Below are 576,716 nucleotides of genomic sequence, written 5' to 3'. Positions count from 1 at the left end.
TCAGTATCCTGCGGCATTAAGGATACGCTTGTTAATTATCTGTGGTTAATATGATAATTTAGGAAAAACAACTCCTATTAAGAGTTCTTCATTAGGCAAAAGGCTTCTCATTTTTGAACAAACAAAACCTCCAAAATTCATGATCTTCACCTCTGATCTGTCACTGGGCAGGGATGGCAAAGAGTTCCTTTTCTTTTGAACGTTTCCACAGTGCCCTGGGTAAAAAGGGGCTCCCTTTTGGAAACTCCTACTAGGCCTTGCCCCTGTCATTATGTTTGCCTCTTTTCAGAGCCACCAAATTAACCATTGTGGGACCAGTTAGTTTTTCCAGGTGTCTGAGGAAACTTTTGCTCCGTCAGCTGAATTGAGAAACTTTTACCTGTTAATTTCTGGGACTTCACTGAAACCAATAGTCAGTGTTCTTATTTTGTAGATGAGAAAAACTGAGGTCTCAGGCTCAATGGCTTGCCTGGGGTCCCAGAGCGAGGCAGGGGATGGGCAGGGAGACCCAGATCTCCTGCCTCCCCACCTAAGCTCCGTTCCAGCCTCCACCCTTTCCCGGCAATATGTTCTCGCTCAGGAGAATCACTCTGACCAGGACCAAGAGCTATAAGGAGATTCTTATTCATCAGGAAGCTTCAAGCTCGTTCCAGTCCCGGAGAGGGAGAGAGTGGGCGGAGAAAAAGGGCAGCACATAATGTGACGCAAGAGACAGTATCTGGAAGACCTGAGGAGAAATAACCCGTCGGCACATAACCTCATCCTTAAACTTCAATAAGTATTGAATGTAACTCATGGGCTGTATTCAATCACTGCTCCCCGGCGCCACCCAGTCACCCTCCAGCGCCCAGTCTTCATATTTCATTTTGGCCTGGACAGTGCAAACTCCATGCAAGCCATCAAGAATAATTTTTGTATATGGGGCCTCTCCTGAGCCAGCACCTCGTGGCACAGAATCCCAATTATCCTGTTGGGTGCTGGGGGGAGGCAGGAGTCCGGGGTAGGTGGGGAGGAGGCTTTCCTGAGCTGGAGGCCCCTTTGGGAGTCAGCAGCGTCCAGCACAGCGGCTCCCTGGCTCTGTCCTGTAGGGCAACAGCAGTCCCTGCTTTAGGGAAACACCAAGACGTCCTCCATTGTGTCTTTTTGGAAGAATTAAGAGGAGGGAAGGGATGTAATGCTTACCACTGTGTGTAGGGTTTTCGCTGTCACATTTACCCTTCGGAATAAACCTGAGAGGTCTATGTTATAATCCGCATTGAGCTGATGGAGAAAGGGAGGCTGGAAGAGGTTAAATCCATGGTCAAGTTCACGCAGGGATTAAGCTGCAGCGAGATGTAGATGCTCCTTTCATATGCAACTCTTCCCTTCCCCCCACACCCCTTGGTGACTCTGACACTAACTTGGGTCCTCTAGAGGGGAGCGGGCAGGGTGGCATGGTGTCAAGGCAGCAGCTACAGGGCAGGGGCAACTTAGCGTGCCTGGAGGGACAGCACCTCATGCCCAAGGGGTGTCAGGGATGAGGCTGGTTGTGGCCTCTGAGAACAAACGGGATACTGTCTTTCATAACTTTGCCTCCATCTGTGTCTGAGTGCCCACTTGGCCATCATGGGGGGCCCTAGTGAAGTCAGAAGAGAGATGGGTTGGTCTTGGTTTCGAATCCCGCTGCCATTTAGCTAAATATGTGGCCCCAGGCAACCACTTAACTTCTTTCAGAGCCTCAGTTTCCTCTTTGAAGGACCAAGATGATTAGCATCCATTTGGGCGAAATCCCTGGGAAGATCAAGTCAGATCAGTTGCAAAGTAGCTTGGAAACGGAAGCATCATTATTATTAAAATGAAATAATGCAGGCGCTGAGAGAAATGATTACATTTTATCTCACAGCTTCCTCTTTCTTTCCAACAAGTTTGCCTTCGAGATTCCCTTAAATAATACTTCTGCCAGGATTCTTCAAAGTGAGGGACCAGCCTCATCAGAGATGATGGGGCGGGGGTTTGCTGGACCTAGACCTCCCCATCCAGAATTGGCTGGGGGCAGGGGTGAGCCCAGGCATCTGCCTCGTTAGCTTGCTCCTGGGGATTCTCATACTTGTGCGTTTGCTGTTATTTCCACTCACTCACAGAGCCCCGCTTCTCTTCTCTGGGACTCGGGGAAGAAGGGCTGAAGGGAGCGTGTGGGTGTTTGTGTTCCTTTGTCTGCTTTCTGCGGGAGGCCAGGCCTGGCTCCCCATCCGCGGAGGTAATGATCCCCTGACCTCCTCCTTCTCCTTCAGTTTGGCAAATCAGAAGCCTGTCAGCCCCCCGGCTCTCCCCTTTTAGAGGTTTGCTAAGCCTCTTGCTGGGGGCTGGCGTGCTGACTTGGAGAGCACTGACAGGGCCCAGTGCATCCTCAGGCTTGCTGTGTGCCGTCGCCGCGTCCCCGGAGCTCTCTGTGTCTCTGAGCCTCAGCCCCGCAGTCAGAAGAGAGACGTGATCCATCGAGCGAGGCCCAGCTGGTTTTGTCTGTCAGGCTTCCTGGGCTGTAATGCTAGTTTCATCAAGTCTGTACCTTTCTTCTAACGGCGAAGCTGTGTGTGGCTGTGTGGCTTGAGGGGGCCCTTCATGGGTCAGAAGTCCCCCGTCCGGGATGCAGGGCTGAGTGAGATTTTCACTTTCGGAAAAGTGTCTGCCCCAAAGTAGACACCTCGACTCCCAGTGCGGTGTATCCTGCTTCCTCGGAGTAAAATTCAGCATAAAGGAGGGTCTGTTCTCAGGCCCAGGGAGTGCAGGGAGGGGGAGGGGTGAGGAGGGAGGTTTGCATTACTGAAGAATCACCAGGACCTCACTCCAAGGCATTGGATCCTCAGGCCAGGGTGATGTGTCCACACCTCTGTGTGGGATCAGTACACAGTTGGGGGGACTTCCCCAGTGGTCCAGTGGTAAAGAATCTGCCTTCCAATGCAGGGGACGCGGGTTTGATCCCTGGTCAGGGAACTAAGATCCCGCATGCCGCAGGGCAACTAAGCCTGAGAGCCACAACTACTGAGCCCGGGCATCTCAACTAGAGAGCCTGAGTGCCACAAACTACAAAGCCCACGTACTCTGGAGCCCGCACGCCACAACTAGAGAGAGAAAACCCGCACACCACAACTAGAGAGAGGCCCACACGCCACAGTGAAGATCCCGCGTGCTGCAACTAAGACCCAACGCAGCCAAAAATAATAAATAAATAAATAAAATTTTAAAAATGGTTAAAAATGTGACTTTAAAAAAAAAAAACACAGTTGGGGAGGAGGTGGCTTTTCCCCTTGTTTCTTGATCTGGCATCAAACCCAGGACTCAGGGAGGCAAGAACTATGTCAGAGGAAGGAAACAGGGTGTGGCTGAAAGAGGCTCAGCAGAGAATGAAGAGGGGCAGACACTGTCCCATCCTGGCTGGTGGAGAAGAGACTCTGGCTCGTGCACTTAGCTGAGTTTCACCCCTTAGTCCCCAGGAGCCCCACTCCTTCCAGAAAGCCCTCATCCCCTGCAGACCCTCTGCCGGGTGCTGGCCACACACAGGACACCATCCCCATGCCACCCAACTCACCGCCAGCCTTACCTCCCCTCCACCTGCAAGTGACAGGCATGTTTCAAGGCTGCCCGGCAGTGTACAGCCCAAGGAGGGTTGATTTCATACTTCACTTATTTCATCTTCCTCCGTGGTTCTGTGCCCCATTCGTCTTTCATTCAGAATTCTCTCTTCACCCTTGACTGATCTGGCCCTCTCCTAATTCTAAAATCTGTTTTTTCCTCTCCCCACCTGCAACCTGCCACTGAATTGCATCAACATCACTGTCTGTTTCTATATTTCTTTTGTAATTCAGCCTTTTCTTCCCGTTGTATCCTTTCAGACACCGCGCTGGGCCTGTGAATGGGGGTGATTGCCCATGCCGGGCCCTCTCCCTCAGACACACCAGGACGAAGGTCCATCTCTAAAAGATGTGTGACCCACCCAGCCACTTTACTTCAGAGGTCCTGGTCTCATCGTCTGTAAAATTAGATAATCTGATCATGTCTAAGCCCCCCTGTAGCTTTAATATTAGTCAATTCTATGGTTTGGGGGACTGAGCTGATGTCACATGTTCACTCTATTTTTTTCTTCTGTTTACATATTTATATTTAGACACAGCTTCCAAAAAATTTGTGAGATACTGAGCAGCTAAAACATGAAGACACACTAGATGCTCAATACATATCAGTTAAGTAAATTGTAAAATTTTTAGAGGAAAAATTACATTGGTTTTATTTTATCGTAACTTGTTTCCAGAGCCGGCAGAATTTCTTTAAAATGACTCTATTATAAGTCACAAGATTAGCGAACATTTTATAGCTTGCTTTCAAAATCTTTGGGGGCTTCCACTTCTGGGAAGATGGATGTTCACTCTATTTTAATTCATGGGAAAATAATCAACTCAGAACCATGTACCTAGAAAGTCTTCGTATCTAATTTCATACCTCACAGTGACTCCCCCAGGTATCTAACCACCACCAGGTCAATGTGGGCTTCGAGGATGTAAATTATTGGCCTGAAAACCTAAGAGAAGTCCAAGACAGCAATGACCAAAGACCCAGATGCTAAGTGTTTATTGATTCTTTTGTTTATGACCCAAGTGTGTGCTCCTTGCTCCCTTTAGGGCTCCCTTGAATCTTAGAAGTAGAGCAGCATGTCCAGGCTCACTCAGCTTGTTCGTTAGAGCAGGGGCTGGAACTCAGGCCTCAGGCAGGTCAGATTGAATGCTGGTGAGGCAAAGCTTGGCCCTGTGGTGCTGGCAGAATGGACCCATTCTGGGGCTCTTGCTGGCCAATTGGATGTTTTTGAGCAGATTAGAAAAGGCGTCCCCTCTGAATGGATACAGCCCCTTCCATTGTTCATGACAAATCTACATGATGGCCCTCCCCAGGAGGTCTGCCCAAACCAAGGACCATCCGCCATTCTGTCACTGCTGAGACAGCTGAGTCTTCTTACTTCCCAGAGGTCCAGTAGACCTGGGCTTGCCCTTACCCAGGGGACCGCCAGATGGCTTTATGTATCATGTCCAGCCTCCCTGCCATGAGGACTTGCGGTTTATGCCTGCCTTGGCCTTTGCCCTTTTCCGGATCACAGGCTTTTATATCCCTTTTTGGAAATTGGTGGGCTATTGAAAAAAATACTCTTACAAAACATACTCTTAACTGTACAAGCACTCACATCTGGAGCCTGTACCCAGCTGTTATGCTAGTTTCCACATGACTTAGACTTCCTAAGCCTGTTTCTTCCTTGAATCTTGACTCTCCTATTGGTTAAGGGCCTTGAAAGACAGGATTTTCCACTTGAAAAGCCAGATTCTCAAAACGGTGAGTACAGAGTTGAATTCCTGAATGTGCTTAAATGCATTTGGGTTTAGTTGAATACAAGGTGATCATCCTCAGAGGAAAGGAGGAAGGGTGGCCTCGACGTGGCCCTGACTAACCCACCCGGGGCCCCACCGTTGCCGGGAGAAGCAGGTGTCTTCCTTCTTACCATCACCCCTGTTTTCTCCCCATCTTCCTCCCGTCTTGGCTCCAACAGTTGTTCTGAGTATCTTCTGGGGAAACAGTCCTAGGTCTCACTGTCAGTGAAAGTGGAGAATGTGCTGAAAATGGACCCCTCAGATACCTGGCTGACTGCTTTCAGTGTTGAGGACATTTTCCTGATGGAAAAGAAGGAGGTGAACAACTGAGAAGTTTCCTCCTGAAAGGAGCTCTGGCAGCGTTTGGAAGTCACTGGAACTTTCCTTCTTTGTCCTTTATCTTCCTGTGAAGTGCCTTTGGTGGGGAGAATGGGATGAGAGGATGGGCTCCAGAGCTGGTGGAGAAAGGTGGGCCGGTGGGGCTGTCTCTGTGTGAGTTACGACCACACCCTTCCTCTCACCTCTGCTCTGGGGACCTGGAGCTCCCTGGCTCTGTAAACGCCTTGCCTCCGTGGGGCCGCTGTAGTGGATCCACTTTAGAGACAATGGTGTGCTGAGCCAGCTGTCACGCTACTGGTTGCTTGATGTAGGCTGTGCTGAGAGCATTTACACCATGGAAATTGGAAAACGCTACAAATCAGAACTTTTTTCTCCCGAGAGCTGGTTTACCAGCAGGCCACTGCCTAGAGAAAGGAAAGTAATCGCAAGTCCAGACCGCACATCCAGACCAATGAGACTAGAATCTTTGTGTTTGGAGCCGAGGCTCGAAGCTTTTTCAAGCTTCCCAGGCTGCTTCCAACATGCAGCCAAAGTTAGAACCACTATCCCCATCCAACGCTCCCGTTTTACACAGGATGAATTGAGATTAAAGAGGTAAAGTGACTTTCCTAATTCTAACAGCTCCCAGGGGGTTGGTAGCAATTCCTGGACTTTAGAAAAAGCACCGCTTCCTCTGGAATGAAAAAGGACCTCCAGATGGTAGAGACTCACTTCTGTGCCATTTTTGTCCTTTTTTTTGGGCTGTCCTCTCTTCTCCCATATTTCCCTGTTTCTGCCCCTTCCTGCCAGGGACTGAGCTGTGCTCCCTAGTAGCTGACACCTAAGATGTGCTTGTCCCCAAGTTATGTGTCTCTGGGGAGACAAGAAGACGGTAGGGGCAGTGTGTCCCCACGTGAGACATGCAGAGTCCCTGTATGAGCAGAGGGGCCCAGGACTGAGCAGGACTGTCACTAGAGAAGGAATCGATCTTCCCTGCAAAGGACCCAAATGTCATTTCCAGTCTGCGAAGTCTGAAAAACCACTGGCCTGGGGTTCCTCAGAGTTAGGCCTGGGGCGTGCCCTTGAAAACTTCCTGGTCCCTCTGTCCCAGGGCAGCCCCCTTACCTCTGGGACAGAGGGTGGCTGGAGAAGGCAGTGGGGGGGGGGCCCTCCTCCCAAGAGGGAATGAGTAATAAAAATAGTTTACAGAGTGCTTTCAGTTGCATGATCTCATTTGGGTTGATGACCCTAGACCCATGAATGGAGAGGCAAGTGAGAGACTTGGGAATTCAAATTGCAGCTTCATTGTCTTGGGAAACCCTTTCCGGCAAATAGGAGTTGGCAAATAGGAGTCAACAATTCCCCACCTTGCCATCCCTCTTCTTAGGCCAGGAGCATTTAGAACTAATTGAATCACTGGATTAGCTAATGGAGCCTCCATTAGGACGGCAAGATCCCAGAGGAGAGGCCACTGAAGAGAGCAGAAAGCTCCACACCCACCCCGAGCATCTTCCCAGCCCCCGGCACCACCGCCTTGGTTCTTGCAGTCTGAGGAGGGTCCTCGTGGACCCCGTGGCTGACCCCTTTACACTGCCTGTGTCTCTAGGATTGAGGACAGGACTGATTCATGCCCTCCACTCTGCCAGGTCTTTATCCTAAGGAACAAAAAGTATATAATAGAGGTTGCGTTATTTACCTCTGGACTTTCTTTTAGGGTCAGATCTTCCAATTTGAGGGAAATGGAATCACAAAGTAAATAGCAACCTCCCAAAGGTCATGAGGTGGGTTGCTGGAAGGGCAGGGACAAAAACTCAGGTCTTGTGACTAATTTTCTTTCCATCCAACCCAAAAGTCTCTTCTGGGGTGAGGTGGGATGGTAGTTGGACTTCCTCAGTCATTCAGTCCATTTTGGGGGTGTCTACCAGTCCCTGTGCTAACAGCTGGTGGGGGGAGGGTGCTAGGTGAGGCCATCATGGTCCCTGAACTCATGGAGCTTACAGCGTGATGGGGGGCACAGGGGCGCTCAGTCCAAACTTGTGGAGTGAATGAGCAAAGGGGAGCTGGCTGACTTGGGACAAATGCTGCTTTTCTCAGTATTCCAAGGTGAATGGCAATCCCCCCAAAATGGGATGGTGATGGATGTTGTCTAATGTGTTTACTGTTGTGTGTGAAGGCTAAGATCTTGCCCATTCCCTCCAGAGCCCTTCATCAGTGGTATCTTATTCAAATCCTTTCTATCCTCAAATCATCATGTTGCACAACTGGTGGACACTGCCCCTGCTACAGACAGTAAGTGGGGTCCCTATCACTTCTTCAAGCCCCCTTCCCCACCCCAGGGCGTCTCTGTGCCCCAGGGAAGGCACTTCGTCTGACTTTTAAATCCTCCCTTCCTCCACTTTTACCTTCTGTGTTTTCTCTGTCCTTGTCCCTCTGCACTGTGTGGGTTTCTGGGAAGTGACGAAACTTGTTGCTAGAAATGGAGTTTACCATGCCTCCTGGGGCCCTGCTATCAGTCAGTGTTTCAAGTTAACGGTAAATTCCTTCAAAGAGGTTTGATCTTTAAAAAAAAAAAAAAAAAAATGCCTTTGCCTCTTTGCACAATATTTCATTGTGGAAAAAATTAGAAAAGACAGAAAAGCACACACAAAATAGAAATGTCATCTGCCACTATCCAGGAATAACTACTGATTTTGGTGAATTTCTTTCCAACCTTTTGACTGTGTGTATATATATTATAGATATATATACACACACACACACACATACATATATACATATGTGTATACACCTATGTTTGTTAATATATTTATACACACATATATTTACATATGTATTTATATCCATGCATATATATACACATATATAGATATACACAAAAGCAAAACAAAAATGAGGTCAAACATTGAGAGGTTTTCTTTCCAAAGAGAACAGTTCAAGGATAAACAGAGAGAACCATTGCCCATGGGGTGTTCTCTGTGTCCAAGGTGCCTCTTTTTGGACCAGTTGACATTCCAGCTTGCAGGCATGGTTCTGGCCTGACCGTCTCAGTGAATGTGAGCTGTATCCCCAAAAACAACCATCCTTATGGGCAGTCTGGATAGGTAGACAATCACTCTTGAACTTGCCTAGCCCAAGTCAGGCAGACACAACCTCAGTTTCCTCATCTGCAAAATGGGGGTGTAAGTGGTACCCACCTCAGAGGGTTTGTGTTTCTCTTTGCAAAAAAACAGTGCTTAGGATAGGAGTTGGATGCAAGTGGTTTCTTTGGAAGGTGATCCCCAGAAGCAGTAGGCAGCAGAGAGAAGGGAGGCCCTGGTGTTCTGTGCTGCTGGGGCCCCCTGAGCAGCTTCTTACAGACTCCGGAGTCGTGTACCTGAGGACTGGGACGCTGGGGTGTTTTCCCCAGAGCCTGTCCCATTGGTTGAGAGTTATCCCGGGGACATAAACTCCCCTGGGCTTCAGGCTACTGCCGCTTCTGATCAAGGCCCTGGGGGCAGAAAGAGGCCAGCTGGACCGTGGTCCTGAGGTAGGACAGGTCAGTGTGGGGTGAGTCTGAGCTCACCCTGAACTCTACACTGCTGCGGGAGCTGAAATCCAAGGCAGGCCAAGCATGTGACGTGGGGCCTGGGCTGCTGTGGCATCCCTCTAAAGCCGGCTGTGGCCTCGGGGCGCAACGCCTAGCACCCATCAGAGGAGAGAAGAGCCTGGCTCTGAGACGCACGCACAACACCTCAGGAGGAAGATTTCAAGGCAGTGATTTTCTGAGGTCTCAAACTAGGCGGAGAGAGAAAAGAGCCAGGTGGAAGGGAAAAGAGAAATCCTTCCCAGGCATTCAGCGTCCTGAACGAGAATCAGACTGCGCTGGGAGGACTCTCTGCCGTCCTCCCCTGCACCTGGCCCTGCCCTGGGAGAAGGCGCTTGAAACGTGGCCTGTGGGCCATGGGCGGGGAAGAGGCTAGGTCTGCCCGTCTGTCAAGTTCCTGAATCTGGCCCGTGCTGGACTCTCGGACTTTCCAGCGTGACTTTCCACATGAGGGAGGCGTTACATCCTTGACATTCCATGGCCCGATGAGGGGGGCAAGGTGGTAGTTTCAGAACTAACGGGCCTCAGTGTGTTCAGTTGTAAAACGGGCACAAATTCAGAATAACGTCACGACTCACTAGCACTGGTGTGGCTGAGCCCATCCACACCCCCAGAGTCCATGGCGGACACCCCTTCCCACGTCTGCATTTGCTGACGTCTTGAAATTGGCATGGTGCGAGTATTGACACCAGGTGGAAGGGCAGATGGTGTGAACCAGGGCTTTTTTCTTTGGAGAGCCAGAGGTTAAGCATGTACCAGCACACTACTGCGCTCTAGGAACTTATCCATTCTGCAAGGAACCGGCAGCACCTGACCTCCCATTCACCCTCGGGTGGCCCCTAAGGAAGGAAGTGGGGAAAGGGCTCCCCTTTGAGTCAAGGGCAGAGAGGTGAGACTCAGTGAGTCACTGGGGGGACCAAGGAATGGAGTCAAGGAAGCTGCTGCCCACTCTTGCATTTTTGCAATAATTTCCACTGTATCTTGAACCCTGCCCTCTCTTGGCCACCAGCACCTCCGTTCCCATCTCAGGCATCTGCTCCTGAGCCTTGGTTTTGTGTCTGCAGGACAGGAATAATAGCATCCTCAGGAGTCAGCCTGAGAGTTCGTTGGGGGTGCAACATAAAAACGCGATGACGGGGCTTCCCTGGTGGCGCAGTGGTTGAGAATCTGCCTGCCAGTGCAGGGGACACGGGTTCGAGCCCTGGTCTGGGAAGATCCCACATGCCGCGGAGCAACTAGGCCCGTGAGCCACAACTACTGAGCCTGCGCATCTGGAGCCTGTGCTCCGTAACAAGAGAGGCCGCGATAGTGAGAGGCCCGCGCACCGCAATGAAGAGTGGCCCCCGCTTGCCACAACTAGAGAAAGCCCTCGCACAGAAACGAGGACCCAACACAGCCAAAAATAAATAAATAATAAAAATAAGTAAATTAAAAAAAAAAAAAACGCGATGACGTAGGAAAGCATTCTGTGAATGGTGACGTGCCGTCATGAGTGCAGGGTGTTGAGCATTGTGACGGATTTTGAGGGCAGCGCTGTGCCCATCAGAAGGAGGCACTGCGGTGAAATCTCACCCAGTGGAGGCCCTCAGACACCCTGGTGGTTTTGTCTGTTCTCTCTTCACTTTAAATGCATGATTCCCAAACACTTAGCTACCTTTTACAGACACCGGCTGAAATGCCCCCTTGGTCTTTTGCTCCTTCCCCGCTGCCTCCAGCCCCACCCGCCAGGAGCCTGCCTGCCACCAAATTGCCATGCCAGCAATTTTCTCAGCCACTTAAAAGGCCATCAAGACAGCATCAAACTGCCTCTACATGCTAAACCCAAATGCTTATGGAGCAGAGCCCAGAGTGGATGCTAAATTGGATTCTATCAAATCAACATCAGCTGTGTGCAAGCCGCTGCTAATGAAAGGCTCCTAATGACGGCGTTCATCGCAGTACGGAGATGACTAAGAGCTGAGGATGGATGGCTGCTGGCTCTGGCTGGGCTGGGAAGGAAGCAGTGGGGAGAGGCCGTGGTGGTGGGACTGTCCCTGGGTGGATGCTGGAAGGAGGGAGGAAGGAGGAGGCCAAGAAGGAAGGCTCTCCATTCCTAGAATAAGGATGGATGTATTCATAGACATTCATAGTCCCCTTTCGAGTTTACACACAAAAACCCAGAAACACATTGAGATCATGAAGGTAGGTCCAGCCCAGATGTGGATATAAATTCTAAATTCTGATCTGGAAACTACTTTCCCATCACTCCCTGCCCCCCACACCTTCCTGAATTCTTCAAGATTGGATAGTGATGACTTAAAGAAAGGAGGAAGGATAGAAGAGGCAGGCTAAGGGTTTGTCTGGGACTCTCATTTCTATCCACTCCTCCACCTTTACTCCAGGTCACATGAGCTGCTTCTTCCATCTTTCTCTTGGCATGTGTACTAGTTTCCTATTGCTGCTGTAACAAATTACTGCACACTTAGGGGCTTAAAACTATACACATTTATTGTCTTACGGTTTTAAGCCACACGTCTGACGTGGGTCTCCCCAGACTAAGTTCAGGGTGTGGGCAGGGCTGCATTCCTTTCTGGAGGCTCTAGGTGGGGGAAATCTACTTCCCTGCTTTCTCCAGCTTCTAGAGGCACCCCCATTGCTTTACTCTTGGCCCCCTTCCTCCATCTTCAAAGCTGATGTCATTGCATCTCTCTGACCCTTATTATATGGTCACATCTCCGTACGACCACAGCCAGGGAAGGTTCTCCACTTTTAAGGGCTTGGATGGTTAGACTGGGTCCACCTGGGTGATCTAGGTTACAATCCCCATCCCAAGGGCCTTAACCTGAATTACATCTGTAAAGTCCCTTTTGCCATGTGAGGTGACATATTCTCCAGTTCTGGTAGCATGTGGACATCTTTGGGAGGAGGACATCCTTTTGCCCACCACAGTATGCATACATTGAAGCCTTGCTCTTCAGATTCCTTTCATTTGGCTGAAATGCCTGGTGACCAGGATGGAACCAGATGCAATCTGCATTCACAGCCTTGGGTGCCATGGCCACGGGCAGACAACACTGTGGAAAGCGTATCTGTGAGCATCACTGCCAAGGTCTGTACCAGCTGGGATGGAGGGAGAGGCCTGTTGGATGGGAGTTATCTTGAGCTGTTTCCTCAAACTAGTAAGCCAGTGATAATGCTGTACATTTGTACAGTGCTTTATGGGTTTCAAAGCATTTTCAAAGACGTTGAAACTGGGTAGTGTGTAGCTGGTTGGACTAGTAGAAATTAGACCCATATTACAGAGGGAAAAACTGGGGCTCAAGATGAGTCAGTGATTTCCCCTGTGTCATGACCAGGATCCAAGACTTTTCATGTGTGGTCCAGGGCTCATTTCAGCTGGAGGGACCATCCAGAGATGGTGACAATGGCTTAGCTTGGATAAGAGCTCAGTAGGGAGCAGGGAGCAGGGAACAGCATAAGCCTCAAACTCTCGTCATAGTTCTCTGCTTTCTGGGCTTCTGGCCCTCTGCCCCAAGATGGGGGTTCGGTTGCTGCCTTGCAGAGAAGGTTGGTGTACCCCCAGTCACACTGTGCTGCTGGGTCCTCATCCTACAGTCACCCACATGCGTTTGTGGGCCACTGGCCAGCTGAGCGTCTGTGGGCTTGTGTTGTGACGGGCCTGGGAACTGAACCTGGAGCCTCAGGCTCACCTGTACCATCCTCCAACCAGCTGACTCTTGACCAGTGCTCGAAGGACAGCCTTCTCTCATGGCAGAGTGGACATTGTGAGCAGGTCCAGCCTCACCGCTAGGAACCTTCCGGGTCAGAATGCACTGACGTAGACTTACACTAGTGAACTGGAGGTACATGTGTTCACGGGAAAGCACTTCGTTACTCCGGGCATCTCCTCCAGCGAGGAACCAGCTCTGTCTCTGCTATCACATCTGCACTGTCTTGTCCCAGGTGCACTTATATTTTAGTCTGCATGTATTCATGAGCCAGCCCTCACAGCATGCTCACGTGTTGGGCGCCCTGCCTGCGTGCGTCCTGCCCTCCAACTGTCTTGCTCCCCAGACTTACCCTCTGTCCTCACCCCTGTCCAGAGGCTGCAGCTGCTCATGACTAACTAATCCCAAGGGGCTGTGGGGAGGAATGAAGGGGAAATTGGCTCTGGAGTCTGGCAGCGGTGGTCTTCGGCAAGTTACTTTACTTGTACGAGCCCTGATTTCCTCATCTGTACAATAGGGCAATAATAATTGCAAGTGTTTACTGAGTGTTTATTATTACATATCAGGAACTGGCCTAACTGAAGTTATATGTAGTTTACAGTCCTAGCTTATTTAATTCTCCCAATAACATTGTAATGGTTCATTTTATGTGTCAACTTGGCTAGGCTGTGGTGCTTAGTTGTTTGGTCAGACACCAGTCTAGATGTTGCTGTGAAGGTATTTTTTAGATAAGATGAACATTTAAATCAGTAGACTTTGCATAAAGCAGATTACCCTCCATAATATGGGTGGGCCTCATCCAGTCGGTTAAGAGAAAAGACTGAGATCCCTGAAGAGGAAGAGACTGTGCCGCCAGACTGCCCTCAGACTCAAGTCTGCAACATCAACTCCGACCAGAATTTCCAGCTTGCCAGCCAGCCCTGCAGAATAAGACTTGCCTATAATCACATGAGCAATTCCTTAAAGTACCTGTCTGTCTGTCTGTCTGTCTGTCTGTCTGTCTATCTGTCTATCTATCTATCTATCTATCATCTACATCTCTGTCTCTATCTATAAATAACCATCTATATCATCTCCTATTGGTTCTGTTTCTCAAGAACCCTGTCTACTACAGGGAATATTATAATGTCAATGACACAGATGAGTAAGGGGGACAGACCATTTTCCACCTGTAACATGCTCCTTGATATTTCCCAGCCTCCTGTGTGTTGAGATTGGTCACGTGACTGGAGTGTGGGCAGAGTGACATATGTCAGAACTGTACCTGCTTTGGAGTTCCCCACCCTCTCTTTGTGCTTTCGTTGGCTGAATGGAGAGGACCCAGTGGAGGCCTCTGAGGAGGAGCCCCTAGATGCCAGGAGCCTGGGTCCCCACACTGTCCCATGGAAGGCCAGGGTCCCCACACTGTCCCATGGAAGGCCAGGATCCCCACACTGTCCCATGGAAGGCCAGGGTCCCCACACTATCCCATGGAAGGCCAGGATCCCCACACTGTCCCATGGAAGGCCAGGATCCCCACACTATCCCATGGAAGGCCACCTATAGGATTGCACTGCAATGTGAGCAAGAAATAAACCTCTGGGTCTTCCCTGATGGTCCAGTGGGTAAGACTCCACGCTCCCAATGTAGGGGGCCCGGGTTCGACCCCTGGTCGGGGAACTAGATCCCACATGCATGCCGCAACTAAGACCTGGCGCAGCCAAAATAAATAAATAAATAAATATTTTTTTAAAAAGAAATAAACCTTTATGGTGTTAAGCCATTGAGATTTTGGAGTAATTCATTGTAGCAGATGACCCACCCTGCCTAATCCACTGTCTGAGATTGCCTGGCGAGCAGGTGCAGAGTCAGGACTCAAACCCAGACAGCCCGGCTTGCTTAGCCACTACCCTGCCCTGCACGGCACTGCCTTGTGGCATTGCTGTGAGGGTTAAATGAGATAGCTTGCAGTAGACCTGGCACTAGGTAGCCCCCCACCATGACAGTTACTAATATACCAAGGGTTTTATTAGGGCCAGGGATTTGACAGTGCCTCTTGTAGTGTCATTGTGAACAAAATAGAGTAATGTGGGCTGAATGGCGGCTTCCTCACTGGTTGAACGGTTGTTTCCAAGACGTGCTGATTGATGAACCCGTGTCAACTGGGAAGTCCCCAGGGCTGGGTCATGGGAGGCTTGTCCATTTCCCTAAAGAACCATACAATGTGTCTGTCTTCTTTGACATTTTATCCTTAGATACATGAAGACATAAGAGACATGATTAACAGATTGATAGATGGAGAAAGCTAGATGGGAGAGCTAATATGTTGGATGACAGAGAAGATTAAAAAAGAGTGTGGGCAGGCCAGAACAATGGACTGAATCTAACAAGATAAAAAGTAGGAGGGATAAATCAAAGTCCTTCCTTTAGTTCAAAAATGAACTAAAGGAGGGCAGGATGAGGGAGGCTCAGTGTAATAGCAGCTTATGTGTGAACGTCCTGCGGTTCTCATTGTCTGTTAGCCTGATGTGAGTCAAGAGAATGACACAGATTCTTTTGAAATGCAGAACACCTTAGGTTGCATTGATAGAAGATTTATGCCCAGACTTCAGTCATTAACTCAGCAAGTATACATTGAGTGCTTACTGTGTGCTGGACATTGTGCTGGGTGCTGGGGAGAGAGCAATGAACAAGACAGACAAACCCTGCCCTCATGCAGCTGACATTTAGGGATGTAATTATCCTGAGCTCTGTTCTAATTGGCTCTGACACCCTCTTCCTTCACCTTCTATAGGCAACCAAATGGTAAAGGCTTTAGAAACCATGTGATACGGGGAATGGTCCAAGGAACGAGGAATGATGGGATTTAAGAAAGCTTAAAAAATGTGAAGGGTCATCCCCTCGAATGAATGCTACATATTTCAGAGGGAGAGGGAGGACCAATGGCTAAGAAAAGACGTTTTGATGCTTGTGGAGCTCTGGGTGAGGCACTGTACACTCACTCTTTCATTTAATCCTCCCAACAGCTCTATACGGTAAACAGTATTTCACCATTTCACAGATGAGGAAACAAAAGCTTGGAGAGGTTACTGTAACTTGGATGTGCTCCTAATGCTGGCAAGTGGCTAAGATAGGATATGAATCTCATCTGTCTGAATTCAAAGCCCAGTGTTCTTTCCCATTCACCACCATGATGCAGATTGAACCTTAATTTAAGGAAGAAGTTTCCACCAACTTCAGCTGTACATAAGTGGACCACAGTGTACTTCCCTCACTGGGAGTGTTTTAGCAGAAGCTGGATGACAGTCTCCTGGGATGCCCCACAAGGGGCTTCTCCATGGGTGCCTTTGAGGTGGGCAGGGCAGGGGAAGGGAGGTTGGGTAGCACAGCTTCTGTACCTTCGTCTCTGGCCTCATCTGCTACATTCTAGCCTCACTGGGTCCTGGCAGTTCCTCAGACAGGCCGTCTTCTTTCCCAGTCTGGGGCCTTTTCACACATCAACCCCATCACCCACTTTCCATAGCTAACTTTTGCCCATCTTCCTGATTTTAACCCAAACCTCAGTTTCTGCAGGAAGCTGTCTCTGGTGCTTGACACTGGATTAGGTGCTCCTGCTAGAGCATCTCCTGGCCCCCTACCCTCTCCATGGGAGCACTGAGCACCTCCTTGGTAAACTGGAGGCTCCCTGAGGACAGGGGCTGGGACGGGGACAGGGTCTGTCCTGTATTCTGTTCTATCCTCACTGCCTAGCACACAGTAGGTACTCCGTAATAGTATTTATGACATCTTCTGAGATCTGGTGGTTATTTTGGAGCCATGGCAACAGCCAGCATCCATTGGGTTTTCCATCTTGCTTCTGTCTTCTCAGCACTAGGCAGGCCTCGCGCTGGGTTGGGTGGGTTCCGGGTGTGTTGTGCCGTGGGAACGGGGCAGCAGAGAGCAGCGGCGGCCACTGGCTCCAGCCTGGCAGTCTGTTCCCTGGTGCTAGAATCCAGGCGAGGTGGTGGCCGTGGAGCCGGGCCTGGCAGGGGATGGGTAGTGAGCTACCCCACTGACCTCAGCGATTCTCCGGGCCTCTCTGTAGATTCTGGGCTGTCCGGCACACTTCCTCTGCCTTGCAGTGTGCCCTGAGCCCCGACCTCTCTGGACGTGGGAGCTGCACCTCATATTACTCTGTTCGTCTGTGTGATCCTGGCTTGACTTCCTGACTTCCTGACTTCCTGACTGGCAGCAGGGAGAGAAGGGGGTTAACCGTGAGCCTGGTCCACGGGGGGGAATGCAGGATGATGTCAGCCAGGGTGCCCAGCAGAGACAAAAGCCTCTAATTGCTCGTTTCCTTCTTGTCAGAAGGCTGACTCCATAGTTACTGTAATAAAGGCCTATGGATGGGGAGGAGGCCAACTAATGAGGGAGCCAGTGTTCAGTGGTAAGAAGTGAGAGATGAGATACAGCCCGGCGGGGTGGGCCAGGAGATGCAGTCCCCTGAGGGAAGATGGAGAAAGGCCATTGGATCACGTGACCTGGGCTGGTGGGGCATGGTCAGCCGGACTCATGGTCAAGTTGCATCTGAAATGCCTTCACTGTGGGAGCAGCTGGTCCCCTCTGTGCGGTGACAAACTTCCTGATCCTCTCTGGGCGAAGGCTCTGTGGGGAAGAAACCGAGCCTTGATGCTTGTGTGATTTCGTTAACAAGCAGAGGTGACTGCCTTCAAGGGGCAGGTTTGAGAAGCCGTTCTGTTTGCAGGGGATGGCCCAGGATACTGGGTCACTCTGTCTTCTCTTATAAACATGTGAGTGATTTCACTTGAGCAATTCTCCTTCTAGAACCTTCCTTAGAATCAGAGACCCCCAAGAGCAGGAGGGAGGTCTCTTTCCTCCGTCCACACGTAGTTGGGTCTTGCTTTTTGGCGTAATCCAAAGGAACGGGTATCCTTGTCAGGCTGTAGTCCCTGAGGCCAAGGGACTCCACTACCTCCAGGTGCCAGCGGGTCCAGGCTCTTGTGGACACCATCGCATGCCTGTGCACAAGCTCCCTGCGTCTGCTCGCCCCGCGTGGAACCCGCACCGAGCCATCCAGCTTCCCTACCCCCAACGGTTCCTCTCCACATCTGGACTGTCCCCCTCTCTTCTTGGCCCTTGTAAACCTCACCTCCGGCCTCCGCAAGGAGGCCTCCTGTCTCCTCTCTTCTCTGAGCGCCTGCAGAGCTTGCCCTGGACGCCCGGCGTTGGCACCTACTGCTTGAACCACGCCCGGACATGGAAGCTGCTGATTTGGGTTTGGAGCCCGATCTGCTCCCCTAGACTGTGGTCCGTCAGAGGCTCTGCTCTTGTACTTGTCGTGTGTCCACCCAGTGCTGAGAACTTAGTCTCCAGGAGGCACTTGCTGCCCTGAATTAAACTGAATTCTGATCTGAACCCTCACCAGAAATCCAGACTTTTCACTTTGAGTCGTCAGAGTGGCGTATGATTTGACAAAACAGGTTGAAACAATGTAACTCCTTATTAAACGCCCTGGAGCCCCAGTGCTCAGAGCCAGCGCAGAAAAGGCAGATGCCGTGTCATTTCAGGAAGGAGGCCACTGAGGACGGGGGAGGGGGGAGTGCCAGGGCTGCGTCAGGTCTGTGGGGAAGGGGCTCCGTGGTCAGGTGGCTTCGAGACACTGTATGAGCCAACTTAAACAGGTCTGTCTACAGCGGGGCTTCTCAGATCCTAAAGTACAAGTGTGCACGTGGATCTCCAAGAGGCCCTTGTGGTACGTGCTGCTTCCCACACTGATGTCACGTGCCGTCACCTTCGGGAGAATCCTCTCCCGGGAGCTGGGTTTATGGCTTGCTCGTGGGGAACCCCCATGTGCGTGGGGCTCCACTGAGAGGATGGAAGGGTCCACGGCCTCACGTTGAGTCCCGGCCCCGGAGGATGACGGTCCGTCCACCTGCCTTGCCAGGTGCCCTCTGGCGGTCCTGTGGCGCACACCGCGGGGAGCTGTGGGCTCTGCCTCTCCCAGGTCAGCCTCGTCTTCCTGGCACCCAGCCCCAGCCCTTCCCACCTGAAACCTCTTTATCTGGTCTTCTGTGCTCCCCCTGTTCCCTTTCTCCCCCTACCCTGGCCGGAGCGCTCTGATGGAACATTCCCGGTTCTCCATACCCCACCCCCCCGCCGCTGCTCCCAGCCAGCCATTCCATCTATATTCAGTCTTGCATTATTTAAATCTAGAAAATGTTCTGGGTTTGTAATGAAGAGTCTCATTAATATGGGCCTTCTGTATTTATTTCTAACTCACTGGAACTTTAGAGAGCTTGGCAACCCTGATCCCGATGGCTCTTTCTTCAGTTAGCAGAGCAGTGGCCACAGGAGGCCCAGGGGGCTGAGGTGGGTGGCTTGGCTGTGGCGTTACCGCCGAGCAGGGCTCCGCCATGGTTTCAGAGGGTGCCGGTGAAGGTTGGGTGATCTGCATGCTGAGCATAGCTTTGCTGCTCACCACCTGTGTTCTTCCAGTGGATCCCTTCGTCTCCCTGGCCCTGGTGTCCTCATCTGTGAAATGAGGGCAGTAGACCGCGTGGCCTCTGAGGTCCCTTCAAGCGCACACACGCTACAATGTGCCGCCCTGCCCCTTGACGGCACCAAAGGGGAAAAGAGTTAGAGGCCAGCAAATCACACTTGTCGACTTGTATATATTTCAGACACATTTTAAAAGTCACAAAGAGCAGACTTATCACAAGATGGTTTTGTCATTTGAAATCATTTTGTAGCCATAGGAAACATTAGAATGTCCAATGCAGAGACTGTTTAAATCCTTTATATTTATATAGCAGCTTTATTTCCAAAGTGCCTGAATTACATGTTCCTATTTGGTTTTCCCAATCTATTTCCAGAAGGTGTGTTGCAGAAAGTGAGTATTCCGGTTTACATATAGGGAAACTGAGGCACAAAGAGGTTAAATGCCTTCCCCTAAGTGACCAAGCAACATGGTGATGGAGAACTGGGACCTAGTGTTTCCTGGACACTTCTCCACGAGGACACCCCCCCAAGCCCTTGGACTTCACGGAGCCAAATGGAACCCATGTTCTTTCCCAGGTCTTTTCTTCCTCCTGGTCATCCCCACCTAGTCTCACCCAGGACAGAAATCTGGTAGCCATCCTTGTTTTTGTGACTGTCATGACCTGCATCCAATCAAGCACCAGCTTACTCTCCTGAGGATTTCCCCAATCCTTCCCCTTCTCTCTACCCTAGAGTCAACTCCTTGGGGTCAGATCTCCATCACATCTCATCCGGACGGGAATTTTGCCATAGCTTTGTAACTGGTCTCTTTGCCTCTGGTCTTTCTCCCTCAAATCCATTCTCCAAAAATTTAAAACTGGCTACATCCCACCTCTTACTGCCTCCCCCCTCCCCCCGGTTTGAAATGCTTGAGTGGTACTCATTATTTATTGGATAAAGTCTGTGTTTTCTAGCATGGTATCTGGGAACTGTTGACTTCATCTTTCAAATGTGTCTGCCCTGTACCTTATACCTTAATAATCCTGGGCCAACAGTTATTCTCCAGATGAGCCACAGAATTTTCCACCTCCATGCTTTTGCTTGTGTTGTTTTCTCTGCCCAGAACAATCAATGCAGCCGTGTTCTTTTCTGGGCTAATTCCTGGACCTTGTCTTTCAAGACTTAACTCCCATGACACAATTCAGCCCCTGCTTGTCCTGCAGCTGAATTAGGTGCCCCTCTTCTTTGCCCGTGTAACACCCCATACCTTCCTCGGACATGCTGTCTACATGCCGTCTCTATTATAAGACTTGAAGTTCTTGAGATCAGGAACCACATCGTACGCATTTGCATAGCGTCAGCGCCCCTACTACAAAGCAGTGAAAAGTGTGTGCTTGGTCTGGGTTTTAGAGGAAACACATCAAACTCCAGAGACGCCCTTAGTGTCACTGTCTCCTTCCCAGCTATGGTGGCAGAGGAAGGGGAACAGAGGGTAAATGCCATTTCAGGGAAGTGTGTGTGTGAGTGTGTGTGTGTGTGTGACACACTTGTTTTCCCTGCTGCTTAAGGAGAGTGAATCAGTGTTAGAACAGAGTCCAACAGCAGACAAGGTCTCCCAGGAGTAGCAATCAGCTTTCCCTCCCATCCCTGTGTATCCATGGGCCTAACAAAGCAATCACTGCCTCTCACTGTTTTAGTCTTTTACTCAATCATTTAATTATTTCTCAGGTCTGGGTGGCATGGCCACCGCCCTGGTTTTAACCCAGAGTATAATTACCTGTCCTATTCCTCCCCACCTCACCTCCGTTTAGAGCTCTTAACTGGACCAGATTTCACCTGACTTCTTGCTGTGGGCATAAAAAGGACCATGGGCCTCTAATCACTGCCTGGGGCCTCAGAGCAGCTGGCCATAAAGTGCAATATCTGCTCGTTTATTCGTGTTCATTCAGTTGACTCCAAATTGCTCTGAAGGAATTCTTGGGCTCAGAAGAAGCTGTGCGGGCTTATTTTCATTAGCGTGGACCCCGAGCAGGGAGAGGGGGAGAGAAAAGAGGAAAAGAGAAGACTTTGTTGCCAGGGTTTTCTTTGTTTCTCGCCCCCTTCTGTGCTCCCCAGCTTCTCTGCACGCAATCCCCCTCCCCGCCAGTGCGGGAAACAGGCCACTCCAGGTGCCCGAATCTTCCACTGAGGCCCTGGATCTTATTGGCATAGACCACTCAGCCCTGTTAAATTTATGACTTAATGAGTCCGTCATGGGAAGGAACGCTAAACCTGTGCTTCCCTCCGGTAAAGTCGCGCTCAAAAGAGGAGATGCTCTATGTGACCGTCGTTTTATCTCTTCAGGGAGGAGCTGGAGGAGCTTGGTCAGGGGACACGTGGTCCCAGGGTGGACGTCTGAGCAGGACTGTAGAGTCAGCTGCATGATGACCCGCAAACATTCATCAGTTTCCCCTCCTTACCATCAGCACTGTCGTCATAGGACTAGCTCATCTTGGCGCCCTTGGGCTGCAAGAAAGCCTTTGAGGTCAAGGCAACTGATTTCCCTGCCCTGTGTCCTTCCTTGACTTCCTGCCATACTGCTTTTACAGTCTGGAAGTTCTCAGGGATGTCTGATCTGAATCTTCCTTATATAAGAGAAGCCTATTTCCTTTTGGTTCATCTTCCCCTGGCCATCTCTGTCTATAACTCTTCATAATCTTGAGGTCAGTTAGGAAGGTCTTACTTCACCTCCCTTGACTTCTGTTCTCCAGACCAAGTCATCCCAATCCAAGAGTCATAGAATCATGAAACTTAAGAGCCAGAAGTCTTTCCTTTACTCAGCTCTCCTCAGCTTGACTTTAGTGCCCTTAATGCATATGAATGACTTCCTTGAGATCCTGTCCAGTTTCTCGGCAAGACTTTAAAAATATGGGTGGTGAGCTTCTATTTCTAATGACCCATCAGTTCTGGGCGCTGAGCTGAATACTTTAAAGAGGGCTTTTTATTCTCTCAGGCTTTCCTTCTAGAATCGTAGGATGGGCAAATATTCACCATACTTCACTTTTTTCTTAAGGACAGGGTGGAGGGGATGGCTTTGGTGGAAGTATGGGTTTTCAGAAGCCAGTGCCCCCATTTTCGCGTCATGAAGGAGGGCTTCGCAGAGGAGGTGGGGTGTGGTGGAAAGAATACTGTTTGTGTCCAGCATGCTTGGTTCTAGGTCTGATTCTCTCCAGTCTAGCTGGGTAACCACGAACAAGTCACTTTACCTCTCTGGGTCTCAGTGTCTCTGTCTATAATGTGAGGAAATCAGAGCAAACAAATCCTGAAATGCTCTCTAGTTCTGGCTTTTGTGAGTGAAGAGCCTCGTAGAGGAAGGCTCAGAGAGCAGGGCGTGGACCGGGTGATGAATGATGTGGGGTAGAGGACACTGGTGATCCAGGACAGTGCTGCTGAAGGAATGTGGACAGATGGGCCTCCAGTGAGACAACTGAGACACAGTGATGATGGGGAAAGCTAAGAGAGGTGCCGTCGATTTGAGAGGCTGGTGTGTGATGTGCGTGCGGGGTGGTCAGGCCCACGTGTGCTGGGTTAGTGTAAATCTCCTCTTTGTTCTTCTAGAAGGTGCAGTCCACTTCCACAGTGCTGTTCACAGCGCTGACCTCCAAAAGGTGACTCTCCTATGCCAGCAGCCCACGTTTGAAGGAGGTTGCTCAAGGCTGTCCAGATGATCTGGATACCCCTGTGTTTTGCAGGGTTCTTCTCCCATCTGGTCAGCCAGCAGGAGAAGAAACCTAAGGGCTGTGCTCCTCTTGCTGATGGATAGTAAAACCTTGTCAGCTCTAAGCCAGCCTTTTCTAACAGAAGGATCCCCAAACCAGTATTTCCCACTGCTTTTTTGCTCCTAATGGCATAGAAATGGTGCATTAGATGCAGGAGCTGGAGTGATTTGAAGAAGGATCAACACCGTGTTTTCTGTGTCTGTAAAAACATTTTCCCCTAGTCTTCTTTGACATGGTTGGACGCTTTCATGTCTTGGACCCTGGTGAGAAGAGTGGCCACTGCAGTGGGCTCATCTTTCTGCCTCTCTTGGGATCAGCCCACTGCCTCCAACTAACAGAGGAAGGCACCTTTCTTCTAGTGATGGAGGCTGGAGCGGGCTCAGAGCCCTGCAGCTTACCAGATAGTGCCGGGCGGTGCTGCAAATCTGAAACCTACCCCACGGGCAAAGGCAGGGGAGAGACCAGGTTGACTCATGGCTAGTTCCCAGAGCTGTAGATTTCCTCACAGCTGAGCCAGATCTGCCTGGTAAGTCAGGAGCAAGGGCTGGCCAAAGGGCTGAGATGGCATTCCTGTTGCCTGCTCTAAATAGAATGCTCTGGGCACTGGGACTCCGGACTCTTAGGGAAAGCTTCTCTGTCTCTGTCCTCAGTCGTACTTGCCTTCCCTCTCCTTTTCTCTTGGAACCTCTTGCTGCCTGCCAGCTCCTCACCTCACGGTTGATAATACCAGCTCCAACTTCCTTATCGCTCTGCGTACATGATGGCTTTCTTCATGGTATCTCTATGAGATGGTCGTTGTTATTATCCCACCTTACAGAAGAGGATGCTGAAGACCAGGAAACTTGTCATTTGTCCCAGTTCTCACAGAGAGCATATAGCAGAGCTAGGACTGAAACTCTATTTGGTCTGACTCCAAAGCCCATGTCTTTGCCTCCACAGTGTAGCAAAGGTGGGAACCTACATTGCAAGAGACCAAGGCCCACTATCCCCCTGAAGATCCGTGGTATCCAGACTTGGGGCTCTCACTGATGCACATGTTCAGCTTCTCTAAGATGACTTTCCCTTTGAAGATGAGTTCCCATCTATCCTGGCAAGGCCAAGTGGTCACTGGGAAAGACCGGGACCACAGATTCTGGAGACCTTGTATCTAATTCCGGTTCCACTGCAACTCCCATGATGTGTGACCTTGGACAAGTCACTTGATTCTTGTCTTTCTGTAAAATGGGAAGAACATCTCACCCCTGGCTGCTGCCTGCATCCCCTCCTCGCATGACAGAGCAGAAAAGATCATGGACCAAGAGTCAGGCAGCTGGGCTCCAGTTTCAGCTCTGCCCCAGAACCACCTTGTGACCTCAAGCAACACTTTCAACCTCTATAACCTTCAATTTCTTCATCTGTAAGATGGGTTTAATAATATTTGCCATGACAGTAGGGTTTCGTTTGAATCACATGAGATAACAGTGCTTTGAAAGAGAAGAAGTCTCAAAGAAAAGTAAAGTAGTGCTAATGGTGTGGACATGGGTAGGAAATTTCACATGAAATGTTTGAGTTCTTCATCAGAAAGGATGTGTATAAGGCTGTGGTCATTGGAAGCTCTGTGTTTAGCAAGGAGGTGAGCATGTTAGACCTTCTGTGGTGCTCAGGGCTCCGTGCTCTCATTATCATCCTTTTCATTATCCAGCAGCATCTGGGAAACAATGAATCATCAGGACTGCCCAATCCCTTATCTAATTATTCTTCAAGCCATCCCCATGGAGGACATTTTGGGGAGGACAGAAGTGAGGAAAATAGAGTAAAGTGAAGACTATAAGAGCCATCCAAGCTTCTGGTTCCTGGAGGTCACCTCTCTACCCTGGCAATCTTCTGAGTTCACCAGCAGCCTCCCCAGCCTGCCCCAGGGAGGATGCACTTGTTTGAGAACTGGGTCCTGAAAACTGGGTCATGGGTCCTAACTGAGTAATGGGAATCATGGGGACTTTGTGCTAGGGTTGACCAACTCTGAGCTGATTCACTGGAGAAAGCTTCACATGTTGTGGATATTTCATATGGAAAAGGAACCAGGCTGAGAGTCTATGCATGGACAGAGTTGCTTTTTAAGCCATTACTAGCATTACGAAGGCCATGCTGGTGCCTGCCTGTGCCTTGGCATTCACGTGTGTCTTGGCCTGACGTATATCACATGGATAGATATCTAGACTAGTCTTCAAAATCTTCTGGGAGAGGACAGTCCAAAATTGCCCTAAGCAAGCCATATAAGTATTATCAAATTTAACAGTGTAAAAGCCTGGATCCGTATTCTCTTTCCTTCAACTTAAGAGAATGTTCTTTGGTTCTCAGGAAGGGAAAAATAAAGTTTGTTGACCTCTCTTTGAAGACACACCATTCGTTTTATTGAAACTTGTTCTCAAGTATATTAATGTCAAATATTGTGGAGGGGCTGAGATTTTACTCTACTGGCAACATAATAAGTTAGCCTGTTTTTGTTTCAAGTTGACAGAAGACATGAGATTCCTGGATCAGAGATGAAAGACTTTATTACTCACAGTAAAGGCAGTAGCCACATTGTTAGCATATTTTTGTTGGCTCCCTGAACCCTGATTCCCACAGGGTGGGAATGAAGATGGTCAGATGACACTGGTACACACAGGGAGTTCCACTGTAGGAGAGGAACCCTGAGCCTAGGGAACCCAAATCTTTTATAATAGGCAGTAAACATGCCGGCCCTTTGTTCTGGACTGAGACCCTATATCTTCCAGGTCTGTTTGCTATGCAAACATTCTTGAAAAGGTGCTCTGGGACAAAGAACAGTCTGTACACTGCTTGCAAGACATGCAAAATTGTGGGAGCCCCATGGAGAATTGTTTCCCAATGTTTATCAGTATTACTACATTTAGGTGAGCAAATTCCAGTTTCTTTAAACTTTTGGCCTGGGTTCTGTCTCCCAATCTCTTCAGCTGTTAGGCAGTTATCCCCTTTGGGGGTCTGGGTCTCTTTGAGTTCTGTGTTTTCCCACCTTCCAGGGCAGACACAGCTGATACTCTTCTGTAGGGGACTTCCTAGGGACTTCCACGAAAGAAGTTTGCTTCCTCGTTTGGGGGGCTCCAAGGAAACTGCACCTGGAAGACATATTGCCGTCATCTCTTCGGTTCTTGAGAGATGAAGACAAATTGCAGGCAATTTAGAGACAAGTAACTTAGGTGATTAGGGGTGATGTCGGGGGAAAGATGAAAAGAACTGCACATGCAAGCGTCTGCTCAGATTGTGTTGCAGAAATTGGAGGAAGGGGATGTGGGGAAATTTCCCGTGTCTGCGTGAGTAAGGCCATGAGCGTCTTTCTGGATACAGACCTCTGATCCTGTTCCTCCCTAGCTTGACCTCCCTATGTGTCAGTTTCCTCTTTTATAAAACTGGAATGAAAATGGTATGTTGTTGGGGATTAAAGGACATAATACATATTAATAGAAGGAGCTCAAGCAACATATGCTATTTTAATAACACAGAAAATGGAGCTAGAAAGAATCTCAGAGAGCCTTATATTGAACACCTCAGTCTACAGAGGAGGAAACTGAAGTTCAGAGGGAGAGGTGAACCTAGTTATAGGAAGAGTAGGACTAACTAGAAACCAGGTCTCCCCACATCCAACTTGGTGCTAGGCAGAGATCAACTTCTTTTCTGTTGTTTAGCTTCTCAAAGGAAGCTATAAGTTTTTAGACCAACATTAATCCAAAATATTTAAGACATAAGAATATGTTATGATTGTCTGTTACCCTAACATGTTTTAATTGTTAATGTCCACACCGAGAAGTAGTTACAAGTCCATTAGGTTTCAAGTTCTCCTTCTGAGTTCCTTAAAAGAGGGTAAGTGCATTTATGACCACTTTCCTGAGATGAAACATCAAGTTCTTCTTTCAGAGGCCTCCTGCTAAGTTCATCGTCTTCCTTACTTTGGATGTTGACACCAATGGCTTTTCTTCTAGGGGCAAGGCAGGGGCAGCCATAAGTTCTCTATTTTCCAAAGTTCTCTTGTAAGTATCTATAGATGTGGATGAGAAAATTTATTCCAACTTCCCACAAATAAATTGTTTCTCCTTATAGCATAGATTAAGGGTGCCGATGCTTTTCACTCACAAGACATTTTCTCAGTCAGGCTTTACATTGATTAAAGGATGATCATTTCCCTGTCTCATGTTAATCAAAATTAACTGCCAGTCAGAGCTTCTGATCTGTATATGGCTATGGCTATCCCACTTGTTGAAATAATTCTAGGTTATAAATTGAAACATGATTTTTTAGGGGGCCTGGGCAGACTTATCTCCAACAAACAATTTCTGTTACATTTTTGGAAATATTGAAAATAGTCTAAAGCTTCCCATTACTGTTTTCTAGAAGCACTAGGAACCACCACCGTTAACTACAGGATAAAGAAGCAGAAGGGATCTTAGGAGTAATAGAGTCCAACTTCTGAATTTACAGAAGGAATGGAGGCCCAGGAATTGGTCACTTGCCCAAAGACTCTGGCAGAGGCCTCTGGGAATGACTCCTAGCTCTACTGATGTCCCTCTTTTTCTGGGAATGGCTGTAGTATAGGGGGAGGCCTGCAGGGCCACATCTGGCTTGCTATCCTTATTCTGGTGGGTCCCCCCTGGGTTAGGCCTCAGAAACAGCTACCTCTCAATCCTGGTCTAAAGCTGGGCTTATCAGTCTCTTTCTTCAAAGTCAGATATTTGAAACTGAGCCTGAGGGGTTCTTGAGATTAAGTCCATGAAGGGCAGCACAATTGGAAGGAATCCCACACTCTCCTGATGCTGTGTGCCTGGGGCCGCTCTTGGGCCTTTTCTTCATGTGTCGTCTTGTTTAATTCTTCCTTCAGTTTCATGAAATACCCCAATGTCCTTCCAATGAATTCTTTCTAAAAAATATAAAGATCATTTATATTTGATTTCTGTGCTGGCAACTGACAGAACTTTGACTAAAAGAGACACAGGATTAGTAAATAGCAATGTTGGCATTGAACTTTGGTCTCGGGACTTGATTCTAATGCTCCTTCTTGTACAACGTGCTACAACTCAAAAAATAATCTATAAATCCTTGGTGTAACTCATGCTTTTGAGTAATATGATAATTATTAGATAATAGAAATTCTAGGAAAAATAGCAACTTTTTGGGGGGAATTCTTACTGAAAGCTCTTTTTCAAATTGTGAGTTAGAGAAAACAAAAAATCACACATATATCTGAATACTCTATTACGTTAAAGTAGAATAATGGATTCAGTTTACTTTAAACTGAGATATTATTATAATGCAATCTCTAGGGCAGATTTACCAAAGCATTAATATAGAAAATAGAAACACATTCTCTGAATTTTGAAATATCTTTCACTGGCGTGTTTAATAATACCACTTCGTTTTCTATGCGTTTCTAGAGGGATGCAAATCATTGTACTATAGACAAATGAAGGTGCTTCTCTTCAAGGTTGTGAAGAGAAAAAAAGGATTTTCTATTTTACTACTGTTCCTGTTGTATCAATAGAGAAACCAGGGCATGGAGCTCATTTAATTGCTCGAGATCCACTGAGGGGAGGGAGAGCCAGGGTCAGGGGAAGCAGTAGATTGAAAACTCGTGTGTTTGCTGCGCTCAGAATGTGGGCTTACATAAAAAGGAATGAAATAATGCCATTTGCAGCAACATGGATGGACTTAGAGATTATCATACTAAGTGAAGTAAATCAGATATCATATATCACTTATGTGTGGAATCTAAAAAAATGATAGAAATGAACTTATTTACAAAACAGAAACAGACTCTCGGACATAGAAAACAATCTTATGGTTACCAAAGGGGAAGGGGGGGAGGGATAAATTAGGAGTTAGGGATTTGCAGATACAAACTACTATATATAAAATAGATACACAACAAGGACCTACTGTATAGCACAGGGAACTATATTCAATACCTCGTAATAACCTATAATGGGACAGAATATTTATTTATATGTAAATAAAACAGAATCACTTTGCTGTATACCTAAAACTAACACAATATTGTAAATCAGCTATACTTCAGTTAAAAAAAAGTGTGGGCTTAGCTTTTGAAGTGTAGTTTGAGAGGAGAAAGGTGGGAGGGATGCTCTGTGTTATTAGTTTGCGTGTTATTTATCTTTATTGTCCCAGTGCCTAGCATATAAACAGGTGCCTAATAAATACAGAAGGAGAGAAGAATGGAGGGAGGGATGCTGGAGAGGAAGAAGGAAGGGAGGGAGGGAGGGAGGGAGGGAGGAAGTCAAGATGCTGCATGGAGGCTATGAAAGGAGCATGATTTGAAAATGGTCCAATGAAGTCCTTGGGACACATGCCCAGGTGAATGGATGAGGCAGACAAGTTGGGAAACCTGTAGCCACCATGACTGAAGTAGAGACTAATCCATGGAAAATGGAAAAGATGCAGAGCAGGAGAGGTGAGGAGGGAAAAAAAGAAATCAAAACAAAGCAAAGAGGAAGAGGAAGCGGTTGAGGTTGATCCTGGGGAGAAAGAGGCTGGTGCGTGTTGGGTTCTTGGCCGCCTTCCTCACTGCTGGACCTTTTTCTTCCATTGTGCTTTTCGGCCCTTCTCCTTGCCCAGGGTGCCCACTGTTCTCCTGTTCTAGATCAAAAACAGCCTCCCGGAAGTGGAGACACTTTCGTAGCTGAGTAAAACGCTGACCTCTCTTAAGGTGTCACCAAGACCCTTGTGACTTAACAGATTTAAACCTTGCCTGCAGGACCAACTGTGTAGTGATGGGATTAAGACCATCAGCCAGAGGATTGGTGCCCTGAACTGAATCTCACAGAACGACTCTCACTGGGCTCTTCCTGCTTCTTCCCCAGACATCTGTCCTTTCCCTACTCTTGACTCAACCCTCCTCCATACACCTGGGCATGACTTGTCCATCTGTTCAGTTTCCTCCCCGCTACCACCTGGTTGGTGAGCCAGGCGTTACGGGGTCTAGTCCCAAGCGCACACACACAGAAGGGATGTTTGCTCCATTCAGGAGCCGGTATGTACTGTTCATGCAGAATGTGAGGGCTTCCTCCTCTGGACCCCGACTGGGCTTGCTCCTGGAATAAGTGGATTGTGCTTTGGACCCAATGTGGCCTGTCCTTCCTCCTTGAGATATAATGAGTGCTCTTCAGTGTCACAGACAGACACAGGGCACAATAGGAAATTTTAGGAAAGAAGGGTTAAGAAGGGCAGCATGGGGATGGATTGAAGTGGATGGGAATAAGAAGAAAGAGAGGAGAGGTAACAGGATGAGGAGAGATCCCCCTGGCTACAGTGGTCAGATGTCCACCAGAGGCAGACTCACCTAGAGGGTCCCCGTTTTCGTGATCTGAGAGCAGGTGATTAGGATCCAATGGGAATAATTTGAATTCCACAGAAGGCAATGATGACTGACTGGAGAGCTTTAAGGGCAAGCAGTGTAGTTTAAGGGTATGAATAAACTCTGTGTGTGTGTGTGTGTGTGTGTGTGTGTGTGTTTTCCAAATTGTTGGGAGAGCCTGCTATATCAAGAAACGGTGACATTTTTATAAATCCAGGTCGGCTCTGTTCCAACCATGCCGAGCACTCCTCTATGATTCTGAAATCAGACCCTTTAAGGGCTTGTTGTACCAATACCTTCCTCACTTGGTGCCTCAGTTTCCCTCCCAAATGAATATTCAATTTTTTATTTCAATTTTGCTTTGGCCATACTAAGCATATAGCACAAACAATTCAAATTCACACCTTAATAAAATTGCAAGTCACATTGGATGATGGACACTCTGGGTCAAAATAGTGAAGGTTAAATGTGTAAATGCCAAGGTTGTGTCTACAGTATGGAAGTAGGCTTCCCTGTGGAGTGCTTTGGTGGGGTTCCCACTAGACTCAGGTCCATTTAAAGCTCTGAACTGCTCTGTCTTGAGATGAAGGGAAGGAGATTCTTCACTAAGATGGGCATCTATCTGAGAATTCTCCTTTCTTAAGGCTCTGGGGTGCCCTGTGGAGGCTGGTAAGCCAGCCGCTATGGTTTCCTGTGCTCCTGGGACAGGTCAGTGCAGCTGCAACTGAGCTTTGGTTGGCTCTAAGAGGGATGCTGGCTTTGGGATCTTAGCGGGGGGGACGCAGCAGACGGGGAGCCCAGCACAGGATACGTGTGAGCCAAGCAGAAGAGGCAGCAGCATCTGCCACGCTGATAAAGAGGGCTGCCGCCAATCTTGAGATCCCTGAAAGTACCGAAGGAGGGGGTGGAGAGGAGAGGGAACCCAGTGTCCCAATAGGGAAGCTGCAGCACTTCCTTTCTTGTGTGATTCCCGTTAAGCATGGCAGACAGAATCATTCAGAGAAAGAGTGGGGGAGGGGAGAAGAAAATCAGTTGTTTTTCATATTTATTGATCGCCTTCAATGAACCTCTGTGATCATGGGGTGGGAGGGGGACGGCGGAGAAAGGGTCGGCCTCTGAGGGTGAGTGAGTGGCCATCTTCTGTGGCATGGGAGTGCCATGAGGCCACTGAGGTCGCTGGGCTGGAGCCTACCCCCTGTGTCCCACAGGGGACATGGGAGAGGATCACTCAAGTCTAGCCAGGATTGGAAGGAAGGGCCCGATGATGCTTGTTTCAGTGTTCGGGGCTGGAATCTCATCTAGATGATTTAGAGTTTTTCCCCCTATTTTAGAAAATAATACACATATAATTGCAGAAAAGATGGCCACAGAGAAGAGTAATATAATATAAAAGTGCAGATTTTCACCAGAGTGCTGTAACCATTCCAATCTGGTCTGTACACCTGGTTTATATAGTGTAAGTAGAACTACATGTCTTATATGATATCCTGCTTTTCTTTCGCTTATCTATAAAGTGCATTTTCCACATTATTAAAAACTCTTTAGAGCTGCTTTGAAAAAGAGTCTTTTTGGTATTAAATAATAAATTAACAAACAAATAAATAATAAAATAAATAAAATTTGGAAAAATACAAGTATAAAAAAGGAAGTAAAAATACTCATAATTTCACCACCCAGAAAATGACTCCTCTTGATATTTTAGTATATTTCATTCTCAGCTTTTTTCTATGCATATATATAGACACACACACACACATATAATGTATTTTCCTCCATAAAATTTCAGTCATGAAGTGTGTATACTTTTTTATGTTCTGCTTTTTTCACTTACATTATGAAAATTATCTTAAATCATGATTTTTAATGTTTGTATAATATTCCATTCTATCTGTCCATCAGTCTTTATTCAGTTGATCTGCTATTATTTCCAATGTGTTGGTATTAGAAACAACACAATGATGGCTTTCTTTTTATCTGTCTTTAACCTCCTGTCTCTTGGTACCTAGAAAAGGAGATTGGTTTTTTGGAGGTGGATCTGGGTTTTTCCCTTAGCATCAGGGAGAAACTCCCATTATCATAGCCTGCTGAAGCTCTGCTCGTACAGAGTCCCTGAACTTGGCTCAGAACTTGCTGGAAGCCCCCAGTGGTGCTGGTCTCCCGCCAAGACACCTCATCTTTTTAAATTAAAAAAAAAATTTTTTTTTAGCTTAGTTAAGTTTTTAGAGCCTTGTTGTCTAATGCATTGACACATAGCCACTAACTAGATGTGGCTCTTCAACTTTAAATTAATTAAAATCAAATAAAATTAGAAACTTAGTTTCTTGGTCACAGCAGCTACATTTCAAGTGCTCAAGAGACACAAGGGGCTCATGGCTACCATATTGGACGGTAAAGATACAGAACATTTCCATGGTCACAGAAAGGCCTCTAGGACAGCACTAGAGGAAAGATCACCCCAGGCCCTTCACGCCTGGCTTCCTTGTCGTGGGGTCTCCCTGAGTTTGCCACCCCTTTCGAGCCCCTCTCCTCAGAGCATTGATCCTCTCCCACCCTCTTCTTGGGCACTCCCATACTTCAGCCTTCTCTTAGTCTGATTAATAACTCATCTTTTCAGGCAAAGGTGGAGCTTAGAGCAGGTTCTTTTTCCCTCTAGGTGAGTGGGAATTTATCCAGAGACCAGAATGATAAACACACAAGTAAGCTTTTCTAGTGCTACTCCTGGAAATCTTGAGACTCAGGAAGAAAATGGAGACCCCTGGTTGAAGAGGAAGTAAGGGTCCTTAGAGAGTTGGCTGGACCCTTTCTCCGCAGCACAGAGGAGGGACTGTCCTGTCAGTGCATCCGGGGCATGTGTGACAGCAGAGCTCGGGGTGGAGCGAAGTCCTCAGCCATCCCTCCCCTTCCTGTAGGACTAGCTCTACGTCATCGGACTCCGGCAGTGAGTGGCAGGCAAGCAGGGACTGAGAGACCCAGTGCATCAAGGGAGACCCGGTGTTTAGGGGTGAGCTGCCTAAACACACCAGGTAGTTGAGAGGAATAGGGCTGGGCACACAAGACACACACCAACGCTTGTGAAAAACACAGCTCCAAGCCATTTACATTCACATTTCAGCAGTAGCACCAGCATCCGGATTCCAAGCAAATGACATCAGGCAGCTGTATAGAAAGGCCTACAGGCTTTAATTACTTTGGAGGACAGCCTGGTAGCCAAAGAAAGTCTTATTACAAACTGTCTGGGAGGCAGATTCTAGAGCCCAGAAGAGATTGTGTTAAAGGCCAGTTTCAAGACTGGCCCTCCTCCCTGTCCACTGCCTCTTCTCAGAAGACATTAGCTCAGCGAGGAAGAAAATGAGACATCTCACCTCTGCAGGCCTCTGAGCAGCTGCGAGAATTTTAGCTCCAGAAGAACAAGAGCACGGACCACGCTTGTCTTGCCCAGTGGTGAGTCTCCAGCGCAGACACGGTGGAGGCTCCCTAATATCTGTTCAATGAACGAGCAACAGTGGTTTTACCACCCAAATCCGTGTGACCTTAATCAGTCTCAGTCTGCTCCCAAAGGACAAATAAATGTATTTTACAGGAGATTATGAGATTTGGGACCACAGACGGCTTTTCCTAGCCTTCTTTCTTAATATTTTAATTTTTTATTATATAATATTTAATATATACAAAAGTATGTGTCGTGTCTATGTAATAAAGCAATAAATAAAGCATGGCAATGAAACATACACTGGTGAAGCCACCGCCAAAGTTAAGAACCAATGTTTTACCAATACCATGGATGCATTCCCCCCCCAAGAGTGCATGGCCTCTGCTGTCCCACAAAGATAACCACTATTTTCTTTTCCTTTTTTTTTAATACTTATTTATTTGGCTGTGCCGAGTCTTAGTTGTGGCATGCGGGATCTTTAGTTGCGGCGTGTAGGATCTTTAGTTGTGGCACGTGGGATCTTTAGTTGCGGCATGCGGGCTGTTAGCTGTGGCATGCGGACTCTTAGTTGCGGCATGCGTGATCTAGTTCCCTGACCAGGAATTGAACCTGGGCCCCCTGCATTGGGAGCACGGAGTCTTAACCACTGGACCACCAGGGAAGTCCCACATAACAACTATTTTCAATTTTATGTTTCCATTCCCTGGATTTTTTAAAATATAGTTTTACCTCCTCATCTTCGTGACTTATTAAACAATATGTTTCATTCTGTTTGCTTTTGAGTTTAAAAATATATTGATTATAGTCCTCTATGACTTGCCTTTTATTCAACATGTTTCTAAGATTATCCTCATGGCTATGAGTAGACGTATGGCCTTCATTTTTCACTGCTACTTAATATCCCATTTGTGTGAATATACCGGAATTTATGTATTCACTTTCTTGCTAATGGACATTTGGGTTGTTTCAGGCTTTTGATTATAATATTATGGTTGCAAACACCTTGTACACATGCAAGAATTTCTCTAGGGTGTATACCTGGAGGAGAATCACTCGCTGATGGTGGGTACAGTTTTAACTTTCAAGATGTTTCCATATTGTTTCCCAAAATGATTGCATTAGTGTTTACTTCCCACAACAGATTTCCCATTGCTCCACACCCTCACCACCACCTGTCATCCTCAGGTTTCTTAATTCTTGCCGATCTGGTGAGTGTTGTACGGCTTCTCATTGTGCTCCTCATTTACATTCTCCTGATCATTAATGACGTTGATTGTTTTGTCATATGTGTTTTGTTTTTTCATATTTCCCCTTTAGAGACATTCCTATTCATGTCCTTTGTTCTGTCTCTTTTGGGTTATTGTCTTTTTCTAAATAAACTTGTAAGACTTATTTCTGTGTTTGGGATACTAATCCTTGGCTGATTAAATATCTTTCAAATGTGTTCTCCCAGTTAGTACTTACTTATTTAATGATATCTTTTGATAACTCAAAATTTTTTTTATTTTTGAACAGAAGGTCTTGATTTTATTTTATTTTATTTACTTATTTTTTAAAATTTATTTATTTTTGGCTGCGCACGGGCTTTCTCTAGTTGCGGCGAGCGGGGGCTACTCTTCGTTGCGTTGCGCAGGCTTCTCGTTGCAGTGGCTTCTCTTGTTGCAGAGCACAGGCTCTAGGCACACGGGCTTCAGTAGTTGTGGCACACAGGCTCAGTAGTTGTGGCTCGCGGGCTCTAGAGGGCAGGCTGTGGCGCACGGGCTTAGTTGCTCCATGGCATGTGCGATCTTCCCGGACCAGGGCTCGAACCCGTGTCCCCTAGATTGGCAGGCAGATTCTTAACCACTGTGCCATCAGGGAAGCCCGGTCTTGATTTTAGAGTTGCCAACATTTATCAATCTTTTATTCTTGTTTCTCAAGAAATCCTTCTTATCTTGAGCTTATAAAAATACTCACCTATATTATCTTCTAAATGTTTTAATGTTTGTCTTTCATATTTAAGTCTTTGCTCCACTTGGGACTGCTTTTTATTTTGGATTCAGTAGGAATTCGTATCTTTCCCTCCTCCTCTCCTTCCTTACCTTGGATCGTCGCTTGACTTAACAACATTTATTGTACATTCATCCTTTTTCCAGTGACCTGAAATGCCACTTCTGTATCAAGGATATGGGTCGGCATAATACATCTTGAAATCTGGTAAGGCAAGTCCCTCTACTTTATTCTTCTTCTTAAGGAGTGTCTTTCTCTCATTCTTACTGATCTGAGCAAAGATGGCGGTGCCAGTGCCCGTGCCCTAGGTCATAAATACCAGGGACTTGGAACTCAACAATTTGTGTGTGAAGCCTGCTTATGAGGGCTGCACTGAGTAGACTAAGCCAAAAACATCTGTCTGTGATGCTGAGGTTCCCTATTCAAGGTAGGAAATTCTGAATCTCTTTTAGCCTTGGGCTGTCCTTTCAATATCCTTCTAAGTCCGAAATTCCTAAGACAGAAGAACAATCTGACGTGAATGTTAGAGTTTACCCAAGGACAAGAAAAATATCAGCGTTTGGCTTGTAAACCAGGCGCAGTGGATGTGAAAGTCCCAGGCGGGAAGCTGCGTGGTCTCAGGATGGGTTGTAGACTGTGGTTTGTGCTATCACGCATTAGCGGGAGAAAATGGAGCAGAAACACCCTGCCTGAGATACACTCAGCAAAGCATTTTTTAAATCAAAGCCTCTGCTTCTTGACAAACGGACTCTAAGATGCATCTAGGGAACATCTCTGATGTGGAAAAATCCAAGGGCAGAGACATGTCAGGTGAGGGAAGAATCCATTCACTCATCCATACAGTAACTATTTATTGGGCACCTACTGTATTCCAGGCACTGTGCTAGGCACTGGAGATACAGCCCTGAACAGGACACATAAGGGGCTGACATTCTAAGACGGGGAGGCAGATAATACAAATAAATAAACGTGATAATCTTAGACATGGATAACGTTCATCTAGAAATGAAAACTGCACGGTACTGAGAGAAGGCTTCTCTGTGGAAGTATGAATGGCAGGAAGGAGCAACCGTGGGAAGATCTGGGGGAGGGGGGCTCATGCTCTAGTCACGGACCAGCTAGTGAACAGCCTGGAGGTGCTGTTTGGGGACTTGAAGAAGACCTGTGAGGCTGGAGGATGAATAGAGGGAGGAAGCAGTATAAAAATGAGGTGAAGAAGATAGGGAACAGTCAGATCCTTTGGGGACATGCAGGCCAGGGGCAGGAGCTTGGGTTTTATTTTAATTGAAGGGGAAACCACCAGAAGGTTTATAGGGAAGTGATAACGTTCTGGCTTAGAATTGGAAAGTGATGACCTCCTTCAAAAGGTGAGGATACAGGTATGTGGGGACTGTGAAAGCCTGAACCGAGAGTACTCGGCTAAAAAGCAGCAGAGGCCGCAGAACGGGGCCCCCCAGGCCCAGCAGTCTTTCAGCACCCACATGCTGCCTCCAGCACCATTCCCTGGCTGGTGGTCTGGCTCTCTGTTTGACTGGATGCTCATAGCAGGAAGCTCTGAGGTTTGCTGAGTCGTCTGCCAGGAGAGGCTTGGGGCTGTAGGAACAGAACCACTAAAGCTTAGATGGATATGGATTTTGAATGCCTGTGTGTATTATATCATACTTAGCTCTTACAGAGGGTTTGTTTGGATCAATTGGAATATTTATCTAGGAATTGTTCAATTTTTCTTATAGAATTTGGAGTGTGGTTCCCCTCTGTCTGTCTGTCCCTGAACGTCCTCTTACAATGTCAGGGCCATCCTCCCACGGCCTCTGATGCTCCCGGAAAATCCAGCCTCCATGTTTTCCCCTTTCCCTGCGGACATAATATCATAGCTGATAACTCAGTCCTTCAACAAGGGCTCGTCAGTGGGGCAGCTGGGCTCAGCTGTCAGCACCTCTGGTCCCTTGCCCCGGGGAGGGCTGGAGTTGTCTTCCGCACTCTCACAGGTGGGCTGTCATTCACCAGGGGCATCACAACCTGTCCCCCACCATCTGATACCTTCCTGCTGACTATGGTGACCTCCTTAGGAAACTGTCTGCCTAACACTCCCTCTTCAGAGCTGCCCACTGTATCCTTCCAGACTCATGGTCCAGGCTGTCCGTGGACTCAGGGCTCCAGCACTGGGCCTGCCCTTGAGCTGTCCGTGGTACAGAGAGCCCAGGACGGGAAGCCAGGAGACCTGGGTTCCCATTCCAGCTTGTTGGGTGACCTTGGTTAAGCCTGTCAGGACACACACCTGTAAAATCAAACAATCGCCCCAGTGATTCTCAGACTGTTCTGTGGGAACCCAGGTCTCTCTCTGCAGAAGCAGTTTGAATTTTATTCAAAAACTATTTTTATAGCTGTAACAGAAAAACACAACTCCAATGGGTATATGCCAAATAGCAACATATTAAAAACCAACATGTTAATTTGTTTTGCTAGGCTAACTCATATTGCACAGACATTAGCATAGAGCTTTTTCTGCCATCAGTGTGTGTGTGTGTGTGTGTGTGTGTGTATGTATATGCATATGTATGTGTATGTATATATACACACACACTTTTTTTTAACATGTCATTGGTTTGGAAGGTTGTAACTCTGCACTGATTTATTTAAAATTCAGGCCTTGGCATGTGTGCCCCAATAAATAGTACCAGCAAGTATATCACTGAAGCACATACCCTCCATCCCTCCATGAGCAGTTACCCACCAGGCGAGGCTCAGACACATGGGCTCTAGGCATGCTCTTGTCACATGTCACCATCAGTTGTACGAGCCTGAGTGAACATACAACACGCTGCTTTGTGGTAACGTAGGCAGGGCCTGCCATTTATTTAACAAACATTTTATTTTGGAATACTTTTAGATTTACAGAAAACTTCCCATAATACTACAGAGAATTCCCATATACCCTTCACCCAGCTTCCCCTAACGTTATCCTCTTACATACGCATAGTACCCTTGTCAGAACGGGGAAATGAGCATTGGTACAGGGCTGTGAGCTGAATTACAAACTCAATTCAGATTTCACCAGTTCTTCCCCTGCTGTCCTTTCCTGTTCCAGGAGCCAAGCAAGGATCCCACATGGCGCTGGGTTGTCCTGTCTCTTTAGGCTGCTCGGCTCTGTGATACTTTTTCAGTCCTTCCTTGTTTTTCATGACCATGACACTTTAGAAGAGTACTGGTCACATAGTTTGTAGAATCTCCCTGAGTTTGGGTCTGTCTGATGCTTGCTCATGATTAGACTGAGGTTATGGGATTGGGGGAAGCAGACCGCCTGGGCCGACTACTTTAATGCACCGGGGTCTTGCCCACGAGTAGCCAGATTAGTATTTCCTCCTCTTGAGCAGGATTGAGGAGCAGTGAACCACAGAGGCCCAAAACTTGCTTCTGCTTTTATTCCACCCAGAAGATAGGCAAAGGACTGTGTGGAGGAGGCTCCTCATCAAGAATCACTGGGAGCATTGAGCAGCGTTGCTGTCAAGAGAGTGAAGACAGAGGGAAGCCTGAGAAGCAGCTCTTAGTAAAGTCCCGGAGACCTTGGCCAAGGCCCCATGAGAAACAGCTAGGTTCTATATTTTTTGTCACTGAAAAGTTGGGGGGAGTTGGATAAGGAGAAGGATCTTTGAGTCCCTCATCTCAATAATTAGGAATTAATACTGTTGGAAATGGAAAGTCTGATCAGAAGGACAGTCATGGTGTGTGTGTAATAGTGTGTGAGAGTGTGTGAAGTGTGAGAGAGTGTGAGTATATATGTGAATGTGTATGATGTGTGTCAGTGTAAATGTGTGAGTGTGTGTGTGTGTGTGTCTGTGTGGGTGTGTGTGTGATTGTGGAACTGGAAATGGGTTGGAAATAAGGACTGAGATTTGGTCCTCGGTCTTGCCCGGATCCTAGTCTTAGTTTCATTTTATGTAATAACTCTACGTCTCAACTTCTTCTACCCATAAGATGAGGATGAGAACACCTGCCCCTACCAACTCCACGGAGTTACTGTGAAGAAGAAATACACATAAACATGCTTGGGGAAAATGTAAAGTGACATGCACATGAAGGATGATATTATCATCAAGGAAGGTGAAAGGAGGAGGAGCCGGCAGTTATTGGTCAGAGAAGTGAGGAAGAGAGAACAGGGACCGAGAGAGAATGAGGGTCTAGAAACACAAGCTTGATTAAAAACTCAAGTCTAAATTTTGTACTTGAGCCAGTGCCTTGAATTCCAAAGTCAGAAGTGTTCTGTGTGGATCTGACTTGCTGTCTGTCTTCCTAATTGCTGGCCTGATTTCCATGTCTAACAGTGGCACTTGCTGCCGAGGTACAGTATATTATAGACTTATTAAGACTGTTAATGATAATGGCAATCCAGTAAGTAATCTACGATATCCTGATCTATCTCTGTCACCCACCTCTCATCAGGCCATTAAGGTGACAAGCTTCATAGAACACAGTAATCTCCCCTCTGTCAGCCCCTTGCAGCTTTTCTCCCTGGAAGAACTATGGACTCTCTAGGGCTAAGTCACGTGAAGATATCACTAAGGAGCTCCTCTCCATCCAGAGCCTGTTCTACTCATGAGACCTGAGCACGTGGGGATTCTCTTTTTTATGCTCTGCCCCCCTCGCCCAGTATTCCTGCAGAGGCTGGGAATGTGAAATAAGAGCAAAGGAAGCAATGTTTCATCAGTAAGGGACTGGTTAAATAAATGATGGTCCACGCAAACAAGAATTTCTAGAGAGTTACAAGAAAAGAAGGTGGAACTCTTTATTTATGGATGTGCAGTCATCTTCAAGCTATGTGAGTGCTAGATACAAGGCAGTGAGTATAATGTGGTACCTGGTCATGGTGTGGACCCTTATGGACATCCTTATGGGCCACATTCAGCTCTGCCAGCTAAGCCACCCATAACTGAGAGGGCATTTCGGTCCTCCATGGTCCACAGGCATTGGGCGAGGTCCTGATTCAACAGGGAGCATCTGGTGGTTTCCCCACATCCTCAGGCTCTCGGCTGCTACAACCCCCTCTCCTTCCTTGTGCCCTGGGTGGGCACGCAGAGTTGGCAGCTGGTTTGGGAAGTGTGAGAGAAGGAAGGAAGTAGGCTTTGGGATTTTCACCAGAAGGAGGGACTCAGAACAAACCCTCCGCATTGTTCAAAGGCTGAAACTGGGAACCAGTAGAAGGAAAGTCTTTTCTTCAAAGGCCCAGGTATACAGCACTTTCTTTCGCTCTCAGACATTGATTCATCATCCTTAATTTTGGACGGGGACATGCATACCATATATTCTTTCAAACCACAAATCAGCTGCCGTCTTTCTCTTCATCGTCTTCCTCTTTAAATCTCCCAGGAAGGAATTATAGTGGCTGGGGACCATCTATTTCCCTGGCACCAAGGCCGAAAGGGGGCCAAGATAACAAATGTCCCCATTAGAGCAAAGTAATGTTCTCTGCTGAATTGAGACGTGCCTTTCCCATCACCTGGCTCCTTTGATGGTCAAGAAGCAGGGAGCTGTGGACCCAGCTGCTGCCTGGGTGGCCTGAGCGGGGAAGCTGAGGAGAAGTTGCTGGTCAGGAGCCCTCTGAGGGCGGCCAAGTCCGTGGTCTGCTGGTGGGCCAGGAGGCTTGACAAGATGAAGGGACTATTTTTTGGTGGCGATAGTAATATTCTTGAATGATAGTAATTTCTGAATGTTGACCACTGCACTAAGCACCTTACAGCAATCCCATGATGCATTGCCACTCTCCACGTTTTACCCACGAGAGACGGTGGGGTGAGCATGCAGGGGACTGGAACGTGTAGAGGTCGGGTTGAACCACTCTTTGCTTGACTCCACGGTCCTTGTCCTCACTTACTTCTCTAGACTGCTGGTTTTCAAACACTTTGGGCTGCAACCCACAGTAAGAAATGCATTCCACCTCATGACCCACTGTGCATATACATATTTGGAATTAAACATTTGCACAATGCAATACTTACCCTTACTAGTGTGTGATACATTCTGAGTTTTTAAAAACTCTGTTCTTTTTTTTTTTTTTTATGGCTAGTTGGACCCACTAAATTGATTTCACAACTCACTGATGGATTGTGAATCCTCAGTTTGTAGATGCCTTCTCTGGGCGCCTGTGACAGTGATTTTAACCACAAAGAGCACTTCTACTAAAGGCATGTTTCTCAGACCCTGAGAGCAGTCTGGCATAACTAGGAGAAGAGCAGTTCCTCAGCTTGTTTATGCCGCATTTGTGTTGGGGAGACTCCAGAGGCCATTATGAGGGGAGGGAGGTGAACCAGCAGATCTGGTGGCTAGAATTAAGAGCCGCTTTGGTGTGTCCAGCACGGGGTTAGGCTCTGTGGAGATTCGGAACCTGCATGTCCAGGTTCCTGGAAGTCTGTAGTCTTCCTCAAGGAGCATCCCCATGTGAAATGACTGAAGAAGAATACCAGACAGAATCCTGAAGGACTCTGAAGGAACACGAAGGACCGCCACCATTATTTGTCCTCACCCAAGCCTTTCCAGAAACAGAGCCGCAGACCCACGTGAGCTGCCCTTACACTTAAAACATCTGACTTCTCCTTTATCATCTTCCCTCTCCTCCTCCCTTTTTTTTTTTTTTTTTTTTTTTTGGCAGTGGCCGCGCAGCTTGCGGGACCTTAGTTCCCCGACCAGGGATCGAACCTGGGGCCCCGGCAGTGAGAATGTGGAGTCCTAACCACTGGACCGCCAGGGAATTCCCTCCTCCTCCTTCCTAATAGACACTACATTTGTAAGATTCAAGACTTCAAAGAGTCCAAAGGGCAGGCCGTTATAATTCTCCATTCCATCCCTGTCCTCAGCCACCTAATGCCCTATCTGTAGGCAAACAACTTTTCTAGTTTCTTGTGTGTCCTCCCAGAAATAGTCTCGTACCTATAAGCAAGTGTAAATTAATTTTTCTTTTTTAAAAACACAATTTATATTATATTCTACTCACTGTCTTGCATCTAGCACTCAGTATATCTTAGAGATCACTGCATATCAATCGATAAAGAGTTCCGTCTACTTTTTTTGCAACTGTCTAGAAATTCTTGTTTGGGTGGACCATCAATTATTTAACCAGTCCCTAATTGATGAAACATGGAGATTGTTTCTAACCTTTTGCCATGACGAATACGGAGGCAATGAATGACCTCCTTCCACTTGGTTATGTGTCTAGACATGGTCTAACAACATGGGACCCACAGGACCTCTACCTACATCTCCACCCTTGCGTCCTGCCACTCCCTGCCTTGCTTGCTCTCTCAGCTGCAAGTCTATCAGCCACCCTCTCGATTGTTCTCTCCAACCTCTAGGTCTCTGCATGCTGCTCTGCTTGGAATATGTACTCCCTTCTCCCCTGCCAACATGCAATTCACCTCTTGGGTCAGTTTGAGAAATACTTTCTCAGGGCAGCTCTGCTCATCCTCAAAACACTGTGTAATCAATCACTTGATACTGCACAGAATGGCCCTAAAGTCCTTACACAGGTTGGAATTTTAATAAATTCACTTCTATATGTGATATAAACAATCCTCAAGATAAAGCAGAGAGGGAATGTAATCATCATTTACTACATTAATTACAGAAACGTTGGCTTTCGGCATATCTAATGTCATTTTAGATACGTTTGGATATAACCATTCCTTATAGTGGAGGGTTTATTACCTGGAAAATTAGAGAAAGAAATGAGAACAAATGAATCATTAAAATGTTCATGGAAATCTTGAGTAAATTCCTTCTCTGTTGCATTTTGTAAATTGTTTACATATTATATACAAGTGAATTTGTTAAAAACTCAAGCTGCACAAGAGCTTTATGGATATCCTAATTAAATTTGTTTTACCGTACTTCATCTCACATATACGTGCTTTTGTCCACATTTAACATTTCTGAAATTGGAATATGTCTTACGGTTAATACTGTCTTGCAGTGTTGTGGACCGGGCAGGTGTTGGTGCTGTTATCATTGTCTGAGCGAGCACAGACTTGGTCATGGTTGTTCATACTGCCCTCACTTCAGTTGAGTTAGATGCATTATTGATACTATACGTCTTGGCTTAAATTTATATTTAAAATATCTTCGAAAAGATCACACTCTGATTTGGGACTGAAGCAAACAGTTTATGCAGAGAGACAAGGAAACAGAACAGCAAGTTGTCAATTTTATATTAGCAAGGCAAGTTTTTATCATTGGAAAGATAATATTAATTTAATATATTCTTGCAGTGTAACAACTAAATGCTTTACAAGACTGTAATGGGCCGAATTGATTCCCTCCAAAATTCATATGTCGAAGCCCTCCAATGTGACTGTATTTGGAAATAGGGCCTTTAAAGAGATAACTAAGGTTAAATGAGGTCATAAGGGTAGGGCCCTAATCCAATATGAATGGCAACCTCATGAGAAGAGGAGGATATACCACGGACACACGTGCACAGAGAAATGGCCATGTGAAGACACAGGAGGAAGATGGTCATCGGCAAGCCAAGGAGAGAGAGAGACCTCAGGAGAAATCAACCCTGCTAGAAGCTTGACCTTGGACTTCCAGCCTCCAGAACTGTGAGAAAACAAATTTCTATTGTTTAAGTCACCCAGTCTGTGGTATTTTGTTATGGCAGCCCTAGCAAACTAATACAAGGACCTAAGTAAGAAAGACTCTCACAAGTAGATGAAGCTATGTTACATTTTGTTACTGACATTAGTGTGGAAATATTGTCTATCACAGGGCAAGCACGAAAACATCCAACATCCATTTTGCATAATGGGTGTCAATGATTTGAAAGAGCCCTGCAGACAATAGTGGAGCATACTTTTTAAGAAATGCTGTCTCATCCATCATCCATCCATGGGGCTATTTTCAACTCTGAGTTGAAAAGTGATTCAGAAGAGTTGGACTCTGAATAAGAAGTTTTAGGAACACTGTAACAGCTTATCTTGATTATATTTCCCTTTTTGTCTGCATAAGAGCAACAACAAAAAAAATCTATCTGAATGGTTCTAAAAGTCTTCCAATAAGTCTAAATGTTCCAAGTGATACTGAAGGGTTATATTTAATTGGCAGTGTTTGTTTTTTTTTTTCCTAGTGGTACATAAAATATTGGAGTGTCACAAAGTCAGTGGCATCCTGGATTTGAGGAAATATGGTATATTAGTTTGCTCGGGCTGCCATAACAAAATGCCACAGACTGGGTGGCTTAAACAACAAGAGATTTATTTTTTCACAGTTCTGGAGGCTAGAAGTCTATGATCAAGGTGCCAGGAAATTTAGTTTCTGGTCCTTCTTACTGTGTCTTCACGTGGCCTTTCCTCTGTTCCCGAGCAGGGAGGAAAAACTCTCTCTTCCTCTTCTTACAAAGTTGCAGATTAGGGTCCCACCCTTATGACTTCATTTAACCATACTTACCTCTTCCAAGGCCCTATCTCCAAACACTTGGGGTTAAGAATTCAACATATGAATTTTGGGGAACACAATTCAGTCCATAACACATGGTGATATGTATTTATTTAGTGCAAGTCTCTCCTGCCAATCAAAAGATCTTCTTTGCTTGTTAGTTCCACGGTGACATTCAGATAGATTTTTTTCTTTGGTCACCATTGTATGCCCAGCATCTGGCACATAGTCTGACACTCAGTAAATGCCCCGTGAATGTTTGTGGGCTCACTGAAAACTTTCTGTGATCCTCTCTAAGAACTGGGCATGTTTCTGCTTTGGGAAAGAAGACCAGAGGTCTCCCATACACGCTCCAGACACTGGTGTCAAGACCAGCTCCTGTGGGTCGTCATTACTAATCGCGAATGACAGTGAGCATTAGAACGTCAGAGCTTGGCAATCCTTAGAAATCGAGCCAAATCCTCTCAAATCACAGATGAGGAAACTGAGCAAAATCCTTACCCAAAGCTAGTTAGAGGATGGGCAGGGTGGGAGCTCAGGACTCCTTTGCAACGCCCTTTCCACCTCCTGACTCTGGTCATCAGCCTGGAAATTCACAAATGTCCCCTGAAACTGGGTCCCTTGGCCCTAAGACTGTTGCAGTTGGATGTGTGGGAGCCAGGGAATTTGTCATTGGAAAATTGCATGCAGTTCTTTCATTTTTTTTTTTTTAGCTGAAGATGAAAACTTTAATATTATATTTGGGAAGATTAGTCTTTGGTTCCGCAAGACCCCATGAGTGGCCCCTTTGGTTATGTGGAACAGCACCCACCCATGCTGGGGAAGCTGGGCAGGGGGTGGGGGGGTTGGAGGCAGTGGTGACTTAATGCAGATGTAAAGCCTGAAAAGATGAATGTTCTTTTTTTTTTTTTTTTTAAAGATTTTTTGTTTTGATGTGGATCGTTTTTTAAAGCCTTTATTGAATTTGTTACAATAGTGCTTCTGTTTTATGTTTTTGGTTTTTTGGCCCCGAGGTATGTGGGATCTTAGCTCCCCGACCAGGGATCGAACCCACACCCCCTGCATTGGAAGGCGGAGTCTTAACCACTGGACCTCCAGGGAGGTCCCAATAAATGTTCATTTTTAGGAACATTCTGCTGTTGGTGATGGGGGTGTAGGATTCGAGGGGCAGCAGCTGCTGAGAGGGGAGGCTGAAGGGCAACATTTTATTTTACTTTACCTGAGTTCTTGTGTTTTCTTATACAAGTAAATGGTGTTAGAGTCTGTGTAGTCACGATGGTGAGGATGTAGGGGAGTTGAGGGTTGTTTTCAGGAAAACGGAACAGAGAGGAGAAGCCTCAGGGGCATGAGGTTTGAGCTTCACCTCGAGTTGGAAATGGAAACTGAGGCACAGGCTACCCTTCTATAGAAAATGGACACAACGGGCCTCAGGAGCAGAAGACCGGTCACCGCCGGTTCAGAAGGGGGAGCCTGCTCTGGGTGCCCAGGATTGGAGGTGGGGTCTCAGCATAGAGGCGCTATTCTGGTTTTACCGACCTCGGGGTAACGTCCGGCGTCCCCAGGACAGGGCCACGTGCTGCCCTCAGTTCTGATCTCACCATCCCTGGAGGTGAACTTTGATGCGGACCGGGATGCAGCAAGGTTGCTGCCGGGGAGGCCGACCCCATGGAACACGCGGGAGGGGTTCTCAGCAGAGCCTGGAAGGGCAGGACGCAGAGATGCGATTCCTGAGGACCTTAGGACGCCTTGGCAACTTGGGAAAGATGAGATGACCTGCTTGTTAAGCAGGCGGGGCTCAAACTGCCATCTGTGCACTGAAAGTCAGTGAGCATTTGTCCGCCTGGGCTGAGACATTCCAGTTACAGACGCCGGAGCTTCGCTTGCTCCCTCTTAGCTCAAAATGCTTCCCTCACATCATTCTTCTTTTGTATGATTTTTACCCAGCTTGTTTTAGTTAATCTCCAACTGTCCCAGGCCTAGACTTGCTATGATGAGTGTGATCTGCTTGTGACACCACGGGGCAGGCAGGAAGGGGGCCAGGGCTGTGCCTGGCATGAGAGCTCCCCCCGATCGAGGGCCAGAGATGGGGGAACCAAGATGCAGTCTCTACCAAGTTTGGGCCCCGTCACTCAGGCAGCCCTGCCATGGATGACAGCGGAGCCCAGCTGGCCATGGGGGCTCCGGGCAGACTCCAGGACCCAAGGAGGCCAGGGGAACCCCTGCTTCGTATCCAGTTTGGGATTGAGGAGTAGGGACCAACGTAGAAACCATAGTGAAAGAAACAAGACAGAGGCACTGTAAGCTTCCAGGGATTGGCTTGGGATCTGGGTGTGGGGTAGTGGGGGAGCCCCTGTACTCAGCCTACAGGAGAGGGGAAGACAGAGGCAGGGGAAGTGAGGGAAGGCCTGGCACTCATGGGTTTGGGGAGTCCTTTTCTATTTCTGTGTATTTGCTTGCTTAGGTATTTGCGGCCAGAGTAACCACAACATAGCAGGGATAGGGAAACTGAGGTACAGGCCAGGCCAGTGCTAATTCTGCCAAGGGTTTCTCACAGACTCGGAAGATAAGCCTGGCCTCTGTTTGTCGGCTTTCCAGAATCTTCTTAGGCAGAAGCAGGAGTGGAGGGTGAGAGGCAGCTGAAAGCAAGTCTGGGGGCATCTCTGCTAATTTTCTCCTCCCAGTTAAAGGGCACTTCCAGTGTCTCAGAACTCTGTGTGGCCTTCCCCTTGTGCACGGTGTGGAAAATTGCATTCTTGTGTGCTCAGACGGCCGAGGAGGAGCATGGGTTGTGTGAGGCCCTGTTCACGTCTCTTTGTCAATTCCTCCGTGACAGCTGCAGCCTCAGAGCCCACACTTCAATTATGTACTCAGCAGGTGAGGGGTGCTTGGACAGGGGCCATCACGTTGAGATCAAGGAGGTAATTCATCCTTTTTACACACCTGCGGGCTGAGGGAGGATTGTGCATACAGAGTGTGGCCTTGGCCTGAGAGCAGGGGAGAAAAGAGGGAGGGAGAGAGACGGAGAAAGAGGAGAGAGAGAGAGGAGAGAGGAGAGAAAGAACAGGGGAACTAAGAGCCAGGGGAATGATCAAAAGGCTCTTAGGGCAGGGGCTTGTCGAACCATCTATCTCTGTATTCTCTCTTACTCATCCCCGTCATTCTGGGCATTTCCACAAAGGACTGTTTGTGCATCAGACAATACCAAGAAGGCTTGGGGCGATTGCTTCCTGGGAGGGTGGAAGTCCACGTTGGGGCTGCTGAATGGAGCGGAATGCTTCCCACCTCACCACCAGCTCCATCCTTTGGGTTCAGCTGGCTATGGTTTTTGTAACCTTCTTCAAATACCAGAGGTGAGGGCTGGCTTGGGTGCCCCCGAGGTAGACCTGAATGATTCGACGTCCAAGGCCAGTTGCATTTTAGGAAGAGACTGAGTCACAAGATGCGACTAGGCTGAGAAGTCTGCTCTCTGCTCAGAGAAGGCCACCTCACTGGGGTGCAGTGGGGGATGGACGTGGTGGCAGCCGTGGAGAGCCTGACCCTTCCAGGCTTGAAGTAGTCCAGGAGGGCAGCAGGCAGAGCAGGATTTGGCAGGTGAGCTGCTGCCCCCTGCGCCGCGATAGCCTTGCGTTGCAGCCCAGGTGCACCAGGGCGCTCGGACATTTGCGCAGCGACCGTGGCATGGAAGCAAGGGTCTGGGGCCACTGGCTGCAAAGTTCTGTGGTGTGATTGTTCAGTAGGGTCACTAAAGCTCACAGGTTCCTGGAAAAGTCATTCCCCAGAGGCTCCGCGTCTACAACACCAGACTCTAGGGGGACCTCTCCCAACCCATGGAGCCAGGAGTCCAGGCTGCCAGCACCTCAGCTCCCCTCCCTGACTTCAAGTGGCCCCTTCTCTCCTCTGCCCCAGCCCTGTTTCTCCTGGTCCCCCAGTTCCCAGGCCCCTGCCCTCACAGAAGGCTCTCGGCTTACAGCTCCAGGGGAGCCTTTCAGAAGAGCTCCCCGGCTTTCCAGCTCTGAAGCCCAGTTTGTTTGGAGTTCTTGTGCAAAGCTGAGCCAACCTGGGCCTTAGATCTAAGGCTCTGAGCTAGAGGGGTTTGCCACCCTCATTTCCCATCCTTATCGCAGAGATGGTGGCCGCTCCTCCTCCCCACACCCCCCGACCTTTGCTCATCAGAGCTCTGCACCCTGAGTTCTGGTGAAAAAGCTGCTCCAAACAGAACCTTGGAGCCCCCTTCTCCCTCCCCCAGCCTCCTGGCAGAGTTGCATTTCATCCTCGCGGCCTGCAGATAAGTACATGCCGTTCTTCTCTTTAAAAGTTGCCAGAAACAGGCATTCAACGACTCTTCATTTACCTATTTCAAGTTCAGTAACCTGGCACTCAGAAAATTCTTGTGCTGTCAGATGTAAGTGCTACGGGTGTTAAGAGGCTACGGGTGCTGTTGCTGTGGTTTGGTGTTGCGGCTTCCTGAGCTGCTGGAGGATTTGGGGCCATCCTGGGGCGAGGTGCAGCTCACGGCGGGTCAGAAAGAGCCAGTCCCGAGGAACTGTCTAGGCATCCCTTCTTCCTCGGTCCTCCATGCATGCTTTCTTAGCAATGTCAACACATGTTGTTTTCTTCTCTTTCCAGTTGCTGGGAACACACTGCACCATGTGTTCTAGCTCTTGGTTGTCTCGAATCCAGCACTCTATCTTGTCTTATGATGCTTCATGCCTGGGGTGGGGCATCTCTCCAGCTAATTTACCAGCTCCTGGCACAGGGACCATCTGGTTCTGTGTACACAAATATATGGTTCAAAAAGCCTATTTTAACTTCCTGTTCTGCACCATGCACTGTGTTGGCATCAAGGGTGCAAAGGTAGGTATGATATGACCTCCATCCCCAAAGGGCAAACGTGATTTCTGAGAAGCAGAGTGACCCCCGTGATGGAGCCATGCACACACATCCACGGGGCCCAGCCTAGGCACGAGGTGGTGGCCAGGGAGGATCCCAGAGTGGTCCCTTGAGAAGCTGAGACATCAGTGAGGTCTTAAAGGGTGAAAAGGAATTTGGGGGCAGTCCAGCTAGGCAATCCAGCTAGAACATCCTGAACAGAGGCCCGACTGACTTGTCTGGCAATCTAGAGGGAAGTCTGTATGCCTGAAGTACTGAGTATGAGTTAGGAAGTGGCATAGGATGGCATGGATGAGTTTGCGTGTCTGTGTGAGTGTGTCTGTGTGTTGGGGCCCTGTTGCTGTGTGTGTGTGTCTCTGTGTTGGGACAGTGTTGCTATGTGTGTGTGTCTGTGTGTTGGGGCACTGTTGCTCTGTGGGTATGGAATTGCTGTGTGTGCCATTCTTGGAAGCTCTGACTTGATTCTGTTGGTGGCGAATGAGAAGATATTGAAGGGAGGGATGAAGACAGGTAACGCTGTGGTCAGTTTTGCATTTCGGAAAGCCTGGTCTGGAGGAAGACGGGTGGGGATACTGGGAAAGGCTGTTGCCATGGGTGAACAAAGAGATGATGAGCTTGAGCCAGGGAAACCTCTGGGAAAATGTGAAAAATACTTACCGGGTGAAATCATCAGGACCAGAACCTCGCCTTTAATGACTTGGTTACCGAATGAATACTTGTTGATGGCAGTCTCGAACCAAGGAGGGAATAATACACACAGGATGAGAACATCAAGGCCCGCTGTTTCTCAACCACCTTGAGCGAATCGTGTTTGTCCTCCTCTGTCTGGGACGATTAGCCGCCCCTGCAGTCCACTCAGAACACTGGCTGCCTTGATTTGGTTCCTCTCTCTCCATCTCCTCGCCCACCTCCCCAACACACTGGCTTCTCTTGGCCCAAGGGCATTTGGGCTTGAAGGGCGTGTCGAAAGTCTGGTTAGGATGGAGGGAGCCTTGAACTGGACCACGGACAGGCTTTCCTTCCTGTAATGTTCCCAGGCTTGAAGCTGAGGGTCTGTGTTCCCCCTCAAGGCCCCAACCAAGTGGGCCTGGACACTCGGCTCAGGGTCCTGAGGCAGTGGAGTTCCGGTGAGCTGATCCCGGGCTCCAAGTGCTGTAGAAGGGTCACTGCGGTCCCTGGTAGTTTCCCCTGGTCTTCCGCAAAAATGGAGACAGCAAGGGTGATGTAGCATTTTTTATAAGTCTAATTTTATTTGGTTTAGATTTTTGCTTTTATCCTGTGATTATGTTCTTCCCATTTTATGGTGTTAATGATTCATTTAAAAATGAAATGATAGTGATCATAGGATTTATTTTTAATGTGCTTATTTGGCAAAATATGAAGTTGGCAATCTTGTGTTGGTCTACCCTCCCCCAAATTATTTTGAAATTTTCTTGGCGCGTGAAAAGCCAGAGTCTGGGAGCTGAGGAGATAGATGCTACGTCGCTACTTTAGGAGCTAGTATGGTGGGTAAGAGCCTGATGGGGCTTGGGATACTCCGTCCCCAATTCGGCATCTTGGCACAGTGAACATTTCAAGCTGCAGGAATTTGAGAAACAACAGGTGCAGGAAGGACTTTATGACCTCCCCTGAAGCAGGTCGTAGACCCTCGTGTAAGAGGTGCCCTCCCTCTATCTGGAGGACAAGGAGCGGCCTTATCTCCAGAGACAGAGGGATGCCAAGACGAATCCGAATGAACAGTCCTTGCTAAGTTTCCCCCAGTTTCCTACTCTCAGCTCGTACCCTTTCTCCTATCACATCTTCCCATGACTTTCTTCTCTTCATCAAACCTAGCATGAAAACACTGAGGCTTAACCACTTCTTTGGGTCTTTATTTCCTTATGAAGTTTCCCATGTCATGTAACATTTATATTAAATAAATTTATGTGCTTTTCTCTTGTTCATCTGTCTTGTTACAGAGACCCAGTTATGATCCTGAGATGGGTAGAGGAGAGAGGGAGATTTTTTTCTCCCCTACACACCTGACTCTGGAACCAGACAGTCTAGGCTCACACAAGGCTCCTACATTTACTAGCTATGTGACCTCTGGGCTTTAAGTTCCTGATCTGTGAAATGGGAGTCATATAGTACCTACCTTATCAAGTCGTACGGATTAAATGAATTCATATGTTCTCTGTTATTATTACTTCTACAGATTTCCATTAAAGATATGATTTCCTTGTCCACCAAGAACTTTAATTCCAGAAATTCTACCCAGGAGACTTGGAATGTTTTTCCCCAGCTGATTAATCCAATCTCTCTCATACTCCTTTGCCATTTAGGGCTTTGATGAAAGGAAGGGGTGAAAAGAAAAAGAGATGGAAAGGAGAAAAAGGCGAGAGGGTGAACTGGAGCTATTTGCATGGGCTTAAAGTTATGGGGCCAACAGAAAAACCTCTTTGAAAGACAGTTTGGTGGTATCAATCAAAACCATTTTCTTCCCATTTCACCCAGCAATTCACATCTTGGAAATTATCCTATAGATAAACTTACACATATGCTTAAAGATATACGAACAAGTACACTTATTGAATCATTTTTTTTACAGTAGCAAAATACTGGAAACAAATGTCCATCAAAAGTTCTCATTAAAATATTGTACATCGATGTGGTATGAAATCATGCAACTTAACAATAATGAGGCATATCTGTGTGGTGATATGGAACAGTCTCCAAGGTAATTAAGTTAAAAAAGAAAAGGAAAGGAAACAGAGGATAAGAAGAGGATGATTTGTGTGCTAACATTTCCTTTTGTCTTTTATGGGAAAATATATACATATATTCTTGTCCATGCAAAAACTATCTCTGGAAGGATTCCCAAGAAACTGGTATTACTCACTGCCTCTGGCGAAAAAGAAGGAATTTGGGAGAACCAAACACAGGAATCTTACTTTCCATTGTTTTTATTTTTCATTTTATTTGATTTTTTACCATGTGCATATATGACACTTAAAATAATACCAAAACACTATTAAAAATAAAATAAAAAAATAAAGTTATGGGACTAAAATAAAAGACTCCGAAAGAAGAACCAAAAGGAGAGGAAATAGCTGCTTTCTCTTCCTAGAAGCTGTTTAACACCCTTTTTTTTTTGGTACCCCCAGACCTGGCTCTTGGCTGTATTGCAGAGTTGAAAACGTCTCTATTAACTCCAGCATGAATTCTTCCCCCTCAGTGACCTCTAATGTCTCTTGTTGCTCCTAGAAAATAGGTAGCTGCTTGTACATCTAGTCATTCTAGGATGTTACAGACCCCCTGTGGCACCCCTCCCAGGGCCCTTTGCGTGGTGAGAGGACAGTGACGCAGGGGAAGAATTTCTGACTTCACAGGGGATTGCTTAAGTGAGGGGACTATCCCTGCCGTGCTTAAAAGTTGAAGGGTCTGTCCATGCCCCTCAGTGGAAGACCAGCCCTGCTTCCCAGAATATAGCTTCTGGCATTGGCTCGGCCATGTAGCATAGATTTAATCTTGCCAGGAGCTATGAGGAGGGGTGAGTGAGGAGCAGCTGAGAGCATGGGACAGGGAGAGGTTCGGTGGAGTTATATGTCAGAGTAAAGATACCTCATTGACACGGCTCATCCAGGACACAGCTACCCTGAGATCTCAGGGCGCAATATCAGATATAAGAATATTTGGAAGAGCTCCCAGCCTGGGGTACCACCCAGAGCATACTCACTAGACTGTGTTCATTCCTCCCTCTAGAATTTTGCTGAGCTAAATGGTCTTCTTCATATGCCATATGCCCTTCTCCCCATCCAAATGATACTCTTCCTTCAAGATCATTCAGTTCAGTTCATTCATCAAACACTTGTCAAGTATATTCTAAGAGCCAGATACTGTGCTACTGTGCTGGGTGCTGGGGACACAGTCAGAATAAGGGCTGGCCCTCTGAAATTGAGGTCTGTGTCTCATGGATACACAAAGCCATGAGGTAAATGTGATGTCTTCCCAAAGCATCAGTTTTACTTGAAGATTGGGGAAAGTAAAGTAAAGCCATTTAAATGCCAATACTTCAAAAAAATATTCTTATATTAAAACAAACAGGTCTATTATGGAACAGGGGCAAATTTTGCATATATTTAAAAAATAAAATGAGATTTCAAAGTAATTGCATGTAAGTGATTGACTTCTTTGGACTACATCCCAGAAACTTGGGAGTTCACATGTTAATTCTCTTCTGCCACTATGAGTGCATTGACTGAAAAGTTTCAAATTCCTTACTGCATGTCATGGAGAGAAATTGAAGGGTTTTAGGGAACAGTCATAATAAAGATTGCAGTTTATTTTGTTTTATTTTTTATTGAAGTATAGTTGATTTACAATGTTGTGTTAGTTTCTGGTGTACAGCAAAGTGATTCAGTTTTATATATATATATGTATATATATATATATATATATATATATGTATATATATATATATATACACACACACATATATATATACATATATATATATAAAATATATATTTATAATATACATATACTCTTTTTCATATTCTTTTGCATTATGGTCTATTACAGGATACTGAATATAGTTCCCTGTGCTATACAGTAGGACCTTGTTGTTTATCTATTTTATATATAGTAGTTTGCATCTGCTAATCCCAAACTCCTAATTTGGGGTTAGGAGTAACCATAAATTTGTATTCTATGTCTGTGAGTCTGTTTCTGCTTTGTAAATAAGTTCATTTGTGTCATATTTTAGATTCCAAATATAAGTGATATCATATTGTATTTGTCTTTCTCTTCCTGACTTACTTCACTTAGTATGATAATCTCTAGGTCCATCCATGTTGATGCAAATGGCAGTATTTTATTCCTTTTTATGACTGAGTAGTATTCCATGGTATATATATACCACATCTTCTTTATCTATTCATTTGTCGATGGACATTTAGGTTACTTCTACATCTTGACTATTGTAGATAGTGCTGCAATGAACATTGCAGTGCATGTATCTTTTTGAATTAGACTTTTCTCTGGCTGTATGCCCAGGAGTGGGATTGCTGGATCATATGGCAAATGTTGCAGTTTAGAAATGTCACTTTCAAGGAATGAGAGGTATACTTACGGGTCAGACACTTGCATTTATTTCTACTCCCTCCCTCACAGAGTTCACATTCTCCCCACCCTCCCTGCATTCCCATCCCTGGCTTCCTCAGGCACCCGGAAGAAAGGCCATGTTAGGAGACACAATGAGAAGGCAGCCATGTGCAAGCCAGGAAGTGAGGTTTCACCAAGAACCATGATCTGGGCCTTCCAGCCTTCAGAACTGTCGGAAAATATATTTCCATTGTTTACACCACCCAGTCTGTGGTATTTTGTTATGGCAACCTGAGCTGACTAAGACACACTGAGGCACATCATGAATTTTCAAAATACCATAGAAAAACAGCCTAAAAGCTGAGAGAGACAGGGAGTAAGAGGAGAGGGAGGGAGAGAGGAGAGAATATAAAAGAGCAGGAGTCAACATGGTGGGGTCTTCTTATCGACCATATAAGAAGTTAGAAGACCGTGGGGCCGTGACTTCAGAGTTCTGAGGGAAATTGTTTTCGAAACAAGAATTCTATACCTAGCCAAACTACCTCTAGTATGAGGACATGTGATGGTTAATTTTATGTGTTAACTTGACTGAGTTAAGGGTGCCTAGATAGTTGGTAAAGCATTGCTTCTGGGTGTGTATGTGAGCGTGTTTCCAGAAGAGATTAGGATTTGAATCCGTAAACTGAGTAAAGAAGATCGCCCTCACCAGTGCAGGTGGGCATCATCCCATCCATTGGGCAAGGTAAAGGAAGGGTGAATTTGCTCTCTTTCTTGAGCTGGAACATCCATCTATTCCTGCCCTCAGACACCAGCATTTCTGGTTCTTGGGCTTTCAGGTTTGGACTGGAATTACACCACCAGCTTCCCTGGGCCCCCAGCTTGCAGATAGCAGATCATGGGATTTCTCAGCCTCCATAATCATGTAAGTCAATCTTCCATTTTATATATATATAATATGTATATGTATGTATATATATATATCCTATTGGTTCTGTTTCTCTGGAGAACCCTGACTAATATAAGATAGAATAAATTTTTAGAAATGCAAGTCTTAGAAAATTATCTCATGTGTACCCTTTATCAGGAAGCTGTTAGAAAATGTATTCCATAAAGATGAGGGATAATTGAGCAGGATTAGAGAGTTTCAGTCCATATTAGAAAAAGAGGAGGAAGAATTTCAAGAGGGAAATCTCCTAGAAGAAAAATATTAAATGGATTGATTATCAGATATCTTTAAACATATCCAGAAGAGATATTCTGGTAAAGAGTTTGGAGAGAAATTAGTGAGGGGTACATAAAAAACTAAGCAAACAGAAGACATGGCAATTATTTATTTGAGGAAAAACAAAAAACCTGTACAGGAAAGGAAATGTAATCATAGTATACTACATGGATCAGTTGTGAATAATATTATAGTGTAAAAACAACAAAAGCAATGAAAATTGTGATATGACAATCTTGGGAGAGTGAAGACAGGAAAAGTGTGTGTGTGAAGTGTGTGTGTGTGTGTGTATGCGCATGCACGCATGCATAAAAGACCTAAACCCTCATCTTCCATGGTACGAAGTCAGTAAATATCTAAAAGTCAAAATTATCAACAAATAGAAGCATAATCAGGTTATTTAGAATATAAAAGTAGGGACTTCCCTGGTGGCACAGTGGTTAAGAATCCACCTGCCAATGAAGGGGACACGGGTTAGAGCTCTGGTCCAGGAAGATCCCACATGCCACGGAGCAACTAAGCCCGTGCACCACAGCTACTGAGCCTGCACTGTAGAGCCTGCGAGCCACAATTACTGAGCCCGCGTGCCACAACTACTGAAGCCCGTGTGCCTAGAGCCCATGCTCCGCAACAAGAGAAGCCACCGCAATGAGAAGCCCACACGCCGCAGCAAAGAGTAGCACCCGCTCGCCACATCTAGAGAAAGCCCGCGCCCAGCAATGAAGACCCAATGCAGCCAAAAATAAATAAATAAATAAATAAATTTTTAAAAAAGGTAAATGCCAGAAGGTGATGGTTCTGGGTGGGGAAAGGGAATATCATTCTTCATTATAAGCCTGAGTAACATTTGATTTTGTAAACTTTGTAGTGCTTTGATAAAATTAAAGTTAAATTTAAAAAGGCAGAAATGTCACTTCTCTAGGAGGTGGGTCAAAAAGGAACTTGCTGTGATTTATGTCATAGAGTGTCCTGCCTATGTTTTCCCCTAAGAGTTTTATAGTGTCTGGCCTTACATTTAGGTCTTTAATCCATTTTGAGTTTATTTTTGTGTATGGTGTTAGGGAGTGTTCTAATTTCATTCTCTTCCATGTAGCTGTCCAGTTTTCCCAGCACCACTTATTGAAGAGGCTGTCTTTTCTCCATTGTATATTCTTGCCTTCTTTATCAAAAATAAGGTGACCATATGTGCGTGGGTTTACCTCTGGGCTTTCTATCCTGTTCCATTGATCTAAATTTCTGTTTTTGTGCCAGTACCATACTGTCTTGATTACTGTAGCTTTGTAGTATAGTCTGAAGTCAGGGAGCCTGATTCCTCCAGCTCCGTTTTTCTTTCTCAAGATTGCTTTGGCTCTTTGGGGTCTTTTTTGTTTCCATACAAATTGTGAAATTTTTTGTTCTAGTTCTGTGAAAAATGCCATTCTAAGAAACAGAAATAAAAACAAAAATAAACCAAAAAATGGGACCTAATGAAACTTAAAAGCTTTTGCACAGCAAAGGAAACCATAAACAAGATGAAAAGACAACCCTCAGAATGGGAGAAAATATTTCCAATGAAGCAACTGACAAAGGATTAATCTCCAAAATTTACAAGCAGCTCATGCAGCTCAATATCAAAAAAACAAACAACCCAGTCCAAAAATGGGTAGAAGACCTAAATAGACATTTCTCCAAAGAAGATATACAGATTGCCAACAAACACGTGAAAGAATGCTCAACATCACTAATCATTAGAGAAATGCAAATCAGAACTACAATGAGGTATTGCCTCACACCAGTCAGAATGGCCATCATCAAAAAATCTACAAACAATAAATGCTGGAAAGGGTGTGGAGAAAAGGGAACCCTCTTGCACTGTTGGTGGGAATGTAAACTGATACAGCCACTATGGAAAACAGTATGGAGGTTCCTTAAAAAACTAAAAATAGAACTACCATACGACCCAGCAATCCCACTACTGGGCATATACCCTGAGAAAACCATAATTGAAAAAGAGTCATGTACCACAATGTTCCTTGCAGCACTATTTATAATAGCCAGGACATGGAAGCAACCTAAGTGCCCATCGACAGATGAATGGATAAAGAAGATGTGGCACATATATACAACGGAATATTACTCAGCCATAAAAAGAAACGAAATTGAGTTATTTGTAGTGAGGTGGATGGACCTAGAGTCTGTCATACAGAGTGAAGTAAGTCAGAAAGTGAAAAACAAATACCGTATGCTAACACATCTAAAAAACAAAAAATGGTTCTGAAGAACCTAGGGGCAGGACAGGAATAAAGACACAGACGTAGAGAATGGACTTGAGGACACGGGGAGGGGGAAGGGTAAGCTGGGATGAAGTGAGAGAGTGGCATGGACTTATATATACTACCAAATGTAAAATAGCTAGCTAGTGGGAAGCAGCCACATAGCACAGGGAGATCAGCTCGGTGCTTTGTGACCACCTAGAGGGGTGGAATAGGGAGGGTGGGAGGGAGACACAAGAAGGAGGAGATATGGGGATATATGTATATGTATAGCTGATTTAATTTGTTATACAGCAGAAACTAACACACCATTGTGAAGCAATTATACTCCAATAAAGATGTTAAAAGTGAAGAAATATCACTTTTGTAGATATTTGGAGATGAGATTGGTGAAGGATTAAGTGGAAGCAGAGAAGGTAGTCAGGAGCCACTGCAATTATCTGAGCATCACGGGTTGGGTTCCCACATGCAGGGAGTTTATTGAGGAGGACCCTTGGGATCAGCACCTGTGGAAGGGAGGGGGCAGAAGTGGGAATGGGCAGAGGAAAATGTCCTTCTGCGACGCAGGCCCAACAACAGCCTCAGCTGACCATGTGGGGAGCTCTGGAGCTAGAATAGCTCTTCAGAGTTGTCCTGGGTTGGGCTCTGATAGGTGAGCCTTGGATAAGACAGCTCTCTGCATCTGAAGCACCTCCTGTGGGCTGGGCATCACCAGCATTTCCCAGAGCTGGGGCCGCAGGACCTTCACAGAAGGAGAATCTGGACTGTGCATGACCATGTTCACTACTTATGTTGCTACTGAAGATAAGCAATGATGAAGGCTCAGCTAGGTTGTGGCAGTGGGAATATGGAGGAGGGAACAGATTTCAGAGGTAATTAGGAGACAAAACCTACATGACATGCTGATAGATTGGCTATGGTGAGTGAAATGAAGGAGAAGTGAATTAGGACCATCTGGTATACCACCAAGTTTCTTGCTGGGTGGATTGTGATGGTGACTGGATTCACACAGAGAGGGCCTCTTATGTAAGAGAAAAGATGATAAATTCAGTTTGGGATAAGCTGATTAGGAGGCCTGTGGGGGAGAAGGCCTCCTTGAAGCTTCTACATCAGCTCACCCAGATCTCTTAATTACAGATGACTTTTATTTTCTGACCTCCACAATCAAACCCTGAATTATATTTCCTACTAGAAGGTCAACCCCATGAAAGCAGGTATTTTTGTCTATATCCCAGTACCTAGAGCAGACCCTGGTATTGAGTATGCAACGCATATAGATATTTGCTGTTGATCCAGTGTACTGTTCCTATGATTGTCTCTTTGTGTCTGGCCATCTCAATGAGAGTTCTTTTGGTGCCTAATGTCACAAATTATTTAACTGCTATACACCCCACAGCACCCAGCGTAGTGCTGGGCCCCAAGAACACACATGCCAAATGCAACTGATTGATGAGTGGCCAGGGGGTCTCAGGTCTCTGTTTAGGACTCCACACACCCCACTCTGCCTCCCAACCTGTTCCCACCTTTTGTGATGTTCTCTCTGGTGCTTGGATGTAACAGATGTTCTGCAGGATCCATGTGAATGTCGTGAAAAGATGGTGTCCAGAGGGGGGAAAATCCATTTAAAATATTGTAGACTTAGCCAGTTTTGTTGGAGATGAGCTCAGATTGTGTACATTAGCAGGACAGGGAGGCGGTTTTTTTAGGGCCACAAAAATTGGAAAGGTAGAGTTGGACCCCCTGATCACCATAACTCTGTTTCTTCAAGCTTTAGCCTTGTGCTGGGATGGCGGGAAGGCAGAAGGGGGTCTTTTATTATGTGGTCGTATAACCCTCGACCCAGGGAAGCTTGGTTAAGCACCCTCCACTTCTCCCAGGCGTCAATCATTGGTCTGTACCCCATCAGGGATGTTTAAGTTCTTGCAAGTTGCCTAGCCCTCACTTTTGAGATGGAAAAAGTCAATAGAGAAGGAACCTGAAGAACAAAAGAAGGAAGGATCTTAAAGGCCAAAAACACTGCTTAATGGTCAGGCCTCAGTTTTCTGCAGGTGAAAAAGCATTCATAGCATTGGCCATTCATGGGAAGGAGTTATTTTACCTGTTTCATCCAAGGAGCATAAATTGAGTGACCTAGAAGTAGAAGAAAGTCCCCTGGCTTGGGCTGTTTGTGCCTCTCCTACTCGGACCCCTCTGTATGCATGCTTACTGCTCATGCTTGCTCGTGGAGTGACTTAGAGGTAGGTGAACTTCTCAGGGTTTACGGTGAGGGTGATTCTAAGAGTAGTGGACAGGCTGTGGAGAGCTTCAATAGAGTAGCCCTCAACGATTTGCTGGTGGGGACTGGTGTTTAATCCTTACGTCACTAAACACCAGATCAGCAACCTGTGAGTTATCTGGCCCAAGTTCATGACTTATACCAGGACATAGGAATTGTAGCTTCCAGTCTCATGCTTCCTTTACCAAGATTGACTAACTCTCAGATGCGACTTCCCATGTGAAGTAGGGCTTGGAGTTTGAATTGGTTTCCAGGTCATGAAGCCAAATCTGTATCCCATGTTCTTCATGCCCCTGGAGAGCCCTGGTATGAACATTTAGGACGACTGTTTGGTGTGGGGTCTGTGATCTGTGATCTGTGCTCGTGAGGCAAGAATTGCCTTTCTCAGTGTAAAGAGAGAGAAGCTGCCGCCATGTGAGCTAATCAGCAGGCTTTGCTTATGGTCAGGGACTGGAATCTTTACATGCTTTGCATATGGCTGTGGTCGTAATGACTACTCCACCAGCATCACCACCAATGGTTACTGCCATTATGGTGGGAGCATCTAAGAATCTCAGCAGTGAGGTAGTAGAAAGAGCATTGGCACTTGGAGCCTGAAGATGTGGGTCTAATCCTGCAACTGCCCTTGACTAGCTGTGTGACCTTGAGCATGTCACCTGACTTCTCTGAAATTCAGTTTTTATTGAAAGAATGAGAATCAGTCTTGATTACATCACAGTGGGTTCTGAGGATTGGATGAGACAGTATAAGGGAAAGTGCTTTGTACACTGTAAATTGCTATGTGGCCAATACGCTTTAATTGTTGCTGATTGCAGCGCAAAGACGGAGCTTCCTTATTCTCTCATTCTCTGGATATTAACACATTCTCTGCTATGTGTCTGATGCTAAGCCAGGTACTGGGAAGACAACAGGCAAAAAGCTACGTAGTCTCCAACCTCATGTCCTTATGGCCCAAAGTTAGGATTCCCACATCCAGAAATGCTGGTCTCCCGCCTTTGGACGTGCTGCTGCACACCCTGGGATGTGCTTCCTACGAGACCTTTGGATGCGTGGGCCACGTGGAAGGGCCTTCAGAGAGGAGCTTTTCAAAGTGTGCTCTGGGAGCCCAAGGGTCCCAGGGAGAAGTCACATGGGGGAGGGGCAGAGCAAGCAGGAGGGACCCCGAGCCTTCCTCCCTGCCTTCAGCCAGGTGTGTTCCTCTTTTCCTGCCTTATTTCATTGTTTGGAGACTGCTCCTTTGGTGGAAGAAGCTGGGCAGCCTGGCTCCTTGATCTCTTCTAACTTTTACATCTGACTCATGGGTGAGCCTCTTTCCAAGTCTCTTTCTTCTCTTCCCAGTGGGTAGCAGAGGCAGAGACGGCTGGTTGCCATTACTGGGATGGAACCAGGATATGATGACTTTAATCTGAATACTTATATAGAATGGGAAAGGGGCTGGGTGGGTGATAAGTCACCTGGAGGGGTGGGGTGGCTTCCTTTCATAGCCACAGGACAGCAGCCTGCACAAATAGCTTGGACAGCCACCCAGCGGGGACTGCCGTGCTTCACGAGAACTGCTGGGTCTGACTCTACCTAAGGCAATTTCTCTTCTCCACAGACAGGCGTCCTCAGCAGGTAACCTGGTAATCGTGTGGTGGCTTCACCCCTGGCGCCTAGCTCATGGGCAGCGTTCTAACAGCAAATGGCATTGTGAGTCGTCTTTGACCTTGGACGAAACAATTCTGCAGTGTCTAGGCTCTCTGCGGTGATTGACCCTGAGAGCTGACAGGACATTTTAAGGGAGCAGAGCCCCCCAGGCCAAGTGCTGACCAACAGCCAGAGTTTCCCCAGTAAGTGGTCCTTCTCAGGCTACAGTGGGAACCAGAAAATGGATGACATCCTTTTGCTAGCCAAACTGTGCAATATTCCAGAGAGTTTTGGAGTTTTTTGTTTGTTTGGTGTTTGTTTGTTTTTGCCTTCAAATAGCTCCTAATTATTTAGAGATTTTCCAAGATGGAATATTCTGCCCTGGGAAATTGCTCCAAATGCCTAGGGAACTGTTCCCTGATTTTTAGCACCCACGATTGCTTTAATGAGTTAGTTCTCACTACAGTGTATTAGCATACTAATGGCTGCTGTGATAAACCCCCAAATGCTCAAACATGCTAGAAATGTGTTTCTTGTTCACACTAAATCCAAAACAGGCTTGCATTGGTAGTTGCCTCTTTTCCAAGCAGTTATTCAAGGACCCAGACATCTTTCCTCCTGTGGTTCTGCCATCGTCAACATGAGACTGCTAGGCTCACCAGGCTTATTTGCATCCAGCCAGTGGAGGGGAAGAGAACCTGGAAGATAGTGGATGGAAAGTTTTTATAGGCCAGTCTGGGAAGTGGTACATATCCTTCCACTTATGTTTTCATGGCTAAAACCCAGTAATAAGGCTCTACGTAACTGCAAAGCAGTCTGGGAAATGTAGTCTGTGTGCCCAGACAGAGAGATTTGGTGGACAGCTAGCAGTTTCTGCCACTGCCATCTGCTGAGGTCATGTCTCTCCTTACTGGGGAGGCAAGAAATAAAGCAGAGCGAGGAAAACCTGTCTTAAATAGCAGCAACGTGGTTGACCTTCCACCTTCAAAACACTATAGGGCAAAATAAAACAGCAGTAGGAAATGATTTTCACGCGTCTTGTCAGCAGTCATTTTAAAGTTTGGTGATGGCAGGGTTGTACAGAAGCTGGTTCTCTCATACGATACTTGTGGGAGAGTAAATTGGTGCAACCACTTTGGAGAGTTATTTGTCAGTGTTTGTGAATATTTAAGTGTTCATACCCTTTGGCCCAGCAATTCGATTTCTCACTGTCTTCTTTAGAGTAGGACTCTCATAAGTGTACAGTGAAGCATAAATAAGATGCTGATTGCCAACGATGTACATAAACCAAAAGATTAAAACCATGGCAGTATCCAGCGGTAGGGGACTAGGTGAGTAAGCTATGGTCTATTTGTGTTATGGAATGCCATGAATGGTTAAAAATATAAGGTAGATTTATATGGACAGACATGGAAAGGGCTTTAAGACGTATTCCAAAAGAAAAAAGTAAGTCACAGAGCACAAGTAACAAATTGTACCATTTATAGAAATAAAGGCAAGAAAAAACTATCAATGTCTCTAGGTACATATACATTTATATGTAAAAGTATAGAAAAAGATCTGGAAGGATACAAACCAGGGAAAAGTTGTTGCCTTGCAGGAGAGGATTGGGTTTGAGGTGGTAATCAAGGGGATTTTGGTTTTTATTGGTGGGATTTTAAGCACTGTAAAGCATCATTCACGTACTACTTGTATAATTAACAATAAATTAATAAGAATAAGGAAATGAATACATAAACTAAGAAAACACATTTAAAAATCTAAGTATATTGGACTTCGCAAATATAAATAACAATGTCATTTATTATATTTTTCATTGTTATTGTAATGTTTTAAGATCCTGAACAAAGAAACAAAAACTAAACAAAAGAACAAGAATCCTCTCACGAATCCTACTCAGAAGCAGACCACTTATCCAGGGTCACTTCCAAAATCACAGGAGTTCTTGGGATTAGGACCTCGTGCATACTGAGTGTGTCATTCAGTTTTTCAGGACCAGCAGGAGTGGCGGTGGCCCTGGAGCCTTGGACACATTTACCAACAAAAATGAGCTTATCAAGAAAACCTGGTGACAAGGAGCAGTGCAGTTATCCAACAGTTGTCAAATTAGCTCCAGTTGGAGTGAGAGGTTCCGTGGTTAAGATGAAAGAGCTGGTCACACATATTTGTTTCATTTCTAGAAGATGTCAGATACTGCCCTAGGAACTGAAACAGAACAAAAATCAGACAGTCATTGACACTTCCCCTGTGGAGTTTATGGTCTAGAGATATCCTCCTAAATTACAGAAAACATTAAGGCATAGAATTTTCTCCATGTTCAGTTTTGCTCCCATAAACTTTCCCTTTGATTTTTGATATTGCTAATATAACCAGCAAGCACAGACAATTGCAATAAGGATGAACCAGTAGCAAATGAGTATTAATGGGGAAATTCAGAAACAGTTTTTTAATGTTTAATTTGACAACTAATCTTTTTGGACATGTATACCTGGATGTGATATTATATTTCATACACATGCTATACATCACATTGTCTCTTACTAAAATTGTTGATTTGTAAAATAGAATTAAAAATATAAGTATCTTATGGGGCTATACAGAGAGCATCATAATTTCTAGGCTTGGTACTACCTGAAAATGTTTGAAGACCACTGATATACGCTTGGATCTTTTGTAGAGTTGTTTATTTTTCCTAAGGATCCAAAGCAGGCAGAAATCACTGTGAAGGAGGCTTTCTGGGATTTACACTTCCCTGACATTTTCCTGTTGTTCTGAGTCATTTCCTTCTGAGCCACAGCTTTTCTAGTCACCAGGCAGTGTCTGGGTTATAGAAACACAGTCTAACAAATTTTAAAATGTTCCAAATAGATTCTGTCCTGTCCTTGCATTTCTTAATGCCATGATGCCCGCAGTGATACTCCTTAAATCTACTTTTCTTTCCTGGCCACTTTGCTCATGCAAGACAGTTACTCAAAAACTGTCCTCCCAACCTCAGCCTTCTGCTGCTTTTCTTTCTCCTCCATTCCTCACAACGGTGCATCACAAAAGCTCAAAGCACTGGTCTTGCCAGAGTGAGCCTGGCCTAGAGGAGAGGAAGCAGAGACCAGGAGGCAGGCAGAGGTAGGCAGATCTAGAAAGGCAGTAGGGAGGGAACGGTAGAGAACAGTCATAGCTTAATAATTACTGTCCTATCAGATGATCATCTGTTTATTTACTTAGTCAATATCTATTTAGCACTAAGTGCCAGGATGGGGGGATATAAGGGTAAACCGGAGGAATGCAGCCTCTGCTTTCATGAAGCTTTGCCTAGTGGGACACAGAGAAGAGTAACTGGGCATTTGCAGCACACTGGGATGAGTGCTGTGGCCAGCAGTGCAGGGTGGTATGGGAGCTCAGGGGCTAGGGCAGAGGTGGGAGGAGAAGCTTCCTAAGAAGGCCGCATCGCACAGCAAGAAGCCAGAGGCTGCTAGTTGTCCAGTAATGCTCATTTTCCTCCTCTTCCTTTCATAAAAGCACGTCCGAAAGCATGCTATTTAGCTGGTCGATGCCTGCCCAGCTAGAGACTATCTTTCCCAGGGTTCCTTGCAGCTCAGTTCAGCCATGTGACTAAATTTGGGTCATGAGATCTGAGCAGCAGTGATGTGTGCAACTTCTGGTTTATGCCCCTAAGATGAAGGGTGTGGCTTCCTCCTCGTATTCCTGTTGTCTGAAAAGTGGTGGTAACTGGAACAGCCATCTTAGACCATGAGATGGAAGCTCAATGGTGAAGGCGGTGGAAGAGAAAAGTAAAATGAGCCGGAAACAATGTTGGGTGGCAGAGGTGCCCTACCAGCCCAAGACCTGTAGACTATTATGTGGGAAAGAATTAAAAAATTATATCTGGTGTATGTTACTGTTATTTAGTCTCTGTTAGGACAGCTGGACCAATATACTAAGCCATATATCAGGTTTAAAAGTTTAAAAGGTTTAAAGGTTTAAAAGGTTTAAAAGAGTTCCAAATTCCTAATCTCCTCTTCTTAACCACTTGGGATCCCATGGTGTAATTCAAGAGCAGTCCTTGCATCAGCCGATCTGGGAGACATTTGGGAAATGGGCTGTTTAGGTCCAATGGAGAGGTAGCTTCAGTGATATAAGTACTTTTCCAATTTAATTCCCCAGAAATTTTCTTAAAGACAAAGATCCACTGCCTTAGGAGCTGAAAGAGTAACTTAAAGGAAGATTTATGTATTTGGCCCCAAACGGAACTCCTTTTATTAGGAAGACACAGGACATGCAGAAACCAAGAACACAGAGTCATTTTCACTGCCTGGCTTGGAGATCTTCAGGCCAGAGTTCAGGGAGGGATTTTGGATTAGAGGGGAGACTGCCCCTCAATTCCTGGGCAAGTCTGCCCAGTTGGCACCTTGTTGGTCTCCAGGTTTGCTTGTCACACTCCGGGCCATTTCTTATTGACCCCTTCTTAGTCCAGTTCCCTATTCTTCCTTCCTCCACGGCCCTATGTCTGGCTGTCACTACCAAGGAGAACCCTCTCAGCAATGCAAGTTGGGAGACACCAGCCCTTAGAGACAAACTCAGGACCATGATGGCATCTGGTTCTTTACAGAGAGTATCAGTCAAGATAAGTTAGGTTGTGCTGCAGTAACAAACAAACTCCCAGACCTCAAATCCAACATGGCTCAGCAGTGTCTGTAATTTAACCAGTCGAGGGTTCCTGGATGACCCTCCATGACACCACATTTCAGCATGAGGCTTCAGGCTTTTTTGGGGCAAGAGCAGGGAGGACATGGAGAATCATAGTTCCTGATGCTCCCAAGCAGAAGTGAGACATTTATTGGATACACAAGTCACGTGGCCGCTCCTGCCTTCAAGGGCTGGGGTGGGGGGTGCCATCCTCCTGTGTGTGTGTGAGGGGGAACTGGAAACACTGGTGAGCAGCAGCAATGCCCACCACAGACATCACACTATGAGAAGGCTGGTGGGAGAACAGGGAGTCTGCGAAGTGGGCGTGCACCCTAGGAGGTGCGCAAGATGATTCACTGGGTGAAGGAAGAACATAGTGGAACTTCCAGTTATATTTATCCTTTATCCTCTCCTTTTTAAATGTCTATTTTTTGAGTATGTCTGTTATACCTATTATAATGAGTATGTCTATTTATAAGGTGCATGATGTATATGTAGTGGTACATGATTATAATTTATAAGTAAATAGCTATGCATACACTGGGGGTGGATGCTCAAAAATGTTTTATGGATGGGGCAAGCAATCAAAACTATTTGGCCACTACTGGACTAGAAAATAGGACCCAAAGGCCCTTAGGCTGTGAGTGCCAAAGGCTCTTTGAAAATGGGGCCTGGAACCCTTAACCCCAAAGTGACTCAGTTTCCTTGGCTGTGACAGTTCAACTATGATGATTTTTTCAGAAGCTTCTAGGATTGATACCCAAAAGGTCCTTAAAGAACAGAGGCTGAGACAGGGTAGAATTAGATTGAATACCTTTTCACCTCTCTTGCCTGTAGCCAGCAAATGCAAAAACAGCTTCAGTGCTTTGTAGAAGGACTGCAAAGAGGCAAAGTGCATTCATGACGAGCGGGGTGCACAGTGCATGGGGTGGGCGCGCTGGGTGTGTGGTGGTGATTGGGGTCAGGTAGAGAGTGCTGCCTACGTCGGGAGAGCCAGGGGAAAAAATTACAGGGGACTCCACACATTAGCTGTCATTGCTTTCCCTGGAGAGGCTGAAAATCTTTGAAAGGCTCACTCAAAGGGGAAAGTGTTACTGGATAAGTCTGGCTGATGGAGAGAGAGAGAGAGAGAGAGAGAGAGAAAGAGAGAAAATAAATGCATGTATGAGTGTGCGTCTGTATGTGTGTGCATGTGGGTGTACGTGTGTGCATGTGTGTTCTGTGTGTGTGTGTGTGTGTGTGTGTTTGCTCACTCGTGCGTGTTTATATGTCTGTAAGTTTTTCTTCCTCTGGTTAAAATAGGGTACCCCAGCTCTGGGACATGAAAAGAAGGAAGAAAGACCACGGTGGGCGAGATTGGCACAGGGGATAAGGGGCAGGTGCCAGTGGGAGAGGAGTGGAGAGAAAGCGTCAGAAGACAGATCTGAAAGTAAACAGCAGAAATGACTCTCTGTTATAGCCAAAGCTGGCAGCAGACCAGGAGATGAAAGCCTGTAATCCGGACGCCTTAGGAGACTGTTGAGATCAGGGTAACCCTGGCAGCCGGCCGGTGGGCAGGAGCAGCCCCAGCCCCTGTGTCTCACACTCAGCCGGGGGCACAGGCTGTCCGATGTCTCCACACGCCCAGCAGGGGCAGAGAGGCTGAGAACTCGGTGTCTGTGCATAATGCTCATCACTTCCCCTTGGATAACTGCTTCCCCTCCCATCCCCCTCCCACCTGTGGGAAGGGCACCAGCAACTTTCCAGTCATCCAAGGTCAAACCCTCAGCCATCTCCCCAACACCCACTTCTCATTCAATCAGTTGTCGATCCTGGCAATTTCACCTCCCACGTGGATCCCCTTCACTTCCTCCCTGTGCCTTCTCCCCAGGTCAGGAGGGAAAAAAAAAAAACCATTACATGTTATAAAACCCTGTACTAATAGTATTTCTCAGGACGTCTAAAGCTTTAGTTGCATGAAACAGAAACCAGCATTCTACAGGAGAAGAAAGGGAGAGGAAGAGAGAGATTTTAGTTTGGGAGTAAGGGACACGCTGAGGGCAGGATTTCAGGGGAGTCTCAGAGGAGTCTGGAAGCTAGAACCTGAAAGCCGGTGGGACCCAGGCGGCCTTCTCATAGCCACTTGACTCCGTCTCTCTCTGCACATCTGCTTCTCTCTTCTTTCTCTGCAGCTTGCTTTTCTCTGTTGCTCAGCTCGTGGTGGGAGGTACCTGCCCGCATCGCCCCAGTGTTTACATCTCCTCCGTTCAAGAGACCTGAATAAACTAACTAGTCTCAGATTCCCTTGGAAATTTCTTATTAGCCAAGTCGGGCCGGTTGCCTCTGTCCCATAAGTGCGGCCAGGCAGACAGGTCATTATGTACAGTCGTGACTGCATACCTGTACAGTCACAGGCCCATACCTGTGACCTCCAGCCTCGCCGTGGTGCTGGCCCTGTGGGTCTCGCATTTATAACCTCTGCCTTTGACCATGTTCCCGCAGTCTTCTCCACCTCCCACTTTCAGGCTTATCTTGGTAACTCACGTTATGAAAACCCTAGTATTAAATATGCCCGGTTGAGCTTCACACTCTGTCTGCCACATCCTGTTATCTTCCCTGGGTGTGTCTGCCCAAGCCCGCCCCACCTGAGTGCACTAGACCTGTCCGATACTGTGGCCTCTGGCTACCCATCACTACTGAGCACTTGAAATGCGGCCAGTCCACATTGAGATGTGCAGTAAATGTCAAAGACACACTTGGTTTTTAATGCTTAGGAAAAAAGGATGTGAAATATCTCAATAATCGTTCATATTGATCATATGTCAGAACGGTAATATTTTGGATATACTGAGTTAGATAAAACATAATATTAAAATTAATTTCACCTGTTTCTTTTCACTTTTTAAATGTGGTTACTAGGAAATTTAATATTACCTATGTGACTCACATGTCATTTCTGCTGGACAGCACTGGGCTAAACCACAGTCTCGGGAAAGGCCTGGGCTTTCTCACTCGCTGCCTTTATTCAAGCTGTTTCTCCCTCCAGGAAGGTTTTTCCATCTTCCACTACCCAACTCGTACCCATCCTTCAAAACCTTCCTCCAGTGCTGCCCTGTGAAGCTCCATGTCTACAGATACTTCTATCTGTAGCTATTTACCTTCAGAACTGTTGAACTTCTTTTTTCTTTTAGTTTTACTTTTTTGTATTTTAAAATACACTTTTGGCACACTTTACCTTCATTATAATCATTAGTATGTGTGCCTTATCTCCTATATTCTGTTGCAGGTCCTTGTGGCCATGCTTCATTTATTTGTCTATTCCAGGTATACACACTCAACACATGCCTATAACTGACTGGAAATACCAAGTCTGTGAAAGAAAATCACTCTTGCTACAGATTGGTTATTGTGAGCTCAGGTGAGGCTTTTGTACTGGTCCGTGTTCCACTTCTCCCCATCACTCCCTCCCCCACTCCCCAAGGCACCTCCGTTACCATCTTCATTCAGTCACTCATTTATTCATCACATATTTAATGGCACTTTACTGCGCCAGGTGCTGGTAAACACAGGTGAATAAAGAGACACGGTCCCTGCCCTAATGGAAGTTCCAGTCTAATGGGAGAGTGAGAAAAGTGAACAAGAATGCACTTAAGAACTGTGATATGGAGGATTCAGAAGAGGAACCAGGCAGTGGGGAGGGCAGGTTGACTTTGATTTGTGGTCAGTTTAAGGCAGTGACGTTTAAGCAGAGGAGTCAGCCGTGCACAGAGCAGCAGGATGGGGCGGAGCCCAGGCAGAGGGAATCTGGTGGGGGCAGACTCAGGGTCAGAGGAGAAGAGCTGCCTGAGGCCAAGGGACATTCCCTCCACAGTTCCAAGCTCTGGACGGCGAGAGGAATCTCTGGTAGGTCGGTTTCCTCTCTGTGTTCTGAGTTTACTCTTTGGAACATTGTGAGCATCATAGGGCGCACTTGACTCTTAAAACCTCTCAAGATGCTTTTCAACAAAGCATAAAGGTTAATTCCATTTCTTCTCATAGTGTTACCCCTAGGTGGACAGGGTTCAAATTCATACTCTTTCTGTATGGAAATCGTGCCTATCATCTCATTTTAATGCCCCTCCCTTTTTTTTTTTAAGCTTGAAACAACATAATCTTTAATCTTGTCAGGTGCATTGAATGATGCACATATTCCTTATTTCTCTCTTTGTTGAAGACAGAGTTTAATGCCCTTTTGATATACTTCGGTGGTTCTCACCCAGGGGTGAGTTTGTCCCCCTGGGGACATCTAGTGATGTTTTGGAGACATTTTTGGTGATCATGACTGCTGAGGGTGGCGGTGGTGCTATTGGCATCTAGTGAGTAGAGGACAGGGATTTTGCCAACATCTTATAATACACAGGACGCCTCCCATAACAAAGAGTTTCTGGCTCCAAATGTCAAGAATGCTGAGATTGAGATAGTCTAATGTAAATACAGTCAAGATAGACATATTCTTTTGAGAGAGGGACAGCTGAGTCTGTGGCCGAGGCTGCCAGTTGCCACCTCATATTCAGTGTTCCCTCTGTCCTTAGCAGAAGAAGCCCATTTTTTCCAAGATCACAATGCACTCAGCTAAAGGGCACTATTTCCCAGTGTCCCATGAAGTTAGGTGTAGCCATGTGACTTAAGTCCTGACCACTGAGATGTCAGCAGAAATGTCACATCCTTTGGGAAGATTGCTAAAATGGAGGTGACGTGGCTTGCGGTGGTGTCATGGGGACATGCTGTACCTTCTTTCTGGTGCATAGAACATAGTATGATTGCAGAAGTTCAAACAGCCATTTGGAATACCAATGACCTTGAGTCTGGAAGCCAGGAAGTGGCCTCGAGGTGACTTTGAAGATGGCAGAGCACAAAGACGGAAGGAGCCTTGGTCTTCGTTGGCTTCATGGAGCCCTGGACTTCTCCCTCCCTCCAAACACATTTTACATGCACCGATGGACCTGCGTTGCAAATCTCTTATTCGGGGTTGCCTGTAATATATGGCTGAAGCTGCTACTTGTAGCTGAGAGACGGTCACCGAGGGGAACGTACGTCCATGGCACTTTCTACTCCGTCTCGGGGACTCCTTTCTTACTTCTCTTTTGGCACCGGTCTCCTTGCATGCTAAACTGTCAGCCAGTCTCAGGTGCAATTTCACAATTTTTCAAGCTCTAGGCCAGTCTCTACAGATGGAGAGCTTTGCGTGTAGCCCATCCTCCAGGGTGGCGCCCTGGGTTGTTTAAGGAATTCCCCACATTTGGGTGTATGTTATCATGTGGGCTCAGTACCGTAGCCCTCCTTGTCCTCTGATCCCTCGCATGAGATGCTCAGAAGTTGTGAGTGAGCAGGTACTGAGGGATGGGCATGGGGCCGGCCCTACATTGTCACTTTTGAAGTCTGCAGTTCTGTGCCGAAGCTTGGATTTGGAAGTGCTGAGACATGCTTGGCAAAGGCTGGAGTTTTGATGTGGAGTGGAGAAATAGATGTTACTTTGAGGGGGAGAAAAACACCTTTCATTTCTTTAGGGAAACATGATAAGTAATGCAACTTTGTGGTTTCTCACTTGTGATCTTCTGGAGAGCAGATGTTCCTTGAGAAAGGGCTGGTCCAGAGGCGACGTATTTAAGTTCGCAAACACCACACATTGAGATGCTAGACACTTCAGTGTTGCTAAAGAAAACCACCAAATTAAACAGCCAACTTTCCCTCTTCGTTTTGTCAAAGAGACTTTTTAAAGTGAACTTGGCTGCTGGCGGTGGGACTGGCTCATTTGGCAGTCTCCGGGATGGGGGGTGAGGTGACCGCGTGATTGGGGTTGGGGAGAGGAGCAACCGGAGGAGGTGAGGGTCAGGGAGGGGCCTGGACGCCCAGAGATGCCTCCTGCCCTCGCGGGGCAGGCAGGGAGCCGCTCCCATGGGCCATGCACACCCTTGCTCGCCCGCCTCCCAAGTGGCAAACCTCTGCTCTTCTAAGAGGTGGTATCATCACACTGAAGGGGAAAACCACCCCTTTGCCATGTGGGTGGTCATCTCCCAAAAGATCCAAAAGGGAGGGAGAAACTGGCAGGAGGAGACAGCCTTAGGTAAATGCATGGAAAGTATTGCTTCGGAGGAGAATGAATGACGCCGGGGTTTAAACGGTGTGCTTTGGGCTGGGTAGATTGCTTCCCTTAGCTTGTGACCCTCATCATTTCTGCCCACTTTAGTTTTTAAAACATGGTGGGGGCTGGATGCTGGGAGAGGTTGTTGCAGAGAGCAGGGAAGTGGAGCCTCAAGCAGCTGGATCTGTGCTAGCCGTGGTATGAATACGATGAAACGCAGCCTTTTATTTTTAGCGGGGGCGGCGAGGCAGGGAGAATCTTTGATGCGGGGTCTGAAGAGCTGCTTCTGGAGGATGAGAATGAGAAGGTGGGGACGGTCCCTCCAAACACCCACCCGAAGCACCAGAAGTAGCAGCAGCAGGGGCAGCCCTGCCACACAAACAGCAAAGCACTTCTTCCTCTTCTTGGGGGCTCCAGAGGCCCGTGCCCTGTAGGAGAAACTGAGGCCCAGAGAGTTGCCGTGGCTGGTCTCCAAGTGCCCAGCAATTCCCTGGGAGGAGCAGGGCCAGCCCGGGTCCCCTGGCATCTAATCTAAGGGTTTTGTCTGTGTGATTGCTTCGGCTTCATAATATCACTTTCTTCTCTGGTACTTGGATGTGTTCCATAAATGCTCTGCTATGTGAAGCTCTTTCTTAAAATAGGAAAAGGATAAGCTCATCTGAAGGGATGGAAGGACCTTGTGAAGAGAACTGGGCATAATTACAAGTCACCCTGGTTTCACTAGTTCAAGCAGGCAGATGGTGGATAGAACCGAAGCCAGACAATTTGCACTTACCAAATTAGCACCCGTCTGTTAGTCTGCAGAAATGGGGAAAAAAATGGGCATCTCTCTTTTCACCATATAAGGTAAATAAAAACCAGTGCTCACAGAGTGTTGGCGCTACAGGACGCAGAGGCAGTGTTACCCAAGCTGCCCCTCTATCAGCCACGAGTTCCTCACTTCCACTGTGAGTGGGAGGCAGCCCAGAGTGATGGAAAGAACTCAGACTGTGGAGTCAGACAGCCATGGGTTCAAATCCCAGCTCTGGTACTTACCGTAGCTAGTGTGGCCTTGGGCAGCTTAACCCCAGAGAGGCTGTTTGCTCACCTATAAAATAGGAATAATACCTATTAATTCAATTAAGTAAATAAAAGTAAAATGAGCAGTGCAGAGTAGGCCTTCTATAGTCATAGTCCGTTATTGATGGCCGCAAACCACACTCCGACCCCAGCTAGTCTTCGCCTATATATGACAATGGACACAAGGCTAGTGGCCGAGGGGACCAAGAAGTGTGTCTGGAGCAGAGTAGATTCCCTCTCACTCCAAGACACACCCACAAACCACATGCCCTGACCTGGCACCGGGGAGAATGGCCCTGCCCTCAAGAAATTCAGAGTCTAGGAGGGAAGAGAAGTATTCAAACAAATAATGATGATAGAACTTTAAAAATGCTATAATCTAAGTGGGATGAATCCTACTTGGCATGAGGAGGAAGGTGTCAGGAGAGGACATTCATGTGGACACGGCGCTAGACCATTGGAGGGCTGGGGCTTTCGTCAGGTAACCAAGGGGGCAGAAGGGACAACATGTGAGCAAGGCTTTGGGCTGTGGCTGTGCCTGGCTCTCCTGGGGAGCAGTGAGCCCTGCAGGGTGATGAGTGTCAGGCCACCCCAGGGTGTTGGATGTGAGCTGCTGAGTGAGACCCCATCCCACCCTGAACATGGGCCTGAGATAAGGCGGGGGGGTCTTTAGTCAGTGGAGTAAGTGACACCTTCAGGTTTGCCTTTGGGAAGATCAGTTTGCCTGGGCTGGGGAGGGTGGACCATGAGAGCAAGAGTGGAGGCAGGGAGGCTAGTTTGGGGATTATTGCAAGACCCTGGAGGGCCGGAGCCAAGGCAGCGGCAGAGAGACTGTGAGAAGAGAGACTGGCGGCCTTAGTGATGAGTTGGACGTGGGGGATGAGTGATGGGAGGCTGAGAATGATTACCTATTATTTTCTTGGGTAATTGGAACTTGGGGCCAACTTTCTCTATGACACTTAATTTATAATGCTTGCATTTTTTTTCTCCTTTGCCCTTCGACTGGGTGTTCCTTGAGTGCAGACATTGTCCTATTCATTCCAACTGTACCCCTCATGCTAATACGGAATAGAAGCCCAATGCTGATGAATGAATGAATGGATGAATGAATGAATGAACTCTTCATTCTGCCTTGTACTGCACACCTCTGTGGGGGAGAGCATGTGCCAAACTGGCTTATTACAGCTCCCACCCTGGGGTCTCACAGATGCCTGTCACACCCCGTGGGATGATGATGGGGATGATGGTGATGACGCCATTTTGCTCACCTTCCCCTTTGCAGACATAATGCTTCCGAGCTTCCCTGGGAAACGCGGGAGGCCTAATTAATTAACGTGAGCAAAGTGTCCTGATTGGAACATCGTGGCTGGAAGAAACCACAGGCTCAGGGGACATTTCCATTATGAGTGATCACTGCTCTCTTAGCTTGCAAGTGGCCCCGTTAAGGCTCTTCTATCAAAGGAAGATAAAACTCCAGTCGCCTTAGCCTGGTTATTACACTTCGGAACTATCCACCTCTCCATCTATAAAATTTTCCCTTGACTCCTCATCTGCTCAATATAGATTTGCAGCTGCTACTTTGCTGCGCTCTGTGCTGCTGCTGGCTGGGTAGGGGAGCTCCCAGGTGACGCAGGAAGAGATCAAGGCTTGGTGGAGGAGGGAAAGGCGGAGAGAGGCTGCTTCACCCTAGACAACTGGAACCACCTGAGCAATATCCCCAGCATTTTAAGCTGTGATACATCTTATAAGCTCGGAGGGCACGTCTCCTGTGGGCACGCGCAGGTCAACCTCTGCGAACTGGAATGCTTGGAGCACAGCTTTTCTGGTTAACTGAGGATTATAAAAAACCCTGTTTAGGTTAGCCTTCTTAAACTCTTTTTCAGAGCCTTCGGTCCATTTTCCTTCCTTAAGCTGTTTGAGCACGGCACGCTGTTTACTCTTGATTTCGTGATTCAGAACACATTCAGGGTCAGTATTCAGAATCCCTGTGCTGAAATGCCAATTTTTATTACACGTAACCACAGGTGTGGAAGGCTCAGGGACTGGGTGAATCTCATTCCGGGACGCATTCTGGATTTTACTTGGCTAACTTCCAGACATCAGTTTGTTTCTTACGATTGGCTTCTTCTGGAAGTTGAAGACAGATAATTCTAAATGTATGAGGGTTCCAGTTGCTTTCTGGTTAATGAAAGTTTTACCACGTGTCAGACTCCCTACTTTTTTTCTCAGGCTAAAAGTGAGATGTGTCCCTGCCAAGTCAGGAGAATTTAGTATAAACTGTGTCCGGCCCTATTGTTAGCTCCCTATGTGAGTTTGGATATATAGTGAGTTCTGCTATAATGCTTGTTTTGGAAATGCAAATTTGTTCCAACGCAATTGATGTCTTAGGGAACAATTTGAGCTAACACAAATTTCACATTTACCCGTGTGCCATTTAGCCTGCGAGAAATACTAGGTGAATCCAGAAAACTGCACACAGCTGAACTGGACAGCATAGGAATGTATGGAATGCACACACATGCCCCGAACATCTACTGGCCACCTCAGTTCACTGCATCTTCGCATCTTAGAAGCCACGCCATCCACATCTGTTGTTAAAACTCTCTGTTGACTTCATGTTATAATAACTCACAAGCTGTAAGCTTTCCGGTGCCCATTTCCATAAGCAAACATCAGAATTTTTTCAGGGTAAAGTATCATAATTATTGTAGTATTTGTAGATTTCTTAACCATTTTACACTTGTCAAACTGTGCTACCATTTTTATTAGATTCCTCTTCTTTTTTTTTTTAATGTGTCATTGATGAAGTGTTTGAGTGTTCGGCCTCTAACCTTATTTTTTCCATAAGCCCTGTGGTTTTTATCGAGCAATTTTACACATTGTGGTGATTTCGCATATGTTACATTATAGCAAACCCAGCTGTAACTGGGGGGCTCTGAGCTTCACTCTAACCAGCTGGGAAAGGAAGATAGTGTTCATCTTGGAGAGAAGGGACCTTATTAGATATGTGAGTAACATTTGATCTCCTTACCACAGGCCACTTCCTTTGCTCACCAAAGATACATAGCTTATAAAGAATGTTTCTAAAAGGCTGAGGATATCTTCCAGTTTACAGAAATGGAAAACTGAGCAAAACTGAAACATAGATCTATAAGGTGGTATCACTTCAACTTTACTTTCATGGTATCCAAAATATAGAACACATGTCCTCCCAGTTATAGAGTTACACATGAAATTACTTTGTGAAATGAAAGAAGCGTTCAGGGACATGCAAGGAGCAGAACTGGCACATGCTGAGGCTTTCCTATGGAAGAGACGCACTATGTACATCACCTCGTTTAATCTTCACACCACCCTGTTTCCATATTGAACCCCTGCCACGTTTTGGGTGCTAATCCGGCCATGGGGTTGTATCGGCGGACAGAACACATTGCTGCCCTCCAGGGGTTGAACTTCTAGTGGAGAGCCATAGACAGTAAACCAACAAGCCAACATACCCTTGGCCGTGGGGTGGTGAGTGCTTTGGAGGAAGAGTGCGAGGAGAAGTATTCGGGGCAGGGGGAACAGAAGGGACATCTGAGGTGGCAGAGCAGCACTGCCATCTTCATCCTACAGGTGAAGAAACTGAGCTAATAGAGAAAGAATGGCCAAGTGGCTCCGAGCCTTCAATAGGACAGTGGGGAGTTGAGAGGAGGGGAGGGGAGGATGGAATGTATTCCTGGTCTACAGGTAGAGGTAGAAAGTCCAGAGAGGACTGGGCTGGGTCTAATTTTACTCCAAAGTCTATTTTCTTTCTCTGCCTTGGAGCAGTTTCCACTGTTTAAGCTTGATCTTCCTGAAACATGGCTTCCTACTGTTACCCAAGTCTTTTTCAAGGACCTGGGAGGTTTCTCTGATGATGCCTGTGTCAGTTTCCTAGGACTGTGTCTGGGAAAAACTCAGTGCGTTTTTCTTGACTCTCACCGTTCCCTTCTGACACCAGATGTGTGGGTTTTCCACACATCAAGCAATTCTCTGACACCAGCTGGGTGTCCCACAATTCAATTCAGGTCTGACACTGTCTACCCGGAGTTAACATCAGATCCTGCAAGTTAAGGGCTCAGTCCCACAAGTGACCCCACTTCAGGTGCCAATCGCAAGTCCCAGCTGTCACTTAAATCGGGGTTCCTATGACCCCCCTCCCGGGCTTCAGTAATTTGCTAGAATGGCTCACAGGGCTCAGGGGAACACACCTACCAGTTTATTATAAAGGACAAAATAAAAGATACAGATGAGCAGCTGCGTGGAGGGATCCACAGGGTGAGGTACGGGGAAGGGGCGCGAAGCTTCCATACACTCCTTGGGTGTGCCATCCTCCCAGCGCCTCTGCGAGCTCAGCAATCTGAAAGCTCTCTAAACCCCATCCCACTGGGATTTTTATGGAGGCTTCATCATGTAGGCAGGATGGATTGTTCACTCAATCTCCAGCCCCTCTCCCCTTCCTGAGGGATGGGGAGTCAGGCTGAAAGTTCTAAGCTTCTAATCATGACTTGGTCTTTCCGGTGACCCAGCCCCACATCCTGATGCTACCCAGGAGCCCACCAAGAGTCGCTTCATTAGAACAAAAGACACTCTTATCACCTAGGAAATTCCAACGGATTTAGGAGCTCTGTGTCAGGAAGTGGGGTTAAAGACCAAACGTTAGAACAAAAGATGCTCCTAGTGTTCCTGTAACTTAGGAAATTACAAGGGTTTTAGGAGCTCTGTGCCAGGAACCAGGGCTAGAGAGCAACATATATGTTTCTATTATTTCATAGGCTGACATAACAAAGCTTCAAAAATTAGGTGGCTTTAAACTACAGAAATTTATTGTCTCACAGTTCTAGAGGCTAGAAGTCAGAAATCAAGGTGTCAGCAGGGCCATGTGGCCCCCGAAGGCTTTAGAGGAGGGTCCTTCCTGTGTCTTCCTACTGTCTGCTGGTGGCCAGCAATCCCTGGTGTCCCTTGGCTTGCAGCTGCGCCATTCCAGTCCCTGCCTCCGTCTTCACGTGGCATTCTTCCCGTGTGTCTCTCTGCGTTCCAGTTTCCCTCCTCTTATAAGGACACCAGTCATATTGGATTAGGGCCGACCCTAGTCAAGTATGACCTCATCTTAACTTGAGTATATCTGAAAAGATCCTATTTCCAAATAAGGTCAAACATTCACAAGTATTGGGAGTTAGGACTTGAAGATATCTTTCTGGGGGGCTACAATTCAACTTATTAACAATGACCAAACCAAATCCTAACTCTCTGCCTGGTTTCCTGTGTCACCAGAATTGACCCAGATCTACCAACGTCACCTGCCTACTTCCTAAGAAGCCCACCATACACAGTCACACCTCTGGGCCTTTGACCTTTCCACCATCTATCATGTCCCCTACCCATTCTCCAGGGTCAAAGTGTAGTGCCTTATCCCCAGATCCTCTTTGATGATTCTATCACCGTATCAGCCCACACTGAATTCCTTCTCTGAATTCTTGCAGCCATCACTCAAACATAACATTATCTGTGTAGTACATTAAAAAAAAAAAAAAAAAAATCAAAGCCTAGCTTGAAAGTTCTAGTCTAGTGCGGTTAAGAGGTAAAGTGCACAGACCTTGGGGACACAGTGCAGATTTGAATTTAGCTCTGCCACTTCCTAACTGTGTGACCTGGAATAAATTACTCCCCCTCTCTGTGCCTCAACTTCTTTGTCATCAAAATGTGGATAATAACAGTGCCAATCCCATGGATTGTTGTGGGAATTAAATGAGATGATTCCCGTGGAGTGCTCAGTGTGAGGACCTCACATTAGCTCTTTTTATTGTGAGCATGGGGAAGCTTGCCTTTGAAAAGTGCCTCTTTCTCGGTGGGTGCCGAGGCTGGGCTGCTGTCAGCAAAGGAAGGGCCATCAAAGGCTGGGACAGGAGGGAAGTACGGGACCACACGGGCTGGGCCCCGGGAAGTCGCCATGGCCGGGCAGGGTGCAGGTGGGAGTGGGCAGAGTCTGATGTGAACAAGGTCATGCTCAGGGGACAGGGATGAGAATGTGGCCATCTGCACGTGGACATAGAGGTAGGTTGTGGTCCCTGCCCTTGTATGGAGAAACAGCTTAGCAAATGAACAGATTATTGAATAATGATAAGTGTGGGTCAAAGTTGTTATAGAAAGAGATATAAATAGGGTGGGGCTCCCAGTAAGTAATTATTTCAAGGCAGAGAGTGGGAGCATGGGGGAGAATCTGTGGCATCATTTGGCCAATTCTGTCATTTTCCATAAGTTGGTATTTACTGCTTATTGGATAACAACTGTTTACCAGATTGTTAAGACTCTATTGCATGTAACAAAAACCAGCCAAGCTAACTTAATGAGAAAAGAACTTTATCATGAGGATGCAGAGGTGTGTGTTTCATGGAGCCCAAGGGCAGAGACGAGCTAGATGCTGGGACTGGAGCGTTACCTGCATTTCGTCTTTTTTCTTCACTCTGTGTATGTGTCCATCGTCTCTCTTTCCTTTTGAAGACGAGCTTCTCTGGCTGTTCCAGGCTGCCTGGCGGAGCACCACCTCCCTGTCAGCTCCTGAGCTCATGGGTGTTTGTAGTCCTCTGTGTATCTCAGTACCTATCCAATGCCAAATTTTGGGGGGAGGGACTCGTACTGACCTGCCTTGGGTTAGGGGCCCACCCTGGACCACAGAGTGGTAGTGGAGTGAGGTATCCTAACACCCGTCCCTGGGACTGTGCAGGCTGGAGACACACGGGGATTTCTCCAAAGAGGGCGGTGCACAGTGACGGACACAGCTGCGCAAGTAACCCACACGGAGCCTAATGCAACCAGATAGTCTCCTATGCACTTTATATGTGTTACCTTTTAAATCCTCATCACAACCTTGCAAACTATGCATTAACGTTCCCAACATACTGGTGTAGAAACTGAGGCTCGGAGTGATCATGTAATTTGCTCAAAGTCATCAATAATATGTAATGGATGCAGGGTTTTAATTTAGATCTGTGTGAAACTAAGGCTCAAAAGTAAGTGATCTGCCCAAGGCCAGAATTAATTGGTAGCCAAAGATGAACTCAGTGGTGTCATATAGTCTAAAAAATACAAAACCCAACCCAAGGGAAACGTACAGACACCAGCCTCGCAGCTGGGAGTCTAGTGAACTTGATGCCAGTTGGCTACCCCATCTCCCAAGTCCTAATGTGGGCTCTGCCCTCCTACATGCTGTAGGAGCTGGGCCCTGGGGCATGGGGGCCTCTCCTAGAGCAGAGGCTATGCTTTCAGCAGGAACTTCTCGACCCAAGATGTTTACCTACAAGGTTGAATCCTGGCTCGAAGGTGGTCACGGAGCTGGCGTGTATTGGGGCTGGGCTCCCTAACTTCTTCCTGCAGCCAAAGCTGGTACCAGAATCCTCTTAGGGGAGGTCAGTGAAGCTTCTTCTCAGAGACCAGACACAATCACTGACTGGATTATCTGCAACTCAAGGCCGCAGAGCAGCTGGGCAGAAGTGATTTACAGAGGAATAATTCCCGACGAGGGATTCTGGTGACCTTATAAACCAAGAGACTGAAACTGCTTGGCTTTTCTCTTCCCAGGGTGGAATTAATTCCACCTAACTCACTGCAGTCCACTTGAATTTTGTTTTTTCAAGAAAGAGAATACAGATCCCAGTGGTCTGTGCTGTTTCTTTGAGACATTTAAAGTACCAATTGCATTAGTGTGGGAGCTACTTGAAAGAAGAGTGAAACCAGCAAACTGGCTATGAGAAGAATAAAAACATGGCATAAAAAGAAAGGAAAAAAATAATATTTTTATTTCAAGGCTAACAGCTCTTTTCTGGGTACCTGTGGGATTTTTTTTTCTGGTTGTGACTGCTTGACTCTAAGTGGTTGATGGGCATATGTATCAGGAATTTGGGGTTACGGTAAAGGGAGAGATTCTCTTTCTTTCTCCATGTTTCTTTTGGTTCGTAGAATTGTACCAACACTCCCTGATAGTATCAGGAAGAAGCTTCTGTCTGCCTCTCACCAGCTCCTCCAAGGGTGGAGGGAGATTCCACTGACAGGTGAGATGGTGAGAGTCTGACATTTTTTGTCCACGTGTCCCCATGGGGCAAGATCTGCGTCAGAGACTGATTCCCATGTCTCTGGTCTCTCTTGGGCTCTCTTTCCTGGCTAAGACAGAGACAGGCCATTGTCTTTCATGGTAACCATCCTGGTGCTGGGTACATGTCTCCTGTGCCTATTCTGCCTCCTCAACGCCCCCTCCCCCCTGCCGAGCGTGCACGCCAAGGTTGGGGCTTGGGAAGAAAGAGTAGGAAACTTGTCTTCGTCTTGGGTCTAAACCGTGTCCTCTACTTTTGCCAGTAAAAAAACCCCCAATATTTTTGTTCCTATTTAACTCCTGTTTCACTCTATATCTCAGCTATTATGAAGGCAGAGGAGAGAGGGTTATGATCAAGTGGTCACCTCCTCAAAGGACAATAGTCCACTCACAGTCAGTGCCCTAACTACGAACCATATTAGTGACCCAGATAGTAAGTACTTTTTTCATAAGGAGTGCTAAATTGTGTCTAGAACAATCAGCTAGGGAAGGGTCGGCTTCCTGGAAAATGTCTGGGGTAAAGAGCAAGGAGGTTGGAGTTAGATGAACCTGGATTTGAGTCCTGGTTCCTCCACTTATTAGCAGTTGAATTTGGGAAAGCTATTTTAAGTCTCTGACTCTAATATTCTGTAACTTTGTTCCATAACTTTATTAGGGGGGCATCATAAAACCCATTTTGAAGTGTCATGGTGATGATTAACAGTAATAGCCTAGAAGCTGTTATTGAGAGCTTATTATGTGATAGGCACAGTTCTAAATGCCTTGATGATATCAACCTTATGAGGTGAGAACTACTTTACCTCCCTTTTACCTGAATCCCAGAGAAGTTAGTCACTCACGCAAGATCACATAGCTACTAATTATGCTTAACCATTGCGCTATATTGCCTTTCACCTGAACAAAAGATTCAGCGAGAGATGTATGTGAAAGTACCTGCTACAGTGCCTGGCACATAGAAAGCACTCTTAGTAAATAATATGTCTTCTTTTCCTCTTTGCTGGTGAGATGTCTGGGTCAGAGGCTGCTCTCCATCCAGCTCACTTTTAAGAGCACGAAGCCATCCTAAGTCCTTTGAACTTCCCTCTTCCCTATCAATCCCCAGGGGCAGAGTTCAGCTAAGACTTTGGATTCTTTGCCCTACATACCCAGGCCGTGGTGTCCAGGAGCTATAACCCCTTCTCTGAACCTAGAACTGTCTGTTTCTTTTCTGTAGAATTCTGGTATTGATCCAGGGCTGATGTTGATGGTGGCCATTGATAATGATGCCACTTAAGAGAGAACCCTCCAAGAATCCCCTCGTCACCGCAAGGAGACCATATAGACATAAAGAAGTTGGCAGTGAGACAGAGGCGACATGGCCATTTGATTTTATAGATTACAGAGCATGTAGGTGTCACCCATGAAGCTTGCTCTGGAGTGTGCAAAGCCCGGCTGAGTGTGCACCCCAAACCACAACTCATGGAGAAACACACAGAGCAGCATTCTGAGAGTCAAGGTCATTAGCCATGTAGAGGGGACAGGGCTTTCATATTTTGATTTAGTTGTGTTTAACCTTCCTGAAGGGGACTGGGAACCTGATTACCTAGTAAGCCAGGGGGTCAAGCCTGAGAAAAATCATACCAGAGTCTGAGAAATGGAGGTTTAACTGGAGTTTACCCAGGTAATCACTAGGGCTGCAAATTATTGGGAGTTCATGTGAGAAACCCTAGATTCTTCTGTGATTAGAACCTTTGGAACCAGCCCTCTTCTAATTGATTTAGTTTAGAAGAGTACATTTCACCAGTAAATTGAGATCTGAGTAAGAATGAGAGGTGAGTCTAATTCTCAGCTCCCTCATTGCTTTTCCCAAAGGTGAGAAATAGGGATTTTATCATCACCTTCTTTCTTAGGTCTTCGTGGCGTGAGGAGAGATGTGCTTTAGAAAAGGACTGACATGTACCCACTGAATCAGTTACTAATCTAATTCTATTCTAATTAGTTAATAATGTTCAGCTACATGTGACAGAACTCCCCCTCACCCCTCCCCCAAGAAAAGGCCCCAAACAGCATCTTAAACGAGATAGGAGTTCTCTCTCTTGTAAAGAAGTCCAAAAGCATTCACCTGGGGCTGCCACAGAAGCTTCCTGGTATGAGGAGCCCAGACACTTTATCTTGTTCCTCTGTCTTGCGGGCTTCTGTTCCCAAGGTCACCTCCTGATCCATTATAGCTCCTTGAACGGCAACCATTGTATCCATGTTCCAGAAAGCACGGGGAAAGAGAAAGACACATCTCCCTTGAAGTACACTTTCTCAAGTTGTACCCGCCATTTTCACTTATATCCCATCGGCCAGAACGTAATCACTTGGTCTTTATTCCAGATGGTTCTGTGCTTAGCTAAAATTAGGGGTTCTATCACTAAAGAAGAAGAAGAGAATAGAGGATCACTAAAGTCACTAATGGTTGTCTTTTCTTTTTTTAAATTAGAAAACTCAATTAGATAACCTCCAGAGGTTCCTTTAGGAAGGAGTATATTTCTTTATATTAACAATTCCCTCAGTAAATATTCTCTCAATACTTACTGAGACCTCCCATGTGCTAGGTGATGTAGTAGGTGTTTTGAGGACTATGAAGATGGATAAGACATACTATCTGATCTCAAGGTATTTACAGTTCATTCATTTATTCAGTAAACATTTGATAAAAAGCTTCTGTGTACTAAGTATGTGCTCATCTCTGGAGATATAAAGCAAAAAAGAAGTAAGACGCTAACCCAAAGAAACAAGAATAAATGAAATAATAAATATAAAAGAAGAAGTTAGAAATTGAGAACAAAAAAAAAATAGAAAAGATTAACAAAATCAAAAGCCGATTCTCTGACATCATTAGTTCAATAGTTAGACCTCTGAAAAGACTGATCAAGACAAAAGAGAGAAAATACAAATAAATAAAATATGGAATGAAAAGACAAATAACTACAGACAAAGCAGAGATTAGAATAATAAGCAAATTATGAATAGATGTAATAATGTAATGGATACATTTTTAGGAACTATAAATGCCAAAATTGGTACAAGAAAAAAATTAAGAGAACCTACTTAGAACATAAGTATTAAAAAAATTGGAATGATAGCCAAAGACCTCTTATCCCCTCAACATCCAGGCTCAGATAGTTTTAAAGTTTCATCCCATCAAACTTACAAAGAACAGTGAATTCCTACCACACATGTGAATATATATATGTATATTATTCTAGAAAACAACATGAAGCCTATGACATTATTTATGTAAATAAAAATTCCACGTACATAAAAAATATACAAATTTTATAAGAATGCATAAAAACAAAAGAACTTCATTAACTTCATTAGAATGGTAGTCAATGATCAAGGTAACAACATTGGGAAAGGGGAATTAAGGGAATAAATAATTACAAGAATGAATGAATGAATGAATGGAGAGAGGCCATACAGGAATGAATGTGTCATGAACTAGGAGTATGGTTGATTCAATTCTCTGACCTAAGATCTAGTAGAATAGAAAAGAAAGAAGATGATCAAATTATGGTCTTGAGGGCTTACAGTTGAGTAGAAGGAGATAGACATATTTCATTTGAAAAGTGGAATAAAGTGATTAAGATATTTTGGAACAATTCTGCTCATGGTAGAGTGGGGATACAAATCATGGTGCTGTAACTTCTACCTGGTTGGGAGCTGGGGAGATGAGATTGTAGCAGCTCAATGGCACACCAGAGGAAGAGACAGGCATGGCATAAATAATGTAATTCAAAGAATAATGGAGGAAAAATTAAAAGTGAATGTTAAAAATAAATCCAATGGGAATGCAAAGGCAAGGGGTGATAATCCTGTATAAGGAATAGAAGAAGGTGTCTTGATACCTGAGCTGAGCCCACAGAACTGTGCAAATGACTCAGACAATCCGCCAGTCTAGGGTTGCATCTAGGTTCAGAAGTGGATTCTTACGTTGGCTCCAGACTCTCCATGGAGCCCAGATTAAAACTCTGCACAATCATATACCACACATAATTAGTGTGACCTGAGAACCTATCAAACAATTAGTAATAAAACATCAACTATGACTCTGCTTCCTCAACTATGAGGTAAATCCCTTTAAACCAGGTCCCAGTGCTTTTTTTTTTTTTTTCCTTTGGCATTTAGATTCTGCCTCTAAATTTGCAGATGCAATAGGATGATTTATCATGGAAAATTATTGCATGATCATCAAAAAGTAATGAAAGTTGTCACAGCCTCTCTACTTAATGGTATTTCTCACTGACCTCCTTCCCCCTACCCTGAAAATGAGCTCTAGGGGTCTAGCATGGAGCCAGCCTGGGGATCTGATGCTGTTTAATTCATGCAGGCAGTCAACCATGAGCACGTTTTTTTTTAGAAGTAAAGACAACTTCTGTAACTTTTTAATTAAAGCTTAAAAGCCCTTAATTAAAGAGACGTAAATCACTGAGAAACCTTTAAATCTTTGTAATCTTTTGTGGCACTGCTTGTATGTTTCCAGCTGTGTGCACTCGGACCTCAGAGGCAATAGGGTACAGAGAGGGAGAGCACTGCCGTGCAGTGGTCCTGGAGCAGTGGCTTGGCAGGACTGAGCATTCAGTGGCAGTGCCGTGGTGGAGATGCTGGTGTGCAGCCTGCACTTGGTGGAGAGAGAGATCAGGGGACTGTAGGACAGGAGCATCCAGCCTTGTTTCTATCTTAGCCTAAATTCACAGTCAGAGTTTTTGGTAGGTCAAGATGGCGGCCGCCTCTAGGGGACAGAGGGACAAGTCACACAACACCAGGAGGAAACAGACTGTGTGAGGACGGAAAACATTTCATTTTTGAGCCCAGGATCCTCAAAAAGTCAGTGTCATGAAAGAAAGGAATTAGAGGACTATGCTGAATTAAAGGAGGCTCAAAAGACACAACAAGCAAATGCAACGTGTGAACTTTGATTGGATCCTGATTAGAAACCAACAAAACTGTGAAAGACATTCCTTAGGGTGATGGAAAAAATTGAATATAGACTTGATATTTGATAATATTATGGAATTATTATTAATTTTATTATGTGTGATAATGGTATGGCAGTTAAGTAAGATAATGTTTTATTCCCAAGAGAGATACGCTGAAGTATCTAGAAGTGACATTTCACGATGCCTACAAATGTGCCTGAAGGATAATGACCGTTGGGCAGAGAGTGGAGGGTATCTGTGTGTTCATTTCAGTAATTTTTATACTGTTTATGTATGTATGAAACAATTTTGTAACAAAACTTGGAGGAAGAAAGAATGGCCGCCTCTGTTTCTTTGTCTCGTGGGGACCTCCCTCTGCGTGGGAGTCACAGGTCTACTGATGCAGGAGCAGAATCAGGTTGGGCGAGTGGAGCTGGACAAGTCTTCCTCTCTGCTGTGACGTGGAGTCTGGATGTTGTGAATGCACCCCTTTTTTCCGGGTTTTAAAATACCATAGACTTCGGGAAGGAGATAGCTCTTTGGATCTTCAACTGTGGCACTTAACGGTTTGTCTACCTGGATCTGAGGATTCAAACCCAAGTGGCACAGTGGCTCCCATTTGCATGGAGGTTTCAGTCTAGTCTGGGAGACAGATAGTCGGTCAGTCCCCACAGCATCATGATGTCACGTAGAGCCTTCTGACATGTGTGCGATCAGGTCTGGCATGGTGCCTGGTACCCCCAAATATTTGTGACATCATGATCTTTCTTTCTCTGTTTATAGATAGAAACAAGGACATCATATACATCTCAAAGGGGTATATATTGTTCTATGAGGCATTGGACATGGCCTCTGGATACTGGGGATCGATGTAGGGAGATGAGGGAGTGGTAGGTCACAGAACCTTCCGACTGGCTGGATCAGGGTCTAGAATGGGACGGAGTCTCCAGGATCCAAGCCCAGCAAAGATGTATGTGTCTGAGTGGATATGTCACTGGACTAGACCAAGAAATCTGCAAACTGGATGAAGTAGCCTCATTTTCCTAGGGCTCAGTGGCTGATAAAGCAGGGTGGATGTGTGTGGTATGGAGACTGGCATGGGGCCAATTAAGGGACTAGCTTATCCACACAGCTAGAGAAAAAAAATGCCCCTGGAACATCCTTTCCAAAAATTTGAACACTGCTTTGTCCAAACTTAAAAGGGCTTTAATTTAGAGAGCGCCGGAGGGGGTTTGGAGATCACCTGGCCTCTTGGTTTTCAAAGGATTCTGCCAAGAACTCCTAGGACTCTGAGGAAGTTCAAACTCAAGTCAAGACTCAGTTTGAAAGTCACAAACCAAATCCAACCCACTCCCCTTACAGAAGCTGAGTGCATTAGCTTCCTAGGGCTACTGTAGCAAAGTACCACAAACTGTGTGGCTTAACAGAGATTTATTGTCTCACAGTTCTGGAGGCTAGAAGTCTGAGATCAAGGTGTCGGCAGGGCCAGGCTCCCTCTGAAGGCACTAGAGAAAGATCTATTCCAGGCTTCTCTCTTAGCTTCTAGTAGTTCCTTGGCTTGTGGCGACATAACTCCAGTTATGGAGAGCATGGCATTTTCCCCACGTGTCTGTGTCCAAATTTCCCCTTTGTATAAATTATTATGCATTAGGGGCCCACTCTACTCTAGTGTGATCTCATTTTAGTGAATTACACCTGCAATGACTGTTATTTTCAATTAAGATCAATTCTGAGGTACGGGTGGTTAGGATTTTAACTTATGTATTTTGGCAGGGGCATAATTCAACCCGTAATAGTGAGCTAGAGGGAAATGGACTTGCCTCAGCTCAAACAGATCTGCCTTAGCACCCAAGCCTAGGTCTGGGACTCCTAATTCATTGTTAAGAGCTCTTTTCATTACTGCAAGCTGTCCCCTACTTGACGTCAGACTAAACAAGGATTCCCAAGCATGTTTTTCTCAGCCCTAGTAAAGGAGTCATTTGCCAGTTTGGAGGTGCCCATCATTCCACCTCTTTTTATTAGCACCTGATCTCCCTCTCGGAGAGTCTCCTGTTGTGTGGCACTTCCTTGGAAGATAGTACGTGTATCCCATTCTCTGATTTGAAAGGGCAGACCCTCCTTCTATCTCCAGGTAGCCAGATGGACACATGCCTTAGACTCAGCCCATCAGACCCATTCTCCTGGGCCTTGTCCCCTGAGTAAGTGATGCCATGATGCAGAGGCCACAGCAACACTCAGACTAGCCTGTTCCTGTAGGCTGGCCTCGCTGGGCCTCCTCCTGGTCATCCTCCAGACCCCCCTGGCATCCCACTCTTATGAGTCCCTGATATTCTTCCTGTAAGCCCCTTGTTTGTGTAAGAGAAGCAGAATCCACTTCTGTTACTTACAAAAATAAGCTCTGAATGATACACCAGGGTGTCACGGGTTCCCTAGAGAGGCGTCGCTAAATTCATTTTAATTCTAGAATGAATCAGGACACATCATGAGACCCCAAAGATGACAGATTGCCATTATATGGAATTATTTTTTTTTTGGACCCAGGTCCGAGCTGGGACCTCAGACCCATGCTCTGTGAGCGTCACTAATGCCACCCGAGGGGGGCAGGAGTGAGCTGGAAGGAGGCGACCACCAGCCGCTGCCACTTGCTAATCTATATTCATAACAGCCCCCGTTGCATGTCAGTTGTGCAGTAAACAGCTTCACCAGGCAGATCACAGGGCCCAACAATTTTATCTTATTTCAAATTGAGCCTAAACAAAACAGATAAGTGCTATATCATCTCCAGGAATTAATCCACATACAGTTTATCTTCTGAGAGGTTTGCCGCGGTGTCATTTGCGTCACTGTAAACACATGTTGGGTGGGTGGCTCTTACTAATTTAATTTGCTTCCAAATGTGTGTGTATGTGGGACCTCCCCCGAACCAAATAATTTGGAATAATAGCATAAAGGGAGTGAGGTAATATATGTGGCAAGCCAAGGTCTTGGGTTTTTGTGTTTTGTTTTGTTTTCGTTTTTGTTTTTTTAACTCTGAAGGAAAAAAGGGGACATGGAGGGGGTTTATTTTTGATTAAACGCCTTGGCCTTGCTTTGGTATTTATCTTGCCGGGGCAGCCCCTGATCCAGTCACGATGTGTAATTCCATTAGCATTATCTCTCAATTCATTGAGAGGGCCTTCAGCCTGGACAGCGGCAGCATAAAGTACTACAGTGTTCAGGAGGCTCATTTCTTATTTCTTCAGCAAGTTTATTCCTTTATCGGCAGCTCGTTTAAAGGGAGCTAAAGGGGAGCCGGTCAGATCGTTAAGTGAGGGTTTAGCGTGGGTTTTTAAAGGCAAACCCAAAAGCTTTGAGGGGAAGAAAAGGTTAAATTAAATAAACAAACAATGCCTGCACAGCCAGCAGAACTGATGGCCACAGATAATATTTAAGGACCTCCTATTTATAAAGGAGGCTTTATCTTTGTACTTTTAATGAGAAAAGTGATTTCAATCGGGTGTCACGACTCCTGGGTGTATTCCAGCTGAACCACTAAGTGACCTTGTGACTTTATTTCTCTACCCATGCCCACCGCAGAGGTGACGTTCAGGGCAAGAAAGAGATGTTCTTCCTAAAGTGCCCGGAGTCCCTGCAAAGAAAGATGAGGGTGGATGGAAAGGAGATACGGGCGTTTCTCATTCGTCCATGCTAATGGGAGGCAGGGTTCACAGGGAGAGAGGAATTGCACAGAATATTCCCAAACCCCATTTGAGTTTTAACTCTCCCCTCCCACTGGGGCCTTTTCCTTTTCCTTCTCGTGCCGGCAGGTCTCATCCCCTGGCTGGCTTGGCTTCCCCTCCTCCTTGCCTTTGTTCACCCCTTCACAGAAGTGCCCACCTGGCCAAAGAGAAGATGCCAGGGGTTGGGGAAGCTACATGATAATGGCTCCTGGGAGCCGCTTGCGTGGTGCGCGGCTTGTAATCCTGTTTTCTGGGAGAGGGATTTGAGGTGGCAAAAGAATACATGATGTGCAGCATTTTGAGAGTGGAGTTGGGAGGGACTGTCACAGATACCTGCTCGTGCCAGTAGAAATCGCAATCCCACTACATCTGAAAGGCAGCTCGGCCACCAGCCTTTTCTGAAGGCTCGATACATGCCCAGTCCTGTGCTAAGTACCTTATATGCATTGTGTTCTTTAAAAAGGTGTTTCCAAACTGTTTATTTTAAAACCCTGGAGGCTTATCAGTAAATTTTTTGAGCGGTCCCAACATATGTACATTTATTGTAATGTAGTATGTATATTATATGCATATATTATGATATATTATATACTGTTATATAATATATAACAGTATATATTGATATTTTTAAAGGCTGAGAAAAATAAATCGAAATAGAAATTACTTTAATACTTTCTGCCTGCATTCCCCATAGAGTCTTGGGAATACGCTAAGTACTTAACAACCCACTCTGACAATTTCTGCTCCTCACAGCCTACCTGACAGGTAGGTGGTGTTGTCACTTCCATTTTATAGATGAAGGAACTCTGGCTGAGATTGTTTTGGTAATTTTCCCAGAGGGGGGATTGTAACCCATGTCTTCTGATTCCAGATCTGGGGGTCTTTCCATTACTCTGTACTCCCTCCTTCTCCCCTCTTACCCTGACGAGGGACCCCAGTGAGTGGCCCTGCGTTCCTATGACCCACTATTCCCTCCTTCGTCTGTTCCAAGGCTCTCCACGTTGATCAAATCTGCTGGGGATGACTCTTGGGATCTCGATTAGTTCAAATCAGTGTTAGTAATCCTGTTCTTTGCCAGACACTCATTTTCACAACCTCCCTTGCAGCTTGGAGTGGCTGTGTGACCCAGTTCTTGCCAGTCAGTTATATGGAAGCATTCTGAAATACTCTACTTGCTGTTAGAAGGGAGAGCAACTCCAGAAGAGCTTTCTGGCACTGCTTCTTTGCGTTTCTTTGGGGCTTAAGTTAAGTCTAAGAGCAAAAATCCGACTTACCAAGGATGAGACACAGACAAAATAGAAAGAGGCTGGATCCTTGATAACCTCAGGGAGTCCCTGCACTAGACCAGGAGCCACCTAACTCCAGGCTGCTCATGTGAGATATTAACTGTCTTTTAAGCAGCTGGATGTGTATGCTGTTACTTGTAGACCAAAGCCTTCCTAATGGACACAGTCTCCATTTCTCTGTTTCTAATCAACATTCTTCTATCCTCATGTCATCATTTTGTCAGTTTCCTTCTTCTCTTTGGTCTACGAATTCCATTTTATGGAGCCAGGCTTGGTCCGTATGGCATAAGATGTCATACGACCCAACGACCTTTTTAGAGCTATGCATTTTTTCCTAGCTCTTTTCTACTTTATTTTTCCCAATTGGATTATTATGTTTGTTTGTGTGTTTCTAAGGGCTTGCTCCATTTCTTTCCCTTGCAAAGTTCTGCCCACACTGACTCTTTCGTGGTTCCCAAAGCTTGCCTTCTTTGGAAGTGAGGAGTATTCTTCCTCTACATTCCACCTCGGGGCCCCTGTACTGACTCCTTCCTCTCCCCACGTCTTCCCCTGGCTGGCTCCTTCTTGCCTTTCAAGCCTCAGCTCGGAGGTTACCACCTCAGAGAAACCTTTCCTCACCTCACAACACCATATTCTCATATTATTCATAGAACAAACCACTACCTGAAATTATCCTGTTCATTCATTTAACTGGTTCATTCTTGCCTTCATCCACAGTGCACACTGCACAAGATCAGGGACCTACTGTCCTGGGCTCCATCTTATCTCCAGCACTAGAACTTGGCACATAGGAGGAACTAAGAATATATTCATATAAGAAATGAATCAAAGAAAGAATGTATAGGGAGCTCCTTTTTATCTGTTAAATTGGGTGCTGTCTGATTCATAGATCACTGAATAAAGCCAATAAGATCTTCAACATTAAAAAAAACAAAACAAAACAATGAATGGATATGAACTACCTGCCCATGTGAGTCCTTGGTTTTATTCTGGGGGAATTGTTCAGTATTTATGAAACAGGGATATTAAAAGGTAAAGTGATCAGCACATCTATGCAAGTGCTAGGTAAATATTGTACCATCATCAAATGTCTATAATTTAAAATTCTGACATTGAAGAACATATATATATTTTTCTTTCACCTACATCCTTTGCAACCCGGTCTTGCTCGCTGATCCTTATTATTCATTCCTATCCTCCCCCTGCCCACGCCTCAAATGCAGCTTCTTACTCCAATTCCTTCTGATTAGAAGAACGTATATTAATGTTGTTATTATTTCTCATTGAGATGAGCCTTATTTTAAAAATATTGTAACAGCAGAGGCACTGTTAATAACAAAATGAATAGTTATAATTTGAATATGGTGTTATGATCAGAATCAATAAGAATTGCTTTCTGAATTGACACTCTCTTCCTTATTCCCCTATTACTTGGCGAATACTTCTATCTTAGCATCGATAACATATTGCTGCACTTGTTTGTTATGCTGTCCCCCACTCACCTGAAAACCCCTAAGGTAGGGACTATGCCTGAAACAGCTTTGATCCATAGCACAGTGACATATGGCAGGCACTTCATAAATGTTTATTGAATGGATGATCCGAAACATGATATGAGTTGCAGAGTATCCCCTTGGCCTATTTCACTCTACAGTCACAATGAAATTTTACAGAACCTTTATAGTCTCATGAAAACCTGTGATATCTGGCTTTGGTCTTTGGACGAAATCTTTATCATTGTCACCATCATTATCACTCACTCTTTCTTTCTTTCTTAAGATGTATTCTCTCTTACTGTAGCTTTATGCCTGAATAAGCATGATGAATCAGGAAGGGAGATTATGACCAGGCCCGAAAGGTGCTGATGAAATCGCTGGAGCAGAAGCGATAGGATGCTTTAGTTTTATTTACAGAAGAAAACGATGAGGTGTCAATAATCCTGTTACTATGGGAGGAAGCATAATTAGGAATGACAAAGGGACAGACTGAAGGTTTGGAACTCCTGCAGAAGAAGCCCACAACACTCCTTTGCAGAGAGGTGCTTTCGACAGTGGAATAATTTCCCCCTGGGGGTCAGGGGCGGTGATGAGAATGCCATTGTTCGGATCATTTAAGACAAACTAGAGGATGAAGAAGCAGTCATTATAGGCTGCTGAACGTCCACAGTGTAGTTAGATGTAGGGCAAAAACCTGTCCAGCCCTCAGGTTACCGTCCCTGCGACGAGATGACACAAGCTGACCCTGAGCCCATTACCTGTGACTTCTCTGAGACACTGGGATCCCTGGCCTGGTTGTCAGGCCCTTGGTAGCCATAGAAAGCTTCTGAGGTTAAAGGGGTAGGAATAGAAGAATGATAAGTATCCCCCACTGGAGTAGGAAGAAACTAGGGTAAAGGGGGAGAAAAGCAATCTGGGCACCCAAAAAGAAAGACTGGGGACTTGGGGAGGAAGGAATGGAGTGGGGGGTAGTTTGAAAGCCAAAGGAAAAAAAATAAAAACTCAGAACTCTGGATTTTATGAGTATTCAATGAGTGAATGATGGAAAATGGTTCTACACAGGCCTGTACCGGGCAAAGGATGGTATACCTGGTGAATGAGGTGTACAGCTGCAGAGCAAGGAAGAGGCAGGGTTTAACTTAGCTGTGTGTCTACTCATTCCCTTCATCTCACTCTCTGACCTGACTTCATCCTTGATTCCTCTCCTTGGTGATGGTTGGGGCCAGATTTGGTTATCTTCCCTAAATATTACTCTGAAATCATTCCAGTTTACTTCAGTAAACATTTACTGAGTCAAAGCAAAGCCGGTGGCACTGTGGAGGATACAACAAAAAACACAAAAACAACTAAAACCTCAGACCCTTAGAGACATCAGAGGTTATTTCATCCCAACTCCCGTCTTCACCTAAGCATCCTCTCCTTCCTGTCTGAACACATCAAGTGATGGAGAACTCACTACCACCCAAGAAAATCTATTCTGTCTTTAGAGAGCTCTATTAGAAAGGCATTCCTTATATTGGGCCAAAATATCTCTACATAAGATAAATTCTATTCCTACTATTCTGATCCTACTTCAATATCTTGAAGTTATAGAGCTAATTCAGCAACCCTTCCCAAATATTTCAAGCTGTCATGTTCCCTTGATTCTTACTTTCTTGAAGCTGGACATCACCAGCGTCTTTGATTGTTCCAAATATAATAGGATTTTAAGTCCCTTTTGGGCTTGACCACTCTTAAAGCGTGGGGCCTGGAGCAGTAATCCAGGTGTGGTCTGTCTCAAAGCAGAGCAGGACTATCACCGCCCCCTTTGGGACTCCATTCTCTAATAATATAGCTTGTGATTCCATTGACTTTGGCAGCCTCTCACTGTTGAGTCACATAGAGAGCTTATTGTCAACTTTAGCTTATACTTAAAAAAAATGTGGTCACATCTCCCTGATCCTGTATTTGCAAAGTTGTTTCCTATACCCACATATAGGACCTCGGTCGTATCTATATTACATTTCATTTTGTTAAAAATTTCCCCATAATTTCAGCATGCAAAATTATCTTTGAATTCAGAAAGTCTATTTTATGTTGAGGGGCTCTGATCATGCACTTGTAGCCTGAATAAAACAGGGTCTTCTTGATTCTGCCTTAAGATCCCTCCCAACTTGATGATATATCCAAAAGAAATGCAAAATCAACCTTTTCAAAGCATTGACAAATTGCAAAGTTTTCTACTGACAGTCTCTTGAGGAGGCATCAAAAGAAGGAATTACATCATGTACTCTGAAAGACTTCCTAAAAACTGCTCTTTTTGTGACCGATGCTCACGTCCCTCCAGGGTCCCCATGCTCACAGCCTTCCTCCCACCTTCTTCCCACCCATCCTCATGCCCCCTTCCCTCCCAGGGTGCTGCTCTATTCTTTCCCCCTGGCCAGATCCTTTTTCTTTGTGGAGAGCTCCATATATTTTCAAATGTAGGTCAGTTCAGCTTCTCTCACTTTTTCATTCCTCAGCATGGTGCCCCCAGGTCAACATCAAAATGCCTTATTAACACCAAAAATGCCCAGTATTAAGCAAAGGTTTCTTTCTCCTTAGCCAGGGGGAGGATTGTAAATACTTATATTTATTGTTTTTTCATTGCAGTCATAGGCAAATTTGATGACTGTGTCTCCTCCATCTTTATCCAAGTTATTAGCACATTTGTAGAACAGGATTAGTTTGAGAACAGAGCTCTGATACAGATCCCAAGAAAACCTTCCTCCACGCTGTCTTGATGCATTGAGGACCATCTTTGGGGTCTCAGCATTCAATCAGTTAATCCTTCCAGCCCACATAACCCCATGCTCTACAAGGGTCTTATTAAAGAGTCCTTGATGCAATTCAGATATTCTCTCTTATAACTTCCTTGATGTGAAAGCCTCACCACTTTGTTGAATTAGAAAACAAGACCAACCTGGTAGGGTTTGTTCTTGGCAATGCCAGGCCTATTCTTAGTGCTCACCATATCATTTTCTAAATAATCACGTCTGCCCTTTACTGAGCCAGTGGTCAATATCTGGGCCCAGCTCATTTGTTTGTAGTTTTCAGAACTTATCAATACATTATTTTCACCTTTTCCAAACTAGAATGAGGTTTGCCTGTCTCTAGTCCTTTACCTGTCCCTACACAGTTCCTGATGAGATTAACAACTCAATATGGAGCTTTTACCTGTTAATATCTAAACGCTTCCTGGCACCATCATATGTTTAGCCTGTACCATTTCTGGGTATTAGTGTCCATGAGTATATTGACCATGGTGGAGAAGAAAACTGCCTTTGACTTGATCTAAAGTTACTTGCTTTAGCATGGAAAGGATGTTCTGGATCATTCCTGGAATCTCCTTCTAATCAGTTAGTGCCAAACAGAAGTCCTCAGGCCAAGTAGAACACTGGCTGGTCTTTAGGAAATGAGAGATGAGAACTTCTCTGGGATGTTTACCCCATCGTGCTGGGCAGACAGGCTGCTCTGTACCTTCATGGCAGCCCAGAGAAGAGGAGCAAGATGGGGCAGATAGCTGGAAAGTAGAACAAAAGCAAGCTTGAATATGATACAGATGGGGTGGAGGAGTGGTTGGCTGGATTCGAGAAGAGAGAGTGGTGTGATGAAGATGCTTTTAGCAGCAGTATTTTTTTGTTCCTTTTAAACTAGCTTTTTAGAAAAATGGAGAATGTAATACTTGCACAGGGTAAAATGTCAAAAAGAACAAAAGATATACAATGAAACAATAAAACATATGTCACCCTGGCTCCCACTCTGAGGTTTCTGCTGGTGTTTTTTGTATCCTTCCAAAATGTTCTATGTATATATAAAACTATATAGATATGTATGCACTATTCTCTATATTCAAAAATATGCAAACATATATACAAATACCTTTCTGCATTATTTTTTCAGAGCATCGATTACATAGATTTACTTCATTTGTTTAAGATCTATACTGTGTTCTATTGCATGGGTGTACCGTAATTTTAATAGCAGTGCTTTGAGGGAATGAAGATAGAATTGTTGCCAAACCCAAGGTAGTAACCTTAAGTTTGAAGTGGAGAGAGTAACTGACGGGTGCACAGGTTTACATTTCAGATTCCTATGTAACATGAGATGTGTCACTTCAACATCCCTTGCCTCAGTTTGCCTAGCAGGGAAAGGACATCACTTTCCTTCTTGATTCTAGTGTCAAAAAATATGAGACAAGGCTCCTTAGACACAGGACTTGGGAAAACAACTACTAGAAAGGGTATGTATTAACATTTTCTCATTATCTAGGGGTGGGGCATGGGCGGAAGGGAACCCTCTCTCTGCCCACAGCGACACTAAATTGCGCTGATGTGGGTGCTGCCTTTGCTGGGCACCCATGAACAGTCATCTGAGCAGATCAGCAGGCCTGGTCTGCACTCACCTGCTTTATCTTGGCCCATCGCTAGCCCTGCCCAGTGCCGTGCTGGGAAAGGTTTAAGAACTGGCTCTCCACAAAGATAAGAGCCCTGGTTTGCAGTGTATGCTGATCCCCCTGGAGTAAATATTTCCACCATGGCTGGTTTCCAGCTATCAGCATAGCGTCACTGAATGCAGGGTTGGGGACAGATGCACACAGTGGGGTCTTCCTGGCTCTTTTTTTTTTTAATCTTATTTATTTATTTATTTATGTATTTATTTATTTATTTATTTATTTATTTATTTATTTATTTATTGCTGAGTTGGGTCTTCGTTGCTGTACGCCGGCTTTCTCTAGTTGTGGCGAGCGGGGGCTACTCTTCGTTGTGGTGCGCGGGCTTCTCATTGTGATGGCTTCCCTTGTTGCGGAGCACGGGCTCTAGGCGCGCGGGCTTCAGTAGCTGTGGCACACGGGCTCAGCAGTTGTGGCTCACGGGCTCTAGAGCACAGGCTCAGTAGTTGTGGCGCACAGGCTTGGTTGCTCCGCGGCATGTGGGATCTTCCCGGACCAGGGCTCGAACCCGTGTCCCCTGCATTGGCAGGCGGATTCTCAACCACTGCGCCACCAGGGAAGCCCGTCTCCCTGGCTTTTAACTATCAAGCACCACTGTGGCCTTGGGGCTGTGACCACAGGGAGTCCACAGGGGACACCCAGCGTTTGCAAAGCCTGCAGACAGGAGTGCTTTGGGAGGAAGCCCTTTCAAACCTGAGGAAGGAGAATGGGGGGAGATGTTAAGGAGGAGAGAGGTCACCTTGGGTCTATGCACGGTCCCCAGAAACTCCCAGAGGCGTGGTCTGCGGCTCCTTTTGCTCCGACTCAGTACAGGCACCTCTTTCCCTTCTTACTCTTCCTCGTGGCTTCTTTCCTCCCTCACTTTCCTCCTACCCGTTGTGGGCACCTTGGCCCCCCTGATGACCCTTAGGCACTGCTTGGGTCTCCAGAAGCTGCTGAGGGCCGAGGAGATTCCTCGAAGCTGGTGCCAGGGGGATGGAAGGTAGTCCTCACAGGACACTGTGCGGCGGGGAAGCAGCGGCCTCCTGTTTCCGGTCTCTTCTTGCCGTGCCTTCTCTTGAGTCCTTGGACCTCCCCCCTGCCCTGCAGTGCGGGGAGGGCCAGGATCAGGAGGAGGGAACTTTATCAGCAACACAGGGATGGAGTCCACTCAATCTGGCCTCCAGCGGGCTTCCCGTGAGGGCAGGTGCCAGGCAGCTCATTAAAATGAACGAGCTCCAGCCCTGCTCTGAGCCTCCGTGCGGGGTGTTTCTGAGGCTGACACGCCGGAACTGACCACATCCGCTTCAGGTGAGCACGACTGCACGTTCTGTGTGTTGTGCCTTCCAGCCCCCTGGCTGGGTTTCTCATTTTCACTTCACACGTTGAGATAGGCTAAGGGGCTCTGTAGGGAGTTCCTGGCAGGGCACATCCTGGTGCCCATTCCTGCCCAGTATAGTCAGTATCATGCATCCAGCATGCCCCCCCTCTGTCCTTCTTATTCTAAAGCCAAGTGGGCTCAAAGAATAAGAGTTAGAGGCTAATGAGGCCAAGGTCAGGGGAACGATTCCCTCTGTAAGTCACTATATTTTTAGTTATCTATGGCTGTGTAACAGATCACCTCCAGCAACATCTTGTCTCTGCTCCACAATGTCTGGGACCTCAGTTAAAACACCCAAAGCTGGAATCATCTGAAGATTTGACTGGGCCTAGAGGACCCACTTCCAAGGCGGCTCCCCCATGGGATGCCAAGTTGTGCCAGCTCTTGGTGAGAAACCTCACTTCCTCTCCTCAAGGCTGCTTGACGGTCCTCACCACATGGCCGAATACCCCAGAGCGAGTGATCTAAGAGACCAAGCTGGAAGCTGCCACGTCTTGGATGACCTAGCCTTGGAAGTCACCCACTGTCTCTTCCTGGTCAGCTGAGTCAGCTCTGACTCTGTGGGAGGGGACTGCAGGACGGCACGAACACCAGTTGGCGAGGATCACTAGGTTTATTTTGGATGCTGGTTATCACAGTCTCTTAGAAGATTATACTCAGACAACCTGGCAATCATCTTGGAAATGTGTGTTACCAGATAAGGTATTTAACCCATTAGCACAAATCCATCCTCAGTACAAGGAAAGCAAGTGAGGCCTTTGTGCTCTTTGTACCCCAGTCACAGAGGCCAGGTGACTAGCTTAAGCTACTTGGCAGGTGAGCTGGGCAGAGGCAAGATGGAGCCTTCATGTGGAAGCCATGAATGGCATCTGGTTCTTGGAGTTCAGGCGTGCTATAGGACCTCATGCCTCCTGGGACTGAACCCCCAAAACGGGTCACACGGAAGTGTTTACATTTTCTTGTTGTAGCAAGATACGGAGTTGGCCAGAGCTGGGACTCTGCTGTTTCTGGCCAATTGAGTGAGGTCACATGCCTACCCCACCCCTTGCATCCTCCCACTTCTGATTCCTGCAGTTGAAAGGACAAGTTTGCTCATTAGGTGGAAGAGAAGGAAGAATTCTGGAGAGAGGTGGTAGGTGAAGGCGTCTGGGGAGGAAGGGGATTAACACTTAGACCCAGGGAGGTGTGGGAGCTGCTTCGGGGCCCAGATGCCCAAGATCCACACGGTGTGTGAGTGGGGGAAGGGAGCGAGCATCCCCCCGACCTTGGCACCAGACCCCTGGTGTGGCCTGGGAAGCCACAGCAGAGCAGCAGGGCTGGCCTTGCCCAGCGGTATAGGTGGGCAGAGGTGATGGCAGAGATGTCCTTCCATCACGTGGCTTGTGGCAGTGGACTTCCATGACGAGGCCTGTGAAGAATAACATGATCAGACTTGTTCCTCAGCACAGCCACCCTTGGGGGTCTGTGACACGTGGGAGGAGACAGGGAGGGGGCTATCAGTGGAGGCCAAGTCTGCATGAGCAGGAGAAGGCTGGGAGATGAGATTCAGATGCGACCATCACTGTGTCCTCGCTAGCACCCACAAGCTGGAGAAGCCTGGGACGGTGTGGGTCTACTAACAATACCCAGCCACCAAGGTCAAGTACAATCAGGAAGTGGGGTGGCATAGGGACGCTCCTCCCCCCACCCTCCTCCAAGGGCGGTCGTTTCTCCGTCCTGTTTTACTATTTTATGGCCTAGAGTCTTGGAAATAGAATGCTTGGGTTAGAGGCTGACTTAACCCCTTAGGAAATAGGAAAGAAGAAGTTTGTTTCAATAGACTGAGAATCTTGAGAGCAGCTGCGTATACCACGAAATGGCAGCTTTCAGAAGGCTGCAGCTTGCAGCCTGCTGGAGTGTGTGGTGGACATCTGGTGACACACCTGGAAATCAGGGGTCACTGGGGAGTTGGGCCCTTCTCTCTGTCTGGAACCCTGGCCTCCTGTTTCCAGTGCAGGGTCACCGAGGAAGGCTCTTTCCTCCCAGTCTCTGCTGAGTTGGGATAATGTTGATATTTCCACTCTCCTGCAGGTGGCGCCACAATTTAGGTTTTTAAGCCGCGGACTGCCTGCCCTTTTTCATCCAGCACCCGGTGCGCCGTCTGAAACCCAGCCATGGGGCCAGCTACTTGGGCGGGGGGGGGGGGGGGGGGGGGGGGCGGGGGGGGGCGGGGTGGGAATTCTCTATAGTACCACCAGGCTCTGGTGATTTATTTAATGAGCAAATCTGGCTTTGTATCAACTTAAATAGAAGTTCTGTTCCTAGACTAATAAAACAGTGGTGGCTAAGTGAAGGAAAACTTAAGGATTTCTTCTCCCCTCTCCTATTAAATCTGGCCTATTATTCAGCCTGAAAGATGAGCCAATACTCTACTCCTCAAACCCCTCAATAAACTACCACCGAACTGCCACAAAAATAGCCTCCTTAGAACACAGGACTTTATGAAGCAATGTGCCATTTAGCTTCTCCCTCTTGTGGCCGTAAGCCAGCCAATGACCTACTCAGCGTCCCCAGGGGGAGAGTGGGTGACTTACAGACCCACCGTCAGCAGGAGAAAAGCTCGTGTCTCTCTTTGCCGCTCCACAGCCGGTGGGATTGGGGGACGTGTGGGAGCTAGGAGGGTTTGCACCTACTGCGGAAACCTGCTTTCAACCGGTATGGAGGCTGCCTTTCCTAGTGTGTCTGACCACCGAGAATGGTCAACATGACAGAGGACCTTCCAGCCCTCACCGTGTGGTGCTATTTAAAAAAGACGTGGTCTTTGAAAAGCGATGCTGAGCCCTTACGTGTGTATCGCACTTAACTTAGAGTTTCCAAGTGCATGAATAGATAGCGTCTCCCTTGAATGTCACTATCTCCAAGGGGTAAATGGGGCAGGTGAGAGGACAGAGTGTCACTGAGAAAGTCTGATCTACCCCCAAGTTATGGAGTTGGCGGATGTCAGAGCCAGCTCTAGGACCCAGGTCTTCTAACTTCCGGTCTAGAGCACTACTCATCCCAACCCATCTCACTCTCCAGCCTTGAGAGAGCAAATCCAAGGGGCCATCATAATTAAAAAAAAAAAAAAAAAAAAAAAATCAGGTCCCACACTGTTGCTAATTTGACTGTTCGTGTTCTTCCTTACGGAGACATTATAACTGCCCCATTCAGCACACCTTTCACTCGGTTGTTAAGTGGAAGGGGAAGGAAGGAAGAGACCGTTGGCCACTCAGCCCCACTGACAACAGGAGAATCGGCTGGCGCCCCTCACCTGCCCACTGTCGGGCCAGCTCCTTGCCTCACTTCCTCTCTGTCATTTGGCTGTGTTATTGCTCTTCAGGCACCACATGGCATTCATTTCTCTGAATGAAAATAAATGACGCCACACACTAGGCAGGAGATAAAGAATAATAAATACATTTTATTTGCTACCGCTAAAAAAAAAAAAAGATCTTTGACTTCCCATCCATCCATCAGAAAATGGACCTGTGTCTTACCAGCAATAGTCACACACACACATACACACACACACACACACACACACACACACACACAAGCTACAAGTGAAAAAATCAAGTTGTATTAAAAATACATGCTAGATGGCTGAGAATGGAAGCAGAGCTGTTTTTCTCACTCCCTCTCCCCCTCTTCCGGCATTTTTATGGCATGCCCTGAAAGCTGAGTGGCAAACAGACATGTGAAAGGATCCCCCCTCCCTCCCGCTTTTATGGAACTGTATTCCATAAGTAACCCGTTAGGGTTTTTCATGGGGCTGTCTGCGCTGTCACCTCTGGGAAAGGCCTGTGATGGTCCCGTGCAGCAATTTTAGAGAAGACACCTCAAAGTGGGACCACGACCAGGGTGAGGACAGCCTGACAAGGAGCCTGAGTGTGAGTGCCTCCTGGGCGCCTGGCTTGTCTCTCCCTAATCTCAGTCCTGCCTGGAGAAACATCTGGCCCTGGGCTTCCTCAACTCCGGATGGAGGTCCAAGAAGCAGCATCATCGAGTTATTTCGTTATGTTTCTCTGGACTTCTGAAACGAACCTGATATCGCGTGCTTTATCTAGAGTCTGGCATCCGGGGTTTCTGAGAAGAGAGGAGCCGGATCAATGTATTAACGCAAGCTAATAAGATAACTCCTTGCTGCTTTCTGGGCCCTGCGATACTCAGCAGAGGACCAGAGGCTCTCAAGGCTCCACTCTGTCTCCTGGAATACCCTTCCGCCAAACGACCCAACGTCTGGTTTCATCCTCCGTCTGGCTTGGCTTTCTCCTTCTCATCCAGGCAGCCACCTCTCCAAAGCAAAGCTTCAGCAAGGCCCGTCTAGGTGGGCCCGGCCTGAGCCGAGTGTGCTGTCCACCTTGGGGCTTGTAGACCCCGTCAGCACACAGCTGGTTTCAGTCTCCCTGGTTTACAACTCTGATCTCTGAAAATAGAAGCCCTACAGGAAGGCGTAGAAATGTATGCTGTTGTCAGTCATTTCCACCTAATAGGAAGATTCCCTGAAGGTGTCTTGATGGGAGGACAGGAATGGACCGGAAATTGCTGGCTGTGGGGAAAAAGGAAAGTGGGCAGCCATGAGGGAGGAAGCCAGAAACCATGGGCTCCTTTCGAGGGTCATCCTGGGTGGTTGCCCATGGTGCCATTCTGGGGGGCTCTGGTGTTGTGGGGATGAGTGAGGAATCCGTGGAAGTCTGGGGCTAAATAAGTGTGGGAATCCCTTCAGTTTCTCTTGGAGGACGGGGCTCAATGCTGCCTAGGATCTAGGCAGAGGTTTCAGAGGTAATGCTGCTCACTTTCCATCCTCAGGTGTCTGCTCCCTGCCAGACGGCTGTCTGAACCAGAGCAACATGCCGATCTCTCTCTTTGGACTTAGAAACTGCCCGGATGTTGGCCTTGTCTGTTTTCGCTCTGGTCTAGGATCTAGGGTTTTCGAGAAGAGAGGAGCCAGGTCGGCCTCTTAATAGAAACAGGACTAGACGAGGCAGGTTACCCAGCGAGCTCTAGGGCCCTCGGCCACCCATGCTATCTCACCCAGCCTCCCCGTCCTCAGGTCCCGTGTGGGGTTCTGGGGCGGGGTTCTGATTCGGCACGGGTGCCTGTGTCGGTGTCGGCTCTGAGCACCTGGGGGTCCCTCCGACCGTCGGCGCCCACATCCGGACCTTCCGAGGCGGCTGTGTGCCTCATCCCCCGTGCGCGCCCGGCGCCCGTGCCACCAAGTACGCGCACCTCTGCCCCACACAGCCGCCGGCAGGGTCGCCCGGTGCGGGCCGAGGGGACCAGGCGGGTGTCCGCAAACGTGGGAGCGGGGAGCGCGGGCTAGGCGGGCGGCGGCGGGCGCGGGGTGCGGGGAGGCGCCCCCTGCCCCCTGCCCCCTCTGCCGGCAGCCCTCGGGCGGTCTAGCTGTCAGCCGAGCTCCAAGCCAGCCAGCACGAGCCAGGGAGGGAGCGCGGCGGCGGGTGGCGGGTGGCGGGCGGCGGGGAGGGGCGGGGGCGAGGCGAGGCGAGGGAGGGAGGGAGGCTGGGAAGCGGGGAGGGCGGGAGGGAGGAGAGGAGGACCCAGAGAGCGCCAGGCAGCTGGAGTTTTTGCAGCGCTTGGCCGGGCTTCAATGCACAGCAGCAGCGAGCCGCGGCGGCAGCAGGCAGCCCGGGAGCTCCGGCGGCGGCCGAGCCAGCGGCGGCCCCGCTCCCTGCCCCCTGCAAACTTTGCGAGCAGCCCGCCCGGGGGGCCGGGGGACGCGCCCGGGAGGCCCGGCTCGGCCCGCGGCCGCGCTCTCCGCTGCCGCAGCGCCGGCGGCCGCCGCCGCCCCGCGCCTCCCCGGGGAGCAGCCGGCGGCTCCAGCGGCCCCCCAGCTCCGGCCCCTCGGCCCGGCCCGGCCCGTCCCCGGGTGGAGGCGGGGGCCGCCGCGGCGCGGCCGGCCGCGTGTGGCCGGGGGGCGGCCGCCGCTGCCCAGGGAGGCGCGCCGAGGCGCCAACAGCGCTCCCCGGCGGGTCCCCCGCGCACTCGCCTCGCCCGGGCAGCGGCCCGACCGGGCGAGCATGGGCGGCGCGGAGTGACGCCGCCGTGCCCGCTTGGCATCAAGGACATTCAGCCCGCGGGGGTGGGGACGAAGGGGGCGGCCCCGCGTCGCCACCGCAGCCCCCGAGAGCCGCCGCTGCTGCTCGGGCTCCAGGGCTGGGGGGTGGGGAAAGGGGTGCTTGGAAGCGAGCCGCATTTCCCGACCTTTTTGTTGGACATTCTGCACACCTTGGACGCCGCCAGAGGAGCTGTCAAGCCCCGTAGGCTCTGATTTCGCCCTCCGTCTCCCTGGCCTTCCCCCCGGGTTCCCCGTGCCTCGGTGGAGTATTCGCGTTCGTTGGTTCGGGGCTGGGGCTGGAGGAGGCAGCCACACGCGCGCACACGCACACGTTCAGAGGAGGGCGAGAGGCAGCGGCACCGGCACCATCTGCAGTGTCAATGCGGCGCTCCCGCTGAAGCAGGCAAAGCGGCGCTTGCAGGTAAGGAGCCGGCCGGGCGGCCGGGCGGCCGGGCGAGGGCAGCGCGGGCGGAGATGCCGGCTCGGTCCGGAGTCCTCGGCTGCCCCGGAGCCAGCCCCTTGCACGCAAGCACACACACACACGCGCGCACACACATATACACACGGGCACACACCATGCACACGCACCTGCCCACGTCCCATCTGGGCACCCACGTAGGTGCCGCGCGGCCGGAGCAGGTATTTCCCATGTTCTTTCTCCTCTGACGCTCCCGGACTCAGACTTCTCTAACCAGGACTTTCGGGGTGGGATTCTGTGTATTACTGCCTCTCCCTCTCACCTGGCTAGGTTGAGGGAGCGATTTTTTTCAGTTCCCAGCCGCTGGCATCCCTGGCTGGTTTAAAAAACAGGAGAAGTAATGGTCTTGGGAGACCCGCCCAATGTAATCTCTGCTCCGTGGCCTTTGCGCACCGTGGGATTTTAACGCGAGACAGACCGACAGATACTCAGACAGATCTTTGGAGAGCGTGGTGGCCCAGCGCGCGGGGAGGGGGCCACAGAGGCGGATGGGGCTGCAGTTCTGTAGGGCGGTGCATATGGAACAGACACTGCGTTTCCCCAGTAAGAGGCAGCACAAACGCCTTTCTGAAGCGAGGCACTGCTTTCCCGGCAGTGCGCCTGGATTTCAGGCAGGAAGGGGCTTAAGCATGGCTTTGGGTGTGTTGCTTGTCTAGGGAGAATGTGTGGGGTCAGATCCTCCATAAAACGTCTAACCTACTCAGGTCTCCAGTCTGTGGACAGCAGCAATCTTACACGCACTTGGGTGTCCCTAGCCTCTCTGCACTGTGCAGGGAAGCGTGGGGCTGCTTCCTCTGTGCCCGCGCGTAACACCTGCCACATGCCTTTCCGAGCTGTGTGTCTGAGAAATAGAACTGGAAGGGGGATGGAGGAGGGTGCAGTGCAGGAAGGGAGGAGGGTCCCCCCTCTCATGACCACCTCAGCAGTGTCCACCCTACAAGAAGGCCAGGCATTCTTGGGTCAGGCAGCATCTCCCAGAGCCAGGCTGCTCCTGCCGTGCAGAATCACTCTCCAGAAGCCTGTGGTTCAAGGTTCTATTTCCCTAACGCTCCTCCTTTCTTTTTCTCCCTGGCTGGAGTTTCACAGGCTGCTCATTTTCAAACTTTTTCTGGAGGAGGTGAAAGGGGATTGGGTTCCAAAAGGGCTTTTTCATAGTTCCCACTTTGGGGGGGGGGGTGGTCAAAGGCCAATTCATTCAGGGCTCAATTGTAGGGAGAAGAATGTGAGACCCAGATACAACATTATTTTGGAGTTGAATATAGATATAAGCCAGGTTCTGCGTTTCTATAGCTGTCCCTTTTGGCGTAGCTTGTTGGGCAACTTGGCAAGAAATGGAATCAGCTTGTGCTCTCTATACAAGATCATGTGTTCAGAGTGTCCTACAAACCCACCAGTGGGAAAAATATGTTGGGAGTTTTCCAGAACATGAGGAGAAAGGAGGCAACATTCTTTTGAACAAGTGGGCCTCAGTGCTGGGCACAGGACTTGGTTAATTCTGTAAATCCTGAAGATGGGTGCTGAACTAAAGGGCCCTCTTCGTACCCCCATCTCTGCTATTTCCAAACTTTTTTCAGCTCCTGAAAAGGTCTTCGGCTAGGCCGGGGTGGAGAGACCCAGACGTCCCCGGGAGGGAGATTGTGTTCCCGCTGTGCGCTGTGTGAGCTGCCCTTTGATTGATTGAAAAAGGGTAGATGGAATAAAGCAAAGCTCTCACAATGGGGAGAACCCAGTCAGGGGAACAGACCTTATTTTCTTTTTAAGAATGGTGGTTGTGTGTACACATACCCAGATATACACACGCCTTCTCAAAGAGCCTTGCTGTATGTGGTCAGCTCGTTCAACCACATGTGACAACAGGACCCATCTCTCTCCTTCGGGCTGTGGAAGAACTGGGACACTTCGCACGCATGCCCTTTGGGTGAGTGGGACAAGGGGGGTCCCCGTACGCGTGGAGCAGCACAGGGTTTTTTACAGAAATAGGGAACTTCAGCGACAGTGGGTGGCTCCCAGGTAAACATTTCCTCTTGGGACCTTGAAGGGGCGAAAAGGTGCGGTCCAGAGCTGCCTGAAATGGCTGTGTGTCTTGCTTGTAGACCTCTGCCCCTTTCTCTGCTTCCTTCCCTACCTTCTTTCGTTTCTCGGATATTTGCAGGCTCAGGATCCATCACATTCATGCTAAGCCAGCAGTCATTATGCCGGTGATAAGCTAAACATTTTTTAACGTGGGTCAAAAAATCCCCACACTTTCCGAACTTAGTGTTAGGTACCAGTTTGGTTTCTAGGACAAAGCAGGCATTAATTAACATCTATGTAAAGCTGGCTGTACATCTCATTTTTTCCGGGCTCTCTTGCCCAGCCCCGGAGCATGTCACGTTGCCACTCTCCCTCTCCGCCACTCCTCTGTGACCTTCCTGTTAAGTTCTCTGGGGTCTTCCTCACTGCTCGGAAGGGAATCAAACTGGGAAAATCCCCAACCGCGAAAGCTGCTTTTCAGCAGACCCTCACTGCTGCCGGGCTGTGCTCCAGGCGCCTCTGCTGTGAGCGCGCGGCCTGGGTTGCCCACGAGCCGTTCTTTTTGCCCTATTTGGTACTCCCGTGCTCTCCTCTGTCCTCCCAGCACTTCATTCTGGATGCCCACCGACGCTCTGCAAACGTTTCCGGAGGAATCTGAGGCCGCCAACTTGTTTCCTTTTTGCTTCTCTGCACCTCTCCCTCGCCCGCTGCCGCCGCAGCCGCTTCTCCCTGCAGACAGGGAAATCTGCAGGGCAGAGTCTGCCTACACCTGGCCTCCGATCCTTTTAATCACAATGAGGGCTGCTGGGAATTAAGTGGGGGCTTTCCAGGGAGGCAGCAGTCCTGAAGTGGAGAGAGAGCCAAGGGGGTGGGGAAATCACCCTCTCTTAACTCCTAGTTATCACCAAGCTTTGATGCAAAGAAATCGCTGCCAATCTCTCTCCTCCTAGCCAGCTAGGGGGCATTTTTTTCAGTCGTTTCTCCCCATCCTCACCCGGAGAAACCACTACGCAGACAGTGCCACCTCGGAGACCTGTTGGGGGTGGCTTCAGCAGTGGGCTGTGACAGGGCGGTAGCCCTACAGAAAACCGACCCGCGACCTAGGCTGTGGTGAGTCTGTGCAGCAGACGTGCCCGTCCTTCTAGGCTCTCTTCTCCCCTTCTTATTCGTGTCCAGCGCTGCCCGACGTGGAACCGGCTCGGACCCTCCGGCAGTTGAGCAGGGCTCATTTCTCTCCCTTGACATCCCCTCCTTCCCACCTCTCTTTCCTCCCATCCCCCCCACCCCCTTGCTAATCCACCTCGTGGCTTTGTGCATACATCCACCAGCCCATTCGCCCTCAAATTTGTGGCACTCCAAGAAATCAATATAACATGAATTTAACGACAGCTGGATGATTAAGTGTTATTTATATTTAAGAGCGGCATTTTAAAAAGATGGCGCACTAATAAATCAAACGACTGTTGGGGAGATGCACGTGATTAGGGTAATTGCCCGATAGGTTCTGTTGAGCAAGGCTGGGTCCACGTGGAGCCCTGCGGACACCAGGTACCTCTTCAGTAGCTGTGAGTCCCACTGCTGCCTGCCGCGCACCGCCACCTGATCCCCTGCCTTGGTCCGGACTTGAGCCCCTCTTCCTTCTTCCCTCCTTACTGTCCAGACTGTAGCCTTTTAGTTGTGGCAGGAACGTGGAGTCAGCAGGGAGACGGAAGGGGGCTCTGCTGCTGAGTGGTAAGAGATGGATCTTGAAAGCGGAGACAGGCAGGGGGTCCTAATTCCCAGAGCAGAGGCCTTGTTCCAGAGGGAGGGGGCTGCTTCCCTGCTTGGTATGAGGCAGCTTGGAAGAAAAGAATCCCGAGTCCCAGTCCCGGGGTGAGTCTGCGTGAGCCCCAGGATTCCTGTGCTTATGATCCTGATCCTGTGGCATCCGCCTCCCCAGGGAAGAGGTTGTGAGGACGTTGGTATTCGTCCTTGTGAAAATAACAGAGTGGAAAATAATAATAATTAATGATGACGACGCTGGCTAGTATTTATTGAGCACTTACTTGGGGGAGGCATCATTTAAGGGTTTGCACGGGTTGGCCCGTGTCTTCCTTGTAACAGCCCAGAGAGGCACTCACTGTTACCATTTCCTCGTGAGGAAACTGAGATGGGGGGAGGGAGGGTAGGTGAGGACATTGTCCAAGATCACACAGCTGGCAGCGGGTGGAGCCAGGTCTCAGCCCTAGGCAGACTGACCTCCCTCCTTGTTACTATGCTGTTTGCATCCTTAGCAAACCCTGGGGAGGTTTGTGGGAGAGTGTGCTGGGGTGAAGTTTAGAAGATCTGGTTTCTCCCTTGGACCGCCTCTGTGACCCCAGGCAAATCTATTCATTTTTTTGAACCTCGACTTCCCCCTTCATCAAATGGGGCTGAGCCTTATCCTTGACTGTCGTTGGTTGTGAAATTGCGAGGATCATTCTGGCACAGTGCTCAGTTTCTGAGGGTGACTCTTGCCTCATTTGGCAGCTCCTATTTCATCCTGGGAAAAAACGAAGGAGGAGTGAATGAGTGCAGTCCCCATCTCTGCTTTTCATTCTGTGAGGCTCTGAGTCTTGTGCTGGTTAGGAGTCTAGTTCTCCCAGTGGCTACTTCAAATTTGCTGGCATTGTAGAAACGGCACTCTCTCACTTAATCCTTCAAATCACCCTGTAAGGTGGGGATCGTTTATTCTCATGTTGATGGTCTGGGAACTAAGATGGAATGAGTGCCCCAGGCTGCTACGCGGTAGATAGTCTCTTCGTTCTTGGGGAAAGATGCTCATAGTAGGTGCTCAATACTTGCTCGCTCATTCATTGATTAGCCCTAGGGTTCCAGATTTTGGAAGGCAGAGGCAGGGAAGGAATCTTTGTCTGTGGATGTCATGCTGTGCTGGGTGTCTGGACCGTATGGTGTTGGAGCAGAGATTCACTGGAAATCGGTGGAAACGGGCTGTGGGTGAGGAAGGTCTTTGTGCAGACTTAGTGTACGCGTAGCGCTTAGTTAGGAATGACATCCCGATTCTGAGAGGTGTGGGCAGTGAGGCCCTGCTGGAGCCCATGCACCTAGGTGGGTGCTGTCCCACCTGGAAGTCGGGCCTACTAAGCTGCCTGACGTGGCCTCTCTGGCCTGAACACGTCAGGGAGCATCCGCAGGTGATTCTGCTGCAGTTAGTTTGGTTTTTCCCTGTGAAAGACAAACTTCTATTCTGCACGTTATTTATTTGGCTTCTCCTCTACGCTGAAGGGAATGAAGCGTCTGCCAAACTTGAGGTGGCTGAAAGGGTGCACTTGGATTTCATCACCACCCCGCCGGGCAGCAGCAGGAATGGCTGCCACCGTTGGCCTGCTCAGACTCATGCCAACATGTGTGTGCGAGACCTCAGGCATCCTCTCTTTGCCAGCTAAGCTTGGCTACACCCCGCCCTCTCCACGGCGTGTTCTCCATGAACCAGGATTCGCAACAGCAAATTGGATTTTGGAACGTTTTGTCAATCCAACACAAAACAGGTCACTAGCTAAGAGGATATCGTCTCTGCAGTCTATGTGCTGAACTCAGACTAGCCGAATCAATTCCCAAGGTCTTCCAGAGACAAGGATTTTCATTAGGAATCGTGAGGAGAGGAGCTGTGGAGGAAGAGGTCAGTGGACCCACAGGAAAGGAAAACCAGAGCTGGTCAAAGGCTTTCCTGGTCTTCACTCAAGATCGGGTTCCCACTTCACATCCTCCTTGAACTTGTCTGCTACGAGCCCAACTCATGGATTTCCTTCTGGGTAGAGTGGGGTCGGGAACCAGGGGGTGAACAGACCGTTCTTTGGCTTTGGCCCAGAGGTCAAGAGGAGGGACAGAAAGCCGAGTAGAGCTGGACGATCGCTTCTCCTCTCGTGGAGGGAATAGACAATGAGAGGAGGGCCTGGCAGGGCGGTAGCCCCCGGGATGTGTGATTGAACCAGCCTGCGTGGAACGTCAGCTGACTCTGCAGAGAAGGTTAGCGTGGATTTTCTTCCTCTCCATCTCAATCCTGCTGCCCGGAGGTGATACCTAAAGTAGAGCAGAATTTCACAGAGCATATTCTGTGAATAGGTGGTACACATACACAGTTTTCACGGTCAAAGGAGTTTGAGAAATCCTGAGCGTAAACCAGAGAGAAAGAGGTTCTTTGTTGCAGGACTTCTCAGAGCCTTTAAGCACTCGAATGTGGATTGGTAAAACCACAAGAAATAGATACACTGTGTAGTGGCCCTGGGAATCCCCCAAGAAACGCTGGGCTAAAACAAGCACTTTGATTTGCCTCCTCCCGACGGTGAATGAAGGGGTGGAGTCTATAATAAGAGTTTCAGTTGAATTTTCACACTAAGTACTAGGTTCTGGTGATTATATAGATACTAGGGTTTCAAGCAGAATTTTGCCAGGTGGGTAGACAGTTCAACTCCAGATTCAGTGTTTGCCCCTTGTCCTTCCAAGGTAGCCGAGAGGTTCTCAGACAGGAATGAGATCCAGGAGGTGTATATTTTCTCAGGTTCCTGCATGATGCTGGTATGTCCCCCTGGTTAAGCAGCACTGGTGTTGTGGGAAAAGCTAGCTTTTGGAGACAGATGTAGACGATTCCAGCTCTGTCACTTACCAGCAAAGGGGTCTTGGGAAAAAAAATCACCTTATGTTTCAGTATTACCATTTATAAAATGAGGGGATTGGTCAAGATCGGTGATTAAAAAAATATTTATGCAGTGGAATTCTCTATTCAAATTCAATTTTATGTGGAATTCTAATGCACAGAACAGAGGCAAGATGGACTGTTCTGGTGAAAGTGATGGAGGAGCCCAGGGCCTGACACCCTTGCCTGTCCCCTCACCCCCAGTCTTGGCCTGGGTTCCCTAGAAAGCAGAGCCCAAGGCAAAAGCTGATGTGGTAACACTTTGTTGAGGGGTGGAATCCCAGGGCAGCAAGACTGAAGGAAGGAGGGAGGAGAGGGAGGGAAGGAATGCACAAAGAATGACATATTACCAAGCTAGCCACCGCTTCCCGAGGAAACACAGCTGGTGGCTTGGGTGCTCAGGACGTACCGGGAGAAGCCTGATGGGAACACGGTCTCAGAAAAGTCTGGAGGACAGGTACGGCCAACATCCATCCTCCTGCTGGGTCCTTCCTGCTGCAGCTCCCTGGGCACCCTTTACCCCGCGAGGCAGAAACTCCCCCGCCCCTTGGGGTCGTGATGCCAGGTCAAACTAGAGCCTATGGGGTCAGGCCTGGGAGCTGGGGCTTCCGTGGCTCCCCGCGAGTGGGCCTGAAGGTGTTGCACCTGCAGGACCCTGACCTTGGCCCCTGAAGGAAGAAAGGGAGCAGGAACTTTCGGAGCAGAGGAATGAATGGGGTGAGACGTCCCTGGGGCCGCTCCAGCTGGGAGCAGGGCAGGGGGTTGAAGCCCAGAATTGGGGGTGGGGTGGGATGTTTGGTGGGGTTGAGCGATCTGGGCAGGTACATAAATTGAGGGTCTGTGATAATGGGTTCCATATAAGGAAGATATGGTTCTTCAGAACAGAGTCAGCGAACCACAGCAGGCTGCGCCAGTAAGGCATCATTCAGCCCCCAGCATTCATGACTCTGGCCAAAATAGCCAACTACACTATGGCTTACCCAATTTAAACCCCAGAGGAACCACATGAAGAATGCGTTCCATCCAGGTTTCCTATCTTGTAGGGCTCATTGACCAAAGGCATGCCTTCCACGTGGTGGTATGTGAATATCTCAGACACTTCTGTTTGTGATGGCAGAGGGGCACAGCTGCTGGGAAGCTGGGGACAGATGCAAATGACCTTTGCCCCCTTCCAGTTTTAAAAAATATTGTAAGCGTTGAAATACAAAGCAACAGGAGACATTTCTGCATAAAATATTTCCCATAGGTCATTGCCTGGAGTCAGCCCCCCTCCTTTTTTTTTTTTTTTTTTTTTTTTTTAACAACTCTTGTACTTTGAAGCTCCTCTAGGGTCAGGTGGGGCAAAGGACCGATGGTCCTGCTCTGCTTGTGACCCCTTTCCCTGCTCTCTTTGCCATTAGATACTGACCCCTGTCTTCTTCCCCTAAATGCACTTGCCCTTAACTGATGATTGTTGCGAACAACTCACTGACTTTGAGACATGTCTGCGTTAGCAGGGCTGCCTAAGGTTTCCGGCTCCCAGAGGGTCAGGGACCAGCCCTTGCTTGAAGCAGTCTCTTGTGTAATCAGGAACTTAATTCATACTTTTTAATGGTGCTAAAGAAGCTGCCGCTGGCCATAGCGATGATGCCAATAGCATTGAAATTACTTCTTTCTTTATGTCTTTAGATGACAGGGACCGTTTCTTCCTTCTCTTGTATCCTTGGTACCCAGCGTAGGGCCTGTCTTACTGGAAGCAATCAGTAAATATTTGCCGAGTAAAAAGGATGAATGAGTGGAGGAGAAGGAGAAGAGATGAACAGTCTATAAAGGAGAGAACTAGGAAAGAGTGATCCGGCTGCTCTGGTGGGTGCCAGCTCTCTGGCGGGGCTGGCGTGGAACCACATCAAGGCTGTGGCTCTTTCAGAGGATTAAGATGAACCAAGACAAGCGCAGGCTGAACCCATCAGTCACCCTAGAGTGTTCTGGGTGATGGTGGTTTGGGGGCAGGTAGGGGCCGTGGTCTCTTCGTACTGATGCACACGGAAATGAATTCTTGCTCTTCATGTAAAACCCACTATGGGTTTAGATGCCGATAGATTGGGAGGGATGACCCAACTGCATTTCCCAGAGCATCCCAAAGACGAGCCCCCCACCCCCCATAGAAAAGGCATTTGTGGCTAAGTAAGTCTTGCAAACACTTTATGCTGTGTCCTCCGTTGGAGATTCAGGATGCACATTAAAGGCAAAGAAGTTTGGCTACAGAGAATCCTGGTTAATTATATTTAGCAAACCATTTTTTTTCAGTGGAGGGATCCCTTTGCGTGGGTATATTTAAACCTGTTGACATTTCTTGGAACAAGTGTTCCCCAGAAAGCATTTTAGGAGATGCTGGCCTTCATCTGGAAGCTTTCAGGTTTGAATGTAGTTTGGAGGAGAAAAAAACAGGAGAACAAATGTACTGTGCTCTTAAAATAGGGACTCGTGAGGTGCAGCTTCCAGAGGAGCTCAGCTTCCTCTTGTCCTTGTCATTTGCTTTTGGGAATCTCAGAAATGGCTGTGAATTGCCATGAGATGTTGGCGACCCTGGTGCCTTCAGATGTGTATTTTCTAAAGGGACCATTTTAAGGAGTGTGATTACAGTTCTGACAGGTTTGTGGAAACGTTTCCAACAAGTATAGCACTTTTCGGTTGCATGTAATAGATCAAGATGGATGTTTGCAAGATACGTGAGTAATGACATTCACCTTCTCAATATATTTTTTTCAGCTACACTTATTGAATAAGAGACTTAAATGTAACTGGCAAAGATAAGTGTTCTGAGTTAACCAAAAAGGCGTGAGTTATTAAGATACAGCTCCCCAAATTTTGGATGGTTTAAACAAATTTTCTCTCAGGGAAGAAACTTTGCTACCCTAGAGAGGTCAAACGTTTCTAATTAGACTGTAAATTCATGGTTTCTACCATTGGGTAGTGATCCAGAGAGCAAAGCTAGGCATTTCCCATGGGAAGCATTTCACTGCCCAGTATTTGTCTTACCTAGGTAATGATGTATGTGGGCGTGTGTGTGTGTGTGTGTGTGTGTGTGTGTGTGTGTTTTGTGTGTGTGAGCTGGGGTGGGGTATCACCCTCATAGTACTTGGATTTGGATCACCTGGGGACCCACGTGCCCAATTATAGAGCCTCACCATGCTTTGCCCAAGGCCTGTGTTCCTTTTCCAAAGTGAATAACAGTTGCTAACACACACTTACTAACAAAATTCCCCTGACGCCCATTCATAAAGCATAGCGCTGGTGATTCTAGCAGCATTAAACTGTTTGGCGACTGAGTTTAGAATTATAGGAATCGGAGACATGAATTAGCAGTAAATCAAGTCCCAGCTGAGTTTGAACCCAACTGCAGTGAGTTTTAAATTAAAAATATGTTGCCGTGATGAAGCAGTTGTAAGTCAAGCGCTGGAGCTCTGTCACTCTTGACTCTGGAGGAGTGTAGCAGTCACCCTTTGAAAGGAAGACCCTGACAACAGCTTGTATTGGTTCCCAGGCATGCTGGGAAATTGCCACTTCATTTCTTCTTCATAAACTGTTGGCTTTCATTTAAAAAAAAAAAAAAGAATCCTATTTGCAGGGACACAGCAGAACTCTGGGAACAGGGCAGGTGGGAGAGGGCTCAGGCCCAGGGGGCACCATTCAGAGCCTTCTCTTTGGTCCTTCTCAGGAGGAGTCATGCGGAAGGGGAATCTGGGTCTGCGGGTGCCGTGTTGTTTGTTTTCCTTCTCGGACCATATTGGATTCTTCTTTCTGGGGGATCTGTACAGAAAAACAACAAAGAGAACACTTCAAGGAGGCTGCAGCACTGTCATGTTGCAGTGACAATTGCGGTGTAATAGGAAATCATTTATGTAAGTTACGGTGCCCTCTGAGAGGAGCTTGTCAGAAATGTGGCTACAGCTTCTTGAGGCTTATTTTTTTCTCTCCTGCAAAATAATCCTGAGGTTTTCATTTTCGGAGCAATTGAAGAAGTATTATGTGCTGGCCAGGGAATCGGGAGACCCAGCTTCTAATCCTAGGTTTGCTGAATCTCTTTCAGCCAAGTTTCTTCTCTGGGCTAGGCCTCAATTTCTCTTTCTTTCAAGTCAGAATAAGCCCTTGCTGTTCCTGACCTGAAGCTCAGGAGGTGAGGATGAACGTAGCTATGCATATTAAAGGACCAAGTGAGCGTCAGAAGGAAGGTTCTATTTACACGCACGGTTAGAGAAAATCAAGTAAGAGAGAATAATGTTTCAGCTTAGGCCTCTCACCATTGCACCTTTACCAGCTCCTGTGTGTTTGCTGATCTGGTGAAGAGCTGTAAGAGATAAAAGCGGCTTGCAGAGGGTCAGAAGGGAGAACACACATGGGGTAGCAGGACACCGTTGGAGGAAATGGTTAGTGCGGGAGTCCAGAGGCCGGGGCAGGAGGGGGAGTCCCGATCCTGGCAGTAGTAGGTTAATGGGGGACTGCGGAGAAAGGAAAAAGGTCTTGATTTCCTTCCGTATCTACCATTCACTTTGCTCCATACGTATATATTTACATGTTTTAGTTAGGTAGATGTGAGCTAAGGAATATTTAACCAATGAATTGATCGATCCATCAATTAGTCAATAGTTATTGAGTGCCTACTATGTGCTAGGCACCATGCAAGAGTTTGGCTGTACAGGGATGAAAGACCCAGTTCCTGCCATTAGAGAGCCCACAGCTTGGTGTAGCCACAGCGCACACGTTTATAGATAATTAAACACAGGGTGGTAAGACGTGGGCTCTGTGCAATCAGAGGGCCTCCTGAGAAGGTGTAAGAAGGGGCGCCCGTCCAGATGTGAAAGGCAGGATGTGGCGAAGTTCTTCTGGAGGAGGAGGGGCCGTCAATCGGAGGTTTGAAGGGTGTTTTGAAGGGTGAGCGGGACTGGCCTTGTGAACACATGGGGAAGAGGTGCCCGGGGGAGGCAGCAGCATAGACAAGGCATGGAGAGGTGAGCGCCCACAGCAGAGGTGGGAAGTGGGACCAGATGCAAACACCCCTGGAGGCTGGGCCAGGACCAGGACCAGGAGAAGCGTCCAGATAAGGGTTTCATTCGGTAGGCAGTGGCGAGGCCTGGGGATTTCCAAATGAGGAATCAACGAGACCAGCTTTGCATTGTGGAGGAAGACTCAGAAGTGAGGCTATTATGGTAATCGAGGGCTGCCCAAAGTGGTAGCAAAGGAGAGAAAGGGACAGATTTGACAGGTCCCTGGGTGTTAGAGCGGACAGATGGTGGATATGGTGGGGAAGGTGGTAGGAGGGAGGGGCGGGGGACTTGGGGACGTCTTGCAGGTGTCCAGCTTGGGCAGCTGGTGGAAGGCGACACCCTTCACTGAGCTATAGATTTCTAGACTGAGCCTTGGTTGAGACGCGGGGGATGTGGTCTTTCTGGACGTGGTGAATTGAGGTGCACGTGGGATGATTTGCGGGTGGGGGTGAGGCCAGCGGATGTGGGTGCTTGCGTGTCGGCAGCAGCATCTCTGTGCTTTTACTCTGCTGTTTACTTCTGTTCCCATTGGTAGACAGAGGAGCTCATTTTGGGATCTGGCAGAAGCTTGGTAAAGAAGCAAGAAAACCCACGTATAGATTTTACATTTTTTCAAGTGGTTCATGTTTTGAATTAAACATACTATCTTGAGCATTTTGCTTGCGATTATTCTGAAAATATCCAGGCATTCACCTTGCCTTAGGAGATTTCTCTTATTTTCCAATGGAAAAAGCATGGTCTCGGAAGGTTGAGTCATTCACAGACGATTACAGAATAAGATCGGAATAAAGGCAGAATTAGAATTCAGCAGAGGAGAATGACCAGGTCTTCGTTCTGGGCATTAGCTTGTTCCCTTTCTTGGTGTGTTCACCCCGTTTTCAATGTGGACACACTCAAAACAGTGTGGTTTGGTGAAACGAGCTCCACCCTGAGCTGAGAGATGGGGATGAAAATTTTGATCTCGCCCTTTCGAAATATAACATCTTGTTTGTCTAATTTTATGTCCTGGAGTAGGGGCCAGTCTGTACAATCCAGGCCTGCGGGTAGGATCTGGCCACTTGTGAGGTTTTGCTTGGTCCAGAGAGCCTTCAAGAAAAATTTGTATGATTCCCACGATGGGACATGATGGGACTTCAGGTGGGACGGTCTGTCTCCGGGGGGCCGCAGGTGGCATTCGCTGTAGTCACACTTTGCTTCACACATTTATGGTGAAAGTATTTGAATTAAAATACGAGCAGCCTAGTACCTGGCAGCTACTCAAGCAGGGTTCCTTCCCCCCTCTTTGCGATATGTGGGGAAAAGATGAGTTACCGTCTCAGTGTGCAGTGCTTTGCATTCTGCAGGGACGCTTTGTCATGTAGTGGTCCCCGTTAAGCCCAGGAGATGTAGAAGTGGCTGGTGGCAAAACTTTTAGGCTCTTGTGCTTATACTGTGGGAACTTTAGAAAATAGGCCATTTGTCTTGAGCAGAGTTTGGAGAAAAAAATATCTTAACTCCTTCAAGTCCACCCAGACCCTTTCAACCCCCAGCCCCGCTCTGCTGCTGTGGAAGGTCACCAGGCTAACGTGGGGCTGGGGGTCTGCCGACGGGTCGAGGTATCCAGCTGGCATGGACGCAGCTCACACCGGCCCTCTCGAATGAGGGATTCTGGTAGTTCAGCCCCAAAGGGTATCTTCAGCTGCAAAATTGCAGTTCAATTTCAAGGGGAACAATGGGGCTACTCTCTTCTCTGGGTTGCTCCTGGGTGTCTCAGAGCAGCTAATCAAAATGGCTTGTACTGTGGTCTCTCTTGTGGAGAGGGAACAGTGGGCAGGGTAGGTATTTTTGAGCTCTAACCTTCTCAGAGCTGCACAGAGATGACAGGTTTCTGTTCTTCCCGCGCCACGCCTCTGTACCCAGCCCTTGTATGTGTTATCAGCTGCACTCAGTACATAATATATTTATGTAGCTGCGCTGCTGCTCTCAGGGAGCTCAGCAGTTTTCCCCACTTTATCTGGTGGCAACTTGTTTCCCTAGTAGAGGGCAGAGGAGGGCAGGGCCCGGGGTCCTAAGAAGGGAAGTAATTTAACCACAGTGATGTGTGGTTAGGACCAAAATAGACTAGTTGACATCGCCCGGGGCTGTGCTGGTGGCATCTTCTACGCCTGACTCTGCATGCTGGGAGATGGGGTCGGGGGGTGGGGGGAGATTGCTGAGCCCATTCCTCTCCAAGGCTGCCTCTGAGTCTGGGATAGACGCAGGGAATCCCCACTGCTCCTGCTTTTCTACCTCGCTGCCCGCTAAGTGTCACTGTAGAGACTTCCCACTGACCTGTGCTTATCAGATGTCAAAGTGGCTTCTGGTTCTGTGGTCGGATGAGAAGATCCAAGAAAGGTGCATGTACTCGAGCTGCCGACTGCGTGTGCAGTGTCGAATTGGACAGAGGGTCTGGGCTGTGGCTGGGCCCTGGGCTGGGTGCTGGGGGCAGTGGGGGAGAGCAAGCTTTGCTAAACCCAGGCCTGATTTCACAAGGAGGTCGCTGCTGTGCATTCTAACCTCCTCATTCCTTCTCTTAGGACTCGATACTAGCAAGACCCAATGCTTCGCGGCAAATACTTCAAAACAAATGAATTAAGTATTTTTTAAAACCTGTAATTATACGTGTGGCTGCCCTTATTAGGCGAAATGGTATATTCTTGGCATCTAGGATTGGGGATGCAATAGAAGTTCTCTTGCTTTAATTTGAAGATGCCCATGTTTGGAGTGTTCCAGAGAGCTCGAGTGTAAAGCTTGAGGAATATCACGTGGCCAGAGAGAGAAAAGTAACTCCTAAAAATATCGAGCAACATTTCCCCAGCACATATTGTTTTGAAAGAATGGCATTTATATTTGCAAATTTTAAAAAATCTTTAGGCCTGGAAGAGTTTTTCCCAGCTAACAAATTTTGCACGTAGCCTTGTCCGCGTTCCAGACATGAGCCAGTCCCAGGAACTTTTGTGTCAAGATAGCAGTCGTATAGCTAGAAACTCTCTGCAGATTCAAGCTGCCAAGAATTTATTTGTAATATACGATTTACTGACTTGTATTTTTTAGCATTTTCCTCTCATATTTCCCCTTAATTGCAAGCTTCTTGAAAGCAGGCAACTGTCTTATACCTATTTGCAGTTCTGTTTGCCTCCAATAATAGGGTGGCTTAGTTTTTTTCTTGATTTCCTGAGCTTAGAAAGAGGAGTGCTAGAGTGGTCGGACGGTAGAGGGCATCACACATAATGAAACAACTGCGAGTCCACAGGAAGTGGGAAGTAGCTTCAGAGGAAAGTCAGCATGCATTGGTGGCTGTGTGCTGGTGTGTAATCTTCTATTTAATCGTCATTGCTCAGTGATTGTGAATAAAGCATCTGCTGAGTTGGAGTCTTGATCACAGACTCACTGTATTGCCTGGGAGGACATAGGAACTGCTGTTACTTCCTTTCTGAAATGAAGAGCCGATTAAACTTGGCTGCCTTCCTGTGGTCTTAGGCCAGAAGGTTCTGAGGTTTCACAAAAGTGAAAAAAGAAAAAGGATGACATCAAAGTGAAATTCAAGGAAATAAAGAGATTTCTATTCAGGGGGACGAATGATTGCCCTTTGCTAGTTAATTGCCTGCTTTTATGTTCCCCCTTTCCCCCTATTCCTTCCATCTTGTGTGAAGAAGATCTTAAATTCCAGGCTCTTATCAACTCTCCTTCCACTCTTTTCTCCGAGCCACACATCTAGGCTGTGCTGGCAAGTTGGGCATCTTTGCGGGGGATGCAAGCAACCCCGTTTTGGTGGCACACAATGGGTTCTTTCTCTTCTAATGACCTTGCCACATGGATTGGGAGCTCATTGCTGCCATGCGTGGTTAGGTCTGACTCCACGTCTGACTTTGGGACTGATGTGTGGAGAAGGTGGGAGTCTGGGAGGCGGGGGCGCCAGATCCCAGTGTCAGGACGCCCCTGTGGCAGGGTTGTTTGCCAAAGGCTCCCTTACAATCTAGGGGCAGCTCCATCCCACTGCTGGTCCATAACCAGTGGATCTGTATACGCCTCCCACACTCGTATTTTATGTTAACTTCTGCCATCTGGTACTTTATCCAGGCATATTTTTTTAAAACCTAAATTTTGAACTTACGGTAATCACATTCCGTTTCATTTTGGAGTCCAGTTTGGGCCCTGTTCCAGCCTGATAAGATAGTTTTGAATTGTGTGTCATTATCACCAATAGGGACCACATGACTTCTCCCATAGTATCTCATTTGACCTTCACAAGTCCTAGAGTTTGTCATCTGCAAATCTGATAAGTGTCTTCATTCAAATTACTGATAAAAATGTGAAACTGCAGAGCACCAAGGACAGAACCCTTTGGCATGGCGTTCCCTGGAGAGCTTCCCTTGTAGGTTTGACAAATAACCATTGATTAAGCTTCTTTGGGCCCAAGAAACAATGGAGCCACGAGGACCCAGCAAAGACTTTGGAAGCAGACAGACCTGGCGTTGCAACCCGGCTTACGCCAACTTGGCCATTCCCAATGAACAGATTATTTCGGGGTTCAGTTTCCATTGATTACAAATAGATGAGAGCCACCTGTTCTTGAAGCTCAGTGAAGACCCTGTCTTCCTTCCCAGCTAGTACGCCAGGGATGGCGAGTTCCTTCAACCCTGCTGGTGGATGCATGGAGCGTGCAGCTGGCAGAGCACCCAAGCCAGCCCTCTCTAGCTCCAGGCTGCAGTACAAATATTATCATTTTCTGTGTGTGTCAGGAAGTGAGAAAGTTTGGGAAGCACTGACTTAGTGATGGTCTTGGTCAGTTTAGGCTGCTATAACACCATACCATAGACAGGGTGGCTGAAGCAGCAGACATTTCTCACAGTTCTGGAGAGTGGAAGTCCAAGATTAGGGTGCCAGTATGGTTCAGTTCTTGGTGAAGATTTTCTTTCTGGTGTACAGATGACTGTCTTCTCCTTGTATGAGAGAAAGAGAGAGAGAGAGAGGTGGTGGTGGTGGGGGGGGGAATTGTTCTCTTCTAATCCTATTCAGGAGGGCTCCACGCTCATGACCTAATTACCTTGTAAAGGCCCCACCTCCTAATACCATCACATTGGGGATTAGGATTTCAACATATGAGTTTTGGGCGGACACAAACATTTAGTCCCTAACATGACTCTGAGAGGTTTATTTAAAGGAAGGTTTACTTGAGGCAGATGCAACAATATTTTGGTTATAGGTTTCAGCTTACCTGCTAGTAGGATCAGAGGACAGAATCTTTTGAAAGATGAAACATAATGGGAGCCCTAAGCCAAGACGCAAATGCTCTGGGCTTGCCAGATTCTTGTACCACAGGGCGGAGGTGCCCGGACAGTATTTCTATCCAATCGTCTATCTTTGACACTGCTTAATTTCCCACTGAAAAATTGTTTCTAACATCTCTTACGCTTTTTAACAAACCCAATGGTGCTGATCAAGATAGTGTAGTTGAAAGACTCAAGGTAGACTCTGATGTGAGTCTTTCAAAAGCCAACTCAGGAACCCTGGAGAGTGTGTGCAGTTTTAATGTCAGTACTTCAGATGTTGACTAACCATCCTTGGGTGTAGATTAAAACTAACTTACATACATTATACCACACTGTTTACTGTTTTATTTAAAGTAAGTTACAGACGTCATCAAACCCTGGCTCCTTGGCTACGTGACATTGGGCATGTTGCCTGTCCTTTCTGATGTTCAGGTTTCTTATCATTAAAAAGGTAAAATAATACATGACAGGATTACTGGGACAATCAATCAAGTGGCATAATACACACTGCTCGGCACATATTAAATGCTCACAATGTTGCTGAAAATTATTGCCTCCTCTTCAGATACCTAAAACTTGTTAGTTATGCTTCTTGCTACTCTGCTGGGTTAAAGCACTTCAATTTTCTTGGTTTATAAATAGTCACATCTGTTTCTAACACTGGGCTTCAGTGTGCCTACCGCCTTGAGGTTCTGCATGCACATGGGAAGAGCAGAAGGGCAAGTGGCTGGTTCCATGGATTCTGGCTCTCCTTCTAAGTATGGCCTCTTAAAAAAAGATTTGAAAGCATATGTAGGGATTCCTTCATTTTTGGAAGATCCAGCATTTGCCTGGAGTTTAAATTTAACACCCGTGTTTATATATTCAATCTGTGCTCAGTTCAGCCATCCCTTTTGCCAATGCACACCTGTAAACATACACTGTTTTTATGTATGTTTCACCTTCAGTGGTATCTTAGATAATGTGTTTTTCTTGCCAGGGGGTGGCAATGGTTGATGTTTTTTCAGGTTTACCACCCAGACCCCTAGATTTGGTTTAAGGGAGAGCAAGTAGGAGATTCTTGGCTTTAACTCAAGGCAGTGACTAACCATTAATGAGTAATTATTGCCTGGAGCCTACCTGATAATTACGTCAAGCACTGCAGGATGGGGCATCTGCTAATGTCTGCCTGCTACAAAGTCATAAAGCTGACATGGTCCATTGGAGACCAGAGAGGTGGGTCCAGTGTACATGGCATTGAATACCTGGATATATTCACCTGCATCCAATGGGAGATACTTACGGAAACAGCCCATCTCAGACGTCTTCAGGTCCAGGCCCTGATTTCCTGGTAAGATAGCCTTAAACTAGACAGTAAGGGCCTCTGGGATTTTCCTGCATGGTTTTCACTGCGTGTGTCCAGTGATCCAGTCAGATTCCATTGCCCTGAGACACCCTGGTTGCCAGAGCACACCCAATTCCTCCCGGCCCCTCAGCTCTGAAAGCAGTAAAGTCTCTGCATGTTGACGAACTGTTAAGCTTGGAACGTTACATTATTCCCGGCAACACTCTAGCTGAGGGAGGAAGGAACCACTGGTTGACTGTGGAGAAAGGTGATTAGCCACTGTGGAGAGGGAACAAACGCTTGGGGAGTCTGGGAACTTTCAGTGTGTTGGTGGATTTTAAAGATGTGGGGCCTCTGTGAACAGAGGCCAGCTCTGAATGAGACAGTCCTTCTACTGCAAACACACCACGGAAAGTCCTGTCACTTCTTCTGGGTCCCTGAAGGAAAGGAGGCACTCACTGGCACAGTGTCACCCCAGGAACCTTGTCACAGCCATCCTCCACTCTTTAGCCTGTCAGTAGTGACCACGGGCCCCAGATTTACTAGAAACAGACTTCACTTCAGATATTCTATGGCATTGCCAGAGCATGTGTCCTGGTATTTTTGGTTTGAAAATAGTCAGTATGTAGATATAGATACAGATACAGATAGAGATATAGATATGGGATATGGATATATCTGTATGTACACACACAGAACACACACACACATATACATATGTCTATTTGTCTATCTCCCTGTATCTCCAAAGGGTATCCTTGGCCGAAACTGGGAAGTAATTGCATTTTTCCCTAAGAACTCCAATCAGAGTGAAGCTACTTCCTTTCTGCCTCTCCTTTTCTTTCTTTAGACAGGGCCTCTGGGGCTCTGGTGTATGCATGACTCAGGGGTGAGTGAGAGCTGCCATTTTGCCCATGTCCCATTGGCCAAACTTTGTTGCACCTCCTTGCTCAGGAAAGACTTGCCTTTTTCTTCCCCCAAGATGCCTTCTGCCCACCAAGCTGGGGCTGACCAGAGAGGATGCTTTCCCTCATTCTCACCAAGTAGCCTTATAGACCAGTGGGACCCTGCTGTTTGAACCCTCTCCACTCCCCTCTTCTGCCTAGCCCTGAGTCCCCTTGGCCACAGGGAAAGGGAGGTGATGGAGGAGCCACAGTAAGGAGTGGATTGCTGGAAGAGAGAATGTAGTGCTTGACCCAAAGAAACAAAGTTCCAGTGGTGGCATTTCAGGCATTTCAGTGGAGGGGGTAACATGCTGATTGGCACAGGGGAACCTTTCTAGAACCTCTCATACCAGACAGAGAGGCCCCTGACCACCAGCTGTAGGTGTCTGTGTTTGAGATCAGGCCTGGGGACAGTTGTCTCTGGCCCCTCCTTCTGCATTTTCATGGCCCTGTTGGGAAGCGCTGCCCCTGAGCTGACGGCTGTCACCCTGTGGCTTTTCTGATGGGTCTGGGGAGGAGATCCTTCCAGCAGTGTTATGAGCCTCCTGGGACGAAACACCATGAGTAGTCACGTGGAAAATAGCTCAAGAGCGGCTGAGAGCTGCCTCCCCCCATGTCCCCGCACTTCCTTTTATCTGTCTCCTCACTGTCACTCCAGGAAATGCTGACCTCAGGGTGAGCGGGTCACAGGCCACACCTGGGGCTGGCAGAAACAGACCTCAGGACGTAGACTCTGCTTCTAGATCATCCGGTGTGGATGTAGGTGCTAGAGATAGGTGTTCAGAGCCGCAGGATTTCTGCCTGTGTGGTAGCTCAGAGAGACTGGCTTCTTCAGGAACCAGAATTAGGAGGCTCCTCATCTTCACGGCATGGGGGGCCCTGTGGCACCCTGGAATCCTGGGCCACGCACTCCATCCAGGGCTAACAAGCCAACCCCCGACTCCTGGAGGGGCTTGTCGTGGGCCATGCCAGACCCAAGGCAAGATTTCTTCTTTGTGAGTCTCTTTCATCTGAACACAATTTCCACTTCACCTAGTATCACTTAGTCGGTGTTGGGGAAGGGGCTTCAGGCGCTGAAATGATTTTGTACAGAAGGGTGTAACTCCTGATATTAATCTCCAGGGAAATGAAAACCTGGGTTTCTTTATTTCAGAGTTTGGGGGCGCAAAGACGTGTGTCTCCAGATGGAGGGAATGCAACTAGGGTATCGGTGCTAACCTGAGCTCCAACAAGGTGGGGTGGGGTTTGTAGGTAATGAGATCACCACGTCAGCTGGAAACCTCATACCTGCGAAAGAATTTCCTCTTCTCACCTTCCTGAGCCTTCCTGCTATGAGGTGTGCTACAGGAAATTGAGGGCTGACGAAGAGGTAGGGTCTGCCCCATTCCACCCCCAAGGCTGTCTCCAGCCCTCCAGACCCTTGGCCTCCCAGTGCCCCATCTCCAGGGGCAGAGGTACTTCTAGCTACTCTTTATGGACCAGGAATTTGGAAGGGGAGCAAGGCTAACAGAAAGCCTCAAACAGATAACTCCCATCAGGGCTTCTTTTTTAGAGCAAGTGTTTGCTGAGACAAATTCAACCCTCCTAGTTTGTTATTTTTCAGTATTTTAAATAAGGGTCTAAGAGTCAGATCTCCAGCACTGAGGTTCTGGGTAACTTTGCCAGCTGTGATCTGGACATGATCTCTGAATGGCTTTTCCAGCTCCAATTAACGTCCACCCTGCTAGTCCCATTAACTCTCACCAGGAGCTTTCTTGTCAAAGCGGGGAGGCGGGCAAGCACTTAGCTTTACACACACCGGCCACTTGGGTTGCATCTCAGTTGCATGTGGGACATTGACTTTACACGTTCCCCTCCTCAGCAAACCTGCTAATAAGATTCCTTTCCCTCCCTCTCCCTCCCTCCAAACCCCTTCAACCTGGCCCGACTCCTGGTCAGACCTTGATTACATGTCTCATTGATTCCATTCAGCTATTTATTAATACACTAATTAGTATGTTCATTTAAGGGAGAGTGACACCGCTTTTTAAAAATAAATGTACAGAGGTGCAGGTTAATGGAAATTTCTGTTTATTTAACATTGATGTCTGGTGTGAAGAGGATTCGTTTTGGATGTTAAAAGGACACAAAGGTTTTTCCGGGGCTTAAATCACTTTCGCTGACAGTCTTTGAAAGGTGACACCTAGAATCATATCTCACTTTCCTTAGGTGATCACAGGCTCTCTCCACTACTTGGGTAGGGAAACTCGAGGGTGGCCGTGAGGGTGCGGGGCTGGCTGTACACAGTCTTTCACAGGAGGCTCTGACTGTGTATGAGGATGGCTGGCACATCCTCATGCACGATGGTGAGTCACACCCACTGCTCTGCCTGTAGGGCTGTCAGGAATTTTGTAATTCAAGGTGATGAATGGATGGACATTGCTTTTCTATTGTAGGCTTGTTCTGTTTGTTCTTGAGTTGCTCGTGAATGGTATATTAGTCAGGGTCGGTGATTTCTATAACAAACAACCCCAAAGATCAATGGGTTTACACATGGCAGTCCAATATTGGTTTGTATGTGGGGGCGGGGGGAGATTTTGCTCTGTGTAGTCATTCAGAGACCCAGGTTCCTTCCATCTTGTGGCTCCACCATCCCTAGGGCTTCTCAGTTCCCCCTGGCACTTCTGCTGAGGAGAGGAGGAAAGAGGAAGTCACCGAGCTGGTACGGGAACCCGGAGGCAGCCGGGCTACGGTCTTCAAGCCCAGCAGTACTGGGACTGGCACTGAGAGCGTCTCTCTATGTACAGGAGCCAAGCAGACCAGCCCAGAAACAAAGCAGGGCTAAGAGAGCCTCAGGACACTGCCCATCCAAGAGAGAGCGTGTGCAATGTGACGCACTTTAGATCAAGATGGACTTTTCTTAAGAAATCTTTTCTAAACTTGGTGGATGACAAAAAGGAGCTGTAAATTGAAAAAAGAAAAAAAGCAAGCTGAAGAGAAGTTCATGAGATTCCCAAAGGGAGCTGACCTGTGTTTCAGAAGCCTCTGGGGAGACATTTTTCCCTTTGGTTGGCAGGTGCTGGGCTCCTTGCACTGAGGCTAAATGGTGTCTTTATGTTACAGAGAGGAAAGCAGAGTGATGCATATGGGATGCTGGGAGCTGCTGGGAAACCTCGTTATTATGGGATGGATTGGTTTGGAAAGAGAGGAATTTTGAGAAGATTCAGCATTATTCATTTCTCATGGCCCTGATGTTAAGGACTGAGGCTTGGCCAAGGGCACCATTTTTATGGCATGGGGGCCCTCCCTTCTGCTTTTCTCCAGTGACCTCGTCCCTCTACTTTTCCGCATAGCCCATGGCAGCTCAGTATATAGTTCTGGCGTCCTCTGTCTCACTCCCAGGTCATACATGCCATGTACACCCTGGCTGCCTCTGGTAGCCTCCCTTAGTAAGAGGGCATACCTACTGGACCACTGTCAAGGGTTAAGGCCACTTAGGAAGGTGGCATTAATTGTGCTGGGAGTCAACTGGACTTCCATGAAGAAGGCTACAAAAATGCACACCGTGATCTGGCAACATCTAATAAAACAAAATCAATTCCTGCTTCTGAGAATATACCTCTTGGAAATAACAGTACTAATGTGTAAAGATGTATGTACAAGGATGTTTATAATGGCATCCATCTTTGTGCCAAAAAGGGCTAAAGAGAATGCCCATTGATAGGAGAATGGCTGAATAAATTATGGTACCTCCACACCATGGAATACAGCCATCCCAAAATTAAATCGCAGCTAAACCAGGTGACTCGGAGGGTTTCCAAGGGATGGAGAAAAGCATGTGTAATATAGCTCCGAGACTGTGTTTGATTCTATGAGTGTGGAGAAACTCATGGAAGAATACTTGGATTTCAGCGTTCTCCTGGAGAAGGGAGGTGGGAGAAGTGGCAGACAGGGGAAGGGGGAAGCCAAAATAAAATAGGAGTTTTGACTTCTTTCTTGCTCTAGGATGTGGGTAGCTATGGAAGGGGTTGGACAGGGAAGAAGCCTAATTCAATTTTTTTTAGAAAGGTCCGTCTTAGGGGTGTGGCGGGTGGCCTGGAGGCAGATGAATCTGGAATCGGGGAGTCAGTTAGGGGCTATTCCTGCCTTCTGGGGAAGAGGTGATGAGGGCACTGGGCTGAGAGTCAGTGGGAGGGCCGGGGGGGGAGGGGCCAGAAGTGGGTCAGAGGTTAGTGAGCAGGCCTTGATGGTCATTGGATGAGGCACCTGAGGGGCTTGGAGGACCACCTGGGTGGCACTCCTCCATCAAAGGCAGGAGAAGGAGTAGGTTTAGAAGAAATGAAGGGGCTGGCTCTTGATGAGCTGAGTTTGAGGTGCCTGTGACACGCTGAATGGAGACGTACAGGGTGTGGTGTGCAGGTGACCTGGAGGCCAGCGGGGAAGAGGACTGAGGTCCAGATGAGAGATGGGATGAGGGGCTGGGGGCAGAGCTGTGGTCCTTGCCGCCCAGCGGGAGTGTGTGAATTTGAGCCTTGGGCCAAGGTGGATTGCTGGGGTCCCATCTCCTTCCTCCTCCCAGTGAGTCTCAGACAGAAACATTGGGGGCAGGAGGAAGTAATTGTGTCCAGCAGAACTCGGTGCCTTTCGATACAAAATAAAGTCATATTCTGGATAAAACCCAAATTAGGATGTTTTTGAAACTAGTCAGCTGCACTCAGATCTCCTTTAAGTGTCCACTAGTTGCGTCCTGCAGCTCAAGAAATGCCCGCTGACTTCTCATTGCTGTGCGCCCCGTGAATCCAGGCCTGGACGAGGCCTGTCCCCCAGCCCCTCCCAGGAAGAGAGATGAGGCCGTAACTCTGAGTGAAACCTTTCTCATGGGTCAAGGTTAATGATGGGAACAGGAAAGTAACACAGAGAGGAACTTACACTGTTTCTCAGTGGAAGGGTGGACCCCTTACTTACGAGGTGCCTCAGGCCTCATTTCTGGGCAGCCTGACACCCACCCACCCCCCGCCCCCGCTGCCAAAAGAAGGGCAGGGTCTCCTTATGCTGTGGGGTCGGGTACTCGGAGCACCAATGGAAGACCCACATTCCAGCCCTCATTTTCTTTCTAGGGAATGTGCACACCCTTCAGGGGACACCCCCTTGGGTACAGGGGTGGGGTATGGCCTAAAAGCACCAACAGGGCCACAAGAGAAGAGCAAGGTTGTCCAGCATTGGTCTGGTTCCCAGAGTCTGGGTCAGTGCTTCAAGCTGCACCTGGATCCAGACTCAGCCGTCTACCTGTTCTGTCTTCCCTTGTTCCTCCTTTCTCCACCTAACGCTCAAGCTGTAACTCACATGCCTCGCCACGAAAATGAGCCGAGCATTCAAAAACCATTTTAGGAAAACAATCCCAGCCCCCATGCTGCTCAACAAACAAACAAACAGAAAACCAGGGTATATTAGAGATGTAGCAGGGACTTAACCCAAATTGCAGTTTACGTGCCTGCTCAGGACACCTTCCTGCAGTTAACGTCCTTTACCATTTTCCAGAACGCCGAAGGGGGTATTATTGGTTCAGGCAAATTCCTCCCAGAATCAAGGAAATCGGCCCCCAGGGGCATTTTAGTGTCCATTCACTTTTAAGGTTTTTTAAGAGTCTGTGGTTCCAGGTTTCCAAATCTTAGGAGAGACCAAATGTACCAAAGTCACTGGGGCTGGGACCCAGGCATCCCATGTTTTAAAGTTCCCCAGGTGATTCTCACGTGCATACACGTTTAGAGCCATTTCCAGTGGCTGAACTGAGTTCTGCTCTGCTTGAGACAGAGGGAGTAAGTAGTTACTAAATAGTTTGTGAAAGGGAAGATTAGGTTTTCTGAAATTCCACTTTTCCTGGGTGTGGTAGTGATGAGCTTACATTTTACTCATGCAAATTAGGGAGAAACAGATGGGTAGTTTTGCGCCTCATATCTAGCTTTGAACAAAGCTAGGTTGGGTATTTATTGGAAAGCACTGTAGAATTCTTGGTCTTGGTGTTTGGCGAGAACACGCCCAACACCGAGTCAGAATAGGCGTTTCTGGGATGGGTGGTGGGAACAGAACCCGGGCTGCCCAGTGTCCGTTCACCTTCAGGCTCGCCCACTGTTGGCAATGTTGTCTATTTCCAGCCTGTCCCCCCTCTTCTGGACTCTCCCCGTTAAGCAAAACCCCCAAAGGTATACAAAATGATGGGACATTACAAAAACCAATAAATAAGAACCTCCCGTGCCCTTGAAATGACCCTAGGCTCGTCAGCTTATCAAAAAATCCTTTCTCAGTCATCTTGAAGTTAGAATTACACTCTACCCTGAGTTAATTTCGCATTAGGCTTTAATTTGATGAAAGACGAGGGCCAGGCGAGCCTAGAACTCCACTTTCTACTCTGACAACGAAGTGCTGTTCAACGCCCGGGGCTCTCCAAACCCCTCACAAACCCCACCGGATTTGGGACGTGGCATTCCTAGAAACTCTTTTGAGCCTTTCCAAAGCGAGGCTTTGTCTGTCTTCACGCTCTTCCCATCCACGATTCTGGAGCGAAGCCACCAATTCAAAGGGCTCTGTTTGGCTGGGTGTTTTCTTCGGTTTCATGTTTTGTTCGACAGCATTAGATGTGTTCACGCTCAGACTCCCTGGGGCCCCTGTGTGCGTCAGTGACGGCTTTCTGTCCTCATTTGGTCGTGGCAATCTTGGGATCTGTACTTGTGGCTACAGAGAGAGGCGCTCTCCAGTTTCTTGTCATCTCCAGGGCTAATTTGCAAGCCACTGCATAGGCTGAGATACAGAGCAGCCCAAAGAATAGAAATCCAGACGACCAACAGACTCTCTTGTTATCTTCACCTCAGATTTGATGCTCCTGGTGGGTGTTTGTAGGGTCCTGATGGCTTTTACCCCTTCCCTGTCTTCTCTGTGGTTCAGGAATGCCTGTCCTTTGGCTCTTCTGCAGGGTAGAATCCCCTGCAGGATCCCCGAAAGAGCTCATCCAGCAATCCCAGGAGGAGCCCTATATATAGCTCCCAGCCTCTCCTCTTGACCTCTGCCACCTGCTGCGCCTGCAACCGTGACGGCCTGCCTTCAGGAGGGCCCTGACAAAGGGACTGAAGGAACTGTATTGGCGTGGAGGGGATGTTTGTTAAGTGACGTTCAAAGATCTAGGAACAAGCAGAGATGTAGACGTGGGAAGGATGAAGGGAGGAACATGTTGCAGGCTTAAAGGTAAAGGCTCTGGGGTCAGATGTAGGTACAATTCAGTCTTCCCACTTCCTAGCTTGGGCAAGTTACTTAAACCTCTCTGAGGCCACCTCTTCATCTATAAAATGGGGTCATGATCATTTCCTTACAGGGTTAAGTGACATGATGCACGTAAAGTGCTCAGCACCAATGCCTGGCCCAGAGCAAGCATTGTCAAAGAATGTGGCCTCGTATGCCTTCCTTTTGGAAAGGATTTTCAGCTTGAAATGATCTCTGTGAACTGGAATCAGGGAAAATATCACCGTGGAGTTAGCCTGCTATAATTCAGTTTATTCTTTCAAGAGAGGAAGTATTTGAAAAATAAATGTATTTTTCAGGCCCCTTGTAAGGAGTTGGCATAGGTGGGGAATCCCTTTCCTTGAATAGTAGAACCGGATGGACTGGTTTGGTAGTTGACCTGCATATTTTCATTTTGTGAATCTCATGGGTTGACCCCTTGGTTCCCAAGCCCTGCTTATCCTAGCATTCACCGAAGGAGTTCTGAAAGATTATAGATTCCCTGGCCTAATCCCAGGCTGATTGAATCAGAGCGTCCAAGCATGCTGGGAGTGGGGGTTGAGGATGGAGAACCTTCTGGAAAGGGTTTCGAGGAGGACCTGATGGTCAGTCAGTTCAGGAGGCCCAAGGCGAGATCACTGCCCCTGGAGTGCAGGGCACTGGAGGGGGGTGTGCTGTAGCCATTCCCTCCGACGGGGTTCCCTCTCCCCTCTGCTCTCCAGTGTCTCCTTAGGAAGCTCGGCACTCAGGGGGTTATCAGTGTCTGCCTGCTTCTGTTCCTGAATCTAGGTGAGTGTCTGGCCCTGAATCAACAGTTGCCCTTTTGGGCGACAGTGATACTATATTCTGGAGATAAGCTTACAAATGGCTTCCACTGGCGTTGGGCTTTCATTTGGGCATTTGAATCTGACCTATGTGTTGGATTCCTTTCTCTTTCTGTTCCTACACCCAGCAGCATTGCGTGGTGAACCCGCTCAGGCTGACAGAGGGGGATGAAAGATTAAGACCACCTCAAGCAAATCCATGTCAGCGTGATGTCCTGTTTCCTCTTCCCTCCCTCTCTCTTGTCTTCAGACCTCCTTGTAAGGACCCTCCCCAGCTGTGGCCCCGGGGAGGTGTGAGGGGAAGAGGAAGAAAAGCACGAGATTGGGTGTGGGTGTGGGTGCCCCACCTTGACCCTTCCTCGCCTCCTCTTCCTTGTTCTGCTCAGGCCCTGGTGCCCAGGTCTCCCGCTAAAGCCAGAGCGATTGCTCTCTGCTGATCCTCCCAGGAAGACGCTTCTGGAGGGTTTCACTGGTGCCTCTCAGAGCCGCTGCAGGGAGGATGAACTTGAGGAAATACACTGCGTTATTTTGCTCCTATTACCTTTCCTGCTTCTCAAGCATGGGTTTTAGGTGTTGTGAGGGACCGTATTTCAGAATCATGTCAGTTTTATTCCTCTTATAGGGCCTGGGAACTCAAGGGAGGGATCTAGGAGCCTGAAATCTGTGAATTTCCAAGGATCCGATGGCGTCTGGCAGAACAGTAAGGACCTCAACGAGGCAGTGAGTGCTCCGAGCCAGGAGGTGGGCCTCCTGTGCTGGGAGCTGTGAAGCTGCCCTGGGCCTGACGGTGGGAAGGTGAGACTGCATCCCCTTGAAGGGTCTTGGAAACGGGGATCTTCTTCCTCCTCCCTGGAAGGGGCCAGAGGACTGCACTCTAGCGGACTAGGAGGCCCCCAGCTCCCTCTGCATCTGAGGGTCGATTAAGATAGGAAGCGGAGGGTCTTTCTAGGCATGGCTGAGAAACGTCCTAAAGTTTAGTGATTCTCAAATTGGTTCTAGACCAGTGGTTCTCAACCGTGACAGTTAACCGGAAACCCGTGAGCCAAAAGCACATTTGTGTTTCATTTAGGTGCATGGAATATTTTGCTGTGGCCAACATTTAAAGATCGAGAGATTTCACGTAAAATATAGTTTTTACGCGTCTGTAGAAATACAGGCATATCTGAGAACACGGAGCCTCTCTTCCCACATGGCAACCATGGGAGGTAGCTAGAGGCTGCTTCCTAGAGGACACACTGTCCAGCTTGCAAAGCTGCAAGCTCTCTGCTCAGCTCACTATATTCTTTGTGTTATTTGCCTTACTTTCCTGGGGCTCAGGGTTGTTGCTTGAGTTTGGGAGCCCTGCCCATGCCATAAGAACCACCTAAAGATCTATTATGTACATTTCTGGTTCCCTGCACCCTCAGAGGTTCTGAGTCCATGGGTGTGATTCTGCTGCAGGAAACTACACTTTGAGAAATATTGGCCTAGAGTTCAAGGCACAATTTCCCGTGAGGCTGAGTGGTGACCACAGAGAAATGCAGGCAAATCCCACCAAGAAGGGTGGAATCTCCCCATCTATTCAAAGTTGGAAGCAGATGCAAAGGCATTTCATTCCTTTTTCTCCCCTGGATCCCAGGGGTCTTGGGTGGGGACGGGGCATCTGTCACACAGCTGAGTTCTGTTTTTGCACCTGTAGGTGTGGGCTTGAGACGGCTGCCTTCTTTGTGGCTCTGCTTAGTAAACAAAACTTGCCTCACTGAGGCTTCTAGGAGAAACAGAACAGCCGCTCGCTCCCCACTAACTGTTCAGAATGGAAGCCCAGCTTCCCAGACAGCTGGAGAGTGATTTCTGAAGAGTCTGAGAGGTGAATCCGGAATGTAGTCCAGCTTGGACCGGAAGCAAGCAATGGAGGGTTGAACAACACATAGAGGTTCACTGCTTCCTTCATTGGCCAGGAACTTCCAGAGGAAATCCTAAACTCTGTCTGGGGTAGACGGATGAAAATAGAGAGAATTCAGACTTCTTCAGGGCTCAGAGATGGGAGGAGCTGAGAGAATAAACCATACAGTGGGCTCTCTAATGCTTACCCCCTCCTGGATGCTATAATTTTTTTGTGGTCCTGGAAGCATCCATTTCCACATATCTGCCTTCAAACCTTTTCTTTGCAGTGCCGCCATTGCTTTTTATTCCAAAGATCAGCTTTGGGAGTAGGTAAGGTACTAGTCCTAAAGTTGTAGCTAGAGGACAGGCACCCCGGTCCTTGGGTGGTGGCCAGAACATCACAGAGGGAAACTGGACATAGTTCTGGCTCAGCCAGGTGAACCCTTCTGGAGGGCCTTGTCTACTGGGGACAGTTGTTAAAGCCACCGTTGGACTAGCTAGTGATGACTGGGGTTATTAGAGATGATTTGGCCACTCAACACTATTCAGTTTCCAGGGTTGGTGGGTTACTGGTGGCCCCCTTCCCATGTCCCCCACCTTAGCTCTGAGTAGGCAAAGTTATTCCATCAGTTTGCGGGAATATACCCAGCCACCTCCTGCTGGGTCCTTACCCACAAGTGCCGATAGCTTTGTGGTGGATGGTGTCAGCCGCTCAGCCAGCATTTCCCCACCGAAGCCACACTCTTGACTTTTCTTAGCCTCGTCTATCCTGTTACACTTCTTAACACCTTCATCCCAACTTAATCTTATCCTCACCTTCTTTCCTTTCCTGCAAAAAACACAGGAAAGTCATGTAACCCTCCCTTCCTCAGGAGTCTGGAAATCCAACTGCTATTTTGCTTTCTAATGGAATGAGACCTTTGAGAGGCAAAAAGAACACATTTGCAGGGGGAGGGAGACCCTCCTTGGGACTATGTAACGCAAGAGTTAGAAAAACATTGTGTCAATCCATTGCCTTGCTCTCAGTTGGCAAAATATTCAAGAATTATTTGAAGAGAGGTGATGCCTGGCTTGCTTTCCTCATCCCAGCAATCTCAGTTCAACAATTCTGGTATTTACTGAGTGCCTCCTTATAAGCCAGGTATGGTGCCAGGGGCTGGGGTTCAGTGGCGAATCAGCAGATACGGCCCCAACCCCAGGGAGCTTATGATCCACCCCTGGGGCATCTTTGCTCAGGCCTCACCCTGCCTCAATCGGTTTTCCAACACTCTAGCACACCTACATTCTGACTTTCACTGGGTTAAGTAAAAGCTGCCCACAGGAGCCGAAGATGTGATTGCAGGAGGTAGGGTCCTTTTGGGAGAATTAGTGGGAGTTTTTTGAGCCCAGAGGATATTGGGAGAGAGATTAGCACGCTCTTAAATCCCAGGCCTGAAGAGGGAAAGGAATCCTGGGCCAGGACAGGAAGAGGAAAGTACATTTGCTTTCTGCAGCTCTCATTGATTTGGTGCAGACAATTAATAAAAAAGGCAGGAGCAGACAGGTTACGTATGCGTGGTGAGCTTTGCCTGATGTGGCTGTCCCGCTCTCCTCCATCTGTAGCACAGGTTCGGCTTAGATGGATGCCAAGCTCGGTCATTTATTTATGAAATTATATAGCCCTTCCTGAAGTAACATTTTATTTTTATTTTACCATCTCCCAGATCCCCACAGTGGAAGCAGAAGTTATTTCCTCACAGATGGCTACCTTTTTGACACTCATTCATATAAATGGAAGGGAAGACGAGGAAAAGTATCTGTAGTACGTGGCAGACATGTAGGCCAAGAAAGACATGATGATAGTTTAAAGGTTTACATTTCCATCGGATTCAGTCTCTTCCAGGGAACCTGGGAAGTTAACCCTCGTGGGCACTTTTTATCACTCAGTGGAACCAATGATGACAGTCCTAGGAGTCTCTGAGGACCACCTGTCACATAGTGATAGGTCTGCACCTCTCGCCCTCTGCACACTTAAATCCATTTCTGTGCTGTTTATTTACTATGGAACTTCCTGGCTTGTGTTCCGATGTCCCTGTTGACAAAGGGCCCTGAGAGCTTTCTCCTTGCCCCTAACAAGAATTGTGCTGTCACCTAACATCACTTAGAGAATCTCTGAAATCACAAAATGGGGTGACCTCCCTCTCGCCACGAGTTTGTCCCCCCTGCCTGATCACGTGCTGCCCTGAGTGGGTGTATTCCAGTGGCAGGTTCTGTATTCTCGCCTGAAGTTCTCTCTCCTCTGGGAGTTTTCTGGGTTGGAGGGTGGCCACCATCACTAACTTCAAACATCTTTCTTGGAGCTGTCTCAGGACTACAGGGAGGATGGGAGAGTTGTGGCTTAGATCCCCTATTCTCTATTCCTCTATATTTGTTTTCTTTTAAAATTTTTATTGGAGTGGAGTTGATTTACAATGGTGTGTTAGTTTCAGGTGTATAGCAAAGTGAATCAGTTATACATATACATATATCCACTCTTTTTTTTTTTTTTTTTTTTTTTTAAGATTCTTTTCCCATATAGGCCATCACAGAGTATGGGGTCGAGTTCCCTGTGCTATACAGCAGGTTCTTATTAGTTACCTATTTTATATCTAGTAGTGTGTATATTGTCAATCTCAGTCTCCCAATTTATCCCTCCCTCCCCTTATCCTCTGGTAACCATAAGTTTGTTTTCTATATCCATGACTCTGTTTTCTGTTTTGTAAATAAGTTCATTTGTACCTTTTTTTTTTTTTAAGATTCCACATATAAGTGATATCATATGATATTTGTATTTCTGTGTCTGACTTACTTCACTCAGTATAACAGTCTCTAGGTCCAGCCATGTTGCTGCGAATGGCATTATTTTGTTCTTTTTTATGGCCGAGTAATACTCCATTGTATATATGTACCACATCTTCTTTATCCATTCCTCTGTTGATGGACAATTAGGTTGCTTCCATGTCCTGGCTATTGTAAATAGTGCTGCAATGAACATTGGGGTGCATGTATCTTTTCGAATTATGCTTTCCTCTGGGTATATGCCCAGGAGTAGGATTGCTGGATCATATGGTAGTTCTATTCTTAGTTTTTTTAAGGAACCTCCGTACTGTTCTCCATAGTGGCTGTACCAATTTAACTATTCCTCCATATTTGAGTTCTTAAAGTTTTTTTTTTTTAATTAATTTATTTATTTATTTATTTATTTTTGGCTGTGTTGGGTCTTTGTTTCTGTGAGGGCTTTCTCTAGTTGCGGCAAGCGGGAGCCACTCTTCATTGCGGTGCATGGGCCTCTCACTATCGTGGCCTCTCTTGTTGCGGAGCACAGGCTCCAGACGCGCAGGCTCAGTAGTTGTGGCTCACGGGCCTAGTTGCTCCGCGGCATGTGGGATCTTCCCAGACCAGGGCTCAAACCCGTGTCCCCTGCATTGGCAGACAGATTCTCAACCACTGTGCCACCAGGGAAGCCCCATATTTGAGTCCTTGTGTCCGAAACCCCAGTGGCATCTTTGGCTCTTCCTTCTCCTTTAACCCCAGTCTCAGTTAATGACTAGTCATATTCTATTTTCCTCCTAATTTCTTTCATCTGATGTGTTCTCCATATTCTAATTCCTATCTGTGGCGTCTGGTCAGTGTGCCCCACTCACACGGGCTTTCCACCCGCCCTGTCTTCCAAGTCTCACCACCTCAACCCTGTGCAGATATGTTTACCTCTTCTCTACGAGTTTGGTAAAGCCTGTTCACTTTCTTTCCCGATTTTGGTCTCATTCCCTCCGATCTGTTTGGCACTTAAGTGCCCAATCCATCTTCTTCAAGTATAGCTTTCAGGTTACCCGCTCCTTTGCTCAAGAATCTTCAGTGGCTCCTTATTATTGAGTATTTTTCCTCTTAAACCTAGCACTCAAGGTTATCCATGTTTTGGAACCAGCCTATGATTTGGCTGTATCTTTTACTTCCACCCCAACATAAATCCAATGTTATAGCCAAATCACGTACTATTTATGGGACCTTTGCTACTAGTAATGGCGGACTAGGTAATGCACACTGACCCACCTACTGAGGAAGATTCAGAAAGTAGGAAAGGTATTTTCAAAAGTATCCTTGAAGACATACAAAAGCTAACACAGTGATGAATTTTACAGGGTCAAATTTTAGAAGAAGATGGAAATCAGGAGGTAAGTTACCAGCAGGGGTAATACTTTTTGCTGGTTTCTAGAGAGGCAGCTGAGGGTCTAAAAATTTTATTTCATAGCCTCATGGGATTAGGGGGCAAAAGCTGGAGTTCAAGGCCTATCAAGATGGGAGTATTTGGGGTTGAGACTATAAGGAAACCAGCCCTTGCAAGTTCTGAAGTCCAGCTTTGAACCACTTGAGTAGCTGAGAAGAATCTCAGTTCCTGAAATGGGATTAATGTTATACTGTATTGCAAGATAGTCACCTGGCAAAGCATTAGAATACTGTCTCAAGGAAGATAACATTATCCTAGTTATCAAATTATTCCTGCAAACAAATCTTTGAATACAATGGTCAGCATACAATCAAAGATAAGCTAGCACACAAGGAAATGTGTAAACGTGAACAAGAGCCAGCAGAAACAATAGACTTGCAGGTTTTCTGGATACTGCAGGTATCAGGCGCTAGCTTTAAAATAACCTTGCTTACTATTTTCAGGTAGAAATAAGACAAGATTAAAAAACCTGGCAGCAAGCTAGAAACTATAAAGCATATATAGTAGATTTGAAACAAGAACCAAAAAGATATTCCAGAGCTGCAAAGTACAGCAACTGAAATTAAGAACTCAACGGATGGGTCTTAAAAGAATTTAGACACAGCTGAAGAGATAATTTATGAAGCAGGGGACAGGGAAAAAGAAACTATCCAAAATGAAAGATTAAAAAGTACAGAAAAGGGGGTAAGAGACATAGTGGATACAATGAGAAGGTCTTACCTATTTAATTGGATTTCTACAAAGAAAGAGATAGAATGGGAAAACACGGATTCAAGGAGACCTACAAACTCCATTCAGGATGAATAAAAAGAAATCTACATACAGACATGTCATAACATATATGCAAAGTATTGAAGACACATTGTTTTATTTATGATTTCCCAAGCAAGCCCCCAACTTTCTTGTACCTGTACCTTTGTATATACTGTTCCCTACTCCTTCATCTTTGTCTGTCCACATGTTACCTATTATTTATCAAGCTTTTTCTGATAATCCTCCTTTTCTTACCACCCAACAGATTAAAACTATAAAAAATTATTTAATGTCAGCAATGTCAATTCTACTTCCTTGACGGCTGCTGTCATTATGGCACTGTTCCAGGCGCTGTTCTTGGTGCCCATCATACACGAGCTCAGTTAATCCTCCTAAACTCACCAGGGGTTTCTACACAAGAAAAAACTGAGGCCACCCAGCCCTCCTCTGAACCGATAGCAGTTTACCTATACCGTTTTTCCTTGAACTACTGTAATTTCTATGCAAAGCCCATCTCATCTAGGGGAGGATCCTCATCTTCTTTTTGTGTCTCCCACCGTGCCTGGCACCTAGCTTTGCACGTGCATAGCAAGTGCCCACTTACTTGTTGAATGAGTCTTGCATTTGGCTTGTCCCAGAAATGCCTTAAGTGCCTGTAGGTTTGTTAGAAGTCTGAGCAGATGCACCAGTGGAAGCTGTGAGCCCGTCCCCACACCTTATCATCTCTGCCTGCCTCAGCGGCTGCCGTTCACATCTTAAATTGAAAGCAGCGACCGATGCTCTATTTAAAGTGTCCTCAAAAATGGTACTCAAGTGTGTAACACAGCTATTTCACTGACGTGGGCAAGGTATTTATGGAGAGGTTGTTTTTCCTTTGTATAGGAGGGTTTGCAACCAGAAGCCATTATAGGATGGGATACCTATGTGGATGTCAAAAGGAAAATAATGAAAAAAAAGCCCCCAGACTCCTCTACTTGTTACCTCCATCTCTATCAAGACATCATCTCCCTGGTTATTTTCTACGTCAAGTCATGTCTCTTCCATCAGCATCCAAAGATCACCAAATGTGACCCGGGGCCACTAAAGTTGAAGCAGGAATTGTCCAGAGCAGAAAGAATAATTGCGGTGTTTGCTCTTAGCATTCCGGCTCTGGTTCTCTCTGGATTTGTTCGCCACCTGGCTTGACAGCTTAATGGTTTGCGGGAGAAGAAACGTTTTAGTACAATCAGTCTCTACCCCTTGGGGGGAGGGGTAGCTGGTGAAAGCACTGGGTGAAGTCTCTCAAGGAAGGGAGCGGCGTAGGGGAGAAGAGGTGTTAAGTTAGGGGCAGCGGCCCACTTCATGAGAGTCACACACTGTTCCTGCTTCAGGCAAACCAGTGATTTGTGTGCACTGCTGCTGCTACCCTTTCCCTCCCCCGCCCTCTGTCTGAGCACCTGTTCACTGGGCATCCTTTAAAAGAAACCTTTATTGATTCTACCGATTAAATCCACTGCTTGCATTTTTGACAGCCAGGATTTTTTACTGACATTCTACTCCCTTTCTCTCCTCCTTCTCCCGTTCTTAGCGGCAAATAATAAATAGCACAAAAGTTTTTAAGACAAGTCCCCACCATACCTTCTAGTCTCTGGACTCAACATCTGTTTCCGGTACGAGCTTCTGGAGAATCTTCAGTACCGCAGCGCTGGACAGTGTCTGCCTGGGTCCTGGAGGTGGAGGCTCATGTAGGTTCGGTGGGAGGCTTTGATCGTTGCGCGTCAAAGTGAGAACAGAATGTCAGAGAATAAAACCGAGCTCTCACCGCACCCGATGTGGGAGTCCTGGGGGCTCCAGCAGGAATCGCGTCCCCTGCACCTTCCAGCCCTTCGCTGCAATTACTGTGATTTCATTGCTGGGTTCTGCAGGCAGCCTCTGACACCGCGTCCTGCTCTGTGTAGCTGCGAACCCCTGGGGCAGCCGATGTTTCTTGATGGAGGTGCCGACGGGCCTTTGGTCAGGACAGTTCTTCGTTATGCAGGACCGTCTTGCAAAATGCAGGGCGAGCGTCCCTGTCCCTCTGGGTGCTAAAAGCCAGGAGCACTCAGTCAAGCAAAAAAGCCTCTGTACATTTCTGGATGCCCATGGGGAGGGGGTGCCGCTCCAGACTGAGAACTTCTGCAAGTCTGAGAGGAAGAAGGGCGTAGTTCCTACCATAGCTGCCCTTGACACCTGTGCCTCTTCCCGGGGAGACGGGCTCTTAAGATATCTTTGACGGCTGAGTGACCTTGAACAAATCACTTCAAAAACTCTCTGAGACCTCAGGGTCTAGTGATCGTAGTAGAACCCACCTCTTAGATTTGGGAGGAAGGTCAATATTAATGAGCGTTTAAGAGTGCAGGCGATTTGCTAAGTATGTTACGTACAGGGTCCCATCTAATCTTTGTAACCAAGCACCCAATGAAGTGGTACCGTTAGTATTCCCATTTTACAGATGATGAAACTGTCTTTAGTCCCACCTTAGAGATGCAGAGACTCAAGATCATGCAGCTAGTTGGACTATACGTTCGGTCAGTGGTTCTGAAACCTCGGCGTGCTTCAGAATCTCCTGGAGGGCTTGTGAAAATCCCAGATGGTGGGGACCTGCCACCAGAGTTTCTGATCCAGTAGGTCTGGGATGGGCCTGAGGAAGTGCTGGCGCTACTGCTCTGGGGACCACATGCTGAGAACCACTGACTTCAGTCTTCCAGTTTATAACTCCCAATAATTTGCAGTGTATTGTAAGCTCTGAGAAGGCGGGTGGAGAGTATGTCCCCTGCCCCCATGTACACACAGAACACACATCCACACGTCAAGGGATTTTGTATGTTCCATGCAGCCTTGGAAAGGCTCAGTCCCTTAGGGCAGGAGACAGAGTCTCACTTGGGTTGTGTCTTCACTGTCAACCTACTGAGGCGCCACGTGTCCCTGAGCCCTGGATGGAGAGGCAGGGTCCTAAGAAGGCCGTAATGAGGTCCTCGAGCCTTGCAGTAGGAGAGAGAAGGGGAAGGTGGGTGATGGTGTGGCAGCGGCCACAGGGAGACAGGCAGGGGCTAGGAGCTCGGGAAGCCCTCTACGATGTGTCGCTGCAGATTCTGAGACCTGTGCTCAGGAACGTTAATTATTTCTATTGTGCTTGTATTTTGTGTGACTCTTGGGGTTTTTTTTTTTGTTTGTTTGTTTTTTTGTTTTTTTTTTTGAAGATTAGAAAGAGGGAGTGTTCTTTCTATTTATTTTTTAGTTTGTTTATTTGTTTTTAAAGTGAATTTATTTATTTTGTTTATGTTTATTTTTGGCTGCGTCGGGTCTTCGTTGCTGCACGCGGGCTTTCTCTAGTTGCGGCGAGCGGGGGCTACTCTTTGTTGTGGCGCACGGGCTCTAGGCGCGTGGGCTTGGCTCAGTAGTTGTGGCTCTCAGTAGTACGGCACGTGGGGTTGGTTGCTCCGCGGCATGTGGGATCTTCCCGGACCAGGGCTCGAACTTGGGTCCCCCGGGCTGGCAGGCGGGTTCTTAACCACTGCGCCCCCAGGGGAGTCCCGACTGTTGGATCTGTGTTCTCCTCTCCTGACAGCGTCAAGCTGTGCACAGAGGAAACAAGGAAAGCGGTTTTCTTTCCTCCGCCCTTAGGCCAGGGTGTTGGGAGGGGAGCGGCTTCTCCCCGTGGCCGGTCGTGACGGTGGCAAAGCGAGGGAAACCCGAAGAGAGGTGGCCACTGGGCAGGGCGGCTGCCAGCAGCATCCAGGCTTGCCCTCCCTATCCGGAGGTCCTTCCAGTAATAACATTATAACCACCACTCATCGTCGCTGACCGTTTACTGTGTGCCAGAGCTTACGCCGAGCACTTCTGTGGTAGTTGTGGGGTCGGATCCTATTTTCGACTTCGTTGCATGGACAAAGAAAGTAAGCTTGGAGATTCAGAAGTGTGCTTAGGTTCACGGAATGAGCAAGTAGCAGAGTAAGACCCGGGACCCAGGGCTGCCTGAGGTAAAAGCCCATGCCCTTAACCCTTTCACACCGATGCTCAGTTATAACCCTGGCACTTGCTTTGTCTTGAATTAAGGAAGACTTCCCTCACTGCAGGGACGCTTCTGTTCCACTCACCTTACCCAGAAGCAGGGACCCTCTAAGTCTTGTGGAGCTGGTGATGGATGCCTCGGGCTTCAGACCAGGTCCCGCCTGTGAACCTGAGCTGGTCCTACAACCCCACTGGCCTGAGTGTCTCCCCTTTGTGAGCGGCAGGGCCCCTCTCCTCTCTCGTGGGGCTGCTGGATGGATGGCTGATACGTCCGGGCTGCTGGGAGGAGGGGTGGTGGCGGTGTCCTCCGTCCACAGCTGTGCAGGGGCTGTCTGTCCCAGGGGGCTCCGGCTGCCACTCCTCGCGGCCGCCAGCCTCCCCCACATTTGCCTCCTTCTCCGTGTGACAATCGCACTGGGAGAGCTGGAGAAGGGAAGTGAGAGGGGACGACACTGTCTGATGTCTTTTCTAGGAGGAATTGAAATGCAGGCAGGTCCAGGGTCAGGGCGGGATCCTGCAGAGGAGTTGCTCTGTGCTGGGGGATTTTCCCCGCTGCTGATTTGATAAATGATCCAGGGCTGGGTGTCCAGGCCGAGCATGTGGGTCGTGGTGGCCCCCACTGCCCGTGCACCTCCCCCCCCCCCCATGAAATTGACAGCAGAAGCTCCTGGCTTGAAAACAGGGCTTGATCAAGATAAAGACTCTTTTTTTTTTTTTTTCTTAAGCTACCATTCTTTCCAGAGGTTTTCCTGTCATTGTGGACTTGACACCTCACTCTCAGAGGGCCTTGGGCCCCTGTTTCTTTCTTCCCCTCTGTGCCTCCCCCTCCCACACGTGCCCCTTGGTCCTCGGGTACCCTGGCATTCTCTTCCAAGCCGTCTGTCCCAAACTGGGGAATCCCAGTGAAAATCCTTAAAAAGGGTCTTAACTTTCTTGAAATAGTACTTTGGGTGCTGAAAATGGTCTCATTCAGGGCAATAGTGGACTTGAAGGATTAAGATCCCTTCCAGAAAGGCTGATTTTATTATTTTTGGCCGAAAAGAAGCACAACATCTTCTCACTGGATTCACAATGACTATAAAAGCTCTCCTAGGCCGAGTGCTTAGTAGCTGCCGGATGCTGCTAAGTGCTCGTTTCAGCATCACTTCGTCCAGCCTTCTGCCTCCGTGCACAACATCCCTGCCAACTGGACACTTGGCTTCTGCCTGAGCATGTCTGGGTGGCCAGCCCATTGCTGGACTGGTCCCTTGGACTCAGAGAGGATCGAAATCTCCCTCTGCCTTACGACCTCTGCTCCCAAGGTCCTATTTCTGCCCTTTGGAGTCATCCTGAAAGCTCACTCTCTCCTCCCAGTGGCAGCCCCCAAGTTCAGCTTAAACATCCCCAGTCCCTTCAAGACTTCCTGGTCCTCTGCAGCTGCTTGTTTTCCTTTTCATCTTTTTAAGCAGCCTGATACCTCTGAGAGTACAGTCAACTTAGTAACTCTCCTTTGCAAGAAGCAGCGTCTGAGACACAGAGTGGGAACTCCGCAGTTCATTTTCAAAAAATGTGCTTTTCTTCGGAAACACTCCTCTCATGAGTATCTTCCCCCCCACCCCCCCAGCCCCCCGCCCCCCTGGCTAACTTCTTGGAACTAGGACCTCCGACTAGTCAAAGTCCCCCATCTCCGTGGGGCGGCTTCTCCTCACTTGGGGGATGGCTTATGAGTTCTGGCACTGCCGCCACAGCTGCTGGACGAGGCCACTCCTTGGAAGGGCTCTGGGATTGCAGCCTTCCAGCATCTTTCAGCAGCTGCCTCATGTTGGGTCCTCTGGGCTGAGTTGCCCAAGGACTGGCTGCCTAATTAGTCTCCTGGTGGCTAGAGCCCCGGTGGAGCAGCCCATATTGGGCGGACTTTCTCGGAGGAGAAGGCTGGCCGTGCCAGGTGGGGACCCTGCAGGGGCTGAAGAAGGCCTGGTCCAGAAGCCCTCTCCTTCTTTCTTCTGCTCTGTCCACATCCTGGTTCCTTTGGTCAGGACCTGGCTGTGGCAGGGGGTGTGTGAGGGGTGAGGGTAGGAGGGGAGAGTGGTGGTTTGGTCTTTCCCCTCTGTGATCTACAGCTGCTCCCCAGGCCTGGCGCAAGAGTCAGGATAAAATGATAAGGATTAGTTTCTCATTGGGAATGAAAAGAGGAGGGACTGAGCTTCCTGGGAGAGCAATATAACCCAAGAATTATGGCAATAATAATGGCGAACGCTGATACGACAGCTGTGTGTGCCCAGCACTTTTCAAGGCATTTACACCTACTCACTCATTTAATCCTCACAGAAGCCCCACGTGGTATGTGCTATTAGGGCCCCGTTTTATACATGGGAGCCTGAGGTTCAGAGAGAGACTTGTCCAAGGTCACAAGACAGATGCAAGTTTTTCTCCAGGCTTGGCGCTCCTGATCTTGAGAAGCAGAGGGAGGTGGGGAGCAGAGGTTCCGAGCCCGGGATGGAGTCTGGGCTCCAGTGCTGAAAACTGCCTGTCTTCTGTGAACCCCAGTTTCTCCCCTTGTCAAAGGGCAAGAGTAAGACCTACCTCGAGGGGCTGTGGTGAGGCCTACCAGAGGTGACAGGGTCAAGCATACAGCCCAGTGCTGGGCGTGTGGCGAGGGCTCGGTAATTTTCTCTTAATATGAAGGGGAAGATGCTTTGATTTTCAATCACAGAGAAAATCTCCTGGCTGTGAGGCCTTCAGAGAGGCTGTCCATCAAGTAACAAAGCAGAGTCAGGGAGCAAAGGGACCTGGGTCCTCATTCGCAACATCACACTTTTTTTGGCTCTCTTGGGTGAACTGCTGGCACAGTGGGGTGTGGGCCACAGGGTAGCTGCCGTGAAGGTAAGTGAGATGAATGAAGCGCTTGAATAGGAAGGGACCCCTTCCCTTTTCCTTCACGGCCCCAGCTCTGCGGATGATATGAGGAAGAGGCTGGGAGGAGAAGTGAGTCAGCTGGTTGGTCTCAGCCCAAAGGCCTTTACAAAGAGCTGGCTCTTAAGATCCATGAGGGTGTAACCCCACTCCTTCCTCATTCTCCCACTGAAGCCCACCAGCCAGATCACGGGCCCTCCCTGCCCCGGCCCACCCAGGGCCCCCCCTCTGCAGAGCGGGGCATGAACTGTGGTCTGCCATGTTTCGGCGCACGTTGCCATCCATAATGCAGTATCTCAGAGTAAATTAGCACTTATGGGGAAGTGTCAGCATTCATGATGCATTCATGATGGTGAATATAAACCCAGGTATCAAAATAGTCTTCCTAATAATTTTGATTTTTTTTTTTTTTTGAGAAGAGAATGACTTCTGGTCTGGTTAGTTGACCCTGTGGCTTGTAATGTGGGTGACGAAGGGTTTGTGCTGGGAGTAGAAGGATCGTCTCTTCATTCTCTTATTGCTTGCTAGCGCTTGCATTATTTTCTAGCTATATTCTTCTTATAGGAATCTTTTAAAGTCACTTGCCCGTTTTTAAAAACACTGGATGGTTAAAAAGAAATAATGCAGTACATCATAAAACCCCTTAGTTAGCACAGGTAAGTGGCAGTATCTTGCACATACTGCTGACAAATTAAGGTGTGAGGGGACCACCTCAGTCCCTTGGCATTATGAGAGCCCTACTCTGTCCTCAGGACACCTGCTGTCCCCTGCAGGACACAGGCCTGTTGATATATCAACCCCAGGGTCATGCCGGTTCTATATATCAAACATTAGTAGAGCCGTTAACTTTCATTCTTTTGAGATAAAAATATATTTAAATAGAAATTCTAGTATTTTCTTCCCATATCTCCTTATTTTAGAGACCACTAAAATAAAAGGCCTCCCACGCCAGCCAACCCGGTATCTGTCCCATTTGCTCTGACTCCGGACTGTCACTCTGAAGATTCCATCCTCCTCCCTTTGCTCTCTCCATACCTCCTTTCCCCCACGCTGTGTCTGTACACACGTGCACACTCGTATGTGTCTCCATGGGGATGTCCCTTGTAGCCAGACTCTCGCCTCTGCACTGTTGTAGGGACACAAGCATAGGGAGGCTATGCTTCTCTCTCCTGGAAGATGAGATGCTCCTTCCTTACTGGGACCCCTACAGCAGGACTGAGTCTAATGGTGGGAGGAATTAGTAGGACAGGTGACCCTGTGGCAGGTCAGTTGAGGAGCCCTAGATTAGGGTCAGGCAAGAATAGCCTTGCTGATGGATCTCGCTAGGTATCCCTGTTCCAGCCAAGCAGAGAGAAGTATTGCATCCTTTCTTTGTTTATGCTGACCAGTTATCCATTTTATTGTGAGCTCCCGCTCCCCCTTCCTTTTCACACCCCCCCCCCCCGCCCCCCAAACACACATCAAGCTGTGGCTTCCTCTTTACCGGCCATTTCTTCTGAGTCAGCTCAGCCCTGGGAGTCACCACTGAGTGGCCATTTTGTTTCCCAGGCTCCCTTTCTTCAACCTTTCCCCTCCCCCAGCAAAGGAATGTCCTTCAGTCTCATTGCTTCTGTTGCTTGGTGAGTTGCCAAAACAAACAAATCCCCTTAATCTGTCCTTTAGAACAACCCCACAGGGGTTTGGTTCTGCAGGCAGTGGGACCAAACCAGAGTTCTGGGGTCCCAAGATGATGTGGCTTTGCTCAAGGAGCTGGTTGCTCTGGGGTGTTGGTACCAGGGCTGTGAGGCAGGCAGTGAGCGGAGGAGAGGCGAGGTGCTGCCAGCGGGTGGGGAAGGGAGCCTCCGGGGCCTGCCACCTGTGTGTGGAGGAAGCTCGCAGACTCCGCTGAGTCTGAACTCCCCTAGGTGGGCAGGGCACCTGCAGCTTCATAGACTAGCAGAGCGCAAGGAGAACAGAGGCCGAGAAGCATCAAATGAGAGAACAATGGTTTTCTTGTGAAGCCAAGGTTTTTCTGGTTTAAGTAAGCACAAGGGACTCCTGATGTGGAAGGGAATCTTTGAATTATTGGAAGATGCTTTGGGAGTAGAAAACTGGGCTGAGGCTGGCCTCTGTGGATTTGGGGGAACTCTTTGAACAGGGGTGTCTGGAGACTCTTCTCCAAAGCTCAGCGACTGGTTCACAGGACAAGTTAAATCTTTTCGTGTTGGAGGCCTTGCACCCATCTGATTCCTGAATTTATGTCCTGCCCAAGGATTTGGCTACCTCTGATGGGGCTGAGAGCACTGGGAGGGGCATTCTAGGGTCCATTTAAGGTCTCATGAAACTGATCATATGTCCTTCCAACTCCTGTGGGCACTTGCACTGGGCTGAGTGCTGAGTCCTGTGCATTGAACTATACATAAAGAAGCATATCTTCACCTCAATAGGGCTTATTTAGCAGCCAGGTGAATACAAGATAAACATCATGGCAAATGCAAAGTAGAAAGTGATAAGTTCTGATATTTGCACCCATTGTTTTGGAAATTCAGGGAAGGCGAGAGATTCCTTTGGCTTGGAGGTTAAGAGGTGTTTGTGATGGTGGTAACCAGTTACACAGACTGCCTCGTTTATTCCTCACCACAATCTAGAAGGCAGGTCCTACTCTCATCCCCATTTTATGGTTGAGGAAACTGAAGCCTAAAGGGAATAAGTAATTTGTCCAAGGTCGAATTTGTTAAGTGTAGTGCTAGAGAAGGGAGGAGGAGAAGGGGATCTCAGGCAAAGGGAACAATTTGATGAAGGCATGAAAGCAGGAAAGCACAGGACATGTATGGGCAGTGAAGAGGAGTTCTATTTGAGTGGAAATGATGAAAGCCAGATGGAGGAGGTCTTTGAATACAAAGCTGAGTCTATCCTTCATTCTGTAGACAATAGGGAGCCACTGAAATTTCCTGAGCAGGAGAGTGTCATCATCAGAGCAGATGAGCTTTTAGGAAAGAAGAGAATCCGATGTGTAGAGCATTAAGCAGTGACTATTATAGAACGTGTGACAGGTGATTCACTGTGCCCAGAGGCATATTACTTTGGACAATGCAAGGAGAGAAAATTTCTTTTCATTTTGATAAGAGGTAATTCATTTCATAAGAATGAAGGAAAAATGGTCCGTATTTCAATTCTTTCCAGCTCCATCTACACATTTGTGCCTATTACCTTGACCCCCAAACTAGACTCTAGTCATTACTGCTCCACCCTCTTTCTGTCTCCTTACTGGATTTCTTTGATGCCAGTGCCAGTTATTTTCTAGACCACCCTCTCACCATTTTATTGGAATGAATCCAAACATCGTTTATGCCTTCAGACATTTATTGGCTTTGAGGGAGGTGGTAGGTGACTGCAAAGATCACTGAACTCAGGTTCTAGGTCCAGCCAGTAACTCCTTTTGTGGTTCTAGGATGTGTGATCTTTGATTTTGAGTTTCTGTACCTGCAAGATGGGGATTATAATACCGAAGCAAGTGAGAATCATGAGATGGTGGTGAGGGAAACCAGAGTCTGTGGATCGGTGGTCCTCAAAGTGTGGTCTCCAGGCAGCAGCAGCACTGTCACCTGGGAACGTGTTAGAGATGCACGTTACTGAGCCCTGCCCCAGACCCACCCAATCAGAAGCTCGGCGTGGCTTCTCCAGGGGATCCTGTGATGCGGAGTCAAGTTTCACTTGGGTTGTTCCCACCTTTTGGCCCTTGAACACTGGCTAAAATGGACATTGGTATATGTATCTCTGTTCGGGTCCCTGTTTTCAGTTCTTTTGGGTATATGCCTAGGAGTGGAATTGCCGGATTGCATGGTAATTCTATTTTTAGCTTTTTGAGGACCCACCCGTTTTCCACAGCAGCTACACCATTTTACATTCTTACCAACAGTATTCAGGGGTTCCAATTTTTTCACACTATTGACAACACTTGTTATTTTCCATTTCATTTTAGCCATCCCAGGAGGTGTGAAGTGGTATCGCATTGTGGTTTTGTTTTGCATTTCCCTTATGACATCTTTTCATGGGCTTCTTGGTCATTTGTATATCTTCTTTGGAGACATGTCTCATCAAGTCATTTGTCCATTTTTTAAATTGGGTTGTTTGTCTTTTTGTTGTTGAGTTGTCGAACTTCTCGATATTTTCTAGACTTATCAGAAGTATGATCATTGTAAATATTTTCTCCCACTCTGTAGGTTGTCTTTTTTAGTCTGTTTTTTAAAAAATTCAGTTTATTGAGGTATAATTGATATAGCATAAACTGCATATTTAAAGTATACAATGTAATGAGTTTTGACATAGGTAAACACCTGTGAAACCATATATTCACAAACAATATATTCAATAATAAACATACCTATCACCCCCAAACGTTTCCTAATGACCCTTTATAATTCCTTCTTCCTGCCTTTGCTTTCTCTGTTAATAATAGTGCTCTAAATACCCTGCTGTTGACACTGAAGCATAATGGGAAGATACCTAACCTGGGATTCAGGAGCCCAGACTGCCTGTGTTCTGGCTCTGTGGGTGGTGCAGGCTGATGCCCAGTGGCCCTTTCTGTTCCTTGGGCTTGCTTCCTCACCTGCACAGGATCAGCTCTCAGCAGTTCTCATCCATTCTGGCTGCATATTAGAATAATCACTTGGGAAGCAAGTGATAATTGCTTTTATAAAAAAACAATATTTTAATAATAATTTTATAATTAATTTTAAATAATTATTGCTTGTTAAAAAATACCGATGTCTATCCCGCATCTTTTGGATGATAGTTTCTGGAGGTGGGATCCTGGTGTCTGTGCTTTATAAAAATCTCCCCTAGTGATTCTGATACACAGGAGGTTGAGATGATTCTGGATACACAGGAGGTTGAGATGATTTCCCACACCGCCTTCTTATCCAAAGTACCATGGTTTATATATCACTTTGTTTTCTTCATATTGATTTCATTTTACTCTCAAAACACCGTGAGGTAGGTAAGATGTAGCTTGTTTAAAGACAAGGACACAAATACGTCGAGTGGATAAAGGACTTGAGTGGATGTAAGGTAGGTGGGGCTGGAAGGAAGCATGTGTTTCCCATCATTCCCTTCAATTGCCATTAAACAAGGTGACACCAACATGCAGGCAGCCAATGGCTTCCAGGTAGGGTCTCCCAGGGTGGGGTTACCATGGACCAGGGTCTGCCTTGCCTGTATATCCAGAGATGGACAGATTCTCAGGACTAACTCACTCTAATTCTCTGGGATATTGATATTGAATATAAAACGCCATCTTATTGATTGTAGTGGGGTCTGTTCCTATCTAGTTAATGGAAGAATGGTGCTTGCTCTCCTAGACACCCTTCTTGGCTTCATGGTAGCATGGTATCTGGAGAGCACCTCTGTAACCTGAGGGTTTACTGGGTGAGTCAATGAGATGCCTTCAGCTGCTGTTACAGAACCCAAGAATAACGTGAACAATAAGTGAATGGTCATCTCACATGAGAAGACCACAGGCTGGTGCCTCCAGGATTGGATCGTTCAGTGACTCAACATCATCCTCATCCCCCAGGGGCTTTCTTCTCTCCGCTCAGCCGTGGTGGCTGTGTTGGTAATGTCTCCCCTCATGGTCAGGAGGAGCCTGCAACAGTTGATGACACGAAGGGTGGTGGGCAAGTGAGGCAGAGTGGTACTCCTCCACATGAAGTCCCCGGCAGGCTTCCCATTTGGTCCAGTGGGCCAGGCTTGAGTCTCATGGCTGTTCCAAAACTTATCACTGGCAGGGGGAAGGAGACCCCCATGACTGGCTTAATCCAATCATGATTACCCACTGGGGCTGGGATTCACTGGCTTATTCCAGTTGTGATTGGCCCCCTTCTGAGGTGGGGCTGCATATGCAGGGTGTACTCCTGGATAAAGCTGGGGGATATCCCAGCAAGGAAGAACCGGGGTGGGGGTGGGGGGGTCAGCTGGCTCACTGGGGGAATGTGGAATTGCAACCGAGAGTCTGGTGTTTTTGAGAACCACGTCATCTGTGCCGTGGAGAAGCCTGGTGACCAACTGCTGTCCCTCCTCTGAGCACGCCTCCCGGTGGGCGAGCCCCGTACTCATGTCTGGCAGCCACCACCGCACTCTCTCTCCCTGGTTGGTGTGAGATTAAGACTCAGCAGCTCCTGCCGTTTTGCTCCAGGCCAACCACCCCGAGTTGGCTAATGCCTTCTTTACTCAGACTGTTTAGATTACAGCCTTCTTGACTTACATTCTTGTCTAGTGGAAGAAACCATGTCACCCTGAGTAGGCTTTGGTTCCCTGCTCTTTCACTAGTGATTTGGGGACACTTTGCCCCTGTAAGGTGGCTCCTGCAGATATCTGGTGCTCCCGTGAGGATGTCTTGATTGGTACAAAATTAACTCTCAGAAGGTGACCTTATCTCCTTGTTCCAGGGGCTTCTTCCTGTAGCCTGTGTGGGCAGACTCCATCAGCTACCATTCAGGGCTGTTTGAAGATGCTGTTCAGATCAGTGCAGGGGAGGTGCCCAGGTGGAGGTTGAATGTGGTACCCAGGCAATATGCTGGCAGGTGGCATGGGGGTTGGTCTGGGCAAATACAGACATGACTGTGATGTGGTTGGGTGTCAATTCAGGTGGGAATACGGGTCATTGGTCGGTTGCCTCATCGATCTTTACAGGCTGAGCATTTTGCCTCATTGATTTTTCACTGTAGACTGAATCTTGTTCATTGTTCACTTAGAGACTGCTTCATTTCTTTTCAATTCATTTTTCTGTGCCCGTTTGACACTTTACCACATTGCATTATCCTTCCTCGATGTGGACGCTGATCACCCCTTTCCTGGAACAATCTCTGTGACCTTGGGAAAGGCCTTTAACCTCTCTGAACCTCCGTTTCCTCATCTGCTAAATGGAGATGATAATTCTTGCCCAAAGCATCTAGAAGTCGGGGAGGCAGGCATGTGGGTGTCCGGGAGAGTAGCTCCTGAGAGGTGATGGCAGGGTTTGCTTGGTCAGGGAACGATGGCCTTGCTCAGACTTGGCACTGGAGGAAGAACCTCCACTTGAGGAGGGGCGCTGAGCTCCTGCAGCCTCAACCCTCACCCAGAGACTGGGATTTCTCCTGCTAATAACTGCAGCTTCGGCCACATTGGCTCCCGAGGACAGAATGCACCTTCCTTAGAACCTCAGCCCAAGAGTGCATTTACAACTGCCCATTAATATCTAATAGCACAGTTGAGACAAAGCTGGACATTTTAGTGGGACTTTGCCTGGGGCCTGGAGGTCATAAAAGGAAAATAAATAGAGTTACTATAACAAGTCAATGTGGTTTCCAAGTTATAGTTTATTTCACTTCATCGATAGATGACACTCCAGTCTAACACCAACTGTGCTGCCAGGACCACTGTCCTTTTTTGACCCCTGGCTAGACTCTAGAGACCCTTTAAAGTTTAGGCATAAAGACTGAGGCCCAGAGAGTGATGGGAGTCCCCGCTCCTGCCTGTGAAATTGTGTCATCTGTCGACCTGTTTGGGGAGCCACCTGTTACCCGGATGACTGATACAATGATGGTCACCCCTTCGTGAGCATAGCCTTACGCTGTAGACCAGGACAGAGGCTCATTATCCCTCAGTAAAGCAGCAGCTCCCACGGGGCACCAGAAACACCTGCATTACAGACAGTGAGGAATCTGGTTTGCATAACTTCACTGGTTTGCATAACTGGGTGCCCAAGATTCTCTTTATAACCTGAGTGAAGAGAGGGCTCCTTGCTAAGAACTAAATAACTGATGCTGAATATCCTTTGCCATTTCCACTCTTTTAATATTATTAATTTTGGCTATAAATTTATGAGGTTTACAAACTAGGCTGTACTTCATAAGCATTTGCAATTTCCCTTTAGTAAAATTGAAACTTTGATGTGATAGTTTTTCTTTCGCAAAAAATAAGTGTAAAATGCTGGGTCCCTTAGGAAAATATTTTAGTTGGCATCCCCTTCTTCCAGCCAAGGTACCTTGGTGCAGCCTCTGCCTCTACCGAGGGCTGGCACAAGCAGAGGGCCCTGATGCCTCTGGGGCTTTCTGCAGGCTTAGGTTTAGATCTTAGCTTCACTTCATGTTAGGTACTGAGAATCAGTTTCTCATCTAGAAAATAAGGATACCATTAGCATCCTCTTGGAGCATTTAAATGAGATGCTTTCTGCAGACCACACGGCTAGCTTCTCTGTAAGCCACTTCCCTCCATGATCCCCTCCCGTACCAACCCTGGCAGACTCTGCAGACAGCCTTGCCCTTGATGTCCCAAACTGGACTCTTGACTTCTTTGTTCCCCTGCCCTGTTCCTCCCTAGCCTTCCCCATATCAGTAAAATGGCACCACCATCCACCCAGGTGCTCAAGCCAAAATCAAGGAGGTATTATGAATATTCCTCTCATTTCCATATTCCTCTCATTTCCATCTCATTTGCCCTACTAGAGCAGTGATGACCTGTTTTCACCTGCATCACCTGAGCCAGGCCGCCATCACCCCTCAAGGAACTCCTGCAGGTCTCCTGTTCCACCCACAAACCATTCTCCACCTGGAGCCAGACTGAATTTGTCAATGATAAACTGATCGTGTTACTTCCTTGCTTAAAACCTTTTCATGGCTTCCCATACCGTTTGGAATGGAATTCCCGTTCCTTCCCCTGGAGTTGAATGCCCTCTGTCATCTACCCCCCACCTTTCCCTCAGACCCCATTACTCACACTTCCCTGCTCGCCCAGTGTCTTCCGGCTGCTCAGCTTTCTGCCTTTTCCTTGCCAAGTCTGCCCCCTCCTCAGAGTTTCTGCACTCACTCTGCCTTTGCCCTAGAATGCTCTTTCCCCAAATCGCTGCATAAGTGGCTTCCTCCTTGTTGTTTGTTTACCCTCCCGGCAAGCCTCAAGACACCTCTACTGGCCACTACAGCTAGGGAATGCCCTGCCCCCGCAGTGACTCTGTATGAAACGACTATCTTTTTTTTTTTTTTTTTTTTTAAAGGACTTACCCTATCTGAAAATAACTATTTTTCCTGTTTACTGTCTGTCTTCTCCCTATTAAATGTAAGCTCTGTGACATCAAAATCTTTTTGTCTTAGTCACGTTGCACCCTTGGAACATGGGTTCCTGGTATGTTGTAGGAGCTGAACAAGTGCTGTTGAACGAATGCAGGGATGAGCTTGGGTCACCCTCCCCGCTTGTTACTTTGCCCCTTATATCATCCTTTGGCCACCGAGAACTTGTCCAGTTGTGCCACCCCCTTGGGCTGAAGGAAAGGGTCCTCTCCCAACACATGCAAAACATCAAGGTAAATGGAGGTGATGACAGTCCAAAATTGTTTAGTTTTTATACTCTAGTCGGCTAGGAGGCTTCCTTTCCTCCCAGTTAACCACTGCATTGGTCATGGGGTCTTCTAGACTTAGCCCCCATCCCGCTTTGACATACGATCTTCAGTGATGACTCGGATGGGTGGCCTTGTGGGTTACAGGGAAGTGTTGGGTCCATCAGAAGACCTGAGTTGTGGACATACGAAGAGCAGAGCTTTGGGCAACTTAATGAAATTCTCTGAGTCTTGGTGTCCCCATCTGGACAGTAATAATAATGGCTTGGATGGGGATAGGTATATATTTTTGGAGTCATGAGTGTTGACTGCATATGAAGGAGCATGTCTAAGGCAAGATATAACCCACAAACAAGAGGTGGTGGTGGTGGAATTTCAGGCCGTGTAAGAGGACGAGGTGGCCAGAGTTGGCAGGTGTTTTCCTCTCTGTGTGGAGCATTGCGTGTTTCTGTCCACTGAGTAATGTGCAGAGCAGACTCATAAGAGCTGCAGAGTCTACTTCAACGTCTCTTGGGTCTCGCAATGGATTCGACCCTCTGTCACGCCTGAGATCCATCTCTTGGACCCTTGTGCCCCCAGTGACACAGCTTCTGAGCAGGTCCTGAAAGGAGGTGTCAGCAGCATCCAACAGGATTCCTTCCTCTGCCTGGCCTTGCCCCGGGCCCTCCAGCATTAGCACCGGCTCTGTATGCTTGTCACCTGGAGAAGGAGGAGGGCATGGCCAGTTCATAGGGGTGCTATAGGAGGGACTTAGTCCCGGCGGGAGTGCTGGCGAGAGGCCCCGGCATCGATGTGGGGCAGAGGTTGACTTGTTGAGAACTGTTCTCTTTACAGTGATGGGCACCTTGGAGAATGGTCTTGGAGGGTCTTCACCATTCTGTGCCTCACTTGAGAAATGGTGGCAGGATGGGGGTTAAGATTTGCTGCTCCTTGCTCGTATGTTGCTGGCACAAATACGGAAATAGAGTGAGGTCTCAGCAGAATGGAGTGGGATGGGCAGGGGCAAAGGAGTTGGGAGATTGGAATGTGTTAGTTAATTGAGATTCATTGCCAGAAACTGCACGTCTCCTTGGTCCTTTGATTCACAGGTGTGTGCCCAGCAGGTGGGAAAGGCAGGATGACAGGGTGGCACAGGTCCCCACTGCTAGGGACCCAAACACTTAAAGCCCATGGGAATAAGGAGGGGATGGGGAACCAGGAACCACCTCCTTAGGAGGAATGACATGTTATACTAGTGTTATTTGATCAATACTAAGTATTTTTAAAATTCAGTGTTGCCATGGTGATGGAGATTATTTCCAAACTTTAAGATATAAAATACCCTATTCTGCTAGCTCCTTGCATATTTCCAGGTAGTAGTGCCTGGCCCCCAAACTTTGTTGCAGTCGATTCTGAACCTTTTTTTTTTAAAGGAGTGAATATAGCTCTGTTCTGCTTCCGGCTGCAGGGAAGATTTCTGCCAAGATTCGCGGCACGCAGCTGAAATATGTTTTGTATTTTCTGAGCTTTGGCTCATCGTGGAATTAAATAGCACTAATTACATGAATGTAGACCAGCAAGGGAGACAACTGTTCACTTCCTGATTTTCCCGGGAATTGAAAAAGAAAGGGAGGGGGTAGAAGGACAAGGAGGGGACAGGGGAGAGAAAGAGCCTTCCCACACTACACATTAGATGACAGCGGAAGTGCGAGTATTTGGCCCAGATGTGCCCCAAATAGCCTGTTCCCTCATGGTGTTGCCATTTGGTAGCATCACCAGCTTCCCTCAGGAAGACCCTGTGGGCTGGAAGGCAGGAGGCCGGGCTGTGCGAAGCAGGTCTGCTGCTGGGGGTGGCAGTGATGGCCTGGGGTGGGGAGGCATTTTGGGAGCAGAGTGGTACTTGGGAGAGACGCTGAGTGCAAGGGTCTGAGTGCAGTGGGCTCCCATCTGGGTCCCCCTAGCAGCCTGCTTCTAGCATCCTTTCCAAACCTGTTGACTTTTTTTAGTCAGAAAAGTTTACTTAGAGATTTCTACCAGTCTAAAGAAGGGAATTTCCATTCCTTTTAAAATTCCTTCTCCTGCTAAAGATAGGAGATGAAATAGGCAGGATCACCTTATCGTGGGTTATCAGTTAAGCCCTTCAGTGGGCGGGGTGGCTTCAGAGCTTGGAGGCCTCCTGCTGATCCTTCACTCAACTGTCGAGTGGTGGGGTCCGCAGAGGCCGGAAGCAGCGAGGGCCCCTCCTTGAAAGGTTACCTTGCTCCCCAGGTGCTGACTCAGTGAATGGGCCACTGCCTGAGCTGACAAGGTGCGTCCTGCTCCAGCAGTCCTCACTGAGAGAGAGAAGACAGGTCCAAGGAGTGTGATGGAGGCTCGCTTAACAGCTGCATGCCCCGCGTTCTGTGGGGGCAGGTCGTGGAACTAGACCGCGGTGGGCTCTCCCCAGGCTCCGCACAACTTAGATTTCAGCCACTACAAAGCCAGTTTAGGTGAAGATGCAAAGAGACTGGAAAGAGAGACTTCAGCACCAGCCTTGTGTTTTGCAGTGAACACCCCCTCCCCGGGTGTTGCCATCCTCACCATCTCATGGCAAAGGCCATTTGTGGAACCCTCCCCGCATCAGCGTCAGCCTGTGCTCCATGACGCCTGAAATGCTTCACCCTCACTCCTCCTAGATTTAAGCCCAAAAAGAAACATAATGATCTCCCTTGACTCATCACCCTATTTCCAGAAACGCCATTTTACAGATGGGGAAACTGAGGCATCAAGAAAGCAGGACTGTGGCCAGTGAGGAGGACCCTTCCTGATACCTGTAGCGTCCTTGCTGCTGTGATTCAGAGAGGGGAGGCTCTTATGGGTGCCTGTGGCCGACACGTTAACCGCTGTGCACGAAGGATATCCTGCCTCTTCCCACGACCGTGGCAGGAGAGAAGGGCCTTGAGGGAGAGGAGCTCATTAGCCTGAAGCCCACATGACGTGGCTTTGCTTTCTGGTGCCAGGCTGGGAGTCCAGGGAGAGAAGATGGCAAGGCCCAGGGGAGTGGGGGAATGGGTGGCAGGGAGAGCGTCAGAGAGCCTCCTTTCCAGATGAAGATCAGTTAGCGAAGCAAGTCTTCCATCCACTTCGCCCTGGGCCATATGCCTGAGACGGGGCTGCATGGATAGATGACTATCCCAGCACATGGTGGACCCCAAGCCCCTTCTCTGTGACGCGAATGTCCACCCAGGTCTTGGGGCAGCAAAAGTGACAACAGATGATCCCTTTGCCACAGCTTTGGGGTGTCTTGAGCATCTTCCCATGATGTGCCTCCATTTCTGCACCTCCAGAGGCCAGTGGGGACCCTCAGAAGATACTGGGAGCCAGCCCCCTGGATAGGGCATTTCTCACCGGCCGGGCCAAGGGCTGGGGTGGAAGAGAGTGACCACACTGACGCCAAGTCGGCTGGTACATCTGACCCCCGGTTCCTGGCTGGCTGGTTTCTTTAAATGAGTCGCTGGAAAGAAGCTGACGATTCTGTCCTCCCAGCCCAGGCTGCTATTGAGAGTGTTGTGTTTTTAAAGCCTCACAGCCGGACTTGGAGGCTTAACGACTCCCCTGCCCGAGCACAGTGCCTGGAATATAAAGGGCTGCCACAGTGTAATAATAGAGTTCCATCTTGGGCTTCCTGGGCTCGCTGGAGCTCCCACTCGTCTCTGCTGGGAACAGCGGACTTGGCCAGGGAAAGGTGGTTCTGCACCCTGGGGGGGGGGGTCCCTCAAGGCCAAGGATGGGGAGGCCTGGGGGAGGGGAAACCATAGATGGGGGCCTCAGGGGTCCAGCGTGGACCTAATCTCTGAATGGGGGTGGCTCACTGACTCACCCTCCTGCAGACTCTTCTTCCAGGCTGGTTGCAAAGGCTCTGTCCATGGTAATCACGTTCCCCCAGCCCTCTCTAATAAACTGGGAAGTAAGGATTAAGTAGCTGAGCTTGGTGCTGAGTTTCCCAGGGACCAGGCTGGTTGCCTGGCGGCTGGACGCTAAGCCTGTGCCTGGCTCCCCACGGCTCCCTCCTCCCCATCCTTTATGCCTTTCTCCAGCCCTTCCTCCGACCACCAATGTCACATTTCTCATTGCTCAGAAGAGCAGAAGCAGAGGGAAAGCAGACTGGAGGGATTGATTCTTGGGCTCATGACCTGCCCCAGCTGTGGCTGCCTTCTGGTTTTGTGCTGGGTCATGGCCGGGCTGAGCCTTCTGGGTCCCCCTCCTGGGTCCCCCCTCCTGCACATAAGACTGTCCAGGCACAGTGTTGTGACTTGATCTTTCCCCTGGTGGTAGTGATGGATTGCACTATGACACCCACACCCTGGGGCACTTTTCCTCTTATGAACGTGGCAGTCATTTCTGAGACCTCAACAAGGAGGAGGGGTGGCAGCAAAGGCCAGGACTAGGTAGTGAAGCACACAGGGGGCTGCATGCCCATCGTGGCGTCAGAAGGCAGGCACAGATGTTCCATGTAAATATAATCCTCCAGGAAAAGAAAGAAAATCACAATTCATGGCTCCTATGTCTAGAAACCAAGAGTTTCAAGTGAGAAATGCAGACAAGAAAAAATACTGGTTACTTACTGAGGACGTTCTTCTGAATGCATAGATTACAAATTGGAGTAGGAATCTTACAAAGGCCTTTCTCCATTTTGCTTGTTTGGATCAATAGCTGGCTGGTGTTTCTTGGATGAAATAGAAAGGAGACCTGGGCTGTGTCCCCAGTCCCCTCACTGCCCTTAGCTGCACACACAGAGTGCCTCCCTGGTTCCAAACTTCAGAAGGACCACTTCGGAGGAACATGAAGATATTTCTCCCCTGTAGGCATGGGCATGGCCATCTCCCCCCTCTCTGGGCTTGGCAACTTGCAGTCTGGCTTTGGGAACAAGGAGGGAGCTACTGACACCTAAAGAGGACTTTCCCTGGGGTCAGCCTGATGCACTGCAGGAACGGAGCCCCACTGTGCCCAGCCTCGGGTTGGAATCCGGCTCTGATATGCAGCGTGCTGGCTGCGTTTCTGCCCGTGTTCGTTAGGGTGGTGCCAACTGCTGGGACACACAAGTTCACCATTTCAGAGCCTTGTCCCAGGAGTGGTTTATTTCTTGTCTGACCTGGATGTCTGTGGTTAGTGGGTGGGTCCTTCCATCTTGAGGCTCCACCATCTTGCAGGGCCTCAGAATCCTGTTTATCCAGCTGGTAAAAGGATCTGTAGAGAAGACATATCTATTTCTTACCTGCTTTGGTATGGAAGTGTCACCACGACACTCCTTCACCAGTCATGCGGTCACACCTGGAGACTGTGTGGAAACGGAGAGGCCGAGAAGTGTAGGCCATAGCTGGTAGCCATCTCTTATCAACACCTTTACACCAGCCGCTGCACGGATGGGGAAGCACGCAGCTTTGGTGGATAGCTAGCTTCCCGTCCCCTGGCCTCACCTGCGCAAGAAATGAATTACCTCTAGTGCAGCCCAGTAAGGGGGACGAAGGGGAATGAGGTTCCTGGTTTCTAGGAAACCAGGAGGGGTTGGGAGGTGGAGCTCGGCAGAGCTTGCCAGTGACTGTGGATGACCTCAAAGGGGAAAGCTACAGGATCCAGTAAGAGACCTCAGCCACTGGAGGGCAGGGCTACCGTTCTCCGCTTTGGAGTGTCTGTAGCCCTTGCACCCGGCTGAGAGCCCCTCTCGTGGTACGTGATCCATCAACACGCTTTGGCCGAATGAACAAATGCATCCTGACTTCCAGCAGCTGGGTCTCCTGCGTTGTCTGTTTTCCTTGCGGCAGTTTTGTTTCCAGGCCCAGCTCCTTGTCCTCAACATAGTCTGCGCCGATGTCCTCTGCTGAGTAGGGCAGTGGTTCTCAAGTCTAATTTGTGGATGCAAGGCAACCTGTTATGATATTCCAGCTGGAGGACCGGCAGTTCTCATTGTAAACTGTGTCTGAAAGGTGTATTTTCCCTGTTGCACTTGAAGTCACGCTTTTAATGGGCAAACGTGGGTATTTTAAGTAGCTATAAGCCCTGATTAGAGCAGGGTAAAATCAGCATTGTGTATTTGGGCTAAGTGGCTCAGCACCAAGATTTACTTGGTACTTCAGCTGTGGGTGATCCCAGCTGCCACCTCATACACTCTTCTGTGAAGTCGTCATCCGTTCCTCGTTTAGTCATTCATCATTCATTCATTCATCCATAATTCATCCATCCGTTCCTTCATGTATTCCCAACATACCGACCATATATCAAGCTCTAGGCTTGGAACTGAAGAGAACAGTGGTGAAAAATACATAGTAATTTCTGACCTCCAGAAGCTCATATTTTTTAGATGGCAGGGAGCATCAGTGGGCAAATATAGCAGCGTTGGTGGAATGTGAGACGCTTGTGGTTGTAGAATGTGAGACTAACTCGAGTTCCTGGACTGACACGCAGTGGGGGCTGTCCTAGACCAGGGCCAGGGTCAGACACGCTTCATTTGAAGGGTGAGGCCCTAGGTGAGGGGGTGGGGTGGTCATCCTGGGCAGGGGAAACCACCTGTGCCGAGGACACGGAGGCATGGACAGGTGGAGAGCATCCCAGGAGACTTGTGAGCACAGCCCTCAAGGCAAAGGCCCAGCAGACAGGGGAGCATCGTGATGGATTATGAAAATCAGCACACACACGCACACACACACACACACACACGCGCGCATGCACACACACCCAAACGCACCTGGAAAAAGCCTCACCATTTGCAAAATTCTAGTTTATCTCTGGGGCAGTGGGACACTGAGATCTCTTTGGCATGCTTCTTCTTGTGAAAGAACAGTCTATTAGGGAGGACGTGGTGAGAGACACCTTACTCTTTTGGCTGGAAGGCTGGATTTTTCTGTGTATGGGTCAGGATTCTTTCATTAACAAATGCCGGAACCCTCACTGGCTTATGCAAAAGGGGAATTTTGGGCTCACGTAGCCAGGAAGTATAAGCATAGAGGTGGCTTCAGTGCATGTGATCTAGACATCTGTGTGATGTCACCAGGACCTGGGACTCAGGACTTTCTCTGCCCTGCCTCAGCTCTGCTCTCTTTGTACTTAACTTCCTTCTCTTCAGGCCCCCCTCCCCTCCTCCCACTCCCCTGGTTACAAGATGGTGTCCGCAGTTCTTAAGCCCGCCCTCTCCAAGGCCACAGCCAATGGAAGACCTAGGACTTTTTCCTCAGCGCTCCATCCAAAGTCTGTTGCCTCCCAGAGATTCTGATCCAACCAGGTACCCATCCCTAAACTAGTCCCTGTGACCTGCCCTTGCTCTGTGCTGATTGGTTTGGGCCCGGGTCATGTGTCCTCCCTTGAACCAGGGGTGGAGTCAATTTCCCCAGAGGCTTCTGGGCTGAGAGGGGGTGAAGGGGTGGATCCCCAGAGGATAAATGAATGGTAGCAAAAACAACATCAAAAACAACAGGTGTCTACTATCTCTAACAGTGTCTTTCGTTTTTTTTTTTAAATCATGACTGTATTAGAGTTTTCCAGAGAGGCAGAAACTACATATATGTATCGAGAGAGAAAGAGAGAGATTGATTTTAAGGAATTAGGTCATGCAATTATGGAGGCTCCAAGTCCAAAATCAGCAGAGTAGGACCGCAGACTTGAGACTCAGAGGAGACCCCATGTCATAGTTCAAGTCCAAGGGCTTCTGCTACAGAATTCCCTCTACCTTGGGGAGGTCAGGCTTCTGTTCTATTCAGTCTTCACCTGATCTGGTAGCCACACACTTATATTTTAGGGGAGAGTCTGCTTCACTCAAAGTCCACTGATTTAAATGTTAATCTCATCCAAAAACACCCTCACAGTAACATCCAGAATAATATTTGACCACATATCTGGGCACGATGGCCCAGCCAAGTGATCACATCAAATTCACCATCACAGTGACTGACGGTAAGAAGTGCACTTACATCACACTCATGCATACACATACGTGGCTGAAACAAAAGTCTCACAAAAGTCTTATCCTTCCTAAATGTGACATACTCTTATTTTTCTCTTCTATTTTATTTCATTAAAAAAGTACCTGTAACCTAAGCAGGTTACTAGACTGATGCTGGATTATGACTTGTCTTTTGAAATATCATCCTAGAAGACATTTTCTGGATGTTCTATTATCCCATGGCAAACGTCCTGAGGAAAACAGGATTCTGTCCAGAGGGTCAGGGAAGGTACCATGTGCCACCGAGGGAGACCTGAACAGATTACCAAGTCCCACTATCACTGGGTGTGACCCCAGCCAGGACCTGTCCCTGCTCATGCCTCCGTTTCCTTATCTATAGAGGCCGTATACTTACAAATGCCTCTTCTGCCTAACAGGGTTGCCACGTACAGTACAATCAGAATGAGATAATATATGTGAAAACACTTTGTAAGCTCTAAAGTAATTTTGTGAGGTAATTGCTATTTTTAAACTACTCTATAATAACTTTCTTCTCTGCCACTCAGGAATCTGAGAAGATGATTCTATTTCATGAAAGTTAGTTTGAGCTCTTCACCACTTGCCACACAAAACAAAGCCCCAATTTCTCTAATCAAAATGATGATCAGCTTCTAAAAATGAGTCCCATCTCCCCTGAGATGATTCAGAATTAAAATTTGATTTCAAAGAGGGGGAAACAGCAGAGTGTTTGGGTTTGACTCAGAGACTTTCAGTTCTGTCTTCCTTTCCCACCCTACCTAGTTCAGTGAGTCCTTCCGGGCCATCTTGTGGGGACTCGGTTACATTATTTGCCTTGAAGAGTCAGAATTGGGCTGAATGCTACCTCTGATACTTTTGTTTTAAAACCAGCTGAGGGACTTCCCTGGCGGTACAGTGGTTAAGACTTTGTCTTCCAGTGCAGGGTGTGCGGGTTCGATCCCTGGTCGGTGGGCAAAGATCCCACATACCTCGCGGCCAAAAAACCAAAACATAAAACAGAAGCAATATTGTAACAAATTCAATAAAGACTTTAAAAATGGTCCACATCAAAAAAATCTTAAAAACAAAAACAAAAACAGCTGAATGATGACCTGAGAGAGAAACGGTGGATGGGATCTGGAATCTCAATGAGGGTTTCCTAGGTTGAGTCATCACTTACCTGGATAGCTGGAACGGACACCACTGGAGAAGTCCAGCTTTGCCAGGACGGACCGCCTCAGGCCGCCCTGGAGGGCAGGGGCGGGCAGCTCTGCTCACCTGTGGGTCCCGTGCTGGGGTAGGAGGGCTGCGGCCGGCTCACCGCTGTGGCAGTGCCCGGTGGGGTCTCTGGTGAGGCAAGCTGAAGCCCACATCCCTGCTAGCTCCCCCTTCTCCTCCATTTCTCTTGTTCGTTTGCTAGCTAATCCGTCTCTCTCGTGGTGTGTAAAATGAGAGGCTGGTTACTCCTGTCACACGTTGTTGTTTTCTGTGGGCTCCCCCCTCTCCAGGCGCAGTAATTTCGCCGTCCCCAGATGAGGGTGACAAGTGTTTGAGACGCATAACTGTGTCTCCTTTCAGTGCCTAGTACAAGATGGAGAATGAGGCCTGGCACCTTTCTGCTCAGTAAATTTATAATTACAGGCTTCCTCGTCTCGCCTCTTGCAAAGCAGAGAGCTGTTGATTGGCTTGTGGGTCCGTGAGTGTGTACAGTAAGGCGGGGTGTGGCGGGCACACTTTCCCAGGGCTCGGCAGGTTCCAATACAGGGACGGCCGGAAGTTCCCTCCAGAGGGTCGGCGGCTGAGGCCTGACCCGCACCTGCCTGTCTGGAGTGAGGATCACCAGCCCTGCTGGAATCTGGTTGTTGGCGGCGGTGTTCTGAGAGCTGTGTTAGGCAGCAGAGAATATGGCACCCAAAGAGCGGCCTCCTCCAGACAAAGGCCAGGAGCAGGTGCTGAAGCGGGTTCAGGTGAAGTCAGGAGACGTGGGAAGAGCCCTGCCTGGATTAGGAGTCCAGGGACTTGAGCTTAATCCCATCCCCACCGTGAACTCACTATGCGACCTCGTGCAAGTCCTTTAACGTCTGTGGATAGCAGCTTCCTGGTCACTGAAATCAGGGATTGGGAATCATCAAACTGGATCCTCTCTTTCAGCTCAAAAACTTCTAGATTCTTCTCTGATATTTAGATTTGCACAGGCAATTCTTGATGGACCAGCCTGACCTCCTGAGCCCTCATCACTCTAACAGAGATGGTGCCATCGGGCATGTTTTGGTCCTAATCCTTTTCATCTTCTTTCACTCTTGTCAACAACAGCAACTCTCACTTAAGAAGCACTTACTTCGGGCCAGGAGAAGCCCTGTGCCAGGCACTTTCCAGCCCTCTATGCTTTCAGAGGGAAGTAGTTGTGCCCATTGTGATGGGCATGACCTGTGAGGTTATGCCCTGGGAGTCCCCAGGGGCTTTGCTCGTCTCCTGTAGAGCTGGTATTGCCGGTTGATGTCCTGGGACTTCTGTGTGTGGGAACTTACATGGGTTAAACTGGACTTCTGAGGGCTCTGGAATTGTGCTTTCCTAGAAATAGGATGGGCTTCGCAATGATACAAAGCTGGGTTTCAACCCCAGCTCTGCCACTGATGAGCCATGTGCTCTTGCAGAGCTAGTTTCCTCACCTGAAAAGCAGGTCAGACACTGCTGACCCCAGCGAACGGTTGTCTGAGGAGTGAGGTAGTGGGTGGGCAAGCACTTGCCTTGGGGCCTGGGGCCCCATGAACGATGCACAGATGCTGGTGCTCCTCGCCTCCAGCCCCTCCTCCTGCCAGTCAGGGAAGAGTTCTTGAGTCTCCCCTCCATGTCAGGTGTGGGTCTCGCACTGTGGACACACTGGTGAGCAAGGCAGGCCCTCCCTACCCCCACGGAGCTCACAGGCCTCAGCTCCAAACTCAGTTCTTCAAGCAAAGGCTAAATCGACAGGAGCGCGGAGGCTCCTCTCTGGGAGCGGGGGCTGAGCTCTTCTCCTTTAAGTTTCCTCCCTCAGTACTGTGCATTTTAGTCTCAACCTCCCAGGGACACCCTGACGCGGTCCTGGCTCCCTCTCCAGCCCTATCTCCTCCTGACTCTCACGAACCATGCTTTCCAGACGGGCTCTTCCTGGCGTGCACCCCGGTTGAAATGCCCTTGCTGTGTGGCTCCATGGACCCCTTCCCAAGGAGGCCCTTCCTTTCCAGCTCTGCGGGTCCTCTCGAAGTTCACGGCTCAGCCCAAGTGCCATCGCCTCTCCAAGGCCTCCCACAGCCTTCTCCTTGCTCCCTAGCCCGGGGTTAGAGGTCAGCTGTCCTCACCTGAGCTCTCGAAGTCCATCATGTAACGTTTCACCGTCTGAGTAATTGGGTTCTGGCGGTGTCTGCCCCCCGACTCTGGGTTTTTCAAGGGCCTGGTCCAGCCTCGGCCATCCTTGGATCCATGGTGTCTTGTTCATTTGGAATGTGCCCTCAGCCTACGTTTGCCATGCGGGGGAAGAGATAGAGGCCCTCCGCTCACAAGACTGCTGTCGGTCGTGGGTGTGCCAGTTTCCCTCCTCTGACGTTTTCTTGAGAATGTTTGTGGTTTTCATTGGGAATGAGTACGTCAATGTCAATGTCACTGTTAGCTGACAATGTCAAGTGTTTGATTTGCTTTCCTTCTTCTTTCTTCTCTTGGTTTCCATCTAACTTTGTACTCTCTCTGCTTGTGGGAGGGGCAGATAGGTTTCTTTGGCTCAGCCATCTACCTCTTCCCATCACCTTGTTTCTGAGTTGTTTGGGAGGGGGAAATGAGAGAAATTCCACAGAGCTGAGATGTCTCCGAATAAGATGTAGGCCATTCCTGCCCAGATTTCTCCCAAACTGGAAGAAATATGAAGCCATCCTCTGGAAACACACGCAGAAAAGCATCTTGAATAGAAATGAACGAGACCATTAGGATGGAAAGCTATTTTGTTCCACGGGGAGTTATTTATTTATTTATTTATTTATTTATTTATTTATTTATTTACTTGACCACTTTTCTTAAAGCATTTGTTCTCTGCCTTTAATGAAAACCTCTCAGAGGAGGCCTCACCCTGGGCAGCGACCAAGACCTGCCTCATTAAAATGACGTCGGGGGACTTCCCTGGCGGTCCAGTGGTTAAGACTTCACCTTCCGATGCGGGGTGGTGCGGGTTTGATCCCTGGTCGGGGAACTAAGATCCCACATGCCTCGCAGCCAAAAAACCAAAACATAAAAATACCAAAAGCAATATTGTAATAAATTCAATAAAGACTTTAAAAAAAATGAAAAAAAACCCAAAATGACATCGGGGCTCAGACCTGGCCAGTGCGCCCAGAGGACCTGGTGGCCGCCTCAGAGTAAAGGGATCCGGGATGTGGGTTGTTCATTAGGCCTCATGCACCATCCAGCAGGGGGGAGGCGCAAAGGAGAAGCTTCCCCTGCAGTAGGTGCAGACCCAGAGGGCCAGGGCTGTGACGGACAGCCCCCTAAAAAGGGTTGTGTGAACTCGTCTTCTGTGCGTAAACAGTCACTGGTGGACGTCCCCGGCTGTGCCTGGCTGGGGTAAACTGAGATGTTTTAGCAGGACAGCATGAGAGTCTGCCATGGACTTGGACAGTCCTGGTCCTGGTTTCAGTTGGCCTCTAGGGCTTTTAGCTGTGCAACCTGGATTACTCCCCTCAGCTGTAAGGTGGGAGTGTCAGTAGTACTTATATCACAAGGCTGCTGGTCAGGGTCCCAGCAGGAAACATTGCACATACAAATCAGGTCATTTGCACAAAGGTTAATAGAGGGGGTCTTGACATGTGCCTCCTTAGAGGCAGGGCAGTGTTTGGGGGCAAGAACACTGAGGCCAGTTACCTCCCCTAGGACCAAAGGGAGGCAGGCAGGAGGTGGTTTGCAGGACCTGAGGGTGGGGCGTCCCCAGTACCTGCAACCCCCCTCCCCTCCTCCTAGCCTCTCCCCCTCCCACGGGGCTTCGGCTGATTCTCCCCACTGGCTGCACCTAACCAGGCCCAAGGGCAAGGAGCCTGCAGAGGTATAGTCCATACAGGTCAGCCTCCTGGGCACGGAGAAGGGTAGAGAGCAGATCTGGAGGGGCAGATGGAAGATCCCCCGCACTGAAGGGTTTGTTAAGATGAAATGAGAGTCTCTGGAAGGTGCTGGACAGTGGCTGATGCACAGTCAGGCATTCTGTGGGCAATGGCTGTTTATCATCATCATCGTCACCGTTACCATTGTTGTTACTGTTGCTAGTATTATTACTAGTACTATTACCGAAGTGCCCTCCTGCTGCCACCCAGCTTGGGCACTCATACCCACACACTGGGGACTGGCTCCCTTGGCCCCAGCGTCCCCCATTGCAGGTCGGTTTCAGCGTGTGCAGGATGCTTTGAGGGCCCAGCCAGACAAGCTGTGGGGTGAAACTAAGCCTCTGCCTTTGTCAACCAGCATCACCTCTTTCCTTTCCGCCCCCCCCCCTCCGGTAGGGAGCCTGCACTCCTCCCTCGACAGTGCTGTGCCGAGTGTGGCTGTGCCCCGAGGACGCGTCTCTGAAATGAAAGCCATGCCTTGGAATTGGACTTGCCTGCTCTCCCACCTCCTAATGGTGGGGATGGGCTCCTCCACTCTACTCCCCCAGCAGCCACCCCTGCTGCCCCAGAAGCGGTCTTTTGTCACGTTCCGCGGGGAGCCCGCCGAGAGCTTCAACCACCTGGTGGTGGACGAGAGGACAGGGCACATTTATGTGGGGGCCGTCAATCGGATCTACAAGCTCTCCAGCGACTTGAAGGTCCTGGTGACCCACCAGACCGGGCCGGACGAGGACAACCCCAAGTGCTACCCTCCCCGCATTGTCCAGACGTGCAACGAGCCCCTGACCACCACCAACAATGTCAACAAGATGCTCCTGATAGACTACAAGGAGAACAGGCTGATCGCTTGTGGGAGCCTGTACCAAGGCATCTGCAAGCTCCTGAGGCTGGAGGACCTCTTCAAGCTGGGGGAGCCTTTTCACAAGAAGGAGCACTACCTGTCGGGGGTCAACGAGAGTGGCTCTGTCTTTGGGGTGATCGTCTCCTACAACAACCTGGACGACAAGCTCTTCATTGCCACGGCCGTGGACGGGAAGCCGGAGTATTTCCCCACCATCTCCAGCCGGAAACTGACCAAGAACTCAGAGGCGGATGGCATGTTCGCGTACGTCTTCCACGATGAGTTTGTGGCCTCGATGATCAAGATTCCTTCGGACACTTTCACCGTCATCCCCGACTTTGATATCTACTACGTCTACGGCTTCAGCAGCGGCAACTTTGTCTACTTTTTGACGCTTCAGCCTGAGATGGTGTCTCCCCCCGGCTCCACCACAAAGGAGCAGGTTTATACGTCCAAGCTCGTGAGGCTTTGCAAGGAGGACACGGCCTTCAACTCCTACGTGGAGGTGCCCATTGGCTGTGAGCGTGGCGGGGTGGAGTACCGCCTGCTGCAGGCTGCCTACCTGTCCAAAGCTGGGGCCGTGCTCGCCCGGACCCTGGGGGTTCACCCAGAGGACGACCTCCTCTTCACCGTCTTCTCCAAAGGCCAGAAGCGGAAAATGAAATCCCTGGACGAGTCGGCCCTGTGCCTCTTCATCCTGAAGCAGATCAACGACCGCATTAAGGAGCGGCTGCAGTCCTGCTATCGGGGCGAGGGCACGCTGGACCTGGCCTGGCTCAAGGTGAAGGACATTCCCTGCAGCAGTGCGGTGAGTCCGGGGAGGGCCTCTGGGCCGGGATGGCACGGTGTCGAGACCTAGGCTGTGGCCTCCATGGGGTGTGAATCATCTGTCCCATTTTGTAGATGAGACAAGTGTATCCCGCCTCTGGGTCTCACTGGACTCGGATTATCACCGGCTCAGGCATGCTGTGACCACGGCACTGAGCTTATGAGAGTCAGAGCTGGAGCTAAATGTAGATTTCCTGTCGGCACTTTTCTCTATTCCGGCTGGCTCACTGGCTGTAAGAGGAGGGGCTGGAATAGGCGGAATTGTGTGCCGTAGACGCCACGTGCACCAGGCATTCTTGAAGGCTGCACTGTCGTACGCTGTGACTTGAGAGGTGTACCCACCTTCTTACCGACCATGCTGCAAGTCGCTCTCCTGGGAGCTTAGAGTAAAACCAATGGGTGGTGGAGGCACAGCTTAGAGTAAAACCCCTAGTGGGAGTAGGGAGGCAGTCATTTTACATTTGGGGTAGATGTAGAACTTCAGGAGAGGTATGTTTTTAGCCCCTTGCGTATCTTTAGGAAAAGGGAAAATAAGATCAGAAGAAGTAGGGTGAGAGTCCAGTGAACATAGAGGGGAAAACAGTTTTCTAAGCTTTCTGGGAAAACTGTATTTATTAAGTATCTTCTGTGTGCACAGTCTCATGGAAGAAACATGTCACAGTGTCCAGAAGCAGCCATGGCGCAGTGCTGGGTGACAGAGGGCTGAAGGAAACCAGGGGGCGGGGAGAATGAAGGGTTGGTTTAGGAGGCCTGCCCAGGGCCCGTGGGCCCTGAGGGACAGACCGGACCTCAGAACTGCTGGGCAACGACCGGTGCCACGGGTGACACAGCCTCCTGCCCCTCCCAACATAACTCACTTGTGACCCAGTGTGAAAAGCATCTGCCTTTCTGTGGCTTGACTTCTGTTCATCTTCATTGTTGTTTTTTTCTCAACCATTCTTAAAGTGACTTGGAAGGTTCAGCTGTTGGCATCTTCTATGCCCTGTGTCACTTTCCTTTCCATTTTTCTTTTTTATCGTCCATTTGAAAAATTATGAACCTAGTTGGAGAAAATCTATCCTATAGTCTTAATGTAGGGAGAAGAAAGGACAATTCAGTCATCAGGTAGAAGTATGCATGTGCATGCATGTGAGTCTTGACTCCTAGTCAAACTTTGGTGGAATTCCGTATTAGGAAAATGTACTTGGATTGATTTAAGAAGTGCAAGTTTCTTTTCGTGAAATATGGCTGCTTGCCAAGCAGACCTCAGAGGGCACTGGCACCCACACCTCCAGCACGCGGTGAGGCCATTCCTCCGGGCAATGGGATTTGGGGGAGGGGGAGGAGAGGGAGGAGAAAGAAGGAACTCACTTGTACCCCAAGGTTTCTCTTTGGTGCCCTAGCATTTAGGCTCAGGCTGTTTTCTAGTGATGAGTTTTCCAGTTACCTCGGCTGATAATAAAAGATGCCATTTCTTCTTGGGGGTTCTGGAAAGCCAGGAGACCCCTAGTGTCGCAAAGGAAATGGGAGAGGCACCATGCGCCAAAGAAGGAAGCAACACGTTGACCATCATTGCCAGGCCAGAGAATTGAGGGGAGTCCCCTATATCTGCTGAGCCCTAGCAGCTGACATATCTTTTGGAGACTTTGGTTTGGGCAGTAGGTGATCCACTCAAGAGAATCTGTGAGACTGGCTTATGAACTTGGGGGTCATGGACTGCTCCCACATGAAGGCAGTGAATGACAGGCCAGGTGCTGTGCTTTGTGTATGTATATTACACACTCAGATGTAGGTCCCTGGGGAGATGCCCTAAGCGTGTTGGCATGGGGAAGGTGCCCAGAGATCCCCTGGTCTGTACCTTCATTCTGAGGCCCAACAACTTGAATGAGTCGCCCCAGGTCATAGAATTTGTGAGTGAATAGCAGGGACGGCATTTGAAGAGAACCACCCCACCCCCCGCTTGCCTCTCACCACCACGCTTGCACACACGCACATACATACACACTCCTACACACATGCATGTGCACGTACACAAGAAATGCCCTCACAAGCACTCACATACACACCTTGTGTTAGAAAATAGCAAGTTTATGCTGTGTGCTTACTAAACAGCTAGTTCTTTTGAGATCAGAGGGCTTGGCTATTTTTGCTGCACAAAACTTGCTCCAATCCTGTCTTTTTGGGCAATGCTTTTGGGAGTAAAATCAGCTGTGGAGATCAGCCTGGCTGCCCATGGGCAAGCATTTGTCTCGCCCTTGCTCCCTGCCACAGTACAAAAAAGCAAAGTTCATCACGGGAGTCTGCAGAGCTGCAGGTCCTAACATCCGCCTGGCGGCCTTGGAGAGAACAGAGGGAAGGCAGCTTTGCAAGACTGGCTAATGCCAGGACTGGGAGTAATGGAGCCAGATAACAAGCTTTTGATTTTTCTTTGGGCTTTAATTAGCCTTTTCAAGTTCGAGGCAAGTTCAGGGCTGAGAGCAGAAAGGAGGAGGCCAGAAACTCCACACAGGGCTGGGGCTGTCTCCCCAGCCAGTCTAAAAGGCCACACCAGCTTTTAATGCACAGTATCAGTTTCCTTTGATTCAGCCCATACTCGAGTTAGTTTGCTCTGGGGCTTGGCTACGGTTCTTTTGGCCTCAGCTCAGACCACGCAGGCCAGGCTCCTGAGTGTCCCCGTTGAGGAGCCCTCACAGGCACAGTGTTTGCAAACCCAGCTTTTCCTGCACTCATTCATTCACAAGGCCATTGGGATTCCTTTCCTTTTTGCCTTCTTACCTTGAGGCAGGGAGGGATGAGATGAATTCTAGAGTTCTTTTTTTGCCTCCGAGTCCAGGATTCCCTTGAGGCCTGGGAAAGGGAACCGATTCTCAGATGGCCTCTGCCCTGCGGCGTTTCAGCTGCAGGAAAGTGGAGGAGGGGGGCATAAGGCCCAGGAGGCTGACTTTAGGACTTGTTTTTTGTAGGGTTGGGTGTCCCTTGTGGGTTTTGTCATAGTTACAACTCAAAGAGCTTGAAAAGTGGTTCATTTTAAAACTGAGATATAATTGACATGTAACACTATATTAGTTTCAGGTGTACAGCATAATGGTTCAATATTTGTATATATTACAAAATGATCACCACAAGAGTCTAGTTTACATCCATCACCATACATAGTAACACATTCTTTTTCTTTTGATCGGAACTTTCGAGATCTACTCCCTTAGCAACTTCCAAATATACAATACAGTATTATCAACTATGTCACCATGCTGTACATTACATCTCCAGGACTTATTTTATAACCGGTATTTTGTACCTTTTGCCCAGTGACTCATTTTTATTGTGCTCCTGTTGTCCTAATTCCCTAAGCTGGAATGCTTGTTCCATGGTGCTCTTCAGGCTTTTCTGGTCCTCTTCATTTCCTGGGATTCACATTCCTTCCCCTGAACTCATGCCTCCAGGACTCAGGGCAGGAAGTAGGATGAGCCCTGAGGCCCCACCCCCTCACCAGGTCCCAGCTGTGTTTGGCTGTGTTCAGGGAAAATGGGGTCGGAGCCTGCCATGCATGGGGCGTTGGTGGAGCCACGTGGTGGCCCACAGCCTGGTGACCAGCTCGGGGGAGAAGCTTTGGGCTGGGAACCTGGAGCCTCGATCTGCACGCCCGCAGGGAGCAACCTGTTGTCTTTATTCCAGGAGAACCAGAGAGGCTGGCTGAGCCCCTATCACAGATAAGGGCCAGCCGGCCAGGAGTGTCTTCCTCGTGGGACTGTGTCCCTGTGAAAGTCAGCGCACGTTGCAAACGAAAATCCTGGAGTGGGCGTTGGGTGTAGAGGCTGGGGAAGCAGCCCAGGTGTTTGCTGGTGCCTGGGGGAGAGGGGGAATGGAAGCAACTTCTAGTTTTGCCTTCTGGCCCATTCTTTCTTGTGTCCTGGTTTTTCCCAGCTTGGATGGAAAGAGGTATCCAAGAACAAATGGGCTGGCATCTGAAAATTACTCTGAGGACCTCAGGAGGGCCTGTGCAGAAGGAGGGTCCTGGAGGGATCAGCCAGGGCTCCTCCCAGTGTCTTAGGACTTGGGAGGCTGTAGATCAACCTAAGGCCTTTTGCTGGTGAGCAGCCAGGGGCGGGGTTAAGGATAATGATGTCATTTCTTTGTTTCTGCTGCTCAACCCTGAGATGGTCTCTATCTTTGGTGCCTTTGAAGGCTGCTATCCGGGGTCCCCACACCCTCTGTCTGCAGAGCAGTGACAGTTGAGACAAGGAGCTCATAGCCTGAGGCTCTTGTCATGTGCCACGGCCCTGAGCAGCAAGGCGACAGCTCTCAGCCCCTTTCTGGGAGCCCCGACACTCCTGACCTGCAGTGGGACTGCTGGGCTGGAGGCTGTGCTGTTGAGGCCCAAGGCTCTTGTGTTCTATGCGGGCCGAGAGGCCTGGTGTCCTGGAGCCCCCCGGGCACGGCTGTCTATATCTCCTCACCCTTTCTTCAGCCTTTGGGGTCACCTCACGGGACACTAGCCCTTCTGCCTCCAAATGAGTTAATGAATGGATGAAACTCTCATTAGGCCCTTGGCAATGTACCCTCTCCTGGTTGGTGCCAAGAATCATGACATGACATCAGTCTCCAGGAGCCTAGGAGTCCAGGAGAGAGATGCATCCAAGCGGGTCATTACAGCCTGTGTGACGGGAACGAGGGCTGTGGTCATGAGAGTGACTGTCACTCATGCCACTTAAGTCTTCCCTAAGTTTGGGACCAGTTGAGAAGTGGATGTAGGAGTCAGGCAGCATCAGCTTTAGTGCTGAGAAGCCTGGATGAGCAAAAATCAGCTGCTTAATCAAGACTCGAACTTAGAACTTAGAAGATGTCGGTCCGTGGGGCGGAGCTTAGAAGATGTCGGTCCGTGGGGCGGAGCTTAGAAGATGTCGGTCCATGGGGCAGAGACTGTCATCGGAGTGACCGCCTCACACCTGTCCAGCCTCAGTAGCGGGGGCAGAGGGTGGTGGCCTCCGAGCCACCCGGCAATCCCCCTGGGAAGTCCGTGTGGTGCCTGACAGTTTACAAAGGGCTTCATCGCCTCCTCTTCTCTCAGCAGTTCTCAGGATAATAGGAAAGGCAGACATCCTGTCCAGTTGAGGAGATGGAGGAACCGAGAAGTCAAGTATTTCACCGAAGGTCATGTAGTTGGTGGACTAGAGCCTTCCATGCATCCTAATTCTCGGCCAGGTGCTCTTCCCGCTGGTGTTTCTCCATGACGCAGTGGTGGCAGCGGGGCTGGGGTGACTCACGGCGCAGGGCCGTCTGGCATTGCAGGGCGTTTGCGTTGCTGGGCCCTGGAGCACTGAGTGCCAGTGGGGCTGGACTCCGCAGTCGCTGCAGGAACTAGGAAACCCCTCACGTTTCCAGAAGCCCCTGACTGAGAGCCATTGCCAGACCAGGTGCCTGCTTGAGTTCAGGGTTTACTCACCAGCCCTGCTCGGTCTCACAAGGTTCACAGAGGCACCCGGGACCGAGCTTTTTATTTTCAACCCCAAGCTTCGCTTCATATCCAGCAGCGGGGAGTGGGAAAGGAGATCCCCGCTTGTGTGTGCTGTTGCTGTGACTCATATCCATTGCTCTCCGGCAGGGCAGCCCTGGGAGGAGACAGGGTCACCCCCTGGACGCGGGCTGGCCTCCCAGCCCAGCCTGACGGTCACGCAGTTCGGTCTGGCGCCTGGGATCCTGAAACTCCACCAGAGTGCGTATCCGGAATGGCCAGGCAGCCACCGCAGGCTCCGGGGGCCGGTTTCTGCCCGTCTGCTCAGGCTGTTTTCTTTTCCTGTCGGCAGGAAGTGCAGCTCTGACTGGACGGGTATGTCCTGTTGTTTGTGGCGCAAGGCAGGCCTTTCTCTGCTCAGCGGCAGTCCTCTCTCGGACCAGGAACCCCTGCTCCTGTCTCCCCCATCCCTCCTTCCTCAGCTCCAGCTCACTTAACACACACACACACACACACACACGGGGACCATTAAACATGCACCGCATACACCACACTCAAGTCCCAGTGACAGCACACATCACCAATCTCCTTCCACATCAGCCCAGGCCCTCACCCCTCACAGCCCACTGACCCCGTACTCCAGACTTGTGTTTTAGCAGTGGGTTGGGAGGTGCTGCCATACCACAGACCCTGTCTTTACTCAAGTTTTCCCCCCTCCCCTTGAGATGGCTCCTGTTCCAGGTATTCAGGTGAAAAGGACACCCACCTCTTTCTCTCTGGCCAGCAGAATCTGCAATTAAAGTTGCATCTCAGCCAAGTACACGTGGTGCTTTGCGGTCCAGGATGGTGGCTGAGCCCTGCGTGATATGCTGGGCCTGATGAGAGGAAGGGGCTTGAGGCTGGCCTCCTAGGCTGGGCATGACCTCCCAGGACACCACCCTGGAGCCCAGTGGGCCAGCAGGGAGGGTGACGAGACCCAGGAATCACATCTGCAGACCGGTAACACCGACAGCTGCCGCGACCTCAGGGCGGGGTCTACCGAGCAGTGGTTAGGATGTGAGGCCGGCAATGCCGTGTCCTAACACCGAGAGACCGACTTCAGGAAGCCCCGCACAGAGGCGTGCACCCCTGTACACACACCCACGTGTGCACACGCATCCTCTCTCTGGATATATGAATCACTTTCTCATGGTGTCTGTCCCCGTCATTTCTGTCTGTCTGTCGCTCTCTCTGCTCTGTGTCACTCTCTCACTTGCACTCACACTCTGTGCACAGTCGCCCCTGAGGCTCCCTCTTTCTGTGGTTTATCCTCCCTCACGCCTCCACGCTACACACAGCAGCTAACACAGTGAGATTCCTCTCCCGTGTACACACACGCTCGCGCGCACACACACACACACACACACACACACACACACCCCAGATGGTGTGCCACAGCCCAGCCCAGATTGGCAGCCGGGCCTCTCATTCAGTCAGCACACAGACTGGCCTGACTTATCCATCCAGATCTGCATTTCTGGGCCTTTCCTTCAATTCCCGTCATCCTCACAGGGTGGCGTCTTGGCCGGGATGCAGGCCTGGGAGCTTGGACCTTTGGGTCTCAGCCAGGCCCAGCTCGTGAGAGGTCACTGAGCTGGTGAGCGGTTTCCTTTTTGCTTTAAATTATACATTTCATCTTCTAGAAGGAGATGATAAAACAATATCCCTATAATAAAGTGTGCTGAGACTCCTAGGGAAAGAGAAATACAGAGACATTAATAAATGATGATAGTCACAGAGCACCTTATATTTGTAGAACACTGAAACATCTTATAGCATCATCAGTATAGTCTCCTTTGGTTACAGTAACCACCTGATGAGACAGAAAGAGACTTAATAATATTGCTGTGGTTTCATACTGATATTTTTTCTCCACCAATACCTGCTTTTGAGAGATTTGGGCTGTGCCTAACCCAGATGTTATTTTCAGAATCCCAGGCCTGGAGCGTGCCCCATCCGCCTTCCCTGCCATCCAGCACGTGTTATGAATGCTAAGTTAAGGCCTTTGAAGGAGAGGATACATTTCCAGCCAGATCCTCCCTGCTGCCACCTTCATGTGCCCCTTAGTTTTTGTAAGACAGAAGGGAATGACTACACGTTGGCACACGGCGCTTGCTTCATTTCATTAACAAAGTTAGTGGAGAGCAGGAAAAAAGACAACTCACGGAGTTCTCCATTGGGCCTCTCAATTTACATTTTTTTTTCCTGGTGGATTGGGCCCCGCATGCTGTCCATGTGTATGAAACGGGATCAGCGGGGGAGAAGAAAGCCCACATCTTTTCCCAGTCTCGGTGTCATTACTGTGTCTCTCTCAGTGTTCCAAAATATAATGGGATTTGTTCAGCTGATTTATCCTGCGTGCAGGCAACATTATCCAGACCCACACTCGGGCCTGAGGAGCAAAGAGGGGAAGATGCACAGCAACGAGAGGGGGGCTAATAAAATTTTATTCCTGCTAACAAGGGAATGACCTACCCCATAATTCAGTCTGGCGATCGGGACCACTGCTTCCCGGTGCCCGCTAGAAAACACACAGACTTAATCATTGTGGTGTGCCCTGCTCCAATTACAGTCCTGGTGGCAGCTGAGGTTGTCTGCAGTAGACAGGGAGAGAAGCGGGAACGTGGGATTGATGGGCTGGGTGGGATTTCTTTGCCCTTGACGGGCAGCTCTGAAGCTTAAGGTACAAAAGGAAAGGGACAGCACCCAGGTGGGTTTTGCTTGGAGCCATTCCAAGGCCTTCCCTGGTCTTTTCCAGGGGCCCAGCTTTGGCTTCTGGACTAGTCCCATCACGGAGATCACCTGCAGAACTGGGCTAGTGGATTTTCATTCCTGCTTCTTTTGCTTGGCCTGCCTGTATCTCCAGTCATGGTGTCGTGGCCTTCTCTCCTTACCAGAGGGAGGAACGCAGGGCTCTCAGCAGCAGAGCTAATGAGGAGCGGGTCAGGGGTTCAGGGATTGAACCCCTGGGATCCTGACTCGGAGCTGCTCTTGGCCCGCCTTGCTCAGCATCTCCTAGGAGCGGTGCATTGCTACGGCTCGCTACTGGTTACACTCTGGACTGCAGAGACGGTGCTGGGCTTCATGCCCTTCTCTTGGGAAAACAGCTCAAATTAGTGGCATTAGTTTCCTATTAGAAGGATAGCTTGTTATCATGATGAGTGAGTGACCACGTAGATGACCTGTATTTTGGTACCCACCCTTTTGAGTTGCTTAGCAACAGGGCACGTGGCTCTTGGGAATCTTGGTGCGATTTGTCGGGTTCTTTCTCCAGCCCCAAGACAATTTTCATGAAGCCCCTTCAATAACATGTTGGGTCTAACTAGGTTACTGTGGCTGTGGTTTGCTGGCTTCCCCTCTCTGTCTCTGCACATTCATTCCCCCTACAATCTCATTGAAAAAGACACAATAAAGAACCTTTCTGAGATAATGCATTAGTAATTAAGTGTAGGAGGCCTCCTTCTCGCTCCTTTCCTGACATCTGGGCTCACAGCCAGATGTAGAGGTGTAGGACCGACCTTCACCTCTATCGGGGCTTCTCCAGCTTTGAAGAGAGTTCGACCACCTGGGGTCAGCACGGGCCATGGGCAGAGCTTCGGGGAGGGTTAGAAATCATAAAAGCGAGAGGAAAGTTAACGCAGAACGGTAAAGCAGTCAGAGGGTGGTATCGTCCAAGTTTTTGGATCTCTTTCTCTGTTGTAGAAACGAGCACTCAGGAACGTGGGACTATTTTATGGGGTAACAGGCTTTCTGACGAGAGTAACCTTAAGCCAACCAGGGCCTCCCCACGGGGTTCCTACCTCCCTGAGGGCTCTCTCTGCTTCCCTCCTGCCCTGGCGTCAGACGGCACACAGAGTCATACACAGTGGGCATCAGACCCTGGTGCGTTGATGAACACCTTGGGGTCAGCGGTTCTATTTGAGATCTGGCCCCAATAAGTGGGAGATCATTATCTTCCTGTACTGCAGAGATTTACAGCTGGGGTCTGTATGTAGACATGAGCTACTACACTTACCTGATCAATATCTCCCTTTATGAAGAAATCCCACATGCGTAATTCACTGATTCCCCCACTTCCAGCGGAGGTCTGCTCTGGTCAGCTCCCGGTGTGTGTGTGTGTGTGTGTGTGTGTGTGTGTGTGTGTGTGTGTGTGTGTGTGTGTGTGTGTGTGTGTGTGTAAGTGTAATTAATTAGTGGAAGGTGTTTGAGACTGCTGAGCATGAATCTAAAGACATTTTCTTTTCCACATCAGCAGGCACCTCATGGGCTTCCACCTTCTTTTTCTCCTAACTTGTATTTCTTTTCTAAACTTCAGCTCTCACTTGCCTTTGGGATGGGTCAGCCCAGGAAAGGAGGAAGCCCGCTCTGATGACTAGCCAAGGGCCTCGTCGGGGTGGGAGAGGTAGTTCCTCCCAGAGATCACAGAAGGGTGGAGGGCTCATCCTGGACAGCAGAAAAGGAAGCGAGCACTGTTCCAGAGCAGCCTCTCATCCTGACAGTAGGTTCCCTGATCCTGGAATCGGTTCCTTTGGGGCCACCCTCTAGCACCCTGGAGGAAGCCTCCATGTAATGCCAGTTTTTCCCTCTAGTCTGGGAATTTGGGGTTCTGGTAACTATCTTCTCAGTAACTTGATAGGTCATGAGGGGTCATTTCACTCTCTAAGCCTCAATTTTTCTCTTCTGTAAAGTGGGGCTGTTGAATTCTAAGATCTTGAGTCATTTTCCTCTGAAATAGCACAATGTGTGAAAGCTTGGCCATGCACTGTCCTGGACAGAGAACCCAGAATTGAGCCCCAGTGTCATTTCTTCCTCGAAACCCTGCTGCTCCCCCCGGCAGTTGTGGCCCTGCCCTCTGTCCCCACAGCTCCAGGTGCATAACTGAAGCTGGGCATACGTGGCCTCGTCTAGTCATGGACCCGGTCTGTCTCCCCCACTGAGAAAGGGGCAGAAACAGAGATGTTTTCATCTTTATACTGTTGGGTCCTCACCTGATGTTTGGTACCTAGTAGGTCCTTCTTAACATCCTTAAGCAAAGTAATAAATGAAGAACAGTAAATAGCGTTGTCTTCATTTAGTGCTTCAGTTTCCCCTAATGGAAACAGGGAGTTCCAGTAGCCTAAGAGACCAAAAGTTTGATGGAAAAAGGCCCAACTGAAGGCCCCACAGTGGGTGAGCTTGAAGGGTCTCTGATGCCTTCTCCCCCCCATAATGGTCTGGCCTCCCAGCTTTGGGGGTGGGCGCAGGGGTGCTCAGGACTCCTCTGCATGAGGCTGGATGCTACTTTTGCCTTCAGGGAGGGCTGGAGAGCCCGTTTGCTCCCAGATGGAAGGACTCCTCTCTCTTCAGGAGCTGGCCATGAGCAATGGGAGGACCAGGTCTGACTTTGTATTTTCCATCCTGGGCTCAGTGACTGCAGCTGCCGGCCCAGAGCAGTCGGCGGCTGCGTCCCCCGGTTGGAGGAGGCGGCTGCATTTGTCCATCCCTGCAGGCTCATCTGGTTGGCCTCCTTTGGATCAGTTTGGGATATTTGCAAACAGTGGATGCTGGTGGTGAGAGGGGCAGCCCGTGGCGATGGAAGAGACCGGGTCCCAGAGCTGAGCTAATTGGCCCACAGGGGGATGGACCTGGTGACCTTTATTACCTCATTAGCACTGCTTTTGGACCACTGAGCTCTGGCCTAGTTCTGATCTTTCCATAATAAGGACTCAAGGTGGGATTTCTGTAAAGGTGGGGCAACGAAGGGCAGGGCTGAAACAGCTCCACCTGGCAAGGCGGGTGCATCAGGAACCAGGCTGGGGGCCACGCTAGACCGGAGGAGGAGTGGTTTCAGAATCAGGTTCCTGCCCCACCTCATCACCCAAGGCCTTCAGGATGGACTGGCACAGGTGTCAGATTGATGGTGGGGCGCAGGGTCGGAGGGTGATGCCCCCATCGTCTCCCAGGTCTGCCCCCTCCTTCAGCCCTTCTCAGAGGGTCTCCACAGAGACCACCAGACACTGCGGCGGCCCTCGGGTGGCTGTTTGCAGCTCTGCCCCGGAGCCTGGGGAGACCGCGGAGGAAGGATGCTGGCAGCATTTAAAATCCCCTTTTCGTGGAGATGATAGAGCTTTTCAGAGTGCCAGTCTCTCTGCAGAGTGGGAGCAATTTCCCTGTAATTGGTAAAGTAACCGTAACTGCTCCGTCATTTGAACGTAGCGACACGTAATTGCATGGTAACCTTTGCCGCCGTGCGCGAGGGAAGCACGGTGAGCTGTGAGATTGTAATCCGGAGTGTCAGCTCCGGCTCCCCACGCCACCTCCACCACGGCTGCTCGGCTCGGGGGGGCTGCCGTGGGCCCCTCCCTCCAGGTCCAGTGGGTCCTGCTCCAGTGGTCACGCTTATCACGTGCCGTTCTCTCCTGGGCCGGTCTGTGGCACCCTCAGCAAGGAAGGGACGCCTGTGGTGATCTAGGAGAGTGCTTCTTACTAAAGCGCTGGGAAGGGGTTAAGATACAGATCTCTGAGTCCCACCTCCAGAGTTTCTGATCCAGTAGATCTGGGGCGGGGCCCGAGAATTCGCATTTCTGATGAGTAGCGCAACTCTTCTGGATCTTAGACTGTTTCTCTGCTCCTTCATTCAGCCTCATTGGCCTGATAGATCTTTAGGAAGTACCACCTTTGCTGTTTCATCTTGGTAACATTAACCCCTTTAATCTTGATCACACCTCTATGAGGTGGATATCATGAATTTCCCCAAAGACGCTAAGACTCACAAAAGTTATCTGAATTGTCTAAGGATGACCAACAGTAATAAGAGCTAACACTCTCTTAGCACTTACTAAGTGCCAGACATTGTTCTACATGTATTAGTCATTTGATCCTCACCACAGCACTTGGAAGTATATGCTCTTATTATTATCCCTATACTACCCATGATAAACTGGGGCACAGAGAAGTTAAATAACTTGCCCAAGGTCACACAGCATTAAATGGTGGAGCTGGGATTCAAACCTAGGCATTCTGACTCTAGTTCCACAGTGCTAGCCACTGTGAGACTCAAGCCTTTATTTAGTCATCCATCCATCCATCCATCCATCCATCCATCCATCTATCCATCTATCCATCCATCCATCCATCATCCATTTAACGTATATGTCTTAACCTACTGTGAACCAGGAACCAAGCTAAGGATACAAACATGGGTAAAACATGGTCCCATCCTTGAGCTCATGGTCCCTGGAATCCAGTGGATCACCAATCTTAATTTATAAGCCAGGTGCCCCATGAGGACAGTTATGGAAAGCAGATTTGGTATCTTCCTGATGGGGCAGAAGGGGCCCCAGAGGGTGTGTCCCTGTCTAAGGCCTTGAGGTCTATTCACAGGGTTGCCTACCACATATATTCCCATGCAGCAGACCCTAATTTCTTTCCTTGGTAAGAATGAAGCTGCTGTCTAATGAGTAAGCACTGTAGCCGTGGCCATAGCTCATCCGTGGGTGTTTGTGGAATGGCAGGGGAGAGGTGCAATTCGGGCCTGCAGGCCTGCTGGGCTCCTGCTTACAGCGGAGTCCAGTCCCTTCCTGGCTCCTCTGGCTGCCGCTCTAATCTTGCTGTTAAGGGGCCCAGGGGAGGGCTCGGCCAGGGCCAGAGCAGAGGCTCTCCTCCCCCGTTGCCCAGGGTGCTCAGGAACCTGCACCAACCCTTACCCGTGGAAGGCTTTCGCCAATTAGCCTTCCCTTCCAGGGGCCCGGCATCTGCTCCCTGCACCCCAGCCCCCGAGGTCTGCGGGCCCTGCGGGACTCTCCCTCCTCTCTCCTCTCCTCCCAGTGCTGTAATTACTCTGTGGCTTCAGCTCAAACTTGGCGGGTGGTGTCCTTAGAGAGCTGTGCTCTGGCAGGGGGCGTGCAAGGGCCACTCCCTGCCGCCATCCTACTTCTGTTCTGGGCAGGATTGCCATTAAAAAAATTAACATGAAATCCCACCTTACCTTAATGAAGGGCTCTCCAGTTTAGCCGCTGTCTTCACACCTGGTATCTCACCTAGGCCTTGGGACAGGCCCGTCTTGCTATTTTACCGTCAAGGAAAGGTGAGGCCCAGAGGACAGGAGCAGCTTGTGCCAAAATGTGCAGCTGGGAAGCAGCTCAGCTGCCCGTGAACGCGAGACCTGTGCTTTCCCCCGACTTCGATGTTAAAACTCCCTCCCCTATCACCCCCGCTTTGAGGAAACGAGGAGTAAGCCCCTTCCCGCCCCACGCCATAGCCAGGGGACCTCAGCATCCATGCAGACCCGGGCTGCTCCTGGTCAAAGGCCTCCATCACCTCTTCATCACCTGGGGCCCCGCTCAGAGGGAGAAGTCGAGGCACGGGTGAGCCTGGGCGAGAAGCCATTGTCCCTGGAATCTCGGCACCACGGTAGGAGCCCCAGTTGTCCCCTTTGCCTCATCTGAGCCTGATGACAATACCACGAGGTAGGCAATGTGGGGATGTACCTCTCAGGTGCAGGTGAGGACCCCGAGACCTGCCTCCTGATGGGGCCTCGCAGGGAGCTGTCATGAGCTGAAACCAGCAGAGTCCTAGCTGCCAGGCCACCAGGCTGAGCTCTCCTCACTTCCTGCCGATGAAAACATTCCTTACTTGGCCCCTTGACATGCAAGATGCCGCAGTGGCAGAGACTTGCAAGTCCCTGACTTTCTGCCTCTGAGCAAGCAGGGATTTAATGTGGCAACTGGCTGAATGCACACTCTCTTTTTGTACGTGGTTGGTTTTTATCTCGTGTTCTGCCCAGCGAAGAAGAATGGTATTTGGAAACTGACCACTCAGAAATGTAGTTTCGGGGGGCTGAGCGGCCTGAGCCTTGTCAGGTCGATGAGGCGTGTATTTGTGCCAGGGACGGTGGAAAGCGTGGACGGCCTCGCTCCCTGTCTCAGTATCCCCTTGTGCGGAGCAGACAATCATTCGGTCTCACCTACTTGGAAAATGGGTTGTAATGGGTGAGATCCTTTCGCTAATGGCAGAAGTCCCAGCAGCACAGTTCAGGGCCCAGAAAGTCCAGGATGAGGACTCCTTCTGAACCAGAGGCAGGAACATGCAAGGCCATGAAGATTCCTATGCTGCCCTCTGAAGGCTTGGCAGGTCACGGCAGTTACGTCCAGCAGGGAGAAAACAGTGTCTGCCCTTTATCTGGATTTTTCCTTCCTCTCTTCTGTCCATCTCTTTCTGTCTCCACTCTGTCTCCCCCCGCCCCCATTTCCTCATTTTAGGAAAGAACCATAAAGATCAGACTAGACCTTGAAAGCTTCCTCCCACCTTTGACTCCTATAGTTGTTTTTGAAGGGGTGGGGTGCGTTTGGTCCGGGCTGTTGGGCCAGACCCTGCAATAGAGGCCAGAGGCAATGCCAGCCGTGGCGCAGTCGTCTGCTCTGCACGTGGCCTGCCAAGCCCACCCATGCTCTCTCCCTCCCTGCCCTGGCTGCTCCCACCACCATAAGAGGGAGGGTGTCGGTGCTCAGCACACTGTCTTCCCTGAGATGAACAGCACCGCTAGGAGAGAGCTGAGGGAACCCCCGCATCCCTGGAAAGCGCAGAGTTGGCCGTTTGCACGCAGCTCCACTGGCAAGAGCCTGCCTGCTGGTTCTCCAGATGCCTCTTCCTTTGGCTGGATTGAAGCCTTTAAAAAATGACACCTTGTATTTTACTTCACTCCTTTCTCTGCAAAGTCCTAAGACGTTTACAGGCATGAGCTCTATAGGCTTTATGGAAGCTCATCAAAAAGCAGAGGTTGTTTCCTTCATCTTTATAGAGTGGAAAATAAAAGCACAGGGAGATGGAATGAGTCTTCTAAGAGCACACAGTTCTTCTGAGAAAAAAGGGGAAATCCAGTGCAGGATCCTAGCACCTCGGGGAGATCTTTGCCAACCCAAAGCTGCTCAGTGGAGGGCACTGGAGGCCCCTCACCAGCCATTGTCAAGGTCTTCTACACTCCCCAGTAGGACTCCCTAGCTGTGACCTACACTCCCCAGTAGGACTCCCTAGCTGTGACCCTCTGGTCCCTAGCTGTGACCCTCGGGAGCCTGGAATAAAACAGGGAGAATTTCAGCGAAAATACTGGGGGTGGGGTGGGGCAGGGAAATGGGTCAAAGGCTTTTCTTGTTGCTTCCCTGACTCCTGAAATTGTCCCAGAGTCAGAAGCAAGAGTTGGGTTAGTGTGTCCCACAGGGTACCTGGGAAAATATTCTCTTTAAGGGATGCTAAGAGGTGTTCCGGTCAAAAAAGTGGTTTAGGGAATAAAATGCTGAGAGAATTTTAAACATATTTCTTCCTAAAAAGACTTTACAGACCCTTCTTGTAACAATTAGGAATGTCTTACATGGTGTTAGAATGCACTGCGTTTCAGTACGTTTCCCAAAATTATTTGTCCAAGGAGCCCGTTTATGGTAGAATATCTTGTGGGACTGGGGTTCCATGGAAGACACTTTGGGAAATGCTGGTGAAGGTATGACAAGGTCAGGCTGCCTGCCCTTCTTCGCCGTGTTCTAAAAGAAGCAGAGAGCCTGAAGTGGGACACAGTGAGGCACCTGTGGCCTGCTGAGTTCATCCACAAACCTTCCACTCCTCCCATTCCTCCTTTCCCCAGCCGATTGTCTGTACATGTCTCTGCCATGGTGTTGTCGCACATGCGTTAACATTTCTAGTTATATGTTCCACACGTTCGAGTCCTCGTCTGTGTGTCTGCTCAACAGTAAGTGTGTAGATGTGGAGACCTCGCCCCTCTCACTCCCCAGCAAGGCTGTCTGGAGCCCATGCTCATGGGTGCTGGCCCAGTGCTTTCCCAAGGGATAGTGATGATGGACCATCTAAACTACCAAGATGGTGCCTGGAGGGGTTGGAGGAGGGGCAGAGAGACCACGGCGTATAGTGTAAAGAGACTCCAGGGATCTGTGACTTTTTGCATGGTCCTGCAACCTACTTAGATGACTGTTGACAGGTTACCCAGTTTCTCTGGAGCTGAGTTTTTCACGTAATAAAGGAGGGATTTATAACAGATGATCCACCTGTAAGGATTCTTCTAGCTCCAGAGTTCTCTGACTCAGTACCTCCACCCATTGCCCTGGTGCTCGCTCTAATTTTTCTCCTTCTTCATTTTCAGCTCTTAACCATTGATGACAACTTCTGTGGCCTGGATATGAACGCCCCCCTGGGTGTGTCTGAGATGGTGCGTGGCATCCCCGTCTTCACGGAGGACAAGGACCGCATGACTTCTGTCATCGCATACGTCTACAAGAATCATTCTCTGGCCTTCGTGGGCACCAAAAGTGGCAAGCTGAAGAAGGTAGGACAAGGTGTAGTCATTTTGGTTCTTGTGGAGACAGCCTGTCCCCCTCCAGGCTGGATGTTCTCTTGCATTCTTTTGCTACCTTGGACCTGGTTGGCAATGATACAGGTTTGAGCTAAGGAGTTGTGTTGCTGTTGAGGTCGTCAATGATACTCTTGTCCTTTCTCTGCCTTCACACGCAGGGTTGTTGTGGGACTCGCAGTGGGTGAGTGTGTGGATCCATCTCTTCCGTTGGGCTGGTGTGCTCCTGAGAGGTGCATCTCCAGGTTGCTAGGCCATTCTAAATACGGTGTATTCTGTCCAACTTGGGCTTATGCCCCAAGGCAGTAGCTTTATGAGGCCTGGGTGGTTGCGGAGGATGGACAGGGGCAAGGGATATGCCTGTTCCTCCCGCTTCAGCCCTTCTGGCTGGTGCATCCATGTGGACTCCATTCAGGGAAACCGACGGAGGAAAGTGTAGAACCTGCTGGAGTTGCTGTTAGGGCTAAGAGCCAAGTCATGGAACGGGGAAACCCTGCATGTTTTGGGGGCACAGAACTGCCCTAGGGGGAGTCGAACCGTGTGATCTGGGGACGTGAGTTTTCTCCTCGTTCTCCAGAAGCTTGCTGACTTCAGGGGCACTGGGTGGCCTTGGCCCATCCGCCGTGTTGGGGGCCCCTATCTATCCAGAACTATTTTCTCGCCCATCTCTGCTTGGGTTCTCATCTCAGTGAGTTGGTGCTGGCCCCATAGGGTGCCCTCCTTGCTTGGATTAAAAGCCTTTCTAAGACTCTAGGCAGTAGGTCCTGTTTTCTGTTGGCTGAGAATTATACTTGAGTCTTTTGCCTCGGAAACATTGATGACTCCATGTGTGGAGATCCTGCTTGTTTTAATTAGGCTTCCCTTGGAATTAACTGGACATTGTGTGATTCAGATGGATAAAGCGGCACTGCCTGATCTGAGACGGAATTTTGAATTTCTCTTTGCTGTATTTGTGGGTGTTAGCTTGAAGGTCAAGGGGAAATGCTCTCTGCAAATCTAGAGACTGTGCCTGTTCTCCCATCCTACTGTGTGACAGCCCATTTCAGCAGTTGTTTTTTTCTTTAGAGTGTACGTCTCTGTGGAACAGGCAGTGGTGCTGGAGAGGGAGAGGTGGGGAGCAGAGCGTGTGGGGGCTGGGGATGTGTGTGGAGCAGTTACATGCGTAGCAGCTGGAAGAAGAAACATATGTTGGGGAAACGCCATGGCACGCTGCAAGGGGGATGCAGGCAACGCTCCACACATCTGGGATTGCCCACCTCGTTGTACTGCGCTGCCTTCTGTGTCAAGTTAAATAATTTGACCGTCGTCCGTATAGCTTTAAGAATTACATTTTATGGTCGGCCTTCTGTGAAGAATATATTAAACACAATTGAATGTTTTCTTGCTGCCTTGACCTTCTCGTTTAGATTATTACTCACATGTTGAACGGGGTTCACGGACGCCCAGGGAAGATGCTGGGAGGTGTAGGTGCGTTGTATTTGATCGCTGTAGCCTTCCCGGCTCTTCTCCTAGCGTACCTTGTCACTCAGCACTTTCAGATGCTGCCAGGAAGTGCTGGTCCACATCAGCGCCTTTCTCCCTCCCTCAGTCTGTGGCTTCCAGCTTTCAGTGAGCTAGGAAATCAGATAACCAAGCTTGCTGAAATTGTGTCTGATAAACCTCAGTATAAATCGAGGAGGGAAGTCCACGAGCTGTAGAGCAGGGACCGCGGGGATGTTTCCGTTAGTTGCTCAGATGACTTCATTCTTCACTAGGAGTCAAGGAATTTGATTTGCTGGCAAGGCGAAGTCTAAATACCAAAAGCATTCCCATATACAGTTCACACAGTGAAATGTCTTGACTTGCTTTGCTTGCTCTGATGGGTGAATAAGTACTGTTGAGGGTAAATAAGTAAGCAAGGAAATTTGGGGTGCTTTAGCTCTTGTCTACACTGAGCCCAATCTCAGTGCAAGGGAGAGGTGACTTCCTGCAATGTGCTGAAAGATGCCCACCCCCTAAACTTCCTACCAGGTGCCAGAGGATCCTTCGCTTTCTGGCCAGACCAAGTAGACCCTGTAGAAGGTTTTTTTTTTTTTTTTTTTCTGCTATTGTCTCAGCTGGTTGGTATATGGTGTCAGTGAAATAAACTTTGAAAATTCAGTGCATATAACAGAACAGAAAGTTGTTTTCTCTTGGCGGCGGGGGGAAGGTGTTTCTTGGCCATGGCTGCATCGTAAACCCAAGACGGTCGACTTGCAAATGTGTGCTCTTGGTCAGAGGCTGGACAGAGGCTCATGGGGGCTGGCTCCCTCTCCCCTGTGGAAGCCGGCCTCCTGATGGGAGGTGAAGGTGCAGCCCATCTCCATGAGTGTGGGCTGAGGACACCTCCGGGAGCTTGGGCAGGCCAAGCGCACACAGACATCCCTCATGGGGCAGGCTGTGGGCAAAGCCTTGCCTTGAAGTGTCCCCAGAGGTCAGCCAGGCCAGCAATGACAGGCAACACCTGACTGGGAGCCTTGGGACTTTATAAACCGTGGGCTGGCCTTTCTCATCTTTTACTTTGTGGGGGGGGGGGGTGGGTGGGAGGGCTTATATAAGAACAGTTCTGTTTCAGCCACCTGGGACATTACAGTTAATTTCCAGAACTATAGTGGGACTGGTGAAGCATAAACATTTGAGAGGTAAGACCAGAGGGTCACGTGGTGGGGAATGAGCCAGGGGCCCTCCTGGGGAAAGCCAGGCCATCAGGGCAGCCAAACTTTCTGCTCCACGAGCTCAGAGCGGGAGCCTTTTTAATAGTTTAGCTGAAGCTCAGCTACCCTCCTGCAGACTCAGCACAGCTGGCCCAGGGGGACAGTCTGAGTTGGTAGAGGAAAGCCGGGCCGCCGAGTCTGTTGTTTGAAATAATAAAAAGCGAAACTGGCCAGTTTATTTATTTTTTCTAAACAATAGAATTTCCCAGCACCCTTGCTTGCTGAGCACCACTCCCCTTTCCTTGTAATAACTCTGCCTTGCTTTTCCCAGAGGTTATCAGGACCCCATTCACCTTTTGGGCAGAGGCCCAGCCATGAAAAGCTCTGGGACTGCAGGAGGACTTAGCAGGAAGTTTTGTGAGCTACTGAAACCAGGGGGCGAGAATAATGGAAATCACACTGTCGCCGTAATTACAGAGCTGGTTTCTCTGAGCCCTGTAATAATCTCCCGTGTGTATCAAGGGCCTCGCAGAGTTCTCTGCAATATGACAAGGGACTCAAGGTGGGAAGGCTGGGTGGGAGGGGGTTGGAGGTTTGCTAAGAGTAAAAGAGTTTGCTGTGAGTTTCAGGGGTCCAGGAGCTAGACTGTAGCTATCCATGGGCTACCCTCAAAATTACTGCCTTTTCATTTTGTTTGAAAGGTGTGGGTCCCCATCATTTGCAACCTTGTCTCTGATGACCGTAATTTCACTCCTTTAGTGCACACATCACATGAGGCAGGGGGAAAGGAGGTGAGGAAAGTACCAATTTGGACGTCTTATTTTTTCTGATGTGTGTGTGCTACAGCTGGCATTGGCATCCTTTTTTGTGGGCTGTTAAGAAATGTGGCACATAAATGCTCCAGTCATCAGGAGGTGCCTGGCAAGTTAGGAATAAGTCACAGACTATTGCAGTTTCAACTATAGGGAAGACTCTTAAGGCAAACACCGTCCTGATTTGCTTTAAGATGTCCGTATAAATCTGGAAAACTTTGAACCAGCTTGGGGTAACGAGGTCAGTGTTGCCTCAGAAGGACAAGATCTCTTTGCTTGAATATTCCAGCCAGAAGTCCACCCTGCTTTCTCTGTCTCTGTTACATTTTTACCACTAAATGATCATATTTTATGGCTGCTGTTCAACAGTGAATTACTGCCTGCCATTAGTGGGAGAGTAATGTTCATTGTGAACCAAAACATCATAAACTTCTCCTTGAGGTGTGCTTGCTCCTTTCATTTTGTGATTGCATCTTTCTTGGGTGTTTTGTTAGGCTGAACTGCTCACGCGAAGGGGCAGAACACTTGGTGGATGTTGGTTAAGCAGAACCCTGGCGGGCCCTGCTACTGGCTTGTAGTAGGATGTGTGTGTGTGGGCATGTGAGCACGCACATGGGCAAACCACCCCATACCAGCCCCTCTGGACAGGAATTGGGTGTGTGTCAGCACGGAGGGTCAATAGCAATAGATAACACAAAGGCATTCTTCTTGGGAATTGTCATGCAGATTAATTCAGTCTTCCCAATTTTCTTTTCTTGAGCCTCTTTGAATTTTTTTTACATTTTATTTTATTTTATTGAAATATAGTGGATTTACAATGTTGTGTTAGCTTCAGGTGTACAGCAAAGTGATTCAGTTATACGTATCTATCTATCTATCTTTTCTTTTTTTCAGATTCTTCTCCCTTACAGATTATTACAAAACATTGAGTATAGTTCCCTGTGCTATGCCAATAAGTAGGTCCTTATTGGTTATCTATTTTATATATAGAAGTATGTATATGCTAATCTCAAACTCCTAATTTATTCCTCCCCCGCCTTTCCCCCTTTGGTAATAATAATAAGTTGTCTATGTCTGTGGTTCTATTTCTGTTTTGTATATAAGTTCATTTGTATCCTATTTTTTAAAGATTCCACACATAAGTGATACATATGATATTTGTCTTTCTCTGTTTGAGCCTCTTTGAAATTGATTTGCTCATGTTCCATAGGCCCTGACCATGGGTCCAGAAAGGCAACCAGCCAGAGGTGGAGGGAGACCCACCTGAAGCCGTGTCGTTCTGAACATAAGTTCTCAGGAATGGGTGCTGTATGTGTTTCTGTAATGCTTGAGTCACAGAGCAATACCAGATCAGAGATGCGCGGCCCCTGCCCTGCAACTTCCTCAGTGTATCTGAGAATTCTCCTTAATATTCACCTGGAAATTTAAATCAACTTTAACTAAAAAGAGATTCATGCCACGGAAGGCTCTCCAGATGGCTGGAGACATCACAAAATCGAGTAGAGATATACAGCTGGAACTACAGCTTGCCCAGGGCCCTGCCATCAGAGCAGAGGCGCAGTGTACCTGGTGTAGGGTTTGGTCAGTTTGCTCTGACATGTTAGGAGTTTCTCAAACCAGAGCTGCTGGCCAGTTTGCATGTGTTTAGATACCCAAGCAGAAGAGAAATATGGAAGAATCAACGCTGGACAATTTCCATTATGCGAGAAGTCCATCAAAGCTTCTTTTTCTTTTCTTTTTTTTTTTTTTTTTTTTTGGTTATTTTCATCGTGTTATGTTTTTGCATTTCCCACCCCTGGTTTTGCAAGTAGTAAGCCTGTATAGATCTTAACCTGTGAGTTAAGTGAGGGGGAGGCTGAGGATGAGGGTGTCGTAGACAGAAGAGCACAGCAGATGTTCCAGGGGGGCCCCCTCCTTCCTCTGACTTCACATCTGAGCAGGGACAGAGAGACAGCTGTTGGGTCCTCAGTCCTTCAAGCCTGGGGATCCTGGGACTGGCCTTCAGACCAGCTTCGCCTTGTGCCCACCCGTCCACTTCTCACGGTCCTCCTCCCACCTCGTTTCAACCTCCTCCGCTAGGTCGTAGGCCTTTTTGTCCACGTTGTACCCAGGAGATATGGAAACCAGCTAAGCTTGGCAGTATCCTCTTGGGTATATCTTATATTCTTGAACAATATCAAGCCCTCACTCAATCATCCTTTTTGTGTAAATGTGTCCTCACTGGCACTATTTTCTTATCCTTTGCTACTTTTCACTACTTGGCTCTGAGGCTCACCCACTGTCCCTGCAGGTCCCTGGTAGGGATCTCAAGTGGTCACCAGTGCTGACCTGAGTGGGGTTGGGGTGGTGTCCTCCCAATTTCACATCTGCTGCAGCCCCTCCCAAGGCAGTTCGATGCCAAGAGCTGGGGCTTAGACTCATTCTCCTCCTGGTGTTCTCTTGAGACACACTTTGAGATCCCCAGAAAATACTACCCTGGGAACATTTTTCGTTCTATTTTCCAAATGATCATTGCTAGTGCACATGATTTAAGGAGATGGTTTTAGGTGAGCTTTGCCAGTTCAAGATTAATTGATACATGTGTGCCATTTTTTTTGAATCATATGTGCGTGTGTGTATATATATACATTTGTGTAGAATGATCCTGATCATAAATTAAAATGCAGACATGAAAATTGAAGAAAGTGCTGCAGAAACACCCCAAATCATAGAGCGCACTCAGTCAGCTGATGCTCAAATGCCAGACGTGCTGGAGGAATTCATCCAGTGACACATGCAACTGAAGTAAAATATTGTGCTTTACAAGAACGTATCATTAAAATGAAAACTAGCAGCATATCAGGAGTCTGGCCATGTAACCAAGACAACAAATATGGGAAAGGATAAAAGACATGATGTACCAGAGGAAGAGGGAGGAAGCAGAAGGCAAGAGGAGGAGGTGGGCCCCCAGCTGTAAATGGTCCCCGCACTGTTGGGCTCATAGCTGATAGACTCTGGATGGGAAGAGAATAGAATCCAGATGGTGATACCAGTGGCGGCTCTCAGCAAGGACAGGACCACGGATGGGGGAGGCAGTGGTGGCCAGATTGACTCAGAGCCCACCAGCTGAAGCTCTGATTGGGGGTCTGCTTATAGTTCCTACTTGTTCTCAAGTGACTTCCTGTGAATGTGGCCACTGGGCTTACTTCCTGGTGGTGTCCTGGTGCTCTTTCCAGAGGCTTTGGTTTCTCATAGAGGCGTTCACAGTGACTTCTAAAAGAGCTCTGCAAGTCTCCCGCATTCACTCCATGCCTTCTATCCTGTCCGCAGGGGACACAGATGTATTGGTTATGGATTGATGTGTAACAAATGACTCTGAAACATAGAGGCTTAAAACAACACTTATCTCACAGGGTCTGTGGGGCCGGATTCCAGGCCCGGCGTAGCTAGGTCCTCTGGCTCAGGGTTGCGCACAGACTATAGTCAAGGTGTTGGCTGGGGCAGCCACTGTCTCCAGGCTCAAGGACGGACTGGGAGAGGATCCTCTTCCAAGACCAAGCACGTGGCAGTACAAGGCCTCAGGTCCTCACTGGAGACATCAGTCCCTTGCCATGTGGGCGTCTCCGTGACGGCCGCTCACACCACGTGGCAGCTGAGAGAGAGAGAACCAACAAGAGACGGCGAGCATGATGACAGCCAGTCTTTTTGCTAATTTCAGAAGTGTCATCCTGTCACTTTTGCATCATCCTATTCATTAGAAGCTAGTCACATGGTCCAGCCCACACTGAGGGGAGGGGCGTCCACAAAGCAGGAATACCCGGAGGCAGGGGTCATTGAGGTCATCTTAGAGGCTACCTGCCACACGAGGGCTTTGTTTCTGGGCCATCAAGGATACCGGAACCAATATTTTTAAAGGTCAAGTTGAGTTTTAGTGATATAGTAAGGGGCAGAGCCCTGCTCAGGAACCAAAGTGGCCCCAGCTCTAAATCCTGACTGCTGGCTCCCAGAGGTTTTGATTGACATAGTAGAGAACCCAGAGGATGAGCAGGAAGGGGCGAAGTGGCCTGCCACTCCCACAGGGCCAGAGGGTGCCGCACCGTTCTCAGCAGGAGGTCTGGGAGCACGTGGGGGCCGTCCTGGGGGCTCTGCTGATCTTATGGAAACAGTGGTGGTTTATGAGGATGGATGAGAGAGACTTACGTTTCAAGTCAGGTACTGATGAGAGCTCTGTGTCCATGGAGAATCCACGCCTCCTGACTCTGATCTCTTTGAAGGATCACCTAGCTTTTAGGAAAGGGTCATTTCCCTGTGAATTAAGCTGGCAGGAAAGAGGATGAGAAGGGAACTACTGTGCTTCAAACACCTCGTAGGTACCAGGCACTGTTCTAGGTGCTTCCCTTGTGTTATGTACGTTGATCGTCTCATGTCATCCTCAGTGTTTCCTTTTGGGGTAAAGACTGCAACCTCCATTTTACACAGGAGGAAAGGAATTAAGTAACTCGCCAGAGTGCGCACGATTTGATCTGAGGTCTGCCTTCATTGATACAGCCGTATCATGGGCTCCACCTGCGGCTGTGCTCTCGGGCTGTGGGTAAATCTCACCTCCACAACCGGGAGAGTTGCGCCTCCTACCCTGGGCCAGCGCACCCGTTGGCCAGAACCTTCCTACCTTCCTTTCCTTCCTTCTGCGCTGCCCTGGCTCAGGGCCCCAGTGGATGGTTGTAACGGAATTCCCCACTGCAAGGCGCTCCCCACTTTAATTTCCTGTAAATTGTGCCAGACTCATCTATCTAAAACAGCTCCAATTCTCTCACTCTCCTAGTTAAAAATATACATATATCTTCTCCTCCAAGCGTCTGTGGCTCCCATTGCCTGTCACCCGCCTGCACATCAGAGGTCCAGCCACCCTGGGGACACAGGTCTTCCAGCTCAGCCCTTCAGCCCTGCACACTGCCTGGCCCCTCACCTTTTTGCTTTTTATTTATTTGTTTTTTAATTAATTAATTTATTTATTTATGGCTGCGTTGGGTCTTCGTTGCTGCGTGCGGGCTTTCTCTAGTTGCGGCGAGTAGGGGGCTACTCTTGGTCGCGGTGCGTGGGCTTCTCATAACGGTGGCTTCTCTTGTTGCAGAGCACGGGCTCTAGGCTCGCGGGCTTCAGTAGTTGTGGCTCGTGGGCTCTAGAATGCAGGCTCTGTAGTTGTGGCACGTGGGCTCAGTAGTTGTGGCTCATGGGTCCTAGAGTGCAGGCTCAGTAGCTGTGGCACATGGGCTTACTTGCTCCACAGCGTGTGGGATCTTCCCAGACCAGGGATCAAACCTGTTTCCCCTGCATTGGCAGGCGGATTCTTAACCACTGCGCCACCAGGGAAGCCCCGCCCCTCATATTTTGAGTCTCAAGGGTCCAGGCTAAATTGAAATACCAAGGAAGAAGCTCCTACCTGAGAGACTGTGGGGTTCCCACCTACACAGCAGCTCTCGCATCACCAACCTCCCTCCATGGACACCTTCCCTCTCGAGGGGCAATTATGCTGGAGCCCATCCCACAGCAGAGTGGGCAGTGGCCTTGGGGAAGGGCCCGAAGTTTTCCGGGAAACAAGCTGTGCTTTTCCACTTACCGCTGACCTGCCACCCAGGACTCACTTGGGGTGTTTGTCTTTGGGGTTCTCTCTAGAATTCTCTCTCCGAACAGCCTGTGGGACTGTGTGTAGTGGTTCTTGATTACTTTTCCTGTTGCTGCTCAGCCAACATCCCTGTCTTTACTCGTTTGCTAGACAGCTGCAAACGGAGTCATGTCCCATCACTGCTTGGCAAGTCCTCTGCAGCTGAGGACCTAATTATACCGTCTCCTTAGACCCCTGGTCATTTTAGCACCTACCTCCACCAGTCCCTCCAACCTTCTTTTTCCTTCTAAATGCCGGTCTCCTCCACCCGAGCCTCTTGGCTTGTCTCTGTCCTGGACCTGCTCACCCCACATTTACTCTCTCAGCTCTTAACCTTTGCTGCCTGTCTCTGTGCAGCATTGGACTCTTAACACAGGCAGGTCCACTCTCAGATGTTATCTTGACCAGTTACCCCGGCTGACTGTGGGGTAGTAAGTCACGAGGCAGCTCTGGCTCCAAGATTTCTTTATAGATTTGATGGCTTGAGGGAACTGTGATCAGATGGTTTACTCTGTTGACCTGCTTTGCCCTGTTGGTGCCCATGTGAGTCTCATTAGGAAAAGTGGGCCAACGAGTGGGTCCATGAGCAGTGGGTGTTGGCTCAGGGGTCCTCCCCCTCCACAGGCTCTCCCTTCCTTAGGGCCACTCTCTGGCATCCTTAGGGCCACTCTCTGGCATCCCCAGTGCCTCCCCTCATCCTAGTTTTTCCACTGGGACCTCCTTTGAGTCCCCTTCCAGAAGGTTCCTCCCCCCTCTCCCCCAAGGCTCCAGAGGCCTTGGAAGCAAGCAGGGTGGAAGGGAAGACATACAGGAAGAGGCTCCCCCATTCCACTCTCGCCAGAGAGATGGACTGTCTTTCTGCTTAACCACTCACTTCTCCCACCAGATTGAGAGAGTGCCGGGGCTGGGGGAGCTGAACTTGAGAGTGCCCTCAATGAATGGTTGGACTTGAGAGACCAGAACGATGCTGAGGCCACCTTATGACCCGCTCTCATCACTGCATCCACGAGTTACGCCAAATCCTGCTGCTTTCCAGGTCTTCCCAGCGGGAATCTCAGTTGCCAAGTGTTGTTTCAGGCAGGATTATACCTAAGATCACATGGGTATCTTACAGGCTTTGTGGTTTCTGATAACAGTGAAGGTGGTTAGATACATTTGGTTCATTCTTAAAGATCTGTGAGTGGATAAATTCTTTAACTTGGTCCTTCTGCTAACTTGCCAGCATTCCCCGCAGTGTTCGTTCAGCTCCTTCCCTTTCGTCCTACCTTCCCCAAAAGAGCACGGCATTTATCCATGCTTTTCTACCAGATACAGGATCCCTTTACAGATATTTTTCATGATGGGTGCACAGGCTTTTTGAGAAGTTGTATGTACTTATAACCATATTTTAAGTGCTTTAGATGGGCATGCATAGAATGTCTTATTTAATCTTTATGATTAAAGCTCTTCTGGGTCTTCCCCCAGACATACCAGGCTTGGGAGAGGAAGTTAACATTTTAAACCTCATTCAGAGAATCCATCTTTCTTAGATCCCATGAGGTTTAATCAGGCAAGATCAGCTGAGGCCCTGTATGGACATGAACTTGCACGCTGTTGTCCTCAAGTGCCGCTGTGGCAGCTTGGGTGCTAGACTCCTCCATGAGCTGGGCAGGGTCAAGGCCACCTTGATGCAGGAAGACTGACTGCTTCATTGCCTCAACTAGGTTGTGGGCTTCTTAACCCGATGGAAAGGTCACGGGCTTAAGAGATGCGAGTTCATCAAAGGAACCAATAAATCCTTTTCTAAACTGAAGAATCCTTTTCTAAAATTAATAGCCTCCGAACGTATCTATTTTACCAACTTGAGTTTTTATTCAGTCACATTTTGATTACCCAGAAATCATAGGCAATAGAAGGTTTCAAAATCTGAGAATTCTTTCCGAGAGGAATTTGTTCATTTTCTTCACATAAAAAATACATTTATTAGCACATCTGGATCTTTCCCCCAGCGTGTCTAAGGCTTTCCCAGTTAGAGATAGGTGCCCAGCACAGCGCTTTCCTGAAGGTAACAAACGCTAAGTAAAAAATGTATTTGAAGGTTGACTCTTGGGTCTTAGGGTCTTATATTATAGTACCTGTGTGTGTGTGTGTGTGTGTGTGTAGGTGTAGGTGTAGGTGTAGGTGTATCAGCTAGCTTAGGCTAAGTTATGCTGCAGTAACAAATGACCCCCAAATTTAAGTGGCTACAGCAACAGCATGAGCTAGTTTCCAGCTCATGTCCATGTCCACTCTGGTTTGGCAGCAGCTATGCTCTATGTCATTTATTTGGGACAGAAGCTGAAGACATGCCAATCTCCTTCCTGGCAGAAGGAAAAGAGAGATGGCTGTTAATGCTGCTGCTTGGAAGTGGCACATGTCATTGTCCCTCACATTTTATTGGCTAAGCCAAAGGGAATGGTGTGGAGAGTGTATCCTCGCCACAGGAAGAGGCCTGGTGCATATATGTGTGGGGAGGTGGGAGGGAGGGGCAGAGAATATTTTGTCAATAATACAGTTTACTCTAAGGATTCTTACTGTGAACATTGCACTGAATCAAGACATATCGACTTGGCCCATCCGTAATGTGTTAGGTGTTTCTTGAGTTAATGAGCACATGGTATCTTCTTACTTAATATTGGAGAAGAGGTATGAAAAATACAGGATATGGCTGATTTTATGTCATCAAGCCCAGACATAGTGTTGGAGATTTTTTAAAAAATGAAATCCTCTATCAGTTTGTTTTCCTGCTTTTTCTTCTGAAACTGAAATTAGAATTGTTCAGTTCGTTCCATTAGTCAGGCTCCGGATGTTTGTATTTCCCTGCATCCAGTTTTCCTACAGAGTGAGGGTACTTTTCTACTTAAATACAAAGATTAGATTGTGTTCAGCAGATGTCTCTTGGGATAATTAAATTATCCAAATTTATTAAATCATTTCTCTTAACTACAGTTAAATGGAGGCTTCCAAATGAATTTTCCCCATTTCTTCCAAATTAATTTAACCCCCCAAAATTCTCCTACTTCCCCTCTGAATTCTGCTTTTCTGACTGTGAATTCCAAAAAATTCACTCTGGACCTAGGCAGGACCTCTGGCCCTTGAAACTCATCCTCCAGGCAAGAAACCCAATCTGGTAATTCTGGTTCCAAAGCTGACTGCTGACTCAGGACCAGCTCACAGACCTCCTTGTCAGGGTTCCCCGCCCCCTGCTCCTCTCTGGAAAAGGCAGAAGTGCAGAGCTGGAATCCTGAATGGAGGAAGCCGTCCTGCAGATTGGTTTGAAAAACATTGATTTTTAGCCCTCAAACTCATTCTGTAGATTGCCAGTTTTTTGGCTGACATGTCTTAAACTTACATCATATTGATGATGTCTGAGGAGTCATTGAGCATCCATAACTGGGTAAAATGATCTGTATTTTCCTGGCTGAGCTAGTGGCAGCGATTGGTAGGGCCTTGGCAATCACAGAAAGCTTGTAAGGAGTTGCCCTGCTGCAGATATGCTAGGAGGAGCCCTCTGATCCTTTCCAAGCTCTTCACCTTCTGTTTTCAGGTGGGTAAGAGATATACCCACGTATGCATGACTGTGAGCCCTCTCCCACACATACATACACATTCGTGTCATAAACATGCACATGTACCTAATCCCATGCATACCTGTGTGCACCCATGCACGCTGATGTGTGCACACACACTTAGGAACCAGACCCTTCTCTTTTAAAAAAATTTTTTTTATTGAATTGTAGTTGATTTACAGTGTTGTGCTAATTTCTGCTGTACAGCAAAGTGACTCAGTTATACACATATATACGTTCTTTTGCTTATATTTTTTTCCATTATGGTCTATCCCAGGAGATTGGCTACAGTTCCCTGTGCTACACAGTAGGACCTTATTGTTTATCGATTCTAAATGTAATACTTTGCATCGACTAACCCCAAACTCCCAGTCCATCCCTCTGCCTAACCCCCCGGCCCACCCACCTGGCAACCGCAAGTCTCTATGTCTGTGAGTCTGTTTTTGTTTTGTAAGTACTTTCCTTTGTGCCATAGTTTAGATTCCAGACCCTTCTCTTGGCGCTCAAGCCCGGGGCTGGTCCTCCCTGTGATCTGCCCTCTTGGACTGAGCCCCACCCACCTCCCTCTCGTTCTCTCTGGGAAATTAGCAGCGCGACATCTAATCAGTTTACCTCTGACTCACCCATTTTGGCTCCGAGATGATGACAGAGTGCAGCTATTTAGCTGTCAAATGCTGTGACTATCGCCCAGATGGACAGCGCCTCAAATATCAGAGCAGTTTCATTCTCCCCCGTGTGTGTGTGGTTGGGGGATGGGTGGGTAATGAGTCTCCCAGTTGCTTTTTGAAGTGCTTCATGCATCTGCCTTTAATTTTAATGCCTCTTGCCTGCTGACCTCGCTTCCCGGCAGCCAGCCTAAGTGTGATTCCCGTAATTAGCTTAGTGATAATTTAATCTCTCTGCTTTAAATCTGATTGTTTTTGAGGGACTTGGGTCTGGGGACAGGGGAAAGGGGAACTTTGCTCCTTGTTTGACCTTTGTTTTTGTCTGGACTCTTTCTCTGACCGGGGCAGGATCAGAGGGAAATAGCTGGGTTGGGTGAGGGGACACAGGGAGAGAGAGGCTCATGGCATCATGGGTAGATTCTAGAAAGGAAGCTAAAACAAAACTCTGTCTTCATTCCCTTTCTTATAAGGGGTCCCCTTTCTTTGTCCTCATTTCTCCCCAGAATATGAAGGCATGTGAGTGAGGGTGCACAAATGCTTTAAGATGCTTTGGTGAGGAGTAGCTTGAAAATGAAAAAACGATAAACTCCCTCCATGCTCATGGCAACCATTCTCTTAAGCCAGAGGAAGGCAAGAAGCGGCAAAAGGTGCCATTGGATGCTACCCTACTGCTTCCCATGTTCTCTCCTAGGCATCCCCACAGGCTCCGTGCCCAAGCATCTGCCCAGGTCTGTATCAGGGGCTGTCCATGCCTCTTAACTGCTAAAACCAGACCGGCGTGTCACATGAAGAGTTGGAACCGACAGCTGGGAAATCTCGACTTTGTTGCTGGCTGCACTCCTGGTTTTGGACAAATTGTTTGCCTACACATATTTCACCTTTTGAGCAACTAGCATATTAATGTATGCACCCTCCATCTCTCGTATGAATGAGCTGAGGATAATAGTACTTCACATCTGGAGAGCATTCCTTGATTCAGTAGGACGAAAAAACGAGTAAAAAAAGAAGATGGTGAGGATCAAATGATTTTCTGTGCTTAGTAAACTTCTAAGGAGAGTCTTCAAACTCCATGGACGTCATTGATGTGAACCCAGGCAGAGTAGCAGAGCAGAGGGTAGAAGGTCTCCAGGGGAAACCTCAGAGGCTCCAAACAGATGCACTAACCAGTCCTTGTGGGATTTAATTGTGTGTGTGTGTGTGTGTGTGTGTGTGTGGTGTGTGTGTGCACGTATACGCTCAAGATCTCTTTGGAAGAACTCCAGGAAGCCACCCTTGGCTCCTGCCTGGGCTACTACTACACTGAAGTGCTGTAACGGGGTGCCTAATGTGGGTGAGGGAAGGGGGCACAGGGCATGCTCAGTTCTGAAAAGCCTGGGATTCCTCCTACCACCTCCTGCAGCCTGGAAACAAGGTCTTTGATTTATGAGCTAACTTTTAATTAAAAGAACAGCAGGAAAAAAAATCTCATTTTTCCTCTACAGGATAAATGGTTCACAGTCTGAACTAATTTTGTTTCTTCTCCGAACGCCCCAGTGCTGTAGGGGCGTGTGCCTATGTGTGTGTGTGTGCATACGTGTGTGTGATGGGATGCTGGCGCGGTGCTCTGGGTCAGACCCTCTCTAAGGATTCTTTGCTCCTGCGGCGGACCCAGCCTCTACCCTCTGGGTCTTGCTGTGTTGCCCCAATGCCGGCTTCTTGCCCTGTATCACAGTTTCTCTTTGCAGCTTTTTCTGACATCTTTACTTGAAGAGATGCTGTCAGTTCCATTTTAAATTGCTTGTAGAACTTTCCTTCCTTCAGCCACAATGATGTCTGTGCGGTCTTTGGCGGAAGGAATTTTATTTTGGTGGTCACCCCAAATTCTCAGTACGTTTTGATTTATTTCTCTGACAGACCCTCGTTACATCCCATTGGCACTTCCCAATATGGAATTTATCAGACTCACAGCCCTTCTTCTCTGGGAGTTGATGGTCTCTAATATGACTAAATCCGACATGGAACTCACCCCTGGTGGGTTTGGATATAAACCTGGCCTTTCTTATCTGACAACTTTTATTTTATATCGCTATCCATCACCTTTAGCAGTGTGAGAGGGACCACTGTCTTCTGTGTGTCGTACCCTCTAGAAGTACCAATGTTTATTTGATATTTGGAAATGTATGTCTTTCTATTTGCGCGGTATCCAGACCATTCTCTTAGAATTTTCATACCTCCCTTCGTCAGGAAGGTCCGTGGAGCCCTGTTTCATACCTTCCTTCATCAGGAAGGTCCGTGGAGCCCTTCTGTGGCTGCAGAAGCAGGAGCCAGGGGTCCTCATCCCAGACAAAGGGCCTGCCCACCACTGCCCTCCTGGGACTTTTGGGGCAGCGTTGGAGAGGAGCCACTGTGGCTTCTTTGCTCTCGAGGGAGAATCTGCCCATGAAACACACTGAAAAACCTCAGGAGAACTGACCAGCGGAAGTCCCCAGCTAAGATAAGCCAGGAAACCAACTGCGGGACCACAAAGAGGGAGAAATCTGGGTTTGCACTCAGTGACAAATTCTCATGCTTCTGCTGCTGGCTCACTTCGAGGGACAAGGGACAGTCATCCCTGCACCCCCTGCCCCACCTGGCCCTTTGCAGGGCTTTGGTCTTATTCGCAGCAAACAATAGAGGGGATGAGCTCCAGCCCTCCCCCACCTTGTGCCGCTGCTGCATTTATAAATCCCCTGTCACAGCATGTCCTGGTATGAGCACGAGTGGAGGTTTGCGGGGATGTGAGCCACCAGCTCACAGTCAGGATGTCTGTTACTGCTCGCTGCTCGTCACAAAGCGTGCAGGTATTTGTGGCCTCACCTTAAAGCGCCAGCTCACAGCACCTGGGCTGTCCGGGCTGGAGTAGAGGAGGGTGGCAGTGCCCCAGGCCTCACCCAGCCTGCCCTCTGCTCCCACGCCCTGGCATCATCTGCACCTGCTCCTTTTGGGTGAGCCGAGCGAGGGACCCTTGTGCCCTCCACCTACGTTATGGGACCAGCAGTGACGTCCACTTTCCAACTTGTCAAAGTGATGTTTCCCAGAGCACTTGGAGACCCTGGGGCTGTTCTGCAAGATGAGATCATTGATGCTAAATGTGTCTTTGCTGACAGCCCAGAACCCGGTTCTAGGGCCCCTGGCAGGCTTGGGAGGTAGTCGGCTGCGGGCGAGTCCCACATGTGCCCCGGCTCCTGCCACCACCTCTGTCTGGTGAGAGGTGCTTCCTCCTCCTCTGACAGTTCTCACCTCTGCTTTCCGGATTCCCTGTTCTGAAGATTTGCTTTTGTGCACCTGAGCTGAAAGAGCCTGCATAAAAACCAGCTTAGAGAGTGTGCCCAGACTCAGGAGAGACGGCATGCCGCTTCCTTGTTTGTCCTCGCGTGTGGACAGTTGTCTTGCATCGCAGGCCCTGATGGTTGATGTTTTTCAAGTCCACCTCTGGGGACGTGAGCTGAATTGGGTACCAGAGCGTCCTCACACTCCCGCACGTCTGTGATCTGTCGTTCTGACAAATGAGCTTGGAACTCGAAGGGTCCCAGGGACTATTGTTTAGAAACAAGGCTTGGGAGTCCCGTTAAGGAAGCAGGCCCATCTGACATTGGAGGAGAGGACAGACTACTGCTCTGCTGGCGAGGGGTCTGGGCCAGAGCTCCACAGAAGTCACAGGAGGCACACGAGCTTCCCTGCTGGGAGGACTAAGTCAGCAGCACCTTCAGAGGAATCAAGCCCTGGGGGAATGGAGGGAGGGAGCAGCAGATACGTCACCGGGTATTAGAAGCAGCACAAACTTATCGTCTTACAATTCTGTAGGTCAGAAGTCCCACACTCACTGGGCTAATATCATGGTGCCAGCAGGGCTTTGCTCCTTTCTGGAAGTTCTAGGGGAGAATCAGTTCCCTCCCCTTTTCCAGCTTCCAGGGGCTGCCCACATTCCTTGGCTCACGGCCCCCTTCCTCCATGTTCAAAGCCAGCAATGTGGCATCTCTCTGACCTTTCCTCTAGTGCATCTCCTGCTGACCACAGCTGGCAAAGGGTCTCTACTCTTAAGGATCCGTGTGATTGGATTGGGCCCGTGTTGATACTCCCGGATAATCTCCCCAGGTCCTTAACTTCATGAGACCTGCCAAATCCCCTTTTCCATGAGAAGTAACATAGTCTCTAATTCTGGAGATTAAGATGTGGACGTCTTTGGAGGGGCTATGGTTCTGTCTACCACAGTAGAGATAGCTCTAACACATCTGCAAGATTGTTGGGGAAGAAGTGTGAGGCTGAAAAGTTAGGGAAGCATACTGGGACCAGATAGGACCAATGGGAGGCCCACATCCAAAGAGAAGATAGGGCAAGTATTTAAAAAGATTGAAAATCCCATCAGACTTTGCCATGGCTCCCAGGCAGAGTACTTCAACTCCTCCCATCCCAGCCAGATGGGGTGAGGACAGTCCTCCATGTTTCTGAGCCTGGGAAGCTCCACTGGTCAAGACAGCTTTGGGCTTTCCCTCTTGGACGTTGGAACGAGAGGGGCCCTCTGTGAACTTATCAGTTTCAGTGACTTTATTTGGGGTTTCATTATGTGTACGTTTGCTTTCCCTTGGTTTCAGAAGAGCTTTTGGAAAAAAAAAAAAAAAGGAAGCTTTTGGAAAGCTCATCTGTGTCTTAACTTTACAAGGTAAAGAAGGCTTTGTTTCCTGCAGCATGTGCAGCAGCTACCAAAGCCCGGTGGGAAGATGTGGAACGAACCCTGTCAGCACGTAGGGCCAGTTGTAACAGCTGCAAACAGTGTCCCCGCCCCCAAAAGGGAGTCACCATCGACCTTGATTATTTACCGGTTGGGAAACCGTGATTGGCCAGGCTCATGTTTGTGTGTCTGTTTTTGTTTCCTTCCTGTAATTTCCCAGCACCACGGCCAGCTTCTACTAAGGTTTATTGTTGAACGAGATATGATTTTAGGCATTATGAGATGATCAAACAAGAGAAGAAGAGGGCCTTTATGTTCTTGGTGATTTTAGGTGGGCAGAGCAAGTTAGAGTGGGCTAATGGATTCGTTAGAACAGATTGAAGTTCGTCTTCAATCTCGTGTGTACAAAATAGAACTAACTTCCAGCCACTGGGTGAATCGTCGGTGAAAGCTGGTTCTGCTTCGAAGGTGGAAACCACTGCTTCATCAGTCAGGGTTGGGGAGGGAAGAGAGAGGCTGGAAGACGAGAAAAAAGTGAGCAGCTACTGTGTGCTGTGTCCTTTGCTACCCATACCTTACAGTGAACGTCTAGGGCTCTCACAGCCAACCCTGCATGGTGAGGATTTTTGCTGCAATTTTACCCATGAAGAAACTCGTATTCAGAAAGGTAGGGTGCTTGTTGGCACATAGACTCCCAAACCCATGCCCTTATGATACATTGTTATCTCCGCCTTTATGGATATAAATGACTTTTTTTGTTCCTTTTGCCTGTGCGCGTTTTAGACCTCAATTTGGCTTCCCCGTCAAATATCCATCTCTGTGTCGGGGTGAGGCAGGGGCATGTGGGGAGTTTGAGGCTCCAGAAATGAAACACTTGGTACTAACATTTTTGGGTAGCTCTCCATGCTGGAAGCTTCTAGGCCTTCCAGGGCATGTGTTCTGAGCCTCACAGAGAGTGGGCCTTTTCTCTCACTGCCTGTGGAAGTCCCTGGACTCTCACCACAGGCTTCTGTATTGCAGGATTGATCTCAACTGGGCTTGTGAAAGTGAACAGCCGATGTGTTATATAATTCCTTTTCTCTTCATATGTGTGTGTAACAGTACGTACATAAATATAGTGTGTGTGTGTGTGTGTGTGTGTGTGTGTGTGTGTTCGGGGTGTGTTCCTGGAAAAGCTGAAGAGGACCTGTTTGCCATTTTTGATGACTTATTCTAAGGCTTGGCTCTGCCTTACTTCTCATCATTCTGCTTCTCCTGGTCCTGCAGGAAGAGGGAGAGAAGTAATAGGACAGCAGGCGTAGAAAGGGACCCTAGAACGTTGTGTGGGCCTGTGACTGCCACTCCTGCTTTCTCAGCACGAGGCCAAGACTTCCCTGTCTGACCTCCACTCTTTGGGTTCCTGAGATGAGGATTTTTTTCCCTTCGCAGTTCACTGGGATTGAGTGTGCCAACTAATAACACCGTTAGGAAAAATGATTTGTGTAGAGTATGTGGGGTGTATGTATAAACATTCATTTACAAAATGATTAATGGGGACGGTTTCTAAATAGAGTCTTGTTAATGTGAATTATAAGTTTTCAACAATACCCTGTGTGTGTGTGTGTGTTTCAGTCATTTAAAGCCTTACAGTTTGATGCTCTGCGGTGACCTAAATGGGAAGGAAATCCAGAAGAGAGGGGATATATGTATACGTATAGCTGATTCACTTTGCTGTACAGTAGAAACTAGCACAACATTGTGAAGCAACTATACTCCAATAAAATTTAAAATAAATAAATAAATAAAGCCTTAGAGTTTGAAAGTAAAAATTTTCCTAACTCCGTCGTAATTACTTCGAACTTATCTAAGCCCGGTTGATACCAGACTACAGAGTTTTGTGCCAGTTCTTACAGAGAATTTAGAAGGAGGGGCTCTTCCAACTCAGTCACGCCAGGATTGATTGGGGAGCAAAGAAAAGGTATACCCAGGGAAGCAGCCAAAGACCCAGTTGGAGGCTGGGTGTATATGAGCATGTGAGAGCCATGTGTAATTACCTCTGATGGCGTTAGAGGGGACAGGTGTTTCATTAAGTTTGAGAGATTTGGAACATTTTAACTCTACCATGGTGGGATGCTGGCATTCCAAAGTGAGCTAGCAAGGATCCCACTGCCAAGAAGCTGTATTTCTCAGCAGCTCTGTCATCCAGGGATGGCATATTTTACCACTTGGACACCACTGTCCTAGATGATGAGCTTACTTAAAGTATCAGAAAGACTCGGAAACAATATACTCCCACACCACTTATGAATGCTCTTGTGGGCCATCACGGGAATAGACTGAAAGTCTGGTCCCTGGTTCACCGCTTTGACACTTTGTGATCTTGGGCAGTAACCTTGGCCTCCGTGTGTGTTAATTTCCCCACTGTCTTTTGAAAGCCAGAAAACGAGCTAGTGAAGCAGACCTTTGAGGAAGCCCTCGATGAGAGCAGCCTGGGAGTGGACCAGTTTTCCGAGCCCAGGATTGGTGGGCCAAGTTGGCCGAAGCAGGGTAGTAATGAGGCCAAGGTCTTTTGCATGCCCCCCTACAGGGGGGCAGCAAATGACTCTGGCTGGTGGCCTCAGGCAGAACCCTGAGCTCTTGCCTAATGGGTCACCTTGACCACAAAAGCGTGTGACTGATGCAGCTCTGGAAAAATAATGCAAGCCCCATGCCCTCCCCATTGTAGGCGGTGAGCCTCACACCTCTTTTGGCCCAAGACCAGCCACTCTGCAAAGCTAGGGGAATGGCTCCAGGGAGGGGGGCTGGGAGCTCCTTCTCTTGTTTGGTTACATATGAATCAGGAGACAAGTGAGCAGGCGGGAGAATCAGGGCCTGTGGGACCCCGACCCCTTCCCCACCAGGAACTTCCCCACCAGGAACTTCTCGGGCTGTCTTGCAGCTTTCCCATGTGTGAAGCAAGTGGTAGGTGGTATTACCTGATGGGGCTCTTTAGGGAGTTGCTAATGGCTACGATGGCCAGCTCAGGGGGGCGGGGGTGACAGTGCAAGTTTCTCGAAGAGGCTACAACATATTCCAGACAAGTGACATCCCCGCCCTCCCCGGAAGTCTCCTGCTCAGAAGACTGAGAATTTGTGAGCGGATGACTGCATCCAGGACCACACTCATTTAGGCTTCTTGAGAACTGGCTTGGCAGTTTGACTTTATGAAAAGAGTACAGAAAATGTTTACAGAACTACTGAAGGAGGGAAATGGAGGGGTCGGGGAAAGGAAAAGATGGAAGAGATGGAAATGGGGTGAATGCCCCACAGGAGGGACTTGCACCTAGAGAAGATTGCTGTTCGGGTGCTGTTCACATCCTGCTGCCACGCTGGGAGCCTGAGTTACGCACCCCATGCTCCTCAGTTAGTGGGGCTGAACCCAGCACAGGGGGGGATTTATTGTCTGGCCAACATTTAGTGCGTGCTTGCTAAGCGTGGACGTTGCTCTGGTAATGTGCATCTGTTCATTAATTCAATCCTCAGGACCGCCCTACAGAGCAGACATGCTTGTTATTGCCAAGGACATGAGGAAACTGAGGCCCACCCAAGACTACGTGATTAAAGCCGTGGAGGCAGAATCCCAATGCAGCCTCCTCAGAGCCCATGCTTGTGCCCATCACGCTCTGTTGGTCTCAGGCTGAGCACACCGTGGTCATCCATGATGCCTGCAGCCTCCCAGAAATATCAGACGGTACCCTCTGCTTCGTATTTGTCCCTCAGACTGAAACAGGCCCTCTCTCTTGCATCCTCCTTGCCCTGAGATCTTTGGTAGCCAAGCAGTGAAGGATGACTTCTCCCTGCCTATCTGGTTGATGGCTTCAATATTTCCATGTCCGAGGGAGAGAGGCGGGGCCAAGTGGCTTCCACTGGCTGACCTCCTAATGTTCCCCAAGTTGAGACCCAGCCCCCGGCCGTGGGGGCACCCGGGACGGTGGCCTGTCATTGCTCATGTGCTTTCTACTCCCTTTGAAAGGGATGCTCTCTGGCTCTAAGCTGGCATCTCTGCTTCCCGAGCCTCCTCCTCTTTTTCCAAAAATGTGCATTTCTAAGGAAGCAGATGGGCTTACGGGTGCTCTTCCAGCCCCTCTCTCCTCCAGCTCCACAGGGAGTTTTCTCCTCCTGGTCTTTCTGCTTTCTTTCCTTCCCCCAAACCTTCTGCCCATGTCCCTTTCAAGTCTGTGAGAGCACTTTGCTCATTTGGGCTCCTTGGCCTGAGCTGACACCCCTGGTGGCCATGGTCCTGGTACCACAGCACAGGAGAGAGGAAGAAGGGCTTTTTCTGTGAAGGAGACAGTTCCTCGTCCTCAGGCTCAGTAGCCACAGGTCCAGGGAAATTCTGGATGGTGTTACTGTTGGACTTCATTTTCTCACTTAGAAAACATTGTCATTATTTGGGTGGGGGAAGAGGCCCTTAGGTGACTTTGCTCCAGTCCAAGGACCAAGATCCTCTTTCCTAGACTTCTTACGAACCTTTAGAGCAAAGGTTTTGAAGCATGTTAGAGAACTTTTTCTTTGAATAAAACCTCATAAGGAAGTCAAACATAAAATATAAAAGTCAGGTCAGGTTGAAGCTGGCAGGGGAGGTGAGGGGAAGAGGGACGTGATTTCAGAGCTTGGCTCTTTGTCTTCCCACTGGCCCCCAAGACTCCTAGGGCACCTCATGGGTTGCAGGCAGCCCTGCGGAGTACAACAGGGAGCCCCCATCCTACACAGTTGCCTTGTGGGTGGTCTAGACTGAATGATGAAATTGTCCTGGTGTCTGGGCTGTGTCCTGTGTCCCCTGGGTGGACCTCCGGAGAATGGGGGAGGCATGTGTGCGAGGGGATGAAAAGAGGGAGGGGAACTTCCATTGATTCACTGTCACACCCTCACAGTAGATGGTACCTGGGCTCCCTGGGGCTGCATCAGGCTCGGAGTGATGGTTCTTACAGGGAAGCCAGCCCTCGAGAAATGTCTTGAATGTGATTGGGCAGCCTCTCTCTCAGCTGCATACCTCAGGGTTACGAGGACAATGGCTGTTGGCCAGGCCACCTTTGTCTTGAGGATGAGATGCTTCCATGTGAGAAACATCCTTGAAGGCAGGTGCTGGCCCGCATGCCAGGTCAGGAATGGTGTCTACCGAGCTTGTGCGACAGAGTATCTGAGCTACTAGTGTCCTTTTAACCCTGTTGAGAACGGTGGGGCTAACTCGGGGCAATTTTCATTTTGGTAATCAGTAAGAGTTGTGTTGGCAAGTGTCACCTGCATCACTACCACCACCAGATACCTAGGGACCTCCTCTAAAATTTGTGTCCCTTGTTATAATTTGCAAAGCCCTTTCATATGTTACCACATTTAAGTGGTGCACACACACCTGTTAGCGGCAGGGTGGGGACTCAACCATCACATCTCCGATTCCGAGTCCAGTGCCATTTTCGCTTTTCCACAGGTGCCTTCAGTGGGCACACCTGGCGGCTCAGGTCAGAAGAGGAGCAAGGTGCAGAAAGGCGAGATGAATTAAGGAATTCTAGCAGGTTCTCTGCAGTCCCCTCCAACATCTCCCTTCCTATTCCTGCCTGCCTCCCCCTCCTTCCTAGGTGAGACGGAGCTGGGCTCTTCCCAAGCACCTCCCCATTGTTATTTTCCGCATCTCACGCCACGTGTATTGCTATTTTTATCCTGTACTAGAAACTATGGCGAGTGGGGGAGAAATGTTAATTGGTATTATTACAGCAAACTGTGTCCTAGTAACATCGCAATTCAGAGGTAAGCTCTCCCCTCCCCTCCCCTGCCTTTTCGGCAAAGATAGGGGATTTTACTCATTTGGCGGACAGCCAGCATGGTTTCTGTAGCTGCTGCTGAGCCTGTGTGGGGACGGATTCAGGACTCTGACATCTATCGGCCAGGCTGCCGGGCCTCCGTGGCATGGTTAGTTTATGCAGGAAGGACTCGAGGGTGGGTGGAGTTGTGATGAATTTGGTTCTGTTTTGTCCCCCGAAACTAGACTGGAGGGATATTCTGTCTGCTCAGGAAGCTCTCATGGGGTGCGGCTTGCAGGGTCTGGGGGCAAGAATCTGGGACATTTGTATTCGCGGTCCAGCCGAATGTAAGAGGTAGCCACCCTCACAGTTGCGCCCTCCTAAGCCAGAGCGAAGAAGGAACCGATTAGAAAAGAATGGCAATGAAGTCAGACAAGTTTTGCTCAACTTCCAGAAGAAAGGAAAGAAAGGGGATTCAAAAAACAGGCTGTCCACTGGCTGCCAGGGTTCAAACCCTGACAGCTTTCCTTCCCAGCCATGTGACCTCAAGCGAGTCTCTCCTCCTTTCTGGCCTCAGTTTCCTCATCTGTAAAAGGCGGGGCGGGGGTGGGGGGTGCTAGTGAAGTGTGCCCCGCTGGGCTGCTGTGAGGATTAAAGCACACGGCACAAAACACATAGTAAGGACTCTGAAAAGTGAGGCTTTCATGGTGAATTTTTTCTCAGGTGCCCTGAGACTCCTGAGGGCTAAGAGTGCAGGAAGCAGCAGGAGATGGAAAACCCGGATTCCAGCCTGGTGGTGTCCGCTGATTGCTCAAACCCACCCACGTGGATAATATCTTCCAACTCCTCTTGGTCCCCCCTTCTCTACGGTGGGAAGAATAATCAGTTTGATTTCATGGTACCCTAAAACTTATTTTTTATAGTCCTCATTGCTTTTTAAAAATTATTATAGCAGTCTATATTGTTTGTGGGAAATGTAGAAAACGAATAAACAAGAAAATGAAAAATCACCTGAAATCTTACCACCTTCAGCAAATGACTGCTGACACAAGAGTGGATTCTTGTGTGTTTTTTTCTGTAAACATGTACCTTAAATATACACATAGTTGAGATAACATAACATATATAATATATACACATTTTTATATCGTGCTTTTCCCCCACTTTTCATTGTGAAGATATCCCCAGGTGATTAAATATCCTTTGAACGTGATTTTTAATGACAGCCTAATATCTTGTAATGCAGTCCTTGCTCTTCTGTTCTGTATCTTTAGGCTTTCTGGCTTCCTTTTTAATGCATTTATTTCCTGTTTCCTTTTTATCTGTTAATTTTTGCTCTGTGGATTGGATTTTCTCCGCCTTCCTTCCCTCTGGTGATTTGGAAAATATTCACCCTATTTGAACTTAATAGTGATTACCCTTAGGCTTTTGAAAGCATATTTAAAGCCCATAAGCACCAAAGTTAAGAATTAAACAGCATGGTTTTATGTCCTTCCCCTCCCCCAACTTTCCAGTTTTCACTAATATGACCTAGGTTTTGAGACTCATACTAATATTTTTACATTATGATCATTTCAGTATTCATTCATCCCTTTCAAACATTGTTTTTGGCATTTCCACTATTATATCATTGAACTTACACTAAGTATTTAGATAACTTGAACAGCTATTCATTGCTCAAGGGTCTGTCACCCTGCAAATTCCCCACCTATGGGTTCTTTTTTTTTTTTTTTTTTAATTGAGGATTTACTTTTTTTTTTTTTTTTTAATGGTTGGTCGCATTATTTATTTATTTTATTTTATTTTTTTTTATTTTTCACTGTGTTGGGTCTTCATTTCTGTGCGAGGGCTTTCTCTAGTTGCGGCAAGTGGGGGCCACTCTTCATCGCGGTGCGCGGGCCTCTCACTATCGCGGCCTCTCTTGTCGCGGAACACAGGCTCCAGACGCGCAGGCTCAGTAGTTGTGGCTCACGGGCCTAGTTGCTCCGTGGCATGTGGGATCTTCCCAGACCAGGGCTCGAACCCGTGTCCCCTGCATTGGCAGGCAGATTCTCAACCACTGCGCCACCAGGGAAGCCCCCACCTATGGGTTCTTAATTTTGATAGGTCTTTTGGTAGATCAGCATTCGCCTTTAAGACATTCTTTTTTTTTATTTTTTTTTTTCATGAAGGGAATACTGGTAATGTGATTTTTAAGCCCTTGAATGTCTGAGAGTGTCATTCTATTGACCTTACGTGTAAATGGCAACTTGGTTGAGTATTTTTCTTTCCTCAAAGTTGTTGAAATTACTTCATTGTCTCTGAGCAATGAACACAGGAGAGAAGCCCAAGGCCAATTGGATTTTGATTCCTTTGTAGGTTTTTTCCTTTTACTTGTCTAAAGGTTTATAGAATGTTCTCTAGATACCAAAGAAGTGTTTCAGGATGTGTATACATGTTGATCTAATTTCTTTTGCTTTATATTTCAATATGCTCTTTCAATCTGCAGCCTCAAATTTTCAACTCAGGAAAGTTGATAATGATAACTGTATGCATATGTATGTTAGGTCTCCTGGTTTTGTTGTCCAGGTCTCATTTTTTTCCCCCTTACTATCATCCAAGTTCTGGGAAAGCTTTTCAAGTGTATCTCTACTTCTTTAACTTGATTGTTTGCAGTATGCTTTCTGCTGCTTTCAGTGAGGTTTTAACTTGGGCCCTTCATCTAAACTTGCCTGACCTGAGCTCTTCCCTTCTAGGCCAGAAGTGAAGGACGAAGTACAGCTGAAGTCTAGATCTGTCCCCTGCATATTGTCTACTGCTTTTGGGAGCCAGGTTGAGTAGTTGCGAAAGCTGAATGGTTGCCAAAGAGACCATGTGGCCCTCAAAGCCATCACTATTTACTCTCTGGTCTTTTAAAGGAAAAGTTTGCTGACCACTGCTCTCGATACTACTTACTTTGATTTTTTTCAGACCAAAGTCCTCTTGAATCTTCCTGAAAATCAAATAAGAAAATTTCCCAAGCATTCTCTTTCTCTCTTTTCTCTCATAGCAAATCTCTCTCATAGGAAGATATTTCTTATCAGTCATCATTTTTTATTTTTATTTTTTTTTGATATCCTTTCTGTGTATTTTTTCTGTTTGTCCAGCCTTACAAAGGGAAGTTGTGTGGGCAGGTATGGTGGGTCTACAAGAGAGCGATGTAAGCTTCGTTCTGAAATGTTTAGGTTTCCAATACCTCTCTCTCTCTCTTTCTCAGTCTCTCTCTCTCTGTGTTTGTTTTTCACTGAAAAACCAAATTCACCCTCATAGTGAGTGATATGTGAGATTAGCAGAGGGTAGGATTCATTCTTCCCATTTTATGCAGTAAAGGGAGGAAAGAGAGAAACCCAGGCACGGGGAAGCTGTGACAATATATACACAATTTTGAGTTTAAACACTGCCTTCTTGCTTTGAAGCCCCCAGTCTACTTCTAAGGTGGCAGCCCACCTCCAGGTGTCCTGACTTAACTTGGCTCCACCTTGGTGAAACCTTACCCAGGGCCCTTTGACACCTGAAGCTCTCGAAGGCTACAGAGCTGTCATGCCAGGGGTGGACTTGATGGAGACCCAGGAAGGAGGGGTGGCCATGCAGCTATTTTCGAAAATATTTGGCGAATTCATGATTTGAATTCTTTTTGTGTTGTACACGAACTGTACATAGTCATAAGTATTCTTGCCATTGGCTGCCATCTTGGAATTCCCACACCTGGACTTTCAGAAGCAGAAGATGAGAATGTTTACCTGCACAAAGCTGGGTGTATTTGCTAACTAACATAAAATACTGTGTGAGAGTGGTACCCCTCCACCGTGCGTATCCTCACAGGCTGGCAGAGTGACTGTATTGCATGCGTGTGTGACCCTCAGAGGGGGAAGGGGGCAGAGGAGGGGCAGGGCGTGGGCGCACTTCTTTGTACAAACGTGAATTTGAAAATCAGGCATATTTGCAGTTTAGTCAACTCGAATTATCTGTACTTCTGGAAGGGAGATGTGATGCGGATAACTGCAACCAGCAAATAATTGAACAATGATTCCCACTTTGTTCTGGGTTAGTTTATATTAACTGTGGAGGAGCCCCCCACTTCACATCAGGCTCCGCACCACCCCACTCCCACGGGTTCACCCTCTGGTCTGCGCTAGCCTGGGCTGGTGGTAAAACAAGCCCAGATTTTCTAACACGCTGACCATTGGCCTGCATGTCTGGGGGGAGTGGAACTATGAATTGAAAATTGCCAAGGGGAATAAGCCCACACAAAACCTCAGGACTGGACCCCCACCCATCTTCTTCCCGTGGCATCACTAACACCCTCTTGGGCCTCACCTGAAAGAATCTTCTTACAAAATCAAATTTACTATAGCCCACTTACTGCTCTTCACTCGGTGCCTGGCTTTCCTCTCTGTACTGCCCAGGAAATATGATCGGTCCACTTCACATTTGCTGCCCTTCAGTTTGTTCTCAGTGTCTCTTGAATGATAGATTATAGCCAAGGAGGTTGAATTTCAAATAGGAAAAGAAGGTGGGGAATCTTTTCCTAAACAAAATGTCTTATTGGTGTTAAAAACAAGATCTTATTTAAATTCTTGCCCTGTGCTTTTCCATGCAATGTTTTAATTCGGGATTCTGTCCCAGAAGGCTGGGAATTTGCTCCCGAAGTCGCTATCTTTGTTCAGATGAGCAGCCCAAAGGGTCCAAGAGCCTTGTGGCTGGATGGCAGGAGGCAGGTGGAAGGTGGGCTGCGCTCTGGCTTGGTTATACTGTGTGAGTGGACCTGCCTCCCCCAGGCCCACGGAGACGTATGCATTCGTGCTTACTAAGCTGCATGTTTCAGGGCTGTAAGTGCATCCCATGTCCCCACACTATATGGACATGAAAGGAAAATGAGGGCTTTGCACGTTGCAGAGATGTAATTATGGTAACAAGCAGACCTTGTTGGCTGTGTGTCCCGTTCAGCATTTAACCCAGCTCTCTGCTGCAGCAGCTTGGGGAGTGGAGGGGCTTGGTGGGGGAACCATTTCCCAACTTGGGTTTCTTGGGTGACTTTTTACTGAACTGTCATATTCATACAGGAAAGGGCGAACCTCCTAAGTGTATGCCTCGGTGAGTTTTCACTTGCAGGACTCCTCCATGTACCCAAATCAAGAAACAAAACAGTCCCCGTTTCCCATAACCCGCTAACCCCATTCCGGTCACCACCCCTACCCTCCCGAGGGCAGCCGCCCTCTGAACCTCTCACAGCGCAGATTAGGCTCGCTGGTTTTGTACTTTATACAAATGGAATCACGCGGCACCCACTGTCTCGTGTCTATTCATTTTGCTCTCTTTCATGTTTATGCCATTGATCCCTACCACTGCATGCAGTTGCAGTTTGTTCATTTTTGTGTTTGTGTAGCATTCCTTTGTGCGACTATACTAAAATTTATTTTTCTGTTTTATCATTGATGAGCATTTGAATGGTTTCCCATTTTTGCCTTTTATGAACAGTGCTGTTCTTAAAACTCTTGTGTATGTCTTCTGGAGACCGTACATCCACACTTCTACTGCTGATGTACCTGGGAGGGAAATTGCTGGGTCATTGCCCGTATGACTTCAGCTTTAGTAGAAAATGCCAAATATAGACTAGATATTTTTAAAGGGCTTTTTAGTTGTGGGAGGCTGGTTAACATCCTCACCAGAAAATAGCAGAAAGGAGGTAGCTTTGCTTTTTCAGACGGCACAGTGTAGTTGGTTTTGGAGGGAGATAGACCTGGGTATATCAGTTCAACATTGAGTGTCCACTGTGTTAAGTGACAGTCTGTATTAGTTTCCGAGGGCTGCTGTAACAAGTTACCGCAAAGTTGGTGCTTAAAACAACACAGACTTATTCTCCTGCAGTTCTGGAGGTCAGAAGTCCAAAATGGGTCTCAGTGAGTAGAAATCAAGGTGTCAGCAAGACTGTGCTCCCTCCAGAGGCTCTAAAGGAGAGTCCATTTCCATCTCCTTGCCTTTTCTGGCTTCTAGAGCTGCATTTCTTGGCCCATATCTCCTCCCACCACCTTCAAGGCCAGCGGCGTAGCAGCTTTAAATCTCTCTGTTCTGTCCTCACATTGCCTGCTCCTCTCTGTAGCCAAAGCTCCCTCCACCAGCCTCTCATAAGGACACTTGTTATTGCATTTAGGACCCACGCACCCACATAACCCAGGAGAGTCTCCCCAGCTCAAGATCCTTAACTTAATCACATCTGCAAAGTCTCTTTTGCTATGTAAGTTAAGTCGCAGGTTCCAGGGATAAGGGCCTGGCTGATTTTGGGAGCCGTTACTCAGCCTTGTCTCTTGATTTTCACCATGTCATCCGTAACACCCACCTTCATAAACCATCATCACCCTACCTCACAGGGTTGCCGAATTGTTCTGCCGCTCTCTGTGATTCTTGTCGTATTGTGGGAAAAGATCACTGGATGGGACCAGAGAAGTATATTTAAAGGACAGATGATGATTTGTTTCATCAAATTGTTAATTTATTTCCAGTGGTAACAAAGACTGTCAAATGGATAGGAAGGAAAATATCAAAATACAAGACACCCAAAGTGCAATGTGGGATCTTGGATCAGGTCCTGGAACAGAAAATGCCCATTAGTAGAAAAACTGGTGAAATCCAAATATAAGCCTATAGTTTAGCCAATCTTGTCTTAGGAATTGTGCCGTGGTTCTGTAAGATATTAACGTTAGGGGAAGCAAGGTGAAGGATGTTCAGGAACTCTCTGCATTATCTTTACAGCTCTTCTGTAAATCTAGAATGACTTCAAAGTAGAAAGTTAAAAAACTAAATGGGGGGCACTCAGGTACCAGTGGAAAAGCTCCAGATTCCATCTGTTTATGTGACATGAGAGACAGGGGCCATTGTTGGCGGAATGAATGTAAAGATCCAAAGAGTAGTGATGAGGCTTAAAACATATATAACCGTGTAAGTGTAAATGGAGATTGGCGGGGTGTGAGACAAATGAGATGGCGTTTGTCATCTTGGTGGGAGCATATGGGCCATCCCCGGTCCCACCCAAGTCTCCCTGGGGGAGCGGGGCTGAGGGTGGTCCTCGGGTGTGAATGGAGAGGGAGTCCTGCCCTCGGTCTCTGATTGATTCGTGAGCTCCTCCCGGCCCTCCTCCCCTCTCTTCCTGGCCCCAATCACGAGCTCCGTCTAAGGGCTCCCCAGCGGCCAGCCGCCTCACAGCTGAGTTGCTATCTTCCCGTCACACACTTATCCGGGCACGGTTAGAGCTTCCTAATAAAATTTGTCACTGACTGTAATCCCATCACCCTCCAGACCCGGTTGATTAGCCCCTCTGGTTGTTTTGGCTTTGCTCTGCACCTCCAGCCTCTTCCGAGGAAATTGGTAGAGAGAGGAGTTCAGAGAGAGCTCCTGGCCCTATAAAAAGAGAACAGAGAAGAAGCAAACCAGGGCCACCAACTACTTCTACAGTAATTAGATACAAATGGCTCAGCCCCGCTCCTGCCACCCGGTCAACCCTACTTCAGGCCACCAGGGCCAGAAGCAGGAGGGGGGCTGCCTTCTCTCGTGGTGCCAGAAGCTGCAGAGACTGGCCTCGCCTCCACGCTCCTGCCCACTCCGCGTGCTGCCCGCGCTCGTCCTCGGTCTCCTGAGATGCGGAGAGGGGGTGATGAGGCGGAAGCTTCTAGTCAGCTTCCTGGGAGCCACGCCACCACCCCCCAGACTGGCTGTGGACTGTCTGGGCCACACTCCCGTCCCCTCCGCCAGGATCCACAGAGTGGAGGCTCCTGTGACTGTATAACTCTCTTCACAGCTGCGTGCTTGACGCACAGCTCGGAAGCCCAGAAAGAGAGAGTATGTGGAGAATGCAAAGGGGGACTCCTCGGCGGCGCGCCTTCACTCAGCAGCTCGCTTGTGGGCGCCCCCAAAAGCTGTACAGACTGTGACTGGTGCGGGTGTGCAGGTGTCTGCGGGAGTGCGCTGGGATTTGCCGCGTCCGTGAGTGTCCACGCAAACGGCCACACCCCTCAGCTGTGTGTGTGTGTGTGTGTGTGTGTGTGTGCGTGTGTGCGTGTGTGCGTGTGTGTGTGTGGTGTACACACCCGCATGCTTGGCTCTGCGCCGGCCCTTCCTCCCTTCTCTCCAGCTCCGCGTTGCCGCACAGCTGCCGCCTGCCTCCCTTCCGCTCCCTCTGCTCCATCCTGGGAGCCAGCTGCCCCTCCCGGCTCCTGCCGCGACCCTGTTCTCTGTGAGTCGCCCTTTATCTCTGGACGTCTCCTTCCTCAGCCGTCAGGGCTTCGTGCTCTCTCTTCGGGCACCTGCCGGGCAGGAGGTAAACACCAGAACGACCGGAGTGGGTCTCGGCCGCGCAGGCTTGGGGAGCCCAGGCGAGGCCGGAGGCTGGAGGCGGTGCTGCCCCTCGGAGCCCCCCGTCTCCCTGCGGTCGTGGCCCCTCTGCGGTCGGGAGGTGGCACCCCTGCAGCCTCCAGCCCCCGCCCAGGGCCAGGGTGCGGGGCCCCCGCTCTGCTGGCCAGCATCATGCCCGGCAGGGCCGCGGCAGGCGCTGTGGGAAGGCGGACAGCTCACGGTGGGGACAGAAGGGGGTGGCCATAGCACAGGACCGTAAACTCCATGGCTTACACAACAGAGGTTTATTGTCCCATGATTCTGGAGGCTGGAAGTCCAAGATTAAGGGGTCGGCAGGGTTGGAGCCTTCTGAGACTTGTCTCCTTGGCTGGTAGATGTCTGTCTTTGTCTTTGCATGGCCTTCCCTACGCACCTGTCTGTGACCATATTTCCTCTTCTTATAAGGAGGTCAGCCGTACTGGATTAAGGCCCACCCTAATGACCTCATTTAATTTAATTACCTTTTAAAGACCTTATCTCCAAATACAGCCTGAGGTGCTGTGGTGAGGACGTCAACATACGAATTTTAGGGGACCCCGTTCAGCCCATAACAAGGTCCTCTCTGCCTGATCTCTGTGGGGCCATTTCCCAGCGGCTCTGGCTAGAGCCAGGACGTGCCCCTCACGCAACCTGAGCTCTTTCTCTTGCATGGCAGATGAGGCAGCTTTTGGTTTTGTGGCTTGCAGATTCACTGCAGAGAAAATGGAGGGTTTGGAGGGGGGCTATGCTTTTAATAATTTTGGAGGAGGAGAAGGCAATGCAATGTAGTGGCACGAACGGGAACTTTAGGAGGAGACAGTAGTCGTGTGGCCTCGATCAAATTACTTCTCCCCTCCGTGCATGTTTTCCTATCCACACCACGGGGCTGTGTGAGGATTAAGTAGGATCCTCTGTGTGACATGCCCAGGCACACAGTAGGTGCTCAACACCTGCTTCCTTCACTTTCAGTTTCAGTACTGATGCCACTGCCACCCTGCAGACAGGACAGTGTGGGGATGACAGACACCCTGCACCCAGTGGGCTACTTGTCACATACCTGCTGTTCACACAGAGGAGCTGGGACAAGGGTCTGCTGAGTGCCCTGGGCAGACCAGATTCTGCTGCTTCTGAAAAAACCACACTCGAATGTCATTTCTGCTGATGCGGTCAAAGACAAAAATCTCTGTACATAAAGTGGTTATGTTTTCATTGAAAGCAATGTCCGGTCTCAAGGGGTGGTTTGAAAAAACTCGCTAGGGGCAAAGGATGGAACCCCAAACTGGAATCCCTTTTCCCTACAAGAGTGGTTCTTAAACTTGAATGTAATTCAGAATCACCCGGGGGGCTGGTCAACAACACAGATTGCCGGGCCCCAGTTTCTGATTCAGTAGACCCAGAGTAGGGCCTGAGAAGCTGAATTTCTAGCACGTTCCCAGGAAATGCTGATGCTGCTGGCCCAGGGGCTGCACCCCACGGCATTAGTCCCTGTTAAGGCCTGTATCCCCTCTTTCCCTCCAGCCTGCCCTGTCTTTGCTGTCGTCCTGTCTGCCTGATCTGATTTTTCTGCTCTTATCCTGGCCATAGGGCAGGTTTGTTGAAACTGCTCTGTCCTCTCTCTGATTTACATAGGCTTTTCACCTGTTAGTGGGCAACTGTTTCTTTGGCCTTCTTCTCTTTTACTCTCTTTTTGTATTTGGGCCTCCAGGTACGTCATCGTGACCAAAGAGTAGGCCTGACCCGGGGCACGGCTCCCTCAGTGATGCCTTTGCTGACCCCAATTAGGAGGAGTCAGATGCAAAAAGACCATCATTCCCATCGCCGTGCTCATCTTCTGTACCCCCGCGTGCCCCTACCCCAGCACACCAATTCCCTGGCCCCAATTCCCTAATCACTTTGCCAGAGTAAATAATTGCTGGCGTGTGGTGACCCCAGGTCATAGCCAACGAGGAATGTAATTAAGGCCTTCATTTCCGACCATCGTGGGAGCTGTCTTCCAGCTGGTACTTGTTCCTCTGGTCCGCTGCGCGGGTGCTCATATCCTCCCGACCCTTCCCCTTCTGAGGCCAGAGAGCTTGGGTTGGCATAGAGTTGCTCATGTGCAGATGCGGGTGTTGCCTTCCTTGTGTCTCCCTCACACGGAGGGAGAGGGCAGAACATCCTCTTCCCAGGGGCTGAGCATTGCCTCTCATGCGACACCTCATAGTGTGTGAGGGCTCTTTAATGACCATTTCCAGGAGGGATTTGAGCCTAGAAACTTGCTCTGGGCCGCGTCTCTTTGGACTCCTCAGCACCACATGGCCACCATTGCTTTTCCAGCGTTAGACCACCTTATGACATTTTCCCCTTGCGTTTGGAGCCCTACTAATTCGTGCTTGCTGTGGATGGGCCTGGGTGAGCTGCTCTGGCTTGAGAAGGCCTGAAGGACTTGGAATGTGTCACGGTGGGTGGGACCCTAACATGGGAGGCAGAAGCCTTGCCTTTTATTCCTGCCTCTTCCATCTCTCGATCCATACTGATTTCCCTTTGTCTTAAATGCATGGTGCCAGGGTGCCCTGGTGGGGGAGATGATGACAGATAACTGCTTTTGACTTCTTTTGGAAACATTCCCCCTGGTCAAAGCAGGGGAAGAAAACATTTTCTTGCCTTTACTCTGATTCCTAAAGCTTAACCAGATTTGAGACAAAAATAAACCCATGACTACTCCAAGAGAAAGGCCAAGAGTCACTTGTATGTCCGTCCAGCGTGCCGTTTTTGGAATGGGGGGGGAACTACTGGGGAAGAAAGAGGGCAGTAAATGTTAGGTAATGTTTTGGTGTCTGATGCCTGGAGCCTCATTTTGGAAGAAGGTCCAGTCTAACCCTGAGGGAAGCAGAAATTTTACTGATTTAAGGAAAGGAGGCTCATTGGCCATCACCTCTAGGAAGGTCATTGCTGCAATAAACTTGCACAGCCCACACGTCCTACCCCCGTGCCTGTGTGGACCCCAGCCTGGTATGCCTGGTCAGTTCCGGGCCACTGAGGCAGCTGAGGGGTGCAAGCTTGCTCTCTCTGAGCGGGCCTGGCATGGCCTTCCCTTCCTGGCATCCCATTGGGCCCAGGAATCAAGCTCTCAGCTCCTTCTTCTCCTAGAAAACTCTCCACGGGCAAAGATGTGTCCTTGACAGCTCACACCCCACTGCCCTTTCCCCGCTGGACACATCAGGCACAGCTAACAACAAAATGCAAGGGGGCCCAAAAAAGGAATGTCCTTTCCTTGCTGGAGATCAGTGCAAGAGAGCCCTCTTTAAAATTTTTACTTGGGAGTAGGCTTCTCTGTGGCTTAATATTTGTGTTTAATGTCTACTCCCATGTGTCAGTAGATTTCCCCAACTGTCGGAGGACCGGAACGGTCTGCCTTTTTAGACTCTCCACCTCAGCCACCTCCTGAGCTGTTCAGCACATCAGTTCAGGTTGGTGGAGATGACACTGATGGGGAAAGCACTGCCACTGCATCCAACTCCCTCCCTGTGGAAACCCCCGGAAACCTCAGGGTGGGGATACAAGGAGCCCGAGCAGACCTCAGCCGAAGGACGCGGAGGTAGGAGACAGCTGTCCTCCTCGCTGCTCACCAGGCGAGCACTTCGGGCCAGTGTGGGTAAGGCGCTGGCTGTGAAGGGTGAGCCCTGATTCCCTGTGGTCTGGGCTTCCTCCACCTGGCCTGTCACTTTCCTTCTGTACATGGTCTCCTGTAGGTCTAGGAGCCAACCACCATTTAAAAGGAAGGGGGTGGGTCTTGCTAATATGGGCCTGCCCTGAATTAGCAACCAGGACCTTTGAGTTTGTACAATCCCTATTTGGAGGGATGGATACAGAAGAGAGTGTAATCCAGGAATTGTCCTCAGGCTTGAATCATCTTCTTTCTGAGGCCTCTAAGATTTGGCTCCTGCTGGGGTCCTCAGCCATGAAGCAAGAGGCCTAGGGACAGATTTACCCACTTGGGCCTCTTTGGACCTCCAAATTGCCCAGAGCAGCTCCAGGTCAGAATGGAACAGAGTCCTTACTCATGGACATGCAGAGATTACTCTGGAGGGGCGGGAAGGGTCCTAGCCTTTCTGGCCTCCCCAGTCAACTCCCATCCCTGCAGCTGCTGGTGGGGAACAGCCCTCCTCAGGAGCCAAGTGGTTGGAAGAGTTGGGGAGGGGGAGTGAGGTGACCGTGTCCGCTTGTTGCTGATGGAGCAGGACTGAAATTAATGGGCTCTTATTGCTCCCCCATTAATGCTGGCATCAGCGGTGTGGCAGAGGTGTTTCCGGTTTCAGTCCTCTAGATGTCAGCCCAGGACGGACAGAGCTGCTCTCTTGTCCTGCCTAGTCTGTGCAGAGACCTACCTGCTCCCCAGGAGGGGCACTTCCTTCCTTTTTGAAACCCTTTGGTGGGAACTCCTAGATGAGGAGACGTATATAGAAGGCCTGGGTTTTGATGTGGTTGTTTCTGAGATCTACGGAAACTGCATTACATAACAGCATCACGTAGCTGCTTTGAGTACCAGGGAGAGCCTCCTGGACCTGCATCCCAGTCCCGTCCCTCTTAGTAACTTACGGTGTGAACCCAGGCCTCTTCCGGAGCCTCTATGATGTCAACTTGTTCATCTGTAATTTGGAGGGATCTCATGAAACAGTCCTCTTCCTTCCTGGAGGGGGGAAGGGATTTGAGAGAGGAAAAATAGGAGCTGGTGTCCAGGAAGGAAATGGACGATGTGAGTAAGAGAGGCATTATCATCTGGTGTCCTCAACCTGCAGTCACTGGCCTGGGGCCCCCAGCTGGGCTTCTGGAGGCTTATGAACCCTCTGAAGTCATCTGTAAACACAGTGAGTGAGTGAGCGCTTTTCAGAGCCTTTGAGAAGATTCTCAGAGCGCTCTTGGCACCCACAGGGTGAACACCACTGGCAGCTGTGGGTGAGAGCAGCCACTAGGTGGGGAAGGATGGGCCTCCCCTTAGAGGCAGCGTCTTGATCAGCAACTTAGCCCCTTGTCCTGGGCACCGAGGTTCACCTTGCTCCTGATTCTGGGTGAAGTTTGGGGAAGGCAGAGAAGCATGAGAAGTGGAGGCCCTCTTCTCAGGGCCTCCTGAGTCAGAGAGGGACAGGGGAGTCAGAGAAGGACAGATTCCCAACGAGGTGCATCCACGCCCTTTGTGGGTACAGAGCTGGGGTTTGGAGACCAGGATATGTCCCTTCAGATCCCTGGGCACTCATTTCCCTGAAATGAATCAACTGTGGGAAAAGCACTGATCAAGCAGGACGTTTTCGGGAGATGGCTTCTCTAGCTTCTGAACCACTTTGGATGTGGACCTTTGTTCTCTTGGCCTGACTGGACTTTGGGTTGCTCTTATCTGGGGATGTTCCTGGTACATAGTTGAATATTATCAGGGACCAAGGTGGTAGCTTACTGAGAACCACAATCTCAAACTGAATGGCTCTTAACAAGAGACCAGAAGCCTGGGAAATGATGAAGAAGGAAGACAGTCAACTGGGAAAATGGAAATGAGGTGGAGCCCCAGGCGTGAGCTCAAGTGAAGCTTCAGGGTCAAGATCACGTATGACCTAGTGTCTGTCTGTCTAGCCAGCAGCTAATTTTCACCTCATTAGAAAAAAGGGCTCTGAAAATAAGCCAGTGAGTGGTTTGTCACCAATTCAATTCAATTCAAAGCAATTCAGTTAATAAACCAAGTATTTGTGAGTTACCTGTTGTGTCTTTAGTACCTTACCAGGCACTGTCAAGGACATGTAAGAAATAAAAGGCACAGTCTCTGCTTTCGATGAGCTCATCAGTTCGCTGGGTAGAATAAACATTTATACAAGAATAGCTGGAGAGAACCATGGCTAGGCTTCATATAAATGTGCATCTAGAATTCAGTCTCTGGTCAAGTGCTCTTTGCTGGTTCTTTTATCTCCGACTCGTGGCTTTTGAGAAATGATAGAATCCAAAGTCTCATCTGTCTCTTCACCTTTTCCCATTTTAGGTCTGAGAGCATGACCAGTGATAGTTTTCCTGGGAAGAAGTGACATCGATGCAGAGGGAATGAGCTTGTACCTGGATAGGAGATGAGAAGGAGGGATGATTGTTAGATTAAAGGTTGTTCTTTCCAAGAGAGAGTGTGGATTCCTTGACTTGCCTCCATCCCTTCCATCTTACTCCACCCTTTCTTTGACTTCTGCCTCTATGTAAGCTGACCACATGCCTGGGCACTCTCTTCAATAAACCCCTGTTTCTTCAGGGGAAAAAAATGCCCTGATTTGTAGCATATGCCAATTTCTGTGATGTAACTGTTCCCACCATGTTGAGCTCAAGCCACCAATGGCTTAACAACCAGATCACAGAATCTCTAAAATTTAACAGTCGGCTGTCGTGAGCTTGTGCACCACTGCGAGTCCCCTCCCTGTTGAGCTGGTCACCACTGACCACTTCACAGAGCACTGGGTCCAGATCTTATTGGCAGAGTGGTGGCTTCCGTAAAATACCAGGTTGGGTACCCACTGGGTAGCATCCCCTGGGGATAGGAATTTCAAGGAAGAAAATGTAGCTCCATTTAGTACCTAGTATCCCAACAGAAGGATCAGAGATAGAAACTGAAAGTCGAGAGAGAGAGAGGGTCTTTGTGGCTGTTTGAGTTCTTGAACTTAGGAGAGAAGCTCATCTTTCTGAGATATGCTGTGTGGCCTGGACAGAAGACTGACTTAGATGACCTCTGAGGATTATTAAATCCATTTTTAGAAAACTTATATGAAGCCTTCTGATGGGTTAGGGATCAGGACCCCTCTGTTTTCAAGATGGTATCCCGTCACCTCTGCACCCCTTTCACTGAGCCCATCTTCCTCATACCTTCTGATCCATTTTGCTCCAGGGTAATCCCCTTCGTCATCTACAAGATGTCCCATTACCCAGGTCTGGTTGAAAACATCAGTACTTAAGAGGTCAAGGCTTACCTGGTCCTACCTCACAGGGATGTGCACTTCCTACAGTTTCCCCCCGCCTCCCCTCCACGTCGAGATCCCTGATGGGATCTGTGATGGGATCCCTGATGGGATCTGGGAGGAGTGGGTGCCCATCCACTAGGAACGATGGGAACAGAGTCCAGGGGGCGCTGAGTCTTGGTGCCTGTGAGCAGGGAAGTGGGTGGGGGGAGAGGAGGTTCACGTGAGCTTCTCCAGGTGATGTGCTGTCCCATCCAGGCTCCCGTGGGAACCTGGTGAGCCAGCTGAAGGTCTCTAAGGCGAAATCAACCAGAAATGTCAGTCAGGCAGTGGAGCGGGGCTAGAAAAATCAATGCTGAATTCCAGATGCCAAGAGGACAGGAGAGGGGGGACGAGAGGACAGAATGAGAGCATTTGTTTGCAATTCTAATATAACAAATCAACAGATCACTGGGCAAAGATGCCTAATGAAAATGCACATGGTGGATGTGGGCAGGCAGAGAGAGGAAGGGAGGGATGGAAAGTCCAGGCATGGGGCCTGCTGAGGAATTCAAAGGTATTTGTGTCCACGGCAGTCCTGCTGCCAAGGGCAAGGGTGCCCAGACCAGCTAGCCTTGGGCTGGAATCCTAAATCTGCCACTTATTCATTGTGTGGCCTTGGGCCTGGTACCTCACCTTCTTGGTCCTCCATTTCTATAAAACACAGACTATGTAGGGGTTTTGTGAGGATGAAAGGAGATAACCAGGATAGCTGATGCCTGCTTTATGGAAACAGCTTTTTTCTGTTTTTAAAGCACATTTTTTTTTTCTTACTTAAAACACATATTATAGTGACTGGGCATAAAGTTAACTTCCTTTCCCTTCTGGAGGCAGTTTGAAGGCCTTCACCAGGTTTCCTGTCTGGGCCCCTCTGGTGGAACCGGCAAATCCCACTCTTCCCTGGTTCTGCTTTCAAATCTTTTTCTAGCTGTGCAACGTGGGGCAGATTTTAATGGCACGGGGTCTGCCCTTCCTCGTGTGTAAAGAGATGGTTACAGTGCCTAGCTGTCTGGGCTGCTGTGAGGCTGAAATGCAGGGGATGTTGGTTGTTCTTACCTCACTTTTACTGCTGAGCATGAAGTGCAGTCTCTGGTCTAAGGATGCTACATGGAGTATCTCACTTAACCACAAACAACTGTAAGCACCTAGTGCTGTTATTCATTTACGGCTTAGGGAGAGGGGAAGTCCGTCTGACTGGTTGTGCCCAAGACCACACCTGGCTACCTCGGCCTCAGCCCACTGGCCTCCCTGCCTCCGTCTGAGCTGGTGTGCTCTCACTAACATGATGCAGAGCTGAGTTGGACCTGTCAGGGAGACGTCAGCTCAGCTTTTAGAGTGGGGCAAATGATCCCCTTCATCAAGAACTTGTGAGTTTTACCCTTTAACTATGGCCTTGATTTTACCATCTATCATGTGAGCCCGAGAGGCTGTGAAAAATGTGGGTGTGAAAAATGCCATTATCTATTCAGAAGTGAGCGTCACAGTCGTGCAGGGGTGACCGTGTGCTATAGACTGAATGTGGGTGTCCCCCCAAATTCATATGTTGAAACCTAATCCCCAGTGTGATGGTATTAGGAGGTGGGGCCTTTGGGAGGTACTTAGGTCACGAGGGTGGAGCCCTCATGAATGGGATTAGTGTCCTTATAAAAGAGACCCCAGAGAGTTCCCTCTCCTCTTCTGCCATGTGAGGACACAGTGAGAAGATGGCCGTCTGTGAACCTGGAAGAGGGCTCTCACCAGACATGGAATCTGCTGGCACCTTGATTTTGGACTTCTCGGCCTCCAGGGCTGTGAGAAATAAATTTCTGTTGTTTACAAGCCAGCCAGTCTATGGTATTCTGTCACTGCAGCCCAGATGGACTAAGATAATGCAATAATTTCTGGTCTGCGCCAAGGAGCTAGTCGCTCATGCACCATCCCCCTAGGCAGCTGGATGCGTCTGTGTGTCTGTGACGTGCGGTCTGTGGGCACGACCCCACAGTGGCACCGACAAGGGTTGAATAAGTGGACACCACACCAGGCACGCCCACCCAGCTCGGGTGAGAAGGCTGTGAAGGACATCAGCATGCTACGGATGGGAGTTACCTGAGACAAAACTCTGCTCATCTGCTTCGTAGATACCATGGAAGAAGGAACAGGTGGCAGGTGTGGGAGAGTGGCTGCCGGTGTAAGGGTGGCAGGTGGTTTTTCTGGCCAGATCAGGAAGTTAAGGAGAACCCAGCTTAAAGAGATACTTCTGGAAGGGCCCAGTGGTGCTGCTGTTCGCCCTGTGGGAGTGGGAATGGCCACTGTCAGCTTCTTCTGCACTTTCAGAAAAATGATGTAGCGTGTGTGTGCTGCAGGTGTGGCCGGCGGAGTCCTCGATGTGCATGGCTGGGGGCTGCACACCCCCAGATAGGCGCGCCCTCAGACCTCCCAGTCCCTCCCACCCCACGCCAACACCCACCTCAGCACAGCTGTGCGCCAGGCTGCCCGTGGGTGGGGGCGGGGCTGGAACTTACACCCCTGTAGATGCCACCGCTCGTCAGCACACTCCAAGCACAGAACGTGGTCCGCTGTGTCCAGAAGGGAGGTGATTCCTGATGACGACACCCGAGGAAAAGGCATGGTTAAGGGGGTGAGAAGGGGTGTGTTTGGTTTGGTTGCCTAATTTGAAGGAGAGAAGTAAATGAGGGAGAGGATTTCAAAACAAAACTGTCAGATTCTAGAAAAGACTATTAAGAATAGTAAGGCTGAAATTTAGCAAAATGATGCTCTTAAGGTCATCTAAATGTTTTAGATCGGGCTCAGTGTATAAGCGGGGTGTTTGGAGAGAAAGAACAAAGTATGGGGTCCCCCCAAGGTTACAGAGGGGTGCGTGGCCCCGTTAGCACCTGATTTAGTACGCTGGCCCATACTGAAGCCGATCGGTTCCGTGGTCCTCTCTGCTTATTGACAGGATCGGCCTATTATTGTGTTTCCTGGATTGGAAGCACACATTTTTAAGAAGAAGCTATGCCAGAGATGTTTTAATTTGAGAGAAGTGCCGGTTGAGAAAATGTAGGGGAACCCTGGAGATGCCGATCTTGGGAAGTTTTCTCTGCTGAGTCCTTCTGTGACAGTATTTTCCCCTCCATGTAATAAAGAAAAGACACAGACATGAGGTTAATTAAGAGGGATGTATCCAAAGGAGAGCTGAGTGCAGAGCCATCCAGGGGGAACGCGGCCGTGACCATCCGCGGCATCGTCGTCACTGCCCTTGATCCCTATCGACTCAGGACGTGCATGGAAACAGACCGAGGGCCCACTGGCAGCTGCTTATTGACTCTAGAAATGTCCAGGGTGAGAGGGCCTGGAAGCGTGATCATGAAACCATCAGTTTCTCTTATCATCGTTCAGAGGGAAGAAACAGCATGCAGGGTGTCAGCAGAACTGCGTCCTGGGAAGAAAATGCCTTGGTTGACTTTACCTCCAGGGAGCACGCCTCCTCTTTGCGAGGTCTTGGGACTTTAAGATGCAATTGGGAGCAGCCCAGAAGACGGAAGACTCCCTCCAAAGAGAACAGGGTGTAAAAAAAAGATGATGCCACTGGTGGGATTTGCCTTTGCTGTAGGAAGAAAGCTACAGAGAAAGGAGAGGCTCTGCGCATCAGTGAAGGACTATCTTCCAGTTGGGCAAAACGTCCGGTTCCTGCACAGAACTTGAGGGCGCTGGGCCTCGGGGGGCGCCAGGGATGTGAAATGCAGTGGAGAGGCCCGCTTTCCTCGGGACCTCGGCCTCCTCTGTGATGAAGCCCAGGTTGGCGGTCATGTGCACAGCTGGGACAGCATAGACCCTGCCAGTCAGAACCAACACTGCTTACAAACAGCCCATCGGACCCTACTAGTGCCACCCTGCTCAGTGTTGCCAGCCTTGGGCTCACGTAGGGGTTTGACTTCTCAGAGCCATGCCAGTCCCAACAACCCATAACCTTATGTCTATCAGATCAGGGCAAGGGGAGGCAAAGGGACTCCAAGGAGAAGCCATACAGAAAATCAGGAGGCAGAAGGCATTGCTTTTGGGGACAACCTGATTCCTTGTTTAATACCCTCTTTCATACTAAATTGTAAGCTCCAGGAAGCCTGGGACCATTTTTTGTCTTAGCCACTCTTCCACGCACACTTGGTGCTTAGCCCAGGGCCTGGGGCACAGTGTGTGCTTCATAAGTGCTAATTAAGTTCATGAAATGAGTTTGCAGAGGGTGGGCTTCTCTGAGTGACAACTTGGGGAGGACAAAGGTCAGCATCTAAAAGAAAAATGAAAAACAACAGGACGAGTCCTCTGGAGAAGCAGCAGGGTGGAATCCAGAAAGCAAGCGTAGGTAGTGGGGAAAGCTGCCCACTGGGGAGAAGTAAGGTCTTGAGGCATTCCCAAGAGAGAGGGGGCGGGAAGGACATCTGCTAGAACTTCTGAATATGGGTTGGGTGTTGGGAGGATGCTTCGTTTCAGTCTTTCCAGGTCTTTTCCCCTTTGTTTCCTGTTTCTCTGCTTACTTACCTGCAATCTTACGCACAACCTGCAGGCTCACCCCAGCTGCTGGCATCTGGGACCTCTGTGGCCCTAAGATCCAGGCTGGTGACACCAAACATGTTCCTTTCATCACCAACTCTTTGCCCCCGACCGATAACTTTTCTCCACCTCTTCAGATGTGTCTTGGATGTGCCCTTGCTTTTGCCCCTGGGTCTCCCAGGCCAGCCCCGAAGGCAAGCGTGACCATTCAGGGCTGGAGCTCCTCCTCAGACAGGATGAGCTGATGGTCCCTGAGCCTCGGCAGATCTGGGGCCTCCTTTCAGCTGACGGAGTAGTGACTTGAGGCCAGGAATGTCGTTCTTGTGTGCGATTTTCACCGAGAGTTTTGGTGACATGCTACTTTGCAAAATGGTTGGCACTCCTTGCCCTGAAGGGCCCCTTTCCAAACACAGCCCCGTTAAACCTCTAGCCTCATTAAGCTGGGTCTACCTTTGGGATCTCCCACCTCTGACAATCAACCTTTGCTGGCCTGGGGCAAATAAATCATTCTTTGAGAGACCTTCATTTTCCCGACTGGTGGCCTAGCAATAGTATTATTATATGACTGAATAGGTTGTTTAAACGTGGTAGATTCAGGATATCTTTATCTTTATATATATAGAGAGACAGAGAGCTTAAAAAGTAATTCCATTCATTACTACCTAGAAAGGCAGAGCTTAGTAGAATAAGCACATGGACACACTGTCGTTCTATAGCCTTGGGATCGGCGGGCAGTGTCCCGTGCTTGGAGACATCAGTGGGAGATAAGCAAATTCTGTTGTTCTCAGTTCAGTTCAGTGAGCAGGTATGGAGGATACAGTCTAGCCCAGGCACTGTGCTGGGCACTGCAGACCCTGAAAGAATTAACCATGGCCTGAGGAGCTCCCAGCCCCACTTACAGCTCAGTCTTCCAAAATGCTGTAATAGGAAGCATCTTGTCCAAGATCTCCTATCAAGTTCAGTGACAGAGCCAAGTTTAGAAATCACTTCTGGAATTTGCATTTTGTTGCAATTCAGGCGAGATGCAGTCTCACGGGGCAGAAGCTAGCTGGGGAGAGCATCTGGGACCAAGTCAGGAACTCTGTCCCTGATGGAAACTCACCATGTGATCGTAGACAAGCCACAGTGTTGTGATTTACATTGGAAGGAACCCAGGGTCCACTATTCCTAGGATATGTTTAAGGAGGCTGAGTGAGTCTTTACTACTCCAAGCCTTAGATTTTTCTGTATACTGTATAAAATAGAAATAATAATGGGATGCTTACCTTCCTTACCTTACATGGATTTTAGGAAATAAAATGTGAAAACAGCTGTCAGAATATATTGGAAAAATAAGAAGTCCATAAGGCGTCTGGATTCTGCCTCTAGAAGCAAGCGTCATCCTGCTTATCAACCTTCTTTGCTCTTCTTTCCCTTTGCTACCAGGTGCCCCAGTGAAACCCTGCCCAGCACGGTTGCAGCAAAGAGAGTCAGATACAATTTTTAAAAACATTCTACTTACGGACAAAAATCCCTTAGCAGCATCTGGGCCCTAACCTCTGTAGAGTTGGCTCTGTCCACAAACAAGTGCCTGATAATCACCCTTCATGGTGAAATATTTGATTTATTCGATGGAGGTTCACTGGAGGGCCTTTCGAAGAGGAAACTGTATAATCACATTTACTAGCAGCTTCAGGGACAGGGAGGAAGGAGCAGAGAGCCTTATGATGACACACCCCTGGAATTGTTACCATGTTAAACCTGTGTTCCATGAGTGGATGGATTTTCTGATGCAGTTGGGTATCTTGCCTCTGGACAGTGAAATTGCTATCCTCTGCCACAGAATAAATTACCTGTCAGGCTCTTTTAAGCAGTTTCAGGATGGTTAGTTTGAAGACAACAGCACACGCCGGGGAAGGCAGGTGGGGCTCGTGGTGGGGAGAGCTTACTTTCAAAAGTTGCTGGTTGCGTGTCATAGTGTTATTTGCTGTGTCGTGTTGATCTTGTGCGATGTGACAGCTGCACGTGAGAAGCAGAACCTCAAAGACTTGCAAACTGCCTGCCAGCTGTTTGTCTGTGCACCTTACATCTGTGGAAGGCAGTGGAGAAGGTAAACCAAGGCTCCTTTTTTAAACACAGGGATCCTGGCATTTTCCTGCAGGTTGAAGCTCAAAACTTTTATAGTTGCCTTGTTGTGGGGAAATGGGAGAATGTAAACTAACTGACTCCTGTAAAAATAAAAGTGTGTTCTATGGCAGCAATGCACAACCCCACACAGACGCATGCAGACCTGTGTGTGTGCACGCGCACACACACACACACACAGAGTAAGGTTTTCCAAGTAGCTAGCCAGAGCGTGTTATCCTAATCCCATAAAGCTTCAGAAAGTACATACTGTTTACTTAATTTTAGGACATTTTCTGAGGTCAAGAACCAGATGCTTTTCACCCTGGTAATCCCCCGGCCAGCAGGGCATCTAGGACCACAGGTAAAAAGGCAACTGTATTAAAACATTTGCTAGTGGCTTTAGGGAAAGGGAAGGGAGGAGAGAGCAGAAAGAATTACTACCACGGACTTTGGTTGATCATCTATCACCTGATCTGAGTTCAGGGCTTGCCCCCTTACCCAGTGGTTTGCAAACGTTTTGGTTCCAGAAGCCGTTTGAGCAGCAGAAAATGCCCTTCCTTCTCCCACAAACATCCCTGGCAACTGTGTCACCTGAGGTGAATAGGAAGTGTAGTCATGCACTGATATATGCATATGCATGGATTTATGCATATGTATGTATACGTATTGTATACATATGTATTATGTTCATATGTGTATGTACGTGTTTGGATGTGTATATATGTGTGTGTGTATACACATATTATATGGATAACCACTTATTCATGTACTGTAAAGTGCAGATGGTCACCCCTTCTGGGGGACCTGTCTGCAGACAGCCTGGAGCATTTTGTGAGGCTCCCAGAGATGATTTCTTTCTCCAGGGCTGGCCTCCATGACCGCCGAGCCCGGGCAAGGTGGGCTGCAGCATCTGTGGTCCATGTGTCTGAAGCTCCGGCATCTGCCAGCTGAGGTGCAAGTGTCAGGGCAGCTGGATCTGGCAGAGACTATTTTCTGCTTCTCAATTCCCTCCAGGCCAGAGATAAAACAAGAAGTGCAGTTTCTGAATGAACCAGGGACGTTTAATGTTCTGGCTGATAGTATAGCACATTATACATTATACGTGGTAATAATGGTGAGTTAACACTTGCTGCCTGGGATAGAAGGTTTAAAAGGGGCATGACAGTTTGTCTCAATGCTGGTTGAAGAATTAATACATCCACATGCTTCATAGAGTCATGGCCTGTTAAACCTTCGACACCATCCTGTAAAAGCCTTTTAACGACTTATTTTCCAGCAATAACCAGTTGATTTGAAACAAAACTTTTTGTCTTGATATGCTGACAGTTAGTCATAAAGGAGATTGAAAAAAAAAAACAACCATGAGGTCAAGAAGAGAATCGTCAATATAAAACACATTTAAAGCTATACAGAATTATAATTTTTAAAAACATCTATTGGGCTCTTAGTAGGTGCTGGGAAATGGGCTAAGCCAGGCCAATTGCTAGCAAGTGGTAAATATGGGATACTACCACAGTCTACTATCAGAGTCCTTGCTTTACCATGATGCTATATGACACTTTTAAATGTGTTAGGCTAATACTGAGATTATCTGGCTAGAATTATCATCTTATGCTAATATTCCCTGTGTAGTTAGGAGGTGAGCCGCTCCAGGTGGGTAATGTGAACAATAGCTGTGCTGCAAATAACACCATTATGCATCTAACACCCCTTTATTTTTGCTGTGTCATTTTGGACCTTTGTCGATGGAAGCCTGGAAAATAGCAATAAAAGAGATGAATGTTTATTGAGTGCCTGCTACATGCCAGGCACTGTGCCCAGTGCTTTATCCGTGGATCATGTGATAAAAGCCACCAACCATCACTTAATATTATCTACATCTCATAGATGAGGAAATTGAAGCTCCAAGTGGTCACATTTTAACCAGAGTCTCACCCTTTAACCTCAAGTTACCAGCATGTGCTTTTGGCATATTGTGTGCAAACCCGTTTACATGCTTTCATATCCGTAAGTTGTGCTGAGACCTTCCTGCAGGGAGTGTACCCAAGACAAGCTTCTCAAAGCCACGGCCAGTTTCCCCGAGTCAGGACGGACTCTTTGTCAAGGAGATGGGAGCCATCCTCCTACCACTGCAACCACACGCTGAATGCGGCTCCTGCCACTTCCCCTGGGCTGGCCTCCAGCCTTCCCTCTGCAGAGCCCTTGGCTTTCTCTTGGCTCTTGCTAACCCCACTTCTCACTCCCGCCCTCTCCTTCAACTCCTGTCCTCAGCCTGCTGACACTGCTCGGGTGACGGTGTGCAACCTCATCATCGTGGTCCGCACCTCTGGGTCTTCCTGTATTTTCAGGTTGTGGGCACTTAGTGGTTTGCGTCAACCTGGGGAGGGAGAAATGAGGGAGATCTCTGCTTACTTTGCACTGGGTGAGCCAACAGAGGGAGGAGCTGGAAGAATCAATCAGGGCGCAGGGGGCGAAGGATCTCTTGGTTCAGATCCGGCAGCTTTTTTTGCATCAGGTGCAGCTCTCCTCCCTTTCCTGATCCTGAGCTATGCACAGTCACAACTCTCACACCCACACACCACCAATTTCTGCGGCTTCATTTGTAAGAAAGTATGCGTCTATGTTCACACACACATGCACCGTGGCCACATCCCTCCCTGCTAGATTTCTGCCCCTCAGAATTCAGTTTCCTCAGGGCCTTTAATGATTGCAGCTCAGGACCATGAAGGGGAGGGGCAGTGAGCTGCTTTCTGACAGTTGGCAAAGACCTGGATGTTTCAGGATCTGACTTTTGATGCTCTGTGCCCTGACTGTTGTGTTTCTGGAGAGTCTCTTTTAAGAGTGAAACAGGCACCCAGTGCTAGTTAGTGGGTCCCCTGGATTGGATTCTCCCCTCCACAGAGTCAGCTAGTAGCCTTCCTCATCTGAGGATTCAGGGAACCCAGGAAGGGGACCTAGAATGGAATTCCCTAAGCTTGGTCTTTGGTACCCATAACGTCAGGTCCAAAGTCAAGAACAAGTCATGCTTGTGTGAAGTGGAACATCCCTGGGGCACTGGAGCCAGGAAGCCCAGTCAAGTCCAAGCCAGATGGCCCCTCACAGCACCTGCAGTGGTGGAGCCCAAGTGTCCTCAGCCCTGAAATGCCTGTCTCCTTCGGTGGAGTATGGCGGCTGGGAAGCCACTGTATGGACCCCATCCCAGCTTGAGCGGGGGGCGGGATTTCAACAGTCATTCCTAGTGTGTGGCAGATACCCTTTAGCCTCTCCCTTCTCTCTCCTGCTCAATAACCTTCTCACTAATTTCTGTCCTTGTGCTGATTTCAGATCTCCCAATGTTTTCGGATGGTCAGCCATCAGCTAAAATTCAGGGCCCCGATTCTCCTTATAGCAACTTGGGGAAGGTTGTTGGAATGGGAACTTTTCTCTGGGACTCTCCAAAGGTTGGAAATTGAGGGGAAGACAGCCTTGCTTTGACTGGGACCTTCCACCCCTCTGGCTCCTTCTGCTGTGTTTCCAGTGGTGGCGGCAGCCCTTGCAGCTAGGGTGCAGGTGGAGAGCTGGCACTCCTGGAGCGACTGGCTCTGTCCCCATTGCTCATAATCTACAGGGCAGGCCTTTCCCTGTGTCCCTCTCCCCCGGCTCCAGGACGGCAAGGCGGCGTAATTATCTTGGACAGCTGCACCATGTTCATTGCCATGGCCTTACCTCATCAGTCCCCTGTTTTTCCCTCTAGCTGCTTAAAATATAAACCGGATCCCTTGTCCCCCCAGTCCGACTCCCTTCAGAGCGGGATGGAGTGCAGTGTGTCATATGTCCTCTGATTTGCAGCGTGTTTGGGTGGTGATGCCAGATGGGCACGGGGGAGGGAGAGGGCGGCTCAGAGAGTGCAGAAGGAAGGGAATTCAGTTTTCTGGGGCACCAGGCCCAGTGGGTGACTTCAGCGAGTTGTTTGCCTCTGAGGCCCCATCTGTGGATCAGAGGGAAACCTGTAAGTCACCGGTCATTTTCTGGGAACTTGAGGAGTCTGGAGTCTGTGCGGAGTCCCTAAGCCATAAACACTTCACTGCAGTGTAACTCTGGAGAACGTCGGGGCCACTGCTGTTTCCATCCCCAACACCATGGAGCTAGGGTTGGAGGCTGCAGTGCCTGTTTCCTGCTGGGCACTGACCCAACCCTCGCCTCTGCCTCACAGGACTTATCCCTGGACTTCTGGGCTTTGCGAGAGACGAGAGAGAAGAGAGAAGAGAATATCCCAGGGCACCGGAAAGGGGGAGGGGGGTGTGCGCAGGCTCAGCTGACGTGCCCACAGACAGCCACGCTGGTACACTGGCCAGTGGCCTCACGTGTCCCGCGGGTGCCCGGGGGGTGGGTGGGCAGATCCCAGATAAGCATCCCCGACACGGGCGGTCCCAGCACACACTCGGACACAGACGACTCCCACACTTCTGTCAGGCTGTGACTCTTAGGTCTTCCTGCCACTTTCCACTTTCTTGGATGCCCCTCATCTTCCTTCCCTCCCCAACAAACCTCACCCTGTAAGCTCCGGCCTCCCTTCCCTTATAGGATTTGGGGTAATGGGAGGGTGTTAGTGGTCCTCTTGCAGGGGAGGAGCCGGCCCGAGTGGGGGCCACCACGGATGGGATTGAAGGCTCCATCAAGAGCACTGATTAGAACAGGCTGCAGTAATATGGAGCGTTGTCATGGAAACCAGCTCTTGATGTTGTCCAGATTTCAGAATCTCTCTCCTCTCCCCACCTTGGTTTTTACCGCAAGGCTATGGCTACATGTTTGGCAGGAGTTTGTGGGCCCACAGCCTCCTCGGATGAGGACCTCGGATGTCAGCCAGCCTCTGCCACAAAGCTGCCCTTCTAAATGGGGACGTGGCCCTGAGTGGCCAGGAAGCCTGAGGCAGGGCCCACGTACTTCCTGCTCTGATCCTGAAGATAACAGCTGGTGTATTCGGATGCCAGAAGCAGAGTCTGAGGCCCTGAGATGTGCCCTCTGTGCGTGGAGAGGGGCGGGGGAGAGGCGGGGAGGGCTGGGAAGCTGGACCCCAGCTCCACCTGCTCCCCAGTGTGGCCCCAGAGCAGAGAGGCTGGGAGGAGGAGGTGGACATGGGATGCACGTCGCAGGTGAAAAACCAGAGTGCGGACTTGGGTTATCAGCACCCGCAGGGCCAGAATTCGGGCGTGGCTCAAGTGTTCCGCCTGCACGGGGGACTCATCCTCTAACTCCTCCATACCTGCACCCAGCCAGGGTCACGCTCACGTAGCCAAGGGTGGTGAGAGCGGAGCACAGGGTGACAGTCTGACTCAGCACATCATCATTCAGCCCTGTGTGCCTCAGTGTCCCCAGACAGCAAAATGAGGATCACGTCCTTAGGTCTGACTGCGTCCATCCCAAGGATGGTATCAATCCAAAAGAAGACAGCAGAGGGCAAGCTCTTTGGAAAGGAACAAGTCTTATACAAAGTAAAGAAGTCATCATTGTCGGGAATGTACTGTGAGACGGACTTGGAACCACAGGATTTACCAAGAGCCCCAGACTGGCCTTTGTCTTGGAGAACCTGCATGTCTAAGCTTGAGTTTTGCTAAATTTCTGGGAGAGACACTGCACAGTGCCTACGGCACGTTCACCCACCTTTCCTCCCTCTTTGCCTCCCCACCATGGGCAGCAGGCATGGGCATGGCAGGGAAGCCACCAGGCTGGCTAATGTGGGCTGAGCCCCAGCTACAAGTGAGACGGGCACCCAACTCTGCCAGAAAACCGTGCAGCTAGGGGTTGGGTGCAAACTGTGGCCAAAGGGAGCATTGAAATTCGATGCTGGAAGTGCCAGGCCTGGTGCCAGTGAGGGGGCTGGGGTTGAGGAGCGGGAGACAAGAGCACAATGTCAGGAGCTGAGGAGACGTGGGAACAGAAGGCGAGGGGAGACCAAAGGCAGACAGTGTCCTGGAGTCGGGAGGGGCTGTGAGGTGGGTGGCCGGCTGGGGTTAAGGCAGTTACCGTCATTGCACTAACAGGTGCCGAACCTTCGTTGATTCATTGACACCGGTTGTTGTCAATCCCTAGGGATCTGGATCCCCAACGTTTCTCTCTGTGTATCCTTAGCCTGGGTTCTGGCATGGGGAGCATTTTGTTTCTAATTTTCCTCCTCTGCTTTCTCAAGTGAGTATAATGAGGGTACAGAGGGACTTCCCCAGTGTGGCAGTTCTTTCCAGAATCCAGGGAGATGTAGATGAGATATTAGGAGGGCAAGGGATGGCCCGAATCCCTTCATCTCACTTCTCAGGAGGTCTGGGGTGTCCCAGGTGGGCTCTTCTGTCTGGGGGCCTCTCCTTCCAAGCAGTAAAACGAGCCTCACTCTAAGTTAGGAAGATGGTAAAAGGTAAGGTGGTATCCAGCTGATTCTTTGTTCTGAGAACAGAGTGGCAGCTTCAGACGCAAGCCAGCCACTCTCCTCTTTTGGTAGTGTCCGTACTACACGTAAAACCCAGAAAAACATCCTGTTTAGAATGGCTCTGCTCATGGTCACGTGTCCTCTCTCAGGTGTGTTTTATTTGCTGTCCTTTTACCTCAAGCTGCCTGCTTAGCACTAACTAGCAAGATGGGCACCGAAGCCTTTGCTGGTGTTTATTTTAGGATGGAAGGTGTTGAGGATGTGCCTCGTCCACTTTAGGGACCCGAAGGCATGTTTCCAGCATCACTTTGGCCATTACGATAAAAGGGTGACATCAAACCAGTTGCTGTAGTAACAGGCAACATCACATAGTTGTCAAAAGTGATGAATGATTTTCACAGTCAAAAATATTGATTCTTTTTTCAAAAATTTTACTTTGGTAAGGGGATATCCATAGAACTTCGGAAATGAAATATAGCTCCTAAATTTGTCAACCCAGTCGAATGCTTTAACCTTGTCGTTTTGTCCCTGTTGCCAATCGAGTACTGGTATCAACCAGAGCTCGAGAGAATTACCTACATGAGAGCAAGTAGAATGATTAGCATTTACAGTGGTATGATGGCAACACGTAGAAGAGACATGATAACTCTAAGAGCATATTATAATTCTTTGCAGAGATGTTATGGGGGGAAAAAAAAAAACACTGACACGGAACTCAAAAGCCCCAATTCGAGTTTCAGCAATGCCATTTCTAGCTGTATGACTTTGGACAAATCGCTTAATCTTCCCGGCCTCATCTGTAAGAGGATGAAATGAGCCCACCTCCCAGGGATGGTGTGAGAAATAGATGGAGCATATACGTGAAAGCACCATCACCTGCCAGTCACTGTTAACAATACTCTCTGCTCATGGGCAGTACTTTACAGCCTCCCCTTCTTATGCCTTCCCTCAGTTTTTCCATCTGTTAAATAGAGGCAGCAGTTTAGTCCTTGCCCACCCCACCCCCTGCACGCACACTTCCTCCCCACGTCCCCCCCATGTTAGCGAAGAAAGAATAGTAGATGTGAAAAGCTTTGAGTTCCTTGAAACCAAAGAGTGGGATAAATACTCTATATTGATCACGATGATAATATCTGGGACCAGAAAAGTAGGATTGCCTGGTTGCCAATGGCAACTGGCTGGCAATGCAGCAGGAGGAGCCAAGCTGGGCTGTGTGGAGAGGTGCCCTGGGAACTGAAGGATGCTTCTTTTCTTCTCTTTTTTAAAAATCCCCATTCCTCCTGCCTTGGTCTGGCATTCCTGCTCTTAGGAGATGTGGTCAGTTGTCAATGGGATTTGAAGGGAGTGGCAAAGGGGGCTGACTCCGGGCATCTTTGGGAACGGCTCACGAGTGGCTGGCAGGCGAGTCTTCCGTCAGAGTTACGTTTCCTTCAGATGCAGAGATGGGAGATCCAGCTAGCTGGAAGGGAGCGGGGTGGACAGAAATTGGACCAGGGCAGAGAAGAGGCTGGACCATGTGCAGAAACACAGAACCCCCAGGAGGATAAGGGGCCATCTGAGAGGGGGTGGGGTAGAGCCCACAGCGGAGGCCCTGGGTTGGGGACGGTGCGGGGAGGCTTGGTTAAAGCCCATCCTCCTCCCAGGTCTGAGGCTTGTGTTCGTTAAGGGAGGAGAGGCCTCATCCCCATCTCAGGTGGTGAGCAAATCCTCAGTCTTGGCCCTGAATTCCAGACCCCTCTGCCTTTACGCCAGAGGTCCCAGTGCTGGACTACAGTGCGTGCTGAACGCGTATCACCTCATGGACCCTCACTTAACGGCTGTCCTTGTTTATATAGTTTACACGGCCGGCGAGTGGTGACATCCAGATCCCGGCTGCGGCCGCCAGCATCATGCACACCTGTGCTCTGTCTGCCATGATGCTGATCATTTTCCCAGCAGGTCAGAGCCTAACAAGTAGCTGATCACTAATCTTGAGGGATCCGAAAGACAGGCCTGGCGTATTAGAGAGCCCCTAGACGTGCCTGCTAGCCAGAGGCTTTGGCTCGAATCCCTTTGTGACGCCTCTGTGTTCTAAGACAAAAAAAATAAAAAATAAAAAAGGTCATGAAGAACCTAGTGGCAAGACGGGAATAAAGACACAGACCTACTAGAGAATGGACTTGAGGATATGGGGAGGGGGAGGGGTGAGATGTGACAAAGTGAGAGAGTGGCATGGACATATATACACTACCAAACGTAAAATAGATAGCTAGTGGGAAGCAACCGCATAGCACAGGGAGATTAGCTCAGTGCTTTGTGACCACCTAGAGGGGTGGGATAGGGAGGTTGGGAGGGGAGGGAGATGCAAGAGGGAAGAGATATGGGAACATATGTGTATGTATAACTGATTCACTTTGTTATAAAGCAGAAACTAACACACCATTGTAAAGCAGTTATACTCCAATAAAGATGTTAAAAAAATAAAAAAATAAAAAGGCCTTTGGCCTGTGGGTCAAGACTCCCTCCCTCCCCCAGTGATGGGGTCTGGGAGCTTTCTGTCGAGCACAGCGACTTTCCTGACCCAAGTCCCGTGCGGGGCCGTACCTTTCTGGCTGCTGGCTGCCACTAGCTGACTCTGGGGGGTGACCAGGGAGGTATGTCAGCTTCCTGAGGGTGTGGTGAGGGCCCCTCGGTCCAGGCTTTGGAGGGTGAGAGAGGAGGCAGTGGGGACTGTAGAACGCTCTCGGCTACCCGCCCCTCTGCTGAAGAGAAGCTGCTCTGGCCCAAATGTGACTCCTGAACAATGGACACAATTTGACCGCTGGTCACATAGGAGTATGTAGTATATATCACAGCCCTCAGAGAGCATGTCTATGAGTTATGAATTTACCTAGCGTTGTGGAGTTATTCTGGTGTAAAAGTAGCAGACAGCTAACGTGTACTGAGCGTATGTAAGCACTTCACATGTGTAACTTCATCTACACATCACAACGATCCTACGAGGTGACTGCTCCATTTTCTTACATTTATTCCATTTTACAGAGGCGGAAGCTGGGTCCCAGTGAGGACTGACCATTTACAGTGAGTCAGCACTAGGGCTGGACTTCAGCCCAGCTTCTCTGACTCCGGGGTGTGTACTCATAACCACTAATCACGTTACGAGCGCGCCGTCATCCCAGGCCACTCTTCTGTTCCTCCCACGAGTGGTCCAACCCGCCTGCTTCTGTCCCTCTTGCTTATTCCCGTCCTTATGTACTTGGCTGCCATATTAATTTTCCTGATCTCATTGCCACCCACCCACCTCAGTTCAGAAGACTCAACACCGGTACAAGGTTAAACTCCTTTGCCTGCCATTCTGGGTCCTCCGGCGATCTAGAGGAAGCTCACCTCTGGGCTCCTAACCCTCATTGTCATTCCTCTAGCTGCATGCAGGAATCCGCAGGCTAAACTGTCGGGATTCTTACAGACGCCATCACGCCTGAGGCCCTTGCTGGTTATTCCTTCTGGCTGCAATTTCTTCTCTCCTCTCTCTCTAGGCCCCAGCTGTACACACCCAGATCTCACCCATCTTGTCAGGCTTAGCTCAGCTGCCTCCATTGTCATTGGGCCTTTCTTGATTTCCTCAGCCGGGCACAAATTCTCCCTCCTCTCAACTGGCATAGGGTTCGATCTGTCTTATGCCACTCACCATTTCCCTCTTGCGCATCCATTCATTTACTCATTCGTTCAACTTTTTCTGAGCCTCTCCCATGCGGTGCTGGGTGCTGGGGATGAAAGAGGAATAATAGGTCCCAGCCCTTAAGGTACTAACTGCATGGAGACTTGGTACCGGTGTGTGCCTGACATCCTGTGCCCGATTGTCACCTGGCATAGTACCATGGAGGACATTCAACACAATTGCTTTGAATGAATGAAGGTGCTTGATGCTCTCTGATGCTAAAAGGAGAGGCGGCAGGAGGACACAGTGTTAGGTTGGGATGTGCTGCGTAGAAAGCCAGGAGGTTGGTCCTTAAAGATCTTATATGCCAGGAGACCTTCTGTCTTATCTAGAGAGGGGCAAATTGGAGCACAGCCCCTCTTCGGTCCTCTTCTGAGGAGGAACTGCTTGTCCGGCTAGGGAAACCTCTCCTCCACTTGCCCAGCTTACTCCTGGGGACCGGGTGTTCACAGATGGCAGGGATGTCTTGAGCAAGCCTAGTGGGGTGATTTCCTGAGGGCTTCCTGTGGTTAACATGTCAATGTGACCCAACAAAGACTGACCACCATGACCTTCCAGATGCCGTGCTGAGTCCACAGAGTCATGTTTAGGCTCTGGGTGTGGAGCAAGTAGGGCAATACCAACTTTTCTAGCAATGTTTTGGAGCAGGGGTCAGCAAACTCCAATCCACGATCTGGCCGGCCACCTGTTTTTGTATAGGCCGCAAGCGAAGAATGGTTCTTCCATTTTTAAATGGTTGGGGAAAAATATCAAAAGAAGAATAATATTTCATGCCATGTGAAAATGATCTGAAATTCAAATTGCAGTGTCCATAAATAAAGTTTTGCTGGAACACAGCCCTGCTCATTTGTTTATATCTTGTCTGTGGTTGCTTATGTGCTGTAACGGCAGAGTTGAGGAGTTACAACAGAGATGACATCGCCCACAAAGCCTAAATATTTATTCTCTGGCCCTTTACAGGATAAGTTTATGAGCCTTATGCTAGAGGATGAAGTTCTTTCTATACCCATCCTTTTTGGTTAAGAATAAAGGACTTCCCAGCCTGCAGGGCCAGTCAGCTGCTGGCCTGGGAATCAAAGGCAGGTGTTCAGGGTCCTGCAGGTGGACAAAGCCTTGGCTTGGGGTTTGGTATCCTGAGTTCTTGGGGTGAGACCTTTTCTTCTCTAGGTCTTTGGTCCTCATAAGTTTGGGCTGCATGGCACTATGAAGAGCACTATGGAGGTTCCTTAAAAAGCTAAAAATAGAACTACCATATGACCCAGCAATCCCACTACTGGGCATATACCCTGAGAAAACCATAATTCAAAAAGAGTCATGTACCACAATGTTCACTGCAGCACTATTTACAATAGCCAAGACATGGAAGCAACCTAAGTGTCCATGGACAGATGAATGGATAAAGAAGATGTGGCACATATATACAATGGAATATTACTCAGCCATAAAAAGAAACAAAATTGAGTTATTTGTAGTGAGGTGGATGGACCTAGAGTCTGTCATACAGAGTGAAGTAAGTTAGAAAGAGAAAAACAAATACTATATGCCAACACATATATATATATATATGGAATCTAAAAAAAAAAAGGTTCTGATGAACCTAGGGGCAGGACAGGAATAAAGACACAGACATAGAGAATGGACTTGAGGACATGGGGAGGGGGAAGGCTAAGCTGGGACGAAGTGAGAGAGTGGCATGGACATATAGACACTACCAAATGTAAACCTGATAGCTAGTGGGAAGCAGCCGCATTACACAGGGAGTGGGATGGGGAGGGTGGGAGGGAGGCTCACGAGGGAGGGGTTATGGGGATATATGTATGCATATAGCTGATTCACTTTGTTATACAGCAGAAATTAACACAACATTGTAAAGTGATTATACTCCCATAAAGATGTAAAAAAAAAAAAGCTTGGGCTGCGTGTTCTCTAAGGGCGCATCGTCCTCACAGGCGGTGACACTTCTTTGGTCTACGGGGCCTGTTCCGTACAGCGGTCTGCACTGCATGAGGGTGGCTCTGGGCCTGCCAGGCTTGTCTTCTGCGGCTTTAGCGTGGGGAGCCATGAGGACCCCAGCTCGGCCAGCGGGTGGACACAGGCGCTCCCTGGCTGCCTCCACCCCCCAGGGTCCCAGTCCTTGCACGCCCACCGCTCTCCAGGACCAGCATCGTTTTCCTCACATTGATCCCTGTTTGGACTCAGTGCAGCCTTTTTTTGACGCGCCTGAAATCTAGGAGGACTGTAATTATGTAATTCATCCTCGTTATCTTTTCTGATTGTTCTCTGAAGCTGTTTCCTAAACTGGTTGGAAACAATTGCAGACGGGAATGGAGTGGGAAGTAGGCAAGGACCTGGCGGCGGCCAGGGCCAGGCTGTGCGCTGGAGGCCTCATCTGAGGGGGTGGGGACAGAGAGGGCCGTCCCTCGAAGTCCCTTGTGTCTGGGGGTGGGAGTGGCAAGGAGAAGCATTCGTTGAGGGCTGGGAGCTTGGGTTTAATCATTCACAAATAACAGCCTCCCTCCTGCTCCTGGCTCCGCAGACTGGCTGTTTTATCTTTCTCTGCTACCTCTGTGATGCTGGTCGGGCTCCCTGGGGATTCTGCCTGTGGCCAGCAGGGAGCAGGGCCCTGCCCTTGAGGCTTCGAATTGTTTGTGCTTTCTTTTTTTTAAAGAAATCTCCATTTAAATTTTTATTTATTTATTTATTTATTTATTTATTTATTTATTTATTTATTTATTTATTTATTTCTGGCTGTGCTGGGTCTTCATTTCTGTGCGAGGGCTTTCTCTAGTTGCGGCAAGTGGGGGCCACTCTTCATCGCGGTGCGCGGGCCTCTACTATCGTGGCCTCTCTTGTTGCGGAGCACAGGCTCCAGATGCGCGGGCTCAGTAGTTGTGGCTCACGGGCCCAGTTGCTCCGCGGCATGTGGTATCTTCCCAGACCAGGGCTCGAACCCGCGTCCCCTGCATTGGCAGGCGGATTCTCAACCACTGCGCCACCAGGGAAGCCCTGTTTGTGCTTTCTTGACCAAAAAAAAAAGCCACTCGAGCCATCCATCACCCACAGAAAGCCAGGGAGGGCCTGTGGAGGGAGAATGGGGGGCTTCCTGCTGATTGGGCCCGGGTGGGTGAGATGGGGCTCCTGGTAGCGTCTCCTGGGGAGAGCAGCCGGGGTGTCCCCTTCTTTGGGCCAGAACTCCAGGAAAGGGACCCAAATAAATGCTTCCTGCAGGACCCTGCTCTTAGGAACGTGCTCCCCGGCTGCACAGCGCCCTGTGCCCTGTGGGACCCAGCAGAGGACAGCACGTATTGGTGGGGGAGCACCTGGGGCATCTCTCCGCCCCCAAGTCTTCCTTAAGGTGTGCAACCTAGTCTGTGACCGTGAAGTCCTCCCCTCCCCGATTCCTCTCCTCACCTGCCTGCAGAAACGAAATGAGACGACTTCCAGTAAAAGCACTGAGCTTCTAGAAAGGGCGGACGAGCTGGATGGGGCAGAGCCGCCCGCCCTGCCTGGTGCTTGAAGAGACGCCCTCCCTGGCAGGTCATCAGCGCCATCTCTGTTAACGTTCACAGAGCCCCTCTGAGGGAGGGGAGACCGCGATGCCCCTTTTCCTTTGGGAAAATAAGGAGTAAATGATGTCACAAACGGTCGAAGCACCCGTGTGTGACAGGTACTAGAGGAGGCGTTGGGCACAGAAGATGGAGACGGGTAGAGCCCATCCCCGGGACCCTGACTTTCCAGGTTCCCCCGATGTTGACACCATGCTTGAAGCCACGTATGTCTGATTCCAAGCTCTTCCCACCAGACCGAAGCTGCCCCCTGAGGCGGAGACCGGTCAGGCAGAAGCTGCACCACTTGCTTGGGGGATTCAGCCCAGGGTCGCTTCGGGTGGGGGGGGGGGACCCGAGGAGCCATCACTGGTGCGTGTGAGGGGGGGCGGGAGGCACAGGTGTCCTTCCTTTGGCTGGCACTCTCCCTCTCTCTCTCTCTCTCTCTCTCTCTCTCCCCCTCTCCCTCTCTCCCCCTCTCCCCCTTCTTTTCCAGCCTCTGGAGCCAGAGAGGGGGGAAAGGGGGTGTGTGAGGGGTGCCCATGGAGTGCTGGGAACCCAAAGTCCCTCCCTCCCCCTCGGTCCTCCACCCCGAGCACCTAGGCTGCGCTGGCCATGTTCAAGGCCCCGAATCCTCTTAGCCCCACGCTCCATTCCTGCCCCAGCAGGCCACCTGGCCAGTCCAGCTACTACCCCATCTCTCTTAAGGCTTAAGGTCTGGGGCGAGGGGTGGGAAGAGGCCCCAGGGCGTTCTGTGTTCCAGAAGCTCTTTCCTCTGACCTGGCAGAACACGTAGCGTTGCAGCATCTCCCACAGTTGGCCCACCTGGTACTGCTTCAATCCCCAAGACTGCTGGCACCTCTAAAGCTTGGCATTGCCTTTGTCGGGACATCTAGGGTTCCCTGATGGGTCTCAGAGCAGAGCCCGCTCCTGTGCCCCATTTCCCATTCAGCCCACTGAGGTTGATCCCCGGGGGGCTGGGTGGATCGGTGGATCCAGCCTGGGTGGCCCCTGCCTAGGCCAGCATTTCTCAACCTTTTTCTCCTTGTCACCTTCCTCCACTAGGAGAAAAAGTAAACTGATTTAAAATTCTTCCACATGCGAAGGTATGCTAAGGTATGAGAATTTGAGCTTCGGAGGGCCACAGACCGTTGTAATATCCAAGAGGGTCGTTTGCCCTCCATTTTCACCCTCCTGGGGACGCTGTTGCCCCCTTGAGAACGCATGCTGTAGGCTTTCCAGAACACGGTTCCAACCTGGGTGTAATTTCTCTGTGATCTCCTTTAACATATAGAAGCAAGGGTGTTCACGAAGGAAGAATAGGTTTCAAGGACTGAGGCAGTACAGATCTGCCACTGGAGCAAATGGTTTCTCATGTCCGAACCTCACTTTTTCCATTAATAAATCTCAGACACCGGTTTCTGCACCACCAGCGAGGAGGTCACACCCAGGGTCAGGCACCCATGACACTGGCCACACGTGTGGACCTCACCGTGGGGCCCCGTTCTTCCCTTAGCTTCTGCCCCACAGCCCAGCCCGAGGAGCGGTGCCCTGGGCCAGGGGGGCCCCGCTCTCACCCCCTTGGCTGGCAGCTCTCCTGGGTGTCACTGCGGGACAGCGGAGGGCTGGCGATGGGCTGGCGCCGGCAGGTGGCGCTGCAGGAGGATTGGGGACACTGGGGGGGGTCACTCTTCTCCTTGGCCTCCCTTCTTTCTTCAGCCCCGTTTGTACACGGCCTCCCCTCTGGTGGGGAGGCCGTCTTGCCCCTCCCCCAGGAACCAGAACCCCTCTGTCCTGCCTTCCCCCTGACCGAGGCACCTCAGAGCCTCTCGCCTGCACGTTATGAAGTGTGTTCTCAGATTCAGGGCCAGGCAGTTGGGGGCCACCGGGCAGGATTTGCCTGCAGGAGGCAAAAGGGCTGCAGAAGCCCCATCGGCCTCCAGTTTGGAACAGGCTGAGCAAGTCACCACGTTCACGTGCTGCCCGGGTCCCACCCGGCACACCGTGCGGCGTTTAATGGGAGGGCGCAAATGGGAAACAGTCTCCTGGAATCTGGCCGTGGCTCCTGTCTTTTCTGTTCCTTCCAGCATCCCTCTCCTCTGCCTTTTTCTCTTCCCTTTCTACCTCCTTGTATCCATGCCTGGCTGGGTGTCCGCCTGCTGGCCTGCCTCTCCTTCAGCTGAAAGGCAGGTACCCCTGACCAAGGCAGGACTTGAGGTGGGGATGGAGGGAGGAGGAGGAGGAGGGGGAGGAGGAGGGAGAGGGGGAATGAAGAGGGGCCCATCCATTCCAATAAATAGAAATTAATCCTCCCGGCCCAGGTCAGGCCTCTGTTTCCCTCCCCTTTTCCACCCAGGTCATAAAATCCGTTTCTAACTTACCAGTTCCCCTGTTAGTACCAGAAACGCACAATTAGCTTTAAAAGTGGCTCCAAGCTGTGGCCAGTTAGAAGTTTATGACTGTTTTTTTTTTTTTAAACCTTTCCTTTAAAGTGGCTAATTAGGTGTAGTTCTCCAATGGTAATTTTTTTTTTTTTTTTTTTTTTTTTTTGGCTGTGTTGATTCTTCGTTTCTATGCGAGGGCTCTCTCTAGTTGCGGCGAGCCGGGGCCACTCTTCATCGCGGTGCGCGGGCCTCTCACTATCTCGGCCTCTCTTGTTGCGGAGCACAGGCTCCAATTGCGCAGGCTCAGTAGTTGTGGCTCACGGGCCTAGTTGCTCCGCGGCATGTGGGATCTTCCCAGACCAGGGCTTGAACCCGTGTCCCCCGCATTGGCAGGCAGATTCTCAACCACTGCGCCACCAGGGAAGCCCTCCAATGGTAATTTAAAAAAATGCTAATTGGTCTGCACTTTGGAAGGAGGAGAAGAACTTTCCCCCTTTATTATCTTGGCACCGGGGAGGCACAGAAGAGACCAACACAACCCGAGCAGTTGTGCAGCCTCCAAGGACAGGGGCCCAGCGCCAGCCCTTTTATGGGTTTGGCAGCGAGGAGGGGGTCGGGGAGGAAGGTTTTCTGTGTTCCGGACGGCTTCCTTGGGAAGGGCGTGTGGCACAGCGCGTCTGGAGAGGGTGGCCAGGGAAGGGCAGGGCCCGTAGTGGTTCACCCACCTGGTGCAAGACACCCGGCCCTAAGGTGGGCCTGAGAGATGCCTTCACAGTGGCTTCCAAGGAGGATGGACGGGTGGGGCGGGTACGTGGAGGGCTAACCCCAAGCAGGACTCGCGCCCTGGCCAGGCCACAGCCCCAGCACGGAGCTTGACAGCTGCTAAACCACATGCTGGCAGAATGTGCCATTTGCGGGTAGGCCGTTTATTCCAAGAACAATTCCAAGTTGAACCTAACGGGGGCAGAGTCCAGGCGTATGGTGTCCTCACAAACCCTTGGCTCCTTGGCTAAAGGGCTTGCTCAGGAGATGGTCCGGGGCAGTGCAGCCCAGGGGGTTGCCGTGGGTGCCGCTCCCCCTGGCCTGGGGGGTCCAGAGGAGAGCAGTGCACCCTCCTGGAGGGACGTCCCGTTATCCCCTTGCTGCAGGCGCTGCTGGCTCTAGTCCTTCCATCCCCGTGCGTTGCTACGCGAATAACACAATTACAAAGACACAGAACCGGGATAAACAGAAAACATCCAGCAGCCAAGAAGGCGGGAGGGAGGACCAGTCACAATCAGATATTTTGTTACTGGATCATTTCAGGGAGGAGTAGAATTGTTTAAAGTGCTGTGCTATTGCAGAAGGGAGGAGTGATGAACAATTAAATAGATTACTCAGTTTTATTTTTCAACATTAGCTTTTATCAAGGCTTTCTCCCAGCTCACCTCCTCTCTTTGGCTCCATCAGCATCTCTAGGAAAGCCAGACAGAAGTGTGGCTGGGACTTTCTAGCCCCGAGTCTGCAACCACTGCCCTGCTCTGCTTATGGACTCGGTTTTACCCATCAGTCAAATGGAAGGTGGGGCTGCCCCTGCAGTCTGTCTGTGGCAGAGGAAAGATTGGTTAGGGTGGGCGAGCAGGGTCTGAATCCTGGCTTTACGCTTCCCAACTGGGTGAGCTTGGAAGGATCACTTTGTAAGCTCTGGTCTGTTGGGAACAATCAAATGAAATAATACACAAATTGTGCAAAGTGGAAATAGACTTGATATTACTGTTATAAAAATGAATTGAGATCATGGATGCAAAGTATCTAGTACAGTGCTGGAAACGTGGAGCCCTCTGGAGGGCAGCTTTTACCACTTGACTTACCCTTCTTGGATAATTCCGTCGTGCTCACTTGGGAGGCTGGAGAGGATGAACACAGCTCAGGACTTGTGTAACCAAGTCTGAGCCACATCAAGGGGCTGGAGGGGCAGGAATGATAAATGACCCACTTTCCTTTTCCCTGGGTCTCCGAGGCTGATGAGGCAGGGAGGCTTGGTGCCCTCGGCTATGGGAGGGTTTGCCTGACGGTCTCACCTTCAGAGGTTTCCCACGGTGCTGGATCACCTCGTCCGTCCACCTTCTGGGTTGTCTAGAGTTACTTAACCTTTCTGACCCTCTGTCCAGTGGGGTAATTACCCACTTTACAGGGTTATTATGAAGATTAAGAGAGCTAATGTGTGGCCAGGAGTTCCTGGAACAGGGCTGGGGTCTTGGAAAGCACTCAATGAATGCTACTTCCCTTCCCTCTGCGAACCCAGTGGCCCATAAATTGTCCACTGGATGTTGGACTGAGCACACCACTAATTAGCTTGAGCCATAAAGGAGACAGAAAGGGAATAAGAGCCAGGCCATTAGATAGGACCAGTGTGAATCCATCTCTGGATGGATTTATGATGGACATTTAGGATTGGTTCTCATTAGAATGGCTGCTTGGAAGAGTGGAAACTTTATAGATTTTGGAGGCAGACAAACCGTTTTTTGATCTCAGCTTTACGAGATACCAGATGTGTGAATTTGGGCTAATTGCATATCCTCACTGTGCTTCTTTCTGTGTGCTCACACATAAGAAGGATTAAATGTCATTGTGGGTGTCGAATACCTGGTAGAACACAGTAGATCCCCAATAGATGTTAACTTTCTCCCCTTCCTCCTGTCTGAGGTGGGTGATCAGTTTGGTCTGGATAAGGCACCCATTGTTCTACATAAGTCACATTCTCTGGATCACACATGTGCACAGCCATGCATGTCGACGGGTACTGGGGTCACTAGTTCATCCTTGTCTCCCAGCCCCTTGGATGGGTCTTGGCATAGAGTGAAGACTCAAAGCATTCAGGGACCAACTGGGTGAATTAGTTCCCAAAGTATTAGCATTTGTTGTAACCACAGGTATACATTTGACAATGACCTCCCTAGCCCCTTGAAGACATTGCCTCATTGTGAGCAAGATTTTAGAGGCTTTATTTGTTAAACTTCACAGAGAAGGAGGCTGGGGGATAGAAGGACGATGGCTTGCCCAGGTCACAGGACAGCAGTGGCATATTTGACATGTGAGTCCCAGGCTCTGACTATGGTACTTATTGTAGTAACTCACTTGGCATCTCAAAAAAGAGGTTCTGGGATTTTCCTGGGGGATCTCCAGGGTTCATTTGGGATATTAGGAACCAGACTGTGACCCTGGAAATGATTAATTGGGCTAATAATAGTTATAGTTTTGAGTACTAAGTTCTAAGCTTTGCGTTAGATAATTTGCTTTTCATCTCATTTTTTTTACAACATCATTACATAGAAGGTGGGTGTTTGCATTTTATAGATGAAGTTCTGGTCAGAACGTTTAGCTAATACAGTGAAGAATAAGCTGAGATTTAAATTTGGGAATGTCAGCCCCAAATAAAGGCTGCTCCCTCTCCCTGACACCACACTAAATATGAGTGAGAGGGTGAATCAGACCAGGGAATGTTCTAAGAACAGAGTAATGACGTGAGATATGGAGTGGGACCCAACCTCGATATTTCTAGGAGGAAATATGAAGAGAGTTTGTCTTGAAATTTGTATTAAATCTGGGAAAGGCCCAGCTATGCTCTCACTTCCTAGGAAAATTTGGAGACCCATGTTTTAAAATCAAGTGTTCTCTTATTCAACTTTAAGAAGGAAGGAAACTCTGACATGCGCTATGACACGGATGAACCTTGAGGACATTATGCTAAGTGAAATAAGCCAGTCACAAACGACCAAATACTGTATGATTCCACTTATATGACACCTAGAGTAGTCAATCCAGAGAGACAGAAGTCAGAATGGTGGTTTCCAGGAGATGGGGTGGGGTGGTGGTGGGGGGAGAATGGGGAATTGTTTAATGGGTCCAGAGTTTCAGTTCTGCAAGATGAAAAGAGTTCTAGAGATTGGTTGTACAACAGTGTGAGTGTGCTTATTGCTAGTAAACTCTACACTTAAAAAGGGTTAAGGTGATAAATTTTAATGTTATGTGCATTTTACCATAATGTAAAAAAAAAAGGAATGTTCTCATTCCTACTCAGGTACGTGGAAGTGAAGAGCCTTTTGTTGTGCTGGGGCATCTGGGGGACGCCTGGGGCCCCTGTGGCTTTAGATTAGCTGGTGGGACTGAAGTCAGCTGAAGCCCGAGAGGGGAGAACCTGGGAATGAGTTCCTGAGTAGGTTGCGTCCATGAGCCAAGAAAGGGCTCGGAAAGAGCAGAGGCTTTCCTGCCCTCCACTGGACCCGCAGCTTCTGGGATCCACTGGCTCACAGTCTCACGGAGAAGATAAGCAAGCAAAGAGATATTTCAAGACAGTGTGAGAAACCCGTGACGGAGGAAACACACTCTCTCTCTGAGAAAACTGTTCAGGGGAACGGGGACCATTCATTGAATATGTTAGAGCTCAGATTCTCACACAGAGGCACAGGATCAACATGGGCTTGACCCTGACTAAGGGCGGCTGTGGCGATGCCTAAACCCTTGGAGAGGATTGGCAGACTCACCCCAAGCGCTGGTGGACATCATGTGCACTGGGGGCCGGCAAACTATGGCCCACAGGCCAAATCTGGACCACCCCCTGATTTTGTACAGCCCGCAAGCTAAGAATGGTTTTTACATTATTTAATGGTTTTTAAAAAATCAAAAGAAGAACGATATTTCATGACACGTGAAAATTATATGAAATTTGAATTATAGTGTACATAAGGAAAGTTGTATTGGAACACAGGCACACTTGTTTGTTTACTCATTGTCTGTGGCTGCTTCTCTGCTGCAACAGCAAAACTGAGGAGTTGTGGCAGATAATATGGCCTGCAAAGCTGAAAATATTTCTCACCTGGCTTTTACCGAGAAGTTTGTTGACCCCGGTCTAGTCCAATATTTTTTCAAACTAGGCTAGTTGTGTGTTGTGGGATCACAACCCACAACTCAGTCATGAGTCAACTTAGTGGAACATGATGATCAGCATTAAAGATTAAAAAAAAGACTAGAAGAATGGGCAGAAAGTATCAGAGTATATCACTTGTCGTAAGGCGATTTTTCTCGTGAAACATTTTTTTCTTTCCTTAAGCTTTTATTTCAGTTAAGTAGGCATGTGTGCACTCAGTCACGATGGGAACTGTTTCTCTTATTTATGGGTCTTTGTTCAAAATGTAAGAAAGCTACCGGTCTAGGTGAACCTAGGAAATTTACTGCTGTTCACCTGGATATCGGGGATAAAATTTGGATGAGTGTCTCTGAGCTATGTCTACTCAGGGTGTGGTTGTCTGTTCCCGAAGCCCAGGTTCAAGCAAGGTGGGTGCAGGATTCCCTGCTACATCTCCCTCCCCCAGAGCACTGTGGTCCAGGATGGCCAAGATGCGATGCCCGACCCCAGGTAGGGCTGTTTCCGCCCAGTATTTCTCCCACTTGAAGAGGGAGGTTTCCATTTTCCCAGAGGGCAATGAATGAGGAATGTTTGCTCTTTGGCATAAAGAGAAAAACAAGCAAGGCCCAGGACCAAGGACACGGAGCTCCCTTCCTGACCCCTTCGATTGACAGCTGATACGGGAGTGACAAAGGACGGCTCTTGTGCAAGGTGACAAGAGGCAAGGTCTGAGAAGGCTTTGTGTTTACAAACATATTGCCAAAAGTGTCACAGATATAACTGAAAAACATCAATAGCGATCGATGGGAACAGATCACTGGCCCCAGCCATTAAAAAAGAGCAGAAATCAGGCGTGGAGGAAACGAAGGGGAAGAATGTACAGAGGATAGAAACACTGGTACAAACCTCCCCCTTGCTTCTCCCCCTCCCCTTCCCGACCTTGCTCTTTCTCCTTTCTCCTTTCCCTCTGCTCCTCCACCTGCACGTCATCACCAGTTTTTCTTTATGCAATGGAAGGAAAAGCATTCATTTGTCCAGGAGCATTTGCCTGTGTCTTAGAGGCAGAATTAGAGCAGGGCTACCTGCTTTCCCCCTCTTTTCTCCCAACTGTGCCCAGTGTGTCTGTTGACTTTAAAATAGTGAGTCTGGGCTTCCCTGGTGGCACAGTGGTTGAGAATCTGCCTGCCAATGCAGGGGACACGGGTTCGAGCCCTGGTCTGGGAGGATCCCACGTGCTGCGGAGCAGCTGGGCCCGTGAGCCACAATTACTGAGCCTGCGCATCTGGAGCCTGTGCTCCGCAACAAGAGAGGCCGCGATAGTGAGAGGCCCGCACACCGCGATGAAGAGTGGCCCCCGCTTGCCGCAACTAGAGAAAGCCCTCGCACAGAAACGGAGACCCAACACAGCCAAAAATAAATTAATTAATTAAATTTATAAAAAAAATTAGCGAGTCTATGAACTGGTGCTGAGCCAAGCTTCATATTCTCAAAGCCGTTTATCATCGGCATCCTCCATAAAGGCCTTAAACAATCAGAGAACAAAAGCCATTACGATACAATGTGCTTTGTTGGAAGCAGACTCTTCCAGGTCTTAAGGGCTAAGCTGGGTTTGGTCCATCTTGGTTCTGGAACTTTGGAAAGGTCAAGGGGGCATGTTCAGCAGGAGGCTTTGACCCTCACATCATAGTAGAGAACAGATTGCACCATCCTGTAAGGAAGAGCAGTTCATAGGTAAGGATTCCAAGAATTTGAGGTGAATATGCCTTTGCAGTCCAAGGGACTGGGGTAGACACCTAGGATGGAGAACCCTGGGGCAGGATGAACGAACCTTGATAGACAGTGAAGAGAACCTTTCTTAGGTTCAAGTCGCTTTAGGACCTGAGAACAGGTGTGATCATAAAATAAAATAAGATAGTAAAATAAAGTAAAATAAAAATAATAAAATAAAACCGACGGCAGCAGGATGGTTCTGTATGGGTGACGGGGCTGCAGAGGAGTCCAGGAGGACCCAGCCATCCAGAGGGCAGAGTTGGCTGGGTGCTTGACGACGGATGATCACTAGGACCCTTTCAGTGCCCAGAATCTCTCATAAATCAGCTCAAAAAGTCTTAAACACAAGGGACACTGGATTAGGGGAATTTGATCCCGGTAAACCGAAATGACCTAGGAAGAGAGACTTTAGAGGATGAGAATCAGGCAGTTACAGAGAAAGCAGTTTCACCACAGAACTGAAGGAGGTAGATAGGAGACCCAGCAAGAAACAACGACCAAGGAGCAGGCTAGCCTTGCTGGGGATGAAACAGTAGCTGACTGGGTACCAGCCAGAGTACCAGGGTTAGTGCTGATTGGGGTCTCTCTCAACCTCTCTCCCTCTCTCTCATTTATTCATTCATCCATTATATTGGTGGTTTATTATATGCCAAGCATTTTCCTGCATGTTGGGAATTCAGATTTAAAAGATACAGAAATAAAATCTCTGCCCTCAAGGAATTTGTGAGCTAAAGCATTACCTCATTCCTTATCTACCAGACAGAGTCTGTATCCTGAGATTTCTCATTTTGTTTCAAAACAGTTTACTCATTTAAGTGGCTAAATATGTAGTTTGAGGGAACACCATGGAACGTGTGTCTAGAGAGACAGAGGAGGTAGCCCTGATCCCAAGCACAGGCCCTGTGAGGAGGGGAGCAAATGCGGTTCTCTGAGGAGTGGAGAAAACAGTGCCCAAGAGCCTTCAGACGAGGGGCCCCTTCTGCCATTTCATCTCTGGCTGTCAGAGGCTCCCCGACAGACCTGGTCGGTAAGTGAGGCATCAGGAGGATGGATTGGCCTCGCACGGTGAGGTAGGTAATGCTCTTTGAGGCCGGAAGGGAAGCAGGGGTCCCCGTAGAGCGGTCACACACTTAGTCTGGAGAGAGTCTGTGGATTTCTAGTGCAGGCAAAATGGCATCCGGCAACATTCCTTTGCAGAGACACAAACCCCTTCTTTGTCCTGATATCATCAGTAGGATTACACCCACTCTTTAATATTGGGCTCGGCGTTGCAGTTGAATTTGTTCTACATTCTGAGACACTTCCCCCTTTCTGTGGCTTGTGGAGAAGGACCCGTGCTTGGATGAATAGCAGTGGGGTGCGGTGTGGGGGGCTATGGCGCCGGCCTATAAAGTGGCTAAAGGACTTTTACACAGGTGTCATCCATCCAACCAACCAGCCACCCGCCCACCCACCCCACCAGCCACTGGTTTACTTGAGAAGTGTTTACTGACTTCTCCCAATGTGCCCTGATTCACACCCTAGGAACAGAGCAGAGAACAGAGTCCTACTTGGCAGCTCCCCAAGCTCCAGGTTTGCCGTTTATCTTTCCAATGGCTTCCCTTTCACAAAGGCCCAACTTTTCATTCTTGAACAGCCTTGTGTCATCACAAGAAGGGAAGGTGCAGCCATAGGGATAATGGCAGTTATTGCTCCCAAACAAAACTTACCTGTTGGGAGTCAGAATAGTGTGAGATCGTGTTGAAAATCGCCTCTTGAGTACACGTCTCAAGAGGGATCAAGAATGAGGACGATGGAAAAGACCCGGGGTGACAGGCTGGGTGGGATGGGAAGAGCCCTGGACTTAATTGACTGTGTGCCCCAGGGTAGTGGCTTTCCTAGTGGTCACTGGGCTTATTTGTAATGGGAAGGGGTTGGACATGTGAATCCTCAAGGTCCCTTCCTTCTGTGATATTGAATGAAGTCTGTTGATCTGTGTCTCACTCCCTCCGCTCTCTTCTTTCCTGTTGCCCCGTTTCTTGTCCTTTCTGGATCTGACCAGCTCACAAGGCGATGTAATCCTTCCTCCAGGTGTTTTTCCTGCAGGGCATTCCACTCTGCCAACATCTTGAATTATCCTCTAACCCTCTATTGTCCAGTAGAACTTCCAGTGATGGTGGCAGTAGTCATATCTGCACTGGCCATCACGATATCCACAAGCCACATTGACGATGAGGGCTCGAACTGTGGCTGGTGTGACCTGGACCTCATATTTTATTTAATTTTGATACATGTATCTAGTACACATGTATCTAGTAACTACTTTATTGGACAGCACAGCTCTAACCTCTTTTCCCAATGCTCTTTGGTAGTTATTGTGTTTATCTATTTATTTCTTCTTAAGTCACTGGTTGAGAGCTCTGTATCTGTAGTCAGACTTCCTTAGCTCGAGCCCTGCATGACCTCTCATTAGCCCCGGGACCTTGGGCAACTTACTTAACCTTTCCAAGCGTCAGTTTCCTCACCTGTAAAATGAACGTATGAATACTAATAATCCTACCTGCTGGGATCGTTGTGGGTATTAACCAAGATAATGAACGTAGAGCACAGAGGAGGAGGAGGAGGAGGGGGAGGAAGAGGAGGATGAGGAGGAGAAGGGATATATTTCATCTTTTCTCTTCTATTAGAGTGAAGTCTTGGGGACTAAGACAACATAACCTTTAGTTATTACCAATTAGCATATGGAGACCATACTGTCTCCTGGGGCTCACATAGGTGTCCTTTTTATTTGATTCCCATTCTCTTTGCTCAGCTACCAGCTCTCCTGTGTAGATGCCCAGGTACCTCTGTGCTCTGCACCAGGGCAGATACAAGCCTACCACAGTGCCCGCCCTGATGTGAGCTGAGTGACTGTCACCCTGTCCTCACACACACATGCAAGTGCACACACGCTCACACTTCTTAGAAAGCAGATGGACCTAGAATTTCATTCCTTCAGACACATATGTGTCTCCTGTGCCTTGCTCCTCTCCTCTGGGCGATGGGGAACAGGGTGATAAACCCATTAATTCCAGGCAGGCCCTTGTCGCTCTGCAGGTCCCCAACCCCCTTCAGACCTTCCCTCTGGCCAACTTGATCTCCCAAGTGACATCTCTCAATCCTGCCCCAGGAATCAGATGTCTAAATAGCAAATGAAAGATTAATGCCAGTGGCCAAGATTGGGGTGTGAATAATTTAAAGGGCAGAATAAGAGCCAGCTCCATTTACCAACAGGGCTTCCTGGGCAGAGGTCAGGGAGAGGGAAAGGGCCAACTCCGGGCCAAGGATAGGAGGCTGTGGATTCTAATGAATTGACCTGGGAGAGGATTTCTTGTCGTTGGTGTTGGGAGGAATTTGTAGTTACAACCAGAAAATGGGTCCTTTGGCATTCTTATCAATCCAGCGATTGTGGGTTTCATGAGGAGTGTGGGCAGTTTTCAAGTGGGTGCCATGTCTCCGTGGATATTGTAAGGCCAGGGACTGCCCATTGGATGAGCATCCGGTGCCCCTCACGATGAGGACCACCTCTCACCAGGGTCTGTGTCCTTGTTGCCTTGAACCTATTGGGCTCCAGGAGTCCATGTGACTGGGTTATTCGGTGGAAGGCTTCCTGGGGATATGGGATTTGATGCGAGGAGGGGAGAGCAGCCTGATGTTTGTGAATTGAGCAGATATTTTACAGTCAGTGTGGCTCTTGTCCAGGCAGGAAACCTCTGTGTGGATATTTTCTTCCACTTTTCCTACCACCTCGGTCACCTCCCTGCTACCCCAGCTTCCTGTTAGGTTTACCACAGACTCTCCTCTGATGGTTTGGGGTTTGATAAATATTTTCCCCTCCGGAAGTCTTTAGCAGTGCGGCAAGAAGGTTACATGATGGATTCTCCCCATCGCTTAATTGAAGCCATAAAAAATGAAAGGAGAGTCTCCAATAAACCAAAGCATTACTCACTGGTGGATAGAGAGGGGATCCCAGAACCGGTCCCGGGAGGCGCAGCTGGGAAGCCCTCCAGCTGACTGTCTATTATGATTATTAATCACAAAGGCAACAGGGCTCATCTGCGCGGAGCTTCTTAACGAACTTGGACCCATGTCCTTACAAGGTTGTAGCCATTATAGCAACCAGGGCCTTTTGGTTTCAAATCCCTGAAGGCTTAGTTGACTGGGATGGATATCCAAGTGTGTGCATTTGTCCTGGTGCTCCCCCAAATTATAAGATACGTGTGGTTGTGTCTAAGCCCGAACAGTGGAAGGTAGGAAGCTCCATTTGCTGTGATTGGGAGACTCAGGTGGTGATTTAGGAGTACAAGAGCATAGCTGGTGGCTGGTGCATACTATTATGTGTGCGTAATATTTACGTGTGTATATAATGCAACCGTGGTAGGTTAATGGTTGCGTGTTGCGTATGGGGTAGTGAGAGTTTTGTGTGGTGGGTCGTCGATACGGGGGTGGGAGTGAGGCGTTTTAATAGTAGTGGGTGTATATACTCTAAAATAGCATCATCTCTATGGGGATTCCATAACATTTTGGCTTCCAGGTGCATTACAAGTAGGAAGACCCTAGAATTTGTTGTCCAAACCAAAAGTTTTAAAGTAAAAGGGGGCATTATTAATATTTTGCCTAGATGACTCACATAAACCAGGATTGTTCCAGGCTACCAGAGATGTGTGGGAACTCCGCTTATAAGCCACCATTGACTGGCTTAGATGTGTTTTCCATTGTGTTTGAGTTTATGTTGAGGGTGAGTTTATGCTGAGGGTGAGTCTGGCCGAGTTAGAACTTAGAGGCATGGGCAGAGGGTTGCCTCTTGGTGGCATCTGCCCTGATTTCTGCCGTATGGTGGGAAAAGCAGCCCCCTGGACCCTTCCCAGGCTCACTGCTCCTGTTTCACAGATGTCCTGGTGGGGTGCCCAGGTCTTGATACCTGGCGGACTTTGGCACACACTGTAGGAGCCCTGATTCACTCGAGATGGAAAGCACGGCCGGTGAGCCTGTGGGCTGCAACCTCACTGCTCTGGGAGAAAGTGAACCAGCCCCTGTCCGGGGAATCTTCAGAGTCATGATCTGGGGGTTTGCTGTGTGTGCCCTGGGTCACGGTGCTGTGAGCCAGGAACCAGACTCTGCTCTATCGTGGTTGGGTCTGTCCTTGACTGTGCCTGGGCCTCAGTTTATCTCTGTGTGAAACTCAGGGAAGAAGAATATCTATTAACAAGAGTATTGATGTTTGAGACAGCGTTTAAGACGAGCTGTGTAAGAGAAAAACACCCTTTTCTGTTTCCCTCCCTCCTTCTTTCCCTACCCCTCAGCCCTGCGATTCTTTTGTGTGTCAGGTGACTTTACCTCTAAAACCCTAGAATTTTGTTCCAGGGAGTTCCTCCACCTCAGCAATGGCACCCTTGAGGTTTGGGAGGGAAAGAAAGGGGAGCCCTACCCAAATTTTGGCCAGTGTTTCCCAAGTGGAGGTCCCTCCCCAGTGCCCCTGGTTTTCTTTCTGGCTCACCCTATGACCAACAGCAGGTGATGTGCTCCCTAGAATATCACCTAAAGGATTCTGTCCGGGCTGCTTTCTCCAGAGGCCCTCTCTCCCACCTTCTCCCTGAAAACCAAGAACTCCATGCCGCAAGCAACTAGATGTAAACAGAAATTAATCTATCTGCAAAACCTCAACATGTCACCTGATCCCTATCAGGGCCTCATAATCGCCTCCAAGGAAGATCTTATTATATTAAAAAGCAATTGCCCTCCAAGCTGGTAGCACTAATAGATTTTCTGTGATATTTATACTGGATTTAGCTTTCAGTTTACGAGATGCCTTTCCCTTCCTTCTGCCTCTAAGCCCCTTCGTTTTTACATAAGCCTCCCACAATTTCAGTTTCCCCCAGGGCCTCTGTCTGCAAGATGATAAGCTCCATGAGGGCATCTGTCTCGTTGAATGTTGCATCACCAGTGTAGGAAGAGTGCCTGGCATGCGGCAGGCATGCAGTTTCATCCATCCATCCAGTTCATTCATTCATTCATTCATTCATTCATTCGTTTGTTCATTCAACAGATGGAGCCAAGGTCTAGAGGGGGAGACAAGACAAAAAACAAACAATGAATAAAATAATAAGTAATAAGGGCTTTGAAAGAAACAAATAGGGTGTTGAAATAGAGGATAATCAGGTGGGGGGCTCTACTCTGAGTGGTAGGAAGAAATACCCACCCTGAGATCTACAGAATGACAAGGAGCCAGCCATGAGCAAAGCAGAGGGAAGAGCTTTCTAAGCAGCCGGAGCAGCTCTATTGGGGGTATTAGGTGGGGGGAAAGCTGAGCAACTCTGAAAGCTTGGGAAAGGCTCCCTGAGGATAGAACTTTGTAAAAGAAGTTGTTCATTGGATTTGGAGAGGCAAGGAGGAGCTAGGCCATTTCAGAAATGTCTGGGGTGATCAAGACACTCAGGGATGTGATTGGTGGAGGACTTTGGAATCCCTCATACTCTAAGCATAAGGATCTACATGATCTAGAGAAGAGGGCCCTGCGAAGTCTGGGGTATGGAAATGAGAAGTGGAGGTGGTGAGGGGTGTACTTTGAACAAGGGGTGCTGTTCGGCAGTGGGTTGGATGCCAGAACTTCTGGGTCTCCTTTTCTGCTCACACTTCAATGGACACATTGTTTGCCTGTGTCTTCCATTCCTCTATGTTTATAAAGATCATGTAACTCTAAACAGCACGTCTGGACTCATGTGGCTCTTGCTTAGATTGGAACAGAACTTGAAAGCAGGGCCTTGCTAAAGAGACTCAAAACATTTCACCACCAAGGGCATAAAGCCTAATGCTGGGTCAAGATCCCGGAGGTCCCCTGCAGGCCCAGGCAGGCCTCCTTAGGGAGGTCCTTGAGCAGTATCCTAGGAGAAGAGGCTGGGCTTCTGGGGCAACGGGGAGGTGTCAGAAGGCAGTGGCTACTTACCAACCAGTGTGGAAATATTTCACTATTTTATCTTCCACCCTTCCTGGTACATACTGGCCAGATATCAGGTCTAGAAGCAAGTCCTTATTTTCTTTGAACTGTGGGAAAGATGGCCAGGTTCCAGAGGAGACATGCAGTCTCCTGGCCCTCTCTATCTGTGGATGTGGAACCTGTGGATACAGGAGGTCCACTGTACTATGCCATTGTATATAAGGGACTTGAGCATCCATGGATTTTGGTACCCATGGGGGTCCTGGAACCAACCCCTTGCAAATCCCAGGGGATGACTGTACAATCACATGAAATTATCCAATTGTGGAATTCCACCTTGGAAGAGATCTGAGAGATTCATTCATCCTCTCGTCCAGGGTAGGAAGCTAGTTTAGTGTGTGGATTCTCCTCATTTCTCCTCCCCTGTGAACCATCCAGGTGAAGTGGGATTATCAAGAGAGGGGCAGACTTCAAGGGATGCCAGATAATACCACTGAGGAACTGGGACTCAGAGACATGAGGCAATCACACACTGTGAGGAGGTGCCCCCATGCTCAAAACAGACAAAAGCATCCCTGGTGTTTGGTCAAGGGGGGATGCTGGGGTCTGGAGCCGCCAGAGGAGGTGGTAGGTTGTGAGATTTGTCCTGCTGTCCCAGCATGCGTCATCATGCCGTCTGCCCTGGGCCCAGGAGATTAGCTATAACCGGGCTGGTGGATGGAGACTCGGGGCTGAGGCTCCCCCTCCCCCAACCGCCATTCCTGGCTTCACAGCACAGCTGCCAGCAAACCCCTTCTTTCGGGTGTTTGGCTCCAGATGTCCAAACCCAAGGACATCGTGTCAGCATGTTTCTCCGCTGACTGTAAAAGAACAGCTGCATCTTCTAGAAGACCCTTCCAAGTCCATCGCTTGTTAGGATGATTATAGTATTTTACTCGTAAGTTGGTTACGCCTCTTGGGCCCCTTTTTGAGATTCCACTCTCAAACATAGGGGGATGATATTTTGAGACACGGAATGTGAGAGCAGGATGGATTCTAGAGATCGTGTGATCCTACACACTCATTACAGAGATTGGAGGGAGGGATGATGGGTGGGGGAGGGAGGGAGGCAAAAAGGTCACGTAACTTCCCTGAGGTCACCTGCACATGTGGTGGCAGAGATGTGACTGGTCTTCTCCCTCTGTAACGTACTTTTTTGTTCAAAGTTTTAAAAACAATGAATTTAAAATGAAAAGTTTTAGTTTTCTTTGGAAAATACAGAAATGGATAGGAAAGATAAAAGGAAATACATACCCAGAGTGCTACCTCCACAGCCATGGTTAATATTGATATTTCCTTCCCATTTTTATGTCAATTATTTTCCATAGTTAAGGTTATTATGTATATATGTCTATATATATATATTCACTGAATGGGCTGGAAAGGAAATCATATATAGATACATATATATACACGAAACCTTGTATCTCAAGTAATTTCCCCACTTGTAAACCCTTCATAAACGTAATTTTAAACATGTGCTTAATATTCTATTACATGCATGTATCATAATTTACTTACCCACTCCCTTACTGTTTATAAAATTTATTTCTCATTTTCAAGTGATAAATAATGCTAATATGAAAATGATTGTGTGTAAAGGTTTTGCCTTGCTTTTTTTTAATCTCTGTATTTCAGGCTATTTCCTTTGGCTAGATTCCCAGAAGTGGTGTTTCTAGGTCAGAGGGATAAACACATTCACGACTGGCTATCTATTACTAAATTGTTTTCTAAAAGTATTGTTCCAATTTATGTTCCCACTAGAAAGCTATGAAATTTATTAAATCTTTGCTAATGTGGTAGACAGTCCTCATTTCCGATGTGAAAAGTCTCAGTGTTCTAAGTTTAAGGGTGGCTGTGAGACAGCCAGGGATTGTGATGTGACTAAACTGTTTCATTGAGCATTTTTGGAAATTCAACAAAGCCCTGGATCCACCCTAGAAAGCAAAGAATTGGCCCCATTTAGCTCAGTTGGCTAAGACCAGCCCCACAAACAGAGGCCTGCACCTCAGACCAGGAGAGATGTATTGATATAGCCCCAGGAATTTTTTTTTTAAAGTAGATTGGTCCCTAGGAGACATGCTGGAACATAGGACCTGAACAGTCCATGCGCCTGTGTGCATGCATGTGAGCGCGTGTGTGCGTGCGTGCCACCAGAAAGCATCTCCGTTCCCGAAAGAAACCGGAGAGCTGGATCAATGGACCCATAAACATGGCTCACGATAGAAAATTGGACTGATGCTCCGTCCTGGGGAAATCACCAGGGTGGCTCGTTGGCCTCTGTGATAATCCACGCCGGTCCGTCTCAGCCCTGCTGTTCAGAGAACGGCCCACTCCTGGGGGTGGGGTATCCCGGCAAGGGTCAGGCCATCTCAGCCAGGCTCGGGGAGGGGAAAGGCCAGCTGAGATAATGAGCCCCTGCTCATCGCAGGGAGGTCTGACAGGGAGGGACCACTCAGAACGAACGAGAGCGTCAATATCCGTCTCTCCAGATCCACAAACCCAGGACCGTTAGCGCAGGTATGGCTAGAGTGCCCAGCCCCCCAACTTCACACGAAACATGAGGATGCTGAGCTGATTGGTCCTTACAGAAGCAGATATCCCACTTGGGCGTGCTTTCCTTCTCTTTAGAAAAGGGGGAAATGAGGCCTGGGAGGTTGGCTTTCCCCCGCAAACCATCACCCACTCCATTTCAGTTCTCTTGAGACGCTCTCAGCCTTCTCTGCTAATACAGCAGAGGGTAAATCCAGGAGTATCGGAGACTTGGCCCTTCTTACTTCCGTTCGTAGAGAGCTGTGTGGGATGCTGGGGCCGGGGGACAGGTCATCTGAACTCTAGCCCTGACTCCAGTCATCCATGTGACTCCAGGCAGGTCACCAGCTTCTCTGGGTCACGCCCTTCTCGCCTGAAAATAGGAGTCTGGGCCTTTTTGAAAGTTTCATAAGTTTGTCATATGATAAAAAATCGAGTATGCCTAAATAAGTGACATCTTGGCAAGAAGGAAGCAGCTGCTGTGAATCGAAGAGGTCAGAGGAGCAGTCTTTCCCCCCCCCCCCCGTCTCATGTGGTCAGGTGGCTCCAGGGGGTCCTTTAACATCAGAAGGCAGAAAGAAGAATTAAAGGTGAACAGCGGGTGAATTAGAAAGGGCCTGAGTTACTGCATTCCTGAAAGTCTCAGAAGTGAGGGAAGGCCTCAGGTGGAGCAGTTTAGTAACTGCAATTTCTAAGAAGTTCTTGGAGAGCGTGTGACTTACCTAACGCAGCTTCATTCACGGCCCACGAGGACAACGCTTGGAGTCCCATGGCAGGAGGAATGTGCCGTCCTTTTCAAATGAGCCAGCTGAGGTCTGTGCTGAGAGCTAGTCATTGGGGTGATACGGAAGTCCTTCTCCAAAGTGGGCCAGGCCGCCTCCGGAAAGTCATTGTCACCCTGCAGTTTAGCCCTGGGGCTATTCAGTCACTGAATTTGTCAGGCATTCTGTGCTTCCAAAAAATGGGGTCTTGGTGGCCTACACTGCAGCCATGCGGAATCACGTCCCTGCCTCTCAAACAGTGCTTTCCAAACCAGGGTCACAACCTCTTAGTGGGCCATTAAGTCAATTCCGTGGGCTGGGACTAATATTCCTTTTTTTTTTTTTTTTAACATCTTTATTGGAGTATAATTGCTTTCCAATGGTGTGTTAGATTCTGCTTTATAACAAAGTGAATCAGTTATACATATACATATGTTCCCATATCTCTTCCCTCTTGCATCTCCCTCCCTCCCACCCTCCCTATCCCACCCCTCTAGGTGGTCACAAAGCACCGAGCTGATCTCCCTGTGCTATGCGGTTGCTTCCCACTAGCTATCTATTTTATGTTTGGTAGGGACTAATATTCTTAAAAACGGAATAGGATTAGAAAACATCAGAGTGCATTGCAGGAAGCAAGAGTACGACTTGTTTTCCAGAAAAGTATTGGTTGATCCTGGGTTTCAATGTGAGTGAGATCTCCTGAGTAGGTCTCTATCAAAACAGGTAAAACTGCTCTAAAGGATGGGGAATCTGAGGAATCAGGAACTCAGAGGCTCTCTGTACATCCTCATAGTGTATATTTCAGGCCAAGTGGGTATGTGTGGCTAGAATCCAAAATCGCACCCGGGCTGTGCTAGGGATGGGCTGTGGCTCCTGGCTCTGTGGCCTGGGCTCTGGACCCTGGAGACCTGCCTCCTCTCCCGGAAGGACAAACACCTGTCACCAGTCCTTTCAGGCGGGCAGGGAACTCTCCATCTCCCGTTGTCCCTGCTCCTCTGGCTGCTTTCAAGACTAAGGAGGTTGAATGAAGCAGGAGTAAAGTCAGAGAGAAAAAGGAGTGAGCCGAGCATCTCACGGGGAGTCAAATGTGGCAGGAATGGAGTCGCAGCTCCTAGAATTTAATAGCTAGAAGGAGCTGCAGAAACAGCCTGGTCCTGCCCATCATTTTGCAAGGAACCTGATATTCAGTGAAGCTGTGGGCAAGCAACGTGTAGCAGGCGGTTTAAAACCCGGGTTTTCAATCAGCAAAGCTCACACTCTGTCCCCTCTGCGTGCTGTCCTCATCCTGGCTGGAAAGCCCACATTTTTGCAAATGGCTTCTGAGAGCTTTGGGGTTAAACATACACCCCTCGGAGGGGAATGTAACACCACCCCCCCCCCCACACACACACACACACACGCGCGCACGCACCTCCAGCTGCCCTACTCCTACCTTCTCCAGAAACATCTATCTTCTGAGGTTCTCAGAGCAGAATGAGCTCCCACCCCAACAAGGAGGACCAGCACTGGGGTAGCCAGTGGGGGAGAGCGAGGGTGACAAGAAGGCCACCAGCATCCCTCCACCTGCGTTGCTCCCTCACACAGACTCTGTAGCCCCATCATCCCATGCCTCCAAGCTTCTAGTCTCAGACACAAGAGAGGATAATAATAATGATAATGAATAACAACAACAATTGTGGTGATTGGAATAGTAATCATAGCCTACAGCAGGCACTACCCAGGCTTGGCGCTGTTCCAAGCACTTTACATGAATTATGTCAATTAATCTTGTACCTCTATGATGTGGTGCTTTTGCTCTCACCCTTTGAACGGTAGACAAAACGGGGCACAGGGACGTTAAAGAAGTCACCGTCACACGGCTCGTTGGATCCCAACCCTGCGGACTGGCTCTGCAGCCCCGTGCGTAGCCATTGCCTTATATCATGTGGCCTCCCTGTTGCCAGGTTCACGCCGGAGGCAGCGTGACGGGGCCTGAGCGGCCTCAGCTGAAACCCCGCACAAGCCACGCCGGACAGGCGGCATCCTAGTTCTGTCACCCTGGCGGCGTCCTGATTCTGTCACCCGGCCAGTGACACCTGCCCAGTGCCTCCCTGGCTGGGAGGCCTGTGAGAGTGGGTTTGCAGCAAACGGGGAGTGGATGCAAGCGCGCTGCTTCCATCCAGGCTCTTCCTCTGCGCCAGGAGGCTGGGGGGCCAGCACCTCGTCCCCCCAGGGGTTCAGTGGCGAGGTCAATGGGATGCATGTCTCATGGCTCAAGGGAGAACTTTCAGAAAAGTTTCAGGGACGTTACCTGGGGTTTTGTGGAGCAGGACCCGGCAGGGATGTGGCATCGCGTGCAGCGTCCATCAGCCTCCGGGAGGGTTACATAAGGTATGGCTTCCTGGGGAACTATTTAGGGTCAGGCCTCCAGGTGAATTCCCAGAGGAGATCTGACCCATATTGCGTCACAGAGGTGCTTGGGGACCCGTGGACACAAAAGAAGTGAAAGATCTTCTCTCCCAGCCGCCCTCAGAGCTCAGAGCCCGGGCCATCCTTGCCCCGAGGAGTGACAGGGATGACTCCGGGCCCCTCCGCCAGCTCAGCGGGGGCGTGAGATCTGTCCTCCCCATCGCACTGCGTGAGGCCAGCCCCGCGGGAAACTAAGTGTCTCTGAAGCACACTCACCTGGCCGCCCTGGGAACTGAGAAGGGGTTTGCCTTGGAAGGGACACTGGCCAGTGAGAGTCTGCAGGGTGGGTCCAGGTGGCCGCCTTCTCCCTCCTGGTCACTCAGCTTCTGTCCCCCAACATCGGCGCCCAGACACCCTCTTCCTTTTCTCTCTGCACACGCCCGCCCCCTGCCCGCAGAGTGAAGCTAGAAACCTGTCTTTTGGAATTTGCTCTCCTCTGTCCTCGCTTTCGGTAGGGATGAGGGTGGGGGAGGAGGTCGGAGAGAAAGAACAGAAAAACCTAGGAGGGAACAGAAGTCCCCATTTAAACCCAGGCCAGTGCGGGAATCCGGCTGACACAGCAGGAAAGCAAGATTAGTAACAAGTGAGAGGGAGATGATTTATGTTTTGTGCCTGAGGATCCACGGAAGACTTCCAGGTGTCGCCCAGGCTGCCTGGTGATCTTTAGCAGCAATTAGAGCTGCAGACTGTGCCTGGGCCCCCTCCCCTTTCCCGCTGCCTGGTTTTAGGCTAGTATTTCCGTCTACTCCTGTCTGCACGGGGCTTCTAAAAGCCTCTCTTCCCTGCCTAATTTCTCTTTCTCAGCTTTCACCTTTGGATGAAAGCAGGACATGGCATCCTGAGAGAACACGTGATTGGGGGCTGGGCTCTGGAGGAGGACAGTGCGTGGCTACACATCAGGACGCCTGGGTCTGGAGCCTCCGTCCCCTTCCCTGCCACCCCAGGGGCTATGTGCTTGCGTCCAGGCATCTGGAGTCTCCGTCCCCCTTCCCTGCCACCCCTGGGGCTATGTGCTTGTGCCCAGGCCTCGTAGTCCAGGGCAGTTTGGCAGGGAAGACCCGTCTTCTCTTTTGTCTCCACTCGGAGTGCTACTTTCTGGGATGGGGATGTGGAGGGGGGACCGCCCAGCCTGCCTTGCCTCACGCGAAGAGCTAAGGTGATGCAGCTAATTTAGGAGATACTCAGCATCAGCACCAAGGGGAGGAGAGTTCTGGTTACTGCACATTGGCGTGGTGGCATTGGGTCAACCAAGTGGTTTGTGTTTTGCTAACAAGCTCGTCTATACTAGTCCCCAGATGGTGGGTCAGTGGGTGGCAGTGCTCAGCACGAGAAAGGACGCAGCTAGGTCAAGGACACAGAGTTTCCGACCAAGCCGGCATTGGAGTTCACAGCCAGACCATCTCGTGCAAAGGGATGGTTCCCCGGTCATGATGTGAGAGGTGCTTCTCCTGGTCCTCTGATGCCTTCCTGTTGAGCCCAATTGACCTAATAGACTGAACAGTTTGAGAGCAGCCTGCCCTTTGCTCTGCGTGCCCTGGGAGGGCAGTGGTGGGTGCTACAGGGAGGAGAACAAGCTTCAGGATGGGCACTAGTGTTTTGGGCAGAGGGCGTTATCTAGGATCAGGAAGGCTAGCCAGCTGCCCCTCACCAACTGGCAGCCTGCAGCAGGGCACAGCCAGTCACCTCTGTACATACATTGCACAAATTAATAACAGGCACAAGGAAAAAGCAAGGAGAGGCTCTACAGGGCTTTTAGAACTTGGGCTTGAGCATCTTAAAGCTCTTTCTTTACCTTTACAAACAGAGCCCCTCAGCCTTGCTGAGGTGGCCTTCATCTGTCAGATGAGCACCACAGGTTACTTTATCTAAATTTCTGTCTCCCCTCTGCTGTTGGGGTGTCTGTCACTTATCACTTGTCACAGTTGTCAGTGATTGCTGATGTGTCACCCATTTAATTTTGTTTTGAAATTTTCTGTGCACTTGGAAAGAGATCATCAAATTTAGACTTGTTTGTAAAATAAGAATAGAAAGGCACCGAGTGAGTACTCCAGGGACCTGCTGTGCCAAGTGCATTAGCTTTGGTGTGTAGGCACTGAGGTGTTTATTTTAGCCATTCTCAGCCCATCTCTGGTATTTTCTGGCACTTGGCTGTGTTCCATGCTGGGGATGTCTAAGGCCAGCTGAAGTGCAGGTAGATAAGGTGTTTTGAGCCACGATGAGGACTGCTTACGTTTCTACCCATTGGCACTATATTCTGAAGCCTCTCCAAGTTCTCCACGTTGCGGTTACCCAAGAGAGGCTGTGTGTCTTCTGGAGAATTGTCTCTGCTGACAGTTGCTCTTGCCAATTTGCAAGGACTTAAAGCTGGTTCACGTGGTTGAGAGAGCCACCTGTCCGAAGGCAGGGAGAGAGCCAGCTTGTTATTACCACCTTTATCCACCCTCACTCCTCCCTGTGCCAAATTCAACCCTCCTCCTCCTCTTCCTCCGCCTCCCCCTCCCCCTCCCCCTCCCCAGGACGGCCACGCCATCTCCAAGCCTTTACTTGCCTACCTGCAGTGCCCTTTCCCGGCTCCTGTATCTGAATTCTCCACCTCTGTCAAATCCTGGTTGAATCCCACGGCTCCGCAAAGCCTTCCCTCGTACTGCACCTCGCTCTTTCTCTGAACGCCTGTAACACTTTATGCAGCTGTTGAGCAGTTCATTTATTTATTCAGCAGGTATCCGTGAAGCCTTCGATACAGAAGCATATGTGGATGGTTTCCCAATTTCACGTGTTTGTCTTACCTTCTCAATCAGCATCTCCACTTCTGGAGCAGCGGTTCTCAACCTTGGCTGCACACAGAATCGCCTGGAGAGCTTTGAGAATTCTGGAGCAGAGGCTGCACCCTAGACTCATTAAATCAGACCCCAGCAGCACATTCTAAAAACCTTCTATTTTGAAATAATTGTGAATTTGCACGCACTTGCAAGAAATTTTACAGAGGTCCCTCGTACCCTCCATTCAGTTTCCCTCCACAATAACATTTTTACATAACTATGGTACAACATCACAAGCAGAAGACTGACACAAGGTGCAATCCACCAAAGTTCCCCATTCAGATTTTGCCAATTGCTATGTATACTCGTGTGTGTGTTTATGTGCGCACACATATTCAGTTGTACGCAATTTTATCCATGCGTAGATTCGTGTAACTACCTTTTGATAGCATTATTTTTCAAAACTCCCAGGTGATGATCTCAGTGTGTGACCGAGGTTGAGAACCATGGCTCTGTGAGCTACACCCCATCTGCATCCGACAGTGCCCAGCAGTTGACGCTCTCCATCATTTTTGATTCGGTGTTTCTTCTCCTCAGCTGACTCACCTGACCCTCTGTGGCCCATCAGGCTGCTCCCACCCTCCCAACTGCAGTCTCCCCCTTTACCTCTGCACCCAGACCCCGAGCTGGGATCCGCGTGTCAGGTTGCCAGAGTCCTCCTCTGGCCTGCTCGCGTGGATAGCTATTTCCAGGGCTCAGGAATGAAATTGAAAATAGAGCAAACAATGTGACAGTTTTCTGCTGCTATTTTTTCTCCCATGAACAGAATGTTCAGCATTATTTTTTTCTCTTTTGTGCAATACTTCAAGTAAGAAATAATCTGATTGGAATGCTGGCTTACGCTGTTTAGAAGCCCGCAGTCTCCAGCAAGCTGTGCAGAGGGAGCTTTCCCAGGGACCCTGACGGTGAGCGTATTGGCAAGTAGTCAGCTCAGGGCCCCATCCAGGTGCTGATTAAGCCAGGAAGTAAATGGGCCACATGCATATGGATGGTCCTTCCTGAAGCTTCTCTTTGCCCTGGAAGCTTTGTTATGCTTTTGCCTGAAAGCTGTTAAGGAGTGGTCTGGCTCTTCCACACGGGGAAGGATCTGGGAAAAAAGTGTGAGGGTGTCTGAGGTGGGAGCACATTTTGTCTCAGACGTTGTCCCCTGAATAGCTTAGGGGACAGATGGGCATTCTTTGTGCCCCAAGTCTGCTTTTCTCAAGACCCTGGAATTTGAAGCCTGAGATGGGCTGGCTGTAGAAAACGCAGTTGAGTTCAGGGCTGGAGGGGATAACAGGAAAATGCTCTTTTGCATCTTGCTGGGGCCTCCCCTCCAGTCCCAAGAGAGGGGACAGGAAGTTTTCATGATTGTCAGTGTCATATGGGAGCTTAGGGAAAGTGGAGTTCATCATTTCCATGAGACATTAGTCTATGTTCGTTCTTTCCCCAATTTAAGAAACATGAATGGACATCTGCTCTGCGCCATGTAACGGGCTTGGTTCTGGGGACGTGAAGATGAGTAACACAAACCCTCACTAGGCCTTTGTCTCTCTAGATATGGTTTAATTTTATTTTTTCTCCTGGGATGGGAGAGTGGATCAGAGTTGGGCATGAGAGGAAGTTGATCATTTTGAGTTCTTCCCATCCACAAATGCCCAGAAGATGTAGGGACAGAACAATTTAAAATTTAAAAGTCACCTTCCTTATCCTTCAGACCCCATGGAAGTGTCCAGATCTTGATTAGGATGTTAGTTACACCGGTGAATGCATTTGTCAAAAGCTCATCGAGGGGCTTCCCTGGTGGCACAGTGGTTAAGAATCCGCCTGCCAATGCAGGGGACACAGGTTCGAGCCCTGGTCCAGGAAGATCCTACATGCCACAAAACAACTAAGCCCGCAAGCCACAACTACTGAGCTCATGTGCCTAGAGCCCGTGCTCTGCAACAAGAGAAGCCACTGCAACGAGAAGCCCATGCACCGCAACAAAGAGTAGCCCACGCACAGCAACGAAGACCCGACGCAGCCAAAAATAAATAAATAAATTTATTTAAAAAAAAAAGCTCATCGAAGTGTACATTTAAGATCTATACATTTCCCTGTGTGTAAATTTTACCTTAAAAAAAAAAAATCACATTCCAGAAAGAAATGGAAAGGAAGCAGTGAAGCCACGGTTAAGAGAAGGCAACTTTCATCAGGAATAAAACCCTGATTTTGAAATGTCACCCTAATAACATTTTCAGAGGCAGGAGTCCACCGCACATCGTGGCCCCCAGCCTCTGCCTGCTGAAGCACAGACACGAGCTCTTCAGGGGACTCCCTCTACCTCGGCCCAGGTGTGCCTGCTACTGCTTCTGGAACATTCCTCCCACACTCCAGCAGGGCCAGGTTGGTTCTGCCTCCCCCATGAAGCCTTTCTCCATCTCTCCAGCCAGTTTAAGTGATCTTTCCCATTTCTGTTTCACCTGCATTGACTGCCTTAATGTAATTCGACATTGATTACTCAGTGTCTTTCATTTTTATTTACTAAGTTAGTACATTTAAGGAGCTTAGAACAGTGCCTGGCACATAATAGGTTCTCAATAAATGATCACCATTACTGTTGTTGTTATATTTTATGCTTCTGAACCATCTCCCTAGGGCCTGTGCTCTTGATTGACAGACAAGTCCTGCGGGGGCTGGATTGTGTCCCTTGGGTGGTCAGCACGATGCTGGGCGCTCGTGCTCATTGAAATCTGCACAGATGTGTGTGAACTCCAGGCAAATTCTAAGCCCGTGTATTTGGGAAATCTGACTACACCAGAGACGTGACTGAGGAACATTCTAGCGGACTTCTGCACTTAGATGCAGCACCAGCCAGGTGGCGTGGGGAGGGAGGGCATGCCAGGATTCTCAAACCTCTCTCCAGCTCCAAGGTTGAGAGACCTTGAAAAAACAAGGCTGGTCCCCAACACAACCCAGGAGCAGAGGGTGTGGCCTCAGAATACCTGCTCTTTGTGGATGGTCACTTGAGTCTCCCATGGCACCCCAGGGTGGGGTAATGAGATGCCACTTGATGACACTCAGCCAAGGGGCAGCATGACAATGACACCTGCTCATCAGCCCCGCTCACCTGGAGTCTGCGAGGGCTGGGCCACCCTGCCCATTAGATCGGCATCTGTCCCCATCGGCCTGCCTGCAGCTGACGCTCATGCAGCTGACGCTCATTAATCCTGGAGCCCCGAGCCTGGAGGGCGGACAAGGCTGAGCTTTTAGAGCCATTTATGACAATGGGCTTGACGAGGGCTGCTAGATTGATTTATAATTGGGCTGAGGGCTCCCTGCGTCCCTGGAGCCCAAGCTCCCAAACTGGGCCAGTCCAGGAGGGTGGTTTGTGCTCACTGGTTTCAGGAAAAGGACCAAGACAGGGTCCTGCCAGACCGGAAGAGCAGATTCCAGCACTCCCTGGGGCCTCCTGGTTTGAGGGTCCTTGTTTGGGAAACTTAACAGAACCCGCCCTGGTCCCCTCAGGAGGGCAGGACACTCGTCAGGGTCTTCACAGGCCAACTTTGGGATCAGCCTTCTGAACTCACAACAGTTTTGCAGGAAAATAACAATAATGAAAGCAGCACGTGATAGGTATTGACTGCTTACTATCTCCTCAGCATTGAGCGAAAGGCTTCAAATGTATTGTCTCATTCAATGAGGTGTAAGAACCGTTATCAGGCCTATTTTGCAGATGAGGAAACTGAAGCACAGAAGGTTAAATAACCTGCTCAAGGACACCCCTTAGAAGAGGCAGAGCTCAGCTCTGGACCAGGTGGCCTGGCTCAGGGATTTGGTGCCTCTGCTTTCTGTTGCCCCAGGCACAGGACTTGGCATTGCCAGCCTAAGCAATGGGTCTGATGGGTGTCAGAGATGCTGGGAGCCTCCACCATGAGATGCGAAGCCTGGGCCGATGGAAGGGAAGGTGGCTGGGAGTCAAGAAACTGGGATTCCAACTTCACTGCAGCCACTCAGCAGCCGTGTGACTTAGGTGTGTTATCTCTCTGCTCGGTGCCCTCAGGCACACTGTCATTAGTTGTTGTTTTTAAATAAAGATCCCAGGGTGCAATAAATGTGAAAACACTTGGAAAAAAGTTAATAATGGCAGCAGTAACCATCCTTGGCCCAGCAGGAAGGGCCCCACCATCGGGAGCCCCTACTTGGAGGAGAGCAGCGCATTTCCGTGGTAATGCTGTCTCATCCTTCCCCCGGGCAAATCCCCCCCATCTGTCTTCCTTCTCTTCCGTGTGCTGTGATGTGGCCAGGCTTCCAGGAAGCTCCCATGTGCCCACCTTCCCTCTGGGTCTCTCCCTCTGGGAGTGGCTTTCCTGGGCATGTCGTGTGGAAGGCGTCTTATCTCACTCCGTCCCCCCAGTTCTTCCTGCTACGTTGTCTCCCTTCTCCTGGCCTCTCTCTTGTTCTGCTGGTTCACGATCATCAAAGACGGATCTCGGTTTCCAGACTGTGAACCCAACTGTCTCCATTGCTGCAGGTTTCAGAGCAGCTGTGTGATGCTGGGTTTTTTTTTTGTTTTTTTCATTTTTTTTTTGTTTTTTTTACGGCACCAGAAGCTGCTGATGCATAATTCAACAAACAATCCAGAAATGCATCAGAATTCAAATTACTCACATCAGAGGATCTGGATGTTAAACACTGTCTCTTAAAAACCCACTCCATTCATGCTGGTCCCTGTGCTTTCATCTTCCAGTATTTGTAAAATTTTCAGGAAACTGGGTTACAGATGGGAGTTTCAGCCTAAAACTGATGGCTGCGTAGCCCTGTGGAGAACGTGGTGGTGTGAGGTCCCAGCCCCCAGCCATGGCCAGCTGTCTGAGAGGCAGGTGTCCAGGGCTGGGTCTTGGGGCTGATTCCCCCCAGGCCCCAGACGGGTGTGGGCCAAGGCTAGCCCTGGAGTCCCCAGTCTTTCTAGCGGGTTCACCCCGACAGAGGCAGGCCCCTGCCCTGAAGAAGGCAGCAGCCTACTTCACTGTGGAGAGGCTGTGCTGCATAGCAGTTAAGAACACAGGGTTTGGAAGGAGACTGCCATGATTCAAAGTCTGGCTCTGGCACTAATCAGCTGTTTGACCTTGAGCATGTTACTTAAGCTCTCTGTGCCTTCCTTCCCGTATCTATAAAGTGTGGAAAATAATAGTGCTTATCTTACAGTGCTGTTGCGAAAACTAGAGTTAATGTATGTGAGTGCTACGTAAATGTTGGTTATCATTATTGTTCCAGAAACTTCCATGGATACCTAGGGAACCACTGTGTCTCCCCATTCCTTTATGGGATCTCCAAATTTCAAGGCACTCTGCTGCCCCAGGAGCACAGCAGGGGCTGCATAACCAGACATGAACTGTATAGGTTGGAAATGTCTGGCCGCCTGCAGTACTTTGTAAATGACTCCGTGCCCCCAGCCCACTGCTGCATTCCTCAGATTTCTCATGGCCCACCCACTTCATCAGCGGGACTCTCTCTGGGGTCTTCTCTTCCAAGGTTTTTATTTATTTTCCCCTTTCATAGGGCCTCAGAGTCTGAAGAAACTTCCCATCCATCTTGCCCCTCACCCCATATCCTCCTCTGCCCTGATGGCCACCCACCAGCCCCAGTTCTCAGCCATGCCCGCTAGCCTCCACGAACCCCACTGCCCGGTCCTCTGGCAGCAGACACACCTCTGCATTTGCTAAGAGGCTGGAGGGGCTGCTGTGGCCAGCCTGCCCTCAAGTGCAGACCTGAATGCCCAATTGCTGTTTCTCCGCTCTTTCCCTGAGTGAGAAGTGGGGTCATCTGATCAGTAGCCCTCGTGGAAGCTTCTGAGCACCTGTGGCTGTTATCCACGTGCTGTGGGGCTGGGGACCGGCCCAGCTTCACCGCTACCGCGCGTGCAGCCAGCTCCACCTGCCCCTCAAAGGCGGGGCCCTCTTTGCGCGGGGTGAGAACTTGGGTCTCTGAAGGCGAGACTTCCCAGAGCTGGTCCCGGAGCTCCCTGGGCTGGCAGATCTGAGCCACAGATGGCCACAGAGGTTGCTGGCTAAGTGGAGGGAGATTTGTAAGTGCCGAGGAAGGGCGGGGGTTCAGAGCAGGACCGAAAACGCGGCAGGTGGACCAGCTCCTTCCTTGTGACTGGAAGCCCAGGGCAGGGGCAGTGGGAGAAAGTGGGGAAAAGCACTTCCTGGATCTACATGGTCTCTTCCAGGGTTCAGTGAGACCCTTGCTTTATGCCAGCTCAGTTTTAGTCCCATGCTGTATGCCATGTGGCTCATGGCTAACTTGAGCACAGAGAGCTTAGGGAATTTACACAACATCACACAGTAGGTTAGCGGTGGAGGAGACCCAGTTCTCTTTTGTTTCAGAACAGCATATGCCGCCGTCCTGATGGCTAGAATCTCGGATTCAGACAATAGGAACACCGAGGCTCAGAGAGGTGAAGCGACTTGCCCAACGTCACACAGCTCATTAGTGGCAGAGTTAGGACTAGATCCCAGGTTTCCTAATTCTTAATCTAGTGGTTGTTCCACTTCCCACCCCTGATCACTTTCGCCGGTCTCTTCACCTGCTCCCCTCATTAGCTAGGGAGGAGGGGTCCTCCCAGGGACTGGCGTCTGCTGGTGCCATCTGCACAGAAATCGGCCTGGGTGTCTCAAGGGGGTAGGACAGAGGCAGCCCTGGTGCCTGGGCAACACTTCAGAGGGAAGCCGGCCCCATCCCGGCACAGGGATTGAATGGAAGAATCGGCTTTGCACAAGCACAAACTGCTCGCGTCCCCCTCCTCCCCTGCCCACCCCGCCACCGTGTGTTGTGGGTGTCGGCCAGGACTTGGAAGAAAATAAATTCCGGATGGCGGCTAGCCAGGCAGACACCCAGGTTGTCAGGGGACTGGGGAAGGTCAGACAGGGATGCCAGTTAGCGTGAAGGAAAAAAAAAAAAAAAAAAAGGGTGGGTGTAAATTAGTGGCCTGTGTCTCAACAGCTCTGTGCCTGGAATCTGTAACAGGCCTCCCCACAAGTTGGCTGGGGACTCTGGTTCCTAACGCAGCCCTCCTTCCGAGGCGAGCCTATCTGTGCTGCCGCACGCACGCTGAAGACAGCATGGCTCAGCATCCACCCGCCCTCCCAGATGCGTCCGTACCGAGCTTGCTGTAGCCTCTAATGCCTCCAGGCTCCCTCTGCTCCCACAGGCAGCCAGGTGCCTCTTCTGTGGGTCTGACAGCCCCTCTGCTTCCCCTACCATGTCTGTTCCCTTTTCCGTCTCTCCCCCTAGTCTCAGGGTTTCAGAGGATCAAGGCTGTACCTTGTTCCCCTCTGAACTCCCCACGCTGAGCACACATAGCAGGTGCTCAATAAACATTTCTCAGATGGATGAATGAATGAATGAATGAATGAATGTCTAGCTAACAAAATCCGGTCCTGAGAGATGAGCTGGCTGGGGCCTCCAGCAACAAACAGCCCTGTTCAGAGCTGATACGTGGTACTGTGTGCTCTCCACATGTTGGTCTGACATCCGGGTCAGAGCCGGTCGCAACCTCGAAGCAGCCGCATAGCACAGGGAGATCAGCTCGGTGCTTTGTGTCCCCCCTAGAGGGGTGGGATAGGGAGGGTGGGAGGGAGGGAGACGCAAGAGGGAGGAGATATGGGGATATATGTGTACGTATAGCTGATTCACTTTGTTACACAGCAGAAACTAACACACCATTGTAAAGCAATTATACTCCAATAAAGATGTTTAAAAAAAATAAATAAATACACCACCTCTGACCTGTGGGCCCTTGAGGCTAAAACCCATACAATAAACTACTAAGTGCCAGGCGCCGTCTCAGGTGCTGGGCTGATAATGAGATGAAAAAGGTGTTTTCCCTGACCTTGAGAGGATCACAGTCTGGTGGGGAGTGCAGCACAGAAACCACAGCGCTCCCATGGAGGGACTCACCACCTGCTGTGGGCGCCTGGAATGGGGATGAAGCTTTTTCTGGGGGGAGGGGGCTGCGTTAGGCTCTGGGGTCAGTGGTGATGGAAAGGGGGTGCTGAGAGAGAAGGGGGGTCGTGATCCAGACCCGGAAGGTTCAGTGAAACTTTCCAAATGAAAAGTGGGGGACGGGCGGGGAACAGCCCAAGGCAAGTAGGAGGAGTAAACTGACAGCCTGTACGGGGAGCTGTAGTAGCTTTATCTGGCTGGAGTGTGGGCTGAGGAGGGATGGGTCTCAGGGCCTGGCTGGAGAGGGGCTTGTGAAGTGGCTCTGTGCCAACCCAGGAGGAGCACCTTCTCTGGACCTGACCGCTGGGCTGGGTGCTCAGACAGATGCAGAGAGGCAGCGTGTCCCCGGGCTGTAGGGTTTGGGGAATGACTGTGTCTCGCCTGCTGACCAATCTGGGCTCAGCGGGAGGCTAGCGTCTGGGTCCACGCCTTGGTTTGAGGCACCTGGACCTGTGCCGTGACCAGGACGACCCTGGTTTACAGGATCACCGCAGCCTCTGCCAGCAGGGCTCCGTGGGACAGTCTAGAGGAGGCTGAGTGCTGGCTGTTGCCACAGTAACTGCCGAGCAGGGCACATGGCAACACGCGCCGCCTGACTCCCCACCTCCCCGCAGAAGGGCGCTGAGGCCGGACAGTGGCTGCCAGGGCCTCTGGGGCGCCTGCCGCCTGTCCGGAGCGTCGGCTCCCCAGGTGAGGCTCTTTCCAGCTTGGAGTATCATAGCTCTGATCTGCGAGAGACCTGGGAGGCTCAGGGAGTGGTTTCCCTGGGAGGAGTGTCAGGAAAGGCTGGGAGAAACGGCTTCATGCACGTATGGGAGAGGTTATAGCCTAACGGCAACCAGGTTCACATTTAGATACTGTATGAGGGCTGGTCCGGTTTGTTTCCGCCCTTGGTGCCATTCCTTCCTGCCCTCATACATCTACTTGTTAGTGTAATAAATATTTACTGAGTGTTCACTGTGCCCTGGGCACATAGACCCTGCCCTCAAGGAACCTGTGGTCGAAAAGGAAGACAGAAATGTAAAGAAGTAGCTCCCCCGTGTCCTGTGGTGTGTCCCTGTCCCCTGTCTTGTCTGTGCTCCGTCCCCTGCATCCTGTATAAACTGTAGGGATACCTCCGTGGCTCCTTTGCCTCTGACTTCCGGTTGAGTTTTGGCCAGTGAGGAGCAGAGGAAGGAGACTGGGGCGGAAGAGAGAGTCCTCCCGTGTTCCTGGCTGGGGGCAGACTCGCCTTTCTGTGATGCTAACTCTGTTTTGAATGGGAGCAGAAACAAGATCTGTCATTCCTTTGCTTGGTTCAGAAGGAGGCCAGGGCAAAAGGGAAACCGGTCCGCTAAGGCTGACCGGTGATTCTCGGAACAAACGACTCAGCCTCACTCTCCACGTTCCGTCCCACTCCAAGGCCTTCTCTTTATTTATTTATTTTTTTATTTTATTTATTTATTTATTTTTTTGGTTGTGTTGGGTCTTCATTTCTGTGCGAGGGCTTTCTCTAGTTGCAGCAAGCGGGGGCCACTCTTCATCGCAGTACGCGGGCCTCTCACTATCGCGGCCTCTCTTGTTGCGGAGCACAGGCTCCAGACGCGCAGGCTCAGTAGTTGTGGCTCACGGGCCTAGTTGCTCCGCGGCATGTGGGATCTTCCCGGACCGGGGCACGAACCCGTGTCCTCTGCATTGGCAGGCAGATTCTCAACCACTGCGCCACCAGGGAAGCCCCAAGGCCTTCTCTTTTCCCTGGCTTTTAAGTCATCAGAAAAGAATTTCCCTTCTTATTATAAGCATCGTTTTCCAAGATTCAAAGCACAAAAGGAGAAAGAGCGAGGCTTTGCCAGTCTCATGCCCTACCAACCAATGTGAGGAAGTAAAAGCTGAACTCAACTTTCGAGGAATCCCAAGCGCACGCTGACATGCTGGGTGTGGACGAGCATTTCTCAGAAGACACTGAGGATGGGGTGTTGCTGGCAAGAAAGGGGGTGAGGCCGCATGGGGCAAAATGCTGGGGTCGAGCTGTGGCGTGTCCTGGAGCACACTCTGTTGAAGGGAAAAGTTCGTGATAGCCGCATTTACAGCTGGCCTTTCCTTCTGAGAATACTGTCACTTGCAGCCCAAGCTCGGGGAAAGCCGTTACCTCTGCTCCGAGCTGCTTGTCACTGCTTCTGTGACTCTGGTTCCTCTTACATCTTATAAATACTTGACAGGAAGAAACCTGGCTTTGAAGCATGTAATAATAAGGCTGATGCGCCCTAGAATCTCCCAGAACTGGAAGGGATGAGAGAAGGGGGAGTGATCTGGCTTGAGCGGGTCCTAAATCCTACAACCCAGAGCTCCACACCGTTCCTGCTTTGGCCACCCTTAAAGCCAGCGTGGCGCCAACTTGGGCCCTGAGGCCTCTGGGGAACCCCTTAGAGAAGTAATTGGGTGAAACTTCTCATGAAGTATTCTCCAAAGGGTTGGATGGCTGGACCCTTTAGTTGGGTAGGTGAAAAATAAGTGGTCAGGACCAGAGGAGATACATGAATAAGGATGCCATTTTTTCTGAACCCAAATTGAGAGTTGGGGTGGATTATTATGACATAATATTGAGTACAAAAGTTGTCACTGTGGTGGAATATCTGGGGGCTGGGATTAATATGCGCGACTGACTCACAAGTCACCGATTTTCTTACATTATCTTAGGCAGCAACGCAAACTAGCTGGGTAACTCTGGGCAAGACACTTAGCCACTTGGGACCTCGGTTTCGAGGGTCTCCCAGCTCCATGCGCTGATGATTTTTGCTGGAGGAGGAGAAAACTTATGAGGGTCAGATAGAAGTAGAGTCACAGTACAGGTGGGCCACAAAGGGGTAGGGTGGCACTCAGGAAAGGAAACGCAGTCTGCGCCCAGAGATGGGATCCCTGGTGAGTCGGTGCATATCCCTTGCAATTTCCTTAGGCTGGACTAATAGGGCTGTGGCTTCTCCTGCCCTCATGTGCAGGTTCGCTGTTTTAATTAAGGACCTAGGCTGCTTCTCAGTGAGAACTGATGGAGAGGGGTCTGCAGCCCCAGATAGAGGCATAGCCACGTTGGAGGAGGGGTACAGGGAGCAGGGGCTGCCAGCCTCTCTGGCACTCTGCGGGAGACAGAGCAGGGCACAGAGAGCCCTTAATGGTCACGCAGATTAGGAACACGGTTCCGGCTGAGGGCACAGAGCCCTGGAGAATGATAATCAAACTCCTTGCAGCCAGTCAAGCAGCTAAGCAGACAAGATCTAAATAAACACGCTTCTGTCTCCAGTCGGGCGGGCCCCCCTCTCGGTGGTGGAATCAGGTTGTCTGCTCCAACATCCTGACCTTGGACTCCCTACTTGACCCTGATGAAGTGCCAGATTTCCCAACAGCAGATTCACAAACCTCTCTCATCCTTTGTGCTCACTCTGGGCTCGTTTTAGATCTGGCGAACGCGTGCTGTCATCCTTAGGTGGCTCCTAAGCCATCGAGCTATCCAGCCACAGATGGGCGGCTCAACTCCCATGAAATATTTCAGCCCGAAGACTCTGTTGGGTTTTTCACCCCCCTCCCACTCTCCTACGTGGTCAAGATGCTTCAACACTGAGTATCTGCTTTATTCAGGGGCATTGTAAGGGTCGAATATGGAGAAAACATTTGTGGTCGATTAACGTGCGAGTCTGGTCTGTCCCAGCGCTTCTCAAACTTGAACGTGCACATAAATCATTTGAGGATTTTATGCAAATGCAGGTTGCAATTCAAGCGGTCTGGGGAGGGGCTTGATACCCTGCATTTCTAATGAGTTTCCAGGTGATGCTGATACTCTTGGTCCTTGAACCGTAATTTGAGTAGCAAGGTCTAGGTCGCTGCAGTTCAAAATGTGGTCTGTGAATTGTTTGTTAACGGTCTGCAACAAGATACATCGTACAGACACCGAGAATGAGCTTTTCGAAATTTGTGTACTAATTTGACATTGCTGCAACATCTCAGAGCCTGGTTGGTGAATTTGCATTTTGTGTTTTTAAATTTCACTTTTCTAGTAATTTGTTTTTATGGTCTTTGACAAAAGCGTCCATCTACAATGGACTGGAACTTTTGCAAAATGGCTCTTCACCACGGACAGAGTGAGCAGCGAGAGACTAGGTGACTTCCGGCTTGCTTTGCAGGCTCTGAGATTCTCTGTTTCTCTGCAGCTCGTGTACAGAGGTGTCCTGTCCCTGGAGGACAGACCCTGGTGGTGGCATGTGATCCCTGCGGAGGATCCCCGGCCAGGTCCTTGGCATTTCCTCATGTCGCCTGTTTTCCAAGCTCAGCTCAGTGTTTTCTTTCCCAGGCAGCATTCTGGGTATTTCAGACAAAGGTTGAACGTATCAGGGGAGTTCAGCCTCTGCTGATGCCAGGAAGTGCCAACTAACAAGAGAGATTGCCAGACGGAGAGCCTTTGAGCGCACAGCCTCGAAGGCATCCACACTGGGTCTAGTCAGCCTTCTCCCTCCGTCCCTGGTCCCTGAGCAGGATTTGACTCTACTGAGGCAACCACCTGTCCCACTGCTGAGAAGGAATAAGCCAGGCTGAAAAACAGGCCAGTGAGAAGGCTTCCTGCCTCGCGTGCCCACGGGGGAGGGCTGGGTGTTAATGAACCAAGTGCAGTCACAACAGGAATGGGGCCAGCTGGAGCCCGCCCACGTTCGACCCACGGTAGTTTGGCAGGACCCGGACTGCCGAGGGAGTGGTCAGAGATGAAAACAAGTCCAGCTTTCTCCCTGCAGTGGCGGTCTCTGTTGTTCTTGGCCCCCGGAGGGCTGTCACACATGCTGGACAGGGCTGGTGGGGATGACCCTGGGCATGCAGTGTGGCAGGACCCGTTTCAAATCTTCTACCCCCGCCCTTGGTGCCTGGTCCAACACTGGGCAGCTGTGGGTCCCCTTCCATCAATGCCTTTTCACAGGTTGATTGTAAATGTCCCCTCTTCTGAGCTAGAGGTATTCCCTTAATGATAGAAGCTCTATAGAACACCTTGCCATCTATACTAAATGCTAATTAGGTTGGAAAAATCACAGAGAAAAGGGCTTGATATTGAATAACCGTGTGTTAAATGATCTTCATACATCCTTTGGAAATCAGCCACTCCAGTGTTCAAAAAGGATATGATTTCAACTAAGCCGGATTTAATTGAGTGGTTAGATTTTGATTTGTGCCTGTGATTTACTGGATGACCTGAAGCTGCTTTACCTTTCAACTGGGGTAATTCGTTAACGAGGTTCTAGTTTGGCCACAGGAGGACTTGTCATTGAGAATGTATGTAAGTGTGTGCGTGCTCACCTTTGTGTAAAAGGGGCTGCTTGATCAGGCGGGGACATTTCGGTTGTTCTTCCAGGGATGGAGATGAGCCAACCTGCCCTGGTTGTTCTCCCTTGCTGTCTAAGACAGATGCCACCGCACACCTTCCTGAGACAGGTGTCTGGGGCTAGGGGTGGTGTCCATGGCCAAGGAACCAAAGCAAAGCTATTTGGTCGATCCAGCATTTGGATCCCTGACTGTGACCTTGTGAGCCCTGTTCCATAGCTGTTGGGCCTCTTGACACATTTTGTGAAACTGAACTTGAGTACAGGTGTTTACTGACAATGGGAAGGGAAAGAAGAGTCTTTTGTGGCTACATCTGTGTACCATGGTCCAAGTCTATTAAGACACTAAAAGGATTCACTTTGATTAGATGCCTGGTACTAGCCTCTTCCCTACCCGCCAGCTACAGATGGCCCCCCAGATTGCCCAGAGCCACAATTACTCTGCGAGTCCTTCTCGCTAGCTAGAGCCAAACTGAGATAAATTTCAGAGCAGCAGGGACCTGTTTAGTATATAGTCTGCCTCGGATGTTGGAAAAGAGAAACAGAGGAGCCAGCATCTACTCAGCGTGTTGCAGCCGGACATCACACATAGTGTGATGTATCACAGCTCAAAGCTTGCCACCCCAAGTCCCTAGGGAAAAAAGACTTCCGAGAATGTCTCCCCACTTAGCTTGGTTGGGTAGTTGGTCTTTTTCCCCTTCCCCAGGCACCCTGTGGGCACCCCTGGACACTGGATTTCAGGGAAGTCCACTCCTGTCCACTCTTGTTGTGTTATCACTTGTGAAGTTTAGCAAAATTGACCCTGCGATCAGAGCACAGTTGTCTCTTAGACCTGGTTCATATCTTCCCTGATAGGGTAGGATAATCTCATTCTCATTTGTCCACTTGTGCAGCCAGAGTCACCTGGACACTATGTGCATGTGTGTGTGTGTGTGTGTGTGTGTGTGTGTGTGTGTGTGTGTACAGGACAGAGAGGACACCTTATTGTAACCTTAAGTAATTAACTCACTGCTCAGAACCACACCAGCATCTGCGGTAGGAAAGAAAGGGGAAGCTGGAAGTGCTCACTGTGGCCGATCATAGGTGCTAAAGCCCTGTTCGCGTCTGGAGCAGGAAGGCCCTCCAAGAAAAGTCAGCGTTGTCCCCTCTTCTTTCCTTAACACGAGGGGCGATGACTGGGCATGGCGGCTGGGTCTCCCGCATGACCAGCATCTGGTGCAATCCCATAATGCTCAATGAGGAAAGCCTGAGAGGAGGAAGGTAGCAGGGTAGGAGGTGAGAACACTTGGCCTCATGTGCTCCCATATTTTGTACTAGTTCACTAGGAAATAAAATGCGGTAAAGAATGCGTGAAGGCAAAGTGTACGGTTCGAGACTGATGTAGTGACCTGATTATTTGAAGACAAGTGAAAATGCTCCGCGTTCATTCTGTTGCACCATACGGCCCCTCAAACGATTCCTGTGGGATATGCATCAGTGCAATTCTTGTTAAGGTGGTCCATAGGTTTCTGTCCCATGGGAGGTGATGGGTCAGGGGGGTTGCTTACGAACCTTGGTCTGGGTGGTTGCTCCAGAGTCGGGGCTGGAAATTAGTTCCAAAACTGGAGATTTTATTGGCGGGACTACCCGCTCTGTGCCAGACTGTCTACATCTGGCGGGGCTGGGGCGGGGTGGCGGTTCGAAACGGGCCATCTGAGCTGCACGGGGACAGGTAAACAAGGACTCTGAAAGAGTCCAAACGCATTGTAAACAGTTCTCAGAAATGAGTCCCAGGAGTGTGCCATGAAGCTGGCTCTGTTTGCATCTGAAGCGTGGCTGCTGGGAATTCTAACTAGTTCAACACTTTGGGAAGACAGTTTGTAACTATTTAGCAAGAACCTTTAAAAGATTCAGGCCCTTTGAACTAGTGATAATTTTTTTTATAGGAATCAATTCAAAGTTTAAAAAATGATACTAATCACCAAGATACGTATTTCAGCATTATTTAGCTGAAGTGGAATTAATTTAAATACCCCTTTGCAGAGGGATAGGGAGGTAAATTTGGCATATTATGCAGCCATTTAAAATTTAGTTTATATAGGACTTCCCTGGTGGCGCAGCGGTTAAGAATCCGCCTGCCAATGCAGGGGACACGGGTTCGAGCCCTGGTCCAGGAAGAGCCCACATGCCGCGGAGCAACTAAGCCCGTGCGCCACAACTACTGAGCCTGCGCTCTAGAGCCCGCGAGCCACAACTACTGAAGCCCGCACGCCTAGAGCCCATGCTCCACACCAAGAGAAGCCACCGGAATGAGAAGCCCGCGCACCACAACGAAGAGTAGCCCCCGCTCGCCGCAACTAGAGAAAGCCCGCGCACAGCAACGAAGACCCAAGGCAGCCAAAAGTAAATTAATTAATTAATTTAAAAAATAATAATAATAAAATAAAATAAAATTTAGTTCATAAAGGCCAATATTCTAACCAATTCTTGTACAGTAACATTAAGTGAAAAAGCATGATACAATTGAAACTTTTTACAATGCATAAAAAAAGAAATCCACCGAAAGGCTAATAATAGTCATACTTGGAAAAAGGGACCAGATGCGATTTATTTATTTATTTTTCTATTTAGCTACCTTTTTCTAAATTTTTTAAATGAGCATTCATTGCTTTTATAGTGGAAAAAATAAACTTTTGAAAATAGAAAGAACCCCGGAGAATTGTTTAGATAGCACTGAGGTCTGAGAACAGAGAGATAATACCAATAGTCAACCCCAAGGTCTTCAGCCAGCCAACCAATTAACTCAGCAGTGAGGGGGTATTTCTCTGAGTGTGTTAATGGGTTTGCTTGGTGGCTGGACCATCTCATTGACACATGCCGTGAGTGGGCCTCAGAGAGATGGCGTGTGAGTGGAGGCATCAGCGTGAGCCTTCCCTCACTGCTGGGATAAATCCAACAGCCAACCAGAATTTATTAAGAGCTTCTTACGAAGGATGTACCCTGTTTTGAACTAAGGATGATACAGAAGTGCAAAGGAAAAAAGTTGCCCCAAAGAACTTGCATTCTTATCTAGGGATAAAACACTACTCAGACATATACACATGAAACAGTTCATGAATGTAACTACATTTATATACATATACTACATTATATATTATATACATATAAGTACATTTGCTTGTGTATATATTTGTGTGTGTGTATATATGTGTATATATAAATATACACACACATATGCACATTCGCACACCTACATACCACACTCTCTCAAATATATTGGTAGCTCAGACAATATATGGCAATTGTGCGATGGAAAATAAGCACTTACTGTACCGTGTTAGTAGCATTGTCTTTGAATACAAAGGATGGCATATCATTGCAGATCATTTCAATGGCAATGACAATGATTCCAGACCATGCCCATCTTCTCTCTTACTAATGAGTGGATGCGGTAGCGATCTCCATTTGCAAAATGCCACCCATAGCAATTTAAAAATCTTGATCATTTTGCCAAAACTGACTAGGCATGCTTAGGGTGAAAAGCTCGTGGTGGGCTGAGGAGACCCTGACACAGGTGTCTCGTGTTTGGTTCTCACCTGGGTTCCTGGGTTCCTCCAGGTGCGTTGGAACAGCCCTCTTTGCGTTCCCGGGGAAGGCCCAGAGCAGAGAGCAGCCTGCGTGACAGACGGGAGCCAGCAGCAACATGAATTTTGCTTCTATGCTGTGCTTCTCAGCTGGTCAAATATCACCCAGGCAAACAAGGCAAACAACCGCCGAGAGGCTCTCGCTCAAGCCAAGGACAGCATTGTTCTGACCCCTGAAATCCGGCCATGGTTTGAGCTCTCCTGCTTCCTCTTCTTGGGGCTTTAGGGAATGAAGGACCCTCCAGCCTGTTTGCTCAGTCTGAGAGGGCAAATGCAGGCAACTCCTCAGAAGGTGCATCTAGGGGTCTATGCCTACACCCTGCACAGGAAAAAAACCCCGGCGTCCTTTTCCCCCTTCTCCCTCGTCTTTTCAAATCCCCGTGACTTTTTTCTTTTTTCTCCCTCAAAGCAAGCCAACAGATAGAAGTGTGAATAATTGATTGAGAGAAGCTGCAGTGACTAACAGTTCTGGTTGGAACCTCTCTCTCAGGAAGCCTGGGGAGGTGCAAGGGCAGGTGATCTGAATGACAAGCAGGCCCCTCTGGCTCCTGCCCTGCAGGCGCTGCAGGGGGGCCCTGGAGCCTGTGACCGCCTGGCTGGGTCTGGGTCCTCAAATAGAGGCCTGTGCACTGGGTAGAAGGTGCAGGATCCCGGTAAGTTCTCCTCTCTGCTAATCTGATTTGGATCACACCAGGCATGGTCTACATGTTTACTCCAATATGTGAGTGTGTGCAAAATAGAACATGGGCTAGTGGTGTAAATTCTTTGCCTTATTAATATTGATGCCAGATGTTACCAGACTGTGTTCTACACAACTGTAATATCACTTGAATTTTCAATAGTTGTTTTTGAATAAAAGATTCTCTGGTCAAATTGGGGAAATGCTCTCTAGCCTTCTCTCTGAGATTCACTATATATGTAAGTATATTCAAATACCTTAGAAGTCTAGCAGTACATTCTTTGTCTGCATTTGCTTTCTCCAGACTTATTTGACCTTGATCACATTTTGGCTCGCTCTTTTTTTTTTTTTTTTTTAAAACATCTTGTAAGGCACTGACCCATAGTATACAGTTTAGGAAAATACTGGTAGGTGCAGCTCTGCCCTCACCTCATTCCTAATAGACATGGTGAGACTGGAGTTGTGAGTTTGAATCCTGTTTCTGCCTCATACCAGCTGAGAGGCTTGGCAGGAGTCTCTGAGCCTCAGATGCCTCATCTAAAACAGGGATAAAAACCAACCAACCCCCAGTTTCATGTACTATTTTCTGTATGTACACACAGTACATAAAATAGGTAGCTATTACAGTGCTTGGAGTGTAGGAGATACTCTATAATCTAGTACTGGACCTGAATATAAATATAGCTGGTGGTTGGTAAAATTACCTTGCAGCCAAGCAGAACTGATCCAGATCCACTGTGGAAACATGAGTATCCAGCTCAAGAGACTTCTGCACTGTCCCCAGTAACCTGATCTCCTGCCTTATTCCAAACCTTCACTGTAGGAAGTTCTTCCTGGTATGTTGCCTAGTTCATGCTAGTTGGAATTAATGCCATTTTCCCGTGTCAGCGGCTCCCATGCCAGCAGCATTAGCATCACCTGGGAACTTGTTAAAGACGTATACGTTCCGGACCCAGACGTACAGAGTCAGGGACTCCGGAGTTGAGGACCAGCTGTGGGGTTTTAGTAAGTTCTCCAGGTGATGCTGCTGTCTTGCTAAGCTTTGAAAAACACTGCCTTAAAGGATTGTCTCTATTGACTTTATCAAGAACCATCAGAGCTCCCTCCCACATGGCCCTCCTCCTGATGCTTTAAATCTGTCCTATCTCCCTATGTCCTATCTCCTCCCCACAAAGGACAGCTGTCTATTTCCTGGGTTCTTGGAATGTTGGCAGGTTTCTGAAAGCCAGGCTTATGAAATTCTTCAAGGCTCGCAACCCTCTATGCTTAGGCAACAGACTAAGGGATGCAGGGCCACATCACCTCATCTGCTCCCTCCACGCCTCCCTCCGCGTCTCTGGGCAGGTCCTCAGATCCACCCATCTGCTTCTAGTGCTGCGTTCCTCCCAGGGACTGGGTGGGTTGAGCCAAGAGGGCCACAGTGTTGCAGCGGAGGGGAAACAAGCTCTCGAGGGAGAAGTGCTAGCTAAGTAAGCCTCCTGGTTATTACTGTGGGGCCTGGTGCTGCCCTTTGCATGTGACTACATCGCTGCAAATTCCACAGGCTGCTGTCTGCGGGGAGCTGGGCAATAGATAACAACTGTCCAGAGGGTTATTTCTTGGGCATTTTTGGTCATTAAAAAAGTTGTCTGTCGTTCCCAGAAGCCCCAAGGGGAGGGGCTGCTTCTACTCCTGGAATCCCATATGGGGCCAGTTTCAGCAACTGCCAACCAATTCTTAAGCCATAAGTAAGTCAACACCTTATATTATGTGGTGAGCCTGCCTCCGGGATACATATATAGAGGAGATAGTGGTGGCTGGCTCCATGATCATGTGTGCAAGTAGCAAAGGTCAGGCAAGAATTAATTTAAAAACTGGTCTCCCACCCAAAGCCTTGAAATCTAGTGTGTAGGCTAAGAAGGACGATCTGTTGAATGCTATCTTTCATTGCTTGGGAAATTCTCAGAGTTAATATGAAGAGCTATACCCCAGGTTTCAGGAAGCCTGGGTTCTAATGTTGACTTTGTCACTGATGGTTTGTGACCTTGGGCAAGATTGTTTCTTCATCCATTCTTTTATTTGTTCCTTCAACATCAGATTAACACTGATTGTGTTCTTGGCACTATGCTGGTCGCCTGGGGATACATCAAAGAGTAAAGTACATCCCTTTTCAAAAGTAGCCCACGGTCTGAGGAGGGATACAGAGCCAGGGCTTCCACGGAGGTACTCACAAAGTCCAATGGGAAGCTGGAGGACAGAGCCATGGGTGCTTTTGGAGAGAGGAATGCTTCTCTGACAAAGCTTTGAGATGTTCCCTCCATTTCTTCCTCTCCTCCAGTGATTTTTTTTTTTTTTTTTTTTTTTGCCACACCAAGCGGCATGCGGGATCTTAGTTCCCCAACCAGGGATTGAACCCATACCGCCTGCAGTGGGAGCACAGAGTCCTAACCACTGGACCGCCAGGGAAGTTCCTCCTCCAGTGATTTTGTAAAAGCCAGGTCTCATCAATGTAGTCCAAGTTCTGTCTTGTAGATCACAGGCTCCCAGGGTGAGAAAGGAGATGAAAAGTGGCCTGGGTTAACCACCTTTGGGTGCTTCCATACCCCCTCCTGCAATATACCCCCTTCCTTGCCCACACACAACCACTCAGCCAAGTTTCTGTCCAGCCTACATTTGAAGATCTGCACCAAATTTTATGGACATCAGTTACAAACAACAGAACTAATGGCCATGTCAGAACTTTTCAACAAGAGGACAGATACCCATTTCAGAATTGTGTTGGCTGCCATATTGGTTTAAAGGAGACTAAATCCAACTAGAGGTGTATCCTGATAACCTTGAGTGGAATTCCAAATTTCAGTGGCTCCAAGAAAATCAGAGGTGGGAGAGAATTTTGAATATTCTAAGTCATTCTCATTCTCTCTTTCCTTAAACCCCATTTTACAAATGAGAGATCTGGGGCCCAGAGAAGAGAAATGACTGGCCCACGATTGCCGTTTGCCTTGGTTGCTATTCATGGAACTTCTTGGAATGTCTGGTAGTTTCTCAGGGAATGAGGAACTTGTAAGGGCACTGCTCTGGCCGCTGGTGGTCAGGGGTGGGCAGAGTCCACAGCAATCCGCCAGTGTAGGGGAGTCAGGATAGCCCCACAGCACTGCATGCTTCATGCCTTCTCCTCAAACCACCCTAATGTCCAGTGGTTGCGCTATATTAGAGAAGGTTTGCGTTAACCAGGAAGTCAGAACATGCCACACCCCAGCCATGTGCCACAAGTGGTAAGAAGCTGGAACTCCGAATTAAATACTCCTCCTCTTGGCTCTAAAGCACATCTCCAATCCTACATGGGAAGAATAACTATTTCCATGACTTGAGAGCATTCGACCTCTGACACATAAGAGAAAAATCACTTCTGCGAGGTAAGACGACGCTGAGCTCTGACAATTAGCGCCTACACGCAGGGACTGTCATGACTCCTGAGAATAACTTAGGTGCTTCTGACAGAAACAAGATAATTGGAGAACTTTAGTCACGGCACGGACGGTTGTACCGGGAGCACATGACGGTGGGGCCAGGGATGGAGTCGCCTGTGTGTTGCCCCGACCTTCCCGCCCGCTATGCAGACAAGCAGGGCTGTGCTGGCAGGAGTTGGTGGATTGCTCTGAAGGCCCCATGAGCCCCTCACAGGGTCTCAGCTCCCTCCTCCCAGCACCCAGCACGCAGTCCTGAAGCCTGAGTGTTTTCGCCTTTCTTTTCTCTCTTCCCAGACGGTGTTGAGAGAAACAGTGCTTCGTCACGCCAGCCACCTCAGCCCTTCCGTCTTACTCGGCCCGGGTCTCTTGCATTCTAATCATTTCTGCCAGCCACATCTTCCTGCTCACAGATGTCTCCTGGAAAGCGAGGAGTGATTTTCAAGTAGAAAGCAGGACCTCCTCTGCTGGTTCTGTGCTGGTGGCCGTGAGGGGCATGAGTAAATCAAATGGTCTCTCCAAGCACCGAAGCGCGGAGGCGAGGAGGGGGCGGGTGTGATGGGCAGAAGGAGTGCAGAGGCTGGCTCTGCGGATGCCGTGAGGATGAAGTGCTGGGCCTTGGGGGGGGATGCCTGGCACCCCCGTCTCGTGTGCTGTGTGGGTACCACAGGCGGGGAAGAAGTCACATCTTGTGCCTCAGTTTTCCTCCCTACGCAGAGCAGGAGTGATCATCCCAGGGCTCTATCTTTTCCTTCTTTTTTTTGTTTTTTGTTTTTAAGTTTGAGCATGAAGAAACCTGTGTCTGGAAAAGCTCTGCGCTTATCAGAGAAACACATTCTTTAAGTGCCATCCTATGAGAGTCTATAAACAGGAAGCAGAGGGCGTTCAGCTTGGGAAAAAATGATCTTTAGGACTGAAATTTTTTGAAACGATTTTGGTAAGAAGAGGAGAGAACTTATGTATTTTTAGACCTGGCTCTTTTCCAAGTGGGTCCCAGTAAGCAAGGCTACTGGGCACTGTTTAATAACATAAGCATGTCATATGCACCAGCTCTTCCTAAATAGCCTTTCCTAGCCAGGGGAGAGAGAGAGAGGTATTCTCTCATTGTCTCATAGAGAACATCTGGGGAATACTGTGTAGAATTTTTTTCCTGTGGTTTGTTTTTTTTGCAAAATTCATGAGGCTGGGAGAGGAGTTTTTGCTGGCATTTATGTTTGGTGAAGAGAGAACAATGCAGGCAAGATAAGTTTCTCCATAAGCAAACATTGCCCAGGGCGTGGTTCAGCTCCTCCCACTGAAAGCAGAGAGATGATTAACCCTGCTTCACACCCAAAAGCCAAAGGTTGACCTAGGGGAACAGAGGTGCAAGGAAGCTGGGATGCAGGAGGGGCCTGGCTGGGGTGACGGTCAGCCTGTGTTCTTTCTAGGATAGTCACAGGGACAATGGCTTCTGACCCCAAACCCAGACCCAAGTCACGGGTGGGGGACCAGTGGATGAACTCCGAGGCGAGGGGTGCTGTCTCCACTGCAGGATGGAGATGTTAGGAGGCTGAAGGCCTTCTCTCCTGCCTGCACAGAGATTGATCCGGGCTCCTGACAAATGGTTATCACTGAGCAAATCGCTTCCTGTGAGCGGAGATTTCACAGCTGCAATTTCGTTTCCTTATGGTTGCTTCTTGCTGAAAGCGCCTTGCCTAACATCACTGTTGATAGTCATGGAGTTTGAAGGGCCTTCAAAAAAAGTACCTGTACAGGAAGGTATTTGGGAGAACAGAGTAGAATGTAAATGAGGAGAAACAGCCGCTTAGTTGGGATGCAGTGGGCGTGGGACTCCGCAGCAGGGCCCTGCATGGAGCAGCCACAGAGCCTGGGGTGCCCTCCTTCCTCCCCTCCCTGTGTCCGCCCTTGGTTGTGCTCTGCCTTGTGGTGCAGTGGATCCTTTCCCACCCACCCCGGCTGTTAAACCTCAAGGGCTTTTGCAGGGACTTTGAACAATCCCTGGGCTGAGGTTCTGTAAGTGATAGGCATTTGTCTGAGGTCACACCCGCAGACCTGCTATCCACCCCTTTCTACCACATGAACTGAAAGGAAATATTGCTCCCTGCCTCCCTTGGTTCCTGTTAACCTTTTTCTTTTCTAAACTGCATGCAAGGTCCCCCCCACTGCATACACGTATATTCCAGCAATTCTAAGTCGTGTTTTGCTCTGTTTCCCTGCCTCCCTGCTAAATACATCTTGCCTTTTCTGTCTTCAGCATCTTTCCCACCCTTTTGACTGTTCTGGGAGCTCCTTCTCAGCTCAGATGTCGCCTCCTCTCAGAAGCCTTCTCTGATCTGTCCCTCCCTCCCGCCTCGCCCTGGAGCAGAACAAATCACCCCATTTCACGGACTGCTGCTGGGCTCCTCAATATTCCCAGGTTTTCATAGATCACCTTGTTACGGTCATTTGATCAAGTGTCTGTCTGCTTTTCTTCCTGGGCCCTGTGTGAGATGCTGTCAGGCAGGGGCATTGACACCTGTGTGGTCCCCAGTGCACACAACGAGAGTGCACGCAGCATTTGTTTTTGGTGAATGGAGTTGAGGGCTGGGGAGCCCTGTCCGCATGGCATTTTTCTTGAGCCTCCAGAGACTTTACCACTTCTTGGGGGACAACCAGACTTCTGGACCCTCAGGAAGATGTCTCTGTGAGTTTAATGATGTTGTTCTATAAATTTTTTTATTTTTTATTTTCATTTTTGACGGCGTTGGGTCTTTGTTGCTGCATGTGGGCTTTCTCTAGTTGCGGCGAGCAGGGGCTACTCTTCGTTGTGGTGCAGGGGCTTCTCATTGCGGTGGCTTCTCTTGTCGCGGAGCACGGGCTCTAGGCGCACGGGCTTCAGTAGTTGTGGCATGTGGGCTCAGTAGTTGCAGCTCGCGGGCCCTAGAGCGCAGGCTCAGTACTTGTGGTGCACGGGCTTAGTTGCTCCGTGGCATGTGGGATCTTCCCGGACCAGGGATCGAACCCGTGGCCCCTGCATTGGCAGGTGGATTCTTAACCACTGCGCCACCAGGGAAGTCCCGGTGATGTTGTCCTAAATCCTTCTTAGGGCTGGGCCGGGTCAGAGCTGGGGAGTGTTTGAGTCCCTGGAGGACGCTCAAAGGCAGCGACCAAGATGGCGTGGATCTAGGTGAGTGAGTCTAGTCAACACCTGCCTAGAGAAGTCTCTGCCTGACCAGGCGCCTTTCCTACCACGACCCCACCCGGGCCTCCACCAGGACTCAAAATCCCAGCTAAGCTCTCTGCTTTGGAATAAGGAACACAGACAGGATGGGGGCATCCACATCAGAGGCCTTGCTAAAGTGAGCTTGTGCTACCCAGGAAGGAGATGGGGCGTGCAGGGAGCAGGTCTGCCTCTGTAGGTCTTTTCCCATGCACTCTTTTTTTTTTCTTTTTTTTTTTGGCGTATAATTGCTTTGCAATGTTGAGTTAGCTTCTGGAGTGTTTCTCTGATACCTTGAAAAGGACGGAGAGTTCGTTCTGGGCAGAAATTAACTTGTCATGTAATGGCCGGAACTGACTCTTGGTGCCTTACCACCTCATGTGTTTTTTCCCTGGAGAAAGCTGGAGCATTTTTGTGGCTTTAAGAGCAAGCGTGCCTGTTTGAATGGACAATAAAATCGCTAGATGGAAGTGATCTACTCCCTGTTGGTGCAGTTGCTTCGTACGGATTTGTCTAGGAGTGAAAACCGTGTTGCTAGCCATGATATTTCTGTTCGTCTTGGGACTAGGGTTCAAGTGCCTAACAAGCAGTGCTCCTTTTGCAATAGTGGAATAAAAACCCAGAACCAACACCAGCTCCCATCACTCACAAAGACGCTGGGCGTGTTCATCTCTGCGGATTTCTGATGGCTGCGTTCTGATACCCACCGGTGACTTCTAATTACCAGCTGCGCACGCTCCCCTCCCTCCAGCCTCTGCTGGCTCAGGCCTGGCCTCTCCCAACAGCTTCGCCGTTGGCATCCTGCTTGTCTTGTGAAGGAGTCTGTCGAGTGGTATTAGGCGTCATGGATCAGCCCCTCAGAACTGAGGGTGAGACCCCCCCCCCGATGGAATTGCACGTGACAGGAGAGATGAATTCACCACCATGCACAGGTCCGAATGAACACAGTCACCCAGCGCTGATGGGAACCTTAAGGAATCAGGCATAGATTAAAGCCACGGAGCCTTTCAAATGCAGATGCCCCCTAATAAATCACATGTTGGAACCGGTCGACTTACTGTTTGGGTCCCCTCTTAATCAAGACCGGCATGAGCTTCTCCCTCCTCAACGCAGGAATGCACAGGAGCCAGGCTGCCATCTTCATTTGGCCCAGGTCAGCATCAAATGGCTCGTGATTATTCTCTGATGTGCAGCGGCTCGCGTGTGGCTGGACCAGCAGCTCTGCAATCAGTCCCAACTGCTGGGCTGGAGGGTGGCCCCAGCCACCTGAGCCTCAGGTTGGAATCATCTCTTATATCCCCATTAAACTCTGGGCCCCTACCACATGGGAGAGTTTAAGGGGAAAATGAGATTTTATTAAAGCCAGGGGACCTCCCTGACTGAGCCGAAAGCCTAATAAGAGCCGTAAGGGTTTCTTATCGCAGATGAAAAGTTTCCCATTTTCCCAGATTCCTCCCGTTCGTTGCTGCTGTGTGGCCTCTCCCCGACCCTGCATTTCCATGGGTGCCTCATTATTTAAAGCCATGGCTAAAATGCCAAAAAGCAGTCAGTAGCCAAACCATCCAACAGCTTCTTCTCCCCCTGATGAAGGCCAGCGGTTTTGCGTGTACGTGGTTTATAGTCTGAATACAATGACTTCAAAAGGCTCCTGAGTTTCAGAGCGTTAAGGTGATCAGGATATCCAGGGGAAAATAAGACAAGCCAGAAAGGTGTGTGTGCCTCTGGGTCTCTTGCTTCTGGAGGTGTCCGGGACCCAGAGACGCCAAAACTGCCACCGTGGTCTCAGCAACTCACTCTGAGTGCATCTGGAACTTGGTGGCCTGGCTCCAATCATAGAATCCTAGTGTGTAAGGAATGGTTGCCTTTTCTTTCCCATCCTCTAGACTTCTCCTCCAGACCTTGGGGAGGATATTATAAGACTGAGCATGGCCAAATGGCTGGGTCACTGGTTGCTGGGTCTGGGGATGAAGTTGGCAGTGAAGTTCAGGCAGGACTCGCGGGTAGCCAGGGCTGGTCCACCTGCCCTATAGGCTTTTCATTGCTTCCACTGTCAGGGCACGTCATGCCCCAGCTGCTTTCAAAACTTGGAATTGCTGTTGCCCATGCAAAATGGGGATGATGATATTTACCCACCCACATAGCGTGTGGAAGATTAAAAGGGATAATGGATGCTAAGCCAGTAGAAAAGTGCCTAGCAATAGTAAGTACTCAGTAAATGTTTAGTGTTTTATAATGGCATTGCATCAAAGCATTTTACGAGTAGACGCTTATGAAATGTCAGTTTCCTTAGTACTTTCCTCCTCTCCATGCCAAGCCCTTTACTGAACCCACAGACATAGATTATTTTCTTTAAGCCTCCCAAATTTCCCTATTTATAGATAAGAAAGACAAACCTTCAAGAACTTATACAAGATGTACTGCTGGTGAGTAGCAGAACCAGAATTTCATTTATCAGATATTTATCAAGTGCCTGCTGTGTGTCAGACACTCTTGTAGGATCTTGGATTTGAGCCTTTGTGGGTTTGAGTCTAAAAGCCTCCATCTTTCCTACTCATCATGCTGGTCTGTGAGATCTGGGAGGTGATGAGTAACATCTCCCGACCTAGGAAGTATTTAAAGATAGAGAAGACACGTAGGTAGGCTTAGGAGCTTCTACTCCTGCTGAAGGCGGGGATGGAGTAGCTGAGCTGATGTCATTAGGAGGAGGGATCTGCCATGGGCCTGTCTCACCTCTTTCAGAAGAGCAGCATCTACACGTGCTCACGGAAAAGGAGCCGCACAGGTGTCAAGAGACCCCTTCAGTGAGGAAGAAACTGCTTGAAGACACAGACACAGACTGTACCTGTGTGATCAGTGTGGTGATACTGAATGCCATTTGTTACGGGGAAACTTACAACTCAGAATGGCAGAACCACTCAAGGTGATCATCTCTGACTCAGCTTAGCCATTCCGTTCTGCTTCTTTTGGATTGGAAAAGTTAAGCTCTTGGCCGGCAGGAACTGTGTGCTTGCTCAGTACCTGGCCCTGCAGCCCCTAACGTGGTGCCACGCGTCATGGCCCATGGATGTAGGTTTTTTCCAAAGCGTTTGCCCGTGTCTGGTCACATTGGCTCACGGTGAGTTGATTGATAGGAGATAACCAGGCTGGGGCAAAAATAATATGAGTGTTAATCTAGAGGCAACAATCCACATTAATTAAACAGAGCGGTGACACAGATAATCAAAAGATGGTGTCTTTTTTGGCTCCGGAATGCACAAGGAGTTGCCGGAATTGCTCCAGGTTGAACTTTTCACCTTCCCGATCGTGTCTCCCCAGGGTTATTCCTCAGGCTGTTGACATGGGCTCAAGCACTCTTCAGTGGCTGAGTGTGTCCCAGACCTTGTGCGAGCAGGGGTCGGGGCGTGGGGGGGTGTTGGAGGGAGCAGATCAGGAGGCCCCAAGCATGGGCTGTGATCAGGGCTCCCTATCCTTGGTGCCTGGTCTTGACTCCTCCATTTCAAGGACCTCTGTGAGAATCCCTCACCCCCCACCCCACCCCGATCTGAGGCTCCCTCCCGGGGATCTGCTCCGCTCCCCTCACCACCACTTTGGCTCCGGCCTTCAGAGCTCTCGGTGCTTTGGTTTTATGAAATCCTCAAGGAGGACTAACTCCCCATCCCAACACAAATAGGCTCTCCCATCTGAGAGGTGCTGAGGTCTTCAGAGAGAAATGTCACAAGAAGTGATTCAAGGCCCCACACGTTAGTAACCGGCAGCTGACGATGATGGCCCCCTTTTCCTTTCAGGGTCCCGGGCCATCCCTGAGGGGCTCCTGGGGCAGGTTTCAGTACCTTTGTTTTTCTCATCCATTCAAATGGCCCATGTCTTAACTTCATCCTTTCCTTCTCTTGTCTTCCCTGCATCCCTTCCTTCCCTCATCTTTGTGCCTACTGTAGACATACCATGGAGCCAAGGAACATGTGACCTGGTTCATCGTTCCCTGTCCCCGAGTCCCCAGTTCCCTCTCTACCCCAGCCTGCCTCTCTGCCCCAACCCCAGAGGCACATTCCTTTGCAGCCAAATCCTAAGCCCGATGCGTGCCCTCCCCCACCCCATGATCTCCTCCCCTGGGATTTCCTCTCCACTCTCCCCATCCGCTCCCGCCCCTGCCTCTGCCCACCGGTGTCCACACGTAGCCGACACTCATTAGGGGGCCCCTGCAAACCAGCCACCAGCTCTCACTACCTGCCACGGGCATTGTGCATCCTCACTGGGGACCCTCAGGGCAAAAATGAACTGTCAGCTCCCTGGACAGTTACGTTCTTTGGGGAATGTGGTTCTCCCTAAATGCAGGGGATGGCCTAGCTCAGTCATAGCACCCAGGGGCTGGAGCGGGTAGGGAGAAAGGCTCTAAAAATGAGTCATCAGAACCCAAGGAAAGCATCTGCTCACGGCTCCACTGAGTGAATTTGCTTCCTGCAGGCATTTATTTATGTGCTCTTGTATTAGTGATATGAGAGGAATAGAAATGGGCAACACACACACACACACACACACACAAACGAGTCCAGGAGAGCTGGCACTGCCAAATAGAGACAGAGCAACACAAGTTTTATTATCTAAATATAGACTTTTTTTTTTCAAACAAATGGATGATTTTATAAGTTATTTAAGGCCAGGGAGCATCGCTGAAGGCCGTGGGCTGGTTGTCCTTCAGTATCGGAGAGCCGCATCCAAGCTGAGAACCCATGGTGTCTCTGGCCTCGGAGGCCTCTGGGTACTTGGGTGACCCCCCTCCCAGCTGGCTGTCCCTGGAGTCTCTCACCAGGGCACAGCCTGTGACAGAAAGATGTGGGGTCTCTCTGAACCCACCCACCAAAAGGGCGCTTTGGGCAGAACATGTCTGGATTTTCCCCACGCTAGTTCACAAACAGGGTTGAGGTTGGGAAGCAAGGACGCCCAAGCTGACCCCTGTCGCATGAGTATGAAAAGCTTGGGCTCTCCTGCAAGGGAGCCACGCCACAAACTAGCTTCCAGGCCACGCTGCAGTCACCTCTTTGTACCTACTTCTCAGGAGGCCCGTAATGGACAGATTGGGCATCAGAATCATTCCTCAACAGAGAGTCTATAAAAATTCCCCTTCTTTGATGAGCTCATTGTTCAAAGTGATGGTTGTGGGGCAGACGTGAAGTGCCTGCGTTTTGGCTGAGGCTTCGGTGGAACGTTTTTCCCTGTCGACACCAGTGGAGGCGCTCTGTCTTGGTGGTGAACGCTGAACCCACCAGGACTTCTCCCAGTAGCAGAGCCAGTGGACTCATTAGCCTGACCCCCTCGGAAGGCTCCTCGGGATGATGGCTGCGAAATAGGAGCTCTCCACCCGTTTCTCTGTCCTCAGCAGGCTCAGGGAGCTCTCTGCTCACCTCGGGGCTGGAAGCCGTGTCCTGTCAGTTCCTCTGAGAAGGGGGAACACTGCGTATGATACCAGCAAAGGGTCTGGTGGCCGCGTCTTAGCTGCTTGCTGGTGCCTGGGTGGCTCTTGGGGCCTGAGAATCAAAGGAAGGGGCTTAGGGCACTCAGCTTTGCTCTGTCTTTGCTGCTGATTTTGCCCGAGGGGAAGACAGAATTGAAAGCGGCTGTCTTGGTCCAAGGGCAGAGGCGCTGGGGATCTTGTCTCATGTTAAAGGGCTGGCTCGTCAGGCCCTGGCAGATCTAAGCAGGTCACCCAGATGAGGAGCCACGTCCTCCACATGGATAATCGGAATGATTTGAATTAGGGCTGGGGAAGGGACTGCCCCTCAGGTGGTGCTGTGAGCTGCAGACATTCACAGGGTACGCGTGAGGTGAAAGCAGACACCGCTGCAGATAGGAGGTAGGGCCCAAGGTCAGTGCTTGAAGTCCAGTGTCACCATGTGGCTCGAGGCTGGCGACTTGCCAATTCCACTCTGGCGACCATGCCATTTAGGGTCCTGGGCCAAGATCTTTTAGGGCTGTGCCCGGCTCCTCAGCAGATGCATGTGTGTCAGCTTCCCTCAGCCCGGGCCTTGTCTGCAGCTGTTGGCTGAGCTGGGTACAGTGCCCAGAGCGGAGTGAGGCGTCATTGAGCCAGGCAGGATGAGCCACACCTGTGCACAGGTGTCTGGGCCCTCACGGCCGGGCAGGAGCCGCTGAGGGCCCAGCCCTGGCCCCCTCCACATGCCAGCTGGAGCAGGGGCAGGGGTGACAGGAGAGAGCAAGACCCTGGCTCCTCTCTGGTCCCCAGGTCAGTGGGGCATCCCACCAGCTGGACTTGGGCTCACACAGCTGCTCCTCTGGATGCCTGACAGGCCCACGGAGCTGCTGGCAGGAAGGAGAGTGACAGGGGAGCGAAGCCTGTGTGGCCCCGGCCTCTTCTCTCCCTCCTCCCCGCCCCTCTACTCTTTCCACCCTACAGTGTTCTCTCCTTGCTGCTCTTTTCTCTCCGATCTTAATAATTGATCAATAGTTTTTGTACATTCAACTAAAAAAAAAGAAAAAAAGCCTAACTAGCATAGAATAGCCCCAAATGCTCCCATTTTACCCCCCTCCTCCCAAGGCGACCCCACCCCACCTTTGATCATGCTCTCAGAATTTACTTTGGCTCAATCAGCATCCTGCTCTACAGCCCATTTTCCAAGACATCCTCCTCTCTTGCCCATCCTCCTTAGTCTGTGTGCATGTTTTCTACGTTATCACAGAAGACTCCTTGCTGCACCCCTTTTGTGGTCTCTGGCTTCCATCAAGCCTGGAGCATTAAGAGAAAAGTAAGCCGGTGGAAAGAGCAGGCTTTGGCCAGTGGACCCGGGTGGGGATTGCAGATCTACTGCTCACCACTGGGGGCGCCGCTTCCCAGCTACGCAGCCTTCCAGTTCTCAGCTTTCTTATCTAATGCAGACCTGTACTGCCCATCTGTTGTGAGGACTCAAGTCTATTCAGCTAAAGAGCCTGGGTCCCAGTGGCCATTCAGCTCCTGCCGACGCCCTTTGCTGGTTCCGTCCTCCCCTCTTTCTGCTGTTCCGTGGACATTTGTTCTCCACGGACGAGCTGCCTCCATATGTGGTCATCTGGCCCAGCCACATGGGTTCTTCATCTGGACCGAGTCATTTGTGATATTCCCTGAAGATGGGGGTTCATTACTGATCCCCCCGTCCCTCCTTCCTCAGGTACTGAACAATGTCTTCTCATCTTCACAGTGAGCGAGTGTCGAGGGGGTCAGACCCACCATTGCCTCCAGGGTCATTCCCGGATTACAGATTTCTTCCAGTTTTTCTCAGTGCAAAGCTCCCTGTAACCAGTCACATTAGAGACAAGTTTACACCTTTTAGCTAATCTCACTGCTTCTCAACAGGAGTCACCAAGCTCCCTGAGAGATGGGGAGGTACCCAGGGGACTGGGAGGTGACAGCGTCCCATGTCCTGTGGTTAGTGATATGAAAGGAGGGGGCAGGACCACCCAGCTTTCTTCCTTGCAGCGTGCTCTGCTAGCTCAGTTTTTTTTTTTTTTAATTAATTATTTATTTATTTATGGCTGTGCTGGGTCTTCGTTTCTGTGCGAGGGCTTTCTCTAGTTGTGGCAAGGGGGGGCCACTCTTCATCGCGGTGCGTGGGCCTCTCACTATCGCGGCCTCTCTTGTTGGGAGCACAGGCTCCAGACGCGCAGGCTCAGTAATTGTGGCTCACGGGCCTAGTTGCTCCGCGGCATGTGGGATCTTCCCAGATCCGGGCTCGAACCCGTGTTCCCTGCATTGGCAAGCAGATTCTCAACCACTGCGCCACCAGAGAAGCCCGCTAGCTCAGTTTTTACGTTCTCAGAGGAACTGAGCTTCCACAGTGTCCTTAGGGATACAGGTTTCCATCTGGAGGACTTGGCAGAGGAACTGTTTCCTTGCTGATGCCTGTCTTCTCTTTGAATCTCCTTCTCCTCTGTGGCCTGAGTATCAGGAGTCCTGGGTTTGGGCCCACCTTTACCTTCTGCCTCATGTAAGTAGCCTTCCCTTCCCTTCCCTTCCCTTCCCTTCCCTTCCCTTCCCTTCCCTTCCCTTCCCTCCCCCTTCCTTTCCTTCCCTTCCCTTCCCTTCCCCTTCCTTTCCTTCCCTTCCCTTCCCCTTCCCTTCCCTTCCCCTTCCTTTCCTTTCCTTATATTCCTATCCATCAGCCACAGTCCCAGGATCATGGATCCATTAAAGTATAAACATTCTAGAAATGAATTTGTGCAACCCCTTGTTTTAGAGATGAGGAAACTGAGCCTCAAAGTGGGGTGGCTTCCTCTAGACAGAGGTGTGCCCAGAATCCATTCAACCCCCTAAGGGCCCCCTGGAAAGATAAGGGGCAGGACATGGAAACACTTGGAAGGAGGCCTTCCCCTATGTACCCAGGGGCCATCGTAAGCTAGCATTTTTATTAATTCACTACTGAGTGCTCTCAGCTTATCGATGGAGCAATTAAACAAGCCAGGTGCAAACCTGGATGAGATGAAGCCTCTGGTTTGATTCCTAGACCTTCAAGTTTGGTGAGAAGCCATTGCCGTCCTGCAAATGCCCAAATCCAGCTCTTGGGAGTGCTGGGGGGTAGGGCATCCACCCAGGTGGACATCTGTCAAAGGGGCTTTGGGCATGTACCCCAAGGAGGATGCCTCCACTTGCAGGGGTGTAACCCGAATAGCTTACATTGTGCTCTTAGGTGCCAGGCACCCTGTATCCTCAATGAGATAAGGTAGGCGTTCTTGTTTATCTCCAGTTTACAGACGGAGAATGTGAGGACTAAGCAATGTAGTAACTGGAGTAGTTTCCCTAAATTCACAAGCTAGTAAATGTGTGCCCGGGGGGGGCAGCCTGAGTTTGTCGGGTCCCAGAGCCTACCTGCTCACCAACAGCGTTAGACTGTTGATGGTGTGGAAAAGGGACCATCATTCTCCACATCCCCAGAGCAAGGCCACAGAATGAGAATTTTGGTAGTAAGACAAATTCCTGCTGGTTTGGAATGGTTTTGCTAGTGTCCACTCTAGGCAGGAGTATGGGCTGAATGACCCTCCGCAGGCCCTCTTAAGTCCAGTGACTTGGAGACAACTTTATGGAGAAAGAGCCCACTGGGCTAGTTGCCACTCCCAGATGCCAGTGGTGCCCTGGCATGGGATGCGTCCAGGCAGCTCAGCCACTTAATGGCTATGAGCTGGCATTGGACCACTGCCCCATCATCAGGAGGACAAGAACTCTAAAGCTTTGTACTCTGGCAGGCTAGCTCTGGTCTTGCCAGCTGCCAGGCCTTTGTGGAACAAAGAAGGGCAGTGCAGTCTTTCTTTTCAGCCTGTTATTTGAAAGCTGAGTCTCTATCAGAATATCCTGTTATTTGAAACACATGACAAAGCCTGAGCATAAATATGTCACAACCAAAATGCTAATGGCTTCCTCCCTCCATGGCCATCCATCTTTCCCTCCCCCTCCCCCTTCCCATGGAGGGGTCTGCATTCCAGGAGGCAACATCTGAGCCATCGCCCTGCCAAGGGAAACATTGCTGCCCCTGAGTGGATGTTCTTTCCCACTAGAGAGCTGGTTCTGGCCCAGGGACCATGTGCTCCTTGCACATCAGCAGGTGGCAGAGCAGACAGGCTCAAGCTGTTGCTCCTCCGGCCTGGTGCCCTTCTGGAGCAAGATGGCGGCCACTGCAGCCTGGGAAGCAGCAAAGGAGGGATGGGAATTCATCACCTGCTCTTGGCCAGGCCCAGGCTGACTTCAGTTTGAGTTGCATCAGCCTTTATCTCTTTGTGATCCTTTAACTTCTCCAGGAAGTATTCCAAACAGGCATTACTAATCGACATTTAAAAAGAGATGGTAACAGTACGGTGGTTCCTCAAAAAATTAAACAGAATTATCATGATTCAGCAATTCCTCTTCTGGGGTATATACCCAAAAGAATTTAAAGCAGGGACTTGAACAGATATCTGCCCACTAAGGTTTATAGCAGCATTATTCACACTAGCCAAAATTTGGAAACAGCCCAAGTGTCCATTGACAGACGAATGGATAAACAAAATGTGGTCTATACATACAATGGAATAGTATTCAGCCTTAAAGAAGAAGGAAATTCTTATACACGCTACAACATGGATGACACGGATGAACCTTGGAGACACGCTAAGTGAAATATTTACAAAAGAGTAAATACCGTGTGATTCCACTTTTATAAGGTCCTAGAGTAGTCAAATTCATAGACACAGAAAGTGCAGTGGTGGTTGCCAGGGGCCGGAGGAGGGGAGAACGGGGAGTTATTGTTTAATGGATGTAGAATTTCAGTTTGGGAAGGTGAAAAAGTTCTGGAGATGAATAGTGGTGATGGTTGTACAGCAATGTGAATGTACTTAATGTCATTGAACTGTACCCTTAAAATTTTGTTAAAATGGTCAATTTTATGTTATATATATATATATTTTACCACAATTTTAGAGAAGGAATAACATGTATAAACATGTTTCACAAATTGCAGAGTCCGTTCAGGTGTATCAGTTTCCTGTCATTAGTGTCAGTCGTAATGATAGAGCACCTGTCACTCAGAAAGGTTTGGTCTCTTCTAAGGTCATAGATCATGGTGTTTTGACTCCAAATCCAGTGCTCTTTTCAATTACCAGGGATGGCATATACATGACATATGGTACTAGTGCTTTCTTCTACCCCTATAGCAGACATCAGTCAATTGAGCACTATGCTTTTTCTGATGAAATTCAAACATATCCTCAGAATCATTCTTTTATATGTATATTTTTTGGGGGGGGCACTGTGTTGGGTCTTCGTTGCTGCACGCGTGCTTTCTCTAGTTGCAGCAAGCGGGGGCTACCCTTTCTTGCAGTGCGTGGGCTTCTCGTTGCGGTGGCTTCTCTTGTTGCAGAGCACGGGCTCAGTAGTTGTGGCTCTTGGGCTCTAGAGTGCAGGCTCAGTAGTTGTGGCACACGGGCCTAGTTGCTCCGCAGCATGTGGGATCTTCCCAGACCAGGGCTCGAACCCGTGTCCCCCGCATTGGTAGGTGGATTCTTAACCAGTGCGTCTCCAGGGAAGCCCTCTCAGAATCATTCTTAACACAGGTAGTCGCTGTCGATCAGCCAGAATTACATACCAGGTGCAGGTTACTTCCCACCTCTGCACTTCTAGCATTGGCATCAGTTTTTTAGTTTAGGTGCCCCTGATTTATAACTATTTCCAAGTGAAATTTCAAAGATTCATGAGATGGGTGTAGAAAGGGCATGACCCTCTTTGGGGAGCAAAGGGGCTAGTTACACATATTCCCGGCCTAGAAATGAGTCAAGTGCTTGCAGACTTGTCTTATTTGAATATTGCTGCCCTCTGCCACCTCTCTGAGGTTGGTGTAGCAGCCCTGTTTCATGGAGGGAACCCCTTACTGCAGGTGGATCTGCAGAAAATCCACTCACAATGAAAATATGAATTGAAGGCCTCTCATCACTTCCCTCCCATCTTGGTCTACTTGACCAAGCTACCAAGTCCTCTAAATTGTCTCAGGCCTTATGAGGGTAGAGGATCTGTGACTGAGAGAGGGTCCTTGGTGACCTAGTGGCCTTTTGAACTCCCTCTAGTTACATACTCCTGGTTTTTATTTGTGGGTGTCCTGGGCTCAATAGCTGGTCATACCTCACTTCAAATCTAGTTGAGTTATTGATGCAAGTAAAGAAAAGAAAGGAAACAAGATTGGCGTCAATTTCTATTCTTTTTCTTTTTCAAGTGTTCTTCTTTACTTTGAAAGATCAAAGGAGGGTCAAATAGAACTATTTTTTACCCCCCCCCCATCATAATATAATACAGGAGGGAAAATTCCAGCAAATGGAATTGTTCTCAGACATCTTTTTATTTTTCCTTTCAGTGGCTTTGATTTAGGTCCCATGGCTTTAATCAAAGTGTTTAAGGGGCACAGAAATGATTCCGTTAAACAAATTCCTTGCCTCACTCGGGCTTCCTACTCTAACCCTTCCTCCTTCCACATTTTTTGTTATTGTTTTTTATTAATGTGGGTTGGAAAAAATATTCTCCCAACAAAGGATTAAGTGAGGCCTGGAGAGAAATGTTATTTTCCGAGCTAATAACGGGATGCTGGCTCAGCCACTCTGCAGCTGACAGACCATCCTGCAAACCCGATTGTCCCTTCTCTCCTTCTCTCTTTGCTGAATTCATCCATCACTCTGGGCAAAATAAATGAAAGGCCCAGTAAACAAATCAATCAATCCATCTTTCTCTCTGAGCTCATGAGGCACCTACAGTGGCCACACAGTGGGTTTCTGTTCTCACAGCGGTGAGTCTGACACCAGGCATCTCAGGGCCATGGGACCCTTTGGAGATGTTGGCTTCTGTCACTGGATGGCATAGTGAACGGCCCCCATGGTTGCCACCTCTGCCTTGTGCCCTCTTGGGACACCTCTCTCTCCCAGCTCCTCCCAGTTTTCCCTGGAAGGTGCTCTGTGAGGTCACATCTAGCACGCAGCAGCAGCCTGCCCCTCGGGCTCGTTACGGCTGACTCCTTGGGGAGAGGGGATGGCATTGAGGACCATCCATATCAAGGCTGGCATCTTGGAACAGGCTGGCAGGCAGCTTGCAGTAATACAATACATTTTACTGTCTCTGTGCGCCATTTAGCATTCTGCAAAAATTTACTGAGCATCTCTGCAGGGTTAAGAACAGGGCCAGCCACCAGGGATAAAAGGTGAATGTGGCAGTTGTGGCCCGTGTCTTCAAGTCGTATGCATTCAGTAGACTGATACAGAGAGGCAGGGGCTAGACAAGGGTGGGAGTCCAGGACGGTGCATATTCAATCAGCCAACGAGGAGGGCAACACCCACGAGCTACCTCTTCAAGCAGACCTCTGTGCCATAGTCTAAGCTCCAGTGTGGACAGAGGCACTGGCCTCTCTGCAACAGTCCTGGGTTTGGGCTTCCTCTTCCAGATCTGTGTGTCTCTGTGTGTGCGCGCGTGTGTGTGTGTGTTTGGTTGAGGGACGCATCATTCAGCTCTGAGGGCTAAGCCTGTAAAAAATATCCAATATGCCTGCTAAAGAAAGGAAATCTCGGAGCCCGTTTTTCTTGTAGTCCTCTAGTCTGCAGAGTTGCTGAGTACCTTTGATCTGTATTTTAAGGGCAAGCCTCTCCTTTGCTCTGATCTTCACAGTCTTCTATCTTGGTGTAGTGGGGAAGGGTTGGTGCCTGGGACCTGGGGCGGGGGGGAATAAATAATTGACAAAGCACATTCTCCCAAGCTGTTTTGGAGTTCATTAGGGAGACCTGAGGGGCAGTGGGAGCTCTCGTGGCTATTTGGAGGTGAGGGGCAGACCGTGCGGGTCTGAGCAGCTGAACTGGCAGAAAGGTGAGCTTAGGAGGAAGACGTGCCCATGCTTCTGGGGTGCGTAGCCATGGTCCTGAGAGCTGGGTAATTCGGTAAAATGAGAAAAGGGATGTTGCGTCTTTAACATCAGGTCCCTAAAGGGAATATATTTGTTAAACATTATAATTACCCTTCAGCAACTGAATTCCATGGCAAATGAGAACTCAATAGCAATTGAGAACTATATAGCAATTGAAGCCACCCCGAAACCCATTACTGTTTCTCAAATGATGCTTTCATTTAGATGAGGCAGATAATTATACATTTTGATTAGGTCACTGCTCTCAAGGGGATACGGCAGTTTTCAGGATTGCCCCCCTCCCTGTAAATAATGTCCTGGAATGGCAGCCGTCTCCCAGCTCTCTTTCCTCCTTTCTTTCTAGATCTAGCTAAGGAGATAAAGATACAGATGCACAGACACAGACATAGACAGACATACACATATGCAGGTACAGCTCCATTTTTCTGTCTCTGCCTGAACACTTAGGGACACTGAGATGTGTGAGTCTGTGGCCAGGGTGGAAGAGATCAGAACTAATAATAATAATAATAATACCTTAGGTGTTATACTTCATTTTACAAAATGTATTTACATGCATTGTTTCTTTTGATCACTGCAAGGTTTCTTTAGAAACCTTGATTTTTTTTTTTTTTTCTTCTGAATTAGGAGGGAGCTGGACTAAAACAAAACAAAATAAAACAAATCTCTCAGGTGCCTTCCAGCTCTGGTCTTGAGCCTATTCGTATTGCCCTTTTACAGATGAGAGGACGGAGTCTGGGGAGGTCAAATGGCCGTCCCAGGGCCGCCTGGCTCTTTAAGACGTCGACCTGAGTACAGAGCCCCAAGTCTTCTGATTCCGGTGTTTTTTCCTCTATACGATGCTCTACCCTCCAGTGTATTCTAATTGCATTCATGATAAAACCAAATGCGGCGTATGTGGCCTGTGGGATCCCGGCTGCTCCCAGGCCTGCCTTGCTGGCCCTCCTCCTCTTCCCCCTTGAGCCGCCCCGTACCTGCTCTGTCCTGGAAGAACCCCGGCCCTGCCCCGGAGCAACACCGATGAGAACATGACTTCAGTACCCCTTGTCAGAGCTCCTTTCACGTTTTCTTCACAGAAGTTGCCATAATTGTAACAACTCATTTGCAAAAGTTAAAAAAAAAAAGAGAGAGAGAAAAAAAGTGTGTTTCACCCCCTTTATCTCTAGCACCTGCCAGAGTTGCTGTCATATAGCAAGCATCGAATTAATATTTGTTGAATGAACTTGTGCGTTAAGGAATTAACTGAGAATAAATAATGGCCGGGAACCTCTGAAATCACCGTCTCTGAAGATCCTGTAGAGCTAATTACTTCCAGAAGATTTAATAAAACGCAATCATCTCCTCACTCCGTTTTTCTTCTCCACCAACACTCTTCCTCCAAATTCTTTGGCCAATTTCTGCTATATTTAGAGACCCTGCCGCTATCTAGTTAGACCAACAGTACATATTCTTCAAGTTTTGTTCTTCCTGAAGCATGTGGGTGCATTGCTTCAGGATCAATTTTTCATATAAAGGACATTCCTTTGAGACAGTTGGGCTTGAAACCCCCCTGGTTTTCAGATGAGAAACCTGAGTTGTAGACACTGTCTACAGATGACAAACATCTGGTTTAAAAGGTTTCATATATTTCAAAATATCTGGATAATTAAATAAGCTTCTCAGTTCCCTTCCAGATGGTTGATGCCACATAGGTGGAGCCACAGAAAGACTTTGTTTCAGAGTCTGAAAAATAAGCTAGTGGTGGCAGTGGAATTTGAACCTTGTTCACAGATCTTCATCTCCATTGAGGTGTGTTGCCTAGGAAAATATATATATATATATATAGTTGTCCTTCCCTCTGAGTGGAGTGCTTTGTGTCCAACCTCCTGCTTTCTGGCAGGGATCTCCCTGTAATTCCTCTCTCTGACTTTGGCCTAACAAAATCCTTCACTCTTAACTTGGGCTCAGCCCAGCACTGTTATTTATTTATTAGCGTTGCCTGCAGAGTTCTAAGACCACCGGCCCTACGCACAAATCTATAAAAACACACGATGCAATTTCCAAACACTGCAGTAAACTTCCCCCGAAGAGTCCGCCGTCACTGGGGATCTTAGACTAAAAAGGTTTGTGTTGGAGGCCGGCTTTCTACGAATTGAATGAAGAGGGAGATGTGAAGCCCTTGATTCTTTCTTGGGAAACGTTCTGAGCCCCCCACCTGCCTGAGATGAAATGTCAAAGGCGGGCTTCCCTGGTGGCGCAGTGGTTGAGAATCTGCCTGCCAATGCAGGGGACACGGGTTTGAGCCCTGGTCTGGGAAGATCTCACATGCCGCAGAGCGGCTAGGCCCGTGAGCCACAATTGCTGAGCTTGCGCGTCTGGAGCCTGTGCTCTGCAGCAAGAGAGGCCCGCGCACCGCGATGAAGAGTGGCCCCCACTTGCCACAACTAGAGAAAGCCCTCGCACAGAAACGAAGACCCAACACAGCCAAAAATAAATGGATAAATAAATAAATAATAAAAAAAAAAAAAAAAAAAAAAAGAAATGTCAAAGGCTCTGGCTGATCATGGCAAACTGGGTAGAGAGACAACAAATGAATTTTGGTGTCTTGGTATCTTAAGATTCCCCAAAGTGGACGTGGATTCAGAGCCTACCTATTGCACAGCTCCTGGGGGCATCATTTACAAAGAACGTATGATTTGTGTCCCCAAGAGCTATGCCACATGGTAGCCTCGGGGGGACTCCCATTTAGCTGGAATCCTGGATAGGAGCAGCTTTTCTTGAGTCGCACACTCCCGACCACCAGAGGAAGGTGAAGGAAGCCCCTTGCAGAGGAGGATCACAAAGGTGAGGGGATGTGGAGAAGAGAAGGACAGGGAAACACAGGGTGCAGAGCTTTGCACTCAGCACATCATGGTGGGTCACACCTTGGCTGAGCGGGTCTGACTCACCAGCTACCTCCTCTGTTTACCCCCGCGGGCTCTGCAAAGATCATCATTTCCTGTGGATGCATTTAAAAATGTCGGGGAGTTCTGCTGGGTTTAGATGGAGGTGTCTCTGGACGCAAGTAAAATTTCAAGGCTCTTATGTCTGGAAGAGACTTCTGGCTGAGAAACATTCCTTCCCTGCTACCAGTCTGTCCATCTGGATGCTGCCGCCCGTATAAGCAGGGACGTTGCTATAATGTTGAAGCCCTTGGAAACAGGTGGATTCACAACCTCTCCTTGGGAATCCTCCTTCCCTATGTCCCTGTCTTCTTCATTCTTGAATGTGAATCCCTCCAGGAGCATTTTTCACTCTCTAACACATGTTTGAAGGAAGAAGAAGGTTGGTTACTATCATTCCTATGAGAGCCCCACACATAGAGGAACAGTACAAATTTGATCCAGCCTCCGATTTTTTGTTTGGGTTAAAGCTTTGATACGTTCTCTGTTTGACCTTTAAAAATCCCCTTTGCTTGCCTCTGGACTTCTCAGGACTTGCTGAGGATATGGAACCCAATATTTCCTGTGCCAGAATAATTTTCCAGCCATGTCCTTGTTCCTGGATGATTTGTTCTATGATACCACCACCTGGGTCTCACTTCCGTTATGGTGGCCAACAGCAGTGGACTTAGATCTGTCCTAGCCAAACAGCCAAAACAGCTACGGGTGATAAAGAAAAAAACAGGGCTATTCCCTTGCGAGAGTCTGCCATTCTGTGTTGTTCGTGGTTCAGAGTAGAAGTGAGAATATAGGACTATTTAAAACATGAACCCCTCTACTTTTGTTTTCTAAAAACAGCATTGACCAAACACAGGAAGTTCATCTTTAATATCACTGTTTATAAGCTGTTTGGCAATGTTTGCTGTGGTTATAATTGGTATCATTAAGCCTAGGTGACATTATTAATGCTGCTGATTAAATTGCTATAAACCTAACTTCACCATTTATACAAACAGCTGCATCTGAGCCGCCAGCGTTCACGCTGGAGCACGGGGGCAAGAAAACAGGCCCGCTGGCAGGCGCAGTCGGGAAGAAAAAGGAACCCCAGTTTGCTACCTACCTGTCAGAGCTTCTAAGAAGATCCAGTTCCAAACATCTTCACTCACTATTAGTAAAATGTTTTCACTTTCTAAAACAGTTCTTTTGAGAACTGGACATCCTGATTCTGTGAGAGCACTTTAAAAAGGGATGTCAGATATCCCCCTTCTTGCTCTCCTGTCCCCGAGTCTCTCCTTCCTCCTCCCTTCAAACCTCCCATCAGTTATCTGCTGCTGTGTTGTGGTCATTTCTCAGTCTTTACCCTCGTCCACCTGTCTGCGATTCTACCACTTAACAAGATGAATACCTCCCCCCCCTTTTTTTAAATTTAATTTTTTATCGTGGTAAAAAAACACATGAGATGAGATCTACCCTATTAAGAAATTCTTGTGTATAGTACATTGTTAACTATAAGCACAATGTTACCAGCAGGTCTCTAGAACTTTCTCATCTTGCACAATTGCAGTTCTATACCCACTGAACAGCAGCTCCCCATTTTCCCCTCCCCTCTGCTTCTGGCAACCCCCATTCTACTTTCTGCTTTTATGAGTTTGACTCTGTCGTATAAGTAGACTCATGCAGCGTTTGTCCTGTGACTGATTTATTTCACTGAGCAGAATGTCCGCAGGGTTCCCCCATGTTGTAGCATATGATAGATTTTCCTGCTTTTTTAAAGCTGAATAATATTCCATTCTATGTATATACCACATTTTCTTTATCCATTCATCCACTGATGAACATTTAGATTGTTTCTACCTAAATTGTGAATAATGCTGCAATGAACGTGGGAGTGAAAATATCTCTTCAAGATACTGTTTTTAATTCATTTGGATAAATCCCCAGAAGATGGATTGCAGGCTCATAGGGTAGCTCTATTTTTAATTTTTGACCTCCATACTGTTTTCAGCAGTGGCTGCATCAGTTTACAGTCCAACCAACATAGCACAAGGGCTCTTCTCCACATCATCACCAACACTTGTTATTTTATGTTTTTGTTTTGTTTTTTCCTTTTTTGGCTGCACCACGCAGCTTGCAGGATCTCAGTTACCCCGACCCGAGATTAAACCCGAACCACAGCAGTGAAATCCCAGTATCCTAACCACTAGGCAACCAGGGAACTCCCTATTTTCTGTTTTTTTGTTTTGTTCTGTTTTGTTTGTTTTAGAATGGCCACCCTATCAGGTATGAGGTGACTTTCTCATTGTGATTTTTTTTTTTTAAAGGAATTCCTTTATTTTTATTTATTTATTTATTTATTTTTGGCTGTGTTGGGTCTTCGTTTCTGTGCAAGGGCTTTCTCCAGTTGCGGCAAGCGGGGGCCACTCTTCATCGCGGTGCGTGGGCCTCTCACTGTCGCGGCCTCTCTTGTTGCAGAGCACAGGCTCCAGACACGCAGACTCAGCAGTTGTGGCTCACGGGCCCTGTTGCTCCGCGTCATGTGGGATCTTCCCAGACCAGGGCTTGAACCCGTGTCCCCTGCATTGGCAGGCAGATTCTGAACCACTGCACCACCAGGGAAGCCCTCTCATTGTGATTTTGATTTGCATTTCCCTGATGATTAGTGATGTTGAGCATCTTTTCATATGCTGGTTGACCATTTGTATGTCTTTTTTGAGAAATGTATGTTCAAGTCCTTTGCCCATTTTTAAATTGGGTTATTTGGGGGGTTTTTTGGTTACTGAGTTCCTTATGTATTTTGGATTAGTTCCTTATATATTAACCCCTTATCACATATGTGGTTTGCAAATATTTTTGTCATACCTTAGGTTGCCTTTTCACTTTATTGATTGTTTCCTTCACTGCACAGAAGCTTTTAGTTTGATATAGTCCTACTTGTCTATTTTTGCTTTTGTTTCCTGTGCTTTGGTGTCATATCAGGAAGTCATTGCCAAGACCAATGTTATGAAGTTTTTCCCTTATGTTTTCTTCGAGTGTTTTATAATTTCAGGTTAACATTTAAGTCTTTAATCCATTTTCAGTTGATTATTTTTTAATTTTTTATTTATTTTTATTTATTTTTGGCTGCCTTGGGTCTTTGTTGCTGCGCCCGGGCTTTCTCTAGTTGTGGCGAGCGGGGGCTACTCTTCGTTGCGGTGCGCGGGCTTCTCATTGCAGTGGCTTCTCTTGTTGCAGAACACGGGCTCTAGGCACGCAAGCTTCAGTAGTTGTGGTGCGTGGGCTCTAGAGCGCAGGCTCCGTAGTTGTGGCGTACGGGCTTAGTTGCTCCATGGCATGTGGGATCTTCCCGGACCAGGGATCGAACCCGTGTCCCCTGCGTTGGCAGACAGATTCCCAACCACTGAGCCACTAAGGAAGTCCCTTCAGTTGATTTTTGTTTATGGTGTAAGATAAGGGTCCAATTTCATTCTTTTGCTTGTGGAGATCCAGCGTTCCCAACACTGTTTGATGAAGAGACTGTCCTTTTTCCACAGAATTGTCTTGCCACCATTGTCAAAGATTATTTAATCATCTACATATATGCAAGAGTGTATTTCTGGGCTCTGTATTTTGTTCCATTGGTCTATATGTCTGTCTATATGCTAGTAACATGTTGTTTTGATTACTGTTGTTTTGTAATAGAAAAAAACGTCAGGAAGTATAATGCCTCCAGCTTTGTTCTTTTTTCTTAAGATTGGCTATTTGGGGTTCCTTGTGTTTGCATGTGAATTTTAGGATTGATTTTTCTATTTCTTCAAAAAATGCCATTTGGATTTTGATAGGGATTGCATTGAATTTGTAGATCACTTTGAGTAGTGTGGACATTTAGCAATATTAAATTTTCCAGTCCATGAACATGGATGTCTTGCTATCTATTTGGGTCTACTATAATTTCTTTCAACATTGTTTTATGGTTTTCAGTATGCAAGTCTTTCACCTCCTTGGTTACATTTATTCCAAAGTATTTTATTCTTTTTGATGCTATTGTAAATGGGATTGTTTTCTTAAATTGCTTTTCAGATTGTTTGTTATTAGTGTGTAGAAACACAGGTGATTTTTGTATGTTGATTTGTATCCTACGACTTTGCTGAATTTGCTTATTAATTTTAACCTTTTTTGTGGAATCTCCAGGGTTTTCTACATATAAGATAATGTCATCTTGGCTAACATTCTTTCTAATTTGGATACCTTTTATTTCTTTTTCTTGCCTAAATGCTCTAGCTAGGACTTCTAGTACTATGTTATGTTGAGTAGAAGTGGCAAAAGTGGGCATCCTGCCTCATTCCTGATCTTATCAGAAAAGCTTTCAGTTTTTCACTGTTGAATATGATGTTAGCTGAGGGCTTTTCATATATTGGCCTCTATTCTATTGAAGCAATTTCCTTCTATTTCTTGTTTGTTGAATGCTTTTATTGTGATAAGATGTTGAATTTTGTCAAATACTTTTTCTGCATCTATTGAGATGACATGAGATTTTTATCCTTCATTATATTAATGTGATGTGTCATACTGATTGATTTTTGTATGTTGAACTATCCTTGCATCCCAGGGATTAAATTCCACTTGGTCATGTTGTATGGTCTTTTTAATGTGATATTGAATTGGTTTGCTAGTATTTTGTTGAGGATTTTTGCATCTATATTTGTCCAGGAATGTTGAGCTATAGTTTTCTTGTAATGTCTTTGTCTGGCTTTGGTATCAGTGTAATACTGGCCTCATGGGTTTGGAAGCATTCCCTCCTCTTCAGTTATTTGGGAGAGTTTGAGAAGGAGTGACATTAATTCTTCTTTAAATGTTTGGTAGAAATCTCCAGTGAAACCATCTGTTCCTGGACTTTTCTTTGTTGGAAGGTTTTTGATTTTTTTATTCAATCTCCTCACTAGTTATAGGTCTGTTCAGATTTTCTGTTTCTTCATGAATTAGTCATGGTAGGTTGTCTGTTTCTAGGAATTTATCCATTTCTTCTAGATTATCCAATTTGTTGGCATGTAATTGTTCAAAGCAGTCACTTATAATCCTTATTTCTATAGCATCAGTTGTAATGTCTCCCCTTTCATTTCTGATTTTATTTATTTGAGTCTTCTCTCTTTTTTTCTTAGTCTAGCTAAGGGTTTGTCAATTTTGTTGACCTTTTCAAAAAACCAGCTCTTAGTTTCATTTTTTCCTATTGTTGTTCTGTTCTCTATTTTGTTTTTTCCTGCTTTAGTCTTTGTCATTTCCTTTCTTCTTCTAACTTTGGGCTTGGTTTATTCTTTTTCTAGTTCCTTGAGATGTAAAGTTAGCTACATTTCTGAGATCTTACCCCATCCTTCTCAAACACTTTTTTCTCTTGGCCATAGAGGATCTCTTTTTCTATCTCTCTGTCTATCTCTCTTGCCTCTCCTCTCCCCATCCCCCATTCCTCCTCTCTGTTTTTCTGTGCTTTCCTCTCTCTCCCTCTCCCTCCCCTCCTTTCTCCCTGTCTACCTCACTGTTGCTCCTTCTCATACCCCTTTGTTAGAATGTCTTGGCCCATTATCCTTGCACCTCTTCTTTTCTCTAACTCACTGTTTAGGGGAGTCTCATTTAGTTCCTTGTCTTCAAACACCATCTAGACATTGGTGATTTATAAAATCACATCTGCAGTCTCATATCTTTCTCCTGAGTTCCACACTCATATAAATACCCACATGCCTGCTCAATATCTATACTTGGAAGTCTAATAAAGATTTCAGACTTAACATGCCCAACATTAAACTCTTGATTTCTCTGTAAAATCCTGCCCCGCTCCCAGTCTTCTCCAGTAAGTTAATGGCAATTCCACTCTTGTTGCTTAGGCCATACTTTGGAGTTATCCTTGACTCCTCTCTTTCTCTCCCACTGTACGTTCAATTGGCTATAAAACCTGCTGGATCTGTCTTCCAAATACATGCAGGCTCTGACCACGTCTCACATCTCTACCACTGTCACTTTAACCCAACTCACAGTATTCTGTTTCCTGGACTGTTGCAGTAGCTTCCTTAATGGTTTCCTTGCTTCTTCTCATCCCTCCATCCCAAAGTCTATTCTCAGTGTGGCCACCAGAGGAGACCTTTTTAAACATCAGGGGGTTTGTGTCACTCCTGTGCTCAAAATCTTCCAGTGGTTTCCCTTCTCGCTCAGAGTAAAATCCACGGTTCTTACGGTGGTCCTTGAGGTCCTTCACCAGCTGGCCTCCTGCTCTCTCTCCACACTCACTCCCTTGCTCAGTAGTCTCCAGACACGTTTGGCCTCTTTGCTATTTCTTCAGCACGCCCCAAGGACTCCCGCCACAGAGTCTCTGCATCTTCAATTCCTTCCTCCTGGAATTCCTTTCTCCCATGTGTCCATATAACTAACTCCCTTCCTTCTTTCAAGTCCCACTGTCGCTTTACCCTGCTATGTAAAGCAGCCATACCCCCATCTCTGGCACTCTCTACCCCCCTTTCCCAGGCTTATTCCCAGGCTTATTCTTTTTCACAGCACTTAGAAACACCTGACATACGAGGTATTTATATGTTTATGACTGCTTGTCTCCCCTGCCATCAGGATACAAGCCACATGAGAACAGAGATTTTCTCTTTTTCATCGCTGTATCTCTTATACCTAGAACAGTGCCAGGCACATGGTTAGTACTAGATAAATGTTAATTGAATGAATGAATGAAGGTGTCTGCTGAGCACCTGATGGTCTCATTTGTCTGGATGTTATATGGGAATGGAGATTGCTATTGGGTGCGTTTCTTGCTCATAGCCAGTGGGACTTGCCCTTCAGCTAATGAAATCTGACGTCAGCTGTCTTGGAGATTTATCAGTTAGGATGTTTCAGTTGCAACTAATGGAGACTGACTCGGGTTATCTTAATCAAAAAGAGAATTTATGGGGAAGGATATCAGGGCCTCCCAGATTGATGGGTAGCTGGAGGAGCAGGCTTGGATGAAGTACAGGGCACTCTGGCAGCTAGAAGTGTGACAGTCATCTTTTAGCAAGAACAGTCTGCTGGATGTGCTGTCCCAGTGACTCACCACTGCCATCCTGAACAATTTCCACCATCCTTCTTGTGCACTGCCTGCTGGAGATCCAGAGTCTTGGAAGCAAGACTCCATTGACCAGCCCAGGGCCCTAACTGCCAGAGGCAGGAAAAGAGGGTATCTGGTTCTTTTTCTGCTTCCAAACTAAGGGCACTTGGCCCTGCCTGCCACCAAGACCTCCCTTAAAGGAGGGTTTCTCCAAAGGAGGGGGTGTTTGGATCTTGGACTACCCCCCAAATAAGTCTAGTAGAGGAAGGCATGCATTTGCCTTATCGTTTACCAATCATTGTTTCAAAGCTACTCAAAGACTCATTTACCCTAGAACCACACCAGTGCTGAAAAGGAACTCAGGCATCTTCTCCACATTTCCCTGGGGCTGTCAGCAAGTTGCCTCCCTGGAGGCCTTTGTGGAACTTCAGACCATTTCTCTAATTCTCTGCCTTTGCCACATCTGTACGTGCTGGATGCCGAGCAGAGGGAGGAGCTAGAACATCTTCCTTTTTGAAGGAAAAGAATCCAAGAGCTTCCTTGCCCAGATTAATTAGAACCATCTGCAGAGCAGGGGTGCATTAGGGACACACACATATGTGTACAAACAAACACACCCATGGAGCCGTGGGCAAAGCAGCCCATCCCTACGTCAGTCACCTACACATATTAGTGCTGAACAGCACTGGGGATAATGACAGTGCTTTCTGATTAAAAGTTATTTTTATGAAAGACACTAGCCTGCCACCCTCCACCATCTGAATATTCTATTCCCTGATGAGAAAAGAAGAGCTGTAATGACACAACAGTAAAAAAAATGTGAATATAAAGCACTTCTACTCCAGATAACCAAGCCCAAAAAAGATCTGAGACCCTAGTGGGTTTCAAATAAAAACTCTTTCTGCCTTAATTGTGAAGACCATGAGTCGACAGTGATATAATTCATGTTTGTGAATTTCAGCTCATCCCTGATTTAAACTTCTTGTTAAGCACACGCTCAGTGTACACTCATGCACGCACACATATACGCAGACACGCACAAGCAATCTGCCGGTGCCCCCAGCTCACAGGCATGCACCAGTTCTGTTTGTAATAATTCAGATGCCATTAATCCAATCCCGCCAGGACAGTTGCTCCTTTGATGTTCCCTTGGGGGAACATTGCAGGAGGTCCCCTCTCTTATGGATGTGCAACTCTCTGGGGGCCAGTGAGCAATGAGGACATTTGTTGAGGTGGGGAAGAGAAAAAAAAAAAAACCTGAGCTTGGGCTCCATAAGGGAAACAGATCTGCCATGAAAAGAGCGCAGACGTTCAGGAGGTGCAAAGCCTTCAAGAGGCCCAACAGACTTGGTTAATGCCAGACAAGAGGTCCTTCTCTGCAGAGAACAGGACATCTGGGACCCCATGGCAGGGCAGGGCAGGGCAAGATACCCCTGTCCTTCTGCCTCAGTTTCCCCCCTTGACCCATGGAGGGAGTACATGCTTTCTATGCCTCTCAAAGATAGAACCAAGTCATTCATAGACTTATTCAGTCAGATAAGAACAGTAGAGGAAGCTACACATTGCAGAGATAAGATCATCCTTGTCTGCTTCTCTTTGTTTTGTAATAAGGTTTCCCTCCAGTTTCAGGAAATTCAATATCCCAAATACATTGAACTTGCCAAACAGATATTTTAAGGTGTAATAATATGTATTAGAGGGGGAATCTTCCTAATGAATATAAAAAGAAATTCGGTTTGTAAATATTACATTTACAAGCAACTTTTCCTACATACATCCGTTGCACGGAACTGAGTACACAAACATGTGATTAAGTAATAACAATAAGATTACAGCAATTGGCATCACACTGATGCTAAGTTTATACCATAACAATTAGCCCTGAAATGTGAGTTAATAAGGGCGTAAACATATATTTAAGAAGGGATCTAAGAACAACTTAGAAAGTAATCACAAAAAGTATTCTGGGATGGAGCCATAAAAACCAGGCCAGTAATCTCTGCCGGCCAACCAGACATTCTGTTATTTGATAAAACTAATAATGCAAAACTTATTGCTATAGCAGAAACGTCATAAAAATGTAGTAAAAATAAACAAGCACATGGCTCTGGCAGAAGAGCTGAAAACAAGTGTGGAAATTGAAGACATCAAAGTAAAGCCAAGAAGCATCTTGGCAAGTGGGAGCAGGAGATGTTCACATATATGAGCGGAAAATCTTAAGGAATTTGGTATTTTTTTTTCATGTTTGAGCAATATTTTGGGAAGTGGTATTTCATACATGCTTGTCCCTGCACCAAGATATTTCTCTTCCCAACATTATTTTGTAATGTACTCGACTGGTGAGATCTGTTTCCGTTATGATGCCTTTTAGTAGAAGTATTTGAAATTTTTAAAGCTCATGGAAGGGGAGAAGACACTCATGGTGTTAAGCCTTTTACTCACCATTTACCTGCATTGCCTCAGTTAATTCTCAAAACAATCATGATTGGAAGGAACGGGTTCCATTTCTCCTTTTACAGAGGAGGAAACGGCAGCTCTGAGAGGTTGATCACACGGCCAGATGGCAGAGATAGGTCTGATTCCAAAAGCCAAGGGCTTAACCGTGACCCTTGCTGCTTCGCACTCGGGACCCACCACCTGCTCAGTGAATGTTCGTGAACATTCCTCTCCCCATCCAGTGTGTGGACTCCTTCCCACGTTTCTTCCCTGTTCAGACTCTGCTGCTGCCCTGAGGGGTGGTCCGGGATTGACCAGGGAGAGTCATTTCCCAGAGTCTAGCCGTTGGGGAGGGGATGGGAGGAGAGTCGAAGGCCAAGGCCAACAGGGCTTCCAGTCCCCAATCCCCCGGTCCCTCAGCACCCACAAAAAACCCCAGCACCTCCCACTGAAGGTCAGGTCAGCCTTCATGTCCACAGCTGCCTGGAGTCTCGAAAGGTGAGGCCGCCTCCCTCCCCGGGGCCCTGTCTCGGCGTCAGCTGTTGTCTCCCCAGCCTCAGGGGGCTCCCGCCGCTCTGAGACCCGAGAGCCCACTCCGTGATGGGCACGCAGACTCACCAGAGGGGCCTGCGTGGCCTCTGGGGAATTTATCAAGGGAGCAGGCGAGGGCGGAGGAAGAGGGGGAGGCGGACAGCTGTGCTTGGGGCCTGGATGGGTCGTGGACCCTCGGATGGCCGCCCGCAGGGGAGGTGGCAGTGCTGTGAGCAGAGTACCAGCTTCCTCCCTGCAGGGGCCCCACTCCAGCTGAAAGCGGCCTCCTCACCCCTAAATCCAATTACAGGCCGATATTATGTCAGTGGAAATGTATGCCAGTCCTAATATAGTCTAATAAGCCTTAAAATAGCACTCTGTAAGTGGAGAGCCCTGTGGTTTAATTTGATTCGCAGCCTAATAACAGGCTTAAGAAGAGGGAACTGGCCCCCTTTTGTTTTCCAGCTGGTCTCTGCATGCTCCTTTCTCCCCTTCTTTCCTGGCCTGCGCTTTCTCTTTCTCTGGAGCTCTGTGGACGGACAGAGTGAGACAGGAGCCCAGGGAGGTCCTTCCCCTCGGAGCTTCCGGCCAGCAGGCTCCTGGCCCTGCTCCCTGAGGGATGGCGGTCCTGGCGCCTGGCGGGGACTCCAGGTCCTCTGTCCTACACTTGACTCATTCCACCCCTGGACAGGTGCTCGCTTTTTGCTTCGCCACCTTCCACTGGCAGTGAGGGAGATGGAAGTGGGGTTTCTCAAGGCGACCAGAGGGACCTCGTCACTCCCTCTTCCGAGGCCTGGGTCTTCACTCCCAGGACAGTGCAGCCTGTGGCCAGTCTCACACGCCCACCGCTGGGGCTGACGGGATGGATAACTATGGGCAAGTGTCGTAAACACGGTCTAGAAATTTTTTCAAGGACCTGCTTTATGGACCCGTGGTCCAATTCTTGGGAGAGCAAAGGATCCCCAAACATTTAAAAAGCAGAGTTTTAGTGTACACTTTTTTTTTTCCAGCTTTACTGAGATATAATTCACATTCTATACAATTCACCCATTTAAAAAGTACAATTCAGTGGCTTTTAGTATAATTACAGAGTTCAGCAACCATCGCCACAATCAATTTTGGAACATTTTTATTATTCTGAAAAGAAACTCCACAACCCTTAGCCATCACCCTCCCATGCCTTTCAGTCTTAGAAAACCACTAATCTTCATCTCTACAGATTTGCCTATTCTAGGCGTTTCATCTAAATGGAATCATCCAATATGCGGTCCTTTGTGACTGATTTCTTTCATGAAACATAGTGCTTTCAAGGTTCATCCGTGTTGTAGCATGTGTCAGTACTTCATCCTTTTTTATTGCTGAATTGTATTCTGTTATATGAAGATAGCACAATTTATTTATCCATTCCTCATTTGATGGACTTTTGAGTTGTTTCACTCTTTGGTAATAATACTGCTGTGAACATTTGTGTACAGGTTTTTGCACGGATATATGTTTTCACCTCTCTTGGATATATACCTAGAATTGGAATTTCGGGATAATATAGTAAATCTATGCCCCAAACCATTTAAGGAACTATCAGATTGTTTTCCACAGTGGCTGCGTCATTTACCTTCCCACCAGCAATGTGTGAGGGTTCCAGTTTCTCCACATCCTCACCAATACTTGTTATTGTCCTTTATTACAGCCACCCCAGCGGGTGTGAAGTGGTATCTCATTGTAGTTTTGATTCGAATTTTCCTGAACGGATTTAATGGACTCTTGGTCTCAACTGTTCTGTGAGTGATGCATCCAAACCTCAGCTGTGGTGATTATTAACCTGATAATCTTGAACAGGTAACAGTTTCTCTGAATCTCAGTTTCCAGATCTGTGAATTGGAGGTTGAGATACCTCCTCAGGTCGTGAGGGCTAACAGAGAATGTAGGGGAAGCAACCAATTTGCAAAGGGTAGGCACACAATATACCTTCCTTCCCTTCCCCGGCTCCAGGTACTTCTACCTCCATTTTCACGCTGGTACAATAGGAATGATATTTATACGTGCTCCACCAATTTTACAACAAGATCAGGGGGAAGAATATAACTTTAAAAAGAGAAAGAGGGTTGATGACAGATTGAGTTGGGACAAAGAAAAAGAGCGTTTGATACCAAGATAAAGAAATTGAGGTTTTTTTTTTTTTAACAAGGAGAATCAAAAGGTGAGGAGTGATATAATAACCATCTTCAATATAAGCGAGGTTATTATGTGGGATGGTGACCAGCTGTTCCCCATCTCCACTAAGGACATCAGAAGAAAAAATGCATTTAAACTGTGAGAAGTAGCCTGTAGCTTAGTTATTAGGAAGAGCTCCTTTGCTGTCAGGGTCGTGAAACATTGGAATGGGAATTTATCACATTTCCTGTCCCTGAAGGCCTCTCCAACTATGATAAACTGAATCCAGGAGCATGAATGAGATGCCCTGAGGCAGGTCCTTCCATCACACAAACACTGCAATCCCTGGCCGTGCCCACCCTCGGTAGCCCTCCCTGTACAACCCCCCATATGTACCGGGTAGCGTTGTGGTGACCCCTCCGTTCCCCCGCCACATCCCTCCCACCCTTCACCCCATCTCCCACCCCATCTCCCCCCAGTTTGGGCTGGATCTGCCTGCTCTCTCCTTACCCTAAACTGTGGGGGACTTGCTGCTTACTCTGTCTCAGTAGTGAGTGTTGTGGTTTCTATACATAGCCCCGGCTTATAACTTCTTTGGCAGCTCCTGAGTTGAAAGGTGCTTTTAAGAGAGAGGGAGAAAAAGAGCTAAATAACCCTTTTATTTAAAAAACACACAGATACACACACACACACACACACACACACACACACACACACACTTTCAAGACAAGCTCAAATGTTTGGTCCTTTAATTGATGGCTCACTGTGGCCGTTATTGTCCTGGGCATATCATTTGAGTTTGGGCATTTGGCTGGTGACTTCTGTTTCATGGATGAGCAGATCAAAGTGCATGCTGGGGAAGGCATAGCATTAGGATCACAGATGGAACATCTCCGATTTGGGTGCTGCTCCCATTAGGAATCCTGCACTGTCTCTCCTCGGTGGGCACAGTTGTAGCTTCCCCCGTGGTCGTCCAACCTTCCTCCCATAGAGTACAGTGACCAGGAAATGTAAGGAGGATTGTCTCCACCCCCGGGGTCACAGGTGGTCTCCCACTGGCCTGAGCTAATCAGGGTGATCCTTTCTGCCTTGTCTCACAGAGTTTGGTCCAGATAATCTTAAACCAATAAGTGCCCAGAATTTCCCTGGCCCCAGAGGCTCGGGCTTCCCCCTACCCACCTCCACCCCCATATTTTGGGCTGTGCTTTCTTTGCCTTCTCTTGGCTGCAGTGCACCCAGATACGACTCCCCACAGTCCTGGGAGCCATCAGGAGGGGCCTGGGGTAGCCAGAACCCCTGGGACCATCTTCCTGCCCTGGGAGCAACCCTCCAGTTTACCTCCTTTTCTACAAACATGACTTTAATGCAGGCGTCATGATGTGAAAAGGTTGGGAAACTCTGAGCCAAAGAGAAGAGGTTTGGATGAGGAGGGAGGACGGGAATTCCTTCATCCCTTCACTCCTGTACTCAGGGATTTTTTCAGCTGTGTCCTCGGACTGAGCTTCCCTCAAGGGGAGGCTGGAGGGCCGCTAGAAACATCTTAGGCCTACGTGGGTATTGTTATTGTGTTAAAGATATGAAAACTGAGGCAAAGAAGTTACCTGGGCAAGGTGACTCAGTTAGCAGTGGCAGGGCCAGAGTGTCGCTCTTCCCCCCTCTTCTTTCCAGCTGAGTGATAGGCAGGTGGGAGAGGGAGGGCGGGTTTACAGCTGACACCTCCTACCCCAGAAATCACTCCTCCAGCGTCAACTAAAGGAAAACCCACAAGGCAAATGAAGCTTCCACCTTCCCTGTCATGCTTTCTCCCACGTCTGTCCCAGGAGAGCCACGCCTGGTAAGGCACCAAATCATAGTGTCTGGCTATCCTGTGTCCGTGCTTCTGTGCAGGGGAAATCTGGTTCAGATGAACTCACTGGTGGCATTGAAGTGCCTCTGAAGGTCAAATGCTGCCTGGAAAGACTGAAAAAGGGGAGAAGGAGAGGGTGAAGCCAGTGGAAGAAACAAGGATGGCCCAGGCACAAGAGTTGGAAGCTTGGCGTGGGGTCTGGGCTCTGCCACTAGCTGTGTGATCCTAGGCAGCTGCCTTCCCTCCTGGAACTCGGATACGGTTTGCAGACTCTCCTAGGAGCACAAAACCCCCTGTCTCCCTGGGTGACCTGCTAAACACTAGGCCCTCAGATGGCCTCCGCTTCTGTGACCCACCCAGCATTTCCTGCTTGGCCATCTTGGGCATCAAAACTCTTCTCCAGAAATACCTCTTTGCTGGGCTGGCATTGATTTTTTTTCCCCAGTCCCTTCTTGAATCTTTTGTTCTCCTTCCCCTTTCCCAGCACAAACACTCACACACAAACACACACACCCACACACACCCGCGTACAAACGGGCTCACGCTTAGGAGAATCCAAACTTCCTGATGGATACCCCCTCTGTCTGCATCTTGTTTAGTTTCCAGGTGATGAAACTGGCCTTGGGCCTGGGTGGTTGCCATGGAGACTCATCCCAGCTTCCCACCCCACATCGGCCCTCGAGCTCTTCCCGGCAACCTTTCTGGGCTAGAAAAGAAAGGTCTGGCATTCCCCTCTTGTTTCTCCTTCTTTGCAGGGAGGAGATTCAGCTGAGAGTGCTTTGATGCTATCTAATCTGACTCTCTCCACCAGGGAGAGGGCAATGGCTGGCAACAAATCCAGGAGGTTTTCTGTTTGCCTTGTTGTATCAGCTAATTATCCCAAGGGGTGATCAGAGAAAAGAGGAAAAAAAATGGAATCAGGGTAACGTCCTTGTTATTTATATTTTATCATCTTTGGCAAGGTCAGCAGAGGGATGCAGTTTTCCTTTCCTTCTCTGACCCTTCCTTTAATGTCATCTTCTTACTGCTGAGCAGATCTTACTGCCTATTGATATCACCATCAAAAATACCTACCTTCTCATTCAAGGCTCTGAATAGACAACTCATCAATAATATCTACCTTCACCTCTGCAAGGGCACTTCCTCCAGGAGCTCAGATTGGTCCAGATTTCTAGTAAAATATGTGTGTGTGTAATTTATCCAGAACTGATCTCTAAGCATCTCAAAGGACTTTAGCCAGTGTCTTATATTCAATATAAACTAATCCCTTTCAGTAGGAGAGGGAAACTGACTTACAGACTGTAAGTGAGGGATGGCGTGCCTTCTCAGAGAGTCCAGGAAATTAACCAGGTTGAAATCTAGTGACCACAAAGGGTAAACAGTCTAGGTTTTCCAGTTGTTCTGTGGCCTTTCCGGCACGTTTGGAAAACAAGCCTACTGCAAAAATTCTAGCCACAAGACTTGCTTTACAGAGAGAGGGTGGGATTAGCACTGGATGGGGAACCCGATAACCTGGGTTTTAATCCTGCCTTCTCCATTACTGATTTGGCTGAATCACGTAATATTTTTGGACTCTGGTTTTTAACATTTCTTTTTTCCTAAAAAACTGAGTTAAAATACCTACCTGCCTCCCTCTAAGAGATCCAAAGATGTGAAGATACTTTGTAACCTTCAAGGCATGCTAGAAATGCTAAGTTTAATTAAAGCTACGAGACATCTCCTTTGATGCTCACTGCCATCCTGTGAGGCTGGCATTATTGTCTAAGGATCAGAGAGGTCAGACAACTTGCCCAGAGTCGCCCAGGTAGCAAGCAGCAGTGCCTGGACCAGGTTCGGCTGACTTCAACTTGAGGGCCTTTCAGCAGCCCACAGCTGCTTTCTCAGCCCCAGAGAAAGGGTCATTTCAAGGTCATGCCAACAAACAGCCCCACTGTACCAGCTCTGGAATGATATGAAGCTCCGGTGACGAGGAATTAGAGGAGTCTTATGGCTCCTGCAGCAGATGGGGAAAGAGGAGAAAGGGACAGCGTGGAGAGGAGAAAAAGTGGAGGAAGCCATGTGAACGCCTGTGCTGGCCTGGAAGGGGGGCGGGTAACGTGCTATGCTGAAGGCCTTTGAGACCGGAGAAAATGTGCGTCTTTATCTTTGTCTCTGCAACTTATGGTCCAGCTGGGCTCTTTCGCAAGGCCGGGGCTGTTCTGGCACTGCCCGAAGAGTTACTCTTGGGGTGAGACACTGGAGCCCTGGGGCCCTGCCAGGAGCATAATATAGTCATGGCTGTTGGAGGGAAGTTCCCAAATGGAGTGAGTTGGCTGGCAGAGCCCAGAAGATTGAGAGGGCACGACTCTATGGCGTTTCCAGAGCAACCAACTGACCCGAACTCAAGTGGCTCAGAACCATGGATTATATCATTTCCTTACGCAGGGGTTTTGACAGATGCTCCTGTTGACTCATTCATTCTTTCATTCATTCAACAGCAAGCTAGGTAGTTGTTATAATTGTAGATGAGATATAACATGTCTTTCTACAGGAGAGCTCAACATACTGGGTAAATTTGAGCTTTCTTGCCCTCAAGAGACAAACAAGAGCAAAGTATTCATCTTTAATGCTTGTATAACAAGCCCCCATGGATGTACAAATTAGTACCAGTTTACCATTATCCATAACAAGCACCCAGGAATGTATAAATTATTATAGTTTACCACTGTCCAAATAACTTTTTGGAGTCGTTCATTGCTGGGATAAATGATGATTTTTGAGGTGTCAAATTAGCAGAATAGTTAACCAATGCCGTACGTTTGTATGCGCCCTTAGAACTCTAATGTAAGTCAGAGTAACCAGTCTTAACGTGTTAAGAGTCTGGACTTTAACGCCTGTTTTGTTGATTACCAGTTAAAACATTCTGCTCACACATGGGATTTCCCACTCTCACATGTACACCCATTTCCAAAAGAAGTTATTTTAAAGATCTAAGATCTATTCAGATACATGTATGCATTTCCAGATGTTCATTTCACCAACATTTATCAATCGCCGGTACCTATTCTGTTGGGGGAAATATTTATTATGGACAAAGATCCAGTGAGAAAGCTGAGCTCCGATGTTCTAGAGGGCACATCCAATCCACGGTGCCCCTCATTTCTCTTATTAGGGGAAGGGTCCTCCTGTAGTGTTTTGTGTTTAGACACAGGAAGGACCCCTACATGCCTTGGAGAAATTAGTCTCCCCTAGTTCCACTGAAAAGGGAGTACTTCTCAACTCCACCCTTCCTTGAAACATAAGTAAATTGCAATATAGAAAGTGACAAAGCTTTTAGGACAGAGGTGGAAATACAAGACATTCCGATGAACAGCTGTTGGGACTCTGCATCCAATCATATAGATGACGGAACAACATTAAGGAGGGAAGAGGGAGGAGAAAGCTAAAGTCTGTCACTGAGAGAGCGCACGAGGGGGCTGGACGCTGGCCCTCACTTGTGGGGACCAGTGCTGACTATTTCTGGTACAGGAAGTAGGCACAGCACAGCCCTTGCTCTCCAGGAGCTGAGACTCTAAATCGTCCTGTATTGCACTGGTCTCCCCACCCCACCTCCCCACCCCCAAGAGCTCAGAGTTTTGAATTTTTTATTGAAGATCCACACTTCAAAAGTCCTTTATCACATCGTGCCACCCATGGGAAGTGATCATTTCTGTGGGGCACGCCGAGGCTGCCTCCCCAAGAGCTGAGGGGGAAAGCCATGTCTTGACACACCTGTGGCCCCTTCCCCGTGGGGACGTGCTCATTTCAGGTGACTTTTCCAGAAGGCATGCAGTCTCTTCCTCACAGCTGCCCTTGTGACGTCTGATAAGGCACAGCGGTCAAGTTGGCATTGGGGGTTGTGGGGGTTTCCAGTGGGAGTGAGGTGGGGTGACCACCGTATGCCTCAGTGTTTGTTGGCAGAGAGGTGGCACCTGCTTTTGCACTTAACCTCTTCTCCCTGGGCTCTCAGGCAAGCCCCGGTTTCCCACTTGCTCTCTTCCCAGTGTCTCTTTAAGCCAGACGACTCTGGAAGGACGACCCTTCCCTTTTCAAAGGACAAAAGTTTCAGAAGGACTGAAGGCTCCCAGGAAGAACAGTGCAGTCATGATTATGAAATGGTCCACTGAAAAAGAACATTCTGGACAGAAAGGAGAAGGGTGGTGCCTGGGGCCACGGGGAGGGAGGAACGGGAAGTTGTTTAATGGGTCCAGCGTTTGTTTTGCAAGATGAAGCTTCCTGCGGATGGATGGAGGCGATGGTTGCACAACTATGGGAATGGACCAACCTGGACACTTAAAAAATGATTAAGATGGTATATTTTATGTGTTGTGGATTTTACCACAATCAAAAAATTTTTAAAGAGGACTTCCCATCAAAAGCTCATCCCGACTATTCTTTATCATAGCCTCCTCTCTTCTTTTTATAGTATGATTTTTTCTAGCCTTAAAAAAAAATCTTACTCTTTTCAGTGGATCCTCAACACTAGAACTTTAAATCCTGTTCTTCGTCCCGTTTCCCAGGAGACCTCTGCCAGACCCCAGGGCCCCTCAGTCCTCTCACAAACATCTGAGGGAAAAACACATACTGGACCAGTCAGCCCCAACCAGGCTCCCTCTCCTTAAGCCCAGTTGCAAAAGTCAGAGGCCACGGGCACTCTGGCCTGTGAGGTGACCGGCAGGAATGCTGGCCTTGCATCTGTGCCCCCAAATCCCTGAACCTGAGAAACAGGAGGCGGCAGTCTTGCTTTGGTTGTGCTCTCACGTGTATTAAAACCCACGCTTGTCGATAGCATGAAATTTTAAAGCCCGGCTTAATTTATAATAACAGCAACAATCACAGAAGCTTCTTATTTTGTAGCCAAGATGAATCCGTTTGTAACTCATTATATTCATAGAACCTTTGTTTGCCTAAGTATATTACGATGGCTTGTGATTTCCATTGTTATTATCGGCGTTGTTATTCATACCTTGATCCATGTTATTATTTTCATCGAGTTGCCTTTTTCTTTAGCTTTCAGTAACGTCTTAAAGGCTTTGTTTTATTTATAATCATAAATTCCTTAACGGCAGGAACGATTTTTCTGATGTTATGGGGAAGAGGGATAGTAAGAGGCAGAGCAAGACTAGCTGGTCCCCTCAAAGCCACATCGAAGCCAAAGGAACAAATCCATGATGGATCGATTCATTCATTCATGCCACATGCATTTACTGAGGATTCCTTCATGCCTACATGTTGCTGAGGCTCAGGCCACTAAGAGGCAAAATGATTACAAATGGGGCAATGGTGTCACCCAGACCTGGGTTCAAAGAATCCCATTTTTTTTTTAATATAAATTTATTTATTTATTTATTTATTTATTTATTTATTTATTTATTTATTTTTGGCTGCGTTGGGTCTCCGTTTCTGTGCAAGGGCTTTCTCTAGTTGCGGCGAGCGGGGGCCACTCTTCATCGCGGTGCACGGGCCTCTCACTATCGCGGCCTCTCTTGTTGCGGAGCACAGGCTCCAGACGCGCAGGCTCAGTAGTTGTGGCTCACGGGCCTAGTTGCTCCGCGGCATGTGGGATCTTCCCAGACCAGGGCTCGAACCCGTGTCCCCTGCATTGGCAGGCAGATTCTCAACCACTGCGCCACCAGGGAAGCCCCAAAGAATCCCATTTTGACGAAGTAATATATTTAGTCGATAGCTTATATGAATTTGGCAGTGTTACCGTTTACATCTTGTCTCTCTCATTAGATAACAACAGCACCCACTTGCGTATAAAACGTATATAGTAAGTGCTTGTATTATCTGGCACGTAGTAAATACTCAGTAAATGTTAACTGTGGTTGGTTGATCTTCCTCAAGGAGCTCATAACCCAGAAAAAGGACCAGACCCTGGAATCGTCAGAACTGTGCTGTGAGGGATGGCGTCAGGGCCATAATGAAAATGAATCAAAGTGTGAGGACTGGCCCAGGCAGATGTGAAGCTGGGCTGAGAGGCTGCCTTCCAGGCAAAAGAAGCAGCATCAACCAGACCCAGAACCAAGCGGGGGTGAGCGTGTGAATGAATGAAGGAAAATCTGGCTGGATCACTGGTCCTCCAAGGGGGACCAGGGCCTGAGGCTGGACTGTTGATTGGGACCATTCTGCAAAGGGCTTGAATGCCATCTTAAGGGCTTTAGATTTTACTGTATTTTAACAATTTTTAAGACACACATTTTCCTTCACATTTTTACATCTCCGAACAGAATACATCTTACGATCAATGTGTTGTCCTAGTATTAATTGCCAGCATTTTTTCCTTTCTTAGTAATATATAAAATTACAGTGTACCGTACAATTGGTGCCTCAGATTAAGTGAAATATATGGCATGTTAAAGGCTGCAGGACCCAAGGCCTGATTAGAGAGAGCTTCATGTTGCTATCATCTCCTTTCCATTCCAGTGACTTGTTCAGTGCTGGTAAACTAATGCCCAGTTGTGCTCAGATGTAATTCGGTGCTGATAAGGGACGTGGGTTCTCCCAACACTTAACAGCCATTGTCTCAGCGGAGGGGCCCTGGCTAGGGTTGAGTCCCTACCCAGTATGAACTGTCTTTCTTCAACGAGACACACATGGAAAATAAGAAGTGCAGGCGAAGCAGCAAAACTGCTGAGAAAATGTGTGATATGTTCCAAAGACAACTTACACACAACACTCAGACACCTGCTGTCTTGTCCTTCGCACGGACTTGTCCTCGTGCTCCTTGATGTGTCCTACCACTTCCTCCAAGACTGGATCTCACTGTCTATGTGCAACTGCCGTGGATTCTGCAGAATGAGTTACGAACCTGGGCAGAAAACTGGACTGAAGGGGTAATGCTACGGAAGAGATCTTTTATTGCTTTCAATTTCTCGATTCTTTGGTGTGCCTTCCCATCTCTTCTGTCTCCTCCCATGCTTCTTTTTTTTTTTTAATTTTTAAATTGTATTTTATTTATTTTTTTATACAGCAGGTTCTTATTAGTTATCCATTTTATGCGTATCCCTCCCATGCTTCTTTATGCCCCTCTTTTCTGCCTCTCTTCACTGAGCAGAGCTGTCCTTGGAGTACAATCAATAGGTCACCTGTTGTGGAGACAGGGACAGGGAGACACAGTGAAGAAGAACCCGGAGGTCCCACCAGCTGATGCTCAGAACTATCTGAAGCTCTTCTATATCCCTTCTCTGGTGGACCAGGTTGGTTGCCTAGCAACAGTGCCCTCTGCTCTTTCCATATGGGCTTCTCAGCATCATCTCTCCTTCTTCTTTCTTCCCTTCAGACCAGTCCATGAAATTCATTTTTCTCCAATTTTGATTTATTAATATAGTGAAGATAGGTGAGAGAAGTGTGTGGTGTGACTTTCCTTGGATACTCAACCCCTTAAGGTCAACCAGGCCACTAAAGGCTCTGAATGGAATCCGCTGAGTTCTGAGTCTTAGCTGTACTACAGACTCACTGTGGAGTTGGTTAAGAGCAAAAGTTGTGGACAAGACCTAGAGAGTGAAAAAATCCCCTTGGGATCTGTAGGGTCCAGAATTCCATTCTATCACCATTCCGCTGCTATAGCCAGGCAGAGGAGCTGAGTATTTCCTGTTCTGATCTGTATTGTTTATCATATATGATGCGCATGTACACTACAGGGTCTTTGGGGAAAAGTCTTCATTATTAGGTTCAGCTTCTATGCTAGGTCCTTTCAGATAAGAATCAGTGGAGGCGCTTTTCAATGCTTTCAAAGAAGCTTCCAGTGAAAGTCCAATCTTCTACAGTCCTGTCACAATAAGTCCTGAATGCAGGCATGGAATGTAATTCAGCACCCAGACCAAGTGTAGGGGCCCTTGAGTGTTCTGTCCTAACCTAAAAAGATGGAAAACTCAGGTCTAATCAGTTCCAATTATTGTATCCAAAGTGGGAGTGGGGTGGAGGGGAGAGAGAAGGGGGGAGAGAGAGAGGGAGAGGAGAGCTATATTATTAAGGTTTATTTACTTATATGTGAGCAAATACATTCACAATTGCTGCTTTTCACAAGATGGAACACTTTTCCCTCTTCTGTCAATGCCTTGCATATGGTATGTACACAATAAATGTTTGTGAAAGGAAGAATGGAAGGAATCTCTAGTTCAATGGTTTTAGTAAAACAAATCTTTTCATGGGACAAAACATGGAAAGTTGAGCTGTGGAGTACATGATTGAGAACTGGTATTAAGTATAAGCTGAGAAATTATTTCATGAGATAAATGTTCATGTTTTTTGGACATAGGACACTTCAGATTGGGTATTGGGCAGTAGAGAATAAGTTATATTTCTGACCTCAGAATTTCCACTTACAAAGTATTGTGTGGGTAGGAGATTCCCAACCTCTAATCCAGCTTTAACGTTCTGTGATTCCAGGTGTTAATCACTTTCCCTCACTGTGTCGCCGTTTGTCTGGTCTATGACATGGCAAGGATGCCGCTCACTCTGTATTTACTAGCTCAGTAATCACCTGCACCAGAACAGAGCCCGTGTGGGTCCTGCTCTTTCCTGGGCGTCTCAGCGTTCTAAATGGGAGAAGCCATGTCTCGTCATGGAAGGATCCCTGGGTTTCCATTTCTCCTCTTCAGTCATTGCATCCCCGGGAAGTGGCCTGGCATGGAAAACAGCGAAGCGTGGTCACTGTCATTCGGAGAACAGTGATGTGAGCCATCCTTCCTCCCTCGTTTGGCATGTGGACAGCCCAACATCCAAGTGGCACTTTAGGATGCTGTTTGGGGCCCAGAAATGTGTCTTCTTGGGGAAGAAAAGGACTATTTTCTTGTCCAGAGGATGGGAGCTGAGTGCCAGATGAGGGAAGTGGGTAGCTGGGGTCATCAGTTTCCACAGTTTTTATCTAAGAGCAGATCTTGTTCCGCGTTGTGTTCCCAGAGCCAGAATGTCCCCCACGCCCCAGTATTTACAGTGTGGTCACTATGGAATTATTTGTTGAACGTTGAACATTGTAAGACATTCCACGGCTAGACTAAAAGGATATCTGACTGTCTATAGAACAACCTCATGTGATTTGGAGGTGAGGATGTTAATCACTGTGTAAATATCTGAGTAATTACTGCACTGGCAGCATTTTTAAGACAATTTGTCCTGAAGGCGTGGAGCAAGTCGTTCTTAACAGTTACATTTCACCCACACTTAATAGCTGGCTGGCTTTGACACCATCAGAAGGTATTCTCTCTCTCTCTTTTTTTATGCTGTTTTCCAGAAAAGGGGGATTGACATCTGCCTTTTGCCAGTGGGTTTCAAAACATTTGGGGGTCACAGCGTTTGAAGGGGCCTCCCTGACCCACTAAAGGCTCTCTGCTTCATTTAGAGGCTGAGAGGAATTTGAACCTGTCAAGGTTCCTGGGCTGGTAGCACAACTGGCCTGGAGCCAGCTCTCCTGAATCCCAGCGCACAGCGCACAGTGCCTTTCTCCAAGGCACACAGTAGCCTTCAATCCTGTGGTCCTTGCAGACCAGACATGGGAAGTTTTAAGAACTTGCCCTCGCCCCAGTGCACAGCTGGGATGTAAGACGAGTGGAGGCTGCAGGTGTTTGTGAATTTCGGAGAGGATCTAGCCATTTGAGAGGTGGAGAAATAACAGGTTTCTACAGTGTGTACATAGACTGTGTGATGAGCAGATGTTTTCCCTCCCCACGAGAGGAAATGGACTTAAACTGCGCCAGGAAGGACTTAGGGCAGATAGTCAGGAGAACTTCCTGACCCTGTGAACTCATCAAAGGCAGATCCTATCAGCCGCAGACTCACGCAGCTGCTGGCACTGCTTTCTGTTTTCCCCCAAAGTGCAAGAGAAGCCCTGTTAGTGAACAAGGCACGTTTACGCAGCCTGGAAATATGTTCTAAGCAGAACTCGTATCCCCGAGGCTCATTGTTTTCTGCTCTCTGCCAAACAGCCCTGGTTGTGTCATTTTGGGTCAAGCCAAGCCTGCCGAAACCGTGGAAGCTTGCCTTGGCTGTCTTTTCTTAGCAATAGGTCAGGAAGAGAGCGTTCTGGCTTTTAAACGTTGTTACTTGGAAAATGGGCTGAACTTGCTACTACTGGGGTGCAGCTAATTGCAGAATTCTCCAAGGTGGTGACTGGTGACCTTTTGAAAAGAGAATAAAACGCATCCCTGTGCATAGGGCTGTCCATTTGTACACCTGTGTTGAGCAAGTATGATGTGTACATCACAGGTGTATATGTACTGTTTCAGCTGTGTATTTCTGTATGTGCATCTGGGCGTTCATTGCACAGTCATATGTGCTTCCACAGCCAGGGGACATGTGTGGACATGGAAAGCATGTCGGTGTGTGTGTGTGTGTGTGTGTGTGTGTGTGTGTGTGAACATGTGCACGTGACCCTCGTCACTTTTTCGTTCCACATCGCTCATGGCTGCATACATGTGCAGGTAGCTGCAGCACATTTGCAGCTGTCCATTCTCTTTTGCTCATGCTATTCTCCCTGCCTTTAGGGGGGAGAAATTGTTAACTGTTGGCAATGCAATAAAGAGAAACTGATTTCAATGGAATGTTCCCTTGCCCTGCAGACACATTGCTACCGCTTTTATGCTGCACATTACACCGTGGTGAAATTTAGTTAATTTTATGGTTTGTTATTACAACAGCAGAGTGTATTGAGAGAGGCAGCTTTTGTTGGCACCACGTCTCAAATTTCCTGGGTGTGATGGGAGTCAGAGCGGGAAGCTAGAAGTGGTCGGAAACCAAGTCCTCGCAGAAGCAAAGCAGCTGCTCTAATTGGTTTTTAACTTTCATAACTTATAGGAGTTAGTTAATTGGTCAGCAGAGGCTTGGCTGCTGCCCTCACTGGGTGTATATTTTGATCAGGGAATCAAAAGGAACATTCACAGGACAGTGAGAAAGCAACCAGTTGCTCAACTGTTTTGCTGGAAAACAGCACATTTTGGTGAGGAGAGCTTTGCAGTCTGAACATGCTGTGTTCTAATTCCCAGCTTTGCCAGCTATTGGCTCCTGCATCTCTGACCTCAGTTTCTTCATCTGTAAAGTGGGATAGTAATGGCCACCCTCTGAGGTTCCTGGGAGTTAAGCTCCTGGAGCATAGTAGGTTCTTACTTAGTGTTCCTTCCTCTTCTCCCTTCTTGCTAGGGAAATCTCTCTGTTTCAGAATCTCTCTGGAGGCGTGAGAAAGCCAGCGCACTTGGGATTTTGAAATCAGACTGAGTACCAAACGGGAAGGGATAAAGGGTACACAGGTAATAGTGCACATGCTTTCTGAACCCCCAAATCAGGACATTACAATCTGAGAACTTTGGAAGGATTATTCTGGAAAATCCACGACAAAAATAGGTGCCTCCTGGATCAGATGCTGAGGACCTAGAGTGGAACGTGATGAAAGCCATTAGCTCATTGGGAGGTATGCCATCAGTCACTCTGAATGAAGCAAAGCTATTAGCATTCTTATTTATACTACTAACAAAGCTAATTAAATCTTAAATCCGAAACAGAGTTGGTGTGGACTAGAAAACTTGGAGAGCAGAAGCTATTTTCACAAGAATATGGCTTTCCTTGTTATTCTTCTCTGCTGGGTCCTTGGATCCCGCCACCAATGGTAGGGCAAGCAGATGACGAAGAATATGTCAGCCACACTATCATTCCTCCAAGGTCTGGCACCTTCTTCCCAGGGCTGGGAGGCTGTTTATCTCTCTTCTAGTGACTTCTTTGTTCTCAGCAGACAGGAGCCCAGCAACTCCCATTGGTCTTGCCAAGTGGCATGTGTTGGGCGGAACATGCCACCAGCAGGCCCCTGATTGCCTCCTAGAATGGGAGGGAGAGGTCTTGAGAGAAGGAGACCACACAGATAAAGACTGACCAATTCAGGTGCTTGGGTCAGCAGTTTTATTCCTCTATTGATTCCTCCCTTTCCTTTGGAGCTTGTTTTCTGGAAGTTTCCTTGCCCTTAGAAGAGCTCTGGGAGCATGGAGATGCCACACATTCATATTCTCTGGTGGTTTGGATGAGAAAAGAACAAACAACGAGATCTTTGTTTCCTGAGTTGAAACTCATCATTTCATGGATTATGTCAGAACTCATCAATTTAAAATTTAATATAGTGTGGCCTTGAGCTTTAATGCTAAAAAAAAAAAGTTTCTATTTTGGCCCAGGAAGCTCCAGAATGAAAGTATTTGAAAACCACCCAACAAGGCTGACTCATTTAAGGAGAATTAACTCAAGTGCTTTGGGGCAGTGGGGAGAGGAGGGCGGGAGTTGGGAATGAACACCCTCCGCAGGAGAATGCAAGCTCCTGACTCACAGCATCAGAGAATAATTAGATTTTGGCGATTTTAGCAATCAGTAAACCAAGCCCCTTATTATAGCAAAGGGAACACTGTGTATTTAGTGTTCTTCCACCAGACTCAAAATATTCCTATTGTTAATCATCCCCAGTCCTCACTTCTGATAAAGCTCATTGTCGCTGTGGAGGGTGCTGGAGACAACTTCTTATTTATGAAGACTGTGCTTTGGGAATAAGGTTGAGGTTTTGAAATATCGTGAGTCACTGAAGCACAGATCTGGGGCAAGGTGTGAGGAAATTTCAAAAGATTAAAAAGAAGCAACAAGTTTTCCTTTACAGTAAAACTTTGCTGAATAGAATATATATATTTTTAAATTATCTGGAATCAGTCAAGATTTTTACAGTGCTAGAGAAATCATCCCAAACATCAACCCGTCAATGTAAATGTGCAGATATTCTGGTTAATAGAAAGACCTGGTAAATAGAACAACAAAAACAACAAACAGGACTGCATTTTTTGTATTAAGGTGTTTTGTAGTCTGGCTTATTTTACAATCAGAAAATTAGACTCTAGTGAGAACCACCTGTTCTATTTCCATTCAGTCCTAATGTCCCAGGCACTGGGTAGTGCCGTCTCTGAGCAGGGGTTGAAGGAATATCTGGAAGAGTGTTTCTTCTCTAACCCAACGTCTATACACATGAAGGAGAAGGGCTAAAGGCTCCCATTCCCTCTTGCTTAACCCACAAAGTCCACTCCTGATTCTGGCTCTAATACAATGAGTGATACCTTAATCTAGACTTCCTCACTGTTTGCAATCAGGCCACAGAATCTGAGGTGTCACTTTCTAAAGGAAGCAGAAATCTCATAAAGCACCAGAGAACAATTCTTAGCAAAAGATCTACCTCTTTTAAAATATAACCACTGAATTTGTTCTTTGGGGAAGGAAGGGAGGGAGGGAGGAAGGAAGGAAGGAAGGAAGGAAGGGAGGGAGGGAGGGAGGAAGGAAGGAAGGAAAGAAGGAAGGAAGGAAGGAAGGAAGGAAGGAAAGAAGGAAGGAAGGGAGGGAGGGAGGGAGAGAGGAATGCCTTCTACTCCCTACCACTGAAATATTTCACACCGAGCCACAAGAATTCCATTAAATAGATGCTACATAGTGTGAAAAAAAAAGTTACAGATGTTATAAAATCATCACAATTATTTAATGCACTAATTTAGTGTCACAACAGTAGCTAAATATGTATGCACAGCAATGCTCAAAACACCTTATAAACAGGGAAGAATTAGGTCTTCCAGGACCCTGAAGAGGGAGTTAGGTTCTCTCTGCGTAGGAAGGATTGGAGTGGAAGTTGCAATGAGTTTTGCGCTGTGTCAACAACTGTTTTCCTGCCAAGCACTGCTGTCAGGGCTTATGGGACAAGGCAGAGACACTGGCAAGGCCTGGGACAGTGTCTCCCTAGCAAGTCCCCACCGGACCCCTGGGAAGTGGGTCACTGAGCTGATTCTCCTCACCAAGGGAGAGAGGCTCTTTCTCCTGACTGCTTTCTCCCAGGGCCCCGCAAGCCTTGCCTCTACCCTCTCGGCAGTCCCGCCCTGGCGTGGGAGGCCCCCCCTCCAAGCCCAGGCACCTCCTCGAGGATCCCCACGGTGGACATGGCCCTCCGCAGCTGAGTACCAGGCACAATTAGACAGCCCGGGGCCACTCCAGCCACACCTGCTCTCCCAGCGGGGCTGTCAGCAGCAGGAGCCAGCGAGGAGTTGGGGGGATGGGAGGGATGTCTAAAGCCTCCCCGTCACAGGCTCCCCTGGCGATCGCCCTTGCCTACGTTACCCTGCGGTAACCTTGGTGCTACCTTCCTGCCTCCCCAGTTTCCCTCTTCTTCCTCCTTGCTGAACATTCAGGGGAGTACCAGCTCTGGGCTGGGAGCAGGTGCAGGATGGGGAGGAGCTGGGGGAGCCCATTATCACTCTGCACACACGTTGTCTAATGAGCATCAGGCCGGGAACGCCGGTAACAAGCCGGTGCCGGAGACCCCTCCCCACAAACTCCCCCCAGCCAGTCATGCCCAGGGAAGGCTGTTGTGGAGGAACAAGCAGATGAAGAGGACGGCTGCCTACCCTGCTTTTGAACCCAGAAGTGAAAACCAGTCATGTCCTTTTGAGATCATCAAATCTGATGACTTTTAAATTGTGGAGTGGTACCCATTAATGTGTCATGAAAGTAATTTAGTGGGTCATAACCAGCATTTTACCATTAAAAATGGAAAAATATCGGAATGCATGTCACATATAAATGGAACTTTTCCTTCTGTTGTCTATAAGTGTGTGTGTCCTGGGTTGAAATGTATTTCTGATTGTAAGTCTTAAAGAAAAAGCTGGAGAGGGACTTCCCTGGTGGCTCAGTGGTTAAGAATCTGCCTGCCAATGCAGGGGACACGGGTTCGAGCCCTGGTCCGGGAAGATCCCACATGCCGTGGAGCAACTAAGCCTGTGCACCGCAACTACTGAGCCTGCGCTCTAGAGCCCGCGAGCCACAACTACTGGGCCCACGTGCCACAACTACTGAAGCCCATGCGCCTAGAGCCTGTGCTCCACAACAAGAGAAGCCACCGCAATGAGAAGCCCGCACACCGCAACGAAGAGTAGTCCCTGTTCGCCGCAACTAGACAAAGCCTGCATGCAGCGATGAAGACCCAACGATGAAGACCCAATGCAGCCATAAATAAATTAATTAATTTTTTTTAAAAAAAAAGAAAAAGCTGGAAAAAGGGTGATGGTAGCCTAGCCCTATCCCTTCTGCTCTGATTTCCCTCCAAGCTCTCTGAACCAATGGGAACCACCCAGGATGCAGAGATCTCAGAAAGGAAATGCCTAACCTCTGTTGGCAAGCCTGTCCTGGTTTCATGAACACTCCTCACTTCTGGCAAGTTCTTCCCTGCTGTCCCATCTGAATACCAGTTGACACCATTTCTCTTACTTGGTTATAGAAATCTGACTGCCCTTCAAGTAATGATCCTTGATTAAATTCTCCCAGTGAGGAATTTAGAAATCCCAGCTCCTCAGATAAGAATTGGGCACACTTACCGTAGATGATGTTTTCCCTTCCCATTGGCTTTCCTTCCTGATTTCAGAGCTGACCAGGTCCCAGGAAAGGACTAGGAAAAGACTGTGTCCCAGGCAAGGCATCAGCCAAAGTTTCAACTTAAACAATAAGAGCATCCATTCTCTGGCCCGAGAGTCTCAGTCACGTGCAAAGAACTGTGACGTCTTTTCTACACCTGAGCTGGACACACGGTTTCCTTCCACTCCCTTTGCAGGTACCTGAGGCAGAGGGATGAATCAGGGATTCCAGAGGCTTTGGGAATGTTCCTTTGATTAACAATTAACTTATTATTAACAAGATGTGAGTGCTTGAAGGGAAATTAGGAACCATCTATGTCTATTTACATAGAGGATGAACCTACTGCCCTTTGAAGTTCAGTGCCTTCCCCAGGGTTGCCCGAATTCTGTGGCTGAGCAGCGTCCAGAACCCAGATCTCGACACCCAAGGGTTCCTTCCACTCTCCCAAGGATCCTTTTTTTTTTTTTTAACATCTTTATTGGAGTATAATTGCTTTACAATGGTGTGTTAGTTTCTGCTTTATAACAAAGTGAATCAGTTATACATATACATATGTCCCCATATCTCTTCCCTCTTGCCTCTCCCTCCCTCCCACCCTCCCTATCCCACCCCTCTAGGTGGTCACAAACCACTGAGCTGATCTCCCTGTGCTATGCGACTGCTTCCCACTAGCTATCTATTTTACATTTGGTAGTGTATATATGTCCATGCCACTCTCTCACTTCTTCCCAGCTTACCCTCCCCCCTCCCCGTATCCTCAAGTCCATTCTCTAGTAGGTCTGTGTCTTTATTCCCGTCTTGCCCCTAGGTTCTTCATGACCTTTTTTTTTTTTTTCTTAGATTCCATATATATGTGTTAGCATATGGTATTTCTTTTTCTCTTTCTGACTTACTTCACTCTGTATGACAGACTCTAGGTCCATCCACCTCACTACAAATAACTCAATTTCATTTCTTTTTATGGCTGAGTAATATTCCATTGTATATATGTGCCACATCTTCTTTATCCATTCATCTGCCGATGGACACTTCGGTTGCTTCCATGTCCTGGCTATTATAAATAGAGCTGCAATGAACATTTTGGTACATGACTCTTTTTGAATTCTGGTTTTCTCAGGGTATATGCCCAGTAGTGGGACTGCTGGGTCATATGGTAGTTCTATTTTTAGTTTTCTAAGGAACCTCCATACTGTCCTCCATAGTGGCTGTGTCAATTTACATTCCCACCAACAGTGCAAGCGTGTTCCCTTTTCTCCACACCCTCTCCAGCAGTTATTGTTTCTAGGTTTTTTGATGATGGCCATTCTGACCGGTGTGAGATGATATCTCATTGTAGTTTTGATTTTCATTTCTCTAATGATTAATGATGTTGTCTCCCAAGGATCCTTGACTGTCACTACTGGCTCTTGTGGCACTGCTCCTTCTCCTATAGCAACTAGCTCTTGCCCCCATGGGACCCTTGCTGTGCATTGTTTGAGGCAAATGGGCAACTCCTGGTTTTGCTGTCACCTCTTCCAACAGTGGTGCTTGGGCTGGGGAGATGGGGGGCTGGTGTCTTGGGCCCCCTGAAGGGAGGCATGGAAGGAGAGCCTGTGAGCAATGGCCTCGCACTATTATATTATGATGAGAGAGACACTGTAAACTTGAAGTTATTATTTTTATCATTGTGATTATTAGATTTAATGGCTGAGTGAGCAGTTCACTTGGCCCTAATAGAAAATTGCTCCCGACAACTCTCCATAACCGCGGGAACTGGGAAAGGTGATTGCAAGGAATCCTCTCACCTCCGCTGGGGAGTGACATGTGCCAGACTCGGACACGGACAGGTCCCCCAGCAGCTGAGCAGTGCATCTCTCCCCTTCCCAGGCCTGCGACTCGGAGCGGGAGGGGTGAGGGCAGGGAGCAGGGGGCTGCAGGCTCCCCCCCACCCGCCGTGAACTCTTAGCAGAGGCAGGTGCTGTCCTTGGCAAAGGTGAGGTGTGTGCAGGGGTGTCATGGCCCCGCAGCCAGTTCAGGGCCCGGGGCCAGGAGAGGCTCCCATATCCATCTTCCCTCAGCTCTCAGCTGAGTCCGTTAGGAATGTATCTCTGTCTCCCGATTGCTCTTCTGTGCTATTAATTTGTGGTCGTATTAATTCCGTCTGTTATCATACAGCCAGGTGATGCAGAACAAAGCTTCTCATTAACATGGCCGGGGTGTTGCTGCTCCTGCCAGGGTTGACCCCCCCCTCCCCACCCTGTCACACCCCCATCTCCGCTCTGTCTTGACATGCGTGGAGCCTTGAACCCTGGAAAATGACTGACGGATCCTGAGACCCAGACAGCAGTTCATAAGTCAAAGGTGACCGGGGGAATCACAGTGAAGGGAGCAGCTTTGTTCTGTCACTGCCCTTGGTTGCCCTTCCCCTTTATTTAAAAAAAAAAAAATTCTTATGCGCTTAAGTACCACCTGCAACTCCTGTGACAGGTGTCTTGGACTGCACTGGTGATGGGCAGGGAGGCAAGGTGCACTGGGTCATTGGCAAGGTGACTGCCAGGGTTAATGGTGCTGTGTGGTCTCAGTCATACCCATCCCTGTGAGCCCCATCGACTCATGACCCAGATCAGATCCACAGCGCTCAGGGTAGGCGCTAAGCCCCCAGCCCACAGTATCATTCAACTAAGGGGCTCAATTTGGGCCACTCACCTCCTCACAGTCATGCACGGGCACACTTTGGAACGGAAAGGGTCTCCAGTGGGACTCCCCAACTTACCAACTTCTTAACACTTTCGCGGTTTGAATTGTGCTGTAGGGAATACTCAGGGCTGCTCAGGCCAGAAGGCACATTTTATTTTTAAGGATTGTGGGCCTTTTCTCCCCTTTCTCCATTCCTGTCCCTTCTGAATCATTCATTGGTAAGTGGGTTATATTTCACTCTGAGTGGTGATTACTGAAAAAGCGTGAAAGCTTCATTCTGGTGGTTACTCTGCCACTGTGAAACAATCGATTAAACTCCTGCTGGTGTCCCAGAGGCCCCCCGATGGGAGGTGGCCTGCACTGCTGAGGCCTCTCCCTGCCCCCCGCTTCATTTTCTTTCCACCACCCCCGCAAGCATTCTCTGCTCAGTTACACTGTCTCCCAAACACTGCAGGTCCTTCCCACCTCTAGTTTTTGTACATGCTGTTCTCTAAACTAGACTGTTCCGTCTTTTTCCATCTGCAGAAGACTCCCTCATTCCTTAAGAATCAGCTCAGGGGCATCTGCTCTGTGACCCACCTGCTTGCCTCTCCGGGTACCCACTTTCTGGATTTCAGCTGTAGCCCTTAACACACAATGCAAAGCACCCCTGAGAAGAGTTAGGTCTCATATACATTATTCGTACCCAATGCCCAGCACAGCATCCGGCTTCCTGTAAGGTCAAAAAATATCTGTTGAATGAATGATGGAATCCTCCCAATTTTGTAAACAGAAAATCTTCATCACAGGACTCAGAGCCGCTGGGTCAAGGTCACTGAATAAAACGGGACTAGAACCTGGGAACTCTGGTTCCTGGGCAGGGCCCCACTCATCTGTCAGTATCCCCGAATTTCCAGAGAGCATCCAGAGGCCAGGAGCCAACCCATTTTTATCTACATGCCCTGCGATCCCTTGAGAATGGCTGGTGCAGAGGGCTTTGAATTGTCATTATTCTGCTAATTAAAAACAACCCACGGAGCTGGAGGCCTGTGGTGCAAACGAGGCAAAGTAGCTGGAACTGGCTCCGGGCTCTCGGGCACCGCTGCCACAATTAAGGGTTGTGCTTAACCAATTCTCTCTGGTTTCCATCAAGGCAGTGTGTGACGGTCACTGGATCCCGCGGGCATGGGGCCAACAGCAGGGGGACAGGCAGGCATGGGGCTGATCTCCCTTGGGCAGAATTTTGTAGGGATGCAGGCAGGAGGAGCTCACCATTTCCTTGTGTAAAAGGGGAAACACACACACAAAAAGACTTAAAAGTACACCAAGAGTCAGTGTCAGGCATGGGGCGAGGAAATGATGGCGGTGGCTTCCCGAAGATTACAGGCGAGACTCCGCAAGTGGGTCAGGGGTGAGTGTTAGAAGGGTAAGGTTGGAGCTGACTTCAAGGGAAAGACTCCACCTGCGGTGAGGGGCAGACTAGGGGCATTTATACTCTGCCTGGAGGTTTCTTATATGGGCTGATAATAGGGATCCTTTGAGTGAAGTTCCCAGACCTGAGTGAGCCTCAGCATCCCCTGGAGGACTTGTTACAACAGGCAGTGCTGGCGCCTCCTCAAGCGTTCCTGATTCTGGTCTCGGAGGGGGCCTGAGAACTTGCATTTTGAACAAACCAAGTGATGCCGATGCTGCCGGCCCCGGGCCCACCCGTTGAGAACCGTGGCCTCGGAGAAGCCAAACCGAGCTTCCCCTGGAAGCAAGACCGTGAGGATCTCCGGCCACGTGTGGCATCCTCCATGGTTAGGTCTTCATTAAGGACAGCGTCTCCTCACCTGCCATGGTCTCTACCTCTTAGAGTTGTTGTGAACGTGACATGACATAGTGCATGTAGTAACTCTGATCGCTGTCACCTGCGTCGGTTTGCACAGCTAGTTCGAGACGGTCAGTGTGGTGCTCAGAGAAGATCCAGTTCTGGTCCATGCTCTTCTCTGCTCACTCGAGTTAGCCGTCACAGAAGGATGGGCAGTTGGTGGCCCAGGAGAGAACGTGAGACCCTCCCAGAGGAGGAGCATCGTCTCGATGAAAAGCCGTTGCCCGCTGAAGGCTGTGCTGTCCACCCGCGGCCACGAGGGGCCCTCCTTCCCAGCGGGACGCAGCAGCGAAGGGCTTTATCATACCGAAACCGGGAGCGAGAGCGCCCATCTCCCGCGATACGCGCTGCCAGCAGCACGGCTCAGAGGATGAAGTGCCGTATTTATCCCTCACGGCAGGCAGTGGGTTCAGCGCGCACGGAGGCGGACGCCCAGTGACATACCCTGTAGCGCAGAATCCAGCCTTCACTCTTTTTTTTTTTTTTTTTAATTTATTTATTTATTTACTTTTGGCTGTGTTGGGTCTTCGTTTCTGTGCGAGGGCTTTCTCTAGTAGCGGCAAGCGGGGGCCGCTCTTCATCGCGGTGCGCGGGCCTCTCACTATCGCGGCCTCTCTTGTTGCGGAGCTCAGGCTCAGTAGTTGTGGCTCACGGGCCCAGTTGCTCCGTGGCATGTGGGATCTTCCCAGACCAGGGCTCGAACCCGTGTCCCCTGCATTGGCAGGCAGATTCTCAACCACTGCGCCACCAGGGAAGCCCCAGCCTTCACTCTTTAATGCCCGCTCTCTCTGCTTTGTAAGCATGCTCCCTTGTCCCTGCAGCCCACACCCGCGTAGCCCACTCTCCCACCCCCAGCTTGCCCAGAGAGTGCCAGGAGTGCACACTGAGGGCCTCCTTATGGGGGCCATATGGTCCGTACTGGGTGAGCCGTGGAGGTGCCGGCTGGTGGGAGTGTGGCATGGATGGGGTGATGGGGACCAGCGCTTGTGAGCTCTGCGTGGCAGGTACCTCGGTGCACGATGGCCGTCTCCTACCAGCTGACTCATAAAGCTTCCCCGAGAGCACCTTCCCCTCAGGGCTGAGGAGAGGACCTGTTCTTTTCTGGGGCGTTCTTCCAGCTGGCGTGGCGCTGGGGACTCATGGGCGGTGTGTAGTCCTTCTGGATCTGCCTGGCTTTCCTGTCCCCAGGAATTCTGCAGGGCAGATCTGGAGAGAGAACACACCCTCTCTTGTTCTTCATCTGGTTTGGCTCCCATGAAATGCTCTCTAAGGAATTGTCACCCTTACTTTCCTCCAAGGCCAGGAGTCTGTGGACCCTCATAGCTTCTGGTAACAGTCTCTCCCAGAGTGAGGACCCCATGCCAGTGGTCCTTGTGCACAGCCCGCTGGACCAGAGGAAGGAGGTGTGGGGCAGGGCTAGGGGGCCGCCCCAGGGCTGCCAGTGCTCAAGCATCTTGCACAAAATGCTCCTTTTGTCCGGGCCTCCCCCAGACCTACGAGCCTCGGTGATGTCATGATGGAGACTCAGTGGGGAGGGCGATGGAGGGGGGAGGGTGTCATGGGCCAAGAGGATCAGAAATGCAGCTGAGAAGGTGGCTCAAAATAGCTCATGGAGAACAGGCTTCTGCTTGACAGGCTGACAAGGATGTGCCTGGAGCCAAACACTCCTCTTTGAATGCTCTGTCTCCTTCTAATTACGGATCTGTCAGGAGGAAGAGAAGCCAGCGCCTGCCCGACCCCAGTGACCCTTCACTTAACGTGGAGGCGGGGACGGGCAGCCCAATCCCCACTCGCAGGGCCAGGCGCCTCGTTGGGAAGACATCTGCCCCTCTGCCCCGCCCCGTCCCTTCTGCAGGGACCAGATGTTCTCTGCCCCCACTGCTGGTTTCCTTCCGGATGGATGAGAGAGCTCACCTGTGTCCCCAGCAGGGGCGGGTCTCCCTGTTTTCAGAGCCCAACAGGGAGAGTGGGGACCTCCTCTCCATCCAACAGGTGGGCAAGGAGTCTGGTCACCAGAGGACTTGCTGGAATGTTCTCTGCCATCAGGGACTGAGTTCATGTCCCTCCTTTATATGCAGACCGCAGGCTCTGATCATTTTTTAAAGATTCGTTAACTTTTACATGAACATTATTTCCAAAGGTTTTAAATTTAGTCTAATTTGATGAGTAAATCATACAGAGTGAAGACAGTACCCTCCTCGCACAGAGTGCTCCCTTCTGTGCCCTGAAGACCTGGAGCACCACAGGCCCTCAGCTGTTACTTCTGAGTGAGGCCTGACTGCGGTGTCGCAAGGGTGACCCCTGAAATGCACTCAGAGGGGCCTCCTTTTCCAGGCGAGCAGGGTATATATTGATCTTGTTCTGGAAGAAGAATCAGCCACTTCAAAGGATTTGGGGGTGGAGGTGGGAATGAGAGGTAAATAGAATTTAATAGTTAGCAATCATAACCTTCCCTGAACCTTCATGTAAAAGCTTATCTTAAAAACAACATTATATTTATTATAATATTATATGTATGTAATTTTTATTTATACAACCAACCTATCTCTTGGCACTTCTAACCCCTAGACTACAGCCTCCCTCAGGAGTGTCAAACTACAGGATCTCTGGTCATGAGTGGACCCCGGGGCCATCCTCGGATGGTGGCTTGCAAGGCTGTTCCCCTCCCTCCCTCCTTCCTTCCTTAATTCCTTCCTCACTCCCTTCCTGCCACAAAACTTACTGAGTACCCTATGCCACCCACTGGGCACAGACGCTGGAGGAACAGTGGGGAACGAGACGTTCCTGCCTTCAGGGAGCTTACATTCTAGCAGGGAAACGAGCAATAAATCAAGAGCTGTAGGTTCAGGTTGTGTTATAGAGAAAAAACTGGGTGAGGGAGTAGAGGCAGATTAGGGGTGTGGGAGCCATGGGAACTGGGGGGGGGGCAGGGAAGGTCCCTCTGAGGGGAGATGCCATTTGAGTAAGTAGACCTGCAAGAGTTGAGGGGCAGTCCTGTGAAGTTCTCTGGGGAAGCATCCCAGCGGGCAGAAGAGTCCTGAGGCAGGGACTGAGGTTGGAAGCACAGCAGGAAGGCTAGAGAAATGGGAGTGAAATGGGCAGAGAAGAGTGGGGTGGATGCGTGTAGAGAGAGGCCCAGATCACATAAGTCATGGAAACGCCTGGGACCCATTATTCAATGGCCTTCAGGCATCTGATTCCAAAGTGTCTTAGTCTGGGTTCTCCAGAGAAACAGAACCAATAGGAGACAGAGAGAGAGATAGGCAGGCAGGCAAATAGATGATAGATAGATAGATAGATAGATAGATAGATAGATAGATAGATAGATAGATAGATAGATAGATAGATAGGTGATAGATAGATAGATGATAGGTGATAAGGAATTAGCTCATGTGACTATGGAGGCTGAGAAAGCCCAAGGTCCGCAGTCAGCAAGCTAGAGACTCCAGCCTCTGAGTCCAAAGGCCTAAGAACCAGAAGAGCAGATGGTGTAAGTTTCAGTCTGAGTCTGAGTCCAAAGGCAGGAGAAGACTGACATCCCAGCACAAAGATAGTGAGGCAGAGAGAGAGAGAGAGAGAATTCTTTATTACAGCCTTTTTATTCCATTCACACCTTCAACCGATTGGATGAGGCCCACCCACACTGGGGAGGGCCATCTGCTTTACTCAGTCTACCAATTCAAATGTAATCTCATCCAGAAACACCCAGAATATTTAACCAAATATCTGGAAACCTTGTGGCCCAGTCAAGTTGACACATAAAGTTAACGTCACACAAGGTGACTCAATGCAAGGTCTGTGGAAGAGAAGAGAGACTGGATAGGGGTGATAGGAAGGACTGCTGTGTCCAAGAAGTCAGCTTCTGTGGCATCCACTGCCTTCCAGGCCCTGGGGGCTCTGCACACCATGTACCTCCCCTCCCCTCTCACGTGGCCATCTTTAACATCTGAGGATGACCCGCTGGGCTTGCTTGTATTCATTTCCTAGGGCTGCTGTAACGAAGTACCACAAACTGGGTAGCATGAAATAGCAAAAGTTTATTGTTTCATAGTTCTGGAGGCTTGAAGTCTAAAACCAAGGTGTGGGCCGGGCCATGCTCTCCCTGAGCCTCTGGGTGGAACCCTTCCTTCCTCTTCCAGCTTCTGATAGTGGCCACCCATCCTTGCCTTATAGCTGCATCACCCCAATCACTGCCTTCGTCTTCACATGCCATTCTCCTCTTTCATAAGGACATCAGTAATACTGGATTAAGGCCCACCCTAAAAGCCTCATCTTATCTTGAGTACATCTGCACAGCCACTATTTCCAAGTAAAACAACATCCACAGATACTGGGGGTTAGGACTGCAACATATCTTTGGGGGCACATAATTCAACTCATAACACTTGTCTTCTTGAGCTTCCCAGAGGAGCCAGAGACATGTCCAGAGGGACCCTGATTAGTAAAATTGCAAGAACTCCACTGCCATCTTTCAGTTACCAACAAACCCCTGACTGTAGATGGCCAGACACCCCAAAGCATCTTATGAAGCATCTAGAGCACCTTTGCCCACACGCCGGGTCCAGGGGTAGTTTTAGGCGCCCTAGAAGTTGCTCTGAGAAGTTGGATGCTTAATTTGGAGGCAGAGTGAGGGTTTCTTTCTTCTCCTGGGCTGAGCTAAAAGCTACCCGGAAGAATGGACCATTCTGAGGAGCCCTGGAAGTAAAAGTGGGTGGGGGCAGGTGCCTGAGCTGCCGAAAGAGTGTATTTGGTGGTTTGCCAGGCCGAGGACCCCAGCGAAATTCCAGCCGGAGAAGAGAAGGCTGCTGTCCTGTTTTGTTCTCTATAGAGGCCTTGTGTTCTTGATTTTAATCTTTTTCCTGAGGACCCAAGGAAAGCTCAGAAGTTGGACTCTTGTTTCCTGTCACCATCATCCAACACTCAGACACCTTTCCGGGAATCCATGATGCTTATTTTTGGGCAAAATTCAGTTTTTATCTATTTTCTGATGCCCCTGCCACCCTGCAGCATCCAGAGCGAATCCTGCCCGAATGAATTCCGGTTTCAGGCATCTCTTCCATTAGCCCCAGGGAAAGGCAGTTTAATCTGCAAAATTACTCTAAAGTTATCAGAAGGGCTCTCCCATTCTGAACACTTTTAATAGCCAGCACTCATTCCTTTCCCAATGCAAAGAAGAGATTTATTCTGGCCAGTTTATCCCAAGTAAATCTTGGGTATCTCAGTTTTACATTTTAACGAGAAACAAGCACTTTATAATAACTGCTCAGATTAAACTCCAACATACTCTCAAACCATTAACCTGAAGGAATTGTAACGATAAATTAAACATACTAATGAAGCTGTACTACAAGCTCAAAATTTGTTAGGTAGATTGTAGCATTATTAACAACCAACTTGACTTATCACAATCTATCATTGGAGGGAAATGAACTAAAACAGTGATTACATGACATGCAAACCCTGCCAGAATAAATAAAAACAGATGATTGTTAACAGGAAATGCAAATCTGCTAGGACATTTTCATGTGAGTGTCAACCCTGGCAGATCTTTTAAATTTTTCTCTTTTTTCTCCCATTCTCTCTTCTCTGTTTTCTCCTCCTCTTCCCTTCCCATCCATTCCTTTCACTCTCCTCTTAGAAGGACCTTAAGAGTCCCGATTCTGTTGACATCCTTGTCCTCTGCTCTGCACTAACTTTGGAGAGGGAGCCTACTTTTGGTACAGAAATCTCTCCGGGGCCCTCGTGACACATCATCTGCCTGTCTCTGATCATCCCCGCATGGCTCAGCGCAGCCCAGCTTCACCTCAATCCTCCGGAGTGCGTTGTGATTATTTGCAGTTGAATTAGTTTGCACCTCTCATAGAATCGCAGCATCTTATGCTTGGAGGAACTGCAGAGATTCGAGGCCCTCACTTCCACATGAGAGAGCCGAGGCACGGAAGGTGACACGTCTTTCCTGCAGCCACGCAGATATCGAAGTGGCAAAAAAATGGAACCTACAGGTCTTCCGAAAGTGACGTATCTATACAGGGGACCACCAGTCCTCCGTCCTGGGTTCAGAAGTTTGGGCAGAGCCTACAGCCTACCCATGCTGTAGTGGCCTAGCAGGGGCCCATCCACCCACCGCCCACAGGGCGTCCCTGGTCCAATGACTCTGCCCAGCAGAGCCCTGCCTAGAGGGAGGATCTGGTAGACCTACTTTGGAGGGAGGGGCTCCAAAGGGGCCTAGAATTGTCCTGAGAGATTTCAGGTGGACCCAGGTCAGGCCTCTGGGTAGAAAGCTTTGCTTTTACTGCCCTCGTTATAGGCCTTGGGGATACTAATGTCTAACTCCTCATACCCCTATGAGGATTGGCTGAGACGCGACAAGTACAGTCCACTTTGTAAAGCTGGAACTTAAGCAGACCTCATGGTATCGTGGTGATTATTACCGCACATCAACACACCCCATCATCACTTTGTCTGAAGAAGAACTAAGAATTATTTCCGCCCTCAACTCCTCCTCCTCCCCTCCAGCATAGGTAAACTAGGCAATTCCTTAATACAGGGGCAGGGTGATGAGAGAGGAAGAAACGTTAGGACAATAGAAAGGAGGGGAGAAGAGATGAGAGCCTTAGCTGGAGAAGGAAAACAATGGCAAGAGGGAGGAGACACACGTTGCCTTCTGCTGGAGCGGGAGTCTTGGCCGCCTTAACCCAGCTGGGGAGCCTGAGAAGCCAGCAGTTGGAGAAGACAGGTCCTCAGGCTCTTGAGCCGGTGCCGTGGAGGCACATGGATAGGCGTCGTGGAAACCACGGTGTCGGAACCCTGGAATCTCCTCCTTGCACTCCTCCACACCTCACCGTCCTGTTCCCACCAGGGCACCTGTCTGTTGGGTTTCATGAATCACCCACCAGCTCTCAGCAAAGTACATACACAGGTGATTTACAGCCAGGTTAGTGGGGGAGGGAGACGGGCCAGACAAGGTGAACTCACGGGGATCACAGCTCAGTGGCCACCTGAGTTATGAGTCTCTCCTTCCATAGATCTCTTCCCTCCATGAATTTCCATTGTGTCACCCAGTGTATTTCATCGGTTCTGGAGGAGAATTCACCAATATAAATGTGCCCCCCTCCCCAACCCTTGGGTTTCTGATCTTAAGGCCCCTCTGGCTTACACTGTCCCTACACAGGGACCCCCGAGAGGTGAGGGATCAACTGTCCTGTTTAAAGTCTGAGTGGACCTGGAAGTCACAGGAGGTTGACAGTGATAAGCAAAGCTGGTTATGGACATCCCTTTCTTCCTGGGTATCTCTGGTTGTTTCGAAGAGGACCCAATGATCTCCTAAATCCCCAAAGCAAAATCAGTCACAGTAGTTTAAAAATGCACATGGGACATGATACACTTAAGAAGAAGGGAGGAGTGTTTTATTTTTATTTTAATTTTGCGGCTTGCGGGATCTTAATTCCCTAAGACCAAGGATCGAACTCACACCCTTGGCAGTGAAAGAGCGGAGTCCTAACCACTGGACCACCGGGGAATTCCCAAGGGAGGAGTGTTTTAAACTAAATTAGCATTAGTCATAGAGTGATGGACTCCTAACTGGCCAGGGACTGTTCAGTGTTTGAGGCTGGGGAACGGCCCTGAGAGGTTGAAATCACATCAGACTCAGTTGCTGGGGAGGGGAGCTGTGCTTCCGGACACTCAGCCAGGCTACCTTCTTGTTGTGTGATAGAAAGATTGGGACCACTACCTCTTGCATTCTAACGCTCCATTAGAAGAAAGGAGGTGAATAAAGCAGCTGTTGTAGGGAATTTGAACTCAAGCCTTTGTGCATCTAGTTTTCAAAATTAATGCAAATCCTGTCTCAGACTCAGACCAGAGTGCCTGCATGCAAAGATTTCCAGATTTCTCTGCCACGTTCCTTTTGCAAAACCTTTCCCTCACCGTATTCATTTTGATTGCGTGGATTTTTTTTTTTCTCACTATGATTCTGCTATAATTGTGCCCAGTTTGGCAATTGGGGAAAAAAGGCATGGAAACTGGATGGTAATTTGCCCAAACATCAACACAGTTGGCTAGACATGCAAATACACCAGTCTCTGCTTGTTGCCACCTTCTTTTGCAGTGGGGCTCTGGGACTTCCTCCTCTCCCTCCTTCTCCTCCTCCTCTTCCTTCTCCTCCTCCCCACCACTGGCTTCCCTTCCTCCCAGGTGCTCTGCTGGGCCGTCTCTCCAGGGACTTAGAACTGTGCTGGGAGGTCAGTCTCCTACACACAGGTCTCCCCTGGACATGCACCCTGGCTCTCGCCAAAATGCTCACTGCTCCTCCACACGCCCAACCCACAGAAATATCTTTAAAATTTTGTCTTGAATGCTCACCAGCCTCCAACACATGTACCCCCAGGCTCCCTCCTGCCTGTCTATCTGCCTTCCTGCAGGTCTGTCGCTAGCGCATGCCGACACAGCAAACACATATGGCGCACCAACACTTCAGCTCAGCATCGCTTTGAACAAGCCCTACCAGGGGATCAGCAATGTGGGTAGCAGATGTCAGAGGTGACCCACCGCCTGCTGTTTATGGGAGTTGCTCCTTCCCCAGGTAGGGGAATGTGTACGGAGACTGTCATAGCCAGTGCAATGAACATCCGAGACGTTGTCACCAGTATCTCTCTCTGGGAATTGGACCATGATTTAAAAAAAAAAAAAAATTAAAAAGCTTGCCTAGAACAGAGACACACTGGGGTAACTGTAGATCTGACGTTCACACAGATCCTGGGTTTGACATCCTTGTCTTCGGCAGCTTGGCAGGTAGAAAAATAACTATTTGTTTTGTGTGTGATCAGAGTTAACTTAACCAACCCCTACCAAGCTCTTCTCTTTGTCAAGAGAAAAAGCCAGAGGGAGTTGAGGGCATCATGAGTGTGTGCGAGGCGGGTGGTGAGAGAGCCTGGGAGGGGAGACAGCGAGAGGGAAACACTGGGAGAAATGCTGGCCAAGGAGTGTGGAGCGAGTTGATGTGCTGGAGTCTTCCAGCTGCTCAGGGGTGGAGATGGGGCAGGCAGCTGGGAGTGGGCATTGCCAGGAATGCGAGGGCAGAAGAAAAGGGAGATCTGGGGCAGCGAATGTGATAGCCAGTTGCTGGCTCTCCCTGGGCATGCCGTGTGCCCGCTTCTGCTGGAGTAATCATTCCCAACCTCAACTGAACACCAAGATCACTGAGAGGGCTTGTTAGATGCAGACTGCCTGGCCTCAACCTCATGGTTTCTGATTCCGTTGGTCTTCAGTGATGCAGAAGAATTTGCATTTCTAACAAATTCCCAGGTGCTGCTGGTCAGGGGCCCACACTCTGAGAATCACTGCACCAGGGAACCCCAAAAGCTGACATGCTTTAAACTCTTCTAATCCAGGAAGTCACAAGGGCCTGTGTGTGAACTGGGCTGTCATACTGTGTCCACCATAAGAAATACCTTTATTCATGTGAAATGCTTAGGGAAGCAAGCCCTGGACCCCTAAACCTGCTCTCCTCTTTCAATCAGAAGGTAAGCCATGAAAGGAGTGCCTTTGGTTTATGGGATGTGGTAGGTTGATTGTCTGCCCCCCAAAAGAAGCACTGAAGTCCTAACTTCCAGGACCTGTGGATGTGACCTTATTTGGAAATAGTCTTTGCAGATGTAATGAAGTTATTTAGATGTAATCCAAGCCATGCTGGATTAGGGTGGGCCCTAAATCCAATGCCCAGTGTCTTTATAAGGGAGAAGAGTTGGAGATTTGGATGCAGAGGCAGAGAGACACAGGGAAGGATGCCATGTGAAGTCAGAGGCAGAGACTGGACTTATGCTGCCATAGCCCAGGAATGCCAAGCTTTGCCAGCAACCACTGGAAGCTAGGATGGAGCAAAGAAGGATTCTTCGCTAGACCGTTTGGAGAGGGCATGGCCCTGCCAACACCTTGATCTCAGATTTCTAACCTCCGGAACTATGAGAGCATAAGTTTGTTGCTTTCAGCTAACCAGTTTGTGGTCGTTTGTTATGGCAGCCCTAGCAAAGGAATCCATGGGGTCTTCAGAATTTGATTTTGCCATTGCCTTAGGGGCACCAGCCTGATCACTTGGGGGTGAGGTTTCTTATGTCCGCTGACTTTTGGGAGATGACCTGTTCCCCAGGCACATCCGTGGCTTAGCTTCAGGTTGCTTGACTGGGAGCCCCGCTCAGAGGACACCAAAGGAGTGGAACCTTTCGCCAGGGCAATCCAGTTGGGTGGCTGGGTGGAGGAGGGGGGCAGGGGGATGGAGAGGGGGAGAGGGATGGAGTGCGGCCTCTGTACTGCAAATTCCAGCAGAGCTCCGACAGTCAAGGCAGGGGAAAGTGCTAGGCTTTTCAGGACTTTAGGCAGAATGAAAGAAAGGTTAGGATGAGAGCTGGGCAGCCTGAGAAAACCATCTCAAGGAGCAAGAAGTCCAGTGATCTTAGAGCACCAGGAAATTAGCATAAGGAAAAAAGGAAAGTGGTCCCTAACGAATGTGGAACTTAAACTTCATGGTGGAGAAGGGCAGTGGCAGTATGTGTGAAGAGTAAGAAACAGGCTGAGAGGATGAAAAATTACGTGAGACCTGAGAACAGATCTTAGTATGAAGCCCTCGTCACGATACCCGGGGGTGTCCTAGTTTTCTATCGCTCAGTTTGGGTTCCCGGGCCACGGCCTGGGAATCACCAGGGGTGCTTACTCCAAATGCAGGTTCCTGGGCTCCACCTCATACATGCTGAGTGAGAATCCGAGCGCACAGGGAAACTGCATTTTCACAAACTCCCACAAACTCTGAAAAGCATTCCTGCAGATGCTTTGTAAATGTTAATAGGCTCCCCCCTTTCTAGATAAAATTAGGGGAAATACAGAGGAACGGAAGAGAGGAGGGGAGGGGAGGGGGTTTCGGAACAGTTTTTAGCTAGCTCTGCCCCAAATTATCTTGTCCAGGACCTCAGTGTGGGCCACCCCCGGGGTGTCTGTGGACACTGCTTCCTCCCACAGTTGGACCAGTTTTGACCAGTGTTGAGGGGCCAGGCGCCACAGGACTGGAATCGCCGGCCTGTTGCAGCTCTGCCACCTACTGGCTGTGGAGGGAGGTGCAGAATTCAACACAGCGTTCACCCTGGTTAAAGAGCAGCTTCAGAAAACACACACACAGCACACACACATACACATACCCTCTGACCCCGGGTAGCCCACGGCAGCAGCTGTTGGTTCGCCTGTTGTCACAAGTACAGATGCATTCGATTTCTGTGTTCAGGGATGGATGAGATTGGAGGTGGAGGAGAAGGAAAAAGGAAAGAAAGTGCACAATGATAACCAGAGGCTCTGAAAAGACATCCTCTTCCTTCTCCCTTCCTGTCTTCCAGAACACAGGAGGTAAAGATGTTAGTGAGAGTTGTCAAGTGAACTCTGCAGGTGTGGGGGAGGGAAAGGCTCCCAGGAAGGGCAGGACAGGGCAGGGGGGGAACGTGTGAGCCCAGAGACGGTGAGCCCTGGCCCTCCCTCAGCCAGGCTCCCCCGGGATCCAGAGCAAGTGAGCACAGGCTGATAACTCATCCTTCCCTGAGGCTCTGGCTGCTGGCCAGTATTGAGGTCTTTTGGGCCTCAGTTTCCTCTTTTGTGGCATGAATAAATGTGTACCCTGCCTTCAGAACCCAGCCAGAGTCTGACCTTCTCCAGTGCTCAGAAGGGCAGGAAAGAGTAGCTATCCCCTGTCTGGCTCGGAGGGCTCTAGATCCCCAGAGCCACTCAGAGGAGGGCTGACCCCTGCCTACATACCCTCCCCTCTGACCACCTGTGGGCCCACTTGTGTTCGGGGATGAACTTCTGACCTTGCCTTGTCTTGGGGCCGTGACCTTATGTCAAAACCAGTTGGGTTGAGTTTCATGGACCAGGTTACATCAGGTCTTCGGGGAAAACAGATCAACAGATCCCAGCCATTGCCAGGAGCCACAGATTCTCGTGCTCCTCCAGAATGAGAATGCTCTCTGGCTGCACACTCTGCCCCTGCCCGCCTTCTCTCTGCCTGGCTCTCTCTTGTCCTCCAGCCCTGCTCTTGGCTTCCTTCCCTACCCCTTTCTCAAGCTGCCTGGATGCCTGCAACCTGAGCCACTGAGGAGGGAACAGGCTGGGAGGCCCCTGGAGCTGGTGTCCAGGCAGTGAGTGCTGACTTTGGCTTGTGGTGCCCACTTTGCTTCTGTCGTGCATGACTAGGGACTTGGTCATTGTGAAACCACTGTGGCTTGGCAAGGGCCAGCGAAGGGACAGCACTTACCACGGAGCCCAAGCATCAGGGCAAACTTTGGATCCTGCTCTACTGAGTCACAGACCAAGTAAATCCAATCCAATCCGACATAACACAACTCAACACAACCCAATCCAACACACCACAACACAGTACAACACAACCCAATCCGACACAACACAATACAACCAACCCAATCCAACATAACCCAATCTAACACAACACAATATAACCCAATCCAACACAACACAACCCAACCCAATCCAACACAACACAGTACAACCAACCCAACCCAACATAACCCAGTCTAACACAACACAACACAACACAATATAACTTAACCCAACAAAACACAGCCCAGTACAGCCAACCTAATCCAACATAACCTAATCTAACACAACACACTATAACCCAACACAACACAACACAATATAACCCAATCCAACACAACACAACCCAATCAAACACAATACAACCAACCCAATCCAACATAACCTAATCGAACACAACACAATATAACCCAACCCAACACAACATAATAAAATTAAATAACTAAGGTAACAGGCAGTTTCACAGTGCCCTATTTACTCATCTCACTCTCAGTTGATGGAACTGGGGAGGTGGGGGGCCAAGCAGGGGATTTTCCTGGCCACAGGAAAATCCTCCATCCCTTACTTAAAGGATTGTTAAAAGGAAGTGAACACCAAGGCAGCTTGGTGAGGGCAGCAGGCTAGGAGTGAAGAGACCTGACAGAACTGTGATGGCAATGTGACCTTGGGTACCATGGAACACCTGGGTATTCATTCCTCATCTGCTGGAGGGCGGGAGCCTGAGTACACTTTGCCAAGCTGGCTCACCACACTGATGTAGGATGCACTGAAATAATGGTCACAAAATCCCTTTTCAAAGTTTGAACGCGAAGCTATTGTTAGTTGAGTAACTGCTTTATAGACGAGTGAACTCTATTTTTTAAAATCGTGGCCAGGAGGCATGGGAGAGTCGAGGCCTCTTCTCCATCAGGGAAGTGCTAGAATGCTGTGACTAAGTCTCATTTTCCATGAGTCCAAATTGCTTGATTCAGTTTGTATTAAGAATATCAAAGTTTTCCAAAACCCCAGTTAGCGAGCTCGGTGGAAAGAAATGTGTTGTTCCCTTAACCCGAACGCTAGAAGTGGCCCCAGGAGAACTGGGAGGATGTGGATGATTCGGGACAATCCACTCGCAACACAAAGTAGGCAGCCTCATGGTGGTGGAGGAGGATTTTGTGTTTAGCTGTTGTAGACAATAAGTAGGTTCTCATCTTTGTTAAAGGACTGAAAATGCCCCTCTTCAAGGGAAGTTCTCTAAATTTTTCTAAAGTCAGATTATATCAGTTCCCACCCCTTGTAACATACAACACTCCCCCCTTCCCTACAGATGAAAGCGTAGCACTTTGAAGGGCATTCGAGGGTCTCTTGTGCCTGCATCCAACCCCCCACTGTGTCCCTCTGCAGTCACGTGGCCTGGCCATAGCTGGCACCTCCCACTGCCCACACTTGACATTTGCCCCACCCCTCATGCCAGCCTGTCCCAGGACACGAGCTTCCTTGCAGCGCCTGCCGCTGGAATCCCATTCCTCCTTTAAAAGCCAGCTCCAATCGTCACTCTTCTGTGAAGAGCCCTCCTCTACATGACCATCCCTTCCGTGGCCACACACGGCCTGTTATCTGCATGCGCTTCCCTCAGGAGGGGTTTGGTGTGGGGGGCAGGGCACGTTGGCTGAGGACCTGGTAGACAATTCTGCTGCTACCCCTTGTTAGCTATATCTGACTTTAGGTGTGTCCTCTCCGAGTCAGTTTATTTACACATGAAGTGTGACTAAAAACAACTGCTCTTCTCATCGCATCAGAATTGTAGCTCATTTATGAAATCAGTGTTTCCTGTGCACTTACAATGTGTGGTGTGAATTAAATCAGAACAGAAATGTGAAACTGCTTTCTAAATTCTGTTTGGCATCTTATTTGTCTTAGACAAGACACCCTTGAGGGTGGCAAGCTGCCAGATTCCCTTTGACTCTTTTGCCAGATTCCCTTTGAGTCCTCTGTAGCAGGATGTTACACAGCGGACTTGAACTAGAGACTCCCAGAGGTTGCACACAGTGGGCCAGTGTGAGAGCCCAGGGGTCCCGTTTCCTGGGCCTCAGTCACAGAAATATCTCCCTCGCTCCCACGTGCTACCAGATCCTCTGACCTGCTCATCTTAGGCGCCAGATGAAAAAGTCAGGGAGGGAAAGCTGTGGAGGAGGAGCATGGTTTTCTGCTGGAAAAAGAAAATCCTTGGGAGGGTGGGGGACGAGATGATTCTCAATCATCCGACATCTTTGTTTATGTAGTGTGTGTAATAATAAAAACACCCCAACGTGCTGGCAGTCCACTGGAGGCTGAGGAAATAATTACCTGCTTAGAAATCCGGGAGGAAATTAAGCGGTGGAGATCATTTCGTTACTGGCTTCTTTTGGTCTCTCTTTTACTAGAGCAACACAGCAAGCTGACATGGGCAGAGTCCTGCTGGCTGGAGAGGAACAAAGAAATGTTCCCGTCCTGCTTTTCCCTGGTCTACCTTGAGGGATGGGAAATAAAGCTCACTGCCCAGGGATGTGGCCGGAAGTCCAGTCAATGGACTCCAGTCTACAGACCCAGGATGCAGGGAGCTTCTGATCTAGGCCCCAGGGCCTTATGAGGCAGGGGTGGTCATTGGAGCCTCTCTTGGAGCCCAAAGAGTAACACCTGGACAGTCTCCTTCTCCTTTCCTGAGATTTCCCAGCCCTCAGCTCCCTGACCCTTCCCCTCCTGTCACCATTGCCTCTTTCCCCTTCCTGCTAATTGGGGCAAAAGCAGCAAGTCCCCAAGGAGCAGAAGGGAGCCAGCAACCCCTGCTGGTGGGCACTGGCATGAGGCTGACCAAAGGCGACGGAAGGAAAGAGTCTGTGAGGAGAAAGGGCTCAACCCTCAGAATACATCACTTGGTTTGCAGTCTTACATTGGCGCGAAAGATAAACGCTGAGGAGTTTTTCTTTGTAATGATAGAGAAATTCAGATTTTGAAAATGACATAGACTTTGGAAAGAAATTCCTGAACCAGCCCCAAGCAAAACTGTGAAAATTGTGATGCAAAATGAGATTTCTCTTTAGTTCCTCAAAGATGCCCCCCGCCCACTTCTCCGTCATGAGCCATCCAGGTTTATGTTGTCCCCTTGTTAACCTTTCAATGGGCACCATTCTCTCCTGTCATGGAAAAATTGGAGCTAACAAATTGTATCTATATAGCCTATATAATTGTATAACCTGGACATCTAAACTCGCCATTTTGCTGATGGTGCCCTAAGGGATTGGGAGACTCGGCCAATGGGACCAGACTCATCTCCTGGACCCCTTCCAGGCCAGGACCTTTCACTTTACCGCCCACCCTCCCCACCAAAGATAGCTTCCCCTCCTTCATCACAATTTTTATATTATAAAAGATGCTTTACCCAGAGAAAAGTTCCTCCAACATTGGAATTCAAGGATGGCGGTGACTGTATAGAGAAGATGCCAGGATAGGCATGTCTTTCGTGTGTTCCTCAAAGTGCCTGCCTATTTATTTGTAAGTTTATATAGGTTAAGGCATGGAGCCTATTTTAGGGGCTAGCCTGGGAAATAGGAGAATGTTTCCATTTCTCACTTGAGGGAGCCCTTTGTGGTTGTTTGGGGCAACGTGAAAGAAAGTGGAAAATGTGACTTGTGTTCTTCCTTTCACCACTGACTTTCTGATCCATTGGTATATTCTGTAAGCCATGAAGTGTGCCATACCTGACCCTCAGAAAGAAGGCGAGCTGGTCAGCCTGACACAGTGGCTTAAATTCTGACTCTGGGAAATGTCTTGTGTCATGATTTCAGAGTCCACCTCTAGAATGGCAGTAACCAAAAGCAAACCCTTAGCAACGACACAAGCACCCGTCCTGAATTTCCAAGGCAACCAGACAAGGCCAATTGGCCATGCCCCTGTGACTTCATGCCACAGATCTCACACTCACTCTTCACTTCCCACCCATACCAGTTTTTCCTCCAACTTGCCCCTTGGTCCTGCCATTCCCTTGGTCATCAGGCATGACAGTCCAGAACTGTCACTGATCTACAGGCTCCATCACCTCCTACCATCATCCATCTCCTTGATTCCCAAGGCCTGGAGGCTAGACCAAAGTGAACATCACTCTGTTTCTGTCTCTCCACATCCACACCATCCAATATAAGAGATTTTGGTCCAGGAACACACAACTTCCTGTAACAAAAAGGTTTATGAAGTGGAATTATTTCCATATGTTCCCAGACTCCCACCATTCCATATATTTTATCCTTCAATGTATCTTCAAAATACATCAAATGCATTACATAAATAAGACTTTGTGTAACCTTTATTAGCTTAATGTTGACTCTGGACTTGAAGAAAAATGATGGGGCCACGAGGGCATGTTCCTGGGTTGGAGTGTGGTAGGCAGAGGGAGAGACTGGAGTCCAGGGACCATCCCCACTCACATCTAGGTGGACAGCCACAAAGAGGTCAGGTCCAGCACCTGCCTCAAGACCAACAAAAAAGAATGTAAAAAAAAAATGCATGTCACTCATCTTACTACAAATCTCAGTGTCGAGACTCGCGGGAGACCAAGCCTGTCCTCTCTCCCTCACCGTGATGTGACTGTGACACATGAGTTCAGAGAGATGTGTCCTGGGTGAATAAGCTGTGACTGGCTGTGACAATAACGGAAAACTTGAGTTTAGCCCCAATTATGTTCCAGCCCGTGTGCTAAACGCTTTTCATCTACTAACTCATGAATTCTTCACATCAGCTGAATGTAATAGGTACTGTTAGTGTACACATTTAATGAAAGAGGACACTAGGAGTTGGAGAAGTTGACTCATTTCCCAAAGGTTGCATAGCTGGTTCGTGGCGGGGCTGGGTTTGGAGCTCATGGTCACGGCCTCTAGAAGCCATGCACTTAATCACTCACTACACTATATAATTTCTTGGGCAAGCCTGGAAAATAACATCATGACAGACTAAATGCTGGCCCAATGGAGAAAGGAACATATTACTATTGCTGTGCTAATGCAATATTAGCATATCATATCAATATATTGATTCTTTTTTTTTTTTTTAGATTTTTTTGATGTGGACCATTTTTAAAGTCTTTATTGAATTTGTTGCAGTATTGCTTCTGTTTTATGTTTTGTGTTTTTTTTTTTGGCCATGAGTCATGTGGGATCTTAGCTACCCGACCAGGGATCGAACCCGCTCTCCCTGCATTGGAAGGCGAAGTCTTAACCACTGGACCGCCAGGGAGATCCCTCAGTATATTGATTCTTACTATTCCAACCACCAACTCTTCCACTCTTGGTTACTTCCTCCTTGGTGTCAGCTTCCACGTCGGAGCATGGGGACAGACAACTCCCACAGGGGCAGGAGTGGTGGCTGTGGGTTTTGCTTGGTGCCGCAGAGCTGCAAGATCAATAGTTTAATTGCTGTGAAACACATGGGCTGTAGTGATGTCGTATAAATAATTGTAATAACTGTGGTCAGTGACAAAGAGGATGGTTTTCCAATATCTTATTTTAAAATTCATTTCTCTACAATTAACTCCACATGCTTCTGGCAGAACGAGTATCCCATACAGGCACTGATTTTTGCTATTTTTTTTTTTTTCCTCCGAGGCCCGTTAGTTCTGATACCTCCTGCCTTTTCCAGGCTCTCCCTCACTGGGATCAAAGGTCACCCATCTGATTCGAGGAGAGTGTCTTTAGGCCCCTCCGCTGAGGGAGGGGGAGGCTTAAAGCACGGTCTCTGTGGTTTTCACGGGATGAAGGGTGGTCAAAAGACCCTTTGTGATATACAGTCAAGCTCCCTCCTGGCCCCCGGGCCCCTCAGCTCTCCCATCTGTGCATTCCAGCCCTGTCTGCTGATGTCATACCCACACAGGGATGCCCTTCTCCCAGCCAGAATTCTAAGTCCGGAGAAGGCTGTTGCCCACAGTGTCTTTGGGAGCAGATTTTCTGACTGCAAACCATTCACATGCCTCACCCAGGCCTCATGAATTCCTGGGTTCTCATTTGAAAGAGTTCCGAGTGTTTCTTTCTCAGATTAGCTGCTGTTAAAAAAAAAAATGTAGAATGCAGGCAGTGGCTGCCGGGGGAGACGTGTGGGGATAGAGAGAGGAAGAATTAAGTCGTACTTGGTTGTCTGTGAGGCAGGACTGAGTGGACTGAAGTCCACTCTTCAAAGAAGATCCAGAAAGTTTTTACTAGATAACAATGAACGTTGTCACGATGGCACCCAACAACACCTACTTTTATGTCAGTTGTCACTGAGTACAGATTTGAAGCCAGAAAATTTAAACTCCAGTCTGGGGCTCCACTCGCTGGCTTTGTGACCTTAGGTAAGATGAATAAGACACAGCCCTGCGTTCAGGGAGCACCTGGGCAGGTGGAAAGATGGGTGCACGTAATGACCCCATGTTGTGAGGTGCCCCAAGGGCCATGGTCCAGGCGAGCCAGAAGGAATTCAAGGTGGGGCATTGAACCTATCCTGGGAGATGGTGGGGAGAATTCTCGGAGAGAGTGACGCTGACCTGAGTCTTGAGTTAACACACTTACTTCTGACCCTCATTTTGACCACAAAAAATTTCCTGGGTGGCTCAGGAGCTGGGGCTTCTTTGAAGTCCTGGTGCAGATCCCAAGTGAGCAAAATTTAAATCTCTGCCTATTTCAGGGCTTTTCAAGTCCACTGATATTTGAAAGGAACCCTCAGCCATTCAGCCAGGAGCCAGATGGTGCCCCTGACCCACGTGCTTCCCAAGGGGAGGTAGCACGTGGTACGTCGGGTGAGCGGTTGATGGAGACACCAATCCTTCTTGAGGAGTTGTGTTCTCCACCTTCGAGGAAGCTGGCACCTTGGTCCTCTGTGCTAAGGAAACAGGCTGTTCTTAAGCTCGTAAAACACACACAGCTGTCCTTGGTTGGTGCCCTGGGGAAGGGCTGATGCCCCAGAAGCCTGAAGAGGCTGCAGGGAAAGAACCCAGAGCAGAGCTCATCAGAAAGAGCAGATGTCGAGGTGATACTCGTCTGATGCTCCCTGGGCTATTTATTTGTCAAGGAAATTGCCGAACAGCGCCGAGGGGCTGAGCCACAGTCTCGTGGGGCTTCCTGCAGACAGCTCAGAACAGGGTCTGTCGTGGGGGAACCATATAGGGCTGGCTGCCTTTGGTCTTAGAAAGAGGACTGGTGGTCCTTTGGAGACAGGACATCAAAAAGATGTAAGCTTGGGAGAGTCTCTGAGGACCCTGGGACCCTTTTGATCTTTTCCCGTTGTTATTGGAACTCACGCGTTCATTTGTTAATTTACTAAACATCTATTAAGCACCTCTGGTGTTCACAGAGCTGTTGGAAACTGGGGGCCATGCTCGGCTACAGTAGCACCATCATCACATTATTTCATCTCCACCTTCATACTAACTCACTAAATACAACTGAGTACTAACTAGCCACAACTAACCATCATATGCATTACTTACTTCCAACATACCAGGCACTTTAGTAAGAGCGTCTCGTAATCCACCTGCTGAAATCCTGACAGCAACCTTGAGCTCGGAATTCTGAGCCCCATATTTTGGCTGAGGATATTAAGCAGGTCTTTAAAATTCTGCCTGAAGTTGCAAATGCTAATAATGGGCAGAATCACGAGGCCAGCTTGGCTGGCTGCACAGTCCCATGCTTAAGCGCGGTGCCGCAGACCTGCCCTCAAGATGCTGACACTCTCACGGCTGAGAGGAACACACTCAAAGCATGAGAACAAAGAAGGGTAGACTTCCACATGAGCCAAAGCACAAGACAGCCTTAAGGGGCTACACACATGTGGCCAAGGGTAACGGGAGATTGAGGAGGCGATCAGAGTGGGGCAGGTATTATGGAGAAAGCCTTTGGAGGAGTGTCCTGGACCAGATTCAGAGGGATGGATGCACGTGGGTTGGTTGAAAGGAAGCAGAGAGGAAACTGAGGGAAATGGTGTGAACAGGATTGTGAGAAAGGACCAGTTCGATTCTTCGAGGAAGCAGGAGAGCACCAGGCCTGGCAGGAAATGCAAGGCTGTGTGCAGGAATGAGGGGGATACTACACCTACTAGCGCTTTGGGTGGTCAGTGACCTAGTAGTCGCTAGGTGATGAGGAGGAAGATGAAGAGGTATTCCTGAAGTGTGGGAGGGCTGAGAGGAGGCCTGGGGGGCAGAGTTCGGCTCCGCTCTAGAGCGAAAGTGACAACATGCAAAGGACAGTCGCAAGATGGAAACAACTGGGGTTAGGAGAGAACGTAGCTAGGAGACCACAGTCTTGATCCCCAGATGAGAGGTGGGCTGGCACTTGGGAACTGGAGGAATGGGGCATGTGGTGACCGGTAAAGTTTGGGATGTGAAGGAGTGGGGGAGGTGCAGCTGCTTCTGAGCCCAGGAGAAAACCTAGACAAAGCCCACTTTTCTCATTCAGTCAGCACATAATTACTGAGTCTTTACTCTGGGCCACGCTCTGTGCTAGAAGCTCCCATCCTCTGAGCTAGGACCTGACCAGTTAGGACTCCTGAAACTCCTGTAACAGCTCACGTGAGAGTCCATCCATCTCCAGCCTTCACTCCTCTTCCAGGTTCTTTGGGCGCTCCAGCTGGACAGGGGTTTTCTCCTGCTTCCAGTACAGCTGCCTTGAGCAGCTGCTGGATCCCACTCCGGAGGAGGCTCGATTTCCAGCAGGAGAGAAATGCTGACTGCACATCAGGCCCTCGCAGTCATGATACACCTCTGTTCATTAACCCATTGGTGACGGCAACAGTTGTGAGGACACAGAAGAGAGGACATAGCCTCCCCCGCATTTGACAGGAGGACACACTGAGCCCAGGGAATATGGGGGGTGGCAGGGTGAAGAGCGACTCGTCAAAGTCGTGGAAGAGGCAGTAGGGGAGTGTGCACAAGGAATCCGGGGTCTGAGACTCTGTCCCCATGCCATGTAGGGCCACTGCCTCATCTTTAGGAAATGGGCCCTGCTTCTCCTCAGCATCCCGCCAGCCCTGACCTCCACTTCCTGCCCTTGATGGATCCTCAGAGACGCCTTTCCTTGCCGTGAGCCAGGCTGTGGTACCCCACTTCCCCTGCTGTGGCATGCCCAGACCATACGCAGGAAGCTGCTTTCATCTTTCTCTGTAAAGTTGCTGGCTTTCTGAATCATGCCCAAGTTGAGCCAGGCTCAGGGTTTCCAGACAGTTCCTCCAGCTTCAGGCATCCGTGTGGTGGTCTCTGGACCACGTTGGAGGGACGTCCATCCAAGCGCTCAGTCATGGGCACAAACCCTTTTCGGCCCGGTTTCCTCTGTCCAGCGATGCCCATTTTCTAGTCTGCTCAGATGGTCCCGAGCTGAGCCCTGGGGCCTCTTCTCTCTTTCCAGCCCTTAGATGACCGTGTCAGAATCTGGGCGGCCTCTGTGGGCCATGTCCTCTAGCCTCTCTTCCTATAGCACGTAAGGTTGCTGCTCCCCTTGGGGAGGAGTGGAGATCATGGGGATCGATTGATTAGAATTGGCTTCATAGCAATCAATGCGCTTGCTGAAACTTGCTGAACATTTAGTGAAACATAACTATTACCCTCTCAATCTGCTAAGTATTTTTTATGCTTGGGACATGATCAGACTTCCACAGCAACAACCAAGTATTATTTTTAGTTCTGTTTTTCTTCTGAGGAAAGCAGAAAAGCTTGGTAGGTTGCCTAAGGCCACACAGTTCCCAAGTGCCGAGCTGGGATTCACACCTTCTGCCCATGGGCTTACCCTCTCACTCTCTGCCTGCACATGGCGTCTCAGGAGCCAGGGGACTCTGGTCTTCTGGAACACGGAATGAGCAGATGTGTGTAAAGCACGTGGCAATGAGTGGCAGGCATAGATCAACTGTCTCTTCACGGGTACTTGTTTTTCTAGCAGTGGGAGCATTCTGCCCGAGCTCCTTTGTGGCTAGATGCACATAGGTAAAAGCCATCCAAGATTTGGGGGTACCAGCAACTCTAGGGTCACAATCTGGCTGACCCACCAAGTTTCCAAACCAGTAACTTGTATGTGCAATTCTCTCCAATGAGACTCTTTGGAAAGATGCCACAAGAGAAGCCGATTTTAAATATTTTGTACTTGAAACATGCTGGTTTGAACCTTTTTCTGCTATTGCCTTCAGATCAACCATACTGTCTTTCCTTTTTATTTCATCAGCATCTTTTTCTCCTGGAGTTGTATCCTGTTCTCTGTGTCACCACCCAAGCAGGTGGGGGAGGGATGGAGGCCATTGTCCCTGACTTCTCTGATTTGGACCATACATGGCAAGAAGTCCTAATGGCTACCTAGACAGCATCATTCGGTTTTGTGCGTGTAACGAGAGACCCAAAGGGACCTGTTGTCCTGACAGTGTTTGGTAACATGGTGCGGATTTCATGCACACGCAGGGCCTGTCTAATTAATTACTGTTTACACTCTTGCAGTTCTCTTTGCAAGCTCTTTCTCCTGGCTGGAATCAGGAAATCAAAACAAAGCGCCCTCACTGTGCTATTCTGGGGCCGCTTAAGCAGGGTGTACGCAGAAGCAGGGGCTCTGCCCATATTCCGAGCCCTGGGAGTCAAGGCAGGGAGGCCAGGCTGCGGCGTGTGGCAGGGTCCACTCTGCTGGTGGAATGGGCGCCGTGGGCCCCTCAGGTCTGGGTTAGACAGTTCCAGCTCCTCTCCTGCTGAGGAACCTTCCAGTGAGAACATCCCCAACTGTTTGGTTCCTTTGTCATAAGATAAGGAAGAAATCTGCATCCTGGGGATGGATGAAGACGTTGATGAGTAGTTTGAGCGTTTCCATGCATTCATTTATTCAACAAGTATTTATTGAGCACCTACTATGAGGCATGGTTCAGGGGTTTGGGGGACATCAGTGAACACAAGAGATAAAGATTTCTGCTCGGGGAGACCTTCAAGATGGTGGAGGAGTAAGACGTGGAGATCACCTTCCTCCCCACAGATACATCAGAAATACATCTACATGTGGAACAACTCCTACAGAACACCTACTGAACGCTGGCAGAAGACCTCAGACTTCCCAAAATGCAAGAAACTCCCCACGTACCTGGGTAGGGCAAAACATAAAAAGAAAAAACGAGACAAAAGAATAGGGACGGGACCTGCACTTCTGGGAGGGAGCTGTGAAGGAGGAAAGGTTTCCACACACTAGGAAGCCACTTCGTGGGCAGAGACAGGGTGGTAGGCGGAGGGGAAGCTTCAGAGCCATGGAGGAGAGCGCAGCCACAGGGGTGCAGAGAGCAAAGCGGAGAGATTCCCGCAGAGAGGATCGGTGCTGACCAGCACTCACCAGCCCGAGAGGCTTGTCTGCTCACCCGCCGGGACGGGCGGAGGCTGGGAGCTGAGGCTCGGGCTTCAGCGGTTGGATCCCAGGGAGAGGACTGGCGTTGGCTGCGTGAACACAGCCTGAAGGGGGCTAGTGCCCCACAGCTAGCTGGGAGGGAGTCCAGGAAAAAGTCTGGAACTGCCTAAGAGGCAAGAGACCATTGTTTCGGGGTGCGCAAAGAGAGGGGATTCAAAGCACCGCCTAAACGAGCTCCGAGACGGGTGTGAGCCACGGCCATCAGCGCAGACCCCAGAGACGGGCATGAGACACTAAGGCTGCTGCTGCCGCCACCAAGAAGCCTGTGTGCAAACCCAGGTCACTATCCACACCGCCCCTCCCGGGAGCCTGTGCAGCCCGCCACTGCCAGGGTCCCGTGATCCAGGGACAACTTCCCCGGGAGAACGCACGGCGCGCCTCAGGCTGCTGCAACGTCACGCCAGCCTCTGCCACCGCAGGCTCTCCCCGCATCCGGACCCCTCCCCACCCCCAGCCTGAGTGAGCCAGAGCCCCTGAATCAGCTGCTCCTTTAACCCCGTCCTGTCTGAGCGAAGAACAGACGCCCTCAGGCAACCTACACACAGAAGCGGGGCCAAATCCAAAGCTGAACCCCAGGAGCTGCGCGAACAAAGAAGAGAAAGGGAAATCTCTCCCAGCAGCCTCAGGAGCAGTGGATTAAATCTCCACAATCAGCTTGATGTACCCCGCATCTGTGGAATACCTGAATAGGCAACAAATCACCCCAAAATTGAGGTGGTGGACTTTGGGAGCAACTGTAGACTTGGGGTTTGCTTTCTGCATCTAATTTCTTTCTGGTTTTATGTTTATCTTAGTTTAGTATTTAGAGTTTATTATCATTGGTAGATTTCTTTACTGATTTGGTTGCTCTCTTCCTTTTTCTTTTATATATATAGATATATATTTTTTTCCTTTTTCTCTTTTTGTGAGCGTGTATGTGTATGCTTCTTTGTGTGATTTTGTCTGTATAGCTTTGCTTTTACCATTTGTCCTAGGGTTGTGTCTGTCTGTTATTTTTGGGTTTGTTTTGGTATAGTTTTTAGTGCTTGTTATCTTTGGTGGATTTGTTTTTTAGTTTGGTTGCTCTCTTCTTTCTTTCTTTCTTTTTCTTTATTACTTTTTAATTTTTTTATTTTTAATAACTTTTTTATTTTAATAACTTTATTTTATTTTATTTATTTTCTTTCTTTCTTTCTTTTTTTCTCCCTTTTCTTCTGAGCCTGTGGCTGACAGGGTCTTAGTGCTCCGGCCGGGTGTCACACCTGTGCCTCTGAGGTGGGAGAGCCAAGTTCAGGACATGTGTCCACCAGACACCTCCCAGCTCCACGTAATATCAAGTGGCAAAAGCTCTCCCAGAGATCTCCATCTCAATGCTAAGACCCAGCTCCACTCAATACCAGCAAGCTACAGTGCTGGACACCCTATGCCAAACAACTAGCAAGACAGGAACACAACCACATCCATTAGCACAGAGGCTGCCTAAAATCATAATAAGGTCACAGACGCCCCAAAACACACCACCGGCCGAGGTCCTGCCCACCAGAAAGACAAGGTCCAGCCTCATCCACCAGAACACAGGCACCAGTCCCCCCCACCAGGAAGCCTACACAACCCACTGAACCAACCTTACCCACTGGGGGCAGACACCAAAAACGATGGGAAGTACGAACCTGCAACCTGCGAAACGGAGACCCCAAACACAGTAAGTTAAGCAAAATGAGAAGACAGAGAAACACACAGCAGATGAACGAGAAAGGTAAAAACCCACCAGACCAAACAAATGAAGAGGAAACAAGCAGTCTACCTGAAAAAGAATTCAGAGTAATGTGATAGGAAAGATGATCCAAAATCTTGGAAATAGAATGGAGAAAATACACAAAATGTTTCACAAGGGCCTAGAAGAACTAAAGAGCAAACAAACAATGATAAACAACACAATAAATGAAATTAAAAATTCTCTAGAAGGAATCAATAGCAGAATAACTGAGGCAGAAGAATGGATAAGTGAACTGGAAGATGAAGTAGTAGAAATAACTACCGCAGAGCAGAATAAAGAAAAAAGAATGAAAAGAATTGAGGACAATCTCAGAGACCTCTGGGACAACATTAAATGCACCAACATTCAAATTATAGGGGTCCCAGAAGAAGAAGAGAGAAAAAAGGGGACTGAGAAAATATTTGAAGAGATTATAGTTGAAAACTTCCCTAATATGGGGAAGGAAATAGTCAGTCAAGTCCAGGAAGCGCAGAGAGTCCCATACAGGATAAATCCAAGGGGAAACACGCCAAGACACATATTAATCAAACTATCAAAAATTAAATACAAAGAAAAAATTTTAAAAGCAGCCAGGGAAAAGCAACAAATAACATACAGTGGATTCCCCATAAGGTTAACAGCTGATCTTTCAGCAGAAACTCTGCAAGCCAGAAGGGAGTGGCAGGACATATTTAAAGTGATGAAAGGGAAAAACCTACAACCAAGATTACTCTACCCAGCAAGGATCTCATTCAGATTTGATGGAGAAATTAAAACCTTTACAGACAAGCAAAAGATACGAGAATTCAGCACCACCAAACCAGCTCTACAACAAATGCTAAAGGAACTTCTTTAGGCAGGAAACACAGAAGGAAAAGGCCTACAGTAACAAACCCAAAACAATTAAGAAAATGGTAATAGGAATATACATATCGATAACTACCTTAAATGTAAATGGATTAAATGCTTCCACTAAGAGACATAGACTGGCTGAATGGATACAAAAACAAGACCCGTATATATGCTGTCTACAAGAGACCCACTTCAGACCTAGGGACACATACAGACTGAAAGTGAGGGGATGGAAAAAGATATTCCATGAAAATGGAAATCAAAAGAAAGCTGGATTAGCAATTCTCATATCAGACAAAATAGACACTAAAAATAAAGACTATTACAAGAGACAAAGAAGGACACTACATAATGATCAAGGGATCAATCCAAGAAGAAGATATAACAACTGTAAATATTTATGCACCCAACATAGGAGCACCTCAATACACAAGGCAAATGCTAACAGCCATAAAAGGGGAAATCGACAGTAACACAATCATATTAGGGGACTTTAGGACCCCACTTTCACCAATGGACAGATCAACCATAATGAAAATAAATAAGGAAACACAAGCTTTAAATGATACATTAAACTAGATGCACTTAATTGATATTTATAGGACATTCCATCCAAAAACAGCATATTACACTTTCTTCATAAGTACTCATGGAACATTCTCCAGGATAGATCATATCTTGGCTCACAAATCAAGACTTGCTAAATTTAAGAAAATTGAAGTTATATCAAGTATCTTTTCCAACCACAGTGCTATGAGACTAGATATCAATTACAGGAAAAAAATCTGTAAAAAATACAAACTCATGGAGGCTAAACAAAACACTACTAAATAACCAAGAGATCATTGAAGAAATCAAAAAATACCTAGAAACAAATGACAGTGAAAACACGACAACCCAAAACCTATGGGATGCAGCAAAAGCAGTTCTAAGAGGGAAGTTTATAGCAATACAATCCTACCTCAAGGAACAAGAAAAATCTCAAATAAACAACCTAACCTTACACCTAAAGCAATTAGAGAAAGAAGAACAAAAAAAACCCAAAGTTAACAGAAGGAAAGAAATCATAAAGATAAGATCAGAAATAAATGAAAAAGAAATGAAGGAAACTATAGCAAAGATCAATAAAACTAAAAGCTGGTTCTTTGAGAAGATAAACACAATTGATAAACCATTAGCCAGAGTCATCAAGAAAAAAAGGGAGAAGTCTCAAATCAGCAGAATTAGAAATGAAAAAGGAGAAGTAACAACTGACACTGCAGATACACAAAGGATCATGAGAGATTACTACAAGCAACTATATACCAATAAAATGGACAACCTGGAAGAAATGGAGAAATTCTTAGAAAAGCACAACTTTCCGAGACTGAACCAGGAAGAAATAGAAAATATAAACCCATGCACATATGGTCACCTTATTTTTGTTAAAGGAGGCAAGAATAAAAAATGGAGAAAAGACAGCCACTTCAGTAAGTGGTGCTGGGAAAACTAGACAGCTACATGTAAAAGAATGAAATTAGGACACTCCCTAACACCATACACAAAAATAGACTCAAAATGGATTAAAGACCTTAATGTAAGGCCAGACAGTATAAAACTCTTAGGGGAAGACATAGGCAGAGCACTCTATGACATAAATCACAGCACGATCCTTTTTGACCCACGTCCTAGAGAAAGGGAAATAAAAACAAAAATAAACAAATGGGACCTAATGAAACTTAAAAGGGTTTTGCACAGCAAAGGAAACCATAAACAAGGTGAAAAGACAACCCTCAGAATGGGAGAAAATATTTGCAAATGAAGCAACTGACAAAGGCTTAATCTCCAAACTATACAAGCAGCTCATGCAGCTCAATTTCAAAAAAACAAACAACCTAATCCAAAAATGGGCGGAGGACCTAAATAGACATTTTTCCAAAGAAGATACACACATTGTCAACAAACACATGAAAGGATGCTCAACATCACTAATCATTAGAGAAATGCAAATCAAAACTACAATGTGGTATCACCTCACACCGGTCTGAATGGCCATCATCAACAAATGTACAAAGAATAAATGCTGGAGAGGGTGTGGAGAAAAGGGAACCCTCTTGCACTGTTGTTGGGAATATAAACTGATACAGCCACTATGGAGAACAATATGGAGGTTCCTTAAGAAACTAAAAATAGAACTATCATATGACTGAGCAATCCTACTACTGGGCATATACAATGAGAAAACCATAATTCAAAAAGAGTCATGTACCACAATGTTCATTGCAGCACTATTTACAATAGCCAGGACATGGAAGCAACCTAAGTGTCTATTGACAGATGAATGGATAAATAAGATGTGGCCCATATATACAATGGAATATTACTCAGCCATAAAAAGAAACAAAATTGAGTTATTTGTAGCGAGGTGGATGGGTTTAGAGACTGTCATACAGAGTGAAGTAAGTCAGAAAGAGAAAAACAAATACCGTATGCTAACACATATATATGGAATCTAAAAAAACAAACAAAATAAAATGGTTCTGAAGAACCTAGGGGCAGGACAGGAATAAAGACACAGACGTAGAGAATGGACTTGAGGACACAGGGAGGGGGATGGGAAGCTGGGACGAAGTGAGAGAGTGGCATGGACATATATACACTACCAAATGTAAAACAGATAGCTAGTGGGAAGCAGCCACATAGCACAGGGAGATCAGCTCAGTTATTGTGACCACCTAGAGGGGTGGGGTAGGGAGAGTGGGAGGGAGACGCAAGAGGGAGGAGATATGTGGATATATGTATATGTATAGCTGATTCACTTTGTTATAAAGCAGAAACTAACACACCATTGTAAAGCAATTATACTCCAATAAAGATGTTAAAAAAAAAAAAGATTTCTGCATTGTGGAGTTTACATTCTAGCAATGGAGATAAATAATAAGCATAATAAAGGAATAAATTATATAGTATGTGAAACGGTGACAAGTGCTGTGCAAAAAAGAGAAAGTAGAGCAGGGGAAGGAGATTGGAAGAGCCGTAGGAGAGGGAGAGGCGTGATTTTAAAAATGAAAGCACTGGGCACTACTGTACAGCACAGGGAACTCTATCAATATTCTGTAATAACCTACATGGGAAAAGAATCTGAAAAAGAATGGATCTATGTATATGTGTGACTGAATCACTTTGCTGTACACCTGAAACTAACACAACATTGTAAATCAACTATACTCCAATATAAAATTAAAAATTAAAAAAAAATCAACATGCCACTCCAAAAAAAAAAAAACAAAAAACCTGAAAGCACTGGGGACAATTCAAGTGACAGTATGAGTGAAGTTTTGTTTCAGATGTCCTTGGTTGGGGGTTATAGGAATATTGACAGCAAGTGAGCGGTTAGGGCCGAGGAGCTGCCCTTGGCAGGGGATAGACTTGCAGCCCCTGGGAGTCTGGCGGGAACTCAGAGGTCATCCCAGCCACCGTCCTGAGAACCCGATGGTGAGCCCTGAGCCACCGCCCTCTTCTGCAGGGACACGGAGACTATAAAGGGGCCCCTTGCCCTAAGGAGAGGTAACCCCACCACCAGCAAGTTGCCAAGATACTCACACCTCGTACTTGGGTCTGTTTCCCTGCTGGCCTGCCACACCCTTCCGATTCCTCCCCATCTATCGCGTTGTTGTGGAATTATAAGTGGAAAGTTCTAGAGGCCGTGTTTGAGTGGAGACGTGGCCTCATCTTCACAGACAGAGAGAGGATGTGTATGTATATACCTGTGAGTGTATCTGTATGTCTAAAGGTCCCAACTGTGGCAGCTCAGGCCCAGAGTGAGTTTCTCAAGTCATTCATTCATTCAACCAAGGAACTAGACCTACTATGCTCCTGATGCATAATAAGCTCTACCGTGTGCTTATTCCTCCTATCACCTGCTTTCCAGCCTGCGTGGCAAGATGTTGTGTGACAGTGACGAGGGTTGCACCACTTTGAGCCTCTGGGGATTAACTGAAATAAACCGCATGAACAAGATCAAAAGCTTTGTTATTTTTCCCTCCTGAGAGACCCCACAGCCCTGTATGTGCAGAGAAGGAGATCCTGGTCACTCATTTCCCACCGCGTGTCCTCACGGCTGTTCTGTTTCTGCCTCTGCGGGAGACAAGTCAAGGCCAGGACACCTAAGAGAGCCGAAGTCGTGTCTTGAGGCTTCTGAGGGGAGAAGCAGACCCTGGTTCACATGCCTCTGTGTTGGAGGTGTGAGGGTCCAGGTGGAGAATTCAGAGGGTCCTGGGACACTGGTCTCCGGGTTTTATCCGCTCTCACCCTGCCCCTCGAGTCCCTGCCAGGTGAGACCCCACCCTCTGGGCCTTGCCCAGCTATTTGGCCGGTGTGGACCTTGACCAGGGAATTTGGGGAGGATGTGAAAGGAGAGAGGAAAGGGGAAGCCGGGGGTGGCCTGCATCTTTAAAGATGAATAGCACTGTTTGCTCATTAGGGAGATTATGTCAAGCAAGACGGCGGCCAGAACGCTCTAGTGCAAGCATCTGCCTGCTACTGGGAGATGATATTTATTGTTCAGTCCTTCAATGGACGCAAATAAACAGCCCAGCCCAGATAATGTTCCAATAAACAAACAAGCAGCTGCCAGGCGCTCCCCGGATGGCTGACCTTTGCGGAGGCCACCCTGCTGATGTTTTAATAGCAGTCTGCCTGGCAGCGTAGACGCTCACCGTGCCAGGGATGGAGAGGTGGCCGTGCTGCCTGGTGGATAGGCTGGAGGGAAGGGGGGGCCCGTACTGCCTAGGATTATCCTGGGCTGGAGACGGAGCAGCTGGGGAGGACAGGTGAGGAGCCTGTGTGGGCCCTCGGGTACACGTGCCTGCTCCAGGGAAGCTGCGTGGAGGGGATGCACGCTGTGATGGAGGGGCCCACGTGGTCCAGGCAGGACTGATGCTCGGTTCTTAGGTCCTAGCGTGGCCTCAACAGTTGCTGCTTGTCTCATGTTTGTTGAGGTATAATTAACAAACAACAATTGTATATATTTGAGGCGTATGACTTGATGTTGTGATATACATCTACATTGTGAGATAGCCACCGCAATCAAGCTAATTAACATATCCATGGTCTCACGTAGTTACTATTTTCTTTCGTGTGTGTGTGTGTGTGTGTGTGTGTGTGTGTGAGATGAGAACATTTAAGATCTACCCTCTTAGCAGAGTTCAAGTATACAATAGAATATCTTTGACATTGTTAACATTGCTGTACATTAGATCTCCAGAACTTGTTCATCCTTCATAACTGAAACTTTGTACCTGTTGGCATCTCCCCACTCCGTCCTCCCCCGTTCCTGCAACCACCATTCTACTCTCTGTTTCCATGAGTTTGACTATTTTAGATCCCACATATAAGTGAGGTCACGCGGTATTTGTCTTTCTGTGTCTGCCTTAGTTCACTCAGCATGATGTCCTCCAAGTTCATCCATGTTGTCGCAGATGGCAGGATTTCCTTCTCTTTTTAACGTTGAATAATATTCCATTGTATGCATCTATGTATGTAGATGTAGTGTATACCTTTTACACTCTATCTATGTGATATGAGTCACATTTTCTTTATCCATTCAGTCGTCAACAGACATTTAGGTTGTTTCCAAGTCTTGGTTGTTGTAAATAACTCACCAGTTGTTAAATCTTGAAATAATTCCCATCTGGGTCCCGCCTTCACCCCCAGCAGTATTACTCGGTGCAGCTGGGAGCCTTTAAGACCACCTGACCCGACAGCAACTCCTCTGATTGGTTGGTCCTCTCCCTCTAGCGGTTGTTAAATGTTTTGACTATCACCCAGGATGCAGGGGGTTCCTGCCACACAAGACGTGTGCCCAGGGAACCTGTAGCCTGGGTGAGGAAAGAGTAGGCACGAGTGTGTCAAATGAGCCTGCTGAGGGCTAGCCTAGATCAGCCTGGGCCCACACAGCTTGCTTGGGCCGATGGGGACCATCCAGCTAGCTGGAGCTTACAGCCTGTGAGCTCCAAAAAAGTGAAGACAATGGGGCACGCTCGTTATGCTATAAATTGAAGGTTCTGGGAGACACAGAGTATTGTGCAGGGGAGGGAAGCAGGCAAGATCTCCACTGAGGGCACCCGCAGGAGGATAGTCACCAAGTCAACTTATTATTATCAGCAGGGTCAGTTGGTGGGTGCAGAGTCAGAACACAGGGATGAGAATAGTCTAGAAATTAGAAATGTGCTGTCCAGTACGGTAGCCATTGGCTACACATGGCTATTAAGCACCCGAAATGTGGCTGGTCCAAACTGAGTTTTGCTGTCAGTGTGAAATACACATCAGGTTTCAAAGATGTAGTAGGGAAAAACACATGTAAAGTATCTCATTAACAGTTTTTATACTGTGCACCTGTTCAATTGAAACTATTTGGGGGGGCACATTGGGTTAGTAAAAATAGATTATTAAAATTAATTTTACCTCTTTCTTTTTTAATGTAACCACTACTAGAAATTTTTTAATTGCCCATGTGGCCCACATTTGTGTCTGGCCTTATATTTCTGCTGTCCAGTGCTGTCTAGGAGAACATTTCACTGGGCCTGTGGTGAGGCCTGAAGGGTGAGGTGTCCCTTCAGCCCTCAGAGAACACATTTGTACTGTCTCCTCAGGACAGTGCTCCACTCTGACCCTCTTTTTCATATTTTCACTATTACCTCCACCTGCCAGCATATCTTTATAAAATCTGTTATTGCCACTCATGTTGCTACTTAAGATCAGTCTTCCTACTGACTCGAGAGATTTTTGTCTCTGAAGGGGGTGTTTGAAAAAATCTGATATTACCCACTATGTGTATTATTAGTCAAACACTCATAGATGGTGGTGCCATGCGGTAGCCCTTTTATTCTGTGACGTACACATGCTCCCTTGAGCCTTGCTTGGGGCTGGGCTAATTCCTGGTTACACTGCAATCAGTTGGCCAGATCTCCAGGGAAGAAGGAAAAGAGGCCTTTGAACACCTCTCTGCTATAGCATTTGCTGCTTGACCTTATTTGTGTGAAATCTGAACCCATCAGGAAAATGGCCTCCCAGAGGGCAGGGCCGAGACTCACTGTTCTTCTCCAGAGGCTGGCTCGGAGCCTAGCCTGGGCATTACATAAATGCATGGTAGATGATGAATTGAGTGCGGACTGTCACTCTGTCAAGGGACACACAAGGTGAGGATGTGGGTTCCTCCTTGGCGTCGGCCTCAGAGAACAACATCTTCTAAACACGCAAATTTACATTAGTGGCTTCGTTATATTTTCTACCTTAAAAAAAAAAATCAATGTCTATTTTCACTCTTGCTCACTGCTTAGTTGATCCACAAGTATCATCTATGCTGCGTAAAATAATAAATCTTATTTGTCCTAACTTGTACAATAATGCATCTTGTTCGTTCTAAGCTGTCACCTCCCAAGCCTCGGGGTGGCCCCTGTGATAGTGACTGAACGACAGCCACTGGCCACTGTGTCTCCTTTCATCTCAACTGGTCTTCGTGGCCTGGGGGGAATCTTTCCTAGGCTGTCCTCGAGTTGCAGGCATCTGGATTGTTCTAACTTATCAGGGGAGAACTGAACGTGATTTTCTGTGTCCAGGTGAACTTGGCCAGGAGAATGGCTTCTGTTCGCCTCTTTTCCCCTGGAATCCCATTTGAAAGCTGCCTGATATTTTGTTGGCCTTTTTTGGCTGCCGTGGAGTATTGGGAGCAGTGAATGATGACAACTGAGCTCTTCTTTTTTGCTCCTACCTCTTACCTTGATCTTACCTTGATCAGCTCAGAGTCCCTCATCTGATTGGTAGAATGTGGGGTGTTTTAGACAGAGAGAGTTGATCATTTATGTAGTAACTACTTACTTTTCCCATCTGTAGTGAGGTACAATTGACAAATAAAAATTGTATATATTTAAGGTGTACAACTTGATGTTTTGATATATTATATATTGTGAAATAATCACTACAATCAAGATAATTCACATATCCATCACCTCACATAGTTACCATTTTCATTCTTTTTGTGTGTGTGTGTGACAAGAACACTTAGAATCTACCCTGTTAGCAAACTTAAAGTATACAGTATTGTATCATCATAGTCACATTGTCGTACATTAGATCTCTAGAACATATTCATCTAATAACTGAAACTTTGTATCCCTTGACCAACATCTCCCCATTTTCCCCTCCCCCTGGCCCCTGGAAACTGCCATTCTACTCTCTGCTTCTAGGAGTTGGACTATTTTGGATTCCACGTATAAGTGAGATCATGTAGTATTTGTCTTTCTGTGTTTGTCTTAATTCGCGTTGCATAATGTTCTCCAGATTCATCCATGTTGTTGAAAATGGCAGGATTTGTTTCTTTTTTAAGGCTGAATTATATACATATAATCACGTTCTTTTATCCATTCATCCACTGATAGATATTTAGGTTGTTTCCATGTCTTGGCTATTGTGAATAATGCTGTAATGGAGATGGGAGTGCAGATATCTCTTTGAGATACTGATTTTGTTTCCTTTGGGTATATACCCAGGAGCAGAATTGCTGGATCATATGGCAGTTCTAGTTTTCATTATTTGAGAAACCACCCTACTGTTTTCCTTAGTGGCTGTACCAACTTACACACCACCAAGAGTGTACAGGGTTTCCCTTTTCTCCATACCCTCGCCGACATTTGTCAGTAACTAATTATTGAGCAACAACCGTGTCTTGGGTACTGTGCCAGGCATTGGGGCTACAGCACTGAATACAACAAGCATGATCTCTGCCAACGTGAGACTTGAAGTCCCAGGTCTATTTGCCCAAATACAGCTCCTCCCCCGACCCTCAGTCCCCACAGAGGATGTGCCATCTTTCTGTAGTTCATTTCCATCATTGGCCTTCTTGCTATTCCAAAGAGCTTAGGATCAGCTGTAATGTTCCTGCTCCCTGCTCCAGACCCATTTATAAAAAGTATTAAGGAAGACCTTCAAGATGGCAGAGGAATAAGACGTGGAGGTCACCTTCCTCCCCACAAATAGATCAAAAATACATCTACATGTGGAACAACTCCTACAGAACACCTACTGAACACTGGCAGAAGACCTCAAACTTCCCAAAAGGCAAGAAACTCCCCACATACCTGGCCGTGTGGCTGACAGGGTATTGGTATTCCGGCCAGGTGTCAGGCCTGAGCCTCTGAGGTGGGAGAGCCGAGTTCAGGACATTGGACCACCAGAGACCTCCCAGCCCCACGTAATATCAATAGGTGAGAGCTCTCCCAGAGATCTCCATCTCAACGCTAAGACCCAGCTCCACTCAGCGAACAGCAAGCTACAGGGCTAGACACCCTATGCCAAACAACTAGCAAGACAGGAACACAACCCCATCCATTAGCACAGAGGCTGCCTAAAATCATAATAAGGTCACAGACACCCCAAAATACACCACCAGACGTGGACCTGCCCACCAAAAACACAAGATCCAGCCCCATACACCAGAACACAGGCACCAGTCCCCTCCACGAGGAAGCCTACACAACCCACTGAACCAACCTTACCCACTGGGGGCAGACACATAAACAACGGGAACTACGAACCTGCAGCCTGCGGAAAGGAGACCCCAAACACAGTAAGTTAAGCAAAATGAGAAGACTGAGAAACACACAGCAGATGAAGGAGCAAGTTAAAAACCCACCACACCAAACAAATGAAGAGGAAATAGGCAGTCTACCTGAAAAGGAATTCAGAGTAATGTGACAGGAAAGATGGTCCAAAATCTTGGATGGAGAAATTAAAACCTTTACAGACAAGCAAAAGCTAAGAGAATTCAGCACCACCAAACCAGCTCTACAACAAATGCTAAAGGAACTTCTCTAGGCAGGAAACACAAGAGAAGGAGAAGACCTACAATAACAAACCCCAAACAATTAAGAAAATGGTAATAGGAATATACATATCGATAACTACCTTAAATGTAAATGGATTAAATGCTCCCTCTAAAAGACATAGACTGGCTGAATGGATACAAAAACAAGACCCATATATATGCTGTCTACAAGAGACCCACTTCAGACCTAGGGACACATACAGACTGAAAGTGAGGGGATGGAAAAAGATATTCCATGCAAATGGAAATCAAAAGAAAGCTGGAGTAGCTATACTCATATCAGATAAAATAGACTTTAAAATAAAGAATGTTACAAGAGACAAGGAAAGACACTACATAATGATCAAGGGATCAATCCAAGAAGAAGATATAACAACTGTAAATATTTATGCACCCAACATAGGAGCACCTCAGTACACAAGGCAAATGCTAACAGCCATAAAAGGGGAAATCGACAGTAACACAATCATATTAGGGGACTTTAACACCCCACTTTCACCAATGGACAGATCACCCATGATGAAAATAAATAAGGAAACACAAGCTTTAAATGATACTTTAAACAAGATGGACTTAATTGATATTTATAGGACATTCCATCCAAAACCAGCATATTACACTTTCTTCACAAGTACTCTTGGAACATTCTCCAGGATATATCATATCTTGGGTCACAAATCAAGGCTTGCTAAATTTAAGAAAATTGAAATCGTATCAAGTATCTTTTCTGACCACAATGCTCTGAGACTAGATATCAATTACAGGAAGAAAACTGCAAAAAATACAAACACATGGAGGCTAAACATACGCTACTAAATAACCAAGAGAAAACTGAAGAAAGCAAAGAGGAAATCAAAAAATACCTAGAAACAAATGACAATGAAAACATGACAGCCCAGAACCTATGGGATGCAGCAAAAGCAGTTCTAAGAGGGAAGTTTATAGCAATACAGTCCTACCTCAAGAAAAAAGAAAAATCTCAAATAAACAACCTAACCTTACACCTAAAGAAACTAGAGAAAGAAGAACAAAAAAAACCCAAAGTTAGCAGAAGGAAAGAAATCATAATGATCACATCAGAAATAAATGAAAAAGAAATGAAGGAAACGATAGCAAAGATCAATAAATCTAAAAGCTTGTTCTTTGAGAAGATAAACACAATTGATAAACCATTAGCCAGACTCATCAAGAAAAAAAGGGAGAAGTATCAAATCAACAGAATTAGAAATGAAAAAGGAGAAGTAACAACTGACACTACAGATACACAAAGGATCATGAGAGATTACTACAAGCAACTATATGCCAATAAAATGGACAACCTGGAAGAAATGGAGAAATTCTTAGAAAAGCACAACCTTTCCAGACTGAACCAGCAAGAAATAGAAAATATAAACAGACCAATCACAAGCACTGAAATTGAAACTGTGATTAAAAATCTTCCAACAGGGCTTCCCTGGTGACGCAGTGGTTGAGAATCTGCCTGCCAATGCAGGGGACACGGGTTCAAGCCCTGGTCTGGGAAGATCCCACATGCCGCGGAGCAACTAGGCCCGTAAGCCACAACTACTGAGCCTGCGTGTCTGGAGTCTGTGCTCTGCAACAAGAGAGGCCGTGATAGTGAGAGGCCCGCGCACCGCGATGAAGAGTGGCCCCCGCTTGCCGCAACTAGAGAAAGCCCTAGCACAGAAACGAAGACCCAACACAGCCAAAAATAAAAAATAATTAATTAATTAAAAAAAAAATCTTCCAACAAACAAAAGCCCAGGACCAGATGGTTTCACAGGTAAATTCTATCAAACATTTAGAGAAGAGCTAACACCTATCCTTCTCAAACTCTTCCAAAATATAGCAGAGGGAGGAACACTCCCAAGCTCATTCTACGAGGCCACCATCACCCTGATACCAAAACCAGACAAGATGTCACAAAAAAAAGAAAACTACAAGCCAGTATCACTGATGAACATAGATGCAAAACTCCTCAACAAAATACTAGCAAACAGAATCCAGCAGCACATTAAAAGGATCATTCACCATGATCAAGTGGGGTTTTCCCAGGAATGCAAAGATTCTTCAAATACGCAAATCAATGTGATAAACCATATTAACAAACTGAAGGATAAAAACCATATGATCATCTCAATAGATGCAGAAAAAGCTTTCGACAAAATTCAACACCCATTTATGATAAAAACTCTCCAGAAAGTAGGCATAGAGGGAACTTACCTCAACGTAATAAAGGCCATATATGACAAACCCACAGCCAACATTGTTCTCAATGGTGAAAAACTGAAACCATCTCCACTATGATCAAGAACAAGAGAAGGTTGCCCACTCTCACCACTATTATTCAACACAGTTTTGGAAGTTTTAGCCACAGCAATCAGAGAAGAAAAAGAAATAAAAGGAATCCAAATTGGAAAAGAAGAAGTAAAACTGTCACTGTTTGCAGATGACATGATACTATACATAGAGAATCCTAAAGATGCTACCAGAAAACTACTAGAACTAATCAATGAATTTGGTAAAGTAGCAGGATACAAAATTAATGCACAGAAATCTCTTGCATTCCTATGCACTAATGATGAAAAATCTGAAAGAGAAATTAAGGAAACACTCCCATTTACCACTGCAGTAGATAGACATGGTTCCTCCAGCACTCCCAGGGTGATGCTTGTTTAACATTAACTACTTTCACTCCTAGAAGAGATGCAGGTTTATAGAACCAGTAGGACCTGGCTCAACTTGTGTTGGTATAGTATGTAAGTGCACTGAAGAGTGGACTCTGGAATTGGTTGCACCTCGACAGGGGTTGAGGCCATGCCGATCACTAAATGTGTGACCATGAACAAGGTATTAAACCTCTCTGTGCCTCACCTGTAAATGGAATTTATTAAGGCTTATTGGAATAAGGCTTAGTGGAATATTAAGGCTTCATGGAGTTACGAGGTTTAAATGAGAGGGTAAATACATGTAGAATGCCTAGAATCGTGCCTGACGCATAGCAGCCACTCAATCGCTAGCAGTTCTTGTTCTTATTCATGTAATGGCCCAAGAGCCAGCAGCTGGTCCAGCCTACCTAAATTTTGTGATTGCCCATCATTCAGCACATCCACCATAAACTCCTTTTATTCACGTCTTGTGTGAGACTCTTTCAGCAGATGGATGAATGGATGCTTTCCTTTCTGTTTTCTGAAACAAGTAGTGGATTGGGGTGGGGTGATGTGAAGGGAAGAACCCCCTTTTCTTTCTTTTTTAAAGGTCTTTTATTCTATTTTACTTTTATTATTTTTTTGGCTGTGCCGCATGGCTTGCAGGACCCCAGTTCCCTCACCAGGGATCAAACTCGGGCCCCCTGGCAGTGAGAGTGCTGAGGCCCAACCACTGGACCGCCACGGAATTTCCAGGAACCACCTTTTCAATTACTGATTTCCTGCCCTGGCAGAATGGGCAAGGGCGGGGGTCATACCCCCATCCTGCCTCCTTGGGCCTGGGAAAACTCGCCCCATTGGTGCTCCCTGGTCCACCCCTCTGTCCCTGCCCAGTTCACCTTGTTTCTTCTGATGTCCACATCCAGCACATCTGCTCACCCTAAAGAGCAGGGAAGTTGGAGCCAAATGATAAAGATGGTCACTCAGGCACTGAATCCAATTTCCCTCGGGGATCAGACCACGGGGCACTGGGTGGGACACCATTCTGCTGGCATCCCCGAGGGGCACTTGCTCCTGCCGGCAGCCTTAAGGGGCTGGAGACCAGCTGGCCGCGCAATATCACTCTCGTGCTGCTGTTCCAGGGGTGATTCACGGCTGGGGATGAAGCCCGGCCGGGCTGGGGGCCAAGGCCATCACCTCGTGGTCAGACTTGGGTGGTAATCCCAATTGGTTTTGCATGAGCTCCCATTTCATTCAGATTAAGGAAGGACCTGGCCAGGGTGGACGTCTGGTGGCTTGGGGGTGGGGACAGAAGGAGGAGGGCTACTGGAATCCAAGGCATTTAGATTTTCAGGGCTAAACATATCTTTTGTTAATTCCTTCACCAGTTTGTTTGGTTTTTTTCATTGCTGTTGTTGTTGTTTTCCTGAGCTTAATGGGAAATCTGCAAAGAAGAGTTTGAACTTCATGTATTTCTTCATTTTTAAAATAAATATTTGCCAAGCGCAAGTGTTTCAGCTTTAGAATTGGGAATGACTGGCAAAAGCCTCTGGAATTGTGCAGACTGGAGGCCGCTGCCTTTAGTGGCACCCCCAGGAAGTAAACATGAAAGCCATCAAGGAACAGGGTCCCTCGTGTAACTGGAGTGGTAGGAAAAGCATGGACTCCAGGGTCAAACTGGATTCTCATTCTGTCACCAGATTTGATAGCTCAGGCCAGTTGTTTAACGTACTGCATCTCATTTTCCCCATCTATTCTATCAGTATATCAGGTAGGACTTTTTTTTTTTTTTTAATTTATTTATTTTAGGCTGCGTTGGGTCTTCATTGCTGCGTGCGGGGGCTTCTCATTGTGGTAGCTTCTCTTGCTGCAGAGCACGGGCTTCAGTAGTTGTAGCTCGAGGGCTCTAGAGCGCAGGCTCAGTAGTTGTGGCTTGTGGGCTTAGTTGCTCCGCGGCATGTGGGATCTTCCCGGACCAGTGCTCGAACCCGTGTCCCCTGCATTGGCAGGCGGATTCTTAACCACTGCGCCACCAGGGAAGCCCCCAGGTAGGACTTTTGATGTTGCAGAGAACCTTTTTATTACGTTAACAATAAGGTGATATCCTGAGTAACTAGAAAGGCCCGTCCTCTTCTCCAAAGATGTACAAGCAAGGCCTCAAAGACTCAAGCCTAAGGCCTAGTGAGCCAGAGAGAGGAACACCAGATTCTTGGTGCAGCCCGGTTTGGTCTCCGCCTCGTCCCTTCTCTTTGCCATCCCCAATGCGAGGCCCCTGGTGGGCATGTGCCGCTCCTCCTTCAGGCCTGGCCTCTGGGAGGCAGGGGTCACTGCCTCCCCCTTGCCTGTGGGAGGGGCCCCGGGCGGAATCTGGACCGCAGGCCACGCAGGATCGGAACTCACACCGGCTCTCCTCTTCCTCTTCTCCACAGATCCGGGTAGATGGGCCCAGGGGCAATGCCCTCCAGTATGAGACGGTGCAGGTGGTGGACCCTGGCCCCGTCCTCCGGGACATGGCCTTCTCCAAGGACCACGAGCAGCTCTACATCATGTCGGAAAGGCAGGTAAGGCGCTCTGAGCTCTGTCAGACATTTGTCTTGCTGCTAAGGACTAGCCTGTGGCTCCGTGGAAGCCTACAGGAGGCCGGCTGCAGAGACGGGATTTGATTTATTTGGCTCAGTGTGTATCCTTTCCGTTGTGCTGCCTGGGGACAGAGGCTGAGTGTGCCGAAACAGGGAATAAAACCTTTCACATATCAAAATATCTGTGAGTCAAGAACAAATCCACTGACTTCAGAGTGACGGTGTGTGTAGGTGCAGGGCCAACATTTGCTCTCACCTGAAGAAACATGGTACAGATGCCCAAGTTTTTGGTCCCGATTTCCCTACACACTGTATAGTTTCCCACCAAGGTCACCTTCCTGGACCCTGGAGGTCTATGGTGGGCAAGGATTTGTCGCCCAGAAAAACTTAGTTGAGGGCACATCATGGAAGAGTCAGATAGATGGAGATTCAGAAAACAGGGTCTATGTGTATGAGATGAGATGCTGTAACATGTGTCCCGAGGCTTCGTGTGTACCTGGAACTCTAACATGGAACCTCCAGCAAATTCCATGAGGCCACACCAGGCAGAACAGATATGGTGTGAGGATTGGTATTAGCTGATGTGGAGTAGGAAGTAGCAGAGTTGGATTTGCTTCTGGAACTCAGCTGAGAACTAAGTTCTTCAGGGGTCCCTGAGCTCAGACCAGGACTCATACATTTGCAGCGGGCAAAGGAATAAATTTCGCCTTGGAAATTCCATCCATTTAAGGGTATTTCCTGGGGCGCCCTAATTCACAGCCCGCAGTGTTCCACCCCACAAGACACACCCCACCCCAAGTGCGGCTTCGCACTGCCGTACCTCTGCCCCTGTTGACTCTCTGGAGGATGGGTCATTCTGGGAACTGTCCTCCCTGCCCATGAATATGTATACATTAGCTCTGAGCGGCAAAGGCAGATTCCCCCGTCTTATTCATCTTCATTAGCGAGGCCTGAACTCCCCAGAGGACCTTGCTGACAGAGTCTGGATTGTTCTGCCTGTTCCCTCTCTGCAAAGTGAGGGAGATAAATACCACATTATGCCGCCCACAGGGCCTGTGCATTATGCCTTGGCAGCCCACAGCAGCTCCACCCTCCCCAAGAGCTCGATGACATCTTCTCGTGGCGAGGGACCCCCATTCAGCCACACTGGGACCCATTGTGGTGCCCTCGCTGAGGCTGCCATGGCTTGGGAATGGCCTGATGTGGAGCCGAGAGGGGAGCATTTTATCCCAGGAGTCCGGACTGGTATGAAGCTGCTTCTTTGCTTTCATTTCTTATTCCTTTTCCGTGAGGCCCACACTCCCCCTCCCTGCCTACCTCTAAGGCCCTAGACACTGAGGGGAAGCAGCTTTCCCTGGTGGAATGAATTCTTTGGAGAAGACCCAAGACCTCCACGGGCATTGAATGTTTCAGGATTTCTTACGTGACCGGAAAGCCAGGATTTCTGAACCTGGGACGTAAAATATCTAAGGACTTCCAAAGAGGAAAATCTAAAAGCTGTGTGGAGCCCCCTCTAATTGCTGAGTTGGGATTCTGAGGTTCGTTTTTTTTTTTTTTTTTTTTTGGCTGCGTCAGGTCTTAGTTGCAGCACGCGGGCTCTTCATTGTGGCGCGCAGGCTTCTCTCTAGTTGTGGCGTGCGGGTTTTCTCTTCTCTACTTGTGGCGCACAGGCTCCAGGGCACATTGGCTCTGTAGCTGTGGCCCACTGGGTCCAGAGCCCTTGGACTCTGTAGTTTGCAGCACGTGGGCTCTCTCGTTGAGGCGCGTGAGCTCAGTAGTTGTGGCACGCTGGCTTAGTTGCCCTGCAGCATGTGGGATCTTAGTTCCCCCGACCAAGGATCGAACCCGCGTCCCCTGCACTGGAAGACGGATTCTTTACCCCTGGACCACTGGGGAAGTCCCGGGATTCTGAGGTTCTTGATTTCACCTGTCCCACTTCCCTGAGAGCGCGGTCAGTGGTCAGTACCCATTCAGGCTTGACGGCGAGGCATGCTGGGAGCTCTGGATTACGGGCACACTGGGAAGGAGAGGAAGGCAGGAGTGGATAGAGTTAGGGCCGTTATCCATTATGGGGCTGCTCCTCATAGGCCTGCCACCCGAATCACAGTCCCAAGACCCTGACGTCTGGGCCAACACTGGCGTCCTTTGGGGTTGCAGATTCTTAGTGGGGAGGGTAATATAGCAAGATGGGTAATCAGACTGACCTTGGTGTCAGGATATCTGAGCACGAACCTTGGTCCTACCATTTACTAAGTGTGATTTCAGATAAGCTCCTAACCTCCTTAAGATTCGTTGTCCTCAACTGGAACATGGACGTAATGATAAAATTCACTGGTGTGGTTCCGAGGATCTAATGACATAATGCACGTAATCAGCATGACCCAAGCCTGGCACAGCGTAAGGGCTTGGTAAGTGGAGGCTCTTATGCTTATGACATTGCACCAGGAGCGTCTGGAACTGGCTGTGTGTGGAGTCTGGCAGGTGGTGGCATCAAGATTCTGGGTGATCTATCGGGGGTGGAGCGCAGGAGTCCAGGTCAAGGCCGAGGCAGGCTCCTCAGCAGGGATCCAGGCCCAGTGGAGAGCAAATCAAGAACCCACAGCCTGCAGTTCTGACTGGGCAAGAGCAGCTTGGTAAATATATCTGGAGATATACCGGGCCCCGGGGCTTCAGGACTAAGGCCTACCAGCCTCTGTCGGCTGGTGGGTGAGTCTCAGCCATGATGGATTGGAACACCTTGCAAGGCTGGGACTGCAGGCTGAGGGTATGTGCTCGGCACTGATGTCGGCTCTGCCTGAAAGGTGCTTCACTTTATCATCTAATTGTTTCTTTTCCCTTAAAACTTAGCTCTGCTGTCACATGTCCAGTGAGCTACTCCTGACCCGTGGTTTGCACCTCTACGGGAGCTCTTCTCAGACTGAGCCGTGATGACTTTCTTATCTTTGTCTCCTAGCAGACTGACAGCAGCTGGAGGACAGTTCTATGTCTTCTTCGTCTGCCTAAATCTCACCTTCTAGGCCCTTGATAGTTACTTGATGAATGTACGGATGAATGAATGAATGAATTCCCAGTGTCTTCACACAACCAGAATTAGAAAAGAGAAGAACTGATATGAATGATTTATTGCTTATCTTAATTCCCAAGTTTGAACTTATATGATTAAAAGACTATACTTTAGATAAAGAAAGCATTCCCCCAAGCTTCAGTCATCTGTTTATCACTGCCATGACTTTTGCCCTGTTCTGAACTATTTTTTGCTTTGTGTTTTCATTTATATAAACTTGCTGGTTAAACTTAAATAGCCTACTTTAACTATCTCTTAAATAATAATATCACACATCTGATGTGATAGTCATATATAATATACCTAATTGTGATATTGTGATTTATAATAAGAACTATATATTCAGTCTTCATCCCTATTTCTGGCACAGAACTACCGCAGTCCTTGGAATTTCCTGAGTGATAAAAACAATGGGAGCTATTACTACAGTTATTTGCAGGCTGAATAATTCTATAGCTGGGATACTCTTTCTGTTGTTCTGGGTATGTGAGTTCCTCTCTATTTCTTGCCCAGCAAGGGCTCCTTTCTATGTAGTGCACTTTTTCTTGGAGTGGCTGAGTGCGCCTGCTAGGTATCAGTGTCATTTTGTCAGGGTCTGCCTGTCTCTTGCAGTGCCATATTATGTTTCTGTCTTCTTGCTTTTCTTCTGCATGACTCTGGGTATCTCCCTAGGGGAGGTGTGTGTGTCTGTGTGTGTGTGCACGCATGCGCGCATATATGGACACACACACACACCTTCCCCTGTGTCTGTCTCTGTCTGTGTGTCTCCAGCAGTCTCCTTGCTTTGTACACGTCTGTGTGTATGTATATGGTATATATTTACTACAACTGCAGTACTCCCAAGGGAATGTCTACACACACTGAAACCAGTGTGATAAAAACCTGCCAAACTGATGGGAGGGAAGTGAGAGGAAATGTCAGCAAGGCAGACAAACGAGGAGATGAGGTGGCAGAGCCAGGGCTGTCCTCAGGTGCCCTGGAGCAACCCACTACGGAGGGGAGAAGCAGCTGTCCCCACCACGAGGCGAGGCTCTTCTTTGATAGGCCCCAGAACAAGTGGCAGATTTCTCAGTAAATTTCAGCATCCCTGCCATCCAACACACCACCTCTCCCCTGCCTGAGAGCCAGAGGCCTTAAGCACATGTTTCTGCTTTTTGAGATACACTTTCAGTTGTGTCTGGGCCAAAGCTATCTCTCACGGCGTTCTTTGCTTTACTGACTCCTGTTGACAGTGGGTCAGCTTCCAGGTGCCTGGGGACATCACAGCCTGTCGCCCTCATGAGCCAGTGGCACTCCAGTCCTAGCTGTGAACCAGGATACAGATGTCTGCAAGGGCTGAGGAGGTGGGTCCAGAGGTGGGCCCACCTGAGGTCGGCGCTACCTAGGAAAGCAGGGCCAGGCAGGGGCTGCTCTTCTTGGCTCCAGCATAATCCCGTAGTGAAGTAGTGAGGGCCGTCTTGCTTTGTAACAAATCACCCAGGCCTGATTCATTCATTCACTAAACAGATGTTCACTAAGCAACTACTGTGTGCCAAACACTAGCCCAGGCACTGGGGATTCAACAGTGAAGAAACAGATAAATATCCTTGACTTTAGGAGCTTGCAGTTTCAGCAAGAGGAAGCAACCAAGAAGAATCAACCTGCTAAATAAGTCCTATGGTAGGTTAGCAGGTAATAAGTGCCACGGGGCAGGATAATGGGGATTGGGAAGACTGGTCAGGGTGAAAGGGTTGAAATTTTAAGCGGAACAGCCAGAGAAGGCTTCCCAGAGAGCAAGGGCATCAAAGTGAAGGGGCCTGTTGAGGTTCCCTATCCCCTTCCCTCTTCTTTTGTATTTCTTTTCAAGCTCTTTGCCTGGGCTTGTGAAATTGAGAGATGGCTAAGCCTGCGCGGTGGGAGAGAGGGAACTGGGGAGAGGATGCTTTGTGAGTGTGATTTGTACCATGTTGTGAGTTTCAGAAGGAAAGGTGGTATTGGGGTTCAAGACAGACAGGCTCACACCCCTTGGGACTCAGACCCCTATCTGGGTGGTGCCTCTGCTGAGGACACTTTGTGTGATGAGGGGACCATTATCGCTCCTCTGTGTCCCTCCCTGCCCCTGCCTGCCTCCCGGGATGTTCTGAGATTAGCCAGTGCGAAGTCTGACAAGCTCAGAGGTCCATGGACATCGCTCTCATACAAGTGCAGTCGTGGAGGGAGCTCCTGCCACCCAAGGCGATGGCTCCTGTACGAATGATTCTACTCTCTTCACGCTGGGTCCCCGGGCATGTGAGTTCCTCCCACCCCTGCAGGGCCGAGCTGTCCGCTCCAGTTTGCATTTGGATGGCCGACACTGTGACAAGGCCATTTGGACATTTGCTCCCGGCACCCAGACGGGGCTGTTTCTGATAGCTTCTGGGAGAGGGGACTTGACGCGCAAGCCTGAGAGCGAGTGACAGCACACGAGCCACCTCAGGCATCCGCAAAAAGAGAAAAACTTGCCGTGTTTCACCTAGTCTCACTCAGGCAGAAGCCTTCCGGTTTGTCTGGAGCTGTTCCTGAAGGTTCCCGTGCATCGTGACCAAGATGTTCCACTTCTCCCTTCCTTCTCAGTAAAGGCAGAATGTCTCCTTGGGAGGGACCTGGACAGGGGAGAGGACTTCCTGCTTCAGGTCCTACACTCCAGTGCTGGTCCCTGGATTCTCCATGGTGTCATACAAGCTTAGAGCTGGAAAAGCCCTCTAGGCTTCTCAGGTCCAGTTATCTCCCGCTGCCTTTTCCCCTACAGCGGATGAGCACACTGAAGCCCAGAGAGGTCAACGGCTTGTCCAGAGTCACACAGAAGGCTGGCGGAGGAGCCAAGTTGGAATCCAGCCCAGCTCCTACTGCAGGGTCTGCTCCAGGCCCCTCTTCCAATGAGGAGCTCTCAGTGGGGTGAGAGATGCGCTGCATCTCCTAGTCTTCCCAGCAGGGCTGCTCTGTTACCCCAATCCTCAGCTGCCAAAACAAGCCTTAGAAATCGAAGGGATTGCTGGGGGTGGAGTGGGCTGAATGCGGCACTGGGGGTGATGTAAGAACGCAGAACCACCCCACTACCCCACTGTGAAGGAGGGCCCTTGGTTTATTCATCCTTAGTTCCAGCCCAGTGCCAGTTGGGACAAAAGCCCCTTCTGTTCTAGGACATGTTGGGGGTACACAGGGCCCCAGACACAGCCAGGACACCCCATAAGGGGAGTAGGCAGTGAAGCACCCTGCCCACACACACACTCCTTTTCCAACTGACATGCCTCTCAAGGGTCCCTCCCAGAGGCGTGAAAGCCTCCAGTATCTGAATAGGGTCAAGTTCAGTAGCCTCCCAGAGAAGAAACAATGAGAGTGGCCTGGCATTTCTCAGGTGATCATGAGGGTGACCGGGATACAGAAATGTGTGCCGGATGGAGACCACAGGGTGCCCATGAATAGACCGTGAGCGTGGAATTTCACCCTGGCCCTCAGCACTCACCAGCTCTGCCGCCCAGAGCAAGTCACTCAAGCAGAGTTTGTGCTTCAGTTTCTTCATGTGGAAAACACAAATGATAATTACCTGCTTTCAGGGCTTTTAGGACTAAAGGTAATATATGGAAAGTGCCTAGTGTATCTTTAGGACTAAAGGTAATATACGTAAAGTGCCTAGTTACACAATCATCATTATCATTACCATTATTACTAATACTCTTAGGAAACAGTGCTCCAGGGGTATGGACACCCAGACAAACCACTGTTTGGTGGCTAAGGGCCATTTCAGCTCCGGCCACCAGCTCTCCAGGATTCCCTGGTACCTTCAGTCTATTTCAGAATCCCCCAGAAAAGGCTGAGCGACCCTTCACACCTGTTAGCCCTGCATCCAGGAGACTGAAGGGCGGGGGACCTGGGGTCTCCCACCTCAATCAACAGAGCTGCGTCCCTCCACGGGGCTTGGTGGGGTTTCTTTGTAATTCTACTTCTGCTCTGGGGAAGGAATTTAGTTTGAGCCCAGCCCCACTGGACTTGAGGTCGTCACAGACTGGGCACCTGAATAACACTGGCTTTGTCACCTGTCAGGACTTTTAGGGCAGACGGGAGAACAGTTCTGTGCCCCGAACAAGAGAAGAAGAGCTGGTATGTAAAGGCAGAGCAGGAGTGGGCAGGGAGGTTTGGAGTGGGAGGAAGGACAGGAAATCCAAGGGCCAGGTAATTAGGGGAATGCCTGGCAGCTCTCTAACCCTGAACTCCATTCGGCATCTGTCTCGGCACTTGCATCCCACTTAGCAGCACGTATGGAGACTCCACAGTACGGGCAGACAGGGCCAAGAGCTGCATCTCTGCCACCTTTCAGGCCCCTCCCCATGTGTGTTTATTAAGTGCCCACTGTATGCCCAGCACAGAGCCAGACACTATGCAGAGTAGAGAAAAGCAGAGGAAGACATGTTCTGGAAGTTCTGTAGGAGTGAGGTGGGCGCAAACTCCAGCCTACTGGACGTTGGAAAGAAAGTGGTCCAACTGTGGGGATTGCCCTGGAACCACAACATCCTTGTGCAGTTGGGGCCCTGGTGGAGGTGGATGTCAGCCCAAAGGGCACACTCTCCTTGCAGGTTTGAATCGGTATCACGAGGACTCTGGTCTAGAGGCTGGAGCTCTTGGGGTGTTTCCCAAGACAAGCCTCAACTCTGTGGGCGCCCCATTCCCTTACACAGGGTGTTTGCAGATGGAAGCTGACCCCCACAATCCCAGCCCTCTCCCCTTCCTCCAGGGATGGCGTCTGAATGGAAGTGGTTAAGTTCAGAGAGAACTGATTTGACTTGTGCTTGAAGTTCTGCAGAAAAAGAGAAATACCGGATGCTTAAGTAAGTTGTGTCCTCAGTTTGAATATTGATGAGACGTTTTCAAAAGTAAATAGGTGCGTGTTAGTTTGTGCCATTGTTCAAGATGACTAGTTGGCATTAGTGATGGCACATGACTCTGCTAAACACAATATAGGTTTAAAAGTAGAAATTACAAATGGCAGAATTATATCTAATCTGAGTCTTTTAAGTGCATTTCAAATGTCACGTGTAGACAATGGAGGCGTGAATTTGAAACTGACTCAGAGACAGTGCGATCATTTCAAGGGAATGTATGATGGTTGAGGAAGAAGCTGTCTGGATATTTAAAGAAAGTTGTGCAAAACAATGAAGGAGTGGAGAAATAGGTATATCCTCCTGGAAAAGGGTTCAGTGCTGGTGCCGAAGGCTATCCAGTACCTGCTGGGTGACTTGAGGATGTTCACCTCACGAGCGTGAGCTGGAACCACATGCCCTGGTTTCTGGTCTGGCTCTGCCACTCTCTGCCTATAGGACTTTGAGCAAAGTATTTAACCTCTGGGTACTTCAGTTTTCTCAACAGTAACACGGGGATAGGCTAGTGCCCACTGCCTGGGTGGTTACAGTGAGTAAAGTAGAAAATGTACATACAATTCTTAGCGCAGTGCCTGGCATTTAACAGGGGTCAACAACTCTTAGCTTTCATTTTTATTATTTTCAGTATGCTGGTCTATTGGAAGGGTGTCTATATTTTATTTATTTATTTAATATTTTTACTTCCCTCATTCATATACTCACTCTTGTCTCCTCCAGGACCTATCAGGCCTGTTTTGGGGTGCCTGAAATGGCAGAGAGCAAACCAAGGTGGCCTGCATGGGCCACACTCCCCAGTCAGCTCTGCCTCCCAGCCTGAGTCCAAGGGCACTGAGGCTGCTCTAGTGGCCCATTTGTGCCCAAATCACCTCCTTGAGATACCGCTTTTGGAAGGGGGTCACCACTCACACCTGCAGGTACCTTCAGGTTAGGAGGAGAGACCCCTCAAGGGAAGTCCTACTCCCTTGTAGCCCCCTTTAGTCCACAGGACTTGGCAGTAAATGCTGGCCCTCATTAAGACAAGGGCGTCTCAGGAGACGAGCAATATGTATGTGAAGTGTGACATTTTCACGAGGTCTCCCGCCTGTCCCTTGCCTCAGTACCACTTTAAACATCAGTTAGTCAGGGTTTCCCAAATTTTATTCTCAGAGCCAAAGTTTTGCAGGATATTAAAAAATAAAAGCAAAAGCTTTCTTTGGTAAAATATTTCGGGAAAATCTGAGTTAAGCGGATAATCTCGACTGTAACATTTCTTAGCATGTCAGTGCGCTATCGAGTGTTATAAAGCTCCAAGCTAGAGGTGCACTGGCAAATTTAGGAGGTCGTGACTTCCAGACTCATTTGACCATGAAATTCACTTTACCAGGAGCACCCAGAGTAGAACCTTCACTGGGGAAGACTTCATTTCTATCCTTTCCCAGCTTTTCCGGGTTTCTCTCCCTTCTCTTGAGCTTGTCTCCCTGGCTCTAGGCCTGGCCCTAGTCTCTCTTCCTCTGTACTGTTTCATTCCTAGGCACAGACTGAATTCTTGGTCTTAACTCTTCTGAGTTTGGGAAAGGAGGGCTCTTTTGATCCAAGCCTCAAGGTCACAGCCAGACTTTGGGGCCAGGGTTCTCTCCTTCCAGCTCACTGCACCTCCCACCCCACACCGGGCTCGCTCTGCTCACAAGTGCTCCCAGGACCAACTCTCTTCTATCCTCGGTGCATGGAGCCCTCTTCAACTCTGAACTGAGCCCCCAGCCTTAATCCTCCATTCATTGTTCTTCTCTGAAAGTCACCAATTTCGTTCAAATTATGAAAGTTCTGCCTCTCGCCTACCGTCACCATTCAGAGGTATACGGTTCTCACCTGGGATTCATGGGTTATACCACTTTGCATCTTCTCAGATGGTTCTTAATGTAGGAGCCATTGTTCATTCTCAGATCTTTATTACTCTGTCTTCAAAAATTAAATGAATGCTGATAACACAACACTCCTAAATTCACAGTGATTTAGAGGAGACGATTCATTCATGTATCATTTTGCTCCAGGACAGCAAAGACCAAACTAAAACATTTGGTGCCCTTTTTTGCTTCTCTAGTGTAGCAGTCTTAAAGCATACTTTGATGCTAAATGGCGCTAAGAATGATCTGATGGGGCAAGGGAAGAAGTGATTAGAACATCTATTTATTTTTCTATTTAAAAGAAGAAATTAGGCTTCACTCATATTTACTATACAGTGGATACTGGGTACTGTTTTCCTGCCTTGGTCTATACATCAGCCATTTATGTGTCAGGAAGGCATGGAGGTGCATGGGAGGGGCCACATCTCTGAGTGGTAGACACTGGTGGTCTTACTGGCTGATTCAGTTTCAGTATATGACAACAAATTTGCAATTTATGTGCAACTGATATTATCAATATTGTAGAAAACAATCCTTTAAATAGAATCTTTACATATTTTGCAATGAGATGGGAGTGAGCATGAAAACGTTTTTTTGTACAACACAGAGGCGTTCTGGTTATGGAAATATAAAGATTTTTCTTTTAAAAGAACCAAATGTTCTACATTTGCTGACCTTTTCAGTTCTGACAAGCAGCTGTCAGAACTATGCCACTTTGCCGATAACTTTGAAAAATTAAACACTTCATCTGCCCCCTCAATATAAAGGTAATGTGTTAACAATGAGTTAGAAAGTAACTACTTTCAGAAAGAATTTATGGCATGGAGACACCATTTGGGAAGAAAAAAAGGATGTTTGGAAATATTTTCACCTTTATACGATTTGATAATGAGGAAATGTGACACTTTAAAAACTCGTTATCTCAAAGCTTTAAAAACTCGGAAACAGAATCTTCTACTTGCCTAAAAGTCTTCCAAATAAAGAGTTTCTGAGAGTTTTGACCCATTTGTTAAAAAATTTTAAAATTCCGCACCTTCCGATTAGTTAAAAGAACAGCTGATTGACATCCGAGAATACAGAAATCTACTAGCTGAATTTCAACAATAATCTTCGCATAATTGGTGTATGAAACTGAAAAAAATATCTTGTTTTAGTCAGCATAGCCAACAACGTGCTTTTTGCATCTCTGTGGCTCTGGGAGGTGTCTTTTTCTGTTATGACAGCCATTAAAGCAAAGTATTGAAATAACTTGAACCCTGGACCTCAAAACCCCGTATCACTAAGTGCTAAACAAGGATTTTCAAAAACAATGAAGCCAATCCTAACACATGAGTCTCACCATTATTCATAATAATTTTCGTGATGATAGTAAAATATCGTTTGTACCGTTCATGAATAATAGAAAATAAAAATTAAGATGGTATTTTACCTTTATGTCACTTCATAATTTCCTAATTTTGTGTATATTTAATAACTCAATGTTGTTAATAAATAGAACATGGGTAATCTTTGTAAACAAATATACGAGCCTTGTAGGTGCATGCCTAAAAATTGTTTTTTACTATGGGGTGTGCAGTCAAAACTCTTTAGTGACCTACTGGCCATTGGAGTGTGTAAAACTGCAGCTGCTTCATAAATGACTCTAATCTCAATCTCTGATTTTCACTTTCCTGTTACCTTTTAAAACCACCTCCTTTGTACTCAAGAATTTGTCGTTTAGACGCAGCGCAGAAGCCCATAGAGCCCAGTGTGAGATGGTGCATTGGTGTGGGTGGAGTCATTGTGGTCAGTTTCTTTATTCCTGGGTAATTTACCCAATGCCTTCTAGATCTTTCTAGGGCCCAGATCCCTGAACAGCAAATCTAAAATTCCCTGTGGGAACAACAGTAAGGAATGCGAGATGGTGCTGACAGATAAGAAAATCTTCAGACAAGCAGATAGCATTACCAGGGCTATGCCGGGAAAGCTGGTGAGGAAGATTCTTGTATCAAAATGACCAGAATGACTGTGGAACTCGAGAATCGTGACACAGACGTAAATCAATCAGTCCAGAGTTAGCCTTTTCTCATCAAGTCTCTGATTCCCCCCTCATTTCTCCTTTGTCCCACTCTGTCCCCATTCTTTCCTTTATCCTATTTTTGGCATTCTTCCCACCATCCTCCTTATTTATCCCTATCTCTTATCTCACTGTCCTCCATGTTCACCTTCCATGTTCCCCTCTCCAGGGAGGGAGGTGGAACTGGAATTGGGGTCAGGCCACTGTTTTTCAAACTGCCGGTCGTGACACATTAGTGGGTCGAGAAATCAATTTAGTGGGTCATGAAATCAATTTAAAGGGTCAGGACCAGATTTTTTTTTTTTAATGGAACAGAAGAAAATCAAATAGAACAGTGTCCATCAAATATAGTAAGGGTAAGTACTATTTGTGAAACTCTATATGTACCTGTATGTGTGTGCCCTGGGTAGCAATGTAAAACGTATGTCTTGCCGGGAGTCCTGGTCAGAATGAACGCCGCTGGCCTAGGGAGAACGTCTTGCATACACTGGCAGTAAGTTGAGTTCAGCTTTGAGCATCCGGCTCACATTTCAAGCCATGCTAATGACATCATCTGACCCTCCACTAGTGTTTAGTCAAGTGATTTCTCAGTTCCAACAATTTGGCTTCAACAGCTCTTTGTTGACAGTTTGGTGTGACAGCTGTGGGGTGGTGGGTAGGCGTTGGACACAGAGTAAGGCTAACTGGAATCAAGCCTTGGCTTGTTGTGAATCTAGACTTCTGAGTCTCCGTTTTCTCATTTGTGCACCAGTTCAATGCTTTCCAACCTGTTATTTTGTTACAGTACACATGGAAAATGTATTTGTGCAGCTCTCTAGGGTGATGGAGATCCCCTCATGACCAGGGGGACCAGGCTCTGGGGACACGTCTCCTCCAGGCATTTCCCAGCTGCCCCAAGGGCTAAAAGGACCAAAATGGTAGCACACCTGTGTCCCATCCTCAGCATCACTGCGTGCCACCAGTCCCCAGCTGGGAAACACTGTCAGATGACCACAGTATACAAACAGGTCTGGAAATCTTTGGCCTTGCATCTCTGTGTGTAGGTCCCCATGCTGGGAACATACAGAGGGGCATAAGACATCGATGCTGTCTAGAAGCTTACTATTTTAGTGGTTGTCCTCATCACCTGCAGTTTGCAAGAGACACTGTGTGGTCCAGTACCAGCTGAGTCCTGGTCAGCTTTCATTTGCAGTGGCCTCTTTTTGCCCCGGGCCCTGACACTTGAAAGTTTTCTTTCTGTGGGAACTGAACACAACTCCTGAACTGCCTTGCAATCTTGATATTTCTCAGTTATAGACATAAACTTGAAGCAAGTCAAGATGAGAGGAACAAGACTCCAGTGGCTCTCCAAATGCCAGATTCTGCCGCATTCACCATGGGCACGGAAGGGAATAAAACTAATTACTACCCTCTTAAAGAGCTGAGCATGGGTGGATACGCCCTTGAAAGTGGCCAGCAGAAATGCTTCTTGCGAACTGTTCTCCCCATGCAGCTGCCTGCAAGTCTTTCTGCTAGAGCCTTTGTTGCCCAAGGACTCCTGCCTCGGGCCATTAGCGAGGAGGCTGGTTATTATTAACTAGTTGGCATTGACTGATGACACCAAGCTTTTTTTTGGCCGTGCATGGGCTGGTGGCAGGCGCTTAGTTGACCCCTGGAATTTGGAGTTTATTCTGCCATGAAAACAAAGAAATAAATTAGAGCAATGAACAGAGCCCCCGTGGTTAGACACAGTGGTTAGAGCCAGCTCACCAGCCTCTGCTGGTTCCCTCCCCAAGGCCGCATCCATCGAAAGAATCCTGCCTCCCATCCCCTTGGTTCTCACTCCCAGATTCCTGGCACTCTTCCTCTCTAGACCATCAGAATGAAGAGAAGAGGTTTCTGTCCCCCTTTTTTTGCCCTCCTGAGCCCGGTGCGATGGAAAGAGATGGTGTCTGTGCAACATCTTGCTTACTGGAGAAGATTCAGAAATTCCAGGTTTACGTAAGGGACCCTTCTTTAAAATATGCTTATATAACAGATTATATGTTAAGAGTACCATGGAAATCTTTCTACATAAATAACTCTTTTAACACGTTCAGCGGTCATTTACTTTGTCAGGTCGTAGTTGATGTTTTTTAAAAGTGAGATGCACATGTTACTAAGTGATTTTCTTCCAACTCAATTCCACAAGCACTTATTATTGACCTGCTAGAGGGACTGGCAAACTACAATTCAAACCTGATGGGCCACTGCTTTTGTAAATAGAGCTTTATTGGAACCCAGTCATGCCCATTCATTTGACATCTCATCTACGGCTGCTTTTACCACCGCAGCAAAGTTGAGTAGTTGAGACAGGCCATATGGCTTCTTCGAAGTCTGAGATATAAACTGTCTGGCCTTTTATAGACAGCAGTGTGGTTTCTCCTGACCTACTACGTGCTAAATCTCAAGGTCAAGGAAAAAAAGGAGTGGCTACAAAAGAAGTCTGGCAGGGTCCTTTTCCTCAGGGAGCTTACAGGTTCATGGGGGAGAAGGATCTTCTCCATAAAGCATAAACTGCCAACAGTTACCAGTTGTCTGCTCAGCTACATGGTGTCTGTCCTCACCCCTGGACCTCTGCTTCCGTCCTCCCGTCTGTCCGGGATGTCCTGTGACTTCTCACCAGGGAAGTCATGTGCATGCTTCAAAGCCTGTGTTCCCCTTTGAGTCATTCTCACCCACAACCTCTGGACTGCACTCTCCTGCTCGTTTACCTTTGCAGCTCCAGGGGCCCCGAGTGGCGATTTGTACCATGCAGAAGTTCAATGAACATTTAGAACATTTAGATGAAACCCCACACTGATTTGAGGAAGATGGGGGAAACCTATTGATACATGAAATGACCTTCTCTTGACCAATTTAAAAAATATCCCACGGTGAGCCCCGGCCAAACTCATGAGGTGGAACTCCCTACATGTCATCTCAGGCTAAGACCTTGGCATTGGCTTTAAGCCAAGTGCCAAGAGTTCCCCAAATAATTAAACCATTTTGGTAATTGTCTTCTATACAAGTCACTGTTTCTAGAGAATTATCTTTTGTACGTTTTTTGTCGTATAGAAAAAAAAGGGGCCAAATGACTTATTCCTCTCCTGCTTTCCCACTAACATCTTCTAAATCCCACCACCTCACAAAAGGAAATTTTTAAAAAAATCAAAATGAGAACAATAATTTTATGTGACAGGATTATTTATATGGCTGTTCTCCCCATGATGAATCCATCCAGGGGCTCAGCACCTCCCCCAGATGCCAATTCATAAATCAGGAAATGCTATTACCCACTGGCTGTAAAACAGAGCCCACACCAACACAGAGGACTCATTTCAGAAACAGCTGCCCCATTTCCAGGACAGAAATGAGTTCAGAAAAATCCACCTGGCTGTCCAGACGGAGGAGAAATGTCTGTTACTTGATAAATAATCAGTCTTTCCCTCCTCTCAATCCCTTCTCCCCTAGAAATACGTAGAATTAATGGCACAGATATATGCCATTCCACAGAAATAATAATCACAGAACTAACTAGATTGAAGTGGGGCAGAGAACAAGAGCGAAGATGGTGAGGAGCCTGCAGACTTCCTGGGAAACCTTTCCTATTACCTTAAATGCAGTTCGTGAATAAACAGCTTGGAGACAATTTAGTGAAAGTCCTCCTTTCAGTGTATGCCTCCTGCAAGCACTCATCAAGGGCAGGCAGAGAACCAAGGAACAGGGTTGGGAAGGAGGGAGTCATCACAGAAAAGACTGCAGAGAGTGGTTGTTGGATTTGTTGGTGATTCCTCCAATGTATTCGCGTACATTTTTATCTCAATGGATATGTGTTGGAATGGGGAGGGGCCATAAAGAGAGTTAAAGGAAAAAGAAGAAAGGAGAGAGATTGAGAAGGAAGGAAGGTGGCAGGAAAACTCTTCTGGGGGTATGACCATAGTCACTTGGCAAATAGGAAAAGTACAGAAGTAGGCAAAACAGATGATGCCTGTGCATTTCTGTAGCTTACATTTTGGAGGGGATGGCGATGGACAGTGAACAAGTCGGCAAATAAGCAACCAAGATAATTTCTTCTAGTGATAAGTGCTATAATGGAAATAAAGCAAAGTCACATGATAGAGAGGAGCTGGAACTAGCAATGGGGGGGGGCAGGTTTAGGCTCGGTGGCCCAGGAAGCTCTTTCTGAATAGATGACATGTGAGCTGGCCACTGAGTATATGAGGAGAACAGTCTAGACAGAGGGAACAGCAAGTGCGAAGAGCTGAAGTAGGATACACTTGGTATATTCAAGTAAGAGAAAGATAGTCGCCATGGAGAGAGAAGACAGGGGCAAATGGACCCCCATGCTGATGTGTAGGAGATATCTTTGGGACTCCCCAACAGGGCCAGGGCAGCACTAGCCTAGCTCCAGGTGTCCGTGACTAATTTTGATCTAATTCGTCTGGTAGAGCAATAATCGGGGAGTTGTGCAAAAAAAAGAAGAGACCTCTTCTGTCCTTTATTGATTGCCTGGACTGGCCTTTGCTTGAGCATCATCTAGAACCGGAGACAGATGCTCTTTGATAAAAGAGCAACAGTGATGATAGCTAATAGTTACATACTTCTTAACGTTATCCTGGCAGTGTTTTTTTTTGGGGGGGGGGGCTTTGTGTTTTGTCTGCTTTATTGAAGAATAATTAACATAAAATCACCTTTTTAAGTGTACAGTTAAATGGTGGTGATGGAATAGTTTGTATCCCGATTGCCGTGGTGGTCACATGAATCTATACATGTGATAAAATGACAGAACTGTATATCTACACACTTCACAGCAATGTCATTTTCTTGGTTTTGATATTACAGCTTTGTAAGATGTAATCCTTGGGGGACATGGGGTGACGGATACATGGGACCTTTCTGTACTATCTTTGCAACTTCTCATGAACCTAAAATTATTTCAAAAAATTTTTTGAATTAAAAAGCAAAGTCAAAAATTATAAATGTAGAAAGAAAGAGAAAAACAATTTTAATTACACTGCAATAATCATTGTAGTTGCAGAGAGGATCCACCATTGGATACAAAAATTAGTGGGCAAAAGTTGAAGGAGAAACAGGATATTTGCAAAGTCTCAAGGTATTTTTTCCAGATATTTTTGAACTACAAAGGGAAAAATAGTAACTTGACAGTGGAGAAACCACCTTAGACAGCTGATCAAGGTTAACGTCATCAGCAACAAGACATATCAATATCATGAACCCCTTGAGAAGATGCACTGAGAAGGACATAATATCACTTCTGTAATAAGTGATATTATTCTTGCCAAAATAAGTGATATTCTTCTTGCCAAAAATGCATACACTCATTCTAATTATGCAAAAACCTCAGACAAACCCAAAATGAAAGACATTCTACAAAATAACTGACTAGTATTCATGAACAGTGTCCAAGTCATGAAGACAAGGAAAGATTGTTAAAAATTAGAGGTGACTAAGGAGTTAAAATAACTAAGTGGAATGTGAGATCCCAGAATGGAACAGGAAATTAAGTAGAAGAACTGGTGAAGTTAGAATCAGGCCTAGAGTTTAATTAGTTGTATTTTACCGATGTTAATTTCCTGGTTTTCATAGGCGTAACATGGTTATGTATGCTTTTAACACTAGGGAAGCCTAGGTGAAGGGGATATGGGAAATCTTTGTACTATATATATTTGTGCGACTTTTCTGTAGATCTAAAGTTAGTTCAAAATAAATAGTTCTTAAAATTGAAAAAAATGTATGCAGTAATGTAATCGCAACTACAGTCCTGATATAGACATTTCCTTTCTTTCATGCTCCTTTGCAGTCAATCCCCTCCCCCATCACCAGCCCCTGAAATCATCGATCTTCGTTCTGTCACTATAGTTTTGCCTTTTCTGATAGTTCTTATAAATGGAATCATGTAATAAGTAGTCTTTTGTATCTGGCATTTTTTTACTCACACAATAATTTAATATTCATTCGTGTTGTTGCTCCTTTTTATTGCTGAGTAGTATTCTATGATATGGCTGTACCTCAGTTTATCCATTCACCTATCAAATGATATCTGGGTTGTTTCCAGTTTGGGGAAAAGCTCCTATAAACATTCTCATACAGGTTTTTATATGAACATAAGTTTTCATTTCTCTTGGGTAAATATCCAAGAGTGGAATTTCTGGGTCACATTATAAGAAACTACTAAACTGTTTTCCAGGCTGGCTGCATTTTGCATTTTCACCAGCATAGTATGAGAGTCACAGCTCCTTTTTCCCATCCTCACTAACACTTAGTATTGTCTGTTTTGGGGCAGTTTATTGGTTTGTTTTTTTTGGGGGGGTGCTTTTGTTTATTTGCCCTTCACATAGGTATGTAGGGATATCTCATCATAGTTTTAATTTGCATTTTCTTAATGACTGATGATGTTAATCATATTTTCATTTGCTTATTTGCCATGTATATATCTTCATTGGTGAGGTGTCCGTTCAAATCTTCTGACTTTTCTAAAAAATTCGGAATGTTTCTTTCCTTATTGTTGAGTTTTGAGAGTTTTTCTATATTATGAAAACAAACTCTTTGTCATTTACGTGATTTGTAAATATTTTCTCCCAGTCTGTGGCAAGGTTTGGACCCATCTTACAGAATAGCAAACCAAGGCACAGAGAGGCTAAGCAACCTCCCCAAGATTACACAGTTCATGAGGGATGAAGGTAGGATTCAGCTCAACAGTCTATACTCTTAGCCCCTCTCTTGTATTGCCTCTGTAGACCCTCGCTGTTCTAAGTAGAGACAAAGCAGGATAATCAGCATGACCAGGTCCACTCCCTGGTGGCCCTTTCCACCTGAGGAAGCTTCAGAGTGACCCTGCAGTAGCCAATGGGAATCGTTTCAGTGGGATCTGCTAGAGGCCCTGATGCCTTTACATGTAGAACTCTGCTACAGAACATTTATCTATCAATGGAGGACGTGCCTTGACAGCCTTCTGGACTCCATAAGAATGATCACTCATTAATTAAAATATTTTAACCATGTTTAACAGCCACGTCTTCAGAAAATAAAAGGGAAACTCTGTTTTCTAAGGATAGCCATTTCCTGGGTTTCTTTTAGTCTTCTTTACCTGGTTTTATAGAGCCTGGTTTGGCAGGCCTAATTAGATATATCCTCAAGTGTTCAGGAAGTCAGCGCCTGTCACATACTCCTGCAGGGGATGTGGAAGAAGACAAGCTCTTCTGCAGCTTGAGGTTCTGCAGGTGGGACTCCTGGAATCCAGTTCCTGCTAAAGCCCCCTTCCCTCATCTAACTGGAACCTACCTCTGATCATTTGGGATCTCTTTGGTTCGGTGCAATCTAGAATTACAGAGGTCTCCGCATACTTAAAAAAAAAACAAAACCTTGGATTTTACCCCATAAACAATAGTGATTCATTGACATGATTTAAGCCAAGGGGATACAGTGACAGACTTGAAAGTCAAACACATCATTCTGATGGCAACACAGTGAACAAATTTTAAAAACATGGGAAATCCAAAGCTAGTGAGACCAAGTAAGAAGTTTTTGCTGTTACTGTGTCAGATATTTATTTAATTTTATCTTCACAGCAGTGCTTCAAAGTAGTTATTTTTATTTTACAGATGAGAAATTGAGATGTTTATAATTTACCTGAGGTCACCCAGCTGGTAAGGGGTAAAGCTGTGATTATGATAGTTCCATCAGAATTAAGGGCCTGATTTAAGGCTATACAAAGGTATAGGTTTAAAGGATGCTTAGGTGGTTAAACAGCCTTGGTGATAACAGCATGTATGGGAGACTAAAGGAGATAAAGGAGTTTAAGATAATTCCTGGGGTTCTCCGCCAGCTAGTTCTCAGAAACTAGTTGTATGATGGTGCCATGGACTCAGGTAAGAAATAAGAAATACAGGAGGAAAGCCCTTTCAAACCCTCATGTTTTCCCTCTCTTTGGGAAAGGGAGTGAAAGCACGAGTGTCTTCCACCTGTGCTCTGAATCTTACCCTCTTCAAACATACAAGGGATTTTCTGTCTACATTTTTTAATCTTCTATTTCTTCCTGTCCTCTTGTTCTTGCACCTCCATCTTCAGTCAAACTCAAGTTTTGCTTTTCTCTTTTTAACTACAGCCCCATTTCCTTCCTTTGCCACCAAATACTGAGTTTGTGGTTTAGACTTTCTACTTTCATTTTTTTCACTGCCAACTCTTTCCTCAACCCTTTGCAATCTGGCTTTTCCAATGAGACTACTCTCTTAAAAATGTAGCCTGTGACCGCCTCTTGACCGAATCCCATGGTCTCTGTTCAGTTCTCATCCTCTTTGACCTCTGCTTGATGGTCACATCCATCATTCCATGGCAGTGGTGTCACATTAACTTGGCTTCTTCATACATTGTAGAACTCTGATCATCATAAATCCAACATAGATTCTTTCACCATTTTAAAAGGAAGTTCAAAAATATACTTCTATGCCGAACAAAAACTTCAACCTTTTGGAAACATTTTTTTTCCATAGCTTTCCCAAACAAACCAACACCCAAGTCATCACTGTGGGGACATGGTCAAATATATTTCATTTTGTTTCCAAGTGAACAAACTTCCTTTCTTCCCTGTATATTTATTTGATGTCTTTGGTAGCAGCATAAAGTTTATTGTGGTGGTCTTGGTTGTAAGACACCAAAATGATTAACCAGATGTATGAATTAAGATGGGAAAGGTAGAATAGGATAAGCTTCAAAATTTCAGACTTAATACATGACATTTTATGTCTCATTTATTCAGAGTTTACTAGGGGCCCAGCAGCTCTCCAGAGAAGATTCTTTCCAAATGGGGGCTTAGGGATAGAGGCTGATTCCATCTTGCCTCTGCTATATCGGACATAGTTATATCATTGTTGCTGCAGAGGAAAGAGGGGCCTGGATGGTTACACACCTTAAGCACTTCGGCACAACAGTTACACATATCACTTCTACTCATACCCCACCGGCCAGAATTAGTCACATGGGCCCACATAATTGCAAGGAGGCTGGAAAGCTCAGTTTTGGGGGTGCCTAGGAAGGAAAAAAGAACCAGATATGAGTGAGCAATGCTCATTTCTAACGCATTGAGAAGGTCCAAAGAATATTTTCCCATAACATTCCCTAAAACTTCATCCTCTTACTATGGGATGAGTACTCTTTTAGCTTTACATTGGTCATGGTTGGTTGAGCAGCAACTCTACTCAGAGCCAGGAAAAAAGCATTCCTTCATATTGTGGAGGCACTTCAAAGGATAAAATTGGTGATTCTATATTTCAGCACCGGAACCTGAGGACAGCTCCCTCACGTTGTAAAGGATTCTGCCTGAGTATCAGGTTTCTTAGCAGTACCGATTTCCTGAATTTTTATACAGGAATAGACATACATACAGTCAAACGCCTGCAGTTACTTACTCCCATTCCTCTATGCCACAAACTTGAGCAGCTTCTTTGAGGAGCAGGAAGGAGCAGACCATAAAAATGCCATCCTCTCTTAAGTGTTTGGTTGACAAGTCCATCTACATTTTAAGTGACAACCTCTACTCTGCACTTGTGAGGCTGCACTACCTTTCACCCTAATGAAACTGCCAAGTAATTTTGGAGCCATGGGGAAAAGTCTGGCTCTAGCCCCCAGGGGATATATTGAATAACTTGTTTCTTGCTGACCTCAGTCGGTCTATAATTTCTAGACATTTTTGCTATCATCTGTGAATCTGTCCCTCTCTCCAGGCTCTTATTTGGAAACCATCTCTGTGGTACATATAACTTAAGGAGTCACAGGCACAGCAATTACTGATGAAAGAAATTCACATGCGGCAGCTCCCTCCATATGTGGAATGGAAATTAATAAGCATTTATTTTATGGCAAGGTAATAACAAAACTGTAGGTAGAAATATGTCCTCATTTCTCTGTATATACATATCTCTTTACACGTGGTATTTTGTCTCCAAATAAGCATTTAGGAAGATGAGTTCAGCTTTTAGAAAACCTAAGGGTGAACAGAATGGATTTCTGAGCATGCTGGTGTTCTAGATTATTCCTGTCTCCCCCTCAAGCACGTTTCTTTAGGATTCCCATTAAAGGTGTGGGGCTCAGCCCTGACTTCCCATTATGTGCTAAGGGCAGCTCCTGCTACCCTCTGCAGGCCACCCTATTTGCCTCATTCCTTTCTCTTCTCTCTAGTGATAGAAATATCAGATGTCCCAGCAGTGTGTCCCCTGTTCATCCAAACCTGGCAGCATCTCAGGGAAAAGAAAAGGACAACAAGATGAAACCACTCTCTCAGAAAAAAAATAAAAATAAAATAAAGCCACTAAAGGGACATGTTTTTGAAAGGGCAACAGTTGCCAAACAAAATCCTTTTTTTTTTTGGCGGAAAAAAAAAGTGTCAGAGCCACATCACCAGGTCAGCTTTTTGTTACTTCTACAATAGGGCTGCATCTGCACCTTCAGATCTTACTGGCTTTTTCAGGCACACCTAACCCCTCATCAGAGCACTACACGGTTCTGAGGCAGAGCCGATGTGGTGTTCCATTCTGCTCGGGGCATCAGCCACAGAGTTCTTCAACTCCTTCGCATCTGTAACGTCTGCTCACCAGTCAGCATATCTGGACACATTCCCAAAATTAAGAACATCAGTTAGTAGAATAATAACACCTTGTATTTATATAGCACCTTCCTTGGATGTACTCCAAGTACTTACCAATTGCATCTCACCCAGACCCCCACCAGCTCTCAATGAAGGGTTTCTCCCTTCGCTATAAGCAGGGACAGCTGAGACCTCAATGGGAGTGACTCAGGGAAGGTGACATGACACTTCTCTACCACACATGCACCAGCCAGGCTGGCAGTTGACACACATGCCTCAGTTGGCTGAGGAAGCAGCAGATGACATCCAAGAGAAGAGGGCTGAAACCTGTGCTCCACTGAGTCTGGCAGCCTGCCCCCTCCTGGAGGAACCCACCGTCTGAGATGTCCAGTGGGAGGGGATTACTCCACGGGCACCTGCACGGTGCATATGAGGCAAAAGCCCAAGGCATTTAGCTTCTTCTCTTAGCAACCTGTGGATTGGTCCCCTCAGCCCCCAAGTAAATAAGTCCTGTGCCTTTCCCACTAGCCGTACTTGCTTTGCTTCAAGTAATTTTTCATAGGTATTTCATCATCAGATCAGTGATCCAACCATATTTCCAAACTCATAATGAACCTGATGAGGATAAAACAAAGGATTACGGAGAGAGGGCTGGGAGCCAGTATTGCATTTGGGATTGAGGGAAGTGAGGCAAAGGGGGAAATAGTCATGCCGGTCCCATGGTGCTGTAGGCATCCCTCTGTAATACTTTACAAAGGCGCTCATGGCAAGCACAGAGGAGTGCTACCTGCAAGGAGAGACCATCCCATATATTTCCTTGTGTAATAATTTTCTTTACCAAGAGACCAAGGCAATCATGACAGGTGAGGAAGTTCCACGCCAGCCGCGTCGTATCTCAAGGCCCTACAAACCATGGAGTGGCACTAGAGGCTGGCAAGTTCATAAATTATCCTCCCAGTCAATTGCATTTTTAATCAGGGTGTGCACCATGACCACTAATGGCATTTGCTTACGGGACAAAGCCCCAGGATTTATCTTGTTTTAATTATATTAGAAAGCAGTGATATTCAATTAACCAACTAATCACGCAAGCCAATCAATACTGGTCCTGGTGGGGTTCTCCATTGCCCAGCTCCCTGTTCTCGGTGGCAGTGCATGCTTTAGAGTTAGATGGAGTTAACTCCTGATGACCAGGGTCATGCTCCTGAGAAGGAAGCAGGAGTCAGGAGACCGGGATTCAGCTTTCAGACATGGGCAGAAACCCCGAGGGTTTTTTCCTTTGCCCAGTTATGGTGAAGATTTACAGCAGCCTCCTTTTGGATTAAGGTGTTATTTGTTCTAAATTGTATATTTGTTTTCCAAGTACATTTAAGGAGCCATTTTTCTCATCCTGTGGATTAGACATCTAAGATCCCTGTATCCTGTAACAAGCCAATGGCAGAGCTCTAAGTGTTAAGCAGACCTGCTCATGGAACGACAGCACGAAATGTCTTGCTATGTTCCCAAGGGCTGCCAGGTGATTCCTGACTACACCGAATAGTCCTAACAGCAGGTAGACCAACCTGCAAAGCCTCCACCAGGGCTGTTTTGGGTTGTGTGTCCGGACTCATGAGCAGCTGGGACACACAGTAAGTCACGAGCACAGTGGCTCTCAGGGCAAAGCCTCGGTGAGCCAGACCTACCTCTTTGCCCCATGCACACCTGTCCAGGGATAACTGGCTTTGAGACTACATGGTGGTCCAAGACTAGCTAGAGAGTAGTTGGTGGCCAGAGAGGAAAGTGTTTCCCTTGGGCTATGCTCCTTCTGCTGTCACCTTCCTCAGGCTCCTCCTAAAGGCATACGTGAAACTCATTTAGCAACCCCATTTCCCAAGGTAAACCGATGACTGAAATTTGACCGGTGTTGCCCAGTCACCTGATTATTTTTTCTGACTTGTAGGGCAAGAGTCAGTATGGAGTTTGCCCCTGGATGCTCCCTAATTGGGTGGTTATGCTATTCACCAGACCCCAAGCCCTGTGTTGGTTTCAGGGCTGTGCACCCTTTACAAAGCTGAGGATCTCAGTAGGAACCTCTGTAAGTGTCTGCTTCTATATGAGGATGACATCGGAAAAGAAAAAAAGTCCAGAGAAGATGGGACACTGGGTTCCAGGATCCCCATCCCGTCAGCTCACAATTAGCTAACAGGCAGCATGGCCCAAATACAGGTTTAACCCCTTTGCCGACCAGTCAGGTTGTCCTAAAAAGAGAATTAAGTCTGTTTGATGACCACAGACTGCATCCTAGCAATGCCTTTTCAAATGCATCAAAGTTCCAAGGCCTCCTCGGAAGGAAAGTAGGAATCACTTGGTGCAGCCAGAAAGTCAGCGCTTAGGCAGAAGGACAGCACATTGCCTGTTGGAAGAACCACCCAAGCACTCAAGTTCTTGTGCCTCCCTGGGCAGCTGACTCCCTGCTGCTTCAGGTGGGCTAAGAATCTCTATATGCCGCTGTCTGAACCCAAGTGAGTGTATGGGAAAGTGAAACGTTTCACACAGAGATACATTAGAAGGAAGAGAATCTTAAGATTGCTTTCGTTTCCAAACATTTGATGAGTTTCAATTCATTAAGAGTTTTGTAGGCTTGCTAATTTAATAAGAGCAAATGGGGCCCTAATGTCAGACAACAATCAGTAATTTGAAGGGGACGAAAAAGAATAAAAATAAAACAGTCATTACCTAACACAGTGTTTAATGTAAAGACGCCAGAAACTTTCAACTTCACGGTAATGTTTTCAAAGGTTGGAGATATCAGATGCACACAGAGTTTTTGACTCTGTCTGGCAGGCTGGAAAAATGGACATAGTTGTGACAATTGGCTGTGATGGAATTTAAAAGTCTAACCACCCTGTTCACACACACACACACACACACACACACACACGCACGCACACACACACATTCACTCTTTCCCTTGAGCTGGATTCAGTTTGGGTTCCAGCCCAGTGAACTTCGGGAAGCAGGGCTTCATCATGGCATTTGAGGTCTGCTGAGCCTCAAACTTGACTCACCTTGATACTGAGTCAAGTTGTTCTGGACTTTGAACCATTGAAGACCTCCTCTCTTTCTAATGAATTTTTTTCTTATTCTCACTTCATCCCTTTTCATGCTGTAGTTAGGACCTCTTTGCATCTCCATATACCCTGCTGTTCACTATCAAGGGTGTGAGCGTGTGATCTGTGGATCTCCCAAGCCCTTTGGGCCCCCTGTCCTGCTCTGGCTCCCTGCCTTTCGATGGTTGCTCAGGACATTCATGCCCGCGTGAGTTGCCTGGCGAGGTCACGGTGCACAGCACTTGCAGCTATGTCCTGTTCTTCGAGGACCGTCCAGCTCACATGTCTGTCTGCCAGGGCCTGTGTACACTTGCTGCAACTATTCAGGATGTTTACGTGGGAGTCAGAGATCCATACCTACCTAGAGAGGACCACGTGGACCACATGGGTAGGATCTGCCCTATCCTGGCTCACTTCTTTGCCTCAAACTGAAAATAACCCCAATCCTGGCTTATTGCTCTTTTCCTGCTATGTGGTCCTTCCTACATAGCACCCTGTATATTGCCACCCAATTCTTAATTGTTCAATTCATGATGATGGCTGACCATCTAAGAATGAATAATGGTTCCAAAGGCTCCTCTTTGACTTTTAAGATGTCTTCTTGCCTGACCTGACCAATTGTAGCACAGAATTTAGCCTGGGCTAGAGACCCAGCAAATAATTATCTTGCTTGATAATTGATAAGCAGGGTATTATTTTAAGTGTATAAAATTCAGAATCAACACCCAAAGTTATGAACCTAGGAAATGGTGTAGTTGGGAACCAAACCCAAGTCTCTCCAGGGCTCTTTCCATTGTACCAGACTGTCTCTTGCTGCCCTCACTCATTGCTTGTTATATATTTGTTGTTATTTTAAGCACGGTTTAAAAGTTGCTGTTGTGTTGACTTCTGGGATCTAGCTGCTCTAGTGGCATCAAAAGGGGAGACAGCCCAGGTATTTCTTATAGCCAACTGGTGCCCAAAAAACAAGTGGCAGTGGCTCAGGGACATCAGGAACCCAGTAGGGCCAGAGCTTTGGGTGGTGTTAGAAACCCACCCCCCTCGCAGACAGCAGAGCAGTGGAAGGGCTCCAAAAGCAAGCATTGCCTCCTTTACGCATCCCTCATAACCAGCCCTAAGAGAGGGCATATGTTGCCCTTTTGCAGAAGGAATGAGTGGTGTCCAAGTCAGGGAAATTCAAGGACAAGATCAGGTTTGGACCAAGTTGTTCGCTGCTGCTACCCAAGTCCCACAATAGACAGTCACCCCACAATGATCTCTGGGCTCTGTGGCTGCATCTGCCCAAAGACAGAAGCAATTTTAGTGCCCAGTAGAAAGACAGAGGGAGTAAACTCCAGGGGAGAGGGTTCTGATGGGATGTAGATTCCTTAATAACAACTACCACAAGCACCAGGGTTTTCAATTTAATTAAACCAGTTCTTCAGCTTGGGGATCTATGTCTGAGCTTAGTTGCTTTTTCTTCTTCTTTCTTTTTGGTTCTTACTTTTTTATAATGTTCTCAGTCTTGCATCTCAGTGTAGCAGGATATCTGAAATGATGATGAGTAGACGAAAAAAGAAAAATGATTTCCCTTCTGGTGCCTTAATGGAAGGTAGTGAAAGAACTGAATCGAGACGTTAATAGTTGCTATCATTTATGCTCCCTAGAAAGCTTGGTACAGGCGAACTCTAAATTATCTTTGCTAATGGGACAGTGGGAGCAAGTGAAATGATTTCATGGATCTGTTTAGTACTTGCCATCTCCCAAGTGCCCTTCCACACAATACCTCATTGAACCTGCCCTGCAATGCTTTGAAGTTGCCATCAGTATCTTATGTAACAGACGAGAAAGGTTGAATGACTTCTCAAAAGTCACACAGCTGACATGTGCCACAGTTAGTCTCAAATCCAATTTTAAATAGTAAATTCGATGCCTCTGCAATGATTCTGTAAACAATTCTAAATTCTCATTTGGGGTGTCCCTTTTAATTTTCCCTCCCGCGAAAATCAATGCAGGCAAATGACCAATTTGATAGGTCTTGAGTGTTATCTCCTTTCCATCTTCAGGAAGAGATGCTGATGAGAAGTAAAATATTCCAAACCAGACCTACTGTGTGAAATACTCTCATAACAACCAAGGCAAGGACTAGAATCCCCATTTTATAGTGAAGAAACTGAGGCTCAAAGATACTAAGTAACTTGCCCAAGAACACAGATCTGGTAAGTAGTAGGTAGAGCTGCCCCAGCCTGCTCACTGTGATCTGCTGGGCGGCTGCCAGCCTGGCCAGTGGAAAATGCTGTAGGTGCCCACTTCTTGGTAAACCTGTGCCAGGATAGCAGTGAATTTAGGTGACCAGGACCCATGTGCCTCGGTCAGTCCTGCGGTCCCATCGTAAAAGCCACTCGTGGCTCTACCCTGCTGAGGATGGCTCAGCCACACGACTTCCCTTCCACGCAGGCGACCTGTCTCACATCTCTACTGTCTAGATGTATAGCAGCGAGGACACAAAAGCCCAGATACCCCAGGGAGAGGTTCGGCCTTCCCTCCCATCTGGACAGGCCATTTTCACCAGTGCCCTTGTGCAGGCTGTGTGAACGGAGGTCTCGGGGACCCAGGCTTGACTGGGGGCTGGCCATGAGCCTCTCTCCGTGAAGGAAGTGAGGCTCGGGTCCCACTGCTGAAAGGACTTGGTTGCAAGAGCCAACCTTTGTTTGTTGGCTGTCCTCCCCGTCTCCATCCAAGCCTCGGGTTGCAGTGTCACACAGAGGTGGGTGGACTTGAACCCTTGACCTTAGCTGGGGCAGGGGGGGAGGGTCACAGATGACAAGGAACCTCTAGGGCTCAGCAGCCCCCTGATGTTTTGAACCCCCCTTTATACCCAGTAACTTTTACCTTCCTCTTCATGTGTGTCATAGAGCTCACGTCAGGACGGGGTCTCCCCCTTGCCCCCAAATGGCCATCTGAAGCAGATGGTCCTTCTCTCCTTAAAGCACATAAAGGATAACCCTCACTGCAATAGTAATTGATCAGTTAATTAATTTAAAAGACTCATAGCCCCAGGAAGCTGATATGTAGACAACGCTGTACTGTCTCTCCCCGTTTATCTATACCACTGCCTCTTTCAGACCCCCGGATATGGAGCCAACTCAAAAGACAGTCCCACCCCCTATTATGTATCTTCCCCCCACCACCACTGGGAAGGGGGAGAAAGCCCATCAGGGTCTCCTGTCAAGGGGTCGGCTGGAAATCAAGTTACAACCGATACCATGTGTTTCAGAGCATCTCGGCTCCCATCCATCGGCCCAGGGCATCATTAATAATCCACAGCCTAATGACGGTGATGAATATGGGGGCAGGAGCAGGGGGGCAGCCTGGTGCAGTGAGGCAGAGGGAGAGAGTGACTTATTAGCCCCGCTCCAGGTGTAACCTTCTCCCCACAACCAAGCCAGGGCCAGGATGATTTATTGGTACAGTAAACGGATTTTTATAATTAAAATTGATTTTCGGTTTTAGCCTGGTCTGGAAGGACCCGGTCAAGTTCAAGAGGGGTAAGAGGGGCAATCTAGGTCAAGGAAGGGAAATGTGCTCTCGATTTCCCGTATGTCTTAGATTGTCAGAACAGGAAGGAACCTCTCCTTTCACAGGTGAGGAGACAGCAGCCTGGAAGGTTGAAATATTTGGCCCGTCTCAGATGTGAGATAAGGCAGAGTTGGGATTCGACCTGGGTCTCCTGGATCCCTGAGATACATTCATTTCCCGGGGGCTGTTTGTGCACGCTCTCACAGAGCCACGGTGTACTGTGGTGTAGGTTGTTCACTGCACAAGGACACATAACTGAGGGTATTCGTCATGGAATCATGGAAACCTGGCCATGTCACATGTGCTCGGGCAGGGACTGCTGCTACCCAGAGGATGTATTCAGAGGCACCCACTGGGACTGTTTCCTCTCAGGGTCAGCTCTTGCCAGCCAGCAGCCGCCTGGGTCCTCAGGGCCTGTGCGCATTCGATCCTCATCTCACAGTCCAGCGCCCAGAGACTACGTTGGGGCTGTTTACTGCAAGAGCTGAGGGCTCTGCAGTGTATGGTGGAGACACGCCGGGCTGCCGCGTGTGTCCAGCCCAGTGTAATTCACCAGCAGGGGATTTGCGACGCCGGGAGTGGCAGAAGCTAACGTATAAGGTGGAGTGAGTGTGCCTGCATATTCAGGAACACACAAACCGGCACCTCGGGAAGACTTGGCTGGTGCTGCGGGCACTACCGCCCGTGCACACTGCTCTTGACCGCCCCCTCCAGCGCAGCCCACTGAGAGAGAGAAGGTGAGTCCAGGTCCATTGCCAGAGTCCACTTAGGAAGCGTTTTCTGTTCCAGCCCATCACAGAGCATCAGTCACAAGACTCCGAGTCCTCCCCCTTCCCGGGCTCTTCGTATCCGTACCAGGTCCCTCAGCCAGTGCAGCTTCCCGGTGGCTCTGGTGGCAGCACTACTCCTGCTGCCCCCCTGCCCCCGTGTCCCCTTGGGCATTTCATATTTGGCTGTATAAGAGAGCAAGGGAGGATACATGAATATGAGCATACTCTTTTAAAAATGATAGAATAGTCTATTGCCTCTTTTCCTAGTTTGGTATGTTTTTTTAAATAGACTTTATTTTTCAGAGCTATTTTAGGTTCACAGTAAAATTAAGCAGAAGTACAGAGAGGTCCCATACAGCCCCTGCTCTCCCCTCCCCACAAAGAGCCTCCCCCACTATCAATATCTCCCACCAGAGTGGCGCATTTGTTACAATCAATGAACCTACATTAACACATCATTATCACCCAGAGTCTAGAGTTTACATTAGGGTTCACTTGTTGTACATTCTATGGGTTTTGACAAATGTATAATGACATGTAATCACCATTATAGTACCCTACAGAATACTTTCACTGCCCTAAAAATCCCCTGTGCGCCACCTATTCATCCCTCCCTCCCCACTGAATCCTGGCAACTATTGATCTTTTTAGTGTCTCCATAGTTTTGCCTTTTCCAGAAGCTATATAGTTGGAATCATACAGTATGTAGACTTTTCAGATTGGCTTCTTTCACTTAGTAAATTACATTTAAGCTTCTTCCGTGTCTTTTCATGGTGTGATAGCTCATTCCTTTTTAGCACTGAAAAATATTCCGTTGTCTGGATTTACCCCACCTTATTTATCTGTTCACCTACTGAAGGACATCTTGGTTGCTTCCAAGTGTTGACACTTATAAACAAAGCTGCTACAAACATCCATGTGCAGGTCTAGGTTTTCATCTGCCCTTCTGGACTACCACCCACTGTAGGGAGAAGACCCAAGACCCAGGTGCAAAGAATCCAGTGAGTCCAGATTGGCAGAACGACCTTGGGAGAACTCACCTCATCCCACAGGTGTCCAGCCCACGCCCTGCACTTGGGAGGGGCTCAGTATCTGTCTGCTACTGACACAGGAGGGACTTCTTTATTTATTTATTTTTTCCAGTCCCGTGCTGTGTTTATTGTGAATACAAGTTTTTCCTTTTAGTCCCTTTTGGATTTCAAACTGAATGTGAACCAATCATTTCCCATCTTTTTTTTTTTTTTTTAGCATCTTTATTGGAGTATGATTGCTTTACAATGGTGTGTTAGTTTCTGCTGTACAACAAAGTGAATCAGCTATATATATACATACATCCCCATACCTCCTCCCTCTTGAGCCTCCCTCCCACCCTCCCTATCCCACCCCTCTAGGTGGACACAAATCACCGAGCTAATCTCCCTGTGCTATGCGGCTGCTTCCCACTAGCTATCTGTTTTACATTTGGTAGTGTATATATGTCCATGCCACTCTCTCACTTTGTCCCAGCTTATTACCCTTCCCCCTCCCCGTGTCCTCAAGTCCATTCTCTATGTCTGTGTCTTTATTCCTGTCCTGCCCCTAGGTTCTTCAGAACCTTTTTATTTTTTTTTAGATTCCATATATATGTGTTAGCATACGGTATTTGTTTTTCTCTTTCTGACTGATTTCACTCAGTATGACAGTCTCTAGGTCCATCCACCTCACTACAAACAACTCAATTTCGTTTCTTTGTATGGCTGAGCATTATTCCATTGTATATATGTGCCCATATTCTTTATCCATTCATCTGTCGATGGACACTAGGTTGCTTCCATGTCCTGGCTATTGTAAATAGAGCTGCAATGAACATTGTGGTACCTGACTCTTTTTGAATTATGGTTCTCCCAGGGTATATGCCCAGTAGTGGGATTGCTGGGTCGTATGGTAGTTCTATTTTTGGTTTTTTAAGGAACCTCCATACTGTTCTTGATAGTGGCTGTATCAATTTACATTCCCACAAACAGTACAAGAGGGTTCCCTTTTCTCCACACCCTCTCCAGCATTTATTCTTTGTACTCTTTTTGATGATGGCCATTCTGACCGGTGTGAGGTGATACCTCATTGTAGTTTTGATTTGCATTTCTCTAATGATTAGTGATGTTGAGCATCCTTTCATGTGTTTGTTGGCAATCTGTATATCTTCTTTGGAGAAATGTCTATTTAGGTCTTCTGCCCATTTTTGGATTGGGTTGTTTGTTTTTTTGATATTGAGCTGCATGAGCTGCTTGTATATTTTGGAGCTTAATCCTTTGTCAGTTGCTTCGTTTGCAAATATTTTCTCCCATTCTGGGGGTTGTCTTTTGGTCTTGTTTATGATTTCCTATGCTGTGCAAAAACTTTTAAGTTTCATTAGGTCCCATTTGTTTATTTTTGTTTTTATTTACATTCTTCTAGGAGGTGGGTCAAAAAGGATCTTGCTGTGATTTATGTCATGGACTGTTCTGCCTATGTTTTCCTCTAAGAGTTTTTATAGTGTCCGGTCTTACATTTAGGTCTTTAATCCATTTTGAGTTTACTTTTGTGTATGGTGTTAGGGAGTGTTCTAATTTCATTCTTTTACATATAGCTGTCCAGTTTTCCCAACACCATTTATTGAAGAGACTGTCTTTTCTCCATTGTATATTCTTGCCTCCTTTATCAAAGATAAGGTGACCATATGTGCGTGGGTTTATCTCTGGGCTTTCTATCCTGTTCCATTGATCTATATTTCTGTTTTTGTGCCAGTACCATACTGTCTTGATTGCTGTAGCTTTGTAGTGTAGTCTGAAGTCAGGGAGCCTGATTCCTCCAGCTCCATTTTTCTTTCTCAAGATTGCTTTGGCTCTTTGGGGTCTTTTGTGTTTCCATACAAATTGTGAAATTTTTTGTTCTACTTCTGTGAAAAATGCCATTGGTAGTTTGATAGGGATTGTATTGAATCTGTAGATTGCTTTGGGTAGTATAGTCATTTTCACAATGTTGATTCATCCAATCCAAGAACATGGTATATTTTTCCATCTGTTTGTATCATCTTTAATTTCTTTCATCAGTGTCTTATAGTTTTCTGTGTACAGGTCTTTTGTCTCCCTAGGTAGGTTTATTCCTAGGTATTTTATTCTTTTTGTTGCAGTGGTAAATGGGAGTGTTTCCTTAATTTCTCTTTTAGATTTTTTATCATTAGTGTGTAGGAATGCAAGAGGTTTCTGTGCATTAATTTTGTATCCTGCTACTTTACCAAATTCACTGATTAGCTCTAGTAGTTTTCTGGTAGCATCTTTAGGATTCTCTATGTATAGTATCATGTCATCTGCGGTGACAGTTTTACTTCTTCTATTCCGATTTGGATTCCTTTTATTTCTTTTTATTCTCTGATTGCTGTGGCTGAAACTTCCAAAACTATGTTGAATAATAGTGGTGAGAGTGGACAACCTTGTCTTGTTCCTTAGTGGAAATGGTTTCAGTTTTTCACCATTGAGAACAATGTTGGCTGTGGGTTTGTCATATATGGCCTTTATTACGTTGAGGTAAGTTCCCTCTATGCCTACTTTCTGGAGGGTTTTTATCATAAATGCATGTTGAATTTTGTCAAAAGCTTTTTCTGCATCTATTGGGATGATCATATGGTTTTTCTCCTTCAATTTGTTAATATGGTTTATCACATTGATTGATTTGAGCATATTGAAAAATCCTTGCATTCCTGGGATAAAACCCAGTATATCATGGTATATGATCCTTTTAATGTGCTGTTGGATTCTGTTTGCTAGTATTTTGTTGAGGATTTTTGCATCTATGTTCATCAGTGATATTGGCCTGTAGTTTTCCTTTTTTGTGGCGTCTTTGTCTGGTGTTGGTATCAGGGTGATGGTGCCCTTGTAGAATGAGTTTAGGAGTGTTCTTCCCTCTGCTATATTTTGGAAGAGTTTGAGAAGGATAGGTGTTAGCTCTTCTCTAAATGTTTGATAGAATTCGCCTGTGAAACCATCTAGTCCTGGAGTTTTGTTTGTTGGAAGATTTTTAATCACAGTTTCAATTTCAGTGCTTGTGATTGCTCTATTTATATTTTCTGTTTCTTCCTCGATCAGTCTGGGAAGGTTGTGCTTTTCTAAGAATTTCTCCATTTCTTCTAGGTTGTCCATTTTATTGGCATATAGTTGCTTGTAGTAATCTCTCATGATCCTTTGTATTTCTGCAGTGTCAGTTGTTACTTCTCCTTTTTCATTTCTAATTTTATTGATATGAGTCTTCCTCCTTTTTTTCTTGATGAGTCTGGCTAATGGTTTATCAATTTTGTTTATCTTCTCAAAGAACCAACTTTTAGTTTTATTGATCTTTGCTATTGTTTCCTTCATATATTTTTCATTTATTTCTGATCTGATCTTTATTTCTTTCCTTCTACTAACTTTGGGGTTTTTTGGTTCTTCTTTCTCTATTTGCTTTAGGTGTACTGTTGGGTTGTTTATTTGAGATGTTTCTTGTTTCTTGAGGTAGGATTGTATTGCTATAGACTTCCCCGTAGAACTGCTTTTGCTGCATCCCATAGGTTTTGGGCTGTCATGTTTTCATTGTCATTTGTTTCTAGGTATTTTTTGATTTCCTCTTTGATTTCTTCAGTGATCTCTTGGTTATTTAGTAGCATATGTTCAGCCTCCATGTGTTCGTATTTTTTACAGTTTTTTTCCTGTAATTGATATCTAGTCTCATAGCGTTGTGGTCAGAAAATATACTTGATACGATTTCAGTTTTCTTAAATTTACCAAGTCTTGATTTGAGACCCAAGTTATGATCTATACTGGAGAATGTTTCATGAGCACTTGAGAAGAAAGTGTATTCTGTTGTTTTTGGGTGGAATGTCCTGTAAATATCAATTAAGTCCATCTAGTTTAATGTATCATTTAAAGCTTGTGTTTCCTTATTTATTTTCATTATGGTTGATGTGTCCATTGGTGAAAGTGGCGTCTTAAAGTCCCCTAATATGATTGTGTTACTGTCGATTTCCCCTTTTATGGCTGTTAGCATTGCCTTGTGTATTGAGGTGCTCCTATGTTGTGTGCATAAATATTTACAATTGTTATATCTTCTTCTCGGATTGATCCCTTGATCATTATGTAGTGTCCTTCTTTGTCTCTTGTAATAGTCTTGATTTTTAAAGTCTGTTTTGTCTGATATGAGAATTGCTACTCCAGCTTTCTTTTGATTTCCACTTTCATGGAATATCATTTTCCATCCCCTCACTTTCAGTCTGTATGTGTCCCTAGGTCTGAAGTGGGTCTCTTGTAGACAGCATATATATGGGTCTTGTTTTTGTATCCATTCAGCCAGTCTGTGTCTTTTAGTGGGAGCATTTAATCCACATACATTTAAGGTAGTTATCGATATGTATATTCCTATTACCATTTTCTTAATTGTTTTGGGTTTGTTATTGTAGGTCTTTTCCTTCTCTTGTGTTTTCTGCCTAGAGAAGTGCCTTTAGCATTTGTTGTAGAGCTGGTTTGGTGGTGCTGAATTCTCTTAGCTTTTGCTTATCTGTAAAGGTTTTAATTTCTCCATCGAATCTGAATGAGATGCTTCCTGGGTAGAGTAATCTTGGTTGCAGGTTTTTCCCTTTCATCACTTTAAATAGGTCCTGCCACTCCCTTCTGGCTTGCAGAGTTTCTGCTGAAAGATCAGCTGTTAACCTTATGGGGAATCCACTGTATGTTATTTGTTGCTTTTCCCTGGCTGCTTTTAAAATTTTTTCTTTGTATTTAATTTCTGATAGTTTGATTAATATGCGTCTTGGTGTGTTTCTCCTTGGTTTTATCCTGTATGGTACTCTCTGCGCTTCCTGGACTTGACTATTTCCTTCCCCATATTAGGGAAGTTTTCAACTATAGTCTCTTCAAATACTTTCTCAGTCCCCTTTTTTCTCTCTTCTTCTTCTGGGATCCCTATAATTCGAATGTTGGTGCATTTAATGTTGTCCCAGAAGTCTCTGTGGTTGTCCTCAATTCTTTTCATTCTTTTTTCTTTATTCTGCTCTGCAGTAGTTATTTCCACTATTTTATCTTCCAGGTCACTTATCCATTCTTCTGCCTCAGTTATTCTGCTATTGAGTCCTTCTAGAGAGTTTTTAATTTCATTTATTGTGTTGTTCATCATTGTTTGTTTGCTCTTTAGTTCTTCTAGGTCCTTCTTAAACGTTTCTTGTATTTTCTCCATTCTATTTCCAAGATTTTGGATCATCTTTACTATCATTACTCTGAATTCTTTTTCAGGTAGACTGCCTTTTTCCTCTTCATTTGTTTGTTCTGGTGGGTTTTAACCTTGCTCCTTCATCTGCTGTGTGTTTCTCTGTCTTCTCATTTTGCTTAACTTGCTGTGTGTGGAGTCTCCTTTTTGCAGGCTGCAGGTTTGTAGCTCCCGTTGTTTTTGGTGTCTGCCCCCAGTGGGTAAGGTTGGTTCAGTGGGTTGTGTAGGCTTCCTGGTGGAGGGGACTGGTGCCTGTGTTCTGGTGGATGAGGCTGGATCTTGTCTTTCTGGTGGGCAGGACCACGTCTGGTGGTTTGTTTTGGGGTGTCTGTGACATTAGTATGATTTTAAGCAGCCTCTCTGCTAATGCGTAGGTTTGTGTTCCTGTCTTGCTAGTTGTTTGGCATAGGGTGTCCAGCACTGTAGCTTGCTGGTCATTGAGTGGAGCTGGGTCTTAGCATTGAGACGGAGATCTCTGCGAGAGCTTTTGCCATTTGATATTACATGGGGCTGGGAAGTCTCTGGTGTACCAATGTTCTGAGCTTACTCTCCCACCTCAGAGGCTCAGGCCTGACACCCAGCCAGAGCAACAAGACTCTGTCAGCCTCCCGGCTAAGAAGCAAAGGGAGAAAAATTAATTAATTAATTAATTAATTACAGTTATTAAAATAGAAAAAAATTATTAAAAATAAAAAAGTAATTTAAAAAAAGAAAGAGAGAAAGACGGAAGAGAACAACCAAACCAAAAAACAAACCCCCTAATGATAACAAGTGCTAAAAAGTATACTTAAAAAAAAAAAAAAAATCAAAAAACGGACAGTCAGAACCCTAGGACAAATGAAAAGCAAAGCTATACAGACAAAATCACACAAAGAAGCATAAACATACACACTCACAAAAAGAGAAAAAGGAAAATATATATCTATATCTATATATATATTAAAAAAAGGAAGAGAGCAACCAAATCAATAAACAAATCTACCAGTGATAATAAACTCTAAATACTAAACTAAGGTAAACATAAAACCAGAAACAAATTAGATGCAGAAAGCAAACCCCAAGTCTACAGTTGCTCCCAAAGTCCACCGCCTCAATTTTGGGATGATTTGTTGTCTATTCAGGTCTTCCACAGATGCAGGATATATCAAGTTGATTTGGAGATTTAATCCGCTGCTCCTGAGGCAGCTGGGAGAGATTTCCCTTTCTCTTCTTTGTTCGCGCAGGTCCTGGGGTTCAGCTTTGGATCTGGTCCCGCCTCTGCGTGTAGGTCGCCTGAGGGCGTCTTTTTGGGAAGTCTGAAGTTTTCTGCCAGCGTTCAGTAGGTGTTCTGTAGGAGTTGTTCCACATGTAGATGTAGTTTTGATGTATTTGTGGGGAGGAAGGTGATCTCCACGTCTTATTCCTCCGCCATCTTGAAGGCACCCCTGGGGCTTCTTTAAAAGGCTGAGTAACCAAGAAACGTAAGGAATGCTCCCAGTCCTTTGTTTTTGTAATTATGAGTAGATTATCATGGTACATGAGCAACAAATTAGGGCCCCAGTACAGATAAGCACAGTTTAATGCTGAGTCAAACTCTTTCATAAGTCACGTCTGATTACATTTAATGATGTGTACTACTCTTATCATTTGTCCCTCGAATGGGGTGTAACTGGCAAACACATTGAATAACTGGCTATGTGCTTGCATCCAATAGAAGGCAGGATTAGGTGGCCTGAAGGTCTCACCCAATGCTGGGATTCTTGAGTCCTTGTATTAGGTTTGAACAGCCGAGCCATGCTTTTATAGCTACCTTTCTCTTCTCCCCATGGATTTTCTTGGGGCTGTGCTTTGGGTGGATGTGGGTACTTGTGCCAAGCATCCCAAGAAGTCAAAGCTTCAGCTCATACAGTCATGCACATGAGAGTCACCAGGACACTGGTCATAGGGCACAGGGAGGAGGAGATGGGAGAAAAAGGAGAAAAAGTAGGTTCCAAAGGCGGAGGCTATGGTCCAGCAGGGTCCCCCACTCCTGGGGGCGTTGGGAACACAGGGCTCTCACTCCTGTCCCCACTCTGCTTCCAGGACGCAGGCTTCAGCAGCCGCCACCAGGGAGAGCTCATTCATGCAGAAGGATGAGTGAGTGATCCTGCCAGGCAATTTATGAGAAAGTGAAAGGGAGAAAAAGAGAGAGAATCACATGGGATGGGGGTGATGTTGAAATGGGAGGAGCCGACAAGGAGGAGCTGACCATTCCCCCCTGTGGTGTTACTGGTCCTGACCTTCATTCTGCCCTCAGCCTTCCTTTTTTGGACATGGCGCTCTTGGGTTTGTACTGTTTTCATATTCCCTTCACTCCTTGAAGGAGCCATGGGCAGAGAAGCGTGAGGGTGGGAGACCCTGCAGGCTTTGCTGAATCTAAGTGAACAGGACTCAAAGGCCGGGGCTCTTGCAGAGACTACGCGGGACCCCCATGGGGGAGCTTTCTCATCGACTTTTCTGCCTTAAATGCCCTCCTCTCCAGCTGCACCCTCCACCCCAAAGAGGTGGATTGATGAAGCCTGTGCTGGCAAGGATGCCTGTTGGGTATCCATGGTTTTGCTGGATCTGCCCTCTGTTGAGGAAGCTGAGTTGACAGGACCAGCTGAACAGCACAGAAGAGCAGGATGGACCCTCCCAGACCTCGCCTTCCACAGAGAGCCTGCAGGGCCAGACTTATTCCTCGGCACAGCTGGGAAGATCACTCAGAGCATAGCCTAGGAAAACCAGCCCACAGTGTTCCCTCAGCTCTCTAGGGCTACAACTGAGCAACCGAGAGCGACTCTGGGTCAGAACAGGCTGCCCACCCGGTCCTAGCATGCTGCCAGCAGCGTGAAGTTCAGCTTATCCGGATGTATTGGCCAATCCATGGGCTCAGGCCGCTCCACACTCCCAGACTACACCCCTGGGCCCCAAGACAGGCCGTGGATTCACGGCTGAGCCCTGAGGAGCAGCTGCCCTAGGACATGAGCCAGTTCTGAAGTCTGCAGCCAGTGAAACAATTCCATAATTGGTAAAGTCTCGTGAAGTCAGGCACACCATACCCTCCAGCTCCTGCCAGGGTGACATCGTGCCACACAGAGCGATGGTCTCACACCCTACCCAGCCTGAGATGATAGAAGCCTTATTTGGAGATGTGAGTCGTGTACGTTGACACAAATCTTGCTATGGAAACAAGCCGGCCAAAGAACGATGCTAAGAGATATTTAGATGAGGCCTTCCAACCCAATTCTGCCTTCATCAGTTTCCATGAGGTTTGGCGCTGGCTCAGGCAGTTGCTGCCGCTCCTCACGGGGGAGTTATGGCCACTTGGCCCCTGCGAGAGAGGGGATTCCAGTGGAGAAGGGAGGCTGGACCAGCCCTGAAGCAGTCGGAGGTCATGGACTCATAAGAGCCCAGCTCTGCCGCTCACTGGCTATGTGACCTTGAGCAAGTCGCTTAACCTCTTCCAACCTGCGTCCCCAGCTGTAAAACGGAGACTGTCATCCCTGACCTGGCTACCTCGCCAGGTTATGGTGGGGGTCACACAGTCATGCCTGTGGGATTGCTTTATAAATTGCGAAGCCAAGTGCAAGGGTCTGCTATTATGCGATGCCCATTCCGCCTGTCTCTGTGCTCTGGGAGCCTTCGACCTGCCGCGTCTCTCAGACTCCAGGGCAGAAATACATCATCCTTAGATCCCAGCTCCTCTTCTCCCGTGGCCAAAGCCAGTTTTCGCAAACCCAGCCCATCATCGGGGTCATTGGTGGGGGATGAGGCGGGAGAAGTATAGTGCTTTGAGAAAGTACAGATGCTCAGCTCCTGGAAATTCTGATTTTGCTGGTCTGAGCTTGGCCCGGGCGTCAGCATTTTCTAAAAGCTCTACAGCTGATTCTGGTTTTGAAGTCTGTGAGTCTGTTTCTGTTTTGTAAATAAGTTCATTTGGATCATCTTTTTAGATTCCACATATAAGTGATATCATATGATATTTGTCTTTCTCTGTCTGACTTGCTTCACTTAGTATGATAATCTCTAGGTCCATCCATGTTGCTACAAATGGTATTATTTCATTCTTTTTTTATGGCTGAGTAACATTCCACTGTATATATGTACCACATCTTCTGTATCCATTCATCTGTCAATGGACATTTAGGTTGTTTCCATTGTCTTGGCTATTGTGAATAGTGCTGCAGTGAACATAGGGGTGCATGTATCTTTCTGAATTACGTTTTTCTCCGGATACATGCCCAGGAGTGGGATTGCTCTACAGTTGATTCTGATGTGCAGCTAGGTTTGAGCCACTTGGTCTAGACCCTACTTCCCTGCCTGCCCCTCCTCCCGAGCACTTACTACATGCCCTGATTCTACCCTTAAGTTGTAAGGTTTCCAGAGGGCAGTCCACACTCAGCAAATGGTGACGTGGGGCGCTTGCAAAGGGAGTCGTACAACCAAAAGCAGCCCCTGGCGCCCCTCAGACGCTCGTCCAGGTCAGGCTACATTCACAGCAACATCCCAAGCAGGCTTAATGGAGGAGAAAAGCTTTTGTAAGTGAATCCCGCTCATGGTGCGCTACCTGCCCTGAACTGTCGCATTTGGTTTCCTTGCTGCTGTATCAGTCCTGCGTCCTGCAGGTTTGTTTGCAGACTCAGCAAACGCCCTGTGTTGAGTCGTGTCTGAAGGCCGCGTCCTCGTGTCCCTGTCACAGCATGGTCTGCTGGACTCTGTGCCAGCACCACCACTCTGGGCCTCGCTGCCCAACCCAGGCCTGCCAGACGTGCCATGCCATCCAGTGTACCCACATGCCAGCACACAGCACGGCCGCTTGTGTTTGGCCAGGAGCCAGCCCGATATCCTGTCCCAGACCCACAGCCAGGTTTTGATTATGCCTGTGCGCAGAGGTCAGGGGAGAAGCTGAATGCATGGAGTTCACAGAGAACCCTGACCTCATTTCATGTCAGAGTTAGAAGGGCTTCCTAGCTTCACCTCACTTTCCTGGGTGCTGTGGGCCATAAAATTCATTCACTGGGGTTTTCCCTCCCCTTCCTGCCCTCTGCTATTCAAAGGCAGAGGAAAGCCTATCGGAAAAGCCCGAGAGGGGAGAGTACGAGGCAAGGAGCTGATTGGAAAGTTCTGGGCTGGCTGTAGAACCAAACCCCTATTAATAGGAAGGGGGCTGTAGTTCTGGGGACCACAGGGGGTCATTCAGTCAAGTTGGGGGTGTCAGGAATAAGAAAGCTCATGAGGTCCCAGCACAGTTTCTCTCAAGTTCAAACTCCTTTTCTAGCACTGCTTATAAAGTAACCAACGGCAGAAATGTTCAGCTATCACGGGGGCACATCTGGAAACCTTTAAAGTTGAACTTTAAATTTAAAGCCGAATTTTTCCTTTAGGAGAACGTTATCTGGTCCAGAAAGAGAAGTAAACCCAAAAGGTGAATCGGCCGTGGTTGTCATCACTGTGATGATAGCTGCCATTTATTTGGTGTGGGTGCTCCAGGACCCATGTGGAGTGTTTTACACGTATTATGTTATTTAATCTGCGTAACCTTTGGGAGGCTGGGAAATGTTAAGTGCCTGACCAAGCTATTAAGTGGTAGAGCTAGAGTCCGAGTGGCAAACCCTCAGACTGCAAAGCCCAAGTCCTAAGAGCTGTACTGCCAGCTCCCCGGGGACCCCCCGCCCCCGGTGGGCTCTCCACTCCTAGATTCCCCTCCCAGGTTCTCCATCTACTGAGTTTGTCTGTCGTTGGCAATGCCGTTTTGACGTTAGGGGCTGTTGGTTGCTGTAACAGAGACCTGAGTGAACAGAGACAGAGGGTAGCTGAGGCTCCTGGCCTTCCTCTGGCCAAACCACTCACGTCCTCTGAGAATGGGCACCCATCGGCCAGGATCAGACACCTCCTCCTCCCCACCCCCATCCCGGACCAGCAATTATATCTGACCTCGCTGAGTCACCATCTAAATATAGCCCTGACCAGCCACTTCTCATTTCAGAAGGGGAAATCTACTCTGAGTCTGAGTCTGATGTAGCTCAGATTCCCCAGCTGCAGGCAACGTGAAATGAATGAGTTACCCCCGCACACCACCACTCACCCCTCGACCATGAACCTCCTAATGGAGACAAGCTGACCCACGGCTAGAGTCCAGCGGGGTCAGCTCCTGGCCGATGCAAGGGGGAGACTCTGTCTTAACCTCCTCCACTCTGCCGCCTGGAATACGTGAAGCCTGGCGAGCATGCGAAACCCTTACTCTGTGCTGGGATCGAATTATCACCTAACAGCAGAAAACCTTGTTTATTTCCATTATGCATGAGGAAACCGAGGCTCAGAGACGTACAGTAACTGTCCCCAAGTCACACATTTGACAGTTGGCTGAGCCAGAATTTGAACCTAAGACAGGGTTCGAAAGCCTGTGCTTTTTCGTGCTGTCAGGCTGGGCTCAGTGCAGCCACCTTTCCTGAGCACTGCAGCCCCTTACTCACCCCACAGTTGTTTATATTAATAATAGATAGAACTGGTAATAATAAGCACTGGTAGTTTTGTAGTTGGTGATCCCAAGTTGTGGTAATTTTCTTTCTGGTAATAATGCAAAGTATATTTCAGGTTGATGTCATCTAACTTTTTCAAGATCACAAGAACTAGGGAAGGGGCAGCCCTGAACCTCCCTATGATACAAAGTTATCAAGATGGAATAAAATGGGGGAAGATCCTGGAATGAAATTCCTGGAGGCTTTTCTAGCCTTTAACTATAATGGACTCTTCCAGCTAGGAAGGACGATAGAGATCAAGTTATATCTGAAAACTGAGAGCCTGAGAAACAAGGACTCTTGCCCACAGCAAGTTAGGGGCAGGTCTAGGACTAGGGCCCAGGTCCCCACGTGGGGACCACAGGCAAAAATGCCCCCTACACTCAATATGAGCTAGTTAAGTTTCCAAGGAGAAAACTCTTCTATGTCTCAGGGTCCATACACTTCCAGGGTGCTGGTCATCACGAGGCAGCCAAAAGGGACAGACCAATCAGTTGTGGATCCTTTTCATAGCTCCCAAATGTTAGAAATCAATGGGTATAAGGAAAACTCAAAACTTCGACCCTAAAATATATTTGGAGCTGACTAATTAATTTGGTTTAAAAGACTAAAGCTTAAAGCATCTTTTGAAGATAACTTTAATTTCCCAAGTCAAAAAAAATTTTTTAATTATACCCTGTCTGTGAAAAACTCAGACTCCCCAGAGGTGACCACTGTTAGCAGTTTTACTATCACTCCAGATGTTATTCTGTGCCCCAAAATATGTCTGTATATTATAAATACATAACTACAGATTGTCTTTTTTTTTTTCCCATTAATTTTATTTATTTATTTTTGGCTGTGTTGGGTCTTCGTTGCTGCGTGCAGCCTTTCTCTAGTTGTGGCGAGCAGGGGCTGCTCTTCGTTGCAGTGTGCAGGCTTCTCATTGCAGTGGCTTCTCTTGTTGCAGAGCACAGGCTCTAGGCACGCGGGCTTCAGTAGTTGCAGCATGTGGGCTCAGTAGTTGTGTCTCGCGGGCTCTGGAGCGCAGGCTCAGTAGTTGTGGCGCACGGGCTTAGTTGCTCCGCGGCATGTGTGATCTTCCCGGACCAGGGCTTGAACCCGTGTCCCCTGCCTTGGCAGGGGGATTCTTAACCACTGCACCACGAGGGAAGCCCAGAGTTGTCTTTTAAAAATAAAAATTGAGTCTTAATATACTTTTTCTGTAACTTGCTTTTATAAATTGAAGTATAGTTGATTTATAATATTGTGTTAGTTTCAGGTGTACAGCAAAGCTAAGCGATTCGGTTATACATATATATATACATATATATGTGTGTGTGTGTGTGTGTGTGTGTGTATATTCCTTTTTTTGATCCTTTTCTATTATAGTTTATTATAAGATATCGAATGTAGTTTCCTGTGCTATACAGTAAATCCTTGTCGTTTATGTAACTTGCTTTTTTAACTCAAAGATGGGTCATGAATATCTTTCCATGTCAATGATGCAGACATACTTCATCTCAGAGTATGGATGTAGCACGATGTATTTAACCAGTCCCCTTAGGATGAACGTTTTAGGTTATTTCCAAACAGTCATTATCACATACAAAGCCACAGTGATAACACACAGCCATACACCTGTACCCAGGTGCTAGTATTTCTACAAGAAAGATTCTAAGAGGAGGACTTCCTGGGTCATTTTAGATTTTAGTAATAACTAAAAAATTACACCTCAAAAATGTTGTACCAGTCTAAACCCCCGCCGACAGTGCAGAAAGCGTGAAAACCTTTTAAAACACTGTCATTTTAACTGTTGTCCTTTCATATTTGAAGAACTCTGGAAAACACCCTCAGGGCAGCATCTCTTAACGAAAAGGTCATGTTTGCCCGTGTGGGCAAAGATGATCCACATCCAAAGATGTCTCAGACATCAGAGGACACCCTCCACTTTGCCCACCAGCAGGCTGACCCCTGACCCCACAAGGGGAGCTCGCATAGGTCTGTGAGAGTTAGTTGGCTGCTTTGAGGCAGGGAGTGAGTGTGGAGGAAGAGGATTTAGGCTTCTTCGGGGCGAGTGTGGTCTCTGTCTCCTTCCTAAGCCGGCAGCACCTGGCTGCGTGAGAAGGGGCCTAGAAGGCTCCCTGCTGAGGGATATCAGTTTCCATTCATTTGGACACCATGATTTTTCCCAGGGTTGAATTCCTTTTTGAAGGAAGATGTTTGTTTGCTATACAAAGGAGCCACCTACCCAGAAAGGGATTCTGCAAGAAAAGCCGTGTTGATTTCCAAACCTGCTCCTATGGTCCAGAGCACCTCTGCCCATAGATGTGTGCAAACACCACCCCTATTACCAGGCACACATGTCTGGGCACACACCCTGTGCACTCATTCACATCAGTGTGCCATTTGCCCACAACCCTTCTTCGGTTTGAACAGTCAGACCATTGCTGGGGATGCTGCCAGCTTTGCCCTTGACAGAAGGCAGTCGGAGCGAAGGTTGGGTGCTGGGTGGAGGAGGCCTGCCCTGCCACTTCCCACAAAGAGCCGTGCCAGCGAGCCAGAGGGTCTCGGCATATGCCTCGGAACTCACTTGGCTCAGCTGCCGGGCCTGGATAGAGGTGTCACCATGCCAGCCCCTCCTCTACCCCCTTCTTGGCTGCTGGAACAAAGGCCCCCCTTGAGCAGGCTGAGTTTGGGAAACTCATACCAGCAGGTCCCCAGTCCCAGCTTGGATGGGGCCATGGTCGGTCAGCGGAGCTTGATGAAAGATGGCTGGACCTGGAGCAGCGCTTTGATCCCCGGGACAAAGGCTCCTTCCCACCTGCTGGGCTTGGGGGTGGGGAGGGAGGTTCACATTCCCCCTGGGTGTGAGTCCCGGGGCTCCGCCTCCTCCTTCATCCCTGTCCCTAGGGCTAGGTCACGAGCCGATGTCTTGGGCAGGAGCCTGTATCTAGGGATTGGGTATCAAAAGAGTAGTGTCAGTAGCCATGTGGCCTTGAACAAACCCTGCAGCAGCTGAGCTTCACCTGAAGAATGAGGGGACCGGCAGCTAGATTGTTTCCCTTTCTGCTCTTAACCCTGTGAGACACTCATCCCATCCTGGGCACCTTCTCACCTGCATGTTGGGTGCGGGGTCCTTCTGGGCAGGATGTGGGTGTGGCTGCCAGTCTCCTCTATTAAATGCACTGGACTGGCCCACCTTGCAAGGTTTCTTGAGCCCATCGTGCGAATGTGAGCGTGAGAGAATTTGACCTTTACACTAAGAGGTGAACTTGTGGCAGTAATCCAGAAATGATAGATTTGGGGGGAAAGCCAAGATTGTCAAATCAGTGATCTCCATGGGGTCCTTGGACTATGTAGGAGCTTGACAGGAACCAAATTTATTCATTCATGCACGCGTGCAAGCATTCACTCTCTTGCTCATTAGTTCTCATTTGCTCTGCCTGAGATGAGTACCAAGTGTGGTGGGATAAAGATGGCTTCGCACCACCCCTCATGGGGGCGTTTCATCTGAGAAAGATGCTGGAACGACAGGGTTGTTCTTGGCATTTCACTAACACGTTCCTATGTGTCATCTCAATGCATCCCCAAAACAACCCTTCAGGGTGCTTACTGTCATCCTTAGATGAAGGAAAGGAGGCTTAGAGAGGTTAAGTAAGTTGTCCAAGTCACAGAGGAAGTGGCAGATCCAGGATTCAAGTCCAGGTCTGTCTTGCCCCCAAATCTCTGCTTCTACTTGGCTCTGAGATAAGCTATTCCAAACTCTGTTTTCCTCCCCAACCATGCTTAAAGGAGCCAGGGGGTCTCCCTGGAAGAGGAGGGCTTACTGAGACCTGCTGTCAACCTCTCTTTAGGGCTCCTACTCAGTGATGGACCTCTTTGCCCCCTGAAGGGGCCCCTCAGCTCCTGAACTCAGCCAAACCTTCCTGATTTACAGTAAGCAGCCTCCAGTGCTGTGGAATTTTCAACCCGGGAACTCGGGTTCAGTGGAGGGACCAGAGGTTTCTCAATCCCCTGGCCTGTGTGCAAGGGGTCGAATGTGCATTGGCCCAATGCAGGCTGCAGCCCCGGCTTCATTTCAATTTCCACCTTTGCCACCGCCCTGTGCTGTGTGACCTTGGGCAAGCTACTCAGCCTCTCTGGTTGTGGCTTTTCCATCTGTGCAGCAGGGAAGGGGATTGCTCCTCGCTTGGCAAGGGGTCTGGCTAAATGGAACACGGGCCACTGTGGCACAGCCCACACCAGGAGGCGTGAGGATGGGGTGATTTCTAGAGGCTGCAGAAATCGCACTGAGAGCTCCTGGCCCAGCTACTGCCATTTGCTAATGAGGAGCAGCATATGTTGATGATTCCAGCGTCAAGCTCACTCCTTGGCTGTCCGAGTTCCCAGAGCAAACTGGCTTCCTATTAGGCATTTATACTTCTTAATAGCAGCAAATTGCAGCCCTCTGCAACATCTGCTACTTTTTATTTGCAAAGAGCTTCCCAGACCATTTGTATTAGTAGTATTTTGTGACCAATTCTCCAAGGCAGAGGAGGCCGGGGCCTCCTCTCTGAAAATGAGTCAGTGAGGGCAAAAGAAGAGGGGAGGATTTGTTCAAGGTCACCCAGACACCCAGAATGGATTAGAGCTCAGGACCTCAGCTCCCCAAACCTCGTGCTCTGGGGCTGTCGTCCTTGCTGTTCTGAGTAGCCACGAACTTGACCCCAGAACCCCTGCCTAGAGGCAGGTGGGGACAACGGTGACAGCAGCCGTTGCTGCTCCCCTTGCCCCTGAGCATCAGTCTGCTCTCAAGTGAGGCCCCTGCTGAATTAGCCCCCTGGCCAGAGCACAAGCAGGAGGAATTGCAAAGTTCAAGGCCAATCATCCTTGAGGAGTTTTATTGCTGCCAAGTAGATAAAATCACTTCCTGGCACAGGGACAGTCAGGAGGTCAGGACAGAGGGTCCTGCGAGCATCTCTGCTTCCAGTCAGCAGAGATATAATATATCTTAATTAATATTAAGATAATATTAACATCTGAAGAGCCATATTCTCTGTCCAGAGTCTTTTCTGGTACTTTGCTCAGGGGCTGGGCCTCCCTGAGAGCTACAAATCTGCGGTCATAGAGAGTTTGGGCAGCATGGGAGATGCTGGGAATATTCATTTGTCATGTTAGACACAGTTATTAATAATCTCCCCATCATGGTGCCAGATACATACAACCTGAGTGTTTATGTAGACCTGTCTGGTGTTCAGGATAGAAACTACCACACTGCCACCTTACCCCTCCTCGTTCAGCTTCTCCCCTCTCCCCTTCACAGGATCTTTGCACCCAGGTGTGACTTTCTGCCCAGGAACTGTGTATTGGTTAGCTATTGCCCCCAAAATGCTGTGTAACAAACCACCCCAAAACTCAGTAGCGTACAATAATAAACATTGATTCTCATTCTCATGGACCTTCAGATCCATTGCATGTCAGCTGATCTAGGCTAAGCTGGGCGGTTCTGCTTCAAGCTGCTGCACCAGCTGAGTTCATCTCCTCTCTGTGGGTTGGGCTCAGGTCTGCTCCACATGGATTCATTTGGCTGAAGAGGAAGCAGCTACCTGGGGAAGCTATCGTCGTGGCAGTGGCAGAAGCACAGAGGGCAAGGGCAAGCACAAAGGCACATCTCAAACCTTTTCCCTGTGCTTGCTGCCATCCCATAGACCAGATCCAGTCCTGAGGCCAAGCCCAAGGTCAAGGGGTGGGAAGTACACTCCACCTCTCCATTCACCATAAAGCCGGGCAGGGATGGGCATGGGGATGTTAGAGGCTACTTTAGGGAAATGAAGAGTTGGGCCTCATAACACAATCTGCCATAGCCCATGACCAGCCTTCTGACCTCGGCCTCTCTTGCCAGTCTGCCAAGTTCAGAAATACCTGCCACCTCTGAGCAAAGAGGATATGAGTGAATGTGTTCCAGGCATCTGGAGTGACATGACGTAAACACAGCTTCCCAAGCCAGTGCTCAGCCACCGCAAGTTCAAGCCCTGGCAGTGAGGGGCTTAGAGGTCATCATGGGGAGACGGGGCTCTACAAACCCCTGCCTCGCCCCAAGTCAGCAGAAACAAAGCCTGGAGAGGCAACTGGAGGCCACCAAAGGAATGAAGGGCCCCTGGAGGGGCTCTGAGAGGCTCCCTGAGACCATGATGCTAAGATCCATACGTATTGCCGAGTTAATAATTTTCTAGACAAGGACTGACTTTCCCCAGCTCTACTCTCTGTGCCTGGGGACAGGAGACGGATAGGACAGCACAGGGGACGGTGGGTACCAGACACAGCATCTGCAAGGCTTGACAGCTCTGCGGCAGCCTCTTGGGGTTTCTTAATGTGTCATCGTGCCTCTTTTTCTTTTCTTCTCTGACAATTTTGAAGGAAATTGGGTACTTAAGAAGTCTTTTGGACATTTAGATTAACTCCCGCCATCAGGCTTAGTGGTATCCACTGTAGCATTAGCATCCAGTTATAAGAGGAGAGATGGAGTTATAACTCACATTTCAACCAGAACGTCAAATGCTTAAACAAATTAGAGATACACACAGACACTGGACGTTATATCTATGGAACGTTTCTGAATGTAATCAGCAGAGCAGCAGGTACCCTTTGGAATACAAACGGCAACAGACAGAGTGGGACCCTATGGCTAGGGGAAAGCATCTTTCGGAATATCAGGGAAACCTGACGGGCTGGACAGTAGGGGCCAGAACTCAAGGCACCTGCAAAAATTCTTAACACATCCAGGCCCCAGGCCCGGCAGAGAATGGGTTCTGTTGATCAGAGTGAAAGCTTATAAAGGCCAAGGCCATGAGTTGCACTCCTATGTGGGCTCCTTTGCTCTGTTGTCAGTCACTCCTTGTCTTCCTGCCCCAGGTCATTGTTTTGTAACTTCATGGTCTTGGTCATGGGGCTGGATAGGTGAGGGAGTAGAGGTGGTGATTCTATTGAGCATAGTTCCAAACCAGAGAAAACTACACTATATTATTTAGGGAAGTTTACCTTGCTGGCAAAAGGATAAAGCAAACCCTTGTGATTCCCAGAAAGGTAATGGAAGGGGAAAGAGACGTGGGATGGAGATGGGCACACAGGTGCTCCTGGTCATAATTAGGGAAGAGAAATGCTGATGCAGAAGCTGAGCAATAACAGGAGAATCTGATAAAACCAAGGGCATTTGACCTCACAGGAAGTGTGTGCATTCCAAGACCCTCCCCTGTGCCTCTTGGAAGGCGTGGGAGGTGAGGAACATTTCTGGGTAGAACAAGGCTGTGACTTTTTTTTCCAACTCAGGAAACAGAGGTCCAGAGCTTGAGAGCGACAGATCCACTTACATGACAACACACGATAAGAGACATTCATCCCGAACACTTTTGTCCATTTGAGGTTAAATTGAAAAGAGTAACGATGCCTATCTTTTCACTCAAGGATCTCAGAATATTTCATACACGTGAATTTGTTATCAGTCTACCAACAGAAAGCTTCTCCCCCTTAACCCAGGCTGCTGGGAAGGAAATAGGTGTTCTTGTGTCTACCCAATAGTTGTTTTTTTATTATTATTTCTTTTACTGTGGTAAAATACACATTGCATAGAATTTGCCATCTTGACATTTAAGTGTTCAGTAGCATTAAGTGCATTCTCATTGCACGGCAGGCATCTCCACCATCCTTCTCCAGAATGCTTTTCTTCTTCCCAAACTGAAACTCTGGACCCATTAGACAACAACTCTCCATTCCCTTTCCCTCAGCCCCTGGCAACCACTTTCTACTTTCTGTCTCTATGAATTTGACCATTCGAGATCTCATATAAGTGGAATCATGCAATATTTGTCTTTTAGTGACCAGCTTATTTCATGTAGCATGCTGTTTTCAAGGTTCATCCATGTGGTAGTTTGGGTCAGAATTTCCCTCCTTTTTAAGGCTGAATAATATTCAATTGTATGTATATCCCACATTTTATTTATCCATTCATCTGTCCATGGACTCTTGGGTTGCTTCTACCTTTGGACTATTGTGAATAATATTGCTATGAACATTGGTGTACAAGTTCAAGTCCCTGCTTTCCATTCTTCGGGGGTATGTACCCAGAAGTAGAATTACCAGATCATATGGTAAATTCTAAGTTTAACTTTTTGAGGAACTGCCAAACTGCCCAATAGGTTTTTGCATAAAGCCGACAGAATGTGCCAGGAAGACTACCCTACCCGAACCCCTCCACCCACTCTCCCCCAGCACAGTGTAAGCACACACAGGGGTCCTGAGAGGTGGTGGAGCTCCTGTCTCTAGAAGCAGCGAGGGAGCTATTGCAGCCACATCAATCAGCACCTCTCCTGGAGTCCAGTGGCCAGGGGACAGACCTCACTCATTTGTGGTCTCTGAGACCATCCATCACTAGGATACAGTCATCTCTAGATAGGTCACATTGCCATCTGATTTGTTCTCCAAGCAGAAGCCCCCGCTCCGTGACTTTCTTTATTCACCTCTTCCTGTGGTCTGAATTCCCTCACTCAGTTAATTAGCATGCCTGGCACTGTAGCTTAAGACTTTAATCAGCGTGGGATGCTTTCAATTAATCGTGTGGCTCTGCATCTGGAGTGGTTTGTGTTCCAGGGTCAGGAGAGGAGCCGGAGATGGGGGACGGGAGAGGCGGCTTTGTTTGGGGTAAGGTGTGGGTGGAGGATCTAGGTGTCTGGGGAGAGAGAATCACAGCACCAAGGTGGCTCCGAATCCATCTGGCCACCTGCGCAGCTTACTAGCAAGGTGTGGAAAGTAAGCAGAGCCATTGGGGTAAAGAATTGCACCCAAATAAATGATGGGCTAAATCTAATTTTCAAAAGTGATTTAAAGTGTCAGGCAAATTTCTGATGCTTTCCAGAATTACGCACGGGATGGGGAGTGAGGCAAAGCAATGATGTAGATTGGGAGATTTGGGGTCGGTCTGGGCGAGCGTGGCCATGCCAGAGAATACTGTCTGATGGTGGGACTTTGGAAATTTCCCTGGGCCTGGTTTTCTTTGGGAAAGTCCTGGAAAGGTGAAGGGGTGGGTGGCACTCAGCTTTCAAGTGATGGTAAGCCTTCTACAGGGACTGTCAGAATCCTGGCGGTTTCCCAATTTTAGCATCCATGCTTTGAAAAGAATGGAGAAAACCTAGATAAAGTTCAGAAGAGTAATAAAAAATGACTGAACGTGCAGATAGAAAGAGCCTATAAGAAAAGGTGCAAGGAGGTTAGGTAGCATAATAACTTCCCAGGACTTATGTCCCTGTCCAACAGGGATCCACCCTGATGAAAAGCAAAGAGAAGTACATAACTGTAGGTGGTAAAAGCCCTGAATAAGTCTAGGAAGCTGGGCCAAGATGAAGCAGTGACTGGTTTAGGGGCAGACATCCCAGTTCAAGGAGGAAATACTGTGATCAAGGTAATAAAGGAGAAAAGTTCTTCCAGGCGTTAAACTCCTGACCAAGTTCATGAGGCCTAGGAAGAGCAGTTTGGGGTGACGAGGGAGAGAGGTAAAGCAATGAAGAATCGGTATTAATGACAAAGATGACAATAATAGTTAACTGTCACTTGCAATGTGCTTGATCATTTACAAGGCAGTTTCAAACCTCTTGGGTCATCTGTGCTTTGGGAAACTCTGTGAATTAAGGGGGATTTTTATCTCCATGTTGAAAGATGAGAAAAAATGGGACTCAGAGACAATAGGATCTCATTGCCAGTAAATGGTGAAGTCAGAATTTGAACCCAGTTCTGCAGGCTCCTACGCTGTTTCCAAACAAATGAAAATGACTCTTGTTTAAAATCGAGAGACGAAGGACTTTACAATTCCAGATATTGGCATTATTAAATGCCAGTTGCAAGATATTTTTAGAAATCTGAATGCAAAGGCTTTGGAGAAGATGAGGTTCAGCAAGCAGCTGGCTCTTTGTGTTGTACACCCCAGAACCCCATGGCACGGCCATCGGAGACAGATTATAGAACATGTCACTGGGAGAAACCAGGGAGGATATTAAGTTCAGACCAAGAAAATGCTTTTGATTGAACAAGCCATGATTTCCTCTTTAAGCCTGTGCAAAATATGGAGTGCTAGACAAGCAGCCGGAACATATGAAAACATTATTATGTACTTATGTTACCAACTTTCATCATCTATGGCCCCTTTTATTACTTTTTTCAGCTCTAGGCATCAAGTTTTGAAAGATTTTTGCCTACTAAACAAACTGTATTTGTTAAGCAATAATATATTTCCTATTTTTAGTATGGGAAATATATCACAGAGTATGCAAACAAACAGAAGATAGCAACAATCCAATTTTCATTAGGCTTTTGGAAATACTGAAAGTAACTGCGGACCTCGTTACCACTCATGAATTCCTAGGAGTCCAGCTACTTTGGGTTGGGCACCATTATTTATATGCTCACATGACCAGCGTGTCCATGCCCATTTAAGGGGTAGGGAAGGAAATTAAAGAGGCAACAGGAGGAGGATCGGTTCCTGACTCTGTGTAGAGTCAGGGGGGGTAATTTGTAAGAGACTGATTGTCAGGATCAGTTAGAAAAATGGGAAGGTTGTATGTAGGCAGAGCCAAGGCATGGCCCAGGCTGATTGCATGAGCAGTAATAAAAGGAAAGATAAAATTCCAAATGTGCAAAAAGACATCTGAGAATGTGGAGAAAGGGCCACCAAGGCCAAGGGCCAAGCTATAGGAACAGGAGCAGGAAGCTAAAAGGTACCTTGGAAGAAGTAAAAATACACGGTGGTCATTAAGATCGCTCGATGGGCACTTGAGAAAACAGAAAAGATATATAAAGGGAAGAAGAAAATTAAGGTGGAAAGGAAAAAGGAATCATGTGGGATTTGAAAATAATAATTAATTCTTAATTAATTCCAAAAGAGAGCTTCGAGACTAATTGAGCAGACTCTGGTGCCAGTTTGCCTGTGCATGAGTTACAAGTAGCCCCTGCCAAGTGGTACATAATTTTATGGAGGCAGACCACGAAGCAGCAGGGAAAACACGGCCTCTGCATTTGCTCATGAAGCACAGAGGCTCGGCCAGGTCAGCGTGATTTATACTTCTTCGTGTCTACTGTCTGATGGCAAGAAATTAAAAAGGACGACCACATCAAACTCTCTTAGCTCAAGCTGAAAGATTAGCTAAGAAGTCCTCCATTGAGATAAAAAGGTACCCCAAATGGAAAAGAATGATTACAAAAAAAAAAAAACCCAAAACCTTTTGTGAAGAAGAAACTGGCAAAAGTGGAGAAGAAAGACCAAGGCTATAGGAAGAAAATTAACATTCCATTTGATCCTGAGTATCGTTATTAAGTACCTCCTATGTCTCAGGCCCTGAGAAATCATGTCGAAAGACATCAGGGCAAAGCTACGTTGGAGAACAAAGAAATTCAAAAGATCTTTAGGGGTATGCAGGAAATAGAAGCATTTGGGCTAAACAGAAATGTCATGTGGAACATTTCACATTAACAAGCTGCTGGTGAAAGCTAAGATAAAGTTTTGGGGTTGGAGAGGAAGCCTCTAGTCATGACAAGAGTGTGGATAGGAAGAGAAATAGCAACAGCTGCTCTTTGAAAGCACCAGAGTGAACAACTTTATGAGCCAGTTGGCCAACATTATGAGAAAGAGAGAGTGAGCAAGTGTCATCTACAAAGCGAGTGGATTACACCTTGTTAAGGAGAGAGAGAAGGGTCTTGGACTTGGGTTCAGTGCTCTCTGGAACCACAAAAAGGATGAAACCTGAAGGAGAAGTTCTGGGAAGGGGCAAAACACTTTAAGGCAAAAGAGAAACAAGAACGGAGAAAGAAGAAGCATTTGAGTTTATTACATTGATAAGAGATAAATATGTGATGAATGGCTCGTTTGTAGAGATATTTGGGCGTTCGGGTGGTGGGAAAATTTAAATGTACATGATATAAATATCTCTGATAACAATGTGATATGAATTCTGTGGAGTCTATTCCCAGGGACTTCTAAGAAAATAACAGTTGGTTGTCTCCCCACGATGCTTATGGGCCCCCTGCTCAAATATGATCCCTCCAGGTCCCTTTCGGTTCTGGGGCTCTAGGCCCCTTCCTGCTTCTACACGGTTTTAGGTGATACACCTGATAGGATGGCATGACTTCTTAGTGAACTACTGGGTGTTCTGCAAAATCTTGACCGCTGTCTCCCGTGTGGTCCTGTCCTAGCTCACCAGAGTCCCTGTGGAGTCCTGTGGTCAGTATCGGAGCTGCGGCGAGTGCCTTGGCTCAGGTGATCCCCACTGTGGCTGGTGTGTGCTCCACAACACGTGAGTACCGCTGGGCCGCTTCCTCCTGCCTCCCCCTCCCCCAGTAATTCTCTCCCTCCTCCTCTTCTTCTCTATCACCACTCTCCTACTGTTTGACCTCTCCCTTCTCTCCCTCTCTTCTCTTACTCTTCCTTCTATGTATCCTTTGTAAATCTTATCTCCCTTCTTTTGTTCTGACTTCACTTTAAATTGTCAACTTCCCATAAAAATCTATAGAAATGTCAGCATGGGAATGATGAAGGGTCAGGATATGGGAATCACCCTGGATCGTTACACACTGGAGGTCTGGAGGGAGATCTCTGGACATTTCTGGTTGCAATTTGACTGTAGACTGACATTCCAGGGCTAAACAGCAGGAAAAAGGCATTGGACTCCTTTCTTTTTTTTTAAATTTTTTTTAAATATGTATTTATTTATTTATCTGGCTGTTCTGGGTCTTAGTTGTGGCACATGGGATCCTGACCAGGGATCAAGCCCGGGGCCCCTGCATTGGGAGCACAGAGTCTTAGCCACTGGACCACCAGGGAAATCCCTGGACTCTTTTCTCCAGGCTCACATGGGCCACTAAATCACGTGTGTGATGTCTACTGTGCAGTTAGTGATTTAACAGCCACTTAACAGACATCAGTATCCCCCCAGAATCTTCTGGTATTTGAGGGGTAAGTTCAAGTGCGTAGCACCTAAGAACCTCCTCTGCAGTCCTAACACTCATCTGGCTGTCAGAGCACCCTGGGCCCGGGGCCACTAGACCAGTGTTTGAAACCCTGGTCCAAGTGTTGGCCGATCCCCCCGTGTGGCTCTTCCTTGCTGGCTCCATTTTACTCTCTAGAAGTGGGAAGAAGGCAATGGTATACAGTGGAGACAAATGGTAGCCTGATAAATGAACTGAGGGGTAGAAGTAGGGTACAGACAACTCCCCAGACGTGAGGGGAGAACAGAAAGCCTTTCTTAGGGGAGCCGAAGACCCTTGGCATCGCTGACTGGAGAAGCCAGCAGTAGTTGGGCCCCACCCACTCTGTGGAATTTGGTCCCAGCCAAGCTATGGCTGCGGGAACCCCAGTCTTCTAGTTAACACTTGAAACTTGACACGCTGTGAGTTGGACACAACTATTATAAACTAAAAAGAAGGACTTAAGTTTTCTTACTAAGAGCCTGAACTGTATGTGACCAATGGCATTTACCAGTCACTTCCTGCCTCACTCCACCCCAGGAGTGCCTCTGAAAGTTAGACGTGCCCTCTTAAATTCTAACACAACCTCTCCAAGGCCCCAGGATGGGCACCCTCCCCTCTCTAGGTGACAGTCTCAGGCATAATGAGACCTAGATAGAGTTCACTGAGGAAAGGTTTGAAATCCCTCGGATATGCTGTGATGGGAAAAAACGGAGACCCATCAACCTACCCTGAAAAACAAGTAACTTAGAGATGACCAGAAACCGGGTACAGGAGTGTACCCAAAGCTGTGTATCGTAACAGAGAGCAGTGGCGCCTAAGACTGGCCGCCATACAAGAGGATGGGAGAGATTGCATTCAGAATCCAGATCAGCTCTGATCAACCCAGAAGAGTTGCACAGATGATACTTTGCAAGGCAGAGGGGAAGTCGTTTTCTTTGTCCCACACAGTGCGGCCTCTCAGAAAGGGCCTGTGCTCCAGAGCCATTGCTTCCTTGGGGGCCTTAGGCCAGCTGGCTTTCAGCTTGGCTAAGGATGGCTCAGCTGCTCCCGGCCTGAGGCTCTCACACCTGGCATCATTTAAGGGCAATCAGAAAAGCTGGCCCCCCTCTGACCCTCTATGCCTGTGGGACCCAAAGGCTGGTCTCTGTGTCAGCTTTGATCCTGCCTGCTGATGTCAGCCAGCCCCACATAACACTGAGCCCTGTGAAGAACAGGGGCCCTGAGGCTCTGAGACGGCAACAGGGGCGCTGCGGGTACGCCCACCTCCCCTCCCCAGAGCTGAGCTAAACAAGAACGACAGGAGGAGGTACCAGAGACTACTTCCTGCGCGGCCTCAGTTTCCCCTCAGTAACATAATACCTGCCTCCTGTCAAGCAGCAGAAAACAGGGGTGGGCTGGGGTCCAGGTGAAGTCTGGACAGTTCATAAAGGAAGCTGTCAGCCTGCACTGGGAAGCCAGCCTCTCTACTCTCAGCGTGGCCTACAGAAAACAGTCATGGACGTGAGCTCTGGGCATCTGCCACCAAGTCCAAATTCCATATTCCCCGGCTGTGCAGCCACCTGAGCCAGCACCCCAGCTCCAAGGTGCTCTGCCAGCTCAAGGTGTGGTTCTCTGTGACCTCGAGCCTCCTGGTTGTGGGATGGGCCTGGTGCTGGGGGCTGTGCTGACGTAAAGCCCAACTCCCCCAGGAGGATTCAGCTCACGAGCGCCCTAGGCCAAGGCTGCCCGCCCACCATGACACTCTGTACATCCATCCTTCCTCCTTCCCTCCCTCCCGGAGTTAATGACCAGGAGAACCCCCGGGCCCACGAGGCCAGGTGAAGAAGAGTAGATCCCTGGATCTGCTAAGATGCTTGTAATCAGGATATAATGTTTAATTTATATAGAGTGAGATAAACTGATGCTCAGTGTACAGTTTGGAAAGTTTTGATAAATGCAAAACCCAGGTAATCCACACCCCCATCAAGATATACAACATTTCTTCATCCAGAAAGTACTCTCATGCCCCTTCCTAATTCTTCCCAGTGGGCCTTTCTTTCCTTTTTTGCTTAAGTTCAAGGCAAAGCCAGACATTGCTTCTCCTAAATGTCCAGTTTGCACCCCTTTTCGTTTGAAATAGATGCCAACAGGACTTCCATGGCTGAGGCTGATGCATGAGGATGTGGGCCAAGCAGGAGGGAAGGGAGAGGCCGTGTGGGAAGGATGAGGATGGGCCAGAGAGCCTGCAGATGCTCCCCCTGGGGCACCTGAGTTTACTAGGAAGGGAGGGAGGTGAAAAGTGCAGGGGATTTCATCACTTTGGAGGAGCACCATGCCCACACACACCCCCTGTGCCAGGCACTATGCTAGGCTCAGGGCATACAAGGGGCCTGCATTAGACCTTCTGCCCAGGAGCAAGTTCTTGGGAACCAGGCCTCTGGTCCAGGGATGGGGTGAGGGTTGCAGTCTGTGCTAGAATCAGCACGTTTGTCAGGTCCACGCCGCGGGCAAGACCCCGTGCTAAGTGCTACAGGGCCCAGCCAGCCCGCCCCAGGAAAACTGTGCAAAAGAGCCTCAGGAAGAGGGTTCCTTGTGGTGTCAAGATACATCCATTTTCTGTCACTTTTGCCAGCTTTTCCCATGGTTGTAGGGAGTGAGAGGGTGGGGAATTCTGTGGGAAGAGAATGACAGCAGAAGCTGTGTGTGTGTGACAGAGGGAGGACAGAAACAGAGACAGAGGAACAGGAGGAGAGAGAGAGCGTGCATGCAGTTCAAGATGGGGCCCCAACCAACAGGTGGCTCAGGTGGCTGAAAGGGCTGTTTGTACCAGCAAGGGCGTAGGTGGGTTGCAGACTGAACGGGCTTAAGAAATGCTCATGTAATTGAAACCCTCCCTCCCGTTACTCACCCTCAATTGTCCTGAGCACAGGCTTGCCAACCCAGTAGCACGGAGAGTCACCCCTGTTGCCCTCTCTTGCAGCCCCGGGCCCCAGCCCACAGGCTTGATGGTTTCTAATGGTAATGACAGCTTCAACAAACTGTTTATTTGTCCATCACCTTGAGCCTTTGTTTTCAGGGCCTCCACCCCATTGGGCCTGAGCCTATTCTGACTTGGGTGAAAGACAGGAAAGCCTGAAGTGCACCCACAGCCCTGAAGCCCAGCTTTCACCTGTCCTGGGCCTGGAAAGATCCCTCCAACCCCCAGGTCCCCAGCCCCCTCTCCCTCTTCCCCTCCCGTGCCCAGGCCCAGAAGCCCATCAGTCTCAGCAGGTAACGGGATCCCCCACAGACCCAGTCCCATCGATCGGCCCAGACGTTACCTTTCTTCAGCAGGGTCCTCAGCTTCACTGCTGGGAGGCTCGTGTAACGCAGGACATTGACAGGCGAAAGATAAGCTCAGCTTTTATAAAGTCTTTCCCTCCCCCCTGGGACCCCTCCTCTTTGCAGATTTCTTCTCTTGGAAGGATGCCTTGGCATGGGTCACTGTTCAGGACTCACTTTATATAGTTTCTGCCAAGACAGAGAAAAGGAGAGGAAAGGAAAAATGCCGCTACCTAGACAGAAGGGATGGGTTAAAACTAAGAACCTGTCTGTGGACAGACCCAGTCTGGGCTCAGTTTCCTGCTATAAAATGGTAGTGAAGAGCCATCTTACAGCAACGCCTTGAAAATTAAGGGAGGGATGTGCAGGCAGCCCCCTGGGGGACTAGCTCTGACTTCAGTGGCTGTGTAAGCAGAGGCTATGGGTCAGACCCAGGACCTCCTCCGTGGTCCCTGTCCTGCTGCTGTCCTCCCCGGGACCGGAGGGCTGTGATGGGGTGGCTGGGAGAAACCCACCGCTGGGAAGTCTTCCCTCCCAGACAGTCTTCAGCAGCCATGGGTATGGCTGTCCAGCGGCCACCTGGGAAAGGGCAGAGAGAGCAGTTTGTTCCACAGTCACACTAAACGTCCCCTTAATCAAGTCCAAACTGATTCCAAAATGCCAGTCCTTTTGTGCTGCTTCTTAGCATATCCCGTAGCCTGGTTTTATGTTTATTTTTATTTTTTAACTGGTATCCAAGGGCTACTGAATACTCACCCACTAAGTCAATGATCTCTCCTTGGGCTCTTTGCAGGATGTCTGCACAATCGTGAGGAATTGTTCAGATCCACTTCTGCCCAGCAAACTCTTTGCAGTCTATGCTGTGGCCTTCCCTGACTCTTTGCGAAAAATTTATCAGCCTCTGGTCCAGAGGAAAGAGTCCCAGACGAGATCCTAGTGTATTTCAATTTTTCTCGCCCCAGCTCAAGAGATACGAACCAATCCACAGGGGATTGGTTCCAGGACCCACAGCGGGTACCAAAATCCATGAACGTCAAATCCCGTAGTTGGCCCTCTGTATCTGTGGTTCCACATCGTAGAGTCACGGTACTGAAAGGCCTCACCTGGTCCGTGCCCTTCATATAAGAAACCCCTTACACACCATCTGCCTAGAAGGCTTCCCTTTACTATCCAGTCTGCCTTCCTCCAAGCTGCACATGCCACCTGCCCATTTCTGGGGGCATGCCTGAAGAGGGCAAGGGTAACGATGTCAGGAAACCCAGTCTCTTCCCTCGTCAGGGTTCCCAGATGTGGAGACAGTGATCAAAGAGCCCCTGTGATCTCCAAGGTGAATAAGGTCCCTCTTACCTTTTCTGTAAAGGGCATTTGGGGAGCCCTACCCCATTTTTTTCCAACCTCCTCATGTTCTAAACACAGATTCCCCAAATATTGCGCTTCAAGCACAGGCCATGACCAACGTGAAGTGTTGAGGATGGGGGATCACCTACAGGGAGAAGCAAGGAGCCAGTTCTGATATCCGAGGCTGGTAGACCCACACTACCTGGAGGGCCTGGGGAGACGGACCAGCGGTGGTTTCCCCCGCCTCCACTCCAGTTTGGAGGTTCACCCAGGCCGGACTCACAGAAAGCCCCACTTCCAAATTGAAATTTGCTTGCCCAGCCAGCATCACTGGGAGTTAATATTTCCATCATTGTATTTAGGAATTAATTTCTGGAGAACTTAAGCACCACCTCTTTCCCTCTCCCTCACCCCCTTCCTTTCTCCATTCCTCTCCCTTCTAATTTTCCACTTGGCTGGGAATTCTCCAGCAGTGAAAGTTCAGGCTTAGGGGAGGCGGTGGTAGCTGCTTCTTTAGAGAAGATAATCTCATTGGAACCACTGACTTGAATAATAACCCCTCCAGGGGCCAGGGCCTTTGTCCCCAGGGGCTTTTAGCACCTCTGAACTGGAGCTGGAGGACCAACTGCAGAGAAAGTGGAAGGAGGAGGGGAGGGAAGAAGAGCTTAGAGGGGCCAGACTCCAATTCTGGGGGCCCGGGCTGTGTCCAGGCCCAGGCTGTGTCCAGCAGGCCTGGAGCGTGCTTCCTGCTGGCCACCTGCAGGTCTGCGTTTCCTGGGGGTGGCAATGGTGCTGGCAGGGATGACTGTCTGGAAACTCAAAGCCGTATAGCATGCACTATTTGAGTCCTGCCTGGAAAATGGATGAAGCAGGGTCTTCCACCATGTCCAAGGTGTCCCCACAGTGGAATGCAAGGACATGCTTTCGGAAGTACCTGGAGCCCCTTTGAAGGAAACATCTGAGCCCCCCGACCCACGGGTCATGAATTAACCCTTTGCACGTTTCCTAGCTCTTGCCTGGCCTAATGGAAAATCATAGTCCCAGAAGAGCAGGAGGCCATTACCCTGACTGACCCTTTAAGAACTCAGAAGGAATCCATTCTTCCCCTACATTTTCCTATCACTTCTAAGGTCAATGGTCTGTGCTTTTGAACATTTGCAGCTTCTGCCCTCATGGGCCCTGAGGGATAGTAGAAATGTCAAAACATCCCTGACACTGACCTTAAACTGGACTTTCCACGAAGAGAGCTGAGTTCTCAATACCCTTTGACAGCTAGGAAGAAAGCAGAGCTACAGCCCAGACCACTCTTTTCCTCTTTGCTCCCTCCTGCCATCTGGGGCTCCCCCTCCGTCATTAAGAGGAAAAATGCTGCAGCCATTGCTGTCTTTTCATCTTTGATTTGCCCCGTGGTCCAGTCTGGGAGGAGATCTGTGCTTTTGCATCAGCTGCAGTTTGGAGGGGTTGGATGGGAAAGCAGAGGAGGGATGGGGTAATACTAGGTTTTATTGAGGGCTTATTATGTATGAGCTATGCTCTGTTCTAAATGCTTTACTTGCATCATCTTTTAACCCTCATGATAACCCTATTAGGTAGGTACTATTTTGTCCCCATTTTATAGATGAGAAAACTGAGGCAGCAAGAGGTTAAGTAATTTGCCCAAGATTACACCAGTAGATGGGATGTTTAAAATTGTAAGCCATGGGTGGCTTCCCTGGTAAGACCTAAATCCGCGGGAGATGATACCTGTTTAGTTGTGGGCTCTCGGGAGCCATGGAAAGATGCAGCCTCATGAACTCTGGGAGCAGCAAACCATGCAGATAGACCTTGTCTTGAGATCCCTCAACCAAGTTCCTTTGTACCTCCTGCAAGAGAGAAGGAGTTGCCTCTTTTCTATCTGGACTCTATTTGGTAACTTCAGGTGATGTTTGGGCTGAAAGCAGCTTCATTTTTCCTGTCTGCATAATTTAATCAAAGACATTTTTCAGATCTACTGAGTGCTCTTGGAAATAGGAACTTCAAAGTTGGGGAGTCAGTGAATAATTGAAGTCTGTACCAGCTCTCTGGGTCTGCTGTTAATGGGAGTAATAACACTATTAATAGTGATGTCAGTGCAGAAACCCTGGAAAAATCCATAACATTAGCTTAATGGCTGGAGGTAATGAAGTCCTCGCAGAGGAGCTAGCCTGGTAAATTAACTTCCCAGACTTTTAGGCAGATGCCCTTGTTGGCATGGGTCTGCTAGAACAGCCTGGGGGTGCCTTGGAGACGACCACACTCACATCTGACCTTTCACCCTTGGGATGAGATTCCTAGACGGGTCCTGGAGAATTCACAAGTCTCAATAATATTCAAAGTGTTTCCAGTGGCAGGCAAAAACAGCGATTAGCATAGAGAAGAAGACTGAGAGGACATTTTTAAATTGCCTTAAGCACAAAAGGGGACATCAGGATGGCAAGGAAAATGGGTTTAGTCTAGAAGCTTCAGGGAGGTAGAGCACAGTGGGTGAGAATGGAGGCTCCAGAGTTCATCTGTGTTCATACAGGCTCCCTCTGATTAGCTGATGACCTTGAACAAGTGACTAACTGCTCTCTGTAGTTTCCTGATCTATAAGGTGGGGTTTAAAATGGTTACCTACCTCCCATCATCGCTGGGAGACTTCAGTGACATAAACTGTAAGCCCCTTATCACAGTGCCCAATAAGAGCTCAATGACTAGTAGCCATGATTATTTTCTTCAGAATTGTGTTTCACTTCTGATTACACATCCACTTTACTCCAAGGTCATCCTTTTTGTCCATATCTCCCCTTGCTTCCTTTAGTCCACGCCTTCAGTGATTTCTCAGCTAAATTCTCCTCTCAGACCCTCCACTATTAGGCCGTCCCTCCCACCGAGGCCAAGATGCAGCCTCATGAACTCCGGGAGCAGCAAACGATGCAGATAGACCTTGTCTTGAGATCCCTCAACGAAGTTCCTTTGTACCCACTGCAAGAGAGAAGGAGTTGCCTCTTTTCTCTCTGGACTCTGTTTGGTAACTCCAGGTGACGAGGATGACACACTTCCTTCCCCGTGGCTGGGAGGAGAGGCCCCCGCAGGTTTCCTCTGTGCCTGAGAGTCACCCCGAGAGCAGCTCAGGGTATCCAGGTGCCTCTGTCCCTTCACCTTTTACCCTACCCCTCACCCATATGCTTCTTGAGACAGGTGTTCCCTTCCATATCCCTGGCTGCTCCCTTCCCTACTCAGCTCCTTGCCTGGTGCTGCCTCCTCTCCTGCAACAGCCCCTGACATCCTCCCTTCTCGGCAGAGTCTCTCCTCTTTAACCAAAAGAGATCAGCACTCAGGAGGGATTTCCCTGCAGTCCCATCTTACCTCAACATGTCCCTCTGAGGACCCTGCTTTCCCTCACTGCCATCCCACAGCAGAATCAGTAGCCCAGAGGTTCCAAATCATGGCCGCTCATCGCAGCTCCATGTTCACCAGGCTTATCCAGCTTGGATTAAATACTGTTCCCTGAAAGTCAAATACCTCCGAGCAGTCAACTCCCACTGGAAGGCAGGGCAAGCCCTGGCCCCGGCTGAGAGCTTAAGTGCCTTCCCCTATGTGTGATGCATGCATTTGGGTGACCACCCTGACTTTTATGTGCATCTTTCACAAGCCCCCATCAGTTACAGCCGTTAAGATCCCAGGTCACCTGGATGTGATCCACTGGTGACAAGGCACACTTCGAACAATAATAGGACACGGACACTAGGCAATAATAGCGAACCTTCTATAGCAGTGATGCTGGGCCGTGGAGCTGGGATTCGGATCCAACGCAGCCTGGCTCCAGAGCGTGCTCTGAACTTCCACACTCTGCAACTTTGATCCCTCCTCCCCTCCCGCCTGCCCACCTAAGTTTACCTTCTGTCTGCTGGGCAGGAGATAGGCAGGGGATTCCAAAGTAAGTCAGGCATAGTTTCTTCTTTGGAGAAGTTCACACTTGGTAGGAGAGGGCTGCGCTTAGCCTAATAATTGTCATATAGTCTAAGAAGTTCTAGATGGTGGGAAACACCAAACTTTGCTCTTAACTTTGCCCGGGGTGGGAGTGGGTTGGTAGGAAGAGGGACCCACAGCAGATGCATTATAGTTGAACCATGTCTAGAGGAACAGGTAGAAGTTGGAATGGGGAAAAATGTGGCGAGAGGGCAGTGCAGACGGAGGAGCTGGCGTGCACAAAGACGAGGAAATCGGAAAGAGGAGATAACGTGGAGAGAGCAGTCTCGGTTTGCGAAGGGGTGGGGGGGGGCGGTGCTGAGGCTGAGTGGGGAGGGGGAATAGACAGGACTTCCAGCTCTTTCTGTGAATGAGGAGGCCCTGAGGGCACTCTGGGGTGACTCTCAGGGTTTCGCATGTGGCAACCAGTGATTGGAATTACCTTCTTCTTCCAATTTGGGCTTGTTGGGGGAGGACCAGGCTGGAGGAAGGAAACTAGAAGGTTAGTCCTGGGCATGCTCAGTTCGGACACATCCTAGGAGCCGCTGGCCATGCCTGACCTCCGCGCCGGCCCCTCACTGGACCAGCGGTCTCCTCCTGAGGCCCTGATCAGTCGCCCTGTCCTTCCCAGGTGCACCCGGAAGGAGCGCTGTGAGCGGTCCAGAGAGCCCCGCAGGTTTGCCTCTGAGATGAAGCAGTGCGTCCGGCTGACCGTCCATCCCAGCAACATCTCCGTTTCTCAGTACAATGTCCTGGTAAGGCCGTGGGACCGGGATCCAGGGACATCGGAAGAGCCCTCCCCCCGCCAAAAAGGGCCTCAGCCCAACACCCCTCAGGAGGGCTGGACCTAGCTGGCCAGCAAGGCCGCTCCAGAGCAGGGCAGGGGTGTTAAAGAATGTGTCCCCGGGGATGGAAGATGGGGACGTTTGCAGGACTATCGGGGAAGAGGCTTTATGCACAAGGGGTAGAAAGAGGGGGAAAACTGACACCAAGAATGACTGGAAGAGTGACCAAGAGAGGGAGAGTGTTGGGAACACTGTCGTTGTCTTTGAGACGGGAAAGATGTATGTGCAGAGGGAGAAAAGGGGGTGATGGCGCCCACGTTCTTGCTGGGCACCTGGTGGTTGGTGTTGCCATTTTCCACAGTTGGGGATAACGGAGAGAAGCCTGACCAGCAGTTCCTCGGGGCCTCAGTCCTGCCCGTCTTTCCACCTACAGATCCCCTAAACGTTCTGTTTCCTGGGGCCAAATCCATTCAGATGCTTATTTCTTTTGTCTCTGTCTCTTACCATCCCACCACCTTCTCTGTCCTCTCCTGCCGTAAATTGGGTCTCTTCTTCTGTATGTCAATATTGCCTTATGCTTGTCTTTCTTCTCTTTCTCTCTGATCTCTCTTGGTCTCCCTCTTTCTTCCTTTATTCCATACTCTCCTTTTCCCGTTTCTCTCTCCTCCTCTCTCTCCCTCTTTCTTCCTTTATTCCATACCCTCCTTTTCCCATTTCTCTCTCCTCCTCTCTCTCCCCCTACCTGGCTGTTCACAGCTGGTCCTGGAGACATACAATGTCCCAGAGCTGTCAGCTGGTGTCAACTGCACCTTCGAGGACCTGTCAGAGATGGATGGGCTGGTGGTAGGCAATCAGATCCAGTGCTACTCCCCAGCAGCCAAGGAGGTGCCCCGGATCATCACGGAGAACGGTGAGTGGTCCCCAGAGGCAAAGCGGGGTGGCGAGTCCTTCCTCCTGCCGCCTGGATGATGAGAACTCAGGACAGACACGCGGGATTGAGGGAGCACGCAGGAGGGGAGGGTCAGAGGAAGTGGTGTGCGTTGGTAGGGATGTCACAGGAAGAGGGGGATGGAGTGTCCCTCCGCTGCCTTTGGAATTGAGACCAGGTGAGCATCCAGGAGTCAACCTCACCCTGGGTGAGGAGCAGTGCCAAGAGGGCGGGAGAGGGAAAGGCCAGCCCGGTGGCAGAGTGTGCCGGTCAAGTTCAGAGGTCATGCTGGAGCATGAGAGGGCTGGCATGGAGGGGCACGGGAGGAGGGATGGGGTGCAGGGGTCATCTGGTTCCTTACCCCCTGCCTGCACTGCTGGGTCTCTGACCCTGAACCGTTGCCGCCCCCCACCCCCGCCCCGCCTCCCCGGAGCTTCCTGTTGATGGCCAGCTGCCACGAGAAGGGCAAGGTGGACAGAGGCCCAGCGCTGGGAGGGACAGGTGGCCTGGGCAGCCTGACTCCATGTTGGCCCTCCCATTTGGGCTTGTCACATTTGTTCTGAGCTGATTGATTAATGAGCCTCTCCGGGAAGGCACAGAACAAGGGGCCTGGGGTCCGGGCTGTGAATTAAACATGGGCCCCAGCTCCTCCCTGGTGCCAGCGGAGGATTCCAGGGATGCCTGCCCGAATGGAGCCCACCAGAGGAGGGGGTGTCAGCACAGGGTCTTTCCTTACAGAGATGGGGCGCGAGCTCGTGAGCGCTCACACACCTCCATGTAAAACCTCTGGCATAATTTGTGGCAGCGTTGCCAAGAGTCTACGTGTTTCTCCTGGTAGCTAATCAATGTGTGTATTTGTAATTCTGTGAGGGCTGCATGGACATCATATATGTGAATGCACATTTGAATACCTGTCAGAGTGTGTGTGTGTGTGTGTGTGTGTGTGTGTGTTTGTAGACAGGAAAGGACCTGGTGAGCAAATGAGAGGTGGGTGCCGGGAATACAGTGTGGAAGGAGAAGTAGACAAGAACCACCCTCTGCAGCTGTTCTCGGGGTTGTCCTGGGACCAGGCCCGACTGAATCCGAATCTGGTTAGAGCTGAGCACACCCCCTGGAGAGTGGGCTCCCCTTTGCCAGAGTGCATTACTCTCAGTGGGACCCGACACGGGGCAGTGGCCGTCCCCCACCCCACCTCCACCTCATGGCTGGCTCCGCCCACAGGGGACCACCATGTCGTCCAGCTGCAGCTCAAGTCGAAGGAGACAGGCATGACCTTTGCCAGCACCAGCTTTGTCTTCTACAACTGCAGCGTCCACAATTCGTAAGTGCCCCTCCAGCCTCACTCAGCTCCCTGTATCTGGGGTCAAAGTTCATCCAAAGATAGAAGACCCCACCACTTTTCCCAAGGGCTTACCATCTAGAGGCCCTGTAAGGCGACCTCCTTCACCCCCAGAAGGACAGAGACTCCCTCCTCTGGCACCCACAGGGTTAATGGGAAGAGGCTAGAATGGGCGGAGTGATAACCTGTGGGCTGGGGAACTCCAAGTCCCTAGCCCTTATGTCTTCTCTGGCATAAGTCTGCTAACGTGATTCACTTTCCACCATCTGTTGAGGAGGGGGGTGCTTATGACCTGAAGAACAGAGCGGCCAGCACCCCAGGTGAGAAGAGGGGTCTGGGGAGGGAGGGAAGGCCCCACGTGTGTCCAGGCAGTGGTCCAACAAGTCACCTGAATGAACGCTCAGCTTTGCACAGTCCCCTGCAGGCTGGGTCGGGACTCAGGCTGGCGATGGTCAGAGGCAGGCTTCGGCCTGGGGTGGGGTTCTAGCTCTGGCTCCGGCTCCAGCTCCGGCTCTGTTTGACTGAAGCCTCCACTTCCCGGGGGAAGCCACGGACGACAGAGGCTTGGGCTCTGGAGTCAAACCAGCTAGGAAAAGTAACCCTTCTGTGCCCCAGTATCCTCTGTAAATGAGGAAATAGTAGCCCTCCTCCTGGGGCGTCCCCCAAATATTTAACAGCTGACACAGCAAGGGCACGGTCCCATCGGCTGGGACATCACTGGTTGCTGCCCCTGCTTATCAGCCCTGCTCAGCCCACAGGATGGATGCGAGGGCTAGAAGAGCGCTTACAAGGAGAGCGGTTAGAGCCATGTCTGGCCGACTGTTTAGGCACTGTACATTTTACTGTTACTATATTATTATTTCCTCTCCAAAATGATGGGCCTGGATAATATTGAGAAGGTACAAACCTGTTTTTCACCATAGAAACCTTTCTTCAACCAAAATTAGGTGTGAAAGCCCAATATACAAAATAGATGGAAGCAGGAGATGGTTGAGGGTCGAGAGGACCTGGAACCCCTCTGTCTAGGAAGCCCACACATCTCACACAGTCTCCAAAGAAGCTTCACGGAACCCCCAGGGTTCCATAGAGCACAGTTTGAAAGCCATAGAACCTGATCTCAAAAAGCTTTGCTTGCTTTAATATAATGTTCTGTTTTCTTCTCCATGTAGGACAAGCTAGTTAACATAACCATAGATATTTGGGGCTCTAGGCTGGTGGGCTCTGTCTGGTTATGACAGCTGTGAGTCCAGAGCTTGGCTCTCTTTGGCACCCCAAGTAAGAGGTAGCCAGTCCTCCCAGCCAAATTGCTTCGACATTGGAATTCTCTTCCTGCTTCTTCCCCCAGAACTTGCCATGTCTTTACCACGTGGTGACCTAATCCCTCACTCCCCTTTTGCCCGTCTAAGAAAGTAGAATAGGTAGATGAAAGCATGTTTGAAGTTTCCATTCAGTCCATAAAATGATTTTAAGCATCCTATATGCAAGACAGTGTGTTACTCATTAGACAAGGAGGATCAAAAATTAATAAGATGCAAAGACTCCATCTCTACTCCCCAGGAATCATGACCTAGTGGACCAATGGATGAACAGGACAATGAATAAGTAAAATATAATACAACAAGACCAGTACTGTTCCAGAGACAGAAACAAAAGGATGAATAGCATGAGGGCCCCAATGAGACCAACTCTCCGTTGGTCAAAGAAGGAAGAGGAGATGATGAGGTAGAGGAAATGGTACTCCAGGTAGAAGGACAGCATGGGGAGAGCATGGCCTGTTCTTGGCTAAAGCACCAGACACATGTGGGGACAGTGGATCTAGACACCACAGAGGCCTTGGCCTGCGTGGCAAGGCATTTGGGTTCGACCCTTTGGGAGAAGGGAACCATGTTGGGTTTTAAACAGGAAGTAGCTTTTATAAAGTTGCCTGTGTTTCCTGGGAATGGTGAGTAGAGGTAGGGTTGCCAACTCTGCCCATCATACTGAGGGGGTAGCCTCAGGACCTTCCTCCGCAAAGGTGGGTCCTTGTCAGCAGAGACCCTGGAGTCAATTTGAATTAAAAGTCAATTTCACTGTTAGTCCTAACTCTTATGGGTTCTCTGGATGAGCCCCTCTACTCCAGACCTCATTGTTTCCCAATTCAGCAAAAGAGGGCGCCATCCTAGAAACATGGAGGGTGGTTGATGAGGCTCTTGGGGGATCGGGCTTGTCAGCTACCTGAGTGAGGGCGGAGGCCAGAGACTCTTGGCTTCCTGAGGACTTGGAGAGAAAAGGGATGGATTTTTACAAGGTCTCCTCTTCCTGAGCGCTTGAAGGTGGTTTCTCCTACTATGAAAACATGTTTTGCTAGGCCCTAGAGTCTTAGGCTTTCTGCTTTTGGTCCATGCAGGTTCTATGACGTGTGCCTCTCCCTCCTCTGTGCCCAGGTGCCTGTCCTGCGTGGAGAGCCCATACCGCTGCCACTGGTGTAAATACCGGCATGTCTGCACCCACGACCCCAAGACTTGCTCCTTCCAGGAAGGCCGGGTGAGGCTGCCTGAGGTAGGTCCTGCAGCCAGAGCCGTGAGCGCTGCTTGCTGTGAGCGTGGGACCGCGGGTAGGTCTTCCCTTAAGAAGAGAAAACAAAGGCAAATCCCGCAGGACCACCCCCTTGCTCCCCAACCCCGACTCCTAAGGGACCACTTCACGAAAGCAGTAAACAAGCAAAGCTCTGAGCTCTGGGTCAGTCCTGGGGGTTCGGTTACCAGACAGAGGTGCATTCCAGGTCACTCCATCCAGCAGGACCCTCTACATACCAGGTGAGTTCCAGAACAATCCCAGAGAGGTGTGTGTGTGTCTGTGTGTGTCCTAGAAATAATTGTAAGTACACAGCAGGACTGTACAGACTGCTCAGCAGTCCCTCAGAGCACTGTCCGCAAAGCAGAACTGAGATCAAAGAAGTCCAGTCGAGTAAAAGGGAGAGAAGGATAAGAATGGTCACTAACCATTCTTATGGATGGATAAGGTGGTCACTAACCTGAGGGTGGTTTTCAACGTGTGGTCCCCAAACCAGCAGCATCAGCGTCCTCATCACCTGGGGCCTTGTCAGAGACGCAAAATCTCCCCCTCCATCCTCTCCACCAGCTGGATGACCCTCGGGGCTGCGGTCGGCACTGTGCGATTCTGCTGCACAGTCCAGTCTGCAAATCACTGACACAGGGTCAGGTTCCGTGGCTAAGACGCTGTTTCTGTTCCCTCCTGATCTTTAGTCTTATGCTTGAAAACTCTTCATCACCGTAATAGAAATACTCTACGCCTATGTTGTTTCCTCTATGAGATTGTAAGTTTGTGGGCAAAGAGCTCAAGGATAATGGGTGTAAACACATTTTGGAAAAGTCTGCTGTTGTTCAAACATTATGGTGCTTGTGTGACTCCAACCATTGGGCCAGTAGTTCTGAAGAGTGGTTTAGAATGCTGGTGCTGAGAACAGGAAGATAGAGAGGTGATATATCTATATCTGTATCTGTATCTATATCTATATCGTGTTGGTTAGACCCCACTGAATGCAAGGACAGGGCACTCTCTCGGCCAACGCTGGACTCAGGCTCCAACATCTCTCCTACCCCCAAGTCTTGGGTGTACCTTCCAGCCCCCTTCACACAGCCACACGGGTGCCATGACCATGTGGCGAAGCCATAGCTGTGAGAGCAGGGAACTGTCCGGGTGCAGAAAGCATAAGGGCTGTTTGGGGGACTGGGCGGGGCATGGTGAGAACAGAGAGGCCCGCCCCCAGACTCCCACCCCACTAGGAGCCCTAACTCAGGCCAAAGCCTTAATGGCAGGAGGGAAGCCGTCTTGTCTCTGAAAGGGAGGAGCGAAGGACACCTCACCACCAGCATCTGCTGCGTTGAGCTCTCCTCACCCAGGAAAAATGACTGAAGTGTGTCTGGCGATGAGACATTTCCAGCCCCGGATCCCACTTTCCCAAGCTCTGGCGGCTGAGCAGGAGTTCTCGGGGTAGAGAAGGGGCAGAGCAATCCTTTGTAGAGGGAAAGGCAAGGAATGGTGAGGTTGTCAAGAGGACAGAATGCTCCCAATTGGGTGGGGGGGACAAGAGGAGCAAAAAAGACAGAAAAAGCAGAAATTTGAAAACCTCATTCAAGGTAATTAAATGATGAGGAGCCTTTGAAATCCACCAGATAGCTCAGTTGTCTCTGCTTTCCTTTTATTCTTGGGCCTCTCCACACAGGAAATCCCTGCTAGATACACCAGCCTGGAAAGCTGGAGAGAGCCTGAAAGCCTCTTTCTTTCTGCTCCCATCAAGTCACTTGTAGGTTTCAGACCAGAACAAGAAGAGGCTGTGGAAGTCTCTAGACACAAGCCCTCTGCCTCTACGATGGAGTCTGTCTATGGCTGGGAACGGCTGCTCTGAATTTGTAATCCGAAAAAGAGACCCAGACCTAGATTATCCCTTCATAGGGAAAGGGAGAGAAGGGGTTATGTCTTGGCTTTAAGTAGGAATGTGAATCTAATTTTTATGTGTCAATTCTCTGCTTCTTTTTTTTTAACTGAGACAAAGTGGAGCTAAAGCTAATAGGACAGACAGGGGTCTGACAGCCAAGGGGCACACCTCGGCATGAAGACCCTGATAAAAGGCTGTACATTCTCGGGACTTTCCCTGGTGTTCCAGCAGTTAAGACTTCGCACCCCCAGTACAGGGGGCCTGGGTTCAATCCCTGGTTGGGGAGCTAGATCCTGCATGCATGCCACAACTAAGAGCCCACATGCGCAACTAAAAGATCCCGCGTGCCCCAACTAAGACCTGGCGCAGCCAAACAAATAAATAAATAAAATATTTTTTAAAAAAGAAATTTAAAAAAAGGCTATCCATTCTCCTCAATCCTGGGCCTTTGTCTTGGGGTGCGGGGTCAGAAGCAGAAGAAGGGCTGGTTGACCCACCCAACCAGGGGCTAAGAGCCCAGGAAGCACCTCTTCTTATGTTGTTCAGAAACCTACAAGTAACTTGATGGCAGTGGAGACAAAGAGATTTCCAGGCTCTCTCCAGCTTTCCAGGCTGGTGTATCTGGCAGGGATTTCATGTGTGGAGAGGCCCGAGAATAAAATGAAAACAGAGACAACTGAGCTCTCTGGTGGATTTCAAAGGCCCCTAATCATTTAATTACCTTGCAGGAGGTTTTCAAATTTCTGCTTTTTCTGTCTTGTTTGCCCCTCTTGTCCCAACTTTCTTTCTTTTAAATATGTAAAAGCAGCTGGCATCTGCTGCTCAGAAAGAGGAAAAAAACCTAGAAAAGGGTAAAACAATAGCCCACCACGTTTCCCAGTGCAATTCAGGGATCTCCATAAAAGAATAATGTCTTCAAGTGCCCAGACTGTAAGCCAGGCACAGCACCCATGTGTACCTGGTGGTGGCAGAGGTCACTGGGGATTCACAGAACCTCAGAGGGTGTGGTGCCGGGGTCCCCAGAAGAGGAAGAAGCCTGGAGGAACGTGACGGATGGAGGGATGTGAAGAAGGACAAACCCACCGCTGTGGCCCCCCCAACTCTTTCCATTTTACATGAGCCCTTTTACCGTGAGCCTGGCAAGCCATCACAGTGACAGGCTCCCAGGTATCTTGGAATCGCCATGCGTCCCTTATCACTTCACTGAATGGAATTAACTTTGGCTTCTCTTTTTCTTGGATGCTTATTTATTCTAAGAGAAGGAAGTTTTAAGGCTGTGCTCCTCGTCCACAATTGGAGGCTGCATTCTACCCAGCTCAATATGGACCATTTTGAATATAACACAGAGGAGAGGCCGGAGTCGACCACCTCACGATGGTTGTTGTAGCAGCGTCTTCCTGGAGATAAGGGGAAACAAAGTAAATAAATATTTGTGGACTGTTGGCTGATTCCAGCCATTGCAGGTCAGCGGAAGAAGGTCATTGTCCTCAGAGCTTAAAAAAAAAGCCCTGGCTGCTAACAGAATTATAATGATCTTGTTTTAATGTCGTTGTTTTGTTTTCTATATTTTTGTTTCTGGCAAGAGCTGGTAGCAGGAATAAGGGGTAACAAAGAAAATTACACATCTGAAAGGTGATTTTGTAGAAGACCCAGGCACAAGTGTCCCCTCTCCATGCCGGGGGAAGAGCTTATTCATGGCATGATACTCTGTAGCATTGTTACAGGTCACCTCTCATCCTACATTACCCACTTCTTGAACATTTCCCATACGCGGGGCATTGTGGGAGGTTTAAAGGTGTGTAAGAGATCTGTAGGTCTGTATTTAGAGACGCGTAAAATGGGACCATTGGTCCACATGATTGCTAAAGTTCTGTAATTAGCAGTGGAAATAATCTGGAGAGCACCAAAGAGAAATCCACGCCCAAGAAGTGGTCTTACTGGGTGAGTGTCCAAGTGTGGCCTAGGTCTCCCAGTTCTGCCCAGTAGGGGGGCTCACACAGCCTCAGGCCTGGAGCTCCCCTGGACTTCCAGACCCAGACTCACCCAGGGAATGAAGGGGAGACCCAGGCCCAGCGATTCTTCTGGAAGTCCCTAGGTTTTCATTTGCTTTCAACCTTTGAGCGTGGGGATGCAGACAGAGGCCTCTTGTTAGCCAAGAGGGAGGCTGCCAGGTGGCCCTTCAACTCCCCAGCAACATCCTGTATCCCTAGGAAGGCTTTCATCCGGGCGTCTTCCAGTTTCAACACTGGCCTTGTTGACTATCACCAGGCATGTTGAATTACCTCTTTTTTTCCCCCTGAACAAAGAGTGCATTCAGGTGAAGTTATTGGTCTGGAACAGAGAACTGGTCAATCATTGTTGTTATTATATTAATGGCAAGTATTCTCAAGTAATTACAATTATTAGAAATAGAACGCCCAATAACATATGTTGTTTATAGTCACTATATTCCAGTTACAAGGAATGATTTTGTTTCAACTAGTGATGGCATTGTGATAACAACCCTGGGTCCTTAGATCAGCTGCCAGATGCTGGGTACCAAAGAGAAGAGGGAGAGAAAGGCGAGGGAAAGCTGAAGTGGGACCACAGAGTCTTCAGTCCTGTTCTCCCAGTATCAGCCGAGACTCCTTGCTTCCCACTGGAATGGCCTTTCACCGGGGCAACCGTGAACAGGCCCACGCTCTCACCTCCACCAGGCGGGAGGGACCACTGGTCTCCAAGTGGCTTTGGAATCCCCAGGCTCCTCTGCTGGGTGACCTGAGCCCCCCATCAGGCCCACACACTTAATAACAGTGATCCCTGGGGAACGAAGGCGAACTCCCATGGAAAAGCAAATCCACTGACAAGAATTTATCCTCGATGGATTATTTTGCTGTTACTTCTCATCTAAACTGAAAAGCAAAGTGAGCTGCGGCTGAAACTGCATTCTCTGGGCTCCAGGCTGGATGGGCTTTGCGAGGAAGCCGAGGCACATCTGGCACATTAAATACAGACTCAAAGAGGAAGTTCCTGCAGCCCCTCTCTTCTTGAAGTTCAACCAGAGTGTTTACTCCAGAGAACAACTGTAAGATCAGAAGAGGAAAAATGAATTCTATTTGATTTCCAAAGCTGTGCTTGAGAGTTTCTCCCCAAATCCCCTACCACCCCGATACCGCTGAGTTGAATCTGTGGCCAGGACAGGTATCGGGAAATCTGCTGATCCCAAGGTCAGTCCTCCCTGGGACTCAAGCGCTGGCAAAGCAGGGAAAGTCCGGGCCCCGGGACAGCTGCTGAAATAAGCCCCATGCCCAGAGACAGGGCAGGCCAAGGGCATTTATCCCCAACTGGACTTGAAGGAGATCAGGCCAGCCCACCTTGTCAGCGATTCAGCTCCCCTTCTTACGGTCCTCTGGGATCCAACCCGAGGAAACAAAAGCACCCTTGCCATGCCCTTCACCCTCCTTTGAGAAAACAAAGCCAAACCCCTGTGCGCCACCCCCACTGCAGGTATTCCGTTACTGGGTTGCCATTTCTCTACTCAACTGCACTTTCCATCAATCTCATCTGCCCTTCCCCCACTTAAGATTATGGGTATTTCCTTTTTGTATTATTACTTTGCTCTCTCCATAAACCAGCCCATCGTAGATCACGTTAATGGCATAAACTTGGGGAACAGCAAAGAAAATATATGGTGCATTGCATTTTTGTACTGGGCACCGTGGGTCTGAGAAGGTGAGTGTAAATTTTGGGGGTTGGTTGCGGCTGGGGCTGACTTGTCTTTGGAATTGATGGGGGCTGAGGTGACATGGGGGGAGGGGTGACCTGCAATTTACTTATTCCTTAGCTGCCCCTCTGTGCTGCCCCTACCTGGTTCCCCCCGCCCCAGAGCTTCACATCCCCCCAACCTTGCGGTAACAACTGAGAGAATTAGAGTCCTCATCTTGTAAACACACTAGGGACTGTAAATCCACAGCCCACCACCCCCTCCCGAGGATGCACCAGCCCTGAAGGCAGCTTTTCCTCTCCCAGCTGGGCAGCATTCTTTATGTCGTGTTCAATTATTTAAATATGCAATGAAACCTCTGTATAAAGCAGCCACCGACATGCTGGACGTGGTAGATGGAAAGGCATCTTTTTCGCTCTCATATGTTGATACTCTCCCTGCAATTAGCGGTGCTGTCTTTACTTCTGTGTGCATTTCAGCAGAAACCAAAATATGCACAGGGCTAGACGATGGACCTGGAGCCCGCTGGAGCCACTTCCTGAAAGCCAAGACATTTAAAGATCTTGTTGCACCTCAAGCCACCCTTCTCCCCAACCTCAGCCCATTCTCAGGACTGCAGAACATAGCCACGGGCAAAACGGACTCCAAGCGAATCTGGTTCTTATTGTATGCATTTGTCTCCAAATAATTTTGCTAAATGCAGGTGTTTTCTACCCTCCAAGAGCTGGCCCTTCCAAATGATTGTTCAGAGAAATATCTTCCTTGAAAAGAGAAAGGCAGTATGTTTTTAAGGAATTCTGTAAGGGGGCTAGATCATCATCTGGGGACAAAAGTCAGTAAGATGATGGTGAGAGTGTTTTGCTCATGGTCACTGTGGGAACTGAGATAACTGGTGTGCTTAATTTCTTTCTCATGGACATGGTGGTGATCATATGTGTTGTGCTATGAAACAAGATAGCACGTGGCAAAATATGTGTAAGGTGATGGAGGTGGTGGGATGTGCACTGCTTTGAAACCTTGTACCCCTTGCACCGTGTTAATTGTGTTAGCTAGAATAACAGTATCACGTACTACCTATCAGAGCAATACCCACCTGTATGACTATGCCAGGTCATAATATACCAGTTATTAAAATACTTCCCTCCTGGTAGGTAAATGGCTCTTTCAGGAGACCAACCTACCCTGCAAAGACCCCCACCTCCTCCAGCATGCAGTGGTCGATATTTTGAATACCACGCTTTGAGCTAGTTTAGCAGGCATTGTTTACCCCCATTTTAAAGATGGGGAAACTGAGCCTCAGAAAGGTTATATGAGGGTGTGTCCCAGGTCATCTACTGGGTTAATATTAGAATTGGGACCATAAAATTCGTGGAATCCAAACCAGCCTCTTCATTTTATGGATGAGGAGACTCAGAGGGTTTGGGGACGTGCCCAAGGCCACGTGGCTGGCTGGCGAAGGTCCTGTCTCAGAGCACGCGGAACCTTCCAGAAGAGGGGACTGCCATTAGATGAGCAGTGAACAGAACTGGGACCTCCCTAGCCATTCCTGTTGTGTTGGGGCACTCAGAGCTGTTGAAATTGTTGGGCTCTGAAGCTTCCAAGGGATGGATAGGCTAGACCATGAGAATTGATGGGTGTTCATGGAAAAGCACACAGAGGCGGGGGCAGGGGAGACGGATCTCTGGGAAATGAGGTAGGAAAAGGGAGTAGCTGAGGGACCAGGTGCAGCCTGAGCCAAGGGGGAAGGACGAGGAAAGAACAAATGTTTTTTGAGCACTTGCTCCCTCTGTGCCAGACGCGTTATACATGGTAGTTCATGGACTCCCCCCAAATGACCCTGTAGAGGATGAGTTTTTAATCCCCGTTCGTAGCGAAGCCGAGCAATGTTTAGAGTCCTTTCAAGACTCAGATAAGCAGGAGGAAGATGGACTTGCACTTATACGTATGGGATTCCCAAGCCAGGTTCTTTCTAGTTAAGAAAGCGCAAAGGTGAGGACCGCGGCCGAAGCGCTGGGAAACAGGGACTCAGAGTCATGGAGAAACGTGGAAGTCACTCTGAAATTTCCTGCGAGCATCAGACTCAGAGGTGGTTTTGTACCTGGGATCTCAGCGTGAGGCTGGGCAGGGTCTGGAGAGATGGGGTGAGAGGAGGGGGCAGCACGGTGGCAATGGTCCCTTTGTGCCTTGTTGTCTAGGGAAAAATTGCCATTTTACATTTCAATTAGGAGGGACACTGGGGTCAGTCAGCAGCGCCACCAGAGGAAAATGGGCCCAGCCCAGCCCTGGGCCTCTCCAATTTTTATTAATGAACTTAGTCTCAGAGTGGCCAACCTTTTTATATGCAAACTAGGCCATTATGGGGCCACTGGCAATCAGGACTCACTAGAGAACTCATAACAAGCCTCAGTGAGAATCTTACAGGGGAAGAGAGAGAGGCTTAGCTTCCATCCTGGACCAGAATCGGTCCAGCCCCCAGGCGAGGTTCCAGCTCACCGCAGGAGGGTTTCGAAGCCCCCTGGCCCCCAGCTCCTCTCTGGGAAATCCTGGCCCACCATCCCATCCTAAGGTGGTCCTACTGCCAGTAGGAACTTGCCTCTTTCATTAAGAGGAGGAAAGGTGGCGGGTTGGCATGGGAATTCTTCAGCTGCCAGCACATCTGTTGACACTGAACCAATATTTTTCCTCTACCTGGCTTGGTTTCTCCTTTGCAAAGTAGAAGGGATCCTTGGGTTGGTTCAGAGGACTCTCAGATTCAGACACCCTCAGTGTAGCATTCTTGAGCTGCCGTGTTTTCCCGTGGGACTTGGGGATGAGAGACCCCAGCTCTTCTGCTCTTACCCGCAATGCAACCCTAGACGCAGCTCGTAGCAGGAGGCAAGGTCAGGCTGTGCGTGCTTTAGGAGAGGGGCAGCTGCCAGGTCCTCGGGTGGAGGGAAGAGCGGGGTCAGGACTGGCCCGGCCCCTCTGGCTCACGGCTCCCTGCTTTTCATCCGTCTTCTCTCCTGAGTCCCCAACATCACATACCTCCCGCTCCAGCCCGAGCTTCGTCCTTTTCACAGAATCGCTCTTGTCTTGTACGTGTCTGAGTTCTCATCTTGCCGGAGCAGGGGGATGAGATGGCAGCAGAGGCAAGGGCACAGGATGGAACTATAAGCTTCTCGCTCCACGTGGGACCTCAAGGTCCCTGGAGACCCACACGATCTAGAGCCTCAAGGCCACAGGCAGGGTTCAGGCCGTGTCCTGTGTCCCTTCCCCCTCCTGCTGGCCTGCCTCCCTGCTGCTCTTCGTTTCATTTATTTTAAACTGCGTCAAAATACACATATCATAAAATTTACTGTCTTAGCCAGTTTGACATGTACAGTTGAGTGGCAATAAGTATATACATTCACGTTGTTGTACAGCTATAACCACCATCCATCTCCAAAACTCTATTCATCTTTCCCAACTGAAACTCTACACCCATTAATCACTAATTCCCCCTTCTCTCGTGCTCCAGAAACCACTCTTCTACCTCCTGTCTCTATGAATGTGACTACCCTGGGTACCTCATGTGAGTGGAATCGTGTGGTGTTTGTCCTGTAGTGACTGGCTTATTTCACTCAGCATAATGTTTTCAAGATTCACCCATGACTTAGTGTGTGTTTAAATTCTCTTCCTGTTTAAGGCTGAATCATATTCCATTGCATGTATATATCACATTTTGCTTATCCATTCATCTGTGATGGCACCTCCGTTGCTTCCACCTTTTGGCTGTTGTGAGTACCGCTGCCCTGAGCATGGGCGTCAGGTATCTCTTCGAGACCCCGCTTTCAGTTCTTTTGGATGCAAACTCAGAAGTGGAATTGCTGGGTCTGTTGCTCTAGCCGTTCTTAAGGATAAAGGCATGGATAGCCTGGAGGAGAGGAGGGCATTCATTTAATGGGCCTGGGGTGCTTCCCTAAAGCAAGGCTACAGGGTAATCGGGAAGAACAGAGATGAGACCACCCAAATCATGGACTCAGGACTGGTTAGAGCTGAATGGGTCCTTGGATGCCACCCAGTTGACAGATGAGGCAGCTGAGTCTCGAAGTGGGGATTGATGCGTGATGAGCTCAGGGTTCCACAGCTCGTCAGAAGCTCAACGGCCCTAGAGCTCTTCTCCCTCCAGCTTTCAGTGACCGAGGGGCTCATGTTTGTTTTCAGACCCGGGGGTGGGGGGGGAAGAGCCGCCGGGTGCCTGATTGCCTGGGGCCCCTCCCATCTGCCCTTCCCCTGGCCTCCTGTCTGCCTTACTTTGCTGGGGAAGAGGGCTGAGGTCAGGGGGGCCCCTGAGAGTCAGCAGTGAGCCCACAGGGCAGCGTCCTCACGAAGGATGTGTGAGCCACGCTTTTGTCCGTCGACCTGCCCAGAAGCCGTCTGTCTGGTGGGCATGCCCCAAACAGTGCCACAGGGGGAGGAATCTGGGGCTGGTGGGACCTGCCTGGCCCGGGGCCTCACTCCTGCCCAGGCCAAGGCTCTCTTCCACACAGCTCCTGCGAATCCAGCCACACACCAGCTCCCACCTCCCAGCAGGGCAGAGCGCCGTGCTCCTTATGTGACCCCATTCTCCCCCCAGCCCTCCCTGGACAGAGCTGATTGCCCCAGCGAAAAGGGGCCCAGTGATCATTTCCTCGATGCCCGAATGTGTTCAGGGGCCCCCCTTGGCTCGGGGGTGAACAGCTGGAGGGGACTCAAGAGTATATCTGCTCTGTGGGGCATGTTCCTGGGGTCCAGCCATCCCCAGAGCTCAGTCAGAAGCTTCTGGATTTCAAAGATCTCTGGGGCTCATTTCAGAACATTCCCAAATGCCTTATGGAAGGTCCTCCCACCCGCTCCAGACTCACATTCCAGAGCCTCGGCCCAGGGCTTTGTGTCACTGTGTAGCTGCTCGCTTGGGCACCTCTGTCCCAGCTCTTGGCAGCCTGGAACTGAGGCAAAGGGGTCTTCAGCCCAAAGTGGGACAGGACGCCCAGCCAGCAGGGTCAGTCTGCTAGGGGAGGAGGGTGCTGAGAGGGGACCACCGGGAGTCTGGACCAGAGGGTCTGGAGCGCATTGAAAAAGAAGCTGAAGAGGCAGGGGACGAGCTCTGAGAGGAGGGGCCTCGAGTTGATGATGCCGGGACCCGGGTTGCTCAGTCTCACTGCCTCCTCCACGGTGGTCGGGGGTGGGCAGCAGCGCCGAGGGCCGTGCGTGGGGAGTCCTGGGGAGGGTGGAGTCTGAGAACATCTGGGTGACACCAGGGGCTCCCGCACCTTCGGCTTCCCGCTGCCCAACCTGAGCCTCACTGTCTGTCCCCAGGACTGCCCGCAGCTGCTGCGAGTGGACAAGATCCTGGTGCCCGTGGAGGTGATCAAGCCCATCACTCTCAAGGCCAAGAACCTCCCCCAGCCGCAGTCGGGGCAGCGCGGGTACGAGTGCATCCTCAGCATCCAGGGCAGCGAGCAGAGGGTGCCCGCCCTGCGCTTCAACAGCTCCAGCGTGCAGTGCCAGAACACCTCTGTGAGTGCCCGCCCCGTGTCCCCACCCGCCGGGGCGCTCTCCTAGGGTCAGATCAGCTCCGCTCGGCAGGACTGCCCCAAACACCCACAGAACCGCTCAGCTCCCCCCGACAACTGCTTCCTCTAACCCTGCCAGCCCAGCCAAGTCCACCAGGTGTCTGCCTGTAGGTGTGGCCCTGTCGTGGTGACCCAACAGGGGCTGCGGTGCAAGGGGCTCTGGGGCCCGCCTTGGGGCTGCTGAGCGCTCTTTGTGGGCAGATGTATTTACGGGGCGTGCCCGTCCTCCTTCCTGAGGGCAGCTCTGGAAACCCTGGGTCCTGACTTCCTACCAGGGCTGACCTGGGGGCCTCATCTGAGCCCACAAAGGCTCACCTCGGCCTGTACAGCCACACAGAGGCTGTTTCCCAGCACACGAGGCTTCTGAGACAGACCAGCACCTGCAAAAGGAGCTTTGGAACAAGAAGGAGCCCCTCGGCGCTGTGCTGTGTAGATCCACACAAACCCTGCCCAGTATTTAGAAATCCAGGTTGGGTCCATGCTGGACCAACAATGGGTCAGCAGCCCCCTGCTGCCAACGGCCTTCGGCTGATCCCTGGTCACCCCACCGTGTGCCCTAACCGTGCCCCACCTGCCTGCCAGCTCCCCCCGCTGGCCCTGTGGCCTTTCCAGCCCCGGCTCTGCTCTCCCTCGTTCTCTCTTTCTGGGCTATTTCTGTGCACCCAGATGCTCAGAGACTAACAGACTTAAAGACTCGTAACATTTTCAAGCTATGTGAAACCCACATTCTCCTTCACTGTACAGAGGAGAAACTGGAGGCCCAGAAGTAGGGGCAGGATTGGGTTTGTGGGGCTGAGAGTTATATAATTTGGGGGACCTTCTTTAAGAATGAAATACATCAATACAAATGATATATGCAGGCAGGCCTCAGGAAGGGCCATGTGGGTGAGTGCAGGGCCCTGAAGCTGACCCTGAGTCTCCATTGACTTCCAGGGTAACCCGCCCTTGCCCAGAGGGTAAGTGACATGCTCAAGGTCACACAGTTCGTGAGTGGCAGGGTCAGGCCTGGGTCTGGGGTCTCCTCCTATACCACACTGCCTGCCGTTCATCCCTGTCATTGCTTCTGGGTACGTATAGGCGGTGACTGTATTTGGAGATGTGATGTGGGATCAGGAGAGTCCCGGACAAAGCTCTTCCTGGGAACACCCCACGCTTCCTGCAGGAAGCAATCTAGGGGTAAATGGAGCTCAGAGAGGCCCACATGCTGGCCCAGGGCTGCTCAGCATTACAAGAACTGAGCTGGTGGCTGACCTGCCAACCTCTGAAACCCCAGATGTGTCCCCACCCCTCCCACGTCCACATCTCCCCCCTCCACTGGCGGCCAGGCTGTGTTGCAGATTTCTGCAGCACCCCACATTAAACCTGCAAGCAAAAGGGACATTAAACACCTCCTGCTTCCTCGTGAATCCTGAGACCAAGCAAACCAGCCCCAAGAGTCTGGCTCAAATGATTCTCCCCCAAATAAGGTAGTCCCGCGGGAAGAGTAAGTGCGAGTCCCACATCTGACTCAGCAGAAGGCTTGTAGGGATTTCAGGCCTCGGGAAAAACAGCCTCGTTTCCTCAGAGAAGCTGCCCCAGGGATCCAGGCCTCAGAGGTGTCAGGAGGGAGGACAGAGTCTGCGGCTTCTGAGTTCCCCCAAGAGATGGGTGCGGACATCATGGGCCCTGTGCCTCGGCTGACTCTGTTGAATAGAGGAAGGTACCCCAGGTAACAGCTGGGCAGGTGAGGGCCAGGTCTCCTCCTCTGTGGTGCCCCCTCGGGGAGCCTAGTGCTGGCACCCTGGTCGGCACCAGTGGGACAGGGAAAGGCACTGCTGACTCCCAGCATGGGCGTCTGCTGGTCTGATGTTGAATTCTCAGGATCTAAGAAATCACAGGTCACACAGCTCCTTGTGTGGGAATTTCACATCCTGGAGCCTGATGTCCCAGGGCATGATGGTCAAATCTGCTTCCGGTCCCTGGAGGCCTCAGGCCCTGGACAAGGGTCCACGGGGTCCTGCCCAATCAGTCAACCTCCAGGGTACATGGGCTTGGGTGCCTCCAGACCTGCTTCCAGGAGATTAGAGACACCAAAACCATGGTGGAAACATGACACTGGGGCTAGAGACCCGGAGCCCAAGGCTCTGACCATCAAGGAGAGGACGTGACTTCTAAGCTCCCTGCCTGCACCCTGCCCTCCGCCGAGGAGTGGAGGGGGGCTTGCACTGAACTCTGGCCCCCTGGACTTGGGGATCCCCCAGAGGCCTCCCCACCCTCATGGACAGTTCTCAGTGTCTCCAGGGCCCTGCTTCCAAAGCAACTCAGCCAGCTCAGTCTACTCTGCCTGCCTGCATTTTTCACTTCAACACCCTAGTAAGAAAGGTGATGGGAATGTTTGTTTCTCTACCATTTTAAAGTCTTAGAAACTGAGGCAACAGGAGGTGTACCCCACAAAGAGTAGGTTCCAGGAGGGTCCCCTTTGCCTACCAGGACCTGCTGGAAATCACACAGTTCAGGAGGGCTCAGCTCTGACCTCCCAAGAGCCTCTCTTTTCAGGGAGTCAGTGGGATCCCAGCTGAAATGCCGTTTGGGCCAGGGTACTGCTTGCTGTCAAGTGACTTCCTTAAAAAAATTTTGGGGTCATAATCAGGGGCAAGCCTCCCTTACCATAGTTATGGAAAACAACCAACGTACCATCAGGGCAGGAATAGACCTGAGAGAATATTTACTTGATCCTGTGACTGCGCTGGGGGCGGACGAGTCTCTAAAGCCCAGAGAGGGCAAGTGACCAGCCCCAGGTCACACAGCAAGTAAGTAGCAAATTCAGAACTTTAACCCAGTTTCGTAACACACCCCCTAATCAAAGGTTAGGCCAAAACCAGCAACTGAGCACTTTATAGCAGGGTCTGATCTGCCACAGAGAGGATCGTGGAAGAAGAGTTACTGTTGTTTCATTTCCTAAATGACCTCTCTGGAATGGGGGGAGGAGGAGAGAAGGATCCAACAGAGAAATCAACCCCGCCCCCCCACCCTTGATTTTTGATGGCAGAGGAGGTCTCAGAGGAGAGCAGAGAAGGAAAAGAGAGACACAGGAGCATTCTGCATGGGGTGACACAGGGCTGGGTGGACAGGCAGGTCACTTCCAGCCCCCTATTTGGGGACAGGCCCTGGGCCAGTCACTGTAGCCCTCGGGGGCCTGTTGGCAGAGAACAGGGCAGCTCACAGGCAGCAGTTGGAGGAGGGTTAGGAGCAACTGTGGGTATCACGGCCTCCTTTAGACAGAGGCTCCGGGAGATGTCAAGTGCTGCTAAAAATAGTGCCCAGTCCCGCCCCTCAGTCACTGGCAATCACGGGCGTCAGTGGGCCTCAGGGGGCAGCCGGCCGGCTGCAGTGCCGGCCATGACGCCCTAGGGCTCTAGGCCCATCTTCCACCGACCCACGGTGGCCCCATGGTTTCTCGTGGTGCCCCGATTTACTGCGTGCAAAACAAGGACAGGGAGACCGATAGGGGGTAAATTTTCCCCCTTCCCGCTTTACTGGAACACAGCTGGAAATGGGTCTGCTGAGCCTCTGGGGTCCTGGAGATGGACACAGCATACACTGGTGTCTTAACGTTGGTGACAGAATGATAGAACTTTCCAGCAAAATATCTCAGACAAGGGAATGGTTGGAGGGAAGAACGTCCAAATTATACAGAGGTCTTCTCTTTGCTCTAGAAGGTAGGGAAACTGAGGTTCACTCTTTCCCCAGGTGATGAGCAACGTTGTCCAAGAGCTGGGCCACGATGAGCCAGTCCTTGACTGAGACACTTAACCTCCTGGCCCATAGGAGCCTGAAACACTCTTCCCCCAGCTCTGGGCTTCGTGTGGATTAACTGCCCACTGATCACAGAGAGCTATATAAATGCTAAGTGGAGCAGAGGTGGGGAGTGGTCGGGGGATGCGAGCCAGTGGTCCAGGGTCCCCAGCAGTCCGCCCCTCCCCCTGCAGGATGCAGGTCAAGGGGGAGAGAGGGCATCTCCAGGAAGGAGCGTGACCTCCCTAGAGGCCAAGGGGTTGGTGGGCAACACCGGGGTTAATGATTTCTGTAATATTTTAGACTTGAGATCTCAGGAATGGGGAAGAGAAAGAGGAAGCAATGCCCAGCATATTTGATCCTTAAAGCCTTTTTTATTTTTCCTTCAAAAAGAAAATGCGTGCACACACCGCACATCCGAACACATAAGTGTTCTCATATGCATCCATCTCCATGTGTACCAAGTGTCTGGCGCAGAAACACCCAATAAGTGCTGCTATTATTATTCCACATAAACGTAAACACAGGGAACACAGGTATATTTTTGCACTGCATCCCCAAGTGTACACACATAGATTCAAATACACGATAATATTTGGGTGCTCATCCTCTGCAACAGGCACTGTGCCCAGAGCATCGGATGGTTATCTGGACCCTTCCAACAATCCCGTGAGGCACGCACTGCGTGTAATTCCCACTTTACACGTGGGGAGTCTGAGATTCGGATCCTCTGCCCACATTCACACAGCCGGTCACTGTGGAGCCCCTAAACGGCAGTCCACGTGTGTGCCCGTGTGTGCTCACATGCACACGCACATCTGAATGCATAGATCCTACGGATGTGCACAGACCTCTTCTCACTTCAGCACGCATGCAAAAACATTCATGCACGCAGAAACTCCCATGCATACGTGGGCGGTGTGTCTTGCCTTGCTCTCTGGGGGATCTCAGGTCCTTCCTGAGAGGGGCCTGAAGGTTCTCTTGATCTTCGGCCAACACGCCCCTGGTCGCTGCCTGCTGCTTCCACTTTGGGTCCTGGACAGACCCAGACCTGAGAGGCAGGAGCCTGGCTTCGATGCCGATTTAGGCACCACCAGCATCCCTCCTAGAGGTCGGAGCAGCCTGACACTGGCCCTTGCCACCTTTCCCCCACTGGGGCCTTGGAGGAAGGGGACGGGAAGGATGGGGGCAGTGGAGCTTGGCTAGAGGAGGAAATGGGAAGGGGCGTCTGGAAAGGGTTCTCCCCCCGCACCCGCTACACACTTCCCCCTTGGCTGTCCTCTGTCTCCCTGCTGCCAGCAGATGGCAAGGAGCAGCGATTCTCTAACTTTAGCAGCACCAGACTCAGAGTCCCTAATTGGAAATGCTCCTGCCTCCAGAGATTCCAATTCGGCAGGTCTGGGTGGGGCCCTGGAATCTGCATTTAGTAGACCTCATCCCCAGCCCCAGCCCCATGACTCTGATGAAGGTGGTCCATAGACCACCATGAGAGGGGAAGAGGTTCTTTTTGAGAAAAGCTCACGACGACTTGGAACGACCCACCCAGACGCAAAAAAACGTAACCTCTGGGGAGCTGGCTACTGGGCTACGTGGCGAAAAGCTTATGGGTCCCCAGCTGAGCTATGGGCTGATCAAACAAAATTCTCCAGTGTTGTTTCTGCAGGGGTGGGGGAGCTTTGCTTTATTCTATGGCTCAGCCCGGACCCTGGCCTTGGCCCAGGTGTCAAAGATCTTGAGGGCGATTATGCGGGAGTGTGGATGGTGCAAGGCAAACCACCGCCACTGTGGGACGAACACCGCATGTGGCTCCCTGGCCAGGGCGCCATCACCAGGGAGTTAGTGAAAAGTTCTGGCGTGCTAGGTTAGAGCCGGAAGAAGGCTGGACACACACCCTACTTACGTGTCTATAGGAGGACAGCGTCACAGCGTGCTCCTGATGGAGCACATTCTGTCACTCAGGAACGTAGGGCAATTTCCCAGGTTAAGAGGACAACATCTCCTTTAGAAGCCCCTATGGATAAGCTACAGAGGCAGAGGCCCTGAGACCCTCCACAGGCGGGGCATTCCCGAGTTCCTGTGCTGCCCTCCCCTCAGTGAAGGAGGGAACCTCAGCGGCCTGACACAACAGCCGCGAGCGTCCCCACGGCCCAGCCCCACCAAACTTAAACTCTGCGTTAAGAGAGCCCACTGGCTCTGCAGACACAACTTCAGACCAAGTCTCCTGGACTGAACTCTTCCAACAAATCGCCCATCCTCAGCCCCTCCTCTGCAGAAAACCTGTCTCAGCTCTGCTCCTCCATCCCACCCGCTGTGGTGGGCAGAATCTAGTGGAATAATGAGAAAATCATCCATCAGGTAGGGATTGGAAAAGCTGCCCAGGGCAGGTTCCAAGCTCCTAGCTGCCTGCCCTCCTTCCCCGGGGATAGAGAATGCCTGCTGTCAGAAGGCAGATGGGGGCCGGCATCCTGGGGGCTGCCTGAGAGGTACCTCCCACTTCACCGCCTCCCCCCCTTAGCACCACAGTCCCATGGGATGGACCCAGCTGGGTGGAACATTAGAGGAGAGCTCGGCAGGGAAGCAGGGCCCAGAGGCCTAGAGGCAGCTCCCTGCCGCCCCACCATGGGCAGCCGTGGAGCTGGGGCCCCTGCTCTGCCTTAGAGCCTCTGGAGTCCTGACCCAGATTCCCAGGTTTGTGCCCTAGGGGGGCCTCAGGATTTCCCGCCTCACCTCTGAGCTCTCACCCAGCCCTCTCCTCTGCTAACCCTCAGCCACTCATCCCCTGAAGGGTGCCGCTCCTCCATTGCTTCCCCTTTGCAACCACTCTCCCTGCCTGCAAGCTGATCAGGCTTGGCCAGGTCTCTCTCTGGTAAAGCACGCACCTCCCCTGAACATGTCCTAGAAATTAAAGCTCCCAAATCACATCGAGGACTGGCAGGTTCCCCTGCGCAGCCAGGGCGGGGGCAGGTTCCTCTCTCACTAACCTCCAGGGGAGAGCCCAGCTGGCAGGAACAGGCCTCCGCAGAAGGTGGCCAAGCCACTTGCGCAGATCTGCTCTGTGAACCCACATTCCAAATGGGTGTCCCCCCCAGGCCTGCCTGGCATCTCCCCGCCTTAGCTTCTTGACCCCCTGTTCTGGTCCCCTGAGATGTGCGTGCCCACCCTGCCCACCCGTGCCTATGTGTGCTTACACACACGTGCGTGCACAGTCTTGGCCTGCCTTTGACCCCGTGCACTCTTGCGGACACCAGGCCGAACATTGGGCCCTCCCTAGAAATCTCTGTGACCCAGCTTTCTCCTTTCCTTCCGGCCCCGGCTGCAGTATTCCTACGAAGGGATGGAGATCAACAACCTGCCGGTGAAGCTGACGGTCGTGTGGAACGGGCACTTCAACATTGATAACCCAGCTCAGAATAACGGTGCGGAAGGAGGGCCCCAGGGAGGCAGGGGGAGGGAGGGGCAGCTCCCATTCGTGGGCAGTGCCGTTCCGTCCCCCACCCAAGCCAAGCCTGCTCTCCGCGCCTCTCCAGCACCCTCACTGCTCTGTGACTGCTCGGTGCAGGGGGGTGGCTCCTGGGAGTACAGTGGAGGGGGGCAGAGCGGGCTGGAAGGAGGGCCCCAGAGACTGAGGGAGACTCCACCTCCCAGCCGCGATCCTCTGCTCAGGCTTCCCCTGCATCCGAAGGGCGGGGGGGGACAAGGCTGCCTCACGTCCCATCATCCAGGCCAGCACTGCCCTCCTGCTCCGCAGTCCCGGGCCCCTCCCAGCCCCCCGCCCCCACCTCCAAGCCCCCCTTGCCCTTTGCCCACAGTTCACCTCTATAAGTGCGGCGCCATGCGTGAGAGCTGCGGGCTGTGCCTCAAGGCGGACCCGGACTTCGAATGCGGCTGGTGCCAGGGCCAGGGCCAGTGTACCCTCCGGCAGCACTGCCCCATCCACGAGAGCCACTGGCTGGAGCTGTCGGGCACCAACAGCAAGTGCACGAATCCCCGCATCACCGAGGTGAGCCGTGGGCCGCTGGGCCCGCTCTGGGCCGCTGAGCCCTGTCCTGCCACGGGCGGGGCCCTGAGAGCCATGGCTGGCGTGGTGTCCGTCACCCCCGTGACCACCAGGTGCCCAGCTGGCTGCGGGCATCCTCGTTTGCCTGCAAATCCGTAGCGGCTTTAGGCTTGGCTCAGAGGCCCTTCCCTCATCAAGGGAGGTCGAGAGCAGAGAGGGTTCGACTGCCCTATGGAGTCTCCGTGTGAGCTGCGTCCAAAAGGACTCGCGGTTCTCGACACCCCCTCCTTGTCTCCAAGAGTCCTGGTGGCGAGGCCATGAAGTTCCATCAGCTGCAGCTTCATTAAGCAGTCAGCCTGTGAGTGAGGCTGCCTGGGGGTCAAGGGCGTGGAGCCCAGCCCCGGAGAGGTGGAGCAGGGCAAAGTGGAGAGGCCTCGGGACTCACACGAAGCCAGACCTAAGCTGTAAAATGGCAGAAATGGACCAGGAGCGCAGTTCGGGAGGACAGAGGGGACACGGGCCGTGGAACAAGGAGCCGTGAGGGGCAGAGCAGGGCTAAAGATGCAGACAGTGGGATCACAGAGAACAGCGTTTGAATCCCAGCTCCATTTGCTAATCCCAAGTAATTGTTGGGTCCCCTGGGACTACTTCATCTCTATCCCCAGGCCTCAGCTTCCTCACCCGTGCCCTGGGTCGAAGCGTCCACCTCACAGGGGAGTGACAGGGATTACATGAGCAAATCCATGCAAGATGCCTGGCTGCAGGCCCGGCCCGTGGGGATCTCACCACCCTCCTCCTCCTCGTTCATCACTGACATTGTTAAAATCATTTTTAAATCGCGTGTCTAAGCCCATCACTGCCCTGGTGTCTTCACCTCCACACTCCCGGCACGAAGACCCTCTAAGGTACCCCGCACCCGGGCTGGAATCCCTTGCTCCTCTCATAAAATAAGGGAAAGACGTGCATGTCTCAGCTACAGGACGGTGTTTGACACATCTGCACCTGTGGCCCAGCACTTAGCTCATTGTAGGTGCTCGGTGCCTCTTTGCCATGGTTGATGCTGATGATAATAACGCCACGGGGGGACAGGGGGAAGAAGACGAGAAGGAAGCTCTGTCTGTCCGTCCGTAGTGAGGGGACACTGGGCATCCAGCTCTGTGCAGTTTCACAAACACCCGTATCTGGTACCCTTACAACGGCGGGCACAATCACAGGCCGAACATTTGTGTGGTGCTTCAGAGTTTGTGAAATATCCTGACATCCCTCACTTCATCCAGCCTCACAACAACCCTGCTGTGTGGTTTCCTAGGGCTGCTGCAATGAAGTGCCGTAAACAACAGAAATGTATTGTCTCTCAGTTCTGGAGGCTGGAAGTTGAGACCAAGGTGTTGCAGGGTTGGTTCCTTCTAATGGCTGTGAGGGAAGGGTCTGTTCCAGGCCTCTCTCCTTGGCTTGTAGGTGGCTGTCTTCTTCCTGTGCCTCTTCTTATTGACTTCCTGCCATGTGTGTCTCTGCAAATTTCCTCTTTTTATGAGGACATCAGTCCTATTGGATTAGGACCCACCTGAATGACCCCATTTTGACTTGACTACCTCTATAAAGACCCTTTCTCCAAAGAAGGTCACAATTCTGAGGTGCTGGGGGTTAGGACTTCAACATATGGATTTAGGGGGACACAGTTCAACCCATGATGCCTGCCAAGGCCAAGGTTATTATCACCCTTTCCCACATGAAAAGACCGATGCTCAGATTTACTCTGACCAAAGTGTAAATCAAGGGGCCCTGAAGGCCAAGTCTCTTGATTACTGGATTGCTGTCCTCTGCCACCACAAAGGCGAACACACCCATACATTTCCCTTGACCCTCCCTCCCAAACGCTGCATGCCCACCCACCGGGGACGTGTAAAGGCAGGAAGGAGCTCGACTCGTGAGTAAGCAGCTTCCTCCGGCAAAGCAGCCTCTCGGGCGTGGCCCTCTAGATGTGCCCCCCGCTTTGGCACCTTCACCCTCCACATTCCTGGTTTTCCAGACGCCGAGAGCTTCATTCAGCCCCGACTTCAGTCTCTCAGTCTCCTGCATGGGTAGGAATCTCAACAGTGATTCTCAAACTGGGGAAAGATACTTATGTGTTTTACCTACAGAATTATCTGGAGAAGGAAGGCAGGTGGATGCCTCTGGCGCCACATCTGAACGAGGGCCCCCCCTCCTTTCCTGCCGCCCCCCACCCTCAGAGCCCCGTAGCAAGAAGCCATCCCCCAGGGGGCTGCCTCTCAGGACTGCTAATGGTGTGTCTGGTGAAAACGGTGGGACTGGCTTTCTTCTTGGCCTGAGACCAAAAAAAATCACAGGGAGGAGATGGCAAATGAAACAAACCTCCCTGCCACGGATGCTGTTTACTGGCTCCATACCGGCATCAGCCCTCCAGGGATCCGGGGGAACCATGGACTGCGCCAGAGATAAAACTCCCTTTTCAGGACGACAAGCCAGGGCTGGAATATCATGCAGGTGCTGCTGCCAGGTGCCAGTGGCGCTTTGGGGACTAGTTGGGCAGTCCATCCGGGAAGGACAGGGACTCCCGCTGCCCACCCCCCCCCCCTCTATCTGTCTGTCTCCCTCACACAGAAACAAGCCTGTGTCTCCAAAGAACCTATTCTTTTTTTCACTGCAGTGGGAACGTGCATGTGCAAACCCACACACTCATGAACCCTCACACTCACAGATGTGCGCACCTGCATACGTGAGAAGCAGGAAGTATCTTGAACTTTGTAGGTGAACAGCCTGCAAGGCCCGGCAAAGCTGTCGCTCCCTTCCCCATCTTTCACCCTCCCCCCAGGATGGAACCCCCCGACTTGTGACCCTGGGGGGATGGAGAGAGTAGGGAATATTAAGAGGTAGCCTATCTGGGCTCCTCCAATTGTGATCCCACTGACGCTGGCCGAGATCCAGGTGCTGATGTTCAGAGACACCAGGAACAGGAAACGGGCCCTTCTCTGGTCCGTCAAATGCCAGGAGAGGCTGGCATGGAACGTCTTCTGCCACTGAGGTCACTGCTGTGGGAGGTCATGATTAGGTCACGTGAGCTGTGCGGAGCCGCCACCTCAAAGCAGGCCCTTTGGTGGCTGAATCCTCACATTCCAGCCATGGGTTTTTAGCATCAACAGTGCTGTCTTAGGAGGGAAAGCCAGTCATTTTGGGCAAGTGTATGAGGGTAAAGTCTAAATTAAACCCAAACAAACCAAGCCAAACAACGAAGGCAGAGGGGCAGTGACGAAGGCTTTTCTAACTCCAGGAAGATGCTTGGGTAGTTGGGGTTTCCAGCACAATTACAGCTCAAGAAGTAAAATACGGTGCCTTCCCTGGAAAGTTCACGCAGAGAAAGGAGGCACCGCCATCCCTGCTCTCAGGGACTCAGGATCTGAAGAGGTGGGGGTAGGGGGGTGGCAGGGTGGGGAATCCGACACAAACGTTAACTGTGAAAAGAGCACAAAGAAGGTGTCCTGAAATCTCAGTGGAGAGAAACCGAGAGAACATCTGGTGATGGGGAAGTGACTTTTGACAAGGCTCTTGAAAGATGGGTGGATGCCATCGTGTGGAGGGCCGTGTGGGTTGATAGGAGGCTTGTTCATTTTCACTGAGAGTGGAACCAACATGAGCAAATGCTGGAAGGCTTTAATCCCAATTTTCTGTGAATTACCCAGTAACACTGCAGATCACGTTCTCTCTCTTCTTCTGTGAAATGCGAAGAGGAACAAGGGGCTTTGAACCCTGCTCCTAAAACCATACACAAACACAGACTATTCTACCAGAAGCTCCTGACCCTTGACAGTCCCAGACCTGGGTGCCCTCGTGGACTTGGACTCAGCTCAGGGAATGGAGTGGAGATAGGGAAGAGCCCGCAGCCTCTCCCTTGCCCCATCAGCAGTGGGGGATCGCTCGGTCTTGGTGTCTGATTACTGTGCTTCCTCCTTCTAGATAATCCCAGTGACAGGCCCCCGGGAAGGGGGCACCAAGGTCACCATCCGAGGGGAGAACCTGGGCCTGGAATTCCGGGACATCGCCTCCCATGTCAAGGTGGCCGGCGTGGAGTGCAGCCCTTTGGTAGATGGCTACATCCCTGCGGAACAGTAAGTGGAGGCCATCTGAGACGTGGGAGGAGCAGGGAAGAGAAATCCATATAAATAGATGATTGATGTTGACTTACCTTCCCCGATCAACAATAGATGGTCTTAGAACTTATGGACAGAAAAGGAGAATGTCCCTCACGTTCGAGGGTGTGGGGGACTCCTACAAACTCCCCAGCCCCTGAACTAGCTAGCTGCCATATTGGGAGAAGTCCAGAAAGGGGAAGGGGAGATGGCTGGGAGAAAAGGGGAAAGTGATCATTACCTCCTTGAGGTGTGAGGATGAGTAGGAGCAAGACAAAGCAAAATCAAAATCTGCAGAAGCGTGAGTTCAGTTCCTTACCCTAACTCCCTCCGCTGTCCCTAACTCCCCACTCCTGTCCTCCCCCAATTACGGAAGAAGCTAATCCTATGCTACCCTCTATGGAGGCTGAGAATGAACCTTCACACCCACTCTCAGGCCTGTGGGGACTTGGATTGTTTTTCTCCAGCAAAGTCTGCTGGTCCACGGAGAGGACCGTTCAACGAGTGACCTTGACCTCTAACCTACATGGCAGGGAAGGTTTGTGAGTCATGTATTACCTTGTAAATAAGTAAATACAATTTTCCAGCCCAGCAAACACAAGCATGAAATAAATATTCACCAGCGCAATAGAATCTATATTCTACACCCTCTTTGCTGCCCCTCCCGGAGTGAAACCTTGCCACTTGTCCCTGTGTGCATAAGTTACTGACTCTTTGCAAGGTCTCACTTAGGTAGGTGAGTGCGTTCATGCTTGTGCTGGCTGAGGGTTACCCAGATTTTGTGGTTCTGGAACCATCAGTCCTGCCATCCTCAATTCCTCCTTGATTGCCATCTGGTTCTTCCCAAAGCACTCATAGTAGATAAGATGATTGAAGGCTCCAGGCTTGGTAGGACCCATCCTGGTCCATCATCACTTACTTACCCAAAGACCTTTCTGTGGCTCCTTCAACTTTTTGTCCTTCCTAGAACAAAACCAAAGCAGGCTGCTACGGATATATTGTGATTTGGGGAACTTTAAAACGCCCTACTCTGGACTTGTATAGCCAGATATAAAAAATATTATAAAGCCACATGATTAAATATTGTGATACATGTTAGATCAGTGGAATAAGATAGAACACCAGAAAAAGAATCTTGATACATAAAAATTTAGTATGTGATAAAGATGACATTTCAAATCAGCAAGGAAAGCAAAGCTCATTCAATAAGTGGTACAATTTCACCCCCTGGAAAAAGTACAATATCAGATTCTTATTTCATATTATACACCAAAGTAAATTCCAGATGGAGTAAAGAGTTAAGGGTAAAAAATGAAAATGTGAAAGGATTAGAAGAAAATGCAGGTGAGAATTTATTTGATTTCAAGAAAGGGAAGGTGTTCCAGGTATAACTGCAAAAGAAAAAATTATAAAGGAAAAGATTAGGAGATTTGAGTATGTAAGACAAAACTTGTGCACCAAAAACTCTGTGTGCAAAGTAAAAATATGAATGATAAACTGAGAGTATTGTTATGGCCTGTTACAGTATGCTTTTTCTTAACATTTAAAGAGGTTAGATAAAAGATATAGATAAAAGGCAACTCTCACAAAATTAGCAAAGAGCATGAATGTGCAATTCACAGGACAGACCAAGAACTAAAGTCACATAAAAAAAATGTTTAACATCAGTAGTAACCAATGAAATGGGGAACAATTTTTAAAAGTTAATGCCCCCCCAGTGCAGATGAGAGGCATAAGAAATAGCACATTCATACATTCATGTCGGGAGGGTAAATTGGGACGACCTTCCTGGAAGGCAGTTTGGAAATGCAGGTCAAACATCTTTAGCCTGGGCATAATACTTCTAGAACTTTCCCTAAATAAACAGAATGCACAAATATTTATTTGCAAGAATGCTTATTTTGGCCTTATTTGTAACAGTGAAAATGTGGAAGCAATTTGTATATCTAAAAATAGGGAATTAATTACTTTAATAAATTATTGTCTATACATAGGACAGTAAACTACACAACCATTAAATGTGATATGTAGAAGAATCATGACCAGGCGTATACTCAAGGTATATTAAGTGAGAACACAGCTTACCAAGCAGAACACAAAGTTTATAATTAATTTTGTAAAAGGAAAACAAGACTGGAAACATGTACACCAATATGTTGACAATGGATACTTCTGGGTGATGCAGTTGGGGTGGGAGAGGAATGTAGGTATGGCAAGTGCTTTTATGTACTTTTTAAAAAACTGAACATGTTTTAATTATGTTATCTGCACAGAAAAGCATATATTTTTGCTAGACTCTCACACAGAACCCGGAAGCCATAAAGTAAAAGAATGAGCAATTGAACCACACAGATAGTTTTAAACTTTCAAGTGGCAAAAGACTTTATAAACCAAGTTGAAAAACAAGTGATCGACTGGGAGAAAATAATTTCAATATTTATTATGGAGAAAAGTTAATTCTCCTAATTCAGAAGCTCCTACAGAAAGATAATCCATCAGCGAAATAAAGAGAGGGCTTCAGGCAAGTCACAGGGAAGGCTATGTAAGATTTAAACACACACACACACACATACAATACATGCAACCTCACCGGTAATCAGGGGAATAAAAATGAAAATGAGATCTTTTTTTTCCTATTATATTAGAAAAAATTTTAAAGGACTGATAATATCTAGTGTTGGACAAAGAGTGAAGTAATCTCACTCAGTTGCTGTTGATGGAAGTAAAAATTGGGACAGTCCTTCTGGACCATTATTTCCCACTACTATCAAACATTAAAAGCACAAATAAGGGGCTTCCCCGGTGGCACAGTGGTTGAGAATCTGCCTGCCAATGCAGGGGACACGGGTTCGAGCCCTGGTCTGGGAGGATCCCACAGGCCGCGGAGCAACTAGGCCCGTGAGCCACAACTACTGAGCCTGCGCGTCTGGAGCCTGTGCTCCACAACAAGAGAGTCCGCGATAGTGAGAGGCCCGCGCACCGCGATGAAGAGTGGCCCCCACTTGCCGCAACTAGAGAAAGCCCTCGCACAGAAACGAAGACCCAACACAGCAAAAATAAAAATAAAGAATAAAAAAAAAAAAAAGCACAAATAATCCTTCTCAGAAATCTATTTTAATAAATATGCAATGCTTAAGGAGGTGTGTAGGTTGGTTCATTTTGCGGGGTTATTTGGAGTAGGAGAAAAATCAGGGTAAGTTAAATGTATAACAATAGGAGGCTGGTTAAATAAATGATGACACAGGCATCATATGAAATACCATGAAGCTCTTAAAAAGAAGAAAGCGGAGCTGTGTGTACTGTGACATTAGGGAAAGTCCATGCTGTTTTGTTGAGTAAAAAGGGAGGGGTTAAAAATAATGGGTGGTTAAGTTCCACTTTTATTTTTAAAACCATGTATATGTTTCTTTACATATGTATGTTTGTATGTAATTGTATGTGTGTATATATACACATTTATGTTTATATGTGTGCATAATATCAGACATAAATATATATACACACGTGGATATATGGGCAAATCTATATATTTGGGCAAGTTGCCAAACTTTTCTGTGCCTCAGTTCTTCATTTATAAAATGGAGATTATATATATTATATATTTGCATAGGTCTAGAGAAAGGTCTGCAAGGATTTATACACCAAAGTTTTGAGAGAGATTAGTGAAGAAAGGCACACTTTATTTTACTGTCACATTTTGGTACTGTCTCGCTTTCAAAGGGTATGAATCAATTTTGTAAGTGAAACAATAAAAATTTTTTAAAAGGGGAGAATTTATGACTCTTCCCCGCCCTTTCCCCTCCCCCCCCCCCCCCCCCCGGCATGAAAACCCCCTCCCCCGCCAGGCCCCCCGCTGGGGCTGGGAGCAGAAAGCCCTGCCTGGGGCAGTCCAAGCCTTGGGAGCAAAGAGCTCCTAGGCGAGGACCTGCAAACCTTAGGGCTGCTCCGAGGTCCCTGTCTGATGGCTGTGTGCCCTTGGGTAAGTCACATTTTACCGAGAGCCTCTAAAGAGACCCCTGTAGGTTACACTTCCTCATTTCCTGAGAACCAGGGAGGAGCCCCCGAAGGGAGGAATCAGGTATCTTTCACCTCCTCCTTCCCTGCCCATCCCTGAGATCTTACTACAGAGAAGGAGGCCTGGGTAGGTGTAGGGCCCAGGGGTCACGGCAGGGAGGCCTGTGACCCTCCTGTGACCCGTGGGGGTCTGTCCTCTCCACCCTGCAGGATCGTGTGTGAGATGGGGGAGGCCAAGCCCAGCCAGCACGCCGGCTTCGTGGAGATCTGTGTGGCTGTGTGTCGGCCCGAGTTCATGGCCAGGTCCTCGCAGCTCTATTACTTCATGGTGAGTCCCGGCCACCAACGGCCTGGCCAGGCACAGGCCATAGACCTCTTTACCATGATTGCTGAGCCCTTCTAGACCTCTGTGGGCAAACCCAGGCCAAAGTCATGGGAGTCCCGTCCTGCAGCGCTTGAGAGCACAGCCTTGGAAGTCGGGAAGACCTGGATTCACATCCTGGCTGGGCTGGGCTGGGCTGGGCTGCAGCTCCAGGGAAGTTGCTTTGGCTCTCGGGCCCCAATGTCCCCTTCTGGCTGAGTGTCAGCGTGACACGGTGGGTGAGAGTGTGGGCTGTGCATGGGGACGCCTGGGATTTGAGCCCTGGCTCTGCCGCTTATTAACTGGGTGGACTTGGGCAAGTTGTTTAATTTTCTGTGCCTCAGTGTCTCCATTTGTAAAATGGGCATGATAATAATAAGCATCTATCCCATGGTATTATTGTGAAAATTAGATAAAATAGATTTATCACCTCTAGTGTCACTGCCTTTACGATTTCTATGATTGCCACCATGACTACTGTGCCCTGCTGGCACCCCACCACTTCCATCCCATTATCCCCAGTCACCCCACCTTCCTCACTCACCATCGTCCTATCCCTATCTTACTCCCTCTCGCCCCAACACCCTTCCCCACATTTCCCTCCCCACCCCAAGGCCTCTCTGCAGATCTCACCCCTGCCCTCACATTCCCTCCAGCCTGGACCCTCCCTGGCCCCTGAACATGGTACCGGACCAGCCCTGGTGAGGGGTTCTGTGAGCACGGGCACTTGGGAACCTCCCTGCCTTGTGACGACAGGGACGCTGGAGACATGAGCACATCCCCTGCTACATACATCGCATCATTGCCAAAACTGTTTTACCATCCAGTTAACTTCTCGGGGTTAATGCCAGATGTGATGAGATCATTTCCTCATGATTCTGAGCTGCTTTTGGAAGCTGGAAACCTGAAATGATGGATTTTATGACTGGGTATCAAATGCCCGGAAATATGTCATGGAAGCCCATTTTTCTCCTTCCTTCCTTCCTTCCTCTCTCTTCTTTCATCTGCCTTCCTCCTCTTTCTTCTTCCTCCCTTTAACTGACAACCACGTATCACCTTGCACAATACCTCTCCCTAGGTTATTTGATAAATACTTGCTTAGTTGGTTGCATTTTATAATATAGTTTGATGGGCCTGGCTTGCAGGTGTTACAGTGATGAGTCAGACCCCTGCAGCCCCTGCCCCAGGAGGCCCACAGCCCAGAAGGAGAGAGGAGATGGAGGACTTGCACACGATGTGACTGGCTTGGGGGGGCGGGGGGGTGCTGAACCTGGGAGGGACGTGCCTCAGATGCCCCTCTCTGCGTGGGTCCTGACCTCTGCACTCCTCCCTCTCTACTCTTTGAAAGCTAACCAACCTTATAAACATGGCTGTCACTAAACCCACACAGGAGCTCACTTAGAGGAACACACACATGTCATGGATTTAGTGGATGTGTGTAGTTTTACGTATTCGTTTAGCATTTGTACTCCCACCTTCTTCGGAAAGGGTTTGAGGGAATTTCCAAGTTAAACCCAATATACCTTAAGACAACTAGTGATGAATGTACATATATTTACATAAATGTATATATATATATATATATATATATATATATAGTATATCATATCTATATTTATAAACACAGACATTTTTATTCCAGCAGAGCTGAGATGACGAGAGGGAGAGAGAGACTGAGATGGGTAGACACACGGACCGCACTCCCCAAGCGGTTGAGTGGTGTGGCGTGGCATACGAAAACTGGGCATGAAATCTGGCTCTGAAATTACCTGGCAGCTGTGGTAAAAGGGAGGACACCGCTGCATGGCCAAAGCAAGCACTGGACTTCCTTGGCCAGTCAGTTACCTGGAACAGTTTCTATCCTGTGGTCTCTTGGCGGTGACAAAGTGAACGCTACCGGGAACGGCCGCTACTTCGTTAAGCTGATGTGTCCTTTGGGCCTCGGCTGTCTCTGCTGTGTCTCCAGCCAGGCTTCTTACCTTTGCGACTAATTCAAAGGCCGCCGCCCCCTGGATGTCCTGCCATCACCTCCCATGGTCCACCCGAGCTGTCAGCTCCCGTAAACAGCGTGTCCCCCTCCCTTGCCCATGTCTGCCAGTGGTCTGTCACCCGGGCCCACCATCTTGGTGGCCTGTGGCTCGGCTTCCCCTAATTCCTGATGTCAGTCCCTCTACCACCACATCCTGGAGTCTTACTTTTCCCGTTCCCTTTGCTACTGCAGTGGCCCCCTTAAATCCCTGCCATTGGTCTGAACCCATTCTAGTCCAGCCACACTGGGGGATACCATTTTCATCACGTCAGCCCCCAGCTCCAGAAGAGCCCGGGGTGCCCACTGCCTCTAGACTTTGTCCAGGTTCCTTGCTGTGTTCTGCCCTGCCTGTCCAATCCTTCCTCAGGCCTCTGAGTGGCCTGACTCCCTTCCCTTCTCTGTCTCCTTCTTCTGTGATACCTGCTCTTGGGCTTAATTCTTATAACACATCTATGTGGTAGACAACCAAAACCTCTTCTGCTCTCAGGGAAGGTCTTGCCTGCATGAGTGTTTCTACCCTGGGAGCAGGATGTGGTTGGATGTAAGGTATTAAGGGAAGGTTTCATGGAAGGAGCCAGAAGGAAAGGCAGGATCTGTCTAAGGCAGAATACAGTTTTCCATATGGATCTCGAGTAGCGGGAGGCTGTTCCCGGCATAAGGTGTGACATGGAAGGGCACCAAAAGATGGGAGCAGAAGGGAGTGGGGAGAGGGGGGTTGATGGGGAGGAGGAGAAATTGGAGCACAAGGGCAGGGAAGGTGCGAGTTGTTGCCACAAGGCAAAAATGCATTGGTCCAGTGGGTCCCTGGGACTCAGACTCGTGTTCACTTTCCTATCGGAGGCACTATCCTGGCGATACACATCCGCTTGGGAAGAGCTGCGGGGGGAGAAATGGTGCCATGGACCCCAGTCTCCTCCCAGACCCCAGTTTGCATTAAGGACCTGGTCATTGAGCAACCCCCCCCCCTCACTGCCGACAACAGAGCTCCGAGGGGTTCAGGGTGGGAATGAGGGGCAGAGGTCCCCCGTGAGTCATACCAGGGAGGCAGGAAGGACCGAATGCCCCTCTGTCACACGCCCACCCGCAGCACCTCCGAGCCTTCACTGCCTTCCCACCCTGCTGGGCAGCTGGCAGGTGGCACTCTTGGGACCCCCATGGAAGCCCCTGGCGAGCCCCTTTTCAGGGGTGCCTCTCAGGGCCTGGGGAGCCCCTCCCAGTGCCGAGGTTTGGGCCTGCCTCAGTTTCCCTCCACAAATCGGGCCAGGCTCTGATGTGTGGGTTTATTCACCCAAAACCCCGACGCCAAGGCCCATAGACCACAAAGCGGCACTCTTGGGCTGTCGCCAGTTCTATCCCTGGAGATCTCTGTAGAGGGAACACTTTTCCCCCCTCTTTGCCTGCATCCAGGGAGGGAGCCAAGGGAAGAGATGGCAAATAATGCCGAATTTGATTTCCCGTGCAGACCCACTGACAAATATTTCTGAAGCGAACCTTGAATAATTAATAGTTTCTCCCAACTTTAAAACATGTCTCCATATCATCCTCTCCCCACCCCCAGAGTAACTCAGCACCCAGCCAGCCCCACACAGGAGGGCCACTGCAAAGCCAGCAGGGTTACTCACTTCTACCCCTCCCAGGACCCTCACCCCTAGGCTGCCAGGGAGCTTGTTCTCCTTTCCACGTTGCCCCTTAACGCCTTAAGTAACTCCCTCACTTTCCCTTTCCTCTCTGAGGAGGTCAGCAGGAGCCAGGTCTGAAAGCTCTCCCTTTACAGACAGTGGAGCAGAGGCACCATTTGTGGGAAGTTAGAACCAGAAAACAGTCATGCGCCTCTGAGAGGACCACTTTTTGATTCTTTGAGATCAGAAAGGGTAAGTGACTTGTGCTGAGTCACACAGCACGGTGTAGGCAAAGCTGAGAAAGGAAGGCTCTTGCAGCAGTCTCATTTCCCCCCACCCCACCCCCACCCCTAGCGCGGGGTCTCGGTTGAGCCAGAGCCAGCATAAGCCGTTCCTTGGCTTGGCTTGGTGGGTGTCAGGGGGCTGCCAGGCTCGGGATCTGCAGGGACTGGGTGGGCGGGCCCCGCGAGCGCGCCTGCGCTGGGCGGACGCCGAGCGCAGAGGTCCGCCTATGTTCCCGTGGGTCCCTGCGTGTCCCCACGCGTGTGCCCTGTGCGGGGAGCGGGGCGCGCGCGTGCCAGGCCTTGGGGCTGCGGGCTTCGCTGGGCCTTCTCTTCTCCTCCCCTAGTGTTATCGATCGAGGCCTTTCGGAGGGGAGGTTGCCTGCCCGCTCTGAGGAGCTGAGTGGGTTCAACTTTTGGTGCAGAATTCTTTAAGGGAGTACGAGGAGAGAGAAATCGTCATTTAAATGCAGATACAGGCTTCTCACCTGGGACTGAGGAAAGTTTTTTCCATTAAAATGCTAATGAAAGAACAAACTGAGACTCCAAATCTTCAGCTCACAGATCCTCCCCCATCCCCACCCCCATCCCCAATCTGACTCTTCACTCAATCCACTGACCCTTCTTTGCTTCTCCTCCTGGGTTTCCCTGGGGCTCACACATCTCATTGCTTTGGCCGCTGGGTGCTTTGGGCAACTCTCTGGAGAGGCCTGTGGAAGGGGCAACTTACCTGCCTGAAAGCGACCCTCGCTGGAGACTGGAGAGGTGGTGGAGAACTCCAGCCCTGGAGTCAGTTCTCAGGCCGCTTCTTTGCTCTGTGACCTTGGAAACTTTACTTAACATCTCTGAATCTTGTCTTTAAGATGGGTAATAATGCCTACCTTGTAGAATAGATTGGGCGATTTAAAAAAATGTATATCTCACTATCGATACACATAAAATATAAAGCCTGCCACTTAAAAGGTCACTGCATAGTAGCTAATATTATTATGACTGTTATTAGTGTAGAGGTGCACATGCTCGCCTGTCCCCACAGGCCTCGGTAAACTGAGCCTGCTCTCTGGGAGGCCGCCATGACTAAGGATTCCAGAGGGCGAGTGGAATCCGGGAATGGGGTGCTGCCTCAGGCCTACCCAGAAGCATCCTCAGGCCAGGTCCTTTCCTGCACAGACGCTGACTCTCTCAGACCTGAAGCCCAGCCGGGGGCCCATGTCCGGAGGCACACAGGTGACCATCACCGGCACCAACCTGAACGCGGGCAGCAACGTGGTGGTGATGTTTGGGAAGCAGCCCTGCCTCTTCCACAGGTAACTCACCTCAGGGCAGGCTCCAGGGTTCGCAGCCCAGAGGGTGGGCGGGGCTGACAGGCGGCAGACTTCCGGCTAACCTTCTGGCGGTGCCTCCTCCTCCCTGAAAAAGTGGCCATTCGCTTTGGGAGAGGACGTTCTGGGCTGTGGCTCAGCCCGGGGACCTGCCAGGCACCCCTTCCTTGGAACGGCCCATCGTGCCGTTGCCCACCGTTTAGCCTTGGTGCCCGCATACCACCCACCATGCAGGACCCTAGGGTTCCACGGGACACAGTTTGGAATCTAGGGCCCCTTCCCCCTGGGTTAGCTCCCGGCCAGCTGCTGCAGAGCCAGCCGGGACTGCCGAGAGCTGGCTGAGGTTGAACCTCCAGGGGCAGCCGACTTTCCCTCCCCTGGTTCCACCATCCAGTCCCAGGAGGGCACGCCGTCCATGAACCAGGAACCTGGGGCGGGGGTGAGGGTTGGGAGGGAGGCAAGAGGTGCATCTAATGCAGGACTAGAAGAGGTATGGTTGGGGACATTCCCTGCGCCGCTGGCATGAGGTTCTGCAGAGAGAGGTTTTCCTGGGAGAGAGCTATGCTGAGGGCTGCGACAGATCTGAAGTCAGGTCAGGCCGGGCCTTGCCTGAGTGTTCAAGAAAAAATGGCTCTGACACTTGTTAAAATGGTAAGGAAGAGCTTGCTCAGGACTACTGCAATAGGTGTCAGGACTCTCGCAATGGAGAAGGAGATCGGGCTTGACTCCAGATACAGCAGACAGCTGGGGATTTATAGCCAAGGAGCAGAGCGAGGGAGGCAGTGGATGGAAAATCACTAAGAGGAAACAAGGTTAGGAGGATTCTTGCTAAACCGACTTAACAGGACTCTTGCTGAAGGCAGTCAGGGTGACCAGACACATCAAGGGTTAAGGAGGCGGAATTTGATTAGATATCAAGGGTACTCAGGTATCGGGGCGGGGGGTTTCTTGCCAAACTAAGTTAGCAGGATCCTTGCTAAAAATGGGGGTCGGCAAATCAAAGACAGGGCCTCAGGAAGAAGCCTAGTCCAAAAGGGGGCTCAGAGGAACCCGTCTACAATCTGGTCAAGGAGAGAGTCTTTGTCACTAGTTCTCAGGGCTTTGTGTCGGGGCGCTGCTCACCCGCTGCCTCTGATGAGCCTGATGAACAGGGAGGGGCACGGGAGGGCCCTGACCCAGGACCACAGTCCCGCCCAACACCAAGGAGCCCGGCTCCCCATCTCCCCCCGCCAGGCGCTCTCCGTCCTACATCGTCTGCAACACCACGTCCTCAGATGAGGTGCTGGAAATGAAGGTGACGGTGCAGGTAGACAGGGCCAGGATCCGCCAGGACCTGTTCTTCCAGTACGTGGAGGATCCCACCATCGTGCGGATCGAGCCCGAGTGGAGCATCACCAGGTAGGGGCCGACCTGACCTTGGCCTTCCCTCCTCGACCCTCAAACGCCAAGGGGAGTTCTGGGGCCCAGTCCTGCTGTGGGGACTGATGAGCTGGGGGGCGGGGGGGCGGGGTTCAGAGCACACCCCAGGTCAGAGCTTCCTGCCGGGGCTCCCTCCATCCACCGAAAGCGCTCTGAGCAGGACCCGGCCCTGGGGGCCGAGCTCTGACCAGCAGGAGCCGACAGCCCCCGATGTGAGGGTTGGTGGGCACACTAGGAGGCCAGAGGGCATCCTGATGGCAAGGCGCCTGGTGATCGTGGGGAAACTGCTGTATCAGGGGCCTCGGGGGGAGTGGACTTGGGGTCAGAAGGAGGGGGTGAAGCGCAGCTCCACCGCTTAGCAGCCGAGGGACCTTAAACGTTAGTTAACCTCCCCGGACCCAGGGTTTCTCAGTGTCCTCACGGGACACTGAGAGGAGTACGTGAGGTACAAACACCCAGTGCGGTGCCTGGCTCGTCTCCCCTCCCTCCTCACCCCCTCCACCCCACCCCTACACATCCCCCCGTCCTCAGCCCTCCCCACTGTCTGCTTCAGCTCTGGAGGATGTCTGGGGTCAGGAGAGGGGGCAGAGCATGAAGATGTGGTCACCACAAGCTGAGACGAGGGGTCAGTGACGAGTCCAGTCCAGAGAACAATCTTGTAAACCAGGGTCAGCAAACTCCAGCTGGGGGGCCAAACCTGGCTGTCCGTCCGCTTTTATAAATAAAGTTTTATTGGAACACGGCCACGCTCATCCGAATATGTCTTGTCTCTACTGCTTTCTCACCACTGCAGCAGAGCTGAGTAACTGCGACAGACCATATGGCCCCAGTGAGCCTAAAATATTTACTGTCTGGCCCTTCACAGAAGGAGTTTGCCACCGGGCCTTACACCCAAACAAAAGGCAGCCTTTGGGAGATGCAGCTTGGTTGTCCTCAGCAGTTAGTCTCTAAGGCCCAAGCCTTATAAGCTTTAGCCGTGACCTGAAAGCAGATAAGTATAAGACACAGAGAGGGGCAGAGAGCCTGTAAAAGCTATTCCAGGATTTGCCCCCAGGGCCTGGTGAGCCCAGGAAGTTGGCACGGCCCCCTGTGCTTAGACAAACTCTGTGGCTCCCGAAGGCGTTCACAGACTGGTTTAATTCAGTTCTTCCTCGTGTCACTGGCACAGAAATAGAGGTGTTGTCCCTCCTGGCACTCGGCAGTCGCCCCCAGTCATGCTCACATCAAGAGGGAGGCTGGAGGTGCGTTCTGAATGGGCCGGGGCTCCAGCGGTTTCACTGCAGTTAACGGAGTCTGGGATGGGGTGGGGCTCTGCAGAACACGTGGCTTTACACTGCTCGCAACAGCCTGGGTTACTGATGAATGGCGATGCGTGATGGGGGCGTTCGATAAACGTGTGTTGAATCGATGACCGAGAAGATCGGGAGATGGCTGGACACCAGAAGCTCATTCGCCAGCACTGCCAGGGGCCGAGAGACTCTCTGGGTTTCGAGGAAATCTTCCTGCATATGCATACGTGGGGTGGGGATGTGCTTCAGAGGGGACCGGTGGAGGGCGAGAGGAAGGGAGGGCAGGAATGGCATGTAAAGGGGGGCAGATGGATAGAGGGGTAGAGATGAATGGGGCTGTTAAGGACTCTTTACCCACAAGCTTATAACCACTTAACCTGTTTTAAATAGATTCTTCTCAATGATACTCCCCTGATTGCAGATAACGTAATTCATCACTTTCCTTTGAGTAGCCCCCAAGGAAGCTAGCCTCCATCCCATGCCAGCTTCTCAGTGGCCCTGAAGATAGGACAGTGGCGTCCAGGTTTCCATTGAAAAGCTACCCAAAGACGAAGTCTCCTAATCGCTCAGCGTTAGCAGTCCTCTGGCTGACTCCCCAGCGTGCGAGAGTCCGGGAGCATTTCATATTTGCATTCTTACAGGAGGTTCCTGAGTGGCTGGGCCTCGGCCTTTCCCATGTCCCAGCCGACTGAAGCCTCTAAGGTGGAAATTTGTGGTGTGATTGTCCTGGGGAAGGAGGCTGTGTTCAGACTTTGGAGGGTCTGGTGGAGGGTGGTCTGGAGCGAGGCTTTCCTTAGGCCAAGGCCAGGGTGAAGAAAATTCCCTGAGACTGGGGAGGGCAGGGAAAGAGACGCTGGGAGACTGCAGAGAAGCAGCTGGCTCAGGTCAGGGGGCCTCGGGGGGCCAAGAGGGCCGTGCTACAGGCCCAGCCTCCGTGGGGTGTCCACGCTCCGAATGAGCTCAGCGCAGGACAGCCGCGGACATCTGGTCATCACTGTCTTCCCCTCGGCTGCTGAGAGCTCGTCCTTATTATTACGCAGTCAGCTTGTCATCTTGTCCCCGTGAACGTTACCCTGCCCCCCAGTTATCGTTGTCTTCAGTGCTGGAGTTCAGCCTGATTCATCGTCATCATCGTCGTCACCAAGTGCTGCTGCTATTCCTGTCCCTGTGTTTACACGCCTCCTTCTTTCTTCCCCATCAGTGGGAACACACCCATCGCCGTGAGAGGGACCCACCTGGACCTCATACAGAACCCCCAGATCCGTGCCAAGCACGGAGGGAAGGAGCACATCAATGTGAGTCCGGGGCTGGTGGGGCTCACGGGGGGCCGTCCTCTCGGCACGTGGCTGCCCTAAAGGGTGTGGGCTCTCCGAGGGCTCAGGCAGGCTCACCCCAGACACCGATGACGCATCGCGTGTGACACCCCGGACACTGGGATGGCGGGATGGGGGAGCAGACGTGAGGCCATTTCTACACGCTGGGGTACTGGCATGCAGGAGCAATCTCTTCTGGGTTTCTGGGGTTTCTTATTCTTATTCTTAATAAGGGATGGAAGACCTTTATTCTTCCATCCTCTGACCCCCAGTGCCATTCCTTAGCTTAGAGATACTCTAGCGCCTGCCATGGGCAGGGCAGAGGTAGGTGTCAGCTGCAGAGCTTGTCCTTGAGTGCCCAGGTTGTGTGGTCCTGGCTCCTCTGGAGCTGTGGGGATCCACCCATGACTGTCCCGTGTCAACACCACGCTGTACGATGGCACCGAGGGAGACCCGGCGGGTGTCTGGGGCTGCAGGTGTGCGGAGACACGCCACTTAGCCCTCCCTCTCCGGCTCCTCCCCAGCTCTGCGAGGTTCTGAACGCTACGGAGATGACCTGCCAGGCTCCTGCCCTCGCTCTGGGGCCCGACCAGCAGTCTGACCTGACGGAGAGGCCTGAGGAGTTTGGCTTCATCCTGGACAACGTCCAGTCCCTGCTAATCCTCAACAAGACCAACTTCACCTACTACCCCAATCCTGTGTTTGAGGCCTTCGGTCCCTCAGGAATCCTGGAGCTCAAGCCCGGCACACCCATCATCCTAAAGGTAGAGTGAGATGGGAGGAAGGAGGCCGCTGTAGGCAAGGGGAGGCTTTCCAAGTCACAGAAGGAGGCCGCAAGTCATGGGCTTCTGCCAGAACTTGTGGCGGGTGTCACTAGCTAGCAGAGGTTGTGTTATAGCCCAGACTATGGTAAATGGTGCTCTTTGAGTTTGTATTGAGAAGTGCACTCTCTTTAGGGGCCACAGAAACCTGGTCAGGGCAGCTGGATCCACCCTGGCCATCTGACTCCCAGCTTTGGCCCCTGAGTCCAGGACTTGGGAGGTCAAAGGCCCATACTGCTTCCTCCCGTGCAACCCTTTGCAAACCACCTTATAGGGCTTCTTTGGAGCATGGATAGCAAATTAATTTTAACTCATATGACAATTTGAAGCCACTGGTTGTGACTGATTACAGCTCTGTGTTGAGGAGGATTCTGAAGCTGCATTTGGGACAAGCTGGAAAGAGTGCCTTGATGATTGATTTCCCACTGAGGAAGGGGGAATAGTAGTATAGGTGTTGTGAATTTTTTGGACTTATTAGGGAAGGTGGCCTCTCCACCCGCTCCCCAGAAGGATGGGACCTCCAGGTGGGAGGACATGTCAGCCAGCCAGTAGCTGTGCTCCTGACTCTGGGGTGGGAACTTGGGCTTTCCTGTCCACGCAGGGCAAGAACCTGATCCCGCCCGTGGCTGGGGGCAATGTAAAGCTGAACTACACCGTGCTGGTCGGGGAGAAGCCGTGCACCGTCACAGTGTCGGATGTGCAGCTGCTCTGCGAGTCCCCCAACCTCATAGGCCGGCACAAAGTGATGGTGAGGCTGGCGGGGCTCCACCCTGGATGGGCAGGCACTAAGGACGCGGTGGGGTGAGCGGTCCAACTCCATCCTGGGCCACCAGGGCTTTCCGGGAGGGGATTCTGGCCTTCTTGAACTTTCCTCCTGGCTCTCCCACACTCCCAGTTCCTTCTCCTCGTCCCACTTCAGACTTCTTTCTTCTGTATTGTCATTCTTTCCATACTGGCTGGTGCTACAGTAAGGGCAATGCGAAACAGCATTCAGTGATGTGCTGTGTCACGTGTTAGAGGCAAGGGACCCTTCCAGGAGAGGACCATCGTTGACCCGGGCAGGACATAATATCACGTCCTGTGCCTTTGTCATCTGTCCTCACAATGGAATGAGTCTTCGGGGATCCAGACTTTGATGCCATGTAGGCTTTTTTAGATCCCAGTTGAGTGCTGTTTCCTCATGAAGACAACCGAGTTCACTCCCGAGTAATATAATGTGTGGCTTTCCCAGTGGTGGAGGTGGCCTGCGCTGAGCCGTCCACCCCCGCTCCCTCCACCCCAGCTGCCCTCTCGTCTGCTTTTACAGCCAGTGACGATTCTCCTCCCTGGAGCCATTTCCCTCACGCGACCCCGGTCACCAGCTCGCCGGTGGCTTGGGACCCTTGCCTAGGATGTTCTGTGCCCACCCCCAGCTCCGTCTCCCCCGGCGTGTCCCCCCAGGCCCGAGTCGGTGGCATGGAGTACTCCCCGGGGATGGTGTACATTGCCCCGGACAGCCCGCTCAGCCTGCCCGCCATCGTTAGCATCGCCGTGGCCGGCGGCCTCCTCATCATCTTCATCGTGGCCGTTCTCATCGCCTACAAACGCAAGTCCCGGGAGAGCGACCTCACGCTGAAGCGGCTGCAGATGCAGATGGACAACCTGGAGTCCCGCGTGGCCCTGGAGTGCAAAGAAGGTCCGGAGTGGCGGGGGGCCGGGCGTGCGTGCGTGCGTGCGCGTGCGTGCGTGTGCGTGCGAGCGCGTGCGTCTCACACACCCGCAGCGGTGGGCGGCGCTGGGCCTGGGTCTCCCGCCTCCAGAATCTCTACCTCAAGTCAGGCCGGGATCGTTTCAGACCCCACTAGAGCCGTGTCCAGCCCGGGATCCCGGCCGGGTGAGTTTTGCCCTCTCCTCTGGGGGAGACCCGGAGGTGCCTTGCCGTGACGCACTCAAGCAATCTTCAGCTCTCTTCCTGCAGAAGGAAGGTAAGGCTGGAGGGCTGATCTGAGACTTAGAGGAAAGAGCGTTTCACAGCTTGTATTTTTAAAAATTACCAACCCCACCATGCAGTGAAATCAGCCGCACTAAATCCAAGAAGGAAATGTAGAAGTCAGAGTCTTGTCACCCCCAGGATATCATTCGTGAGTCACCCTGGGAGGGTCTGAGCTGATTCTTTGTGTAGATTTATACGCGGAGTAATCAGCCTGTACCTGGGGCTCTGGCGTTCCCACCAGGGAGGCCGTGGCTCTCTGATGGGGAAGCGGGTCCCTTCCGTCCTCTCTCCACATCCTCGGCTGTCAACACAGCATCCGCCTTGTGGGACTGTTAATTACTGCCTTTTATTATATTTATGCTGCTTAATTTTTTTCTCTGCAATGTACTCTTCCCTCTAATTAGGTGTAGTGATTAGAATCTCTTTTATGTGCCAGGCGTGAGGCCTTGAATGTCGGAGGCGCTCGGTGACTTGAAGGAAAGCTGCAGACCTATAAAAAGCCAGCTCCCTCCTTCTCCTCCCCGCCAGCTGAGCACCCCAACGGGGAGGGGGCAGCGGGGGCAGTGTGAAGCCAGGTTCCTCTTGGAACGTTCCAGAGAAGGAGAAATTAGCAGTCCCACAGGGAGTCCTGACTCGGGGACACCAGGGGAGGGCCTTGGCTTCTAGCTGGGGAGAGGCTGTCTCACGTGGGTGGGAAGAGAGATGACAGAGCAAAGGACACGTAGGATTCGCCTTGAAAGTATCTTCCAGAGGCGCCCAGAGCTGGCTCTTGAACGCTGAAAGGGCAGCCTGGGTCCAGGGAAGGCGACTTCCCGAAGCCTTGCCGGTGAGTCAGGCCGTCAGCCACGTACAGACTCCGAAGAGGCCCAGCCTGGCCCCCTCACAAGGCCCGACCTTTGGATATATAAACACACACACATGCGTGCACACGTGCCCACAGACACTCACTGATGCACACTCAGGCGGTCACTCATGCCCTCACACTCACCTTTGCACTCATGCCTATGCACGCATTCCCACAAACACACACACACATGTGTTTCTCACTCAGCACACACGAATTCCCATCAGGGTTTTTGGTGACAGTACATGCCAGAAAGGCTCACTGACTCCCCTTTCACACATATTGGTGTAGGTTCCACTCAGATGTGTTAGGGTTACTCTACCTTCGGAGTCACTTTTCTTGACAAGGTCCCCCCGCGTCAGTGTGAGCAGAGATGCAGAAAGAGAGCAGCACAGGAGGGTCTGCAGCAGCCTCTCCAGGGGTCCCGGCGCCGTCCCCGTTGTCAGGCCAGAAGCACTGGTATCCTCAAGGCCCGGAGGCCCGGGGTCCCCAAGCAGGAGGTCAGCACCGCAGGGTGTGGTGGGGTCCTACTGACAGCAGCTGGGCGGCCACATTGTGGTCGTGTCGTCAGCAGAGACCGCTGGGTGCAGGGCTGGCTTTTCGAGGGCCCTGGAGCTACACTGGGCTTGTGAATTCCTTCTGAGCCCACAAAGTAGTTTTTCCCTATTCTTGTCTATATAAATAGAAAGAAGTATCGTTTAGTCAATATCTACTGGCTGTTCTTCTTTGCAGGCATGTATTAATAATCCATCTTGTGTGTGTGTGTGTGCGTGTGTGTGTGCTTGCATGCATGTGTGTACGTGTGCATTTGCATGTGCTAAGGGAAAAAGTGGAAGAAGGAAGGGCTGAGCACATTACCTCCGACAACCTCCCAGGGTGGAGGGCTGTACCCAGGACAGAGAGTGATCACACGGCTGTGTAACAGTGGGTCTGTGTGTGGAACTTTCTCGGGGCCTTGGGGGTGGTCTTACAGCTTCGTGACCATGCTGGAGGCCTGGGCTGTCTCCGCAGACAGCGGTACCTATGTGCAGATCGTAATTCACCATTGAGCAGCATGACCTTGAGAAAGGAAGGACAAAGAGACACCCTGCATATTTATCCAGGAGGGATATATCAGTGGGGCAAGAGCCTTCATCTGGCCCCATTTGGTGGTTTGATGGCTCCAGTAAGCTGCGTGGCCAAGAACTGGGGCTTCAGAAGAAATAGTTCTTAACTCCTATAAGGAAACCCACTGTAAAACACAGAATCGGAAACAGACTCTCTATCACTGGAACTGCCCCCTTCACGCCCTCTGTCCTTCGATATCACCCCTAACCCCCAGCATATTTTGCAAGCCAAAGCCCTCATCTTCAGAGGGGGAGGCCCTCCTGGCCCCAGCAGCAGCTCAGGTCTGTGGACCGCCTGCCCCCCCCATTCATGTTTTGGAAGGGATTTGGCCCAAGACAAGCCTCCTTGCGCTGCACCTTTCTCCCATACCTATATCGTTCCCCTCAGCTACGTAAAAGATTCCCCTCCTCCTCATTCCTGCGCCACTTCGGTCCACTGTGCAGGTCTCCGGGGGCCTGGGAGAGGGTTCTGAGTGTTCCGAGGCAGCGTAGCTCTTGGGCCCCATCCAGCAGTCTCACGGGCTTATCTTTGTGCCAGCCTTTGCCGAGCTGCAGACGGACATCCACGAGTTGACCAGTGACCTGGACGGAGCCGGGATTCCCTTCCTGGACTACAGAACCTACACTATGCGAGTGCTGTTCCCGGGAATTGAAGACCACCCCGTCCTCCGGGACCTCGAGGTGAGAAGCGGTTCCCGTGGCCAAGTCCTTTCCCATTGCAGTGTTAGTGCAGAGAGAGACAATGGTGACCAAGTCCAGCCGCATCATTCAGAGGAGGGTCAGCTGAGGCCAGGGAGGGGACGAGACTTGCCCAAGCTACCCCCCGCCGTTGGTGCCAGCCTGTCCTTCGGGAGGAAAGGGAACTCAGAGCAGAGGTGGCAGTAGGGCTTTGGGTCTTAGGGGGTCATAAATCCCTTGAGAAGGGGGGAAAATTGCGGTGGGGTGGGGATGGTGGTGTGCTGAATTGGGCGATTGGGATTGACATATATAAAGTGATGTGTATAAAATTGATGACGGATTGAAAAAAAAATCCCTTGAGAATTGGATGGACGCTGAAGACCCTCTCCTCAGAAAAACTGTCCATAGACACAGAAACGGGAAATCTGGCAAACAATGTAGGAAGTTCACGGACCCTTGTTTAAGAAACCACAATATAAGGGATTTCACCGCTTAGTTGGTGCTCAGTAAATAAATGTGGGAAAGATAAGGGCTGCACTCAGGAGGAAGGTGGGAATGTGAATGGTAAGAACATCACTGCCTTTGTACCAGCAGGGACCTCATCTTGTGAACATTTTATCCCACTTACTGTCTAGCATAGTGTCTGGCTTAAGCATATATTCATATTATGCTTTGTTCTGAAAGGGATTTGGAATGACTTATAAATACCAGAGAAATACGAAAAATATAAATGAGGAAACCAGGGCAAAATAATAATCATAAGGAATAATTACCCCGAGTTGACTGCTGACTAATGTCCTGGTCCAGTTTTCAGTACTTTACATGTGTGTATTGATTTAACCTCCCAAGAGCCCTCCGAAGCAGGTACACCCATTTCACAGGTGAAAAAACTAAGGCCACACAACCGGGAGGGAGTGGGGCAGGGTTCTGAGTCCAGCAGGGAGACTCCAGAGTCTCTATTCCTAAGGACAAGCCTGTGCACGTGACTTCTGAGGGGCTGTGTCCGTGTCACGCCCTACGGCTCTGGAGACATACTAGGACGGATCAAAAATCTTTGGCCAAAACACCACGGAAAATAAGACTGATTTCCATATTTATATGTCCGTAACATAGAAACAGACCTGTCACTCCGCAATTGCACAGTTAAGCAGGTACTGACCCCCTGGGAATGTCTGCATGGGTTCTCCAAGGGGACGTAGAGGCTGTGTCCCTCTGCAGGAAATGCAGCAAGTCCCCAGGGCCCTTGGGGCCCCCCACACACATTTCTCCAACTTGATTGTGGAATGAAGTGTGTGTGTGTGTGTGTGTGTGTGTGCGTGCGCGCGTGTGATTTTTGTCTAGACTGTGCATACCTTATTTATCTTTGTAATTCTGGCTTCCAGCAGAGTGCTTGGCACATAGTAGGCATGCAGGAAGTGTTGAATGATTTGAATAAATGAATGTCTGTGTGTCTGGCTGAATTAGGGTGGAAATGGCAGTCCTAGGAAGGGAAGTTGTGTTTGAACATCCCCACACCCCTCAAAATAAGAATTCAACTAGGATGAGTATGTAAAGTTATTCTCTCTTTTTCATTAGCTCAAAATTCCAAGTAGATTTGCTTTAAGCATTTAACCTTTTTTTTTTTAAAACATCTTTATTGGAGTATAATTGCTTTACAATGTTGTGTTAGTTTCTGCTGTATAACAAATTAAATCAGCTATATGCATACATGTATCCCCATATCCCCTCCCTCGTGCATCTCCCTCCCACCCTCCCTATCCCACCCCTCCAGGTGGTCATAAAGCACCGAGCTGATCTCCCTGTGCTATGCAGCTGCTTCCCACTAGCTGTCTATTTTACATTTGGTAGTGTATATATGTCCATAAGCATTTAACTTTTAAATCAGATTTTCTGAGACCATTTCCAAGCTGGCATCCCTGTAGGGCAGCCCGAATACTTTGGAGCGGGCTGGGAGACAGCCTTCTCCCACACAAGGTGTTTTCTTGATGGACACACACACGCTCCACACTGCTTTCCCAACCAGTCCTATGGCCCATATTGTAAATCATGCCACGTCCTATCGTATGGCCTTATTTCTCATTTGATCCCGTTTATCTTACGGCTTTCCCACCTGCCTTTGCATCTCCGTAGATGTTTAGATTCTCAGGCCTGACTTGGCACTGATGTAGCACACACCCAAGGGCAGTGCACTCGCAAGGGCTGCCCAGGGCGGTGGAGGGGAGCTCCAGGGCTCATCCTCCCACAGGATGCTGTGGGAGGGTGCAGGTTGAACACGGCACCGCTCCAGACGGCACCGACCATATGCGGCACTTCCTGGACGCGTGCAGTGCACGACCTGCCTCACTGTCTCTAGCAGCCCTCTTTGCCCGAGACCAGCATCCTAATGATTCCCTCTCATTGCCTTTCTGAACTGTACCAGGCCCCTCGCTGAAAGCTGGTGGCATCCCTACCCAACGGCACTTCCCCGGGCCTTTCCTCTAGGGCTAGTTTCCTGAGAGAAACTGCTGCCCAACTCCTAGCCTTAATCCTCAGCAAGGTGCACAACCCAGGAGCCCTGCCCAGCAAGCTGGGCTCAAAAGACAGAAGCCCTGGGCACCCTCACGCCCACGCTCAGAGCGCTGCTCGGAGCCAGCTCCCTCCTCCACTGTGTGCTGCCCTGGCCCTGCCTGCCTTGTTCCTGGGCATCTGAGGCACCCCTCACCGGAGGCTTCTGGGGCTGCAGAGTGAACTGCAGCAGACTCCTACCCCCGCCCAGAAAGCTTCAGGAACCCTTGTTCGGTACGGTCCAGAGACCCACAGTGTCTTCACTTCACAGGGACACTGCCCACCCCGCAGGCTGGACACGCACTCACAAGGACACGTCCAGAGCTGCACCACCAGGAGTCCCTGACGCCCCTTCCCCGCCCATCAGTCAGGGGCTGTGTGATGAACTCAGCCCTTGGAGGGCTGCCCAAGAAAGCCTCTGAGAATCGGGGCTGCTGGGTTCTGATGATCACCTGACCAGCCTGTATGACTCCCCAGATGCTCTCTGGGTGGACACCTCACCTATGCCCGAGACTGTTCCCATGGCCCCCGTTACAAGTCACGTCATGTCCTACCGTGGCCTTATTCCTCATCTGGCACGTTAAAATTTCCCCTCAAACCTGAGGCTTCTCTCTTGTCCTTGCCTTTATCACAAGGGGAGACTTTCTCGTCCCATCCTCCTGCTCAGGAAGGAGTTAACAGCCAGCTTCACCGATTTCCCTGAGTTGGAGACCACGAGACGGCTAATTGTCAGGCAGGGGCTCTGAATCAAGCGGGTCACACAGATTTTTTTTAAGTTCTGGTAAAATATACATAACATAAAATTTACCATCTCAACTGTTTTTAAGTGTACAGTTCAGTGGCATTCAGTTCACTCACATTACTGTCCATCACTACAGTCCATCTCCAGAACTTTTTCATCTTCCCCAGCTGAAACTCTGTACCCATTGAACAGTAACTCCTCATTCCCCCTCCCCTGCAGCCCCTGGCAACCACCATTCTACTTTCTGTGTCTATGAACTTGGCTAATCTGGGTACCTCATATAGGTGGAATCATACAGTATTTGGACTTTTGTGACTGGTTTACTTCACTTAGTAAAATGTTTTCAAGGTTCATCCTTGTTGTACCCTGTGACAGAATTTCTTTCCTTTTAAGACTGACTAATAGCCCATTGTGTGTATAGACCACATTTTATTTATCCATTCATCTGTCAGTGGATACTTGGGCTGCTTCCACCTTTTGGCTAGTGTGATAATGCAGCTGTGAACATGGGCGTACAAATATCTGTTTGAGCTCCTGCTTCCATCTTTTGGGGCATATACCTAGAATATAAGACTTCTTCATTTCCATTGAACTCATTAATTAATTTCTTACAGACAGAATTCAACTTTTACTGTGCCACATTAGCTTGGGGCTATGTGAGATCCAGCCTCCTATGTAAGATCCAGAGATCTTGTGTGGATCGTTCTTTTCTCATGTATTTCCAGCCTCTCCCTGCCACTGGGATAGTTTCTCTCTATTGGTTTTCCGGGTTTGGAAACATTCCTAGGGAAGCCATTGACTAATCTAAAGCAGGGTTTCCACCTTTTCAGGCACTGGGATGGGCATGGTAGGTGCGTGTGAAGAAGATGGGGTCCTCTGGCTTTAGGCTGTCCCGGAGGTTAGGCCACCAGGCCTCTCTTCTGTGACCATCTGGTGCAGTCGGGGCATTTGGGTGAGGGGTTGCCCAGGCACGGATCACACACCAATCCTTCAAAGACAGAGAGCAAACAGTAACCACACACCTCATTTTCCACCTATATCATTGCCTCCTAAACTCTAACCTATTGGGTTACAATGAAAATTTACTAGCCAGTTTTATACTCGCAGACTTCAACTAAATTATCGAACCGTCTGGTGAATAAAGAAAGTCTTGTTTCAGGGTGCCATCTGCTTAGGGAGTAGGGGTGGCAAGTTACAAAGGGGAACTGTTCTGGATACTGTCTACCAAGACACTTCACTCCATCCCCTCTTCCTAAAAGGGGGAGAAAATGCCTACTTTCCGCACCCAGACACTGTGCCAATGCATTAGGTACCTTGGAAACTCTGGGGCAAAAGGGATCAGTGAAAACAGCCAATGGAGGAGAGGCAGGTAATAAAACCGCTGCTGTTTAAGTGCGCTCTGTGTGTGCCAAGCACTTTACATACATTATCTTATTTAATGTTCTTAAAACATTATGACATAGGCACTCATATTCTCATTTTATAGATGAGGCAATAGAGCCCAGAGGTGACAGAGCTTTCCTCCATGTACGAGTCTGTTAGTCTCTCTGATTCCAGAACGCATGCTGCTACAGGGATGCTCTTTCCCTGCAGGTAGCTTTGCTAAACCTTCCTTCCCAGGGCCCTGAGCCTTGCTGCCCAGAAGGAGCGTGCGGCCAGGCCAGGGAGTCCAGGGCACATCCTCCTCCTCCTCTCCAGGTGCCACAAGCCAAGCCTGCACTTGGCTCCCCTGCCCTCGACGGACGGCCACCTGAGCTCCAGGAGGCCCTGCACGGGATGCTGCAGGGAGGACTCAGAGCTGGCTTTCAGTCACCTCCCAGGCCCAGGGGTAGGCTAGACAGGCCAAGGATGCGGAGGATGGACGGGGGCTCAGGAGCCAAGCACGCTGGGGTTTGGCAATCCAGCCCCACCCTCCACCAGCTGGCTGGCCTTGGGAAACCACAGTAGCTTCCCTGAGAGGCTTTGTTAAAAGAGGGTCACGAGAAGGCTTCATTGGACCAATGTGTACAGTGTGCCAGGACTGTCCTTTGCCCATGGCGGGAGCCCAGGAAGTGGCGTTGTCTCTTATTATCAGGACAAATTAGAGAAATGTCTTCTGAGAGGTCTGAAGGAGAGAGGAAGTAAAACGTGTTCGCCTGCATGGGAGGGGCTGTCTAGGAGTGGGGGGCTGGTCAGTAGGAGACAGACATCTGGGCAGATTGAGGCCCCACGCAGTGGCACAGTGTTGAGGTGGCCATGTGTGGCCGCGCAGTGGTGAGGTGGCCATGTGTCCCTTGCTCTTCCTTCAAGAGCCGCCGTGGAGTGGGGGACTAGGGGGGGCCAGGCAGGAGGTAAGCCAAGGCTGGAGACCTTGGGGAACGAGAGGGTCGCCAGGAGGGGCTATTCTGAGAGCCAGGAGGAGCCGCAGGTGACCTGGCCAGCACCACCCTGGCTCTGGTGAGCTCTGCTCTCTCCTGAGAACTGCCTGGAGAGGTACCAGCCTTCCGTGTACCAGCACAGCTGTGTACCGGCACAGCGGCAAAGGAAACGCAAATGGACCTGTTCCGGAAACATGCGTGTTCCTGACCTGTGGGAGCTGTTGATGCCAGGCAACGGGAGTTCAATGCGAGCGCCTCTCTGAAGAGTTCAGGGGTCCCCCCACTGAAGGGGCCTTGAGACTGTTGGCTGACCGTCGGAGGGCAGGGCCCGGGTCTGACTGGACTCTGCTCCAGCCAGCGCCTTGCCCTGAGCCCGGAACACAGGGTGGCACCGTAAATGAGTGGCATGAACTTTCCGGCTCTGCATCTTCTAGCTTCGTGGACCTTGGCAAACAGGGTTTCTCTGGCAACTTCCATCCTCCCCAGTTTAAAATCTTTAGAGTGAAGCGGGATGAAAGTGCTGCCATTCCGTCACCGGACTGTGATGGTGTGAGGCTTTTCACGCATCTCGTTCCGTGCTCTCAGGAGTCCCGGGAGGGGGCAGGAGATGGTGCCAGCTGCCCAGTTCATGGCCCGGCTCTGACACTTCTGTGTCTTGGGATCTGGGGAAAGTTCCTTATCCTCGTGGGACCCTGGGGTAATAACGGCAGCCACCTCATAGGCTGTTGGGTGGATTACATGGGTCAGTATTTCTAAAGCATGTGGAACTGCGCTTGGCATAGAGTAAGGTCTGCGTACGTATTAGCTGCAGCACCTTCATGTTGTTGATAAAGGAACTGAGTCTCCTAAGGGTCCTGCAACTCATAAACGACTGTGATGAAGTTAATGCAAGCTCAACGGACTCTGAAACTGTGTTCTTTACTGCTCCATACGGGACACTCCTTCCCAAGGGCCTGGCGCATCTACCCTCCCTACCCCCGCCGGGGGGACACATCCCTCAAGATGAGGCTTCGATGGCACCTCCTTTGGATGCCCCACCTCCTCCAGCATGCCACTTCCCACCAGATGCCCTGCTCCGTGTTCTCAGAGGGCCTTCCCTCCAGGGCAGAGGCTGTGCTTCATTTTTTAAGTGAACTTACTGTTTTAATGGAAGTATACAGACAAAGCAATGCACAAATTATCAGAACACAGCTCAGCGCATTTTCCCCGAGCGAACACAGCCACTAAGCCAGCACACAGATCGAGAAGCAGAACATTACCAGCCTCCAAAAGGCCCCCTGTGCCCCTTTCCAGTCACAGCCACCCCCAGAAAACCCTTTTTTCCCCATTATTGATGAATTTTAATTGTTTTCCTTAAATCTGGATTTAAATGGTATTGTCCAGTATGCTCTCTTTTGTGCCTGGCTTTTTTCTTTCAATACGTTTGCAAGATTCATCCCTGTTATTGTGAGTAGCAAGGGGTCCTTCATCCCTATTGCTGTGAAACGTTTCACTGGGTGAATGCACCGCAGTTCCTGGAGCCCTCCTACTGCTGCTGGACCTCTGGTTGTTTCCCATTTGGGGCATGACGCGTGGTGCCGCTGTACCTATTCTGGTGCATCTCAGAGACACATCCCCATGCATAGCTCAGTTGCTGGCTCATGTTTGCTGAGTGGATGGTACACCCTTGCACCCTTGCACGGGCGTCCCAGTGAACAAAAGATGAAGGCAGGAAGATAAAACCTTCTTCCTCCCCTTTCCCCGCATAGAGCAGGGTCTCAAAAAGAATCCCTAAGAAAACATCAGATGCTAGAGTTAGGGAGTGCCTGAGAGGCTCTTGGGCTTAAGCTTTCCCTTTTTTCAGATGAATGAACTTGGGCCCCCAGAGAAGTAAAGGGACTTGTCCAAGCTTCTATGGCGTGGGGATGTCAGAGCCCATGTGGAACCCAGAAGTCCTGACTCTGAGGCCACTGGTCTGTCAACAGGACCCCCAGGGCCAGAGACAGGTCAGCATTAGGTTAGCCAGAGGCCCAGGTTTGGTGATCCCCCAGCAAGGGTGTCGCTCACAGCAGCCCCGACCTCCTGGAGTCCCTACCTGGGACTGTGATGGTGGTCTCCAGTGGCGTGGGGTCCCCTTGTCAACGCCATGCTGAGGATGACGTTCTCTCTGTCTCTGGAGACAGTGACCTGCCTCGTGGGCTGCGATGGAGGTTAGGTAGACACCAAATGTGGTGCCTGGCTCTAGATAAGGACTTGGTGGCATCAGCCAGGTGGCCTGTCGTGGGTGAATGGGAGGGTGGGAGGGTCAGCAGTGTGCACGGCCCACCCGGTGGGGTGTCCCTGGGGCCCCGCCGGCCTCGCCCGTCTCGGGCGGCAGTCAAGACTCCCGCTGCCCTGGGTCTCCCCCACAGGTCCCGGGCTACCGGCAGGAGCGCGTGGAGAAAGGCCTGAAGCTCTTCGCTCAGCTCATCAACAACAAGGTGTTCCTGCTGTCCTTCGTTCGCACGCTGGAGTCTCAGCGCAGCTTCTCCATGCGTGACCGCGGCAACGTGGCCTCGCTCATCATGACGGTGCTGCAGAGCAAGCTGGAGTACGCCACTGACGTGCTGAAGCAGCTGCTGGCTGACCTCATAGACAAGAACCTGGAGAGCAAGAACCATCCCAAGCTGCTGCTCAGGAGGTAGGGGTGCGGCCCCGGGGGCCCCGACCCAGCCCAGCGCACCGGCCTGGCCCTCCTGCCCTCAGGGAGACCACGGCAGGGCTCCCAGGAGCAGCCAAGTCCCCCAAGGTCAGGTACTGACCTGGCCAGAGGCCAGGGTGCACCCCATGCCCTCTTAGAAGAACGTGTCCATCATGTTGGTGCCTGTGACTCAACCACGGCCCATCTGCTCACCCCGTGGTGTCTCTTCTGCCCCGAAATCCACTTTCCATTCTCCTCCCTCTGCTCTAATCCTCCCCTGATTTGACCCTCTCTATCAGAGTTTTTCTCTTGTGCACTCTACAGAGGTCATTTTTCCATCCCCTCACCTTATCTAAGTCAGAACTTGCATCAGGAGAGATACCTCAGGGCCTCTCTGGGAACCCACCTCACCATCTCAAGTTGGGAAACTTTAGCCCCTGCAACGCTCACTGCTGTCTGGGACCAGGAGCAAAAGCATCACCTGGGAGGTTGTTGGAAAGGCAGAATCTCAGCTGCCACGCCACACCTACTAGATCAGAATCAGCGTTTTAGCGAGAAACCTAGGGGATCTGAATGTGTGTTAAAGTTTGAAAAGCACTGGTCCAGTCTGTGTTTGAATTAAAGGTCTTTAGAGGCAACTTGCCTGATGCAACACAGCAGGTATTTCCTGGCACCTGCTACGGGCTCTGCCCGGGTCCAGGGTCCACCTCTCAACACTGTGGGATGCCTCATCCTCGACACTGCTGAAATCTGCATGGTCACGTGTGCAGACATAACCATATACCGTGGCTTTGCCTTATAGGAAATCGAGACCCTCTGCCTCTATCTACGCTGCCATTCAAATTGTTCATGTACTTGAAGGCCATTTCTTCTCCAGGCTGTTATTCCAAATGCCTTTAGCCTTCGAGGAGATGAAGTTGGAAAACTCCCCCATCAGGCCATTACAATCCAACCCTCTGCCTGGGCCACCCCATTTACCGTCTGCCTCTGCCTGTCCCCTGCCTTCCATCCTTGGTCTCTGAGCCTGAGGCAGGGCCTCCTGCTTGGTCCAGTGAGTAGACTTGGCTTTCTGAAGTGTTTACTTCAGGCTTTTTCCTGGTGCAGTGGGCATTGGCCTGCACAGCTGCAAAAGGCTGCTACATATAGGAGCAATCGTACGGCTTTGGAAACAGCCAGGTAGATCATTTTGATTTTCATTTTACTTTCCCCATGCAGCCACCCACCGGCATAATTCTAGGGTTGCCACCACCTGCCAGAACTCCCACCGAGAGTCTCCTGGCGTGGTCTCGCTCTGTTTCTGTGTGTCCCCTCCTCTGGTCTTCCGTTTGCTCTCTCGCAGTTGCCCTCTCTCACTTCTGCTCTCCTCCGTCTCCTTTTCTTCTTCTTGCCCTTGGCTGCCCTCCTCCTTTCAATAGTCTTCCTTCTTTTCTCTTCTCAGCTTCATTTTGTGCTGGCAGCTGACCAGCTACATTGGGATTTTAGTTATTAGTATGTTCTGGCAACTGCCACTTTCAACTCTATCCAGACATACCTGGATGGGTGCTTTCTCTCGGAGCTGGCCACACTCTTACTGCAAGTTTGAATGTAGTTTTTTTCTAAATGCATGCAACCAAAAGTGTCCTTTGGTTCGTAATGCTGCTGTGGTGTTTTCACTTCCAAAGTAAAAGAATAAATGGGTTTGGGTAGCAGCATGAAAGATGCAAATTAGACTCAAGAATGAACTCCCTATCATTGCAAATAAAACACTAGAAAGTTTCCCAGGAGAAGTTCCAAAGTGCGTGGAAGCCTTTTAAACAGGACAATTTGGGCATCTATTGGAATGAGCTGGGTATCCAGCTCCATGTTACTACCTACTCTGGGAGTCTTTAGCTTAGGGGATGGGCTCAGTCTAGTCTATCTGGCCTTTTTCCATGACCCTCTTCCCCTGCCACCTTCTTTTCTATCCCTTGCCAAATGAGTATCTCCCAGATTTTTTTTTTCTTTTCTTTTCTTACCCCAAGCAACACACCTATCCTATAAAGTTCTCTAAGGCTATCACCAATGTGGTAGCTATGAGCCACATGTGACTATTTAAAGCTAAGTTAATTTAAAGTAAATAAAATAAAAAATTCATCTCCTCAGAGGCACTAGCCGCATTTCAAGTGCTCAGTAGGCATCTGTGGCTGGTGGCTACCATGTTGGACAGCACAAAGTGCTATTGGACTATTTCATCAGCCCCGAAAGTGCTCTTGGACAATCAGACAGTGCTGCTCTAACGCATTCTCACAGAAACTCACCCGGGAGCCTGTGCACAGAAGGTCATCTCCCCGCTTGGTAGGCAAAGCTTGTCTTATCATTATGGCGTGTCTAGGAGTCCAAGGAACTCAGGTATCCCTTAGGGTCTTAAGATTTGGCCTGAAAGCCTGAAGCAGCAAGAGCCATGCAGATCCCCCCTGCCCTCCCAGCCCCTGAGGTCTGACCAGCTGCCTCTGTCTTTGTCTTGCTCTGCTGGGTCCCTCTGTGACTGGTGCCAGGACTGAGTCGGTGGCTGAGAAGATGTTGACCAATTGGTTTACCTTCCTGCTCTACAAGTTCCTCAAGGTATGATTGGATTCTGGGGGATCTCTGGGCCTGCCTCAGTTTCCCCACCAGCCTGGGAATGAACCAGCATCCCCCCTATTCCCTCCACGGCCCCCAAGTCCACAGATGCTGGGGCCTAGCTCCTAGAACCCCGCCAAGAAGTGTTGTTTCCCTTGTCATTGAGGGGACAGGCTCCTGACCATCTCAGGAGACAGAGACCCACGGTCAGGCCTGGCTTGAGAGGCATGGTCCCCACAGGCCGCTTTCTCACAGGTGAGGGGAGATGAGCCTCTGAGAAGACCCTGCATTCCCATTTCAAGCTGAAGACAAGTCACCCCTTTTTTCCCTCTTGCTCTCCTCCTGCCCCTCCGGCCCCAGACTTATTGAGGCTGATGAGGGTCCTGGGCAGGTACAGGAGCGCGTGTGGTGGCAGATAAGCCGAGGACATGCCTGGGAGGTGGAAGAGCTGCTTGGCCTCCAATTACTAACTTGTTTTCTAAGGAGTTCACGCCACCGAGGACTGACCTCTGTCTCTCTTTTTTTTATATATATATCTTTATTGGAGTATAATTGCTTTACAATGTCGTGTTAGTTTCTGCTGTACAACAAAGTGAATCAGCTATACGTATACATATATCCCCATATCCCCTCCCTCTGTCTCTTGATGGGGCTGCAGAGAAAGCAGGGTGGAGTGAGCGTGGGGAGAGGGGCGGGGAGAGGGGCAGAGAGTGGGACGGGGGGCAGGGAAGATGAAAAGAGAGCTCAAGAATGGCAGTGGGAAGGAGCGGGATGGGAGCAGGAGAAGAGAATTAAAACCGAGGCGTGGAAAGCAGCCCTTCGGAGAGGCAGAGGCTGGGGGAGGCCGGGCTCCGCACACCTGGGGCCCAGGGTCCACCCAACACGGCTCTCCTCCGTGTCCAGGAGTGTGCCGGGGAGCCCCTCTTCTCCCTGTTCTGCGCCATCAAGCAGCAGATGGAGAAGGGGCCCATTGACGCCATCACGGGCGAGGCCCGCTACTCTCTCAGCGAGGACAAGCTCATTCGCCAGCAGATCGACTACAAAACCCTGGTAAGCCAGCCTCCCAGCTCCTCCCCATGGCTCTGGTAGGTGGGTTCTGGCCCTGCGCAGCCCCTGCCCAGCCGAAGGGATGGTAGAAATGCTGACAGCCATCCTAACGCCTCTTTAACGCCACTGCTGTCTCAACCACCTGTCTGGGTGCCCACTGCACGGGGCCAGCCTGGTGTTCCATCTGTGCCGGTCACCCCGACTTCCTTGTCCTAATGTGCGAGGGCACCTGGATTTGAGGACCAGTGGCTCAGACACACCTGAGCCACAGCAAGAGACGGGTGTGCTTTCAGGCCAGTGCACTGGATCGTGGGGCAGTAACCCCTTGCCGACAGCTGGCTGACTGACCCCAGGGAATGAGCTCCTTCTCAGCAGTTCTCCCAGCGGAGAACCCACACTTTGCAGACCAGTTCCAAGCAGGTAGCATGTAGAGCACGAAAGAGGGGAGGCCAGAAATGGTTGCTCGTGGTTCTGAAGCCCGCACCTACGTGACCCGAGCTGTAGGATGGGAGGCCAGGCTGGCCTAGCGGTTCAAGGTGTTTGTCCAGGGAACAGGGGGATCCCCTCAGTCAAGGTCACACTCCCTTTCCTGCCAGAAACAGTCATCCTAGGAGGCGGCAAAGCTCAGCATTTAGGAGCACGGGGTTTGGGATCGGGCAGAGCTGGATTGGAGCTATGACTCCTTCTGACCAGCTGGGGGATTGGGGGCTTAATCTCTCCAAGTTTGGGTTTTGTTTTTTTAATCTGAAAAAAAAAACAGGGATAATAATAAAAGAGGGATGATGACAGCATGTACCTCCCAAAGGTGTCCAGAAGATGGAGTGGGATCTGGTGTACCAAGCCATGAGCCCAGGGTCAGCCCACTGCTGGCTCACGGGGGCTCTGCTTCCTCTTTCCCGCCATGACTGTCCGCTGGTGCCCACTGTCTCTCCAGGCGGGGGAGCTCACTCTTGGGCTTTTTTTGGAGAGAGTTGTGATCTCCCACCAGGTCTTTTCCAGGAAAGAGAAGAGGAGGTAGAAGAAAGGAGTGCAAAAACAAGATAAAAGATAAATGTGGAGGGTGGTACGTGGGTGGAGCCCAAGAATGGAGGTGGAAGAGACAGCAATGATGTTGTTAAAGAGGACAGAGAGTAGATGGGATTTAAAATGCAGTCATTGGGAAGTGAGACACACGACAGGCCGAGGCATGGCAGAGCCGGGCAGGGGCCGCGAGCCGAGGATGAATCCCAGACCCCGAGGCCAGCTGGGGGAGACATCCCTGCCACTCTGAATAAAGCCAGTCCTGCTGGCTGGGCGTGATGCGACCGTGATGCACCTGTCCCACTCCATCCTCGGAGGGCCCTGGGAATCCCAGCAGGCATCTCAGCAGATTTGTCGGGATTGGCTCAGTTGACTTGGCTTTGAGGCAGCAGGGTGAGTGAGGGCCCTGCTGCTTTGCAGTCACGGTCTGCTCCGGAGGAGAAAGTTAGAGGCTCTGATTAAAATGGGAAAGGGAAAAAAAGAAAAACCTTCCAAAAATAGAGACCTGAATAGATTTCTTAATGAGCTAGAACTACTGTTGAAATGTCTCCTGCCTGGGCTCTCCCTCTCCCTTTCTTTCCCATCTCATCAGCGGCTCCCCAGTATTGAATCCAACACAGTTGTAATAACACTCTGTCCCCACATTGCAGCATCCTTTATTCCAGAGGCCAAACTACTGTTAGCACACCCAGACTGGTTGCAGATGACTTCAAGAGAATGTGAGGAAATTGGAGTGGGTCAGGGACGGGCATCCATTTGAGGTGGAAAGAGGTGGGGAAGAGGCACCGTGAGGAAAGGGGAAGGAAATTACAGTTGTCTTGCTCGGAGAAGAAATGGCTGCGGGGAGGTTTCATAGCCATCCTCAGGCCTGTGAAAGGAGAACCCCCCCATGTGGAAGTGGGAGCAGCCCGGTGGTGGTGAGGAGGGGCCAGGAAGAAAGTGTGTTAGCAGCAGACAGGGCTGCCCCGAGACTCCAAGATGAAGGGGTCAGAAAAAGACAGGATGGCCTGGAATTCAGCACCGGCTGGAGGAGCCCCGGGTACTTTGGGCCAACTGATGGTAACCTTGTGCTGGGCGGAAAGGGTAACCACAAAGAGTGAGGCAGGTGCTGAGAGGCTCGGCCAGCGTCACTTGACAGTCAGATTCACCACCTATGTGTTGAGTGATGAATTAGATTGAACTTGGACTAGCATGGCCTAGGGCCCTGCTGCTGGGAGTGCCCAAGGGCATAACCTGGGAGCCTGCTAGAGTGCTAGGTGCTCACCTGCGAGCCTGCCTGAACGCAGAGTCTCAGACCCCATCCTCGACCTCCTGAGTCAGAATGTGCGTTTTCACAAAACCCCTTAGTGATTCTATTCACAGGAAAGTTTGAGAAGCACTGACCCAGCAGGACAAACCCCAGGCAGTTGCTCTGAAGGAGCCAAGAGACGTGGGCGTGGGGCTGGGGAAGGGAACTTCCAGGTGGAGCCGGGGCTTGGCCAGAGGCCAGGGAACCCTGTCCCTCCGTGGGACCGCTGCTGCTTCTCTGGATGCCCTGAAGCATCTGCAGAGTTGTTCTCAGGGGGCCACCGCGAACCCCAGGGCCAAGCAGAAACGTCAGGGGGGCATACTCAGGTGGCAGCCCCCGCTTCATGGTCTCACAGCCCAGAAGAAGCTGTGATACTGCCTGGGGGAGGCCAGGCTCCACCACCACTGGCCCAGAGCTCAGGACCCCAGGGCAGCACCGAGTGCTGTGCTGTGCTTGGCCACGGAGGGGGCTGGGAGGGGTCCCGGAAGGCTCTTAGGAGGAGGGGAATGGCTGGGAGAGGGCACGCAGGAGGAGCACGTGGTCCAGAGTTCCTTCCAGCATTGTTTTCGGTTTAAAACATTTTGAGGGTGAGAGTTCGGTTTTGTAGATTTAGGAGGTTTTCTTTTTCTTAATGGAATGAGCATGTTCCCGTGGGAGCTCACAGCAGTCTGGTCGCTAATGAAAGGCAGGCGTCCAGGGGCCAGGGTTCTGATTGCCGCCACGTGGAGCAGGAGCGGGTGGGGGTGGGAGGAAGGCTGTCGTCTGAATCTGCAGACCAGACGTACAGTTGGGAAATGGTTGGTGGGGGAGGCAGTGCAATGAAGGTTCTGAGAAGGGAGCACACGGAGGGCGCAGGCAGCAGGGTCGGACAGGGGCTGCAGAACCTGGCACGGCGCGGCCACGTGGCAGCACCTGGCACCCACCCGGATCCACTCTGGTCCACCCAAGGATCCCACAGTCTCACCACGGAGAGAGAGCCCACGCTGAGGACGGCAAGAGAAGCAAAGCTGTTAGAAATGGCCCAGAACTTTTTTTTTTTTAATACATTTATTTATTTTTGGCTGCGTTGGGTCCTCACTGCTGCACAGGGGCTTTCTTTTCAGTCGCGGCGAGCGGGGGCTGCTCTTCGTTGGCGGTGCGCGGGCTTCTCACTGCGCTGGCTTCTGTGGTTGCGGAGAACGGGCTCTAGGCGCGCGGGCTTCAGTAGTTGTGGCGCGTGGGCTCAGTAGTTGTGGCTCGCGGGCTCTAGAGCGCAGGCTCAGTAGTTGTGGCGCACGGGCTTAGCTGCTCCGCGGCATGCGGGATCTTCCCAGACCAGGGCTGGAACCCGTGTCCCCTGCATTGGCAGGTGGATTCTTAACCACTGTGCCACCAGGGAAGCCCTGGTCCAGAACTTTTTAAAGGAAAAAATATAGTTTGGTGCATTAGGCAGAGTCTTATCTGACTAGTTCCAAAAAGAGAAATGGAGGTCCTGAGCCAGGGTGGCCTCTTCCCCTAATACCAGGTTTCAGGTTCAGAGCCAGGAAGGGCTCTCAGGTGGCCTGAACTTGCAGTTTCTAAAGGGCACCTTTTTATTTTTAAAGAACACGCTAAGCAGATTCTCCAACCTCCGATCAGCCCAGAACCCTCACAAAAATCGAAGCACATGAAATCTTTGGAGAAAGGAGCCAGATTCCCATTAGTGTGGGTGTGTGTATGGGACAGAGTGACGAGGAAGACAGACCGACACACAGGGACGGGGGTGGGGGGTTTCAGAGGTGGGCGAGCGTCTGGGTGTGCTGCTGAGATGGTGCCTAGTGAGTGTGTGTGTGTGCGTGAGTGAGGGAGAGAGGTGGCAGGGGGACATGCAGTAGTGTCCATTCTCTGACACATTGCCCCTCACTGCCCCCTCCTGCTTGGACATTGTTCCCTTTGATAAATCAGGATTTTAATGGAGTCTCTTGTGAAGAGGAGTGAAGTATGCAGCTCCTACTCCTGCAGTGATGCTGAAGCTGTGCCACTTTCCTGCTGCTTGTGGGGACAGGAAGGGTAGAGGGCTTGGCTGGGGTCGCCCCACCCCTGTCCAGTCCGACCTGCCGAGGCGGAGCCAGTCAGGATAGGACTCCGGGATGCGGCTGGCATTCCCAGGGCTCTCCATGCTGCCCTCCCCACTCGCCTCCTCTCCCCACCGCCCGCAGGTCCTGAGTTGTGTCAACCCAGACAATGCCAACAGCCCTGAGGTCCCAGTGAAGATCCTCAACTGCGACACCATTACTCAGGTCAAGGAGAAGATTCTGGACGCCATCTTCAAGAATGTGCCCTGCTCCCACCGGCCCAAGGCTGCAGACATGGACCTGGGTGAGTAGGCCGCCCACCCAGGGGGCTGTGCTGTGACTGGCTGGAAGCCCCTCTTACTGACCAGTGGAGCCAGGGTGCAGGGAGCAGGCATGCACGGCCCCCAGGAGCCCAGGAGGTGCACCTTCATGGCCACTTGGTGAGCACTAAGCAGAGAGGGGACCGCAGTCTGCTGGTGATCTGACTGCCTCTGGGATCTTTTGAGTAGCCGAGGGGTGGGAGTGGAGGTGTCACATCGGCAGTGAAGAGGATTTAGTCTGAACCTGTGTGGCCCAAGGTCTTGCCACTACCTGCGTTGTGCCCCGAGGACCTTCCCTTCGCCTCTGTTCTGTGCCTCTTAATTTTTGCTGACTACCGAAGGCATGAGGGATCTGGGTCAGTGATGGAGGATGGAGAGAAAGGATAGAGGAAAATGAGATATGACAGCCTACTGGGGAGCAGGATGACGTTTTATTTGAATGTTCCACGAATAGATCGCATAGCCTATATAAACAAGGGCATGCCACTTAGGGCCAGCTGTGCTTGGATCCAGTTATGGCTTGCCTGAGTGTTTAATAAGATATCGTCCTGGGGAAATCCTAGTGGGGAGCCCCAAGCTCCAGAGAGGCCAGGGCTGGAGAGAGGCAGTTTCGCATTGTGGATCAGCATCAAACATGCCTGGGTTTGAGTCCTGGTTCCACCAAGTCCTAGCTGTGTGACCTTGGGCTAGTTACTTAACCTTTCTGTGCCTTAGTTTCCTTGCCTATAAAATGGAGATTAATAATAGTGCCTGCCTCACTGTAAGAATGAAAGGAGATGATGCATGTAAAAGCCTCTAATGCACTGTCTGGGCCATAGTACATACTCAGTATTGGCTGCTGCTGTTACTGATTATGAAGATAATAGTGGTAAGGAAACGGTATGTGTCTGTTTGTTGGTCCTGGGCCTGGAGGAAAAGGTGTTTATGTGTGTATGTGGTTGGGTCTGGAGATTGGTGGAAACACAGAGGTGGGAGGACCTCCAGAGGCCCCTAATCCATCCATCTGGCCTCTCTAAGCTGGCTTCAGCTAAGCCATCCAAGACAGATGGGCATCTGTGCTATTTTCTAAACTCCACAGGGAATTTGATCCCCTCCCAGTGCCTCGCCCCACCTGCCCCCAAATTCTGATGCCTAAAGACTCAGGATCAGGAATTTCTGCTCATGCACCTCAATTCCTACTGCTTCCCTTCCCCCATCTCCTCCTGGCTGGCTGTTGGCGGGATGTGTTTGGCCCTGTGCCTGGAGCTCCATGGCCCCAGGGAGAGAGACTGGCTGAGCATGTGCTCCCTTCACTTTGGAGGTGTCTCTGTGTATGGCGGAAGCATCTGTGAGAGTCTGCGGGGGTGGGGGTTTTGGGCGAGTGTGTCCATGTGTGTCCCGGGCACTGGTCCCTAGAGTTGGAGTGGGCATTTGTGTCTGTATGCGGGTGATTCTGCTGCCATGAAGGTCCCACAGACTGATGGAGCTGAGGGCTCGCTTACAGAACCAGTGCAAGAGAAAACAGTTCCTGGGAAGGAAGACCCCTGTGTTCCCCAGCCCCGAACAATTAAGTGGGCTGCTCCATAATGGGTCTCCCAGGGAGAGCTGAGTTCACTAGGGTAACCAGGTAGCACTCACCATGCCTCTTGTTCATCTGTGGGAGCCATGGCAGGGTCCACCCTCGGCTTTTCAAAGTCCTTATCTGCAAAATGGGTGGGTGGGAGGAGAGCCCCGGCCTAGCGGGGCCAAGAGGAGGAGCTTTTATAAGAACCTGTATCTTTATGCCGAAGGTGTTTGGAAAGCTTGTGCCAGAGCACAGCGAGAGCTCACGGGTGCGGGTGCATGTAGAATTGTGTGCTTCTGGTGCTTGGGAATGGGGTGACCTCCCGTGGGGGAGAGAGACCATGTCATGGCTGGTGGATGCTGCTCAAGACCAGCCCTCCCCACCTGGAAGCCACACACACCCAGAGCTTGGGAGGGGAAGGGGCTGCTGTTTAGCCTTAGAACATTTGCTGAGTTCTAGCCCAGCAAAGCATCATTAATGAAAGGATGTGATGCGCCTGGAGTGGAGGCAGCAGCATCCAGAGCAGCCACGGCCACTTCCTGCCGTCCACCTCCTGCCGTCCACTTCCTGTCGTCCACTTCCTGCCATCCACTGCCTATCCACCTCCTGCCGTCCACTTCCTGCCGTCCACCTCCTGCCACCCACCTCCTGCCGTCCACCTCCTGCCGTCCACCTCCTGCCGTCCACTTCCTGCCGTCCACTTCCTGTCGTCCACTTCCTGCCATCCACTGCCTATCCACCTCCTGCCGTCCACTTCCTGCCGTCCACCTCCTGCCACCCACCTCCTGCCGTCCACCTCCTGCCGTCCACCTCCTGCCGTCCACTTCCTGCCGTCCACTTCCTGCCGTCCACTTCCTGCCACCCACCTCCTGCTGTCCACTCTCTGCCGTCCACCTCCTGCCGTCCACTTCCTGCCGTCCACTTCCTGCCATCCACTTCCTGCTGTCCACCATGAGTGAAGGAAGCCTGAGGGCTGAGCAGCAACCAGGACCCGCCTGAGAGTTGCTACTCTCTCAAGCTAGAGGATGCTCAGGCCAGGGGCTGGGCCTCCAGTGACACAGTGCTCGCCAGGTCCCAAGAGGGCAAAGGGCCTACCTTTCCCATCATAGGAGCTGCTGGAGAGGATGGAGGGGCCACCCTGGAGGCACAAGGCCTCACAGCAGGGAGAGTAAAGGGGAGAAGCCAAAGAAAGGAGGCAGTTTGAGTCTCAGGGCCCCGAAGGGGAGTCATACTGAACTTCTCACAAAGGCCTCCCATGATGGGTGCTCTTCTGAGGAATTTCCTTCTTTTCTATTAAGTCCAGGGTCTGGAGCTGCTCCCACAGCTCTGGTCTTCTTTCTACCAAAGCCAGATAACAAAGAAAATGGGGCCTCCTCAGAGACCCAAATGCTTCTTCCACAAGATTTGATTTGACTCAGTTGCATGGCCCCCAAGGAGAGAGAGAGGCAAGGCGAGTTTTTCCCATCATGTAGGTGAAAGTGCTTTGAAAGCAGTTCACAAATACAAGGTGTGATTATAATCAAAAATTAATCTATGCCAAAGGGACACATAGCACATAGAAGACTCTGAGCCACATGCGTTGACAGAGGCAAGACAGCCAAGCATCCCCCCTCCACTTCACTTCCCCCCCATGCCTCCTCCTCCCGTAGCTGAGGGCATTGGGCAAAGACTGCCCTTCCCCCTCCTGATGCCCCTGGCAAGGCGAGGACATCTGTCCCAGGCCAGCTCAGAAAGAAGCAAAGGCATTTTAAGCTGCCTCTGTAATTGCCCCAAGTAAATCCAGCCCCAACCCCTCCCACTGCCTTTCATCACCTGTGGTGCCCGGCCTGGCCTAGCCCCTCATTCCCGACACTTCTATTCATTGCTCCTCCGACTGAAGCTCTCCCACGCCACCCCCTCCACCCCTTCACCTGCTTTTCCAGGCATTAAGGAGCCAAGATGGGGAACTGTATTAGCCAGGGTTCTCCAGAGAAACAGAACCAATAGGATATGTTTACATAGAGAAAGATTTATTTGAAGGAATTGGCTCATGCAATTATGGAGGACTTAATTAATAATAGACTAGGAGGAGTCTGTTTGGCTGCCATAACAGAATACCATAGACTGGCTGGCTTATAAACAACAGAAATTTATTTCTCACAGCTCTGGAGGCTGAGAAGTCCAAGATCAAGGTGTCGGCAGATTCAGTGTCTGGCGAGAGCCCACTTCCTGGTTCATAGATGGCCGTCCTCTTGCTGGGACCATACATGGCAGAAAGAGGGCAAGGGAGCTCTCTGGGGTCCTTTTTATAAGGGCACTAATCCCATTCATGAGGGCTCCACCCTCATGACCTAATCACCTTCCAAAGGCCCCCACCTCCAAAGGCCATCATTTTGGGGGTTAGGATTCAACATGTGAATTTTGGAGGGGACACAAACATTCAGTGTCTAGCATGGAGGCTGGCATGTCCAAAATCTACAGGGTAGGCCAGCAGGCTGGAGACACAGGGAAGAGCCACGTTGCAGTTCAAGTCCAAAGGCAGCTGCTGCAGAACTCCCTCTTGCTCAGGGTGAGGGCAATCTTTTGTTCTACCCAGGCCTTCACCTAATTAGATGAGGTCCACCTACATTATAGAGGACAATTCGCTTTACTCAAAGCCCATCCATTTAAATATTAATGTCATCCAAAAATACCCTCATGGAAACATCCAGAATAACTTTTGACCACCTATCTGGGCACTGTGGCCCAGACAAGTTCACACATAAAACTAAGCATTGTAAGAGCCAAAGTGAAGGACACAAACTTGCCTTTCTTTCAGTCTGTTGGAATCTAGGGAAGGAAAGATATCCCAGGCAGGAGTTAGGGACTGTGCTGGGGCAGGTGGGCCTTGGGAGCTTTCAAAGCACAGTGCCAGGGGCTCCCTGCTCTGCTATATGTGAGGCTGTCCTCACCAAGCTGATGCCCCTTTCCACCCACAGGTATCGGGTAAGCTGATGCCCCTTTCCATGCACAGGTATCGGGTATAGGTACCCCCTTACACCACCAAACTCTTCAACCAACATATCATAAGAGCCTGCCCTGGGGCAAGACCAACATGACTAGGAGTTCCTCATTGCTTCGCACAGTAGCAGGAGGCTGGGCACTTCTCTTTCTGAGCCAAGGGACTCTTTGTTTCCTCCCTTCACTCCCCAGAGGAAATAACTGATGCCGTTCTGTTCTACTGCACAGAAGACTCTGCAGCTCAGAGAGGCACAGAGCCTGGGCCCTGGTCACACAGCAGGGAGGTAGAGAGAACATCCATTCCCTTCCCACGCAGGCTCCTCCACAGGCCGTGACCTCCAGAGATTCCTCTGGTTTAAAGCAAATGCCCCATCAATAGCCCCGGAACTCCGCCATCCCGTCTGTCTGAAAGGGTATATTTTTTCAAATAAGTAATTCCTGTATGCAATAAAAAGATACACTATCTTCTGAGTGAACTATAAAGAGTTCACAGCAGCTGTCGCCCCAGTTTGCATTTTCCACTGCACCTGATGGGAAGGACAGATAAAGATAATGGGATTTTTTTTCTTTTTTATTTCACCTCCCTCTCTCTCTGGAAGGTGGAATTGTAACAAATTGGATTGTGAGTGTGTCTGTCCTTTGTGCTTGGAGCCTGGAGCAGGGCACAGGGCTGCGGGCAGAGCTTCGAGGGAGGTCAGAGCCAGCAATTTTCCCTAGATGCCTTGCATATGAATACCTGGGTCACCTTTCCTACCTAGGTCACCTTTCTTCCGTCCCACCGCCCACCCCCTGCCTCTTGAACTCTTCTTTGACACAGCACAGCATGGCACACTGCCCTGGAGCGCCACCAGAGCCTCCGCATTATTCCATATTCAAGAATATCCACTAAGCTCTAGCTTACCTCTCTTAAATCGAGTAGCAGAGCACAGTCTGCTTTTTCCCTTAGCTCTCCAGACTTCCCTGAATAGCGACAACTAGCCGGTGCACAGCTCTTTACAGTTTACAGCGACCCAAGGCTTTGAAAGCAGACAGCACCGTTCAATTTAGGAATTTCTTCTTTTAAGCACCACGTTTCCTACTTCGATTATTTTATATTTTAGAACTTGCTCTCACCATAAAATTATACCTTTCTTAAATAAATCACATTTAGGTGGTCCCCCCTCCCATTCCTGAGTCCGTTTCCCGCCTGTCTGCAGTGACACTGAGTCTGTCCCGGCTCTTGTCTGATGCCGCTCCCGCACTTGGGAGCGGCAGGGTGCCGAGGGTGTCTGGGCTCTGTCTCCTTGGGGCTCACCTGCCGACAGGTGTGCGGCGGTAGAGTCGTGTCTCCTCCTGCAGGCTTCTGCTCGGGACCCTGGTTTGGGAGGTCCAGAGGACCCCGTGCAGGCTGGTGAGACTCTGCTCAGCGCCCCACGGGGAGGAATGGTGGCCCGGGGTGGGAGGGCAGACAGCTGGCTTTGAAATTGGTTCCTTGTGGATCAGGAGGGTTGACTCGGCCAGTTCTCACCAGCCTGGTGGGCGCCTCCTTCCCCCCTCACCCCTCCAGGTCAGTCCCTCCTAAAGCTTCCTTTGATGGGTCTGAGGAGAGATGCTGATAGAAAGACTGGACTGGGGGCGGGGCGGGCAGGGGTTGGTTGCTGCAGAGCTTTAAGTGTCCTCAGCCTGGGGTGAGATGCTATACTTGTGTGTGTGCGTGTATGTGTGCATATGTGTGTGTACGCATGCATGTGTGTGCCCGTGCACCCACCTGCATATGCACACACCACGAGGGTCAGAGCTGGTGAGGCGCCATGCTCCCCAGGGAGGGTTTGCCTCTCCGAGTGGCACCTACTGGTGGGTAGGGGACCCTCCAGGAGCCGGTCCAGCAATGTGCTGGGTGCCAGTGTCTCCTTCCAGAGTTGGCCTGCAGATAAACCCCTCCCTCCTGTTCCCCCAGACACCGCACAAACTTGGGGGCACACCATGGTGCTCCCACCTCCTCCTCCCCGAGAATCTCCAGGAACCATCCTATCTCCTGAGCATCCCTGAAATCTGCGCCCCGCCCCCTTCTGCCTTGGCCAAGGGCAGCCGTCTTTGGCGGGGCTCCCCCTCCCCTTCTCATCCACCTCCGTCTCTGTGGTTCTCAGCTCGACCCCAGACGCCTTAGCATGGTATTCCAGGCCTTTCTGAACTCAGCTCCTGACTTGTATGTGCCTCGCCAGCCTCTCCTTTCCACGGCCTCCCGCAAGGACTCATCCACACGGATCCCTGGAAGCGTCACAGAAGTGGCACCTTTGCACCAGAACGCCTCCCCTCCCCCACATACCCTCCTCGGCCTCTCCCTCTTCTGGCTCTGATCACCGGGCCTGTGAGCCTTTGTTCTCCTGCACAGCCTTCTACACAGAGAGCACTTCAGGGGCCAGGGCTTTTATTAAGCTTCCTTGTTTAACTGTCCGATGTCCCACTGGCACAGTGCCTGGCACACTGTGGACACTCACAGTTTTGAGCGAGTGAAGATGGAGCTCTAAGACTTTCTGGATCTGGATTTTCAACATGGTGGCTGCAGAAGACGCCTCTTGTGTCCTAATCCAGGGGGAGGCAGATGTCCTGGTCCAGCGTGGGCTTGGTGAGGAGTCACTCTTGTCTCAGGATTCACTGGGACCGTCACTGAGCTCACATCATTTGGTGCCTTGAGGCATTTTCCAGTCTCTCACTGTGCCCCATGAGCAGGCAAAGCTGTCTGGGTGGCTGGGCATTCATCCAGAGGACAATGGCCATTGGCCCAGCTGTCACATTGCCCCTCGGCTGTTCTAACAGGATCACCTGGTACATAGCAAGGTGTGGACACAAATGAGAGATATATTTTTAGTGCTGTTTTTATAGGCAAGACAGAAGAAGCCTGTTTGGTGAAGAGAATGCTGAATTTGGGATGAAGAGACCTAGATTCTACTGACTTTCATTACTGTTATTAAAACTAAGCATATGTGGAATATGCAGCAGTACCCAGAGCACAAAATTAGCTGTGCCCTCGCTCAGGGGCCTCATGACCTGACCAGCCGCCCACACTGGTAAGGGCACCAGATCTGAAGGTGGCAGGACTGCCTCGCCCTCAACTGGTCCACCCTGCCCTTAGGGTTCTTTACCACTGGGTAGGGATGAGGGTTCATGAAGCCAGCTATGCAATTTGCGGGGGTGGTCTCTTCCCGGGACAGACAGAAGCCAGCAAGCTTTGGTCTTTGACCTTGGCTGTTCCTGGTCCCAGCTTGAGCTCCACTACTCATACCTCTGTCAAAAGGAGGTCATGAAGTCGCACAAGAGCACTCCAGAAAGGTGAGCCCACTCTGCTATTCTGATTTTCTTGAGACATTCCATGATGAGTCTGGGAAAATAGAGGCCCTGGCTGGTCTGGATGAAGGGTTTCAGGAAAGAAAGGAAAAGGGGTAACAGAGGAGTGAAGTGTGTTCAGGCCACAGGTAACCTTAAGGACCCCGAGCAGAGAAGAGTGAGATTTAGGGACAGGTTTCCATGTTAGCACGCTTAAATCACTCGATGCCAGGGAATCCCTGCCCTGATGTTGCAACCTCTTCCATTCTGGGTCAGCTGGGCAGGCTACCCATGGCCTTGCTTCTTTCCTGCACGTCCCAGCTGCCAACACCAGGCTCCCATCTATCTGGGGTTCATTCATCAGGACTGGTTTGGGGATGGGACAGAGAATTTCACTTTTCTACCTTTCTGATATTTCAGGGAAAAAGCACTTAGCAATTTTCCTGTAGAAGAGGTAACCAAAATAACAGGCTTGAGAGATCTAAGAGCTAAGTATTCTCCAGCTCGCTATCTTCATGTTGGTATTCGGAGGACCAGTCTTAACTTTTTGAGATAATTGCCAAAACGGCACTAGTTGATGCCTCCCTGCCGCCCGCTGGCGTCCCATCAGAGGCAGGGGCTGGGCTCCAAGGACCGTAGGACTGGGACACCAGAATGCCTCTGCTTGCAGTCCCTGAATGTGTGACTAAGCACTGACATCAGTGACCAGCAGGCTTCCTGCTGCCCCTGACCATCCTGCTGCCCATGGTGTATCATCACTGCCCACAAGGCTCAGCCAGTGGGGAAAGCGTGCGACGCCGCCATCAGCACAACTTGATTTTGTGGAGGGGGAGGTGCTATGTCCCACTGGGATTCCTGGAGCTCAGAGTATGCACTTGAGGGGAGGCAACTACCCGCCAGCATCCCAGTGTGGCCACAGCCCAGGTTCCAGTCTGGCCATCACTGCCCCTCCTCCATGCTCCCGACACTTGGGTGGCTCAGGCACGTGGTGGGCACCACGCTACAGAGCTCCGAGTTGTGACGACCTCCAGGTCTGTCTTCCCAACCTGTTTCTTTAATTTCCCAGTCGTAAAATTGGAAGAATGAGTGATAATCACTTCAGAGAGCTTTCACTTCTGGCAGTGGACGTGCCCAGTTGAGGTTCTGGAGTTCAGCTCTTCCTTTGTCCCAGGTTCTAACAGCGCGGCTCACATTTCACCTCTCGCTGTAGCTCACTGTCTGCCCACCATGGAGCGGCAACACACAGGTAGAAAATCCTTTCACTGCTTGGAGGATAAGCCACCGTTACTCGCTCACTTACTCTTTCCCTTCTTTCGTCTAGTCACTCGTAATAAATACTCATCAGGCACTTACTGTGTCCCGGGTGCTGGGCTAGCCCTGCTGGTAGGCATCTGGCAGCATCATTTTTGTACTCCTAAGGACAAGCCATCATTCCTTGACTGCCCTGGGGGGAGCATGGCCACACTCTGTCCTGTTTTTTTCAGTTGGGGACAGGGATGGCAGACTGACCTTCATCTGCTTACATAATTACTGGGCATGATTCAGAGTCAGGGCTGCTGAGTAGGGCTGCACAGGCTGTGCACTGCACAACTTCAGGCCAGTTGTGGAACAAGGAAGTCCTGTCTCTCGCTCCCGAATTAGTCACCAGCTGTCACTGCTCAGTCCCCCAGGCCGTATGGCTTGTTCAGATCCCCCTGAGAGATGCTACAATGCCATCAGCAAGGGTGCCAGTGCAGCTGATAAACCAGAAAGCCCCCACGGCCTCTGCAGTGAAGGAGACTCCTCTTCCCTTGCGCCCGGCCAGTAGACTTTGTGTCCAGAGCTCAGGCCCTGCTCCTCCTCTGGCCCCCAGGTGGGGAATGCAGAACACTGCCTGCCTCCTGTACCCTCACCCACGCAGCCTCTGACTGTGTCCCTGGCACTATTCACCAGGGAAGCGGGGAGACCCACAAGGCTTTATCTTTCAGGACCTGCTGTGCGACTGGGACAAAACATGCCACTGCCATATCCTTGGCCCAGGCTGGTCTTCACCAGAGTCCCTCTGTACCACATAATTCGCTATCTCACCAGCTGGGAGATATTCTGCTTATTTTGCCCTAGCCACGCAAACAACATGCACCCATACCTACCTGCATAAAATTTAAAACAAAAACAAAAACCACAACAAACAACATGACAACAACAAACAGAACACTGCTGACCAGTTGCCCTCGTGGGGCATCTCCCCTTTTGTCTACCACCTTACCTGCCCCAAGGCCCTCACCTCCATAATCATTCCGGCTGTGCCATCAACAGCACTAAGCAATGGGTAATCCCCAGAGACCTCTCAAGGCTCTTCTGCTCTGGCAAACACGCACGGCATCCTCGTGTTTTCATTCCTGAGACAGCCCGACGCTACAAGAAGCTCTAAACCAAGCAGGAGACAAGCCCAGGAGCCGGAGGCAGGGACTTGGATATTAGGAGCATCTCTGCTACCCCTAAGGGCAGGCAGCTCCCTTCCTGGGTCTGATTTTCATCTGTAGCACTGGTCATGCCAAGTGCACAAGGCAGGAAGGAATCAGTCCTGGACCCCCAGCTCAGCCTTGACAGGAGAGGAACAGAGGGAGGGAGGACAATATGTGTGTCTGCGAGCTGTAGGGAAGATCCTAGGCAGGGGTCAGACAAGGACTGTGGGTAACTCACTCCAGCCCCCAACCACATGCCGCAATACCCGGTGCTCTTGCCTGTTTCAGAATTTCGGCATCTGTGAGGCACTGAATGGGGTAGTGGCTGCCTGGAAACCAGATTCCTGGCTTCCTGGCAGGAACACATGTTGTATTTGAATTGAAAAGGCCAGTTTTCCTTGCTGGTGTGTGCGTGTGAACGTGTGTGCATGTGTAGATGTGTACGTGCCCGTGCACGAGAGCTGGCCTGTGTCTGGCACGCACCTAGGTCTCCATGTGCAAACAATTCAGGACTGGAATGTACGTGCCTCCATCTCCACGTGATTTGTACCATGTGTGGTGATGAGCATTTGGTAGATGAGAAACAGTCTCCTGTTTTCCCATGTGGGGTCCGTCAGCAAGCCCGTGTGTTATAAGTGTCTGGGCCCGTGAGGAGAACATGGGATGTAAGCGTATACCTATGGCATCAGATAATTAGGTGTTGGATACATCACCAAGAGGCTGTTATCCCCATGAACTTTGTGGGCACGAGGCTGTTCTTGGGCGTGAGAATAGGTTTTGCTGGTCCCTCCACACACTTTTACTCAGTCACCCGGCCAAGGGTGGCCCACCTGCCAGCTTTCGGGTACGGGATGCACCCCTGGAACAGGAACAGGGTGCACAGTGACCGAATTTGCAGCCTTGGTCTCATTAGCGCCAAGACCTTACAATCAAGCAAAGAGTACGTGACGGTGATGACACCACCTTGCATTTGCTTAGTACTTTCTTAAGTGCCTTCACCTGCCTTTTTCATTCAGCTAATTAAGCATAGACTTCTTGCGGATGTGGCCACTGCTGGGAACAGGTGGGCCACGGGGGTGACATTATTCCTACTTCTGTCACATAGTTTGTTGGGATGAGAACCAGAACTGGAATTCAGGGCCCCCCCTGTGCTGAGAGCTTCTGCACCCCTCCCCTGGGAGTGTCTGCTAGCACCTGTCTGTCCGCGGATGCACCCCTGAGAAGGTGCCCCGTACGTGCCTGCACAGGGGTCCTCAGGATCCCACGGGAGGGCCCTGAAGACCTCTCTGAGATGCGACTGCTCTCCCTACAGAGTGGCGACAAGGAAGCGGGGTGAGGATGATCCTGCAGGATGAAGACATCACCACCAAGATTGAGAACGACTGGAAGAGACTGAACACCCTGGCGCATTACCAGGTGAGGTGACCGTGGAGTGGAGAGGGGCTGGCGACCTGGGCAGCCAGGTCCCTGGGAGTCTCAGTCCTTGAGTAGCAGCAGGGCCGCCCTGAGGCTCTTACCAAGCCCTAAATCCACTTCTTCACCAGCACTGCATGCGCCCTTAGCGACCCAGGGAAAACATGGCCCCCAGCCAGGAAACCCTGACCTCCTTGGAGATAGGTTGCCAGGTGCATGCTTCCCGCAGGGCATAGGCACAGACCCTGTGGTACCCGGAGTTGAAGGCTGGGTGCTCCCCCAGGGAAGCATCAAGACAGAGGGTGCTGGTGAGAAGCTCTTGCCAGAGTTGCTCCAAGAGTGAACCCCAACACAGAGTACGATTCTGTATTCAGATCTGTGGTGCTGCATCAAAGGAAAGCTGACAGCCTCCTTGGTCCCCTGGTTCTCGGTGAGGCACTGATTGCCCCTGAGGACCACGTTCATCCTGGCTTGTCCTGATTTCCTGGGGTGGCAGAGTTTCTGTGCCCAGGCCCTTACCTGCCTTTTCCCGGTAGGTGCCGGATGGTTCTGTGGTGGCTTTAGTGTCCAAGCAGGTGACAGCCTACAATGCAGTGAACAACTCCACCGTCTCCAGGACCTCGGCAAGTAAATACGGTGAGTTCATTGAATCATTCTGGGGAGGAGAGGATGCCCTGAGCAGCTGTTGTCATTGCTGGCAGCACTGCTGGAAGGCAGTGGATGCCCGGGATGGGGCGCGAGGGTGAGGAGTGGGGCGGGGGGGGGCAGTCAGGCAGGCTGGCCACCAGAGAGGAACTCTGGCCTGGAAAGGAGGCTCCTGGTTCCAGGCAGGGGCTCTGATGCAGGAGCAGGACCTCCATCCTCAAAAACAAGAAGAAAGTCTAACCTTCCTGAGCATCCTACAGTCTCTACGATGCTTTCACGTTTGTGATAACTCGTTATCAAACATCAGGTTCATAATAATCAGTGAATTAAATAATTATTATTTGCCCCTATTATGCAGATTAGCAAATTATAACTCAGATGCACAGAGGCTAGATGACACGTAAAGGACACACGCTATGAAGCAGTTGAGGGAAGGTACAGACCCAGGTCTCTGCTCCTTGGGGTGGGGAAAAGGGCACCGATGTGGGCTGGAAGCCTGGAGTGCCTTCTTACCAGCAAAACGGGGATTGCAAAAACTACCAACTTCACGGGATGGTTCTGGAAAATAAATAGAAGACACCATAGAACGGTGCCCGCACACGGGCGGGGGGGGGGGGGGCTGCCTCTTCTTTTCCTGCTCGACACTGATCTCACCACACCTCACGTTTCAGCAAATAAGTGGGAGGAATTGGTCCAGGCGAGAGGGGCGGATGAAGGTACACAAGTGACAGGGCGGTCACTCAGCTGGCCAACCGTCATTTGGGGAGACAGGCTCCCTGCTCTTTCACTGGTACTTAACTGGCTGCACACATCCTGAGACTTGAGAGCTCTTATAAGGAAAGTATGAAAAAGGACAAGCTTATATTTTTACAGATTGAACAACAAGGGCTGGGGAGATGCAAGTGCAGGAGGGAGGGGAATCTGAGTGGGTGGAGTAGCCACAGAGAGTTTCCCGGAGGCGGTGGGAGAGCGTCCCAGATTCAGGAATGGACGGAAGCGAGGCAAGGTGACAGCGCCTGCAAATGCAGGAAGGATCGGAGCTGGCCTTGGCTGGAGCCGAGGTGTGTCGTGAGGAATGGGCCGGAAGGCTGGGTGGCCTTACCCGCGTGGGGTCCTTGCATTGGCAGAAAACATGATCCGGTACACGGGCAGCCCTGACAGCCTCCGCTCACGCACACCCATGATCACCCCTGACCTGGAGAGTGGCGTCAAGATGTGGCACCTGGTGAAGAACCACGAGCACGGGGACCAGAAGGAGGGTGACCGGGGGAGCAAGATGGTGTCTGAAATCTATCTGACGCGACTGCTGGCCACTAAGGTATGGGACTTCCGACAGGGTGCGGGGCACCTGTGGGCTATGGGATCGGACAGCCTCACCTCAGAGAAATGCCAGAGCTGGCAAGTACCTAGCATCTCTGCCGGTGCCCCCTCTCCCATCCATTCACGCAGGCCCTGCTGATCAGTGCCGGTCTCTTCCCCAGCACAGAGCCTCAGAATCCTTCTCAACCGAGTGCTGGAGCCAACCCCACCCATACATCCGTGCTGGCATGCCGTCAGAAGTTTTGATTCCGTCCCTTCTCTTGCCCTTGCTCAAACAGAGGGACACTAACCACGTGTATTCATAGTCTTCTGCCACGCCTTGTGGAAGAATGACTATTTCTCTGGGGTGTCGTGATGGGAATTGGGGCTCCATCAGTGACTTTCCAGGCACCGTTTCTAATCCTGGGTCTGGGGACATCCAGCACGGATCCAGCGTGGGTGCGGTTGGCTGCAGCACTGGGTTGAGAAGGATTCTGAGGCTCTGTGCTGGGAAAGAGGCCGGCACTGATCACCAGCGCGTGCATGAATGGATGAGAGAGAGGGCACCGGCAGAGATGCTAGGTATCTGCCAGCTCTGGCATTTCTCTGAGGTGAGGCAGTCCCATCCCAGTTGGGCCCTCACTCCTGAGACTGGCCTCGGCTCTGCTCTCTGCAGAGGCAAATGAGTAACTGGGCATTAGCCGGCGTGAATAATGCCTCCACAGAACCAGCAGATTGTGTTTGTCTGCTCTGACCGAGTGAGTTGTTCATTAGCATTTGTGAAAAGTGCTAAAATAACACCATCAAAGGGTGTTAAACCAAACCGAGTTGTTGGCAGAGGAAGGCTTCCTTAGGTCCAGTTATCGGTGTTATGTCTATTTCCCACGTGCCGGGGACATGGAAAGCTGCTCGAGACAGATGCAGGCGGGCAGGGGGAGGGTGCAGATTTCACATGTGCACTTGCAGGCTTTCACCCAAGCAGGCGTGGCTGTGCGCTGTCCTCCCCTCCGCCCGCCATCTGGGAGGCCAGTTGATCTCAAAACCCAGCCTCAGAGCTCACGGGGCAGGCGAGCTGTGTCCGAACTCGTGCCCTCCTCCGCAGGGCACACTGCAGAAGTTTGTGGACGACCTCTTCGAGACCATCTTCAGCACGGCGCACCGCGGCTCCGCCCTGCCCCTGGCGATCAAGTACATGTTTGACTTCCTGGATGAGCAGGCGGACAAGCACGGCATTCACGACCCGCACGTCCGCCACACCTGGAAGAGCAACTGGTGAGTGAGGGGCGAGCAGAGGATGAATCAGGTAGAGGCCAGCCTGGAGTCCATGAGCTCGGGCGGGCCTCAGGCCTTGGAGAGGGGGCGAGGGGCCGTGGTCCACCTTCCCAGCAGGGACTCTGCGCAGGCGCTCTCTCGGGGCCTCCATCTCCTCCCCGATTATGTGTGTGCTCACTTCTTCTCTCCCTTCCCTCTAGTAGAATCATCCTTCTTTCCTATCAGTCAGTCAGTCAGCAAACATTTAACCAACTAAATGAGCAAAAATGAACATGCCAGATGTGGCAGCCAGGTGGCTCTCACATCCAGGTCCCTCCCCTGTGCCTGACACTGTGTTAGACCCTGAGGCTTCTGCCCTGCGTGGGCTGACAGTCACGGGTAAGAGACAGGAGGGCAGCTGTTCGGACAGAGAGGCGCATGCGACAACAGTGGGACGCATGTGTGCAGCTGGATTGTAGAAGGGCAGCATCTCACAGCGACTCTTAAGGGGAGTTTGAAGCACATCTAGGAGTCACCTAGGTGAACGAGGAGTGTTTCCGTTCTATTCAAGAAGTGGTCTTCCCTTTCCACAAACCCCCTTCCCAAACTCCCTTTGGGGAAGGGACCGTCTCATAACTACTGTGTCTTTGAGACGAGGGGATCCTCTAAGTCCTAAATGACCCTCTAGATGTCTCACCATGGTCCCCTCTCTCCTTTAGCATATATCATCCTTTCCCTTCATTTGTGTGTCAGTTGTGTTTCAGTTTGAGACTGCAAGGTCAGACATCAGTATTCAGCTCTTGTGATGGAACCTTGCACAAAGCTGAGACTCAATAAATATTGATGAAGATGCAGGGCCAAGACGGTCTCTACTTGAGAGTTCTACCTGGGCTAAAGCTGCCTTATATTTGGTCCCTTCAGTTCCAGAATCCCCTCCCAGTAGTTTTACACGGTCCCTGTCCTGGGGTGCTCTTCCCCAGAACATTCTTCCAAAGCATCACGAGCCTGCTGCCCAGCACCCACCAACTGCTAGGACTGACATGGTACTAGGGCTCAGCCAGGTGCCCTGACAACCAGCCCCAAGCCCCAAACCAAAACCTAGATTTAGGCAGAAGTCAGCCTGTGGCTCTGAAACGTTGTTTAATGTAGGATGCTCTGGCTTCTCCTCTCTTTCACCTGAAGCATAGTGCATCGCTACTAAAACTGGGAAGTCAGGCAGGTACAGAGCTTTGGGTCATAGAACTGAAGAGTAGGGTTTGCTCCCACAGTAGTTCTGGGTGAGAGAAGATCTTGCATCGTGGAGTTCTTGCAATCTTTCTGAAATAAGACTCTTCGACTCTGGATTCCCCATCTAGTACAGTACACTGGGTGAAGGCTGTTCTTTCCTCTGAAAGGCCTGCAGGTCTTGTCCCTCCCCATGCCTGCCTCTAGGTAAGACTGCATTGCATTCTGCCCATCTTTTTAGCATGACTCTGCAGAGCTGTTTCCAAGGGCACGCCCCTGATCTACCCAGTCTGCTTCTCTCTGCCACCAAGTCTTCCTACTTACTTACCACCCCAGCTGAATGCCTGCAGCCTTCAGAATTCAACGAATGCCCTGCCCAGACCTTATCCAGATGCTGGGAGAGCTGGTATTTCCAAAACATCTCCCCTTGCTCTTGTAGCCCTTTACAAGTACATCCCCCTGAAATGGTATCTAAACCATTTGTTTTCAGCTCATACCTTCCGCTGGGGTAAGGTAAGGGCACCTCCAACGATGAGATGCCATAAAGTCCTTGGAGGGAGGGCAGAACCTTCCTTCCTGCCAGCTCTTCCAAGTGCCAGGTGTTATCGTAACGAGCTCCAGTGTCAGTGAAGGAAAGCCCGGGCAGTAGACAGTGGTACCAGCTCTCAGGTCCTCTCACCAGAGGATACACTCCCCCGACCCTGATCATAGCCACCTGGGCAAGACGAAGTTAGTCCAGGAATTATGAAGTCTGCATACTGACTTAGAGTTAATTGTCCCTGACTGAAAAGAGATTGTTTCTTTATTCCTAGCCTAAGTTGTTAACTCACCCTCTCCGCTACTCCCTTCCTCCACATTCCCCTGCCTTTTCTCTTTTCAATAAACCTCCTGCTCATTTAGCCTGAGTGGCTGCAATCAACCAGAGATTAGCGCCACCACTAATGTTAATAATATGCTAATATTTCATTAGGCAGGAGCTGCTGTGGTTTCCCTGTTTGATTTGCCTGTCAGCACAACTGGCTGAAGGAAGGGCAATGTTGGGGAGAAACAACCGTGCAGCAAATATGGGCTCCCAGAGTCCCTTTCCAGGTGGGGCTTCCGGAAGCGGGAAGATGGAGACCGGAGACTGGTCTACATCAGCTGGGCAGCCAGGAGTCCCTCATCTGGGGCTCTCAGCCCAGCTCTCGTGGTCTCCCCTGGGCAGTTGCAGTGACCCTGACTTTCCCCTGAGTGTCAGAACTTTCGGTTCCGTCCCTGTATTTCCTCTTCTGGATTTCCCAGGATCAAACAAGTGCCACTTACCATTGTTAGACCTTGGTGCTGCCTGCACGGCACACTTTGTGGGAACGTAATAAATACTTGTTGACTGATTGGCAGTCTTGAATATGAGGCCTTACTGTATTTTAGCATTTGTTGTATGTACATGCTGGCTGCCGGGAGATACAACAAATATAGAAATCTTGTTCTTGCTGGATTGAAATAATGTAATTCAAAAGAGTTTAAGTTGTAAGAGGCAAGCCAAACACATGCAAACATTATAACTATTATTACCAACCTTGAGAACAGCAACCAAACAACAATAAAGCATCAGGGCACATAGCAGGAGGTGAGGAGGTGGAGGCAGAGGGAGGGAAATAAGTGATCCCTTGCTGGGTGCCACCCCATTTCCTGACCTGGGTCTCCACAGGCTGGATGGAAGCCGCAGAATCTGAGAGCCAGCAGAGTACAGTCAAAAGGGGCAGGTGGGCAGGTTTTGCCCGATGCCTCGGGACCCTTTCTAGCAACAGATAGGTGGCTCAGTTAGCAGACCGCGCTGCAAGTTTCATCTCCTCTTTGTTTGGCTCGCTCCCCTTTGGCAGTACCTTCCTCTCCTCTTCCTTCAGCTTTCATCCAGCTAAGGAACACCTCTGCATCTTTAAAACTGAGACCATTAAGTGTCGTCCTCTCCGTTTAGACTTTCCAGACATGCCCCTCTGGGTAGACTTGCTCACACCTCCCTGGCTCCCACACTGGGCCCCACCCATCCTTCAGGTCCAGCACCCAAAGTTCTTGATTGCATGTCTGACATCCCCATGAGCCCAGCAGTATGCAGACTTCTGGAGGACAGGGGATGGGTCTTATTCACACTGGACCCCCAGTTGCTGGCATAGCTTCTGGTATACGGCAGGCGCTAACTGGAAGAAAGGGAGGGGAAGGAGGGAACACAACGGGGCAGGTGAGAGGCCGGGAGTGGGGTTTGTTCAGCATGCCAGCTTAGGGATGGGAATCAGTTAGCTCCACTTGAACTGTTCAGTGCCAGGGCCCTCACCACGCAGGAATAAGCCCATACGACCAGGCAGGAAGGGCATGGCTTCTTCCAGTCATACAGTAGAGGGCAGAGAATAAGATACAAAGCCCAGGTTCCAGGCTTTTATTTAAGGTTTGCCAACCAGACATGCCTTGTATCTGTGGCATAGGGGGCAGACAGTGGAATAGAGAGTCAGAAATTCCATTTTCTAGTACCTGTCATGGCTGCCTCGGACCCCAAAGCCTTGTGTTCTCAGGGCAGATGGTGAGTCCTGTGGTCCAGGCTGGGCATCGAGCCCTCCAGTGCCCATCAACGCTGTATCTCTGAACAGATTGTTCAACCTCGCTGATCTCCACGTCCCCGGAAAGTGAACTGATGACATAGAGAAGGCCCCTCAGAACCCTTGCTTCCCAGCCTTTTCTCTTTCTCCAGGGAACTCTCTGGGTCAAGGCACAGTGCCCCCCTGCCCCCCAGCTCCCTTGACCATCTGCCTCTTCCCTCCACACAGCCTGCCCCTGAGGTTTTGGGTCAACATGATCAAGAACCCCCAGTTTGTGTTTGACATCCACAAGAACAGCATCACTGACGCCTGCCTCTCTGTGGTGGCCCAGACCTTCATGGACTCCTGCTCCACGTCGGAGCACCGGCTGGGCAAGGACTCCCCCTCCAACAAGCTGCTCTACGCCAAGGACATCCCCAGCTACAAGAACTGGGTGGAGAGGTGAGTGCTGGGCCGGGGAGCCCAGGTAGGCCCCGGGCCGCAGCAGGCAACTTCCTCGGTGGATGTGGGACCCCCTTCCTTCCCCTCCGCAATGGGCAGGGCTTGCAGACCGGTCCTGCACAAAGCCCCAGCCTGCAGTGGTGACACCACAGCCCAGGGACCCAGTATTGTCAGCTGAAACAAGAATGGGACGTGGCTAGAAGTTGCCACTGCGCTCTGCTCCCCTGCATGGAGGGCCCAGCTCTTTCTAGGCCCAGGAAGGAAACAGAGTTCCCTGCTCTGATGCCCACTAAAAAACGAAAAAAAAAAAAAAGAAAGACTCCAAGGGACCGAATAACATCCTGCCACAGACAGGCTGGAGGCCTGTCCCCATCTGCCCCTGTCCATCTGGCAGTTCTTCCAGTGTCCTGTGGGGACATCCTTGTCACACTGAACAGCTTCGCACAGTCCCAGACCCCTGACTCTCAACACGATGAACTCTTGATGCCCGGGCCCTTACGGTGCCTTCCCAGCCATAGTGGCCCTAATCTAATCCCGTCTCAGCCGTGCACCTGTGATGGGAGGGCCACCTGTACGCTGTGGAGCTGGGCTCCTCTTGGTACAAAGCTAACTCACGGTAAAGAACATTCATGGTTTGTCTGGGCTGTATCAGCTCCATATGCCAAGCACCTGAGCTAAACAACCAGCTGAAAGTCTATTTATTTATTCATCACAGTAGCTCCGGAATATAAGAGGACAGGCTTTATAACCTCATTTTGTGTCCATGAAGGTGAAGAACTATACGTACAGAATGGTTTGAGTAATCAGTCCAAGATGACTTAAGTGGCCAAGAGAAAAGTAGATCCCCAAATTCAGCTGACTCCCAAATCTCTTTTCTACAATTTATGATACTTTTAGACAGGGCTTTTGCCAACCCATATGGTGTCTGTGTGAATTAAGGCAGGTGCCCCTTCCTACCAGACGATGTGGCCCCATGCCAGGCTGCGTGGTTTGTTGAGTGACAGGCTAGCTGTCAGTCCTAGCTCACCCTCTCAACCAAGCACCTTTGTGCAGTGAACAACCTGCACACCTCCACATGGCGGTCTTGATTTTAGAGTCCCTCTCTCTTTTTTCTAAGTAGCTTAAAGATAGGAAACCTGGATGGAAACTCAGATTTGGTGCTTTTTTGAAGAGTCAGAGACCAGAAATTGTTCTTGACTCAGTGACTGAGACAAAATGAACAATATTGTTTCACCCATGGCAGAGAGACGGTCTCTATCTTTATAGTTGAAAGTTGCCTTCCCTTTTACAGAGGGAATAACCGAGAGCGGGGTGGGATCCTGGCCACCCCGGTAACATAGTTCTGCGGGAAGAACTGCATTTTGTTTCCCCTCTCCCTCTGTTCTTTGATTTCTCCCCCACCGCTTCCTGCTGCTGCATGTGGTGGGCTTCCAGCCTTGGCTGTCAGAGAGACAGCTCACTCTTTTGTCCTCGTATCTGATTATGTCTGAGTCACCAAAGAGGCTCTTACCTCCCCCTGCGTCGACAGTGGCTCATTCTTCTGACAACAGAGCTGCCAGGAGGAGCAAGGTCTCCTGTGTGGTCAGCTGGCTCTTCAGCAAAGAGAGAGAAGAAAGAGGCAGCAGCTGGGCACCTGTCCTGGTGCAGTGTCACTGCAGTGGGACCTCGGGCAGGGAGGGAGAAAGCAGGGATGTGAAGGGCTGGGAGTATTTATGAAACGTCTGTGTAGAGGATACTTCCCCAGAATGGCCCGGTTAGCCGGAGGTGAGAATGATGCACGTGCCGGGCTAATGGTCTCCCTTTCACTTGGTGCTAAATGAGATTTGTGCCACGCAGCTGCTATAGGTCACAAGTAACCCCAGTCCATTTGGTTATTTTTAGGAGTGCCTTGATGGTCTCCGTTTCTTATCCCGCCTGTTTCTTAATAACCAAAGGCACCCTCAGGAAAGTCATCTCTCACTTGCTTGGGGTCCCAAATCATTTCTCCTCCCCTTCTGGGATGAGGGTACAAAGACAGAGGGGTTGGGAAATAGCACAGATAGGTCTGGAGATCAAGCCTAGAGTGCTTCTTCCCTCGGTGATGAGTGGATCAGTTCCAGTCTCCCTTCCCGAGGAGGCTGGCCTCTGAGCTGGTCTGGCTTCTGGGAAATGAAGTCCAGCAGCACAGAGCTTGCTCAGGACCTGATCGCCCGCCTTGGCCTGCCGAGGGCACTGGCAGCCTCCAGTTCAGAAGAACGATGGTAGAAGGCCCTTTTCCTGTGGCCAGGGCTGGCCCACTTGTGATTTCGATGTTCAGTTGCTGTGAGCGTGCAGACAGCGTACACAGGGCCCAGGCGCTCTGCCTCAGTGCTGTAGAGCGTGCCCTGCACACATGTGGGGAGGGCCTGCTGTCCTCACAGCTGAGAAACAGGGTTTATTCTGGTGGCCCTCTCTATAGGGGGGTGGGAAGCATACGGCTTCAGGAGTCCTCACGAACTCTGTTGGTTGAGCAGCCCAAGTCGCTCTATCAATCATACCTAAGCAGGCTTTACCTCCTGGAAGTTCTTCATCTACCCATCCCCCCACATCCCCCCCCCCCCAATTCTCCCACTCACCCTCCCGTCCTTCTGCTTGTCCCCTCATCCATCCTCCGCCCCATTCCTGCCGCCAAATACCTTGCAGTGCTTGTGGCTGGTGGCCTCGCTGCAGACTCCCAGTCTTTGCTGCCTCCATTCCAAGTATTAGGGGTTTTGCTTACGGCCACGTCTAGTGAAAGGGAGAAGAATCTCTTGGTTCCCCAGTAGCAACCAACTGCTACCCGCATCTCAGCAGAACTCAGCAGTGTTGTCTCCAAACTGGTGTGTCATGATCAGCAGTAATTTCTATTTCACTGTCAACAGCAGTAACAGTTTCAGGTTAGAGGGACTGCCTCTCATTTCAAATTGGAATTAACCCCGTGGCAACGGTAGCCTCCCTCACCTGCAGGCACAGGTTTTCCACATAGGAGTGAATGGAATGGAGCCACAGTTGGGCCCCTGGGAATTGGACCGGGGCATGCCGCTCGCTGGGATGCCATCTCTCACCTGTGTCACACATGAAAAAGGCTAAGAATTTTAAATATTTAAAAATGCCTCCTAAAGAAGCCATCCATTCAAAATATAAAACTTGTGACAGTTCACCCTGGGAGCTCATACTGGAGGTGAAGTATGGACATCTCATTAACTTACTCATTCATCCAAGGGTCAAACGTTTATGGTGTCCATCGTGGGTGCACTGGACGCTCGGGGTGGATTAGACTTGATCCTTCCCTTGTGGTCCTCGTGGTCAAGGAGGACACACAGACAGGCCCTCAGCAAGCCCCATGAGCTGTACAGTGGGGGCTCAGGGAGCAACGTCCTGATTCTGCTGGGCCTGGGGAGGTCAGTGAATAAACACAGAGGAAAAGACTTTTATGCAGGAGCTTGAGAAGTAAGTATCTATACATCAGAGCCTTGGGCTCTAAACGTCTTTCACGTCTGCACCTTCATCCTTGAGGTGTTTGAAGGGATGAGGATACTTTGTTCTTCTCTAAGAGTCCAGGGCATTGGAGACCACCTTCTCAATCACTGGGGCCATCCTAAAGGCAGAGATGGGGTGCCCACCATCACACACTGGGTGCATCTCACAGAAGCACATGAATGTAAAACACTGCAGACGGGTCAACAGCAGAGAATCCAGCTCTCTGGGGCCCTGCCCTTTGTAGCAGCTCCTGAGGACCAGTATCAGGACCACAATGGGGCTGGCATCCCACCTGGTTCCCTTCTGAAGGACTCACCTGCAGGAGGACATCCCATGGGAGCAAGTTCAAGCACAGGAGCCCAGGCTGACCTTTCCCTTCCTCACTGCACAGCTAGCTGCTAAGAGCACTTGTGTGAAGTTCATTAATGGGACATAATTGCATTCTTCACAATCCATAAGGCTGCTCGGTGGCAGAGCCCAGCGCAGAGCCCCAGCGCAGCAGGTGCTCAAGAGAAAGCAGTTGCGCACACGGTGCAGAGATGCCAGAGCAGGGCCACTGTCAGGCTCAGGGGGTGCTGGCCAGGGAGGGGGGTTGGGCAGAGCCCTGGAGAGGAGCAGGGAGAGGTCGAGGCGAGGGCAGCAGAGACCTGCAGGGCCGATGGGCCCACTTGGCTCCAGGCAGGGCTTGGGGTGAGGATGGGCCGATTGTCAGCAGACCTCAAGCCCCACACTCCTCTAGGACATCAAACTGCCCAAAGCCACTCAGCTCAGCCATTTAGAACTTGCTGAAGGTGAGGACGCGTGGTCGATCCACTCGTAGGCTTGTGTGTGGCACCGACGTGCACCGGTCCCATCCAGCGCCCTCTGCACACAGGCAGCAGAGGAGGGGCGGGTTGCCCCGTGCAGACCTGACCTCACTGTGAGCGGGAATCACGCAGAGCATGTCCAGGCCAGCTGCCCCCATGACTGCAGGTGAGGAGTTAGACCCCTGCCCTCCCACACTCCACTCTCAACCCCCCTCACACTGTCCCCCTCTCTTTCTCACACAGACTCATTTTCTGTATGTCCTCTTTGGAGCAAAGGACTGGGCTTTAGCGCGGTAAAGGCAGGCCATTGCGAAGGGACAGAGTGCCGGGCGACTGCTGTTTCCCATGAAGACAGTGGTCCCAAACCTGGGCTCTGAGGCCCCTCACAACCATAACGGTCGCAGTAGGAGGCCTCATGCTATTTGCAGAAAGCCTGACAGAGCCGTCCACCTACCTGTAAGGTTTCACGAGCAGGAAACGGGAATGGCAGGAGTCTTTGCTTCTGATGACGATCACGTCCCATCACGGGGAGCCTGGGGTTTTCCTCGCGGTCAGTAGGTCTGACTGTCCGTGGTGACAGGATGTAACTGTCTGGAGGAAACTCTGGACCCAGCCATGTTGCTAGAGCTGCGTCTGGCTGCTGGCCGCGAGACAGAAGTGAGAGGGTCGTTTGTTCCTCTTTCCTCCCCCCATACGACCTGTGCACGTGACCCATTACCGGACAAATGTATTTGCTCACTAGGCATGGAGTCGCGAGGGGACGATGGCGCAAGTCTCCTTGGGAGTGGCGAGGTTGGGGCCACCACTGACGCCCTGGTTCTCTGCCATCAAAGGGAACATTGCATTTATTGCCTTCCAGAAATAGAGGCAATGAATCGAGTCTCTCGCTGGAACTTTAGTACCTGGGATGTCATTACTTGGAACCCCGGGGACCCTAAAGATGTTTTGGGGTGGGATTCAGGCTTGGAAGAGAGTGGGCTCTTCTGGGATGGAACAGAGAAACCAAAATGAAACAGGACAAGGAGCTGAGGGGCGCAAGGGCTCTGGAGACGAGGGAGGGCGAGGGAAGAGAGGACCCCACACTGAAATAAGGTTGCGAAGAAAGGAAGTCCAAATGAGCCGGAGGCGGGACGGCCCCCGTGCAGGGCTGTGGCTCAAGTAGGGCGGCCAGCCCACCCCTTGCCAATCCTTGCCGGCCTGGGGATGCTCTGGCGCAGACTGACCTGTCGGTCACACAGGCCCTTGAGCATGATGCTGGAGTAGCACACGAGTGCCACCTCTGATAGTCTGTCACCTAACTCCTGGGCACCTAGGGGCAGAGGTGGAGGTGGGCACAGGACTGAGAGATTCATGGTCAGCATGGTAAGGGATGCAGGGGGAGAGATGCAGGGCTGAGGTCCAGGCTGAGAATGAACCAGAGCCTCTGAGAATACTGCCTCCGCTCACGTGATCAAGCCTTGAGTTCCGGGAACCCAAGGCCTGTCATTGTCACCTGCACCTTCCCACGTGAGAGTGAGTGACTCTCCGAAAACTTTGTTCCCCCGCTGCCTCACTTGCCTCACCCTAGTCCCCGCCCTGGTGACTGTCCCCGCCACCCTCCTGTGTTCTAAGCTCTCAGGCTCACTCTCCCCAGCACTGAAGCTGCGGGCATTCAGCGTGGGCTGAGCTGGGACACCACAAGGACCCCTGGGCGTGCTGCCCCACGGCCCTGATGCTCCCCCGCCTTTGCAGGTGCCTGGTCTCTTTCACGTAGCCCACAGCCGAAAGCACCTGTCTTGGGGGGCACCAGGGCCCTTCGGTTCCTCATTAGGAAATGACACAACTCCCCTCTGGTGGGAGAGTTGGGGGTTGCTGCGTAAAATGTCAAACTGCAGAAATTAAAAATGTAAGTGTTGGCATCTAATTAACCAGTTGACAGGAGTGCACAGCTGCAAGTGACAGTGACTGATTGCCTTCTGCCGGCCTCTCCCCGCAAGCGGCCCCCAGCCCCACCCTTCTCCCGGCTAACCTCAGAGAGGGGAGGACATCAGGGCAGGGCAACTGTCTAGAAGAGCCTTCAGGCCCCATGGAGGGGATGTCTTGCGTCTGTGGGAGGGGGAGTGAGAAGGACACACAAGGCAGACTGGACCACTCTTCCAGGAGCCGGGAGCAAAGCCAGTGCAGGCGATAGTCACTCCTTCCTCCTGTCCCCACCCTGTCCCCCCTCTGACACTGTCTGGGTCACCCTCCGAATCCGCTGGCCCCCGAGCCGGCGCTGGGAGTTTCCATCTCTCCTCTGCCCCGCACGCACGGTTCCTCACGCCCATGCCTTGGCAGGTATTACTCAGACATCGGGAAGATGCCGGCCATCAGTGACCAGGACATGAATGCATACCTGGCTGAGCAGTCCCGGATGCACATGAATGAGTTCAACACCGTGAGCGCGCTCTCCGAGATCTTCTCCTACGTGGGCAAGTACAGCGAGGAGGTGAGCCCTGCCCTGCTCGGGGCCCGCTGGGAAGGACTGGGGCAGGGACCCAGAAATCCCTGCCCGGAGCACCAGCCCAGACACACCCCTCCCCCACGTCTGCTGGGGAAACTCTACCACCCAGGACTTGGGGGCTGTGCTCTGAAGACAGGGATGCTAGAAACATACCGGTCTATCAGTTCTACATTAATCCCTGTTCTTTTCAGATATATAGATCAAGTATCTCTTTTGGTTTTTTCTCTTTATTTTTTCTTCCCTGCTATTCCTGCTCCTTTATTTTTTCCCTTTCTCTCTCTGGTCTAATTCTCTTTCAGCAAGCAGTTCCCCACTTCCATGGGCGGGTCATAAGGAAAAGAATAGAATAGAATAGCATAAACAAGATGATAGGGTAGGAGAGAATCAGAACAGAACAGATACAGACCAGAGCAGAATGGAGTCTATTTTTAGCTGCTGCGTTCCCTAGCTAGGAAACCTCACCCGGCGTCATCGCCCCTGCAGACACTGCCTTCTTTCTGGCCAGCACAGAGGTGCCTGTGGGTTTCGTGGTCACACCGGTGTAGACCAGGTAGGTTCAGGATCCAGGCTCCCCACGTCTGAGCAGCAGCACAGCTGCCTTGTGAGTGGAAGGCAGTAACAGGAGCCGAAGCCAGGGCCCCCGGCTTCTCTACTTCCTCCCAGCCTCCTTCCCGAGGGAGGGTCTAGGAACTCTGGATTAAGGAAGGAGCCCCAGCAGGGCCCAGGGCCTGGTGTCCACAGGCCATGAGCAGCATAAGGCTGTGAACCTCAAGTGCAGGGAAAGTCAGTGGTGGGTCCTTTAGGGGAGGGACCCCAAAGCCAGCCTATGGGCCAGTGCTAGTCTAGGGCAGTTTCCACCTGTCTGTGGCCGCAGACAGCGAGTGAGGACGATGTAGAGTGAGGCCAATATATGAGTGCCGCTGTCTCATCTTGGAAAGGACTGTCCCTTAGTCTGCAAGTTCACTCGTCTACGGTTAGTATTAAAATGTCCCATCTTTATGAAATGTTGGGGTCAGTCACTGGTGGTTCTTGGCCAGCTAAGAAGTTGGCAACTCGCCTGGTCTCCCCAATTAAAAATATATTAACTGGGCCAGGAAGTCCAAAGCTCTGGGACCCTCCCCTCAAGCCTTCAGCCTCCTCTTCTCTCCTGCCCCTCCCCTCCCTGCTCCCTCAGACCCCAGGACCCGTAGAGAGCACCCCTGCTGTCACGTGCCCCTGCTGGAGCCAGCACTGTGTGATGGGCGCTCACATATGTTACGCGACTTTATCCCCTCTCCTGGAGCAGCCCGAGAGGGAGTCACACGTCCCATCTCGTTGTACAGATGAGGAAATGAGGGCTCAGAGAGGTCACATGTTTTGCCCCACATCACCCGGCCCAGAAACCGGTGGAGCCACTGTTCAGTCCTACAGCTCCTGAGTCTGAGCCAGACTCTAATACATATTCCTTCATGTGTCCACAATTGCTGTCATTGTCCTCTGCCACCCATGTAATCGCAGCAAAGGCTGTGCAGACATTGTCCGTTAGGTGTCAATGACCAGTAAAGCTTAAGACATAACTCTTCGAGGGGTACTGGTTTCTTAACAGGCAAAGGGGAGCCAAATAACTTTCTAAATGTGGAACTTCAGGCCTTGGGTTGCTGATGAGGAAGACGTTCCTTTTTCACGAGGCGGGGGGGTGGAATGTCTTGATATCGTGAAATCATAGTCGCCCCGAGACACTGAGCACCATGCTTCCCGCTGGGCGTGGACCTGTTTGCTGTCTAACCTGTAGGTAACGGCAGCAGCCTGGCACAGGTGTCTTCTGCCCACTCTCAGCTGTCTTCCGTGGGCAGTGAAATGTACACATGTATTCAGACATGCTGGTATCCTGCGCCCACTGACACCTGGGTGCCCACACGTTTGTTCCCTATGCCCGAGCGCTGCCCCGCACCTCCCCACCCCCGTCACCCAGGCTGACTGCCTCCCCAGCCACCTCGTGTGGGCCGCTTCACCTGCACACATCCTCCCAAACCCTCTGACCACGTCCCCTGTCTGTGTGTACCCTAAGAAGACAGACACACGCACGCAAACTGGTGACCGCCCCGTTCTTGGCTCTTCAACAGATCCTTGGACCTCTGGACCACGATGACCAGTGTGGGAAGCAGAAACTGGCCTACAAACTAGAACAAGTCATAACCCTCATGAGCTTAGACAGCTGAGAACCGTCCTTCCAGGCACCCCCTGGAGGGAGGGACACACCAAGCCGTGCCTCAGTCTAGATTATCATCTTTACCAAGTGCAAGTTCCGACTGGCGTCAGCAGCATCCCCTGAGCAGCGCTGTCTCCCTCTCTCTCTCTCTCTGCCTGTTTCTGTCTCTCTCTCCTTCCTGGATCCCCTCTCTTTCAGTTGCTCTACCAACATGATTGAGCCAAGCCACCGACCCTCAGTCAGTCCAGGATGGCCCGCCCTGCCGTGAGGGACCTGAGCAGAAGACATCAGAGGGGGCCCCCTTTCCCCGCTGACCCCATGCATCAGCTGCAGGGCCCCACTGTGGATGAGGAGCCACGGATGAGGACGCTTCTGTACCGCTACTTCACCTTCCACGTTTTGACAGCCCCGCATCGAGCCGAACGTCGGCCTGCGGACGAGGCAGTGAGCTCTGTATTGTCTTCACTGGGAAGATGTCTCCTGGCCCAGGTTTCCATCTCCAGGGGGTCTGTCAGTGGCGTGGTCCCTCTGCAACTGTGACAATAGCAGTTACAGCCCATTGTGGAGATCCTCCCAACCTCCCAATCTGGCTCATAGCGGCAGAAACGTAACACGTAGAGGGAGAAAAGAAGAGAGCTGCATCTACCCTGGAAGCAGAATTGGTTGTTTTCCATTTGCCTCCACATGCTAACGAATCACGACCGTAGTCATGGGTCTGATCCCTTGCAGATCCCCGAGTGCCGTCTAGAGGACACACCTCCATCCTCCTTGGTCATCGCTCATCAGGGGTCAAGGTAAAATGCTGAGTGCATCTGGGAGATTCTACCTCCAGCTGTCTCCGTGGCTCCCATGCCCACCATCCTTCCTGAGAACTCTAGAAAGTTGGGGCAGACAGCCTCGCCCCTAGCTCCCTGCAGAATCTGGTGCCGTTGCAGATGCAGATGACTTTGTCTCTGGACTGTTCAGACCTCCTTGGGAATTATTTCATCAACATCTCAGCTGTCTCTTTAGTCACTCTCCTCCCTGAGCTCTTCGGCAGTCATCATGGAAAGAAACATACTCAAGGACAGCCTCACAGAGACAAGCCAAAATGCCAGCCCAACTCAGTCCCGAGTTTGTCGTGTTTGGGAAGGACCGAAGAATCAAGAGGAAGGACCTGGCCGGAAATGGGAGGAGGGACATACAACTGACCTTGCTGTGGCATCTGTTCCTCCATCTGTCCTTCCATCCACGGATACATCATTTTAGCCAGCCAGACTAATGTGTGCTCAGACATGTGTCCTAGGTGAGCAGGCGCTGTAGTGAGAGACGGTCTGACGGAAGATCGTGGAAACCTATAACCTTGAAGGGACCTTAGACACCACCTCCATCTGTGGTCCAGCCTCCGCCACAGACTCGCCTGGCAGCCCCGGTGTGGAGTTGTACACCACTCTGGGAGGCAAGCAGCGGCATCATCTCAGGTGGGGTTGGGGACAAGGTTCCACAGTCCCGCCTTCACTCCCCGAGCATCAGACATCCTCCCCTGCCATCCACTCCACAGGGGCCCCACGTGGAAAGAGGAAGGAACCACACCATTTCCAGCAACATCTGTGGAGCACCCTGTGCTTAAAGAATGCTAGCCCCTTTGGATATGAGTGCGTGTGTGTGATCTCATGTGCACATGCGTGTGTGTGTGTGTGTGTGTGTGTGTGCTCCAGGAGTAGGCAGAGAGCTCAGAAAGCTTTCTCGTCCTATCAGGGGGATCTGAAGCATCTCCCTTCTCTGCCCTTGCTCGCCATTCATTCTGCAACTTCGGGACATTTCAACACGTGTTTTCTGTGCTGAGTGCAGAGGGGTGAGGTCACCCCTCCGTAGGAAATCAGGGTGGTCACTGGCCAAGGGGATCCTGGACAGGACTGGAGGCCGGGCGGTGGTGACGCAGAGCAGGGCGTGATGTGGCATCGAGCAGGACAAATGATGGGCAAAATACAAGTAACCTAACCAACGGGAAGAGGAGAATGAGAAAATATGAGTGTCAAGGGGGAAACACATAACCAAAGGTTTTGGCAAGTGAAGTGCCACGTGAAGAAGCATGGAATTTCTACCCTTGACCATTTGATTTCCTCTCCAGAAGCCACAAGCCCTGGCAGGCCAGGAAGGAAGCATGCGGGAGGAGGGCTGAGGAGGCACCTGGGCCGCTAACATATTTTTGCACGTGTGAAGGGGTTGGGGAGAAGAAAGACACAAACATATTTAACACAGATGTGCTGAATGGAAGCTGTGAGTGTAAGTATGTGTGTATGAGTGTGTTTTGATTTATTTTTTAAGTTTTGCACAGTTAGAGAAAAAAAATGAACAAGTAGAAAAAAGACTGTTATCATGGTTCTGCTGAAGCTTTTCTTTTTTTACCGGATTATTATTATTGTTTCGTTGTCGGTACAAATTTTTTTCCCCATGTTTTTGTTGTAAGAGAAACTTCAGTCACCTCAGAGAAATCTCAGGAAGAAAGAGGGGAGGAGGATGGACAAGTTTCCACGCCCTCCTCATCTCTCCTGGAGGTTTTATTTTAATTGGTGGGGTGGGTTGTTTCTGGCGCTTTGTTTGCCCAAAGTCTCTGTGGCCTGCTGGGGGGATGGAGAAATAGGATAGAATTTTGCAGCGTCACAACCCATCTTCCCCATAAGAGCCCTCTTTCCTTTTGCTGTCTGTTTTCCATTTCTTTCGTTTGGATTCTTGGCGCACGTGTGATACGTTTCAAAGTAAAGACAAGGCAGCATTGTCAAAAAGCCTCTCTTTCCCCCAGATCTTCTTTCCACACCTCCCCTTGGAATGCCCAACCTCCTCCTGGCAGGCCAGAGACCCCATGCTGGCCAGTATGTGCCAGAGAAGGGACTTGGGCAGACTGGGTCCTGTGGAAGGGAAGTCTCTTCAAGGCCCTGCCCCGTGTCACAGTTAATGTTCAGGGTCACAGTTCTGTTTAAGGTGGGACCTTTATCTGACTCCTTGAGTTGTGGGCAGAGAGCAGGGGAGAAAAGGCCATGTCTCCTCACCTCCCTTTCATCCCATCTCTTTCACTCTTTCAACCCCTTGAAATCACCAGGGTCCAAAATGGTACCAGGAGATCACACAGCCGAAATAACTGACCTGGGTGAGGTAAGGAGTCTGAATGTTGAAGTGAGATGGGATGGCGCCGGGAGTGGCGAGGGGGAGGTAGAACTTTACGAGGTCCTGAATCTAAAAGAATGGGAGAGAGAGTCTGGGAAAGTTAACTGCAGGCTGGTCATCTCTCCCGGGAGCACAAGTCTCCCCCAGGTCTGGGCTTTGCCATTCTCTGTCCTTCCTTGGAAGGAGAGACCCTGACACTTCTTGGTTAACTGCAAATAGTACCTTTAAGTGAAGTCGGCTATTGTGTCGGTTGCTTCCTCAGGAAAACCTTTTTTTCTTGCCTTCTGCTTTCAAGGTGGTTTGGAAGTCAGGGACCCAGGATAACCTGAGCATCCCATAGGCCAACCGTGATGTGCACACCCAGAGCCCTAGCGCCTCCCTCTCGTGAGCCTGTGGGCCAGTGAGTGAGGCCAGAGATGCTAAAAAGAGAGAAATCAGTTTAAACAAATCCCAACATTTGAGGCAGACTGTCCTGGACTGTGCCCAAGCAGCGGCGGGAGCGAGGTCTCTGATCTTGGCCCTGCAGGCCCAGCTCTCACCTCCCAGGCCGGGATCGGTGTCGATGTACTATCCCAGCACCACACCCCCTTCCCCTCAATCCAGCTCCTCGTGCTCTTGTCCCCTTTGCATGCCTGGCTCCTGAGTGTGCCCCACCCCAGCAGAATGGAGTGCCCCCTCCCCCTTTGCCCACCTCCCGCACGCGTAGCCTCTGCCCCACGACCGCGTAGCCACGAAGTTCAGGAGCTGCTCAGTCCCCGGTAGACAGCTGCGCCCTCAGTCCAGCCCCCTGGGACCGCCCTAGCCCCGTCCAGCCCTCCAAAGCTGCCTCGCCCCGCGAGCACTCGGGGCTCCCTGGTCCAGCCAGGCCCAGTGGGCCCCCCATCAGAGGAGCGCCAGCAGTGATTTCCCAAATGACCTCCATTCCACAAGGCAAGTCCTGCTGATGTTTCCAGAGCCCTAAACAACCCCTCACTCTCACCTAAAAGGGAAAGCTCCTTATCCCATCTGTCTCAGCTCTTAGGACAAAGGGGCACTTCTTTTGGCCTCACAGGATGCGAAGTCAAATACTTAACCCAGTGAAGGCTACGGTTAATTACCGTTAATCAAAAACAGAGAGCCGTGGAGGGAGAGGAGCTTTGGCCCTGGACCACGGCCCTTCCAGGAACTGGCCCCACCAATGAGAACCGCAGCACGGGTGTCTGAGAGGCGATTCCATGAATGAAAAGCGTCTAGGTACCAGAGTCCCCACTGTGCCCCCAGTAGACCCACCCCGGGCAGATCGCACCTCCTTCCTGGCCCTTCCTCTTGCTTTAGTTCACGTCCTCAAGAACCTTCCCTCAGCCCCTCACTTTCCCTGTCAGCTCTCAGGATAGACCACTAAGCCCCCCTCCCACCCCTCAGCCCTTCCCTTTATCTTTAAACCGTAGGTAGGCTGTTTATTTGGGGTCTGTAGTTGTTTACTTTTTGTTTGTGTATTTTAAGGGTTCGAGATTAAGGAGGGAGCCCAGGCGTGGATGTAAAGTCCAAATAAATACTGGGGTGGGGCGGGGGGAACACAAAACTCTTTATCTGTGACTTCCAAGGGGATGAGGAGAAACTGGAGACCGGAGGACAGGGGGGCTCCCCCTGTTGTTAAAGAAATGGGTCAGGGCATCCCCAGGCATGGCCGTGCCAGGGGGCGCAGCCTCCGCGGCTGCTAACATTCTTGGTGCTTCCCTTGGCTGGCTGCAGCCCCGCCGTGCTACCCCTGCTCCTGCTGCCTGTGCCGCCTCACCCCACAGGTGTAGCAAACGAGTCGTCTTACAGACCGGAAGGCTGCGGGACAGCCACAGGGGACGCCGAAGAGGCAGCTCCCGGGAGAGGCTGTCGCTCTGGAGCCTCTGGAAAACTGAATGACCCCGCCTCCCACTCGGAAAGGAATCTCTGCAATAAAAGTTCATTCAAGAGAGAGCTTTTTTAAACTACAAATCTTTGATCCCCAATAAAGTTATTTATTATTAGGGGGGAGTATCCAGCTTTTATAAAACGTAAAGGATGCTTTGGTTGTAAAAGTAATACATACTCATTAGAGTCCCAGTTAAATTCCTTGAGTAGGCAGGTGACTACCCTAAATCAAAACAAAACAAAACAAAATCCCTATGAATAAAAGAGATTTCTGTTTGTACTAGCAGAGACTGAGCTGGGCCAAGGTAGGGAAGGCCCGGTGACCTTGGTCAGGCGAGCCCCACCTTCCCTCCACTCTACCCTCTTTCACTTCTCTCTGGGCCGCCCCTGGTGTTGCTGAATCCTACAGCTTCCCCCAAACAGCAGGGAGACCCTGTTAGGGACTGGTTGTGGAGGAACCCCTCTCCCGAGAAGGCAGATGCTCACGGCAAATAGGTCTGTGCAGCTTATCTTCCACCAGTTTCTTTATCTGGAATTAGAACTCCTTTTGTTGGTATCTTTGATCTTACAACTCAAGCACATTTTGGAAGGGCTCCCTTACAAGAGTAGAATTCCAAACAGGATATGGTTAAAGAGCAACGCAAACGACACTTAAAAAACTGAGACACCACTTTACCAAACAGGACTTCTGATCGCAATACAGGTGGCCAACTAAGAAGGTGTATGTGTCCAGGTGTGTTCTCCTTCCCTCTTCCTTCCCCGATGTTCCTGTCAGCTTGTTTTGGCCTGTTAAACCTTCCGTTCTTTAAGAAGAAAAGCTAGTTTACCTCAAAGAATCTTGTTTCCATTTGGAAACCATGACTTTGTGTTTTAGGGTGGACGACTCTTCCCCCCATCACTCCCTGCCTGGGCCTGGCATCCGTGAGGCCAGAGGTCCTGGCTTAGTCATGAGTTGGCTGCACTGACCAAGAACAAGAACCCCAGGCCCTGAGATGGGAGGGAAGAATTGGAGGCAGCCGCCCTCCTCCCCACTTTAGCTTGTAGAGACCAGCCTATCTCTTTCAGCAGGGTCCTGCCAAGTTACCATAGCAACCAACAACTCCAGGGTACCACAAGAGATAATGGCTCAGTGAGCCGAGGGGTGGGGGGAGAGGAGTCTGGCCTGGTCAGATGACCCAGAGTTAAGTCTCAAACACTAGAGAGAGGAGGAGGAACAGGAAAGGATGAATGGGTGGTTTAAGGAACAGGCAGGGGCCTTTGAGTCTCAGAGACAGGCTGCTGAAGGCGGTAGGGCAGTCATTCCTGCTCGGGTCACCCACTCCCAGCCCCGCCCCACTTGTTTCCAGAAAGCTCCCACCTTGAACACCGACCCTTTGTTAGAACAAAGCAAAACATATCTTTAGATAACAGTGTTACAATGAGCCTCAAAGATATGTGGATGAAATCTATTAGAGGAAGAGGGTCTTCTGGTTTTGATTTTTAAAGAAGAGTATCTGAGTAAGATTAAAAAAAAAAAAAGATTAAAAAAAAAGTTTTTAAAGAGGAAACCTATGCTATTTAAATTGGAGCCCAGTTGTAACTTGGTAAAGGCAAGCTTCTGTACCTTTGTTATAATTAATTGTATACCTGTGTATGTAAATATAAGGCATTCCTATTTTGCAGTTCAGAACAAAAAAAAAAAAACCTATTTGTAATATAGAATAAAGTTTATTAAAAAATAATAAAAATGCAGCTTGGGATTTGGGGTCTTTCTTTATGTGTCCGGCTAGGAGGGGGAGGGGGAGAGGCTGGGCCATAAGTAGGCGGTGGTGGCCTCTGTGATGTAGAGAAACAGCACTTCCTCTCTCCAGCTACATGATGTGTGTGCTCAGCCATATCAGATACATCCTTTTACTTAAGGCTCTGTCCTCAGCTACAAAGCAGGCATCGCAGGAGGCGATAACCCTGCAAAGCTGGGGAAAGCAAACTTACTCCCAGTCAATGCTGTTAGCGGACCTCACTTTGGCACAGAGTCGGATCTGCCTCTGAATCTCTCTCAACACAATCCTCCAGTCACACACTCTGGAGATAACGCTAGGATTACCATCCCTGCTTCAAGTCTTCTTGGCAAGCTATACCTAAGTGTAAATGATCTTATGGGTCCTCTTCCCCCAATTTTGACAGAGGGTGGAGACCTTGAACCCAGTGCTGTCTCTGGAGTAGAAATAGGATAGGGAGAAGACAATGGAAAGGGTGGCAATAGAGGCAGGGGGAAGAGAAGAAGACAGCTCACCTGCTTGCGCTCACCTCCATCGTGGCCTGTGCCATGGCTTAGAGGTGGTGTGGGAGGGGAAAGGGAAAGTGATGCAGATGATGCAGGGCAAGCCCCCGTCTGGACCCAGGAAAACCGTGTCCTCTGCTCTTCATTCCACTGGCTGCCCTTGAGCAGATACTTCCCTCTCTAAGCCTCAGGTCAGCAGATGGAGAAGGCTGGGCTGGATGTCGCCATGAAATTCCAACGTTCTTATTATTCAAAGTGAAAACCATGAGAAAAGAGAATCAGAAAGGAAGCAGGATCAGAAAGGAGAGACAGAAACACACAGAAAAAGGATAATTAAGAAAGGAAGAAAGGTAGGAAAGAGGAGTGTGGGGAGATGTAAGACAGACTGATCTCCTGCTGCCTCCCCAACCACCAAACCCGAGGCTCCTGGGAATTAGTGACCTCAAGGTCTAGCACAAACCAAAAGGACTGACATCAGCCAGAGGTTTTGTGGGTTGTTTTTTGTTTGTTTGTTTGTTTTGGTGGTTAAGACTCACACAGAAAGTGTACTTCATGAATAGGAAGGAGATGTGTTTCCTTCTCCTAAATAGTGAAGCAGGCTGCGGTGGAAAGTTCAGATTGGGATTCCACACATGACCCAGTTCCTGCCCTGTCCTCAGACTCCTTTACCTATATGATCTCATATTTTATCACAATCAGTCACTGTGACCTTGAGCAGATCATTTCTCTGTGATTTTGTTTCCTTATCCATAAACTGCAGACATGTCTAACTACACTATGAAATCCAGGAGACTGTGGGGAGGACAGATTCCTGTAACTAAAGTGCAAAAAACCTGGGGTATTATGAAGGGTCACACATGCATGGAGTACTATTAATAGTCATAAAAATGATATTATACAAACAAAAGAGTGGATTGGGCCTGGGCCTCAGTAACAAATTTAGAGTGGATACTGTATTAGTCAGCTTGGGCTGCCATAACAGATCAGATTGTGTGGCTTAAACAACAGACATTTATTTTCTCATGGTTCTGAAGGCTGGAAGTCCAAATTCAAGGTGCCAGGGTTGGTTTCTGGTGAGACCACCTTTCCTGGCTTGCAAACAGCCATCTTCTGTGTCCTCACATGGTCTTTCTTCTGTGTGTGTTTGGAAAAAGATCTCTGTTGTCTCTTCTTATAAGGACACAAGTCCTATCAGATTAGAGTCCCACTCTTACGACCTCATTTAACCTTAATTACCTCCTTAAAGGTCCTATCTCCAAATCCAGTCACATTGAGGGTTAGAGCTTCAACGTATGAATTTTGGAGGGACATAATTCAGTCCTTAACAGATTCCTTATTTATCACTGCTAAAGACTAAATATCTAACACCTTATGAAATATGTATATTTTTGATCATTAGACTGTGAGATTATTGAAGGTAGAGCCCATATCTCAGTTGAACTTATGTTACCCAAGTTTAACAAGTATCCAGCACAGAGTAAATCACAGTAAATCAAAAATGGATGAGGGGGTCTGGGCAAGATGGCGGAAGAGTAAGACGCAGAGAACACCTTCCTTCCCACAGATACAGTAGAAATACAGCTACACGTGGAACTGCTCCTACAGAACACCCACTGAACGCTGGCAGAAGACGTCAGACCTCCCAAAAGGCAAGAAAATCCCCACGTACTTGGGTAGGGCAAAAGAGAAAAGAAATAACAGAGACAAAAGAATAGGGACGGGACCTGCACCAGTGGGAGGGAGCTGTGAAGGAGGAAAGGTTTCCACACACTAGGAGCCCCTTCGCGGGCAGAGACTGCAGGTGGCAGAGGGGGGAAGCTTCGGAGCCACGGAGGAGAGCGCAGCCACAGGGGTGCGGAGGGCAAAGCGGAGAGACTCCCACACAGAGGCTCGGCGCCGAGCAGCACTCACCAGCCCGAGAGGCTTGTCTGCTCACCCGCCGGGGCGGGCGGGGCTGGGAGCTGAGGCTCGGGCTTCGGTGCTAGCCGGGAGGGAGTCCGGGAAAAAGTCTGCAGCTGCCAAAGATGCAAGAGACTTTTTCTTGCCTCTTTGTTTCCTGGTGCGCGAGGAGAGGGGATTCAGATCGCCGCCTAAACGAGCTCCAGAAACAGGCGCGAGCCGCGGCTATCAGCGCGGACCCCAGAGATGGGCATGAGACGCTAAGGCTGCTGCTGCCGCCACCAAGAAGCCTGTGTGCAAGCACAGGTCACTCTCCACATCGCCCCTCCCGGGAGCCAGTGCAGCCCGCCACTGCCAGGCTCCCGTGAACCACAGACAACTTACCGGGGAGAACACACGACGCGCCTCAGGCTGGTGCAACGTCACGCCGGCCTCTGCCGCCGCAGGCTTGCCCCGCCTCCTCCGTACCCCTCCCTCCCCCCGGCCTGAGTGAGCCAGAGCCCCCGAAGCAGGTGCTCCTTTAACCCCGTCCTGTCTGGGCGGGGAACAGACGCCCTCAGGCGACCTACACGCAGAGGCGGGTCCAAATCCAAAGCTGAACCCCGGGAGCTGTGCGAACAAAGAGGAGAAAGGGAAATCCCTCCCAGCTGCCTCAGGAGCAGCGGATTAAATCTCCACAATCAACTTGATATACGCTGCATCTGTGGATTACGTGAATAGACAACGAATCATCCCAAATTCAGGAGGTGGACTTTGGGAGCAGGACATATTAATTTTTCCCCTTTTCCTTTTTTTGTGAGTGTATATGTGTATGCTTCTGGGTGAGATTTTGTCTGTATAGCTTTGCTTTCACCATTAGTCCTAGGGTTAGGTCCGTCCGTTTTTTGTTTTTTTTTTTTTTTACTTAAAAAAAATTTTTTTTCCTAATAAATGTATTCTTAATAATTTTTCCCTTATTTTCTATTCTTAAAAATTAAAAAAAATTTTTAATAAGTTTTTTCATATTTTTTATTTTAAAAAATTAAAAACTCTTTTTCTTAATAAATTTTTTCTTAATTTTTTTCTTATAAAAATTAAGAAATCTATTTTTAAAAATTAAAAAAAAATTTTTCTTAATAAATTTATTTTTAATAATTTTTCTTTTTTATTATAATAGCTTTATTTTATTTTATTTTATCCTTTCTTTCTTTCTTTCTATTTTTTCTACCTTTTATTCTGAGCCATGTGGATGAAAGGCTCTTGGTGCTCCAGCCAGGCATCAGGGCTGTGCCTCTGAGGTGGGAGAGCCAACTTCAGGACACTGGTCCACAAGAGACCTCCCAGCTCCACGTAATACCAAACGGCGAAAATCTCTCAGAGATCTCCATCTCAACATCAAGACCCAGCTTCACTCAACGACCAGCAAGCTACAGTCCTGGACACCCTATGCCAAACAACTAGCAAGACAGGAACACAGCCCCATCCATTAGCAGAGAGGCTGCCTAAAATCATAATAAGGCCACAGACACCCCAAAACACACCACCAGACGTGGACGTGCCCACCAGAAAGACAAGATCCAGCCTCATCCACCAGAACACAGGCACTAGTCCCCTCCACCAGGAAGCCTACACAACCCACTGAACCAACTTTAGCCACTGGGGACAGATACCAAAAACAACGGGAACTACGAACCTGCAGCCTGTGAAAAGGAGACCCCAAACACAGTAAGATAAGCAAAATGAGAAGACAAAAAAACACACAGCAGGTGAAGGAGCACGGTCAAAACACACCAGACCTAACAAATGAAGAGGAAATAGGCAGTCTACCTGAAAAAGAATTCAGAATAATGATAGTAAAGATGATCAAAAATCTTGGAAATAGAATAGACAAAATGCAAGAAACATTTAACAAGGACGTAGAAGAACTAAAGAGGAACCAAGCAACGATGAAAAACACAATAAATGAAATTAAAAATACTCTAGACGGGATCAATAGCAGAATAACTGAGGCAGAAGAACGGATAAGTGACCTGGAAGATAAAATAGTGGAAATAACTACTGCAGAGCAGAATAAAGAAAAAAGAATGAAAAGAACTGAGGACAGTCTCAGAGACCTCTGGGACAACATTAAATGCACCAACATTCGAATTATAGGGGTCCCAGAAGAAGAAGAGAAAAAGAAAGGGACTGAGAAAATATTTGAAGAGATTATAGTTGAAAACTTCCCTAATATGGGAAAGGAAATAGTTAAATCAAGTCCTGGAAGCACAGAGAGTCCCGTACAGGATAAATCCAAGGAGAAACACGCCAAGACACATATTAATCAAACTATCAAAAATTAAATATAAAGAAAACATATTAAAAGCAGCAAGGGAAAAACAACAAATAACACACAAAGGAATCCCCATAAGGTTAACAGCTGATCTTTCAGCAGAAACTCTGCAAGCCAGGAGGGAGTGGCAGAGTATACTTAAAGTGATGAAGGAGAAAAACCTACAACCAAGGTTACTCTACCCAGCAAGGATCTCATTCAGATGTGATGGAGAAATTAAAACCTTTACAGACAAGCAAAAGCTGAGAGAGTTCAGCTCCACCAAACCAGCTTTACAACAAATGCTAAAGGAACTTCTCTAGGCAAGAAACACAAGAGAAGGAAAACACCTACAATAACAAACCCAAAACATTTAAGAAAATGGGAATAGGAACATACATATCGATAATTACCTTAAATGTAAATGGGTTAAATGCTCGCACCAAAAGACACAGACTGGCTGAATGGATACAAAAACAAGACCCGTATATATGCTGTCTACAAGAGACCCACTTCAGACCTAGAGACACATACAGACTGAAAGTGAGGGGATGGAAAAAGATATTCCATGCAAATGGAAATCAAAAGAAAGCTGGAGTAGCAATTCTCATATCAGACAAAGTAGACTTTAAAATAAAGACTATTACAAGAGACAAAGAAGGACACTATATAATAATCAAGGGATCGATCCAAGAGGAAGGTATAACAATTGTAAATATTTATGCACCCAACATAGGAGCACCTCAATACACAAGGCAAATACTAACAGCCATAGAAGGGGAAATCAACAGTAACACAATCATAGTAGGGGACTTTAACACCCCACTTTCACCAATGGACAGATCATCCAAAATGAAAATAAATAAGGAAACACAAGCTTTAAATGATACATTAAACAAGATGGACTTAATTGATATTTATAGGACATTCCACCCAAAAACAACAGAATACACATTTTTCTCAAGTGCTCATGGAACATTCTCCAGGACAGATCATATCTTGGGTCACAAATCAAGCCTTGGTAAATTTAAGAAAATTGAAATCGTATCAAGTATCTTTTCCGACCACAACGCTATGAGACTAGATATCAATTACAGGAAAAGATCTGCAAAAAATACAAACACATGGAGGCTACACAATACACTACTTAATAACGAAGTGATCACTGAAGAAATCAAAGGGGAAATCAAAAAATACCTAGAAACAAATGACAATGGAGACACGACGACCCAAAACCTATGGGACATAGCAAAAGCAGTGCTAAGAGGGAAGTTTATAGCAATACAAGCCTACCTCAAGAAACAGAAAACATCTCGAATAAACAACCTAACCTTGCACCTGAAGCAATTAGAGAAAGAAGAACAAAAAAACCCCAAAGCTAGCAGAAGGAAAGAAATCATAAAGATCAGATCAGAAATAAATGAAAAAGAAATGAAGGAAACAATAGCAAAGATCAATGAAACTAAAAGCTGGTTCTTTCAGAAGATAAACAAAATTGATAAACCATTAGCCAGACTCATCAAGAGAAAAAGGGAGAAGACTCAAATCAATAGAATTAGAAATGAAAAAGGAGAAGTAACCAGTGACACTGCAGAAATACAAAAGATCATGAGAGATTACTACAAGCAACTCTATGCCAATAAAATGGACAACCTGGAAGAAATGGACAGATTCTTAGAAATGCACAACCTGCCGAGACTGAACCAGGAAGAAATAGAAAATATGAACAGACCAATCACAAGCACTGCAATTGAAACTGTGATTAACAATCTTCCAACAAACAAAAGCCCAGGACCAGATGGCTTCACAGGCGAATTCTATCAAACATTTAGAGAAGAGCTAACACCTATCCTTCTCAAACTCTTCCAAAATATTGCAGAGGGAGGAACACTCCCAAAGTCATTCTACGAGGCCGCCATCACCCTGATACCAAAACCAGACAAAGATGTCACAAAGAAAGAAAACTACAGGCCAATATCACTGATGAACATAGATGCAAAAATCCTCAACAAAATACTAGCAAACAGAATCCAACAGCACATTAAAAGGATTATACACCATGATCAAGTGGGGTTTATCCCAGGAATGCAAGGATTCTTCAATATACGCAAATCAATCAACGTGATACATCATATTAACAAATTGAAGGAGAAAAACCATATGATCATCTCAATAGATGCAGAGAAAGCTTTCGACAAAATTCAACACCTACTTATGATAAAAGCCCTGCAGAAAGTAGGCACAGAGGGAACTTTCCTCAACATAATAAAGGCCATATATGACAAACCCACAGCCAACATCGTTCTCAATGGTGAAAAACTGAAACCATTTCCACTAAGATCAGGAACAAGACAAGGTTGCCCACTCTCACCACTATTATTCAACATAGTTTTGGAAGTGTTAGCCACAGCAATCAGAGAAGAAAAAGAAATAAAAGGAATCCAAATTGGAAAAGAAGAAGTAAAGCTGTCACTGTTTGCAGATGACGTGATACTATACATAGAGAATCCTAAAGATGCTACCAGAAAACTACTAGAGCTAATCAGTGAATTTGGTAAAGTAGCAGGATACAAAATTAATGCACAGAAATCTCTTGCATTCCTATATACTAATGATGAAAAATCTGAAAGTGAAATTAAGAAAACACTCCCGTTCACCATTGCAACAAAAAGAATAAAATATCTAGGAATAAACCTACCTAAGGAGACAAAAGACCTGTATGCAGAAAATTATAAGACACTGACGAAAGAAACTAAAGATGATACAAATAGATGGAGAGATATACCATGTTCTTGGATTGGAAGAATCAACATTGTGAAAATGACTGTACTACCCAAAGCAATCTACAGATTCAATGCAATCCCTATCAAATTACCACTGGCATTTTTCACAGAACTAGAACAAAAAATTTCACAATTTGTATGGAAACACAAAAGACCCCGAATAGCCAAAGCAATCTTGAGAACGAAAAATGGAGCTGGAGGAATCAGGCTCCCTGACTTCAGACTATATTACAAAGCTACAGTAATCAAGACAGTTTGGTACTGGCACAAAAACAGAAATATAGATCAATGGAACAGGATAGAAAGCCCAGAGATAAACCCACGCACATATGGTCACCTTATCTTTGATAAAGGAGGCAAGCATATACAGTGGAGAAAAGACAGCCTCTTCAATAAGTGGTGCTGGGAAAATTGGACAGGTACATGTAAAAGTATGAAATTAGAACACTCCCTGACACCATACACAAAAATAAACTCAAAATGGATTAAAGACCTAAGTGTAAGGCCAGACACTATCAAACTCTTAGAGGAAAACATAGGCAGAACACTCTATGACATACATCACAGCAAGATCCTTTTTGACCCAGCTCCCAGAGAAATGGAAATAAGAACACAAATAAACAAATGGGACCTAATGAAACTTAAAAGCTTTTGCACAGCAAAGGAAACCATAAACAAGACGAAAAGACAACCCTCAGAATGGGAGAAAATATTTGCAAATGAAGCAACTGACAAAGGATTAATCTCCAAGATTTACAAGCAGCTCATGCAGCTCAATAACAAAAAAACAAACAACGCAATCCAAAAATGGGCAGAAGACCTAAATAGACATTTCTCCAAAGAAGATATACAGATTGCCAACAGACACATGAAAGAATGCTCAACATCATTAATCATTAGAGAAATGCAAATCAAAACTACAATGAGATATCATCTCACACCAGTCAGAATGGCCATCATCAAAAAATCTAGAAACAATAAATGCTGGAGAGGGTGTGGAGAAAAGGGAACACTCTTGCACTGTGGGTGGGAATGTAAATTGACACAGCCACTATGGAGAACAGTATGGAGGTTCCTTAAAAAACTAAAAATAGAACTACCATACGACCCAGCAATCCCACTACTGGGCATATACCCTGAGAAAACCATAGTTCAAAAAGAGTCATGTACCAAAATGTTCATTGCAGCTCTATTTACAATAGCCAGGACATGGAAGCAACCTAAGTGCCCATCATCGGATGAATGGATAAAGAAGATGTGGCACATATATACAATGGAATATTACTCAGCCATAAAAAGAAATGAAATGGAGGTATTTGTAATGAGGTGGATGGAGTTAGAGTCTGTCATACAGAGTGAAGTAAGTCAGAAAGAGAAAAACAAATACATAACACATATATATGGAATCTAAGGGGAAAAAAAAGGTCATGAAGAACCTAGTGGCAAGACGGGAATAAAGACACAGACTTACTAGAGAATGGACTTGAGGATATGGGGAGGGGGAGAGGTGAGATGTGACAGGGTGAGAGAGTGGCATGGACATACATACACTACCAAATGTAAAATAGATAGCTAGTGGGAAGCAGCCGCATAGCACAGGGAGATCAGCTTGGTGCTTTGTGACCACCTAGAGGGGTGGGATAGGGAGGGTAGGAGGGAGGGAGATGCAAGAGGGAAGAGATATGGGAACATATGTATACGTATAACTGATTCACTTTGTTATAAAGCAGAAACTAACACACCATTGTAAAGCAATTAAACTTCAATAAAGATGTTTAAAAAAAAAAAAAAAAGGATGAAAGAGGGGACAAGGGCAGGAGGACTAGGGGAAAGCAACCAGCCACAAAGTTGGTCCCTTGATTAGCTTCACAACTTTGACTGACATGCTCTCCATTATTTTTCATATTTGGCCACACACCCCCTGCCACGAATGTTTTATCTTTAAGAAACTAATTCCTTGAGTTGCAGCTGGTGGCTGTCTCTGGCAGGTGAAGAGAGCAGGTGTTGTGGTCAAAACCTCTCCCTCATTGGTAGAGCTGCTCCTGGCTGAGCAGGGTGAATGGAGATAGGAGCAGGTCACTTCCACACCATCACCTTCTCTAAACCTGCCCTGCTTTTGTTTTAACAAAACTCCCACCTTGAATGCTGACCCCAAGGCTGCGGTGCTGCTCGGAGTATCTGCTAAAGCTGAAGGCAGGTGTATGAGGCTGGACCCACACGTAGGGACATCTGGTAGACTGCATCACTGTCCAACAGTTCCCACTTCCCCTCCCTGAATGAGCATTACAGTTTCCCACCTAATAAAGGTGAGCTGGCCAAGCCACTTGCTTTGGGCCAATGAAATCTGAACGCCTGTGATGTAGGTCCCCTGCAAGGCTCCCTCAGCCTGAACCACAGAGTGAGGACAACGACGTCACAGAGCAGAGCCACCAGATGACCCTGATGGTTATGCAGCACGGGTAAAAAATAAACCATTGCTGTTTGAAGTCCCTGAGGCGTGAGGGCTGTTTGTTACTGCAGCATAACCTAGACTGTCCTGTGCATTACAAGGTACAAGAAATTCAACCTGACCGATAGCCCCTTAGTTGACAGCTGGATGTGTGGAGTCTCACCTTTCACCTACAGAGAATTATCCTTTTGACCTAAATCTTTTATTTTTTTAAAGGTATTATTGGTCATTTACACTCCATGTGAATCATTCTGTGGAAGTTCCTCATTCTCCTGAGCTGGATTTTGGACAGATTAGGAAAGAAGGGGAAGACAGAAAAAAGAAGGCACAAATCCATAGAGAAGAGGAAGGAAGGAAGTGGGGGCCGGGGGGAAGGATTGGGAGAGAGGAATCAGAAGGGAGAGGCTCGGGGAGGACAGCACTTTTCACCAACTCTGTGTGGGAGGTTTTCTGCCTGGTCTTCTCGCAGCCTGCCTGCCCTGGTGGAGAGGGTTCAGCCCCAGGTGGAGGTCGCGGCACTCGCATCGGGAGAGGCTATATGGACCATCCCGGGATGAATCCAACCAAGGTCATTTTAAAACACAGCCTATAGTCTTCTAGAAATTTCAATAATGATCAACTTCTCAGGAAGGCAAAGAACTCATCCTTACTGGGGCACAGACCATGTTCTCTACCCAGGTCCTCACTCCAGACGGCAGCCGCCTCGAGGGGACCGTAAATGACACCTCCTCGTGATGCCTAGAAAGGCCTGTCCACACACACAGGCTGGCTGCTTTCAGCAGCACCTGTTGCGGCCTGATTCTAACAGAGGCCTGATGATCCCTCTAAAATACAGGCAGGGGAGAAACTCATGCCCCCAACAGAAGGGGGTCCCTTCTTATCCCTGTTCCACTTTGGAGTAGAGACCTGGGCTGCTGCTTTCCCACCTGCCAAGTTCCCCAACCACCCCTGGTTAAGCCTGTCCAACTCTAGTGATGCAAGGGCAGGGCCTGGGGGGTACAGGAAGCAGAGCGGTCGGGGAAGGGAGGCTGGCAGGTCACTAGGGACGCGCTCTCGGCCCCATCCACCAGGAGTGCGTCCACGACAAGGACTGGAGCACGGCGCCCCCTCCCCATGGGCCCGCCTGCACTGCCCCTGACCCCTCAGTGCTCTTCTCATTCCTTCTTCATCTGTGGTTTGCCTGCAGCTGTATGAATTCCCATGGGCAACACAGGGGGGGATACGCCCCTACTCGGAACCGTGTGAGCACCCCACCCGTCCAGACAGCTGTGACCTCAATCTTCCTTTCGTAGCCTGAACACGTTCTCTGCGTAGAGTAATGGCGAAGACCCTGCCCATCACTGCCCAGCCCTGCCACCTGGAGCAAACAGGCAATGGAAACCAAACAAATACTGTATGTTATCACTTATATGTGGAATCTAAAAAATAATACAAATGAATGTATATGCAAAACAGAAACAGACTCACAGGTATAGAAAACAAACTAGTGGTTATCAAAGGGTAATCCTGTCTCCAAATCTTGGTCTCCTCATCTGCAAAGATGGGAATAATAATGCCTTCCTCACAGAGGTGTTGAGAGGATCAAGTGAGGTAAGGCTTTCAAAGGACTTAGAGCGGGTCCTGACATCTTACAAGCTTTAGTGGATGGTGGCTTTAGTAAGGAGTGACGGGCGCCTGAAGGAAAAACCCCACATGTTATCTATCTCTCTGGACCTAGCTCATGGGACAGTATCCAGCGTATAGCAGTCACTCTAAAAGTGTCAGTTACATGAATGAATAAAGTTAGTGCAAGAATCTCTGAAATGCAAGTGTAGAATATAGCTTCCCAATAAAGTACAGAAGTGGATAACTGAAAATGATAAATGCCTGAGTTTTCCCCCAAAGCAGAACCTGAGACAAGGGCTTACGAGCAGGGGGTTTATTAGGGGAGGTGGTCCTGAGAAACAGGAGTGGGGTAAGGGAGTGAAGACAAGACAACTCAAGGGTGTATTATCAAGCTGGTCTCCACTGCGGGCAGCAGGTAACCCACTAGAAAAGGCCCTCCAGAAACAGAGCACCTCAGAACGTGTCCACTGGCTCCCATCCCCCAGAGCTTGAAGGCTGCCCAGTGGCTGCTTAATCCTTCAGACTTTTAGATTTGCGAGTGTGTAGCAACGGCTACGTGGCTCCCCCCAGGGACCCCAGTGGCAGGCACAGTGGTGCCCTGGGGCAGAGGCAAGGGCTATGCAGGGTCTGTCCCGAAAACAGATGCTGTCAGGCTACATGCATGCCACCTGGTTGCTATGGCAACAGCTGGGGTTGAAATGTGGGTCAAGAGGGTATGAGGTAGGGCACGAGGGAGGTCTACAGTGCAATATGTAATCCTTTAAAACCCTTAATAATTCTGTACACGTGAGATCAAAGTCATTTCACAAAGTCTTTTCTTGGGAAGAGCCCTCAGACTTCTTCTACCTCTTCACCTTTCCATTACTGCCATCGCCATCCTCCTTTCCATTATTCACCATCAACCCAAGTTTTTATTCCACCTTGAAAGTTGTGACTGACGTATGTGAGACAAGGACATCAAGCGACACCAAAAGCTGGATGTTGGTGAGGGTTGGATGCGCCCACTGGCTCTGTGACTCATCACATTCACAGGTGACTTCTCAGAGGGACTGGTTACTACTCAACCTCCCCAGGCACCTGTGCCTTTCTTTCCTGCGCCACACAATCAGCATCTCATCCTGGATGGCTATAGCCTCTAATTGCCTGCAACACACCACTCAGCACTTTAACAGAATCAGTGCTGATATGTACATGATAATTTTATCCCCTAATAATTCCACCTCTTTTTTATGTCCTGTCTCCTCAACTCAGTAATAGACCGGGTCTTAACATTTCTTTTATTCTGAACTCAATGCTGGATACATAGTAATAAGATAAATGCCTGCTGTTTTCTCTAAAGCACTGGGCCGCAAGGTCAGGTACCCGAAGAGGATATCATGTAATGAAACCAAACTGATCCTGAAGACAAGATTTTCTAAATGACCTTAGTCTCTTGTATCCCATCAATTAAAAAAAATTAGGTCCCTTAGCGTTGATAAGATACTGGGAGGAGATGAAGAAGAGAATACAAGTGTAGGGTAAGACTGTAACCCTGATTTAATGCCCTGTGACAGAGGGTCATTAGCTCCCAGGCCACAAAGAACTTTCTCAGAGAGATGATTTTATAAAGTGAGTTGATATATCACTTACATACATTACCTCATTCAATTCTCAGGATCCAGCCTTATGCAGTAGCTGTCACTACTACACCCATTTTATGGATGAGTACATTGAGGCTCAAAGCAATAACAACTCCAGTCCCACAAATGGCAAATGATAGAGGTGATGGAGCTGGAATGTGAACCTAGGTTTCTCTGACTCTAAAGCTTATGCTCTTGATTGTGCTATATTACCACAAGCTCTAAACAAAGAGCTTCTCTCTCCCTCTCTCTCAATAGTGGGTTATCACCAGAGCACTGTAAATGCAAAAGACATTGCAGAGAAAATGAGAAAGGACAGGCACTGGACTGCAACTGTGAACTAAAGCAGGCAGAGAGGAATAGAAATTGAATGGGAATTCAGCCGAAAGATTTAGGGACTGACATTCACAGGGATGAGATGCTGGCAGGCTCCCTGGTGGGATGCCCAAGACTGACAGAGGGATCTGGGTTCTAATCTTCAACACCGTACTTAGCTGTCTGTGTGTGGCTTAGACAAACTGATTTACATCTCTATGCCTCACTCCCCTCATCGGTGAAATGGAAAATAATTTGTGAGAAAATTGTGAGAATCTGTGAGAAAATGTGATTATCTACACGATGTCTGACATGTAGTACCTCAAAAAAGGTAGCTATTTTTTTTAATTGAGGTAACACTGATTTAAAACCTTCTATAAGTTTCACGTGTACAGCATTATATTTCTACTTCTGTATACCCTACAATGTGCTCACCACCAAAAATTTAGTTTCCATCTGTTACCCTCCCTCCTGCCCCTTCCCCTCTGGTAGCCACTACTCTGTTTTCTGTAGCTACGTGTTTGTTACTGTTTGGTTTGGTTTGTTCATTTACTTTGTTTTTAATTTTTTACTGGGTTTTTTGAATTGTAGTTGATTTACATTATTACTTAGTTTCAGGTGTACAGCATAGTGATTCAGTATTTTTACAGTTTACACTCCATTAAAAGTTATTACAAGATAATGGCTAAAATTCCCTGTGCTACACAATATATCCTTGTAGCTTATCTATTTTATACGTAGTAGTTTATATCTCTTAATCCCATATCCTTAATTTGCCCCTCCCATTCCCTCTTCCCTTTAATAACCACTAGTTTGTTTTCTATACCTGTGAGTCTGTTTCTGTTTTGCATATACATTCATTTGTATTATTTTTTAGATTCCACATGTAAGTGATAACATACAGTATTTGTTTGGTTTCCATTGCCTGAGGAGACATATCTAGAAAGATATTGCTAAGAACAATATCAAAGAGCATACTGCCTATGTTTTTTTCTAGGAGTTTTATGGTTCCAGGTCTTACATTCTAGTCTTTGATCCATTTTATGTTAATTTTTCTGTAGGGTATGAGATAGTGGTCTAGTTTCATTTTTTTGTATGCAGCTGTCCAGTTTTCCCAGCACCGTTTATTGAAGAGACTATCTTTTCTCTGTTGCATGTTCTTTGCTCCTTTGTCATAAATTAATTGTCCATATATGCATGGGTTTATTTATGGGCTCTCAATTCTATTCCATTGACCTATGCATTTATTTTTCTGCCAATACCATGCTGTTTTGATTACTATGGCTTTATTAAATAGCCTGAAGTCAGGCAATGTGATGCCTCCAGCTTTATTCTTTTTTCCTCAGGACTGCTTCTGCTATTTGAGGCCTTACATGGTTCCAAATAAATTTTAGAAATTTTTATTCTATTTCTGTGAAAAATGTCCTTGAGATTTTGATAGGGATCACACTGGATCTGTAGATTGCTTTAGGTAATATGGACATTTTGACAATGCTAATTTTTCCAATCCATGAGCATGGAATATCTTTCCATTTATTTGTGTCTTCTTCAATTTCTTTCAACAATGTCTTATCGTTTTCAGTGCACAGGTCTTTCACCTCCTTGGTTAAATTTATTCCTAGGTATTTTATTCTTTTTATTGTGATTGTAAATGGGATTGTCTTCTTAGTTTCTCTTTAAAAAGTTAGCTCATTGTTAGCATATAGAAATGCAACAGATTTTTGTATATTGATTGGTGTCCTGCAACTTTGCTGTATTCATTATTTCCGTTTTTTTAAATTTAATTTATTTATTTTTGGGTGTTCGTTGCTGCACGAGGGCTTTCTCTAGTTGCAGCGAGCAGGGGCTACTCTTCATTGCAGTGCGCGGGCTTCTCTTCTCATTGCCGTGGCTTCTCTTGTTGCGGAGCACGGGCTCTAGGCGCGCAGGCCTCAGTAGTTGTGGCTCGTGGGCTCTAGAGCGCAGGCTCAGTAGTTGTGGCGCACGGGCTTAGTTGCTCCACGCCATGTGGGATCTTCCCAGACCAGGGATCGAACCCGTGTCCCCTGCATTGGCAGGCGGATTCTTAACCACTGTGCCACCAGGGAAGCCCTCATTCATTATTTCTAGTAGCTTTTTGGTGGAGTCTTTAGGGTTTTTGAAAGGTAGCTATTTTTAACAGTGTGTCACTGACTTGCCATTGGAAATGCACTTCCCGTGGCCCTTTTTTAAAACCCTGGACATGACAGAGGCCACAGCTAGAGGCAGGGGCCGGTAGGCATATCGTCAGCCACTCCCTCCTCCTCCCATGGGCATATCTCTCCAGCTGGAGGAAGGTCAGTGCCAGCTGCCTCAGCACACGGTCTGCTCTCAGTCTGTGAGCTCTTCTGCGGCCCTGCTGTGTATTCGTTCCCTGATAAGTGTCTGGTGGCGGCCAATTTGTTAAAGGGCCAACTGGAGACATGGCCCAGACGAGGGAGAAGCAGCAGGTCATCCTCATGACACGCTACCTCATCCAAAGAGAGATGCAGCGTCCTTGCTGTGTGGGTCCATGGGACCTTGCAGAAGGTGGCCGCCTCCCCATGGAACCCCACAGAGCCTTTTCCATCTGGTGTTTGGGTCCTGCAGCTCACGCTGGCCTCTTCAGTCTCAGTCCTTTGGAACTCACATGGATACAGCACCCCGGAGTCGCTAAAACTGAGGCCGGCTGCCAGCACCCAATGCATAAACAGTCATGATGGCCACCTCCCCTCACACTCCCCAGAGAGCCTAGAGGGGCCTGCCTAAGGCCTCTACCAAGCAAGTCTCTCATCGTTGGCACCCTGATCAATCTTCCCCGGGGGGGGCCCAGAGGAGGAGCTGAACCCAAGTGGAGAAAAGAGTGGGCCCCAGTGAGTTACGAGGCTGTAATTCCATCAAGGGCTTCTGGAGAGATCATAAACTCACATCCCACATCTCCCCATCCCCCTGGCCCTTTTTCTCCTCAGCATGATTTACAAGCCTATAATTCTGAGGCGGGACTGCTTCGTATTTCACATAATTCAAATATTTTCCTAAAACAACATCAGGCCTTCTCTTTGCCAAGGAGCAGCACCAGCGCCCTCTGGTGGCTGGTGGCCCAGGTGGGCCCTTGGGTGGAATTTCCAGAGCTTGTTGGAAACCTGAGTCCTGCCTGAAACTCAGTGGGTATGAAGGGCCTCTCTAGGGTTCAGGGTCATGCAGATGTGGGCCAAGAGGGACTTACAAAGCACTGATTTCTGAGGCTCCACAGATTCAGCTGACAAGCATTTATTGAGCCCCGGCTCATGTGGAACTCCCTACAGACCCCGTGAATCACATTGCCAAGCCCAGTCTTCTTTCTGCGGCTGTGTTTTGGCCCTTCACATCCTTTCAAATACTAAAGACTGTGTGTAAATGTTTCCGCCATCGCCACAGCCCCTCCTGGCCCAATGCACCACCCCGAGGCCAGTGGAATGTACCATTACCTCACCTTGTGGTTTATGCTTTCATCATTAGTCTCTCCTATTAGAATATGAGCTCCATGAAGGCAGGGACCTTCTCTGCTTGGGCTCTGCTGCATCTCCAGCATCTGGGACAGTGCCTGGCCCCAAGCAAGTGCTCTAGAAATGTCTGTTGAGTGAAGCATGAATGAAGGAATGAGCAAATGATTGAACACGTGAGGCAGCTGGATGGCCTACAGCAGTGACCCCAATCGATGACAGTGGAAGAGAGGCTGGCCTCAAATCCTAGACCCAAGCTTGAGCACGAAGGCCGGTGCGGCTGGTACAGGACCCTTCCTGCCGCCTTTCCCTTACTGCTAACTTTGCTTTGGGTGGAGGTCCATAGACAGCGGGCTGCATGGTGGCAAAAGAGGGTGACTCTTCTGGAGCTGCCACTGGGACAGGGCCAGAGAGTGGGACCCCTGAAGGGTAATCCACCCTGCTGCTGTGATGAAGGCCTCTTGTCAGCCTGCCTCATGTCCTTCATGGGCAGCTGCAATGGCGATGTGCCATCACTAGGTTCCCAGGGCATCTGCCTCTGGGATCAAAACATCTTGAAGGCCCCAGCTATGTAAAGTGGTGGCCGCCCCCTCTGGCCCAGATTCCTCTGGGGCCCAGCATCCTCCCCACCTTTCTGACTTCTGCCTGTGCCTGGCTTTTCCCTTTAAAATCTGCTCATGTTCTCCTCGGTGGTAGCTGGTAACTATGGAAACTACAATTAGGCTGTTTTGCTCAGTGTCTCTAAAAATTGCCAAGTGCAGGCAGCAACAGCCCCTGACTTATCAGAGGCCCTGCTCAGGCTCTTCCATATGTTCTGTTAGGACACACCCTCTGAGCATTTAAGAAAATGCTCCTCCAGCTACCTGAGATGAAAGACCAGTTTCTCTTTGTAAAAATTTTCATTTCATCACAGTCCCATGTTTTTATAAAACACGATGAAAACAAATGAGAAAAATGAAAAGAAACAAAAATGTACAACTGACAAGACCCAATTTTATAATCGTAAATTCGATAGTCATAAGAGGACTCTTTCTAATAGCTATAAAAGCTTCTCGACACTTATTCTCAATTTCCATCCTGTATCATCGTGGGTGACCATCAGTTGGTGGACAGGCTTCAGCCATGGACCATGCTTTGAATAGCTCTGGCCCAGAATGCCACTCAGGGTCGCGCCCCTTCCAGACACATCTCTGACCAACCCTGCTGGCCCTGTCCAGCTTGGGCCTGTACCCAAGGGTGCCTCAGGGTGGAAGGTGGGGCTTCACTGGGAACACTGACAACCCACGGAAATGTCTGCACTTGAACTTGAGCAAATGTGTGTGAGGGAAGCAGCTGCAGAGGACTTGCCATGCCAGGAAGTGCCCTCTCAAAGCCAGGAATTGAGGCTTACTCATCCAGCCATGAGAGGTTTTCCATCGCCCTGGATTCTAGCGTGGGATCTGATGGCACAATCCCGGGGTCACTCAGAGGAGATCTGACTGCCCTGCGATTCACCAAATAACCCCACCACTGCCTCCATGCTTGCTCCTGGAATAGAGAGTACAGTTTGCATGGCCTGGACGGACATTCATCACTTTTTCTACCTGACCTCTGAGCCTCCTTCCCCTTTAAAAAAATTGTACGTTTTGTACAGTAAATTATGCATATATTAAGAGTACAGCTGTGAATGTTTACATATGTGTATCAACCAGATCAAGATATGGAACACATGTATCTCCCCCAAAAGTTCCCTCACGTCCCTTCCTAGTAAATACTAACTGTCCCACACCCCCGAGGTAACTACTATTCTAATTTTTATCACCACAGATTAGTTATACACGAACTTCCTATAAATGAGGTCAAACAGTGTATATTCTAGTTTTTTACTTCTTTCACTCAATATAATATCTGTGAGATTCATCCACGCTGCAGCCTGGTATCATTGGGTTCTTTCTTTTTGCTGCATTGTGTTCCATTGCTGCTGTGAACATTCTTGTACAGCTTTTCTGTGCACATACATTTCATTGCATTCAGATAAATATTTAATAGGGTAATTGTTGGGTCCTAACGCAGGCATGTGTTTAGGTTTTTAAGTAGACAAAAAGTTTTCCAAAGCAACTGAACAAATTCATACTTCTGCCAGAAATGTCTAAGAATTCAGGTTGCTCCACATTTCTGCAAGACTTGGTTTCGTCACCCTTTTCATGTTAGCCGGTGGGTGCATGATGGCGTCTCACTGTGGTTCGAATTTGCATCCGTCTGATAAATAATGACGTTGAGGACCTTTTCATATGCTCACTGACCATCGGGATATCCTCTTTTGTAAAGCACATGTTAACTCTTTCACCCTCTTTAAAAAAATCAGATTTTTTATCAGACGTACAGGCATATGTCGGAGATATTGTGGGTTTGGTTCCAGACCACTGCAATAAAGTGAGTCTCACGAATTTTTGGTTTCCCAGGGCATATTAAAGTTATGTTTACATTATACTGTCGTTTATTACGTGTGCGATAGATTAGGTCTAAAAAAAAACAATGTACATGCCTTAATTTAAAATACTTTATGGCTAAAAAATGCTAAGCATCACCTGAGCCTTCAGCAAGTTGCAATCTTTTTGCAATAGTAACACCAAACATTGCTGATCACAGATCTTCGTAACACATATAATAATAATGAAAAATTCTGAAATACGGCAAAAATTACCCAAACGTGACACAGAGACACAAAGTGAGCAAACGTTGTTAGAAAAAAATGGTGCCGACAGACTTGCCTGAGGCAGGGTTGCCACAAACCTTCAATTTGTAAAAAATCACAGTATCTGCAAAGTACAGTAAAGCAAGGCACAATAAAACGAGGTTCGCCTGTATTGTGAATACCTTCTTCTCGTCCATGGGTTGCCTGTTCACTCTCTAAATGATGACTTTGATGGAAAAAGTTCTTATTTTAATGTTGTCCAATGTATTACTCTCCTCTTCCATGATTAGTATTTCTGTGTACTAAGCAAATTTTGTACATCCCCAGAGTCATGAAGATTTTATTTGTTTTCTTATAGAAACTTTCTCAGATAATTTGGGGTTGCTGTATTACTGCTGTTGGTTTTCATGTTTTCACAAATGGAATGATGCTTGCTTGCACTCAGAAGCTCTCTCAGTAAAGGGAAAACAGAATCTCTGAATATACAACTAAGGCAGAAATGACTGCCTCATATAAGTCTGGTAGGCCCACTGGAATGAGATGACTTGGGGCCATGATGGAGCCAGGGATGACCCAAGAGGAGACCCCCATGCCCAACCTTCCTGCTAAGATGGGACGACATCTCCCTCTTAGCCCTGATCTATGTCACACTTCGGGGGTGATGTAACTGGTCATTAATTATTGTTGTTGTTAACAGGCAAGACCTGTACATTTGTACAAGACTTGTACCAGTCAAGAGGCACAAAACAGCCTCCATCCTTCCCACGTTCCCCGGCCATTAGTTCCCTCCCCCAGGGGTAGCCGCCATCTCTGTCCATGTCTTCCTTTCCCAGAGACAGCCCATGCGAACTCTGTGATGCAATTCTTCTGTTTGATGTTTGCAGGGGACACAGGCTTAAAGTCAGTAAACAACAGCATGAGTATCTAAAGCCTCTCTAGCTATGTCAAAGCTCCAGAAGCAGGGGTTTTGTGGGAGTTTTCTGGAGGTGGGGGCGGAGGGTAGGTATTTTTTCAAAGGAGAGAATGACAGGGCCATGGGAAATGAGAGATAAATAAGGCAAGAGAGAGGGAACGAAAGGAGGAGAGAACCTGCTCTGTAATAAAGCAACCCATCTGCCCAGCGTGCTCCAGCCGGGTTCCAGATTCTGAGCCCTCTGCTGGTACCCAGGGATCAACCTGGACTAGGCTGGTGATGCATGGAAGCCATCCGTCCACGGCTCAGGCCGGGACCTCCCCTGCTGCTTCAGTGGCTCTTCCTTACTCGTTCGCACTGTGCTCCTGGAAACCTTGGATTTGTCTGAAAATTTCTTCTTCTTTATTTTTTAAATATCATTATTGTATAGACTGGAATCTCCTTCCACACAGTTTCACTGAGAGGCTAGCCCTGCCTTCTGGGACCAAGATGAGAGCCTGCACAGGGCAGGGCGGGGATGGAAGGGAGATACAAAATGAAGCCACCTTTCCAATCACGGATATGTGAAAGCAGGGGGACATTTGGGGAGAGGCAGCACCCCTGGGTTTTGTCACTGGGAAGTGTGCGAATGCAGGACCAGATATAAGAGGAGCACGTATATGGGCTCATTCAGGCCAGTCCTGCAGCCCTGGACACGCTCCTAACAAAGGCTGTGACCTTAGAGACAGCCACGGAAGGCCATCTCGCTCCCAACTCTACTTCCGGTGGTCGTCAGTTCAGCTGGTGGAGGAAGTTTGCCCGCACCCACCTCCCCTCCTGCCGGGAATGAGAGTCCCTATGAGTAGACCACGCCACAGGCAGAGTCAGCATTTGCTGTGCCTTCACACAAGATAGACGGTGTTCACTGCTCTGGTCACAGAGCAGAATCCAAGACCATAGAAGGCCTGGTCTTTGCCCTTCAGAGCTTACAGTATAACTAAATAGACCATAAAAGAGAGTAAAACAGATGACTTAACCACACTTTGATGATGGCAGAAAGAAATGCTACAAGACAGTTTATGACTAATTGGTAAATGAGCAGGAAAAGTATACTTGCCATAGCTCCATGGATGGAGCAGACAGCAAAGGGGAGCTGAGATTTGAGTTGCACCTTGGAGGGTGGATGAGTGGCAAACAGCACAGAGGAAGGTGACTGAGCCACATCAGAGAAAATTAGCAGTCACCCCAGAGCTCAGAGAACTGGTTCGCTGCCCACCCATATACAGTCAGGCCCTAACATCTGGGAGAAGCCGAGACCCTGCCCAAGGTCAAGAGTCGGAGCAGGTCGGGTAGCAGAACTTCCGGTTCCCTGTGTTGGCCCCAATGATGCCCCCGCTTGCCCTTTTTGCTCAATCACCTACCTCCTGCAGCAGCCTGAGGGGCAGTGGCAGGCAGGCCACCACCCTGGAGGTGGTGGCAGGAGGGGGCGTCAGCAAAGCCCTAGTGTGAACATCTGAGGTCTTCCGACCCAGCTCCTCTTGGCCATGTGATGGCACCTCAGCCAGCCCCTTCTTCTCTCTTGCCCATAGCTAAGTGGTATAAACTGCTTTTGCTGTTCCGTTTTTCTTCTTGTTCCCCCGCATTTTCAGGGAAAAAAAAAAATCCAAAGAAACAGAAAAAAATTGCTGCTAATGTCTCCTCCTCTCCCTCCATTAGAGCTGATGCTTATAAATATTGAAGAGCCAAGCTTCACCAAGCTCGGCGAGTCCCGACGTCTGGTGGCTGTCCCCTCCCCTCCTCCGTCTCCTAGGGCAACACATCCCTGGAGGTAGAGGGAAGAACCATGCTCCAGGAAAGTCACGGAGGCAGGCAGGGGCTGCCTGAATGAGCTGGGTCACGAGGCGGTGCAGGGGAGCCTAGTCCTATTGGGGTAGCTGGGGGCCCCGCGGGGCAGTGGCCAAAAATGCTGCAGTGCCCACAGGGGCACAGGGAAGCCTGACCTCAGGGAGGGATAGAGGACAGGGATAGGGACCTTGAGAGGGGACTGGGGCTCTCTGGAAGACATGTGGGGAAACAAGTCGCTAAAAATAAAAGGGCCCTGATGCAAAGAAAAAAACAAAACTTGCTCACACTGACCACTCCCACTGACTCACAAGCGAGCTCCTGAGCTCAGGACTCAGGGGGTGCCGATGAACTCTGCTATTCTAAAGCTTTGAGGGAGGACACCTCAATACCTGGGAATGGGGTGCTGAGCTGCTTGACACCCAGGGGTCCTTGACTCATATACCCAAACAGAGAAGCCAGAGCAGGACGGGGCCGTTAGTAGCCATGCCCCTCCCCATGCATAAAGATGGGATGAGGATGGGTAGACCCATGGCAACTAGACCCCAGCAGCCCCTCACATGCATTTCCCCAGCTTAACATAACTTTCTAATTATTCCACTCGTGCAAATTTTTCTGCTCAAAAAACTCAATGCCCTCCCCAGGCCCTCTCCAGAGGTGTTCCCGAGCCCAGCTGTGGCCGTCTGGACGGTAGCACATCCTTTGAGGGCAGGTGTGGAGCTGTCAGGACACACACGGTACACCAATAAATCAGTGGTCCCAGCCCTAGCTTGTGCCCACATTAGCTTGGCGTGGATTACCATATAAATTAGATTTTACTGCCATTTACAGTTTCCCCTTCCTAATTTCCCTTTTCTACTTCTCTCTGCCCTAGTGAACCTCTCTCTCAAAATTCTTCTATTTCTAGAGGAAAAGAAATCCTTTCTGTCTGGACTCCAAGTCTGCCCCACCCCCAGTTTTGCTTTTCTCACCCATCCGATCCAAAACAGTGATGCCTCTGGTTTGTGCCACAGACTTGATGTGAGTTAGCCTGACCTGTCATTCTCGATGCCTCTGTATTTTGTAAAGTACACCTGCAGTCTGTTTTAGCATTCATTGCCGACCTACCGAAGTCTATCTCCTCAGTGTGGATGGTCTTCTTGACACAAACCGTAGCGGTTTGGCCGCTTTGTTCTACACAGACTCAGGTTACCTAGATGTAGGAATGATCAGTGGGCAGAAGCATTTTTGCCCCCTACCACCTTGGCCTCTCCAGCACTATGCCATCTCACTGCAGCAACTAGCAAGTTGCTAGAACCTTCTCTGCTGTAAGGAAAGGAAAACAGCTCTGAGTTGCAGATGGGTGATTGGAGGCTGGCACCAAGAGGCAAATGAGCAAGAAATACAATATAATGAACACAGGGCTCTGATGGTTCCCATTCAATGTCTTATCTTTTCCAAGCTGCCAGGGGCTTCCATTTTCTCCCCCAAAGATTGAAAACTGTCACTCAGACTAAAGCCCACAATTCAACTCATAGAACAAACAAGGGGAGACTTTGCCCATCGCCTACCACCTACCTCTTTCCTATTTCATCAGCTAGAAGATGCTGAATGTTGAGTCTGGGAGTCAAGGTCCATGGAGGAGATTTCAGTCCTGATCAAAAGAATGGTGAGCTCTCCAATCAGCAGCTTTTTATCTTGCTCACTACGTGACAGCCAAATCAATGCTTCCCTTTCTGCAACAACTCTTACTCTGACTCTGATCAGTTCACAGCTGGTGGAGAGAGATATTTTTCTCCTAAAGCCATTTCCATGCTCTTGATTGGAGTGTCTTAGGAAAAGGAGGAGAAGACCCTGACTGCTTGTGGTCATTCTGGTCTGGCTTCAGGAGTTATGATGGATGGTAAGGTCCCAGGGAAGCCACAGAACGAAAAGATCTCTAGAAACCGGAGGTTACTATACTCTAGGAGAGAGATTCACCTTCAAACAAGTGGAAGCAAAGAAAGGAGCTGGGAGAAGGAGCAGTAACTGAGTGTTTCCCATGTGCAAGGTACTGGAAGGCAATTTACATGTATAACAGGGACAGAATGTATTAATATATTAATTTACCACCTCTCTCATTCCTCAGCCTTCTCATCATCCAGACTTGCCTCTGATTACCCCCACCTCCACCTCCTGTGTACACACGTACACTCTGAAGGAGAAATCTGCATCAAGATTCTCAGGTCTTTTGAGGTAATCAGGAGAATGGGTGGTTAGAATCAAAGAGATTAGATACAGGGGGAAAGCAGGACAGTTCAGCCCAAAAGATTAAGATCACATACACAATTAAAAAACTAGAAAAGAAGGAGAAAGCCAGAGAGAGTGAGAAAAGCCTGAAGGAACATGGCTTGAGAGAGAGTTTGGGAGACTGGTGGGTAGGTTCCAAAGAGGCACGAGATAGACAAGAGT

General features: G+C 48.9%; 1 protein-coding gene across 2 annotated transcripts; it reads left to right on the top strand.

Annotated features, from left to right (window-relative positions):
• Positions 1–106,415: 106,415 nt before the first annotated feature.
• On the top strand, positions 106,416–551,843 carry PLXNA4 (plexin A4). 2 transcript variants are annotated; one of them, XM_068549473.1, is made up of 32 exons: positions 106,416–106,491; positions 170,437–171,689; positions 188,305–188,487; positions 388,357–388,488; positions 443,372–443,472; positions 453,384–453,507; positions 454,294–454,447; positions 455,687–455,786; positions 458,228–458,342; positions 469,262–469,462; positions 476,612–476,708; positions 477,102–477,292; positions 481,262–481,413; positions 485,659–485,776; positions 490,909–491,045; positions 492,294–492,458; positions 494,970–495,063; positions 495,606–495,845; positions 496,504–496,650; positions 497,343–497,577; positions 500,363–500,505; positions 508,536–508,804; positions 511,318–511,384; positions 512,285–512,431; positions 516,914–517,073; positions 528,671–528,774; positions 529,308–529,407; positions 530,544–530,734; positions 531,818–531,987; positions 535,986–536,198; positions 542,798–542,948; positions 545,066–551,843. In XM_068549473.1, exons 2-32 carry the CDS (start codon positions 170,505–170,507, stop codon positions 545,159–545,161), a joined length of 5,682 nt encoding a protein of 1,893 aa, XP_068405574.1. In that variant the 5' UTR covers positions 106,416–106,491; positions 170,437–170,504; the 3' UTR covers positions 545,162–551,843. The 2 variants fall into 2 exon arrangements, with proteins under 2 accessions (XP_068405574.1, XP_068405575.1); XM_068549474.1 differs by lacking the exon at positions 106,416–106,491 and adding an exon at positions 112,487–112,566.
• Positions 551,844–576,716: the final 24,873 nt, after the last annotated feature.

The sequence above is a fragment of the Eschrichtius robustus genome, chromosome 8 (assembly GCF_028021215.1).
Source record: "Eschrichtius robustus isolate mEscRob2 chromosome 8, mEscRob2.pri, whole genome shotgun sequence".
Taxonomy (NCBI): Eukaryota; Metazoa; Chordata; class Mammalia; order Artiodactyla; family Eschrichtiidae; genus Eschrichtius; species Eschrichtius robustus.
The sequence above is the reverse complement of the archived record's forward strand: the minus strand, read 5'-3'. Positions and strand labels throughout refer to the sequence as shown.

Bases quoted from the DNA above. Each gene is read 5' to 3' on its own strand.
- PLXNA4 (XM_068549473.1), top strand. From the start codon at position 170,505: ATGAAAGCCATGCCTTGGAATTGGACTTGCCTGCTCTCCCACCTCCTA. The intron at 496,651-497,342 runs GTGAGGCTGGCG...GTGTCCCCCCAG, and splicing joins TAGGCCGGCACAAAGTGATG to GCCCGAGTCGGTGGCATGGA. The intron at 536,199-542,797 runs GTGAGTGCTGGG...ATGCCTTGGCAG, and splicing joins TACAAGAACTGGGTGGAGAG to GTATTACTCAGACATCGGGA.